The 458,634-nt window shown below is 43.5% G+C and overlaps 2 protein-coding genes and 1 pseudogene across 4 annotated transcripts; 2 read left to right on the top strand and 1 right to left on the bottom strand.

The window, feature by feature from the left end:
- Window positions 1-43,318: 43,318 nt before the first annotated feature.
- Window positions 43,319-78,739, top strand: LOC126251679 (ras-related protein Ral-a). 3 transcript variants are annotated; one of them, XM_049952260.1, is made up of 7 exons: window positions 43,325-43,584; window positions 43,756-43,888; window positions 43,974-44,095; window positions 44,176-44,262; window positions 51,120-51,294; window positions 62,043-62,159; window positions 76,118-78,739. In XM_049952260.1, exons 2-6 carry the CDS (start codon window positions 43,784-43,786, stop codon window positions 62,157-62,159), a joined length of 606 nt encoding a protein of 201 aa, XP_049808217.1. In that variant the 5' UTR covers window positions 43,325-43,584; window positions 43,756-43,783; the 3' UTR covers window positions 76,118-78,739. The 3 variants fall into 3 exon arrangements, with proteins under 3 accessions (XP_049808218.1, XP_049808217.1, XP_049808216.1); XM_049952259.1 differs by having other exon boundaries at window positions 43,328-43,670; XM_049952261.1 differs by lacking the exon at window positions 62,043-62,159 and having other exon boundaries at window positions 43,319-43,670.
- Window positions 78,740-138,877: 60,138 nt separating this feature from the next.
- Window positions 138,878-377,983, bottom strand: LOC126251647 (death-associated protein kinase related-like). The gene is made up of 7 exons (XM_049952200.1): window positions 377,641-377,983; window positions 147,946-148,158; window positions 145,242-145,380; window positions 144,416-144,542; window positions 144,081-144,129; window positions 141,878-142,057; window positions 138,878-141,172 (listed from the first exon to the last, which is right to left on the bottom strand). Exons 1-7 carry the CDS (start codon window positions 377,796-377,798, stop codon window positions 139,465-139,467), a joined length of 2,574 nt encoding a protein of 857 aa, XP_049808157.1. The 5' UTR covers window positions 377,799-377,983; the 3' UTR covers window positions 138,878-139,464.
- Window positions 377,984-399,907: 21,924 nt separating this feature from the next.
- On the top strand, window positions 399,908-400,025 carry LOC126253748 (5S ribosomal RNA; annotated as a pseudogene).
- The last annotated feature ends 58,609 nt before the right edge of the window (window positions 400,026-458,634 follow it).

Here is a 458,634-nt window from a genome sequence, read left to right as displayed (position 1 = left end):
ATGATGATGTTAATTTCTCTACTAATGTTCTTTTCAAGATCGTCTATTGTGTGAGGATTGTCTGCATACACATTACTTTTTAATGGTCCCATGAATAAAAAACACGTGATGTTGAGTCCAGGGACCTTGGGGGCCAGAGGCTTCTACTGACAAGTCTGCCTTCAGGGAGCACATTGATGATGTGGACCATACTTTGGTTGGATGTGTGAGCAGTTGCTCCATCTTATTGGAATACAGCTTACAGCTTCTCTGCATCTGTTGGTTGTGCATAGCAAGAATCAAAGGTCTTTAAATATCTGGCATTGTTTAAGGTACAATTGGAAAAATATGGGTCCAGTAATTCGCATGCTGGACAATGCACACCAGTCACCAATCTCCTCTGAGTGGAGAGGTTTTTCATGAAGAATATGTGGGTTGTCCTGTGATTAGTATCTGCAGTTTGGGAGTTTACATAACCTGACAAATGAAGCCAGGCCTCATTTGACATGAAGTAAAGCAAGGAGTCAAAGTAACCATTAGCAAACTGATGTTAACACACAGTTCAAATAATAAACACTCTTTTTTTTCCTTATCCTCAAATTCCAATTCTTGCACCACAACTGTACAATACACTTTTAATTCCATATCTTTTAGTACACAATGACATGTACGAAATATTCCATTCTGCTGCTATAACATCTTCACCAACTTACGGGGAGTTCTCGTAATGTCCATGTGAATTCTGTCTGAAGTTTCAGGGGTCCTCGTTGTCGGTCACCTATTCCTGTGCACATTCTGTACATATCTTGCAGCCCTCCACTTCTTGTAAGGATCTTGAATAGTGCTGGTCGTGGGGAGTTTCCTAACAGGATACTTCACTTGAAACAATTCTTTATATTCCTTGATAGAGCCCGCCTTTATGTGACACTCCACAAATCAGTTCGCTGTCCTGATGCAAACTCCCATTGTAACAACTCAACAATACAAGCTTTTCACAACAGGTGATTCACAAACACACAGCGGCACTCAACTTTCCAATTAAATACACCCTATATTCATCCCATGTTCCCACCTGTCTGTAGCATACAATGTACATATAGTGTCTCCATTCATGTCTTGTTTGGATGAGATTATTGATCGTGAAACAAAGAACAATACATAGATTAGTTTCACAGTAATCAAGTCCTTACAGTACGGTCACCATTAGAGCATACTGTGAAAGAAAAAATGCAAATAATTTAATGAAAATTAAAAGTATTTTTAATGGGAAATGGTAAAGTAAAATGTCTTTGGATAAATGGCACATATCTATAATGTTAAATCTATTTCCTCTCGAACAATATCTAAATGATAGTATCTTCCCTGAGAAGTGTGCTTTCTTAACAGTTCTGCTTCAATGTGAGTACATGGTGCTATATGACATACCGTCAAACGGGGTGATTTCGGACGGTTTTTTCATTATTTTGATTGTAACTTTTGTATATATTGTTAGATTAAATTGATTGTTATGGAAGTGGTAGGGTATATGTGTAACGAATAAAATATCCCAGAACCAGAAAGTGTATGTGTAGGTATGTTTATCTGAGGCAGTTAAATAAAGTGTCCGAAGTCACCCCATGGATTGGGATGATTTCGGACACGTGTTTTTTAAATCTCTGTCTGAAGTTACAGTATATAAAGGGCAAATTCGGACAGTACTGCCTTTTTTTTTTAAATTCTACATGCCTTTAATTTGATTTTAGTGACATTTTACACATTTTAAGGTAGCCCTTTGTTACGGATAAGTGATACGGAATGATATAATGAATTTTATATATTAGAGTTAAGTTTTTATTTTGAAAGAATTTAAATACAAATTTTTTACAGTTCTTAACTGAAATATTAGAAACAGACAGAAACAAACAAAGTAATTTAACTAAAAGGTCAAAATAATTTTTCTCACTCATCATTCTAAATTAAGTTACAAACACTTTAAATAAATGATCGTCTTCGAGTCTAAAGCACGGTGTGGGAAGTATTCTCAAAATTTGCAATTTTTTTGTATTGTGTCTTCATCGGGGAAATTAGGAAACACAAATATGTTTTTACTGTTCTCGTGTGCGCACAAGAATTTCACACTTACTTCCGTAGCACCAACATTTGTGACCACTCCAACATACTGCCTTGTTTGCTCCTTGTTTCTACGTTTATATTTGTACTCTGCAACAAGAAAATCCTCTTCTTTCAGCAGTAAAACTTCATTGGATGATGTGTTATTTTCACTTTCACTACTGCTAGAAGCAGTGTCACGTGTTTCAGCACTGTTTTCATTTCCTTCAAAATCTCTGCCTGTGATTGATTTTCCAGGTTGAATGTCTAGTTTGTGGCGGTGGGAGCTACCAAGCTTATTTGGAAGATAACGAATTTCTTTGAGCATTTCTTCAAAAGTGGAAGACCATGCGTCTGCGTTGCTTTGCTGGCTCTCCTCATTATCAGGCAATTTTCGTAAGACATGATCTGGATCAAAAGGGATTAGGCCCGTGGCGCGAAATCCACCCTTTATGTTTTCTTTGGAGTTTGCTGAAATCTTATTCAGTGTCTGCTTCAGAAGAGATGGGAAGGCATCCTTGGAAATGGTCACAAAAGTGTGTTTCTTCCAGTCAGTTAATACAGCTTGCCGCGCTGCTTTCATTGGCCTGAAGAAGCTTACATCGAGCGGTTGGAGGAGGTGCGTGCTATTGGGGGGAAGGAGAATGAATGAAATATTGTTCCGCTCACTCTCTTCAATAACACGTAAAGACATGTGACTGGATAAGTTGTCTCCAATCATGACTGTTGGCCCGTTTTGCCTCTTCAGATAGGGCAAAGCGATGGTAAAGAACCAGTCTTCAAATACCGGCAAGTCAAACCATCCACTTTTGAAATGGGTTCCTTGTGGTCCAGATTTATCAAGGTAGCTTTTAACTTAATATCTAATACATTCCTGGCATTGTCCGAAATCACCCCACACAGTACACAGTTTTACAAAAACCGTCATTATTTTATAGCCTTGCACGAGAAACTCGACAAACTTGTACAGAAATTGTCTCAATGCTGTTAGCTACTGAGTGCGTCAACAATTACGGTTACAGTAACTTCCCACTCGGCACAACAATAGAAAGTTTCCACTTTACGATAATGCATGGATTTTTAACACTGAGACTGTGCGTCAATTATTCACATAGGGAAACAACTGACGCAAAATAAAAGTTGTGGAAAGTGATAAATGCAATCTTGAGCTGAAAATAAGTGGCGCACAGACTTTAAAATAAGTAACTCTTTGTTTCTATGCAGTGGCAAAGAGCAAATAAGTCATACTGTCAGAATTCGCCCCGGTGTCCGAAATCACCCCATTTGACAGTACTTTAAAGGACATTACACAGAAATAAAACTCGAGTGATTACTTAAATAATGACGAAGGTCACTAAGACTAAGAAATGAGTGCACTGAAGTAGTGAATAATTCCTTTACATTAGTGTTATTATTTATATTCAGAATAACAAGTTACATTAGCCTGTTTCACCTGTTCTGATAATATATTGGTACATTCAGTACAATAATATTATTGAGTGAGGAAGTCAAACAGCCGTGTCTTAATTGCATCTGGTTTTCTCAATGGCTGACAAGTACTCTAGAGGGACAAGAAAGAGAATGAAAGTCAGCCAAAACATTTGGTGGATGAAATTCAATCATAGTGTCTCTCAGTAACAATTTACAGTCTCTGCTAATAAGGAGACTGCTCAATGTAAATATTAGCTGCATTTAATCAAAACGCAACATAGCCCCTGTGTAATACCTCTTTTATTTTTTCTCGCAATATCATACCTTTTTATTTTTTCTCATTATTAATTTCTATGAATATTTCCTTTTCCTCATTAGTAATAAGAAATTTATACATTGCCACAGAAAACTGGCAAAGATAGGCTTTTGAAATTATCTACGTAACAAAAGAACAATGTCTGGACAATAATAATTTTGTGATTCTTGAGTTTCTCCCGGCGTATTTGATAATCAAAATATCCACGGGTGTGCTGACGGTCTAGTGTCCAACGGGCACAATATTTCGGCGATCATACATGTCGCCATCATCAGGTGAACTGACGGACTGAGCTCCTGTGAACGTGCTGGCACGGAGATCCGTACGCTATGGCTGCTCAGAGGGAACTGGGTTCGGTCGCGGCAGCGGCAGATTTAAATACCCGCGGCACGCTCCCTCTGCCGTCCGCGCCGCGGTCGCGCGGTGGAACAGATTGCGACGGCGTCTGAGATGACGTCGGTGTATAGTTGTGACGACCACGGCGGACAGAGCCATCACATCGACGTCATCTCAGACGCCGTCACAATCTGTTCCACCGCGCGACCGTGGCGCGGGGCGCGGACGGCGGAGGGAGCGCGCCGCGGGCGGAGGGTATTTAAATCTGCCGCCGCCGCGACCAAACCCAGTTCCCTCTGAGCAGCCACAGCGTACGGATCTCCGTGTCGGCACGTTCACAAGAGCTCAGTCCGTCAGTTCACCTGATGATGGCGACATGTATGATCGCCGAAATATTGTGCCCGTTGGACACTATAGACCGGCAGCACACCCGTGGATATTTTGAATAATAATTTTTTTTAACCACTTTTGTTTCAATCTTGAGTGAGAGTATTTATGTTTTAAACCTCACACAAAAAGGGTGTGTAATTTTTACTTGTGCATCAACAATGTACATAGTAAATGTTATGTGTGATAAAAATGCAAGAAAATATATATATTAAGAGTTATCATAAATGCAAGAATATTTTTATTTATTACGCCAATATTCGTCCCCGAGCATGACCTTTGCCTGCGATCATAAGAAGAGGCAGTAATTTCTTCCATCATGTAAGGCATCTAAAAATATGTGTGTAATAATCAGAGAATTGACTTTTTGTTAAGCACCAAGTTTGCTGCAAAATATAGTGTGTGTGATTTCAGTTTTGGCATGTTGCATTGTATTTTTATTACACTGCAAGGAAGACTGTTCATGACACCAATTTAGTTACAACAAGAATTCATGCTTTAATTCCAGTACTGCAAGTAGTAATTATCTCTCAGTCCATAACTTTCATGCTGATTCATACTTTTTGTGTTAGCTGTTGGGCTGCCTCCCAGTACAGTTATTCCAACATCGACCAACAGATTAGATGAGATTCAGTTTTCGTTCCATAGACCCAAATGAGATGATCTTCGTGGGTGTGGAACATGTCAGAAAGTATAACATAAAACATTAGAATATAATACCTACTACCCTGATCATTTGTCAGGAGATAGTCAAAATAGGTTAGTACAATGCAGTAAACTGGAACACCTAATATTTACAGAATTAACATGCTGTCAGAATGAAACACTGTTATGATCTATTAATAAATTTATCATACACAAAATACCTAATCTTGACTGTTGCGACCAAGTGTTGTCAAAACTGAAATCTAACCGATATTTTTACTTAAGATAGCTTACCGTAACAGTCTCTTTTATGATATTCATCCATGGAGTAAAAGGAGTTGCCTATCAAAAAGTCTTTCAAACTCTTTTTAAACCATGCTTTATCCGAAACCAAGTTTTTAATGACTGGTGGCAATTTATTGAAAATGTGTGTTCCTGAATATTGGACCCCTTTTTGGACCAAGGTAAGTGATTTTAGGTCTTTATCTAGATTGTTCTTATTCCTAGTATTGATACTATGTATTGAGCTATTGGTTGGAAATAGAGATGTATTACTTGCAACAAATTTCATTAAGGAATAAATATATTGAGAAGCAGTGGTTAGAATACAAAGTTCCTTGAACAGGTTTCTAAGATGTTCTTGAATTTACACCACAAATGATCCTTATCACATGCTTTTGCACCCTAAAAACTTTTGGTCTGTTTGATGAGTTGCCCTAGAATCCCCATATGACATAATAGAATGAAAGTAAGCAAAGTATGCAAGTTTTTTTTTTTTTAATATTTATATCTCCTACATCTGACATCATTCTCAAGGCAAATACAGACTTGTTTAGGCGCTAAGCAATTCTGTAGTATGCCCTTCCCAACTGAATTTATTATTAAGTTGTAATCCCAGAACACTGGACTCACATTTGGGAGGACGACGGTTCAATCCCACGTCCGGCCATCCTGATTTAGGTTTTCCGTGATTTCCCTAAATTGCTCCAGGTAAATGCCGGGATGGTTGCTTTCAAAGGGCACGGCCGACTTCTTTCCCCGTCCTTCCCTAATCCGATGAGGCTGATGACCTCACTGTCTGGTCTCCTTCCCCAAAACAACCCAACTCCAACCCAGTTGTAATCCCAGAAATTTAACACTGTCAACCTCTTCGATCTGCATGTCTTCATATGTTATACTCATGCTGGAAGGAAATCTCTTACAGGTTCTGAACTGCATATAGTGGGTCTTCTCAAAGTTTAATGACAGTTAATTAGCTTTAAACCACTTATTAATGACAGTGAAAATTTGATTAGCAGCTGTTTATAAATCTGTACTTGACTTGCTACTTATTGCAATGTTTGTACGAGGGTTGGAACTTAAATAGTGGTAACTATTTATTCACAACCGATGCAAAAGAGTTACATGTTTGCACCTGTTACTGTCCTTCAAAGCAGTCACCAGTGTTGTGTAGAACCCATTGCCAGTGATGTGGAAGGTGTAGTATACCGTTAGCAGAGCCTGTTCTGTTGATGGTGCGAATGGAGCGATCTACTGCCTGTTGAATCTCTGGAACAGTTCTGAATCTAATGCCGCGAAGTGGTTCCTTCATCTTCAGAATCAAATCAGAGTCACAAGAATTTAAGTTCGGGGAGTATGGTGGATGGTACAGTACTTCCCAGCCCCATCGACCAAACAGAGCAGCCACAGCTTGCACTGTATGCACCCGCGCATTGTCATGCAAAATGATGGGTGGGTTGCACAGAAAGGGTCGCCGCTTCTTTCGCAAAGCTGGTCGCAGGTGATGCTCCAAAAACAAACAATGATACTGTGCACTGACGGTCTTCCATGGATGAACGTAATGCATTAGGATAACACCATCACAGTTGTACACGAGAATCACCATAACTTTAGACTGCTCCATTCGCACCATCTACAGAACAGGCTCTGCTAAAAGTATACTATGACTTCTACATTGCTGGCAACAGGTTCTACACAATGCTGGTGGCTACTTTGAAGGACAGTAAGAGGTGCAAACATGTAACTCTTCTGTATCGGTTGTGAATAAATAGTTGCCACTATTTAAGTTCCAATCCTCGTATCATCTGCAAACAAAACAAACTCAGCATCTGGCAATGTAACAGATGAGAGGTCATTAATGTACACAAGAAAAAGGAATGGACCCAAGATGGAACCTTGAGGAACAGAAGATGTAATTAATTCCCAGTCAGATGAAGACTGACTGCTTACTGCATAGGTATTTTGCAACGACACCCTTTGTTTCCTGTTAGATAGATAAGACTCAAACCATTTCGCAGAATTGCCAGTGACACCATAATATTCTAATTTACTTAAGAGAATGCTGTGGTTCACGCAATCAAAGGCTTTTGACAGGTCACAGAAAATGCCAGTAGCCTCTAATTTATTATCTAATGAATTAAGTACATTCTCACTGTAAGTGTAAATAGCTTTCTCTATATCAGAACCCATAAGAAATCCAAACTGTGACTTAGACAATATATTATTTGCAGTCAGATGCTTAAGGAGACACTTGAACACAACCTTTTCAAATATTTTTGAGAAAGCCAGCAAAAGTGAAATTGCTTGATAGTTTTATGGTATCTATTTATCCCCCTTCTTGTGAAGAGGCTTAACTTCAGCATATTTTAGCCAGTCTGGAAATGTTCCGCTGATAAGAGATTGATTATGCAAATAACTTAAGATAGAACTCAACTTGCATGAGCACTCTTTGATTAACTTTGCTGATATCCCACTGGAATACTCATATTTTAAGGACACCCCTAAAGACTATCTACATTACTTTAGTCATTTAGGGAGTTCTTCAAAATAAACATCTCATCTGATGCTAAGTTCATCAGATGTCACAGATTCCTACTGCCTTAGTTAAGTTAGTGAAGGTCACTCAAGACCAATCCACATTTGCCTTGAACTGTTGGGTGTATTTACATACATATGACCTACAGGCAAATCTGCATTGTTGTACATCATATTCAATATGGTACTGTGACAAGTGGTGTACTTAATTAATGTGCCTATCTGAATGGCTAGACAAGTATACAATTTAAACACCTAATACTTAATACTGTGGGGTATATTTTGCATGACAGGGCCTAAAGGCAAAAAGACAGCATTACACATGATTATAGAACTGTGACAAATGATATGATTGAACAGTGTGAACCTAGCTGAATGTCTAAACATATACGAGTTCTAGTGAGTAATAAAGCAAGCCTCTTACAAACATTGAAGTGTCACAGCAATAAACAAATTCATCTTACACAATGTTTTTATGCGAAGCTGTTTGGAGGTTACAAACTTTTGATTATTATTATCATATGCACCAATTACAGTAATATACATTTAGCAAAACAAAGAAATATATATAAAAATGAACATGTGAAATTGTATACAGCACACAAGTTTTAAAACGGCTCAGATTACACTCGTATGTTGATGGACTTGACCCAGTGGAGTGCCTCGTTGGATACTTGATGGAGCTTCTCAATGCCACCAGGGAAGCATCTGATTGGGCAGTGGCTCATTATTTGGGTGTCACACATAGTGTCATAGCCCCACTTGTGCACGGTGTATTTGCACCTACCCTCTTCAGTCTGATAACTGTTTAACTGCACCCACATCTCCCTTGGTTGGTGGAAGCCTGGAACTGGAACTGTTGGAGTCTCTACAAGCTCGTGGTTTCGGGTTCTTGTAGCTTGCCACTCACGTTTCCACTCTGCGTCCTGGCCGAATCCTGTGGATAGAATTTGGACTCCCATTTCATATGCTGGTCTTCTAGATTTGAGGCATTTCCTGGGCAATGATAGCAAATCATCATGAAGAAGGATCGGGTTATTTTCAGAAACTTGCTGACAGGGGTTGTAAAGAACAGCCTTTCGATGGGGGTCTGGTGGACAGATGTTTGAAAGCACTGGCAGCCAGGAAGTAGGTGTAGACCATACTGTACCACTAATTAACTCTCATAGCTGAGTTCAGTTGGACGTCTACTTTCACTACGGGGGTGCTTCGGACCCAAACTGGTGCAGAGCTATTGAGGAAACAAAAAGCAATAATCCAAATCTGCTACCTTGTACCTCAGATGTCATACACACGAAAGACGGAAGTGATAAGTATATATGCCTGCAGAGCAAGCAAACGGAAATAATTCCTCACTGCAATGTCAAGACTGTTGATTTTTTTTAGGATAACAAAGTCCCTCAGTGTTCCTAATTTAGAAACTATCAATTTGTGTGATAATATTAACCTTGACAAGGATATATCCTCTCATGATTGTACTAATGTATCATTTTTACATTATAATGTTGAGGGCTTGGGTAACAAAATCGATGTATTTGAGGCCTTAGTTACAAATCTAGCTCCACATGTAATTGGGGTTACAGAGCATCAAAAAGCTAACCATAATATTCAATATTATAAGTTACAGGAGTATAATCTTACATCGTTTTTCTGTAGAACAGAGTATAAAGGAGGGGGTGTTGCTACTTACGTAAGGAAATGTAACCTAATAAGTTCTGTAGAAAAAGTATCATGGGTTAATGATTATTGTATTGAGAAAGATTTTGAAGTGATGATAATTAAGTTAATAATTGTATCCGTCCCACTTATTGTGGTAGGTATATATCGAGCCCCTTCTGGTAATCTTGATGTTTTCCTGGAAGCACTGGATAGTGTATTGGGGAAGCTAAGCAAGGGTGGCAATACAGTAAATACTATAATGTTAGGAGACTTTAATATAAACACACTAAGCGACAGCCAGGAATGCAAAGGTTTACAAGACTGCATACGATCCTATGATACTAAAGATCTACTTGGTCATGTGCCCACTAGAATAACTGAGTCAAGCAGCAGTTCCATCGATCATGTAATGACCAATTATGAAAATGTGTCGGCACAGACTGTAAATGGGCACATATCTGATCATCTAGAACAATTATTAGTGATTGGTTGTCTTAATAAACTGAAACAAAACAAAAAATATGAGAATAGAAGATTATTTTCTGAATACATCACCTTGCTAAAGGAAACTTTGGGTCAAGAATCTTGGGAATCAGTTTATAGAGAAAGGGGAGTTGACAGCAAATGGGAAGTATTTGTAAAAATTTTAACTAGACACACAGATATTACTATCCCGGCAAAGAAGATCAATGTAAATAAAAATAAACCTCCAGTAGTCAAACGTGTGAAACTGGTTGAAAAAACGAAAAGACTCAAAGAAGGAATGGAGTATATGTATAAGCTACACAGAGAAACCAGTCTTGATTCATATAAAGAGGATTATAAAAAATATAAGTATGAGTATCGCAAGGAAGTAAGGAGAAGGTAAGTAGAACATATTAGTAAACAGATCAGAAATTCTGACTGTGCCTCAAAGTCGTGCTGGGCAGTAGTTAATGATATGAGGAACACTGATTCAAAAACTAAAATTAATAATATAGAGTTAAGTATACATAATGATAATTTTTCTGATCCTTATATAGTTAGCAATATATTTAATGATTACTTTATAGATGCTATTGAAAATGATACTTGCATGAAACAGGAGAGACAGTTTAAATATGATAAAGAAAAGGAACGGGACTCTTGTAAGCTACCTACAGTAACCATCAAGGACGTAACACAGCTAATTGACAGCCTAAAAAATAAAAGATCAGCTGGATGGGATGAATACTTTTCTACTGAAAAAATGCAAGGGTGAGTTAGCCAGACCATTAGTCCATCTGATAAATTGTGTACTTGAAGAAGGTGTGTTTCCGAAGAAACTGAAACTTGCTATAGTTAAACTTATATATAAAAAAGGGGAAAGAAAACAACTACAGACCAGTTGCCTTAACCTCAGTGTTTGGTGAATTAATTGAAAAAATAATGCTAGAAATCTTAATCGAGCACTATAATATGAATAACTTAATAGGAGATTTCCAACACGGCTTTAGAAGTGGTCGGAGCACCGTATCTGCAGCAGTACAGTTTGTACACTGTCTGATGGAGAAAATAAATGAGGGTTACGAAATGGCAGGAGTGTTTTTAGATCTTTCCAAAGCGTTTGACAGAGTCCATCATGGCGCTCTTTTAAGTAAACTTGCTCGTAATGGTGTCAGTGGGAAACTGTTGCTTTTAATACACTCCTGGAAATGGAAAAAAGAACACATTGACACCGGTGTGTCAGACCCACCATACTTGCTCCGGACACTGCGAGAGGGCTGTACAAGCAATGATCACACGCACGGCACAGCGGACACACCAGGACCCGCGGTGTTGGCCGTCGAATGGCGCTAGCTGCGCAGCATTTGTGCACCGCCGCCGTCAGTGTCAGCCAGTTTGCCGCGGCATACGGAGCTCCATCGCAGTCTTTAACACTGGTAGCATGCCGCGACAGCGTGGACGTGAACCGTATGTGCAGTTGACGGACTTTGAGCGAGGGCGTATAGTGGGCATGCGGGAGGCCGGGTGGACGTACCGCCGAATTGCTCAACACGTGGGGCGTGAGGTCTCCACAGTACATCGATGTTGTCGCCAGTGGTCGGCGGAAGGTGCACGTGCCCGTCGACCTGGGACCGGACCGCAGCGACGCACGGATGCACGCCAAGACCGTAGGATCCTACGCAGTGCCGTAGGGGACCGCACCGCCACTTCCCAGCAAATTAGGGACACTGTTGCTCCTGGGGTATCGGCGAGGACCATTCGCAACCGTCTCCATGAAGCTGGGCTACGGTCCCGCACACCGTTTGGCCGTCTTCCGCTCACGCCCCAACATCGTGCAGCCCGCCTCCAGTGGTGTCGCGACAGGCGTGAATGGAGGGACGAATGGAGACGTGTCGTCTTCAGCGATGAGAGTCGCTTCTGCCTTGGTGCCAATGATGGTCGTATGCGTGTTTGGCGCCGTGCAGGTGAGCGCCACAATCAGGACTGCATACGACCGAGGCACACAGGGCCAACACCCGGCATCATGGTGTGGGGAGCGATCTCCTACACTGGCCGTACACCACTGGCGATCGTCGAGGGGACACTGAATAGTGCACGGTACATCCAAACCGTCATCGAACCCATCGTTCTACCATTCCTAGACCGGCAAGGGAACTTGCTGTTCCAACAGGACAATGCACGTCCACATGTATCCCGTGCCACCCAACGTGCTCTAGAAGGTGTAAGTCAACTACCCTGGCCAGCAAGATCTCCGGATCTGTCCCCCATTGAGCATGTTTGGGACTGGATGAAGCGTCGTCTCACGAACGCTGGTCCAACTGAGGCGCCAGGTGGAAATGGCATGGCAAGCCGTTCCACAGGACTACATCCAGCATCTCTACGATCGTCTCCATGGGAGAATAGCAGCCTGCATTGCTGCGAAAGGTGGATATACACTGTACTAGTGCCGACATTGTGCATGCTCTGTTGCCTGTGTCTACGTGCCTGTGGTTCTGTCAGTGTGATCATGTGATGTATCTGACCCCAGGAATGTGTCAATAAAGTTTCCCCTTCCTGGGACAATGAATTCACGGTGTTCTTATTTCAATTTCCAGGAGTGTAGAATCTTGCCTTAAAGATAGACTACAATGCCCAGAAGTTGTGTATGATAATGGAGAGGTAATCGAAAAAAGAAGATCAAAGATAAGAAATATAAATTTTGGTGTGCCACAAGGCTCTATCTTGGGCCCCTTCTTGTTTATTTCCTACGTGATTGATTTCCCAAAAGTATTAGACACCAGTCATCGTATTACTATGTTTGCTGATGACACCTCTGGGGTTTGCTGGGCACGTAGTAATGATGACCTAAATTCAGTGGTACAGAATTTTGTTGAAAAAGCCCAAACACATTTTCAAAAAAGAAAACCTGAGGGTCAATATTAACAAAACTAATTTAATTTATTTTAAGACAAGTGGCTCAAATACAAATACTGTTGTAAATGAGGACATTCAGGAAAATACCTGTTCAGAATGTAAACTTCTGGGGATATATATAGATGACAGACTTTCGTGGAATAAGCAAATAGATCATGTCTGTGGTAAAATAACATCTAGTCTGTACTTACTAAGGAGATTAGTTCAATATTTAGATACCGAAGCAATAAAAATAGCCTATTTTGGGTTGGTGTATCCCCATCTATCTTATAGAATTGTATTGTGGGGTCGGTGTAGCTAATACAATATAAGAAGGGTACTTGTATTGCAGAAAAGAGTAATAAGAACTATGGCAAAAGTAAGACCCAGAACTTCATGCAAAAACCTGTTTATTAAGTTTAATATTACGACTATCTATGCAGTATATATGTTTCAATCAATATTATTAGTGAAAAAAGACAAAAAAGTGACAAACAGGAATATGGAAATCCATGATTACAATACAAGACACAAATACAAGTATTCTGCTGCAGAGTATACCAGTGCAAGGGATGCTCCTCAGAGGACTGATGTGGTTGCTCCCCATGTAATGCTTGCCAGCATTCTCACAAGGTTCACTCTTGTTTGTATCTTCTTGGCCAAGTTGGAAAGGTGTTTTTTGTATGTTAAAGTTCTGTCCAGAGTGACTCCCAGGTATTTTGGACTTTCATTGTATCTGACTGTGCCAAGAGGGCCAATCTGTGGACTGATCTTTGCTGATGAAAGGCAATTAGATAGGTGGAACAGGCTTCCCTCGGTTTTAGACACATTTGTTCTCAGTCGCTGTGTCTCGGAATACTCATAAAGTTTAGTAAGGCTGTTCGTTACGTGTTCTTCACATTCAGAAAGGTCTTCACTCTGATATGAAATTGCCAGGTCATCTGCACATTGAAATTTTCGGCAGGTCAAATTCAGCAGGTCAGCTGTGTAGAGGTTGAATAACACTGGAGCAAGAACAGAGCCCTGAGGTAATCCGTCATTGAGAACATGCCATCTGCTTTTCTCTTCTCCTTGATGTACTTTAAACTGCCTTTTGCTTAACATGTTACTTAAGAGGTTGCCTAGATTTTTGCAAGGTATTACTCTCAAAAATTTCAATAATAGGCCCTCACGCCACACCGTGTCATAAGCTGCTGACAGGTCAATGAACACTACTTCAGTTTTAAGTTTCTTTTGGTGTCCAGATTCTATGTGAGTAGTCAAGGAGAGCACTTGTTCACAGCAACTTCTATAAGGTCTGAATCCAGCTTGTTCAGGTGGTATCATAGCATTAATTTGATCTTGGATTCGGTTTAGAATCATTCTTTCCAATAGCTTGTAAGCACAGCTATGTAGAGAGATTGGGCAGAAGTATTCTGCAGCTGTCCCCTTTTTCCCTGGCTTTTTGATAGTGATAATTTTTGCTCTTTTAAATTTTTTGGGGTAATGTCGCTGTACGAAGTCCTTTCCAAACACCATTATCATGTACTGCCCAACATATCTTCTGCAGTCCTTTGCTATCCCATACATCCGCAGCATTTCTGACTTGTTATGTTATTGTCCACATTTCAGGCCCATCCATAACAACAGGCTTTATGATCACTTTATAAACTGTCATCTTGAACTGCCTTGAAATGCTGGAGGATCACGGCAGGTTATGGAAGCAGTAATATCAACTGTTGCATGCAGCTATTCTTGCCTTTATCTGTGTTGGTTCCTTATTATCTTCTGTAACAATTCCGCCCAAATACTTAAACTAATTTACTATTTCAAATCCTTCAAACTGCTCAACTCCCCTCCATCTTGTTTTGTTTCCAGTGCTGAACAAATGTGTGTATTCCATTTTTTCCCAACTTATGACCAGGCCAAGTGTAGCCATTTCACATTCCATAACTAAATTGTTTCCTATCACACATTCTCCACCCCTCCCTAGCATGGCTACATCATCCACAAATGCCATATTATTAGTCGTGCTGGTGAAAATAGTACCACGTGTTTTCCTTGGAAGTTTTCACATGGCAGTCTCTGCAGCCAGCTTACTTAAGTCCTAGAAATATCAGAAAATTATTGGTATACTTGCCATTAGCTTCTATTTTACAGTTGGTGTTGCTTAGAGTCTTTTTTCACGTGTGTTAATAGCTTTGATAACATCCTCAGCTCCAGCAACTTTTTTTTTTTTTTAAAAAAAAAGAAAAAAGACTGTTTCTATTGACTCTGTCATGGTTGCATTAAAGTCAACATACAGTAGATGAACCATTATATTGAACTCGTAACTTTTTCCCATTCTTCATGTTCTTCTATACCCTGTTCATTTCTACATTCCTCAATGTCATTCAATCTATTTTTCTCAAATTTCATTCTGCAAATAGTTTTTGATTTATGCCTCATTCTTCATTATTTTGTCTGCCTGTCCCTTGCTGGAGCATCTTCTTCCATGCACTGTTCTGTTTGTTTATAGCTACCTCATAGATATCATCATACCACTCACTTTGTTTAACTCTGTTTTCCAGTTCCAACGTGGATTTCATTGTCTGTCATGTTGCTCTTTCCATAAGTTGCCAATGCAATCTGGGGCTAACTTCCTCCTCAACAACAATCTCTCTCTCATCCCTTCATCCATTTCTCTTTGGAATTCTGCTCTTTTCTTCTCATTGGGAATGACTGGTCCACATTATACTTCCTATCCCTTTCTACACATTTAAAGTTTGCTCTTGTTATCCTCTGCCTATTCCCGAGTGTCACCTCTAGCAGTTCAATTCAACATCTGGCCCCTTCCTCACCTGTATATCCTTAATATATGAACCATGCCTTCTTTGAATAAGCACTTGCTCCATTTGATTGTGTCCCCATCTTGAGATTTCCCCATCCTTTCATGGAAGTTTGTGTGTTTGTGTGCTTGCGTGGTGAAATTTTTCGCATCTTTGCATATTTTTGAATTAGAAAGGGGTAGTATTAAATTTTAATAATGATAGAGTGTAACATCGCGTAGGCGGTTGTCATTTGTACTAAGACAGGAGTACGATCGCATTGTAATATCTGTATAGTGGCGTAGTCGTGGTCATTTGATTGCTTAGTTCGTAAGTAATTGTTCATATACCGCAGCTCAATGTGGCGCTGGTGACACAACTGTGCAGTAGCATATTGCTGTTTTATTTGTCGCAACTCTATACATCCAGATATTAGCAGTAGGATGGATAGGGTGTGTGCGTGCTGTGTGCGGGCACAGGAAGAACTGGCTGCAGTTCGCGAGCAGCTGAGCATGCTGTTGGCCACAGTCAGCTGCCTTCAGGCTGCTGCCTCAAGGTGCAGTGACGGCGGAGGGTGTGGCGCGTCGCTTGAGACACCCCAGGTGTTGCTTGCTGCATTCGCTGACTCAGCCGCCGAGGGACCTTCTAGTGTACCCGGTGCGTTGGGGCCGCCCTCACCTCAGGGTGTGGCGGACTGCAACGTGTTCGCATCGCTCGAGGCGGAGGGCCATTGTGGAGGCTGGCCTCGCCCGTTCATCCTGTCAGTGAGCAGGTGGCCGTTCCTTCAGCAGGGCCCGAGCAGACACACAGGGGCAGAGGCTTGCTGGTTATTGGGAGCTCCCCAATGTTAGGCGGGTGATGGAGCCCCTTAGGGAAAGAATTCCAACGTGCACTTGGTTTGTCTGCCGGGGGGGGGGGGGCCTCATCCAAGATGTGGAGGTGGCCTTGCCTGTGGCTATCGAGCGTACGGGGTGCAGTCATCCGCTGGCCTCGCACACGGGGTGCAAGCAGAGCTCTCTATTTGCAGCATTGTTCCCAGAGTGGATTGGGGTCCTTTGGTTTGGAGCCAAGTGGAGGGTCTCAACCAGAGGCTTCGTCGACTCTGTGACGGTCTTGGCTGCAGATTTCTAGACTTGCGCTATTGGGTGGGGAATTGTGGGACGCCACAAGATAGGTCAGGGGTGCACTACACAAAGGAAGCAGCTACTCGGGTAGCAGAGTACTTGTGGCGTGCACATGGGGTTTTTTTTAGGCTAGGCAGTAGTGCGAGGTGTCCTGATGAACACTCACCAGTTGGCTTGCAGGCAGGGAAATTAGGACGCGCTCAGTGTAAAGACACTTCAGCTATCAAGATATTAGCAGTAAATTTTCAGAGTGTTCGGAATAAAGTTCCTGAATTTACTGCCCTCCAGGAAGCGTGTGGCGCGCAGATTATTCTCTGGACTGAGACCTGGCTGAACCCTGAGATAGGAAGTTCTGAAATATTTAGTGAGGGTTGGAACTTGTATCGGAAAGACAGATTAGACACCGTAGGAAGTGGTGTCTTCATTGCAGTTGACAAAAATAGTGTGTCTACTGAGGTCGAAGTAGAGTGTGATTGTGAAGTTATCTGGACATGTTTAACAGGGCTAGGAGAAATAAAGTTAATTGTTGGGTGTTATTACCGGCCACCAGGTTCCACCATGACAGTTATAGAATCATTCAAAGGGAGTCTACACCCTGTATCGCAGAAGTACCCGGATCATGCTATATTAGTCAGAGGCGACTTCAACCTACCTAGTATAGACTGGGATTCATTACAGGTGGTACAAACAAGCCATCGTGTGAATTACTTTTGAACACATTAACCGAAAACTGTCTTGAGCAGCTAAATCGACAGCCAACACATAATGGAAATATTTTAGATCTGGTAGCCACAAACATACCAGACCTCATCGACGGTGTCAGTGTTGAGACAGGGATTAGTGATCATGATGTTGTCATTACGACTATGGTTACGAAAGTTAAAAAGTCGGTCAAGAAGGCTAGGACAGTATTCTTACTAGAAATAGCAGATAAGCAGTTGTTAGCATCCCACGGATCCTTAGCATCAACTTCATTTACTTCCGGTACGATGGACGTGGAAGAATTATGGGCAAATTTTAAACACATTGTAAATCATGCATTGGACAAGTATGTGCCAAAAAAGTAGGACGGAAAAGACCCACCATGGTTTAACAGCGCAATTCGGAGAATGCTCAGGAAGCAAAGACAGTTGCTCTTGTGGTACAAGAAAGATCAGGAGAAAGAGGACAGGCAAAAGTTAGTAGAGATTCGTGCTGCTGTAAAAAGAGCGATGCACGATGCATACAACCACTACCACTGTCATACCTTAGCAAAAGATCTTGCTGAAAACCCAAGGAAATTATGGTCTTACGTAAAATCGGTAAGTGGGTCAAAGGCTTCCATCCAGTCACTCACTGATCGGTCTGGCCTGACAACGGAAGACAGCAAAACGAAAGCTGAAATTTTAAATTTAGAATTTGAGAAATCTTTCATGCAGGAGGATCGTACAAACATACCGCCGTTTGAGTCTCGTACAGATTCCCGTTTGGAGGACATAGTAATAGACATCCCTGGGGTTGTGAAGCAGCTGAATGGGTTGAAAATAAATAAATCACCAGGTCCTGATGGGATTCCAATTCGGTTTTACAGAGAGTACTCTACTGCATTGGCTTCTTACGTAGCTTGCATTTATCGCGAATCTCTTGACCAACGTAAAGTCCCGAGTGACTGGAAAAAAGCGCAGGTGATGCCTGTATATAAGAAGGGTAAAAGGACGGATCCTCAAAATTACAGACCAATATCCTTAACATCGGTTTGTTGCAGGATTCTCGAACATATTCTCAGTTCGAATATAATGAATTTCCTCGAGACAGAGAAGTTGCTGTCCATGCATCAGCACGGCTTTAGAAAGCATCGCTCCTGCGAAACACAACTCGCCCTTTTTTCACATGACATCTTGCGAACCATGGATGAAGGGTATCAAACGGATGCCATATTCCTTGACTTCCGGAAAGCGTTTGACTCGGTGCCCACTGCAGACTCCTAACTAAGGTACGAGCATATGGGATTGGTTCCCAAATATGTGAGTGGCTCGAAGACTTCTTAAGTAATAGAACCCAGTACGTTGTCCTCGATGGTGAGTGTTCATCGGAGGTGAGGGTATCATCTGGAGGGACGTGGAGGGAAGTGTGGTAGGACCGCTGTTGTTTTCTATCTACATAAATGATCTTTTGGATAGGGTGGATAGCAATGTGCGGCTGTTTGTTGATGATGCTGTGGTGTATGGGAAGGTAGCGTCGTTGAGTGACTGTAGGAGGATACAAGATGACTTGGACAGGATTTTTGATTGGTGTAAAGAATGGCAGCTAACTCTAAATATAGATAAATGTAAATTAATGCAGATGAACAGGAAAAAGAATCCCATAATGTTTGACTACTCCATTAGTAGTGTAGTGCTTGACACAGTCACGTCGATTAAATATTTGGGCATAACATTGCAGAGCGATATGAAATGGGACAAGCACGTAATGGCAGTTGTGGGGAAGGCGGATAGTCTTCTTCGGTTCATTGATAGAATTTTGGGAAGATGTGGTTCATCTGTAAAGGAGACCGCTTATAAAACACTAATACGACCTATTCTTGAGTACTGCTCAAGCGTTTGGGATCCCTATCAGGTCAGATTGAGGGAGGACATAGAAGCAATTCAGAGGCGGGCTGCTAGATTTGTTACTGGTAGGTTTGATCATCACGCGAGTGTTATGGAAATGCTTCAGGAACACGGGTGGGAGTCTCTAGAGGAAAGGAGGCATTCTTTCTGTGAATCGCTACTGAGGAAATTTAGAGAACCAGCATTTGAGGCTGACTGCAGTACAATTTTACTGCCGCCAACTTATATTTCGCGGAAAGACCACAAACACACTCTACTACCAGTGGGGCTTCCTTTCCTGTCAGGGATGGTCTCTTAGGTTATCTCATCTTCCTGTAAGCCAGGAGGTTCCTACTGTTAGCCTCAATGGGCAAGTGTCACATCCGCCAGCTCCACTGTACCAGTGACCTTCATCTCTGCCTTTTCTGCTTCTGGAGACTTCACCGTTACCCCTGGCTAGGACCCCTTATAGGACACTATTGTCCAGGGTGGACGATGCAAAGTTTTTTAAAAGAGCTATTACATAAAAAAACTAAAGGATTACTTAGTGGAAAAAGAATTTCATTGTGCAGGGGAATGTCTGTTTAAAAAGTGAGGAATGTTGTTATTACTTGCATGTATGTACTGTAATCAGTTGAAAATATCATAGTATGGTGTATGTAAATAACATGCAGTACACTGTTCCATATTATATGTAGGCTAAATATTTTAAGGTATTAGGTTTAGTTGACATGTCCTATATTACAAGTACACACTCTGCACATAATGTAAGCAAATGAGACCAAATAAAAACCAATCAGTCTATCTATCCACCCTTCCTCCTTTCTCACAAAGGTTTGGGACTGGCAATGGTGGAGCTATACCTAATTACATAGCTTTGTGTAAAAGTATTTGGTGCCTGACACAGTCAAATCTTTTGGCAGGTGGCAAAATATTCCAACCATCTTCAGTTTCCTTTTTTTCTCCCTACAAAACCTTGGCAGCAAATATAAATATTGCATCTTCAGTTGATAACCCTTTATGAAATCCAAACTGACTTTTAGTGACGGTATGATCACTAATGTGCTTAACAATCCTGGCATGCATTAGTTTCTCTAAAACCTTAGAAACACTTGTGAGTAACAAGACTGGCCAATAGTCAGCAATATCTGCCTTATCTGCATTCTTATACAGTAATTTAACAACTGCATACTTAAATCTGTCTGGAACTGTTCCTTGCTTACATGGTGCATCAGAAATAAAAGCAAAGGATTTTACTTACATGGCTGCACCACTGGGTATGCTACCAACTCCAAGAGAGTTTTTACTTTTCAGAGACTTAATAAATCTTTGAATTTCTTTTATAGAGACTATTCTTATTTGGATCTGTTGTACTGTGCTAAGAACACGGGCTTGCAGAAAACTTGTACCTCAGTTTATGAAGCATCACGATCAACTGTTTCTGGATCACAAACAATATGATTTTCATTCATATTTGGATATTTTCTCTAGAAACTGCACTTATCCTGTTCCCTTCTTTACAAAATTCTAGATAGTTTTTATTTTATTGTTTGAGTTACTGCTTTCTGCCTTCAAGAACATTTTCTTCAATACAGTCTTGTTAAGAATTCTATTGTACAGTTTGTAGTGCCTGATATTACTGGAATTAGTGATCTCTTGGCTACTTCAAAAGCTCCCTTTTCATTCTACAAGAAATTTAAATGCCCTTAGTAATCCAGGGCTTATAACCTGATTTAAACAAGTTTTATCTCCATAAATATTTGAGAAATATTTCTGCAGGAAGACTTGTAACCTCATTAGTAAATATATTAAATTTTGAGCTAAAACCCACAGCAACATATACAGGAGACCAACTCACAAGCTGCAGTTGATATTGAAGTTTTCCATGGTTGGTTTGTTTGTAATACTCAAGTTTTTCCAAATAAAATTAACTTTATTCTGCACATTTACTTGTTTGTGGTGAGGAACTGTCCCTCACAGTCAGAAAGGCCATTTATAATATTTTTGACTAATTATTACATGTATCCTTATCTGCAATATGATCCATCAAACACAAAACTATCTATCTACCTATTAAAGTGCTTGAACTGGCTGTTACTCTAACACTAAACGTAAATCGAATGAAAGTAGCCAATTCCTAACAGGTCTAATGTGCTGATCGCAAATACCACAAAGAAAATTCAAAATTAAGTTTTCATTTTACACTGTTTTATTATGGTGAGATACTTATATACGGATTTTTATGTAAAGTATAAAATCAAATATTATAATGGTGTGTGAAAGTCATAATAACTAGTAACAATAGATTATATTATTGCCCCTGGTCTTACTTGCGTTCAATATTTTGTATATAAACATTTTGATACCAATTTTAGTGATCTTTTGTCTCCCTCCTCTTCAACTTCAGTGACTTTATTAATGCATGTAATAATTTTTGCACATTTGTTTGCAGATTAACTACCAGTTGTTCACGTTGACTGCTACTGAAGTGAACAAAAATGCCATGAGTTTGTGTTATTAACAGAACTGACACATTTTGCTATGTGTGTACGGAGAAGTGACATTTGCTTCACAAAAACAGCAAATAACTCCACTGATTAAAAAAGCTTATAGTTGTTATTTTGGGTGCAAAATAGGTGATCAGGATAAACCCTGGGCTCCACATGTGATCAGCAACACTTGTGCCAGCAACCTCAGGAACTGGATGCATGGGAAAGGATATTCAATGCTCTTTGCAATGCCCATGATGGTGTGAGCCAACTGACCACGTCAGTGACTGCTACTTTTGTATGGTTTCCCCTATCAAGAAGGGAATAACTAAGAAGAAGAAGCTGACAGTGATCTATCCTAACATTCCATCTGCCATACACCCAGTTCTACATGGGGAGGGATTGCTAATACCTGAACCACCAACAGAGTACGATATTACTTCTGATGGGGATTCTGAATGTCCTGAACCATGTACATCACAAGATCCAGAGTTTCTTCCAAATATGTCATCAACATTATTGTGGCCAAGATAGACACAAAGCCTATACCTACTACAGTAGTACAAGTTTATATGCCAACTAGCTCTGCAGATGATGAAGAGATTGATGAAATGTATGATGAGATAAAAGAAATTATTCAGATAGTGAAGGGAGACGAAAATTTAATAGTCATGGGTGACTGGAATTCGTCAGTAGGAAAAGGGAGAGAAGGAAACATAGTAGGTGAATACGGATTGGGGGGAAGAAATGAAAGAGGAAGCCGCCTTGTAGAATTTTGCACAGAGCATAACTTAATCATAGCTAACACTTGGTTCAAGAATCATAAAAGAAGGTTGTATACCTGGAAGAATCCTGGAGATACTAAAAGGCATCAGATAGATTATATAATGTCAAGACAGAGATTTAGGAACCAGGTTTTAAATTGCAAGACATTTGCAGGGGCAGATGTGGATTCTGACCACAATCTATTGGTTATGAACTGCAGATTGAAACTGAAGAAACTGCAAAAAGGTGGGAATTTAAGGAGATGGGACCTGGATAAACTGAAAGAACCAGAGGTTGTAGAGAGTTTCAGGGAGAGCATAAGGGAACAATTAACAGGAATGGGGGAAAGAAATACAGTAGAAGAAGAATGGGTAGCTCTGAGGGATGAAGTAGTGAAGGCAGCAGACGATCAAGTAGGTAAAAAGACGAGGGCTAGTAGAAATCCAAGGGTAACAGAAGAGATACTGAATTTAATTGATGAAAGGAGAAAATATAAAAATGCAGTAAATGAAGCAGACAAAAAGGAATACAAACGTCTCAAAAATGAGATTGACAGGAAGTGCAAAATGGCTAAGCAGGGATGGCTAGAGGACAAATGTAAGGATGTAGAGGCTTGTCTCACTAGGGGTAAGATAGATACTGCCTACAGGAAAATTAAAGAGACCTTTGGAGAGAAGAGAACCACTTGTATGAATATCAAGAGCTCAGATGGCAACCCAGTTCTAAGCAAAGAAGGGAAGGCAGAAAGGTGGAAGGAGTATATAGAGGGTTTATACAAGGACGATGTACTTGAGGACAATATTATGGAAATGGAAGAGGATGTAGATGAAGACGAAATGGGAGATATTATACTGCGTGAAGAGTTTGACAGAGCACTGAAAGACCTGAGTCAAAACAAGGCCCCGGGAGTAGACAACATTCCATTAGAACTACTGATGGCCTTGGGAGAGCCAGTCACGACAAAACTCTACCATCTGGTGAGCAAGATGTATGAGACAGGCGAAATACCCTCAGACTTCAAGAAGAATATAATAATTCCAATCCCAAAGAAAGCGGGTGTTGACAGATGTGAAAATTACCGAACTATCAGTTTAATAAGTCACAGCTGCAAAATATTAACGCGAATTCTTTACAGACGAATGGAAAAACTGGTAGAAGCGGACCTCGGGGAAGATCAGTTTGGATTCCGTAGAAATGTTGGAACACGTGAGGCAATACTAACCTTACGACTTATCTTAGAAGAAAGATTAAGAAAAGGCAAACCTACGTTTCTAGCATTTGTAGACTTAGAGAAAGCTTTTGACAATGTTAACTGGAATACTCTCTTTCAAATTCTGAAGGTGGCAGGGGTAAAATACAGGGAGCGAAAGGCTATTTACAATTTGTACAGAAACCAGATGGCAGTTATAAGAGTCGAGGGGCATGAAAGGGAAGCAGTGGCTGGGAAAGGAGTGAGACAGGGTTGTAGCCTCTCCCCGATGTTATTCAATCTGTATATTGAGCAAGCAGTGAAGGAAACAAAAGAAAAATTCGGAGTAGGTATTAATATTAATGGAGAAGAAGTAAAAACTTTGAGGTTCACCGATGACATTGTAATTCTGTCGGAGACAGCAAAGGACTTGGAAGAGCAGTTGAACGGAATGGACAGTGTCTTGAAAGGAGGATATAAGATGAACATCAACAAAAGCAAAACGAGGAAATGGAATGTAGTCAAATTAAGTCGGGTGATGCCGAGGGAATTAGATTAGGAAATGAGACACTTAAAGTAGTAAAGGAGTTTTGCTATTTAGGCAGTAAAATAACTCTCCTCTGAGCACTATGGGACTCAACTTCTGAGGTCATTAGTCCCCTAGAACTTAGAACTAGTTAAACCTAACTAACCTAAGGACAACACAAACATCCATGCCCGAGGCAGGATTCGAACCTGCGACCGCAGCGGTCCTGCGGTTCCAGACTGCAGCGCCTTTAACCGCACGGCCACTTCGGCCGGCAGTAAAATAACTGATGATGGTCGAAGTAGAGAGGATATAAAATGTAGACTGTCAATGGCAAGGAAAGCGTTTCTGAAGAAGAGAAATTTGTTAACATCGAGTATAGATTTAAGTGTCAGGAAGTCATTTCTGAAAGTATTTGTATGGAGTGTGGCCATGTATGGAAGTGAAACATGGACGATAACTAGTTTGGACAAAAAGAGAATAGAAGCTTTCGAAATGTGGTGCTACAGAAGAATGCTGAAGATAAGGTGGGTAGATCACGTAACTAATGAGGAGGTATTGAATAGGATTGGGGAGAAGATAAGTTTGTGGCACAACTTAACTAGAAGAAGGGATCGGTTGGTAGGACATGTTTTGAGGCATCAAGGGATCACAAATTTAGCATTGGAGGGCACCGTGGAGGGTAAAAATCGTAGAGGGAGACCAAGAGATGAATACACTAAGCAGATTCAGAAGGATGTAGGTTGCAGTAGGTACTGGGAGATGAAGAAGCTTGCACAGGATAGAGTAGCATGGAGAGCTGCATCAAACCAGTCTCAGGACTGAAGACCACAACAACAACAACAATGTCATCAACTGATGATCCACAAAAATTGTCTCAAAATGAGTTAAGTGACCTCGTCAGAGATTTGGAGCTCTCTAAAGCTGTGGCTGAGAGTTTAGCATCAAGACTGCAGCAGCCCAATTTTCTGGAAAGCAATGTAAATGTTTCATTCTGCCACAGAAGAGAGCAACAATTCACTCCTTTTTTTAATATTCAAGATAGTCTTGTGGCAGGTGTACACACAAATAGTCTAATGAAGGCTCTCAGAATTAATTACAACTCTGATGAAGAGAGACTCTTTATTGATTCATCAATGTTGAGCTTAAAAGCAGTGCTTTTACAAATTGGCAATGAGCTTCCTTCTATTCCAATTGGGCGTAGTGTGCATATGAAAGAGTCATACCAAAACATGAAAATTTTACTAGAAGCCATCAAGTATAATAACTCTCAATGGCAGATCTGTGGTGACGCAAAAGTGGTTGCACTGCTATTAGGTATGCAGTTAGGGTATACTAAATATAGCTGCTTTCTCTGAGAATGGGATAGCCATGCCCATGCATCTCATTACAGTAAACATGAATGGCCCACCAGAAAATCTCTTCAACCAGGTATAAAGAACATTAAGAGTGAACCTCTATTAGACCCTATAAAGATTCTGCTCCTACCCTTGCACATCAAGTTGGGTCTCATGAAAAACTTTAAGGGAATGAACAAAGATGGTGATGTGTTTAACTACTTAAGCCAAAAATTCCCTTACTTCAGTACTGCCAAAGTAAAGGAGGGCATCTTTGTAGGCCCACAGATTTGAGAGCTTTTTGGAGACCATACTTTTGGTGGAAAAACTAGTAGAAGCCGACCTCGGGGAAGATCAGTTTGGATTCCGTAGAAATACCGGAACACGTGAGGCAATACTGACCTTACGACTTATCCTAGAAGAAAGATTAAGGAAAGGCAAACCTACATTTCTAGCATTTGTAGACTTAGAGAAAGCTTTCGACAATGTTGACTGGAATACTCTCTTTCAAATTCTAAAGGTGGCAGGGGTAAAATACAGGGAGCGAAAGGCTATTTACAATTTGTACAGAAACCAGATGGCAGTTATAAGAGTCGAGGGACATGAAACGGAAGCAGTGGTTGGGAAGGGAGTGAGACAGGGTTGTAGCCTATCTCCGATGTTATTCAATCTGTATATTGAGCAAGCAGTAAAGGAAACAAAAGAAAAATTCGGAGTAGGTATTAAAATCCATGGAGAAGAAATAAAAACTTTGAGGTTCGCCGATGACATTGTAATTCTGTCAGAGACAGCAAAGGACTTGGAAGAGCAGTTGAACGGAATGGATGGTGTCTTGAAGGGAGGATATAAGATGAACATCAACAAAAGCAAAACGAGGATAATGGAATGTACTCGAATTAAGTCGGGTGATGCTGAGGGTATTAGATTAGGAAATGAGACGTTTAAAGTAGTCAAGGAGTTTTGCTACTTGGGGAGCAAAATAACTGATGATTGTCGAAGTAGAGAGGATATAAAATGTAGACTGGCAATGGCAAGGAAATCGTTTCTGGAGAAGAGAAATTTGTTAACATCGAGTATAGATTTAAGTGTCAGGAAGTCATTTCTGAAAGTATTTGTATGGAGTGTAGCCATGTATGGAAGTGAAACATGGACGGTAAATAGTTTGGACAAGAAGAGAATAGAAGCTTTCGAAATGTGGTGCTACAGAAGAATGCTGAAGATTAGATGGGTAGATCACATAACAAATGAGGAGGTACTGAATAGGATTGGGGAGAAGAGGAGTTTGTGGCACAACTTGACCAGAAGAAGGGATCGGTTGGTAGGACATGTTCCGAGGCATCAAGGGATCACCAATTTAGTATTGGAGGGCAGCGTGGAGGGTAAAAATAGTACGGGGAGACCAAGAGATGAATACACTAAGCAGATTCAGAAGGATGTAGGTTGCAGTAGGTACTGGGAGATGAAGAAGCTTGCACAGGAGAGCTGCATCAAACCAGTCTCAGGACTGAAGACACAACAACAACAACAACAACAACAACTTTTGGTGGAATCATACAAGGTGATAAGCATGCATGGGAATGTTTTAAGACAGTCTGTTTACAGTTCTTAGGGAACAAACAAGTAATAAATTACAAGGAGATTGTAATAACATGTTGTCATCTTATGAAAAGTCTGGTTGCAACATGTCATTGAAAATGCATTTCTTATACAGTCATCTTGACTTCTTCCCCAAAGATTGTAGAGCAGTAACTGATGAACATGGGGAGCGATTTCATCAAGATATTGCCGCATTTGAGAAGAGGTATGCCAGGAAGTGGAGCCCTACCAATTTAGCAGATTACTGCTGAGCTGTCATAAGGGATGTTCCCAAGTATGCGTATAAACGTCAAGCCAAGTGAAAACGGTCATCATCTGAATTTATCTCTGAACAAAATATGTAATTGGATATACTGTACATGTGGACATTTAACATTTGTAATCCTTTATATACATTTGTGACCAAAAATTATATATTTTCTTTTGTGCTTTACATAGTTCTGGTACAAAGTAGACTTACAAAGTATTTTCATTCATGTAATATTATCTTCATTTTTTTCTTAATATTTTACTTTTGTACTTCCAGAATGACACTGAAATTTACCATTGACACTGAAATTTATCAATGCATAACACATAACATAATTCAAGTAATTATTCACTTAAAATATGTTATGCTGAACCTTGGAACATGAATGCCTATTTAGTTGGTGAGTTATTTATACAAAAATGTAGATTACTTTTTTAAAAAACTAGAGCTAAATATTTATGAAGATGATGATTTTGTAGCTTTTGCACTGAAACAAACATAAGTAACTCAAAATCAAGCAATTTACACACTTTCACTTCAAATTTGTTGTTCAGTGTAATTGGATGGTCTACCACTGACACTGTGTCGTAAGAGCACATCAGGTATTCGAGGTCTACTCTGTTACTATTATCTGTCAAGAATTTCACATAAGTTGCCAGCTACAATTAATGACTTAAATAGTTATTCTTCTACAGTGGTGCAGTAGGAGTGATTCAATGCGCCTCAGAAAACATTCACATTTCCAGCAGGTGTTCTGGAAATGAGCAGTGCAATAATAGTTGCACTATCTGTTACCTCAATGCCACACACGTTAAAATGCTGTTAAGAACTGTATTTGCTTAAATATGGAGCCTTATATACTACATTATTTCTAACAAAAATTGGATCTCCACCTTTCCCCGTGCTAGAGTAATGAGCAGCTAAACCAAAGTTTTCGATCTGTAACATGTGAATTCTTTTTGTAATATGATGCCAAAGAAACCCAGTATATCAGATTCACATACATAGTCTTCATCATTTAGATTTATTACCAGTTAGTCCATTTTATTCTTCAAACATCTTATGTTTTGATGGAATACAAACAAAGTTTGATTGTTGTTCATATTTGCATTAATGTAAGGCGCTCACTTTGAGTACATGAGAGAGATGTTCCGCATCACTTGGGATGCTTTTCTCTCATATGTTTTCACAATAAAAACAAGCCAAGAACCTTTTCTCGCAGAGTATGTTATACTCTGGGTATCCACAGGTGTTGAAGGGGATGACGTTAAGAAGAATTACATCCAAGAACAGGAAAATTATTGTTTTATTGAAACAAAAAAAGATTTTGTAGCCTAAAGCCACATAATGAGGTGCAAAAACGTTGAAAGATCATAGGTGTACCCATCGTTCCTAGACAAGATAGGCCTATATTATTCAGTGAATATTATTTGCATTACATTGGTGAAAAAAGAGCAACAAAGATGTGATCCATTAATGTAGAATGTCATGTAGACAATATACCTGAGTAATATATCTTGATAGAAGCAATGGGTACACCTGTGACCTTTTAACATTGTTACATATGATGATGCAGCTGTATCAATAAAATAAAAATTTCACCAGATGTCATTGGAATTCTTCTTAACACCATGCAGAGTCTTTTCTTTTGTGTAAATGAAAAGCTACTGCTGCTTCTTCTGCATATGGTGATGTGTTAGTTCTGCTGCATATGGTGATGTGTTAGTTCTGCTGGTTCTGGCACTGAAGGTACTTTTGTTTTTTATTAGACTGGTGATGCTGCTGTTTCTGCTGCTGATGATATTGCTCCTACTTTTGGAATAGCACTGTTCACTTTTCTCCTGTTTGCAATGATTTCATTTACCTTTTTACATACAAAGTACTTTCGTTAACAATTAAGATGCGTTAAATTCCTTATATGCTGGCATCCGCCCAATTTGCCTATATCTAGGATGCTGGATTCCAAACAAAGGACACATTTGTTTTATTTTAATGTTAATTTCCCATATTTCTTGTTTCACACATAAATAGTACATTAAGTTATACTGTAATCATTGGTGGAGACTTTATTCATCCAACAATTAATTGGGAAAATTACAATTTTGTTAGTAGTGGGCATGATAAGATAGCATGTGAAACTTTACTAAATGCCTTTTCTTAAAACTATCTAGAACAAATAGTTAGGAACCCCACTCTTGGTGGAAATATATTGTATCTAATGGCAATAAATAGACCTGACCTCTTTGAGAATTTCCACATCAAAACTGGTATCAGTGACCATGATGCGGCTGTGGCAACAATGATTATCAAAGTACAAAGAACAACTAAAACAAGCAGAAAAATATATATGTTCAGTAAAGTAGGCAAAAAATCAGTACTGTCATACCTCAATGAGGAACCTGAAACTGTCAGCATAGGTCAGGGGCATAGTTAGTTAGTTAGTTACTTGGTCCATTGATCAGTCTCACAGTAACCGTTATGATATGGAATGTGTCAAGTGCATAAGAAATGCACACATGAATCAAGGTATTATTTTTTTTAAGCTTAAATTTTTTTTTACCTACCCCTTTCCCTTAAATGGCACAAAATGCATATATTACACCTACAGATTTATTTATTCCTATTCAAGAATTCATCTATAGAAGGAGTTGCCAAGGAGATACGATTTCAGTTGATTTTTTGAAACTATTACTGCTGTCTGTCAGACATTTTATTTCATCTGGTAATTTATCGAAAAGTTTTACAGCAGCACATTTTACCCCTTTCTCTGAAACGATAGGCTAAGTAGAGGATAGTGTAAGTCTGTCTTTCTTCTGGTATTATAATCATCAATGTCACTGTTGTTTATAAACTGGTCCATGTAGTTGAGAACAAATTTCATTACTGAGTAGATGTACTGTGAGGCTGTTGTAAGAATTCCTAACCTTTTAAACAGATGCCTACATGATGTGCGACTATGAGCCCCAAACATTATTCTACCCACTTTCTTTTGAGCAGTGAATGCTTTTTGCCTAAATGTTGAGTTACCTCAAAATATTATTCCATATGACATCAGAGAGTGAAAGTATGTTAGCTTACTAATTTCTGTATCCTCAAAACTGGCAATTATTCTGATTGCAAAAGTTGCTGAACCTAGTCGCTTTAGCAGATCAAAAATATGAATTTTCCAATTAAGATTCTCATCTACATGTACACCCAAAAGCTTAGTACGCTCTACCCTGGCTACTGGCTTCTGTTGATGTGTTATATTTATTGAAGGAACTGTACTCCTTGCAGTAAAAAATTAGATGTACTGTGTTTTTTTTCAAAGTTCAGAGCAAGCCCATTTGCAGAAAACAAATCAATAACTTTTCCAAAGACATTATGTGTATCATTTTCTATTGGAGTTTCTTTTACTGGATTAAAGATGCTTGTATCATCAGCAAACAGTGTCAGTTTAGTTTCTTGTTTCAGATAATAAGGGAGGTCATTCACTTATATCAAGAACAGAAGGGCCATTATTGAACCCTGTGTAACACCTAATGTAATTTCACCCCAGTTAGATGAAGTGGGAAACTTCCTTAAATCACTTAAACCATATAAGGAAATTTTTTGCTTCCTGTTCTGTAGATATGACTAAAACCACTCATATGCTGTTTCATTTATGCCACAGATTCCATTTATCCCATAGAATTGTAATTTCTGTAACATAATGTCATGGTTCACACCATCAAATGCATTGGATAAGTCACAGAAAATTCCTGTTGGTGTCATTTTACTATTTAAAGACTCTATTATGTGGGCAGTGAACTTTTATATTGCTGTCTCAGTGGAACAGCATTTTTGAAATCCAAACTGTGTTTTACTAAGTATCCCATTACTGTTGAGATGGCTAACCAACTCTTGAGTACACTACTTGCTCGACGATTTTTGAAAATGTTGTAACCAAGAATACTGCCGGTAATTATCGACATCTGTGGTGTCCCCTTCTTTGTAGAGAGGCTTGACAATGGCATATTTTAACATGTCTGGGAAAATACCTTGAGTTAGTGATGCATTACATATGTGACTCAGAACATCAGCTGTAACTGCTCCACATTGTTTTAATATCTTGCTGGAGATATCATCTACTCTAACAGAACATTTATTTTTCGAAGACTTAATGATTTTCCTTATTTCACAAGAGGTTGTTAGGTGAAAATTAATCTGACTAGGATTTCTCAAACTTGACTCTTCCATGTACTGCTTAGCTTTTCTTTTGAACTATTCTTGCCAATTTTTTCACCTACACTTAAGAAATGGTTGTTAAATACATTAGCTACATGTGTACTGTTGGTTAAGATGGTCTGATTCTCTTCAATAGTAATACTACCTACTCCAGTGGTTACTCTTCCTGCCTCCCTTCTACCAACATTCCATACCGATTTGTTTTTATTGCCAGAATTGTAATTTAATCTCTAATATACATATTTCTTGATTTTCTGACAACTTTTCTCACAGTTTGTTGCAATAATTTTTACAGTGTAATATTACTTCTGGGCCTATTTGGCTCATTATATACATCTCCCCGATTAACATTTCTTAAAATTTCTCTGAAGTGCTCTATAGATACCGGGTTGAGCAACCTTACACTTTCATTTAAAAGTTTCTGAACTGTATACCCTGCTTGGTTTTGTAAGTTTATCAGTTGTGCATAATGGTCTGATAATCCATCTATCACAGGGAAAGCATGTGTTACTTTTACACACTCTTGCTGCACAAATAAATTATCTATTAGACTGCTACTGTCTTCAGCTGTACATGTAGGGAAATTGATCACTGATTCTAAGTTATATGTCATTAATAACACTTCTAGTTCATTATTCCTATCAGAATTGCCTAGAAAGATTACACTGAAATCACCAGAGATTAATAACTTCTTCTTTTTGTCTGACAGACAGCATAACAGGGATCTAACTTTTTTTATGGATAGCTCCCAATCTTCTAATGGGGAACTGTACACTGTTGCTAATATCAACACCACATTATCTAGCTGTAGTTCACATGCACAAACTTCTAAGTGCTGATTGACATAAAATTTGCTTACTTCTACAGTTTTGTATTTATATCCTTGTTTTGTGTAATGGCAACTCCTCCTTTATCCATGCTACATCTGCAAGTGTAAGATGCTAAATTATACCCATTTATACTGACACTTTCCATCCCCACAGTTATATGGTGTTCAGACAGACAAAGTATATCAATGTCATTCTTATTTTTGAGATCATCCAAACAAACTAACATCTTGTTTACTTTATTTTTTATTCCCCTGATATTCTGATGAAGCAAATTTATACTTGGTACCCTTAGCTTTATCCCAATTTACTGTACATTACGCTTCTTTTGTTCTATTTTTCTTGATTTGTTGTCTGTCTGGACTTTGGCTTTGACCTAAAACAACTTGTCTGTCTGGTCCCATTAACCACAGGGATCATTCCTTGTATGGCTGTGGCTCCCCTTACAGAATCTGCTAATAGAGATTGGTTGGTTTAGAGGCGGGAGAAGGGACCAAACTACAAGGTCATCAGTCCCTTGGTCCCAATAAAACAATGCTCCAAGTGTGAGAATAAAATGGATGAAACATATAACACAAAACGGAAAGAAAGGAAAAGCCACAAGAACGAAGGGAAGGCAATGAACACTAAAAGGAACAAAAGAGGACAAAAAAACAACACAAAGATGCTAGAAACAGAAGAGAATAAAACATGAAAGCAGATTACAGTGGCTGGCCAACCACGAGAATAAAAAGGGAAAGCCAGTCACTCTGCAATACATTAAAACCTCCACCCTAAAAGCACTAGGGTGGAGGACACAGAGGGACAAAGGACATGTGCTAAAACCTACATAGAAGTACAAACCCACTCTCACAGATAAAACGTAAAACTAAAGCTGCTGTGGAGGCATTGTCACCCAACACCAAAGCAGGGTGCTGGGAAAGTTAAAAGTCTGCCGCAGAGCGGCTAAAAGTGAGCAGTCCAGCAAGAGGTGGACGACTGTCATTTGGGAGCCATAACGACACTGAGGTGGGTCCTCGCGACGGAGTAGGTAATCATGCATTAGCCATGTATGGCCAACGCAGAGCCGGCAGAGGACAACTGATTCCCTGTAAGAGGCCTGTATGGAAGACTTCCACACATTCATAGTCTCCTTAATGACACACAGTTTGTTGTGCTTGCTGTTATGCCATTCCGTCTCCCAAAGCCGGAAAACCCTGCAGTGTAAGAAAGAACATAGGTCAGCTTTGGAGATGCCCATCTCCATTAGCGGTTTCCGCATCACCTGTTTGGCCAGCCTGTCAGCAAGTTCATTACCAAGGATTCTGACATGTCCTGGGGTCCACACAAACACCACGGAATGGCAGGACTGTTCCAGGGCATAGATGGACTCCTGAATTGACGCTACCAGAGGGTGGCGAGGGTAGCACTGGTCAATAGCTTGTAGGCTGCTCAATAGTCAGTACACAGGAGAAATGACTCGCCAGGGCATAAGTGGATGTACTCAAGAGCACGAGATATGGCCACCAGCTCTGCAGTGAAAACACTGTAGCCAACTGGCAAGGAGTGCCACTCAATATGTCCTCCATGAACATATGCAAAACCTAGTGACCATCAGCCATTGAGCCGTCAGTGTAAACCACTTCAGAGCCCCGGAACATGTCAAGAATCGAGAGGAAGTGACATCAGAGGGCGGCGGGGTTAACGAAGCCCTTAGGGCCATGCAAAAGATCCGGACAAATTTGCGGCCGAGATGTACACCATGGAGGCGTACATGAACAGACCGCAAGTAGAGGTGGTAAAGGGAAGGACTCCAGTTCGGAGAGAAGGGACCGCACGCAAACCACAGTCGTCAGCCTTGATCTGGGCCACCGATGCGGGAGATAGACCGCCGTTGGTGGGAAAAGGAGACGTAATTCGGATGCTCAGGGGAACTATGAATGTGTGCTGCATAACTGGCGAACACTTGCGCACATCTGTTCTGCAGTGGAGGGACACCAGCCTCCACCAGTACGCTGCTCACCAGACTTGTCCTAAAAGCTCCTGTCGCTAATCGAACCCCATAGTGGTGCACAGCATCAAGTAAACGTAATGCTGAAGGCACTGCCGAACCACAAACCACACTCCAATAGTCAATTCGGGATTGGACAAGGGCTCTGTAGAACTGCAGCAGTGTACAGCGATCTGCACCCCAATTGGTGTTGCTCAGGCAATGGAGGGCTTTAGGTGCTGCCAGCACTTCTACTTAAGCTGACGAAGATGAGGGAGCCAAGTCAATTAAGCATCGAAAACCAGTCCTAGGAATTCACATGTCTCCACTACAGTAAGTGGATCGTCATTAAGGTAAAGTGCGAGTTCCGGATGAATGGTACGACAGCGACAGAAATGCATGACACACAACTTCGCAGCTGAAAACTGGAAGCCGTGGGCTAGAGCCCATGACTGCGCCTTTTGGATGGCTCCCTGGAGGTGCCACTCAGCAACAACAGTACTGGAGCAGCAGTACGAAATGCAGAAGTCGGGTGCATACAAAGAAGGTGAGACGTAGGGCCCAACAGCTGCTGCTAGACCGTTAATGGCCACTAAAAATAGAGAGACACTCAATACAGAGCCCTGCACGACTCCATTCTCCTGCATATGGATGGAACTACGGGAGTCACCAATTTGGACATGGAAAGTATGGAGCGAAAGGAAGTTCTGGATAAAAATCGGGAGTGGTCCCCAGAGACTCCCCTCTTACAACGTGTCATATACTTCACCTGAAGTCAAAAAAGATGGCAATCAGGTGTTGCTGTCTGGTAAAGGCTGTTCGGATGGCAGATTAAATGGACACAAGATTATCAGTGGTAGAGCGACCCTGGTGGAAGCGGCCCTGATTTGGAGCCAGCAAGCCAAGTGACTCCAGGACCCAAACCAACCGCCGACATACCATATGTTCCAGCAGCTTACAAAGAATGTTGGTGATGCTGATTGGCCGACAGCTATCCACATCAAGCGGGTTTTTACCAGGTTTGAGCACCGGAATGTTGGTGCTCTTCCGCCATTGCGATGATAAGATGCCATCACACCAGGTCCGGTTGAAGATGATGAGAACATGTCACTTGTAGTCAGATGAGAGATGTTTAATCACCTGTCTGTGGAGTGTGATTAGGCCAGGAATCTGTGTCCGGGCAATGTGCAAGGGCACTGAGAAGCTCCTATTCTGTAAATGGGGCATTATAGGATTCACTGTAGTGTGTAGTGAATGAGAGGACGTTCCCTTCCAGCCGCTGTTTGAGTGTGCGAAAAGCTGGGGGATAATTCTCCGACGCAGAGGCTCAAGGAAAGTGTTCAAAAAAGTGCTCGGCAATTGCATTTGCGTCGGTACATAACCCGCCATTTATGGTAACACCAAGGACAGCTGTTGGGGCCCGGTACCTGAAAAGATGTTTGATCTTTGCCCAGACTTGGGAAGGTGCCGTGTGGCACCCAATGGTGGAGACGTATCTCTCCCAACACTCCTTCTTCCGTTGTTTGATAAGGTAGCAAACACGGGCACAGAGCCGTTTAAAGGCTATGAGGTGCTCTAGGGAAGGGTGCCGCGCTTATGCTGCTGTAGAGCTCGCCGACACTCCTTAATTGCTTCAGCGACTTCCGGTGACCACCAAGGGACTGCCTTACGCCTCAGGCACTCTAAAGAGCGAGGGATCAAGTTTTCTGCCACAGAAACAATTGTGCTAGTCACCTGCTCAACCATCACATCAATGTTACCGTGTGGGGGAGATTCAGAGGTGAAAGTTCCCCAGTCCGCCTTGTTCAAAGCCCATCTGGGCGGGCGTCCATGTACCTGATGCTGGGGCAGTGACAGGAAGATGGGAAAGTGGTCACTACCACACAGATCATCATGTGCTCTCCAGTGAAAAGATGGGCAAAGTCCTGGCTGCAAATTGATAAATCAATGGCCGAGTAACTACTATGAGCCACACAGAATGTGTGGCAGCCCCAATATTTAAATGGCAGATGGCGAATTGCCACAGTAAAGTTTTGACATCTCTACCTCGGCCAGTATGCATGGTACCACCCCACAAGGAGTTATGGCCATCAAAATCTCCCAGAAGAAGGAAAGGTTTAGGGAGTTGATCAATCAGTGCAGCTAATACATTCAGGGTACTGCACCATCTGGAGGAAGATATACATTGCAGACAGTTATTTCCTGCATCGTCCTTATTCTGACATCTACAGCTTCAAGAGGGGTTTGATGGGGCACATGTTCATTACAGACCGAGTTTAGGACATGAACGCAAACTCCATCTGACACTCGATTATAGCCGCTACAGTTCCTGTAATATCACTTATAGCCACAGAGGGCAAGGGTCCGCATTGCTCAGAACCAGGTTTCCTAGAGGGCAATGCAGATAGCAGGTGTAAAGATAACAGTTGCCATAGTTCAGCCATGCGATGGAAAAAAACGCCACAATTCCACTGGGGGATGACATCATGAGACTGGGAAGGCATGGAACATTCAATGAGGCATTTTATGCCTCAGAGTCACCTGCTGCCACCAATTTATTGCCTAAGCAGTCTATATCCATTATGTCTGAGGGTGTGGCTAGATCTAGGTCTTCAGCAGATGCCAAAATCTCCACCCCATCCTCAGCCACAGAGCTTGTAGGTAGTGGTGGTGTGGGTGCCACCGCACTTTCCTTGGTCTTAGGGGTTTTCTTTTTGGATTTTTCTAGCTGCTCCATGGGTTTCCCTGGCTGGGAGGACTTCACTGGCTCAGTCTCCAGGACTGAGGATGAGCGTGAAGCCCTACGACCAGCTGCTTTTGTTTTGGGCTCTTCAGCCACTGGCGGGTGTCGTCTTTCCCACTAGAAGAAACCTGGGAAGGGAGTGACACAAGGGACCCCTTCCTAGCAAGAGAAGCCAAAGAAAACTTACACTTCTCTGGCTTAGAAGTGGGGACGGACGTCCCCGATGGTTGGGGGGGGGGGGGGTTGCTCCCGAAGTAGGTGGTGCAGGAGCAACAGGGAGGGAAATGTCCCCCACCATCAAGGGGGCAGGTGTAGTCTTCCGGCTCTAAGAGGTGAAGAGGTGACCTGGGTTGGTGGAGCTGATGGTGCCAGAACTGTTGTAGCAGCAGCCTAAGATGATGTCATACGCACAGGATGCAGGCGTTCAAATTTTCTCTTAGCCTCAGTGTACGTCAGTCTGTCCAGGGTCTTGTACTCCATGATTTTCCTTTCTTTCTGGAGAATCATGCAGTCAAGCAAGGAAGGTGAATGGTGCTCAACTGACCTTCTCAGGCAATGTATCACCCTCAAAGGCCAGGATGAAGGCACTGGTGGCAAACTGATTATCCTTTGGACCATGGTGGACACACCAGACGAAATGTACACCTCGCCACTCTGCTTTGGCGCGCAGCTCATCGTCGGACTGCAAAAGAAGGTCTCTGTGAAATATGATGCCCTGGACCATATTTAAGCTCTTATGGGGCATGATGGTTACAGAAACATCCCCCAGCTTGTCTCCTGTGACTGGGCAGAGGATACTGTTTTGATCAAGACTGATCCAGATCTCATTTTGGACAAGCCCTCCACCTCCCCAAACTTGTCCTCTAAATGTCAACAAAAAGCTGAGGCTTCATCGTCATGAAAGATTCCCCATGAGCTCTCGAACACACAAGGTACCAGGGCGAATAAGATCCGCTGCCATCCTTAGCCTGATGTTCCTCCCATGGTGTGGCCAGGGAGGGGAATGATTTGTGGTCGTACTTCTGTAGTTGAATTGAGCTTGTGATCGTTTAGAGAATGCTGGTGTTTCACCACCAGTAAGAGATGATGGACTATGCTTCATCTTGTGTCATCGCACATCATCCGCCCTGATGCCACCCACTTCGACCAAGGGCCCTCCCCATGGGCGCCACCCAGCCGCAGCAAAGGCCACCTGGCAGGATGGCCATTGCCGAGAGCTCTGATGCCCCAGGGGGATGGGCCTCTACCCCTTGGCATTCGTGGATACGTGGGGAGTTAATGGCACAGGCATCAGCAGAGCGATCCCTGTGTGGTCAGGGGGCTACAACCAACATTGTACATGGCAGCCCCACCACAATAGATTGGCTACAGTGCTGGATATCAGGTGCAAAGAAGTCCATGGTCATTGCCAACGCCGAAATTGACTCTGCATAGTGCATGGTGGAAAACGCACCCAGGAAGGTGTCCTCGCCCAAGAGATGGAGAATGGGCGGGACTGCAATGCGATGACGAGAAAGTGGGCTAAAGATCTCAATGGGCGATGGACAAGATGTACCTTGTAAGGCGCCCTTCCCCAATTGGCTCACTCTTTGGGAAAATTTTGAAGAATGGAGGTCAAACCCTACAGGTGACCATCACATAAAGGCCGAAATGTGTGAAACTCCTTTTAGTTGCCTTGTACGACAGGCAGGAATACCTCGGGCCTATTCTAACCCCTGGACCCGTAGGGGAGGGGGGGGGGGGTTGCTAACAGAGAAGCCAACTTATCTTGTACAGGAATTCTGGCTCAGGGTTAAGGAAATAGTTGACTACACACTGGATACGTATGTACCCAGTAGAACAGTTCATAATAGAAGGGAACCTCCATGGTATACAGTCACTGTAAGGAAACGTCTAAAGAAACAGAGATTATAGCATAATGGGTGTAAAACAAAGCGTAGGGCTATAGATAGAGAAATGCTGAATGAAACACATTTTGGTGTCAGGAGAGCAGTGCATGATACCTTCAATGGGTACCATAGCAGGATATTGTCAAATGACATTTCACAAAATTCAAAGAAATTCTGGTCGTATGTAAAGGCTGTTGGTGACAAAAGTTAGTGTCCAGTCTCTAGCGAATGAGACAGGAACTGAAATTGAGGGCAGCAAAGAAAAAGCTGACATGCTTAAGTCCATTTTCAAACGTTCCTTTACAAAGGAAAACCCAGGTTGCCCCAATTTAACCCTCGTACTACTGAAACATTGAATGAAATACATATTACTGTGAGTGATGTTGAGAAACAACTGAAATCGTTCAAATTGAACAAAGCTCCAGGCCCCGACGGGATACCTGTCAGATTCTATACTGAATTTGCACCTGAGTTACCTGCTCTTCTCACTATTATCTATCAAAGGTACCTTGTACAAAAAAAAAAAAAAAAACTGTGCCCAGTTCTTGGGAAAAGGCAAAGTGCACACCCAGCTACAAGAAGGGTAGCAGAAGTGATCCACACAACTACCATCCAATACCCTTGACATCAATTCGTCATACAATCTTAGAACATATTCTGAGCTGAAACATGATGAGGTATCTTGAACAGAATGACATCTTCAATGCCAACCAGTATGGTTTTCAAAAACATGTGAAACACAACTCGCAATTTTCTCGTGTGACAGACATTGCTTTGAATCAGTGTAACCAGGTAGATGCAGTATTTATTGATTTCCAAAACACATTTGACTCAGTACCACACCTACGCTTATTGTCAAAAGTACAAATATGGGGTATCAAGTGAAATCTGTGACTGGATTGAGGACGTTTTGCTAGGGAGGTCACGACATGTTAACTTGGATGGAGAGTCATCGTCAGACGTATAAGTTCGGGTGTGCCCTGGGGGGAAGTGTGTTGGGACCCTTGCTGTTCATGTTCTAATGTTTTGCAGATGATGCACTTATCTATAATAAAGTACTATCTGAGAGAAGCTGCATAAATATAGGCCAGATCTTGAGAAGATTTCAACATGATTCAGAGATTGGCAACTTACTCTAAATGTTCAGAAATGTAAAATTGTGCGTTTCACAAAATGAGAAAATGTAGTAACCTGTAACTGTAATATCAATGAGTCACTGTTGAAATCGGCCAACTCATACAAATATCTGGGTGTAACACTTTGTAGGGATATGAAATGGAACAATCACACCGGTTCAGTCATGGGTAAGGTAGGTGTTAAGACTACGGTTTATTGGTAGGACATTATGGAAGTTCAATCATTCAACAAAAGGGACTGCTTACAAATCACTCCTAAGACCCATCCTAGAGTATTGCTCAAGTGTGTGGAACCCATACGAAATAGGACTAACAGGCAATATTGAACGTATACAGAGAAGGGCAGCACAAATGGTTACAGGTTTGCTTAATCCATGGGAGAGTATCCCAGAGATACTTATGGGATTGGGGTGGCAGATTCTTGAAGACAGATGTAAACTATCCCAAGAAAGCCTATTAACAATGTTTCAAGAACCAGCTTTAAATGATTACTCAAGGGATATACTACAACCACCTACATACCGCTCACACAGAGATCATGAGGATAAGATTAGAATAATTACTGCATGTACAAAAGCATTCAAACAATCATTCTCCCTGTGCTCCACACATGAATGGAACAGGAAGAAACCCTAATAACTGGTACAATGGGACATACCATCTGCTGTGCACTTCATGGTTGTTTGCAGAGTATGATTTATATGTATATCTGTGTGGTAATGTTGTGACCATTTTATGACATTAATTACTGTGCCCAACATTTCAGGAACTTCTGTAGTTCTGCTAGGCAATTATTTGCCTCTTTTTAGCAGCATTGTTAGCACCTGCTATACACACCACATACTCATTTCCTGTTATCATTTTGTTATGTAGATCGATTTTTGTTTTTTCGCCTGGCTTTACAATATCTGTCGTGTAGCATTTTGTGTGCAGATACTGCAATATAGTATTTATCTGCAGATACCAGGCAGTGACTTCCAGTTGAAATGCCCCCCCCCCACCTCCCACCCCCATGCCAGTATACAAATAACAAAATGTGCATAGTGCAGCTTGGGATACATGAATGATGATATATGGAAATTTGGGTCTGGCCGTGAGTTGTGCGCAGACAGTCATAATGGTTAACTCGACCACTCGCATAAAGTGATAAATCTGTGTTTGAGTCTCAGTCTGGCACAACTTTTCATTGTCATCATTCCATTATACAGATGATGGTTGAAGGTGTCTTGAAATTACTGCAACCAGTCACCTTTTATCTCGTTCATAAATTTTTATTATCCCATTATCGGTTTCAAAACTCTTACCGATTCATCTTCAGATGGTACATAGTTATTGGTTGTCTGCAGCACTGAGGGAGTCGTGATGAGTTATTCATATCCGTTGGTTGGTTCTTGGTGCACACAGTATTCTGGAAAACATATTGAATGTTTTCCAGTGACGTTAATTTTAATGCACTTTATACACTTAGCAACAGATAATACGTTCCACTTGCTCTACAAAACACTGCTGCAGACAACGAATAAATATGTACCATTCAAAGATCGCTAGGTGGTTTCAAACTGGTAATCTGATAACACAAATTCAAGAACAAAATAGAAGGTGACTGGTTGCAGCAATTTCAAGAGATCTTTATTCATCGCAGTCGCAGTGATCCTCACTTGTAAGGAATAAAAGACAGCCGCATTCATAAAGGTAAAAGGCAATGGCTATCTGCATCTGGGCTAAGTTACAAAATAAAATTTAAAATTAAATTAAATGTACAAATCTGGTAAACTCTTCCTTCAGGAAAAAACAATGAAACCAAGGGTGGGTGGAAAAGGGAATAAGAAATATATTTCAGCATATTGGCAGTGAATGGACAGAAGTCTCTGTAGTGGTAGTATGCCTGAAAACAGGAAAGACAGAAATACAGTGCCTTCACTTGACTGAGAGTCGAGCTTTTCTTTTTCTTCTAATTTCATCTATAATTTTAGTTGGTTTTGACAAGTGGGTGAATGTTATATAGGTGGCTGGGAAAGCGAGGGCTGGAGGAGGCAGTGATTGGAGTGAGTGCGATACGCGTTATTGTGTTTGTTACTCAGAAAAAGTGTTACTTTTACGATGTATCAAATAGTGCATAGAATGCTGAGGATATTGTTTCAAGCCTGCATGTCGTACAGAAACCATTCTACACCCAGCAAAATTTTGAAAAAACAGCAAATACACAATACGACAGGCATAATTCAAGTTGCATAAGAAATAAATGTTACTTCTCTTATGATGGACGTAGGCCTGAAATAAGTTAAGGATAAATAAATTGTTAAACCAGCAACAGGGCAACTGACTGAAGACTTTTCTTCTCGAGTTATTGAAACAGAAAAATTTTCAGTGAATGTGCACATAAAGATTGTAAGCGTGGATCGCACATGATACGAAGTGCTTTGAGGGTAATGGAAATTAAAGCTTAAATACCGGCACCTGATAAATAGCGAACAATTTCTGTGACTGCGTACGTAATTTGTCTGATTAGGATTTCTTCGTGTAAAACTACAATATTTTTGATTTTTTGTACAGCGTATACCAAAGAAATACAATCTATAATTTTTAAATTAAATCAATCAAATTAAAGCATATAAACAACAAAGATTTAAACGTGCATAATGCTCCCTTATTTAACATTTAAACAGCAAATCCACGTTTTCATTTTTCGGCAATAAGATCAAGAGTTGCTCCCTGTAGTTCCATATTCCTCAACGCCAATTCTCACGCTCATTTCCGTACTAATAAGCATATTTAATTGCATACTAATGGGATCGTATTGCCAACATTACAGTTGCTGTTAAGGGAGTTATTTTATGGATGTATCGCTTGTTGTGGTAAAATGGAAAATAAATGACTGCAGTTTCCCGTTTCTTTCGTTCAAGACGTCAGTTTGGGATTTTCCGATCATTGTAAAAACAGGTTGTTGACACAAATGCAATGATCCATGTACAACTTTCCAAGTTTCTTTTTTATTGTTTGTTCCACATACTATTCGGTTAAATTGTACAGAAGGTCAACGACTTATAAGTACTTAGCCTGGTTTTGGTTGTAAGCAGACAACGCCTCTGCTGCTACCGATAGTCTTTGCTTCTTAACAAGAGTGTTGAATCTTGTAGTTGTAGCGCTTTAAGAACATTTGAGTAGAAGTACGGGTGTGTATTGATTGCATTGTGAGAAGTTTTAGAAGTATTTTCGTAGGATACGTTTGTTGCGTTGAAACTGAATTAGCTTACTGCCGGTAAGCGCAAGGGGAGGAAAATATAAAAACAGTAGTGCAAGCAACTAGTGCTGAAGTAAATTGGCTGATTGTTAAACTTTTTCAGGAACGTCTTTTGGACAGAAAAGTAAACAATGTCCAAGAAACCGAGCCAGCAACCAGCTCTCCATAAAGTTATTATGGTAGGGAGTGGAGGTGTCGGCAAATCAGCCTTGACACTACAGTTTATGTATGACGAGGTAAGCCAAAGACTTAAGTATGAGGAACGAACATTATTTAATGTTAAATAGACTCTGTGTGGTTTATTTTTTGCGTCGTTTTCAGTTCGTTGAGGATTATGAGCCGACGAAGGCAGATTCATATCGAAAGAAAGTTGTTTTAGACGGTGAAGAAGTCCAGATTGATATCTTAGATACTGCTGGCCAAGAAGACTATGCTGCGATAAGGTTCTTATCATTTCAGTGACAGTGTATGCGTTCCCGTAATTGTTGTATGTCTGGGCTAATACTCCAACATTTGCTTTCAGAGATAATTATTTCCGTAGTGGAGAAGGATTTCTTTGTGTGTTCTCCATCACAGAGGACGACAGTTTCCAGGCTACACAAGAATTTAGGTGAGTTGCTGCCATATTCAAGGTTCAGTGTTTTTACGAGATAGATGTCAGTTGTTATAGCTGAATCTGAGAAGTGATTGCTAACTGATACTGTTGCATGCTCGCAGATGTATATTGCAGAATTATGTGCAGTTAAACACCCCATATCTTTGGCCTCCTTGCTTTTAATAGTTCAGACATTTTCTATAAAGAATATTCAGGCGATGTCGCGCGCATTCTGATTTTAGTGCTTTTCGTTGGTAGTTTACACATCTCAAACTAACAGAAATAGACTAACAAAACTGTAATGTAATCAATGAGCAAAGCAGGACAAGGTATGCTGCTTTATAGGATACTACCTACCTCCAAGCAACAACTGATGAAATCCAGCATTTACTCCTCAGTTCTTACCATCTGGTGTCAGACTAATCTTAAATAGTTGTTTAGAGTATCACCCATTCCTGATATAATCCCCTCTTTTTTTTTTCTATTCCCAGGTGAAGGAAGCTAGCTATGAATTTCTTCTTTCTCAGTATCCCAGTTGTAATTTTGAGTGCCTTGGAAATTTCGTGCTAAACATGAGATTTTCTGTTCGACCTTTTGTCTGTGCTACTTGGTTGCTACACAAACAATTACCCGTGACTTTTCTTTTATTAGCAATGATTCATTTTCTCCTGACCACTCTGCCACTCACATTGTTCGTATTCATTGGCAGAAATAGTAGACAGACAGACAGAGAGAGAGAGAGAGAGAGAGAGAGAGAGAGAGAGAGAGAGAGATTTGCTGATGGGAAGGGAACTGGATTCCATCTGAGGGGAAAAGTGGAAGTTGTCAACCTCATGTGTCGATAGTAGACTGGGTCGAGCAAGTCTCATACCATCAGAACTATGTATCGATATGTGACGGAGAAAGTGAGGCAGAATTAGGGGCTTGCGAAACTGTAAACTGTGTAATCAGTTACCCATTTGCTGCTACTGAGAAACTGAAGGGTGTTAAGTGGCATGCAGTTGGTTCCTATTTAGTGTACATAGCAACTTAAAATCAAGTTGTCCAGAAAGTGGTGTTATTTGGTAAAGTTTAGTAATTGTTTTTGGATAGATTTTCACCAAGGAAGAACTATCCTGATCTTATAGAAGTGTATGGCTTGTTTCTGGATCAGTCTTGTGCCCTTTGGATTATTCTCTGGAGGTGACATCTGGTGGTGCACATAGATGTCAAGTGCATGGCAATGGATAGGCTACTTGGTGTTCTACCACACATTAGAGCTTTTTTTTTTTCTGTGTTCACTCATGGAATCCAGGAATAATAACTGCTTAAAGGCCTGTGTTTGTGTTGTAATTAATGTATTTTAGGGTTTTTGGTGTGTCTTTGTGTCTCTCCTTAGACAACTGTGTGTCCATTCATGATGCCTTCTTTGTGTATGTTAAATGTTGCATTTTAGTCCTATTCGTGAGATTACTGAAAGTTGTGATTCCACCAGTCTGCTTTGACCCATAACGCCATAAGAATGGTTGGCACCCTTATTTCAACCATGACACCTTATTAAACCTGTGAAGAATCATAAATAACATGCGAAATATTTCAACTCCAGCAAGGAAATGAAATTAAGGGGACAACTGCGGGAGGTAGGTATCTTGGGTGGCGACAACGATTATTAGTATTAACTCAAAAATAAAGTATACAAAATTTTCAACACAATCAATAAATGCAAAAACTAAAACCATTGGTATTGTAAATCTTCCATATCTTTGTAGCTCAAATAGAGCCCTCGATACAAGGAACCTACACAAAATTCAAAAGTCCGGTGTTGCAAATTGAACTTCGTCTACATAGTTCAAACGAAGCCCTTGATACTATGAGCCCAAACACAATTCCAAAACTGCCCTGTTTGTCAAAAATGAAAATTCCCAGACATAAGAAACACACATCATTAATTATACAAAACACAAGAATGAATCCATCACCCACACTACGTAAAACTAAAGTAACTCGTTTGCAAACTGGCACCCTCTCTGCCAATGATAACCTCACACACGTGACTGACAGTGTCAAATGACTCACTAAGATGCCTAATGAACAACTTCGTAACCTAAACATCCAACATGAGTCCTCCACCAAATACTAAAACATGCCATTTACACAACCTGACTCAGAAAGAAAAAGTACGGCACATGAAGTAACACAACAGTTACATCAGACGGGTGGAATCACAACTTTTGGTTGACCAATATTTAATGTGTGTCCCATGCACCCAGGCAGCATTGTATGATAAATTGAATAAGTGTTTTGTAAGCAGTATCATTTGTAGACTGACTGCACTTTACGATTGTGAACCTGTCTGCTACTTGTTTTAACTGTGATTGAATCTGTGATCATTATTTTTTTGTATCCTCGCAAACTAGTTTGAATTGACATAATCCAGTTATCACCCATTGATATTATCGTCAAATAATACCACGATTTTTTTTTTTTAAATTATTTCATTGTCCAGTAGCATACTTCTGAACATTTAAAGACCAATCATTGTTATAATTATAGACGGCTGCATCTTCTGCTCAGAAACCTGAGGTCTATATCAGTGTTGCCTGCCATACCTTTAGTATGCAATGTGAGCAGTTAGGGTCATATCACTATTCCCTAGAGCATGTCTGGATACGTGGGGTTTTTCAAATCTGGAAGTGAAAAAACTGTAGTTGTTGCTAGTTTCTTACGTAGATTGGCAGCTGGCCTCAGAGATCCTATCCATGGAGTGTGGCAAGGATGTCAGTGTCATATGCTTTATATTGAACAGCAATTTGGTGGTGGTGGTGGTGGAAGCTTGCTTTGTGATGTCAGAGTGCACCACATGTTCATTGATGGACTGAAATTTGTTGAAGTTGCGTTGGTATGGGGGTAGGAGTCTGTAACTTGAAGCTTAAAATAAAGAAGGGGGGAAAAAATCAATCAACTAAGTAGCCTAATGGAAGATTAGGAGCAGACTGAAAGAAGAAATAATACTGGTAAACATAACATTCTATATTGCATGTAAAGACAGGAACACCATAGTAAAGTCATTGTATGCATAAGTCAATGTTTTAGCAGTTCTATAGTTGCCCAGTGATGTTTTTCAACTCAAAACGTGTAGGGGTAATAAAAATCTGATACCTACAAATTGATTGGGATAGCATTTATTAAATTTGAAAGGCAGTTAGCTGGAAAAACAACTGATACAGCCATACAGTGCTATTTATATACTGTATACCAGATTGAAATCTTCTCTCTACAGACTATTAGCCCAGTTAAAGGTGTTAGTTTCAGAATGGAACCCTAATCTGAGTGAAACTTGACGAGGGACTGTTTACACTCGGACAGTGAAGTGTCAAGGACAGTTGCTCATTCGAAATTATGATAGTAGGCAGCTGATTTGTGTAGCTAGTGATATAACAATTACTTTTTGTGGCAGTGGGTTGGGACATTAAATACATAATGTATTAAGCTTAGGTTCTGGAATGCAATCTCATTGCAACTAACTTACCCATTTTATGGTTTCGCCAACTCTCAGCTGTATTGTTACTTTCCAGTCTAATCTAGACCTTGGTGTATGCTTTGTATTGGTCTGTCACCATAGCCTTCACAATCATATTTGTACACACACACACACACAGTCTGTCTGAAATTATTTTAATCGCTGACAGATGTGTAGGGAAGCTACAGCTTAAACTTTTGAATCAGTCTGTAAGGTCATTCAAATGGCTCAGCTAATAAACAGTACCATTAAATGCTTAATGCTGAATGAGTGTAACACAATTTTAACATGTCATGTAGGTCCAATATATCGTAAACAATAGTGACTGCTGTGCTATTACTTTTTTATAACTATGTATTTATTGCCTCACTACTGCTTGGGATTATAAGAAAGGTAATTTAGGGGTTATTTGATACATCGTAGATTGGACAATGATTAAGCCTTGGCTTCATGAGGAAGTGACCTGGTACTCACTTGAACTGGTTAGGGAAACCCTGGGAAACCTTTATTAGGATAGCTCAGTGAATCTTTGAACCCCAGCACCTCTGGTTTACAGAGACCAATTAAGACATGGTGGGCTCATGTGTAAGATATTTCATAGGTTGGGTGAGTGGGACTTTGTTTAGTGTAATGACACTTGGTCAAGTGTCCTGTTCCTTCTACAGAAATTGAATTGCATTTCTATAACTTAGTGTACATGTTTGTTCTCGGTGAACCTCACAATATGTTTGTCTTATCAAAGTATTTTTTATACTTATTTTGTACTGTAGTAAAAACTACCTGGATGTTTTCGGTATTGTTGACTTTTTTAGACAATGTTTGTTGCATTCTTCGTGTATCATTAACCCAACTTCAGTCACATGCTCAGCTTTTTGATATGACACATCTTTATATTATCCAAGTAATTTTGTGTACCAAATTGTGGCTCTCTTCCATCCACATAAAATGCCATGCAAAAGTCACAGAAGAGCAATAATAACATGGTTGCCTTCACAAATGGCCGTGCCTACTTATGAGATACAACTCTGATGAGAACAGTTATGACATGTTGGACTCATCCATAAGATATTTTTATAGATTGGGTGGGTGGTAGATACAACTTTGAGATATGTACTGCGGATTTTGAGTGTTACATTTAGCCCATTGAGCTCATTCATAACAGAAATGGAAAAATTATAATCCCTTTGTTTCTTCAAAGTTCATATTAAACTCACTGAGCAAAGAAATTAATCTCTCTCCCTGACTTGGGAACATTCACTTTTGTTATTATGCATCCATTCCTGTCTTGTAGAAAAGTAGCATTTACTTGAGTGATTTTTCTTCCTTAATTCATTACTTGTGGCACGTGAGTCTGCTGTGGTGATCCTGTACCGAGACATTCTTGTCGCATGTAGTTGTTTGTCTGTACATGTTGGTACCAAACTTCTGGCTGTTCAGAGTTCTGTCTGTTGTGCAAGCTGATGCATATTAGTCTATAATGTGTGGTAAAAGTAAAGTTATGAATAACTATTCCGCTTACAGAATAGAAATACGAGGTGTGGCTAGAAAAAAACCGGACTAGTACTGGTGAAACAATAAAACGAATGCAATAAGGCTGAAAGTCGCGTGGCCTGTCACGTGACTCTCGCTCCGCCTACTGCTCGAGTTTCATCTGCCTCCTGCACTCAGTCTGCCTGTGGCGTCTGTTTTAAGTAGTTGACGTTTTGTCTGTGCGTCAGAAAATGTTGAGTGTACAGAAAGAACAACGTGTTAACATCAAATTTTGTTTCAAACTAGGAAAATCTGCAAGTGAAACGTTTGTAATGTTACAACAAGTGTACGGCGATGATTGTTTATCGCGAACACAAGTGTTTGAGTGGTTTAAACGATTTAAAGATGGCCACGAAGACACCAGTGATGACACTCGCACTGGCAGACCATTGTCAGCAAAAACTGATGCAAACATTGAAAAAATCGGTAAACTTGTTCGACAAGATCGCCGTTTAACAATCAGAGCAGTGTCTGAGTTAACAGGAGTTGACAAGGAAAGTGTTAGGCAGATTCTTCATGAAAGTTTCAACATGAACAAAGTGTGTTCAAAAATGATTCCAAAGTGTCTCACAATTGAACAGAAGGAACGCCAAAGAATGATTTGTTCTGACATCCTGGAAAACATTGAAAGTGATCCCACATTCTTACAAAATGTTATTACTTGCAATGAATCGTGGTTTTTTACTTACGATCCCGAAACTAAACGCCAATCGATGCATTGGAAAACTCCTGGTTCTCCACGACAAAAAAAGCACGAATGTCAAAATCGAAATTCAAGGCAATGATGATTGTTTTTTTTTTTTTTACATCAAAGGGATTGTGCACATTGATTGGGTACCAGAGGGACAAACAGTGAATCAGCATTACTACATTAGCGTCCTGGCTACCCTACGTGAGCGAGTACGGAGAAAACGGAACGATTTGTGGAGAAAAAAGTCATGGATCCTTCACCAAGACAATGCCCCAGCTCACAGTGCGTTGTCAGTGAAGACGTTTTTGGCAAAACACAACATTCCCATCTTAGATCATCCACCCTACTCACCTGATTTGGCCCCCTGTGACTTTTTTCTTTTCCCTAAAGTCAAGTCAGCTTTGAAAGGAACTAGATTTGAGACTGTTGAAGCAGTAAAAGAAAAAGCGACGGAAGTAATGTATGGTCTTACCGAAAATGATCTGCAGCATTGCTATGAACAGTGGAAAATTCATATGGAGCGGTGTAGAGACCGAGGAGGAGAGTACATTGAAGGAGATAACATGAAATTGTAAATAATTTTAAATAAATGTTTTTTCCAGCATCAGTCCGGTTTTTTTCTAGCCGCACCTCGTACAGTTACAGCATTGAGGATTCAGCAGTGATGGTAGTAACCTAAGTAAAATTCATAATGGATTTTATTGATGAGGGTCATACAGTAAATACTTAACACTGTTGAGAAAGAACTGAGAAAAAAAGGGGAAAAGTAGTATCCAAACATTTCAAACATAAATATTTATTTGGCTGAGAAATAAATACATACAAACATACAAATTCTCAGAAGGTGCCTTTTGACTTCATCCTTTTGTATTTTGTTTTATTTCTAAGATCTAAAACTATTTGTTTCCCTCAATAGTCAATCTTTGTACTGTGGAAACAATTTAGATTAATGTATTATATACTTACTTTCTTACAATGCTTTCTCAAGTATTAAAACCTGAAGTTTCTTTTCGGGTATATTTTATGTAGTTATTTTCTTATGATACTTTCTTAAGTATTGTAAAACCTAAACAGTTTCTTTTCAGATATGTGGACTCCCTCTTGTGGGAGAACAGTTGTTTTGGACTTTGTCTTACTTCCTGTATATTTCAGGGAACAAATACTTCGTGTGAAAAACGATGAAAATATCCCTTTTCTTCTTGTTGGCAATAAAAGTGATTTAGATGAGAAGAGGAAAGTCTCATTAGCAGATGCAACGGCTAGAGCACAGCAGTGGGGTGTCCCATATGTGGAGACTTCAGCAAAAACACGTGAAAATGTCGACAAAGTAAGCTCATTGTGTAAGGAAAATGTTTGTGTTTACTTTGGAGTACCATGTTGTTTTGATACAATTATGGAATTAATGTTATCCAAATAACTTACGTTGTAACAGATGATGTATTTATTTATTTATTTATTTATTTTTTAAACCGAAGTGTGTAAAATGAAGGCTCAGATATTTCTTATATATTGCAATGTGTATTGCAGTCTTTTATGTTTAAGTTGTATAGCTAAACCATCGATGTCCACACCAGCTTTTTAATTAAATATGCTGTGCACCAATGAATTCTATTACCCATCATCTGTAGCACATACTGCTAAGGCACAGCAAAGAAGCTCCTGTTTTGTTCACAATACATAGTCGTAAGCCACTGAGCATGTATACACAACTTTGCTGTCACTGTTTGTAACACTTCGCTTTGTTTGTTTCAAGGTCTCTTTACATTTCTGCTTGAGTTTCTTTTCCAGCCCCTCTGGGGATCCTCCTCCTTGTTCATGCAGTGGTCTGTCATTCACACCATCATCAGGAGTATCCTCATCTTTCTTTTTCTTTCCTTGACATTTGTATTTGTTTTCCTTTACAGCAGTTGCCTTTTCTGCCTTTTGCATGCAGTCAGGATCAATTTTTGGAGCAATTCGCCTTCCGCTAGGTGAAGGCAGTGTGTTGGGCTTCTGACTGTGTACTACAAGCTTTGTGCTTCAGACAGCTTTTTTGCCCTTGACAGTCTTACCGACTACATCTACTGCTTCCTCTTCTCTCTCTTTTGATTCTACTTTATCCTCTGAGAGAACATCCAGGTCCTCCCTCCATAGGTCAGATGGTGACTTGCCCTGCAGAATTTTGTATTCTTGAAGCTTCTCATTACGCTTTGCCAACAGCTCATCCTTTCTCTCCTTAGTAAGAGTCCACATTGTCATCCCTAAGAGATAGTCAAACAGGTTATCAATATCCTGTCACCTCATCCTGAGAAATCTCCATTGTTTGCCTCCTCCAGTAATGCTTCTTTGTCTTGCTTGAGTTTGCACTGCCTTACTGGATTAGAATCATATCCTCTTTATTTTAGTTCATCAATAATTACTTTCTTCTGCGTGTTTTCCACAACAAGGACACCATCACATTTTTCGAAAATAAATCTCACTTGGTTGCTCAGCCTCAAGGATTCTGCTTGCAGCATTCCTTTTAAATATACCTTGAGTTTTCTATATTAAGTCAGTCTCAAGTTGAAATATTCTTTCAGGATTTGAGCAACTGAGTCGAATCTTCTGAGGCACTGCATATTGTCAAATGCACACATGGAGGTAACCATCATTGTAGTTTCCAGTTTGAAAAATTGTGTTGAAAGAAATTGACCAGCAAATCTTTGATGTGTGATCCATCCTGATCCTGATCTGTCATTATCTTTCCATATCTCAAGGTCTTTAGATCATTCATAGATTCATATTTCTTCTTGTACCAAAGCCAACAATGCAAATGATGTTTATTTCCGCATTTTCGATAATCTACTTGTAAGAAGCTTCGCAGACATTCAGCAGCTTGCCTCCAAGTGGGAAGAAGCCATATTTCTCTCTGCCGATTGCACCGAGGCAAGACACTTCCAATGACTTGGCTGAATCTCCCTTGGTAAGAATAAGAGTGCAATCCAGAGAATTTTGCATTCTCATGTGGTTTGCGTTTTCCAGTTTTGGTATGCTTGTGAGTCTTGATTGTTTCTTTTTGCTGCAATGTTTTGTCGAGAGAAACAGTTTTGGCTTTTGCCCACAGGAGAATAGATACAGCAATGACAGATTTCAGCATATTGTTGATTAATTTCTCTGAAAGTGGGCATTTCGATCCAAAACTTTTTGCCTGTGTAGTCACATTTTTCTTCACCTGTGAGTCAAATGTCGGATTCACAATAAAACAGTTTACGAAGAGTCATATGTGATTTTTCACTTTGAAGAGTTTGATCTGGGTACCATTTGTATTCTTCTTCTTTTTCAGTGTCTCAATTAATTGCTTTTCAATGAGATCAGAAACATGATCGATGTGTCTACCACCCTATGTTGTAGCAATGCTGTTCACAAATGATACTTGTTGAAATCCTCTGTCTTGAATAGTTATTGCCACCTCCCACCTCTCATTCACCTGTTCATACACTATTTTCAGAGGATTACCCATCTCGTCTTCTTTATTTTTTAGATAAAGTTCCACATAATCTTTGAAGTCCTTTACAGGCAAAAGTTTTCCATTCAGCATAACTTTAACACCCCTGATGCTGCAATATCATATGCTCTCCTCGACATTAGAGCCACTATATCATTATCGAGAGCTTCCATTTTGAATTTTGTAACATCAGGGGAAAATGTTAATTTTGTATAATCTTCTCCAGTAAAATCCGTATCTTTGGGTCAGATGTCTTATCCATATTATTTGTCCAAATTTGTTTAAAAGCCCTTTTATATTCTTTTGATGCTATTTCCAAAATGAATTTTGTGCTCCCCCCTGCGGGTTCGGGGGTAAGAATAGGCCCGCGGTATTCCTGCCTGTCGTAAGAGGTGAGTAAAAGGAGTCTCAAACGTTTCGGCCTTAATGTGATGGTCCCCTAAGGGGTTTGACCACTACCTTTCGAAATTTTCTGTTAGTGCGTACCATTTGGGGAAGGACACCTTACGTGGTGTATTATATATCCCTCTTGCCCTAAGATCTGGTACACCCAATATTGTCATGGAGTTGGCCTTACACCGTGCTTCCAGCCCAATCAGCTGCTGTGTGTTCCGGGCAGCATACATGCCCTCCATTATGAACTTCCATCTTTGCCCTCCTGACACATATGGATATTCGACACCCGACATCCAGCACGGTAGCCAGTCCGTTGTGGTGGGGCCGACATGTACCCTCTTGGTGGTAGCCCCCTGACTACACTGCTGATGCCTGAGCTGCTACCTCCCCTCATATGCCGAGGAGTAGATGCCTATACCTCTGGGGCATCGGAACTCCCAGCAAAGGCCATCCTACCAGGTGGTCTTTGCTGTGGCTGGGTGGTGCCCATGGGGAGAGCCCCTGGTCGGAGTGGCTGGCATCAGGGCGGATGACCCGCAATGAAGCGTGGTACATCATCTCTCGCTGGTGGGCCTCCACCAGCAGTCTCTAAGCGATCGAGGTCTAACCTCAACGGCAAGCAATTCAATCCAAGATCGTTTCCCTCCCTGGCCACTCCATGGAAGGAATGCATGGCTAAAGACAGCAGTGGAGATTATTCACCCCGGTACCTTGTCTGTACGCGGGTCGATGGTGAATCTTTTATGCAAACTAAGCCTCAGTTTTTTGTGGAGCATTTAGAGGACAAGTTCGGGGAGGTGGAGGGCTTGTCCAAAATGCGTTCTGGGTCAGTTCTCATCAAAACATCATCCTCTGCCCAGTCACGGAGGTTGCTCACTTGTGACAAGTTGGGGGATGTTTCCGTCACCATCACTCCCCATAAAAGTTTAAACATGGTCCAGGGTATTATATTCCACAGGGATCTACTTCTGCAGTCCGACGATGAACTACGCGCCAACCTAGAACGATGAGGTGTTCACTTCGTCCGGCGCGTCCATTGGGGTCCGAGGGATAATCAGGTAGCCACCGGTGCCTTCATCTTGGCCTTTGAGGGTGGTGTCTTACCCGAAAAGGTTAAGGTGATGGTTTACCGTTGTGATGTGAAGCCATATATCCCTCCTCCGATGCGGTGTTTTAAATGCTGGAAGTTCGGGCACATGTCATCTCGCTGTACTTCCAGCACCACGTGTCGGGATTGTGGACGTCCTTCGCATCCTGATACTCCATGTGCCCCGCCTCCTATCTGTGTTAACTGCGGAGAACACCATTCCCCCTGCTCGCCGGACTGCAGGATCTTCCAGAAAGAACGGAAGATAATGGAATATAAAACCCTGGACCGCCTGACCTACTCTGAGGCTAGGCGGAAATATGAGAGACTCCATCCTGTGCCAATGACGTAAACGTACGCCGCTGCTGCAACGTCGGTTCTTCCATCTCCTGTGTCATCCCATACGGTTGGTTCTATGATTGGTCAGAATCCAAAAGCCCCCTTGATTGTGGGGGGCACTTCACACCCTGTTGCTCCTGCTCCATCTTCTCCAGGAGCAACACCCTCCCAACCATAGGGGACATCAGCTCCTCCTTCCCAGCCGGAGAAGTGTAAGACTTCTTCGGCTACTCTCGCCAGGAAGGGATCCCTTGGGGACCTCCCTTCGCAAGTTCCGACCAGTGGAAAAGCGGACGCCCGCAAGTGGTTGAAACAACCACCAGTCCCTGGCCGTAGGGCCTCACGGTCGTCGTCTGTGCCTGAGACTGACCCAGTGAAGCCCATGAAGCCTGAACCACCGAAGGCACAGCGCGACAAGCAGAAAAAGAAGAAAGTCCGCAAGACCAACGATATTGCGGTGGCACCCATCCCACCGCTTCCTACAAGCTCTGCCTCTGAGGACGAGGTGGAGATTCTGGCGTCCGCTGAGGACCTCGATCTCGCCGGTCCCTCGGACGCAATGGGTGGCATTTGCACGGGTGCTCTATCGGAGGCAGCAGGTGACCCAGCTGCGTAATCTGCCTTCCCAGTCCCGTCACGCCTTTCCTAGCCATGGACAACACCATCCTCCAGTGGAACTGCAGCAGTTTCCTCCACAATCTAGCTGAGCTCCGCCAACTTATCAGCCTTCACCCTTTCTTCTGCATTGCTCTTCAGGAAACTTGGTTTCCAGCAATGCGAACTCCCGCCCTCCGTGGCTATCGGGGTTATTATAAGAACCAAGCAGCTTATGAAAGGGTGTCTGGTGGCGTCTGCATATATGTCCTTCACACTCTGCACAGCGAGTCTGTCCCTCTCCAAACACCTTTAGAGGCTGTCGCTGTTCGGGTGTGGACGCCACAGGCTGTTACCGTCTGCAGTCTTTACCTTCCACCGGATGGTAATGTCTCGCAGCATGTCCTGGCTGCACTGGTAGTCCAATTGCCGCCACCTTTCTTGTCATTGGGCGACTTCAACGCCCATAACCCTCTGTGGGGTGGGTCAGTGGCAACAGGTCGAGGCGCCATCGTTGAGCATTTATTGTCGCAGCTCGATCTCTCGCTGTTAAATGATGGTGCCTTCACACACTTCAGTGTGGTGCATGGCACGTACTCCGCCATTGACCTTTCAATCTGTAGCCCTAGCCTCTTACCGTCTGTCCAATGGACTGTGCATGACGACCTGTGTGGTAGTGACCACTTTCCGATCTTTCTGTCACTACCACAGCGTCACTCTTCTGGGCGCCCTAGCGGATGGGCTATGAATAAGGCTGACTGGGACTTGTTCTCCTCCACTGCCGCTATTGAGCCTCTCTCTACTGATGACATTGATGCGGTGGTTCAATTGGTCACCACCGGCATCGTTACTGCCGCCGAATCTGCCATTCCCCGTTCTTCTGGGTCCCCTCGGCGGAGGGCTGTGCCTTGGTGGTCGCCTGAGATCGCTGAAGCGATTAAAGATCGCCGGCGGGCACTCCAGCGTCACAAGCGACATCCCTCCATAGACCACCTTATCGCCTTCAAACGGCTGCGTGCACGGGCCCGCCTCCTTATCCGCCAAGGCAAGGAGGAGTGCTGGGCGCGGTATGTGTCCACCATTGGCCTCCATGTCACTCCATTGCAGATCTGGGGCAAGATTCGACACGTCTACGGCTATCGGACCCCTGTCAGCGTCCCTGCGCTCTCACTGAATGGAGCAGTTTGTACAGACTCCGACGAAATTGCCAACAGCTTGGCAGAGCATTTTGGTCTTGGTTCCGCTTCTTCCAATTACCCACTGGCCTTCCGCTCATTAAAGAGCGGATGGAACATCGGAGCCTTTCTTTTCGCACAAACACTTCCGAATCCTACAATGCTCCATTCAGTGAGTAGGAATTTCACTGTGCCCTTGCCGCTTGCCCTGATACCGCTCCCGGGCCCGATCGCATCCACTGTCAGATGCTGAAACACCTTTCAGTGGACTGCAAACGACACCTCCTCGACCTTTACAACCGTCTCTGGGTCGAGGGTGAGTTTCCGTCGCAGTGGCGGGAAAGCATTGTCATCCCCATTTTGAAACCGGGCAAGAGCCCTTTGGAGGTGGACAGCTACCGCCCCATTAGCCTCACCAACGTTCTTTGCAAGCTTCTCGAACAGATGGTGAGCCGGCGCTTGAATTGGGTACTGGAGTCTCTGGGCCTTCTGGCTCCGTCTCAGGGTGGGTTCCGTAAAGGCCGCTCTGCCGCCGACAATCTGGTGAGCCTGGAGTCGGCCATCCGTACTGCCTTTGCCCGCCGTCAGCACCTGGTCGCTGTCTTTTTCGACATGCGGAAGGCGTACAATACGACATGGCGTCATCACATCCTTTCTACGCTTCCTGGATGGGGTCTCCGGGGCCCTCTGCCGATCTTTATCCGCAATTTCCTGTCGTATCGTACCTTCCGCGTGCAAGTCGCAGCCTCATATAGTTCCTCCCACGTCCAGAAGAACGGCATGCCACAGGGTTCTGTTTTAAGTGTCTGCCTGTTTTTAATAGCCATTAACGGGCTCGCTGCGGTCGTGGGAAGTTCTGTCTCCGCTTCCCTGTATGCTGACGACTTCTGCCTTTACTACAGCTCTATTGGCATTGCAGCTGCTGAACGTCAGCTACAGGGCGCTATCCGCAAGGCGCACTCTTGGGCTGTAGCTCATGGGTTCCAGTTTTCTGCAGCCAAGACCTGCGTTATGCATTTCTGCCGGCGGCGTACTGTCCACCCGGAGCCGCAGCTTTCTCTTAACGGAGAACTTCTTTCAGTGGTGGAATCACACAGGTTTTTGGGGGTGGTTTTCGATGCCCGGTTGACTTGGTTGCCTCATATCTGGCAGCTTAAACAGGCGTGTTGGCGGCAACTCAATGCTCTGCGATGTTTGAGCCACACCCGCTGGGGCGCCGATCGATCTACCCTGTTCCGGCTCTACCAGGTGTTAATCCAGTCTCGTCTGGATTATGGGAGCCTGGCTTATGGCTCAGCTTCCCCATCTGCGTTGCGGGTGCTGGACCCAATCCTCCATAGCGGGATACGCCTTGCCACTGGTGCTTTCCGCACCAGCCCTGTGGACAGCATACTAGTGGAGGCAGGTGTCCCTCCACTGCGGTTACGACGCCAACACTTACTGGCTGCTTATGCTGCCCATGTTTTTAGCTTGCCCGGGCATACAAATTACCATGTCCTGTTCCCGCAGTCAGTCATCCATCTGCCAGAACGTCGGCCCCGGTCGGGTTGTCCGAACGCCGTACGCGTCAAGGAGCTTCTCTCCGGGCTTGGGTTTTTCCCTGTTCCACCTCCTTTCCGGGCACCTCTGCGTACACCCCCGTGGTGTGTTCCTTGCCCTTGCCTTCGGCTTGACTTGGCACAGGGCTCGAAGGACTCAGTCCCTCCAGAGGCCTTCCGCCGCCGCTTTTATTCCATCCTGGCCACGTATCAGGGCTCTGGAATTGTTTATACTGAAGGTTCGATGGTTGCTGGTCGTGTCGGGTATGCGCTAACTCTAGGGGACCATTCCGAACAACGTTCCTTGCTGGATGGCTGCAGCGTTTACACTGCTGAGCTGGTTGCCATCTTTCGTGCCCTAGAGTATATCCGCTCCTGCTCAGGTGAGTCCTTCGTTATCTGTAGCGATTCCCTGAGCGGTTTACGAGCTCTCGACCAGTGTTTCCCTCGTTCTCGTCTGGTGATGGCTATCCATGAGTCCCTGCATACTCTTGCGCGTTGCGGCCGCTCTGTGGTCTTCGTGTGGACCCCAGGCCATGTTGGGATACCTGGCAATGAGAATGTTGACCGCCTGGCGAAAGAGGCCACTAGTAAATCGTCTCTGGGGATTGGCCTCCCGGAGACTAATTTGCGGGCAGTCTTACGCCGCGAAGTTCTTTTGCTTTGGGACGCTGAATGGCGCAATCTGCCCACGCCCAACAAACTCCGTCCAATCAAGGCGATGACGACTGTGGCGGTCGTCCATGCGGGTCTCCCGCAAGGAGACTGTTGTCCTCTGCCGGCTGCGCATTGGGCACACTCGGCTGACGCACGGCCACTTATTGCGCCGTGAGGACGCACCTCTGTCGCTGCGGCCCTGTTTTATCTGTGGTCCATATTTTATTGGAGTGTCCGCTTTTAGCTGTGCTCAGGCAGTCGTTCGCACTGCCTGACACGCTCCCTGCCCTTTTAACAGATGACTCTGCTATGGCTGACTTAGTTTTACATTTTATTCGGGCAGGGGTTTTTTATCATTTAATCTAAGTGTTTCTGTTTTCTCTTATTGTTTTGTGTTGATTCTGGCCTTTTGCCTCCGGTTTTAAACTGATTTTTTAATGTGTTTTAAGTGGTTGGCTTTTCCTTTTTTATTTCTATGGTCGGCCAACCACAGTCACACTCTGTGTCATTTTAGTTCGTTTTGTCTGGTCTTTGTCTCGGTTTCTCTTGTTCTGTGTCGTCTGTGCTCTATTCTGTTACTCGTTTTTATTCTCTGTGGGTGTTTTTAGTACTTGGAAAAAGGGACCGATGACTGTAGCAGTCTGGTCCCTTTAATCCCACAAACCAACCAACCAATTTTGTGCTAAATATATTGCACAACTTTGATCCATAACCATTTCTACCACCAGTGACCTTTTCTTCTTCATTTTTACAATTTGATGATATAAACACGTGCCCAAACATCTTCTCTTCTTTTTTGTGTTCCACAACAGGTATACCTTTACCATTATTCCACACTGATATCGTGTTGGTTTCCTGGTCAATATCAATTTTTATGTAAGCCTTCATTTAATTTCTCTGATTATTACCTGCAGCATTTACCAGAATTTCATCAATGCATTCGCAGCACTACCACATTAATCCTCCTCCAGCAGCTGTTTTCTGATTTTTCTGTAGAAAATAGTATTTTAATTTTATTTGGTACTTAGAATAATTACGACATGTAATGGACATATCTGTTTGGATGCACTTAGAAGAATTGTTGCCAGACAATATTTGTCAGTCATCTTGAAGCAAGACGAAATCATGAAAATGGTTAAAAAATTGCTGGTGTGAGAAGGTTTGTAAGTGTGTGGGTGAGACTTGAGAATGTGTAAAATGCAACACCAAATGTTGTAGAGCAACAGAAAAATATTAAACTGGAAAATAGCAAATTCTGATGTTCCAGTGCGACATCTGACGCACAAAAAAATAGCCCAGAAATTATATCTGACGTCATAACAGCATGCCCTGTTCAGTTGTACAGAAAGGGCTGAACGCACACTTGCATGTTGTCCGCAGCAGGATAGTTAAGATAATTTCTTATTTTTGTTATCATTTCAAAATGTTTACAAAGTAGTCAGTTCATAAAAAGTAATCTTGTACTACATGATGGTTGATGCATATGACGTTAAAGCCACTCTTAATTTCAGATACGGTTTCTGGAAATTAGTCAGATTCTTGTAGTAATGTATGAAAAATGTTGAAGATTGTAATTGATGAATAGTGTGACAGGACTAAGAGTAAGGTAGAAAACTATTTATGGGGAACTTCTGAGAGCAGGCAGTAAATTTTTGCTGATAGTGTCTGGTCCTTGGTTTGTATATAATAGAAATTATTCAGCAAGGTAAAAAGTGTTTGTGATCTGATTATTGAAAGAAAAAGATAATGAGAATTGTTAATGGAAACTAACATCTGGCTCAGAAGAGTGGAAGAAGATTGGCAAAAAATGAACACACTATCAAAGAGCTTTAGCTGGTTGATATGTGAAATTTTCATCATAGCAGAAATTTGCTTTACTCTGCAGATCATAGTGTTGCACAAATTTGCTACTTCTTTTACATTGTCAATAACGAATTTGTTTAGCTTACGTAACATGATACAAAACCAATAACTCAATCATTGTTAATTAAAGTCAGAGAAAACTGTTTTTTTTTTTTTTTTTTTAATGGTTGTTATGAGCAGTGATAAAAATGTTGATGATGAGTGCTGAATCTTGCACAACAGTTGAATAATTTGGTATCATAATTTGCAAGCAAAATTGTATGCTTAGTATAGTTTGTTCGATAAAACAAGGAAAATGTTAATAAAATTACAAACATTTCTGAGTGGCCAACTCTTATTGTTAATAAGGGTTTACTTATTATTGGTGTGTAATGTCTGTTATGTTTTATTTAAAGGCAATTTTTTACAGAAATGTAACACCAGATTAAACTATTTTTCAGTTTTTATGGGTTTGTCACTGTCACATATCACCAGTAAAATTTGATAAGTTGTCAAGTTTTGGATTTTTTCACTTACCAGTATTTCTGCTTTGCATTTCTCGTTTGTCTCTTAATGGATACCATAATATAAAGCTTTCAGCATGCCTACATTTTGTATGTACAGTTTTTGAAATGCACACATCACTGCTAACTAGTTTGGAAAATAGGCTATTTTGATGTTAAAGTATAGGCCATCATCTACAGAAGTGGGTGGAGAAACTTTTTCAAATACATTCTTCAGAACACACATTTCTATGTTCAAACCTTCAGGGCAAAAATTGCTGCATTGATGTGTTGCAGAAACTGCCACTTGTTTAATATTGTCAAACCTCTTACAGTGAACTAAGAGAGAGCCAGTAAGTTTGAGTTTCAACCACATTTAGTATTTGAAGCTTATATTCTAATTTGTTTTCTGCTGTGAGGCTATTTTTTACAGCATTATTTTTGGAACCTGTTTTCTGATTACATGCCTGCAACATTGCAGGTATTTTTCGACCTGATGCGAGAAATCCGATCTCGGAAGATGGAGGATAATAAGACAAACAATGGGCGAGGGAAAGACAAAAACAAGAGGAAGAAGCTCAAATGTGTAATTCTTTAGGTTGGAAAAAAATTTATTACAGATAGGATATGTTGTTAGAAGTTTTAGCTTCATTAAGAAGGCAGAGGCATGTGTAAGAATGTGAAATTTAGGGTGAACTAACCTGTTGATTGCATAGACCTTTCCTCTTTGGGTAAATTAATTCATAACTGGGTATTGCATACTCCCTAAGGACACTGAAAATGTCATATTTAATATAGTGATGGATTTTTAAAAAGTAGCCTTACCATTCATAATTTTTCTGGGAGAGTGAGGAGAGAAAAAAAAAAAAAAATAAATTCAACATGGCCAATATTTCAAGGGAGACTAGAAGAAATATGAAGTCACCATTGCTCTAAAAGCCACAGAACTTGAGTTTCTGTTAAATATTTGCAGTTAATAACCATGTGGTGGACTGCATGCTTTGCTTCGTTATTGCATTTTGACGTGCTTCATGTTGCCTCTAATAGCTTTCAGAATGCATGCTTATTTTGCATGACTATTATTTGCTCACATCTATCATCTGCATATGTCAGTTGGTTGGTACTTGGCTTACTCAGAGTTTTGGATTTTACTCTCTCTCTCTCTCTCTCTCTCTCTCTCTCTCTCTCTCTCTCTCTCTCTGTGTGTGTGTGTGTGTGTGTGTGTGTGTGTGTGTGTGTGTGTGTGCACGCGCCCCAATTATCCATATTTGAAGCTTCCTTTAGGACACGGCTTGATTTCCTAGCCATATCCAGTTTGGGCATTGGTCACAGGAGTACAAATAGTCAAATGCTTTCAAATGAACGCTCAGCAAGGGCAGAAAAGAATGAGGGGATATTGAAGGTCGCTAATGACTGTATAGTAGTGCTAAAGTGCATTTGTTGTCATCCATTATAGGAATACATACCTCGTTAGGCATTAAAGAGTATAGAAAATTTTACTCCTCGAATAATTAGAGGGATTTATAGAGCACACAGTGTGCCGGAATATGATGAAAGTTTAGAAAGTGAAAGGATAATTCAGTACTCATCATGCTGAGGATAAACCCACTTGTGGTAGTAAATGGAGGTAAGTATATTGTAACTCACAAAAGCAAATGGATTGTTACTGTACCTGCTTGGAGCTCTGTAACAAGAGGGATAGGTACAGACCACAGAGATCAACTTGAAAGTGTTTTGACTCACTGACTATTCGGATTCTCTATTGCAAACATGTGAACAGTGTTTAACTGTATTCTAGGAATTTATTCCTTAATTATATTCCTCAACTCAAACATTCCTCCTACTCTGCTAAGTTGAAGAGCTGGTGGTGGTTATAAATTTTGGACATTTTGGTTGCCTCAGGGGAGTACTTCGTAGTTTCTAGTGTATGTAATGTACTGTGAAGAAAGTGTAATATGAAAGAAAAGCTTTTGATTTTTAGATTAACATAGTATGAAAAACAAACTTTGCATTGGTAAAATGCATTTGGGGGATTTAGAATATTCTATTCTGGCCACTTAGAATGAATACAACAAACCTACCATACAATCCTGGAAAAAGTAATTAAAATTGGCATAACAGGGGTCATATTTGGCTGAAACACACTAAAGTTACAGAAACAAGACTTCCAAAATGTTTCTTTAGTTGACATTGCAGTATAATAGACACCTACAGGTTCTTAGGTGCAGAGAATCTAGACTCCCAGAGAGGGTTCCACTTACTACAGAAAACATGTATTATATGTGACCTGATGATTATTTGAGAATAGCCAGTAATAGTTGAAAGAGAGTGAAATTGCAGAGAAAACTGTTCATATTGAAATAAACAAATAAGTCCTAAATATGCCTAAAAAGGAAAAATGGACAAATAAAATCCACCATTTTGTGGCCTACAATAATCCAAAATGAATACATATTTGATTGAACCCAGTCTTGTGATACTTGCTCAATAAAAGACATAAACTTCCTAACCCTTCTCATAGCAATACAGTAAAATCGTATGGAATAAACTGCTATATAGCATAGCACAGTGGGAAACAGGACTGGCAAACAAGACTCCTGTAGCCTCCTTATGCTGGGCATAGCTTGGTGTGAATGGGATTGAAGCTGCTTGTTTGTTCTGCTGGTAACATGTGGCAGCTTGCCTGCCTGGATAAAAGGAAAGCATGCACAGTACTGCCACTGGCCCCGACAGGGTGCCTGTACAATTCTACATAGGCTAAGCAAAAGAATTTTACTTTCTTCCAGCAGCAGTGTACCATGGGTCTCTGGAGGAGCGATGTGTTTTTAATGATTGGCAAAAAGCACAGGTCATTCCTGTTTCCAAGAAGTGTTGTCAGACTGATGCACAAAACAGTAGGCCTGTATCTCCAATGTCAGTCTGTTGTAGAATTTTGGAACATGCTTTATGCTCGCATATTATGATGATTCTGGGGACTGAAAATCTCCTGTAGGAATCAACATGAGTTGGGAGCAATTTAAAGTGGAATAACCACACAAAATAAATCACAGGAAAGGAGGATGCTAGGCTGAGATTCATTGAAAAAATGCTCAGGAAATACAGTACGTCAACAAACCTTCAATCTATACTTGACTACTGCTCGTAGAGAAGATCCAAAGAAGGGCAGTACATTTCATTACAGGTTCATTTAGTAAGCATGGAAGTGTTACGGAGAGTATCAATCCACTCTAGTGGCATATGCTGCGAGAGAGGCATCTGCATCACAGTGTGCTTTGCTGTTAAATTTCCAAGAAGTCAACAAATATATTGCTTCCTACTACGTATATCTCATGCAAACAGTGTGAGTAAAAAGTTAGAGATAATTGATGTGTACATGGAGGATTTCCAACAATCATTCTTTCCATGAACCATTTACTATTTGAGCAGAAAATGGGGGGAGGGAGGGGGGGATGGCAGCGAGCGTGCACAAGACGAAGGAGAAACACACAGCGACAGTTGGCAACACTACACACAAATGCAGTACACAGTGAAAAGTGGAAGGATGTGGTTGTTTTTATGCATGTTGCACTAGAATGTTCGCAGACTACAAAACGCAGTAAAGCTGACACTGAAGTCTAGTAGTAAGACAATATCTTTTGGGCATCTAGTAACACAGACCACAGGCTGCCGCAGGGCAGAAGGTAGTGGGGAAAAAAGTTTCCCCCTCTCCCTGCCTCACCCCTTGCAGTCTTTCCTGAGCTGCCTACTGTACATTCAATGTCATGACCATTCTATTGATTGAGATACAGGTTTCAGTTAACTTTTTGTAATTTCGGCTGGTAACAACTGATACTCTAACGTCCGTCAACAGCAAAATGTGTCAAAGGCTTTAGGACAGAGACTGTGCAGTACTTCATAACAACAAAGTGCTTACGATGAGTGTGACATCACAATTGTTTGCATTAGGTTCGTTTGAGCACTTTCCAGCGGGCTCACATGGATGCGTAGTTGAGTAGCATAAGAGCAGTACCTTCTCCCACTTCAAGTAGCCAGAAGTTTGATTTTGCTAGAAGGCTAATATTGTTGTTAGTTTTCTGATTTTATTTTATTTTTATGATTTTGGCTGTCAAGCATTAAGTGCCTTGCAGAACATGAAATTATTTTTGTTTGTTTGCTAAAGCAATTTGGCTTTTATTAATCTTTTCCACAGAGGCAGTCAATTTATTTGAAACGGAGTGTTACAGTCCAAACTGTTTACCAGTTTCAACTGTTTGCTGATTTCAAGTGCATGTTTTCATCTTCTGGCACGCATGGCGTTACGCCATAATAAAGAACCTAAGAAGAGATAATACAGTAGTGGTACTCCAAGAAAATTTACGTTGCGAAAACCACACAGAAAAACTTAATATCAGGTTTAAGTCACAGAGCGCTCAACTCTCATTTAAAACTTAACGCTTTGAGGGCCAGCTGCTTAAAAGAATTTAGAGTGCACAAGACCAGACATATTTAGTGATTATTTAAAATTTTACCGGCACGTGTGTGATGTATCCTGAAGTGTAACACACGTGAAAAATTGCCAATATTTTATGTATAGTATGTGTACACTATGTATATTAATTTAAACCATGAACTTCTATTTGTATTCACTCTACTTAACAGTGATATTGTAGGGCACCACAATCCCAAGAACCTTTCACAAAACGGGAAAGAAATAGACAAAAACTTACGTTATCTTAAACAGATATGCATCTTGACATGAACAGCCATCTGAAGATGAACCCATGAGCTCAAAATCAGTTACGGCACTATTATTGTAAATAAATAGTATTATCAATAGTGGCTGGTTGCTGTCTTCTTTTTTGAAATAATTAACCTATATTGGGTACAAAGTCAAGGTTTTGAAATGTCATTTATTACAAAATAGCGTACTTCCTTTAGTGTGTGACATTACGTCAAATTCATTGGTAAATGTGTGTCACAATTACCTTAAAACTAATTTTTTCCATATTCTGATATGTTTTAAAATAATTGTAAAACACGCTACTACGCTTAAAATAATTGTAAAACACGCTACTTGTGATCAAATTTGAACTTTGTTATACCTTTGCGTGGTACATATTTACCACAGCTCGAAAAATATTGATATCCCTTGAGATCAGTGTAGTGATAAAAGTACTTCAGCTCATTCCTGAGTTGTTATAAATTTGTTCAGCCATTCTATTGAGACCAAATGCATTTCCTCCTTTTATATATTTGGAAGCTTGGGCTGCTGCAAATAGCTGTTCCAGTTGCACTAATTAATTGCCTTTATATCGTTTCATTAATCGCTGTCTTCTTACCTTGGGTAACTTAATGTCAGTCTTTGGCTTCACCATCTTATGGCTGTTCGTATGTTAACGAGTTTTCAAGACTATTTTAGTTACTTTGATATGGTTTGAATCTAATTCATTCAGATGTGAAAATCACTCCTTCAGTTATTTTATTTTTAAATTCATGACTGGTTTCAGGCTAACAAATGCTGATCATCAGGTGCTAATAACTGAAGACAAAAAAGTGAAGTGCACTTAAAAAATAATCTTCACGTATGCTTGTATATGTAAAATGACAACTGATGAGGACTATCATTTGAAAAATTGTAAAGGCAGTTGGGCTGGATACAGTGAAAAATGAGAGGGAATATATTGCAGTATCGTGGAGGCTAATAATAATAAACAGAGGAACCACCTAGGTTAAGAGGCATGGTATAAGATAAGAACCAGAAAACAAAAGTCGTGTGCTGTGATCCCGAGTGCAGCGGGACCATGTAGAATGAAAGCGACCACCACGCATGAGCGCAGAGCGTGGAGTGGCGCACGCAAAGGATAGAGCTAAGATGGTTAACTTTGGTGTGGTGATACTATGGCTGTCTGTTAGCACTACTGGAAGTGAAAGACAAGAGACAGACTAGTCCTGCCATTCACATATAAATTGACAACTTGAAATGCAGAATATTAAATGTAGAACATTAGAGTACAATAAGACACATTTTAATAGAACTGTTAACACATCAAAATGAGGAAACAAAACTAATAGACGATAAAAAAAAAACACTAAATAAAAAGCTAGCAGCTTGGAGACCTGCATAGAATAAATTGTAATGGAGAAAAAGTCTTTGCCCTGAGGGACAGGCACAAGCTATTTAGTGGCTCTACATGCCAGTGGTACACCATAAGTTAATAAAACCATTAAGTATGCAGAATTCTGTTGAAAGTAGAATTCTTAAAAGTGTGCAGAACACAGGCTGAAACACAAGGTTTTTTCCATTAATTAATAAGCATTGCCATTTAGTAGCTGTATGTTTAGCAAAGTTCCAGTAATGTGCAATATTAGTGATTAATAATGCCATTAAAAGTACCGGTACATATCCAGCACACAATTATCAGAAAGTAGAAAGAAGGAATGAAGGAGGACACTATTGAATACGTTAAAAACAGTCTTGATCAAGATTTATTTATCAAGGTGACCGGTTTCGACCACTGCTGTGGTCATCTTCAGACTTAAAAGTTGTATACAAAGCTATAATTAGAGGGCTACATACATGAAAGAAAATACATAAAGTTATAAAACAATAAAACGATGAATTACCATTGAGTAGGAACCTCTTTCTGTTGGAGAATCACTACAGGAGAAACCAGTGCACATCTTACTATATATAATGGAGGCTCCGCCCACTTAATACGGCATGATGTCATTACTAACCATTGAGTTATAAGTCGAATAACAATGTAAAATTTCTTAGTTAAAAGAACATTGTCAAGAATTAAAAATAAATACAGCTAAACTTAGCTTATTAAACAACTATTGTCAATTAAGAAGTGTTAAAAATATTTAAATATGTAGGATAAATGAACTTCAGTTTGGCAGTGCGTGGGTTGCCCCCTCAAGGCCTGTTAGTGAACCATTTGGAACCACTGGTTGCCATGGTGAAGTTGGATGCTGTTCCAAAGATGAGGTAGCAGGCTTCTTTCCACTGAAGTTGTTGTAAAGTCGATAGGCGAACTAGTGGTTGCCATGCAATGATGTGGCAGCAGGCTTGTTTCTAACGAAGTCGTTGCGAAAGTGAAATGGTGAAGACTGTCACGTCAGACAATGTATTAATGAGCAGCAACATGTCTTTATTGAAACGATTTTCAATGAGTAGGCTGCAGTAATCTTTAGCTGACATGTATACTACATGCTGCACAAATACAATACGAAGTAGTTGTCCATATTTATGAAATATGTTCTATGAAGTTCGTATGTAAATTACAATTTTTAAAAGGCATTGCTATTCCTTAAGTTGTATGCCAGTCTTATAAACAAATAAAAATAATGAAAATTGAAGGAATTTAAAATTATAATACTATGAACCATAGTGTCAAAAATAAAAGGATGTGAATTAGCAATATACAGTCTAAAAGCATATAAGCAAAAATTCTAAAACAGATAGTCAGTCATAAAATAATGTTTGGTGAAATAAAATTACAATGTAAGGATAAAATATTTCCTAAAAGTCTTAATATTTGGTTTCTCTTTTTTAAGGACAGAGGAGTGAACATTCTAAAGCAGATCATCGAAAAGCTCAAAGAAATGTTTGTCTTTGAATTGAAGTTGTTCGTTTAAAACAGATAATGGATTATTTTTGTGAAGTGAAAAGATTTCAATTTCTTCTAAAGTGTTTAGCAGTAGTCCTTTTGGCACAGTATGTAATATTTTCAAATTGTTGGAAATGCAATCCTCAGAATGATTGTATCCATCAAGATGTTGACCAAATATTGATTTGGTACGTGCAGTACCGGTAGTATGTTCTTGAAAACGTGTTAGAAAGTTACGGCCAGTTTGGCCAATATACTGTTTTTGACAGTCATTACATATTATTTTGTAAACGCCTGACTTTTGGTATATATTTGAGTCCCCAATTGTGTGTTCGTTTCATCTGTAGGCGGTTATTGGTTTTAAATGCTATTGTCATGCTTGTATTCTTAAATAATTTATTTATTTTATCTGAAATAGGTCCCATGTATGTCATTTTTCTAAATCTCTTCTTGGAATTTATAACAGCACCATTTGTTTCTTGTAATTTTTGATATAACAGATCAACCTGATGGGAATTATAATTGTTAGCAACTGCTATCTGTTTTAATGTATCAATTTCCTTCTGGATTGCATCAGGTTGAAGTAGTAATTTCAGTATCCTATGTGTCATAGTTTTAAAAAATGCCATTTTGTATCTTAATGGATGGCATGATGTAGCATTTATTATCATGTCGGTTGATGTGAGTGTTCTATAAATAGAAATATTATGTTTTCCATTCTTGTTTGCAATTGTGAGGTCCAGGAAATTAATACTATTGTTACTTTCGTGTTCTACTGTAAATACAAGTTTTAGATGTAAATTATTTAAGTTGTTAGCAAAAGCATGAATTTCTTCTTTAGAACCATTATATAATAGCAATGTGTCATCAACATATCTTTAGTTGTATATAATTTTATTTGTTATTTCTGGATTCTTTTTAAAAAATTTAATTTCAACATAATTGACGAAGATATCTGCTATAGTGCTAGCCAGGGAATTCCCCATTGCAAGTCCATCATCCTGTATGTATATTTTATTATTAAATGAAAAATAATTAAAATCTAGAGTAATTCTTAAAGGTCAATGAATTCTACTATTTCTTCGGGGCTCATGATTTTGTGATACGTTAAGTTATCATTAATAATAGAGATAGTCTCTCGAATAGGTATATTCGTGTAAAGATTTGTTATGTCCTACGATGCGAACCTTTTGTTTTTTGGAATATCCACATCATAAATTAATTTAGTTAATTCAAAACTGTTTTTAATACTATAATTTTCTTCATAAATGTAAAAGTATTTTAAGATTTGATTAAGCTTTTTGTTCAGGTTACAAGAGGGACTGTTTGTATTATCAACAATTGGACGAATTGGTAAATTTGGTTTGTGTAATTTGATTTGTGATCTCAACTTAGGTAAAGTGGGGTTCATAACTTTTAAGTGCTATTTTATCTTTAGGTGAAAGTAAAGAGTCACTATCATCAATCAGCTTTTTAATTTTTGTTTGAAATCTTGAAGTCGGGGTCTCTATTAACCTCAGTTATTCCATCAGCGTTAAAAATTGTAAAGTCTTAGAAACATAATCATCTTCACTAAGAATGACAAGAGTATTCCCTTTATCTGCCTTGATTGCAATAGCTTTATTAGTTATTAACGTCTGGTTGATTTGTTTTACAAGTTTTAATTCATTATTATGTTTATTTTTATGTCTTTCATTAGTAATGACATTTTTAGTTTTACATGCAATGTCACATATTTCAGACCTACTAAATTGTGCATGTTTTGCAGCAATCTTTACATCAGCAATCACACGTTTAATATTTGCATTGCTCAATTCTGGAGCTAAATTATATTTTAGGCCTTTGTTGCAGCATGTAGTATACATGTCAGCTAAAGATTATTGCAGCCTACTCATTGAAAATCGTTTCAATAAAGACAAGTTGCTGCTCATTAATACATCGTCTGACGTGACCATCTTTGCCATTCCACTTTCGCAACAACTTCGTTAAAAAGACGCCTGCTGCCACATCTTTGCACTGGCGTTTGTCCTCACCATGGCAACCACTAGTACGCCTATCGACTTTACAACAACTTCAGTAGAAAGAAGCCTGCTGCCTCATCTTTGGAACGGCATCCAACTTCACCATGGCAACCAGTGGTTCCAAATGGTTCACTAACAGGCCTTGAGGGTGCAACCCATGTACATTTATCCTACATATTTAAATATTTTTAACGCTTCTTAATTGACAATAGCTCTTTAATAAGCTAAGTTTAGTGTGTATTTATTTTTAATTCTTGACAATGTTCTTTTAACTAAGAAATTTTACATTGTTATTCAACTTATAACTCATTGGTTAGTAATGACATCATGCCATCATCAGTGGGCGGAGCCTCCATTATATATAGTAAGACGTGCACTGGTTTCTCCAGTAGTGATCCTCCAACAGAAAGAGGTTCCTACTCAATGGTAATTCATCGTTTTATTGCTTTATAACTTTATGTATTTTCTTTCATGTATGTAGCCCTCTAATTATAGATTTGTATACAACTTGTAAGTCTGAAGATGACCACAGCAGTGGTCAAAACCGGTCACCTTGATAAATAAATTGTGATCAAGACTGTTTTTAATAGTAAATAAGGTGGACACTGCTTCAAGAAAGAAAAATTATTCATTAGGGCTCTGTGCTTAAGAAAGCATTTGTTCATTCAAAGTGTACAGTGGATCGTGGTTAATGCTGAGGAGAATTTAAATTTCTTGTAAAATATTTAAAATATGGCGTTAGGTGAAGATGTCAAATACTGCAATCTATTTTATATCTAAAATAGAATGAGTTGTTTTTCAAGTGCTTAACGGGGCTGATCTTGAATTGCTGAGATCATGCTGTTCTCTGTACATTAAGTGTGTGCAGTTTGGCCTATATAGACTGATGGGCAATCACTGCATTGAATCTGATAGATACTGAGCATAGTGATTGTATTCTCTAGTTGGTGGTGTTTCAGTTGGGTAAAAAACTTTATTGGATGCTTAGGACACAGGTAGGCTCCACTTTCCTAGGCTATTTACTAACCCTAGCATATAGACCACCTTTTTAAAGGATCCTACAAAATTTTTTCAAAGTTGTCTTTGTTGGCAGGTGATAGGCTAATCTGGAATGGTTGTTTGGTGAGGCTTATGGCAAAACCTTCCTTGTTCATTTAGGTTTTATTCTGAACACGTCTCCTCAAGTTACTAGCTTTTTATTTAGTGTTTTTATCACCCACTAATTTTGTGTCCTAATTTTAATGTGTTCATTAATCTTTTAAAATTTGTCTTATTATACTTCACTACACACCTTTTGTTTCATTTACATTACTTTATAATATTTTCTCTGTTCTGCATTTAAAATTGTCAGTTGAAACGTGCATGGCTGGGCTAATTAGTCAGTCTTGTGCTATTCAGTTAGTCATCCTAGAAGATGGCCATAGTATAGTCACACCAAGGTTAACTAGTTAGCTCCCTCAGTGCACGCCACTATGTGCTCTGCACTCACTTGCGGTGGTGGCCTCTGCTCTAACCAGTCACACAGCACTCGCGGTCAAAACACGACTTAAGTGTTCTGCTTCTTAGATCGTGCCTCTTTCCTAGGTGGTTTCTCTGTTTTATTAGTTGTTGCCACAGTATTGCAAAGTATTCTCTCATTTTCACTGTATTTAGCGAAACTGCTATTTGAATTATAAAATTTTATAAAAAAGTTTGTCCTCAATAGTTTTCATTATTTTATGCATACCGAGCATATGTAAAGATTACGTTTTAGTGCACTTCTGTTATTTTGTTTTAGGTAATTTCAGCTGATGGACAATTGTTAGCCCAAAACCTCTTGTGAATTTAAAAATACGAGCCTTTTAGCTGAAGCAGTGATTTCCAGGCCGGTGCTCAGTTGCTGATTTCACAACCCTCAACAGCATCGTTTGTTGGTCTGATGCATTCAGTCACTTGCAGGACGTTTACAACCATTGAATAATAAATCTAATTTAGTTTGTCCCAACATTATGTACCATATGTCATTGTTAAATTTGCACGTTATGACATGACTGGGCTGATTTACCTATAGTTCCAGCAATATTATGCGATTCTAACATTTTCCTTTGCATGATCCCCACATTCAAAGACAGGGTTTTGTATTCTTACTCAACAGTTGTCATGGAAGAGTGCCCAGAATTTATGATAGTGGAGAACTGAAAACATCACCGAGCCTCCAGCTTTGGAATGCCAGGTACATCAAGCCTATAACCACCTAAAGCTAAGTGCTCTCCATTTTGAATGATCCAAGAACTCTGTGTGGTCTTCTGGAAATACCGTTGGGTACTTGTTTTCCATGTGTTACTCTGTAAGAAATTTGTGGAGTGGTAGCTTTCTCTCGTGTAAATTGCATTAGCTGCCTCAGTGGGGCTTACCCTGTCACAAATGAATGCCGAGTGCTTCAGCAATTAATTCATAGTTTACAGTGAAACTTTACGCTGTAACATTTTTGTTGTTGGAAGTTAAATTGCACTTGTTGGAACATAATAAAATGAAGCATCTCCACTTGCATTGATATCACTTGTAGTGTAAATAAAGATTATTTTTTCTTTTGTAGTTTTCATTTAGACAATTGCCTTGTTAATATCACAAATACTTCTAGAGATATGTTTTCCAAATGACTTCCATTCATTCTTCAGTTTCTCCTGGCATATTGCTTGCTCGAACAGTCCACGGGTGTACTGCCGGTCCATAGTGTCCAATGGGTACAATATTTTGACGATCAGACGTGTCGCCATCATCAGGTGCACTGATGAACTGTGCTCCTGAGGGCGGGCGGCCGGCCATGTTAAATCCCCTCCCCTCGCGGGGCATTCTCTCCACGCCCGCGCATCAGCGGTCAGTGAGACACTGGCGTTGGCATCTGTGGTGGCGTTGGTGTAATTGCCTCATCCGCCCCTAGTCACCTATTCATTTCCTTTGCTGAGTGTCTTTTTAATTGAAAAAACACACAACAAAGGAAACGAACGGGTGACTAGGGTGGACGAGGCAAATACACTGATGCCACCACAGACGTTGACGCCAACGTCTCACCGGCCGCTGATGCGCGGGGACAGACCACGGAGAGAATGCCTCACGAGGGGAGGGGATTTAAGATGGCCGCCCACCCTCAGTAGCTCAGTTCGTCAGTGCACCTGACGATGGCAACATGTCTGATCGTCGAAATATTGTGCCCGTTGGACACTATGGACCGGCAGTACACCCGTGGACAGTTCAAACTTTCATTCAGGTAATTTATATTGTTGTTTCGTAAGTTGTAGTTAGTTTTGCTAATGAATTTTTAGTTTACAGAAGAATCAAAAATATTGTTCTTCATCTTCTTCTGACATAATTCACATTGAAATAGTTCACTGGAGAACAGCTGGATGTCAGTGTCCAGTGGCCACAGTATTTTCCCATGTGACCATGTTGCCATCATGTGCATTGATGATGGCAACATAATAGCTTGGTAAAATATTGTCGCTGTTGGATATTGACATCTGGCCATTCACTTGTGAAGTATTACAACTACTTCATTTCTTCTCTAAAGATTTTGATCTGGTCAGTAAAGTATGGAATTTCCTCATTACAATTTTTGAGTCCTCAGTCTTCTGGCTGGTTTGATCCTGTGCACCACAAATTCCTCTCATGTGCCAACCTCTTCATCTCAGACTAGCAATTGCAACCTACATCCTCAGTTATTTGCTGGGTGTATTCCAATCATTGTCTTCCTCTACGGCTCCTTCTAGTACCATGGAAGTTATTCCTTGAGGTCTTAAGAGATGTCCTATCATCCTGTCCCTTCTCCTTGTCAATGTTCTTCACATATTCCTTTCCTCTACGATTCTGTGCAGAATCTCATCATTCCTGACCTTATCAGTTCACCTAATTTTCAACATTCATATGTAGCACCACATCTCAGATGTGTAAAATGCTTAGAGTCTCTTCTGTTCTGGTTTTCCCACAGCCCGTGTTTCACTATCATACAATGCTGTGCTCCAAACTTAGATTCTCAGAAATTTCTTCCTCAAATTAAGGCCTATGTTTAGTACTAGTAGACTTTTCATTTACCTAATGTTGAATAATTTTCAAGGTATTTAACTAAAAGTTCTAATTTTTTTTCTATAAAAAATTGTAATGATGACTACCGTTCTAACTCCAGTCTATTAAAGTACATTATGATTGATTAATGTTTAAAAGACATATAAATTATTAAGAGTACAGGGAAATGTGTGTTAATTACTAACATTCCATTAGCATAAACTGTTGGAAATAAGCCTATTTAAACAATTTTTCAAGAATTGGCGTCGTTACGCTCCTCATATCGCTTCGTAAAACAAGGCACTGTGGAAGTTTGGTATGTGGTGCTGTTTGTAATCATAAGTAAAGCTTGGTACGCAACTGGGGTATAGTGTTTCTCTTTTTTTTTTTTTTTTTTCTCTCTGTGAATAGCACTTGCTACACAGTGGTTTTTAGGGCTTGATGAGTGTTTTTGATCTCTCTTCCAGAATTCTGCATGCATTGATGCGCCCCCACCCCACCCCTTACTGAGTAAATGCAGTAATAGCCAAAAGTTACTGGATGTTGACTTCATGAAAACCTTTGCAACTAGAAAACACTAGAAGATGAAGACAGAACATTAGAATGTCCATGCCTTGTGTATGTTATTTTTCCCTTTCCTCCTATCACTTTCCTGTCCTTCACCGTTGGACTGAAACCAGGGAGCAATTACAGAGACTTGCCGCTTCTGTAGAGCAATTACAGAGACTTGACCCTTCTGTATTTTCCTTTTTTTAGTTGTAGCTATGGTACAGTTTTTCCTGTATTGCATTTAGCTCAGTTTGGCTTGGTGGAAAAGAAAATAGACGTATTTGTGTGAACTGTTTTCTGATTTGTGTAATAAGATGATCCCAGAATATTGGACTACTCAAATTTTTCTCTTTCAGGTATTCTATGACTTGATGAGAGAGATTGCAAAGCAGAAAGCAGCTGACAGTAATACTGAAAGGAAGGAAGAAAATGGTGCAAAGTCATGTTGTGTGATTTTGTAAATGTAAGACATATTGCTGTAAATATAGGCTTTGGAGTGCTGTTACGTGGAGGATACTCATACAGTGGTTAATGTGAACTTGCTTTTCCATTCAGTATTCTCTTTATGAAAGACAAAATCATTATGTCTTAATTATCTACTTTAACACAGCTGCTAATTTGGTTTGTGTGTGTGTGTGTGTGTGTGTGTGTGTGTGTGTGTGTGTGTGTTTTACATAAAATTGCCACCTTGCTGCTTTTACAAAGCAGTAAATCGAATGCACATGGCAAGAGAATTTGACAAGTGTCAGTAACTAGTATTTTTAAAATTGAATCAAATTGTTATAGAAGTAAGAATATATTAGAACTACACACACATATATATATATAAAGAAGTAAAACTAGGAAATATGTAATATTTCCCTTTTATATAATATATTTATATATAAATACTTTATAGAGCAGTTTGTGTTTAAAATCCAATAGTCACATCGGTGACAAATGTCAAAGAAGTGCATTTGAAATCAGAGACTGCATTTCACATTAGAATTCTTTTTGTACATAACATTTGCATACATATAGTTATGTATATTTTGTGTGAATTATAGTTAAATGATACTAAAATGTGGTCATAGATTGTTAGGTTCATTTTGTGGGATGACTGTTTTGCATGAAAATTATTGCTGTGATATTCTCACAAGTAACACTTTTGAAAGTGGTATCACTGGTTTACCAGTGTTACTAAGTCTTTTAGGTTGGCATATTACTTTCTTTTCCCCCCCCCTCTCCTCAGATGCTTGTAAATGTGGATATGGTCCAATAGTTTCTGTGATTTCTGTTGAAGTGCTGTCACATTTTCAATGAAGATACTTCCTCTTAAGTGATATTTCAAAGTCATCGAAGAAAGTTGTCAGGTTTTGTATGTTGTCAGCTACTAAAATTAATGCTGGAAGCTGTTGTTCCTTGAATTTGAAATATTATGGCCTGTGACTCAGATTATCGTGTGGTGGTGTGTTCCGTGTATTTTTGCTATTTCATCATAAAAAGTTATGGTGTGTGCTGAGGAAAATGTAGCTGATAGAAATGTCACTTTTATCTAAAAGTTGTTTTGTTTTATTGTTCAGATTATCTGAATACAGTTTTTTGTCCATTGAATTTGATATGATGTGAAACCAAGAAGTTTTTTTCAAATGGCAGATAGTAGTTGAGGTGTAATAAACTTGGAAAATGTCTTTGTTTGTAATATAGATCTAGGTTTTGTACACTGATTTTTGAAACATGAAGGCCATCTGATGATATTTCAAAAGCCAATAAAGTCTTCAACAGACAAACCAAAATGAAATGCTCAAACTAGTTTAAAAATCATAAATCTGTGTATCTATTGGAATCCAACCGCTGCAGTCTTTGCCAACATCATGCTTTCTTTTAGACTTTGAAGTTTGGTCTTTATCTTTTTAACCAGGTAAAAATACTTCATTAGCATAATTCACATACTGTAAGTGTGAAACTTAACAGTTTTGCAAAAGAAAACATTAAAATACTTGTATAAGAATGGGGAAATTGAAGTAAATAACACCATTTGGCTGATTCGGAGAAAATTTCATTGCAGTTACTGCAATTTCAGGGAGTTCTTATAGGAAGTCCCTCACTGACTGACTTAATTTTTTAAGTGAATTTTGCACACGTCACAAAAAATGTGTTATTGGCTAAGATGCTATTGTACCTTGAAATTGTTTTAGTCCCTATTTTTCGTTTGTGAAAACAGTTACCTTTGCATATTCTTTAATCACATCAGAAACAAAAGAAACTTAGTTTAAAATTTCAGTGCCTATAGATTCACACAGAATGAAATATTTAGGTCAGTACATCATTACTGTTTTTGTACAAGAAAAACATTTTCTTTTTTTATTTGTGAAGTTGTGCATTGTTCAGTTAAATGTATTTCCCATTGTTTTAATGGATTCATATTTAGTAATTTCAAATTAAAGCTGTGTATCAAATTTGTGTCAATCTCCATGGTATTCTTAAGCCATTATTATTGTTTGTTATTGTTATTTTTATTATTAATGTCATTATCATTTTATTACTATCCCAGTCTTCCATAGTGTTCACTTTACTGTGTTTGAAACTTTATAAGAATAAATGAATAAGTGCCTACATTTGAGTAATTGATGTGCAAAGGTCATGGGACAAATTTGTTTTAAGGTTCCAGACTGGTTTGTAATAATTGGACTCTCACAATGAATGATTTAACATAAGTGTATGTTGTAGTCAAAATTCTGCAACAGTTTTCAGAACTGTTTGTCATCTGCACAATGTTCACTTCAAATTGAGGAAAGTAACCACTCAGTGAAATGAAGACTGTAAAATTATCTTGTTTAAGTTTTTATGAAACCAACAGTGATTTTAATTTGGCACATTTAATGTTAGATGCATACATTTTGATCAGACTTTGGAAAATTGTCCTTTTTGATTCGTATTTGTGTAAATATGGGCCAGAACATGAACAAATAAATTCAGCATTCCACTTTCAGTGTAAATCTGTTTTGAACTAGAAATAAATAAATAGCATAATTTTTTTCTGGTAACTTTGTTTTGGGTGCACATGCCCAATGTGAAGACAAAATGAGATGAGAGAGCATTGGAATATTTATAAGCGATGGTAGTGGTTTGATGAGGGATTATGAAGTGCAATTCAACATTTAGAATTTTTTGATCAAAATTAGTATACAGGGTGTACATAAAGTCTGGGAACACTTTTCAGTTATTTAGTGCACTAGAACCAAACATTGTACAGACAACATACATATGTCATTTTGAAGAGAAACCTTGAAAGTTGCCCCCCCCCCCCCTCCCCCCGCCCTCCTTCCAAGTATACTGCCACAGCATAGTTTGGTAATTTGCCGATAGCGCTAGTCCAGACATGGAGAGTTCAGGTGCGGAGCGAGCTTTCTGAGTGTTCAAGTTTAACAAAAACAAGTGTGCTACAGCTGTTCAACACAGCTGGCACAACAAATTCGTTAAGATGACTTGCTTGTGCCCAGCAAAGAGAAGACGACATCCCAGTGTGAGTCAAGTGAATGTGGAGCACTGTCACTGGATATTCCTCTTTGGACATGTTTCAGCAATGGCTGATGCCTCAAATGCAATCAGACACTCTGTTCATCTTTCAGCAGGATGAGCTCCACCCCATTTTCATCGTGAAGTTCATGGGTACCTGAACACAGAGCTGCCACAACGATGGATTGGCTGTGCTACAGAAGGGGACAGCTGTTTCATGAAATGGCCTCCCCGAACACCAAATCTCACTCCGTGTGAGTTTTCTGTGTGTGCACATTAAAGATCTGGTGTATTTACCACCTCTACCACATGATGTAGCAGAGCCCCGGGAGATAATACAGGAAGCGACTGCCACAGTCGATGATGCCATGCTGGGAGGGGTATAGCAAGAATTCGATCACCGTATTGACATCTGCGGGTCACTCATGGTTCGCATATCGAATGTTTTGTAAAAAAAAAAAAAAAAAAAAATAATAAATAAATAAAATGAAGTTTCTCCTCAAAATGCAATATGTATGACATCTGTACAATGTTTAGTTCTTGTGCCATAAATAACTGAAGGTGTTCCCGGACTTTATGTACATATCCTGTATTATTGTAGTAATATTGGAAGACAACTTTCAAATACTCTTCTCCATCACCAAGAAAGTTATAAAACTGGTAATGGTGAAGAGCTTCTACATTGGATTGACAGGGTACAAATCCACATTCTGCCATTGTGAACTGAATTCCCTGAATTTTGTAAATATTTTAAGTTAATAAAACAGTAAAGAGCAATGCATGAAAGAATGAAATACAGTAAGGAGGAAGAATGGGGAGTTGTTGAATGATAATAGTAAGGGATGAAGCTGTAAGGAAAGTAATACCATTCTGTACATGGTTTCAGCTGTGCATGGTTTCAGGAGAGGACAGAGAAATTGAGGAAGGAATACACTTGGGAAAAAGGTGGCTAAGAGGGTGGTCGCAAGAGAGAAGAGAAAATGAATGGAAAGGTGGACAAAAATTGTGGAATAAGACAGTCTGCAGTAAGAAAGCTCTCTGTTATGGTCAAGATTAAGAAGAGAAGTATGATGAAAAAGTCAGGGTGATCAGTAAAGAAGGAAAGAAAATTGAGACTGTACAGGAAATAGAGAATTACTGAACACAAATGGAAGTAGGGAAGAGGAAACAGGTAATGAAGAGAATGCTGAAATGGACCAAGATACAAGTGGTGGGAGTGATGAAGGTAATGACAGTGGAGAAGTACCTGGGCTGCCTGAAATTTGGAATGTGGAGATGGTGTTCAGTGGGTCTGTTGAGTCACGAGAACAGTAGACTGGAAAAAGGGAATCATAGTATCAGTTTGTAAGAGGAGTACAGAAAACTATGAAATTTAGGGAAGTTTTTCAGGCTAGAGGGTATACAAGATGGTAGCAGCAGGACGGAGAGAGAGAGAGAGAGAGAGAGAGAGAGGAACAGTATGGGTTTAGACCAGGAAAGTCAACAGTGAATCTAAATTTTAGTGTAAGTCAGCTCCAAGAGACACTGCAATTATGGCAGAATTTAGTAATAATATTCCTGTATGTTGAGACGTGATAATGTGAAAAGAAATAAGGTTTGAGAAACTGTTCAAAAAAAAGGGGAATCGGAAGGCTTTGAGAAGAATAAAAGAAATGTGTGACATTTGATGTGTGTAAAAGTGAGATGAGAAAAGACACTAGTTTGATGCTGGGAGGTGCATTCTCTCTTCATCATTATGGATGAGATAATGACAGGAGTGGCAGTGTGGGTAGGAAATGGAAACATGATGGAAACGTTTGCTGGGGGTTTAATGGAAATGAGAGGTACAAGAAAGATGTGGGAAGAAGTGATGGGGACAGTATTGATTGAAATTTCATGGAAAGAAGTGTGAAGTGATGGTGGACAATGAGGAATAAAAGGACAGTAGCAACATATATAAGTATTAGAGGGCAAGTACTAAAAAATGGAAAGTTTCAGGTACTTGGTGAACACAACAGAAGACAGTGAGAGGAATGACAAGGCAGTTAGTGAAAGGGGAAGGTAAGCCCATGAATTCCTGCAGAGTAAATAGCCTAGTATGGAACAAGGACCGACACCCAAAATCAAGCAATTTTTATGCTGAAAATATGCTAAAGTACTTGTATATACAGAGTGGTCCATTGATCATGACTGGGCCAAATATCTCATGAAATAAGTGTCAAATGAAAAAACTACAAAGAACAAAACTTGTCTAGCTTGAAGGGGGAAACCAGATGGCGCTATGGTTGGCCCGCTAGATGGTGCTGCCATAGGTCAAACGGATATCAACTGCATTTTTTTAAGTAGGAACCCCCATTTTTTATTTCATATTCATGCAGTACGTAAAGAAACATGAATGTTTTAGTTGGACCATTTTTTTCGCTTTGTGATAGATGGCACTGTAATAGTCACAAACACATGGCTAACAATTTTAGGTGAACAGTTCATAACAGGTAGGTTTTTTAAATTAAAATACAGAATGTAGGTACATTTGAACATTTTATTTCGGTTGTTGCAATGTGAAAAATGTACCTTTGTGAACTTATCATTTCTGAGAACACTTGCTGTTACAGTGTAATTACTCATAACTACCACATTAATGCAATAAATGCTCAAAATGATGTCCATCAACCTCAATGCATTTGGCAAGATGTGTAACGACATTGCTCTCAACAGCGAGTAGTTCACCTTCCGTAATGTTAGCACAATGCGCTGACGCATGTTGTCAGGCGTTGTCAGTGGATCACGATAGCAAATATACTTCAACTTTCCCCACAGAAAGAAATCAGGGGACGTCAGATCCGGTGAACATGCAGACCATGATATGGTGCTTTGACGACCAATCCACCCGCCATGAATTACGCTGTTCAGTACCACTTCAACCGCGTGCGAGCTATGTGCCGGACATCGATCATGTTGGTAGTACATCGCCATTCTGTCATGCAGTGAAACTGTGGTGTCACCGCCAGACACCACACTTGCTAGGTGGTAGCCTTTAAATCGGCCGCAGTCCGCTAGTATACGTCGGACCCGCGTGTCGCCACTGTCAGTGATTGCAGACCGAGCGCCACCACACGGCAGGTCTAGAGAGACGTCCTGGCACTCGCCCCAGTTGTACAGCCGACTTTGCTAGCGATGCTACACTGACAAATACGCTCTCATTTGCCGAGACGATAGTTAGCAGAGCCTTCAGCTACGTCATTCGCTACGACCTAGCAAGGCGCCACCGAGCGAGGTGGCGCAGTGGTTAGCACACTGGACTCGCATTCGGAAGGACGACGGTTCAATCCCGCGTCCGACCATCCTGATTTAGGTTTTCCGTGATTTCCCTAAATCGCTCCAGGCAAATGCCGGGATGGTTCCTTTGAAAGGGCACGGCCGACTTCCTTCCCCATCCTTCCCTAACCCTATGAGACCGATAACCTCGCTGTTTGGTCTCTTCCCCTAAACAACCAACCAACCAACCTAGCAAGGCGCCATTACCAGTTTATATTGAGCTTGTTATTAATGTACCGTCAAGAGCGATGTACACCGATTATGGATTAAAGTAAAGTATTCCAGCAACAGCATACCTTATTGGCTATATTAATTACATTTAACTGTTCCAGACCTCACGCCAGTCTGCATGTAATTAAACGCGTGCATTTTGGCCTCCTCTAGCAACACGGTGTTGGCTCTTCTGCCAACACAGCAGAAACATCTTTTAGTAACATCGGTAGAACATTACGTAGGAAATCAGCGTACATTGCACCATTTAGATTGCCATCAATAAAATAGGGGCCAATTATCCTTCCTCCCATAATGCCACACCATACATTAACCCGCCAAGGTCGCTGATGTTCCACTTGTCGCAGCCATCGTGCATTTTCTGTTGCCCAATAGTGCATATTATGCCGGTTTACATTACCGCTGTTGGTGAATGATGTTTCATCGCTAAATAGAACGCTTGCAAAAAACTGTCATTGTCCCGTAATTTTTCTTTTGCCCAGTGGCAGAACTGTACACAACGTTCAAATTTGTCGCCATGCAATTCCTGGTACATAGAAATATGGTACAGGTGCAATTGATGTTGATGTAGCATTCTCAACACCGACATTTTTGACATTCCCGATTCTCGCACAATTTGTCTGCTACGGATGTGCGGATTAGTTGCGACAGAGCTGCATCAAACCAATCATCATTTGTTGCAGGTTGTGGTTGATGTTTCACATGTGGCTGAACGCTTCCTGTTTCCTTAAATAACATAACTATCCGGCGAACGGTCTGGACACTTGGATGATGTCATCCAGGATACCGAGCAGCATACATAGCACACACCCGTTGGGCATTTTGATCACAATAGCCACACATCAACACGATATCTACCTTTTGCGCAATTGGTAAATGGTCCATTTTAACACTGGTAATGTATCATGAAGCAAATACCGTTCGCACTGGTGGAATGTTACGTGATACCACATACTTATACATTTGTGGCTATTACAGCGCAATCTATCACAAAGCGAAAAAAGTAGTCCAACTAAAACATTCATATTTCTCTACATACTACACGAATATGTAATAAAAAAATGGGGGTTCCTATTTAAAAAAAATGCAGTTGATATCTGTTTGACCTATGGCAGCTCCCCCCAGGGGCTCAGCATTCATTTGCTGAGTACGGGCTTGGCGACCCCGGGGTCCTGAGCTGGGGACTGGTCAGTGCCGCCAGTCTCCTGTCACCGTAAACCCCGGACATGCTTCAGTGACCACCGCATGGTACAGCGGTGGAATGTTGTGTGCTGCGGGGAATGGTAATCTTGGCTTGACCGCCTGGATTGTGAGGAAGGTAAACCTCTATAAAAACCCCTCAATCTTACGGTGTGCTGCGCGCCTATAAGATGCATGGCTGTTGGGGTGGAACAGTCGCAAGCGGGCAACCTCTGGGGCACCTGCCGCACCCCAGTTGTATAAGGCTTACTCAGGCACGCTGGGCTCTGTCTGAGCGGACCTTTAGTTCCCTAGCTGCTCGTGGGACCACAATGGACCCTTCGACCTCTACATTTCCCCCTACCAGTGGATTGGGTGGCCCACTGGTAGGAAAACACACCCCATCGAAAAAGCGACTTCGTGCTGCGAGTCCTCCAGCGCCTGGTGTTCCTAGAGATTTATCAGACTGTCATAACAGAGCACATGCTGATATCCAGAATGTGTTTTTGATTGTCAAACGGAAGGAAGGTAGCTTTGAGAGAGTTTCTCCCTTTTACATCCGCATGGGTCTTGAGGGAATTGCAGGAACACTGAAATCTGTGAAGCGTCTGCGCAATGGGACTCTGTTAGTTGAAACTTCTAGTTCCCATCAAGTCACTTCTCTTAGGAAAGCAACCTGTCTCGGAGAGTACGCTATCGAGACCGAGCTCCACTCCACTTTGAACTATAGTAAGGGTGTTGTGACATGTAGGGACTTGGTGGATATCCCCAAGGACGAGTTGAAATCTGAGTGGGCTGACGAAGGTATTGTCGACGTGCAGCATATTATGAAACGAGTCGATGGGGACCTAGTCAAATCCGACTCGTTTATTCTCAAGTTCAATTGCCCGAGACTCCCAAAGCATGTTAAAGTGGGTTTCTTACGTTTGCCAGTATGGCCATATTTCCCCAACCCAATGCGCTGTTTTAAATGTCAGCGCTTTGGGCATACTACGTTGGGGTGCAATGGGATAGCCACTTGTGGTAAATGTGGTCAGCCTGCCCATGAAGGAGCCGATTGTTCATCGCCTGTGAAGTGCGTGAATTGCTCTGGGAGTCACCCTGTCTGGAGCCGGGTCTGCCCCATCTATCTCGAGGAATGGAAGATACAGGAGATCAAAACATCTAAGCGCATCCCCTATGGTGAGGCAAAGAAGCTCTTTAAGGCCATGCAGCCTCCTGTGTTTACAACATCTTTCGCTTCCACTCTGCAGAAACCGGTACAGTAGGCCACTGTTGCTACACAAACGGAGGTTGCTAGTGTCAGCACTAATACCTGCATTTGTTAGTGCACTTGTGCTGTTGCGGTTGTTTTGCAACCTGCAGCTCTCCCCACAACGTCGGACAAGGCCGTGGTTGTTGACATTGGGGTACTTCCTGCCCCTCCCCATATGGCACCTTCTGCCCAGGCGAGTAAAGCTCCAACTGTTGACAAGGTTCTGCATTCTAAGCCCCCCCAAGACGAAGACGCCAAAGGTGAAGGTTTTGCCACATGAGGAGACTAGTCAGGGTCAGTCCGATGACGATGCCATCGTACTATGACATCTCCCTTGGGTCGCCATCGGAGCTGATGGACATTGATGTCGACCGGGGGCGATCTTCTCGCCCCAGGAATAAATCTCCGGCCAGTACGGGCTCTCCTCCAAAGCACAGGGGCAGGGTGAAAATTCAGCCACCCTGATCACTGGCTCCCATATTACAGTGGAACCTGAATGGGTTCAGGACGCATGTGGCCGAATTACAACTCCTTGTACGAGAGCGCCCCTTGTGCTTATGTCTCCAAGAGACACATTTCCGGGCCACTGATGCTCCTTTTTTACGGGGCTATACCGTGTATCGAAAAGATGATCTGATGGGGGAAAGGGCAAAGGGTGGTGTTGCGGTTTTTGTCCATGACATGCACCACTCATCTGAGCTCCCTCTAGTTATGGACTTGCAAGCAGTTGCAGTTGACCTTCTTGTGGGGCGGAGGCTCACAATCTGTTCCGTTTACTTACCGCCTCAGGATGCAATAGACTCTGAGGCTCTCACAGACCTTATTACCCAACTCCCCCGCCCATTTCTCCTTCTGGGGGACTTCAATGCTCATAATGTCTTATGGGGCTCTACGACTACTTGCCCCAGGGGTCGCATTCTGGAAAGCCTCATGGCATCCGAAGAACTGTGCATCCTCAACTCTGGTGCTCCCACTCATTTCTGTACTGCTTCTGGGTCGTCGTCAGCTATTGACCTTTCCTTTTGCTCTCCAGCACTCGCGGATTCTGCTCTGTGGGAGGTTGCCGCTGACCTCCATTCTAGTGACCACTTCCACCTTTGGATTCGCCTCCTGGATGAGACTGTGGCATTACCAGTGCCGCCCAGGTGGCACCTCTGCAGAGCTGACTGGACACTTCAGCCATTTAGCTGTTTTGGAACACCGTGCTAGCGTCCACGAATGGGTCGACCATGTTACAGCCGTGATCTCCCATGCTGCTGAATTGTCGATCCCACGGTCCTCAAGTCATCCCAAGAGGCGCCCTGTCCCTTGGTGGACTACTGAGTGCCACTCAGCCATCCGAGCCCGCCGTGCAGCTCTGCACCACTTCAAGTGCCGTCCCTCAGCTGACAATCTTGCGGCCTTTCGGGTGGCAAGGGCCAAGGCGCGGCGTGTGATTAAAGAGAGCAAACGACGGTCATGGCAATCGTTCCTGAACTCAATCTCCCGCTCCACTAGTTCTACAAAAGTATGGGAAGCCATCAGGAGGATTTCCGGGAAACGCAGCCAACTACCTGTCACGGCATTGCTGCATCAGGGTTGTCTACTCACGGCGCCGAGAGACATTGCCCAGACACTGGCCATGTATTTTGCCGAATCTACTGCCACTATTAACTGTGATCCAGATTTCTGCCGCTACCGCACTGCCATCGAGAGGGATCACTTGGACTTCCGGTCTCCAAATTCTGAACCCTACAACTGCCCCTTCACAATGTGGGAACTGGATTCGGCGCTGTCTGTGGCTCACGATACTGCGCCAGGTGATGATCAAATCCTGTACAGCATGCTGCAGCGCTTGTTGCTGCCATCCAAGGAAGTTCTCCTGAATTGTTTTAATATGATATGGTCATCCGGCATGTTCCCTGACTCGTGGAGGGAGGCAATTTTGGTTCCCCTCCTCAAACCGGAAAAAGACCGAATGCATCCCAGTAGTTATCGGAGTATTGCTTTGACGAGCTGTGTCGGGAAGACATTGGAACGCATGGTCAACCGTCGTCTGGTTTGGCTGCTCGAGACCAGGCAACTCCTTAGCCACTCTCAGTGTGGCTTTCGGAGATGTCGTTCAACTATAGACAACTTGACCCTGCTTGAGGCGGCCATCCAGCAGGCCTTCCTACGTAACCAGCATTGTCTGGGTGTATTCTTTGACATTAATAAGGCGTATGACACTACTTGGCGCCGCCTTATCCTCAGTCAACTCCATCAGTGGGGCTTTCGTGGCCATCTCCCCATCTTCATTCGGTCCTTTCTTTCCCGCCGCCCCTTTCGATATCGAGTTGGTAATGTGCTATCTGATTTGTACGTGCAGGAGAATGGTGTTCCTCAGGGAAGCGTTTTAAGTGTCACCCTCTTTGCCGTCGCCCTTAACAGTATCACGTCCACTATCCGGAGTCCTGCCCAGTGCTCCTTGTTTGTGGACGATTTTGCTGTTTTCCGTTCTTCCTCCAGTCTTGTCACTGCTAGTCGGCAGCTGCATCTTACGATAAAGTGATTAGAGGCATGGACTGCGAAGACGGGTTTTACCTTTTCTGCAGACAAATGTGTATGTGTTCATTTTAATTGTTCTCGACGTGCTTTTACCTCCCCTGAATTGCGTCTGAGGGACACCGTTCTTCCTTTTAGAGACACTGTGAGGTTCCTGGGCCTCACTTTTGATTCCAAGTTGTCGTGGTTGCCGCACCTTAAAGACCTCAAGGTGCGGGCCCTGAAGGCGCTGAATATTTTGAAGTGTCTGAGCCATCGGTCCTGGGGAGCAGATCAGGCGCGTCTGTTGCAGTTTTATAGGGCTTTCGTCCGGTCGTGTCTTGACTATGGATGCACTGTGTATGGGTCAGCGAGGCCTTCGTATCTGAAGATTCTTGACGCAGTACACCATGAGGGTATCAGGCTGGCTTCTGGTGCCTTCCGTACCAGTCCCATCCCCAGCCTGTGTGCTGAGGCAGGGGAACCGCCGCTCGCCATCCGGCGGAAACTCCTCATGGTGCGACGGGTGTGTCAATTCCTTGCCTGTCCTACCTCCCCTGCATACCCTACTGTTACCCGACCGCCTATGGAACGTCTCTTTTCCAGTCGTCCAAGGGCAACGAGACCATTTGGGATTCGTGCCAAGCATTTGCTTGAGTCCCTTGGTGTGGAGCGTGTGGCACCCCAACTCCAGGGTTTTACCCGCCTGCCTCCCTGGTTGCTCCAGAGGCCCAGCGTCCTTTTAGACTTGTCAGAGTACCGGAGGAGCTGCACTCCTGCGTTTGTTTTTACCTCCTTATTTTACGATATTTTAAACCAGCTTGCCGACCATGTACCAATATTTACGGATGGCTCTAAACAGGGGGACTCTGTTGGTTGTGTTGTTGTTTTCCCTGATCGAGTCGTCAAGTTACGGCTTCCTGCAGCGTTTACCATCTTTGATGCCGAATTGTTTGCGATCTTGCGGGCATTGGAGCAGATGAGATGTGTTCCCAGTCTTAAGTTTCTCATCTGTTCTGACTCCCTGAGTGCCCTTCAGACCATGCAGCACTTGTACCCAGCGGATACGGTCGTCCAGAACATCCATGATGCCCTACTCCACCTGCAACGGCAGGGGAAGGAGGTTTCTTTCTGCTGGGTGCCGGGGCACGTGGGTATTAGGGGAAACGAACTGGCGGATGTGGCTGCCAAAGATGCATGTTCCCTCCCTCACGTTGTTGAATGTGCCGTCCCCCTCCATGCTGTTACCTCCCTTTTGCGTTTTCGTGTTATGCGTCAATGGGAAGAGGAGTGGCTGGCAGTCGGTGAAAATAAGCTGCGTCTGGTCAAGGCCACCACGCGGCCATGGCGTACGTCCTATCAGTCATGCAGGCGGGATGAGGTTCTCCTCACTCGCCTCCGCATTGGGCACAGTCCCTTAACACACGGTTTTTTACTCCGGCAGGAGGACCCCCCAATCTGCAGTGCTTGTGGCGTCCAGATTACTGTCCGCCACATTTTACTTGACTGTCCTTTATTCTCTGACCAGAGGGCGGTGGTTTCCTTGCCACCGGATTTGCCCTCTATTTTGCAAGACGACGCAATGACTGTGGTTAAGGTCTTACGGTTTTGTGTCCTGTCCAATTTGTTGCCTCGGTTTTTAGGGAGAGGATTTTAATGTGCTGCTGGGTGACTGGATCACCCAGGCTTTAGGTAAGAGGTCCGCCAGTCACGATCACCTACTTGTTTCACTTCAATTTCTGTTCTCTTTTCCTTGTGTTTCCTTTCCTTTTTTAGTGCGTTTCTTCTCCTCTTGTTTTGCCTCTGTATGCGAGGATTTGTAACTGCGTCAGTTCTGTGTCTTTTAGCCGTTCTCCTTGTTCGCTGTCCGTCTTCGTCCCTTCACTGCATGTGTTCCTGTTTCTATGCGTTTGGGCGCTGATGACCATGCTGTTTAGCGCCCGAAAACCTCAAACCACACACACACCTATGGCAGCTCCATCTAGCGTGCCAACCATAGCGCCATCTGGTTTCCCCCTTCAAGCTAGAAGAGTTTTGTTCTTTGTAGTTTTTTCGTTTGATGCTTATTTCGTGAGATATTTGGCCTGGTCACTGTCAACTGACCACCCTGTATATCAGAAATGTGGGAAATGAAGAAACGGCAGGTGAGCAGGATACAGATTTGGAAGATGAAATTTCAAAGAAGCATGATATTACTTACTAGAAAGGAATGAGAAAAGAAGAGAAATAGTTAAAAAGAAGATGAATGAGAAAGATCATAGAGATTTGAGGATGAAAGTGGTATGCACATGTTAAAATAATGGAAGTGGACAGGATGCAGAGATCTATGAAATGATGATAGGATTTAAGAGACCTAGAGGATGATAGACACTGATGAATCATGGGAATGAAATGTATGATGAAGAGAGAAGACGGCTAGAGTGGAGAGAGAAGCATGGCGGGAGAACAGGAAAAGATGGAGAGGCTTATGTTTTAAAAGCTCAGCCTGGGAGTGGAAACTGTAGATGTTGGCTGTAAACCAAATGTTCTACTCTTCTCCTGGCTATGTCTTGTATGTGTATATGTGGGGCCTTTCATCAGTATATTTGTCACCAGCAAATATTACAGCTTTTGGTGAGTCCTCCATTGTTCTTGGTAAATCATTTATGTAAATTAAGTACAGGAGCTGATCAAGTACGAAACCTTGGAGCATACCATATTTAATGTTTTCACACTCAGAATTTAATGTTATTAGTGAAATTAATTTCAGTTCAATTGGGATGCATTGCTGCATACGTAATAGTGCTAAAACGGATTTTTTATTCAAGAAAACAAAACGTGTAATATTTTAGCTCCAAATTCATAATATGAACACTTTTAACAATCTGGAGTTACCAGATTTCAGTTGAGCATTATTTAGCTATTTTGCAAACATGTATGGCATAACTTATCATTAGATATATTCAGGTGGAGTGTTCGTTTTTGTTTTGAAGTATGTGGAAACTGAAAACATGATAGTGTTTATATACTAAACAAATGGAACATTTAGGTAAGTGATTAATAAGTGGTGTTCATATTCAGGAGTGACATAATGATCAGCAGTTACCATAAATGAATAAACTTAAAAGAGTCGAAAGTATTTATAACTGTAACAAGAGTTGCTCAAGTGGTACACTTATCGTGGTATCGAATACTACGATACGTGCTTTTCGGTTTGTTAAATTAAATGGCTCACATCTGTTTCATTAAACACAGATGTATTGATAAATCAACTATCAGTTGCTGTTGCACTGTGCCCTGTTCTGAACTCAGTCTTTATTGCTGCCGTGTCATTTGCTAATGCAACCCGTTTTTATTGTTGTGACTCTCCATCATTGCAAAGGGAAGGCTTTTACTGCCACAGCATTTAAGTTTCCATAGAAGATTTGTATGATCAATGAAGTCAAAGACCTTGGGAAGATCACAGAAAATGCCAAGAGGGTGATTTGTGTTTAGTTGTACTAGAATTGACTTTGTGAGATCATATGTTGTGCTCTGAGTAGAGGAGTCTTTACAGAAGCCAAACTAAGCTCTTGTTAAAAGGCCATTCTCAGAAAAATTGTTCATTACTCGGTTGTAAGGTGTTTTCTCAGGAAGCTGGACGTCTGTAATACTAGATGCCCTCAGCATAACTATCCAAAATGAAATCTGTACTGAATTTTTCACATCGTTATTTCTTCTAAGTTACATTTGCTTAATGGTGTATGTAACCAGGGCCCCCCTTTCCTCACATTATACCTACAGTAGTGTGGTACTAACTTGTATCCACCTTAGTGCATCTGTTCAATTTCTGAGACTGCCAACTTACGATCTGTTACGCATACCATGGCTGTAGAAATACCATAGGATGCAATGTCATGATATGATGGAAAAATCAAATTCTGAGCGTGTCGATCTTTATACTGTGCAAGCTGTCATATTTTTGCTTCTTCATTTATTGTTGCAACTTTGTCTATAGTTATTGGGTAGCAGTGTCTGTTGGAAACTTTTATCCAAAAAATAGCCTAGTGAAAATATTGGAATTCAGTGACAATGTTCTGATTACTGAGAATGCTCCTGGAAATCCGTTTTGCTAGTAACGACTTACTGGAAATATTGGCATAGACTATAGGGGTTTGTACCATTCATTCTGACCGTCAAGTTCTTATGCCCAGTCATATAGTGTGCCCCCTTCTACATTTTCATGGGAGATATTTATGTGTATGTATTACAGTAAAATTAGTGTGTAAGAGGCATGTTCGGAAAATAAGGGTACTAGATTTTTTATATGTCTTAGGAAAAAGTGTATTTGAAAAAGATTACAGGATATTGTTGAGACAGTCCAAGAGCACCTTGGTAGCTACGGCTGTGTGAAGATGGACACTGTCATTCAACAAGCACACTCCTCTCATCAGCATTCCACTCCTTTTGTTTTGAATGCTCCTTTTGAGGTTTTTAGCATCTTACAGTATTGTTGTGCATTGATGGTCTCCCGTGCAGCAGAAATTTGACCAAAATAATGCCTTTTGAGTCCCAAAACATTAAGGCAAAGATTTTTTGCCCAAAATTGTGTTTTGAATTTTGAGGCAGGTGGAGAATTGGTGCGACGCCTCTGTGATTACTGTTTCTGTGCCTCAGGCATGTAATGAGCCATCCACGTTTTTACATTTCCAGACACACGAGAGCTAAGAAAATCCTCTCTTTCCAATTAAAGTCACTCAAGAAACCTGTCTTTGCTATTGACCCAATTTTTCTCATGCTGCTCTATCACTTCTTCTTCTTCTTCTTCTTCTTCTTCTTCTTCTTCTTCTTCTTTTTTCCAGCTTGTGCACAGTATCTGGTAAGCTAACGTTTCTGTGAGTCTTTCATGTAAGAGATTTCCGGAGAGTTGAAGCATTGTAGAAATTTAATCCATGTCAGTCGACAGTCTTCATGAACATATACCACCATTTTTTGCACCAACTCAACAGTCAAAATTACACAGGGCTGTGCATAGATGCCTTTGAGTGAAGTCAGGGTAGTGGTTAAGAAACTGTGAAGCTTCAGCAATGCTAGAGTTCAAGCATTTATTCTCATTTTTTTTTACAAGTCATTGTCCTTCCACACCAGCCTTGGCTGTTGCTCACTCAGCTGTGTTGGATTCTAGCTAACATTCGGTGAGTCAGGTCAGTGACTGCACACCCGGATGATGATGTCAACAACCCTGGTGCCACAGCAGGTTGCCGGCGAGCAGGCAGGCCTGCATTCAGTGCAGAGTGGTTCCAAGCTGGCTGTTGGAGCGTCCTCTATCCCACTCTGAATTGTACAATGACCCTTGATGACCCATCTGCAATGTATCCTGGTATAAGTAATCTTGTGAATGGTCAATCTCCTCTCCCACTTCTGGTAATTATCGCCATCCAGAGGCACCCAAGTTTTGTATAGGGACAGGGACCCCATGAGACCATATTGCTGGTTCCATGTTGAAGTTAATTGCTGGCAGCACCCTGCAAAGTGGTGTTGTCAGAATACAGTCAGTTCCTTCATAAGTAGATGGTGGGCAGCAAGCAGCATGAATTCATCATGTGAATGTCATGTCTTGATTACATCTGTGGCTAATTCATAGACTGAGCTGGAGCATTTAGGATGTAGATTCACTACAGTATAGTAAGCATGGAATCAAGTGCTGTTACTATGAATGATTCCGATCCCAATGAGTAATTCTTGGTATTTTGGGATATTTAAAAGGAGCTAGTGTGAGACTGTGACACGAGGCTCGGTTTCTAATGACTGCATGTGTCCTCGTTATTCTGTTATGTTCACTTAACAGGCTGTTAACTGCTGTGTCAGTTCCTCAATATGTGCTCTTGTGAAAGAGAGGGTTTCTTGCAACATGTCTTAGGAGCTAACAAATATGCTTGCCTCAGTTCCTTTGGTTTTCTGTGGCAGTCTCGCCTCAGTTCCTTTGGTTTTCTGTGGCAGGCTCCTTTGTGCTGAATGTGTACCTTCACTCAACAAACGGTACTGTAACATGTTGATAGCCTGACCCACTTGAGCAATATACTGTTTCGCTTCCTATTTCTGCCTCTGTTTCTGATATGAATTGATTTTTCCTGTGGCAATGTGACTTTCTTTCAATTATTTTTTTCTGATTTCCACTACTCATTATTATGTGCTGTAATACACTCCTCCTCTTTAAAAATATTTGTCCTGAATTTTCCCTTTCTTTCAGTTATTACTAATTAGTCTGTACCTGCCTTTTATTTTTGTAAAAAAGTTACTCTACAAATGTTCTCTGGGTTGTTTCTCAACCTACATTTTGAATGTTAGCTTTGTCAATCTACCCTGGTGGCACACAGTATTTACACTTTTCTTTACATTTCTTATTACTAGTCTGTATCCATTAGACAGATATCTGATTAATGGGTCATCATTTTGCGTGTCATTGATAGACTGAAAGTAACTGTACTTTGTCTGTTTGTCATATTTTACCACATGGTACATTATTTTATTGATTGAAATTTGTCCCTTTCTTGAAGTGGAATTGAAACAACGGATTGTAGCAAAGTGGAATCTGAGGTATCGTTCAAAGTGGAATCTAAGGTATCGTTAGTAAAGACTAGGTTTTGGTTAGGTAATGTGTGTTGTGGATCCTCTGGTCAATACAACATTGGTCAGGACACATTAATTATTGTGCTCATGATGGTAGATGGAAGGTGAAATTGACTTTCAGCTATTTCACATCTAGTTCTGTTAATAAACAATCCATTGCCCTGCAATTCCGGTTTCCTTATCCTGGTTGGTTTACCATGTTTACGGCAAGCAATAATTACTGTTCCGGGTGTAAATATGGAGTAAATTCAGTGATCTCCAGTTTTCTAGAATTTTGGGTGAGGAGCTAATTTCTCGCACACTACTGCTTCCATTTTCCCTAAAAACAACTGGATTTCACATGATTGTTTGTATCACCCTTGTTGGACAAATAATATTCTCTCTAATAAAATCTTTTAAATCTGCTATAGACATAATGATGTGAGCATCTCATCATCTGGAAACTAGTAATACTTTGTGAGTTTGTATCTGTATCCATTTCCTAATTAACAACAAGATGGCGCCGATAGAGAAAGTACGTGTAGGTTCAGCTCCCAGTTATGAAGATAAAAGTAATAGTAATTGTAAATTGTGTATCAGAAAAGTTCGTAAAGGAATTCAGTGTAGAACCTGCAAGTACTGGTTTCATGAAAATTGCTGCAAGATCAACTTAAAACTCGTAACTGATGACTATTTGTGGACCTGTGAGCCGTGCATAGCAGCCGCGTGTGAAAGTAAAGTTTCAAACATTATCAAAAATAAGGACGAAATAAACAGAATGCTACAAACCGATATTGAAGTGCTAGAAGTGAAATACGCTGTCCTCCAAGACCGATATACAGCTCTACAAAACAGTAGTGCTTCGACAGTGTGTGTAGATCGGTGTTATGTACGTCGTGAAAACGTAACCGTCGACGACGCCAAATTTATATACAAGAAAGGAAACCCACAAGTGAATAAAGAAGCCTCAACAGTGGACAGTTCAGTGCTTGATAAACAGTGATAATTCAAATAATAAAAACAGTGCATCTAAAATTGTAGTAGACGGCAACACGTTTACACAAAACACGCGTGGTTGCGTAAGAAAAAGTTCCGATCGCGTACGTAAACAAACAACGGAAAAATATTTGGAGACAGTCATGCTCGCAATATTTCGACATGCATGTCGAACTCTGCTCAAGATGGTTCGTGTATATCAGCAATTGTTAAACCAGGAGCAAAATTCGTGAATGTGGTAGAAGACATACACACAGAATGTGCTAAATTCACGGAAAAAGACTGTGTTGCGATAATCGCAGGAGCAAACGATGTTTATTGCAACGAGGCCAGCACTTTAATTAAAAAGCTACTCGTATTGCTGCAGTTATTACAGCATACAAACATAATACTAACAACTGTGCCCACGAGATATGACCTGGCAGACTGGTCTTGTGTGAACAGGGAAATTCGCTTAACGAGTAGTAAACTGAAACACTTTTGCACTACGTTTACGAATGTGACACTACTGGATACAGACAGGTATGAGAGACACTGCTTCACAAAGCATGGACTACATCTAAATCAGTTTGGCAAAAATAAACTAGCAGCAGACATTGGAAAAGCTTTTCATGAAATAATAGGCCTAAACAATAACGATCATGAGAGCAGACCAGTCGTAGCCCTAACTAACGAGGGAAACTAGTGAGCTGAGCCAACTCTAGCAGGATTTGGTCCAGTAACAAAAATCAGCAACAAGTAATTAATACACAAACGAAAGTTCACTCAATCAGCAATACAATTAAAGACAAACAAAAGTTAAGTGTTTCATCAGAACATAAAGAGACCTATACTGCTGGATCAGTTCACAGCAAATATAGAAGACACAAAAGGTATAAACAGTGCCCACATTCTGTGTCTAACAGAACACCACATCACTGCTGGTATTGAAGTGGTCCCTATTCCCAACTATGTTTTGGCAACGTCTTATTGCAGGAACTATATGGACAATGGAGGAGTAGCTGTATATGTAAAAAAACAATGTCTTGTTCACGGCAATAGATGTACAAAGATTCTGCTTTGAGCTACATTTTGAAGTATGTGCTATAGAGGTGCCAGACACTGTCTCCAGATTAACAGTTGTGGCAGTTTACATGGCACCATCTGGTAATTTTAAAGTGTCTGTCAAACAATTAGATACTCTTTTGTTGTACTTAAGTAGAAAAAATAGGGGCATGGTAGTTGTTGGGGATTTTAACATAGATTTCTTGGTTAATTCTCCCTGCAAGGTGGAGTTTGAAAATCTCATGTGCACGTACAACCTTGTTCCCGTGGTTAGCTCGCCCACCAGAACCACAACCTCTTCCAGTACTCTCATTGATAACGTTTTTGTTGATCAGAGTAAAGTCAACCATATTAATATTGAAATGGTTATAAATGGTCTGTCTGACCATGACGGACAACGAGTTACTTTCAACAGCTTGGGAATTCCTCTGGGTGACACCTCAGATGGAAAACAGTAAGGAAAATAAGTGAGGAAGCTATTCAAACGTTGAAATCATGTCTTCAGCATACTGACTGGACACCTGTTTATCTAGCGGAAACCGCTAATTTAAAATACAATTTATTCACAAATGAGATAGCAGGTACCTTTGAAAGTGTATTTCCAAAAAAGTCATACAGAGTCCAACCTGCTAGGTCTGCAAAAAAACCATGGCTCACTAAGGGCATCATAGCTTCCTGTCAGAGAAAAAGACAACTCTACATAGCATCAAAGACTTCTAACAACCCTGCTCAGCTAAAACACTATAAACTCTACTGTAAAATTCTTGCCAAAGTAATTAAAAACTCTAAAAGTATGTGTATAGCATCTGAAATTACTAATTCTGAAAGTGAAATTAAAACAATCTGGAATGTGATAAAGAGAGAAACAGGGACTGTAAACTACACCAAAGACAAAAATATTGTTTAAACTGTTCACAACTCAGAGATAACTAATAGTGAGAAAATTGCTGAAATCTTTAACCAACATTTTTTTAACTGTCCCAACACAGATAGGTTGCCATGGTTCTGTAGATAAAGCTGCCTGTATAATGAAAAATAATTTTCCGGAACCTTTCAGTCAAATAAGTGTGCTTCCCATTACTGCCAATGAAATCAAAAAAATCATACAGTCTTTGAAAAATAAACATTCTGTTGGTATCGACGATATTTCAAGCAAGCTGTTGAAGGCTTGCTGTAATGAAGTGACCGAAGTTTTGTCTCACATCTGCAACACATCCATGCAACAAGCAGTGTTTCCAAACAGAATGAAATACTCTGTTGTCAGGCCACTGTACAAAGCAGGGGATGCTACAAATGTGTCAAACTATCGCCTTATCTCTCTATTAACAACATTTTCAAAAGTCCTAGAAAAAGCTCTGTACAACAGGATTGTGGCACACCTTGGTGACCTGAACATCATTAACAGTCAGCAGTTTGGTTTTCAAAAGGGAGTTTCAATAGATAACGCAATTTTCTCATTCACAAATGATGTTCTAGAGTCTATAAACAGCAAGAGGCTGCCAATTGGTGTCTTATGCGACCTATCAAAGGCGTTCGACTGTGTAGATCACCAGATACTCTTCAAGAAGGCCTGTCATTATGGATTTACAGGACCTGTAGGGAACTGGTTAAAATCGTACCTCGAAAATAGGAAGCAGAAGATTATTCTAGATGTTTCAGGTAGTGTATCACAATATATAGTGGACTCTGAGTGGGGAATTGTGCAGCATGGAGTGCCACAGGGATCAGTGCTTGGGCCCTTGCTGTTCCTCATATATGTTAATGACCTGCCTTTATCCATCAATAAGCAGTGTAAATTTACAATGTTCGCTGATGATACGAGCATTGTGGTGGATAATGTGTCAACTACTGACTTAGAATCCGAGGTCAATGATATCCTTAAAGAAGTTCTGAGTTGGTTTAGTATTAACTCCCTTTCAATAAACCTGAAAAAAGCCAATTTTATCCAGTTCCAGACAACCCACAAAAACCCAAAAGAAATAGTTATCACACAGAATGATCAGATGATAAAGCAAGTGTACTTATCAAAATTCCTAGGCGTATACGTTGACAGTAGGCTGAACTGGGAACATCACGTTCTACAAACACTAAAACGGCTGACGTCGGCAACATTTGCTTTACGACTTTTGTCACGCTTCAATGACAGTACCATCTCAAAGTCAGCTTACTTTGGCTATTTTCATTCAGTCATGTGTTATGGCATCATCTTCTGGGGCAATACACCTGCCGCAAAGAAAATCCTCACAGCACAAAAAAGAGAAATAAGAATCATTTGTGATGTACCCCCACGAACCTCATGTCGAAATCTTTTTAAACGACTTGAAATACTGACAGCAACATCTCAGTACATATATTCATTGATGTGCTTTATAATAAATAACCCCACTCTGTATGAAACGAATTGCCTACATCATGAACATAACACCAGAAGAAAAGAGGATTTCCACTGTGAGTTAAAGAACTTGACACTTATTCAGAAAGGGGTAAAGTACGCTGGAACGAAAATTTTCAATTCCCTACCCAACAGCATCAAAAGTATAAGGAGTAGTACACCAGTATTTAAACGTAGCTTGAAAAATTATTTACTTGAGACCTCACTTTATTCACTAGAGGAATTCTTTCAGAGAAATAAGTAAAACCCAGATTGGAAAGATGTTTTTAAATTTTTTGCCACTGTTTACTGTTAAACTAATGTAATAATGCCCTAATGTAAAAATTCCTGTTTTTCTCATTTCCATTTTTGGGTCACTTTTAAACCCAAAGTGGGAAGTTTTGATTACTGTTCAAGGTTAAAATAAATGCAATAATGCCCTAAATATGAAACTGCTATCTTCACATTTATGTTGACTAGTTTTTAAGCTAATAAGTATGACTTTTGTGCACTGTTATTAATACTATAACAATGTCTTTATTCTATGTATTTTATGTACATTGACACGTTCCACATCTGAGTGACTTCCTTACATGTACAGATCTATGGAACAAGTCTATAAATAAATAAATAAATTCCATTTAATCGGATAACGAACTGTGTAACACTGGTACGGCGCGTTTACTCCTACTACTGGAAATTGCATTTTAATGTGCAATCTGGCCTAATTACAGTGTGTCTACGACCCGGGACAACCGGGAGATCCGGGAAAAACCCGGGAATTTTTTCATCCGGGAGAAAACCGGGATAAACCCGGGAATTTTTTGGGATTCTGGGAATTTTTTGTTTGTTTTAGCTTTCAGTTAAATATTTGTAATTCTGACTGGTAAGAAACAATACAAGTTGCAAAGGAAATGCGCTATATACAACTACTAAACACAGTGCTTCATAACAACAAATTGCCTCCGTCTCCGATGAGCGTGACGTCACAACTGTTTACTTTAGATTCGTTTGAACAGAGCTTGCTCATGCGCATGCGCAGTTGAGTCGCGCATGAGTAGTACCTTCTCCCGCTTCTGGCTACAGAAGCACTATAAGCAGCAGCAGCAAAATGCTACCCCGAAAAATTCTACTGGCGCGTGCGAGTTGCCAGATTCACTGGGGGCAAACCGGGGCATCTAACCCGGGCGGCAATTTCAGTGGAATGGGAGGGGGCCACCAAATTCGTATTCTTGAGGAAAAAAACCTTGTTTCACCAAGCGCCTAGTATCCAGCGCACGTTGGTCTGTTGATTATTCATATGATTTTGAAACGCTTCCCTGTTGGTTTTTTAACATTTGGTCTGTTGATTATTCATATGATTTTGAAACGCATCCCTGTTGGTTTTTGAACATTTTAGAACATATTCTAAGTTTATTTGTGAATGAATCATAAGTTGAATTTTGAATTAGTGTATAGTGCACGTCATGTATATGCCAGGGGAATCCCGTCGCGTCTACAAATAAACTTTCCTGCAGACAGAAGGGGACGGGGCTATACGAGATGCGCGGAATACAGCCGAACGGGAGAATGGCAATCGCTGTTTGTTTATGTGGTTGACTGTGTTTGCGAATGATCAGCGTTGTTATAATTACCAGCGAAATCCATAGATTCAGACTACCTGAATGGAAATAAACGACCAGCAGGAATCATAGGTAAGAAAGATTACGTATTTTCTTCTTGGTGTATCCAAGAAAATGAAATTCTGATAGAAAATTTTTTGGCCAGACCGCTACACTAGTAAGGACCAGTTGAGTTGGAAAGCGGATAATCTTCACGTGGCCGGCATTTACGTTACGTTTCCTCTTCGTTTACTGCTGTCACGTCAAGTGAAAACAAAATGGATTTCTGTGGCCGGGAACTATCAAGTGAATTAAAATACACTGAATGAGTATGGAAGGCTAAAATATGTTATTAGTTTCAGATTTTACTTTATTTTATTTCCACCTTTCTGACAGCCAAGTATTAATCGCCTTGCAGAACAATTGAGTTATTTTTGTCGATTTGATAAAAAAATTTGGCTTTTGTTAATCTTTTCCGATGAGGCAGTCAATTTATTTGACACGAACTGTTTCCTTCCACACTATTGGCTAGTTTCATCTGTTCGCTGCATTTCAAAAGTGCATGTTTTCATCTTCTAGCACGTACGACATTATGCCATAATGAAGAACCAAACATTAGATAATACAGTACTGGTACTTCAAGAAAATTTACATCTGAATCTGCACATACGAATGTGCACTTTAAGCCGATTTACGCGTTTTCGTATGGTGCACGAAATTCCGATGCTCTTGGAGTATCCTCTGATGTCTTGTTTATTTTATGACTTAATGTAAGATATTTTAATGTCTTACACCTACTAACATACGCGCTTCCAGCATCTTAGTAACTGCGCAAGCGCGGTGACACCTGTTATCTGGCGCTCTCTGGCAACTACTGAAACGAACCTATTTCTAACAGGTCGCGGGAAAATATTGCGAATGGTTATTTGAAAAGCGTTATTTTCAAAGTAAATTTTCTTTTATGTAAGATGAACTATGTGCGAGAATGTACGATGAATTTCTTAAATCACAGAGCGTTTTACTCTCATTTAAAAATCAAGTCTTTGAGTACAAACAATCAGAAAAATTTCGAGCCCATAAGATCAAGACATTTATGCCTTTATTAAAAATTTTACTGGCACATTTGTGAGATGTATCTTAAAATGTAACACGCGCAAAAAAGATCAACATTATATGTGAAAGCTTAGCTTCTCTTGCAGCTTATTAATCTTCGAGACCAAGATAATATGTGAAAGCTCTGATTTTCTTGCAGTAACACTATATATAATAATTTAAACCATTAACGGTTCCTATTTGTGTGCACGCCCTACTTAACAGTGATAACTCTATTGGCTGACTATATCACATGTCATATGCCCGAATATCCTCTGTCATTGGCTGGAGAGATCACGTGACATGTCTATGACTGGCTACAAATCGCATTGCAATCTTGATTTCAATGCTTCAGAAAGTTACATGCGGCGTGTTGTAGAATTTAAATTCAGACTTTCGTGATACGAAAATATGCAGCGTACATGTTGCTACACATCAAAGATCTTTCCAAAACTTGTTTTATTTATTTATTTATTTTTTATTTATTTATTTATTTTTGCTGAATTTACTGCCTTCCAATATATGTCGCTGTCAGTTCTTCCATATGATTTGGTCGACATGACCTGTTTGAAGTTGTGTATGACAGACAACGTCAGTGACTAGAATGAGATTTTCACTCTGCAGTGGAGTGTACGCTGATATGAAACTTCGTGGCAGATTAAAACTGTGTGCCCGACCGAGACTCGAACTCGGGACCTTTGCCTTTCGTGGGCAAGTGCTCTACCAACTGAGTTACCGAAGCACGACTCACGCCCGGTAATCACAGATTTACTTCTGCCAGTACCTCGTCTCCTACCTTCCAAACTTTACAGAAGCTCTCCTGCGAACCTTGCAGAACTAGCACTCCTGAAAGAAAGGATATTGCGGAGACATGGCTTAGCCACAGCCTGGGGGATGTTTCCGCTGCAGAGTGAAAATCTCATTCTGGAAACATCCCCCAGGCTGTGGCTAAGCCATGTCTCCGCAATATCCTTTCTTTCAGGAGTGCTAGTTCTGCAAGGTTCGCAGGAGAGCTTCTGTAAAGTTTGGAAGGTAGGAGACGAGGTACTGGCAGAAGTAAAGCTGTGAGTACCGGGCGTGAGTCGTGCTTCGGTAGCTCAGTTGGTAGAGCACTTGCCCGCAAAAGGCAAACGTCCCGAGTTCGAGTCTCAGTCGGGCACACAGTTTTAATCCGCCAGGAAGTTTCAATGTCAGTGACTAAGTGTAAGGTCAATGAGTCGGTTACGAGTTTTGCAACTGTGAAATACTTTCCTACATTATAGAAGCGAATATTAAATTTGAACTAATATTACGGAACATTTTGTGCTTGGGTAGCTTAGAATGAAAATCTTTCTGTTTATTTCAAAGGAAAACAATTGATTTTCTAAAACATTGTCTGTCATACACAACTTCAAACAGGTCATGTCGACCAAATCATATGGAAGAACAGACAGTGATGTATATCGGTAGGCAGTAAGATCTCTTGTCTTTTGGTTTGGCAGTATTCGACAGCCATTTCTATGTGCAAGTAAATGAAGAAAGGCAGCACGTTTTTGTTATCAAGTAGCGTCTTCATCAATTACTTTAGTCTTAATGTAATCTACGAGTAACTGCTGATGTTTGATATTAACATGAAAAGGATTCCGTAGATAGGGAAGGAACCTGTTCTTTGGAAACTGCTTCTATTGTGACCAAAAGACATTAAATGATCTTCAAGCACGTGTGTTCCAGCAGCGGTATGAATAAAATGATAGTAATAATGACGGTAATAATCGAATTATCCGGTAACTTCACACTTCACAGTGGATTTTCTCGAACTAAGAAATTTGCTCAATTTGTGAAAATCCAAAATGGCTTTACTTCCAGCCTATGATGCCTAGAAGAGTCTTTACATCCTGCTGACATGAGAATAGCATAATCTCCGCGTCAGAAGCCTACTTCTACTTAACCATTTAATAGACTCGCATTTTTTCCACCGTGACTAATTTTGTAAAGCTAAGCACATCATACGTTCCAGCACACTCTTGAGGCTGGGAAATGTGGCCACAATGGTCTGGTGGAACGAATTATCACAGGTGCACTGCGTGAGTTCAGGAATTTACTTTTAAGAGGCAGAAACAGATTAATTTTACCTCTGGTAACCTCAAGAGAAAGACGTTATAATCCATAATCCGCATTAAACATCACGTTCCTTCATTACCAACTGGCCAGAGCCGGTTTACGTTGGGAAATGACATAGCGGCCGTCATAGCAAACAGAAATACAGTCGCATTAGAAAATTTTATTTTATTTGACGAACCGATAGCCATTTAAAGGAACAGATCTCTTATTTTACTTGTACTTGATTGAACTAGAGACGTTGAAAAATTTGGTGCTGGACTGTGCTTCGAATTCGTATCTCCTCTTTCGAGGATCTGAATCTCTGAGAACAGTATAGTTCAATCATTTCGTTCCTTTTCCCAAGACTGCAATCTTCTCTAAGTCTCCTCCAAAGGATTCAGTACAAAAATATTCATAATTTCATTTCAAGCCCTATCAAGTGCACACCCACCTGCTAGTGAAAATTAACGTGCATTTTTAATGTCTGTTCATGTGTTGCCAACAATCACAATAGCTGTCGTTATTTCTGGTCAAACGTGCACACATCTTACTGTTGGTGAGTAAGCAACTGATACTTAAGCTATATTCGTGGATGCACCGTAGGTGTGCAGTTCGATTGTCGCTTAGGCACAAAACTTTGTATCCTTATTTTAGATTCAAACACCTAGCAGCTCGTAAGAAAAACCGATACGTAACATTTGATTTTTCTTAGTTAACAATCCGATTACGTGTTGGGTTCGTATCTCCGTCACAGAACTTAACATCTTGCACTTCATCTTTAAATGCATGCACACTTTGTTACTTCAGAATGCAGGTATATCAGACATCTTTCGTAGTTAGCTAACAGGGACAAAAGGGTCTTGATAGGGGTCCCGGTTTATTACAAAAATTGTCGTCTTTTATTTTCAAGTTTAGATTTGGTTACTGGTATTGGCAAAAATTTCGGTAATTCATGACTCTTCATGGGTAGTCATCAATATGATGTGATTAGATTAATTCTTGTTCCATAGATCATGAATATGACATTTCGTAATGATGTGGAACGTGTCATTTTAAATGAAAGATTTGTTTACATATCATGATTGAATTTCTTTACAACAATTTTTTACACACTCTCTCTCTCCCTCTCTTTCTTTTTTATTTCTCTCTCTCTCCCTCTCTCTCTCTCTCTCTCTCTCTCTGTCACACACACACACACACACACACACATTATTTTTTTATTTTTATTTGTTTTGTTGTACTCGTCTACCGGCGAGGCACGAAAACGCCTGTGAATGAGTTTATTAGTTTTGAGTACACTTGCGAAAGAAATATAAAAACAAGTATGAGAGTTACTGATTTATGATGCTTAGTTTGCAGTCAATTCTGAGTATTTTTAGTAACTACGCTCCAGTCCCTAAACCTAGTTACAGAAATGCGAATCAGTCGCATTACGTATTCCAGGCCGTAGCAGCTGCGACTTGGAGACACCAGCTATGGTCACTTCCCAGCCCGCTGTAGGATCACATCGGTTCGTCTTTTTCCTGCTGGTACTGTAACTGAGATTAGGCAACAAGGCAACGTATGTTTGGCAACTCTGTTATCGACGAGTTACTTCCTTGTGTGCACGGAATTAAGCCTCATTTCCATTGAATAATGTCAGTTATTATCGCTTGAGGTGAAACAAAAGATTGTAAACTTACGGTTTTCAGCCCAGGAAAGTCGTTGCAGGTGGAAATCGCAACTAATCTCGTCCTTTAAATAGCGGTTTATGAGTTCTAGCCACTATTGGCCTCGTAAGAGGAAGCTCACACACATAACTGTTTGCACGCTCTGTGGTAACGTGCTGACCTGTGAAAAAGCGTCTGTTATGGTTCGCAGATCCAGTCTCACCGACTTCAACGTTTTTACCCCTTCTGTAAAAGAGCTACAAGCAGTCAGATCAAACATCAATAAGGAAATCGCAAGAAAATACTTTTGTCTCATAGTGCAATGGTGAAAAACTTACAATGCTGCTCAACAGGTAACGCCTCTTTCCGCTGCTGACAAGCAAATTTTGGGTTTCTAGAAATACATAACTACATTTATGAAATGCCACATTTCCATACATCTTGAGTATGACACAGCATACCAATTAAACACAGACCCAATCAAAATATAAGTGAGTAGTATTTTACTAATTCGTGTCGATAGAGGCATGCTTGTGTACAGATACTCAGTTTTATTAAAACAGACTTTCGTCGTAATGTTATCGTGGGTAGTTTTATTTCATTTCTTATAATACAGTGCACAGTTTTCGTAAGGTTTCCTTTAGTGTTGTTGAAACAATAGTAAATATGAGAGCGAAATTAATCATCAACGATATATGCGAATTCTCTGATGTTATCTATAACAGTATGACGATGCACATGCAGTTTATTGATTACATGCATGTAGAAAACTTATTCTGAGTTAAAGCTGTCAAACAATGTTTGAAGAAGAATAAAATGCCACTACCACACGACAACTAATGTAGAAAATACTTTTCTGGTGTATTTGGGCACGATGCGCTCTCCCCATACATAATACAAAAGCTTCGAGATTCGTCTGCTGCCTGGCTGTCTATTAAACCTGAAAAGAACAAAATGTCACAGAAGTTAGCCCTTTTTCCACATGCGACTATTTTTGGTTGAGAAGTGAAGGGAATTATGTTCAAAGTTCCATTAGATTGGTAACTTCAGCAGACAACAGAATTGCTTTAAAAAAAAAAAAATTAGTAGTAAATGTATTCGAACTCGCGACGTCTTATCCATGGTACACGACACTCACCATCACTCTACTAACTGACACACAGCTCCAACAGCAGCGGAGCTGAACAACAATTCCTCCAGAACTTCTGCATACCACAGCGCTGCAAGATAATGCAAATGGCCAGGTCTAGACTTCTGACAATGAGAGAAACAGTTACAGCTTTTCTTTTGCGCTGCACGACGTTTTTCTCAAACAGATAGCGCAATAGAATAGCTCAAGTGGAAAGGAACACTTCCTATTTAAATTTCTGCATCCTACACTGTTGGCAGTTGTGTGTAGGTGGCAGTTACGTGATTTTATTTCGGTGATTACAAAATAGAGTCGAATATATGCACTGGGTAGCCGAGGCAGCTAGTTCATGGTGACTTGGTCAACCAAGTAAATGAATTTACTGAACATGCTGCAATTTACTACAGGGAGCCTGTGTGTCAGACTTCTCATCCAGTGTGGCGCAACAGCGTTACAATAGAAAAATGAGTCACAGAAAAGAGGGTTTGGTGGTCTGTTGGACTGATGGTAGGTTCTTATACCTATGGTCTGTGTTCGATTCCCACTTCTCCCAATGATTTTAGATAGGGAGAGAAAGATTCTATTCTCTTCTGACTACACCAAGTGAAGAAGATATAATGGCAGTGTGGTCTGAAATTCACATTAAGGATGATATTCCTTCTTTGCCAAGTAGACATTAGGTTGAACCACAATAAAGTCTGGAGTGGCGACATGTAGAAACTTTATCACCAGTAACCTTCCTTATACTAGTTATTTATTTCTAGTGACGAAACAAACGCTTCGCAGAGTCACAGGACACTTATTCCATCTTTTATCTGAGCTTCTGTATGTCGATAAAATTGGTTCTGATCTGAGAATGCAACTCAGACCGCCCTTAACGCGGAATTTGATCCCTTCGTGGCAATAGAGCTCGGCTACAATTTGTTGTTTGTTCAAAACCGCAGATTCCTCAACATCTCCACATATTACGTGTGAATGGGTTCGAATCCTGGCCCGGCACTAAAGATTTCATTATGTACTATCAAGCTCTAGCATGAGAACACCTATCTGCTGGTGGATAATAATTTTAATTTTTAATGTTTTTTCATTCGTTGTCAACACTAACGATATCTGACGTTTTTGACTCCCAGTGGGACACAGAACTATTTGCGAGATCACTGTAAGTTCAAGATGTTATTCCGAGCTGGTGGAGAAGAATTCGGTAGCTGACGTCTCTTTGTGTGTAGTCAACAACGCTATGTGTGGGGCTCTATTCGCAGTGAGCACTGAACTCATCGTCATATTATTTCTAGTTCAAACATGCTTACATGTCGCTGCTGGTGCAACAAATCCATATTTTACGTTCGTTTTCTCTAGAATATAACAGCGATAGGTGCCGGCTTGGAGTCCTGGGAAGGAAAAAATTAATGTTTCTTCTCGTCATTTCAGTTAGAACATCTAGCTACTGGCAAGGAAATCCGATATGTCACAGTTGGTTGTGTTTCGATACCAATCCGATTAGGTTCTGGGTTCGAATCCCTGTCCAACACAAAGCTTTACCTCACGGCATTTCAAGTAAGTTACTTGTGAAGAAGCAATATTTAACATCTCCCGTAGTTCGTTAACAGGGACAAGAGATGCTGGGGAGGAATTCGCTTCCGTTAAAAATGTTTGTGTTATGTAATTTAAAGTAGATATTTGCTAACTGATACTGTCTAAAATCGAGGTATATCACTCTCTGTATGCCTAATCAGGAATAACTGCTAGTTTGCGTCAGTCACGAAATCTTTGTTTAGTCTGCCAGACCTGGGTTTGAATCCATATGCAGAACGAGACGGTTCGTCGTGTCATTTGAAGTTCATACATATTCTCAACTAGCTGCTCGTGGATAACTTAAGTTTTTAATATCATTTTGTGTTAAATAATAAGTACTGTATGTTCCTTTGAAGAGGAAATCATGAATACGACGAACTTACTACGTGCATTACCTATCTGTCGTAATAATGAGAGTGGTAACATTTCAGGTATGTCATTTATTGTAACAAATGTGAGCTTACAAGCCTTAAGGACAGTCTTATCTGTGATAAGATGTTCCCTGATATTTGTAGCATCGTGGTATTACTGTACATCATGAGTTACTGCGATACAGAGCAGTGTTTTCTAGTGGTGACTTGTTGGAACCATTTTCAATAGTCAAACGACTGTACCAAGGAGCGGTTAGAGGACCTGCTAGACAGCTGCGTTATGCCGGTTGCATGCGAATCAGGCGAAATGAGATTCAGGTCGTTCGGATACTTTTGAGTATAACTGTACATGTCAGAGGTAAGGCCGCGATTGCAGTAGTGAAGAAGCTAACAAGTTGTGGACTTCCCCCATGTGGACACGTTGAAAGATTCCGTTCATTTCATAAAGCTCAATTTATGATGTCCCTTGAACTTACAGTAGAGTTTGATCCTTTTCTCGCAGAGCATATTGAATGATATGAAAATCCTCGGCAGGGACATACAAGTTACCTTTCTTCAACAATCTGTGATGAAATAATAGAGCTTCTTTCTGAACGAATAGAAAGAATTATCATAAGTGAAATAAAACAGGCCAAATATTTCTCTATAATAGTAGATTCTACTGCGGACATTTCACATATTGATCAATTATCTTTCTATTAAGATATGTGAACGAGAATGGTGAAACTGTTGAACGTTTCCTTCTGTTTTTACCAAAACCGGGACACAAGTCCGAAAACTTAGCTGAGGCCATGCTAAAAGCCCTGTCTACAAATTCCATTGATATTACTGACTGTAGAGGCCAATCATATGACAACGCAAGCAATATGTCAGGAATCTACACTGGTTTGGAGGCACCCGTTAAAGAACGGAATCCGAAAGCCCATTATGTGCCTTGTGCAGCGCATTCTTTGAATTTAGTCGGCACTAGCGCTGCAAGCTGTTGTCGGGAAACATGTTCGTTTTTCAATGTAGTGCAAAACCTTTATATTTTTTTCTCTGCTTCTACACAGTGCTGGGATAAACTTCTTTCTTCCATGAAACCAGGAAGGAAAAGCGTAAAAAATTTTATCAAAAACACATTGGTCAGCAAGAGAGGATGCGAAAACTGGGAGGGCGTTATCAATGCCCTCACACATATTGCCAGTAATACCGTTTGAGAAACCACTGGTGCGAAATAAGGCTTCACCTTTATTGAATCAACTCAGCAGACTAGAAAGTATTCATGATGACAGTTTGGAAGGATATGCTCCAGAGATTTAATAGTGTAAATCTGAAATTGCAAAGTGTAAATATTGATACTAAAATAGTGCATGAATTATATGAAACGTTTGTAGGATTTATTGCATCTATTCGTGGCATGTTCGACTATATGAAAATAAATCCATGGAGATTGTGACTGATGTAGACTATGAATGCACCTATAAAAGATCATGAAAACGCAAACTTCATGATGACGAAGAAGCGTTTCTGACTGGAAGGGTAAAATTTAGAGTCTAAGGGAAAAATTTAGAGTCGAAACATTTCTCCCAGTACTTGACAACTTGTACGCCGAATTAGTGAGGAGAAAGGAAAGCTATAGAACACTATTGGACTCCTTCACAGTTTTCAGTAAACTTATAAGAACAGTTCACCTGACGATATTGCTGAACGTGCAGCAAAACTCCAAGCGTCATATGACACAGATTTAGAGCTTTCCTTCCGTAGTGAATGTGTACATTTCGCAGAACTTTTGAAATCTTCTGAGATTAGTGGTATACCAGTCGAAATGAGTAAATTTTTACGAAAAGAGAGGATACATTCCGTGTTTCCGAATGTTGACATTGCTCTTAGAATATTTCTACGTATGGCACTTACAAATTGTTCAGCAGAACGCTCGTTTTCGGCTCTTTAAAGACTGAAATCGTACCTACGTTCTACTTTGTCCGAGGAGAGATTGAACGCCTTGTCCATTCTTCACATCGAAGCTGACTGATAACCGTCTGAGGTATGAAGATATGATCAACGAGTTTTCTGCCGTCAAAAGCACACGCAAACTTTGCTGACTAGTGAGTTTGTTTATTTTTTCATGTTAGTTTTAAAAAATTAAGATTATATCTGATTTTTATTATAAGTTAGAGCACATTCATTGGATTTACAAACTACGTATTACCTGTTTATTTTACAATTGCAGAAATCGGAACTAAACCTCGCTTACGTGTAGACGTGACCGAAGGCGCCCGACAATACTAAACAATACCCGAATGACCAAGCCGCTTGGCGCTGTACAGTCAAGTCATACTACTGATACTGTAGTATAGTTATCACGGAAATATACGTTATCGGAGAGAACGCTCAGATGAAACAGTGTTAATATATAACGTAGTTCAGTTCTGTCGATAAATACGTAAAAGCTTTGCTAATACCATTAGAAAGAGCTATGGTGCGAGCAGTAGCTGCAGTACAAAGCTGTTCCGCCCTTACGAGGCTTAAAAGTATTGTGCACACTTATTATGCAGCATCTAGCTACACAGACCCTAATGCTTTATGCTTTAACTATTAGAGTATAAAACAAATTTGATTTTTCCACACTAGCCTGCAAAATTATGTAAAAGCAAATCCAGTTCTGTGTTTGTTCGTCTGTGATTAGTTATTAGTTCGTGAACCGAAATCTCTATTCCATTTTCATTTCTCAAGCTTTGATATAGATTCATGTATTAATACCAAACGTGTTTTTTATCTGCTACACATTCAAGTTATTAGATCGTAAAACGACAGTTTAATTTTGAACGCATCTCTGTGAAAGTACGTATTAATTTCTTATGTATGACACGTTCGCTTCAGTTTTTAGATCGTAAGACAACTTTTTTATTTTCATTTTCAACGGTTTCGTGTAAAAGAACATACTAAAAGTGAATGTATAACAAAAATCCACTGTCTGCTACACGCTCTGCTGAATTTTTAGGCCATAAAAGAAAAGTTATTTTCCTTGTGTTCGTTTCTGCTGTCTTTCGACAGAAGAATGTGTTAACACAATGCAGTTTCAAGTTCATTTTATCTGCTGCCATACACCAAGTACAGTTCAGGAACCGTATTACACTTTGATTGAGCGCAACTAAATCTCTGACGCGTCCTTCAGAACAACGAATAGCAGAGTATGGAATCGGCTCACAGCGCTCCTACCCAAAAGGGCAATGGCCTCTCGATGCTCCTTTTTGACTTTCCTCTCTGTGAGGAAGTTCAAGTGGAAGTTTTTGGCCTATTTGGCCTTTACTCCCCTAAGAATCTTAATGAAACTTCTTTCTTGGATAGTTCGATAATATCTGAAACTGGCAAGGAGTGCCGATACTCTATTTCTTGTTCTTGTCGATGTGACGTTTTTTTCTTCTTCTTCTTCTTCTTCTTCTTCTTACTGGTGACTGAGAACTGTTCCTCGGTGTTGGTTTGATATGGAGCGTATTCTGTCTTCAATTGTTCTCCATAGATCAGAGAACAGATTAGACCTCACATCTGCAGGGTAGTGAAGACAGGGTAGGAATTAATGAGCTCATAATCCTCCCTGGAGAGTCCAATAAGATCTTCTGGATAGGTAAGTCCGTGTTGTGGAAGTGGCGGTTTTGGATGGTTTGGTGGGACAAAAGGATAAGGATTTTCGTGGTGAGGATATGTACCGTCGCGAAGCGAACTAGCGAACTTCTCCAGTACAGCACTTGCGCTGTACATGTCCGGAAGCGGGAGGAATAGTACTTCTTCCCACTCTTCTTCCTCTTGTGCAGCTGCTTCGGTGTCCTTTTGCTGTATCGCCTCCCCTTCGGCAGGCTCGTCGGTTTGCGTGGCCACCGTTACGAACTCTTTCTCTCGTGCAGGAGTCGTCTGGGTGGCGATGTCTTCTCTTGTGGCGGAGTCTTCTTTGGCTGAGCGAAGTTCCTGCGTCAGCACAGCAATCTGACGCCGAGCCTTGCCCAGTTCTGCCAAAATGGCCGCCCTCTCTTCCACCATGGCGGATTTGAAGGCGGACATGGCTTCTTGTACAGCGTCCTTTAGACGCCTGGAGACGTCTTCTTCTGTACAAGAGACCACCTCTTCATGTGTGGTGGCCACTTGCTTCTGCGTCGTCTTCTTGTCCGGTCCGCGCCAATTCCTCTTGTAGGCGCAGGAACGGGCGTTCAGCGCGTGTGCACCGCCACAGTTGACACAGGTACAAGGAGTACCCTTCTCATTCTTGCAGTCGCGTGTATCATGTGCTTGCGCACACTTCAGACACGCGGTTCCCCGCTGCAGTGCTTGGCAGCGTGGCCAAGCTTTTGGCAGCGAAAACACTGCGCTACACTCTTCTTCTTCCTGTTGCCGGACGTTCCTGCTAGCATGAGCAGAAACTCCACCAGGGCTACAGCTTTGCATCCCCTTCCGCATCCCAACATCTCGAGCAGCGACAGCAGCGATCCGTGTCTCGAGCAGCAACAGCTCACCTCCACAGCCTGAGCGGAAATGGTGAAGTGATAGGGTAATAGTTATTATTGAAAACATGTTTTTTTGTGTGTGTGTGGGGGGGGGGGGGGTGTATATGGTGTGCTTAGGGACGCAAATTTTTTAAATCCACCACTGGCTGTAATATGTTGATGGTCCAAACAACATGGGCCTTCTCAGTTGTAGTTCGTCTCGGACATGGAGGGTACTCTAAAAACATGAGCTAGCACCTGTTCAGCACCTTCCTGAATTTGTACTAGAACAGCACCTATCCCAAAATTGCTAGCGTCAGTTTGAAGTTCTGACTTGAGATTCTCGCCATACAGTGTTAGAACTGGAGACAATGTCAGTACCTCATTAAAGACAAGGAAGTATTTTTCTTGCACCTTTTTCCAAAAAAAAAAAAAAAAAAAAATAATGTTGACTCCATGCAATAGTTCTTGCAAAGTATGTACCTTGTCACAGCAGTCTTTTATGATTTGCTGGTAGTATGAGCACATTCAGAGAAAACTTTTGCTCAGAAGTCAGAAAATCTGTGACTGCACATAATTTGTCTTGACTGGGATGAACTCCATCACCATTCAATAGGTGCCTCTACGATTTTATTTCTTTGGCAATGAAGATGTGCTTTCCCTGATTAAGGTGGAGATCCGCACTTCAATATGGTTGTCAGGTGACTTAGTTGTTCTTCAAATGTCTTCAAAAGAAAACAATGTCATTAGCTAGGAAAGACAAGACATTCATTTTAGATGTTGAAGCAGGTTGTCCATTACACATTTGAAGGTGACTGGAGGAATATATATATAGTCCATACGGCAAAACTTGGAACTTGTGGGTCATCAGCAGTGATTACTGGTCAGCCTTGATTTGCCTGTAGCACGTCTGGATGCCCAAAGCTGAGAAATACTTTGCTCCTTTCAAACTGTCTAGGGTATCATCAGTGCACAGCAATGGACTGATATCTTTTCCTCATGATTTTGTTCAACCGCAAGTTGTCAATGCAGAAATACCATGTGCCATACTTCTTCTGCAAAAGGATCACAAGAGAGGACCAAGGACTCTCTGAAAGTTACTTGCAACATCTTCTGCACCCACTCCCAGATTGTCATTCTGCCAGTGGCAGCTTAAAGAAATGCTGACTACTTTGTAGATGATCCCCCATGGTGGGCTGCTATGATGTTATTTCACCCCAGACTGGAAAGCTTCCAAAAACTGACAAAGAATGGCTAACATTGACCAATTTTGTTCCTCAGTGCGGCCAGATTATACTGGCAATTTGATAGTACATTTCTCCTCTGCATAGCCTGTAGTGGTACTCGTATACAGTTTTTTATCCATGGCACTAAGCTGCCCTTCTTAGACTGGTTCAGTTGTCCCTAAGCATATACCTTGTGACAATTAGTGGACAAAAGTTCTCCTTGACCGTCTTCAATGCTTGTTGTTGTTGCTGGTAAGTAGATTTCTTTGAGCCAGGGTAGTTTTTTGTGGTAAATGAAAACTTAACAGTTTAACTGGACATCTCATTGATGATGACAGAGTAGCAATGTCTTCAATGGAAAATAACCACTCAGAGCAATCTTTGTTTTGTGTGCTTGCTGGAATAGCTTCATCAATCAGGAGATTGATCTTCAACAATCTGTAACTGCTTGTGATGTGTGCATGAAGTCCCATCCAACAATAACATTATAGGTACATTCTATTAAAACAACAAATCTAAAGGGCAGCATTCTGTCATTGATATTCTTGCAATATGTGTTCCTGTTGGAAGAATTTCTGATTTGTAACCCTACGCACAACGGCTTTTGTATCGTGGAACATGATCTTCCTTCACTGAAGATGGAAAGCATTCAACATTATCTTAGGTTGTTTGCAGATGATGTATCATTTATCATCTAGTAAAGTCATCACGAAATAAAAAAATTGCGAAGTGATTTATAAAAGATATCTGTATAGTGCAAAAATTGGCAATTGACCCTAAATAACAAAAAGTGTAAGGTCATCCACATAAGTGCTGAAAGGAACCTGTTAAACTTTGGTTACATGATAAATCAGTCAAATCTAAAGGCCATGAATACAACTAACTACCTAGGAATTACAGTTGTGAACAATTTAAATCGAAAAGAACGTATGGAAAATGTTATTGGTAAGGCAAAACAAAGACTGTGTTTTATTGACGAAACACTTAGAAAATGTAACAGATTTATAAAATAGCACTACATTTGTCCGTCCTCTTTTGGAGTACTATGGCATGGTCTGGGATGCTTACCAGATAGGATTAATGGAGTGCATTGAGAAAGTTCAAAGAAAGACACACGTTTTGTATTATCATGAAATAGGGACAGAGTGTTACTGACATGATGCAGGGTTTGGGATGGACATCATTGAAACAAAGGTTTTTTTTTTTCTTTTTTTTTCTGCAGAATCTTCTCATGAAATTTCAATCACCAACTTTCTCCTCTGAATGTGAAAATATTTTGTTGACACTGACCTATATAGGGAGAAACATGGACATATATAGGGAGAAACAATCATCATAATAAAATAAGGGAAATCAGAGCTTGCAAGGAAAGATATAGGTGTTCGTTTTTTCCATGTGCTGTTTGAGATTGGAATAATACAGAATTATTGTGAAGGTTTTTCGATGAACCGTCTGCCAGACACTTTAGTGTGATCTGCAGGGTATAAACGCAGATGTCGAAGTGCACCTACCGGCATTCATTTATGTTGCACAAATCCTTCTAGGTGTTCTGTCACTATACTTGCAGACAGAAGAAGTGGGAAGGATTATAAATGATGGTATCTGGTATTTGCCAGAAGCTCTATACAGTTTAGCATGAAAGTTATAAGTCCTTTGTTATAGATTTATAGGCCAATTTGATAGCACACTATGATGAATTTACCGTAGTTTGACCTTTTGTTTTACAGCTAAGATATTGTACCTAAAAAGTTGAACAGGATCACAAAGTTTCAGCACGACAGGTCTCTTAGATCCTGAGTAATGCTAAATCAAAGTTGATCATTTATTCATTTAAGTCGCAATGTCGAGAAATGTAATGTAATGAAAGTATACGTTTATTTGTTCTTAAATGCAAAGTCTCCAAAATGAAAACAACTTTTTCTGATCAAACAAGACGAGCTCTTTTCAATGATGCCAAGAAAAACCAAATATTAGTGATCCCTTTTGAGATATGACATTTTGAAAGTGAGCCAAAATTGACTGATTAAATTTTTTAGCACACTTTGAACTTTGATAACTCAGTTATTATTTGAGCAATTTGGGTGCCACTTGCAGAGCTTTATGACATGCTGGCAGGCTGCAGATAACTTAAGTATTAGCTTCAGAAAGTTACTCTTTCAGTAGATACATGGCAATAAAGTATAGCCAAAATTTGGTACAACAAGATTTATGAGCCACTTTGATAGCACACTATGATGAATTTACCCTAGTTTGACCTTTTGTACTACAACTAAGCTATTGTACCCAAAAAGTTAAAGAGGATCACAAAGTTTCAGCACAAGAGGTCTCTTAGATCCTGGACTATGGTAAAACAAAGTTGATCATTTATTCATTTCAATCGCAATGTCAAAAAACGAGCCTTTACGCAAAGGTGCCTAGTGGCGCCACAATACTGCTTATGAAGCTGTAATTTGGCAGTGCTTCATGTAAGGTCTATATGTACATCCTGTAAAAATTTCATCAAAATTGGAGATTGTCGAGTGGGGAGCTTCAGTAAATTTAGGCCACTTGACATGGAATGACCCTTTTAATACCTTGGTTACTTCTAAATAATTTCATGATATATTGCTTGTTTTTATTATGGTCTTCAGTCTTAAGACTGATCTGATGGAGGTCTATGTGTTACTCTATCGTCTCCAAGCCTCTTCATCTCCAAATTGCTGCGGTAACCTACCTGCTTTTGACTTACTTTATTTATCTCTTGGTCTTCCTCTACAATTTTTATTTTCTACACTTCCTTTCAATTGTAAATAGGTGATCACTTGATGTCTTGGAATGTGTCATATCAACTGATCCCTGTGTTTAGTCAAGTTGTGCCACAAATTCATTTTCTCCGCAATTTTGTTCAGTACCTCCTCATTTGTTACATGATTTACCTGTCTAATCTTCAGCATTCTTTTGTGGCAACTCATTTCAAAAGCTTCTATTCTCTTCTTGTCTGAACTTTTGATCATCCACATTTCACTTTCATACAAGGCAAATTCCTTCAGTACAAATACCTTCACAAAAGTCTTCCTAGCACTTAAATCTATATTCACTGTTAACAGATTTCCCTTCTTTAGCTACACTTTTCTTGCCATTGCCAGTCTTCATTTTATATCCTCTCTACTTCACTGATCATTAGTTATTTTGCTACCCAAATATCAAAACTCATCTACTACTCTCTGTTTCCTAATTTTGTTCCCTCAGCATCACCTGATTTAATCCAGTTACATTCCATTACCCTTGTTTTGTTTTTGTTGATGTTGATCTCCTTTCAAGACACCTTTCATTTCATTTAGCTGCTCTTCAAAATCCTTAGCTGTTTCTGACTGAATTACAATGTCATTGGCAAACCTCAAAGTTTTTATTTTTTATTCCTGAACTTTAATTCCTTCTTCAAATTTTTCTCTGGTTGCTTTTACTGTTCACTCAGTGTGCAGGTTGAGTAACACTGGGGAAAGGCTACAACACTGTGTCACTCCTTTCTCAACCAGTGCTTCCCTTTCATGACCCTCAACTCTGATAACTGCCATCTGGTTTCTGCACAAGTTGTAAATGACCTTTTGCTCTCTGTATGTTTACCCTGCTACTTTCAGAATTTCAAAGTTATCTTTTCCAGTGAACAATTGCAAAAGCATTCACTAATCTAGAAATGCTATAAACATAGTTTTGCTTTTCCTTAATCTATGTGATGACACAACAATCATTTGCACAGCTGACACAAAAGAGGAGCTTGAGAAGGAAGCACTCCTGACTATTGAAAATGCAAATAAATATTTAACACAAAACAACCTGTTTATGAATCAGTCTAAAACAATGAATGTAGTATTTCAGACCAAGCATAGTGAAAATTATAATATAAATGGAAAGACTATTAAAGAAGTAACCAGCACAAATTTTCTAGGAACTATAATAGACAAACATTTGGCATGGGGGGAGCACATAGATGCACTGTGTAAAAAGATAAACAAACAGATCTTCATCATGCATAAAACAGCTAAGACAGTGGATAATAAAGTCCTCAGATCAATGTATTATGGACTTGTCTTCCCACATTTGTCTTATTCAGTTCATATATGGGGAAATGCACAAGCTGGCTACCTAAAAAGAATATTGACAATTCAGAAAAGGGCAGTGAGATGCATTGCAAAAATACCACCAAGACAGACCTGTAGGCAAGCTTTTGTACACTATAATATTATGACAGTATATTCACTGTACATATACCAAAGCATAATGGCAGTAAGGTCAAATGATAAACACCTCCTAAATAAAGATGTACACAAACACGGTACAAGAGGAAATGAAAATTACTACATGATAAACAGAAATCTAAAACTGGCTATGACTGCCCCAGAAGAAGCAGGCAAAAGGTTTTTTAATAAACTCCCCAAAATCATTAAAAAAGAAACAGATCTAAAATGTTTTAAAAATCATTTGAAATTATATCTCACAGAGAAATGTATATACAGTTTGAGTGAATACTAAGATGGTGTTGAAATACATCATTACTGAAATGTACCTTTAAAATTATCATTTCTGTATGTTGTTTGGATTTGTGTGTACATATAATGTGAAACATGTAAAACCTTTGTATGATTATGGACTATTTCTGTTTAATTATTTGTTTCATTTATATATAATGAAATCAAGTTTAATGTTAATAGGCTATTGTATGACACACCCAATACTCTCAGCTGGATTTTCAGCTGGAGTCCATGGGCAAAGAATAAATAAATAAATAAATAAATAAATCTTCTAAGAGAAGTTTTAAGGTTGGTATTGCCTTGCATGTTCCTACATTTTTCCAGAATTCAAACTTATCTTCCCCAAGGTCAACTTCAACCATTTTTTCCATTCTTTGATAAAGAATTAGTGTTAGTATTTAGCAACAATGACTCATTAAATGGACAGTTCAGTAATATTTACACATTTCATCACCTGCTTTCTCTATATTTGAAATTTCTGCATTCTTCTTGAAGTCTGAGGTAATTCGCCTGTCTCATGCATGTTGCACACCAAGCAGAATAGTTTTGTCATGGCTGGTCCTCCCAAATGACATCAATAGTTCCAATGGAATGTCATTTACTCCATGGGTCTTGTTTTGACTTGGGTCTTCCATTACTCTATCATATTCTTCTCGCAGCATCATGTCTCACATTATAACACTACCATCTGCTACTGCTGTACCATAACCTTAAAGTAGTAGGCAGGTTGTGAAATAAAACTATCTTGTTACAGCAATTATGGTATAAAGCAACAGAGCAGTGTTACCCTCTGAGAGGAATTTTGTTATGTTGACCGCGTTGTACCTAACGGAGGTGGCTTATCGGAAATGAAAGTCAGAATTACGTAAATATTTGAACAGCAACAAACAAAATTTTGCCTACCTGCACTGTTTAATGGATAAAGAAAACGGTCGCCAGCCTAACTAGGCAAGAGAATGATTAACATTCTCGTTCAAGAAAATAGTTACTAGTAACTTTAACGGACAAAAACAACCTATACTTTGTCACACGCGAGTGCAATGAACTCTGCCACATACATATGTTTATGGTAAGATTGAAACTAACAGTTAGAGCAGCACAAACTATTTGCAAAATTATAACAGATATCGAAACACACTATTACTTTCAGGGCTTGTTCAAACTGTATGGTCTTTATAACATTACTATTAACATTCACTGCAGGATCATAAATTGGACATAGGTAAAGTCTCCCTCAGTTAAGTACTTTACTATTTAAAATGAAAGTTAATTGGAATCCACTAACAGGTTGCTTCTCACTATCTTTTGAATAAAGAAATTATGGTTTTCATAAATAGTGGTCTTCCTGTGACTTGTTACCTAGCATTAGCACAATAGACAAACTGTGGATCCTGTCATACTATTAATATGCACTTCCAATACTAAAGAGAGACAAACACTTAGTAATCATGAACATATAATTTTCCTCTTGGGTAAAATATTCCGGAGGTAAAATAGTCCCCCATTCGGATCTCCGGGCGGGGACTACTCAAGAGGACGTCGTTATCAGGAGAAAGAAAACTGGCTTTCTACGGATCGGAGCGTGGAATGTCAGATCCCTTAATCGGGCAGGTAGGTTAGAAAATTTAAAAAGGGAAATGGATAGGTTAAAGTTAGATATAGTGGGAATTAGTGAAGTTCGGTGGCAGGAGGAACAAGACTTTTGGTCAGGTGATTACAGGGTTATAAATACAAAATCAAATAGGGGTAATGCAGGAGTAGGTTTAATAATGAATAAAAAAATAGGAGTGCGGGTTAGCTACTACAAACAGCATAGTGAACGCATTATTGTGGCCAAGATAGACACAAAGCCCATGCCTACTACAGTAGTACAAGTATATATGCCAACTAGCTCTGCAGATGATGAAGAAATAGATGAAATGTATGACGAGATAAAAGAAATTATTCAGGTAGTGAAGGGAGACGAAAATTTAATAGTCATGGGTGACTGGAATTCGTCAGTAGGAAAAGGGAGAGAAGGAAACATAGTAGGTGAATATGGATTGGGGGGAAGGAATGAAAGAGGAAGCCGCCTTGTAGAATTTTGCACAGAGCATAACTTAATCATAGCTAACACTTGGTTCAAGAATCATGAAAGGAGGCTGTATACATGGAAGAAGCCAGGAGATACTGACAGGTTTCAGATAGATTATATAATGGTAAGACAGAGATTTAGGAACCAGGTTTTAAATTGTAAGACATTTCCTGGGGCAGATGTGGATTCTGACCACAATCTATTGGTTATGAACTGCAGATTGAAACTGAAGAAACTGCAAAAAGGTGGGAATTTAAGGAGATGGGACCTGGATAAACTGAAAGAACCAGAGGTTGTAGAGAGTTTCAGGGAGAGCATAAGGGAACAATTGACAGGAATGGGGGAAAGAAATACAGTAGAAGAAGAATGGGTAGCTCTGAGGGATGAAGTGGTGAAGGCAGCAGACGATCAAGTAGGTAAAAAGACGAGGGCTAATAGAAATCCTTGGGTAACAGAAGAAATATTGAATTTAATTGATGAAAGGAGAAAATATAAAAATGCAGTAAATGAAGCAGGCAAAAAGGAATACAAACGTCTCAAAAATGAGATCGACAGGAAGTGCAAAATGGCTAAGCAGGGATGGCTAGAGGACAAATGTAAGGATGTAGAGGCTTGTCTCACTAGGGGTAAGATAGATACTGCCTACAGGAAAATTAAAGAGACCTTTGGAGAGAAGAGAACCACTTGTATGAATATCAAGAGCTCAGATGGAAACCCAGTTCTAAGCAAAGAAGGGAAGGTAGAAAGGTGGAAGGAGTATATAGAGGGTTTATACAAGGGAGATGTTCTTGAGGACAATATTATGGAAATGGAAGAGGATGTAGATGAAGATGAAATGGGAGATAAGATACTGCGTGAAGAGTTTGACAGAGCACTGAAAGACCTGAGTCGAAACAAGGCCCCGGGAGTAGATAACATTCCACTAGAACTACTGATGGCCTCGGGAGAGCCAGTCATGACAAAACTCTACCATCTGGTGTGCACGATGTATGAGACGGGCGAAATACCCTCAGACTTCAAGAAGAATATAATAATTCCAATCCCAAAGAAAGCAGGTGTTGACAGATGTGAAAATTACCGAACTATCAGTTTAATAAGTCACAGCTGCAAAATACTAACATGAATTCTTTACAGACGAATGGAAAAACTGGTAGAAGCTGACCTCGGGGAAGATCAGTTTGGATTCCGTAGGAATGTTGGAACACGTGAGGCAATACTGACCTTACGACTTATCTTGGAAGAAAGATTAAGAAAAGGCAAACCTACGTTTCTAGCATTTGTAGACTTAGAGAAAGCTTTTGACAATGTTGACTGGAATACTCTCTTTCAAATTCTGAAGGTGGCAGGGGTAAAATACAGGGAGCGAAAGGCTATTTACAATTTGTACAGAAACCAGATGGCAGTTATAAGAGTCGAGGGGCATGAAAGGGAAGCAGTGGTTGGGAAAGGAGTGAGACAGGGTTGTAGCCTCTCCCCGATGTTATTCAATCTGTATATTGAGCAAGCAGTAAAGGAAACAAAAGAAAAATTCGGAGTAGGTATTAAAATTCATGGAGAAGAAGTAAAAACTTTGAGGTTCGCCGATGACATTGTAATTCTGTCAGAGACAGCAAAGGACTTGGAAGAGCAGTTGAATGGAATGGACAGTGTCTTGAAAGGAGGATATAAGATGAACATCAACAAAAGCAAAACGAGGATAATGGAATGTAGTCAAATTAAGTCGGGTGATGCTGAGGGAATTAGATTAGGAAATGAGACACTTAAAGTAGTAAAGGAGTTTTGCTATTTAGGGAGTAAAATAACCGATGATGGTCGAAGTAGAGAGGATATAAAATGTAGACTGGCAATGGCAAGGAAAGCGTTTCTCAAGAAGAGAAATTTGTTAACATCGAGTATAGATTTAGGTGTCAGGAAGTCGTTTCTGAAAGTATTTGTATGGAGTGTAGCCATGTATGGAAGTGAGACATGGACGATAACTAGTTTGGACAAGAAGAGAATAGAAGCTTTCGAAATGTGGTGCTACAGAAGAATGCTGAAGATAAGGTGGGTAGATCACGTAACTAATGAGGAGGTATTGAATATGATTGGAGAGAAGAGAAGTTTGTGGCACAACTTGACTAGAAGAAGGGATCGGTTGGTAGGACATGTTTTGAGGCATCAAGGGATCACAAATTTAGCATTGGAGGGCAGCGTGGAGGGTAAAAATCGTAGAGGGAGACCAAGAGATCAATACACTAAGCAGATTCAGAAGGATGTAGGTTGCAGTAGGTACTGGGAGATGAAGAAGCTTGCACAGGATAGAGTAGCATGGAGAGCTGCATCAAACCAGTCTCAGGACTGAAGACCACAACAACAACATAATTTTCCATAAATGCAGTTTTCCACTTGTACTACAGTGAAACACAATGTTGACAAATTTGCAAGAAACTGACTCACCTTTTCAAATTTACTACAGGTAGCACTATGATCATTAACTAAGCAAAACTTTATAAGCCTCAATCTTAAGAACGTTTAATTTTGAAGTTGGCAACAACATATTAATAAGCAGTTTTAATAGAAAAATTATTTTCTGCAAGCATCAATTACTTTAGTTCACTTTCTTGCCACATTAACTTTAACTTTCTTTTTTTTTACTATGTTCAAGAGGCATTAATAAGCAAAACACTGGTCTTTAATGTTCTTTCAGTAGGGACACTCGGTAATCACTTTAGTTCAAATGGAGAGGAATGTGAGAGGTGTTATGAGAAGGAAAAAATCAAGGTAGGTACATAAATTCAGTTATAAGTTACCTTATATTCGTGCACACTAAAACATCCAGTAAGCTGATCCTTCACTGTACATCATTATAGTATTCCGTTACAGTGATTGCGTAATGTGGTGGCAACTGCGTGTTGGTAGGTGGATTCGCAGGCAGAATTGCTGGACTCTGGCCCTTCTTGGTGGCGATGATGAATACCAATTCCAGAATCATTCCAGCTATTTATTCATCCATCCGAGGCATTGGAAAAGTAGCAGAAAAAGCCTCTCTCGGAACCAGCACAATATGCAACATTTACATGGCAGTGCACAGTTTGGTAGCTCATCCCCGACTGACTCTTGGTTCCACCTTTTCTACCTAGCCCAACCACATTTTGTGCGCGCTACACAGTTCCGTTCCCAAGGGGAACCACAAGACGTTTTACATACAAAATTACTAAGAACCCTAAGTGAGGATCAGCAGTTTACATAACAGCAAACAAATACAATAAATAAAACAGAACATTTGCACATATTGACATTTCTACCAAAAATTATTCACACAAAATTACAATTATATACAGTAAGTTTTGTTCCCTCCAAATAGGACAAAGAATTTAAATGACAGATACACTACATTGCATAGAATCAAACCAAGACATCAAAGTTCTTACAAAGAAAGGAGTATACAGTTTTGTGTTATCGATTCAAACAAACACATTTACAGAAGCTCAGTGATGTAACATTAAATGAAACAAAAGCAAAATAAATCAGAACAGCATTCGAGCTATGGTGTTACAACATCTAATTTTCTTTGACATCGTCTTTCCTGTCTGTAATTTTGCCTTCAAGTTCATCTCCCTTGTATAGATGCTGTATATACACCTTCCACCGTTCCCTGAACTCTTGGTATTAATACACCTGTTTCCCTTTTGTCTGTAAACCTCTTTAGTTTTATGATAGGATTTATCTTTCTTTCCTCTAGTGAAATATGCTCCTGTATCCTTACATTTGTCTTCTACACATGTCTGCTTAGCTGTTTGCAATTCCTGTCAATCTTACTTTTTTAGATGTTTGCATTCACTTTTGCCTACTTAAATTTCTGCGTTTTTTTAAAGTTTCTCCTTTCGTCGGTTAAATTTAACATCTCTTGTGATATCCAAAAATTTCTACTAGGCTTTGTTTTTCTGCCTGTTTGATCCTCTGCTGTCTTCACTATTTCGTCTCTTGAAGCTACCCATTCATCTTCCACTGTATTCCTTTCCTCCATTTCCCCTCTGTTTCAGTCAGTCATTGCTTAATTCTCCCTCTGAGACTGTCAACAACCTCTGATTCTTTCAGCTTATCCAGGTCCCATCTCCTTAATTTCCAAGCTTTTTACAATTCCTATAGTTTTAATCTACAGTTTGTGACCAACAAATTGTGGTCAGAGTCCACATCTGCCCTAGAAAAGTTTAAAATTTGGTTCCAAAATTTCTGTCTTACCATTATACAATCAGTCTGAAACCTTCTGGCATCTCCAGGTCTATACCACACATACAACCAACGGTATTATTTACCAGTGTATTTGGAGAAACTCTGTGAAACAATTGGAAACTAAATTCCTGAAAGGATGGATGTAGGGAAATGGTAGAATATCCATCCACAATTCCTCAAGGATAAAGATTTGAATTGCTTTTTTACCTGTGGCAGTGATTTTTATATGTCGGAAAAGGCAAGCTGACCCTAGTTTTGAGTACACTTTTAAACTGTATGTCCCCTGTAACCTCTCTCCCCCTTTTCCTGATTCCAGCTATTGTTCACAATAAGCAAAGTCTTTTATGAAAGATTAGAGAGGAGCAAAGATTACTGTAAGCTTTCTAGTTTACTTACTTTTCGTGTAGAGTTGGCTGCAGTTCTTGTCTAGGGGTCTGACTCTTGAGCTGAAAATCTCACATTTTAGGTCCTCATGGTTGAACAGATCTAAATAAATTTGAAGATTGTTGTTGCAGAATTTTTGCTGTTACATTAATGTTGAGCCATGGTAAAAATTGCTGTTTTGAAAAGCATGCCGGAGCACGTAGTGTGAAGCAGTCGCCCTCCGTTTCTGGCGTTGGCGCTGCTGTGGCAGTCGCAGCTTTGGTGTCTCCCTCTGGTGGAAAAGGGGAAAGGTTGCCTGTTCACGTGCATTTAAGGGGCACTATGAGCTCGCCAGGGGGTCAGTCTGGGTCAGTCCCACATCCCCAGCTTGCTAGTCTGTCTCACGTCCGCAGTTGTTAGGCAGTTGATGTTTGTCTGTCGTTCGGAGTGCTAGTATGTCTGTTGTTCAGATCAGCCTTTAACGCCGGCAAAATGAGAGTCTTTCCACTTCGCCAGTAAGAGAACTCAGTGAGTGGTTGCCCGATCAGGGCTTACTTCCTGCATCTGAGTCTGCGCGTTAGGCCGCCAATCTGCTCGAGTTTGTTCAGGCAATGGTCATTGCCGGTTGGATCTATCGGTTGGTCGGTCGTGCACTGAGAGACAAGATGACTTGTCGGTCTTGAGTGTCAGCACATGTGAGGTCGCCATGTGAGTCCAGTGGGCCATGGCATATAGCGAGGGGTAGTGACTTCGTGGTCGACACAAGAGCAACAGGAGTCAACCCACGACATCAGTTTGGCCGGTGTGAGCTGCGATGCCGTGAGACGGAGGATTGGTGCACCTTCTTGCGTCCGTTGAAGTGGCTGGCATCGGACGGTTCGGGAGAGCGATTTGAGGGTGCTGCGCCAGGTCTTCTCGCAAAATTGCAGTTTATGAGAAGTTAAGTGATTGGTGATATGTTGTTTGATTTACTCTTGTTAAATTCTACTTGTTTTCTTGGTGAGGTCACCAGCCGTTTTGCTTTGGGGTCACCCCACCATTCTTCTCCGTTTGCCCACCCGCGGGGAGGTGGTTTTTTATAAATTGGGTGGTTGGTTTTTCCCTTGTGGAGTAGGGGCGGGTTAGAGCAACCCGCGGTTCGTTGTTCGGTAATCTTCCTATCAATCTACCATACGTTAGTAGCTGCCTCTGTCATGGTTGTTGGATTTGGTGTATTAACTAATTTATTGCTTGGAGTGTAATGGCCTAATACCTGACTTATGTTTTGATCTTTGGAAACTTTGATATTATGGCATATGATCTTGAGATGTGGTATCTGTGTACTGTAGAGCATCGTAACTATTGTTTGGCCAACTGTGTAGAATTTTATATAAGATTGCATTTCATGAATTTTTATTTAAATGATCATTTTAATATATAAAGTTGCCGTCCTTTCACTGTAAGCCTTTTCTTAGAAGTTAAAATCAAGTTGCACCTTCAGTGGCAAGGTTAATATTTTAATTGTTAGTGGTTTGCACCATTTCCATCCCTCCTATAAGGGGGTGCATTGTTTGTGTGCTTGTGTAAATTGTTAAAACTCTTAGTTTAAAGTTATATGGTGTGTTGCAGATTTGCACCAGTGTAATCTTTCAGAGGCTGTTGTGAGCGGTTGTAACTACAGTCGTGTCAAAAGGGAGCAGCCAGGTTCTCTGCCCGAAAGCTCATACGGTCAAAACTTGTTTCTTTCTGTCTCTGAATAAATTGTAACTTTGATATGTAGATGGTGCTTCCTGATTATAATTTTAAATCTGTTTCTTTTAAAAAATTCTTTTAGGCACTATTAAAGTGAATAAAATCCCCATTTGTTAAAAGGAATTTGGTTATGATTTCATCAGTTACTCCCTGGCAACTACTTCCATGCTTACATAGTCTGATTAAATGCATTAATGTTCTTGATGAATCGCTAGTAAATAAAATAAATTCTTAAGAATATTCTTTGAAAATAAATCATGGTTCAAATGTATTTTGTCACATTTTAATATATCATACAGTCTTTTGAATTTTCACGTTAACAGAGCCAAAATTACACTGTTCACCCAAAATACAAAAATACGTCCAATCACATCAGAGGCATGCTTACTACTACTTCACTCTGCAGTAATAACAATATTCTTAACAAACAAATTTCTATTAAGTTTGACTATTATTTTATTAATGAATCCAGAAATTAACATAATAAACAGTAGGGCCTACTACATTGCGTAAATAATAATAGAAATTTTAAGTGTGCCAAATTCGTAATTTCAAACCTTTCTAAAAAAAAAAAAAAAATTAACTATACATTATTGATTGTAACATAGAAAATAAAGTAATTCCTTTTCATACATTTTAGCTTGAAATATAACATATTGAGTATAAAATTGTATGAAAGTTTTCAGAAAAGCAGCTGAGATACTACTGACCTATCCAAAATTCGAAAAGTAATACTAGTATTGAAAACTACTGTTGAGGAAAAGTAACACTAGAGGAGGATGTCCCATTACAAGCTGCCTGAGCATGCCATTGCGTACTTTGCAGTAAGCTGGGGCAAACCATCTTGAAACCACTATGGATTTCAAACTAATCTTTGTGATGAGGAAGCCTTTATTTTATAAGCCTAAATAACCATACTTCAGTGATATTTTAAGATCAGATTACCACAGTATATGAAGGAAGCATGCTACAGTTGCATTGATATGTTACATTCAGCAGTATTCACAGAAGCTAAAGGTCACTTAAAATATTCAATTCATATATTGGAAAATTTGCAAATCATTTAATTCATTGTGACTGTGTGAGCTATGTTTCAACTTATATACTCATAGCGAACACAAGCTGACTTTGTTGTTGTTGTTGTGGTCTTCAGACTGAAGACTGGTTTGATGCAGCTCACCATGCTACTCTATCCTGTGCGAGCCTTTTCATTTCCAAATAACTACTGCAGCCTACATCCATCAGAATCTGCTTAATGTACTCAGCTCTTGGTCTCCCTCTACTATTTTTACTCTCCACACTTCCCTCCAATACTAAATTTGTGATCCCTTGATGTCTCCTATGAACCGATCCATTCTTCTAGTTATGTTGTGCCACAAATTTCGTTCTCGTCAGTTCTGTTCAATACTACCTTATTAGTTACGTGATCTACCCATCTAATCTTTAGCATTCTTCTTAGCACCACATTTCAAAACTTTCTATTCTCTTCTTTTCTAAACTGTTTATCATGATTGATTCACTTTCAAACATGGCTACACTCCAGACAAATAGCTTCAGAAAAGACTTCCTAACACTTAAATCTATATTCAACATAAACAAATTTCTCTTCTCCAGAAACACTTTTCTTGTTTCCATTGCCAGTCTTCATTTTATATCCTCTCTACTTTGGCTGTCATCAGTTATTTTGCTAGCCAGATACAGTAGCAATGTTCATCTACTACTTTAAGTGTCTCATTTCCTAATCTAATTCCCTTAGCACTGCATGTTTTAATTTGACTACATTCCGTTATTCTTGTCCTGCTTTTGTTGATGTTCATTTTATATCCTCCTTTCAAGACACTGCCCATTCTATGTTCTATGCTGTCTCTGACATAGTACAGAGAAATCACAAGGAACATATGAAACTAAATACACACAGATATAGCTTATTAGAAGAGTCATTGAATTCATATTACCATAATTCATCAAGAAGTCATATCATAAACACCTGACAGAAATTCTGTCTTGGACTGTATCACACATTTTTAAAAGAAGAAAAAAATATTTTGTACTTCAGTCTCACAAATGGAAAGATCTGATCACTACTGGTACTACTTTCTTTTCTTCTCCTGCATTTATCTTTTCCTCTTACTTTATTGTTTCTATCTTCTTTTATCTGACACTACCACAATGCTTGTTTTTCTATTATGCTTGATGTACTAATCCCTGTGACAACTTTCCCTTCATCTTTGTGTCCCTTTTTCCTTATACTTTGCCACGTCATGAGCCCGTCTAAGCCTTGTTTGTGAGTGACCTACCTCCTTTCACTTTCCTTTCTTGCTATACCCCCTACCCCTCCCCTGTTTTTCCATCTTTTTCATTGTGTTGTTGGAACATTTCAATATAAAAGCTATAATTACTTTTTTGTATTTATCTCTATTTCCATTGGCTGCACTGAGCAATTGTATTGTGAGTGTAATTACTTGCCATCTCATCTGTCACTCTGCAAATTTAATAAATTTTGGAATGACTTGATTCACTGCATAAAACTGTGGAAATAAAATTTCATTTTGTTAATGTGCATTTTTATATAATGAGTATTCTGCACTGACAATTAGGGAAAGTGCCCCCAGAGGGCTTTGCAGAGAGTAAGAAATGGCCAATTATTAGTGAACTGTAGGTGATCACCTTCAATAATTGTGCTGTTTGTCTAAATAATTTCAGTGTGACTTTGTTTAGTGAAACATACACAAATGAGATGGGGCAGTAGGATCTTGTGAAATCTTACATCTGACTGAACTACTTGCTGGGAACTAAGCTTCAGCTATCATCCCCATTGATGTACCAATATGAAAAGTCACATAAGACATATTCCACTACCTGTCGAGTCAGCATTTTCAAATGTGCTCTCTTCACCCTATTGTGTTTTGATGAATAGAGCATATTATTGTTGGTTTTTCATATATGATAGCGTTCTTAGCAAGACATTCATGTTTGGTCGCGGGAAAATGAAGGTGACCCAGCAGGTGCCCTTGATGCTTCTGAATACTGGGTAGAACAGCTGTTTGGTTTCTATGATTAGATATTGGATCAGAAAATACACAAACCAATAGTATTGACAATTTACAAGTCACTGGCTGGAAAATCTTAAGATAAAGACTTAAGTGGAGAATCATTGTTTGTGAAGACTTTGATGCTGATTTTCTGTCAGGCAATACTGATTAAGGACCGTTAGAGTTGTTAATGTCCAGCTGTGAATGTTTCCCCACACAGAAGTTCCCAGCGAGGACTGAAGTGTGTAGTTCCATGGCCACTGAAAATTTGTTTTTAGACCACACTACTTTTAGTGGCTTAAACGTAGAGCAATAGTGGTTTACATGATGATGATGGTCAGATGCTGACAATAAAATCTGCTGACTAGTTAGGCTAATATCATAAAACAAAAGTATTGTTGCAGATTCTTAAGTAACGACTTGATCACAGTGTTTAGAGAGGAATTCTAGGAAGTTAACAGGAAGAGACTTGTAAAGCACACAATGGGGATGAAAATTTAACTTTTCCGTAAACATATTCTTACAGTCATTGAAGTTTTGTTTTCCAGAACTTTACCATAATATTTGGTGATTGTGGTAGCAGTTACTTACTAGAGGAAACAATTGTCCATTCCCCAAAGAGAGAGCCTGAATCGTTCACTTAAGAAACACAGTGAGATGCAAATGTCTAACTAGGTATATTGTAACTGCCATATACTTTTAATAAGGGTAATAGGTATGCTTCATCAGGCACTACATGCACCACTGACAGGCATCAGTTTCAAAGCTACAGCTCCTAAAGAAAAGACAAAATTTTTTACATCACAAAAAACAGTAATTGTTCTAATTATGGTGGAGTTTATACCAGAGTAGGGCATATTTCCTGATATATTTTATAGGAACACCCATCTGTCAAACTGGAAATAAGCAAATTACCTATAATTCAGATAAATTTCAATCCATCCATTATTCTTGGAAGTTTTTTCAGAAAGTGGGCTATGATAAAGTACTGATTCATTTTGCTGAGCAGAACTTTTTAATTGTCTCTGCCTGGATTCTGTAAAGGATTTTACACTGACAAAGCCATGTAAGTCCTCACAGTTGAAGTCCTGGCAAAGTTAAACAAGAAAAATGTTCTGTTTATTTTTCTGTGAACGTAAAGTAAACAATGTTTTTCTTCAGCAGATACAAGTAGTAGTAATAATATTGTGTACAGTGGACAACGTCACATATCACGCCAGCCTCTTTAAAGACCATTAGATCTCTTTCTCTCATTTCCCAGTTCACTTGTTCCTGAATGGTGTTTGTTGCTGATATTAAAAATCAGTTTAAGGTGAAATGTTATTTGAAAAACCACAATTCAAGACACAGGTATAAATTTTATACAGGTTCCTTCTTGTCTATTGCATTTAGGTGCAAAGATCTTCATCAAGTTCCCATCCAACAAAAAGCAAAAATTGTGAATCCCTGCCAACTGAAATAATTACTCATTACCTTTCTACAAATTATCTGAATATCTAGATTTAATGGTTGTAAAGATCCTTCAGCTACATAGCAGATAGTAATGTTCATGGTAACGCTGGATGAGAACTGATAGTGTTTTGCAAACAGGTTTCTGTTGCTACTGACACAGGTAACTATTTTCTTTGAAAAATAGCAATAGATTCAAGTAAATACTAAGCTACTAATAGAAGATAAGCAACAGCTATTTAAGATAAATATATAAGTAGGAAGTCCCCATCCCACATCCTCATACCCCTCAAAGTACTACTTTTCCTACTGCTATATAGTGACAACTTATTGTTAATGTAATATATACATTGTGTTTCTAGGAATTGCTTCTCTCTCTCTTTTTCTCTTTCTTTTAACATGTGCCTTGATTCATTCCACATCCCTTAAGGTTCTTCTGCTTGAAGGGATCTATGGAAAATTATAAATTAAGCAATTTATATTACTGAGAGAGAATTTTATGTTTCTGATGATATCCTGTATGTTAACTGGTCATCTGCTGAGACTGATGAGCCACCACTTCCTGTCAGATGGCTTTTCTTCGTAGCGCATGCAGTGTATAACATTCTGCTGTCCATACCGATTATTGCCATTCAGTGTAACTGCTTTTTTGGGAGTCCTGTTGAGCAACATTGAAATTGGATCTATGTAACCAATGAATTATTGATATTGGGTGGACAAAATACATGTTCCATAGAGAGTTTGTTACTGTTCACTGTCTTGGTTTAGATGTAAGACTAAACTTGTGTTACATTTACAAGAATGCAGGAAGAAGAATACTCTACAATATATTTTACGCTTCTGTTTACTAAAAATTTAAGTGAGTACTGCAATCAGGCTCTAGTATTGTAGACACTAATGAGTTAAATGGAATATTCTGTTGGTTGCTGAGCTGTATTGTGAGAATATGTAAAGACTTTATTACAAAAAATTTACAGGCTATAATGCTAAGCTTGAGAGAACAGGAGAAGGTAAGATAAAACTGACAAAGAAACTCCTCATTTCTATATTAGAAAAATCATTAGATGAATGTCGACCGAAGAACCCGAGACAGAAGCCAATAGGCAGTTTGTCAACAAGTGGCCACGAAAGCCTTAACAATTTTGTAAACTCCTCATTCTCTTACTATGGCTACGAAAAATAGTAGTAGCGAATGTTTGTGGAACTTAATAGGATGCTGTTGAGTCATTATGCTTGTACTTCTGGTGTATTCTAATGAAGTCTGTACCTTTTACAAAATTTCTTATGGTGATGATGTGACGATATCATCTCTGAGGTGGAGACAATAAACTCCCTGGTTCAGTTATATTTTGAAAGAGGAGGCTCTCCCTACTTTCTATATTGACACATAACAGTACATTTATATGGGCTCATTACAACCATATACATTATATACTTGATGAGTCATATTAATCAATTGTCAAAGGAAAACAGCTACTAGATATTACCAGGAACACATCCTTGTACTTATAGCCTCACTATTCAGTTGTAGTCTAATGAGAAACATGAATGTGCTCCTTACAATAAAATTGTAAGAAAGTAGTCAGTGAAAACTGTTTAATGTGTGTTTAACATGGTAAATTGTTGGAGCTCTTGATAGCGTAAATCACAATATATTGTGCAAAAATTAAATACTCTGGCATCAAGTATGAGGACTGGAACTTTAATAGTGGCAACTAGTTATTTGCAGCTCCTACAAAGTAGATACATGTTTCAAAATTTTACTGACCTTCAAAGTGATCAGCAGCATTGTGTATAACCTGTTGCCAGTGATGAAGTCGTAGGATACTCTTAGCAGTGCCAGATGTGTAGACAGTTCAAGCAGTGCGGTCTTATGCCTGACGAATTTGTAGCAGTTCTGAAGCGAATGCCGTGAAGTGTTCCCTTCAAGTTAGAAATCAAGTTGAACTCACGAGGGCTTAAGCCAGGGGAGTGCAGTAGGTGGTATAGCACTTAGTAGCCCCATCAGTCAAACAACTCAGTAACAGCTTGCACTGTACGTGCTTGAGCATTGTCCTGCAAAATGATGGTCAGGCCCTGAAGAAAGTGTCATCACTTTTGTTTCTATGCTGTTCATTTTTGGAACACAACCTACGACCAGCTTAGAGACATAAGTGATAACACTTTCTGCAGGACCTGACTATCATTTTGCAGAAAAATGCTCATGAACGTACAGTGCAAGCTGTTACTGATTTGTTTGACTGATGGGGCTGCTAAGTGCTATACCACCTACTGCACTCCACTGACTCAATCCCTCATAAGTTCAACTCAATTTCTAAACTGAAGGGACACTTCACGGCATTCGCTTTGGAACTGCTACAAATTCGTCGTGCAATAGACTGCACCACTTGAACTGTCAACACAACTGGCACTGCTAAGAGTATCCTACGACTTCCACATTGCTGGCAATGGGTTATACACAATGCAGGTGACTGCCTTGAAGGTCAGTAAATCTTTGAAACATGTATGTATTTTGTACGAGCTGTAAATAAATAGTTGCCACTATTAAAATTCCAACCCTCGTAGATGTGATCTATTTTACTACTATTGTATCTAATAACAAGAAACAAAAGGCTGCTCTAAAATTTAATCGGAACAAAACAATGCAGTTTTGAATTGTCTTTGTGACAAATAGTATAACAATGAATCTCACATAACCTAACCTTATGTGATTGTAGCCTTTGAATAATGGCCTGTAAATTTAAAGTGTGTGAAATAAAAGATAGAAAAACTAAAGAGCCAGCACATTTGAGAATACTCAGCATTTAGACTAACAACAAACTGAGATGGAATGAGTACTCTTGACAAAGAACAGTAAGCCTAGTTCTAAAGAGTTGCAATCATTCTCACCACCATTTTATGTGTGTGTCCAAAATATGCAGCTTTCTCTGGATGGATAGTGGTGGCCTCTACTCAAATCGTTATTTCCCATATAGAATTTTTTGTTACCATATTAATTTTTGTGAAGTGTGATATCTGCTATCATGAAAGCAATAACAACCATTAGACCCAGCCAAAATTATGGAATTGAAATGTGTTAAATGTACAGTACATAGCATGAAATTTCTTTTTTCACACATCATTCACAAATATATTAATGTATATAACAGTACAAGTTTTCATCCAAGAAGCAACTCTTGTCCTTTACATTAATCAGCTTTTTTTTTTTTTTTTTTTTTTTTTTTTTTTTTTTTTTTTTTTTTTTTTTTTTTTGTGAGTGTTAACACATTGGCTGCCCAAGAGGTATTAACATGACCAATGTTTCTTCTGACAGGTACTCCACATAGGTTTAGATGCTCCACCATGTTGAAATGATATGTACTCCAGACATGTTAAGATGCACTGTCGCTCTGGTACCTGTGTGCTGCGGTCGTACTGATGGGCAGAGCTGTATTTCCGCACTGCGTTCCTAGAAGCTATGCGGTGTTTGGTCTGCATAATTTAAGTCCCTTTATGTGTTTACTTCTCTGATCTTGATTGCTTTCTTTTTATTTACTGGCTACTGACTGAGGTTCGTTTTTGTGAAACAAATAGAATGCAGCTGTGGTTGTCCCAAGGTAGAAACCTTGGAGATTCTCATTAACCCAACATGAATGAGGTCAGGTATGTCATATCCAAGATGTTTTGAAGCACTGATTATTGAATGTTATTGTGCCACACAAATCTTGCTGTCACAGTAGCTGGAGGTAAGGGAGACTAGGGTACATCACACCAGACCTCGTAGTCGGAGTAACTGTTTTGAACTGTCTGCAAGTTTATGAGATATATATAGTTATTTATAGTATTCTTTGATTTAGTTTTACATTTTGTATTTCTCAAGATGTCTTGTGAAGAAAATGAATGTCGGCTACAAGAACTATTAGAAGAAGCTTTAGAAAACTGTTCAAATGCTAGTTCCTGTGACTCCGAGAGCGAAGAAGAAAAACCAAAGTTTCTCAAGAAAGTGATTCGTAGCAAGAGGCTATTTTGTGTGATTCAGAAGAGCAAAAATTTAGGTTAGTGGCTCCTAATCAGTCACCTGTGGTACGTGGGACTTTTTATACGTCCAAAGATGGTACCAAACAGATGAAGGATTGTCCTAGGCAGAGTGTTTGTACTTGTTCAGAGAAGGTTATTACCAATTGTCCAGGCATAAAAGGTGCTGCAAAACATGCCAAAACAGAGAATGAATGTTGGAGTCTTTTTATAACAAACTATGTTGAATACTATACTTACACATACGTTGTTGTTGTTGTTGTTGTGGTCTTCAGTCCTGAGACTGGTTTGATGCAGCTCTCCATGCTACTCTATCCCGTGCAAGCTTCTTCATCTCCCAGTACCTACTGCAACCTACATCCTTTTGAATCTACTTAGTGTATTCCTCTCTTGGTCTCCCTCTACGATTTTTACCCCCCACGCTGCCCTCCAATACTAAATTGGTGACCCCTTGATGCCTCATAACATGTCCTACCAACCGATCCCTTCTTCTAGTCAAGTTGTGCCACAAACTTCTCTTCTCCCCAATCCTATTCAATACCTCCTCATTAGTTATGTGATCTATCCATCTAATCTTCAGCATTCTTCTGTAGCATCACATTTCAAAAGCTTCTATTCTCACTTACACATACAAATAATCAAATAAGGAATATCAGGGGAAAATACCCAGAAAATAATGAGCAATACCACATAAATGATGAAAATTTGGAGGATTCGAAGGCTTTTATGGGGCTTTTGTACATAGCAGGCCTAAACCACTCAAACAGACAAAACTTGAATGATTTGTGGCGTACAGATGGTACCGGAGTTGCAGTCTTTTGGACTACAGTGTCACTGCAGAGATTTTACTTTCTCCAAAATTATTTGAGATTCAATGATAAGAACACCAGAGATGAAAGGAAAAAGACTGACAATCTGCCTGCTATAAGAGATATTTTTGATAATTTTGTTAAAAATATTCAACAACACTATATGCCATCTGAGAACCTCATTGTTGATGAGATGCTGTTATCTTTCCGAGGGAGGTGTTCTCTCCATGTATACATGCCAAACACGGTAAACAGCCAAATACGGCATAAAATATATACTGTTGTAGATGCGAAGACGTTCTATATCCTCAAACTGGAAGTATACTTGGGAAAACAACCATGAGGACTTTATCAGCCTAGTAAAAAAGCATATGATATTGTAACAATATTAGAGAAGGAAAGTTGCAACTCACCATATAGCAGAGTTGCTGAGTCGTGAAACCACACTGGTTTCAGTTGTCAGACTGCAGTCGTGTGAGTGAGTTGCATTTGCATGAGTATGTGTGTGCATGTTTATCTACTGTTGACAAAGGCACTGATGGCCAAAAGCTATAACTGTGTGAATCTTTTTGTTGTGCCTATTGCGACTCAGAATCTCCGCTATAAGGTGAGTGGCAACTTTCCTTCTCTAACATTGTTACAATCCATCCTGGATTTTCCATTGTCTCATATGATATTGTAAACTGTTTAGTGGAGCCTATAACAAAAACAAATTGTAATTTGACATTCGGTAATTGGATTACTAGTTACCTCCTTATGAGCCATCTCTTGAAAGAATATTCATTGACTTCCGTCAGCCTAGTCCGTAAAAACAAGACAAATGTACCTGAGATTTTCAAAAAAGGAACAGAAGTATATAGTTCTCAATTTGGGTTCCAGAATGACATTACATTGGTGTCCTACATACCTAAAAGAAAAAAAAAAATAAAGTTGTGTTGGTTATGTCAACTTTACACAATGATAAAAACATAGACCAGTCGACAAGTGATAAAAGAAAACCGGAACTGTTACTTATTACAATGCAACTTATGCCGGTGTCAATGTCGCACATGAACTGAGTGCCACTTATAATGTTGCCCGCAATAGCAAACATTGGCCTATGACAATTTTGTAGGGTATGCTCAATTTGGCTGCCATAAATGCCATCACAATCTACAGAGAAAATAACAAAGGTGACAAAACACCATGAAGTGCCAAGATTTCATTCATAAATTGGGTTTGAATCTGATAAATGACAGTCTTCGCATTAGGCAAGAAAATGTATGTCTTCCAAGGGGAATTCAAAAGAGGATTGAGGATCAACTGGGAGAAACTTCACCGCTGGTTCCAAAAAAAAAGGACTGGTAGATGGTGTGGTGACTGTACTGAAAAAAAGACCGGAAAACAAAACATTCTTGTTCGAAGTGTGAGAAGCCAAAATGTATGGATCACACGATTTTTGTGTGTGGAGAATGTGCTGATTTGTAGGTGTAATGTTGGTGCTGAACTAATTGATCTCATAAGACCTTTTATTTTCTTTTTCTGTGTTATAATTAGAAGAGAGTATCATTATGTTAATTAATCAAAGAAACTATAGTTTTGTTCGAATTTTGTACAAAAAAATGTTAAACTTCTGAAATTTATACATTTTCTGAGGAAGTATAGACACTTCATTATTTCACCCAAAGAAAAAGGTTCAAATGGCTCTGAGCACTATGGGACTTAACATCTGTGGTCATCAATCCCCTAGGACTTAGAACTACTTAAACCTAACCAACCTAAGGACATCACACACATCCATGTCCGAGGCAGGATTCGAACCTGCGACCGTAGCGGTCACGCGGTTCCAGACTGAAGCGCCTAGAACCGCACGGCCACACCGGCCGGCCAAAGAAACACGTTTTATATCTTAAACATAGATTTTACTTACTCATCTTGTTTGATGGACACCATTATTAATATCCCAAGTAAAAAAAATACTTAATACGCGATTATAGTATCAAAAATTCGTCATCAGAGTTTCGGGTATCTCATACCCACCTCACAGCAAGTGTAACAATGTCTCTCCTCATTCACACAGGGTTAAAAGTGGCAGTGAAAATTAACTATGATGATGACTCGTTAGAAAACAATCTCAAAGTAACAGTCCTAAACCACGTACATCAGCTCCTAATCATAAATCAAAAACTAATTTTCTCAACAACTTCTACAGCATTGACCAAACTTAGGCTGACAGATGGAATTACCATGATGCAATGCAGAAAATAATGCAGGGTGCATGGGTAACTCAGTCCCAAGTAGCAGCCTGAATGCAAGGCATTTAGCAAGTGGATAGCCAGAATACCAATAATGATGTGGTGGCCAACATGATAATTAAGAAGCATGTCTGCAGCAGTCCAACAGTTATTGACAGTGCACAAGAGTGCAACATTTTTTCTATGCTTGACACATTTAATATTCCTGAAGTTTTTTCTTTATTAATTCTAGCTACTGACAATATCATGGATCAAAATTTTTTGGTGTCTGACATCCTATGGAGATGATTAAGGGAAGAGATGTAATTTGAGGATTGAATATCATTTACTGGTGAATAATATTTGTTGTAAGAACATTCTACACTTTCATCTTATCTTGCTTTTCACTGTGACTCTTGTGTTTAAGGAAATAACATGCAAAGACTATATGTAGGGTTTGCATTTCATGAATTCTGTGCAAAATATCACAATATTTAGCATAAAATATTCATTTCTTTATTTCAGAGTACACTTCAATATTTAATAAAATGTATACTTATGATAACATAAATAAATATTCTTCATTGTTATAAATTCAAATATTTTTACATTGATGTAAACACAGTATGGAGTTCAGAGATAATTACAATATATCAGTACAACACTTAAATACAATTTTTCAGTGCTCACTCTGATTTTCTTTTTTTGACATGAAATAAACTTTGTTCACAACAACAAAGCACCTTCGAGGGCAGTGAAATATTTTTCAACAAACATATTCTAGGAACTTGCATATTTACAATATTTAAAATATTGACAATTGCTGACCTGCCAAAACATGGCACTAGGTGGAGACTTCACAAGTTAGAAAACTGCAGAACTAATTATTATAGTCATGCAGATCAACTTTTGCTTGCACTCAATTATCACAAATTATTCATATAGTACATAATTGGTCCACGTTTCCATTATGATCAGTCATTTGTGAAAGGCATTTCCACAAACCTACAATGTACAATAAGTTGTATGTATCTGGGATACTATTTACAAAATTAATACAAAATTTGGTCCTTTGTTTGACTAGCATCTGTATAGTACAAATTATTACACACACATACTACACTTGTTTGTTGCCTCAGGACAGTTCTCAAACAAGAATTTGAGTGAATGACTATTTCTGTACTTTCAAGACTGAAACTTTTTGATTCTTGCCTGTACAGATTCACATTTCACTTCACTAAACCTACTGTACTTTCCACATTTTACTTCACGTAGAACAACAATGTCACCTTTTCGCTCATGCACAATGTTCAGGCCATATTCTTTGCTCTGCGCAGGGGCTATAGGTTTTAAATTTGCAGATTCCATTTTACTTATGTACGTAGTGTGACAAGATTTTGCTGCCTGCTTCTTTGCCAAAGCAAAAATGTTGTCAGTGGAAATTGCATTTGTTGAAGCTTTGAGAAGACTTTCACCTGGAACTGAAGATAGTCGGGAAAATGATGTGAATCTGCTTGCAGGATATCTTGCTGTCACATCAGATTTCCTTAAAGCATTTGCAACACCTCCACTGGTGTTTGAAGTAAATGTCCTGTGAGAATGCTGAACAAAATGACGATTTCCTTGTTTGCTGTAACTATAATCCACAGGTTCGTCAAGTGAAATTATACTTGACCTATCACTTGAAGAATCTATAGACATTTCACTGACTGAATCACTACCAGAATCACTTGTCAACTGATCACAAAATCCAGAACTAGTGTCAGAAGCAATGGACAGAGGAGGAGAAACTGTTGTTCCAACATCATCCTCAGAGTCATCAATTATAATACACTTCCGAAAACTGAAAAGATCCTTCTTGTCCCGTTCCCTTCTGCGTATGACATCTTGTGGGGCTTTTTCAAAACATGGTAGCCTTCCATTATTCTTCTTTACCTGTGAAGGCATGATAGTACTGCCTACTGCCTGGCTGCTGAGGGACAGGCGGTAACTGCTCAGCGATCCCACTGGCATAGTCTGCATAGCAGTAGCTTTGCTTACTGAACGAGCTTCTCCTGGCTTCAGAGTTGATACAGACATGGATGTTACAATTTTTCCTACAGTTGTTGTCAGTGTGGTAGTAGTACCAGTAGTGAGGAAAGTGCTTGTTACATTCAGCGGCTTGGTGTTCTTCACAGACCCAACACTGGTATTGCTAACTGTGATTGCAGGCACACTGCCTAGCACTGCTGATGGTACTGTTCTTACAGATGTCACAACATTTGTAGCACATGTTGAAAATGTAACAGCATTTGTAGTAATTGTCCTGCTGAAAGACTTGCCTGATGAAGAACTGACAGGCATCTTATTTTCATCAGTTGACTTATCACTTTTGGTTGTGCAACTAATAAAATTGTTGTTCTTGTAGTTGCTGGGAGAAGTAGCTTCATTGTCCATCATATTAATTGATGCAAATTTCTCGGCCAAACTACCCATATTTTTAACAAAATTTTGCCTTCGGAAGGATTTCATACCAGTAGTGGAATGATTGTCTTCATTTATTTCTGTCGAAGTGACTCCAGCCCTCTCGGGAACGGATGCCACTGTCCTCTTAGTTTCTTCTTTCTCACCTTTCTTGTCTTCATCTGTTTTGTTACGAAGAAGCGATTTTCTCCTTGCCAGGAGGGGTGGCCTCCTCTCCTCTGCGGGTTCTTCACTTTCCACTTCAGCGCGGATATTAGCAACTCGTTGTGCAAGTGCAGCTCTTTGAGCTTGTATCTTTTCACCAACACGTGCCATTAGTAGTTCAGCATCATAAAGATTGGACAATGCAGTGTTGGTAACAGGTGCTGGCAGATCGTCTTCTACCATGAACCACTGGTGCTTTAGGCTCTGCTCCGCAGTCAGTCGTTGGCTGCAGAATGAAAAAAGTGGGTACTGTTAGATAATTTACAAGTATGTCTCATTTTTTTTTTATGCAGTTGCCATATTTAGAGTATGGAAATAATACCAGCATTTCACTGATGTAGAAAATGGTTGCTGACATACACACTACTTATTTCTGCAAAAAAGTGCATCTTCTCAAACCAAGAGAGAGAGAAATATATGTTGTGCACTTTATATGGGAGTCAGTGAACTGATAGAGTGCATGACCTCAGATGGAAATGTTTATATAGTAGATTACTGTGTAGATTGGTGAATGCTAAATAAGAACTGCTGAGTCTTTGTCATCATCTGAAGTATTCTTTAATGTATATGGCTGCTAGTTTTCTGGCTTCTTCATTTAATGTTATCCAAAAATAAAGACTGCTTGAAAAGGGTAAATTCTATTGTAAAAGGAAGTAGCAATAACTGACATTTGTACACTAAATGACAAGATAAATGAATTTAAGTAAATTTTAAGTAAAAACATTCCTCATGAGGTGAGAGAGAAGTTATAAAAATGGCGAGATAGTGCCTGTTTTACAACTAAAAAAGAAACAGGTTTTTTATTCATTATTATTTCAATTACAGTGTAAATCTGGATACTGACTACCTGTTACAAGACAGTATCATAATGTTTTTATCTTACGTGTATGAACTGTAGAGTTCTACTGTAACACAATGAAGTTGTACCTACCTAGGGTCTTTCACTATGAGTTTGCACATGAGATCTTTAGCATCCTCAGATATATCCTCGAACAAGTCTTCGGGGAAATCGAGGATGCATTTAGATATGTTGCAGAATGTCTCTTGTTTTGTATCCCCACCAAATGGAGAGCACCCTGTGAGTAGCACATAAAGCAGGACGCCAACAGACCTGTAAAAACAATTTGCATTGCTTCTAACATATGGTTGAAATACAGTCTATACAATTTTACTGTTTGTCTCAGTGATCATACATCATCAAAATCTTTCATTTACAAGCTATACAGTGAAACCTCTATATAACATTTTTCAAGGGACCACAAATTCTGAACACTGTATAGAGGAAAACACTATAAAGAGGAAGGCTTCCAATTAATAATTATAGGGCATTACTGAAGATCAGGATACCAGTAATCAGCTTTGACAAATGGTGCCATAGATGACATTTTAAATTTTCACAACACTATAATGTGCTATTCATTGCAAATGATCAATGTATCAAATGATTAGTGTTTTGTAATTAAAACATAGGGCCTGGTAGGTGAATAGGTGAAAGTAAATTGATCAGTTTGTACTGTAAAAAGTTATAACAGATTCTTAAGATATGGCATCATTGTCCAAAGCTGACAGGTGGTATCCCATTCTTCAGTTGACCCAATTATAGAATATGAGCCAAATTTTGTTTATGATATACTGAACATATTACATAAAAACACAGTAAATGATACAGATTAAAAAAGATTAAGTTACAAAAAAATAACTCTAATAATTAAATTATGAAACGGAACTTAAATTTGCACAAAACTCTAGGAACCTATGCAATCTGAAAACCACATACCTATGATTTTTTAAAATATTCAAGCAAGCATGTTTGTTTTCTATTTCTCCTAGACTCTACGGCAATCATTTCCTGCTCCAAATGAGCAAGTTGAACTACTGTTCTGTCCTCATGTCTATGGGCCATCATATATCTCCTGAATGTTTCAAAGGCTTCAGCTGCCTTAGTATATGAGGGAACAGGGTCATCTTCCTTGTCACTGTCACTTTCACTACCACTGTTATTCTTCAAGCTTCTCTCTGCAGTCAGCTCCTCAATACTTTGTACTCCTGTGGTTGCCATGTTGTCATCCACAGACATAAAGTCCTCAAAAGTGACAGAATCACTGCCTATTAATTCCTGAAACTCTTGCAAATCACCTGCAACATCTTCCACAGGAGCTAGCTGCCATCTCATTCTGACAGAATCCTGCTTTTGCGAAACAGTTTTTAAAAGTTTCAGCACTGACTTCCCTCCATGAGTGCATAATTAAATTCATTGCCTGTGAAATATTCAGCTTCACTTGTGAGCTCTGCTGGCTTCCCAGTTTTCTTTGGTCAAAGCCTTTTTTACAAGGGCTGCCCTATATGTAACCTTAAGGGCTTGTGTTATTCCCAAGTCCAAAGGTTGCATATGGCTGGTGCAGTTGGGTGGCAGGAAAATTACTTTCACATTTCTCAGAAAGGATACGTCTGGTGGATGTGCCGCACATCTATCCACAAACAGCAGCACTTTTCTTGCAGCACTCTTCTTCTACTACAAGCTCATTGCTTTTGATGTTTTAGGAGAAGGTATATGGACCAAAACAAGAAAAAAGTGCAGTAAACATGGGCTCTAAAATGCATACCATCAGAGCTATGAGCACTTGTTGAGTAGAAGGGATTTGTTTCAGACGAGCGAAGACAAGCAAGTACTAACAGCTAAAGAGTGTGCATTTTAAACTCGATTTTTACTAGACTTTTTTTCTTGTTTTGCGTACTACTTCATTAGAAGAGCTCTGTTTATTATCAAAAATAAACATTGCTCATACCTCTTCTGGTATGCATTTTAGATCCCATATTTACTAGACTTTTTTACTTACTCCTGTATAAGGAACCTTTTCCTAAAGTTTGTCAGTTTTTTTGTGATAGCCTGTATGTTTCTAATACAAATGTTTATTCTATCACAGTTTGATTTCTGACTCAATTTTAAACCGCCATGCTTAAATTTCTGACCCTGTATTACACAATAAGAAGCAGGAGAGTCTTAAGAATAGGTGTTTAAACTGTTAGAGCATAGTGTTGTGTCACTGTACAGTGTGTTTAATACCTAAAAGACCACAAAATCTCATGTTACATTTTCATAAATTGAAAAATGTAGTTTTATATCAATTACTTACCACATATCTGTTGCGAGACTGATAGGCTCAAAATTGAGGACCTCTGGAGCTGCAATACAAACAAAGGACTTTCATTACTAACTTCATAGAAACAGAACACAACAATATCGTCTAGATGCAAGATTGCATCACTACTTGTAAAAATACTTGTTGCTGAATTACTGAAATACTAAGTCTTATAGAGAAACTGATAATTAATGACAGAGGCATTTAGTCTTGTAAAGATGTTAGAAATGCCCGCGATCTATAGTGAATCATAATGAGACAGTCACTTCTACAAAATCAGCAGTAGAAAATCATATTACACAGCTTATAAACTGTAATAGATAGCTTACCAACATAATCAGGTGTTCCCAGCATATCACGAATGTCAGCTCCTTGACTGATATACCGAGAGATGCCAAGGTCGCACAACTTTACTTCACAGTGTGGGAACTCATCTGTCAGAACTAAGTTTTGAGGCTGAAACAGTGAATTTAGGAATAACTAGTTTAGGAAAGCTACAGTTCTTTTAATTCATAAACTAAAATTGCTTTTTAGAGACTGACTTAATGAATATGCAAACTAAACACATTTCAGAATTTGTGTTCATAACTTTGAGATAAAATATTTTATAATCCGTAATTTTTATAACTAATGATAGTACCCTAACTAAGCTATGAAAACAGCTGCTATGAATCTAAGATTCGGTATTATATAGACAGCAGTGTTTTGATGCGCTGAACACATTCTTGTAATTATACAGTAGGATCAAAATAGTATACAGCATTCTAGTAATTTTCAGCAATATCTTGAATAACAGTGTAATTCTTGTGTAATAAGTAGCAGAAATGCCAGTAGTAATCAATTTTATCTTAGCAGTGAGCTACCCAATACAAATACATACTGAAGTTGCAGACAGGAAGTGAAATGAATTACAATTTTGAGTTAATAGCCTTGCTTGATGAGCAATATTGCATAATTAAATGTATATCTATAATTTTTCTTTTGTGGATTGCAATAGTTTTAGCACATACTGTTAAGTTTACTTAAACCTATGTAAATCTGCACTGCATTTAACAAAAATAATAGGAATTACATTTCACCATATGTGACCACCACATAGTATTTTGAATGTTGGATAATCATGCAAGTGGCTTACAGCAGCACTAGTATGCCTACCTTGATGTCAAGATGTGCCACATTTATGGAGTGTAAGTATGCTAGGCCATCCAGTATTTGCCGCATCAATCGACGCACCTGCCGCTCCTCGGGCACTTCGTCTCTGTCTAGAAGCATTTGAAGTTCACCTCCAGGAGCACTGGAAATAGTTTTCATTGAATTATATACCAGTCTTGCTGCACTGTTATTTATTAATTTTCATCATTTTACAATTGTGTTTTAAACACAAAAATTTGATATTTTATCATAAACTAAGAATAATGAGTAATGTGTGTCAAATATAGAAATAAAAACTGACTATTCAGCATTAGTCTGGCAATATGGTATAGTTTTAAGAATTGCTGTAGAAAATTTAGTCCACATATGTTAGCAACTCCAAGCATTAAGTAAAGAAGAGAAGCAAGGGTGAGGAAGTGGACGTCATATTGTTCCTTCACTTTCCAGTTGCACATAGTGGCGAGTGAGGTGGCCTCCCATATTATAACCTTTGGGGACAGAGTAATGTATTTATTGCTTGGCTCTAAACTGGTTACTGTATGAAGAGATATTCAGAATTTTCAATACATATGATTTACAAACCACTCTAATGGTGCAACCCACAGATTCCTTCAAACAAATGTTTCATTGCTACTGAAGCTTCCAAGTGTTGTATCACATGGTATTACTAAAACTCTGCAGTAGTTTGCTTGTTATCCTTGGGCAATGATACTGAAGGTGGAGACATGCTCCACTCCAGAGTGCTGAAAAGTTTTAGTGATATCCTTCAACACAGTCCCCATTAGTGACATATATCACAGGGTTATAATAGCACAATATGCATCTTTTGTGTTGAGTGGGAAATGTCTATGTGTTTGAAAAAGGGATACACACTAAAATCCTACCTGATACATAAAAACATTATAGAAGAATGAGATAAAAATGAGGGCTGGAATGTAGGTATAGTACAGTGTACAATATTCACATTCAAAGTAACAATGTAGACTGAAAGAGTAACATGTGTACATATGTTGGAAGTGCAGCTTGTAAACTAAATAACTTACTGTGTATTTTCATTAAGAACTGGTGCCAAACACAAAGAAAGTAGTGGCCAAGTAATTCCAAAATATTAACGCAATTTATGTGACCATGTAATTCTACTTTTCGTTAACAATTGCTTGTTCAGTCTGATGCAAATAAATATTTTGTGGTTGCTTTCGAAATACGCTCATCAAGATCTGTTAGTTACTGTAGTATACACTACCCACAGCTATAGTTGGACATACTGTGATAGTACGCAAGTCACTGATCAGTTCTGGACTGTGGTTTGGACAACTGGAGGTATTGTACCGTAATCGTGTATGTTGCTGTAAATGTATTTGTCACAATAAAACGTAGGCCCACCCACTACTATGACATGTTAATATAATTTTGAGCTATTGCAAGACAGAAAATACCTAACAGTTATTTATTTTGTGAGTACGAGAATAGGAGTAGCAACATTTCTGTTATGAAGAGTTCTCGTGATTTCCGGTCTGGTGCAGCCCTTTCAATTTGATGTCTCTAGTAAGTTTTGGAGATTATTTATTCAAGCAGCTTCTCATTCGATCCCATTTGAATGAGTGACGCTCATTCTAGATCTTTCCTCCACAGAAAAATCTGAGGCGGTTACCGATAACCAAGTCTGGTGCTTCCGCTATATTGGTGTTCTGTGGCTTCCGCACCATATCAGTCGCAAAAATGTTTAACTCCTAAACAGAATACGTTTCGTAATATTAAATGGACATTTTATTTAAATGTTTATAGCAAACTTGTTCTATAGCTATACTTAATTCAATATTCATTTCATATAATCTAACTGTCCCTCACACTTTCTACAAGAGTTATGGGAATCAGTAGTGCTGCTGTTAACAACGGTTATTGATACATGGAGATTAAAAAAACCACCCTGTAAATACTTGCGGTCAAACTACAAGGATAATGAATGAAAAAAGGTATCAAGGAGTAGTTTGTTATTTATTTTTTGGTAGTATTTGCGGAGACATGGAGATCAATTGCCACTGCTGCTACATATAGTACTTCATTTATCATGACAGAACTTCAGCGCAGTAGCGTCCGTAGTTGAAACTGATGGGTAAATTGCCCGTGTGTGGCGGAGCCGAAGTGAGCCTTGCGGGCTATATCCCGACCCCCTAAGATGGGACTTACCTACACAATAACAGTTTGTACCCAGTACAATGGAAAATTGGTTTACGTATTGATTTTATACTCGATTTCGTTCATGCAAGTATAAAATAATTTTTACCCTCAATGAGAAACGAGTGCTGTAAATGAGGGCATTTGTCTTACACGTTGGGTAACGACGCACTGTAATAATGGCACATGCGGGTAGAATAAAATCTGTCAACGCCTATACTTTGTTTGCAATTGGAATATTTGTCATTTACTCCTCATGCTTTATTTGTTTGTGTAAAGTTGGCGTATGAAAACAAAGCGTCAGTTCCATATGAATGTGTTCTAAATGAGTCCTTTTGTGTACGGGAAAAGTTTAGAAAGATGAGTATTCGAAACCTTCTGATTCTGTCGGTATCGATACTTTTCCCGTATCGATACCAAATATTGTATCGAATCTTGTATTGGAATGCACGTATCTATGAGACAGTGGGATTGACATTGTGAACTGAGAAAGGAAGAGCGAGTGTATGCGGAAAAGAGAAAAGCTACTTACAGTTCTAGCAACAGCACCATATCGCTCTCGCTCTCGAAGACCTTGTGCAGCTGGACGATACGCGGCGAGCCGGCGCACGCGTCTAGAATGGCGACCTCGTGCAGGATCTCCGGCCGCAGGTCCTCGGATCGTCTCCTCTTGCGCAGGAACTTGGCTGCGTACCGCACACCCGTCGTCCGGTGGCGGCACATGCGCACAGCAGCGTACTTTCCCCTGCACAGACAGCATACGAACGTCTTGGTGACTTCAGAGTTACGAGATGTGAAAGATATACAAGAGGAACACTTCGTGAACTAAATGCGCAGGTATAAGTTTTGCTTTTGATTTTCTGTGCTTAACTTCCGTAGTCAATTAGTTATTTGCATGTACGGTGGATCATAATTGTGATCTGTCGCTATGAATATTTATTTACAGTGATTTATACTAACATCTCTCTCTCTCTCTCTCTCTCTCTCTCTCTCTCTCTCTCTCTCTCTCTAAAACAGACACACGTGTACCATATTATTCCATATTTAGAAATTCTTTTATGGAGTAGAAGTAGCTCAAACAAGAAGAAGTTATTAAGCACACGTATTTTTAGCTTCTGTTTGAAGTTACTTTTATTACGTATGAGATTCTTCACACAAGCTTCATCAAAATAAACCAACACCCGTGTAAGATAGAAAGACAGAGGAGCGAGAAAAAAGAAAGCGCCGTTACAGTACTGTTATATCTATTACGTAGTTTATATCTGAATCACTTCCCCAGTTTCCTCGTTGAATGGCTAGATTGCTCGTGCGCCTACAGTCCACCAATGAAAATGAAAGTAAAACACAACTTTTAGGAACAACTACTTTCATTATTTCGTGGACAAAACATATTTCGAAAACAAGGTTGCATCCTCAGATGCCGTGTAAAAGTGTTGCAAATATATGGTATCTACGAAGTCATAAAGTTGGTATGTTCTAACAGAATTTACACTTACACGTCATCGATGGCTTTTCAACGGTTACGCTTAATTAACTTTGCTCTTTTGCAGACTGGATAAATGACCACAGCATATGCCTCTTTGACACTGCAACTGAAGGAGAATCCATAAGCGTCAAAATACCTAACTGAGGTCTGTGATTTATCGGAAACTTATTATTCATCGATCCTGTGCATTGGTCCTTATTTGCGAAGTTAATCTGCGCTCTCTGTAACCTATTAGCTTCGAAATTTAACAAATGTTATACCTCATTTTGTGAATATTTACTTTGCTGGGTATTGAAGTCAAATCACTCCTCGAATGTTTGTGTTTCACTCCGTCACTGACAATCTGTTTCCTAAATCTGAGTCTTGTTCGCTCGAGAGTAACTGTAGAAGCGTAGTAAACGAAGCATTCCCAGCCTGACCAGAAGAAATTATCATCACTGATACTGCAACATAGAAGTGTGCTGCTTGTCATGAGTGATTGAATAACGCGTAAGAATATAGAAACAATTAATGGAAATCTGGACCGTCGTTCTCTAAATATATCCCACCATAAAAAAAAACGACGAACTCAAGAGTCGACAACAAATTTTATGAATAAGGTCTCCTAACCTTTGATAGATCAGTGAGGTAGACGATACTCGCTCGTCGACTCCGTGCACATGTATTGTCTCGTGTAGATGAGCCGCTTTATCCGCTAGTGACTGAGGGCAAGCGACGCAAGCGGCTAAGAATAGACGCTTTGTTAAGTGACAGGCGCCGCGGAAGCCAAAATTGATTTACAAAGTCCTTAAGTGGGAAGAAAACAACTTCGCTGATTAAGACAAATGTCCGAAGCGCCAAACGAGACGCATTTGAGCCTCCAGTGTCGAACACGTCTTTGACGCGGTCCGAATGTGGCGTAATTGGCTGGTCAGCCAGACAATTCACGCTCGGAGACTGACAAAGGTCTACTGGAAATACTCTGAAGCGAGTGGCGGACTTCTCAGTTGTTCCAACACGCAAATGGGCGATACCTGAACACTATTCTTTTTCACCAACACACTTTACAGTTGTCCAGATGGAGTTTGGCAATGAAGAGCGTTCATGTAGTTTTCCAGTTATCTGAGTTTTCTCGGACTGATTTAGTTCTTACCCGTTTGCTTGTCGGGAGTCAGCATCACAATTTTTGGTCGAAGGTTATTCCATAATGTGGGCGTCATCCTCAAAACGTGGTAGCTATTTTCATCGTATTTCCTTTTTCTTTTGTTTCCTTAAATAATGGCGAAATTCACCGCCTGGGCTTGTATCGCTTTAAGAACTACTTCTTGCTAGCGTATCTCGATCGTGAGGTGTTCAAAGGGAAATTGTTATCCTCTCTTACGCAAGGGTTTATCAGTTAATGAAGCGAGCGTTTGTCTTGATATCTAAGTTGTGTATTCGCATGCAACACTGCTTCAAAACGCTGTACAATAGTCCATCTGTAAAAAGCAAACAACGTAGGATAAGTTGAAAATTCGAATAGAAACAAGCTTCAAGACGCTGTACAATAGTCTGTCTGCAAAAAGCAAACAACGTAGGATACGTTGAAAATTCGAATAGAAACAAGCTTCAAGACGCTGTACAATAGTCTGTCTGCAAAAAGCAAACAACGTAGGATACGTTGAAAATTCGAATAGAAACAAGCTTCAAGACGCTGTACAATAGTCTGTCTGCAAAAAGCAAACAACGTAGGATACGTTGAAAATTCGAATAGAAACAAGTTTTCGGATTGCCATTGCGGGTTAGCAGAGGAAAAAGCAGCGTAAGAGACGATACTGTCGGAATTGGTAGCCATTGCCTTCCCCCAAACTGCGAACAGTCACCAAGCTTGTTAGGAGACGGCTACAGATTTTACATATAATCAAAAAACGCAACTCGCAATTTTTCGTACAACACTGCGTAATTCGCGGGGAGGACAAAACTTAATCCGACCAAAAGCTCTCGAGTTTATAGACGGGTGGCAGTGTTAAAAAATCCGAGAGCTTTTCACCAGTAGGGAAAATCTACATTCACGCAAAACTTACTTTGTTACGGTTCCGTATCTGAATTGGTGAAAACGGAATCCCTCTGTCTGTCCGTCCGAGTGTTAAAAACCCTGTTTTCCTCTATGAAGGATAGACGTATCAAGTTAAAATTTATGTCACGTGATAACGTCATCGGTCTCTTGACCGTGTAAAAAAGTGAAACTTCTAAGTAAGTGCAATCAAAAGATACGACCATTTCTGTCACATTTTTCGTTACGTCCTAACTCATCAAAACTTGCGGTGTACTTCCCTTTCACCTATAATCATGAAATTTGGGAAGCAGCAAGCTTTCACACTACAGCCAAAGAGAAATCCAAAAATTGTTAATTTGTAATGCAAAATAATATTTTTGTCATCTGTTAAAGGACTGTCTGTTCGTCCATCTGTTAAGAACCCTTTTTTCAGGAACGGATAGACGTGTCAAGTTGAAATTTAAGTCACGGTCTAAGGTCTATGGTCCGTTGGCGGAATAATAAAAGTTAGCTTCTAAGTCAGTGCAACATAAAGATCAGCCGTTTCTGACATATATTTTGATACAAACTCACTCATCAGAGTCTATACGGTACTTCTCCCTGGGCTAGAATCGTACTATTTGGCGAGAAGCAAGGTTCCACTGTACAAGTAAAGGAAAAAAAAGTCCGAAAATTGTGAATCTGTAATTACATCACACGAAAAAAATTTATCATTTGTTATCCGACTTCAGACTTAAAATTAAAACATTTTCGAAAGATTTAGAGTCCCTGGGACCGATATATTGCCAGTATAAATGTCGATAACAGGCCAAAATCGTCGAGATCATCGATTCCCGGAATGGATGAACTGTCTGTATACATAATAATTCTTTACGGAAGCCTCAGTGCACGAGACATACTAGCATCTGGCCGTTTTTTCTTACTTTCGCCCAGAAATGCTCCGGTTCTTTTGTAGTACCATCGGTGGGTGTGTGCGTTTTTAAATATACACACATCAAAAAAGTAATGCATCATCTCGGTTCCGAGAGTTCCGGAACCTGTACAGAAAATTTGAATGGAGATCAACATAAACATCATTTCCGCCCTTTTTATTGCTCATGAAAACCACACACTGCATGTTGTATCACCATACAGCGATACCTTCAGAGGTGGTGGTCCAGATTGCTGTACACACCGGTTCCTCTGATAACCAGTAGCACGTCCTCTTGTACTGATTCATGCCTATATTCGTCGTGGCATACTATCCACAAGTTCATCAAGGCACCGTTGGTCCAGATTGTGCCACTCCTCAAGGCGATTCGGCTTAGATCCCTCAGAATGGTTGGTGGGTCACGTCGTCCATAAACAACCCTTTGCAAATTATCCCAGGCATGTTAGATATGGTTCATGTCTGGAGAACATGCTGGCCACTCTAGTCGAGCGATGTCGTTATCCTGAAGGTAGTCATTCACAAGATGTGCACGATGGGGGCGCGAATTGTCTCCCATGAAGACGAATTCCTCGCCAATATGCTGCTGATATGGTTGCACTATCGGTCGGAGGATGGCATTCACGTATCGTACGGCCGTTACGGTGCCTTTTATGACCACAGGCGGCGTACGTCGGCCCCACATAATGCCACCCCAAAACAGCAGGGAACCTCCACCTTGCTGCACTCGCTGGACAGTGTGTCTAAGGCGTTCAGCCTGACCGGGTTGCCTCTAAACAAGTCTCCGACGATTGTCTAGTTGGAGGCATATGCGGCACTCATCGGTGAAGAGAACGTAATGCCAATCCCGAGCGGTCCATTCGGCATGTTGTTGGGCCCATCTGTACCGCTCTGCATTGTGTCGTGGTTGCAAAGAATGACCTCGACATGGACGTCGGGAGTGAAGTTGCGCATCATGCAGCCTACTGTGCACAGTTTGAGTCGTAACACGACTTCCTGTGGCTGCACGAAAAGCATTATTCAACATGGTGGCGTTGCTGTCAGGGTTCCTCCGAGCGATAATCCGTATGTAGCGGTCATCCACTGCAGTAGTAGCCCTTGGGCGGCCCGAGCGAGGCATGTCATCGACAGTTCCTGCCTCTCTGTATCTCCTCCATGTCCGAACAACATCGCTCTGGTGCTCTCCGAGACGCCCGGACACTTCCCTTGTTTAGAGCCCTCCCTAGCAAAAAGTAACAATACGGACGCGATCGAACCGCGGTATTGACCGTCTGGGTATGGCTGAACTACAGACAACACGAAGCGTGTACCTCCTTCCTGGTGGAATGACTGGAATTGATCGGCTGTCGGACGCCCTCCGTCTAAAAGGTGCTGCTCATGCATGGTTGTTTACATCTTTGGGCGGGTTTAGTGACATCTCTGAACAGTCAAAGGGACTGTGTCTGTAATGCAATATCCAGTCAACGTCTATCTTCAGAAGTTCTGGGAACTGGGGTGATGTAAAACTTATTTTGATGTGTGGCTATTTGCCTAAACATGTACCGGTGATGGTAAGAGTGAACAAACTGTATCCAAACAGAAATAACCTACAAGTAGTTTATGAAGAATTCAAAGATAGGTTTATATAAAGAGTGTCAAAATTCCTTTTTTTCGTACAGATAAAGCATTATCAGAGCATAAACTAACCGGAATTGTGACAAGTGAATGCTGAGGCTAAATGGGAATCGAGCTGGTAACGTTTGTGTTTGTAATTTAACATTTGTCCTCCAAACCATCTATTCAGAGTTATATCTAAAGAAATGCATGTGAAGCAGCGATGTGGGAGTCACTCAAGTAAGCCATCTGAGAGTTCCATTCAGAGGGGTCATCGCGGGATGTCGCCTTTGGTTATGAACGGGACGTAAGAGGCTGCTGCCGAGCATAGCGGCCAAAGCTGCATTCTTGCATATTAAGCAGCCCGGCTAGGAATGCCGTTCCTCTCTGTGATTCCCCTTTTTGTTTCTCCTTTGGGTCTCAGCGCTCGCGTGCATTTCTCCACCGACGTCCGAAATACTGTACACGGACTTGCGAAACCAACAGTTGTCAGTAATTCGAATTGAGAGCAAACCGAACGTCTGTTATACTATAGTTTACTACTGAGCAGCGGTCTCTGGAGGCTGTGTGACTGAACGTTAGGAGCCTCTCTGTGACTTCTATGGGAAGTGCTCATATCAAAACCCATCCGTTGCGTTCACAATATTCGCAAGAGCGAACTTAATTCCCCTCCCGTTTCGAGCAGTGTTCAAGATACGGAAAACCACATTGAAAAATAAATGTCATGGGTGCCACCTCGTAAAGTTTTGGAGGAGCGAACAGAAAAAGAAAGAAAGGCAAGCCTGACGTACATGCACAATAACGTATCGCATGATGCGCGGAAGCTACATAACTCAGGAGCAGAACGCGATGGAGTCAAATCCCATCTGCCAGATCTCAGTTTGGTTCAAATGGCTCTGAGCACTATGGGACTTAATTTCTGAGGTCATCAGTCCCCTAGAACTTAGAACTACTTAAACCTAACTAACCTAAGGACATCACACACATCCATGCCCGAGGCAGGATTCGAACCTGCGACCGAAGCGGTCGCGCGGTTTCAGACTGTAGCGCCTAAAACCGCTGGGCCATCTCGGCCGGCTAAGACAAGTGTCTGAAGCACTTTTTAGGTCGGTTACTGCTGCTACTGCAATGGCAGATTGTCAAAATTTAAGGGAGGTAGCGATGAAGTGGGAATTTTCCCGTACGACCATTTCACGAGTGTACTGTGAATGTCAGGAATCCAGTAAAAATATGAAATCTCCGACATCGCTGCGGCTGGAAAAAGATTTTGCAAGAACGGCACCAACGACGACTGAAGAGAATCGTTCAACGTGACAGAGGTGCAACCCATCCGCAAACTGCTGCAGATTTCAGTGCTGGTCCTTCAACAAGTGTCAACGTGGGAATCATTCAACAACTTTCGGAGACAAAAGGCCTGGGACCGTCAATACATCACTGGACCGTTAATGAATGGGAACATGTTGCCTGGTCGGACGAGTCTCGTTTCAAATTGTATCGAGCGGATGCATGTGTACACGTATGGAGACAGCCTCACGAATCCATGGATCCTGCGTGTCAGCAGGGTTGGTTCAAATGGCTCTGAGCACTATGGGACTTAACTTCTGAGTTCATCAGTCCCCTAGAACTTAGAACTACTTAAACCTAACTAACCTAAGGACATCACACACATCCATGCCCGAGGCAGGATTCGAACCTGCGACCGAAGCGGTCGCGCGGTTTCAGACTGTAGCGCCTAAAACCGCTCGGCCATCTCGGCCGGCTAAGACAAGTGTCTGAAGCACTTTTTAGGTCGGTTACTGCTGCTGCTGCAATGGCAGATTGTCAAAATTTAAGGGAGGTAGCGATGAAGTGGGAATTTTCCCGTACGACCATTTCACGAGTGTACTGTGAATGTCAGGAATCCAATAAAAATATCAAATCTCCGACATCGCTGCGGCTGGAAAAAGATTTTGCAAGAACGGCACCAACGACGACTGAAGAGAATCGTTCAACGTGACAGAGGTGCAACCCATCCGCAAACTGCTGCAGATTTCAGTGCTGGTCCTTCAACAAGTGTCAACGTGGGAATCATTCAACAACTTTCGGAGACAAAGGCCTGGGACCGTCAATACATCACTGGACCGTTAATGAATGGGAACATGTTGCCTGGTCGGACGAGTCTCGTTTCAAATTGTATCGAGCGGATGCATGTGTACACGTATGGAGACAGCCTCACGAATCCATGGATCCTGCGTGTCAGCAGGGTTGGTTCAAATGGCTCTGAGCACTATGGGACTTAACTTCTGAGTTCATCAGTCCCCTAGAACTTAGAACTACTTAAACCTAACTAACCTAAGGACATCACACACATCCATGCCCGAGGCAGGATTCCAACCTGCGACCGTAGCGGTCGCACGGTTGCAAACTGTAGCGCCTACAACCGCTGGGCCACCTCGGCCGGCTGTCAGCAGGGGACTGTTCAAGCTGGAGGAGGCCACCAAACTCCCCAGACACGAATATTATTGAGCATATCTGGGATTCCTTACACCGTACTGTTCAGAAGAGATCTCCACCCCCTCGCCCTCGTACTTTTACGGATTTATGGACTGCCTGCAGGATCCATGGTGTCAATTCCCTCCAGGACTACTTCAGACATTAGTCGAGTCCATGCCACGTCGTTTTGCGGCACTTCTGGTGCTCGCGAGGGCACTGCACGATATTAGGCAGGTGTACGTGTTTCTTTGGGTCTTTATTGTATGTGTTTTGCCTAGTGTCTGTTCTAACCCCGACTGACAGCTACAACGTACTGAGGGCACTGATCAGCTGCCGTTCGTGGTCAGTACAGCAGCGCCACCTGCAGGCTTGGCTAGCTGCCGCATTTACGTCCACGCAAGCATTTCTCGCGGTGTTTCTATATTTTTATCTACCCACTGCAAGTACCCTCGCCATACCTGGTCTAACATGAAAATCGACGCTGAATGTTGTACGCGCAGTCTGAAGCTAACGCTGCAGACATAGGCGTCAGAAGGATGGTACTGGCCAGAGCGTCACGTGGTACACTATTCTTCGAGACTGGCTATCGCCCAATCGTCCGCCTTCTTAGATAGACATCACTAATGTGAATGTAGCCTTTTTCGGCGCACTTAAGTTTTCGTAAGTCCTGCTACGTTCATGTGATGAAGACGACAGACTCTCGGTGCTCCTGTGTGTGTGTGTAGTTGCGCAGAGGCGGCTGCTGTATCTCTGTGCTGACCCGGGCGGTCACGTGCACGCCCGGCTGGAGCGCAGCGGGCAAGGCCAACCAGTCTCAGGCAGCCTTGGCGGCTGCCCCCGGCGGCGCCGCCGAAGAACATATCGCGACAGTTCCAGGGGCGGCTGAGGAGCACAGCCGCCTCTCCCCTCCAGCTAACTGCGCTCCGCTGCCTGGCAGCTCATTCCTTTCCGCAATCGGACTGGTTTATTTTCAAGCAGCGTACGTACTGCTACAAATGATTACCTCACACTTGCCAAACTAGACACTCAAAAGCCGCGCCACGCTCGGCAGAAGCAAAACTTAACGAGGTAACAGCAACAATAGTGAGAAACAGTTCTGTCTGAATCTGTCGTCAAATGTTTCTTCGTTTGTAAACTCGCCCATCTTCTCGAGCTGAAATGGTGACGACTGTGGCAGGAGGAAAGAAAGCGGAACCTGTATCACCGTACAATGTGTCCACGAAGTTCCACAATCATTCCAAAAAAACCATTTACCTTATTGCAGATTTGAGCTACAGTGCATCAAAATGCCGACAGAGCAGCAGAAGGTGCTGTGTGCAATGTGGTACGTAAAATCCAAATTTGTGACAATGGTATCGCGGAATTATCGATCCCAGTAGAGGAGCCCACTACCGGCAAAAACAAACACAATGAGATTTTTCAAAAATTACAAAGAGACAAAGATCTTCCGCGAAGTGGACGTCCTCGTGTGTCCAAAGCACGTGTTGACAGAGTGCGAGATGCATTTCAATGCAGTCAGTTCGTCGTGCATCATGCGAATAGCTGCAAATGACACGTTTCTTGAGGGGAGGATGGGTCGTGATTGTCACATTGCATGGCCCACGCGCTCTCCCGATATGACACCATTAGATTTCATTTTGTGACGTTACGTCACGCATCAGAACACCAGGCAGTGACATTGTTCTCTTTCGCGCACGAATCAGCGAAGCATTCAGAATTGTTGGTGTTGCAATGATGACCCGCTCGTGTGCAGAACTCGAATATCGCCTTGATGTTCTACGAGCGACGAAATTCTGCCACAACAGAAAATAAAATCTTTGACAGCTGCCAAACGTTTTACAAGAAACGATGATGCCATAGCTCTGTTTCCAAGTTAGGACCTTTTGAAATGATACCGACTTTATCGACACCCTTTATATTTATTTATTCATCCGACTAGATGCTTCATAAAGATACTTGTATTATTAGGTGGGGTAACGTGAATAATTAAACTATTGTCATAAAAGCATAATGAAGGTGTGTCACCAGAGACTATTTTTGGAATCTAGACCAGGTAAAGAATTATGGGACCCTCAGTATGAAGGAGAGAGAGATCTATAAAACAAGGAACATAAAGCTTATCGAAGCACGGGGAAGTCATGCTGCCTCCATGCTGTCCTCTGCCTTTTCCTTTTCTGCGCTAATCTTTTCTTCTCTAAGCAACTATTACACCCTAGTTCCTCTACAATCTGTTTCGTGTATTTTGCTTGTCTGCCGCTCATTCCAAGTGCCAGTTTCGCGAGTGTCCTCAAAATTTGCGTTGTAGGGGGGGAGGGGGGGGGAAGCAATTCAGTTTCGTTCCACATGGCGAAGGAGTTTTAAGGTTTCATGAGAAATGCCTCACTAGTCAGTGTCATGGATGTTCTGATCTTTCTGCAAAAGCATAAACGCCTCTCTCTCTCTCTCTCTCTCTCTCTCTCTCTCTCTCTCTGTGTGTGTGTGTGTGTGTGTGTGTGTGTGTGTGGCGGGGAGGGGGGGTGGAAGGCTGCGAGTTTGGTTTGTGAAGATATTTTTTTCCCAAGATGGTTGGGGGCGGGTACCGCAGTGGCACTCTCCTCCCATACCTGTCGTTTGGAACGCCCTTGGCTATGTTAACTATTCTTGAATGCCCTAGAGGACGTCCCATTAACCTATCCCCTCTTCTATTAAAGGCCTGTTCTGTTTAGTACTTCTTTATTTTGTACTCTATGTGTCGTTACTTCTTCGATACAACACACTTGAAACGTTGGCAGTTCCTTCGTCTCCTGGCTTGGAAGAACCCCCTTTCAATCCACCGTTTGTTAGCGAAGATGATGCTCTTTTTGTGTTGTTTTCAATCTAGACTTTCTGCGAGGGAACTTTCTGGCCGCTAGAGGAGTGAAAACCAACTTGTGCAGCCCATTAATGAAGTGGAGATAGGCAGTGCCACTTTGTTTTGGCTGTAGCGTAATGCTGCTATTTCAACGCGTACTAAGAGTGTGATACACGCAGACAAACTTTATCTTTTCGAGATCATAATTATCACTTTACTACTACCCCTCGTGTGCAGCCGAACCCACTAAGTGGGGTCTTGCAGTCAACAGCACCGTACTTTATTATTGCTTCAGCACGATCGTTTCCAGCATGTGTAGCTGCTGCATGTGCTACACTGATCAGAATAATGAAACTAGACAGTGTATTCACGCGGGAGAGGATCAGACCAGTAGTGTTTACGGATTACGGGGACGATCTCGCTGGCTGTACCAGTGGGGCACAGGAGGGGTAGCGTATTAACTGGCCGGCTACCTGTTCCCACAGGCGACCGCGTCGCGTTGCATCCTTGTTTTTGCGGCGCCCGCGGATCGCGTGCACGTACGCAGACACAATGGCCCGCGCGTTGCGGTGCCTCCAGAAGAAAAAAGGGCCGACCAGACGGCAGCGGCGCCCACAAAGGGATAGCTGGTCGGCTTCCCGCTGCTAAAAACGGCCGCCGGCTGACGGCTGCAGGGTGCCACGCAAACGCCGCGCCCGTCGACGGTGACTCAGGCGAACGGCAAAAAAAACAGCCGGCGTCTTCCGAAATACGCGCCGCAGGCGCTCTGCAGTCCAACCGGCAATTAAGCGGCGCAGGAAGGTCGGCTGCAGAAGAAAGCTGGCCACTGCGACCGCACTTACTTGCCACACGGATCGCACAGCGCTGCGTTCGGCCGTGCTGCGAGGCGACAGTTCTGTTCCGCTTATGTTGTGGACTTCAGTCCGAACACTGCTCTGCATGCTAATATGTCTTGTGAAAATATCTCCGCTACCGGGGCTGGTGGTATAGCAACGACGGTCAGCCCGCAATTCCTTCTCCATCCGTAGAACAAACATTTTTCCACTCATCAAACACCACGCTATCGCACGGTTCAAGAACCTGATAACTGCCTGGCTCATCGGCGGACGGGGAGCGCTCCAAGCTCGACTTTCGGTACTATGTTCTGCAAGCTCACATCGCACTTGAACGACCCTAGAGCCGTTAGGGAAATCCATCCCTACTGAGCACAGTCGGGAAACGGTTAAGTGCGTTCCTGGAAACCGAAAGGTCGTGGGATGAATCCCGGTCAAACGACGAAACACTTCACCCTTTGTATACCCAGCCTACATCTCTGAATGATGTGAAAATTCAGCTCAGGAGTCTGTGCTCTGCCGGCATGTGCACTACAGAGGCAAAGAATTTTTGCTGACGACGATGTTTTTTGGACCTTCTATGCAAAGCATGGTCACGTTTCCAGATATTTAGGTGATTACCTAGAGGTAGGTGGTGTATTGTAACACCAAAAATGGTTCCATTTGAATTCAGCAGTAAATGCAACTGACGCCAGAGACCACGCAGAGTACATTTACCAAATAAAAAGAAACGCGCCCCGACTCAGAATCGAACCCCCGACCTCCTGCATGATAGCACAAAACGCTATCAACTGCACAGAACTACTGCTAAATGCTAACAGAGACAGCTATCGTATACGTGATTGCAGTTTTGCCAGACTGCCTATCTTTAACGTCCATTTACTGCCAGAAATAGGCGCAGGACGACATTTTGTGAGAGATGTTTTTGTATTGCTAGTATGTGAGGAATTGCGCGAATTTTTCTTCGCCTTGTATGTATAAACCATACCACGAAAGCGTCAGTCCCCATATTCAGAAATCTAGGAATATTCTTCAGCCCCTACGCACCGTTCCTGCAGGGACTGCGAAGATAAAATTGGACTAACTACAGATTGCGCAGAAGCATTTTAAGACTCATTCTTCCCGCGCTCGGAATGCGACTGTAGCGGGAAGGACCCTAAAGCGTGGCGCAGCCGGACGACTTCACAGTGGTCTCAGATTATGGTAAGGGTAACTGCGACGTTTATGTATCAGACTAACAGCAACGATCTCTTTGGTTGAACGTAAAGCCACCTCGTACGGGTAATACCTATTGATTATTTCGTTCAAAGAATTTTTCAGTTGCCTTATGTTAGTGAATAGTTACAAGCCAGTAAGTCGGCCTGTGTGGCCGATCGGTTCTGGGCGCTTCAGTCTGGAAACGCGCGATCACTACGGTAGCAGGTTCGAATCCTGTCTCGGGCATGGATGTGTGTGATGTCCTTATGTTAGTTAGGTTTAAGTAGTTCTACGTCTAGGGGACTGATGACCTCAGATGTTAAGTCTCATAGTGCTCAGAGCCATTTGAACCATTTTTGAACAAGTCATTAATTGATATTGGTGCACCTTTTGTGTGGCAATACGTTTTGCACTTTACTCCGCCTTTCTGCGCTGCACTAAAAGACGCCATCCTTCCAGAATATCCGAGGCTGGTCACTCACTCACTCACTGGCTACTTAGACACTGCCAATTGCGATGGATTACGCGGCGCGCCGCTCCGCGGATTAGTTGCGCAATCTCTTTAGGGGCGACCGCCGTATTCTGCAGAAAGACAAAACGAAGATGCGTCGTAAATTGGAATTTATCGAGCAATGAGACTGGGAGGGGCAGCGGGGCGTAAATCTTAATCCCAAGCGGCCGCCCTCTCCGGCGAGTAGCGCCGCCAGACAAACAAGTTGGCTGCGACCCGATTTATCTGCCATCTCGGCGCGCGCTTCGCATTTGCTCACTGCACGGCGCGATCGGTGCATCTCTGGCTTTTTATGCCGTCTCTGTTGACCGGCTAGGCGGCTTTCAATTACGGCCTAATCAGTTCGTGGAACAGGAGCGAGTACTGTTCCTTCTTGCAAACAGGAGCTAGTAATGGAGTTATGACGGAGGTCACGGTAATTGTGCAGATATACGGCAACGAGATAAACAGCTTTTGCGCTCCAAGCGCGACGTATGAAGCGCCGGCTAGAAGAAAAAACGACATATGAAATGTAGTAGGGGCTTAATATAGTGATATGTGGCGTTTATGCAGAAAATCCACTCATATATTCGTGTCAGTCGTGGGATTTCTTCTTTCTACGTAAGCGATCCGTCGGTCTTCGGGATATTTCGTGGATATTTCCCATGATCCTGAACAAAACCAGTTTCGTTTTCTGACAATAACATTTAAGATGTGGAACGGGTCGTGCGTCTCTGAGATTTAAAAACAGTTAAGTTCACTGTCAATTAAAAAAAAAAAAAACACACGAGATGATACTCGTAGCTATATTCTCCTTGATAATTAGAAGATATATTACTATCTTTAGTGACATTATATTAATCGTGAAACATGTCGAATGCAGTGCAGGGCCTTGTTTGTCTTCGTGGTGTGTGATGGATTATGTACCCGATCTTACGCAAGAAAAACAGTTCCTATACAGCAACACTATCACTGGAGTGGCATATTCATCAGCCACTGCTTGACAGTTTGGATCATTTGGCTTGAGAAATAAGTTTACAGTTCCATGACATTTCACATTCTTAAATTTGGGAGGAAAAAGAAGGACACACACACACACACAAAGAGAGAGAGAGAGAGAGAGAGAGAAATAAAGAAAGCAGAAAATACAAGCAAAAAGAAAGAAACTAAAAATGACACTTGTGCGTAGACGGAATGGGTTGACATTACCGCGGAGTCCAACACACTGTGTTTTGCTTGCACATGCGTTAGTTTCAAACTTCCGACTGGGCTACACAAGTCTGTCACTACAACCAGTCTTGAAGGTATTACTACGTTGTCTCAGTAATCGATTGACATCATTATCTCTGCTTTGTTGTGCCAAAATACATGGACGAAGAGGTAATCGCTAGTTACTGTAGCGTGTGTAGAGGTAAATGGAAATCAGGAAATCATCTCCTTAAACAAATGTGAGAAAATCTTCTTAAGAAAATAACTTCTTATTTGACGGGCGAGACGAATGACACTTATGCGTAGATGGAATGGGTTGACATTTCTGCGGAGTCCAACACACTTCGGGTAGTGTTTTGCTTGCACATTCGTTAGTTTCAGACTTCCGACTGGGCTACACAAGTCTGTCACTACAACCAGGTTTTTTTTCCTATCACATTCTTTGGCTTCGCCAGCTCTCAATCAAGTTCTAGTGCCGGGAGTGGACAGGAATGAAGCGGCGATAATGTAACGAAGAGCGCTGTTAGTAGCTGCGGGATATATGTGACACTGGAAGATTATTTTTTTTCATGATCACAAACATCTATGTTTGCTGTCGTCAGGTGATGGCACACTTCCTGCAAGAGATTTGAACTGATGTAATTTTTACGAGGCCGGTTTTTTTTATTTCTTCCCTTTATCACCTGAGTTAGTTAGCAGTATACCTTCCACTCCCAGTTCTTTAAAGAATCGAACTCCCGTGTGTAAAACATCTGAATGTTTATGACGTCATATCTCCTGAACTGAGGCCCCCGAGAAAGACAGGCCGTGGAGCGTACGTCACAGCACGTGACACCACAGGTTTTTTCGCGTGCCAACCAGTCTTCTATGGCGGGGAGCAAGTAACTGTTTCAGATGAGTTTCATAAGTCTTAACTGAGCATTTAAATGCATGCAATTCCTCGATAGCACACGACAAAATTGAGACCTTTAGTGGGTACCTTTCCAGTTAAATATTGATTTCCCGTGCGACCTGCACGCAGCCGAACGTTCTCGATGTGTGGCGGACAAGCCTACTAGTGTGACGTCACAAGTTCCTTGCAGTGCCCGTATATCTCGCTGGCCGCCGTCCTGAACTAAGTGTCGTACAGTGACATAATTTTGCAGCTACATCCAGTGGTATATGTGGATACTGCGTGCAAAATTATTGCGAATAGATTTGGTAGTAAAAAACAATTAAGTTAATACGTCAGTCCTGATGTTGAAGTTTTCCTGCGTGAACAGCGAAAATATAGTAGGCGATAAAATTTTTTTCTTATCATTATTCTTTTCTGGAACCTGTCAGCGAGAAAACAACGTTTCGAAAAGAATTGAAATTGTGTATTAAGTTTGTCGGAAGTTCTCAGTCACCGTATGAATATAGTCTGGATAATTTGCGCGCCGTGAGTTACACTGCCTCAAGATATAGACACAGTTTCTAACTGTAATACTTGTATTACTCCCTGAAACCTATAGGATAAGATTACACTTCTTGATGAATAGATTGTGAAGGCATTTTAATTTTTTACAAGTGGTCAATAACTATAGGAAATAACAGAAATCAAATTTTCGTCACCACAGGAAGTCGTAAGATAGTAGATTTGCAACTGAGATTGTGACCCGGGTTAGTCGTTTAGTAATACGAAGAACCCGGGTTTCAAGTTTACAGCAGCTTGCTAGTTTCGCGTGCGTGTTTCCAGAGGTGTCAATAATGCGCAAATGGAGCTCGGTTACGTGAGACTGTTTGAAGTCTGCGTGTGTACTGGTCAGTTTACGAGCGAAATATAGTGCCCATCAGCGAGTTGTAGCCGCTCGTTCATCCGCACGTTCCGCGCTTAAAAGCTCGGGCTGAGAGCGGAGGCTGGAACCGGCTGGAGTGTCCAGGCGTCCAGTGGCCGCGGCCTTGGAGCGACTCGCAGCGGCGCGGGTTCAACGAGGGTCAACGCCGGCCGGCCGGCTCAATCAGGGGCCCGACGCTCAACGCTCCGCGGCTACCGGCACGCGCGTCTTGACACCAATTTGTTGGCCGCCACTGATGGCTTCGTTTGTCGCCTTCTGCTGCCACCCGATGGCCGACCCCGGGACAGTGTCGCTTCTCAGTTTCGAAACGATAGCATCACCACCACCGCCATCACTACACATATATTCTCAGCGTGCAACATCATGTGCCTAGCCAGGATCACGAAAACCGTGACTGGGTGCTGACAGAGTCAAGCGTACGCCTCATGCCTCGGATGACGCAGTCATACTGCAGGCAGAGGTACGACTGCGTATATACAACGCAAAACAGTGAAAAGCTGTCTGCTGATTGTGTGTGTGCGGATTATCCCATTTGCGGGTTATCAGAGTATAGCTCGACGATTTCATGAAAAAACAAATAACAAAGGCTGAAATATTATCATAGCTAGAAAGCTATAGTACCAAGAAACGTCATACTGCTACTCGTCTCACCGTCATTGTGAAATAAATTGCCCATTGTAAAGACATATTAGACAGAAACGACAGCTAGTGGTTAAACAGCGATGCTTGTGAACCAGGATTTGAGCAGCTAAGTTACACGGATACGCTGAATGAAGTGAGTTCGACATAGGGAGAGAGCGAAGGGGCAAGTGTTCGTTGACTGAAGAGCCAACACCGTGTTACTACAGGAGGCCGAAATGCACGCGCTTAGCTCACGCAGGCTGGCATGAGGAGGGAAGGACTATACTGACGTGAGGTTTGTAACATGACAAGGAATTAGAATTCAGAAAGCGGACGTAATTAGATTGATACTTAACTTTAATCCATTAATGTTGAACGTCGCTCTTGACGGTACATGATTCACAAAATCAGTAGTAACTGAATATGGCGCCTTGCTAGGTCGTAGCAAATCACGTAGCTGAAGGCTATGTTAAACTGTCGTCTCTGCAAATGAGAGCGTCTGTAGTCAGTGAACCATCGCTAGCAAAGTCGGCTGTACAACTGGGCGAGTGCTAGGGAGTCTCTCTAGACTAGACCTGCCGTGTGGCGGCACTCGGTCTGAAATCACTGATAGTGCCGCGGGTCCGCCGTATACTAACGGACCGCGGCCGATTTAAAGGCTACCACCTAGCAAGTGTGGTGTCTGGCGGTGACACCACAGCAAGCGTATTCGGTAGACGAAGAGAGAGAAGGCGAGGTATCGAGGAATCCGTTATTAGGCGCACATAAGCATTTTAACACTCATTCTTCCCGCACTCGGTATGCGACTGGAGCGGGAAGGAACCCTAAAGCGTGGCGCAGCCGGACTGGTCTCAGAGTATGGTAAGGGCAACAACCGCGACGTTTTTGTATCAGACTAACAGCAACGATCTCTCTAGTTGAACGTGGAGCCACCTCATACGGGTAATACCTATTTATTATTACGTTCAAAGAATTTTTCAGTTGTCTTATGTTAGTGAATAGTTACAAGCCATTAAGCCGGCCGGTGTGGCCGAACGGTTCTAGGCGCTTCAGCGTGGAACCGCGCGGCTGCTACGTCGCAGGTTCGAATCCTGCCTCGGGCATGGATGTGTGTGATGTCCTTAGGTTAGTTAGGTTTAAGTAGTTCTAAGTCTAGGGGACTGATGACCTCAGATGTTAAGTCCCATAGTGCTTAGAGCCATTTTAACCATTTGAAGAAACATCATGTTCCTATACGAGTTTCGCTTGTCTGCTCCATTTCTTGCGTTTTCGTAAGTTTTGGATAAAAGCATTTCCTGAATGTGCCCTATAACTCCTGTGGATGAAACATGACGTCTTTGCTACAGTTTACAACTTTGTACCATATCTTACGTAGAACGGAAATCGTATCAAATCGGATAGTTACGAAAGTGTAATCCGAGGAGTGGTTCAAGCTGAGTTGGTCTTCGACGGGATGGAATAAACAGCATCATCATTCGCCTGAAGTGATTTTGGAGAAACAACGGCAAACCTAAAGTATTATGGCCAAACAGGGATGTGATCTCTTCATATGCGTCCGTTGTTTTCAACTACTTGGCCACGTAGCTCGGCCTGTCACCCAGTGATGGCTGTTGCATAGGGAACAGCGTGGCAGACATGAATTGTATTCGGCACAAATGAATATTCACCCAGATATGAACACTACCATCGTTCAAAGAGGTCTACTCGATAATAATCATACGGGGCAGTAAAGATTATTTTATATCCACTTTCTGGTCTTTTCTCCGCTTCGTAGTTTTCCTGTCATGCGAACGAATCGCCGAATCGGTTGTAGCCTTTAGCGAAATGAGTACGCTTCCGTTCCCACGATGAGGTCCGGTTAGTCGCGTCCTTCAACCAGCGGGCCACCACTTCAGTGAAGGGGAAATAAGTGGAATCAACGCTGCGCTGTAGAGCTGCTTCCTATCCGGCGGAAACGAACCTGCCGCACTGGGTAGCCCTTTCTCCGATGTGAATTGGTCGTGCTAGGCCATCCTTGCTAAACAATGGAATTTCATTGCCGATGAATACTACAATTACCGAATCTTATGCACGTTTGGCATGTGATACACAGCATCCGTTAAACACGTAGAAGTGATTTGCATTCGAAACACTGTTCTCTGCTAGAAAGGTTGAAATGGGTTTCTTTCGCGCGCACTTCCACTTCACTATAAATGCGTTAAGTGTGTCACTTTAATGTACGTCACTATGACGTGTGTGGAAATTAGTGCTGTGTTTGTGTTGTTGTCTAGAATAAATTCCTGAATATAAATGCAGCAAAATAGATACGCATGACACAGACTTGTCGTCAAATCGAAGTGGTTACATTAGAATGGGAGACAACAAGATATGCAAAAATGACACGCCACAGAGAGGTTTATCGCTGGGCTTTGGCATACAGTCACTGATCAGGACTTAAAAATTATTCAAATCCATTGAGGCAGGGTGCTCCAGCAACCAGTTTCGAGTTATTTCAGAATAAAAACAGTCTTGGTTGCGAAATTATTTAATATCAATGACGCGTTTGACCCTTTTGGTGCGTCAGATTGTGTAAAAGTAGCGGGTTATGAAATCCATCCGCCATATAGCCACGTAAAATAGAAAATGGACGCAAAAGGGTGAAACGCGACATTGACACGAAATATATTCACAACCAAGACTGTTTTTATTCTGAAATGACCGGGAATTTGTTTTATTATTTGAAATATAACGTCGTGCAGGAGGGCTCCTGTGGTTGTATAACTAATACAGTACGGCTTTAACACTGCGCCAGGTTGCTAAATTACAAGAATCCGCTTTTCAGGAACAGCGCATCGTCAGAATATCAGAAAAAAACTTGATACAAAGTATCGTGTCAAATGATAATCAACTAACATCGGTGCTCAGCTGAAAATTTCTTCTGCCTCTAGTCGTGCTACGGCGGTATCGTGAATTAGCGACTTCGGCTGCATGCTGAGAATAACGTCGTTACAAAAGGTGCAGCCTGAGACGGCTGTGTTGTAAGATTTAACGAAGCCCAGGAAGCGGAATCGCGAAGAGAATTAAGTAACGCAGCGGCGGAACCAGAGTCCATAGACCGCGTGTTCATGCAGCGTGACCGGGCGCGATGCGAGGGAGGTCCGGCTGCGAATTGCTGCGCAGGCGAGTAATTCGAGGATGAGCTCATCGGTGAAAGGGACACGCCGTTCTCTCGTTTGTTCTATTGGCGAAAGCGCACAATGCAATTAGTATATTAATTAATTTTTCCCCAATGTGCAGGGCCACGCCCTTCTTTATTGGCCTGGGCTGTTTGTGAAAGTGACCTAGTGCAAGATTCATATTTTACTAAACCTCTGTCACGCGCGTGTGTGTGTGTGTGTGTGTGTGTGTGTGTGTGTGTGTGAACGGCAGTTGATCGGAATCGTTGCCGTTGTCTGTGCTTTCTCTGGTCCTCCGTACCGGTCCCCTGTGTGCAGCGGCCGTCCGTCTTCGAGGGCTTGACTCACTCTACGAGCTGGCTTCTGCATTACACCGCAATCCCGCTCGTTCACCCTTGTCCCGGGCACAACTCAGCACCCACTACTTTCACCTGACAAGCGGTCGTGCTTGGCGCATTTGTCGGGAGCCTTCTCTCAAGTGTGAATGCGATCTCTGTTCCGCTGACTGTCGTTAAAGAGATGGTAACGTCAAGGTTTAATTCAGAAGAACTAGGTGCGAACTGCATGATTATGATTTTGATGACAATGACAATGATGTAGTCTACCAATAAAGCAGATCCATCACTGCAATTTCAGCAGTCTCCAATCTTTTCGGTTTTCTGCCACCTTTTTCGTAGATGCATATGTTGCACTCATTTTCATCATCACCATCATCTATCTTTCAAAAATTAGGCTGTTGCCTGCTCCGAATTCACAAACTAAATCATTCCCATCTTTTTCGAGGTCTTCCAATATCTGTTCTCCCATTCGGCTTATAATTCAGGCTCTTTTGCGGCATACTGTGACCTGGCATTCTCATTAGATGTTGTCTTCAATCTTCACGATGTTTCCGAATTTTTTCATCCATGTTGAAAATATTTAATTCACTTCTAATATCTTCGTTTCTAATTATGTCTCTTCTTGTGGAGAACTTAGTCTTTCTTACGAACCTTATCTCTGCTGTTTGAGCTTTTTTTATGGTAACCCACCTTTCGCTTTCATAGTTTGTAGAATTTCATGACGGTACTTTATCGCCCAATGTTTTGCTAATGGTACCACAGACAGCTTGGACTCTTCATAATTTATTTTCAATATCAGAGCCAAAATCAAAACTTATAGCGCAGCCTATTTGAGACACTATTTTTAAACTACGTTATCCAAAACAGTATTTGATTTGACTAGATATTTTCCTCGAAGTGCCATTATTTTGTTTTGGTGCTAGAAATTTTTTAAGTTGTTCTTCTTGCAAATTTCGTTCAGCTGGTGTAGTGATCTTTGGAGTCATCTTCATTCTGCATTCATCTTGATATTAATTAGGGATATATTATCGAACACAATCCATCAGCTGCTTCCCTGAGCAGCAAATCTCATGATGAAATCTGATCGAGCGAAAGAGAACGTTACGCTCGTTAACGCTCATATTGATGTCCCAAACTTCTTTTTAGGGAGAAGGCATGCGAAATAGTCGGCTTTGTTCCTTCTGTCACATATCATATGATCGTACAGCTAAGCGTACGTTTCACACAACGGCTCTCAAAAGGCTCGTTGACAAAGAAGAGAATTTATGTCGGCGATGCCTTGAACAACTGGTATAATGTTCACACTGTTGTTTACAAAGACTTTCACTGTGGAGTGTAGTCCAGCATTCAATAAAGTACAAGCGCTCATCAAAATAATTCAGACTAGATAGTTCTGAACGTTGATGAGGCAAACGTAAGGAGTGACAAAGATTTACCAGAAATCTACATTTAATCGAATCTATTAATGCGTTCCATCTAGTGTCAGTCACGAAATGTGAGTAGCTCTGAGTAACAGTTCCTGGGGTCTGAAGAGAAGCAACCGCTTGCAGTCGTGGGTAAAGTAAAAGGCAAGCTTTCACACAAAGAAATTATAATATTTGTACGGGTTTAGAAAATGTTGGAGTACTGTCCATGTGTTTGGTACCCGTAGTAGATTGTACTAATAGGAGTCCTCGGGAATATGTAAAGGAAGGAGGAAACGGTCTCGAGTGGTTCGCCAGAGAGTGGGAAATGCTAATAGATACTGACCGATGTGAAATGGTAATCACTCCCGAAAAAAGGTACGTAATATCTATCGAAGCCCAACATGTATAATCCAAGGATGCATCTCATCATCATATAGGCTCTACAATCATGACTTCATAACACGAAAACGGCATCGTTCTACTTACACTGATTTGTTAGACCTCTTCTGTGTTATCCGATCACACTGCCTTAAAAAAAAAAAAAGTTGAAGCACTCAGAAGGAGAGGAGGAAGCGAAATGAAACTATGAAACTTCACGGGTTGAGAGGACATGTGATGTTATTTTGGTGATTACAGAACCGAGCCAAATTTACAAAGAACTTGGCAGTATGAGCCTACTTATCAGCAAGATGCTGCATGCCTTCAGGGCTTGATGCATGCGCTTATGCGGATGGGAAGGGTGTCAACAGCCGTTGTGCCGCGCGAGATTAGCCGAGTGGTCTCAGGCGCTGCAGTCATAGACTGTGCGGCTGGTCCCGGCGGAGGTTCGAGTCCTCCCTCGCCCATGGGTGTGTGTGTTTGACCTTAGGATAATTTAGGTTAAGTAGCGTGTAATCTTACGGACTGATGACCTTAGCAGTTAAGTCCCATAAGATTTCACAAAAAAAGCCGTTGTATCCGCTCCTGAGACACGCTGGCCGACAACTGTACTGGACACGGACACTGGGACAGAGCTGACATCCGAGGTTGTAGCCACAGACGTTCTATTGGGGCGAGATCTGGGGATTTGTTGGCTACAGGAGCGCCTTAGCACCACGCATACAGCTCATAGAGAAACGTGCCTTCTTGGTCGAGCATTGTCATGTTGAAAAATGCCACGAAGATACGGTCGCTTGAGAAGTGACGCACGAGGACGTACCGTTGTGCCGTCAGAGTTCTTTCAGTCACTACCAGCCGTGACCTGAAATCATACCCAATGGCTTCGCAGAGCAAGATGCCAGGAGTAAATCCGGTGTGTCTCTCCAACACTGGAAGAAAGTAAGCTCTCCTCAAGTCGGCGCCATTCTTGCTGCCGATGGTCATCCGCGATTCATCGCTGAACACTTTGGGTTGCCATTCATCAGCAGCCCATGCTTCCCGTCACAGTAGAGTCCAAAAGCAACCGTTTGGGTTGTGAAGTCAACTGTAGCCTGCACACGGGACAGTAATTCCCTAGTCCGGCTGCTGATAATCACAACAGACCAATGATACGTGATGACACAGAATGTTTCAGCGAGTCTTTTACTTATCTCGGTTGCCAGAGAAAGATGTGAAAGGTTTGGGTTGTGTCTGATATGCAGTACGGCGATTCTTCCGTGTAGTGGTCAGATGTGGTCAGTCGGAACCTTGAAGACGAGTATGCCTACTTCCCCGTTCCCAGGCAGTCCAACATCGGGCCACTCTCACATGCGAATACCAACGAATTGCACGATTCGACCAGATGGCCAAATAAGTCCAACGAAGAGGTCCCTTTCCAACTTTCAGGTGTTGATAACGCCCCTCACAGTGGCCGCTCAGCATTTGACGCTGTTGACGCCCCTTATACTACCCTAAAGCCCGTCTCACACGGAGCAAGGTTCGCCGCAAGTTTGCGAGATGGCGTGCATGCCTGCCGGCTTGCAGGGAAGGAGTCGGCTATCTTCCATGCCGAAGCTCTCCCACGGTGCAAGATCGGCAGCTAGTTGTGTTGTGATTGGCTGCATGTTGTATCGAACGAAGATGGCTGCTTCAGGTACAGATGTTCAGAGCAAACTGGCGTTATTAGCTGCTTCGGTGCTGAACCATGCAGAAATGTATGCTAATGAGATAAGAAGAAAGAAAGAATGGACGAAAAACTGGATTAAGAGGAGAAACGCTGGAAAAGGTGTGCTTTCCATGATCCATAAAGAGTTGAGGTTAGTTGGCATAACACCTACTTTTGTTTGAAAAGTATCACCATTTCATTACTATTTGACTTTATAATTATATCAATAATGACTGTTATATACGACTTTATTTTATAGGATAGAAGATCGTACATCCTTTGCAAATTTTATACGAATGGATGTATTGGTATTTGAAGAACTGCTTTGTATGGTTTCAGAAGAAAGACACTGTGATGTGTCAGGCAATTCATCCAGCGCCACTGCTTTTCGATGATTTTACTTTGGCATACTCCACTTTAAATTGAGTACGTAAATTGTGCATTTTGCTATAGCACTCCTTGCTCGTCGTATATGGTCGAACAAGACACACGGCACTTGCAACTCTTCCGAGTCCTTCTGCACGCAAGTGTTCATTATAATAGTTTGCGCTTTTCACGACGTACAGACACTGTTCTTCCCTACAAGTAGATATCAACGCTTCGATCGCTTCCTTGCACCACTGCGGCGCCATTATTTAATAATTATAAGAACTTCCTACCGCACCTCACAACAGCAGAAAAGCGACTATCAACAAAGGCTTACCGCCCAAGCTTTCGGCGTCTGACGTCGCAAACGAAACGTCTCATGATTGGCCAACGAAGGTAGCACGCAAGGAACCTTACAAGAAAAATAGTACCGGACCTATCCTGGAAATCTTACAAGGTTCGCAGCAAGGTAGCCCGCTAGCAGACGACGGAGCCCGCAAGGTAGCCGTCGCGCGAGCCAGCAAGGAAACTTACAGCGAATCTTGCTCCGTGTGAGACGGGCTTAACAGGCATGGCATCAACACTTAACACGAACAGCACTAATGCGTTGCTCGGTCTTCTGCAGCTCTAACCATCTACATACCCTCCGATGCTGTGTACGTGTACGAAGGTACATTGATATAAGGATGGATCACTTTTTATGGTTGGACAGTGTCGAAGCGCCGAGTCAGAGTGTATGGACGGGGAAGTGAGGTTATGTCACCGGGAGTGCTGGGGTAGGCACTTGCTGAGCCGGGCCGGCGGCTGGAGCGGTGAGTAAGCGCGCCTGTGGGGACGGATGAGTGACCCCCGCGGCGGCGCCGGCGGGCCTCGCAGTGACGCAGGCGTGGCGGCGCCGGCGCCAGCGCCGGGGTGTGCTGTACGGGCGGGTGCTTATCTGGAGGTGGCGCCGGCGCACACGCCACAGGCCGCGCTCTCGTCCCGGGGCACACGTGCGGCCGCAGATAGCGCCCGTCCTGCCCGCCTATCCCTTTATGCACGCTCGCCTGCGTCTCGCTGCGAGGCGCTGATGTCACCGTTCCGAATGACAGACACGAGGGCTCGTTGCTTTATCCTCTCGCTAACACCTCCATCTGCAGGGGCCTCCATTGTGCATCGGGACCAATATCTACCCTACAGAGACAATACCTGTCTAGTCCCGTAAAATATAGGGATCACCAAAATTAGTCTAATCCTGTTCTCGAAAGAACGTGGCTTAAGGGTGAACGACCCGTCATAGAATACAGCGCTATCTGCAAATATTCTGAGGTGACGGAAGTTATGGGATACCTCCTAATATCGTGTAGCAACGGCCTTGCCGCAGTAGATACACAGGTTCCCGTCAGATCATAGAAATTAAGTGCTGTTGGTTGTGGCCGGCACTTGGATGGGTGACCATCCGGGCCGCCATGCGCTGTTACCATTTTTCGGGGTGCACTCAGCCTCGTGATGCCAATTGAGGAGCTACTCGACCGAATAGTAGCGGCTCCGGTCAAAGAAAACCATCATAACGACTGGGAGAGCGGTGTGCTGACCACACGCCCCTCCTATCCGCATCCTCATCTCAGGATGACACGGCGGTCGGATGGTCCCGATGGGACACTTGTGGCCTGACGACGGAATGCCTAATATCGTGTTGTACCTCCCTTTGCCCGGCGTATTGTAGCAACTCTACGCGGCATTAAGTCAACAAGTTCTTGGAAGTCCCCTGCAGAAACATTGAGCCATGCTGCCTCTATTACCGTCAGTAATTGCGGAGGTGGTGGCGGTGCAAGATTTTGTGCACGAACTGATCTCCCGATTATGTCCCATAAATGTTCGATGGGATTAATGTCCGGTGATTTGGGTGCTCAAATAATTCTATCCAAATATGGTGCCTCTCTAGCCATCCATAGCTGCGGAATTGCAGGATTTTGTTCAAGAACTGACCCCCATGAAAGCTCGAAGGCGTTCATGTCGGGCGATCTGAATGGCCAGATCATTCGCTCGAAGTGCCCAGAATGTTCTTCAAACCAATCGCGAACAATCTGGCCCGGTGACATGGAGCGTTGTCATCCATAAAAATTACATCGTTATTTCGGAACATGAAGTGAAGTCCATCGATGGCTGCAAATGGTCTCCACGTAGCCGAACATCAGCTTGCACAGTGCCTTGTTGACAACTTGAGTCCATGAGTTCGTGGTGTCTAGGTCACGCTCGAACCTTACCATCAGTTTTTGCCAACTGAAATCAGGACTCATCTGAGCAGGCCACGGTTTTCCTACCGTCCAGGGTCCAGCCGATATGATCACGAGACCAGGAGCGGCGCTGCTGCTCTCGGTCGTTAAGTGAAGACTATCGGCCACTTCATTGTTCATGGTGAGAGTCAATGCCTGAAATCTTGTATTCTCTGCACATCTTTTTTTATACAGGAGAGCTCGGAATATTGGAGTACATAATGAGTCCCTAACGATTTCCGAAATGGAATGTCCCGTGCGTCCATCTGCAACTACCATTCCGCGTTCAGTCTCTGTTAATTCCCGTCGTGGGTCGACAATTAAATCGGAAACATGAGTGCAAATGACAGGTCCGCCATTGCACTGTCGTTTTATACCTTGTGTACGCGACACTTCTGCCATCTATGTATGTGCGTATAGCTATGCCATGAATTTTGTCACCTCAGTGTAAATGTCAATCGCGACATTGGTATCTGAAGAGTCTAGTGTTTGCATCAGAAGATCGGCGACACCACTGCAATATTCTTTGCTTCGGTAAATCACTGACACAAGTAGGATGGAAGATTTGGGTTTAATGTCGTTAAAGACGGAGCACAAGCTCGCATTTGGGGAAGGACGGTGAAGAAAATCAGCCGTGTCCTTTCTGAGGAACCATCTCAACATTTGCCGTACGAGATAGATAGAAATCACGGGAAACCTAAATGGTTCAAATGGCTCTGATCACTGTGGGACTTAACTTCTGAGGTCATCAGTCCCCTAGAACTTAGAAATACTTAAACCTATCCAACCTAAGGACATCACACACATCCATGCCCGAGGCAGGATTCGAACCTGCGACCGTAGCGGTCGCACGGTTCCAGAATGTAGCGCCTAGAACCGCTCGGCCACACCGGCCCGCGGAAACCTAAATCTGGATGGCTGGAGACATTATAATGAACCTGGTGGCGTGGCATTGGGGAGAATAGCTACTGTGGGCTCTTTAAGGAACCAATTAAATGGTGACCTTTAGTGATTCAGAGAAACACAGGAAACCACGATGAACTGTTAAGCAGAATCCCAACGCATTGCGAATATGACACTTAATCAGCTAAATTATAAGAATTATATGAATGCGTTATGTATGCCCTTTCGGATACGTCCGAAGGAACGGACTCCACGGATTCATATAATCGATACGCGTCGATGGGCTATGAATCCACAACCTCCAGTGCGGATGCACAGTTACGTTCGACCTCTAAAAATAGCGAGCGCGGGGGAAATGGACGGGGACTTGCGCTAGGTGGGAATGCGGATCGGCGCATTTGCAATTACCACTGTCTGTGGGTGGAGCAATGGTTTCCGCAATTGCCTAGGCGATCCTGGGTTCGAGTCCTGGTCCAGCACACATTCCCACTCGTCACCACCGATTCTGCATAAAGTCCTGATGCATTTGATAACATCGATTCGTTCTCTTCCTTTTACTTTTCCCCCCTCCACCTTTAATTTACATAATAAATTGAAATAGTCGTTGTCAATGTTATTCTCAGGGTGAGAACCTGTTTCTCTAACTGACGAAGAAAGCGCCGAGGTATAGCTCTTCCTCCCTTGTACAGAACTGATCTATTCTTGAGGTAACGTTTGGCGGAAGTGTTAATTTATGATGAGGCAGATGGCAGCGATCCTGAGTTGTGAGGTGAGGTGAGGTGAGGTGAGACTGGCGCCGGGGTCCAGCAGGTCAGGAGCGGCGCGCGCAGATTCTCGGTCGGCCGCGAGCGCCTCGCCTCGCCTCGCCTCGACAGGTGCGGAGAAAGGTACTTTCTCCAGGGACAGCCCGCCGACGCCGACGGGTCGCATTCCTCAGGATGGAGCACCCGCATCCCGCCCCCGCCGCCGCCACACCCCGCCGTGTCCTGTCGTGGCCCGCTGCTAAAGTCTTCGGCGCCGTCGACAGCTGCTGCTTTCTCAGGAAACATCCTACGGGGACATGAACTCTGCCGTCCCCCGCCTCCACCCCTCCCCCCTACCTAGAAAACTGAGCGAGATGGCGCACCGTTAGCGCATTGGAGATATTTGGGAGGACGGCTGTTCACATACCTGTCCTGCCATCCATGTTTTAGGTTTTGCGTGATTTCCCTCACTCTCGTACGGCAAATGCCAGGATGGTTTGTTTCGAAAGGACCCGGTAGACTTCTTTGCTCCTGGCCCAGTCCGAGCTCGTGCTGTGTATCTAATGACTTCATCATCGACAGGACCCTAAACTCTTATCATCCTCCCTTCTGAATAGAAAACCTCATCTTTAAATAACCAGTGCACCAGAACAATCATTGGTGCAGCACAATGAGAAATAACTACAGCAATTTATACAATGCAAACAACGGACGCGAAAATTGCAAGATAGAAAATTATGAGTGATTACATACATCTATACTTTCACACAGAAATATCACTTTCCTCCTTCCTATTCCTTTGGCACATGAGGGATGATACGAGAGATTCTGAATAAACGAACTTTTCCTGAATTTTTCCCCTAATGGTTTTATGCGAGAATTATTTGGAAGGAAGTATTCCATTCCTTTATTTATCTTACAAGGAGAGGCTACGACTTTCCAATCGCAGATTTACTTCAGACATTGTACACTTTAGTAGTCCAGTAGGACAACATAATCTGCAAGAAGTAAGATGTACTACTTAAGCGATTTCGAGAACATCGCAAGGGATGCTTTACACGTCATTGATATACCGGTGCGTTGCAACGCTGAGTGGCCATGTGGTTAACGGTCAAGCTCCATAATCGCTGGATGAGTTCCGCTCGTGGTACTTTCTAATTTATTTTTTCCCAACACTGGTCATATTATTTCATAATTATCAAATTTTATAGGTAGTTTGGTGAAAAGGCACGTGCATTTGCTTCTACATTCATTGACTTTCCAATGATATTTGACTTTTGCCAGTTTTTAGTATCACCACAAATATTATAACTATCGACAAGTAAACGATCAAACGCATAAAGTTTCCCTGAAAGTATATGCCCGTCGTGATTTCCGAAAGCCCTTATAACTGCAATCAGATAAGGTACCGATAACTGCTTTGCACCTGGACGTGACTCTACCTGTTGTGCTGCCATTCATGAACAGCATTCAATGGGTTGTTCTCCAACAGGATAATGCTCGTCCACAAACCGCTGTTGTAACCTAACATGCTCTACTTGGTGCACACGTGTTGCTTTGGCCAGTTCGATCGCCAGATCTGTCTTCAATCGAGCGCATATGCGACATCATCGGACGACAACTCCAACGCCATTCACAAACAGTATTAACCGCCCTCTATTGGCCGGCCAAGTGCAACAGGTATGGAACACTGTCCCACAAACTGACATCCGGCACATGTGCAACATTATGCACACACTTTTACATGCTTGCATTCAACTATCTGGCGGTTAGCCGGTTATTTATGTACCAGCAGTCCACATTTGCAATGGCTTATCTCACGCTTATCTATGATCTTGCTATGTTAACCACTTACATATTTTTACCTAGACAAACGTATTCCCAAAATTTCAGTATCTTGCATTAATTATTCTTTAGTGCTGCAAATTATTTTCTGTCAGTGTACTTGGAGGTACTAACCCCCGAGCGGGCCGGTGTGGCCGTGCGGTTCTAGGGCTACAGTCTGGAACCGCGGGACCGCTACAGTCGCAGGTTCGAATCCTGCCTCGGGCGTGGATGTGTGTGATGTCCTTAGGTTAGTTAGGTTTAAGTAGTTCTGAGTTCTAGGGGACGGGTGACCTCAGATATTAAGTCCCATAATGCTCAGAGCCATTTGAACCATTTTTTGAGGTACTAACCAACCTAAAAACATACTACTACTAACAGCTATAATTATTGATCTGCAGATGAAGTAAATAGTGATGTGATATTGTTCAGTATATTGTCCTCAGTCCCCAATAAGAATAAATTAAAAGGAAGGTCAGCGTTGGCCGTAATATTGGTGGTTTATTGATAGCGAAATCGATTTTCAATTACATAGTGATCATCTTCAGTGCTGTGGTGTACAAATTAAATTCATAGGCACTGGTATCAAGTTACACACTTCTGCAGCGGGCAGAAGCAGGAGAAACCATCAATATTACGCCAACGCTGACCTTCCTTTTAATTTAACATATATAGTCGTTGTGCACACAGCATTCCATGGAGTCGCCAACCAATAAGAATATCTACACTTACACAGCTAACACACAGTATGCTTGGAGTGTAGACTGATATTGTAGCTAACCAGAGTTGGTGAACAATAGAGATAAGAAGGGAATAGAGAGTGTTGAGATGTGCTACTACAGAAGGGTGCTGATGTTTACATCGGAAAATTAAAGAAGATGTACTGAAACTCCTCGGGGGAAAAGCTGTTTGTGGCACAATTTCACTAAAAGAAGGAGTAGGTTTCTAGTACACATCTGGAAGCATCAAGTTGGTAATGAAAGTAAGCACTACAGCAGAAATGAAGATGTCTTCTACGGGAAAGACTAGCGTGGAGAACTGTATCCAACTTGTCTGACGACAGCAGCAAGAGTCAGACGACGAAGGGTTTTGACAGTGACTTTCTTGATGCATAAGTTACTCTTCCTCACAGTTATTCCTACGTGAGCGAGAGCTGACGCAGACCGGAATGGAATTCGTGTACCGATTTAACGACCGCTGTTCCGCTATCTTGGACAGACGGTTTGCAGTTCCCGCTCGCGGTTGGTTAAGTTCCAGAGTCTGCCTCAGAAACACGGCATACAAACACTTACAATTAGAAAACACGAAGAGACTCTTCCAGAAGATGGTAATTGGTGCGGCGAGGCGCCTGCACTTAAAGAGACGCCTCAGATGAGTTCCGGCTACAGACGTCGGAGAGGTGGCGCGGCGGCGACAAGCCTTTCGCCCACCTCGTTTACATGGAGGCCCTCTCTCCCGGATCAAGACGACTAATGGAAAGAATGGAACGCCCAGGACAATGAAAATCACGCCACTGGCAGGTACCAATCTAACTGGCGTTTTCACACGAAGCCAATCTAAATGCCGTTGTCACAGAAAACCATGTCTTGCGCTCTCGGACGCAGCTTAATTTCTCAAGAGCTTTCTCTTCCTGCAGCGGGCAGAAGTGTATTAGCCTGTCATGTCAACAAGCAGATGCTGAATTAGCTGTACCCAACAAAGGCGGTAGTGAGCGTAAAAGAAGTAAAACTGTGTCAACCAAGTCTCAAAGAGTGAGCGAATTTTGGCAGCTCTTTTCTAAAAATTTTCTCTGATGGCGAGAGTTATGTGTTATTAGCGGGGAAATGTTGGTGAAAAATTTTGTTTTTACGTGCCAAAGGAGGATGTACGAGATGTTATCCAAGAGTTTTGTGGGGGAATAGTCACAAGCATGTCGTACAATTCTGAATCTGAGGAATAATCTGCGCCGAGTGGTCCAATGATGAACTTGCGACGATATCTTGTACCTCACGGCCTTCTGTGGGCCTTTACTAATTGACGAGAGTTGGTCAGCTCGCATGTCAGATGTGTTACGAAAGAAAAATTGGAGTTCACTGTCCCCTCGATGACGAGTCACTAGTGACAGAGCACGAAGCAAATCTAGAAGCTATCTCGAAATTTCCCTTAAGTGTTTTAGGAAAAATGTGGATGGATGGGGCCGGCCGAAGTGGCCGCGCGGTTCTGGCGCTGCAGTCTGGAGCCGCGAGACCGCTACGGTCGCAGGTTCGAATCCTGCCTCGGGCATGGATGTGTGTGATGTCCTTAGGTTAGTTAGGTTTAACTAGTTCTAAGTTCTAGGGGACTAATGACCTCAGCAGTTGAGTCCCATAGTGCTCAGAGCCATTTGGATGGATGGTTGGGGATTTGAACCGCCGTTCTCACAAATGCGAGTCTGCTGCGTAGATACCTGTAACGAGTGTGTATACAGCCGTTTTTGTGTTTTCGGTGGTGATGAAGAGAAGCTGAAATACAGCCTAGTCTTCTCGAATACCACCGAGGGCCACCGAGCTTAATGCCCTCATTGCAATTAACGATGTCTCACTCCATGAGTCGCTTCTGATACATTAGGCATTTAACTCGGAGCACCGACGGGAAGTCCGACGATCAGGAACTTTACTCCGCTCATCAGGTGCCGGTCAAATATCGATGGCGAAACTTTCTTCCATCACCAAGATGCCCACAGCGTACCTCATATGGAGCGTCATCACACAAGCGTGCGTTACCGACCTCGACTATGGAGGTGGAATTTATGTTGTTAGGTTCTCATTTCGTGGAAGTATTTCCAAAAGTTTATGGTGTCTGCGATGGCTAACGTGAAAGAGCAAAGTACCGTACAGTTTTGTTTCAAACTTAGAAAAACAAGCCGCTACAAAACATATAAAATCTTAGATCACACGCAAAGACACCGACAGGTGGGACACCTAAGCAAGCTCGAGACCAAGTAAGGGGAAATGTTTGGGGAAAAAAAAAAGAATAAAATAAACTGAACACGAGGAGTGTGCCACGGTTGTTGGTCAGTGAACAGCGGCACAGCAGCACTATGAGATGGGAAGATTGAGCGAATTTTGTCAGTATAAACTCACACTCTTTTCTAAAAATTGTCTCTGATGGCGAGAGTTATGTTTGCGATCACTAACCAACAGTCGTCACAATGAAAGAGATCAATCGTCACCTTACTCCCTTTATAAAGTGAAATACGCCGAAGAAATCCATCAACGCATCTGTTTCATACTCGTATTTGTTCTCTTGTAGTGGTCTTGCTGTAAAACCGGAGTTTATTTAGGACTTGCATACTCTTCCTATTGCCGGCCGGGGTGGTTGAGCGGTTCTAGGCGCTACAGTCTGGAACCGCGCGACCGCTACGGTCGCAGGTTCGAATCCTGCCTCGGGCATGGATGTGGGTGATGTCCTTAGGTTAGTTAGGTTTAAGTAGTTCTAAGTTCTAGGGGACTGATGACCTTAGAAGTTAAGTCGCATAGTGCTCAGAGTCATTTGAACCAACTCTTCCTATTCGGCTTTTCTCAAAATGGTTAACATCTGCAGTCATCAGTCCCCTAGAACTTAGAATCACTTAAACCTAACTAACCTAAGGACATCACACACATCCATGCGCGAGGCAGGATTCGAACCTGCGATCGTAGCAGTTGCGGGGTTCCGGCTCAAATGGCTCTGAGCACTATGGGACTTAACATCTATGGTCATCAGTCCCCTAGAACTTAGAACTACTTCAACCTAACTAACCTAAGGACATCACACAACACCTAGTCATCACGAGGCAGAGAAAATCCCTGACCCCGCCGGGAATCGAACCCTGGCGCGGGAAGCGAGAACGCTACCACACGACCACGAGCTGCGGACCGGGGTTCCGGACTGAGCGCCTAGAACCGCTCGGCCACCACGGCCGGCAGGCTTTTCTCAGAGCAAGTTTTTCTTCCTATTCCAGATACTTCTTTCTGAGTTTCTCTTGAATACCTTTGTACAAGGACACACAAGTGAAGGATCTCTATAATTTTTGCAATACGTCGTCTTTCTTTTCTAGAAAATAGGCACTATAACTTTTTCAATCCTCCAGTGTTTTTCTCTCTTTCCATACAACAGTCACCGTATTGTATAGCCTGTGCTTTCGTACTTCTAATGTCGCCTTCTCCGTCTCAATATCAGCTACTTCTAATGTCGCCTTCTCCGTCTCAATATCAGCCCCATCCAAACCTGGTGCCTTTCTTCCTCCTATTTTCTGTGACATACCTTCCACTTGTTCCCATGTTGAGTCTCCTTCTCCACCTAATTCTGAATCTAATTCATCTCTTGCTTGTTTCTTGCATTCAGTTACATCTGGGATTGGGTTTAGTGGGTTCACGAAGTAATTCTACAACTGCGAAGCACGAACGGACCGCCCGCTAAATACAGCGTGTGTAGCACCAGCTCTATTCCGCCGAGGAACTCCTAGTGAAAGGGAAACCGGCCACGATGGGGCGTGCGCGATGGGACTCTGCGAATTACTCGGGGCGAATGTTTGCGCGGCTACTTTCATCTGAGGCGCGCTTTCTGCACAAACTGCGTCCGCTGGAGCGCCGCGATCTCTTCCTCTCGACGGGGTTCGCCAGCGGGGGTGTCCGGCCGGAGCTGTTTGCTGTCGGGAAAGAAAGCGGGCCCTCCACCGCTGTGACGGCGACACAGGGAAAGCAGCGCAGTCGACGGCGGGTAGTTCACACTTGCGCACGCTGCGCCGCGTCGCACGGCCAGAAGGTGCGAAAAGCGTCCATAGCAGCTTGTCAGTGAGACGGTTGTGTTTGCCGCTATGACTTTGATATTCCTGTCGCGCATGCGCAGTGGGCACTTTCCTCCTGCCCACTGCCCCTCTGACAGATGGCATCTTGTGGCGCCACCTTATTACGCTGTCGAACTTCGCCAGAGACAGGTACCGATAGATGTCTCTGCGGTCAGGGTGGTAGCCGTTCTAGCAGACGATGTCATTATAGCTTCAAGTGTTGGTATTTTCACTCCAATTTTAGAACCTATTCCTATCTTTTCTTCCTTTGAAAATGAGGAATCGCCAACTTCATTCACACGACTTGCACGAGTTTTATATAAAAGAAAGGAATAATAAGTTAATTTGTGGAGCTTTTCTTATGTTGCATTACCTAATGCTCCACTTTCTGGCCGGATGGGACAATTGCGACCGACTGACCGCCGGGTCTTCCTCGGTCAGTGGCGTCATGCGGATGCGGCATGGAGAAGTCCGAGGTCAGCACACCGCACTCCCGGGAGTTTTCGGCTTTGTTGACCTTGGAGCCGCAACTTCTCACTCAATTAGCTGCTCAGTTGACATCACAATACTGAGTATACCTCTCTTCAGTTCTACCACCAAGGAAAAGTCCCTGGCGGGTTCGGCAATCGAACTGGGGTCCTCCTCATAGCAGCCAGACACATTGACCATTGAGCTACTGAGGCGGATTCAATATATAGCCGGCCGCTGTGGCCGAGCGGTTCTAGGTGCTTCAGTCCGGAACCACGTGGCTGCTGCGGCTGAAGGTTCGAATCCTGACTCGGGCATGGATGTGTGTGATGTCCTTAGGTTAGTTAGCTTTAAGTAGTTCTGAGTCTAGGGGACTGATGACCTTAGATGTTAAGTCCCATAGTGCTCAGAGCCATTTGAACCTTTTCAATATATAATGACACATAAGAAAAGCTGTTCAAATTATACATGTAAAATTAGATTTCACATCAAAATTTTATGGCTCTTATCCTAATGGTGTAGTCAGACTAAGATACTTTGCAAACTAATTATATTACACAATTGTCTTTCATATTTTGTGAAGAAGTTAGACAAATGTTCTGTTGTAACATTATGTGACATATTTGCATGAAACCAATAGAATAAATAAATAAATACATAAATAAGAAGTTCCCCACTATTAACTCACTGTATAAGGCTTTTTATATCGTAGTACCTCTCGGATGAGAAGAACAATGGGATTTGCAGTAGCTCTGGTACCACAGATTAAAGATGGTAAATAAATCAGTTTCGATTGTATAATGCCAAACGCTGATGTAACGCCGTGGAATAAATATTAACACCTACATATTTTCGTGCGTTAGATCCTACGAGAGCGGCTTATATGTATTAATAAATGTCAAAGAGAACACTCACACTAATCCATGAGTATAACTGTAGGTATTTTCCGAAGGACTCCGAATACTTTTAAACCAACTGCTTTTTGCTTTCTTTCGCTTTCCATTTTCATTGTCCTTCAGTTGTATGATTAGATTGTTAAATCAGTTACAAGATCAGTAATCCAGGGCTTTAGGATATCTGTTGATCCAACGATCGCCACAAGCACTAGACATCGCAAATTTCACAATATGCTTGATAAGAGGATTCTTAGACTTGTACACAAGCACCAAGAACTTGAATCAATGTTGATTTCTTACCAACTATATCGAATTTCTTAACACTTTGCATCGAATTTCTTAAATCCGCTTGACAAATAATTTTGCAGTTGCAGCCGTCTTTTATGTAGTGTGCAACACTGTACATTTTTTAGCGATTTGATACAACATTATAGCTGTTTCCCGCATCCTAACAATTTTCAAATTACTATCTGACTCCTTCTTTCCAGTTGCTTTTGTGCGTCATCATCATCATGATCATCATCATCTTCTTCTTCTTCTTCTTTTAGTTATAATCCATTCCATCATCTTCTTATGTCTTCTGTCCTCACCCAAACAGAATGCATGTCCATACTATCACAGTCGTTTTTCTTCGATTGTATCCACTACAGCGGCGTACAGCGGTTCCCAGTATACTCTCTTACGTATGTCTTAATTTTTTATGTTATCCAGTAGTGTCAACATATAGCAACACCTCCAAAATCCTATCTACACTGACAATATGTTCCTCTTAATTCTTTCAGTTATTTCCCAAGTTTCTGATGAATACGTTGCTATATATTTTTCAATAGCTTTAAATGCACTAATCGTCATTCCTGATGTAATACATGTGCTCCACACGATTATGTTTAATTTTTTGGTTACCTGTCTACCTTGGGTAGTCGCGATTCGTAATTTCGCTGTTAGTTCAAATGGTTCAAATGGCTCTGAACACTATGGGACTCAACTTCAGAGGTCATTAGTCCCCTAGAACTTAGAACTAGTTAAACCTAACTAACCTAAGGACATCACACACATCCATGCCCGAGGCAGGATTCGAACCTGCGACCATAGCGGTCTCGCGGTTCCAGACTGCAGCGCCTAGAACCGCACGGCCACTTCGGCCGTCGCTGTTAGTAATGACTCCCTAATATTAATAAGAGTCCACAGACCTTACTACTACTATCGCTTGAGCCTTGTCCCGCAGTTAAGCAGGGTCAGCCATGGTTAATCGGATTTGGCATGTTAATGTTTAAGGGGTGGCCGGATGCCCTTCCTGCCACCACCCCGTACCCCCTGGGACGGAATTAGTGTACCCCAACTGTCTGCGGCGAGTGTAATCCATGGAATAGTGCGAAAGTGTGCAGATGTCTGCGAGCCGTGTAACTGAGGCGGAACGTGGGGACCAGCCCGGTATTCACCGAGCGGGATGTGGAAAACCGCCTAAAAACCACATCCAGGCTGGCCGGCACAGCGGCTCTCGTCGTTAATCTGCCGGGCGGATTCGATCCGGTGCCGGCGCGCCTACCCGAGTCCAGGAAGCAGCGCGTTAGCGCTGTCGGCTACCCTGGCGGGTAAGAGTCCACAGACCTTACTATCCCTTAATCTCAAGTCATGTCTTGAACCACTCCTGCAGTAACGTAATACTCCGTTTTCTCTAGGATGATGGCTAAACCCCATTTCTGATATCCTCTGCGGAACTTTCTAACCGTGTAGTTCATGTCATCCCCATTCTCTGCAAAATTGACGTGGTGATCGGTAAAGTGCTCCGACGTCGTTGTGCATCGCCAAGTTGAACAACCGGGTGAGGTCAGAGCAGTTACAAGTGATGGTGTTTGTTGGTTTTCTCGGCGCTCCAGAGGCTTACTTAGGAAGAGCGCCAAAGGAAACAGGGCTACACGGTGAAACCGCCGCCCGACCCAGCCCGTCACGAAGCGGGCGGCCGCGCCAACGCGATGGCCACACCGACACCCCGCCGGTTCTGCGCGAGGCGGATGCGGCCGGGACGAGGTCGTGGGAAAGCGGCGGGAAGCCGTGCACTGCACTGTAGTGCTCTGCACCTCAGCGAAGGCCGTGTCCAAGTGTACTAACACGCCAGTTGGAACAGTGGTCGGGGTACTGGGTGTGTATTCGGGACGAGCGGGCTACCACGCTTCTGCCTGGTGGCTGACTACTGTGGGCCAACTGAATCTGTTTCTCTGCATGATGCGATACGTGTTATTTGGAATGGTGGGCGTTCAAACATTTTCCTCGGTTTCAGAGCTTACATACACACAAGGACATTAATGTAAACAGAATGTTTTGAAAATAAAGAAACTTTTGATATAGCGCACGGGACTCAAACACAAAAGCGCCCCTTTTAAGTAGTGAGCGAGACGCCCCTGGATAATTCACTCAGAGCACTGCTTGCAGAAGATGATGTTCCGGGTTCGAGTCCCGATCTGGCACACAGTTGTAACCTGCCAGTAAGTTTCATAAGCATTACTCTTCGCCCGCATCTCGTGGTCGTGCGGTAGCGTTCTCGCTTCCCACGCCCGGGTTCCCGGGTTCGATTCCCGGCGGGGTCAGGGATTTTCTCTGCCTCGTGATTGCTGGGTGTTGTGTGATGTCCTTAGGTTAGTTAGGTTTAAGTAGTTCTAAGTTCTAGGGGACTGATGACCATAGATGTTAAGTCCCATAGTGCTCAGAGCCATTACTCTTCATAGATCGCGCAGTTTTCGTCTGAGAAGACCAAAACTTAAAAAAAAAAAAGATGAAAAAAGATCCTGCGCAATAAATACAACCACTACTGTTCAACTATACTATTTCGGAGAAAAATGTGTATCCTTCCATTTGTAGGCTGCAGGCACGCACCATTTCCAAGGCGTTCACCATTATCATTTCCACTGACTTCACAACATAACAACAATAATCACCACTCCAGTTTCATTTTATTGTCTCAGTTCGTAACTTCCTTCGCCACTCTTAATCCTCCACCTCCTCCTCATCATCATCTATATTATCGTCGTTGTCATTATCATCAACACGTTTATGTTTTGTTAATGAGCATCATAATTTTTAAACATTCTCCTAGTACTCTTCCTCATCATCATCCTATTTTTCAATTCGTCAACATTATTCTGATCATCTTCTCCACTCTCATTGTCTTCTTCTTTTGCTACTGTCAACGTCAAGGACAGGCATTTAGCCTGTTTCGATTAAAGCTCTTCTCAGTCTTTTCTATCTATTCAAAGATGAGACTACACTCTGATTAAAACTAACTGTTATTTGATTTTTATCAAATGGCGCTACAGTGCTGCCACATCGGTTTCCAGCTGGCCTCCAAATGGTTTCCCAACACGGGCGGATAACATGTTACCCGGTAAGTGGCCGGAAACAATTAAACGGGATTCTGGGTTAAGAAAAATGATTCAAATGGCTCTGAGCACTATGGGACTTAACAGCTGAGGTCATCAGTCCCCTAGAACTTAGAACTAATTAAACCTAACTTACCTAATGACATCACACACATCCATGCCCGAGGCAGGATTCGAACCTGCGACCGTAGCGGTCGCGCGGTTCCTGACTGTAGCGCCTAGAACTCCTCGGCCGGCTAAGTGTTACTTCGTTGCGGTGCGTTGGCCGTGGTGGACCGTTCACGTGTGACACTGCGACCTCCGACTGGAGGAACGCGTGAAGTGTCAATTACCATGTAATTTTAATCTGACTGTAATCGAACTCTCATCATCAGCGACACATAATACGGACTACAACAAAAGCAGACGCAGTAAATATATGCACGAGTGTTCCGAGTACTGAACATCAGCTTTCTTGAAGGGCTCTCCCCAGGAAGGATACTGCGAGGGCTGTGACTGTGTGTGTGTAGACAGACGGCTTGTCTGGTGCCAGGTGGGACAGAGTCTTCTGGGTCGCCAGACACACCCGCCCTGGCTTCGGCGGACAACGTTTCTCTCCCAGACACTGAAAGTGTCCTCCGCTGTCGCTGCTGGGCCTGGCACTTCAGCTCTGCTGTATAACCATTCTTGGTAGAACTGTGTCGCTGAAACTTGCCGCTTCTGAATGTCCTGCATTCGCATCTCCACAGACGTACATCGCTGTTACTCAGCAACAGATGTTTTCTAGCAGCGGTGAGAATTAGCCCGTTTTACATGTGCCACACGAACAAGAAAGTCGTCATCTACTGCAGCGCTCCACGCGACAGACGGTCCAACTACAAAAAAGCGTTTACACCGTACATGGTTCAAATGACTCTAAGCTCTGTGGGACTTAACATCTGAGATCATCAGTCCCCTAGACTTGAACTACTTAAACCTAACTAACCGCTGGCGTTGTGGCCGAGCGGTTCTAGGCGCTTCAGTCCGGAATCGCGCGACTGATACGGTAGCAGGTTCGAATCCTGCCTCGGGCATGGATGTGTGTGATATCCTTAGGTTAGTTAGGTTTAAGTAGTTCTAAGTCCAGGGGACTGATGACCTCAGATGTTAAGCCCATAGTGCTTAGAGCCATTTGAACCTAACTAACCTAAGGTCATCACACACATCCATGCCCGAGGCAGGATTCGAACCTGCGACTGTAGCAGCAGCGCGGTTCCAGAGTGAAGCGTCTAGAACCGCTCGGCCACAGCGGCCGGCTACATCATACATGCCTGTCTAGTCGTCTGCTCCACGTGTCCACTGTTTTTGTTGTCAACTTCCAGCAAGTGAACCGACGGCTTAAATTTGCTTTTCGTGCCTATCAAGTATTTTATGTCCTTTTGTAATGGTTACTATATTTAAATGTATTTTAGACAGACGCTGTAACGCCGTATGTAGTTGTTTTCGTGTAGTTTATGTGAAACTAAGTTACTTGTGTAAACGACCTCATTACAAAAGCTGGAAGTCAAGGATAAACCAGCAGAAATATTTGTATGGATATGGTGTCTGTTCTTTCGGACATGTTCGAAAGAACAGACACCATATCCATACAAGTATATAGTTTTGGCAATACCGGCCATGACCTTCTTCTTCTGTGCAGATGCACACATATTCCCCGAACTCTTACGGGGCTTGGTAAGAATGTGTTGGGGTAGGACACTATGAATGTACTGTGTGGACATACAAGGTGAGAATGTGGGTCTCACGGAAGGCGTGCACGAGATAGTCCCTGCAGTCGCGCTATCCTCTGTTCCCTCGGTGTCTCAGATGGATAAAGCGTCTGCGATGTAAGCAGAAGATCCCGGGTTCGAGTTCCGGTCGGGGCACACATTTTCACCTGTCCCCGTTGATATATATCAACGCCCGTTAACAGCTGAAGGTATTAATATAATTCTAATTTCGTAATAGAAATATTGGTTTTCTGTTGGCAATGCTAATTCAGTATCGCGTTTTTCCTATCGTGAGAAGACACATTATAGCTCATGCGGGGGGTCCTCGGTGGTCTAGTGGTCAGAGGGTCTGGAACGTCCCGGCGCCTCGGCTGTGGCTATTCGCCCCGGCCGGCGCTGGAATTTTCAGATTTCTCTACCCTTACCTCCACCTCCGCCCGGGCATGTGGAGCATGCCGGGAACCCCCGTGGGGTCCGTGCTTCGGATCCCACGTGGAGCCCACTCAAAGACTAAGAACAACATCCGATTCAGCCGGCACGGTAGCTCAGCGTATTCGGCCAGAGGGTTAGCAGCCCTCTGTAATAAAAAAACTGAGCTAATCGATCAACCACGAACTTAAACGCATGTCTTACGACGTCCGCACCAAGCAGATGCAACGAACAAAAGCGAACAAAATGAGATAAAAAAAATGGACAGAGCGTCTGCCATGTAAGCAGGAGATCCCGGGTTCGAGTCCCGGTCGGGGCACACATTTTCAACTGTCCCCGTTGATTTATATCAACGCCCGTTAACAGCTGAAGGTATTAATATAATTCTAATTTCGCAATAGAAATATTGGTTTTCTGTTGCCAATGCTAATTCAGTATCGCCTTTTTCCTATCGTGAGAAGACACATTATGGCTCACGTGCATGCGAGTGAAGAAGAACACACTTTTTAACAGCAGTTACAGATAGATCCGGATCGCTGATTCGCATTCACTTCCCCTACAAGCGTCTTACCATTTAAATTCCAGTGAAAGCTTACAGCAGATCTTCCACCCGTTAACTATTTATGAAATGAAAGAACAACAACGTCTCGTTCAGCAGGAGACGCAATTTACAATGAACTTCTCGCTGTTTGGTAGCTGCGCTCTCCACTACGTCGTCTGCGCATGCGCGAAGCGCTTCTATAAGCGTGAGAATAGGATCCATCCTATTCCATCTAACAGCGATTGCACGCATGAATCTTGTGCAAATGGCCTCGTCTACGCGGCAGATGCCGGCGGAACCGGTACGTCACTGGTAATCTTGCAAGCTCACACGTCCCGTGTAGAACGGACCTTCGTGTTCGCCCGAAAGTTCCCGCACAATTTTGTGTTTCTCTTCCTAAGATGAGAAGAAGAGATCGGTTGGTAGGACACGTTCTGAGGCATAAAGGGATCACCAATTTAGTATTGGAAGGGGGTAAAAATCGTAGAGGGAGACCAAGAGATGAGTACTCTAAACAGATTCAGAAGGATGTAGGTTGCAGTAGGTACTGGGAGATGAAGAAGCTTGCACAGGATAGAGTAGCATGGAGAGCTGCATCAAACCAGTCTCTGGACTGAAGATCACAACAACAATAATTTCCTAAGATGAAAGTAAATGTGTACTAAATGACTGCGTATGACGAGTTTTGACAACCACAACAGTGCCTGGACAACGTGTTGCGCTGGCAGGTCTGGCGTGTCCACAAAGGTCGGCTTTCAGCGAAAGGGCGCGCGTGTCGCTGAGGTGCATGCAGCGGCCGCGACCACGGCAGCGACAGCGGCTAGGTTGGCACGTCTGCAGCGGGAACCAGTCCCCGCCGCGGCTGGAATGTGCACACTGCCCGGGGGGAATTCCTCACGCGTGCTCGCACGCACGCCGGCCGCCCGCCATGGACCGCTGCGCCGAGGGTTCAAAGCTCCCGCAGGACAAAACTTTGCCCACATCTCCGGAGGCCGCGGCATCTCCAGCCACCGCCGCAAGTATTAGTACGTTGTCCATCTTCAGCAACTCTAGTTGTCTGTAATGAAACAGTAAACAACCAGTTGCATATAATAAATACAATTTCTTTACCGGCTTCGGGCACTTGGTACTCTTCTTCAGATAGGCATTGTGCTGTATGCACTTTATTAATGACACTCGCAAATAATGCGACAGGTATAACATTATGAAGAAGGGCACTAAGTGCCCGAAACCGGTCAAGAAATTAAATTTCTTGTATGCAACTGGTTGCTTATTATTTCATTATATTAAATGAAACAACAAGTTTACTGTTACCAGTCTTTGTTTATTTTTATACGAAGTTGGCATCTGTTCTTTCCGACATGTCCGAAAGAACAGATACCAACTTAGTATATATATAGTTAAGGCTCACCGGCCACTTGACCATCTTCTTCTTCTGTGCGAATGCACAAACAGTGTCCGAACTCTTACGGGAATCGGCAACGCGCCGCGAGTAACGAGTATAATGGGCGGGGGCCCTACGAATGTAGTGCGGGACAATAGGTTGAGAATGTGGGTTTCGCGGGAGGCTTGCCAGAGATAAATCCCTGCAGTCGCACTATCCTCTGTGTCCTCGGTAGCTCAGATGATTGCCGGCACGGTAGCTCAGTGTGTTCGGTCAGAGGGTTAGCTGCCCTCAGTAATAAAAAAAGTGAGTTAATGGAGCAACGACGAACTGAAACGGGTGTCTTCCGACGTCCGCCCCGAGCAGATACAACGAACGAAATCGAACAAAATCAGATTAAAAAAAAAGATGGTAGAGCGTCTGCCATGTAAGCAGGAGATCCCGGGTTCGAGTCCCGGTCGGGGCACACATTTTAATCTGCCCCCGTTGACGTATGTCAACGCCTGTAAGCGGCTAAGGGTGTTCATTTCATTGTAATTTGTTTATTTATTTTCACGATGCGTTTCAAAGGTTTAAAACTCCACCAGCAGGTGGATCTACATTTGTTACTATGACGTGTGTGTTTTCTGATTTTTGGAGGAACTTATGACGCTGTCTCCATTGGTCACAGGTGTCTTTCACTATCGTAACACATCTCGTATATACTGTCATATTTTGAAAGCAAGTACAGAATTCTCATACACTCCTAGATGTGAGTTGATAACCATAAATTCACTGAGAAACGATAAGTTTTTGTGTCATCTTTAAAATTTAATTCTTGTTGCATGATACATATCTAAACTGACCATCTCATTTGCATAAAAAATTTGAATTTTAGAGTCTTGCCGCCCCCCCCCCCCCTACTGCCATGGATAAATTTCTGTACACGTCCATCAACTCGAATAATCCATTTCATCTTTACTGTGATGTTGTATACGACCGTCATTCGGACTTCCCGCACCAGTGATTTCATGCCATCCTATGAGGGGCGTGATGATGGAAATCAACGACCCCGGTCTCGATTGTGTTTGTTTGAATAACGATCATCAAGAACAAAGTTACTCGTGGGAAACCTTTTTTTTTAAACAAAGAGAAGTGAAGCCATAAAATTTGTTCTATAATTAGCTGGATTTGTCCGAGAGCAATAAAACATTTTCAAGCATGTTCAGTCGTATGAAGTCACTATCCGTATGTAGAAGCACAATACTGAATCGTCGCAGCCTTTCAACTGCATCGACTCAACAATCCCACAATTCGAACACATATGGAATTACTTTTGTGACAAGCTTATTCGGAACAGTATCTTGATATTACGGATGCACAAGGAAAACGAAGTGCTGCGTAACTGAGTAAATCAGCCTGTTATACAATCTCGCGACAAATTGCATGCTCTTGTCTTGCTCCTACGTGTTAACCAGATCAGCAAAGGGGAGGAAGGTGGCAGAAGAACCACAAGCCGGTGACTAGGCATTTACCATATGTACAATAGAATTGCAAAGGATGAAATTTAATTGCGAACCAAAGACAGATGCCGGCCGGTGTGGCCGTGCGGTTCTAAGCGCGTCAGTTTGGAACCGCGTGACCGCTACGGTCGCAGGTTCGAATCCTGCCTCGGGCATGGATGTGTGTGATGTCCTTAGGTTAGTTAGGTTTAAGTAGTTCTAAGTTCTAGGGGACTGATGACCTCAGTAGTTAAGTCCCATAGTGCTCAGAGCCATTTTTGAACCAAAGACAGATCCTTAGGTCGACTCCGGAACCAGTCATTAATCTCTCGACCTTTGCTCTCATATGTAGCCATGCAGCTTCGCAGATTGTACAGAAAACAATTCGTACAGCTGACGTGCAGTTGCAATTTAACCCTTCCCCGTCTATTGAGCAACTAACAATATTGAATACAAACTGACAATTGATTACTGTAAACTGTTTTCAAATAACGATCTTAGCGGAATGTGTCATCAATCTGCCTTCTTTCTTTTTCTTTCGGTGTTATTCCATCATAATTCAAAGCCTGTCTGCTGGAGACCCAAGACACAATTCGGAAATAGGCCGGTTTAAATCTACTTTAATACCAAAAAAAATATTGTTTCATTACCCTCCAGATCAAACAGTAGGAAGAAGAGTATTATTCCCCAACTGAAAATAAGGGTAAGTAATAAGACTTCGACGTAAATGTGGTCTTAAAACAAAAATAATCCAGGCCCGCTTTTCCCAAATGTTTTTGACTGCTGCGCGCAGAACATCCTTTACACACTTACCAATCTTCCCAAGAATTTTTTAAAATATTTCAGTGAATTTTAAAGGACAGTGTCTGTTTATCTCATACTCTCCAGTACGTGAGATCAACTGCAGCAGGACTTTGGACAGTGGGTGGGAGTGGGGGCGTCGCTGGTGGTTGGGAAGACTGATGCCCCTGGAATTGTTCGACACCGGGAAGCATTCCGCGGGATCGCTAACTAAACACTGAGGTGAGTCACTTCACCTTGGCACCCTTACGTCCCGAGTTCACCTCGCGATGACCGCCAAAACCAGATTTGTCTCCGCAGCAGGCGGCACACCTGCACAAAGTGTGTACGTTGGCAGCACTGTTGTCCGCGCCGCCGCTGGACAGTGTGTGGCTTGCAGCTGTCCGTAACTCCTACTTGCTGCAGCAGGCACCCTGCGCTCCGAAAATACATTGCAGGAGCAGTGTCGGCGGGTGCGGAATGGTGACGAGGATTTCTTTCACCGAAAATGAGAAGCCATCAAGTTCCCGTTCCAATCTGATTTTGAGTCTTACTTTTATAACGAAAGTAGTAGGTTTTATTGACTTCCCTTAATAGCCACGCGTCCGCTCAAACGTCAATGAATCGGATTGCGTAGTAAAGCTCCTTTTACACAGTCGCCTCTCTTGTCTATCGACCGATTGTGGCGAGTGAGTCTACTGCAGCGCCTCTGGCGAATTATACCTGTACCGAGCTTCGCATGCCATGAGTGGTCGTTTTTGTTTACATGTCGGTTTCATAATTGCATGTGTTTTGGGAGTGTCTGCCGTACTGTTTGGCAACCGAACGATGGAAGTTAAGAGGGACCATCTTTCTTTTTAAAAAAAATTGAAATATTGTAACTGAATGACGCTGTGAGCAATGATTAAATATGTATTTTATTAATGATCATAACATAATTTCGGTGCTTGTTCATGCCTAAGATTCTCCACAATGCTGAGAACTGAAATACTGGGAAAAATGTCGTGTAAGCATATCAGTACATCATCATTTATTTGCCTGAGAAAATATTTTAAGACACACAGATCAATGTTTAGAAGGCAGTAAATAGCGCCTTTTTTTCTTTATCCTTCGTGTCTTGTTTTCTTTCTGTGCCAAATAATTTCGAAATTTATTTTTCCCTTTCAGTGTACCTGTTTCTTTTCGCTGTTGAATCAACATTCATCAAACAACTTTAATATATTTATTTTCTATTTTTTTTGTTAGTGTAAGCTCCTCCTTTGACCCACACCGAGTGAAGTTCCCCAACGTTCGGCGCACAGGATTCGCATTAGGAGGTCGACCAATCAAATGCTCGACTGGCTACAAAGATATGTTTTCCGTGATAACCCTAAATCGCTCCTGGCAAATGCCGGGATGGTTCCTTTGTAAGAGCACGACCGATTTCCTTCCCCAACCTTGAATCAATTCGAGCTTGTGCTCCGTCTCTAATGACCTCGTTGTCGACGGGACGTTAAGCAGTAATATTTCTTCCTTTCCCCTTTTTCGATTCAGATATTTGGTCTCTATTGTGGGAGAACACTAGTTGGAAAAATATCAAGTTCGCATGGAATCTTTGCGGTGTGTAACTAAAAAGAAGCAAACCATAAAATAAGGTACATAATCAAATGGTTCAAATGGCTCTAAGCACTATGGGACTTAACATCTGAGGTTATCAGTCCCCTAGACTTAGAACTACTTAAACCTTACTAAGTACATCACACACATCCATGCCCGAGGGAGTATTCGAACCTGCGACCGTAGCAGCAGCGCGGTTCCGGACTAAAGCGCCTAGAACCGCTCGGCCACAGTGGGTACATAATCTACCACTACAACAGCGACTGCAGTGAGGATAGGTTAATTTCCGACGTTTGCAGACATCGCCACAATTCTCCGTTTCTGCACATGCGAAGTCTGCCGCAAACACTGTATTTTAAAACTCTACAGTAAATGGATCATTGACGTCACTGAACCACTTGCCACGCACGACGAGCAGACGATTTCGACCAGAAGTTGGCTCGTGTACGACGGGTAAATCGGACTTCATGGTAGTGAGTAGTATCGTAGAATCTTTCGATAACGTCGGATCTTTAAAAATAAAGAAAGCGTTTCAAGGTCAGGTGATTACCAGGTAACTGCCTTCGGATCGACAATGACCGCATTAAGCAACACATTTATAAAACGATTCGTCATTCTCATAAAGGCACACGCAGAACCACCATTGACTACACGGAACTAGCTCCAGCGTTTGGGGCACCGTTTAGTTTTGTTTTGTCGGCGGGATCAAAGGGATTCTTCGTTTAGCAGCTCATTTATAAGCTGCATCAACCACCACAAAAAATGGAGGCGGACGCCTCAAACCCCTCGGCAGAGATCGGGAGAGACTCGCGGTGCAGACAAAAACAATGGTCCGTCAGTTTCGCCTCAGGGGTTACCCTGCCGAGGGCGTAGCTGACATCGAGCAAAAAATATAAGACACAGCTAAAACATCCGTGGCTGCCACGGAATTCTCGCATGGTTGGGCAGTACACGCGCTCGGCAATGACATGGACCTTGGGTGAAGTCGGCAAGCTGCAAGATTTCGTGAGAAGCAATCTCGTCCTTCATCTACACAGAGAGGAATCTGTTCAATGAAGAATACGACGGCTAATAACGTCTAGGTCGGCCTCACATATCATTGAACGGGGTCACCATTCTCGTGTTTTTCTCGCAGTGAGCGAAAACCATCATTATAAACACATTTTTCGGCTGATAACTATCGGGAAAGAGAAAATTAATTTTGCACGAAGAATGAAAAAAAGGGGGTTTCTGGAGGATCTCAGAATATATTCACCACTGCGAGTTGGTTCTCTGATCTCCTGCGTGAAAATATGAGGTGAGAATTATCGCTAAACCCGGACAAGGTAAGCGAGAGCTGTGGACAGCAAATTTAGCTGATGAGTCATCATTTGGGCTTGGAGAGAAAGCTGAGCTACTGACGCATGTGCACATTCGGCAGTTGCTTCCTGCACTGCTTCGAGGCCGAAGATGAGTCACGCAGCGGTTGTGTACAAACAGATGCGAGAGCGATGCGTCGCACACCCACATAAATTCGCGCTATTTTGTGCTCAGAGAAGGAAACAATTTACGCTGCCCAACATGGAAATACGACTGCCATTTGGGTCTTGCTACCGCGTGAAGTGATATGGTCAATGTAACTACACCAGCTTAACCCTCTATTGCCCAAATTATTATTTCCTGTAGAAAAAAATATTTATATGCACAGAATGTTAGAGAATAATGTATTTAACACATATCAGGTGAATTTTTGTTTTTGAAAAAAATTATTTTTTAAAAATAGTTCTATGACTCTGAGGTCACAGTGGGCAGTTACATTGTTTGTGTATAAAGCAGTCATATTGTAACACTCAAGTCACACTGGTCAAGAAAGAAATAACGATCCTAATGCGAAATATAACGATAAAATTTGACGTGACTTCAGAGTCACGGTGGGCAGTAGAGGGTTAAATCTCCCACCATCAGTTAATTGTCTTCGCTTTTCGTGTATTTTCACTGCGACGATGAAGTTACCATGTAATCTTGTTTGCCATTCGTGCTCCATCGTCATGTTTGTCGAGGGAAATTAAGAACGCTAGAAATAATTTATAAATATCCGAAACGCAGACGTCAAAACTGCAATAAGAATAGTCAATATGAACTAATGGAAAATGTCCAAAGGACAATTAAATGCTGGTGGATTACATACCTGTTGACTAGGCGGGGCACTTAAACGTCATAACCGAGAACTACCGCGTGCAAAAGCAACTGGTGGTGGAAAACTGTGTAAGTCTGCCGCTGGGAGACACCTAGAGGCTTGGCTCAATTTAAAGGCGGTGACGATCTTAAATCTGCTCCTGAAGATTAAATACATTTCTTGTGTACGCCTGTGGGAAGGAAGAAAGAAAGAAAGATTAATTTATTTTTAAAGGCCTGAGGACATCAGTGTCCGCAGAAGTGAAGCAATAGCGTAATTGCACAGATATGTGACAGGGAATCGCCCTAGAACTCACCAGAAGTGTTTTAAATAAACTACTAAAGGCCTAAATCAAAAGGCTGGGTGGGGAGTTCAGTCCATTTCCTCGGTTCGGTGGCTTAGTGGGAAGTGTCAGTACATCTATCAAAATAAAGGTTCAGGAACCAATCCTTGGTTCAAATTGGACCGTTCCTGTCAAAGCATTTTTTTTTTTTTTTTTTTTTTTGTCTGAACCATTCCGCCAGCCATTTAGCGGGGCTTAGTTCCAATATTTACACCTGCGGATCAGAAGGAAGAAAATGGTTCTGAAATGTCCCGCGCTGGAGGGACTGATATCAAAAGATGACTCTTGCCACGTTATCGAGGTTCATTGCGCAAGATACTCTTGCACACATGGCAGCCAACGTCTCTCGGTGGTGCGACAACACAGCGACACTGATCAACGCCAAGGCGGCGTCTGCTCTAACACTTCCAGATACGGATCACGATCGGTACGAAGGATAACGCACCAGCGGCAGTCTCTTGCGTAACACTGCTGTGCCCCTCGCGGATGGATCCTTGACTGTGACCTTTGTCGGGTTGCCTGCTGACACGCTCAAAGGAGAATACTGATAGCCAGCGGCTGCATGCAACACACAGAGGGCGGTGCTCGTGTTGTATTCGATGAACACCAGTAGGATCGTGGCAAGAAAAGACGAGAAAGCTAACGAGTGGGAAGAGGAGACGGATGAAGCGAGAGTCAACGCACGTATATATCACATGCAAAACACCGCCAGTGATAAGATTCCCGCTCAAAATAAATAAATAAATGCTGGTGTAAATCTAAGAACCCCGAGTTCTCGTTGAGAATTGACACAGCCTTGACTCGTTGGAACACTGGGATGGATAAGCGCCTAGTTTGCTACGTGCTGTTCGCTGCTTTCCGTTTGTCTTCGCGCCAAAGGGGGATGCACCGTCTCAGACGTGGCGCAACAGAAGACGTAAGTCGCTTGGTGCGACAAAATTTGGCGTACTTTCTACGAGTGACCCCGAAACACTTCACATCACGCCTCGGCTTCTACTTTTTCTGGATGAACTGTATTTCTAGCGAACCAAAACCAGCGCAGTCACCTGGGTAGGTGGGCACGCGATGAGCTATTTATTTTGCCCTGGACCTTGGGATGTTTTGGACTTTTGGAACTACTTACAAGAACGTCATAGTAAGATTGTACAGGACCCGAAGTACAGACAATATTTCTGTAAGCAGTTAGGGAGTGCCATGCGTGACCCTCGACGCAGCGTGATCATCATCAGGTAGGAGAAGATGCCCCTTGATTGAGCTGACGAGAACACGACCGGCTATCCGTAGAATAACCTGCGACGTGCGTGATAATATACATGGATGATCAAGCGTAAGGAGAGCAGCGGCGCATCCGCTAGGCATCGTGCTGCGTAGCAAATGGTTCAAATGGCTCTGAGCACTATGGGACTTAACATCTATGGTCATCAGTCCCCTAGAACTTAGAACTACTTAAACCTAACTAACCTAAGGACAGCACACAACACCCAGCCATCACGAGGCAGAGAAAATCCCTGACCCCGCCGGGAATCGAACCCGGGAACCCGGGCGTGGGAAGCGAGAACGCTACCGCACGACCACGAGATGCGGGCGTGCTGCGTAGCAGATTTTCCGTTTCCCCACATTGCCTCGTCGAAGGATAGCCCCAGGATTATTTGTGTCTTTACTCAGTGCCTTAGTGTATAATGCGGTTCAAACCCGCGTCCGGCCATCCTGATTAAGGTTTTCCGTGATTTCCCTAAATCGCATCAGGCAAATGCCGGGATGGTTCCTGTGAAAGGACACGGCCGACTTCCTTCTCCATCCTTTCATAGTCCAATGGGACTGATGACCTTGTTATTTGGTTCCCTCCTCCGAATCAAACAACCACAATAAGGTGCTGATAGCATGTATTCTAGGAGTGGTATAAACAAAAAATGGTTCAAATGGCTCTGAGCACTATGGGACTTAACTTCTGAGGTCATCAGTCCCCTAGAACTTAGAACTACTTAAACCTAACTAACCTTAGGACATCACATACATCCATGCCCGAGGCAGGATTCGAACCCGCGACCGTAGCGGTCTCGCGGTTCCAGACTGTAGCGCCTAGAACCGCTCGGCCACTCCGGCCGGCTGGTATAAACAAAAAAGACCCCACTATTTATTTCCCCTCGCCAATCCTGATTCCTTGACGGCGAGGGGGCACCATGGCTAGCAGTAAATACAACAGAAGAATGAAGCACCTAACACATCGAAAACACACAGAAAATGCACATTTGGAAATGGGAACCATTTCCCGAAGCACGACGTGCAAAATATAAATAAAAAGAAAATCGTGACTGGTTACAGGAAAAATAAGTTTTGTTAACAAACCTATTGTTTTAACGGTAGCATGCTTTCACCAACAGTCTCTAGTGGATCAAATAAAAGAAAATTTGTTTATAGATGACGACTGTTGGACGAGATATTACCAGTAAGTAAACACGTTCAGTTTTAAAGCAGCGTTGTATCGTGCATGGGGTGTGGTCGCGGGCCACTAGTGAGCGGTGACGCGGAAGCGCTCCAGGATGTTGGTTCTGGAGCTGGAGTGGCGGCGTCGGCCTTGGAGGCGGCTTGCAAGGCCGTTCCCACAGCTGCCGGCCGCCAGGGCGTACCCTCGTACCTGAGGATGCCCAGCCCCTCCCCGCCACAACCCCCTTTCCGACCCTTCCACGTTCCGGGAGGAAAACGGCTGGCCCTCCCTGCCAGCGCACAAAGAGGTACCGCGCTGTCCAAAAACCACCCAATTCTGCCATTCGCATCGCAGCTGCAGGTTACGTATTTATGGCAGTACTTCCTGTTGGGGCTTCGTACACATTTCGTATGCAGTACGAATCGTTAATGGCAACCGGAAGAATTCCAGGTATACCCAGCCGGCCGAAGTGGCCGTGCGGTTAAAGGCGCTGCAGTCTGGAACCGCAACACCGCTACGGTCGCAGGTTCGAATCCTGCCTCGGGCATGGATGTTTGTGATGTCCTTAGGTTAGTTAGGTTTAACTAGTTCTAAGTTCTAGGGGACTAATGACCTCAGCAGTTGAGTCCCATAGTGCTCAGAGCCATTTGAACCAGGTATACCCAGACACTCGCAGACAATTGTTTTTATTGAGTACTGTGAACTGTCAACTGTGTTAAGGGAAGTATAATTTGCGTGAGTTTCTAGCGACGAGGACAACAAGCTATCCATAAGGCCTGAACGTAATGCATTAAAATGTCATAGAAGAAAAATACTCTTGATGAAGGGAATTATTTCGCGAGACGCGTCGTGCACAAAATAAATAAAGAAAATACGTGCATACCAGCAGACAATATTATTTTATAACAAACAGAACTATGGTCCAAAAGCAAGTTTTCAAATCCTTGAACAAGGAAGGGATACGTGTTAATCGAACATTTGCGAACCATAGATAATTTTAAAGAATCTTCTAACCGTTTTTCACTAGAACAGATCTTACGAATTTATTGGATTCACAGTAAATGTAGACTGTGGAACAAGTCTCTTTAGCGAGAACACTACCAGTTTCGTACCGTTACAAATGCGTCCTCAGGTGACGCAATGATTAGTACTCAAACAATGTGGAAGCCAGCATGTTCCTTAGTTCAAATGAAAATATATGATTCCAGAGACCTTTTCAAGTCTCAGACATCTATGATGTGTGTATGCAGACTGAAGTGACGAATGAAAATTTGTACCAAGTTCAGTATATACCAGAGTAATACCAAGTGTTCTGAGGCGTAAATGGGAATTTAGATTGGGGAAAGAAGTGTGACGAGGGTAGTCAGTGTAGTTGTGCAAAGCCACTGTGCCACGGTGGCGTAGTGGTTAGCACATCTGCCTAGTGAGCAGGAGACGTGGGTTCGAATCCTGTGTAAGCAGGCTGTTTAGGTTCTTATATTGGTATCGCCACCGCCACGTAGCGCTCTGTATGAAAATCACTGGCTGTGCTGTGTGCAGTCTGTGGCTGGGTGGCATTGTTGTAATATTCGCTATTGTAGTGTTGGGCAGTTGGCTGTTAACAGCGCGTAGCGTTGCGCAGTTGGAGGTTGTTAATTGCATCCGGAGATATTGTAACCTAAAGTTGTCGCTTGAGTACCACTCCTCCGCTGTTCGATCGTTTGTATCGGAGAGCACCGAATTACGTAGGGATCCAAAGGGAACGGTGATGGACCTTAGGTACAGAAGAGACTGGAACAGCACATTACGTCCACATGCTAACACCTTTTTATTGGTCTTTTTCACTGACGCACATGTACATTACCATGAGGGGTGAGGTACACGTACGCACGTGGTTTCCGTTTTCAATTACGGAATGGAATAGAGTGTGTCCCGACATGTCAGGCCAATAGATGTTCATTGTGGTGGCCATCATTTGCTGCACACAATTGCAATCTCTGGCGTAATGAATGTCGTACACGCCTCAGTACATCAGGTGTAAAGTCGCCACAGGCTGCCACAATACGTTGTTTCATATCCTCTGGGGTTGTAGGCACATCACGGTACACATTCTCCTTTAACGTACCCCACAGAAAGAAGTCCAGAGGTGTAAGATCAGGAGAACGGGCTGGCCAATTTATGCGTCCTCCACATCCTATGAAACGCCCGTGGCCCGTGTTTGTTACAACACGCAACTGAACGTCGGAGGTTTCAAGCGTCAACTTTAGGTTACAATATCTCCGGATGTAATTAACATTTTACAATGCAACAAACGGCACTGATTACGTATTTGTTTATATGTTCAGATGTGCTAACAAAACTAACGTGGTTCTATTTGAAAAAACGTAGGTTTTTGTTAAAAAACATACTTCCGTGCATTTTTGTATGGTTTGTATTAAACAATTACACTAGCCCCTCTCCTCACGTTCGGTCTGTGGAATCGTTTCGTCAGTATTTGATGTGGTTTACGAAATATATCCAGCGGTAACGTTAGGTGACTCACCCTGTATATGTATTATCACTTTTGAACAATATTAAGGTAAATACATTGTTTGTTCTCTATCAAAATCTTTCATTTGCTAACTATGCCTATCAGTAGTTAGTGCCTTTAGCAGTAGTTTGAATCTTTTATTTAGCTGGCAGTAGTGGCGCTCGCTGTATTGCAGTAGTTCGAGTAACGAAGATTTTTGTGCGGTAATTGATTTGTGAAACGTATAGGTTAATGTTAGTCAGGGCCATTCTTTTGTAGGGATTTTTGAAAGTCAGGTTGCGTTGCGCTAAAAATATTGTGTGTCAGTTTAGTGTTGATCAGAATAAGTAAAGAGAGTCGCCTCACAAGGGCCAAGTACACCCCACTTCCCAACAGCACTCGGCAGACCCGGACGATGACCCACCCAAGTGCTACCCAAGCCCGACAGCGCTTAACTCCGATGATCTGGCGGAACAGGTGATACCACTGCGGCAAGGCGGTTGGCGTGGGGTGATAAGACCATCAAGCAAATGTGAAGACTACTACTGTTTGTTGTGCCAACGCTAAGACTGTTAATTGGGGTTGTTGTACTTAGAACAGCATTACCAGTTACCAGTCCGAGGCACTGGCACAACAAACAGTCGTCGTCTTCACATTTGCAACTGAACTACGGGGTATCATGACTTCCAGAATATTTGAGGTACAATCATTGCAGCACCCGAGGATGCACCTGTGATCGTGCGAAAGCGGTAGCGTTCCCAATAAAGGACTAAAAAACAGGTAAAGTGGCTTGAAGAGTCTTCATTCACTGAAAATCCCATCAGTTCATAAGACCTGTTTTAGTGAAAACATTTGAAGATCCTTAAATATTAACAATGTGCTTTTTTTTTTAGGTGTGGCTGCCCCATTTACAAAATAGTATGTACTTTCCGAACCATCTACGGACGACTGATAACATTGTAATGTTTTGATTCTAGCACACATAATCTTAAGTACGGAGTGCAAGAACTTAATGAAAGCAGCTTGAAACCATACTGGAAAATCAGTTTCAGTATGATTAAAGCAATGTGCAGTGCAAAAGCAAACCTCCGCGTTGTAGCACTGAGAGGCCAATCGGGTACCGACCGACCGCCGTGTCATCCTACGCCAATGGCGTCATCGGAAGCGGTTCAGAGGGACGTAGAACCAGCACACAGCTCTCCTGGGCGTTGTCAGCTCCCTTGATCATGGAGCCGCTACTTATTATTCAAAGAGCTCCCCAGTTGGCCGCACGCGACACAGCGCACACCGGTAATGTACAATGACCGCAGGGAAAATAAAATAGTACCTAATAAACACTGAAGTCCTAGAACCCGTTCGTAAATTTTGTGTGTAGGCCCTCTCGTACAGCTATCTGGGTAAATAGGTTTACGTATTTGAGAGGAACGAGGACATAAGCTCACCAGTACGATCCCAAATTAACATGTGTTGTGTTTAGATAAATCACCGGGATGCCGACTACTTAGTGTATTCTTTATATCTTTGGCTTGTGAGGCGTTCATAACAGTGATAAAATAGGAGCATATAATTTACAGTTTCAGCACGTCACTGTCTCGTCGCCAACTGATCTGCACAAAGAAGTCAATCATAGTTAAGGGTTATGAGTTTTGTTCTAGTCGGTGGGAGTATTGGCCTATCTAACCATACGATTAGCGCGGAGAAATCGATGCAGACCATTATTATGGAGGCAGTACCCTGCCATGCCAGCGCTATCTTATCATTCCCAGAGCTCGATACACACAGTGTGCCCCTCGTTGACGCCTAAAAAAGAAAAAAAAACTGCAAGTCATACTACTAACATTCTCTTCCCTTTGTGCTTATAAAGAGGCATAGATGGGAATTCTCGCCGTTCGACGATGTTAAATCGGTTTTTCCGTCTATGATGGCCCTGCCACATTTTTAGTCCCGTATCAGAAATAAGACCTTACAGACGTTCGTCATTTAAAAGTAAAATAAGCTCATTAATTACTATACTATTACCGGTTACAGAAGTACAATTTTGTTAGTACAATTCATAATCAGTACAGCTGCCGAGTACTGTCTTCCATGCACGATTGAATTTATTTTTGTAAGTGTGGTAATCCTAATGTTCAATTCAGTGAAAAAAATAGAAGTTTCTCTTCAAATTAACAGTTCCAAGAAATCAAGCACGTAATTATTACAAGTAGTTCATAATGTAATTCGTTTCATGTCAATACAATATTTAACTGAAACAAGGAATCACTTGATAGGATATCCGGAGGGATTAAGGTGTAGTTAGTTTGATAAAGGAAGAAAATTTGTGTATGAGGGGGGGGGGGGGGGTTTGGAGACGGGGGATTGATAATGGTAAGCTGCTTCAAGTGGTGTAGCCTGCAGTAATTATAATTATGCATGGATGAAGAGATTCTCGCAGTATAGACTATCGTGATAAACTGCTGCCGGCCAGAGTGGCCGAGCGGTTCTAGGCGCTACAGTCTGGAACCGCGTGACTGCTACGGTCGCAGGTTCCAATCCTGCCTCGGGCATGGATGTGTGTGATGTCCTTAGGTTAGTTAGGTTTAAGTAGTTCCAAGTTCTAGGGGACTGATGACCTCAGAAGTTAAGTCCCATAGTGCTCAGAGCCATTTGAACCATTTCATAAACTGCTAATCTTCAAATTGAAGACCACAATAACAAGCCGTCTCGTGAAAATCTTAAGAGTAAACCAAATAAAATTTTGACAAATAAGATTTTATATAATGTATCAAGCAGTTCAAGCAGTGTGTGTGATACAGTCTTTCCAGTAACTGCAAAGTCCACATAGAATTGAATTTTCTATGTAACTGTGGTAAGGTGTGTGTGTTCAGTGCATACAAACTATGTAATATTGACTATTACAAAGTTACATCACATCATGCCACACATGAGGAAACATTACACCACATGCAGATGAAATATTCTTATTCATTAAAAAAGAATTTCCCAGCTTACTTCGTTTTAAATTCATGAAATAACAACAGACCAGTTTCTCCATTCCTTTGATATATCCTTAGTACCAAGCTGAAGACAATGAATAAGTACATAGAAATTTACAGTGGTAGTTGACAAAAGGATGTTAAGGTAGCTGACGCAACGTTACATGTTTAATTCTCACTGTCAGTTGCGAAGCAAAGCCGTTACGACTATCATAAACTATTCATTTCTTACTTCGCCTTCGCTGCTAGACAACATTCAAATGAATTTCAATTAAGCATAGCTAACTATTTTTGGAAGAAAGCAATTTATGCGCTACAAAGGTCTTTCACTAACATTAGTTATCCATAAACCAGTAAACACATGTACAGTACAGTCATGAACAACGTGGGAGAATCTGAAGAACCCAAGTTCCCATAACTCCGCCCCCCCCCCCCTGCCCCAAGATAAACCATCGTGCTTCAATTATCATATGAGTGACGTAATTTTTAAGAATTTTTTGTTGCCTCAACCTCTCTCTGATGTGCTGTGGGGCTATAATTCTAAGTTAACCTCGTACTTAGTTACGGACTGTTTAAAAAAGCCTTTGGGAACAAAATAGCAGTGGTACACCGGGCGTAATTACCGTACCGTTTGAAGTAACCATTATTTCCTCGGCCATAAAATATGCTAACGTCTAATCAGACCGCTTTTCTTGGCAGACAAGCGACCACTGCCCACCCTGAACAAAACGCATACACGTCACCATTATGCGAGAACAACTTTCACCTGACGAGATCTTTAAGCTGACGGTTGGAACTACATTGTATCTGACGACTTGCGAATTGAAAAATTTCTTATATTGGCAACGCCATCAAATTGCTTCTGTCTTCTGTTCTAATAGGTATTTAGGGCTTTTCAGTATTATATTCTCTTACTGTGAAGTGGAACAATACAATTCTCTTCACCGCATATCACCAAAGGCAACACATTACACCGCACTGTAACATTCGCGCACATACACACATGCTTATACGGTACATATGCATAGAAGTTTAATTTTTCTCTGGGCCAGTGAAGGACATTGTTAGGCAAATCTCAAACAGACCGCTCTACTTCTTGGAGTGGAGAAAAAACAGTGCGAGAGAGAGAAAGAAAAAGGTTATACATGCATCAGATGGACAGCTAATTATGTGAAACAGTGTCTTGTGTTTAGCTTATTCAGCTACTACTTGCCGGAACGTATCTCTACAGAACTAAAATAAAGGATCTGAATATCAGATTTCTTCTTGTCCGTTAGATAAAAGGTCACTCACGATTAATGAAACCGAGACTACTCGAACATTTGCCGAAAAAGCTGTACACGAATCTTAATGAAACTAATTTTGGTGATCGAAGAAGAAAAGTGCTGGTTGTTCTGATGCCATGTAACACATACAAAGCATCCTTATTCATCATATATCCTCTCGTTAAAAACCATGAGCCACGCGGGGTAGCCAAGCGATCTAAGGCGCCTTGTCACGGTCCGCGCGGCTACCCCAGTATGAGGTCCGAGTCCTCCCTCGGGCATGGTTGTGTGTGTGTGTGTTTTGTCCTTAGTGTAAGTTAGGTTCAGTTAGATTAAGTAGTGCGTAAGCTTAGGGACCGATGACCTCAGCAGTTTGGTCCCATAAGACCTCACGACAAATTTCCTAAAAACCATGACGTTTGGCGTGTAATGTCTTCCTGCCAGAAAATTTGAAGGCTTTAAGACATACTTTTGTAGCATCCAGAATCTCAAGTGAAGAGTATAAATACAGAAAACTGCAAACAGTCACTTTTTGAAATATTTGTTTATTCGAACCTGTAAATAAAAAAAAATCTTTCAAAACTGACAAGTCACAGTTTCCTGTATTTCGATTCAATAAGCAGTCACGGGTTCTAGAATATCCGTAATGGATTAGGCTAGTTTAAGTGAAGAAGTCATAAAATCAACAAGCCGATGTGCGCTTCATTTGCGCAGATGTTCACGATCTCTGCGTGAATTGTGCCAGAACCACATGAAACGTATTTATGAATGGTTTAATACCTTAGAACTTCACAGCTGTCCCCCGCTCGTGAGCTTTACAATTATATTTCATGCGTTTTGGCAGTGTTATAGGTAAAAAAGAAAACACAATATTGTTCTATGAATACATTTTGAAGATTCCGTCCTGGTCAAAACACGATTTCTTGTCTTTATCTCTTGACCAATACATATTTCGGTTAAAACCACCGTCAAAGAATTTCCTTTTTTTGTTGGTTTCTGGTGACAGACTTTGTTAAAATATCAGCTGTTACTGAAACGAGTAACAACAAGAACAACCAAATTTGATTTTTGAATTGATGGTCACACTATCAAATGATACAAGACGTGATGATCAAGATAACGAAAATTGCTCGTCGAAGTTTCATACAAATCGTGCTCCGTGTCGAATCTGGTAAAAAAAAAAAAAAGCGTGTAGTGAGAGCTGATGCAAGGCGTGGAAAGTGGCTCCACGTCGCTTCGAAGCGGCCCAGAGAAGGCTGGTAAAAGGAGCCAGGGACGTTTTCAGGCTGCAATCTCATCGGTAGTTCGTGACTCGACTTAAAACCTACATTGAAAAACTTGGACGCTCTCGCTAATGGAAGGTGTTCTGGGAGTGCAGCTTATTTACAGTCGGCGTTACGATCATCTACAAAGCTATTATAAGCACTGAAGCCTGTGTTGTACTGGGACGTCATGTGAGCAGCAGCGTCAACGAGGTATGTCGGACAGGACCTCTATAAAAACCTGGAAGTCTTGTTGACGTAACTGAAATAACGGTAAACAATGTTTTCTTAAGGAATTGTAAATCATTCACGAAGGAGGTGGTTTGCAAAACATCTGTTTAATCGATTTTTTATGTTTGTTCATCAGTCTGGAGTCTTTACCAGATTGGATTAGTAGGAGAGACAATCCAAGGAGCGGCGAGTTCCGTCGCGAGGTTGTTTAGACGGCGAGAGAACGTTGTGGAGATGCTCAACAAACCGCAATGGCGCCCGCAGCTCGTAGTCGTGCGGTAGCGTTCTCGATTCCCGCGCCCTGGTTCCCGGGTTCGATTCCCGGCGGGGTCAGGGATTTTCTCTGCCTCGTGATGGCTGGGTGTTGTGTGATGTCCTTAGGTTAGTTAGGTTTCAGTAGTTCTAAGTTCTAGGGGACTGATGACCATAGATGTTGAGTCCCATAGTGCTCAGAGCCATTTGAACCAAACCGCAATGGCAGGCACTACAAGAGAGGCGTTGTGCATCACGCAGAGATTTGCTATCGAAATTGAGATGGAGTACGTTCCGGGCATGAGTGTGTGTGTTGCATTACAGCGCTAAAGTACTTTCCAGACTTCACTCACATTACAGGTGCGTAACACGTGCGTGTGTTACATCAGTCTGTTTTGGAAATCTGTTCACTGAGTTGCTTATTTGCAGGCGCGAACTTATTCGATGCGACGATATGGAGTGGATAATTTGTCTACATGTTCTGACGCGATTCCCTCCTAGTGATGCCCTCTGCAACAATATCATGACGCGTATCACGAATCGAAACTTGTAGAGATGCCCTCTCCACTGCCTGTGTATTTCCGGAATGTCTTGTAGTCTTTGGGCAGTCGTCTTCTGAAACCCCGGATGTACCAGGTGGCTATATTTAAAGTGCAGATACTGACAAAGGTCCAGTGTGGGCTGTAATTTTCTTATGGCAGCGAAACTAGATACATATTCTGATGTGTTAATGCGGAACTGATTTACACTGGAAAAAAAAAAAAACTAGTTCCAGTTTTGGCCACGGGATGCAAATATGGCTCTGTGAAAGAAAGAAAGACTTATAGAAATGGTTCCATGTGTAATGGATTAGGAACGGAACGTGGGCACAAAAGGTCAAACGAGCGTGAAAGGCACAATGTTCATTTTAATATTAAGTACCACTTACAGAGTTTGTTCAATATGAGCACCGGAGACGTCGATGAGATGGTGTACAGCGCCAGATTTTCGTCAGGTAGCTAAAATTGGAACTAATTTTTTTCCATCGTAAATCGGTTCCGCATAAACGCATGAGCATATCACCAAGTTTCCTGCCATACGGTGATTACAGCCCACATTAGACTCCTTTAGTGGCTACAATTTAGTTATAACCACGCGGTACTTATGAATAACCTTGTATTTCCTCCCACATAAGGGTCGCGAAATGAACACAACGAGAATATACGAGAAATGAAGAGCTAATGAGGAGGTTCGCCGACAGTTATTCTTCCCCCGCACGACTCGCGAAAGGAACAGAGAGGCAGGGGAAAGGTAGTGGTCCAAGAAGTACCGTCTACCATACGCCGTAAGATGGCCCTACAGTGTGCCGTTGTATTGGGTTTACGACTTCGCTTCCGCTGTTTTGCAATAGATGGCAGTAGTGCTGGTGCAGGTGGTGGGTCGTGTCAAGCAATCAGCTTACGCATTTGTAAACATAAAGCCATGAAAATATCAATCGATTTGTGATTGCATCATAACGTTATTCTCGATTGCATTGGTTAGCTTACGAGGCCAGTTCTGGCCATTTGCGGGAAGTTTTAATTTTATGCTTTAACATGAAGAAATCTGCGACTGAGGCTCGTAAAACGCTGGATAAGAACTAAGGTAATGCATCTATTAGTGAAGAACATGCAGAGAACTGTTTTAGCGCTACAAGAATGGTGATTTTGTCGTCGAAGCTACAGATACCGACGGAAACAATCACAGGAGATACGTTTCACAACTGATACGTTTCAGCCGAGCACTGAAAGACAGACTGCCACAATATAACGATAGACCTGAAAAGGTAATTTTGCAGCGTGACAGTTCTCAACCACATTTCGCAAAACCCGTCAAAATATACTTGCAAACGTTGAAATGGAAAGTCCTACACCACCTGCCGTATTCTCCAGACATTGCTCGCTCAGACTACCACCTTTTTTCGACCAACGGCACACGGCCTGGCTGACCATCACTTGCGGTCATGTGAACAAGTGCAATCTTTGAAAGACGCCCAGTTCTTCCCACGGGATTCGTATGCTTTCCGAAAGATGGGAGAAAGCAGTGGCCAGCGATAGCCAATATTTTGAGTTGTAAATTTTTTGTAAATTTTCGACAACAAAGTCTCCAACTTGATAAAAAAAAGGGCGGAAGCAAAGTTGTAGACGTTGTAGCTGTAGGTGAGTATTTAAGTGGTGCGAAATGGGTGTGTTGGAGGACAAAATCTGTAGAACAGATGCAGGGAAGTATTACAATGAGCTGGAACGAGTACTCAGGAGAGTCAGAATATAGAAAATCTATTACAGTTATGCCCGAACCCTACGGATTTCATTTCGAGGATCCAAGCAGCAAGCCACTTGTGTAAGGAAGAAGACGTTTCGCTCACGCGAGGCCAACCTCAGGTTACGGTCTCGGGGGACTGCCCTGGATTTTTATCGGCTGGGCCGTTATGGCCCCGTGCAGCGAAGCGCCTTATGCAATGTTGCGGTGCACGCAACCGCAGGGCGTGGTCCCCCAGCGTGCGCGGTGCGGGTGACGCCCCGGAGCAGTTTCTTGCCAGTAAAGCGGCTAACGCTCATCTGGTAAGTGCGGCAACATAAAACCTAATGACGAACAGAGCTATTAAACGTCTTACTACAGGTCATACCCCAGCGCAAAAGGCACTTCAATTATACGGCGGAACGAAATGAACTCGTCACTTACTCAGCGGGACTCGTACGTGCCTGATACCCGTTTGGAAGCCGCGAAGACTAGACAGGTTTTAAGGCCATCAGCACCTACAGAAAAATTTGACCTCCGCATATGCGTTAATGGCTATGCCGTACCTCGCCGCGAGGAGTTCAACGACAAGATAATAGACGTACGTATACTTTAGGACTTGTTATTCAAATGAACGCGAGATTTGTAGCGTTCGGAGACTCTTACGCGTTATATTTCAACTGTCGTGCCTTCGTGCACAAGCGTCTCGGCGGACGGAGCTATATGTTAATGTTAGATATTCAACAAAGAAGTTTTTTGCGGCTCATTATAAGCACGTGCAGACATCAGATCCTGCCGAAACACCAGAGAAAATGCGCCTGCCGACCCGTAGGAGAGACACCCGGTAGACAAACTTTCACATAAGTACAAAAGCCGTTCCGAAAAAGGAAGTACACGTTAAAAATGAAACTAAAAAAATGTTTTTTAAAGGGGGAAGTATGAATTTTAACGTATCGTCGATAATAATGTCCTTGGGTACGGACAGAAGCTTGGATTAAAGAAGGAAAGAAAAGGAAGTCAGACTGGGCTTTAACGTCCCGTCGATGACGACATTATTAGAGATGGCACGCAGCCCAAGCTCAGATTGAGGTACCTTGGGGAAGGAAGGAAATCAACCGTGTTATTTCCAACGAAATCATCTCGGCATTTACCTTAAGGGAGTTAGAAAATCTACAACACTTAAATCTACGTGCCTCGGCATCTGAATTGTCGTCCTCGCGAATGCGAGTCCTGTCTTACCATTGCACAACCTCTCTATGCATCTGAACCAGGGTAGGACAGCAAATACCAAATTAGATTGAGCTAACTGAGCTAGTCTGCTATTTCCGCAACTCCCCTCTGGCCCAGCTGTTTTAGGGACAGCACACAGATACAAAATCAGGGTGGATGGAAGGGAATTTTAACCTCTCTCTTCTCGAATGCGAATCCAATGCAGTGACCTCTGTGTGAGAAAGAGGAAACAAAATTAGTAGCTGCCGGGAATTCAACTCTCATACCTGTGGGAGACGTAGTCCTGGCACTTACTCGCAAGCCCAACAAGATATCTAAACAGGGAAAATCCACGGAAATAGTGGATTATCTCTCTCCTACACCGCTGTTAGCAGAACGCAACGCTTGACAATGGCCACTGAGATTCGTGCAGTGCTCTAGCAAAACACAAAAAGCAGGTCGCCACTAACGCTCCGCCCTCCACCCATTTGGATCAGTACAACAAAATGACTGACAGTTATTTGTTTACAGGGCAGATACCGTAACAACAAGCATCCAGCCAATGAGCTGGGTCACGCGCTCTCTTCCTTTCACCATTATCGTTCCTACGTTGCAGGTTGTCACAGTCAGTTGCAGACGACGCTTCGTTTTCCTTGTTGGCACTGTTTTCTTTTTACGCGACATACTGTAGTAAACTTGCGTGTTCATCCAGAATGGAAATGCCGAGCTGTTGACGCCGCAGCCGTTCTATCTGCGCAGATAAACATGACACGACAACATAACTCCTCCCATGCTCAATTGTCAGTTACTTTGTTACGTAGATCGAGGTATGGTATTCTAGGGAACGCTTGTACACGTCGTGGAAAAAGTCTTTCAGTACCCCCTACAGCGATTAACGCAGGAAGTTGGAACATATTTGACAGTTCCTGGAACAACGCAGCAGCATGAAAGTCGAAACATCGGATAAGATTTTACAAGACTGACGCGACACCAATACCAAAGAACTATTAACATTATGCGAAGAGCGATCTACGATCGTCGGGGATGTGATCAGCAAGTCGCTAATCCATACAGCCGTTATTTGCAGTTCATGAAACCTGATGCTCAAGCTGCTTCTTATTTGACCTCGCCAGACTGAGTAGCCCCTATTCCAGACCTCCCTAGAAAAATCCGAGGAGGTACCGGGAATCGAACCTGGGACTTTGCGCACCGGAGGCAGCGACGCTAACCATTCGGCTACAGGGGCGGGGTGCAGAAAATATTTGATGAATTTATGTGCTAAAGCTCCCGGGACTCGCTGAGTTGATATTGATATGTGGCTTGGGAGCAGACGAACCTCCACGGGCTGTGGCGACGCCCTGTGGAGCGGCAGCGGTAGCGAGGAGCTACTGGCTCCTCAGTGAAAACTAGGCGCAGGTTTCTTCTCGGCAGCTCGCGATTGTTACGGCTTGTCACGCCCGCCGCTCAGGGCCCCCGGCGAAAGTCGGCGCTGCGGGCGTAGCTGGTGTCTTCAGGAACTGTGGGAGGTCGCTACTCACCCAACAACACGACGAAGCCACAACACGGGAGAAAAGTATAACATTTTTAATACTAAATGGGGGGGGGGGTCACTTTGTAGGTGTTTCTTAGAGCGAGGTCGTGCAGTGGTTAGCACACTGGACTCTCATTAGGGGAGTCCACATTTCAAGAAAAAATAAGTATGTACAGCTCGAGTCCGCGCCATAGGTTTTTCGTGAAAACTTCGGCATAAAATCGTAACAAGAGTTTCTCGTTAATATGTAATTTAATTATCTCTTTAATACAACGGTTCCACAGAATAGTATAATGGTTGCAGAACAGGTAACTCACAAGTTTGGACCGTCGCTGACCGCGGTATGATCGATGGCCCAGCTACGTAATTTTCTTTGCGGTGTTTTTTCATTTCCTTTCCGACGTGGCCGTAGCTGTCGCATTCGTTCGGCTCTGAACTTTTAAGACGTTTTGAATTCGTTTCGTCGCGAGATTTCCTCTGATTTGCCTTTTCTAAAGTTCCGAGCGTTTGTGTATGCATATAGGTGGGGAAAATTAGCCGCTAAATAACAGTTGAAATTCCAACTGTCTTATTTTGCACAGTGCTACTAGACCATTCGTTTTCAAGCTTAGAAGGCATAAAGGGCAGGAACGTTATACCATGACGTAAACGACTACAAGATGCTGTTGTTGCAGGCCAGCCATAGTCAATAAAATTGACATCAGTATAATAATTGTGCAGAGCAATTGTCACCAGAAGGCTTATTCACCTCGAAGGTATAACATATGGTATAACATTCCTACCATTTACGCCTGCTAAGCTTGAGAATGGTCTGTGACCGAAACTAGTAGCGCTGTGTAAAATAAAAGATAGCTGATTTCACCATGAATTTCAACAATTTCGTTACGAGCCATATGTGACAAGTTTCATTACTTTGTAATTTTCGGTTTAATAGCGATTTTTCTTCTATTCCAGCGAATAGTTCTGTTGTCTCACTTTGGGTCCTAGTAGTACTCTACAGTGATACTCGAATCAGTGTCGTATCTGAACTTGCTATCAAGCCATACCAGCTTGTAACTTTACAAAAAGCTAATTCGTAAAACAGTCATATGCATGTACCTACACTGGTACGATGAAGTCATAGGCAAAACAGACGCGTACGGATATATCTGTTGCGGGCTCAACCACTTTTCATGCCTTATTAGTCTCTTAGTTATTAGCGATTCAAATATTTTGATATTTTGTTCATCATCATCATCATTTAAGACTGATTATGCCTTTCAGCGTTCAGTCTGGAGCATAGCCCCCCTTATCTTAGGAGTCCCTGGTTTGTCAGTTAGAGGTGGGACTCCTTCACCTCCAAAGGTCCGAGGCATTTTGCTCTGATTATTGCCAGCATCATATTTAAAGTACCAGGGAAGCAGGTTGCTAGCCTTACTTGCCCCGAGTCCCATTGGGTTTTACCCCTAACGGCTGAGGGACTAACCGGTGGATTTGGTAGTCTTTGCCGTATGAGCACAAAGGTGACCACGACTCAGAATATGTCCGAGATGCCCAGCTTTATTCCAAAGTAACTGGTATCCCGACTGTCGGGACCACTTACTTGGCCACTCATACGTTGCCCGTGGTTCATGAACTAGGACATGACTACAGGAACCCACACCGATATTTTGTTACACAAGGAAATTTGACCGACACGATAATGGACGTTTTCACATCAAATGGTTCAAATGGCTCTGAGAACTATGGGACTTAACAACTGTGGTCATCAGTCCCCTAGAACTTAGAACTACTTAAACCTAACTAACCTAAGGACATCACACACATCCATGCCCGAGGCAGGACTCGGTATAGCGGTTCCAGACTGAAGCGCCTAGAACCGCTCGGCCACACCGGCCGGCCCATGAGATTTGAACTCATATAATTTTTACGAGGCCGGAATTTTTTTTGCTTCTTCCCTTTATCACCTGAGTTAGTTAGACAGCAGTAAACCTTCCTCTTGCAATTCTTTAAAGAATCGAACTCCCGTGTATAAAACATCCGTTTCATTTTTTTTCTGAAAAAGGTTGGTTTTATTCAGGATTCCCTACCCTTTTGGCTTTATCCCTATTTTTCAATATAATCTCCGTTCAATGCGACAGCCTTACGCCACCTCAATGGGAGGGACTGCCTGCCCGCATGGTACCTCTCTACTTGTCGAAGGTAGAGCCAACGTGTTGCTGCATCATTAAGCTCCACACCATCAACGTACATTTTCCCGTGGAGTGGATTCTGCATCAGGACGAATTCCGCGCAAATGGTCCTTCCTTGCTCTTTATAGTCTTCTGTTAGGCGGTAAGGAAAACACTGGACACACACGTTTGAGTAACCCCAACTGGTGGACCAATGTGTCAGCACTATCAACAGAGACGTCTAGTTAGCAGCGAAGTGTTTGTTTGTGATTCGTTGATCACTTCGGATGAGAGTGTTCACACGTTCCAACGTAACTGGAATTCACAGCTGTGTGCGGCCGATCGGCACGCAGTACATCAGACAGTTATGCGTGACCTTGTTGCGGCCGGCCGATGTGGCCGAGCGGTTCTAGGCGCTTCAGTCTGGAACCGCGCGACCGCTACGGTCGCAGGTTCGAATCCTGCCTCGGGCATGGATGTGTGTGACGTCCTTAGGTTAGTTAGGTTTAAGTAGTTCTAAGTTCTAGGGGACTGATGACTTCAGACCCATAGTGCTCAGAGCCATTTGAACCATTTTTTGACCTTGTTCCGATGATGACAAACGCCTCGTCCAACGGCCAGCCTTGCTTTTTCTTCACTGCCAGGTTCTCGCAGAAAATCCGCAAGCGTCAATGAGTATCTGCGATGCTCTACTTTCCGCCAAAAGAAACTCATGATAGCTCTGTACTTGAACGCACCACAGTTACGGACGCCATTTTGAAGGGTACATACAGCGCCACCGCCTGACGGAACGTCATGAAACTGCAGGGGCTGAAGCGGGAACATTCCACGACGACCCAAACAAATTCCGCATTTTTTCAACCTAAACTGGCCGGAAAATAAGTGTTGTATTACTTACTGAACGTCCCTGGTATTTGATGATATCGATTATTATCTGAGCGTGTAATCATCATTTTACTCGTGTACGATATGGAGAGATATGGCATGAATGAACTCACAGCTTAACACTTTAGGCACAGTGGGAGCTGTGTATTTTGTGTTTTGTCCTAAATAACTGTCTGAAAGCTTCCATTCTATTGCCACCCTTTCGACTTGGCGCCACTTTGGTGGGTTGTGTATGAATGTGACTGTTATTTTATTCTAGCAGCATCTCAGGTGGCCTCTCCGTTACAATTCCCGGGAGTCGAACTCTGGAGCTCAACATGAGTAGGCGACTACACGGAAGACGACGGAGGCTGTATGCTAGGTCTCGGACGGGAGCTACTTAGGCGTTTTTGTAGGGTGGAGGCTGACTAGAAGCGCAAAGAGGCAACAGCGCTCGTGGTATGTTTTTCTTCCTCTTTTTTGTTTTCTGCCAGAGAAGACGTGAGCAGCGGTCACGTGAAAGGAGTACTCGAGCGCACAGTAGCACGGACGGGCCGGAGTGTGGGGGATGCAAATGCGCCAGAAAGCAGGTCGATGGCAGTCGGTCAGCGGTCGGGTCGGCCTCGTGCGCGGGCGTCGAAATACGTCTGCAGCCGCGTTCCAGGGCCAGCTCGCCTACTTGTGGCGATCAGAACGTAAATAAATGTAACGCGTTTGTGCAGAAATGGGCAAAGAGATCCATTACTGTTGTGAACTGAAACTTTGGTCTGATAGAAGAGACTAGAAAGATCCAACAAAGAACTGCTCGTTTCGTCATTGGATTGCTGACTAATCACGGGAGCATTACAGAGAACGGTTTCTTCTGGGTGTTCACTGCAACCTTGATAAACTTGAAAAATGACATTGTTCCACCAGACTGGTTTTAGAATTGTGCATGATTTCGGTGACTATCATAAACAGCTTTGTTTAGGCGATGCATTACGAGATGATGCAAAGGAGACGCTCAATTTGCAGTGGAAATCGCTACAAGAGAGGCACTGTGCATCGTGGAGAGGCTTGGCTGCTGCAATTCCGAGCGCGTACGTTTCAAAAAAATGGCTCTGAGCACTATGGGACTCAACTGCTGAGGTCATTAGTCCCCTAGAACTTAGAACTACTTAAACCTAACTAACCTAAGGACATCACAAACATCCATGCCCGAGGCAGGATTCGAACCTGCGACCGTAGCGGTCTTGCGGTTCCAGACTGCAGCGCCTTTAACCGCACGGCCACTTCGGCCGGCTCGTACGTTTCAAGAAGAGTCAGTCAACATATTACTTACTCCCACATACGTTTCACGAAATGATCGCGACGAGAAAAATCTGGGAAATTAGTTACAATTGAGATACAAAATCATCACTCGGGAAGACTGTGACGATATCGCAAATCAACAAGAATACTGCAGAATTGCTGTATTGGTCACTAAATAAAAAGCCACCAGCGGATAAACTATTGGCTTTATTTGACGCGTTTCTGGTAGAAACCTTCTTCAGATTGTTCAAAAATGGTTCAAATGGCTCTAAACACTATGGGACTTAACATGAGGTCATCAGTCCTCTAGACTTAGAACTACTTAAACCTAACTAACCTAAGGACATCACACACATCCATGCCCGAAGCAGGATTCGAACCTGCGACCGTAGCAGCCCCGTACTTCCGGACTGAAGCGCCTAGACCCGCTCGACCACAGCGGCCGGCTCTTCAGATTGCCATGAACGTCTTGGTGATCAGATATATAAAGACGCCATGTAAGAAACGAAGTTGTCATAGCTGCTATGACTCTAAACGCATCAAATAAAGCCATTGGTGTATCAGCTGGTGTGTTCTTTTTAGCGACCATCACAGCAATTGTGCTGTACTCCTATTGACTGGGAAACTGGAACTCGCTGCACTTTGATTACGAGGAACATGAAACGGTCTTGTTGTGGTGTCTCTGCTGGCAACAACTTGTTCTGTCGGACTTGCCGTATCTTCCTCTACGCTGGGATATCTCTGGAGCGTCGACATGTCTTCTCATGTTGACAATTGGATAGAGGCATGTGTATCTGAATCTTGAGAGTCGGCATGGATGTTCTGTAAGACTCGAAAAAGGAAAAGAAAGAAGATTTGGTTCAAAATGGCTCTGAGCACTATGGGACTTAACTTCTGAGGTCATCAGTCCCCTAGAACTTAGAACTTCTTAAACCTAACTAACCTAAGAACATCACGTACATCCATGTCCGAGGCACGATTCGAATCTGCGACCGTAGCGGTCGCGCGGTTCCAGAATGTAAGAAGATTAGGGTTTAACGTCCCCTCGACGACGGCGTCATTAGTGACGCAGCACAAGTTCCGATGGAGGAAGGATGGAGAAGAAAATAGCCAGTGTTCTGAAGAAAGGAGCCATCCTGGGATTCGTCTTAAGCGATTTAGCGGCATATCAAGAATCCCCAATCTGGATGACCACACAACGCACGCTTTCGCAGCTGGTATTTGCTGCTGTTGGTGACTTTTGTGATCTAAGAGATGTTTCTGTGCTTAACCTTTCGTCTTCTAGCGCTGATGATGTATTCAGATTTAGGAACCGAAACGTTGTACCTGAGTCCACGGCCCAATACCCATATGACACAAGTCACCAAGGTTCTTGATGGCGGTGTTTTGAACCGCAACACTCTCGAATACGAGTCCACAGTCTCATCATTGAGCAACTTCGCGCGGTGTAATACTAAAAAGCGACAGTATGCCTCAATTTATAACTGCCTTATAAATTTCGGTTTGTGGGGTGTCATTAAGGGAACAGCCAAAAGTAACAAGGGCTTCTGAGCGTCGCAGCCGCACAGCTGTTTCGCACCCCGAGTATTGATCTTCCATGGTGGGGCGGAAGGTTTCGATCTTATAACCACGCTCTGGAAGGTATGGGCGGTTGAATTTGGCCGCCCTGGAAGCAACGCAGCTTCAGGACAATTCGTCGAGTAGGGATTCCGTCATGCTGATCTTCGCTAACTGGTTCAGTACGTCGTCGCTAAAGCCGAGATGGTCGTATCTGAGTTTGGTCTGGCATCTGCCTCGGTAAGGTGTGACTGCTCGCCCCTCGGGCAGTGTACGTGCAGGCGGCGCCGCCGCCAGTGGCCGGCAGCAGAGCAGCAGGTCGTTGACGAAGCGCCCGCGTTGTATATATTTACATTCCTGAGCGCCCGTGGCCTCGGCACAGGAGAGGCACAGCGCTGGTAACAGGAGCGCAGCGAAAGACGGCCGGGTCAGCGCCAGCCGACACCCGCCGGTTGCGACCACACGCAGGCTCAGCGCAGCCTCGAACGCCGCCACGAGCTAACCCTGGCGGCTGTTTCCAGCCATCCCTCCGTCATGTGTGGAACAATGTGACCAAAACTATCTACTTCACTCAGGGTGTTTCAAAGAGACTGCGATTCCGCAAGATCACATCTTCTACATTTACGTATTTTTTCGAAATTAGACACGGTGGCTGTAGTACAGTTGTAAGTTTTATAATTTAAAACAGCGACCAGCTACAAGTATAGTTTGAAAAAGCCTACTATAATTACAACATTACCGGCTTCGCACTTATTACAAATTCATCTTCAGATGGCTCTTTCAGATTTTCTGGGTTTCCTGACGTGGTTAACGTTTTTGTGCATTTATGTATACGTGCAAAGAATTCACTGTGAGTGTATGATATAATATAAATTTTAAAGTTTCCACATGTTTAACTGTGTGCGTGCTGTTAAATTCTCGGGAATCTGCCTGACCAAACACTTTCTGCGCTTTGTTGTATTTTTTTTTTTTTTTTTTATATAGCCGTACTACAGGAAAATCTGTAAGAGCTATCTGAAGATGGGTTTGGAATACATTCGTAAAAGGCAACGATTTGATTTTTCGATCTAAATTTGTCGCTGGTTGCTGTTTTAAATTATAAAGACTATGCCGGCCGGAGTGGCCGAGCGGTTCTAGGCGTTACAGTCTGGAGCCGCGCGACCGCTGCGGCCGCAGGTTCGAATCCTGCCTCGGGCATGGATGTGTGTGATGTCCTTAGGTTAGTTAGGTTTAAGTAGTTCTAAGTTCTAGGGGCTGATGACCTGAGAAGTTAAGTCCCATAGTGCTCAAAGCCATTTGAACCATTATAAAGACTGTAAAATTACAGTCTGTAGGGGCGTTCAAAATATTTCCGTTCGAATGCCGTACAGTGCAGGAACGGTATGCCAGTCAGGCAAAATCGCAGTGAGCATTGACACAATCATCACACCGACTCACTAGGTCGAAGATATCCGTGTGGCAAAACACCGTGTCCTGCTGCGTGAAGAAGTCCGTAACAGCCTGCTGCAGATATTCGTCCGACTCGAATCGTCGTCGCCGGCCGCGGTAGTCTAGCGGTTCTAGGCGCTCAGTCGGGAACCGCGGGACAGCTACGGTCGCAGGTTCGAATCCTGCCTCGGGCATGGATGTGTGTGATGTCCTTAGGTTAGTTAGGTTTAATTAGTTCTAAGTTCTAGGCGACTGATGACCTCAGAAGTTAAGTCGCATAGTGCTCAGAGCCATTTGAACCATTCGAATCGTCGTCACCTCAAGGCCTTTCTTAAGGGACGGAAGGCATGATAATCGCATACAGTGGGATCAGGAGGATAGGGCGGCTGCCCGAATGTCTCCCACTTGCTGTTGTCCGTAATGCATGAGGCTGGCCGTCCAGATCGATGGACGTCTTGTGTCGGACCGCGACCAACACGGAAATTGTCCGAAAGAGCAGACGCCATATCCATAAAAGTATAAAACAAGATTTTTCCGGAGCAGAAGTTCTGCTTAGGCATGTAGTTAGGTGGGATATGTCCTCAATCTGGATAACAGCCACTGGACGAAGATGTTGATTAAGTGGTATCTCAGACCAAGATTTTACCGGAGCCGAAATTCTGCCTAGGAATGTAGCTGGGTACGATACGAGCCAAATGTGGGTAACAACCATTGGACGAAGATGTCGGTTTGTGGTACCTGAGAGACGTACTGCCAAAAAGAGATCAAGTCGGACAAGCTACGGGATCACTTTGCACCAGGCAGTCGCAAGGTACATGGGGACGCCTTTACTGCAAGAGGGTCGTATTGGAGCTGAGTCGAGCACTGCGTCCGAGCAGGCACGGGCAGCGGCTGTTACCTCACTGCTGGTGTAACCGCGCCGCGCTGACCGCGCCTGCGCTCCTGCCGGAAGCCGGCGGGCGCTGGAAGTGTGTCGCCCCAAGTCGGCCGCGGCCTGACCAGCCAGCAGCCTGCAGCCGCCGGCTCCCAGCCCGGCAGAGGCACCCGGCCAACGGGACCGGCCTGGCCGGCGCTGTGCCCGCACCGCCACTCCTGCTACTGCCGGCGCTCCGGGCTCACTCTACCCTAGCAGCCGCCTAGAAAGCCGATGGCACGCTTCGATACCGGAGGACTCTTCAGCAGGAACAAAGCTGGAACTGAGTCCTCGGTACCTATCCAAAAGATCTACGCGCGAGAAGACGATTATTAGTATTGGTTAAAAACAGTCTTGGTTGCAATTTTAGTTTTTTTATTTTTCAACGACGCGTTTCGCCTTATTTAGGCATCTTCAGGTTATCTTTTCTAGATGGACGCGAGAGACACCAAGATCTGCATAACGCGTTCCCGTTCACAGGAGCGAGTAACAGTAAGATGGGGGCTCAGGTAGTAAGCATAATGCAGATCTTGGTGCCTCTCGCGTCCATCTAGAAAAGATAACCTGAAGATGCCTAAATAAGGCGAAACGCGTCGTTGAAAAATAAAAAAACTAAACTTGCAACCAAGACTGTTTTTAACCAATACTGTTAAGCACTGGTTTGCTGTTATGCCACATATGGACTGGAAGAATTTCTAAGACGCTTATTGGAACCTGGACAACACAAGAGATGGCAGGGTGGAGAATGGCGAATGTACGAGGGACATAACGAAAATTAGTTTAGTCATCGTTTTTGAAACAGAAGATGGTACAGACCGGTGTTCAAATGGTTCTATGGGACTTAACTTCTGTGGTCATCAGTCCCCTAGAACTTAGAACTACTTAAACCTAACTAACCTAAGGACATCACACACTTCCATGCCCGAGGCAGGATTCGAACCTGCGACTGTAGCAGTCGCGCGGTTCCGGACTGCGCGCCTAGAACCGCTAGACCACCGCGGCCGGCACAGACCGGTGTGCCCGAGGTTATTCGGATACACGTCATGATGGCATACGGACGAGTGCTTACAACTTGGTCGCCAATGGAAGTGCATGCTGTTATTCTGTACGAATGGCTACGTGGAGTGTGACCCTTACCCATGAGAGCCTCCAGACTCTGTATGGCGAAGAGCTCATGTCTAATCAAAGGGGTTGGTTCAGATCTTACATGTTCAGAGAAGGAAGACAGAGAGTGGAGGATGAAGGTGTCCTTCCGGAATGAAACCAATGATGAGGTGGAGGAGGATGTGCGACGATACCATGTATCGCAGAGCACCGAGTTTTACCAGAGTGGTTTCTTAGATTGATTGCACGGTACGGCAAATGTTTCAATGTGACAAATGGTGACTACGTCGAAAACCAGTGCAAGGTATATAGTTCAAGATTCAGTGGTGTATTTGTTTTTGGAAATAAAATTTCCGTGTGGACAACCATTACGAAAATTATTCCGGGACGTCCCTCGTAAAAGCAGGAGGTGACTGGGTAATAGCGAAAATCGTCAAATCTCAAAACTTGGAAAATTGGCAGGTCATCAGCTGCTTCAAGACAGCAAGAGACGGAAGAGGACAAGCCGGCCGGAGTGGCCGAGCGGTTCTAGGCTCTACAGGCTGGAACCGCGCGACCGCTACTGTCGCAGGTTCGAATCTTGCCTCGGGCATGGATGTGTGTGATGTCCTTAGGGTAGTTAGGTTTAGGTAGTTCTAAGTTCTAGGGGACTGATGACCACAGATGTTAAGTCCCATAGTGCTCAGAGCCATTTGAACCAAACGTAAGAGTGCATTGGGTCGGACGAGAAGCTTGTGAGAAAATCGAGGAAAGCAGAGGTTCGTGCAGTGCCCCTGGGCGGAGGCAGCGCGCCTGGGATGCCGGCAGCGACCTGGGCCGCGCGATCAGCCTGCTCCCGGGAGGCCCACTGACCCTGTTGCCCGTCGCCCTGGGTCGCGATGCTGCATTCCCCGTGCTGGAAGTAGTGCACCGCCACGCAACACACAGCACCCGCCGTCGCAGCTTCTCCACAAAGGCGCATGACTCCAAGGGACACTGTCAGCGGTTCAGCTCGTCTTAGCGCTAATACGCGTTTCCACTAACGTGAGAGAAGCTCTGTCCGAGATAGTGCTAAACATCTACTGCTGAGATCGTTACTGCTGGTGCTCCTTCGCGTTTCCGCTTCACACTCATCGAGACACAAAATGAATGAAACCTACAATCAAAAGGTTTCGGGAACATCACACGAAATTTTAAGTATGTGGTTTCGCGACATTCTTTGGCGACAAGGTTCGTTCTAGAGGAACGACTTTTTACTAAGGACTGCTTCAGAAAGCAACTGCTCTCGACTCAGTATTAAAAAGTTACAAGGATTTTCGGGTGCACGAAATTAAAACGAGAGACGTTTGCGCCAGCATCGTTGCCACATTACAATTTCAGACGTAAAATCAGAGCCTTAGAAATATACTACATACCAGAAACAAAGAGTATTAGTCTTATAAATTTCATTTACTTCCCGTCCATGGTCTCGAATTTTTCAGTACTCAATTTATTCCATTTTCGGGTCACTGTTCAATTCGCGACCATGTCTCAGTTTGTGAGTCGCAGGAAAATAGCATGTTTGTCGTTTCTTCCTGCTGTCGGTAAAAGGTTTCGTGATGGTGACAGGAGTGCCGTACAGCCAGAGCAATATTATGTTGTTAAATCCGGAAAGGGCGAGTACCCTTGACGAACGGATGCTGATAAGCTAGAAAAACGATGAAGAACGAGGCAGCGGTGTGTCTGTGAGAGTGGCTGGTTGTGGGAAAATGACCCAGAGATCACCAGTGTGTGTGTGTGTGTGTGTGTGTGTGTGTGTGTGTGTGTGTGTGTGTGTGTGTGCAGGAACTGATAGTGAGATATGAGTGAACAATGTGGCATTACATTATTTAATAAGTTATTTGTAAAAAAAAAATTATTGTATACCAGGAGTAAATCTAATGATTGTCTATAACTAGAAGTCTGTAAATATATGTGTATACGAATTAGCTTATTTTAAATGGATCTAAATTTGTAAATACTTTGATATGTCCTATATCCTTGTAAAAAGAGAATCTATGGATGAGTAAAGCTGCTGTTACTACTACTACTACTAGGTAGATCAGTGACCGAACGTACGCTCCCGCAGGACTGAGACTTTCATTCAAACTTTTCCGAATTTGCATGGACCAACGTTTCGTCAACTACTGCAAGTGGTATTAGTCAGGGTGGTGCAGGTCTTTCTGACAAACTAGTGCGCCATCTCTAGTTTACTAATCCTAGTTGCTAGCCCCGCGTTCTTTGAAAAATTTGGTTCCAGCCAGTCCCCGAGGTACCTTCATAATTTCACCTTGGTCCAGCCGTAGTTTACCGGAAGATGCGTTAGGTATTTTGCCTTCAGAATTGACATTTATAACGCTACCGGGACAGCCAGGAGATACAGAATGTTAACGCTACCTGAGAGGTGTCGTGCGTCACGGAGAGTTTAACTGCTGTAATTCCCAGAGCGTACGTTACAGCAAGCGCCGGGCAACATGTTATTTCCTCCCACGTTCATCTCGCAAAATGACCGCAACGAGAAAATCAGCGAAATTAGAGCTCACACGGCTCACGACATTCTTCCCACGCGCCATTCCGAATGGGCCTTGGCAGGGGGAAAAGGATAGTGAAAATAGCAACGAAGTGAGAGAGGTAATGCTACGAGAAGTAGCCTCTGGCAGTAACGTAACTTGAGAAGTATAGATGTAAATGTTTAATTTCAGGTACACTTATTATCATAATTGTCCGCCTCGTAAATGCATAATTTCAGGTATCTTATTATCATAATCGTCTAGCTTCGTAGCTCTGCGGTAAAAAAAGAAAAAGAAAGTGGTCATCGTGTCTGACAGAGGATCTACGCAGAGGATCCAGTTCGATTCCCAGTACTTCTGTGGATTTTTCTTTGGTGGGCGTACTGGAACACGTTGCAGTCAGCCTTGTGGTGGCAACTGAGGAGCTACTTGAGTGATAAGTTTCGGCTCTGAAGTCAAGAAAGTAATCTGAATGACGTCATTGGCATAGGATGACACGGCGATCGGTCCGTCCCGATTGGCCAGAATGCGGAGCTCTACTTTTTGCTTCGCTGTTACCGTTATTAATCATTTGGATTATTTTTCGGTTTAAGAGTGGCGACCTGAGACAGCTTGCATGTCCAGCATGGCGGACGTTTCTGCAGCAACGCCGGAGGCAACGTCGGGCGCGCAACTGGGTCGCTGTAGTGCGGCGGAGACCGCGACGCGCTCGTTACGTAAAGCCGCGGCCGGCGCCATTGTGTGCTGTGTGCAGACCGCAGAGGTGGACTGGCCGCGGTTTCTCTGTCGCAGTGTCTGGTGTCTCCAGGCAACAACTCGGCAGGCGTTCTTTCGCTAGAGCGCAGCATGTTAGAGGGGCGCAAACATTAACAAGCTGAATGCGTATTAGCCACCAATTCCGAGGCACTTCTTACACTTTTCTCTGTTCGCTCTTCCGCGTGCACCTCGCGAAAGGCGAATTATAGAAGTGAGTGTGCCGACCACTTGCAAGCTATCATCCCATTGCTGGACAGAGGATCGTGTTCCAGCGGGAAGACCACGTACGCTACACAACTGTGTTTAACTGGTCAGAGATTGCGTCTACACGCACACCAAAAGCTGCGTCTCGCCACAACATTTGGGCGTCACACACAGCACATCTTTAAATGAGCCAGTCCTTGTGACTTTCGTCAAATACATTACGTAATGAAAAGTATCCGGACATCCCTGTGTAATGAGGAATTAGCCACTAGATATCATGAAAGGCGGACCCGCCAATAACAGGAGTCTGGGAGCATCTGTTGTCAGTCGAGAAACAGTAACAGCAGAAATGGTCTAATGGTCCGATGTCACCTGAGTCAAAGATCCGTCACGGACATTTCAATCCTGCAGCTGCCCAAATCGACTGTTGGTAACATGACTGTGAAATGGAAACGCGAAAGAACAGCCAGAGCTAAACCGAGACTGGCCAGACAGGGACCATCGAGCATTGCGGTGAGTAACGGTAAAAAAATCGGATGGAACCAGCGGAAGGAATCACTCGTGAGTTGCAAAATACTATCTGTGGTTGCAAAATCCTATCTGTGGTCCAATCACCACAATTATTGTGCGTAGGGAGTTAAAAAGAATGAGTACAGTTCTAGAGCAGCTCCTCATATACCACACACCTCTGCAAGCAACGCTTGTTTTGGTACACAGAGAGACGCAATTGGACAGAGAATGACTGGAAACGACTGATCAGGAGTGATGAATCTTACTATCCCCTGTGGGAATCCGATAAAAAGTTTTGGGTTTGGCGAATATCTGGAGAACGTTACCTGGCATCATGTGTACTGCCAGCAGTGAAATACACAGGCTGTGGTGTTATAGTGTGGGGGTATTTTTCGTTGTTAGGTTGTGGTCCCCTTATTGCCCTTAAGAATACGGTAAATGGGGAAAGATATGAACGCATCCTACAGCATTGTTTACTGCGTACAGTAGAGGAAGAGTTCGACGTTTGTATTAGGCCAACAGTGCACTCTGTCAAGAAAGCAGAATCTGAAAGGCAATGGTTCGTGGATTATGGCCTGCCCAGAGTTTTCGACCAGTACTCAATGGAACGCTCTTGGGATGAGTTAGAACGTCGACTTCGTTCCAGAATCACTACCTTCTCTGGTTTAGGCTCTGAGAAAGAATGGGCTGCCATTCCTCCACAGACAATCAGATAGCTCACCGAGAGTGTCCCGAACAGAGTTCAAACCATCATAAAGACGAAGGCTAGACACAGACCGTATTAAAGTTCGCTAATAGATGTCTCGATACTTTTGATCAGATAGTGTATGAACTGACTTAACCAGCCAGTTATGTAGAGAGCTCTATACCTTAACGTGGATTCTGAACCGTGGTGCACGTTGCCGTAAATGAAAGAAGTGAAAAAATTCTAGGCCTCACTGGGGACCGCAACCGGGAGTTTTGGATCGGTAGTCTGGAACTCTACGAACGAGGAAATTTTGATTCCAAAGTGTGATGGCGCACCACCAAGGGTTACAGTGGTAGGCTCTCTCTTGGAAAGGGAAGATCAACGGACGGGAGGACGGTATGGTAACCATTTGCTCCTCCACTTGTGCCGTCTGTGCGGATATGAAGAGAAAAGGAGAAGGAGAGGAGCAACGTGACGCTAGAGGAGAGGAAGTGGCACACTCTGTATGTAACACGGGTGGGATAATCGGGTGATATCAGCGCCGTTGCGGGCTGAAGGCTGGATGCGGTAGGAGCGGCTGGTGACCTCACACCTTTCTGCGGTTTCAGCGCGCTGCCCGCCCGCCTCCCCGTGCGGATCGGGTTCTCTGAACGGCAGTCACGTCACGCGATGTGTTGGCCGCTATTTCCACGTCGAGGCTGGTCGCTGTTGCAATGGCCGTGTCCAGGTAGAGCTGCGGCCAACATCGACACATTAGATCCGAGGGGAAAAAAGAGAACTCATTTACGGGCCAAGGGCACCGACGATCTGGAAGATTTGGTACTCCTGGCATCTACCTAGAAACGTCGGAGGCTAACCTATCATCAGACAAATGGCGACGGAAGAGTGAAGTCCTCGTATTCCTTGACAGCTACGAGTGGCTATCAGGATAATGGAAGAACCTGTATGAACTTCAGGAGGAGGAGATTAGTGTGTGACGAGGTTATTAGAGACGGAGCGTAAACTGGGCTTAGGGAACTATGTGCAAGGAAATCGGCTGTGCCCTTTCAAGTGAACTGTCCCGGTAGCTGCCTGAAGCGATTTAGGGAAATCACGGGAAACCTGAATCAGAATGGCCGGATGCGAGTTTGAATCGTCTTCCTCCCGAATGCGAATACTGTGTGCTAACCACTGGGCCACCTCGCTCGGTACATGCACATCAGTTACACTAGTTTGAATTTTTAGCCCGCCTCACGGCTGTGTTTCTTTGCGGTATGGATTGTATTTTCCAGAGAAATTTGGTATCATTCGCCATGACATGAATTTACAATGATGAACTATAGCCACCGCCCGCGAGAGTGGATGCCGTCTGGTGGCGTTAAGGAGCACGTGACGCGGTACGGAAAGAACATAAGCGGAGCAGAGACGAATAAGGAATGATGAATGATTCTAGCGACGATACGGGCCCCAAATGCCGGAATCTGTTGATATGGCGAAGTTTGTCGGATGTTCGCGTGCTACTGTCGTAAGCATCAATGGAAACCAGTTGAAGGACGATGAAACCACGAGAATGTGACGAAGTGTTGGATGTTTACGCCTCATCACAGAACATGAAAGTCGGAGACTTTCTTCTTCTATAAATCAGGGTAGATGGCGATCTGTGGCAGGTTTGATGACAGGGTACAGTGTCGGTGCAGGCGCAGATGTTTCAGACCACACCGTTCAGTGCGTATTGTCCGAAGCAGAAGCCCACTTCGCGTTTCCGTGTTGACCCAACGGCATTCTCATTACGACTGCAATGGGCAACGGGATCGTCAAGATTACACCGTGGATCAATAGAAGCTTGTCGCCTGGTCTGATGAATCACATTTCTTGTTACATCAGGTCGATGTTCATGTCTGGATACGCCGCCGTTCTGGCGAATGGCTGCTCGAAATACGTGCAACGTCATGGACACAGACCGTCGTGGCAGTACCGTGATATGGTAACATTCACCAGGGCTTCCGTGGATAATAGTAGTCGAAGGGAGCATGACAGCTGCGTACTACATGAAAATAACTGCGGAGCACCTGCATCCCTTCACACTTGTTATCTTCCCAGACGGCGAGGGGATCTTCCAGGAGGATAACTGTCCTCGTCAGAAGGCCAGAATCGAGCTACAATAGTTTGAGGAGCATCACAGTAAACTAGCGTTAATTTCTTGGCCACCAATTTCGGCTGACCTAAACCTGATGAAAAACATCTGTGACGCTGTTGGGAGCCAGCTCGCGTCCACTTCAGTCGGTCCACAATTGAGAGGAATTGTGTGATCTGCGCATAGACATCTTGTGTCAACCTACCATGGACTTATTGAACCCCTGTCACGCAAAATCGCTGCTCTGTGACGTTCCAAAATGAACCAATGTGATATTTATCAGTTTGTCGTAATGTTTTGGTTCCTCAGTGTAACATGGTAAAGAAATAGAAATAGTAAGGGAAAAATATGTAACAGACTCTTTTGCCTAAAGGCTTTGATGTTTGATGACTAGACTATAAAGACAGGCTTCGCAGCTCGCATGTTCCTGAGATGATGATAGAGCTTGGGTATTGTCATCTTGGAAGAGACGTTTCTCATTAGAACACAATATATGCGCGATAGCGCACACATGGGTCAGATTTTCACGTAAACCTCCACCCAAATTCATGAGTAGAAAATCGCAATAGTACCAGTAGAATACCATGAACTTGCTGGCTAGACCATCACGAAGTGAAATCCACGACTAATGGTACGAAGGACCAAAATTCGCATTAGCTTCACTTTGCACGTGCTATACGTTAAGCCAGCTTGGTGTTGGAGATAAATAGCACGATGACTGCGAGCTATACTATTCTCTCGAATGCCTCATAGTCAAAACAGCATTTGCGTCATGCTAACAGAAACACATTGTTGATGACTACCACCCTGCTGAATTTGTTCACTACATAGAACCTATCTGGAATTTAGTTTCTTTTGTACAGTGTTTTAAAGGTAAGACAGTATAAGTTGCGTATCGTAAACAGCAACTGAGCCGTTAAAAAGCAAATTAGCTGAGAAGGTATGGCGATCTATCGTATTACGCTTCAGAATGTCGAATCATGTTACGTAAAGAGATAAAATTCTTTATTTTTCCCTTTTCTCATACTGCAACATCTCATTGGTAGCGAAATCACAAGTTACGAAGATTAACATCATGATAAAGACGTCTCGACAAAACTGAAGACTCGTTTCGATATGACGATAACACTATTGAAGAAAACACTTTTGAGAGAAACACGAACAAGGAAAAGTTATCAAGAATTTCTCTTGAGGCTCGTTGATTTTATCATGTTTTGCGGCCGTTGGTGCTGTTGAAACTGTCGTTAAGATATCCAACAAGTGGTGGAGCCGACAACCTTAAATCGATAAATCGCTTAATGTGCATGCCATCAGGGGTGCTTGCAACGTGCCACGTCTTGTCTTTGGCAGCGGTGTAAACGACGATGCCCACCGTTAAAAGGCAGGAAAAGAGGGTTGTGAGAACATATTGCTCTCTGTGTACCCCTATTTCTGTTGCTGAACAATGACTGCATAAACGCTGTCATCTAAGAGCAGGTACTGTTGAACTATTAAAATAAAAGACATGATCAGGTAGATCGTTCATAGAAGAAGAAATCAGAACGGGATTGAAGAAGCAGGTCAGGACGAGAATATGACTAGATGAAAGGGGGAACCTTCTAAACCCACTCTTGAATTGGCCAGTTTAATTGACTGTTAACAGCCTAGGAGTGAACCAAGGCAATTCTCGTCTTCCCAGACAAACATTTTTGGGCAGCTATGCAAACTTCACAGTAGAATTCTTAGGAATGCCTATGGGGTGTGTTGCTTACAATAGAGTTTGTGAGGTCCCAGTTCTGGGACAGATTGTAATGAGGTATCTCGAACACAATGGGCTTCTTCATATCAAACAACATAAATTCCAAAATCGATCATGTGAAACCCAATTCCCATTATATTCTGAAAGCCGCAGATCAAGGCAGTCAGTGTTTCTTGACTTCCGAAAAGCATTGGACTCTGTACCACACCTTCGCTTTGAGTGGACTGAAGATATCTTGGTAGGGAGATGCAGTAAATTATCTCGGATACAGAGTCATCGAGAGATGTAGAACAGTTGTGCAACACGGAAGTGTATTGGGACTGTTGCTTTTCATGTTGTATGTTGGCGACCTTGCAGACAATATTAATAGCAACCTCAGACTGTTCCCAGAAAGTGCGGTTATCTACAGTAAAGCGCCGCCTAGAAAACAGCCGCGCAAATATACAGTTAATCTCCGTAAAATTTGAGTGGGCAAAGGTTGGAAATTTGATTTAAATGTAAAATTGTCCACTTTACAAAACGAAAACAAGTAGTTTCCTACACATACAATATCAATGAGCTACAGTTGGAAGCAGTCAACTCATACAAATGCCTACGTGTTGCAATTTGTAGCGATGCGAAATGGAACCATCACATAGGCTCTGTCATAGCTAAAGCAGGTGACAGACATCGGTTCGTTGGCAGAACAGTACGGAGATACCATGAGTCTGCAAAGGAGATTGCTCAGGAAACAGCCGCGCCGCGCGATCCATCCTAGAATATTGCTCAGTTATGTGAGACCCGAACGAGATTGGACCAGAAAGGGATACTGGACGTAAACGAAGAAAGGCAGCTGGAATGGTCAGTGTTATGTTTGACCCTTGTGCGAGTGTCACGGGGCTGCTGAAAACACTGAACTTGCAAACACCAAGACACAGACTATCTCCAGAAGGCCCACTTGCAAAGTTTCAGTAACCAGCTTTAAGCAGTGAATCCAGGAATATACTACAAGCATCTACTTACCGCTCTCTTAGCGGTCGAGAAGGCAAGATAAGACTAGGAGCTTCCTGGGTCCTTTGCCTTTATGGGGTAAGTGCTGTGCCGACTGAGCTACCCGACTCACGATTCGACCTCATAGATTTACTTCCGAGAGCACTTTCCCGCGAAAGGCAAAGGTCCCGGGTTCGAGACCGGGTCCGGCACACAGTCTTAACCTGCCAGGAAGTTTCAAATCAGCGCACATTCCGCTATAGAATGAAAATTCATTTCGGAAAATTAGAAGCGGTATTTCCGCGCTCCGTACTCGAGTGGGACAGGAAGAAGTCCCAACAAATGGTACAGTGGGAAGTACCCTCTGCTATACAAGAAACGGTTCAAACGGCTCTGAGCACTATGGGACTTACCATCGGAGGTCATCAGTCCCCTAGAACTTAGAACTACTTAAACCTAACTAACCTAAGCCCATCACACACATCCATGCCCGAGGCAGGATTCGAACCTGCGACCGTAGCGGTCGCGCGGTTCCAAACTGAAGCGCCTAGAACCGCTCGGCCACTCCGGCCGGCCTCTGCTGTACACCTCACGCCGGTTTGCAGAGTATGGATGTAGATGTAGGTTCTGCAGTCTGCACTTTGAGTTGCACGCAGTCATAGAAATTCGTAATAATTCTGTAATGTAATCAAGTTCACTACAGGATGTTTTAGCTAATGGTAAATCTTCCAAGTTGTGGTCCATGAAACATTTATGATTTATTTATTTATTTATTGCCAAATTATAGACCTGTTACCGGATGTTTAAAACAGGTCGTACATCTTACAATTTTCGTTTTTCATCTTTTTCCAGTTTTCTCTCCTTTTGTTTTATCTACAACATCTACAAACAATGATACTTTTCAAAATAACAGTAATTTAAGGTTGAAATATAAATAAAATTTTGTTGTTTTTTAAGAAGAATATGAAAAGAAGATAGGATAGATGAGAGATTTGTTGTATATTACCCCCATCATTCTCTATTTTCCTCAGAATTTCGAACATCTTGCACCATTTTACATTGCCGAACGATTTTCACACTTTCTTGTGCATATATTTCATCTGTATCTCAAGCGAATTTCTGCCTGCGCTTACGTTTTGGGTCAGCTCAATGTTTTCGACTTCATATGACGTGAACTTAGCGTCGTACAATGATACAATTTTGCAGGTACAACGCAAGGGAAACCTTACGTCTCCGCCTGCAGCTCGTGCCTTACGACAGTATAATGACGACATCTGGATGGTTGAGACCGCCAACTGCATTATGAAATGCTTTTACTAGATAGGTGTGCTAATCGCTACACCATCTTCGCATTGTGGCTGACAAAGCTGCTTTGATTAGTCTGGTCCAGTACCTTCCCTAATTCAGATTTCAGCCCATTTTGATTTTTCCCTTCTTAAATCTTCGTTTCTGATGCTAAAGTTTCGCTCAGAGCTGCGGTCGACGGCCTCGGAGGTGGTCGCAGTTCTGGTGAATCTTGTCGACTCTGAAGATGCTCAGCGTAGCCCTGGATAAAACATTAGGAACGGAAAAGTTTCACGGACCACGATTAGATTCCAGCAGGGGGCAATTCCTCCGAGCACCCCTCCCCCTTGCGGACGCTTCTGCGCGTTGCTGAGCGAGTGACGGGAGCTACCTCACCACAGCAAGTGTCCGCTGTGCTGTCCTGCTGAAGGCCGCAGTGGCGCCGCTGCGCTGCGCTCCTTTTTCTATTTCCGATCGGGCGGCGCCCGCCGTATGTCATTGGCAGCGGCAGCGGCGTGCCTTCCTCTCGCTCGCTTCTCGGCTGCAGCTTTTTCTGCCTGCTGCGTCGGGTGCGGTACGCGCCGTGTTTACCGAGCGGCCCTGGCGCCGGCCGGCCGGCCGCTGACTCAGCCGATACCGGGCGCTGTTGCTGCTGCTGCTGTAGCCGCGGCCTTGCGATGCGAGGCGAGGCGGAGACGCGGGCGAAGGCGAAGGCACCGACGGGTGCCGCTGCGTGACCGGCGTGCAGACGCTCGGCTGCCAGCATGCGGCCCGCGTACCTTCAATTAGCCTTGGCTCCGCAACCTGCCAAACCATCCGTCTCCATCAGGTAGCTGGTGTCACTGCTCCGTCAATGTCAAGCAGGACGACGCCAGCAACCCGTTTCTATTACTTCCACCCGTCTACTCTCGTGTCGCGGCGAGGACGCTCGTTCGTACTCCTGAGTGCGTAATGTCACCCTGAAGTACGAATTTATTGGATACTAGCTGAGTACCTGGCGTTGCACGGGCATGCTTTCATTCCAGTTTCCCATTAGTCCATCTCCTCCTCCACCCTCTCTATCTGTCCATCTGCTCTCTCCATGTCTTTGTCCATGTTGCCCTACGTGCTCTGTCTACCATGTACTCTATCCGTCTCCTCCTTCACCTCTTTCATTCCACCTCTTCTTCTTCCCATTATCTGTCCATCTCCCTCTTCCCCTCTCTCTATCTGTCCTCCTCCTCCTCTCTATTTTCCCATCCGTTCCTCTCCCCCTCTTCTTTTGTCCACCTCCTCCTTGGCCCCCTGTCTGTGGGCTCATACCCCTCACCCACAAGCTTTTCCGTCCACTAGTACGTTAGCATCTCTACCTAATAGGAGTCTGATGTTTTTGGAGTCGTCAGTTTTATGACTGCTTCGATGCGGGCCGCCACGAATTTCTTTCCTGTGCCAGTCTCTTCATCTCATAGTAGCACTTGCAACCTACGTCCTCAGTTATTTGCTGGATGTATTGCAATCCCTGTCTTCCTCTACAGTTTTTACCGTCTACAGCTAGTACCATGGAAGTTATTCCCTGACGTCTTAACAGATGTCGTATCATCCTGTCCCTTCCTCTTGTCAGTATTTTCCAAATATTCATTGCCTCTCCGATTCTGCAGAGAACCTCCTCTTTCCTTACTTTATGAGTCTACCTAATTTTCAACATTCATCTGTAGAACCATATCTCATATGCTTCGATTCTCTTGTTTTCCGGTTTTCCCACAGTCCATGCTTCACTACCATACAATACTGTGCTCTTAACGTACATTCTCAGAAATTTCTTCCTCAAATTAAGGCCAGTGTTTGATACTAGTACACTTTTTTGGCCAGGAAAGCCCTTTTTTCCAGTGCTAGTCTGCTTTTGATGTCCTCTTTGCTCCTTCGTCATTGTTTATTTTGCTGCCTAGATAGCAGAATTCCTCAACTTCATCTACTTCGTGACCATCCGCTACTTCTCATTACTTTCGTCTTTCTTCGATTTACTCTCAGTCCATATTCTATCCTCATTAGACTGTTCGTTCCATTCAGCATATCCCGTAATTCTTCTTCTCTTTCACTAACTATAGCAATGTTTTTGGCAAATGTTATCATTGATATCCTTTCACCTTGAATTTTAACCCAACTCTTGAATCTTTCGTATTTCCATCCTTGCTTCTTCGATGTATATATTTGGAGCGAAAGACAACGTTTTTAATGTGAGCACTTTGTTATTGGCCTTTCACTTTTATTATTCCCTCTCGGCTCTTATACATGTTGTATATTACCCTCGTCTCTCTCTGTTTTCCTCAGAATTTCGAACATCTTGCACCATTTCAGATTGCCGAACGCTTATCACACTTACTTGTACGTATATTTCATCTGTATCTCAAGCGATTTTCGGCCAGCACTTACGTTTTTCGGACAGCTCAATGTGTTCGACTTCATATGTCGTGAACTTAGCGTCGTACAATGATACAATTTTGCAGGTACAACGCAAGGGAAACCTTACGTCTCCGCCTGCAGCTCGTGCCTTACGACAGTATAATGACGACATCTGGATGGTCGAGACCGCTAACTGCATTATGAAATGCTGTTACTAGATAGATGTTCTAATCGCTACACCATCTTCGCATTGTGGCTGACAAATCTGCTTTCATTAGCCTGGTCCAGTGCCTTCCCTAATTTAAATTTCAGCCCATTTTGATTATCCTCTTTTTAAATCGTCAGTATTGTCGAGGCTCTCCGATATTGGAATAGCACTCCAGCTATGGACATAATGGCGAAACACTTCCCGGGCCTCAGGCCTAGGTGATCTATTGATGTTATGGACTTATAGTTTCCTGCAGACATACTGCAATTTTATCTTCGGTAAGGGTGGTTGTAGTCGCAAAAAAAGGCAATTACGGGTAAAAGTAGATCAGAAAGATGGCTCTGAGCACTATGCGACTTAACTTCTGAGGTCATCAGTCGCCTAGAACTTAGAACTAATTAAACCTAACTAACCTAAGGACATCACACACATCCATGCCCGAGGCAGGATTCGAACCTGCGACCGTACCGGTCACGCGGTTCCAGACTGAAGCGCCTTTAACCGCACGGCCACACCGGCCGGCAGATCAGAAAGCTCCTCATCCGCTCGTATCAGAGACTACGCTAAACTGTATATGTCTATATAACTGGTTTTCAGGTGAGAGGGAAGGCCAATTCGATTATGCGTACTAAATCAGGGGGCTGTTAAAACCGGCCATCGGATTCGTGATGCTTTAGTTGCGCCGTAACATGCCGCCACTTTCGTATACGACCATTTTCATCCGGCCACGGTCTTTTCCCCTTGGGATGTGCGGGCGGATAAGAAATATGGAAACGTCATGTTGCGCAGGCGGAAGTCTGGACGCGTGGGCCGCTCGCCTGGCGACACGGCAGCGCGGCTCCGACGATGCATCATCTGCTCCGCGACGCGCGTGTGGGCGGACCGGGAACGTGACCTCCAGGTCGTTTCTGCGAACCGGCCGCAGCTTCGACTGCCACACTGGAAACTGTGGGCGTATGGAATGTAGCACGCGGGTCGACATAGAGGGGTACCTGCATAGTATTACTCACCTGTACAGAGACATTGACCACTGTTTGACAGCTAGCCGACGAAAGGAAGAAAGAAATAGTATAGGATACCATTAGGCATATTTCTGTGGGTCAAAAGGCGAAATGTGTGCGGCGAGTATGTATTATTCTACACTCCTGGAAATGGAAAAAAGAACACATTGACACCGGTGTGTCAGACCCACCATACTTGCTCCGGACACTGCGAGAGGGCTGTACAAGCAATGATCACACGCACGGCACAGCGGACACACCAGGAACCGCGGTGTTGGCCGTCGAATGGCGCTAGCTGCGCAGCATTTGTGCACCGCCGCCGTCAGTGTCAGCCAGTTTGCCGTGGCATACGGAGCTCCATCGCAGTCTTTAACACTGGTAGCATGCCGCGACAGCGTGGACGTGAACCGTATGTGCAGTTGACGGACTTTGAGCGAGGGCGTATAGTGGGCATGCGGGAGGCCGGGTGGACGTACCGCCGAATTGCTCAACACGTGGGGCGTGAGGTCTCCACAGTACATCGATGTTTTCGCCAGTGGTCGGCGGAAGGTGCACGTGCCCGTCGACCTGGGACCGGACCGCAGCGACGCACGGATGCACGCCAAGACCGTAGGATCCTACGCAGTGCCGTAGGGGACCGCACCGCCACTTCCCAGCAAATTAGGGACACTGTTGCTCCTGGGGTATCGGCGAGGACCATTCGCAACCGTCTCCATGAAGCTGGGCTACGGTCCCGCACACCGTTAGGCCGTCTTCCGCTCACGCCCCAACATCGTGCAGCCCGCCTCCAGTGGTGTCGCGACAGGCGTGAATGGAGGGACGAATGGAGACGTGTCGTCTTCAGCGATGAGAGTCGCTTCTGCCTTGGTGCCAATGATGGTCGTATGCGTGTTTGGCGCCGTGCAGGTGAGCGCCACAATCAGGACTGCATACGACCGAGGCACACAGGGCCAACACCCGGCATCATGGTGTGGGGAGCGATCTCCTACACTGGCCGTACACCACTGGTGATCGTCGAGGGGACACTGAATAGTGCACGGTACATCCAAACCGTTATCGAACCCATCGTTCTACCATTCCTAGACCGGCAAGGGAACTTGCTGTTCCAACAGGACAATGCACGTCCGCATGTATCCCGTGCCACCCAACGTGCTCTAGAAGGTGTAAGTCAACTACCCTGGCCAGCAAGATCTCCGGATCTGTCCCCCATTGAGCATGTTTGGGACTGGATGAAGCGTCGTCTCACGCGGTCTGCACGTCCAGCACGAACGCTGGTCCAACTGAGGCGCCAGGTGGAAATGGCATGGCAAGCCGTTCCACAGGACTACATCCAGCATCTCTACGATCGTCTCCATGGGAGAATAGCAGCCTGCATTGCTGCGAAATGTGGATATACACTGTACTAGTGCCGACATTGTGCATGCTCTGTTGCCTGTGTCTATGTGCCTGTGGTTCTGTCAGTGTGATCATGTGATGTATCTGACCCCAGGAATGTGTCAATAAAGTTTCCCCTTCCTGGGACAATGAATTCACTGTGTTCTTATTTCAATTTCCAGGAGTGTACTATGTGTGAAACAGTCTCCGCGTTTACTTAGTTCATGGAGTACGGGAGGAAGGACTATTTGTACTGTTCTGCGCGAGCTAGTCTCAACCAGCCGCTGCTTGTGAGTGCAACGATGCGGCAGGATGCAGAACGATCCTAGTCGCTTAGCTTACAGTAGGTACCTTAAACTTGTAAGTACATTCCTTTGTAATACTCGGTGTTTTTCATCGGAGGTCTGTTAAATACGATTTATCATCATGTCTTTACTCTTTCTCGTGCTGCTCTCCTTGCTATGTGACCGATAGCCTCTGTTAGTGCATCGTGACTCGGATCTCATTATTCTAGCAATCTTACAAACATTATATATGCGCGACTCTTTTAAAGTTCCCAATATCTTGCGCGTGAATCGAAATCTGACACCTTCTTTGCACATAACTAAGCCTGTGTTCTCATTTCATATAGTAGCCTTATACTTCGTCTCTCAAGAGTTAATTGTGTTATATGTCTGCTATTAGTTTTGGCTAATTTATTTGGCAGTCATACTCTAGCCGGAATATCGTCCACACGTATATTTCATTCTATGTGGGCGCCCCTCCCGCCTCCGATCACTCTACACGCCCACCCACCCACCCACTCACCCACACACACACACACACACACACACACACACACACACACACACACACACACACACACTATGATTAATTTATTATCCTTCTGCTACAAAATATTTCCACTACCCTCCTTTCGGCCCTGTTTTCCTGGAGGTTTGATTGTAAGACAAATGGCACAACCAGAAGCCGGCCAGGGTGGCCGAGCGGTTCTAGGCGCTACAGTCTGGAACCGCGCGACCGCTACGGTCGCAGGTTCGAATCCTGCCTCGGGCATGGATGTCTGTGATGTCCTTAGCTTAGTTAGGTTTAAGTAGTTCTAAGTTCTAGGGGACTGATGACCTCATATGTTAAGCCCCATAGTGCTCAGAGCCATTTGAACCACAACCAGAATTCTCTTCGAATACCACTGGCACACGCTGAACTCGCTGGGCTTTAAGTAAAAGAACCGAGTTTTTAATGAACTGAACTCGAAAAGATCCGAACTTATCCATTTGAACCAGAAGTAAATTGGAAAATATAATATGCGCCAAACTAAAGGTATACAACGCTTACTTGTGCTAAAGAGGAGGCCAGATCCTTCCGAGTCTGTTGATGGCTTTCCGATCTTATTATTGCACTGAATTCCATCAAGATATTTTTAATTTAATTCCAGTAGCAAATGTTGTTGCATCAGACTTTAGTCCTTAACAGGGACGAGGGCTTTTAGGAAATTTGGAAAAACAGAAGTGCATTCCAAAATGCAGCAGCAATGTTGTTGTATTTTCGACAAAACTGCAGAAATCGTATTCCACCGCACAGTAGACTGCAGACGAAACAATAAAAAAGAACCCTTAGCTTCATAATTTGGCAAATAATCCGTAGGTACAAAATATTTCATCAGGAGAACACCCGCATCTGAGGAACATATTGACGGAATAAAAAAATCCGCTTCAGTTGCCAGTAATTTCTTATTTGTTGTACGACCGGTTCCGAAACCTAATGCTTCATCTTCAGGTGCCACCAAATAATTATGGAAACAAATATGTGGTGGAGGAGGACTTTTTATTCTATTAATCCATAAGCATTCCTCCAATAATTACTCTTCTGAAGACGCTACTTGGGTGTTTCCACAACGGTTCCTGGCGCTTTTCATCTCTAGCGGTGTAGTGATCAGAAATGATCGTTGACAGCGCAGATTACTAATCGAGGTCTGTTCCCAAAACCAAAGTGCGGTAGAGATTGTGAAAGAAGTGATGCGCGGCTTTTTGCTGCGCACGGACCGCTGTCCTTATTCGCCTGCACTGGAGTGGTATGCGGCCGGGACGCGAGCTACAACGCCGTCGTAATTCACAGCGCGGCCCCACGGCCACATTCCTGTCGCGCAGGCGCTGGGGAGTCTCCCGCTGCAAACACGCCACCCGGCCTCCAATAAAACCCACCCGCCCGACGCCTGAGCCCTCTCTCACAGGTAGCGCCGCGCGACCTTCGGTCTCCCTCGCAGTACATTCGCTTAAAAAAAAAAAAAAAAAAAATTCTTACACCAATATAAACAGATCTTTGCTGTCACTGGAATGACTCCATGTGCCTGGGCTCCCAGACGATCTACATCTACATATATACTCCGCTAGCCACCAAGCGGTGTGTGGCGGAGGGCACAATTCGCGCCAAAGTCATATTTCCCCCCCTCTGTTCTACTCGCGGATCACACGAGGGAAAAACGACTGTCTGAACACCTCGGTACAGCCTCTTATTTCCCTTATCTTTGAATGATGATAATTACTTGATTTGAAAGTTGGTGGTAATAATATATGCTCTGCATCCTCGGTGAAGATTGGATTTCGGAATTTAGAGAGCAGCCGCTTCTGTTTAGCGTGTCGTCTATCTGCAAGTGTGTCCCACTTCAAACTTTCTATGAGATTTCAAACACTCTCGTGATGGCTAAGTGTACCAGTCACGAATCTTGCCGCTCTTCTTTGGACCTTCTCAATCTCTCGAATTGCCGGCCGCGGTGGTCTCGCGGTTCTAGGCGCGCAGTCCGGAACCGTGCGACTGCTACGGTCGCAGGTTCGAATCCTGCCTCGGGCATGGATGTGTGTGATGTCCTTAGGTTAGTTAGGTTTAAGTAGTTCTAAGTTCTAGGGGACTGATAACCACAGCAGTTGAGTCCCATAGTGCTCAGAGCCATTTGAACCAATCTCTCGAATCAGACCCAACTGGTAAGGGTCCCACACAGACGAGCAATACTCCAAGACTGGACGAACCAATGTATTGTAAGCTATTTCCTTTGTTGAAGGACTGCATCGCTTCAGAATTCTACCAATAAACCGCAATCTAGAGTTCGCCTTACCCGTTACTTGTGTAATATGATCGTTCCATTTGAGATCATTTCGAATAGTCACACCCAGATGCTTGACTGATGTTACCGATTCCAAAGACTGATCATTTATTTTGTGCTCATACATTAATGGGGATTTTCGCCTTGTTATACGCAGTAGATTACACTTACTAATATTGAGAGATAACTGCCAGTCATTACACCACGCATTTATTTTCTGCAAATCCTCATTGATTTGTTCACAACTTTCGTGTGATACTACTTTCCTGTAGACTACAGCAAGATGAGACTGAACCCGGTGGGGCAGTTACCATAATTCATTGGACTGGACTCGCAAGAGGGGAGAGCAGAGGGGAGGGAAAGGAGAGGTAGAAATATGTCTCCTGACATTCAAATTTTCCATGATTTCCTTATGGCCTCAGATGTTAAGTCCCATAGTGCTCTGAGCCGGCCAATTCCCTCCAGCACTACTTCAGATATCAGTCGAGTGAATGCCACGTCGTGTTGCGGCACTTCCGCGTGCTCGAGGGGGCCCTACACGATATTACGCAGGTGTAGCAGTGTGTGAGAACAGAGTGTTGAAACATAAGCAGATGCACGCAGAAGAAGTTAGTGGGCTGGTGGTGACGACCAGTGTAAGACACGCCCAGTGTAGGCGGACAGAGCGGGTCACAGACTGCCGTCACGTCGAGCGCCGGTGAACTGAAGTGCGCCGAGTGCTGAGCATCGCGAGGGGATACGGCGCCGCTCATAAACAAACAGCGCCGAGAATTCCAGCGCCCTCCAGCCACGGCGGGACACATCGTGCATAGCTCGGACGGCGTTCCAGCAGGAAAAATCTCTCAGCCGGAGTGACAAACGGCCGTCTCCAGGACAAACACGCTCCCGGCCGAAGCCCTTAGATGAAGAAGGAACACACCAAACGCTTGTTGCGTTTCATTGAATACGAGGCCTGGAGAAGTGTCCGTATCACTCTACCCAACTGTGCATTGGTATTCGTTCGCAGTGCATATTTGAGCTACTCAACGTGCTTTTAAAAATCTCTTGAAAATAATAATTAAAGGTACTTGCTATGGCAAATGTAAGATAGTTATCGGAAGGATCGAAGAATCGTTGACGATATTAATTGTAGAGTTGATTACCGTGGGTGCTGTTAGTGAATACAGTTACGAAACTGTATCAGTTACTACGCGTGGCGTTAGATCGAACAGATGCGCATATCGTAAGACATAGATGTGTCCTTTTATGTCATATACAAAATATATCGCTGAGGCAGGTCATTGTTAAGGAATTCTCTTTACATGCAGATGCCAGTGCGGTAGATATCCACCCTGTTCAAAAATGTAATTTCCAGCATGTTTTCGTAACTGTGGAAAAAGCCAGATCGCCACCAGTTTGAGCTAAGTGATTCCTTTAACCGTGCGACTGGAAGAACGAACTGGTAGCAACAGAGATACCCCTGCATCGACATCGACATCGACACCTACGTCTACATCTACACTCTGCAAACCACCGTGAGGTGCGTGGCAGAGGGTACGTCCGAATGTACCAATTATTACGGTTTTTTCCTGTTCCATTCACGTACGGAGCGTGGGAAGGATGATTTTTTTGAATGCCTCTGTGCGTGCAATAGTTATTCTAATCTTGTCTTTACGATTCCTGTGTGAGAGTGTCGTAGCATGTTGTGGTATATTGCTAGAGTAATCATTTAAAGCCGGTTCTTGAAACTTTGTTAACAGACCTTCTCGGGATAGTTTACATCGATCTTTAAGAGCCTTCAAGTTCAGTTCCTTCAGTATGTCTTTGACACTCTCCCGCGGATTAAACGAACCTGTGGACATTCGTGTTGCTCTTCTCTGTATACGCTCAATATCCCCTGTTAGCCCTATCTGGTACGGGTGACACATACTTGAACAATATTCTAGAACCGGTCGCATAAGTGAATTGTAAGCAATCTCCTTTGTAGTTGTACCAGTATTGTACCAGTAAACCGAAGTCCGATAAACCGAAGCCTACCACGTGTTTTCCCCGCGAGTGAAACTATGTGATTATTCCATACCGTTAACCAGACAAACGAACAATTGGTACCAAGGGAAACTTTTAGTTTCAGTAGTTAAAATAGTTCAATAGTTAATAGCTACCCCAAATTTGTAAATTCACTTATATAGAAATACAGTCTTGTAATATTTAATGAATCTTTTTGAAACCTCCTTTGTATGAGATCACCGATCTCGACGTCTTCCTAAGATTTTTTCAGTTAATCTGTAAATGTTGAGGGTCTGCCGTATGTTTTAAGTTCTATTGTCCCTCTTTGTCACGTCTACATCTTGTCGAATAGTTTGCATTTCGGAGACCTGGACTCTTACTTTTTGTCCTCGCTAGAGATTACCCACGCTTCAGCTTCGCATAAAGCTGCTGGTACCGCCATAGTCTTGTCCAGTTTCACCATTGTTTCCTTCCGTACTTTGTTTCTAAATGTTCTATATACTTTGCCACACATTCTGTTAAATGTTTCAATTTTTTTACTAAAACATAGTTCTTTCGAAGATAGGAGTTACAGCTAAGGAGGTAAATTAACGTACTTGTTTTAATGGATTTGTTATTAATAACCAATTTGCTGCGGACGTGATTCAGATATACCACTATGTATTTTCAGGGAATCGGACTTACCAAAACATTTGCAGGAGCTTGTTAATAGTTTGAGCGAGCTGAGCAATACGAGGATTATATTATTTTCGCGCAAGTAAAGGCCTCAACTGAAATGTGGTCTCGATTGTTAGTAACTAATATTTGTGGACTGACAACTGTTGACATACTCACGGTTGTCCTACTATATGAGCGGAGAACAGGAAAGGTTGTTACCTGCAACAGAACAGAAAATATACAGTTAGCACGTGTACGTATGAATACAGTAAAGTATAACTGTGTGCAAAAAAAATCACATGAAACTGCGATTGTACTGGTTGATTGTCACTGCTGCGACAGACGTGAAAGTATGGTTTATGCTCTGTAAAGTTTGACAGTTATTCGTTTCTCTTGACTGCAGTAGAAAATGTTATTGGAAGCGATATCTACGAGGGTCAAACTGAAAGTGGAGAGCAATAATTTTTAAATCTCTTAAAATTTACATTTTAGAGAAACTAAGTGCATGATCGTAACTACAGACCTTTCTCTCACTTTTCAACAAAGTCACCATTTCTTTGCACACATTTTGCCAGCCGCTCTGAAAGTTTGAAAATATCCTTACGAAAGAAGTCTGTTCCAGCTGCACGAAGAAACTGACGCACTGCTATCTGAATATCCTCCACCATCTCGTAATGTTCATCGCCAGTCACAATACCCGTCGAAAATCATCACTTTCATTTTGAAATCTCTGAAGGAGGTTTTGCCTGTTGGTTCTTCTCTGATGTTGGTGGTCTTCAGTCACTAAACGAGGGATTCTGCGTGCAAAAACCTTTCGATAACCTAAGCTTTGAATCACTTCTTGCTCTGCTCTGTGGCCTACCGCAAACTTAGCAAGAATTTCATTCACTGTGATATGCCTGTCTTCTCTAATGCGCTCACCAACTATTTCCTTGTTGCGTTCCTTGGAGGCGGCTCGCGGAAGACCGCTAGGATGCCCATCTTGAATGCATGTTTCCCCATCCTCGAAATGCTTCACTCACCTCCTAACACTGCTAGTACCCATGCAGACATCACCAGAGGCACGTTCAAGTCTGAGGTGAATTTCAGTAGCACATTTTCCTTCTTTAACAAGGAATTCAATGGCAGCACTTAACATCTATGTCCGCCATCTTCGAAGTACTGCCTGTGATCACGTGACAGGCGCTAATTACATCACAATATGGCAGCATGTGGTAGAAAGTCTGCACTCGTATTTGTTACATTGTTGAATTTTAACACTGGATTGCTCACAAGTTTCAATATATGTGTTCAAATGAGTGTGAAATCTTATGGGACTTAACTGCTACGGTCATCACTCCCTAAGCTTACACACTAGTTAACCTAAATTATCCTAAGGACAAACACACTCGAACCTCCGCTGGGACCAGCCGCACAGTCCATGACTGCAGCGCCTAAGACCGCTCAGCTAATCCCGCGCGGCTAGTTTCAGTATAATCCTAGTCTATCTAAAAATAGGTGAGTTAAAAGAAATAAGGCGACTTTGAAATTGGTCCATGTCGACGATCTGCTTTTGTAAAGTGCCAGTCACCTTGCATCGCCTGCGCACAACTCAGTAGCGTGAAGGATCGCTGGCGCCAAAGATCCAGGCAAGTATTTTTGTAGCGATCCGCAAGGTAGTCTTTCTGCAGCCACCTTACGTTACGGCGTTCAGTCCCTCGCCGCCCAGTGACCTCGACTTTGTCCAGATACGAGTGGATACCTTGGCGACGTCGAGGTCCAGGACGCGACATAAACCGGTGTTTCGCTGCACACTTCGAAATTTTCGCAACTGTTTGCGAAGTGGCGGTGACGAGGAAGGACCGTGGTCTAGAACCCTCTCGCGGAGAAACCGAAGCCGGTCGGTGCGCGGGAGACGCGATCAGAAAGGCGAGAAGCACAGGTCTACTCCGATGGCGGCCTTGGCGGGTGGGCACAATTGCGCCCAAGGACGCGTAATTCGATCACAGCGGGCGGAGCCACGGCCGGGACGCACGGCGCATGCGCGAACGTGCTGCCTACTACTCCATGGCTCCACCATCATCACCCTCACCCTCCACTGTTGCCCCTGTAATTGCTCCCCATTTCCTGTCACACTCGCGCTCGTACAAGAGACGTGACGGGGAGGAACAGAGAGTACTGCTGACCCAACAGACGCAAAGGAAGCTCGGAAACTTCAAGACGCCAGTACTACTGGAATTTTCTCCGACCACTGTTACTGCGGAAACGGGATGAGTTGGATTTACCACAGCACTAAGACAGTGCAAATGGTGCAAAACACGGCGAGTCATGAGTACAACAGTATGACATTAGCAGTTTTGTTGCAGCACTCAGGTTCAAATGAAAAGGGTAACGCGGATATTATTGACAATAAGACTCGAGAAATAACTACAGGCGTTCTAACTCTTTTCGGATAGTTACGGTTTTTATTCGCTACAGAGTTCATTTCGCGCCTCCGCCAGTGAGTTTTGCATTGTAGAATTATTTGGAAATTTTGCAAAATGGCTCTGAGCACTATGGGACTCAACATCTTAGGTCATAAGTCCCCTAGAACTTAGAACTACTTAAACCTAACTAACCTAAGGACATCACACACACCCATGCCCGAGGCAGGATTCGAACCTGCGACCGTAGCAGTCCCGCGGTTCCGGACTGCAGCGCCAGAACCGCACGGCCACCGCGGCCGGCGGAAATTTTGCCATAAAACTTCCTGTCTTAAACTCTTGCGCAAACAATTCCACACACTTATTTTTTACGAACTCCGCGTAGCATAACACTAGATAATGAACACTCGCTGTTTTGTTATGAGGCTGGTCGCTGTGGCCGAGCGGTTCTAGCTGCTTCAGTCCGGAATCGCACTGCTGCTACGGTCGCAGGTTCGAATCCTGCCTCGGTAATGGATTTGTGTGATGTCCTTAGGTTAGTTAGGCTTAAGTAGCTCTAAACCTATGGGACTGATGACCTCAGATATTAAGTCCCATAGTGCTCAGAGCCATTTGAAGCATTTTTTGTCATGAGCTTTATTTTGTGTTGCATTCTACTAGTCACTAAACACGTCTACTCCTCTCACTCACTCAAACTTAATGACACAGCGAAGTACTCGGGACGGAGCATGCTTGAGATGCGCGCGTGCTGACATTTGTCAGCACTCGATTAGTGCATCTAAATCAGTGTTGCCATCGTTTTCTGTGGCGGACAGCTCTCCTCTTCACTGACAAGTGTCAATCCTGCGACAGCGTCATAAATATTTTCGGGGCCAGTTTTATTCTGCCCATCTGCCCAACCGGGGGGGGGGGGGGGGGTGTTCAATGGGCTCTGAGCACTATGGGACTTAATACTTGAGGTCATCAGTCCGCTAGAACTTAGAACTACCTAAACCTAACTAACCTAAGGACATCACACACACACATCCATGCCCGAGGCAGGATTCGAACCTGCGACCGTAGCGGTCGCGCGGTTCCTGACTGAAGCGCCTAGAACCGCTCGGCCACTCTGGTCGGTCCCAACCTGGGATGCGTTGCACAACTACACTCCTGGAAATTGAAATAAGAACACCGTTAATTCATTGTCCCAGGAAGGGGAAACTTTATTGACACATTCCTGGGGTCAGATACATCACATGATCACACTGACAGAACCACAGGCACATAGACACAGGCAACAGAGCATGCACAATGTCGGCACTAGTACAGTGTATATCCACCTTTCGCAGCAATGCAGGCTGCTATTCTCCCATGGAGACGATCGTAGAGATGCTGGATGTAGTTCTGTGGAACGGCTTGCCATGCCATTTCCACCTGGCGCCTCAGTTGGACCAGCGTTCGTGCTGGACGTGCAGACCGCGTGAGACGACGCTTCATCCAGTCCCAAACATGCTCAATGGGGGACAGATCCGGAGATCTTGCTGGCCAGGGTAGTTGACTTACACCTTCTAGAGCACGTTGGGTGGCACGGGATACATGCGGACGTGCATTGTCCTGTTGGAACAGCAAGTTCTCTTGCCGGTCTAGGAATGGTAGAACGATGGGTTCGATGACGGTTTGGATGTACCGTGCACTATTCAGTGTCCCCTCGACGATCACCAGTGGTGTACGGCCAGTGTAGGAGATCGCTCCCCACACCATGATGCCGGGTGTTGGCCCTGTGTGCCTCGGTCGTATGCAGTCCTGATTGTGGCGCTCACCTGCACGGCGCCAAACACGCATACGACCATCATTGGCACCAAGGCAGAAGCGACTCTCATCGCTGAAGACGACACGTCTCCATTCGTCCCTCCATTCACGCCTGTCGCGACACCACTGGAGGCGGGCTGCACGATGTTGGGGCGTGAGCGGAAGACGGCCTAACGGTGTGCGGGACCGTAGCCCAGCTTCATGGAGACGGTTGCGAATGGTCCTCGCCGATACCCCAGGAGCAACAGTGTCCCTAATTTGCTGGGAAGTGGCGGTGCGGTCCCCTACGGCACTGCGTAGGATCCTACGGTCTTGGCGTGCATCCGTGCGTCGCTGCGGTCCGGTCCCAGGTCGACGGGCACGTGCACCTTCCGCCGACCACTGGCGAAAACATCGATGTACTGTGGAGACCTCACGCCCCACGTGTTGAGCAATTCGGCGGTACGTCCACCCGGCCTCCCGCATGCCCACTATACGCCCTCGCTCAAAGTCCGTCAACTGCACATACGGTTCACGTCCACGCTGTCGCGGCATGCTACCAGTGTTAAAGACTGCGATGGAGCTCCGTATGCCACGGCAAACTGGCTGACACTGACGGCGGCGGTGCACAAATGCTGCGCAGCTAGCGCCATTCGACGGCCAACACCGCGGTTCCTGGTGTGTCCGCTGTGCCGTGCGTGTGATCATTGCTTGTACAGCCCTCTCGCAGTGTCCGGAGCAAGTATGGTGGGTCTGACACACCGGTGTCAATGTGTTCTTTTTTCCATTTCCAGGAGTGTATATTTCGATTTTTCAAAAGTTCTTGTTTCTGCCAGGATGATTAAAAATCCAAATGTTTGGCATCGATTCCAAAGGTTTTCGTCAGCCTCTTAACTTGACTTCCGCTGGTGCCGGCGTTTTATGTATGTACCGTGGTCCGGGTTACACGTTACACCGTTGCTTCACCCATAACTAGGTAGATGGGACTGTCAAAAGGGCCACTCCTATTTAAAAGAAACTACGATATTCAGTCCGATCTCAGTGTAACTGCATACCAAATCACAAAAAAATCTTTAAGAAACACAGGGCATAATGCTGTCATACGAAGAGATGAATCGCGCTGGTCGACAGAAGATCAGTTTTCATTCACATTTCGTTGCTGTAAGCGCCAGAGTCTCAGGAAAATGGAACGGATGGTGTTTTCTTCCGCTCGTCGTGTTCTCTGAGATCCTCCTTATCTACTGACTTCACTAATCGTGCTTTTATCATCGTTTCCGTAGTACTGGCATGTTCTTTTTATTCTATGTTTTTTTGTGTGTGTGGGGGGGGGGGGGGGCTGTTAAGTATCTAAATTCCCTGCGTTACTGGATAACTAGGGTTTGTTGTCGATAAAAATCGCAGCATTTACTCTTTCCGTTGAGTTGAATATTACTGTGCATTAGTAAAACACCAATTTGTTTTTCGGCGTTGCATGTGTCAAAGTGATCTCGTATCAGTAAAGAGGCAGTGTAATCTATGCATACGTAGCACACAACACGAGAAAATTGCGCAGAAAGACAGCTTGTTTGTTGACATTACACGATCAACGACCTTGATATCCGGAGCATCAGGTCAGGAAAATATCCATGTTTTTTGCAGAAACCGCTCTGCCGTACGTCTCACATAGTTTGGGGCAAGAACGTAAAATCTAAACCTGACGGAGATTTCCAGTATAGCCTCGTATAATACTTTAGGAAGTACTGAATTTTCCTTTTACTGTTTCATCAGAAACGTCCAACTAAGCCATTTATCTATGTTATGTGTGTATCAGGTTGAAAGTGTTTTATGGGCTGATAGGGCATCTACATCTACATCTACATCTATACTCCGCGAGCCACCTTACGGTGTGTGGCGGAGGGTACTTATTGTACCACTATCTGATCCCCCCTTCCCTGTTCCATTCACGAATTGTGCGTGGGAAGAACGACTGCTTGTAAGTCTCCGTATTTGCTCTAATTTCTCGGATCTTTTCGTTGTGATCATTACGCGAGATATATGTGGGCGGTAGTAATATGTTGCCCATCTCTTCCCGGAATGTGCTCTCTCGTAATTTCGATAATAAACCTCTCCGTATTGCGTAACGCCTTTCTTGAAGTGTCCGCCACTGGAGCTTGTTCAGCATCTCCGTAACGCTCTCGCGCTGACTAAATGTCCCCATGACGAATCGCGCTGCTTTTCGCTGGATCATGTCTATCTCTTCTATTAATCCAACCTGGTAAGGGTCCCATACTGATGAGCAATACTCAAGAATCGGACGAACAAGCGTTTTGTAAGCTACTTCTTTCGTCGATGAGTCACATTTTCTTAGAATTCTTCCTATGAATCTCAACCTGGCGCCTGCTTTTCCCACTATTTGTTTTATGTGATCATTCCACTTCAGATCGCTCCGGATAGTAACTCCTAAGTATTTTACGGTCGTTACCGCTTCCAATGATTTACCACCTATGGCATAATCGTACTGGAATGGATTTCTGCCCCTATGTATGCGCATTATATTACATTTATCTACGTTTAGGGAAAGCTGCCAGCTGTCGCACCATTCATTAATCCTCTGCAGGTCTTCCTGGAGTACGTACGAGTCTTCTGATGTTGCTACTTTCTTGTAGACAACCGTGTCATCTGCAAATAGCCTCACGGAGCTACCGATGTTGTCAACTAAGTCATTTATGTATATTGTAAACAATAAAGGTCCTATCACGCTTCCTTGCGGTACTCCCGAAATTACCTCTACATCTGCAGATTTTGAACCGTTAAGAATGACATGTTGTGTTCTTTCTTCTAGGAAATCCTGAATCCAATCACAAACCTGGTCCGATATTCCGTAAGCTCGTATTTTTTTCACTAAACGTAAGTGCGGAACCGTATCAAATGCCTTCCTGAAGTCCAGGAATATGGCATCAATCTGCTCGCCAGTGTCTACGGCACTGTGAATTTCTTGGACAAATAGGGCGAGCTGGGTTTCACATGATCTCTGTTTGCGGAATCCATGTTGGTTATGATGAAGGAGATTTGTATTATCTAAGAACGTCATAATACGAGAACACAAAACATGTTCCATTATTCTACAACAGATTGACGTAAGTGAAATAGGCCTATAATTATTCGCATCTGATTTATGACCCTTCTTGAAAATGGGAACGACCTGTGCTCTCTTCCAGTCGCTAGGTACTTTACGTTCTTCCAGAGATCTACGATAAATTGCTGATAGAAAGGGGGCAAGTTCTTTAGCATAATCACTGTAGAATCTTAAGGGTATCTCGTCTGGTCCGGATGCTTTTCCGCTACTAAGTGATAGCAGTTGTTTTTCAATTCCGATATCGTTTATTTCAATATTTTCCATTTTGGCGTCCGTGCGACGGCTGAAGTCAGGGACCGTGTTACGATTTTCCGCAGTGAAACAGTTTCGGAACACTGAATTCAGTATTTCTGCCTTTCTTCGGTCGTCCTCTGTTTCGGTGCCATCGTGGTCAACGAGTGACTGAATAGGGGATTTAGATCCGCTTACCGATTTTACATATGACCAAAACTTTTTAGGGTTCTTGTTTAGATTGTTTGCCAATGTTTTATGTTCGAATTCGTTGAATGCTTCTCTCATTGCTCTCTTTACGCTCTTTTTCGCTTCGTTCAGCTTTTCCTTATCAGCTATGATTCGACTACTCTTAAACCTATGGTGAAGCTTTCTTTGTTTCCGTAGTACCTTTCGTACATGATTGTTATACCACGGTGGATCTTTCCCCTCGCTTTGGACCTTAGTCGGTACGAACTTATCTAAGGCGTACTGGACGATGTTTCTGAATTTTTTCCATTTTTGTTCCACATCCTCTTCCTCAGAAATGAACGTTTGATGGTGGTCACTCAGATATTCTGCGATTTGTGCCCTATCACTCTTGTTAAGCAAATAGATTTTCCTTCCTTTCTTGGCATTTCTTATTACACTTGTAGTCATTGATGCAACCACTGACTTATGATCACTGATACCCTCTTCTACATTCACGGAGTCGAAAAGTTCCGGTCTATTTGTTGCTATGAGGTCTAAAACGTTAGCTTCACGAGTTGGTTCTCTAACTATCTGCTCGAAGTAATTCTCGGACAAGGCAGTCAGGATAATGTCACAAGAGTCTCTGTCCCTGGCTCCAGTTCTGATTGTATGACTATCCCATTCTATACCTGGTAGATTGAAGTCTCCCCCTATTACAATAGTATGATCACGAAACTTCTTCACGACGTTCTGCAGGTTCTCTCTGAGGCGCTCAACTACTACGGTTGCTGATGCAGGTGGCCTATAGAAGCATCCGACTATCATATCTGACCCACCTTTGATACTTAACTTAACCCAGATTATTTCACATTCGCATTCGCTAATAACTTCACTGGATATTATTGAATTCTTTACTGCTATAAATACTCCTCCACCATTGGCGTTTATCCTATCCTTGCGGTATATATTCCATTCTGTGTCTAGGATTTCGTTACTGTTCACTTCCGGTTTTAACCAACTTTCCGTTCCTAATACTATATGCGCACTATTTCCTTCAATAAGAGATACTAATTCAGGAACCTTGCCCTGGATACTCCTGCAGTTTACCAATATTACGTTAACTTTTCCTGTTTTTGGTCTCTGAGGACGGACGTTCTTTATCAACGATGATAATGTTCTCTCTGGTAAGCCGTCAGGTATTTTATCGTTTCGCCCAAGGGGGGGTCCCTCTAACCTAAAAAACCCCCGTGTGCACGCCACACGTACTCTGCTACCCTAGTAGCTGCTTCCGGTGTGTAGTGCACGCCTGACCTGTCTAGGGGGGCCCTACAGTTCTCCACCCAATAACGGAGGTCGATGAATTTGCAACCATTATAGTCGCAGAGTCGTCTGAGCCTCTGGTTTAGACCCTCCACACGGCTCCAAACCAGAGGACCGCGATCGACTCTGGGCACTATGCTGCAGATATTAAGCTCAGCTTGCACTCCGCGTGCGATGCTGGTTGTCTTCACCAAATCAGCCAGCCGCCGGAAGGAACCAAGGATGGCCTCAGAACCCAAGCGGCAGGCGTCATTCGTTCCGACATGTGCTACTATCTGCAGCCGGTCACACCCAGTGCGTTCAATAGCTGCCGGAAGGGCCTCCTCCACATTACGGACGAGACCCCCCGGCAAGCACACCGAGTGCACACTGGCATTCTTCCCCGACCTACCCGCTATTTTCCTGAGGGGCTCCATAACCCGCCTAACGTTGGAGCTCCCTATAACTAATAGGCCCGCCCTCTGTGACTGTCGGGACCTTGCCGGAGAATCGGCCACTGGCCCAACAGGCGAGGCATCCTGTGGTGGCTCGGAAACGATGTCATCACCACTAGGAAGCACCCCGTACCTGTTGGAAAGGGGTAAGGCAGCCGCCACGCGGCCAGATCCCACCTTCGCCTTTCGGCCAGGCACGCGCGAGCCCACCACTGTCCGCCATTCACCCTGGAGTGATGGCTGACCGGTAAGATGCTCACTGCCGGAAGACGCAGCGACATCAGGGGTTCCATGTGATTCCAAGGCCACCGAAGTAGGCATAGGTCTCACCACAGTTGCCCCAACGCCACTACGAGCCGACGCCTGCGCCTCGAGCTCGATGAGCCTAACAGACAAAGCCTCCACCTGTCCCCGAAGAGTGGCCAATTCTCCTTGCGTCCGCTCACAACAACCACAGTCCCTACACATGACTATGTTTACCCTACTCTATACGGTGACAAATTCCCAAGATAATCTTCTGATGAGCTACTCTGATAATCAAGAAACACTCACTGAAATACGAGACGCGAAAACTACGCTAGGTTTTCCCAGAAAAACTATTTAAAAGCTAAGCGCAGCAAATAAGTACAAAAACACTGTTATTGAAATAAAAGGTTCTACCTAGTAAGCACTCGAACACGCAAGAAATTACAAAAATAAACTAGTAATTACACAGATAACTGAAAAATAAGTCGCTGCTGTTTGTAAAATATGTAAGAAGCAAACGGTGTACTCGCCTTAGTAGTAGCAGGAGCTAGCGATGCGCTCTCGCTGACGGTCTAACTGACACTGAGCTGCTCTAACCAAACATACAAGCCTGCACGATACGAGAGTCGATACAACGGTCGATAGCAATGGCGGTACTGTACACTACACTGTTATTGAAATAAAAGGTTCTACCTAGTAAGCACTCGAACACGCAAGAAATTACAAAAATAAACTAGTAATTACACAGATAACTGAAAATAAGTCGCTGCTGTTTGTAAAATATGTAAGAAGCAAACGGTGTACTCGCCTTAGTAGTAGCAGGAGCTAGCGATGCGCTCTCGCTGACGGTCTAACTGCGATGGAGAGTAAAGTTCGCAGTCTATGGACCACTGCAGGTCCATTCAGATACTTTCCTGGAAACGAATTTTTTTTTTAAAAGAGGACCTAAGAACATGTGATCACGTTGTAAAAGCTCTTCTGGCTACCTGAGGTTCAAACATCCTGTTGTACAAGTGTCGGCGTTCTCTAGAGGAGTGGTCCCATTTCCTGGATTCCACTCCGGAATTACATCCTCGATCTCAATTTCCTTGCTGAGAACCGGTGCCCAGGTCTCCTAGACGGTTAATTTTACCCGTTCTACATTTGGGCGGCCTTTAAAACCGAGAGTGTGGCGCACCTCGGCGCAGGAATGCGGCTATGGACGCTTGTAACGAAATACCGGCCTACTTTATGCGTCGGCTGGCGCGTATCGATACGTCGCCCGGCGTGTGTTGTCGGCTGTCGATAGGACTGCCGCCGCGCCCCGTCCGATAAACCGATACAGTGTCCGAAACGTGGCTGCCTGACTTCTGCCGACGACCCTTGCAGCAGAATAGCCAATCCATCTTTGGCCTTATCAGCCCGGCGCCCTGCCACGCCATATCAGGAGGAAAGGAAAATTAAATATTTGCAGCAGGCAGCTGTGACAACTGGGAAATAAACAGCTTTCCATCTCCAGCAGCTGGAAGCGCACAATGAGGCTTCTATCCGACAAAACATAATGAAATTCTGTCACGTTGCTGCACTCCGAGTTGATGCTAAAGTCAGCACAAGCGTTACCGCGAAACACAGTCCACTGATATACATTTAAGAAGAACTGTGGTTGTGGGAAGTTCACCATGATGGTAAAGTGTTGCAGCTAAGATCAGCATCTGTGCGAGTAACCGAGATGGATAAATACACTGAGGGATAGCGATATGCACATGTACAGATGACGGTAGTATCGGGTACACAAAGGTGTAGAAGGGCAGTGCATTGGCGGAGTTGTTATTTGCTGTCATGTGATTCATGTGAAACGTTTCCGACGTAATTATGGCTGCATGACAGGAATGGTAACTGGAGCGAGACGCTTGGGAGATTCCATTTCCGAAATCCACAGGGAATTCAATAATCCGAGGTCCAGACGGTAAAGAGTGTGCCGAGAGTACCAAATTTCAGGCATTACCTATCAGGCTCTAATCACAGACAACGTAGAGGCCGAAGGGGTTCACTTAACGACCGAGGGCAACGGCATTTGCGTAGAGTTGCCAGTGCTAGCACGCAAGCACCATAGCGTGAAATAACCTCACAAGTCGCTGTGCGACGTACAGCGGACTTATCCGTTAGAACAGTGCGACGAAACTTGACGTTAATGGACTATTGCTTCGTACAAGAGTGTCTTTACTAACAGCACGACATGGCCTACTGCGCTTCTCCTCTCCTGGGCTCGTGACCATATCGGTTGGACGCTAGACTACTAGCCTGGTAAGATGAGCCCCGAATTCAGTTCATAAGAACTTAGCGAAGGGTTCGAATGTGGCGCAGACGCCACGAAGCCATCGATCCAAGTTGTCAACAGGCACTGTGCAAGCTGGTTGTGGCTCCATAATGGTGTGGGCTGTGTTTACATGGCATGGACTGGGGCCTCTAAATGGCTCTAAGCACTATGGGACTTAACAAAATGGTTCAAATGGCTCTGAGCACTATGGGACTTAACATCTGAAGTCATCAGTCCCCTAGGACTTAGAACTACTTAAACCTAACTAACCTAAGGACATCACACACATCCATGCCCGAGGCAGGATTCGAACCTGCTACCGTAGCAGCCGCGTGGTTCCGAACTGAAACGCCTAGAATAGCTCGGTCACAGCGGCCGGACTCTGGGCTCTCTGCTTATGTTCTGTGATGAGTGTGGATATATGTGTAACGCTAGGCTTTCTGTAACAGTAAAATTTTATTTTATTTTTTGGGTTTCGCATCCAAAATTTTTCATCACGTTCTAAAAATATTAACTATGTGGCCAGAGTCTAGCAGATCAGTATCAATAACATATTTGCTGCCTTTTTGAACGTGTGCCTGAACAACTTTTCTTGAATCTTGCTAGAAAGTTTCTGCCAGTCTAGTAATTTTAAAAGTAGCAGTTGCAACAACAGTGGATCATCCATGGGAGGGCATGTATACGGAAAAAAAACCTGACGATTTCCCCGAATCATCTCTGCAGGTCAGACAAAATCTAGTTTAGGATGACTGGGCAGAGATTTGAACTCGACTGCTTCTGCTAAGCGGGCCGGCATCAAGTAACTGCGCCTCTGCAGTCACTTCGTATAGGATCTGTTAGTGACGGCATTTGTTCTCTGAAAACACGGCTCTGGGGTCACACACAGATAAAAGGCGTAAACCCGGGAATTATCAGTGGTGCGACCTTTGAAGTAAAGCTAACAGCGGCGTAAACAAGGCTGACGGCGCAGTGTAAACCGGCAGCTAATACGTCAGTTGACCTGCTGATCCGCGGCCTCGAGCGGACAGTCCGGGAAGCTAACGGCCGTTGTTGCAGTCACCTCTTGTTCCTTGTCGTATTTTGCATCTTTTGAGTCTACAGCGAGGAACTACGCCGTCAGTTTGAAAGAGAACGTATTCTTCGTACTTCACTTACAGTTTATCACAGCCGTAGACAAGCCAAACAACGTATTACGAGTGAGATGCATAACAACAATACAAACAAAAGTAAATGAGAAAGAAATATATTTATTTTATAAAACCTACTTCTTGTAATACAACATGTACTCCCACGAATAATCGCATTAATATGTAAGTATACTTACACTAGTTTTCCAGACGTCATGTTAAATTTTTATTTCTAATTCTTGCATATTGTTCGGAGGAATATGATAAATTATAGTCTTCAAGAGAACTCATGGATAAAAGTCGTATTTAGCTGAATCTGATGAATGAGGAGGTCAGAAATATTGATTGACAAAACACACTTTCGTTAACGGAAACTTCGTAAACTCGAACAACACGTTGTTCTATTTTGTGCCAGTAACTTTCGAACATTTCGTTCTCGTCTTCTCAGAAACTGTGTCGCGAATGTCCGCGACGTCTTCTGGAGTTAACTGCATTTTATATTTACATGTCGAAACTGTAAGTGTTTCGCATAGGCGACTGTGGTGTCCGTGTGTGCACGTTATATGCGGTGCTGTGTTTGTCTTCGTGATGTGATTATGCAGAGGCCGAACCCCAGTGCCCAGCACATAACTTACTTTTGTCAAATAACAACGGTGCCGCGGAAGCCACATCCTTCTGAATCTGCTTAGTGTATTCATCTCTTGGTCTCCCTCTACGATTTTTACCCTCCACCAATACTAAATTGGTGATCCCCTGATGCCTCAGAACGTGTCCTACCAAGCGAACCCTTCTTCTAGTCAAGTTGTGCCACAAATTCCTCTTCTCCCCAATTCTATTCAGTACCTCCTCATTAGTTCCGTGATCAACCCATCTAAACTTCAGCATTCTTCTGTAGCACCACATTTCGAAAGCTTCTATTCTCTTCTTGTCTAAACTATTTATCGTCCATGTTTCACTTCCATACATGACTACACTCCATACAAGTACTTTCAGAAAGGACTTCCTGACATTTAAATCCATACTCGATGTTAACAAATTTCTCTTTTTCAGAACGCTTTCCTTGCCATATCCAGTCTACATTTTATATCCTCCCTACTTCGACCATCATCAGTTATTTTGCTCCCCAAATAGCAAAACTCGTCTACTACTTTAAGTGTACCTTATTTAATTCGACTACATTCCATTATTCTCGTTTTGCTTTTGTTGATTTTCATATTGTATCCTGTCGATTCGTTCAACTGCTCCTCCAGGTGCTTTGCTGTCTTAGACAGAATTACAATGTCGTCAGCGAATCTCAATTTTTTTTATTTCTTCTCCATGGAATATAACTCCTACTCCAAATTTTTGTTTCCTTTACTGCTTGCTCAATATATAGACTGCATAACATGGGGGATAAGCTACAACCCTGTCTCACTCCCTTCTCAATCACTGCTTCCCTTTCGTGCCAGTCGACTCTTATAACTGCCATGTGATTTCTGTAAAAATTTTAAATAGCCTGTCGCTCTCTGTATTTTATCCCTGCCATCTTCAGAATTTGAAAGAGAATATTCCAGTCAACATTATCAAACGCTGTAATGTCGTATGCAGTTGAATAATCAATTGCGTAAACAACTGTCAGTCTGCTGGCAGTATCTTTCTGTTGCCCTTAGTAACGTCGAGAGTGGGAGCTAGATAGTTTCACGAAACTGATAAAGCCTAGGAGGATATAACAGAGGACATCAATTCTAAGTAACAAAAGGAGTGGTGTAATTTACTGAAACCACGAGGAATTTAATGCTGGTCATATCGAGATCGTCTCATGGTAATTCATAAACCTATCCTGGTTTATTCGTGCGCATCAAGTGGGCAGAGGCTGTTGTTTACTGTGCGCGGACTTCCCTGGAGATGACCGAAGAAGACGGATGTCCGTCACTCGGTTTCCTGTCACCGCCTGGGCAGCGCGTGCGCTTCTGCATGTCTGTGCCGCTTCTGCTAAAAGCGTAACAACTTCTCGGTAAGTGCGCCGATAGCACGAAGGAGGCACCGGGATTGTCGACGTCAGTGATGCTACTGCTGCCTTTTGTGGGTAAATTAAGCTTCTCGGTCTGCGGAAAAACGTCAGCTGTGTGTCATGCGGGCGTCGATTAGCTTATTGTCGATGTTAACGCTATTCTGCTACACACAATTCGCGGCGCACCACTAGTAAATGCCTACATGCGACATGAAATTCGTTATGCTGCTCCGTTAAGTAATCACATTGTAATAATGTTGTTTTTCCAGTGTTCCGCTAAAGGAGACAACTCCAAGTCCACATCCTCGTCGCCGTTGTAGAGTCTTGTACCGTAAGGAAGCAAGGGAGAGGATGTTGTTATGGGTGGCCGGTATCGTCTTTCTACAACGCAAATGCACACGTGGATTAATACGCTTCTTTAGTTACATGAACATTTACTTAACTGGAATAGAGTCCATTACTGTGGTACAAGCTTTCAACGATTGTCCTCTTGCAGACAACATCGGCAATCTTGCTACATTACTGTCCATTAAAATTGCTACGCCACGAAGATGACGTGCTACAGACGCGAAATTTAACCGATAGGAAGAAGATGCTGTGGTGTGCAAATGATTAGCTTTTCAGAGCATTCACACAAGGTTGGCGCGGGTGGCGACACCTACAACGTGCTTACATGAGGGAAGTTTCCAACCTATTTCTCATACACAAACAGTAGTTGACCGGCGTTGCCCGGTGAAACGTTGTTGTGATGCCTCGTGTAAGGAGAAGAAATGGATACCACCACGTTTCCGACTTTAATAAAGGTCGGATTGTAGCCTATCGCGATTGCGGTTTATCGTATCACGACATTGCTGCTCGCGTTGGCCGAGATCCAATGACTGTTAGCAGAATATGGAATCGGTAGGTTCAGGAGGGTAATACGGAACGCCGTGCTGCATCCCAACGCCCTCGTATCACTAGCAGTCGAGATGACAGGCATCTTATCCGCATGGCTGTAACGGATCGTGCAGCCACGTCTCGATCCCTGAGTCAACAGACGGGAACGTTTGCAAGACAACAACCACCTGCACGAACAGTTCGACGACGTTTGCAGCAGCATGGTCTATCAGCTCGGAGACCATGGCTGCGGGTACCCTTGACGCTGCACCACAGACAGAAGCGCCTACGATGGTGTACTCAACGACGAACCTGGGTGCACGAATGGCAAAGCGTCATTTTTTCGGATGAAGCCAGGTTCAGTCTACAGCATCATGATAGTCGCATCCGCGTTTGGCGACATCGCGGTGAACCCACATCGGAAGCGTGTATTCGTCATCGCCATACTGGCGTATCACCCGGCGTGACGGTATGGGATGCCATTGGTTACACGTCTCGGTCACCTCTTGTTCGCATTGTCGGCACTTTGAACAGTGGACGTTACATTTCAGATGTGGTACGACCCGTGGCTCTACCCTTTATTCGATCCCTGCGAAACCCTACATTTCAGCAGGATAATGCACGACCGCATGTTGCAGGTCCTGTACGGGCGTTTCTGGATACAGAAAATGTTTGACTGCTACCCTGGCCAGCACATTCTCCAGGTCACTCACCAATTGAAAACGTCTGGTCAATGGTGAACGAGCAACTGGCTCGTCACAATACGCCAGTCACTACTCTTGATGAACTGTGGTATCGTGTTGAAGCTGCATGAGCAGCTGTACCTGTACACGCCATCCAAGCTCTGTTTGACTCAATGCCCAGGCGTATCAAGGCCGTTTTTACGGCCAGAGGTGGTTGTTCTGCGTACTGATTTCTCAGGATCTATGCACCCAAATCGCGTAAAAATGTAATCACATGTCAGTTCTGGTATAATATATTTGTCCAACGAACACCCGTTTATCATCTGCATTTCTTCTTGGTCTAGCAATTTTAATGGCCAGTAGTATAATTTTATGTCTTACAGATCGCTGTCAGTCTAGTCTTGAATTCTCACTCAATAAGAGCAAGATGATTGGTTTGGAACATATGACGCGTATTCGGAAAGTTAAGTCCGATCGTCACGAAATGGAAACCACTGTGAAAATCCGATGAAGCTTCGCTCAGATGTGTTGGGCAGTGTCTCTAGTACGCCCGTCGATCGCATCACGACGCTCTATTCAGTTCTGAGCGCACAGTGAGCACATAAAGATGCCTAGAAAACAGTGTCTCCCGCAAAGTACGAGGGCCTGGTGAGAAATTTCGCTGAAGCTATGCAGCCCACATCACTGCCATGCGTTTTCTTCTTCAAGACAGTTCTCAAAATGGTTCAAATGGCTCTGAGCACTATGGGACTCAACTTCTCAGGTCATTAGTCCCCTAGAACTTAGAACTAGTTAAACCTAACTAACCTAAGGACATCACACACATCCATGCCCGAGGCAGGATTCGAACCTGCGACCGTAGCGGTCTCGCGGTTCCAGACTGCAGCGCCTAGAACCGCACGGCCACTTCGGCCGGCGACAGTTCTCAGTCGCATTCTGTGATTATCCACAATACAGCCAGTAATTGCCTCCCTTTGAGTTTCATCTCTGCTCACATGAACCGCTGGCCATGAAGACGACATGTTTGCACAGTCAGCGAACTGTAGGCCAGCGTAGAGAATTGGGCGGAAAGCACTGGCGGTTGCGTTCTATAACGAGGGTATTGGAATGTTGGCACAACGCTATGACAAACGTATGATAAATAGCTGGAAGTTGTAGCTAACTGTTGCAAATAAAACATTTTTGATTTTCACAGTGGTTTCCACTTCGCGACCGATCGGACCTCACTTTTCGAAGGCGCCTCGTACCACAAACTACTAATTCTCAACCTGGCGATCAAAAACGGTACAGCACCATTTTATCCCACGTTTATGGGCCAATTGTGGGAGATGAAACTTTGTTTACCCTGAGGATTGGAACCACCAACTCAGGGTCGAACGCCGCGATACTGATATTTCGTGACCTAACGCGAGGAGAGGGTGAGTTCTTAAACAAGAAGACCGAACATCTACAAGACGCAGTTAGAGGTGTTCTGAATCGTCAGCGGCTTCTGTTTTGTAAGTTTCGCAATCATCCCGAAGGTAAGTTCGAACATCATTACGCATTACTAGGCATGACTCTGCTAGATGGGGTGTAACTTCGCCTACTCTGATCTCAGAACGGACTCAGAGAGCAGTTTATAATCTAATACGACCACAATGTAATTTTGTCTTATAAGTAAGGCATTCCAAGAGATGAAGTTATGTTGTCATAAAAATGATGTCTTAGGAATACGTAGGGATCGAAACCCGAACCTTTGTATTGGATGTGTCACCTGGTAGCATAGCCTCTCAACAACAAAACTTTAATTGTTCCTCGTATCATGGTTTCACTCTAGGGGGCTTGACATCGAGGATATTGAGCAGGTTCAACTGGACTGAGATATGAAATTAAAACAGACCTTTCAGAGTTCAAGAAATCACTCTAGCAATTACTTGATGTCATTTCGGGCAATCACCGGAAGCATAAAACCTCTTTTTCTGTAGATTTATTTCCTTAAGCTGCATGGAACCATCTGAGCGCAACCGTCTCGACCACGGACTGGATCACTATACACATTTCTCACATTTGAAAGTGTCGCTCCCTTCACGTTACGTGTGTAAAACCACTGTGCAGCAACTCGATTGGAAATCCGGGACAGCAGTGAAGACAAGAGGGTAGCCAGAGTTAGCTTCACCAGAGCTGAAACGGAGGCATAATTAGATGTATGTCGGAAGAAGAGACCATATAGAACACAGATGAAATCAAAATTGGCATAAAAACAGCGTAAATACATGAACAGAAAAAGTCAGCCACAGTGAAAATATAATAAAACTCAACCTATGGCCCTGGAAAACCTGGCAGGACACACGAGGCAGTGACAAAATGAGGGCGGAATAGTGCAACAATTTGCAACGGACGATACAGGAGAAGGGTACCAATGAAATGTTTAAATTTGACTGTACTTCAGAACGTCTTACATAAGTAACAGTTGATGTAAGATGAGCGTGGACAAGTTTTGCAGTGAAAGCAGACGGAGACGAGTGACGTATTTTAACACCACAGGCTCACACAGAAGTCACGCGCCAGAGGGAAACTGTTCTTGCCGATTGCACTCTGAGATTCGGCATATGACGGAGCGGCAACCTTTCAAAGGTGTCATATTACCAGTTCGTTGCCCTGGGCACCCGTGAAATTGAATCCTTGCGTCACCACCGCAGACATTTAATCTCAGCCGAGGAATCCGGCGCTAGCGATGGGTACCCGGGGCGGCAGCGGCACTTTCCCTCGCACTGGAAATCGCGGTTTTGCCGGCTCCCTTAACAGCCACCTGGGAGGGAAAGCCATCTCCGTTCTTTGCAGGTTAGGGGAAGTCATTATCAGTAAATCACGGCGCCGCCGCAAGAGAGATACAAAGGAGCGACTCTGCGGTTTCGGAAGGAGCCAGACCACTTAAGCCAACTGGGAAGGGCGACAAAAAAAAGGAAGAAAAAAATGAGGGGCGGTGGTTTGCTGTCCGTGAGAGCGGAAATTAATCACGGTAAAAACTGGGAGGCCACTCCGCAGATGCCAATGTAGAGTCTGATGGATTCGCCAAGTAAGGCCACTCAGATTCCCAACGATATAAGACTTTTCCGGAAGTAATGTTGAGCACTTTGGTGACTAACTCTTCTCGTTGTGCATTCAACGAAGTTTCTCATTTCGTACAAAAAGAAAAGACTGATATTTCATCTCAAAGGTCGGGGGAAGAGTCGTGAATCTCTCTGGTGGAGAGGACTTCCGTAGACAATACGAAAGCTAGCTGTTCTGATTTATTAAACTATAAACTGGACTTTAAGCAAAAAAGATAGGATCAACAGTTGAACGTAGGTGAAATAACTACAAAATAGTTTTAACGATGCCAACATTGCCACGAATTGGTGAGGAACTTAGCATCTCTGAGGTATGGCATCAATAGAAGTGAATAAGGTACAACGAGGAAACTGAAGACGAGGAAAATGCAAGCAGTATAATGTAATATATCAGAACCGTTTTTTAAAAAAAAGTGAATAAATAAAGTGCAAATTGGGAGGTGCTATACAAAAGAGGCAAGGACAGACTATAAAGAAACTTGCTATGACAAATGGTTCAAATGGCTCTGAGCACTATGGGACTTAACATCTGAGGTCATCAGTCCCCTAGAACTTAGAACTACTGTACTTAAACCTAACTAATCTAAGGACATCACACACATCCATGCCCGAGGCAGGATTCGAACCTGCGACCGTAGCAGTCACGCGGTTCCGGACTGAAGGGCCTAGAACCGCTCGGCCACACCGGCTGGCAACTTGCTATGACAGAATGGGTCAATGAGAAATGTATCAATGCATAGTTAGGTTGATATTGGAAAGAATAGTAAGGGGGAAATGGTTTACATAAAAAGACTACCGCCTATAAATGGATATACAGTAACCAGATATTAAAAGATTCTATCCCCCGCTCTCTCTCTCTCCCTCTCTTCCCCCCCCCCCCCCCCCGTCTCTTTCTGTCTCTTGTCTGCAGGCGAAACCTTACTTATGTTCAGCAGTGCACAGTCGAGAAGCGCTAGCTAATAGTTAAAATGGTACACACCATAAAAACCTAAATTATGTCTGCACAATTTGTATAAACTGCACAATGAAGAGAAATCTCATTTTTTATGTTTTACTAATAGTGCCATTATCTCCAGCAGTTAACGATGATCCTGAGAAGATTCAAACTATTTTATTAACGGTCTTTGATCACAATTTGTTCAAAAATTATTTATTATTTGAACGTTTAGAAATTGTGACCAAACACGGTTCTATGTTTCCATATTATTAATTATTCTAGTTTGTGTTGCTCAACAAGGCATATTTAGATGACTTAACGGGAATTAAATTCTTGGGGAGATATATAAGACGTCTGTTATAAACAACCGAAAGATTCAAGTGTGCGACTGAATTTATTTGGGGGGGACTTTCTTTAAGAAATTGTGACGCTAGTATAATGAAAACTGAAAATGGTGTGTTTAGCGTGCTGCATGGGCACCACTGAGGCTTCATTTGTGAAAAATTTAACAGTCTGCTATGTTTCAGACGAATGAATATTTCTGCCTCCTCGGAAGGAAAACCTCTTACGTTCTTTTTCTTATAGCAAATAGAGTCTCCCAGGTAAATAAGCTCTCAACGGCAACGTGATAGGCCCACAGATTAATAAAACCGACAGAGAAAAATGAAAAGAAGTCATCAAATCACGACATAGCACAATATCATTGTAATAGTGTGTGGTAGCAGTTCTGAAGTGATAAAATACGAAGTGTATCTACAGTCACAGTCTCATAACGCCAGATTCCGTAAGTGGAACATGGACTGAAATTCCCCGATATATTTCAGTGTCTGTACTTCCCGAAATTAAAGCGCCTCTGGTGAGTCTATTGCAATTCTGGCTGAACACTAGCAACGACTCATTCATCCAAACATATTTGAGACACTTGTGCTGTCGTCATTACAGGTATGTTACGATGCGACGTACGTTTAAGAGAACATGGTGGCAACACATAAATGGAAGTCAGCCTCGCTTCACTACACAGGTGTTTCATTGTATACGCAGACATTCATCGTATTGCGAGCTATGATATTTCCAAAATATTTTTCATACCAAAAAAGCGACATTACGGTTGGATAAATCTGATTGAAAAGGGAACCTTTTTTGTGTTTCGCCGCGACAGAGTGAAAGTAAACGGACAGTGTGCCATCCATTCGAGAAGATGGACTTCCGTCACTTGAGAAGAACTCTCCAGTAGGATACGCAATCAGTTAAAGCATCTCCACTTGAGGCAGATGCTGCTAGGGCTGTTCAAAGAGAGAAGTGCACAGTTGTTGTAAATCGTACGCATGTGGTATCGGCTCAAAAGCATGGTGAGGGGCAAAGCGTTTCAGCTAGTGTGCTCTCTCGTGGCGCAATGGTGTGATTCACTGTGTCTGACGTTTGGGGAAGTACTCGCATCCTTCCCTGCGAACAGCAAAGATGACGCCCCTAGACTGCCTCGTTTATTGAAGTTCCTCGCCGATAAATTACACACACCATTTTACATGCAGTCTACTGCCTAGCGATAAAAACCTCGACAGAAGATAGCGTCTGCCACTTACGAGATCACTCTCAGCGCTGCCAACTAAAAAACTCGTATATAATAAGGAAATGTGGTTGTGGCCAGCAAAGACGGTTTTTCTTGTTTTAGTACCCAATCATGTTTCGGAGAAGTTTTTCCGTCTTTATTGAGTTCATGTATTCTTCGGGATTGCCTGGCAAGGCGTTGAGATAATCGTATAGTGGCTGAAGCTCTTTTCATGTCCCCGTTTCGTTCCTGATATGTAGTAAGGCAATCTGGTCCTGATTTGAGCAAACACGTTTCTCTTGTTTTAGTACCCAAACATTTCAGCGTCGTGTCAGGCATTTCCGAAGAATAAATGAGCCCACTCTTGATGGGGAAACTTCACCTAAACATGTTTGGGTACTAAAACAAGAAAAATTGTATTACTTATTGCAGAACCACATTTTCTTATTAGATAATAGGAAGTAAACGCAGACAAGAATAGAGCTTCAACCATAAAATGATTATAATATCGTGCTTGATGTAGACACTACCAGCCTCACGGGTTTTCCTTACCTCGCACTGCTTTACCAAACAAGAGCAGCAGTACGATAATTTGTAGTGAGTGGGGACCAGACATGGGGGTATGGGGTATTTGCAATAGTTTGACGACTTGTTAGTAGCCTAAAAGGTTCCAGTTCCGACCCTGTTAACAACCTGCGAAATACAGACTTTTAAATCGTTTCCTTGAAAGAAAAACATCGGACTGCACTATTGTTTCTTTCCCAGTGAGCTGGTGGGGAGGGGGGGGGGGGTGGTCTCGCCCCCTCGTTCTCCTGGAAAAGGTCTCTCTCTTGTTACCAAACACGTCTGCCCTCATGCAATCACAGCGCTAAATGGCTTAAAATATGTGTATCTCTTAAAAGTATAGAGTATTTTAGAGTATTTCTGAAACAGTACCTAATGGTAAGTAAGGAGCAAAGATTTTTTTTTCCACCTTGAAATATAATAAAATCAGTAAACAAAATTCATCACTGCCACTATTTCCTTTATTAAAGACTCTCTGTTTCGCAAAATTAATTATCTATTGCCAGGCATGGAATAGGGTGGTTTACTGGCCCTAGCTACTGTAAATGGCCAAGGTCAAAAGCCCGAGGATGGAAAGTAGTTTAATCTTCCGATGCCAGAGGTAAATTATATATGCTGGAATTAACAACTGCTACGGTTGGGTACACGACTGAGTGGATAAGCTTATTTAAAAACATGACCTCTGGGGAAAAAATAACTGGCTCGCACTTGATCCAAAGTGGCGAAAATTAAAAATATTTTAGTTTATTTAACATTAGAAAATCTGATTCATGAATCCTGATGCTTTTCGCCATCTTGTATCGTCTAAAGACAGCAGGAGCGAGGGAGGAGTGGAGCAGAAAAGTCACACAAGCACTAAATGTAGGCAGAAAACTATTAATAATAATCCATCATGATCATCGGTTATAGCTGTGAGAATACGTAGTATATGACAAACATCGTGTTCGGACGAACCAAAACAAGGTACAGAAGAGAAGTGTCTGCCTTGTCAAGCAGAAAAATAATCATCTTCCTCCTAAAGGCTGTTAGAAATGCTATGAAATAGGTTATGATGGAAGATAATATAATTTTAAACATAAAGACTTTTTTTTAAATCCCGGTGGCCGAGCGGTTCTAGGCGCTTCAGTCCGGAACCGCTCGACTGCTACGGTCGCAGGTTTGAATCCTGCCTCGGGCATGGATGTGTGTGATGTCCTTAGGTTAGTTAGGTGTAAGTAGTTCTAAGTTCTAGGGGACTGATGACCTCAGATGTTAAGTCCCATGGTGCTCAGAGCCATTTGAGCCAAAGGGAAACTGAGGAAACATGGTCAGTATACTACAGACAAGGAGGAGGACATCCCGTCGACAACGAGGTCATTAGAGACGGAGCACAAGCTCAGACTATGGAAGGATGGGGAAGGAAATTGGCCGTGCCCTTTCAGAGGAACCATCCCGGCATTTACCTGAAGCGATTTAGGGAAATCACAGAAAACCTAAATCTGGATGGCCGGACACGGGTTTGAACCGTCGTCCTCCCGAACTACAGACAAGAAGATTGTGATTAGCAGGAACAATATTAGAGAAATCCAAAATTAAATCGTAAATGGTTGTTTGCATGGTAAGGGGGAGGCCCACTTGGTGGCGGATACGTAGGTTGTTACAGCGACGTCGCAAGCTGGTTTTAACGGGCTGGCTGAGAAGGCTGTGAGTCTCGCAAGAGCACTGAGTAGCGTTGCAGCTCCCTCGGACTGCAGCGAGAGCGGTACCGGTATCGCGCGGCGATCCAGCAGCATGAGCGCGCGTGCGCAGCGCAGCAGCCGTTTGTCCCGGAAGCTGACGTGACGTCACGCTTCCGGCTGTTGTTAGAACAGAGGAGCCGCCACGGAGGGCAACAACCGGCGCGCTCAGTATGTATGCCCCGAGGCTTTGCAGCTTGTATGCCGGTGCATACAAAGCCGCCGAACGGCCTTGGCTCCCACCACTCATTGTTGTCGTATTACTCACTGGGCACTTTGGAGCCGTATGTGAGCTTCTGTCTTCCATTCACGGGCGATAGTCTCCTCTGTCACCGTACACTTACTGCACGAGTTACAAGATATAAAAATTTCTGCTTACACTCGTCGATGTTATTAACTGAATAAAAACAACACTGTAAGCAGTCTTTACTGGAGTGTAGCCTTGTGCGTTAGTGAAATGTGGACGATTAAGACCTCAGGCCTGAAGAGAGAGAGAAACGTGGCGCCACTGGAGAACAGTGAAGATTAGATGGGTAGCTCGAATGGACTAGGGCAGAAAAGAAATTTGTGGCATAACTCGATTGGAGGAAGGGATCAGTTGACAGGAAACTTCCTGAAACATTAAGTAATCGTCAGTTTGGTAACGAAACGAATTGTGGGAGGTACAAATTGTGAACGGAGGCCAGGCTTAACTGCAGTTGAATGTACGTTACAGAAATGGTTTGCTTGGGGTGGACTATCGTGGAGAGCCGCATAAGACCAGCCTTTGGAGTGCAGGCGATATTTTATTCTACTACACTGTAGAGTGCGCAGGGACGAAACCTTCGTACCAATATAACTTACATTGTGCTCTATTTCGTTTAGCCGCCAACCATACTCACTGGCAACAAGGTTGTATCCCCTGTTTAAATTTTGACTTTCACCTACGAAGTATGTGGTAACTACTGCATTGATAGAGCAGGGGAAAGTTTGCTGAGCATTAAAGCCTGCTACAGGCCAATATATTCCCTTAATACCGAATCAAATTAGTGACTCAACCGCAGTATAAGTCGATTGTCGAGGCATATTGTTCCATCAAATTGTTCCATTCCGATAATTGTCCCAGAATCAACCAAAAAAAATGTTACAACGCCCCCACGCCTGAGCAAGGTTTACTTGTGGATTCCCATCACAAAAGGAACTAAAAGGAACTAAAAATCCCCTTCCAGATATTACGAACTGGGGACTACCGTTTTTCCTCTTCGCAATTCCGGGTTCTCAGCGTTAAAAATCGGAGCTTTGTAGTGGATACATTGTCCAAGTCACAGCAGTTTGGAGGTATGTCAGTTGGCGCCGACGCTACTGTCTGAGCTGCCAATATTGGTCCACTTAGCCTACTAACAATGAGACGGTTTGCTGCAAGAAACTCGCTACTCGTCTTGCGCATGCGTACAGTGACCTTCCTCTTACCTTATCGCTCCCCCCCCCCCTCCCCTCTCATACAGCAATAAGCTCGTGGCACAACCATTTTCTTGTTTTCTCTTTTTTGGGTCATCAGTCTTCTGGCTGATTTGATGCGACCCGCCACGGATTCTTCTCCTGCACAAAACTCTTCATCACAGAGCAGCAGTTGAACCCAACGTCCTTAATTACTTGTTAAATACTCCGTCCGTCCAAAGAATTCCAAGATTGATTTAGTTCTTGGTGTACAAGCGACGTCAGAGCAGTAACTATCGTGGCAGTTTGATCAAACGACTGTAAACAACAGGTGTGCACTCGACCTGTCAGTTGTGAGCAGGCTGTGGCGTACATGCTCCCGTGTCCACGTTGTATGTTGTGTCACAAGTCGCAATGGAGCAACATCCCAAATCCAAGCGTTCAAGACATGCTCCAGAATGTTGCGAAAGTGAGAAAAGTGTGTGCAAAATTTGTCCCGCGCGTCTTCAAATGGTTCAAATGGCTCTGAGCACTATGGGACTCAACATCTTAGGTCATAAGTCCCCTAGAACTTAAAACTACTTAAACCTAACTAACCTAAGGACATCACACACACCCATGCCCGAGGCAGGATTCGAACCTGCGACCGTAGCAGTCCCGCGGTTCCGGACTGCAGCGCCAGAACCGCACGGCCACCGCGGCCGGCCGCGCGTCTTCACTCCCCAACAAAAACAACGATGCGTGGATGCGTTCCGCACCTCAGTTGAATGCAGGATGCGTAGAACTCCTTTATAAGTACTGCGATTTGATACAAGATTATAAGTTTCTCATATTATAATTTTCAAAGTCTGGTGTCTTTCCAATCTTCCGTCTGCAAATTCCTCGCTGACATAGCACCTCTGATTCCTTCTTCTCATGTTGTTTACGGGCGTCTTCTTCTATCGTTTGGAATCCATTCCATCATCTTCTTAGACCGTCTGTCTTCACCCACACGGCGCAATTCTGTTCTGGAGAAAACCATCGCGGGTGGCGAGACTTAATATTATCGCCGGCCGGAGTGGCCGAGCGGTTCTAGGCGCTACAGTCTGGAACCGCGAGACCACTACGGTCGCAGTTTCGAATCCTGCCTTGGGCATGGATGTGTGTGATGTCCTTAGGTTAGTTAGGTTTAAGTAGTTCTAAGTTCTAGGGGACTGATGACCTCAGAAGTTAAGTCCCATAGTGCTCAGAGCCATTTGAACCATTTTTAGTATTATCAATACGAACCTACCACAAAACGACAAAGAGCATTCATTCAAATGCAGGGCCAACGCCTTGACGACATAATCGCCATTCAAGTCAGCGAGACGTGCGAGTTGGGAGTTATTTCTTTATTTTTTGACGTTTTAACAAATGTCATATCATCCTGCCCGTCCATCTTATCAATGTTTGCTACACACTCCTCTCTACGACGATTCTACCGAAAACCGCCCGTTTATGGCACGACCATAGTAGATCTCAAACGGCCCGCCCTTTTTAACTGCGGCACAGTGATGAAAACCATTGTATGTTTCCTTCAAAACGGCAGCTGATTCACCAACAAGTGAAAAGATTTAAGAACCACAACGCCTTCGAAACCACTTTGGCACCAGGGCCAGTTTAAGACCCAAGCGACTCAGTCCTCAGCTTGGGGCGCCAAGCTGAAGGGGCGGCTTGGACGCCCAAGTACAGGGTTTGTGTACACTGTGCCTATCACATTTAGTAGCGACAACTGACACAGGTGAAAGTGTACGAGGGGGAACTGGGGGAGGGTACGCTAAATGATAAGTCGCTTGTGTGCAAAAATGTTCTCAAACCGGCCCTGGTTAGCACATTACACCGTTGCTGAACATAATACATTGGGGTTTCATTCAAGAAATTGTTGTACCACTGCCAATAGAAATTGGCTTTCATTGTATGCAGGAACAGTGCCCTCAATATCCATCAATATCCTTGCTAATAATGTATTACAGGAAGAGGTAACGGCACGGACATCGCAGAGATTTCAACGATAAGAACATGAGTGTGTACATGAATACGGAGTTCTATTCTTCAGAACAGCAGCACAAAGAACCAGCATTGTTGGTGGAAAGCGCTCTTTGCCGTGCACAAAACCGCGACTTGTCCTCTGCCGGTGTAAAAATTCTCGCCGTTTCGCATGTTGTGAACAGCGAGGGCATGTTTACGATCCTTTTGCGGTAACATCAGCTGGGCCGTGGGGCTAGGACTGTGCGCAGGCAGCGGTGGCGGCGTAGTGTGGGCGGAGCGCAACACCCTTCACTTTCGGCCTACTAACTGCAGCCGCCGTGCGCCGTGAGTTACAAGCTGCTCGCCGAGAAATATGGCCGCCGCGGCGGAAAGAGGGCTCGGAGAAACCGCGGTCCGGGTCGTCGCAGGAGGACTGGGCGCCCAGTGGCGCGAGGTCGCTCCAGTTACCCATAAAGCGCCGCCGCTTCCGCCCCCAGCTTCACACGTGCTCTGTGAAACTTGCACTGCTGGCCGTTCAGATTGCAACAGCATGACGGCAGCATGCGATAAATGTCAAACAGGCGTGGAGTTCACTGGATGGTTTTTAGATACGCAAGTGACAGAAGTTTCAGCGCAACCGTACAAAGCAGGTGGGTGTAACACCATTTACATTCTGTAGAGGGTGTACCAGAACTCTATCGACAAACTTTCAGAGTTGGCTGTATGGACCAAAACAAGAAAAAGATGTCCAGCATACATGGGCTCTGAATGGCATATCTTACAAGCCATGATCATTTATTCATCTTTACTACTGTGAAACACTTCTACTGAACAAGAGATTATAGCTCTTGAAGTATGGATTTTGGAGCGCGTATCTACTGGACTATTTTTCTTGTTTTGGTCCGTATTACAACCTCTGAAAGTTTAGCGGTCTAGTTCTGGATCGCCCATACACAGAGTGATCTAGCTGTGTGGTTTTATGCAACCCGCAACACCTTCAAAAACTACGCACAAAATTTTAATATTCTCTCGGTCGCCACGCGCAAACTGTTAATCCTATAAAGAAAATGAACATGATCTTTATATAGAAAATTTAATGTAGTTGAATTTCGTACTGGGATACAATTTCGCTATAAGACGTAGTTTTCGAATTATTCAAGAAAAACATACAAAGGCGACCTTCAAGCGCGTTCTCCTTGAGTAACACGAAAACCGTAGTCTCTAGGAAGAACGTATCTCATTATAAAATATAAGTACATTATATTTCCTAGAAAAAGGGCCTGTTCAGTATTCTGTAGCACTAATAGTTTGCTTGCAGCGCGCGAGAGAAAACGAAAATTTACTGTGTCTTTTTTTGAAGCCATTGCAGGTTGCATAAAACCCATAGTTAGGAACAGCCGAATTACCCTGTATAAAAAATGATAACGCAGTGGGTTTGTCACTCAGAAACAGCGTTCATTGACCTTTGTTTGTGAGAGGCTCGTGTTCTGCCTCACGAAAGAATGCGAAACTTATACCACAATGTTCCGCAATCCGACAGCGGCAGAATCGTGACATATCAAGGCTACATTTTATGGTCCCGTGATACTGTCGTGCATAACTGAAAATGACAAGTTCTGCTGGGTCTCAACCGACCCCGCGTATCTATCGCCCGAGAGGGGACAGTCGCTCGACATTGCAGGATCTAACAGCCACGTCACGTACCCTAACAAAGGAAATGGACTTCTTTTGCAGCAACACAACTGACTAAATGGGCAGAGCTTCGACGTCTAGATCCCAAGATGACCATTGTTGCGGCTTCCCTAGACGCGGCAGCTCACAGATGCGCCCAACAGTGACGCGCCGAACGACAAAATTGGACATGGTAGTCTTCTTAATGGTTCTGCTTGCTGCGTCGCTGTGGACTTATCTGCATGAGGAGGATGTGCAGTGCTGTTGAGCACACAATGCTATCACACGATTTTGCATGACCGCTAATTTGAACAACACCCTTTACTTATTGGATGAGTGAAGGCCGTTTGCAGCACCCTGTCTTCCAGGTCTCCGTGGTGTTAACGTGAAGACCGGTTGCAACACCCTCTCTTCCAGGTCTCCGTAGCGTTAACGTTCAACAAGATAATGCAAGACCACATGTCGTTTATTGCGTTCCTGACCTACATCTATACTGAGGGTGTTCGCCTGCTATCATGGTCAGACCTTTCTCCACATTTCTCACCCACTGGCAGAATCTGATCATTGATTGCTGAGAGACTGGCACGCCACCAACTGCCAGCTACTGTGTTTGATGATTTGAAGCAGCAAGGAATGATGTACACGTATGTTATTTCACCGGATGTACACACTGGGATAATAAGAGTGTAAAGTGAGGCAAGATTTCGATAGCAATTATTGTATTAAGTGCGACGCCGTTTTATACAAATGACAAAGACTCCTTTTCTTTTACGCACGTGACATGTTGACACGAGGACGATATCCTCTTCTTAAGAATAAGGATATGTGCCTCAATACTGTATAGTGAGCTGTTACTTAAATATGGCACAGCAACCGAAATCGCGATCGTAAATAACTAAATACATGTTCTCATTTCTAAAACACCGCAGGACTTCGGACGGGAGTTAACAGAAAATATCAGATCAAATATCACTTTCCTACAAAGAGTCATGGTAGTGAGGCGAGCCATGCGATAGATTGGTAAATCGTACCGATGGGGACGTACGCAAAAACAAATAACAGCATAGTCCATCGGTGGATACCAGAGTAAAATTCTTCTGCGCGGGCGGGCTCCGGCGAGTTGATCGATACCTCGAAGTCGAACGCGGAGCCTGTGGGAAGACTGCGACCCGCCGGGTCCCGTTTGCGACCCAGTTCCTGGCCGCCGCCAGCGCCGCCACGCGGTCACTCGTGCGAAGCGCGGAGGACAGACGCGGGCGCGATGGCCTTTTGTTGCCGCTGGTGTCGCCTCTGCGTGGGTAGGATCCCTCCTCGCAAAGCGCTCAGGCTCCGTTTGCTACAATACTCGCTATACCTTCATTCACGCACTTCAGTACCTTCCCACATTCTTTTCCTCGTCCTATTCGCAAGAGGAGGACTGAAAGAAACAATATTTTACGCAGTTTTTATTTTCTGCTGGGCCCAATGCTTAGTAAATTTCTTTCATGGATACTGTATAATTATATTTTCTAATTCCAGGTACAGAGATAATTTGATTGTTTTTTTATTTTATTTCGGCCGAATTTCTATCATCAGATTATCTGTAAGTTAGTGGTACGTAATGTTGGTACATTATTTCTGATTGTAGAGGTATTTATTAAATGGAATTCATTATTATACATTTTTACATATGTCTGATGGTTTTGACATCCATGTGATATCTCTGGTTCTGTCACTGTTTGTTTGATTGTTGGTTACGTTCCAACGGAACATGCACATCGACATGCGCAGGTGAACCGTCTGTGATGACCTTGTCGTCAGTCGGTCGGTAAATCGTAACCTTTCTTACTGAAGTTCACGCTTTCGGAACATTAGAGACAAGCAGTACCCTCTCCCTCCCCTCCTCCCCCTCCCACTTGTCCTCCACAATCCCCGGACTCTTGGAAGAATCGAACTCTCATGTATAAAACTGTTCATTACTCTACAAATGAGTTGATGTGCCAAATATTTGACGTTAAGCATGTAAGCGTGAAAAAGTTTCTAAAAGATCTGAAATTGTGGTTTAAGTTCTTTGGAAGTCACTACGTGATGTCAGTGTCGAACCTGAACTACGTATCGTACAATGATGTCATTTTATAGGCACATCGTACCTGAGCACACTGTCTGCAAAATGTTTTACGAATAGAGTTAGCAGGAAAGAAGTACTGAACTTTAATGTTTTGCCAGAAGCTGACGTTTTATTGCTTGAAGAGCGAGAAATGTAGTTCGTGATAGACTTTTTTCCTGTCATCAGTTTGTGGCGGGTAGTCAGCGAGAAAAAGTTCATAAAGGTTTCGCACTATGTGTATAATTAATTGGATGTCGCTGTGTGCTGTATTTCCCAAATACTGAATGAATATAGTCTGGGTAATTTGCGAGCCTTGAGTTACGCTGCCTGAAGACGTACTCATGTTGTAACTGTAATACTTGTTTGTGTTAGACCTTTAGTATAACATTATACCTCTTAATGAGTCGATTACGATAGCGTTTTAAATTTTTTTATTCGGTCAGTAATTATATGAAATGTTGAAAATCAAATTTTTGTTGCTCCTGGAAGCCGTTAGACTGGAAAACTGTAACTGGCGCTGGCAACAAGTTAGCCGTTTGGTAATAATAATAATAATAATAATAATAATAATAATAGTGATGATGATTATAATAATTCGTGTGGCTTAGTGGCCTGGTGCACGATTTTCAATTGGAGGCTACTTTGGCGTCTTGTGCGTTCCCAACCTACCGCAGTTATCCTGTCGGGAAAAGGGGACCTACGTTTAACTCGGAATCCAGACACAGTGTCGTTCTGGCGACTCCTCACATCGTTGACGGGATCGATCCATCGACCTCGCGGTTTCTAGGCACGCGCTAGATCACCATGAGCAATATATAAGACAGGAGTGTCATACAGAAGATCACACATCAATTACTGGATCAAGAGACAGCGACGAAAGTCGACATTGGTGCTAATGCGACAAAGCACCGAACGGGCAAACGTAGTTCACCGAAAAGACAAACGAGAGAGGTGTTCCCCTTCCGATGACAAGAGGCTGCGCTGCGCGAAGGAATAACAGGGAAGACTTTCACTGCAGTCGTTTAGATCGCCGGTGGCTGGATGACGGCACTTTTGCGGGAACGGCGAACAGCGCAACATATTTGCGAGGGTATGCAGGACTGTGCGCTAGAGGAAGCAGACTGGCCCGGAGCGCAGAAATGTAATCTCCGGGCAGTGCTTGCTACGGAGAAGCGAGAGGCATTAAGAGTGGCGGTGGCGGTGCAGCCGCGCTCTCCGCCAGATATTGGTTGGCTTTCTCTTAATTTTCGCGGCAGTGCGGTGGTCGCGAGGCAAGGCGAGGCGAGGGTGAAAGCGCTGCGATGCGAGGCACTGGGACCGGGGCTCCCCCTACCCCAACGCCCGCGTCCGCTCCCCCGATAAACACAACACAACACGCCAGCGCAGCCCCCCTGGCGCTAATCTCCAGCTTCCCACAGACGCGGCGGAGGCTGCGATCCGTTCGCTCCCCACGTGTGCCCGTGGCCGACACGTGCGCCACGCCACACCGCGCTGCAGCCGACACTTCCACGCTTACGGCTCGCCCTTCGTGTTAGCTATATTTTTACTTCCTTGCACTGACACCACGCGTTCCAAGGACACGCCTCCATCACCAGATGACTTTGCATTAAAATAAGTTCACACGAAGAAAACTAATTTACATTCTGTATAAACTTAGCAGTGCTCCACACGACAGACTAAATCTAATAAAAGCATCTTTCATAGAATTAACGTTTACCAAACCTACGTTTCTAGCATTTGTAGACTTAGAGAAAGCTTTTGACAATGTTGACTGGAATACTCTGAAATTCTGAAGGTAGCAGGGGTCAAATACAGGGAGCGAAAGGCTATTTACAATTTGTACAGAAACCAGATGGCAATTATAAGAGTCGAGGGACATGAAAGGGAAGCAATGGTTGGGAAGGGAGTGAGACAGGGTTGTAGCCTCTCCCCGATGCTAATCAATCTGTATATTGAGCAAGCAGTGAAGGAAACAAAAGAAAAATTCGGAGTAGGTATTAAAATCCATGGAGAAGAAATAAAAACTTTGAGGTTTGCCGATGACATCGTAATTCTCTCAGAGACAGCAAAGGACTTGGAAGAGCAGTTGAACGGAATGGATAGTGTCTTGGAAGGAGGGTATAAGATGAACATCAACAAAAGCAAAACGAGGATAATGGAATGTAGTCGAATTAAATCGGGTGATGCTGAGGGAATTAGATTACGAAATGAGACACGTAAAGTAGTAAAGGAGTTTTGCTATTTGGGGAGCAAAATAACTGACGATGGTCGAAGTACAGAGGATATAAAATGTAGACCGGCAATGGCAAGGAAAGCGTTTCTGAAGAAGAGAAATTTGTTAACATCGAGTATTGATTTAAGTGTCAGGAAGTCGTTTCTGAAAGTATTTGTATGGAGTGTAGCCATGTATGGGAGTGAAACATGGACGATAAATAGTTTACACAAGAAGAGAACAGAAGCTTTCGAAATGTGCTGCTACAGAAGAATGCTGAAGATTAGATGGGTAGATCACATAACTAATGAGGAGGTATTGAATAGAATTGGGGAGAAGAAGAGTTTGTGGCACAACTTGACTAGAAGAAGGGATCGGTTGGTAGGACATGTCCTGAGGCATCAAGGGATCACCAATTTAGTACTGGCGGGCACCGTGGAGGGTAAAAATCGTAGAGGGAGACCAAGAGATGAATACACTAAGCAGATTCAGAAGGATGTAGGCTGCAGTAGGTACTGGGAGATGAAGAAGCTTGCACAGGATAGAGTAGCATGGGGAGCTGCATCAAACCAGCCTCAGGACTGAAGACCACAACAACAACAACAACAACAAAGGAAAACGATCCTAACACATTGAAGTGTTACATTTGATCTGAAATGTCTGTAGATCCAGGGTGACAATCACTGAATTATATGAAATAAAATCGTCATAACTTCTGTCAGGCTTGTGTTGGACGTTCATACTGCACTGTAGGCCGCGGAGCATTATGGGAATTATATGGTTTGGTTTAGCGACGAAGCCCACTTCCATATGGATGAGTTCGTCAATAAGCAAAATTGGCGCATTTGTGGTACTGAAAATCCGCATTTTGCTATCGAGAAGTCTTTTCACCCTCAGTGGGTGACTGTGTGATGTGCAATGTCCAGTCACGGAACAATCAGTCCGATATTCCTTGGCCGGCCGGTGTGGCCGTGCGGTTCTAGGCGCTTCAGTCTGGAACCGCGTGACCGCTACGGTCGCAGGTTCGAATCCTGCCTCGGGCACGGATGTGTTAGTTAGGTATAATTAGTTCTAAGTTCTAGGCGACTGATGACCTCAGAAGTTAAGTCACATTGTGCTCAGACCCATTTGACCCATTTGAACCATTTGATATTCCTTGATGGCACTGTGACTACCGAACGGTACGTGAAGGCTTTGGAAGATGATTTCATCCCCATTATCCAAAGTGACACTGATTTCCACATGAGTGGTTCATGCAAGACGAAGCTTGTCCTTCGCAGGAGGGTGTTTGATGCCCTGGAGGAGCACTTTGGGGACCGCATTCTGGCTCTGGGGTACCCCGAAGCCACTGGCATGGGCCTCGATTGGCCGCCATATTCTCCGGATATGAACACAAGTGACTCCTTTCCGTGGGGTTGCTTTAAAGTCAAGGCCGGTGCCTTTTAAACATCGGAACCTTATTCAGTCTTTGCTCTGTATGCAATAAAGTCTTCTTTATACACATTCTTCCAAAGAATTTACTCATAATGTAAATAGCTAGTTTTAAACAGCCCATTCAAATCGCAAAACAGTCACAGCATTCATTACAAACACATTGTGATTTATGTGAAAGGTTTCTATACCGTACAAGGGTATATTTTTCGTATTTGACGAGTGAGTCTGGGTGTACTTAAGTCCATTTAAGTTGTTATTAACACAAAGGACAACTCCGTGTAGCAAGAAGAAGGCGGGGCCAAAAATTTGCAGTCGCCTGTAGTTATTTGTTGCAGTGATGGGACGTAAAACATTTAACACTATGCCATTACAGGAAAAGTGCAGGACAGACGAGAATTCTTAAATACAGTTCAGGCTATGGATGAATGGCGTAGCAGTATAATATAGCAGATGCCTTGTACTTACTCATCCAGTCGTTCTCGTACGAAAGGAGGAGGTTGATAATTACCTGCAACAATAGAAAGAAGGCATTAAGTAACATTTCAAACGCTGGCAACGCTGAGTACAGTCTAAAAATCAAGGGAAATCGAAATTCTTGTGACATAATGTTGAAGGAAAAGAGACTTGCTGTGTTTCCTTGCATCATTTGCTGTGTGCTCGTACATAAGCGAAATTAGAGTGTTAGTAAGTTGATAGCCACAACGTAAATAACTCATTTTGCAGATCCTCAATAGTTTTGAATAGGCTCCAGTACAATTCTCGTTATTTTCCATTACAAGAGGTGATTCAGTTGTCCCTACCGAGCCGGCCGGTTTGGCCGCGCGGTTCTAGGCGCTACAGTCTGGAACCGCGCCATCGCTACGGTCGCAGGTTCGAATCCTGCCTCGGGCATGGATGTGTGTGGTGTCCTTAGGCTCGTTAGGTTTAAGTTGTTCTAAGTACTAGGGGACTGATGACCTCACATGTTAAGTCCCATAGTGCTCAGAGCCATTTTCTCCCTACTGATAGATTTTATGCAACCCGCAACACCTTCAAAACGCACCCACACCAGATATTTATATTGCCTTACTCACTACACTAAAACTATTAGTCTTAAAACCGATGGGCAACGTCTTTTTGTTGGAAATTTAATGTAGTTAAATTTTATACTGGCATACCTTTTCACTAGAAGCCACAGTTTTCGAGTTATTCAAGAAAAATGCAATAGAAGGTCACTTTTTTACGTTTTTCTTGAATAATTCGAAAACAATGGAGTCTAGCGAAAACGTACTGCAACACAAAATTTAATTACATTAAATTTCCTATGAAAAGATCTTGTTAATTTTTTTTTCTGCAGGACTAATAGTTTGCGCGTAACGAGCGCGAGAGCATGAAAATTTGCAAGTGGTACTTACGGGCATCGCCAGTTACTTAAAACTCATTGGTTGGGGCAGCTGCGTCACCCTGTATCAGAGCAAAATGCCATTGGAACATTAACTGTATAGAGTTCACCAGTTCCTTATCGTGGACCTAACGCCGTGGAACTTCCCTTTAGAATCGCGGGAGAACGTTCATCAGCACGTGACGTCGGGCCAGTTGCGGTGTCAGGACAGGGACAATAATCGACCTTTCCTCGACATTTTCTGGGCACAGACTTCATAGGACGCAGTTCCCAGGACACCGAGCTACTCATCGCAGGTCCTCCGCTCCCTACGGTCAGTTCGGGAGCTTGGCAGCCGGATTCGTAGGTCCCTGGCGTGCGTCACGCAGCGGTCCTTGCGTGGCCAGCGCGTCCGCGCGAGGCGAGGTGAGGCGTGGGCGGAGGACTGGGGGGGTTGCGTGAGTGAGTCAGGCAGCGGCAGGCATTTCCTGTACAGGCGCGCCACGAGTCCTGCCGCCGGACCTCGCAACGGGACTCCTCTTTCCGGTGGTGGGTTCTCCTCGGGCCCAGCGGGCGCAAACAGTAGACACTCCAACAGAGCCGGACGTTTCTTTTAATTAATCCTGACCCTAGTGGCTAAGTGCATGTAACGTGACTGTTAAAAATAAATGAACTATTTTGGATTGCAGCCTATCATATATTAGGATCAGTTATGATCCTGCCAAATGTCAATGGCCTTGACACTAGTGTTGTTGTTGTTGTTGTTGTTGTTGTGGTCTTCAGTCCTGAGACTGTTTTGATGCAACTCTCCATGCCACTCTATTCTGTGCATGCTTCTTCATCTCCCAGTACCTACTGCAACCTTATATCCTTCTGAATCTGCTTAGTGTATTCATCTTTTCGCCTCCCTCTACGATTTTTACCCTCCACGCTGCCCTCCAGTACTAAATTGGTGATCCCTTGATGCCTCAGAACATGTCCTACCAACCGATCCCTTCTTCTAGTCAAGTTGTGCCACAAACTCCTCTTCTCCCCAATTCTATTCAATACCTCCTCATTAGTTATATGATCTACCCATCCAATCTTCAGCATTCTTCTGTAGCACCACATTTCGAAACCTTCTATTCTCTTTTTGTCCAAACTAGTTATCACCCATGTTTCACTTCCATACAGGGCTGCACTCCATACAAATACTTTCAGAAACGACTTCCTGACACTTAAATCTATACTCGATGTTAACAAATTTCTCTTCTTCAGAAACGCTTTCCTTGCCCATTGCGAGTCTACATTTTACAACCTCTCTACTTCGACCATCATCAGTTATTTTGCTCCCCAAATAGCGAAACTCATCTACTACTTTAAGTGTCTCATTTCCTAATCTAATTCCCTCCGCATCACCCGACTTAATTCGACTACATTCCATTATCCTTGTCTTGCTTTTGTTGATGTTCATCTTATAACCTCCTTTCAAGACACTGTCCATTCCATTCAACTGCTCTCCCAAGTCCTTTGCTGTCTCTGACAGAATTACAGTGTCATCGGCGAAATTCGTGCAGAAAAAATTCCCGGTACCAAAACAATATAACTCATTGGAGAGAAACCAATATAAAACCTCTAGGAAGCTTATAGTATTCCAGAGATCGCGGTGCCACACCAAAGTCGGCAATGTGAATCGATACCACAGACATTAGCGAGGGCTCACTGCGATCCATAGGCAACTCTAGAAGACACGCCCTCCCTTTAGCACAGTAGCGCCCTCACGCTGAGGTCAATATAGTGTCGAGCATCCAAGAGCTCACCCCAGTTCGTGAACTTATCGGAAGGAGTCTAAATCATAGGGCCAACGAGTTGTTAAAGTTTCTGATGAACTTGTGCTTTAGTAAACGTTGAACCTGGTACCTCAAGAGAACACTTTTATTAATTAATGCATCATTTGATGCTTTGCAAGTCAGTGACAATTTAAAATTATCCAGTACTTCTGTGGCAGAAATCAAAATGCCAACAGTTATGGCTGGTGAAAGCAGGCTCGTCTGGCTACATCAGAACTCTAACGACTGAAACATGAATTTATAGGAATGAATACTGATTTTCAGTGAAGTGGTGTCAACACACAAACGTACTTGCAAATGGGATGTCATCAGCATGTTATACCCTTAGAATCCTGTCATTAATCTGTTACAGCCCGTGTCTCCTAGTTACTGTTCATATGTACTCTTAATTTATAGCTGTGGAATTGTTTTCTGGGGAACTAACGCGCAAAATAAGAAAGCAGTTTTGAAACTACAGAAAAGGGACGTTAAGGATAATAACCAAAAATAGTAGTCGAGCTGATTGTAAACACCTGTTCAAAACACTGGGGATTTTAAACACACCATGTGAGTAAATTTACCAGTTATCTCAAACCTTTGAAAATAATTTCGATAATTATTACACAAACAGGGAGCGTGTGACCAACACATGTGACGCAGTCTGAATGGATCCACGTGTGTTTGAAAGAAGCATGATACACTGCGAAGAGAGGCGGAAGGATATGTCAGGATGCATGGAAACCACATGCATATCTCAATAGGTACTGTTTTTCGGACATATCATTGTCGGAACCTTTCCCCTAATTTTGACCAGTACTACATCCTGTAGGAATTTGCGACACTTTTTTCAAACGCCCTCTACAGAGAAGTCGCAACGATATTACCTGTTAATCTGTTTGGTAAAATATATGGCCCTTTGAGTGTGTCATCGACACTGAAGCGGTCCTAATGTGTCATTCCCATGTTTCCTCGAGGATTCAGCGGTTCGTTTCTCTATAGGTATTGGTTTCCAGGCGTATCATTATCGAATATTTTCATCTAGTTTTGACCAGTACCACCTCATGCAGAAATCACTTTTTTAAAACACATGATATAAAAACAGCGCCGGCCGCGGTGGTCTAGCGGTTCTGGCGCTGCAGTCCGGAACCGCAGGACTGCTACGGTCGCAGGTTCGAATCCTGCCTCGGGCATGGGTGTGTGTGATGTCCTTAGGTTAGTTAGGTTTAAGTAGTTCTAAGTTCTAGGGGACTTATGACCTAAGATGTTGAGTCCCATAGTGCTCAGAGCCATTTGAACCCAAAAACAGCGATATAAAATTGTGGTGAAATAAACTGAGGATCACCAAATGGGTGTGTCTATTACTAAATAGATTCTAGCCCGACATTTGCCTTATTCAGTTTAGTGAAAACCACGGCAAGCTTAAATCTGAATGTCCGGACAGGGATTGAACGACTGTCTCCTCGAATTGGAGTCCAGTGTCTCAAACACAGCACCGTCTCTCCCTCTCAGATGGTTCCATCAGACACTCCTGAAATACAATTGCATTTTCCGCGCTGGCTGTTACGTGATCACTGTCATTTATAACACGATCAGCTGATTTCGGCAGTTTGCCGTTTTCAAGTGTGGACTCCTACATTCGTAAATTCACACGGTCACACATCGTACGTGTATACAGATGTATATCCGTCATTTTAATACGTAACCACCGTCGTAGTAAATACGAGCGAGAGCAACATGCCATATTCGTCAACGCCTTATAATGACGTTACATGTTGATTTGACACTGATACAAACGTCATCGTCCAAATTTCGTTTCTGGTGATCGACAGACTCCAGTAATGCACCGATATTGAGTTGTTTGCGCCTCAGGCAGTAATTTTCCAGCTCCGTTCATAGGAACTGACTCGTCATATGAGGGGCGCTACCGAACGGCAGCGGGTCGGATTTTTTTTCTTATATTTTTTTCCGGAAGGCCCTCCCAACGTCCCCGGATGAATGGCCTGCTGGTGCTTAGGAGGGCTGGGCTATCCCTGCAGCCGTCACCCGACACCCGACAGCGGCTGCGGTCGCCGGGGTTGGTAACCGCGGTGTCGGGTGCCGAGCCGAGTCGCCACATGAATGACGCCGCCGCGGGGTTGTTCACCCCGAGAGCCTAGACAGCCGCTCACCTACCCCCACTGGCGATCAGCCCTCGCTTCCTAAGACGGGGTGGCTCGTACGGTACATCGGAATGACGCATGCGTGTGACACACTGCAGACTCGGGTCGACTTAAATGCTACGACGGATTAAAATTCCTAAAATATTAATTTTATTTTTTTGTGCCCGCATTACAAGCACTCCGTTCACTATTCGGTAGCATTACCCCTCTCCTTACTTGTAATTTGATTAGCACTTCTTAGGCACGCTGAGGTTCGTAACGACCGACATAATATGATTAGGTGTTGTGAAGCCATCGCAAAATAGTATTACGAATCAGTACTGAAAATATTTCGCACCAGTTGTCTGGACTCGCATTCGGGAGGACGACGGTTCAATCCCGTCTCCGGCCATCCTGATTTAGGTTTCCCGTGATTTCCCTAAATCGTTTCAGGCAAATGCCGGGATGGTTCCTTTGAAAGGGCACGGCCGATTTCCTTCCCAATCCTTCCCTAACCCGAGCTTGCACTCCGTCTCTAATGACCTCGTTGTCGACGGGACGTTAAACACTAACCACCACCACCACCACCACCACCAGTTGTCGAAAATGTGTACTTTACTTAGCGCGGAATGTTTCGGGACCAAATTATCCCATCATTTAGTTCTATAAAATAAGTTAACACAAATCATTATTCATAATACGAGGGCTTGCTGAAAAGCTATACTTCCCAATTTTTTATGTGAAAACTCTAAAAGCTTTTTAAAGTAAACAAGTCTGCATCTTTATTCCTCATGTCTACATATTTATTTCTCAACGTAGCGACCCTGGTGACGAACACATTCTTCCCAACGAGAGACCACTGGACTCGCATTCGGGAGGATCAGTTCAAACCCGCGTCCGGCCACTCAGATTTAGGTTTTCTGTGATTTCCTTAAATCGCTCCAGGCAAAAGCCGGCGTGTTTCCTTCGAAAACGCATGGCCGATTTCTTTCCCCATCCTCGACTCAATCCGAGCTAGTGCTCCGTCTCCGATGACCTCTGTGATGAGTGGCCGAGCGGTTCTAGGCGCTACAGTGTGGAATCGCGCGACCGCTACGGTCGCAGGTTCGAATCCTGCCTCGGGCATCGATGTGTGTGATGTCCTTAGGTTAATTAGGTTTAAGTAGTTCTAAGTTCTAGGGGACTGATGACCTCAGAAGTGAGGTCCCATAGTGCTCAGAGCCATTTCGACCAAATCCAATCTTCCTTACAACCAGAGACCAGATTGTTCACACCGCCGCTGTAGAATGCTTGCCTTTGTTGACGGAGCCACAACCTCAACTCCGCTGGTACCGGTTCACCGTTGTCAAACTGAAGTGAGCAAAGGTGTTCTTTAAGTTTTGGAGATGAAAATCCGATTGGGGCAAGTAAGGACGGTATGGAGGATAATCGATGACAGCGAACCCAAGGCGTCGGATTGTTGCAGATGTACCAGCGCTCGGGTGTGATATGCCGTTGTCATGCTGGAGGCGGTGGTGCCCCATGTGTAGACGAACTGTTCGAATTTGAAACTCAGTTAAGCACGCTCTTTCTGTTCAAATGTGTGTGAAATCTTATGGGACTTAACTGCTAAGGTGATCAGTCGCTAAGCTTACACACTACCTAACCTAAATCATCCTAAGGACAAACACACACTCCCATGCCCGAGGGAGGACTCGAAACTCCGCAGGGACCAGCCGCACAGTCCATGATTGCAGCGCTCGGCTAATCCCGCGCAGCACGCTCTTTCTCACGCACCGACAAACTTACGTTACTCACCACCATGTTACAGGCTATATATACATGAATTATAAAGATGAAATATGTTAATAACGCTTAATTAAGTTAAAAAGTATAAGAATTTTCACATAAAAAATTTGGAAGCATTACTTTTCAGCACCTCCTCGTATCACACTTACTGACAAACATGTAAATTTGTCTATATTACCCTGCAATATTAAGTACTTTAAAATTAAAGTTGCACTAGACAACGTCAAAAGCAAAAAGCAAGCAACGAGCGTGTATTGTCAAACAAACTTATTATAAAAATTTCACATGTTAACATTTTTTAATAATTAGCGATCCTCACGCAATAAAACATTTCGACTCTTTAGTAGATCGACTGATTCACAACTCTTAATATCTGAAGTGGTTTCCATTCAGATAATTTATTCTTGCTTTAAAAAAATGCCAAATACGGACCCTGAGCCTTGATTATCGTACAGCGTTATTTGTTTTATTCCACAGGAACTCTTCCCTTATATTAGTAGGTGTAATGCTAGCGACAGGGTGCATATGGTGGGTTGGAATATGCTTGAGACATAAAATAATGAGACGTGCCGTTTGACTGACTGCTACATCAGCGTACAGACCTGCAGGGAAATGAGCTACCGAGCCTGGTGTCCTCAGTCCAGAACCACGCTGCTGCTACGATCGCAGGTTCGAATCCTGCCTCGGGCATGTATGTGTGTGATGTCCTTAGTTAGGTTAAGGTAGTTCTAAGTCTAGGGGACTGATGACCTCAGATGTTAAGTCCCATAGTGCTTAGAGCCATTTGAACCAATTTCTAAAAAATTAGGATTGTGCCCTGACTGTTGGAGTATGATGTTTCTTTTCTTGTCTTGCCTGAATCTCACGAATCAGGGCAACACCTAGGATGTATTAAGCAAATATGTTTAGTGTCCCGCCTTTTCCACTGTTAAATTCGGTAGAATATGCCGTCTTGTGTTTTGATGTGTTAAGCTTCCTGAACTTCTCAACGTAACAACGACAGTTTATCTAGGTGCATTCGCACACTTATCGCTGACTCCTCCTTTCTTTATACGCTGACAGACACACTCCGATCATATTTACTATATTTCGACAAATTACTCATAGTGACGGTAGAGTCGTATTTTACACTGTCTGATGCCTCTCGTACAGTGTAAGTACGATCTGAAGATATTTACTGTCAGCCGAAACAGGATATATAGCTGCTACGGGAGTATACTGCGATCAAGACTACTAATTTTGTAATAAATAATACAGATCGCTGTGTGTGCTTCGCATGTGGTTCAAATGGTTCAAATGGCTCTGAGCACTATGGGACTTAACTTCTGAGGTCATCAGTCCCCTAGAACTTAGAACTACTTAAACCTAACTAACCTAAGGACATCACACACATCCATGCCCGAGGCTGGATTCGAACCTGCGACGTAGCGGTCGCGCGGTTCCTGACTATAGCGCCTAGAACCGCTCGGCCACTCCGGCCGGCTCTTCGCATGTGATGTCAAGTTTTGCTCTCTACTTTATTATTTTCGACGCTTCGACACTATTTTTCACCTAGGAATGTCGCAGGTCGAATATTATCGCTGGTTCTTCCGAATTTGCGGGCCGGTAAAAGGAACAAAAAAATGTTAGTAAAAGTTACTGGGTATCAAACTGAAAGCGTCATCCGTCAGACGCTGATGACCAAAGCAGCCGCCGCCGCCGCCGACGCCGCCGTGCTCTCGGCATACTGAATGCTGTTTATTTGCGTCTGCGAGGGCAGCAGTCCTTTTGTGGTGCGGTTATTCTGGGCCCCAGCCGGCATTCTGCCGCGCCCGAAATGGACAAAGGTCCGCCCTCATCTGCATTTCGGAACCAGTTCGGCAACAGTTTTACAAAACGAGCCAGCACGGTCGAGCCCGCCACTAGCGACAGCCGTCCCGTCATAAAGTTCCACTCTCCGCAGGTTTGAAGCTGTTGCGCCGTTTGCCAGACGTCGTTTCTGCGGGATGCGGACGTAGTCGACGCGGACACGGAGAGAAGCGGACGAGTTGTAAAAGTATTTCGCCTAATATCAGATGTCGTGCGGAGGAAGGTGTCATGTTACGTGAGAAAGTTGAGCCGTGGCGGTGTATCAGATACACATCGGAATTTCCGCTGTTCCGGTCCGACCAGCCAGGGGCGCTTGCGAGTGAAAGTTCCCCCTTTGCGGCAGAAGACGCCGCCGCCCACACGCAGCAAACGGCAACGTGGCGTATTCTTCGCAGCTGTGAGGCACTAGTTTTTGCCTCCCGCTGTTCACGTGAAATGAATGCGAATTGCAGATATAATGGCGAAAGCACTTTGTGTAGGAGGAAACGGAACAAAAGCCGTGTGGAATGTGTGTGTGACGTTGCCGACAACTGAACCACGACATTCAGCGTCCACAGCGGTACCATTCCGTAATACTAGACGTCCCTATTTTATGTTGTTATTTTGCAGTTGTTTTGAAAGAGAGAGTTCGGACTTAGTTCTGTAACTTTTCAAATCATGCCATCCCCCCTGCTCTCCCCATGTTCCCCGCGTATGACTACGCGCATAAAAGTACAAATCTCAATCTGTCGCTCCACGCGACATGATGTGGGGACGTGTAAGGGACCTTTCACCATATAAAATACAGGACACGCTTTATGTTTGCTGATGAAGCTGCAGTGAACGGTAAAGTGTCGCAGTTGAGTGACTTTAGGAGGATACGGGATGACTTGTACAGAATTTTTATCTGCTACGACGAATGGCAGCTTGCTCTGAATGTAGAAAAATGTAAGTTAATCCAGATTAGTGGGGAAAACAATCATGCAGTGTTCAAGTGCAGTATTAGTAGTGCAGTGATTGAAACAGTCACATCAGTTAATTATCAAGACGTAACGTTGCAGAGCGATGGAAGATGGAAGAAAACGTGACGTAGACAGGAGGCAAGGCAAATGGTCGACTTCGATTTACTGGGAGAACTTTAGGACAGCGCAGCTTTTTCATATACGGCACCGTGTATAGAACACTAGTGAAACTAATTCGTGAGTACTGCCCGTATTTGGGATGTCAGCTAGTATAGGATTAGAGGAAGACATCGAAGCGATTCAGAGACGAACTGGTAGATTTTTTGCAGGCGAGTATTACGGAGTGCTCGCAAATGGCAATCCCTGGAGGGAAGATGACTTTCTTTTCGCGAAATACTACTAAAAAATTTAGAGAACTGGCATTTGAATCTTACTGCAGAACGACTCTACTACTTCCAACATGCCTTTCGTGTAAGGACCGCGAAGGCAAGATAAGAAAATTTAGGGCTCGTACGAAGAAGGAAAGGGAAAGATACAGGGTACCTCCGCCATGCACAGTGCGATAGCTTGCGGAGTACGTATGTACATATCGATTAATCATCTACGCTGCCCAGGATGAATGTGCGAACATCATTATACTCTAGATGTGACATTCGATTATTTAAGTAGACCTATCAAAATATACTTCGTCGTCTATCGAGGGCAGATCAAACGCGCCAGGTAAGAGTAAAACGGCAGGCGGTAAGCAAAACCCAGAGACGCAGCAGTCGGAATAGTACGGAGTAACTGTGTGGACAACTCCTTATGATGCTGCCAGAAGCAAGACAGCCGAAGACGCCTTCCGTTCTGCAGAGGAGCATGTGCTGTTATCAACCTTCCTTGGACCGTGATTGGAGTCCCTGTGCACCACACAATCATAATGCGTTGAGAAGTTTCGGTGTCTCATACCGTCCTTATCGATTTAGATCAGCACCTGGCTTTCGCGAAACCGCCGCGTCGCCGCGCCTGGAATTCGCGGCTCGTACACCACCGTTGCTCTAGCGGTCGACCGTGGGAGGAAGTAGACCCGTCCAGCAACATGCCTGTCCTGTTCTCTTCTAGAGCTAACCTCGCGAGAAAGCGCTTTTTACTATACGTTAACTCTTAACTGCCCTCACTCAAAGTTCTAGCATTCGTCAGTATTCCTCAGCCAGTATTCGACAGTGCCATTGTTTATGCGTAGAATTGCACGTTTTTTTCTGAATGTATGGATTTTTTATCATAATATTTTCTCAGCGCAAGACCTCATTGAAGCTGGGTGTGCAGATTCCTATTCTATACTTTTGTCCCGAGTTATGTCACGTTCCAGATATTATTTAATCACGTGTCCAAGTATTCTTTATTTTTATCCGCATCAGTAAGTATCCTTGGAAGGGTCTTAAAGCTACGTCTTGCATTTCACTGGTTCGAAGCCCAAGTTGTTACAAATAAAGAAGCAAGTTCACGTAATAAGAATCCGGTAGCAACAGTTATACATCTGACATGGAAGATATAAGAAATTAAAAAGTAGAAATTATTTCTTCATCTCATTTCCCTTAGTACCATAATAACTCAGAATAGTAATTTTCCATAGACACTGTTCTGTATTTGTTCTGCTCAGTAACAGTTAACGTATGATAATTAGATGATGATTTATTCTGCATCTAACGTGACATTCTTTTGTTTTGTCTGTAAACATAATTTAAGGTGAATTATAATGTCAGTTTTTACATTCTGTCTTCTTATTGTCATTTTATCCCAACGTCGAATCAATGAACTTTAAGGTGTCATTTTCATGTTCTCATGTTAACGTACGAACAGAAGTCATTATTAAGCAGATAGAAGACGTCTACGGAAACTTGTCATCAAGAGAGCGACATATTATCGAAATGTCGCGTTGAGTGATGATGTAGATATGCACAGACTTACAGACTAGAACGAAGTTTGGCGGGGACAAATTGAAAGTCATTTTTCTGTCTATTTTGTCTGTGCCAGAAGATTTTTTTTTATAAAGGTATGTCGTAGTTGATATCTACCTTGTCACGAAGGGAAGTAGGTAACTAACAACTGGTAACCCCCCCCCCTCTCTCTCTCTCTCTCTCTCTCTCTCTCTCTCTGTGTGTGTGTGTGTGTGTGTGTGTGTGTGTGTGTGTGCACGTTTAAACAAACAAATTCACTGAGTAAGTGTCGAAGTGGACACCAAAATTTTGAATTTAGATCTTTACCAAATTCGCTGTTTGTGGATTTCTCGTGAAGAACTTCGCAGTAAGTTTTCAGTTCTTAAATAATTGGTGGAGATGTATGTAACTGGTTGGTTGAATGAATCATATGGAAAGGTTTACAGCACAATGGATATATCTTAAAGTTAAGAGTGCATTTTGAAGCACCAATCTACCTTTCCCGACATTTGGTACCAGCAAACTGCATAGAAAACAGCGCGTCGTTCTACATACATTTAAGTGCCGGTGTTCTGAAGAAACTCAATTTCAAAGCATGCAAGTTCAAACACAGAAACTGCAAAACACCGCACAATAAATTCGGCAGGCTGTGTACCAATGTGGCGTCAGAATCAGTTTGACTTGCGACGTAAAACTCTGCACTGAAGAGTCAAAAAAACTTGTACACCTGCCTAATCCGCCTAATATCGTGTAGGGCCCCCGCGAGCACGCAGAAGTGCCGCAACACGACGTGGCAGACTAATGTCTCAAGTAGTGCTGGAGGGAACTGACGCCATGAATCCTGCTGGGCTGTTTATAAATCCGTAAGAGTAAGAGAGGGTGGAGATCTCTTCTGAACAGCACGTTGCAAGGGATCCCAGATATGCTCAATAATGTTCATATCTGGCGAGATTGATGACCAGCGGAAGTGTTTAAACTCAGAAGGGTATTCTTGGATCCACTCTGTAGCAATTCTCGACGTGTGGGCTGTCGCATTGCCATGCTGGAATTGTCCAAGTCGTCGGAATGAACAATGGACATGAATGGATGCAAGTGCTCAGACAGGACGCTTATGTACGTGTCACCTGTCAAGAGTCATATCTAGACTTTTCAGGAGTCTCATATGCCTCCAACTGCACACGTCCCACACCGTAACAGAGCCTCCGCCAGCATGAACAGTGCTCTGCTGACATGCAGGGTCCACGGATACATGAGGTTGTCTCCATGGTACACGTCAGCTCGGTACAATTTGAAACGACACTCGTCCGACCAGGCAACATGTTTCCAGTCATCAACAGTGCAATTTCGTTGCTGACAGGCCCAGGCGCGGCGTAAAGATTTGTGTCGTGCAGTCATCAAGGGTATACGAGTGGGCCTTCGGCTCCGGAAACCCATACCGATGATGTTTCATTGAATGATCGGCACGCTGACACTTGTTGATGGCCCAGCAATGTGCGCCTCTATCACCTTAAACGATTCTCTTCAGTCGTCGTTGGTCCCGTTCTTGCAAAATCTTCTTCCTGCCGCAGCGATGTCAGAGATTTGATATTTTACCGGATTTCTAATATTCACGGTACACTCGTGAAATGGTCGTACGCGAAAATCCCCACTGCATCGCTACCTCCGAGATACTGTGTCGCCCGCATCTCGTGGTCGTGCGGTAGCGTTCTCGCTTCCCACGCCCGGGTTCCCGGGTTCGATTCCCGGCGGGGTCAGGGATTTTCTCTACCTCGTGATGGCTGGGTGTAGTGTGATGTCCTTAGGTTAGTTAGGTTTAAGTAGTTCTAAGTTCTAGGGGACTGATGACCATAGATGTTAAGTCCCGTAGTGCTCAGAGCCATTTTTGATACTGTGTCCCATCTGTCGTGCGCCGACTATAACACGACGTTCAAACTCACTTAAACATTGATAACTTGCCATTGTAGCAGCAGGAACCGATCTAGCAACTGCGTCAGATACGTGTTGCCTTATATAGGCGTTGCCGACCGCAGCGCTGTGTTCTGTCTGTTTTTTAATACGCATGCTTAAACCAGTGTATCTCGCAAGGCTCTCGTTTAGTAACACGCTACGAAAATCCGATGCCTTTTCTCCGGTATTTCACGCTTGTAAACCGACAGCGGCGCGTTAATTCCGCATCGTTGCGTCAGAAAACTGTTGAGTGTTCGCTCAGTGGCACCGAATTAAGCGTGCTGCCCTGTCGCGATGTCAGGGAAGTACAGAGAGAGGGCGCAGCTCGCGTGCTGTGCTATGCCGTGTTTACTGCCGGTGCGGGAAGCGCGGGCACACAGAACGCGTCCCCGTGGATCACTTCCCGCGGCCCGCGGCCTGTTTCCCGCACAAAGGCGGCCGACCTTGCGGGTCGGCTGGCCGCTCCACGCGCGACCTTTCGCTGCCTGCGCGATCGCGGACCGTTCGCCACGCTACACCGCAGCTGCACAGCTTTCCGCTATTTTTAAACCGCAACGTGACGGAACGTGGTGTTCTGCTACAGCTACAGGAACGCCACCAGCAGTCGACGACGTGAAAAAAAAAAAAAAAACAGTTCCTGACGTCTGACGGAAAGCACCTCATTAACGTTCATGTTTGAAGGGCATGTAGTTACGGCACAGTCTTTATTTATCTCTATACCATTTACTATGAATGGACGCTCGTTTTCAAAACTAAATTAAACTTACATAGAATTTTGCGGCTATTTCGCCTATATGTGGTGAAGTGAAATGAAATGATCGTACGGCATTGTTGGCCGGGAGACCCCATGTGGGGGGTTCGGCCGCTGAAATTGCAAGTCCTTTTTAGCTGACGCCACTTCGGCGACTTGCGAGTCACTTATGATGAAATGATGATGAAAGACACACAACACCCAGTTATCACGAGGCAGAGAAAATCCCTGACCCGCCGGGAATCGAACCCGGGACACTGTGCACGAGAAGCGAGAACGCTACCGCAAGACCACGAGCTGCGGACATCTGGTGAGGTAATTCATATGGTTAGCTTTGCGTCACAAGAAGAGAACTGCGTTGGCGGAGACAGATGGGTTACGAAGTGTCCGTCCAGGATGGGGCATGACGGTGTCAGGAACGGCATCTGGTCATTCACTGTCACTTCCTTCGCCAAACCTCGTAGGGCAATATCGACCCAGTAGAGAAGCGGTAAAAGGCAAGAAAGAAGAACAGTTGATGTATCGTCCAACTAAACTACAGAATGTTAAGAGGAGAAGTGCCTCACAGTGAAGGTGCCAGCTCATCTAGGGCGAAAGTATACACTGAAGTGGCAAAAGTCGTGGGATAGCGATATGCATATGTACAGGTGGCCCTAGTATCGCGTACACAAGATATGAAAGGAAAGTGCATTGACGGAGCTGTCACTTGTACTAAGGTAATTCCTAGCCCGCCCGGTTCGCCGTGCGGTCTAACGCGCACGGCTTTCCGGGCGGGAAGGAGCGCCTGGTCCCCGGCACGAATCCGTCCAGCGGATTTGTGTCGAGATCCGGTGAACCGGCCAGTCTGTGGATGGTTTTTAGGCGGTTTTCCATCTGCCTCAGCGAATGCGGGCTGGTTCCCCTTATTCCGCCTCAGTTGCACTATGTCGGCGATTGCTGCGCAAACAAGTTCTCCACGTACGCGTACACCACCATTACTCTACCACGCAAACATAGGGGTTACACTCGTCTGGTGTGAGACGTTCCCTGAGGGGGTCCACCGCGGGCCTAACCCCACAGTAACCCTAGGTTCGGTGTGGGGCGGCGGAGGGGTGGACTGCAGTAGTCGTCGTGGGGTTGTGGACCACTGCGACTGCGGCGGGGACGGAGCCTCTCCGTCGTTTATAGGTCCCCGGTTAACATACAATACAATACAAGGTAATTCCTGTGAAAAGGTTTACGACGTGATTACGGCCGCACGACGAGAATTAAGACCTCGAACGCGGATTGGTAGTTGGAGCTAAACGCATGGGACACTCCAATTCGGAAATCGTTAGGGAATTCACTATTGATCCACAGTGTCAAAAGTGTGGCGAGAATACCAAAACTGAAGCATTGCCTCCCACTGCGGCCAACGCAGTGGCCGACGTACTTCACTTAACGACCGAGAGCAGCGGCGTTTACGCAGAGTTGTCAGTGCTAACATCAAGCAACACTGCGTGAAATAACCGCAGAAATCTATTGGACGTTCGACGAACGCATCTGTTACGACAGTGCAGCGAAATTTGACGTTAATGGGATATGGCAGCAGACGTCGGACGCGAGTGCCTTTGCAATAACAGCGTGACATCGCCCGCAGCGACTCTCCTGGCCTGGTGACCATATCGGTTGGACCCTAGACGACTGGAAAACCGTGGTCTGGTCAGATGAGTCATTATTTCAGTTGGTAAGAGCTGACAGCAGGGTTTGAATGTGGCACAGGCCCCAAGAAGCCATGGACCCAAGTTCTCAACAAGGCACTGTGCAAGCAGGTGGTGGCTCTTTTATAATGTGGGCTGAAACTGATTATTGATTGCAAATGGCTATTTTCGGTTACTTGGAGACCATTTGGAGCTCTTCATGGTCTAGAAGGTCCCAAACAACGATGGAATTTTTATAGGTGGTAATGCGTCATGTCACTGCGCCACAGTTGTTCACGATTGGTCTGAAGAATATCCTGGACAGTTAGAGCGAATTATTTGGCCACCCAGACCGCCCGACATGGAAATGAGCGTTTGGCGTCATTGGCGGTCCGGCCGCCTTGGTGCAGGTCTTATTACATTCGACGCCACATTGGGCGACCTACACGCCGGATGGGGACGAAATGATGATGAAGACAACACTCAGTCCCTGAGCGGAGAAAATCTTCGACCCTGCCGGGAATCGAACCTGGGTCCGTAGGACGGAAATCCGTCACGCTGACCACTCAACTATCGGGGCGGACGCCGCCCGATATGAATCACATCGAACATTTATGGAACATAATTGACAGGCGAGTTCTTACACAAAATCCTGCTCCGGCAACACTTTCCGAATTAAGGGCTACAATAGAGACAGAATTTCTATTTCTGCAGGGGGCTTCGAGCGATTTGTTGAATCCACGCCACGTCGAGTTGCTACACTACGCCGGACGAAACATCTGACACGGTATTAAGGGGTATCCTATAACTTTTGTCGCCCCACTGTATATGGAACCGACGTAGACTGACATGGCGCTGGAGATGCGGATCGCGACCTCACGAGTGGTCCGTTTAGTACTAGTTTCAGTATGCCCCCCGTCCTACTTTGTAAGAACTGACAAGGCAGACGACGTACGCGCTTGAAAGGAGCCAGCTGCTCACGATCGCGGACCACACTACGGCGCACTAGCTGTCGCTGTCAGCGCCATACTGCACCGTACTGTGCCCCTCCCGGCCTTGTCCGCTATCGGAGTAATTAAGACACAAGTGGAGCGCCTCGAGGACGGACAAGGACGCTGATACTGCAGCTGCCGTCACACCCGACTCGTCCTGACCACAACAGGTGGCCGAGTCTACGCGGACTTTGCTTCCTGACGCAAATACCACAGACACACAGCTTTTTTGCGCAATAATTTAAAGGCCCATGAACTTACAAGTAGGGAAAAGAAGCATACGTGATCTTATAGACAATTAATAGTCATAGATTTATCTGAGCTTCCGACTATATCACTAACTTGCTGTTAAGTGCCACATATCACGGACTGCTGCGCACACATTCAAAGTAAACTTGAGTAAAATATTTCGTGACAGTTTCGGTTGGCGATCTAGCTGCCGAATTTTTATTTATGGTGAACAATTTATATGTCTTTTAATTAATTACATGGAGCAGTATAACTTTTGAAAACTATTATGTCTAAGCACTGGAGCAGCTCGCTTACATAACACTTCTTTGGAAAAAAATGTTGGGTTAAACGATATGATAACTCAACGCTAAAAATATATTATTACAGAACTCGGAAGACACCCACTGCACTAACCTGACCACTACGTTCCAAAATCTGTTGGTGCTGTGCTCCTTGTGAACTTTCCAACTTTTCTGTGAATACCTGTTGCTGAGAAATTTCACTCTCTATTCAATAAGTAAAAGAATTATCAACAAAATGAAATCAGCGTCGGGATCTAACATTGCTCCGGCTCTTTATCTTTATCTGGTGCAATCATTTGCATTTAGTTACAATCTGTGTTCGAGCGGTGATGCAGAATATAATGTAGCCCCACTAGGAATACAGGAGAACTTCCGGGACGTTTGGACAGTACTTATTTATTTAGAGTAAGGTAAAAAAAAAAAACTGAAGTAGAACCAAGGAATTTGAATTACATAATTTTACAAAATAAACAGAACTAAAACACTACAAATTAATATATAATTTTGCAGTCCATTCAAGGACTGCCTCTGTCACTTGAAAGAAATGCTCTAGATTTTCAGGAAAACCCGTCTACTACTGGTTAGATGGTCTGATGTGGATTGTTCGAGTCATACTGAGAAAATGAAGCGTCTCCTCATAGGTGAAGGCTTTCTGCATACTTGTCATGCTTGTACCAGGTCTTACGAGAGTCTGATTATCTTAATGAGCAATGTTGTTCCCCGTTTCTGACGATTTTCTATCCATGTTGAAATCGATTGCTTGCAGCTATTCTGCTAATAAGATGGGCAATTCCCTGGATTTTAATCACCTCGTTCTAAGCGCTGTCACATCAGATTGGGTTGGAAGGTGGGGAATTTTAATTTTCTTTTTCATATTCCTTGAGAGGGGCAGTCTGTCTTCGCAGATCTGGTGGCGAAATGTGGCTTAGAGATGGTGGCCATTGCAGAGGATTAGATTTGACGCAACCTTTTATTGTGCTCATTGCTGCATTTAGCTGAACGTCGATTTTTTGCGAAATTTCACGCCATACTGGAACACAGTTTTCAGCAGCAGAATGGACGAGTCCTACGGAAGAACAATGCAGGCTTTAGCTCTTGTGCCCCATGAGGTACCATTCAGCTTCTGTATGATGTTACTGTGCGATCTCAGTTTTGCTGCACTGTTTTACCGGTCAGCTACTTTATATTTTAAAATAATGACAAAAAATTATTGTACGACAAGATTCTATCACGAGTTACACCTAAATTTTTTGCGACGTCTTGGTAATGGAGGGCTTGGCCATTAAAGATGACATTTAGCTTTGCACTGTCCATTTTACTATTTAGGTGAAATCAATTAACATCGGTCTTCGTTGGATTTGTTGTTAAACTTCCATTTTTTTAAAAAAGTATTCATTCATTGTGATTATATATGCAGAGGCAGCAATAGAGAGTTTCTGCCAGGTTGTGAGGGCTGGACGAGATTCGTGCACGAATAGCTCAATCAGTGTCCGAGAAAGACAAGGTTTCGGGTTCGAGTCCCGGTCCAGAACACGGTTTTAATCTACCAAGAAGTTTTAACTCCCGCAATACCAAAGCAGGGCGGAGGAATACTCGTAGCCAATCCTTTGAAAAAAAAAAAAAAATGTAGTCTAGTCCACCTACTTTATATCTTAAAATTTTGGAAAAAATTTATTGTTTCTAATGATTTTTTCTATCGGATTCCATATATTTTTTAAAATTCACACTTAAAATTAACCCAAAAATTTAAGTCTTAGTAGCAAATTACACTTTCGCTAATGACTGTCGTTTTCAATATTCCAAGGTTCAGGGTCTTATTACACATCAATATCCCTTAAATAGTGTGTTGAGAGTAAAAGTCAACAATAATGAACGAAAACGGTATTTTTCTAATTTTTTGTGGTGGTCATGAAGTCAGCAGGACAAGTAATTGAAAGTGCGTCGATATTGCTGAGTGTGTGCTAAAAGGTATTTTCAGGTTCTGCACCATGTTTATACGTCAGTATTTCTTGAAAAAATACGTTGTTAGTGTAATTCAATAATATTAATGAATTTTGTTTTTATTTTGGGCACAAAGTACCCTCCACCACCCTTGGTAATGCGCCTTATGGAAAATGCCTTGGTGTTGCTTTAAATGATTTTTATTCCCACCAAAAAAAAGCCACTATTGAATGGCACATCGCAGTGTTCCCAGGATTCGTGTACAAAATTTACTTTGGGAATAACCTGCTGTGTATTAGCTTCATCAAAACTCTCGAAAAATACCCTTGAAAAGCCACCAAAATTTTGTCGGCCGAATTCGGGCTCACCCTACCGTTTTCAACGGTTGGTCTGCTCATAAAGAGATGCAGTTCCAGAGGAGGGCGGTAAGTTTAGTAGGACTGCTCAGCAGGAGAGAGATGGACGCGTAACTGGGACAGCGGCAGTTCCCGGAAGCGCGTGGCTTTCGCCTGCGCGGCTGGCTGGCACGTGCCACGGCAGAGTGCAGGCGTCGCAACAAAGCTCTTTGTTGGCCGCGCGTGACTGGCGGCCTGCAGATACCGACAGCTGCCGGGCACGCTTCTTAGTGCCCGGCCTCGGCCCAAGGACAAAGAGGTCGTCGCCACCAGCGCTGCCCGGCGCCAACCAAACACTGGTCACCCTCACAATAATTAGTTCCTCCTCCCTCCCCCCGCCACTGCATCCTGCCATTGTTTGACGCTGTGCTTTCTCCCGTGTTCGGCTGAATTGTCGATTCATTTTTCTTGACGATATTTCGACGAACGATTTAGTCCTAGTCGTCTTCTTCAAGTGCTGCGTCCGCAGCTCGCGGTCTAGTGGCTAGTCTTGCTGCCTCTGGATCACGGGGTCCGGGTTCGATTCCCGGCCGGGTTGGCGATTTTCTCTTCCCGGGGACTGGCTGTTTGTGTTGTCCTCATTATTTCATCATCATCATCATCATTTGTGTCAATGGCTAAATTGGACTGAAAAACTTTTTGGACTGTGTAAAAATTGGGACTTTGTACGGGCGCTGATGACCGCGCAGTTGAGCGCCCCATAAACCAAATATCGTCTCATCATCATTTTGCTATTTGGGAAGCAAAATAACTGATGATGGTCGAAGTAGAGAGGATATAAAATGTAGACTGGCAATGGCAAGGAATACGTTTCTGAAGAAGAGAAATTTGTAAACATCGAGTATAGATTTAAGTGTCAGGAAGTCGTTTCTGAAAGTATTTGTATGGAGTGTAGCCATGTATGGAAGTGAAACGTGGACGATAAATAGTTTAGACAAAAAGGGAACACAAGCTTTCGAAATGTGGTGGTACAGAAGAATGCTGAATATCAGATGGGTAGATCACATAACTAATGAGGAGGTATTGAATAGAATTGGGGAGAAGAGGAAATTGTGGCACAACTTGACTAAAAGAAGGGATCGGTTGGTAGGACATGTTCTGAGGCATCAAGGGATCACCAATTTAGTACTGGAGGGCAGCGTGGAGGGTAAAAATCGTAGAGGGACACCAAGAGATGAATACACTAAGCAGATTCAGAAGGATGTAGGCTGCAGTAGATGCTGGGAGATGAAGAAGCTTGCACAGGATAGAGTAGCATGGAGAGCTGCATCAAACCAGTCTCAGGACTGAAGACCACAACAACGACAACAGATGTTAAGTGCTGCTAGCTGCCTGGGCTCTAAGCATCCTCTCATTGCTAATTCGAACGCCTCTACATATGCGTCTGCTGTGACGTTTCGCCACTCGCAAAGCACTGTCGTTTCTGCTTCATAAACCAAGAACGTTGCAACCCCTTCCGGGTCCGCAGCTCGTAGTCTCATGGTTAGCCCCACTGCCACCAGATCGCGGTGTTCCGGGTTCAGTTTCCGGCCAGGGACTTTGTGTTGTCCTAATCGTTTCATACCATCCTCATCGACGTTGAAATCGCCAAAATGGCGTCAAATAGAAAGTCTTGTTCCATGCAGCCGAACAGCCTCACGGAATCTCCCAGCCCATAAGGCCATACCATCATTCCAGTACTTCTGGGACATATTCCAGTAATCATCTACGAGACGATTTCTAGGTATAACTGTTCCTGAACAGCTAAAATGCAGTCTTCTACAACCAAAATCTCCAACAAGTCATCCGTCGTTGGTGAAAATCTGTCGCATTGAAGGACGAAAAGCAGAGAACGGCTAAAACCATTACCAATATTCATAGTCATGGCTTCATTTAAAAAAAAATTTTAACAATTAAAATTTTATGACCATCCCTCGTAATTTTGTATCGCGTCTGTAGCTATTGTGGAACTCGAATTTTCCTGAAAATGCCTTGTAGCCCTTCGACGATGACAGAACCCAGAACATATTTGGAAGGTAATTCCCAAGCCTTGTAGTCTATAGTCATAGTCGTAGTGTTACAGACCAACAGTTTTACAAAATTTTCTTTTTCTTCCGGGTGACTCATCTGTGATTCAGCTATTTCGAATACTCGTAATTTGCTTATGAGATATCAGAATTCCTTATCTGACTCCACTAATCTTAATTTCATTTGATTTTTGTGTTATTTGTACTACTGATATTTCCTACAAATTTTGATTTCTTTCATTAATATGCAGATCGATTTCTGTGTTAAGGAACTTCGACGTTTTCAACAGCTTTTGTAGCTCGTCCTTACTTTTAAGCGGAAGGACAACGTTATCATTATTCGGTATTACTTCAGACTTTTCCTCTTAGACCCATACTTCTCATGTTTTCCCTGCTTTGTGTTACTAACTACACAAAAGTTAAACCGCGAAGCTAATAAGTTGCGTACTTTCTTTTGTGCAATGTAGATCTTGAACTGAATGTTTATCACCTCCGAAGAAGATTTCACCTAGCAATAAGATAACATCTGTATTTATCAGTTCGTCCCGAGGTATTCACCAGATTATGGATGACTGAATGCTGGGAATACCAGAATGATGTGAGATAGGAATTCAGGACATGCAGTAACCGTTTTCTCTCCATAATGTTACGTATTCCGTCATTTGGAATAAGAAAACGCTGACCGCATGTAGTTACGATTTAGATATCTGTTTCGCGGCAGGTTGCAGACCTAAGTTGTAATAGTATGACAGATTAATTTATTCTAGGCTGTCACTTTGGAGTGCAACCTCAACAGCCTGCTGTAAGTGAATCATAATATTCAAGACAAAAGGCTCGTTAGTTGGAATAATGTTACTTGTGACCAGATAAACCAATGAATGTGATCCTCTGGCTAACCAGTAATTAAACCCCCCAAATTCGGAGCAACCGCCAATTTATGTTGCTGTTGCCCTGGATTCATTCCCGGAAATGTACATGCTGCGTGACCAAGTTACGTATTCAGTGATTTGTCCCTTTCACTTACCGGAAATTCACCTCTGGCGGAAGTTTGTATGATACATACGAAGTGGAACATTGTGCTGCGCTATGCTATATCCATAATTCGCACACATTTTGGAGTGAAGGAGAACGGGATTGTGCCTAGAAAAGCCAGCTGTTATCGAAACCACGTATTGGCCGATGTTCTGGCGGGCAAGGCGATATGTCCCTCGCCAGTATCAGTAGCTGTAAACTCATTTCCCAGTCGCTATCATACTCAATAAATTTTACTGGGGAGCTCCCCCTGAAAGAGTCACTTCATGAGGACATCGGCAGACGCTGTCGGTCCAGAGCCGCCAGTGACGTCATTAGCATAAGCAATAAGGCCCGTTATCTTTTAAGACGTCACGCGTAACGCCACTCGATCCGTTGATAAGGGAATGGGCGTCACACGTTTTCCTAAGAAAAATACCGAACTGTGCAATTTGTGCCTCCTTGTGACGCAACACAAGAGGAGGAAAAACGATTTACCCAGAGTGATTTAACGGCGTTTGCACGAAGCTTAAGAGATCCTCTGTTCAAATTAGCCACTCCTTTATTCTTCGAAGAAAAAAGAAAAATATCCCAGAATTTCTCTGTCCAGAACAAAGCAGCTTTGACTCTTCTAGGTCGGTGGAGATTCGTATCTGTGAATAAAGTTCCACAAGGCTGGTAAATACATGCTCTAGTCAGGTGACGTGCGACTAATGACGTTGACAGCTACCAGTGATTCATATCGAAATTCTAGTGGGAAACGTATACAAGCGTTTTACCTGTGTAGCGTCATCCTATGTACCTTACCTGTATAGTCAATTAAGAAGCGCATTGCCAGCGAAAGACTCCTGGATCGAGTTCAGGTCCGCCGCGTAGTATCAAAACAATGGGTACTACACTGCAGAAAGAAAGTTTCATCGTTACGGATGTAACCCCTTCGTTAATGGTTTAATCGTTCCTTCGTGATGTCCCTTGTTGAGAGAGAGCTAGGTCTGCAAGGTATTCTTTCAAAGTAGGGGGAGGGGGGGGGGGAGGGGGAGAAGGACTGCAGAAGTGAAGCTGTGAGGGTGTTCCCTGTATAGATCAACCACTAGGAGGATTACTGCGAAAGGCAATGTTCCAGTGCGGCACCAGTTTTAACACAAATTCAACATGAATTTTGCAAACAACGATCGTGTGAAACCCAGCTCATCCACGAGACCCCTAAGGCTGTAAATGCCGGTATAGCGGTGCTCAGGTTAATGCCGTGTTGCTTGACATCCGGAAGACATTCGAAACAGTTCAGCGCTGTCACCTAATGAACAAAATACGAGCGCCCGGAACATTAAACCAGCTTCGTTCAAAAATGGCTCTGAGCACTATGGGACTCAACTGCTGAGGTCATTAGTCCCCTAGAACTTAGAACTAGTTAAACCTAACTAACCTAAGGACATCACAAACATCCATGCCCGAGGCAGGATTCGAACCTGCGACCGTAGCGGTCTTGCGGTTCCAGACTGCAGCGTCTTTAACCGCACGGACACTTCGGTCGGCAAACCAGCTTCGTGATTGGACTGAATAGTTGCGAGTAAACAGAAAACAACATCACGTTTAAAGGGAGCTAAATCTTCTGTCATAAATGTAGCTTCAGACCTGGCCAAAAGGAGCGTTATAGGACCATAACTGTTTACAACATATATGAGTGAGTTAGTAGATGACGTCGGAGGCGGCACGAGGCTATTCTTGGATGATAGTGAATAGAAAAGTTAGAACGCTAGCAAACCGTGGCGAATTGCAGTAAGACATGCAAGGGATCATAGTTTGATGCAGGGATTAGCAGTTCAAACCCAAAATAAAAAAAATAAAATGTTGTGAATTACGCATAAATAGGCGCTAAGGCTCGTTATTAGTTTTTTACTCGATTGCCGAACAATCAGTGGCAGTAGCAAGATCTATTAAGTATCAGGGAGTAAGCGTGCGGAGCGATTGAAAATGTAAAGACGACTTAAAATTAATCGTAGGAAAGGCAGATGCTAGACAGAGACTCATTGGAAGAATTCTAAGTAAATGTCTGGGAGTATGCGTATAGAGTGATGTAAAATGTAAAGATATAAAATTAATCGTAGGAAAGGCAGATACTAGACAAAGAGTCATTGGAAGAATTCTGCAAATTCCCTCGTTCGACCGATACTTAAATATTGCTCTTTGGTCTGGGACCCTTAGTAGAAACGACTGATAAAGGTCCACAGAAGAGCAGCGCATTCGGTCAGCGAGGAAGAGCAACGGAAATGCTTATCCTATTCCAGTGGCAGAGTTTATAAGTGAGGCGTCGTACGCCACGATGACTTATAATCCTACAGCGTATGTTCCTAGACGATTAACTTAAAGCGTTGCTTCTTCCTACGTACGTCTTGCGAGGAGACTATGAAGCTAAAACTCAAGCTTCAAGCTCATATGGAAGCTTACTACCAACCGTTATTACCCGTACTGTTAGCTACTGGAACAGTAAGGTACGCCCCGCCACATACCTTAAGATGGCTTGAGGAGTGTAGATGTAGATGTAATTCGCCAGGAAGTTTCGAAACTGCGCGCGTGTCACTGCGGGGTGAAAAATTTTCTGTGGATATCTTGTATTACGGAATGTGTTATCCTAGCATTCCACAGATGCAATACCCCTTGTACGAGGGGCGTTCAATAAGTAATGCAACACACTTTTTTAATCTGGAAAATTTCGGTTGAAAAATGCGAAATTTGTTGTGGGGCTTCGTGGAAAATTTCATCTTCAGCCCCTATAGTTCCATGAAATTCCAATAGCCAGCGGCGCTGTACGTAGCCTTCAAAATGGGACGTGCGTTCCAAGCAGAGGTGTCGTCGAATTTCTTCTGGCGGGAAACCAGAGTATTGTAGGAGCTTGCGGAATATCTACGGAGATCTGGCAGTGAACAAAAGCACACTGAGCCGGTTGGCGAGGCGGCTGACATCATCGCTGCAAAGGTCGCGCAAACCTTTCCGATCACCCGCGTGCCGCCGGCCGCACAGATGAGACTGCTGCATCGTTAGAACGTGCGGACACTCTCATTCAAAGTGATCGGTGGGTCACAATCAAACACCTCGCTGTGCAACTAGACATCTCTGTTGGCAGTGCTGACACAATCGTCCACTAGGTTTGTGCCAGCTGGATTCCTTGCCGCCTAACAGGAGACAATAAACAGCGACGAAGGACCAAATGTGCGGAACTGCTTGCGCATTACGAGGGAGGTTGTTGCTGCAGCAATACGTTGGCTCCGTCGTAGACCAGTAGAATGGTACCATGCGGACGTACATATCCTCACAGTAAGGTGGCGTAAGACCGTTGTATTTAACGGAGATTACGTTGAAAAATAAGGTTATGTAGCCAAAAGAGTGGGGAATAATTGGTGCTTTGGAATGCAGAATAAAACCAACCAGCTTCCAGAAAACAAAGTGTTGCATTACTTATTGAACGGTCCTCATAGATGATATGTTGACGTCGGCAGCCGGCGGGCCCTTAAATTTTATACCGCTACGTCGTGACGCTTGTCACCGTATTGCGTTATGGCGCTGGGCGTCACGCTGTGTAGATGGCCACACTGCCCTGCCACTAATTCCGCGTCGCGGTAATTCTGGCTTTACGACAACCGCAAACAGGCAGGCGGGGGGAAACCGCTAAGCTGGCGGTAAACGTGTCCCTAGCCGCCGAGATAAGGCGGGGGGTGGCCTCGCAAGGCATCGTGACGCCACAGCTCCGGCGAAAGGTCATCGGGTCCGGAGATCGTGTCTGCGCAATCACCGGCCAGGTACTGGGGCGCTAGGCGCTAGGCGCTAGGCGCTGCACAGGCACTCTAGTTTCGGCTTTCACCACAGCTCGGGCAGACACTACTCATTTCGCTAGCTCTAAGCAAATATCGCGGTAAAGTCTGGAAGCACTGAAGGAAGAATAGGATTTAACGTTGTCAACAGTAAGCACCGTTAGTGAATGGATCAAATTTGTTTTGAAACAAGACACTCAGCTCATAGCGTCGCCATTTCCTGTGTTGTGCAAATAATGGCAGTGTTGTACAGATACAAACATAAAAAGAGGTTAATGATGAACGATAACCACCTCTGCTGCATTATTACACATTTACTGATGATTCAATTCTTAGAACATCTTCAGGTTGCCGAGTTACGCAAAAATCATAATATAATAGTTCTGGTTGTCGTCAATAAAGTTTGTGATCATTGATCTTGGATTTGGTCTTTATCATAATATACGTCAAGCAGACCATTTATATTACGATTTTAATGCCAGTCGGCAACCTGAAGATGTTCTGAGAACGAAACGGCTCGGAACACGATAAATGTGTAAAAATGCAGCTGCGGTGGTTTTCATTAAGCATAATAATAATCGTCAATTCACCTGTGTTGGTCAAAATGATCAAGATCATTTATAGAAGAGCTGCAAAATTCGCCAAAGTTTCGTTTAATCTGTGAGAGAGCGTAGTAGAATGACTCAAAAACGTCAAGTGGGACAAGCTTACTCTCTCGAAACTTGATGGCGAGTGATTGAAGAGAAAACAAGCTTAGCATTACCTACCCTGCACATATCAGCTAATGATAATCTACATCTTCGTCCATGTTCTGTGCAAACTACCATGAAGTGCATGGCAAGGAGTATTTTCCATTGTACCAAACATTAGATTTCTGCCCATTCCGTTCGGTATGGAGCGATGATTTCTTAATACCTGTGAGCATGCTGTAGTTAGTCTAGTCCTATTTTAGCGCTCCCTAAGAGTGTGACTTATAGGGTGTTGTAGTATAATCCTAGATTCCTAACTTTATGCTGGCTCTTTTTCAGCAGGCTTTCACGGGACAGTAGGCGTCTATGTTAAATCAAAGAGATTCTCGTCCAAAAGGATGCGTGGCGCCTTTACCTGAACAGTGGCCGCGAGTGGAGTGGGGAGGGGCGTTCAACAAGTAACGCAATCACATTTTTTTTCTGAAAAGAGGTTTCTTTTATTCAGCCAGCCGCGGTGGCCGAGCGGTTCTAGCCGCTTCAGTCCTGAACCGCGCTACTGCAACGGTCGCAGGTTCGAATCCTGCATCGGGCAAGGATGTGTGTGATGTCCTTAGGTTAGTTAGGTTTAAGTAGTTCTAAGTCTAGGGGACTGCTGACCTCAGATGATAAGTCCCATAGTGCTTAGAGCCATTTGAACCATTTGCTTTCATTCAGTATTCCCATACACCGTGTTATTTCCCATTCTTTTCGCTACAAAACTGTATCTTTCAACATAATTTCCTATATGGCCGCACGGTACCATTCTATTGGTCGACGACGGAGCCAGCGTCTTGCTGCACCAATAACCTTCCCAACATCCACGTACTGAAGTGCACCCTTCATCGGGCCAAACAGATGTATATCGCCGGTGCGTGATCTAGGCGGCTACACACTTCTGAGTACCCCAACTGGTGGATGAGTGTGTTAGCAGTTTGATTGCGATCCATCTGTCACGTTCCAATACTGCAGGAGTCACAGCTTTATTTGGTCCGTCGGCACACGGATGATCGGACATGTTACGCACAACCTTGTTATGATGATGGCAGACGCTTCGTCCAACGACCCCCCGGGCTTTTGTTTACTGACAGGTCTCCGCAGCCATTTTGCGCCTATGAATATCTACCATGCTCTGGTTTCCCGCCAAAATAAACTCAATTACAGCTCTCTGCTTTGAACGCACCATCGTTATAGACGGTATTATGAAGGTTACGTTCAGCGCCGGCATCTGTCGGAAACAATAGGGGCTGAAGCGGGAATATTCCTTCGTGTCTCACAACAAATTTCGAATATTTTCAACTGAAACTGCCCAGAAGAAAAATATGTTGTATTAGTTATTGGAAGCCCCTCGTATTACGCAGCTAGCGCGACACACCGATCGGCGGGTGCCTTGCCGGGTACGATCGTGGGTGTCTCAGCGGGCTTCCTGTCGTTGCTTCCCTCCCATGCGTTGACACTCCTGCCACTCCCTAGCACAGTCAACACCGCCCACTGGACATGGTGGGCGTCTCGAGCACTGGACTCTCCTCAGAGCGTGGGCGGAGCTTCCGTGGTAAACACGGCGCAGCGGCGCCCGTTTACCAGAGCCCGCTTGAGACAATGCCCCCAGTTATGTGTGCGCTCCCACAAGGTGCGCTGTTTGCTCGCACTCACATATACGCCTGGCGTATCCGGCGGGAACTCGGCTGGAGAAAAAGAAAAAAAAATGTCGCCGCTCTTGCTATCGCTGCACTTTACAGCAAACAGAGCGTGGTATCTGGGTGGGAAATCGCTGTTTCCACAGGGAACGGTGAGGAGCGCTGGGCGCTGGGTGCAGCTTCCTCCGACGTTAAAGCACCGGCCGCTCTGAGTTACACAAGATCTGCGTCATCTGCTGCTGGAGTATTCATTTGCAGCTCAGTTTCCAGCTTGGCATTCGTCAAATCACTCCCAAATATTCACTATTCATTATGTTCGCTAAATCACACTGCCACGAAGAAGACATGATCGGTTGTCAACGTAACTTCGTACGCGCGCACACCTTTGGCAGGTATGTGGGGTAAGGTTGTTTTGGGGGGAGGAGATTAGACAGCGAGGTTATCGGCTCATCGGATTAGGAAAGGAAGTCGGCTGTGCCCTTTAGAAGGAACCATCCCGGCATTTGCCTGGAGCGATTTTGGGAAATCACGGAACACCTAAATCAGGATGGCCGGACACGGGATTCAACCGTCGTCCTCCCGAATGCGGGCAGGTATTTGAATGATTATGACTTGTAGTTCACAGTGACAGGTAGAACGATCACCAAAGTGCATTACTGCTGCACGTGTTTAGTGTCCTTTCCAGGTCTGGCATATCATATGAGAGGCGTGAACAGCGTCAGATCTTAAGAGATCAGTGAAGGACACGGAGGCGACACGTACTCGTGTGAGGGAGCGCTATCAGCAGTTGAAACCTTTTGAAACAGGCCGCACTGTCGGCCTCAATTTGGCCTGCTGGGCGATTCGTGCAGTATCGAGATTCGTGGGGATTTGGAATGCGACGACGGGCGTATGTTGCAATGCAAGGGAAAGTGAGGCCAGGCAACGTTCCGGTCCACCACCTATGTCCAACACAATGGAGGATCGCGGAATTGTGCACCAAGCACATCGCAGCCCCTTCACATGTGTCCTGCCGGCCGCTGTGACCAAGCGGTTCTAAGCGCTTCAGTCCGCGCTGCTGCTACGGTCGCAGGTTCGAATCCTGCCTCGGGCATGGATGTGTGTGATGTCCTTAGGTTAGTTAGGTTTAAGTAGTTCTAAGTCTAGGGGACTGATGACCTCAGATATTAAGTCCCATAGTGCTTAGATCCATTTGAACCATTTTGAACCACATGTGTCCTTGCCATCCGAGGACAAATAATGGACTCCCTGCACCATTATGTGTTATTCTAGACCATTTGCTGGAGAAAATTTCTGTCCATGAGTACACTGCCCTTAAGGCCACAAACAAATGGCTGCGTTTGGAGTGATTCCGTGGCCGGGAAGCATGGACTGCTGATGACTGAATCAGCGACGAATCGCGGTTCTGCACTACCCTGATGACCATCGCCGACGAGTATGGCAATGACTTGGGGATACGTTCTACTCCTCCAATATTTTGGAGAGGCAAGCAGTATCACTCCTGGAGTCAGTTGCGAGTATGACTTGAGATCACGGCTGGATGGTGACTGAAGGAACTCTGACGGCACAACGTTACGTCACGGACAGTCTGCTTCCTCGTGTGTTACCTCTCGTGTGACGTTAGCGTGGTGCCGTTTTTTCAACAAGACAGTGCTCGTCCACACAGCAAGGATATCTATTAACTGTCTGCATGATGCTGAGGTACTCCCGTGGCAACAAGGAACCATACTGCAAAGTCGTCTGTAAAGTTAGACGTACTGAGAACTGAACTTTAAAAATTGGATTGAAACAACCTTGTTGGTTCCATAGCGCTGGACGAGCAGGGAACGCCAGCTACTGACGTTTTCATGCCAAAAATCAATATTGTTTAGTCCCTTTTTGTCTTTATATTCAAACAGCAGTATTTATTGCTTTCCAGTTTACAATTAGCATCGATTTTGAAGTCACAAAGCTTCATCTACAGGCACACAGTCCGGGAATCGGGGTATGTTCCATCCATAGGTATATGATCTGAACTCATCTCTTACATCCTCAATACCTGTCGATGGCTGGATGGATGGGTTGCCTCAAGTCCAAATATAAAAGTACCTACGGATGTACTGAACCCATCCATCCTCCATGCCCGTTGGTGGATGGACTGGCTACCTCAAGTCCAGATAATAAATCTACGGATGTACTGAAATGAACTCATACATTCTCCAAAACTGTTGATGAATGTATGGTTTACCTTAAGTTCAGACGATATACACTAACATAACAAAAGTCATGGACGTCCATGTGCACACGCACAGATGGCGGTGGTATCGCTTCCACAGGGTGTAAAAGGACAGAGTACTGATAGAACAGTCATTTGTACACAGGTGATTCACGTGAAAGAAAAAAAAATCCGACGTCATTATGGCTGCACGACGGGAATCAACAGACTTTGAACGCGGAATCATACTTGGAGGTGGACGCATGGGACATCCCATTTCGGAAATCTTTAGGGGATTCAATACTCCGAGATCCACAGTGTCAAAACTGTGTCGAGAATATCAAACTTGAAGCATTACCTCTCAGTACGGACAAAACAGTGGCCGACAACCTTCATTTAACGACCGATAGCAGCGGCGTTTGCGTAGAGTCGTGAGTGCTAACAGACAAGCAACACTGCGTGAAACAGCCGCAGAAATCAATGTGTGACGTACGACGAACATATCCGTTAGGACAGTGCGGCGAAATTTGACGTTAATGGCCTCTTAATAAATTTTTGTATTTAACTTTTAAGTCAAAAGGTTTAAATTTATCTTTAGGACGAGCAGACGCAAATGGCTTTGCTGACAGCACGACACCGCCTGCAGCGCCTCTCCTGACCATATCGGTTGGATCCTGGACTACTTGAAAACCGTGACCTGGTCAGATAAGTCCCAATTTCAGTTGTAATAGCTGATGGTAGGGTTGGAGTTTGGCGGAGACTCCACGAAGCCATGGATCCAAGTTGTTAACAAGGCACTGAGCAATCTGTGATGGCTCTGTAACAGCGTGGGCTGTGTTTACATTACATGGAACCGATCATTGATTGGAAATGGTTATGTTAGACTACTTGGAGACCATTTGCAGCCCTTCATGGACCTCATGTTCCTAAACAACGATAATTATTATGCGCCATGTCACCGGTCCACAACTGTTGGCGATTGCTCTGAGAACCATTCTTGACAGCCCGAGAGAATGATTTGGGCACCCAGATCGCTCGACATTAATCTCATCGAACATTTTGGTACATAATCGAGAGGTCAGTTCGTGCACAAAATCCTGCACGGCAGCACTAACGAAGTTATGAACGGCTGTAGAGGTAGCACAGCTCAATTTTTCTGCAGAGGACTTCCAACCACTTGTTGAGTCCATGCCTCGCCGAATTTCTGCACTACGCTGGAGAAAGGGGAGGTCCGACACGATATTAGTAGGTATCCCATGAGTTTGGTCACCTCGGTGTGCGTACGGATGTACTGTACACCTGTTACCGGATTACGTGCTTGGAGATAGACCCCGCTTTCGTTAGGGTCATGCGTCCCGTGGGAGAGGCTGAGGACCGGTGGGAATGCGCAGACCTGGATGTGTCTGGGGCTCCCAGCAGGTGGCAGACGGCAGACGCAAGAAGTGGCGCGCTCCAGTTCTGAAGGCCGCCATAACGGTGCTGCCCGCCGAGCTGCGCTTCTTCGCGGAAGGCCGCCGCGGCGCCCCACTGCAGCGGCTAATGGCCGTGCACTGTCTGTCCGTCCAGCTGCCGCCGCTGCAGTTTCGGAGCCCCGAGTTCGTTTCCGCGCTGGTCAGAGTCAGAGACGGTTACTCCGATAACAGATTTTTTCTCGTCCAGTTGCTTCCAACAATTTTGTTGTGTAAGATACAATACTGTCACGAAACTTCCTAATAGATTAAACAGTGTGCCCGACCAGGACTCGAACCCAGTACCTTGCGTGGACAACGCACTTCCCATCTGACTCCGCCCTGACATCCCTTACTTTTGTTAGTTCCTCTCTCTTACTTTCGTAGTCCCTGCCCAGCACACGGTTTTGACCTGCTAGCAATTTTCAAAACAGTGCATACTCCGCTGCGAAGTGAAAGCTTCGTGGTGGACAGTATACTGTCGTGTTATATAGTTCCCCATCTATGTGGTCTTCCCTTTGTGCATCTTACACTCGCAGCCTGTAGTACTAAGTTCCACAGTCTCCCTCGAACTTCTCAAGTTTTCGCCCACTTCCCTATTGCTGCTCAACCTCCGCTGCGGCTAGATCAAAACATTTCCGGTTGGTCCTTCTTTTTAATTCTTTGGACTGCAAAGGAATTCATCAGTCCTTTAACTGGCTGCATTCAATTCGTCACGATATCCTCTCCTCCACCAACCTCTTCATCTCGGACTAGCACAACTCAGTTGTTTGTTGGGTCTCTTCAAAAATGGTCAAATATGTGTGAAATCTTTTGGGACTTAACTGCTAAGGTCGTCAGTCCCTAAGCTTACACACTACGTAAACTAAATTATCCTAAGGACAAACACACACTCCCATGCCCGAGGGAGGTCTCGAACCTCCGCCGGGACCAACGGGTCTCTTCAGCCTCTATGTTGCACTACAGTTTTTACCCTTCACCGCTCCCTTTAGTACCCTGAAAATTATTCCCGGATGTAGTAGATATCGTGTGATATTATGCCTTTTTGCATTTAAGGTTTTCCAACTACCTTCTTCACCGATTTTACGGAAGAGCTCCTCATTTCTTTGCCTTAACAGCCAATATACGAGTCTAACGGGTAGTCAAATGAAAAGGAAACAGACTCAAGAAAGTAAGTAGACTACTTATTATCTCAAAAGTAATCGTCATAACTGTTAATACATTTGTCCGACTATGGGACAAGACGGTAAATGCCTTCATGGAAAAATGTATGATGTTGCCTACGGAACCATGATTGTACCCAGGCGTCCAACTCTTCGTCCGAAGCAAATCAACGGCCACCAATGTCCAAAAAGATGGAAATCGCTTGGGGAAGAGATCGGGACTATACGGACGATATGCAAGGCTTCCCAGCGAAACTTCCGCAGTGTAGCTCCGGGAAGGTCATGGTGATCTTTTTCTTTGACCGCAAGGGCCCGCTGGTCGTTGACTTCCTGGAACACGGCGCCACAATTAACGCACAGCAGCACGTGGACAGTTTGCAAATACGGAAGCACGCCGTGAAACCCAAACACCCAGGAATGTTAACGGACGGCATCCTCCTTTAGCAGGATAATGCCCGCCCAAACGTTGCCAAGGCTGTTTTCGAATACGCTGCAGAAGTTTCGCTGGGAAGCCCTTACACACCCGTCATACAATTCCATCTCTCCCAATGCGATTTTCATGTTACTCGAACCCCTAAGAAAAACATTCGATTCGCTTAGGATGAAGAGGTGCGCGCCTGGGTACAGTGATGCTTCCATAGGCGACTGCAAACGTTTTTACGTGAAGGCATTAACCGTCTTGACTCATAGTGGCCGGCGGCGGTGGCCGAGCGGCTCTAGGCGCTTCAGTCCGGAACCGCGCGACTGCTACGGTCGCAGGTTCGAATCCTGCCTCGGGCATGGATATGTGTGATGTCCTCTGATTAGTCAGGTTTAAGTAGTTCTAAGTTCTAGGGGAATGATGACCTCAGCAAATAAGTCCCATAGTGCTCAGAGTCATTTGAACCATTTGAATGTCTTGCAAGTTTTTTCAATAATTATTTAAAGGCTGCAGCAAAGTAATTTTGTTGTTAGGGAAAGCATTGGATGGGCAAAGTAAAACTGGCGCAGGAAACATTTCATGTACCTTAAGTTAGGCAACCCAGCTTGCAGCTGAGACAGGTGATGCAAGTTGGGTTGCCTACATTAAGGAGCAGGAATACTTCTTTTCCTGGTTTTGTTGCCTACCATGTATTAACTTCACTGTGGCACGCAGTACAGCAGTTTGTCAATGCTTATACAGTTTTGGTTTGAAAGCGTCAATGAATAAATTGAGTTTGTTGAAATTTGAGGAGACGTTCATTTCTATCACTCCGCCTCACTATGGTAATTAAAAACACTGCAAGCGAACAGAGTACACCAGTGTGACTATTCAGATATTGAATTTCCTTCTTACTATGGTCCTAGTAAACTCAGGAAATACAGTATCATCAATGTGAAAAATCCTCTTTGGAAGTAGATTTTTAAACAGAACCTGACGCAGTACGCGTATAAATATTTCTGAGGAAACGTTCGATCCAAAAGATATTCTGCCAAATTAGTAGCATTTTTCATTCGATGTACAGTATAAGATAAACAATCCTCGCTATACCAGCAACTGTACTACCATTTCGATGGGAAATTATTATTACATGTTGGTGTTCGCAAAGATTTCTCTATATCCGCACAACACACTATACGGACCTTCTGAAGGCAGCGGCAAATCACGTTCACAAAAACATCCCCGTGAATGGAACGTGGGCGCAGCTCGGTATTCATGACACTTCGTTAAAGAGTGCATACAGGTTGTAACAAGAGTGTTTTACTGTCCCTCTAAGCGACTCCAAACCCCCGAGAACTTTCTATTGTGGTGCAGCAACGAGATTGCTTGCGGAAAGGCTTGAAAGAGCCGCGAATAACTCTTACATTCGCTCTGTAAGTATTGCGACAAGTGTGAACAATTCAGCACAATTCTCTAGGCTATACGGCCGCCGAGAGCTGGCGCGCGCCGGGTAGCCTTGTGAAACGCACATTGCTTCACGCTGCCGACCGGCGTGCTGGCCGCTCCCTGTGCGAGTGAGTGCTTTAGCATTGCAAAGTGGTGTCCGGGGCGCGTCTCCCTGCGCTGGCATCTGCCGTAAAACGCGTGGACGCGCCCTGCAGCGCAGTCCGCCGGACCGCCGTCTACTGTTTTGCTGTCGTGTGGTGCGCCCCACGTGGCTCGTTACGAAATGGAAGACCGACGCCGCAGTAATGGGCTGCATTCTTCTCTCCCCGCGAGCAGGCGTCTCCGGTGCTGTACGTCCGAGGTTCCCGTTTCCTCTTTGTTTCCTTTAAGTATTGTTCACCCAAAGGCATTCGTCAGATGGCAACTCTCGAACCTAAGGCACGTTTGATAAGATAAGCACTGGAAACGGCGGAGAGTCTATTTCCGATAAAGGCCGTTGGGATGGCTGCAATAAACCAGCGGCCTGATGCAACAGCCCGTCCCGATTAAAAATGCCTTGACGGTAGTTCTAAACTACCGTATTACACAGGGTGATCAAAAATTCAGTATAAATTTGAAAACTTAATAAACCACGGAATAATGTAGATAGATAGGTAAAAATTGACACACTTGCTTGGAATCACATGCGGTTTTATTAGGATGGCGCTCCAATCCATATTGCTAGACGCGTGAAAGATCTCTTGTGCGCGTCGTTTGGTGATGATCGTGTGCTCAGCTCCCACTTTCGTCATGCTTGGCCTCCCAGGTCCCCAGACCGCAGTCCTTGCGATTATTGGCTTTGGGGTTACCTGAAGTCGCAAGTGTATCGTGATCGACCGACATCTCTAGGGATGCTGAAAGACAACATCCGACACCAGTGCCTCATCGTAACTCCGGACATGCTTTACGGTGCTGTTCACAACATTATTCCTTGACTACAGCTATTATTCAGGAATGATGGTGGACATATTGAGCATTTCCTGTAAAGAACATCATCTTTGCTTTGTCTTACTTTGTTATGCCAATTATTGCTATTCTGATCAGATGAAGCGCCATCTGTCGGACATTTTTTGAACTTTTGTATTTCTTTGGTTCTAATAAAACCCCATGTCATTCCGAGCATGTGTGTCAATTTTTACCTCTCTATCTACATTATTCCGTGATTTATTCAGTTTTCAAATTTATACTGACTTTTTGATCACCCGGTATATAGTGAACAATCTGTATCTCTTCGTATCGGTTTTGTTCATTCTTTGGATGTGGGAAGACGTGCATCTGTTCGGATGGCAGCCAAGCGACATGTGATGTAGTACAGTGCACGCACGGGTGTGAGATTTCGTCGAGTCTGCAAAATACTGAGGTTTTCTATGTTTAACGTGACACGAAAGCGCGGTCATTAAAGACTGTTGCCCGAGCGGTGCCTTTAGCGACTCCACAGAAAAACGCAGCGACTTTCCCGAAGGAAAAGCAGCTATTCGCGAGTTCGTAAATGACAACATTTTAGCCACGGGATCGCTTTCTTCAGTGTCTCCAATGTTTTGCACATTAATGATTCTTATGTCTAAACAAATAACCTGGATGAAAATGGCTCTGAGCACTATGGGACTTTACTTCTGAGGTCATCAGTCCCCTACAACTTAGAACTACTCAAACCTAACTAACCTAAGGGCATCACACACATCCATGCCCGAGCCAGGATTCGAACCTGCGACCGTAGCGGCATCACACACATCCATGCCCGAGCCAGGATTCGAACCTGCGACCGTAGCGGTCGGTCGGTGTCAGACTGAAGCGCTTAGAACCGCTCGGCCACTCCGGCCGGCAAATAACCTGGTCTGTAATGTGCTTCACCACGTCGAGATACTAAACTATATCCTTCCATTTTTTTAATATCGTTGCAGACGTAAGTGTGAAATTCCCTGTTTATACGTGTAGTTTTTGGGAACAAAATGAAAAGCAGATACTTGCAAGGCTGTAGGAGATGAGTTACTGGCGGAAGCTGTGAGGACTCGTGCTTGGGTAGCTCAGGCTGTAGAGCACTTACCCGCTAAAAGCAAAGCTCCGATTTCCATTCCCCATCCGGTATACAGTTTTAATCTGTCATCAAGTATCGTTCATTCTGTACTGTGTGTGCATGTATTGCTTTTCAATTCTTTTGATTTATTGTCACTAGAAATGTTTAGAAGAACCATTATTTTGGTGTGTGAATATTCCTAAGCTGTATTGGGTTTGGAAGCTCTTGTTGTTTTTCTGTGATTGGGAATTAAATTTTAAAACTCCAACATCTGCAAAACACTATTTTTTCCATTCTTTACTGAAACATATTTCGATACATGCGTCATCTTCAGTTTCTTTGCTGTAAAAAGTTATACGTAGTTCGGCAATATCTGCTAGTTAAAAGGAATACGTTATTTTTTTCAGAAGGTGGAGTTAAGAAAAATTAAATTTAAAATCTTTGCGCCGAAATCGGTAATTATAATAGCGATCGTGACGCAGTAACAATAATACTGAAGACAAAAGTGGTTCGCAAGACATTGTGGCTACATTATGTCGGTGTTTATGAAGTTTTGCACTTAAGGCGAACTCTGCACACTTTAAATGGTGACATCCAGCCAACCGATAGGCACCTCCTAAATTTAGCGATTATAGCGGCTTTGTTATACATGACAGATAGTAGATGGCAGAAGGAGTGCTACAAAGAAAGGGATTAAGGTAGGTAGGTAAAGCTCGAACGTAAACAAGAGGTTACCCGGATGTCTACGTGGTTCCTTGGAGCCTTTTAGCGTTAACTTTCTTTTTGTCTCGTGAGGAGGGATCTGTTTGTAACAGATAATGGACGTCCGTCGTCCGTACGCCTTTGTGGCAGGATTTCCCGAATGACTCAGAGGCGCCTAGCCCGTAGGCGATTGCGGGAGCGTGGCTATTTACTCCGATAAGCGAGGACTGCGGGGAGGAGAAGGAAGAGAGAGAAAGAGAGAAACAAGGAAGGGAGGCAAGGCAAGCTGTGGGACGGATACGGGCACGGGTACGCACCGTTATGCCGGGGCGGCCACGCAGTGGGCGCTGTTTGCCAGGTGACCGGCGCTTCCGCTGACACAGAATCGCCGGCAGGTGCCGACTCGTCTGCCGACAACGGCTGGGGGCCACGCGGGGTGCGCACCTCACTTCTCGTAGGAGAAGGAATACGGAAATAGGGCCGAAATACCCATTCGGTTAAAAAAAATGTCCTACGTATACTTCATAGTTTGCTGTCAACGCTGCTATCTTTTAACATTTGTGTGCTAACTTAGTGTACTTGTTTACAAAAATTGTTTCTGCTATAAATCGTGAAGATCTATTACTTGTGAAGGTAGTTTGTAAGTTTGTGTGTGTGTGTGAGTGGGAGGGGCAAGTTGGGAGGGGGAGGAGCGGGAATTCGGCTGTACCATAACTTAGCAAACAAAGTGTAAAAGATAATTAAGATAGCGGTGTTAAAGAAGAACGTAATATATAAATAACTGCAGGAAGATAGTATAACATTATATCAAACACCAAAAGTTTCACTTAAGTCTTGCATTTTCGGTCAGTACGAGTATTTACTTTATTTCACAGTACCAAAATATCACCTGAACTGCACCCTAAGGAGAGCTACATGAACATCAGTATGTCCTATTTAGTCACATTTTTACTAAAATGTTATGAATATAATGATCATAATCCCAAATCTCTACACATTATTATGCAATTTTTACCTGCCGTTGGGTAGAAAATAGAACGAACCCACTGATGATGATACGACGTAACCGAAACATGTGTGGGTAAAAAATTATATATATAACATCTCCATTTAACTGTAAATCAGGAGCACACATAGCATCCAGTGATTCTGTGGCGAAGTTTTCAGGTAGGAAAAAATGGAATTGTTGGCTTGGCCCCGATCGTTGATAGTCGTTACGAGCTGTCATACATCAGATTTCGATTTCACAATGGTCTCTTAATGACTGAAACTAGTTGTGTAGTAAATACAGCCGTATGCAATCATGACCTCAAGAAATTAAAAAAAAAAAAGTGTTAACTCAAGACAGAATCCTTTCAAATCCTATTTATTTGAAAGCTAATATAGACAAAAAGAGAGTTCCACTCTCAAGACGAATACTTGAATAAACATGGAACTATGTAGACTGGAATTTGCTGTGCAAATGACAAAAAATGGTTAAAATGGCTCTGAGCACTATGGGACTTAACATCTCAGGTCATCAGTCCCCTAGAACTTAGAACTACTTAAACCTTACTAACCTAAGGACATCACACACACCTCCATGCCCGAGACAGGATTCGAACCTGCGACCGTAGCGGTCGCGCGGTTCCAGACTGTAGCGTCTAGAACCGCTCGGCCACCCCGGCCGCCTACAAATGACAGATTTTTTTCTTTTTTTTTTTTTTTAGCGGTTGGCAAAGAGACTTGAGATGGTGCCTCTTTACGTGATTTTTTTCCGGCAAGAGGAGCGTTCTTGTACGTCAGTTTTTGGCGGAAACAGGAATGGCAGTCATCCAACCCACACCATATTCTCTTGGTTTGGAAGCGGCAGACACCATACTCTTTACACTCTACCCTGTAATCTGTCCTCAATGGACAACACTTTAAAGGGGTCGAATCGATACATCGGTATGTTACAGCGACTCTGAGCAGCAGTCGAAACTTTTGCCAAGGTGTTCCAGGAGGTGTGCGATCGATGCGTGCTAATGGAAAAGATGTACGTTAAACACTAATACAATAACGAATTTTTAACACTACTTCGTAATTTATTTCAAGGGAGTCCCAGATCTTATTAAATCTACTATGCAGTCCAGGAAAGACACCTGTTAGAAAAAGCTATGTTACTGTTGTGGTCTGCTGGCTGAAGATTGGACTGATGCAGCTCCCCACGGTTGTCTGTTCTGCTCTCTGAATAACCACTGCAACATGCGTCTGTTTGAGCCTGCTTTAGTGAAGCCTTGGCGTCCCTATATGATTTTTACCCCCACACTTCCCTCCATTACCAAACTTTCAGTTCTTTTAGTCAAGTTGGCCATAAATTTCCTTTCTCCTCAATTCGATTCAATATCTCCACGTTAGTTATGCGAAGTGTAGTAGATCTGTAGCCATATCAGTTGATAAAAATTTAGTTTTGTAAAATTTTCGCGCGAGTTACAAATCAGGTTTTAATTTATGTCCATTTCAAATAAAAACATGGTAACGGATTGTTTTCGACAACAAGTCAAGTTGCTACCGGTATAGATTTTCGTGGCAGGAGGCGGAGACTGTGCGGCGCGCGGCCGCTCGGGAATGCAGGCACGCGGGGAGCCGGGCGTGGCCGCGTTCGGCCGGCGTCCTTGGTTCGGAACCCGCGGCGCGTGAAAGGCGCCAGCGCGCTGCCCACGCTGCCTGTTGCCAACTGGGACGGCGAGGTCGCCTCCTGCTCGCCGGCTCTCCCGTGCTGGTAGCGCCCGAATGGCCCGTTTTAAGATATGTTCGACCTAAGGCTACTGCTACCGCTATATCACGCTTGTGCTCACTGTGCCGCCAATTCATCCTGGTCATCTCCGTCTCTGTTCAATTGCTTGTGATTTTTTTCACGCAACACGCTTAGCCTCGAAAGAGAAAAGATTTGTACAGGAGATCTAAGTTGCGCGTCACGTTAGAGGGGTGGCCCTTTATTTATCCATGTTAATGTTAACTAAGCTCCTGGATGTGAAATGAATCGTAGTGTTCCCACAAACCAGAGGGGTTACGAAGAACTTGGGCGATCCATCCCAGACTATTGCTCAGGAGGGGTCACGTACCTAAAACGACTAACAGCGGTAACTGAACTTATACAAAGAAGCACAGTAAGAATGGCGTTAGGTTTGTTTCAGCACGCGATCTGGCAGACGCTTGAAGGTAGACGCCAACTGTCCCGCCAAAGCCTGCCTACGAAGTTTCAAGAACAAGAAATGAGACCGTCAAGACAAGTTTAGATTAATTACAGCGTTTAGAGAGGCGTTAAAATTATTTTTCTCCCGCCCTCCATACGTGAATGGAATGAGAAGCAGCTGTAATAAATGATACAGTGGGAAGTACCCTCATCACCTTACGGAATATAGACGAAGGTAAACACCGTCCAATTAAAAGCTCCCGGACTTAATGCGAAATTGACAACTACATGACAAGAGAGGTGGAACCGCCAGTATAAAAGGAGCCGGGGGGTATTGTGTGATCACTAGGAGAGCTGTAACAGCAGAATGGAACAGGTCTGTCACTTAGAATATGGACTAGTTACTGGACGTCATCATAGTAAGAAATCTATCAGGGAGATTTCAAAGCTTCTAAAGCTGTTCAAGTCATCTGTTGACGAAATTACTGTGAAGCGGAAACGAACAACTCCAGAAATAAAAAGTCCAGGGAGATCTCACGTGCTGATAGGTAGGGACTGTCGAACACTGCGGAGGGTGTTGTAAAAAAACCGCATGAAGTCAGCGGAAGGATGTACTTTTGAGTTCCAAATTGCTGCCAGCAGTCCGGATGACTAGAGGACTGTGCATAGGGAATTAAAAAGGAATTAGGTGTCATAGTCGAGCAGTTCCTCATAAGCATCATATTTGTGTTGTCAATGAAGTGGTGTAAAACGGCGACGCGACTGGTCAGCGGGTGACTGCAAACGAATGATTTGGAGCCGGCCGCGGTGGCCGAGCGGTTCTGGGCACTTCAGTCTGGAACTGCGCGACTGCTACGGTCGGAGGTTCGAATCCTGCCTCGGGAATGGATGTGTGTGATGTCCTTAGATTAATTAGGTTTAAGTAGTTCTACGTTCTAGGAGGCTGATGACCTCAGATGTTAAGTCCCCTAGTGCTCAGAGCCATTTGAATAATTTGGAATGACGAATCACGCTGTACCCTGTGGCAATACGATGGGAGGATTTGGGTGTAGCGAATGCCTGGAGAGTATTACCTGCCACATAGTGACAACAGTGAAGTACTGAGGAGGTATGTTGCGGTATGGGGGTGTTCCCGGTAGTTAGGTTGTGATCCCCTTATTGCGCTTAAAAAAATGAACACGTTTTACGGCAGTGTGCATTGAGTGCTGTAGAGGAAGACTTCAGAGACGATAAATATCTGTGTAATAGCGTGATAGTGCACAAAACACCACTGTGAGACAAAGGTTTGTGAACAGTAATATCCAAAAATGTACACGCTTTCCCAGAGTCCTGACCTGAACCCAACGGAACAACTCTGGGATGAGTTCGCACCAGGCGCCAGTGTCCAATACCAGTACCATCTCTGGTGTCGGCTCTTAAAGCGGAATGAGCTCCCATTCCTGCGCAGACATTCAGACACCTTGCTGAAAATGTCCCCAGTAGAGTTCAGACCGTGATAAAAGTGCAGGATGAACACACTAATGGGCGTCCGGACACTTTTGATCAGATAATGTAGATACGAAATTGTTCAAAAAGGTTGGCTTCGAACTTAGCACTCGTGGGGATGTTTGGACACGTGCTGCTTGCGCGTATCGGATTTCAGCAAGTTGTTATACGGGGAACAGTGGAGCGAGTCACATCCTGGTTTCATTCATCGCTGAGTCGTTTTCGGTGGGGAAGGGCCGCGCGCGTTACCGCAGAGTTTCCGCTAGCAGCTCGCGTCGAACCGCAAACATCGCCGCGCAGCCGGAAGGCGCCGCCCACTCCGTTACCGTCCAGTGAGGGGGAGGGAGGGGAGCAGGGAGAGAGAGAGAGAGAGAGAGAGAGAGAGCTGTCTGTGGCCACTTGGCTGACGAAAGCTGCCGGCCGCCCTGCTCCGCACGGTGCAGGAACAAAAGAGCGCTCGCGAGCCGCCAGCGGACCGGCCGGGGCGAAAGGTCAAGGCTCCCAGCGAGGCCGCTGGTTGCCAGGTTGCTGATCCGCCCTGCCCTGCTCCCCTCCACTCTGCGCGGAAAAGGCCCTCTCTCTTTGCCATACGTAAGCGGATGCAACTGCTACTGCCTTCCCAGTATACTTTTGCGACAGACATCGCGATAAAATGGTAGTGTCACTAACTTCAGTTGGTTCAAATGGCTCTGAGCACTATGGGACTTAACATCTTAGGTCATCAGTCCCCTAGAACTTAGAACTACTTAAACCTAACTAACCTAAGGAAATCACACACATCCATACCCGAGGCAGGATTCGAACCTGCGACCGTAGCGGTCGCGCGGTTCCAGACTGAAGCGCCTAGAGCCGCTCGGTCACTGCGGCCGGCTGTCACCAACTGCTGCATTAATAGTAATATTGAGGCAGTGTCTACTGGGGTTGGTAATTCAACAACAAATTACGCTTTCTTGGTCTAAATGCTTCCACGGGCTGTGCCAATTCGAACATTGTTCTAGGCATTAGGCCGCTTCATTTTGGAACTAAAACCACTGTTCGATGCTTCGCCCGTCTTTTCAGGTTCATCTTCAGGGCAATCGTCTCTGGATATGGCCTTTCGTATATACCAGCCGACTGCCACAGAGTACGTCACTTTCCGAAATCTCTTTAGACGATTTAAAGTGACAATCACGACACTGATTAGGACTTGTAATCTCCCCTCTCCTTCCTAATTCCAGGTTTTGTGCACAATGACCAAAGTCTTTTATAAAAAACTTGTGAGGGGCGAAGATTCCAATAAACTTTCCAGTTTACTTAGCTTCTCGTGTAGAGATGGCTCCAGTTCTTCTTGTCTACGGATCTGATTCTTGAAGCTGAAGTTCTCACATTTTAAGTTCTCGTGGTTGAATTGATCTAAATGAATTTGAAGATTGTTGTTGCAGAATTTTTGTTGTCACGTTAATATATTTTAGAACATTTTAGCATATCATACAGTCTTTTGAATTTTCACATTAACAAGCTGAAATTACATTATTCGCCCAAATTACAAAAATACGTCCGATCACATCAGAGGCACACTTACTACTACTTCACTCTGCGGTACTAACCATATTCCAAAGGGTACAACTTCTCTTGACAAATAAATTTCTATTAATTTCGATTATTATCTCATAAATGAATCCAGAACTAAACATAGTCAACAGTACTCCATTATATAATTAATAATAGAAATTTTAAGGGTGCCAAATAATTCGTAATTTCAAATGTTTCTAAAAAAATATTAATTTTAGCTGTACAGTCAGCGTACAGTAGAATGTAACATCGAAAATAAAGTAATTCCTTTCCATAAATTTTAGCATGAAATATAATTTGCCGTGTGGTGAATCGTTCACGCAGCAGACTCTGTCATCTCGTGCGGTTCAGTGTCAAGATACCTGTGGAGGAGTGGCTGTACGGAAGGCTATGCTAGTCTCTCAGGTGATTGGCAGGCAATAGGGAATCGACAGCTTGTACCCAAGGGTAACGTTTTTCTGCAGCGTAATGTTGATGCCGCACGGAAGTTTCCTTGAGCGCGGTTGTTTATGTTGGTGTACCCCAGTCTTGAGGAACTGCTGTCTCGAGAAGACATGTGACCTACTGGACAGTGAAGCTGTCTGTAGTTTGCAGCCATCCTCACTGTTCATGCTTTCGGGGCGTTTAATCATTTGACTAGCCTCTCCGCTACTGCATGTTATTCTTTTTACGGGGGATGTGGCAAAATCAGACAGATACTCAACCAGTATTCAGCAAATTCCCAGGAGGAATGGCCAGGATTCAGGGATGTGACAGGAACCATCATTCGCAGCAAAAAAACTCTAGTAAAAGAGGGCTTTAAAATGGATATCTTAAGAGATAAGAGAATTTCGCAGTAGCGAAGATGAACAAATGCTCATAACTCTTAAGGCATGCACTTTACCGTCCATGTTTATTGGACAAAAGAAATGGTTCAAATGGCTCTGAGCACTATGGGACTTAACTGCTGTGGTCATCAGTCCCCTAGAACTTAGAACTACTTAAACCTAACTAACCTAAAGACATCACACACATCCATGACCGAGGCAGGATTCGAACCTGCGACCGTAGCGGTCACGCGGTTCCAGACTGCAGCGCCTAGAACCGCACGGCCACTCCGGCCGGCGTTTATTGGACACTTTTGTCTTTTTTTTATTGTTTTGGTCCATACTACTGCCTCTCAAAATATGGAAAACAAAGAGCTTGCAGTAGAAGTGATTTGTTTCACACTGTCAAAGATGAAAAAGTGCTAATAGCTCTTCAGGTATGCGTTTTAGAGCCCATGCTTACCAGACTTTTACGCATCGAATGGTCGTTCCTGTGAATTCCAGTGTCACACACTCAGACCCTTTAAATTTCTTTTCGGTCCCTACACGTCCTATTTATGGTTTATGCAAATTGAGGAATAAACTAGCAAAGTGTTGTGAATGTGGTGTTCTTCTGAAGGACTGCCAGACAACATTGCACCTTAGTGTTACTGCAAGTATGTCCAAGTGGGCTCATTACAAAGGCAGGCATTGGCTAGTGAAATATACATTTCAGAAACTGGAGCCAATGACGAAAATATAGTATCTACTGGCAGGGTCCACGTTAGCCGGATTGGCCTCAGCAGAGGAGCCAGACAAACTGTGAATACGTGTAACACAACAGTTGGGGGAGTGGGGTGGTGGTGGCGTCACTGTAGACTTGCTCGTCATCGCCGCAATGAATCTCTGGTGCTCCAGACTGGGGAGTGAGCGCAGCATTGATACGCCTGCCTTGTGAAAAGCATACTTTAACAAGGAACGCAGGACTGCCTGCTTCACAGAACTCTTACGAGTGAAGGGATGGTGAAGAATGGAGATGGCAGAATGGAGGAAACTTGTTGAAGAGTGTAACCTACGAGTATGTGGGGCATAGGTTTTATTGCAGCTAACAGGGAATTTTGTTTTACAACTAAATTTTGATCTAATTATGCCATTAACCGAAACGTCTCTATAAATAAATTTATCAAGCGACCTAGACTATTTACAAAAATTCTCTAAATTCTCTTGCGACTAATTCCGTGTTGTTTATTTTTGCAGCTTAGGGGGCGAAAGAATATGAGAATCTTGCACATGGTATTTGAAGACGTTGCAGGTTGCGTAAAACCTATAGGTAGGAGCAACCTGTGTTCCTGCTCTAATGATCTCTTCCTTGAACCGAATGGTTCTTTCTTTTTGGTCTGTCTCAACACTCCACACATTTTGGAAAGTGAATATGGCGTTGTAGATAGAAAGCTCATAGACAGAATGATTTGGGCTACTGGGAAGGGCGCTCTTGAAGCGAAAATCGAATCACAGAACGTCTGGCAAGCAGCACAATGTTTCTGTTAATCCTACACGATCCGGGGCGAGGTCTCGCACTATCAGAGCACAGAGAGTTTATCGCGTGCGCCGCTTCTTTCTATGTAGGCCACCCTGACTCAGCTGTCAGACGAGGCTCTACGAAGTGCCGGCTGGGAGGGGAAATCAGCGTCGCGAGCAGCTGAAAGGAAGACGTGGCGTGGCGTGGCGTGGCGCAGAGTCTGACCCGGGCGCAGCTTTGGCAGTCGGGCCGTGCGGGGAGCTACTGCCTGGCAGCCGGCGGCAGGCGCGAATGGCGGCGATATTGGCCAACCAGGGCTTTGCTTTCTCTGCCGGCTTCGGCGCTGGCTGACCCCAATGCAAAGCGCGAAGATGTGACGCTCGGGTGACCCGCGGCTGCCTCTCGTGACCTCACGGACGCCTTACTTCTTTTCTGTTGGTACACAATAGTTTCTGGACCACTGCTACGAGTGACTGCAGATTTTTACCACTTTTCGCTCCTCCCACTTTCTCTCGAGTTTTACGCTCAGTTTCTTCCTCCATATACATCTACTCTACGCAAGCCACCTTAAGGTGTGTGGCGGAGGGTACTTTGTGTACCACTGTTACTTCCCCCCGTTTCCTGTTCCAGTCAGCAATGGTGCCCGAGGAAAAGCGATGGTGAAGCCTCCATATGCACTCTAAACTATCTAATTTTACGTTTATGGCCTTTTCACGAGATGCATAAGGCAGGAAACAAAGAAATCAAATGGTTCAAATGGCTCTAAGCACTATGGGACCTCACGGACGCCTTACTTCTTTTCTGTTGGTACACAATAGTTTCTGCACCACTGCTACGAGTGACTGCGGATTTCTATCACTTCTCGCTCCTCCCACTTTCTCTCGAGTTTTACGCTCAGTTTCTTCCTCCATCTACATCTACACTACGCAAGCCAGCTTAAGGTGTGTGGCGGACGGTACTTTGTGTACCACTGTTATTTCCCCCCGTTTCCTGTTCCAGTCGGCTATGGTGCACGAGGAAAAGCGATGGCGAAGCCTCCATATGCCCTCGAAACTATCTAATTTTACGTTTATGGCCTTTTCACGAGATGCATATGGAAGGAAACAAAAAAAATCAAATGGTTTAAATGGCTCTAAGCAGTATGGGACTTAACATCTGAGTTCATATCCCCTAGACTTAGAACTAGTTATACCTAAGTAACCTAAGGACATCACACATATCCATGCCCGAGGCACGATTCGAACATGTGACCGTAGCAGCAGCGCGGTTCCTGCCTGAAGCGCCTAGAACCGCTCGGCCACAGGAGCCGGCTGCAGGAGACAATAACATACAGTCGGCTATTGAGAAGAAAGCGCGCCAGCCAATGTTGTGATCAATGTGACGTAGTCTACAGCCGAATAGGACGTCTCGTCCAAAAAGCATTATCCTTAATTAAACTGCGTCAGTATCCTGTGACTAACTTGTTCAAATGGTTCAAATGGCTCTGAGCACTATGGGACTCAACTGCTGTGGTCATAAGTCCCCTAGAACTTAGAACTACTTAAACCTAACTAACCTAAGGACATCACACACATCCATGCCCGAGGCAGGATTCGAACCTGCGACCGTAGTGGTCGTGCGGTTCCAGACTGTAGCGCCTTTAACCGCTCGTCCACTCCGGCCGGCACTAACTTGTTCACATGCAACCGACATAAATATAGAAACTCATCATACCACATTCGCCTTTTATCGTCTTATTCAGTTAAATAAAAATTCGTGGCTGGAGTGGGGTTTCTCACCTCTTTCTTGCTTACATTGAGGATTCAACTTGTACTTCATAAGAATTTCCACATTAGGCACTGATGCTGTAGTGTTGAGGATAAAATTCGTGTGACATGTAAAAGCAGGTAACAATATCTACAGAACACAGAACAGGTCAACTTGCGAGTTTTAACTGAATAAGACGCGTCGTGTATGGTGACGGGAAATCGCATCTCAGAAACTGCATACTGCAAATGAAGTACACATATGAAAGGGCTTCATGCACTGGCCTTTTATGCATACAGTGCATTCAACTCTAAACACGAAATGAGACACAGCAAGTCTGACGACGACGTCTAGTGCTCGACGTCTAGAAGTGGTAAATGAAAGAATCGACACCATATCCATATAAGTATATAGTTCTGACAACACCGGCCATGACATTCTTCTTCTGTGCGGATGCACACACATTCCCCGAACTCTTACGGGACTTGGTAAGAATGTGTTCCACGAGTAATGAGTGTGTTGGGGTGCAACAATACGAATGTATTGTGTGGACATACAAGGTGAGAATGTGGATCTCGCGGGAGGCGTGCGATAGATAGTCCCTGCAGTCGTGCTATTCTCTGTGCCCTCGGTGGCTCATCAGTCCCCTAGAACTTAGAACTACTTAAACCTAACTAACCTAAGGACATCACACACATCCATATCCGAGGCAGGATTCGAACCTGCGACCGTAGCGGTCGCGCAGCTCCAGACTGTAGCGCCTAGAACCGCTCGGCCACTCTGGCCGGCTCGGTGGCTCAGATGGATAGAGCGTCTGCCATGTATGCAGGAGATCCCACGTTCGAGTCCCGGTCGGGGCACATATTTTCACCTGTCCCCCTTGATATATATCGACGCCCGTTAGCAGCTGAAGGTATTAATACTATTCTAATTTCATTCTTCCTACTGGAAAGTGGATGAGTGGAAACGCTATATCTGTGGCAATCCAATGGAAGGCTTTGGGTTTCTTTAATGCTTGGTGAACGTTAGCTGTCAAGATGTATAGTGTCATCAGTGAAGTATGTAGGAGCTAGTGTTCCCGTACGGGCTGTTTTTGTGCTTGGGTGTGATTCCCTTTTTGCGCTTAAGGAAACGATAAATGCACATTGTGTACTGTGAACGCCAGGGGAACAATTTAAAGACGATAATTGTTTGTATCAGCATGACAATGGATCCTGTCTTATTGAGAAGAAAGCAGGCAATGCTCTGTGGACATTAACTTGCTTGCCCAGAATTCCTAACCGCCAGCGCCGAAAATCACTACCTTCTGTGGTTTAGGCTCTTGAGGAAGAATGGCCTGCCATTCCTCTAAATTCAGACACTTTATTGAAAGTGTCCCCAGCAGGATTTAGTTCGTCATAAAGGAGAAGAGTGGATACGCGTCATATTATCGTGCACTAACAGTTGTCCAAATACTTTTGCTCAGATAGTTTGTACTCGTGTCTTGAAAGGATGGTATAAGATGAACGTCAACAAAAGCAAAACGAGGATAATGAAATGTAGTCGAATTAAGTCGGGTGATGCTGCGGTAATTAGATTAGGAAATGAGACACTTAAAGTAGTAAAGGAGTTTTGCTATTTGGGGAGCAAAATAACTGATGATGGTCGAAGTAGAGAGGGTATAAAATGTAGACTGGCAATGGCAAGGAAAGCGTTTCTGAAGAAGAGAAATTTGTTAACGTCGAGTATTGATTTAAGTGTCAGGAAGTCGTTTCTGAAAGTATTTGTATGGAGTGTAGCCATGTATGGAAGTGAAACATGGACGATAAATAGTTTGGACAAGAAGAAAATGAGCTTTCGAAATGTGGTGCTACAGAAGAATGCTGAAGATTAGATGGGTAGATCACATAACTAATGAGGAGGTATTGAATAAAATTGGGGAGAAGAGGAGTTTGTGGCACAACTTGACTAGAAGAACGGATCGGTTGGTAGGACATGTTCTGAGGCATCAAGGGATCACCAATTTAGTACTGGAGGGCAGCGTGTAGGGTAAAAATCGTAGAGGGACACCAAGAGATGAATACACTAAGCAGATTCAGAAGGATGTAGGCTGCAGTAGATGCTGGGAGATGAAGAAGCTTGCACAGGATAGAGTAGCATGGAGAGCCGCATCAAACCAGTCTCTGGACTGAAGACCACAACAACAACAGTTTGTACTCTCCATTCTCTAGGTAGACCGGACTGTTCGACTAATGCCCCATTTTAGGGACAGAGACTTTCTCAGCCAAATACATGGCGAACTGCTAGTGGGGAGTCGCAGTTGGGAATATTTGAGAGGGGATTTCCAGTTCCAGCATTTGCTTTCCAGCCAGATGGAACGTCGTCGAAGACCTTGGTCAGGACCGGAGGTTGGGAACAATTTTTGTTACAATTCTAGAGACAGCTGTCGATTGCAGGCGTACACAGCCCTATCGTCGGTTCCACAACGAGGGAAGGGGCGCCCGGACAGCCCGACGGCTCGCCCCTGCGGAGAGCCCAGCCGGGCAGCCAGACACGTGCTGGCGGTTTCACCAGGCGCACGTCTGCGAGCCGTCGCCAGGCAGCAGCTCGGCCTACATGAAGAAGCTGCCACCGCCACCGCCACGGGCGCTGATATAATTGTGCTTTCCCCGAGCCACCGGCCACCAAAGGCCAGCCAGCAGCCAGCGTTTCTTTCCAGTCCGGCGCCGAAATGCGGGTCGCCAGCGCGCGCCACTCCCCTCGTCTGACAGCAGGCGCTGCTAGCTCGCTATCGCTGCTTCAGCTGTGACCTGTATCCCGCCGTCTCCACCGCTTGACTGTGTTTACCCGCTCAATCCTTTTATCCGCAATATTTCTTTTATTACTGAACCTCTAAGAACACGCACCTCTCTGGTCTGCCACCGGATCATTGAAAACCGCAGTCCGCCCCGATAGCTGAGTGGTCAGCGTGACGGATTGCCGTCCTACGGGCCCGGGTTCGATGCTCGGCTGGGTCGGAGATTTTCTCCGCTCAGGGACTGGGTGTTGTGTTGTCTTCATCATCATTTCATCGCCATCCGGCGCGAAGGTCATATAAAGTTGATCGTTGGTAAAGCAGATGCCAGTCTGAGATTCATTGGAAGAATCCTAAGGAAATGCAATCCGAAAACAAAGGAAGTAGGTTACAGTACGCTTGTTCGCCCACTGCTTGAATACTGCTCAGCAGTGTGGGATCCGTACCAGGTAGGGTTGATAGAAGAGATAGAGAAGATCCAACGGAGAGCAGCGCGCTTCGTTACAGGATCATTTACTAATAGCGAAAGCGTTACGGAGATGATGGATAAACTCCAGTGGAAGACTCTGCAGGAGAGACGCTCAGTAGCTCGGTACGGGCTTTTGTTAATGTTTCGAGAACATACCTTCACCGAAGAGTCAAGCAGTATATTGCTCTCTCCTATGTATATCTCGCGAAGAGACCATGAGGATAAAATCAGAGAGATTAGAGCCCACACAGAAGCATACCGACAGTCCTTCTTTCCACGAACAATACGAGACTGGAATAGAAGGGAGAACCGATAGAGGTACTCAAGGTACCCTCTGCCACACACCGTCAGGTGGCTTGCGGAGTATGGATGTAGATGTAGATGTAGAAGGTCGACCAATGTGGCATCGCTTATAATAAGACCTGCACCAATGCGGCCGGACCTGCCCCGCAAGGGGCCTCCCGGCCAATGACTCCAAACGCTGATTTCCCATTGAAAACCCCACAAAATTTCGTCGATACAACTGTTCGACATCATCAGTTGGTGGTAGTTGCTACGAGACGCGACTGACGATATTCGCGCCGCGGCACTGAAATTTATCAGACCAGGGGCAGACAGTACGTGTGCGCGGGCAGGCGCTCCCAGTTGGAGGAATGCAGCGCTCATATGTCTCTCTGCCGTGAGCCGCAGAAAGGCCTCCCGTGCGTGCTCTGTGGCCAATGACTGTGCTGCCGGACGTCCCTGTCTTTAAAAGCTGATTTAAATCTCAGGGCGCTGCGTCGAGTCATGAATCGGAAGGCCTTCCTTAACCACAGGGCGCCCGGCAGCATAGTCTTTGCCCACAGGGCACGCGCAGAGGGCCTTTCTGCGGATCCCGACAGGGGTAACTATGAGCGCCGCTTTCTTCCAATCGCGGCCGTCTTCAAATGGCTCTGAGCACTATAGGACTTAACATCTGTGGTCACCAGTCCCCTAGAACTTAGAACTACTTAAACCTACCTAACCTAAGGACATCACACACACTCATGCGCGAGGCAGGATTCGAACCTGCGACCGCAGCGATCACGCGGTTCCAAACTGAAACGCCTAGAAACGCACGGCCACACCGGCCGGCGCGGCCGTCTTCTCAAACACGCTCATTGCCTACTCCTTGCCTGATAATGTCGGTGCAACCGCGCGATTATCATCAGCCTCGCTCTATAGAAGTGAAGTCACTGCCACCAACTGAAGATTTTGCACTGTTGTATCGACGAAATATTGTGGGAATCACAATATGATCTGGCGACAAAGCTGTGAGCTGTACTTGCAACAGATCCGTCGGGAAAGCCTCAAATGTCACCTCTAAGAATAATTTAGACATCTGAATAATAACAGACGTTCTTTCTTCTGGAGAAAAGTGGTTGACTGAATATACACTTCTTTTTATTCCATTCTGACAGAAATATACAACATGGTTACAAAAATTACCAGTTTCACGTAATCCCTGCTTCTTGTTCTCTGACGAAGATGTATGTCGTGCATATTCTAACGTGGATGAAGGGAGACTCTTACGGTGCGTTTTAAGTTACGTGTCGAAACGAAAAGTTTATCTTTCCACCATTTGTAACTTGCAGGTTCTTGAGCTTGACTGGACGGAATCCTCTGGTCCAGATTACTTGCGCGCTCGTTCCTTACATAATTTCGCCGTGCAGTCGTCAAGGGTACGCGAGATGGTCTTCGGCTCCGAAAGCCCATATCGATGATGCTTCGTTGAATGGTCGGCACGCTGACAAGTGTTGGCCCAGCATTGAAATCTGCAGCAATTTTCGGAAGGGTTGCGCTTCTGTCACGTTGAACGATTCTCTTCAGCCGTTGTTAGTCCCGTTCTTGCAGGACCTTTTTCCGGCCACAGCGATGTCGGAGATTTGATGTTTTACCGTATTCCTAATATTCACAGTACGTTCGTGAAATGGTCGTACGGGAAAATCCCCACTTCATCGCTACCTCAGAGATGCTGTGTCCCATCGCTCGTACGCCAACCATAAGACCACGTTCAAACTAACTTAAATCTTGATAACCTGTCATTGTTGCAGCAGTAACCGATCTAACAACTGCGCCAGACACTTGTTGTGATATATATAGGCGTTGCCGACGGCAGCGCCGTATTCTGCCGTCCGCATCTCGTGGTCGTGCGGTAGCGTTCTCGCTTCCCACGCCCGGGTTCCCGGGTTCGATTCCCGGCGGGGTCAGGGATTTTCTCTGCCTCGTGATGGCTGGGTGTTGTGTGCTGTCCTTAGGTTAGTTAGGTTTAAATAGTTCTAAGTTCTAGGGGACTGATGACCATAGATGTTAAGTCCCATAGTGCTCAGAGCCATTTTGAACCGTATTCTGCCTGTTTACACATCTCTGTATTTGAATACCTATGCGTACACCAGTTTCTTTGGTGCTTCATTGTATTTCCTATAAGCATTATAATGTATTTTAGTTGCAAGAACAACACAAAGAGTTTACCGATGATTCTCTGCGAAGGAAAACCCCTATAGCTTACTGAATAAGCGGGCTTGCCACCAGGCTAACGGCCCGCCTTGCAACGTGACCTTGGAAGTGACTTTTTGCGTTGTCTAGAGCAGGGCTTCCCAACCTTTTCAGCTGCTGGTCAGTCGAAAATCCATGGCGGAGCCATAGTCTGTTCCCAATGACCCCCCCCCCCCCCGGAAGTATCAATAGTCTTTGGTTTAGAGACTGAAAACAACTTGAAGGTCAAAAATCGACTTATGGTATTGGTAGTGCACTGACAAAGCAAGTTTAACATTTAATGATGCCTGGGGCCGCATACGTGCCAGCGAGTGCTGTGATTGGTCGACAAAGCTCGCTCCGCACATGCGTAAAAGGTTTCAGCGCATCTACCGCCGTGAGCCGGCGCACAAACGACCCCCGTATTGTTGCGAAACAGTCGATCAGTGAAGCCGCATTCTCCGGCACTGAACTGTGTATGCGTTCTCACATACAAACCGCAAAGGCTTCTTGGGAATACGACCTGAAGTAAAAGTACACATTTTTTTCACACGAAAAAAAAGTGATGAATTTGATTTTTCATATTTTTATTCGATAATTTTACTCATTATTTTACACGATTTGGTGAAGGTGGCCGCGGACCCCTAGAAAGAGCCGGCGGACCAGACGTTGGGAAACCCTGGTCTAGAGCATTGCTGCAACCGCGCCTCTAGCGTCCATGTGGCGACGCTCCCGGCGACCTACCGCACACGTTGCGGTGCGCGTGCGCTGATCGGCAAAACACCTGTTTCTCTCCGGAAAGTAAACAAGTCCGCGGAGAAAGTGTGAGCGCGTAGGCTTTTCCAAGCGCCCTCCTATTAGGCGGCGAGTGCTGGAGAAAAGTACCTTCCTGGCCGTGACCTTGCAGCGACTTCCGCTCCCACGGGGTCCACCGGCCCTCGGGCCACGACGACGGCTACGCGGCCTGCAGGGTTTGCCAGCGCCGCGGGCAGCAGCGGCTGGGCCGCTTTTACTCGCACTGCCTGCTGACGACGACGCGCGAGAAACTGCGCGAAACCACGGTCGCTTTCGCTGATCGGCCGTCCCTCAAAGTCGAAGTGGCGTAGAGGTGTCGTTCTACATTCCCATCTGGCGCTGTTTACACCAGTCGATTGCCTGCACAATGCTCTAGGTGACTTACACTCTTCCTCTGTACGTGATACCCACGAAGCCTTCCTGAACAAGCGTCGTGGAAATGAATGGAATGGATTGGAAGAGTTTGGAACAGAGTAGGGGATTATATATATATATATATATATATATATATATATATATATATATATATATATATATATATATGTAATCAAGGCTTCGAAAATAAATAAAGCTTCATGTGCACATGGCATATAGCATATGCAATGAATATGGACTCTTTTTTTTTAAAGTCCTATTTTACTGCATCAAGAACAGTAAAACACGAGGAATAACGAACACTCTAGCAGCATCAGCACCGCTATAGTCCGGCCTGACTACCACCGTCATGCAGAAGAATGTTGCTCAATCGCTCCTGGAGTAAGGGTTACTCCTCGTGTTTTACTGTCCGTATTAATACGTATTGGTAAAACTAATATCGCAATATACTAAGCGGGACCGTTATGTCGAATGCGCACGTAAAATACTGATTAAAAATCATTTTGTTTGAAACTGGAAACAAACCAGCGCATTCCATCGATGCATGAAGGACATTATGAGCAGTGTTTGTCTGGGCTGATAACAGCTACACGTTGCAAGAACGAAATTGGATATATATCTGTGAAGGTTACGAAGGTATCAACATATTGAACGCAGCATACAAAGAATATGCTAGAATTTTGCGTGCTACACTAAAAATGACGTCTTATTAGGCCAAGAATAGATAGGGGGTGGAAAGGACAGTAGTTCTTGAAAACTGTGTTGAGAGGGTGATGTAGTGTCATGAGCCACGAACAGGTATCGAATAATTTCATTGTTGAAACTGATGGACGGTTATTTCATAAATATTTGTAAGAAAATTCTACAAAAACACGTCTTCTCGAGGTGTTTTCGTTAAATGTGAGCAGGCGTCATCCGTTCAGTCTCTAACGATCTGCCTATTATGAGAGATGAATCTCTAAAGGGAAAAATAGCGAATGAAAATTGTAGAAATTTTTATCATCTAGAGTAGACTTGTCACATATTAATTTGAGGCAAGTTTAAAGAATATTTGTGGATGTTTGTAGCTATACTAAGATGGTATAAACAGGCGGAATTTTCTTCGAACTTTTTATCGTTTTCCATAAAGTAATATCGAGAGCAGGAAAAGATGCAGACTTAATGAAAATATTTTGATGTTTGAAAATTGCAAAAAAAAAAAAAAAAAAAAAAAAAAAAAAACTTTTTTCTGCAGACAATAATCGAACTTTCTTGAGGCAACTGAGTGACTCATGTGTTGTATGAACTTTCAGTTATGGCATTGTTATAAGTTGTTCAGTTACAATAGCACGTTCCTCTCCTTACTGCGCAGAAATAAAGCTTAAGAAATGCTGTAAGTCATTCTATTGTGTCAGCTGATTTCGTCTATTTGGTTACGCATATTTTACAGTCTTCTTAAGGAAACCTTGTCTCTTTGTCTAACAGGTATAACAGATCTGTTATTTCATTTCCCTTTTGTTTATGTAAACTTCATTCCACACAAATAAATATTAGCATACATTCAGAATAATTCAATACGACGACCGTGTCCGGAGAGAGGATTTCGTTACTCCGCTTCTATCCCGTGCCAGATTTCAATATATGATGTTTGTGCCGTACGATTTACAGTGCGCCACATTTTAGTAGACTGTGTTTTATATTCAGAGAAGACGATAGCAGCTAATTTCCCGACAGACTTACCCTCTATTTTAACTGACAATGTTGTACGACTGTTCAGCTTCTGTGGAATGTGCTACTCGTTCCCAAAGATTTTAGAGAGACATTTCTAATGTATTATCCACATTTTTTGCAGGTGATTAGACAGTTACATACGCTTGAGTATTTATTTTAGCTTACCGCTGGAATTGCTTGTGTCGTAATTGACAGTTTTAGAACATCTGGCCATATTTACGCCATCTTAAAGGATGTAGTAGAGTGTGATTGTGTAAGTGACAATACACGAGATTAAGGGAGGTTGAGTATAATTTTCTGTAAGATTTACTTGTATAAAATTGTAGACGTTTTAACCACATTCGTTAGCAGTATTCTCCACTCCTGCACAGATGGACCTTCTCCACGCCAACGATTCCTATGGTCTTCAAGGAATGTAGGATCAGATCTATTAGAAGATCGAAACCGGTCATCCAAAAATAAAAATAAAATGTACAACTTAAATGCGATCTCGGCTGTGCGTATTGAAATAGGTTATAACATTCGTTTCTACTAATTTTCGTAAGTGCTCTGATAATCTCGCCCCTGAGCGCCCAGTAAACCACTAAGGCACACATACACACACAACAGATAACGTGCGAGTCTCGTGAAGCGCTGCGCCTCAAGGGTTATCCACAGCAGGAACCGATTCCACAGGCGGGGAAGCGCGTCCCGAGCGGCTGTGTGTTCAGAGGTGACCGCGAGGTCAGGTCGCTGGGGTGAACGCACGGTCCCATTAAGCGGTGACACGTCGCTCACGCACCGCCGTGATAAGACCGCGCCGCACGCGTGTTCAGCAGCGCCGGCGCAGGGTCGTGATAGCGTAGACGTCTGTGCCAGGCTGCGTCATCGCTATCGCACCGGGAAAGGGCGCACTACACAGTCCATAACGCGACTTCGTACCAGACGCTGCGTACTGTCGTCTCCGGAGGATGTAGAGACACGGCTGTGGCCACCATTGTCTCCAATCGGCGCACCACTCTCACGACCTACATCAAACGCGTGCCTGCAGTCTCCGAGGCGGACTAGGGCTACAGGGGAGCGCAATTCCTGTCTCCCTACTCTTCAGTAAATACATCATGTTGTCGTTCCTTCTGTAACTGAACAGCTCCTCAAGTGGCTTCGTGGAGATGGTGTCATCCATTTACCTACCTTTGCACGCAATATACATCTGGGAACCTTCACGAAAGCATAAAAACAGACAATTACAGCCAACAGTTGTACAGGAATAGACAGCTCATAAATATTTGAAAAAAGTCATATTTCAACCTTGACTACCATCGGGGCACCCCACGACAGGTTATCAGAGAACCAATTGAAATTTGTCGCATGTTATTGCTAAGTACCAGTGTCCCACTGGTAAAGGGAAGCCTATTAACGATTAACAGAATTCTTATAAGTACAGGCTGCGCCTGTAGGCTGTGCTGTCCTCGTCACCGTATTGCCACATCGAATTAGTTGGCACCTGCAGATAGGCAACCCAATTTACAGATTCGGAAAGCGGGCTACCTTCGCGCCTTTCCACACATATCGCGTCAATGACTTGTACTCACGAACTGCCGCTTTCCACATCACAAACGATTCCCATACTGAGCATCTGTAGTTGCAAACTTGGAGAGATGCTTTGTCGTCTGATGTGAGTCTGTTTTCAGCACGTGCTGTCGTTTTTGCGCAGTCGTGTTCTGAAACCCTGGAGGTCTTCGTGAATAATCTTGTATGTCCAATCCACCCTCCCAATCTCCTTGGAATGCGAAACGGCGGAAATATTTTTTTCATATTGTTACTTCTGACTAACACATTAAATAAAGTAAAATAAAATTGGTAGTCAAAGGGTTAAGAACCAACGAAAGTTCCTGACGAAATAAACCTTTATTCTCTATCAACCGATCACCATGAGGTACCATAAAATAATTTGTATCGTTCTTAGTCTAGTATAAAAATAAAATAAAAAGCACTCGTGCGTCACTGAAACTGCCGTCAACAGTAAAATGCATTAAGATAGTTATCTAATCTTCATAAAGTGTATATATTCAGGTTCCTTCCTGTCTGAATTGCTCTCTGCATTCTTTCGACATAGAAGGATGGAATCTGAATATTTACACTTGACGAAGACTATTGAATTATGTTAATACATTTTGCTGTTGATGGAAGTTTCAGTGATGATGCACTAGTGCTTTTTATTTTATTTTTATACTACAGTAAGAACGATACAATTTATTTTATGGTACCTGATGGTTGATCGGAAGTATAGAGAATATAGGTTTATTTAATTTTTTGGTTACTAATTATGACTTCCATCAAATATTTACGGGCTGCCTATTTCTGCACATATCGCTTATTTTATATATATATATATATATATATATATATATATATATATATATATATATATATATATATATATATATATACAACCCGTTGGCTGTCCGAGATGATAGTGTTGATGGGGAAATTCCTTCGGCATAGTGGAATAGTTACGCTGGTAGTGAAAAGAGCAATATTCTAGCTTGGATTTTATTTGTAGACTCATTGCATTGTCGCAATACCCTCCCAATGAACTGAAGTCCACCACCTCCCTTTACTTACGACTAAGCCTTTCTGATCATTCCATTTCACATCCCTGAAAATTAATACACCTAGGTATTTCCATACGCTAATGGAACGGGAAGAAAAAGTAATACGTGCTCCAAAGGAAGTATCTTCAGCCATGCACTTCACATTGGTTTGAAGAGCATGGAAGGAGATGTATATTATAATATGCAGTACAGTTTCACGAGGTCGTTGGATGGAACACTCAGAGAGGACAAGAATCATTTGAACTGCTCTTTTTTAGATTTCTATTGTATTTGAAGCGGAGCTACGTATGCTTTCAAATTGTTCGGTGCATGATGAGCAAGTTGGCTGATTTGCGTATTACGCGTGAGCTAAAATCGCTCTAATCAGCAAGGCGATCCTTGGCACCACACGTGTCTGCTAATTAAAAACAATTCTCGCACACTTATCGTGATGGCGACAACACTTTGGCTCTGAACACCTGCTTCCAACGGCCGCTGCTACCGCGCTCCGCATTGGTGAACAGTCGATGAAGCGACGACCCGGATGTAGCCCACAAAAATAAACAACTGAGCCAGAGATCGCAGAAACAACGTAGTGCTAAAATGTTCAAAGAAGCTCTACAAAAGAACTGACACACACACATACACACACACACACACACTCTCACATACACACACAAATTTTAGTGTTTCTGTAATATTATCGTAGGCGAAAAGAATATTGTGATTTAATGTTCCGTCGACGACGAGGTCATCAGGGACGGAGTATTAGCTCGGATTGGAGAAAGAAATCGACTGTTTTTTTCTTTTCCCGAAAGGTATTTGTAATACAGATTTAGGTTTTGTGTGCTTTCGCGAAATGTCAGGATCCTAGGACACGGCCGATTTCCTCGCCTGAACGGAGCTTGTGCTCCTCTGCTAACGACCCAATCTTCTTTCTCGTGTTTATCTGCAGGTACCTCCATCATTGTACGGACCGTTGAAGAAGGCTTGGACGTCATCATCAACGAATGACGGCAAAGTTAAGATACTGGTCACAGACTCGTCTACTGTGACTCAGTGGCCAAGGAAGTTGTGGAAATGTAATCAGCAGACATCCTGCTCAACCGAGACGCGGGTTTCCAGCTCGACAAATCGTGGAAACCCCTCGTTTCACTTCTGCACTCTCAGAGGAAATATTGTTTTAAGTCTTTTATGTCTGGAATTCCAATATATGCCATCCATAAAAAGCAACCTCGTGCTTTGTAAGAATTGTCGATTTGCTGACTCTGCTCTTGATTTCTTTTACTCTTAGATGCACAAAGTTTTATCCATGACTGATGGTCTTGTTATTAATAGTGTTGTTTCTGAAGTATGCTCCTTTACTCTGTAGTATTGTGTACAGTGATCTTGCGAGCCACTTGCCTTGTGTGTGGCTGTCAGCTTGCCAGCAATAATTAAGAAGTATTAATAACATCCCGAATGCACGCTCGAAAGAGGATGGAATAAAAACCTCTCGGTTACTAACGACTGTACTTGTGTTCCCCCGAGCCAAATGTGAGATTAACATACAGTGATGTCTCAGCTTCGAATATAAATGAGGCAGCGCGTTCTGTTGTACTCGCCGAATGCGGCCTGCCTGTCTGTATGTAAGACGTGAAGAGAGGGACTCCTGTCCATCAGTCCACAAGCAGGCAGCCGCGTTATGCAACGCGACTGCTACCAGCAGTAGAAGCAGCAGCAGCAGCAGCAGGGGATCAGCAGGAAGTATACGCCGGCTCCGTGCCAGCCCAGTGCTGCCATGCAATCAACATAGTTCTCCATCACTTCCTTTTTTTGGCCGTAATGCGCCGTTTATAGTGCGAGCGCACTTTCTCCCAGGCCACTTACTGTCAGACTGACCGACCTCGTTCGCTCCACTTCCCTGTTGCTCGGACAGAATGCACAGTGGTCGTCGGATCATGCGTTCATCTATATGTTGGGAGCATTGCGCCTTAGTCTGCGACTCTCACCAGGTGTGACTGACAGAGGCAGTAGAGGAGATTCCAGCGCGTTTCGTCACGTCTTCGTACGGTTAGCGCCAAAGCGTCGCGGAGATGCTCCAGTGGCAGAGGCTACACGAGAGGCATTGTGCATCAGGGCTTTGGTTGAAAATTCCGAGAACAACGTTACTAGAAGAGCCAACCAACGCATTGTTTCCTCCTCCGTGCAAGGTGAGAGGTGGCAGTACGGACCAAAACAAGACACAAATGCCTAGTAAACATGGGCTTTCAAATACCTACCTTGCGAGCTATGAGCACTTGTTCATCTTCACTACTGTTAAACACATCTGTTCTACTCAACAATTGTTCATAGCTCTTAATGTATGCAGTTTAGAGCCCATATTTACTGGACATTTGTATCTTGTCTTGGTCCATACTACCACCTCTCAAAATAAGGAAAGCCGGCCGCGGTGGTCTCGCGGTTCTAGGCGCTCAGTCCGGAGCCGCGCGACCGCTACGGTCGCAGGTTCGAATCCTGCCTCGGGCATGGATGTGTGTGATGTCCTTAGGTTAGTTATGTTTAAGTAGTTCTAAGTTCTAGGGGACTGATGACCACAGATGTTAAGTCCCATAGTGCTCAGAGCCATTTTTCAAAATAAGGAAAGCGAAGAGTTTACAGTAGAAGAGATTTGTTTCACAATAGCGAACATGAACGAATGCATTTTAGAGCCCTTGTTTACTGGACATTTTTTGTTGTTTTGACCCATACTACCACCTCCCAAAATATGGAGTACTTTTTTTACCACCCTGTATATCTCACAAGGAGTCATACCAACTGTTGCTTTCCAGTGTGCCATTCGCGACATGAAAAGGGGGGCAGGGGGGAAGAGAAGTAACTGTAGTACAAAAAGCATTCTCTGGGTTATGGTGCTTAGAAGTATATGTGTCGACTTCAGTAGTCACTGCAAGCGTTGACGTTGATATTTCTCTAAGCATTTCGGCACAGTGCCTCAACACAGTCTTCAATATGACCTTACGAAGCGATACAGTCTTAGCACTCAACTATGCTGAAGGGATTAACTACGTTTTATTATATTCTCAAGATCTTTTTAGTTTAATCACAAATTACTCCCAATTTCATGAAGTACTGGGCAGTTGCGTTAACGATTTCCGCAATGCTGGTAGTTCGGTTCATTCGATGTAAACACTGTGCATATTATTATGGAAGCACCACCAGCTTGCACAGTACCTTGATGACAACCTGGGTCCAGGACTTCTTGCGTTTTGCGCCACATTGAACCCTACCATCAGCTCTTACCAACTGAAATCGGGACTCATCTGACCAAGTCTTGGTTTTTCTAGTCGTCTAGGATCACAAACTAAGGAGAGGGGCATCAGGCGATGCCGTGCTGTTAGCAAAGGCTCTAGCGTCAGACGTCTGCTGCCGTACCCAATTAACGCCAAATTTCGCCATACTGTCCTAACAGATACGTTCGTCGTACGTCCCACTTTGATTTTTGGCCGGTCGAAGTGGCCAAGCGGTTCTAGGCGCTGCAGTCTGGAACCGCGAGACCGCTACGGTCGCAGGTTCGAATCCTGCCTCGGGCATGGATGTGTGTGATGTCCTTAGGTTAGTTAGGTTTAACTAGCTCTAAGTTCTAGGGGACTAATGACCTCAGCAGTTGAGTCCCATAGTGCTCAGAGCCATTTGAACCATTTTTGATTTTTGCGGTTATTATTGTTGCTTGTCTGTTAGCACTGACAATGCTATGCAAACGCCGCTGCGCTCGGTCGTGAAATGAAGGGCGTGGCCACTGCTTTGTCCATGGTGAGAGGTGATGCCTGAAATTTGGTATTCTCGCACTGTCTTGACATTGTGGATCTCGGGATATCGAATACCCCAACGATTTCCGAAATGTAATGTCCCATGTGTCTAGCTCCAACTAGCATTCTTCGTTCACGGTCTGTTGATTTCCTTCGTGTGGCCATAATTACACCGGAAACCTTATCACATGAATCATCTGCATACAAATGACAGCTCCGCCAATGCTCTGCTCTTTTCATGCCTTCCGCACGTGATACTACCGCCATCTGTATACATGAATATCCCTATCCATGACTTTTGTCACTTCAGCGTAGAATAAAAACAAGCATTTTGTAGTGGCTGCAAAAAATATGGATCTATAAAGCAACTGCGAACGCTACGGCTACGCAACTGAAGAATTGTATGCCCTCGTCATTTACGGAGAACAAAGAAGGTGCAAAGAGAAATGAGAACGTGCAAAAACCGCCAGAGAGCGGACGGGCGAAAAAGTAAACACGCCTAGTAGGTGGCCACTCGTCGTAAGAGCTGCCGCGGCTGTGTGTTGGTCGCGGATCGGTGCCCGCAGGTGCCTGGGACTGCCCGCGACTCTGCCTCCGTGGCCAGCGCTCGCCGCTCAAAAACCGCCGCAGTCAATCACGGGGAGAAAGCTTGCGGCCGCTTACGTAACTTCCTGCACGCCGGCTGCGGCCGCGGCGCTGTTTACTGGCCTAATGCCTCTTACCGGCGAGCAGGCGCAGAAAACTGCCGGGCCGCTTGCATAAGCGAAGCCCCGACCCTCTGCACCGGAAATACCTGACCGTCACACGACGCAGCCCTACCCGAGCTCGCATACTACTGCACTCCATATTTAGTATAGAGGATAACGCTACAGATGAAGCATTACTTTAGCTAGGGAAATACATTTTTTAAAAAAAATTACATCTCAGATGAGTGAATTAGCTATGACAACATATGTGGCTGCCAGGCCCGATTTACAGAGCGCCGCATTATAAAGGGCAGTTACATGAAAACGAGACAAGCTATACACTGAGGTGACAAAAGTCATGGGTTAGAGATAGGGTAGCATAGCGGTTCTAGGCGCTACAGTCTGGAACCGCGCGACCGCTACGGTCGCAGTTTCGAATCCTGCCTCGGGCATGGATGTGTGTGATGTCCTTAGGTTAGTTAGGTTTAAGTAGTTCTAAGTTCTAGGGGACTGATGACCTCAGAAGTTAAGTCCCATAGTGCTCAGAGCCATTTGAACCATAGAGATAGGCACGTATACGTATGGCGGTAGTGTGGCGTACACAACGTATAAAAGGAGAGTGCATTGACGCAGCTGTCATTAGAACACACGTGATTCGTGTAATAACGTTTCCGACGTTATTATGGCCGGATGGCGGGAAGTAACGGACTTTGAACGCAGAATGCTAGTTGGAGCTAGACGCATGGGACATTCCATTTCGTAAATCGTTAGGGAATTCAATATTCCGAGATCCAAAGTGTCAAGAGTGTGCCGAGAATACCTAATATGAGGCATTACTTCTCACAATGGACAACCAGTGGCCGACGGCCTTCACTTAACGACCGAGAGCAGCGGAGTTTGCACAGAGTTGTCAGTGTTAACAGAAAAGCAATACTGCGTGAAATAACAAAATGTGCGAGGTACTACGGACGTATTTGTTATGACGCTGAGGCGAAATTTGGCGTTAATGGGTTATGGCAGAAGACGACCGATGCGAGTGCCTTTGCTAACAGCACGGCATCGCCTGAAGCTCCTCTCCCGGGCTCGTGAGCGTATCGGTTGGGTCCTAGGCGACTGGAAAACCGTGGCCTGGTGAGATGAGTTCCGATTTCAATTGGTAAGAGCTGATGGTAAGATCCGAGTGCTGCACGGAATCCACGAAGCCACGGACCCAAGTTGTCAACGAGGCACTGTGCAACCTGGTGGTGATTCCACAATTGTGTGGCTGTGTTTACACGGAACTGACTGACTTGTTTCATAATGGGATAAATCTCGTAGCAGTTATGGCGACTACTTTCGAAATAATAAACAATTTACTTATTTTCTCCGTATCTATCTTGTTTTTATTTAAATGCCCGTTATACTTTCACCCCCTTCCCATCCACCTACTGTTTCATGTATTTTTTGCAGACGTACAGAATTAAGTTCCCTCATTAGAAGAAATGTAGCCATGTGTCTAGCAGGTAGAGTACTTTCCAGCCGTAGAGGTCCCGAGGTCATACCCGAAAGGGGCGGGGATATTTCCTCGTTTCAGTCCCTCCAGGACGGTCCGAGCTCCACTCAGCTTGCTCTCAAATGAGGACCGCTGTTCTTTAGCAGGGGTAAAAGGCGGACAGTGCAATGGGCCCCGCTACCCCACTTCCCCTCCCCTCCTAGTGCAGCGGCGAAGAAACTGCGCTCTACCTCCAGTCTGGCCACTGAGTTTAGGGTTGGGGGTTGTTTGTGGGAAGAGACCAAACAGCGAGGTCATCGGGCTCATCAGATTAGGGAAGGATGGGGAAGGAAGTCGGCCGTGCCCTTTCAAGGGAACCATCCCGGCATTTGCGTGGAGCGATTTAGGGAAATCACGGAAAACCTAAATCAGGATGGCCGGACGCGGGATTGAACCGTCGTCCTCCCGAATGCGAGTCCAGTGTGCTAACCACTGCGCCACCTCGCTCGGTTTCACTGAGTTTACTTTTATTACTAAAAATGTAATGAATAACGGTATTACTTAAAAGAAACATGTATTAGACTCCGCATTCCCGAGATATCATTTTGCTGTGAAAAGGAAAACTATAACGGAACGAGGGAAGGAACGAAATCGACTCGGTGCGTTTTGGAAAGGGGCATGTAGGAGAGAGCGGAATAGATATTTTCATCTGAGAATAATAACGTAACAAAACCAGGTGGAGGTGGTTTATTTAAAAAAAGAAAAGAAAACAAGTAAATGTATTTTAATGTGAATTCACGAATATCAACATTAATTTAAAAAGTTAGCATCACAACTAGAAATATTTTTCCATTTCCTCCATATGTGTAGTTAAAACGGATTCCCTGCGTAAACGAAATGCTACCAATTCGATAATTTCCTATAAGCAATGAGGTAATTACGGTAATTGGGCCGGCTGGTGTGGCTGAGCGGTTCTAGGCACTTCAGTCTGGAACCGCGCGGCTGCTACTGTAGCAGGTTCGAATCCTGCCTCGGGCAGGGATGTGTGTGATGTCCTTAGGTTAGTTAGGTTTAAGTAGTTCTAATTTCTAGGGGACTGATGACCTCAGATGTTAAGTCCCATAGTGCTCAGAGCCATTTTGAACGGTAATTGGCGCGTAGGGGAAATTTAGATTTTGCATTCACACCGCCTCCTTCCCCATTCTCACCAATTTTTTGCTTTAATCCTCATCGCTGCTTAGCTGCTTTGTTTCTTTCTTGAAATTAACACGATCTCACAATCAAGTAACAGGTACTCGTCTGAACAATTCCTTCTGTCTGACAATTCAGAGCATGGCGAACACACAATCTAAGGGCGCACTGCTAGCAACAATATAGTGATTCCTTTATGAATTTCATTCCCGTCAACACAAACCTGTAACAAACACGTAAAACGTAAAATAAAGTGTTCAAGGCTTCATCGAATTCACTTATTGCACATAACGCGAATGGCTTGGTGTGGCAGCAAGAAACAAGTGTCTCCGTACCTGAGAGAGAGAGAGAGAGGCAGGCCTACCAGCAATCTTTCTTTCCGCGAACCATACGCCACTGGACCAGAAAAAGGGGGAAGTGCACTGCTACACGAAGTACACACCGCCACACACCGTAATGTGGATTGAAGACTATAGATGCATATGAACAGTTTCTCAAGACAGTCCAATCCGAATCTCCTCGTAGTTTCCTCCTTTCATACCTTCCCGCCCCATCTAATTTTAGTGTCCTGGAATCCCTTCCCTCTCTCTCTCTCTCCCTTTTTATGAGCCCATTTTTTTCACTGTCTCAAAACTGCGCCCCCACGAAACTGCGTCCAGAGCACGCACCCCGGTTGCCGTACTCTAGTTACCCCACTCCCTGTAAGTAATACACTCATAATTTGGTCCAGGCAAATAGGGGAACATTGCATTCTTGAAGCTTGTGCCGGATTCAGTTTCGAATACGTAAAGCTTCCCCGTTGTGGCAGTGATCTCCAGAGCTTTTACCTTCGACACGGTTGGTTCCCGTCCTCCGGCACTTGACTGCGCGACATTCCTGCAGAGCCATTACTGCCCACTTGCGCAACCTTGCACACTGTTAACAGTACTGGCTAATTTCAAAAGAATTTGGCGCAGTCCCAGGCCGGGTCCAGAAACGCTCGGCGGAACAAAGGCGACTGTCCGCAATTGTGTTATGCCACAGCCCGTGGGAGACAAAGGCGGTCGAGCATGAATTATGCAGCGCCTCGGAATCGAAATCCATTATTCAGACGCAGGCAGCTTCAATTGCAGCTGGCAACTCGCGCCGACCGGTGATGTCAGGGTGCAGTCTGCTCTGCGCAGACGGATAACTCCTCAGCCTCCGGGAAGTTGCCAAGCCTCGTCTGACATATGCACGATGCCCACAGAGGGAATGAGACTGTCACGTCCTTCCAACAAGTCATCAATCAAATTTCAGCGACATACATCAAGAATATTAAGTATGAACCCACTACATTAGGAACGTGGTTTTGGTATTGATTTTAAACTCGATGGTTCACGAAAACCTAGCATAATGTCCGTATTTCGCTTTGTGCTTGAAGTAAGTTTTCTTCTATTCACGAAAAGTCCAAATATGTTAGCAGTCAGTGCCTACGATGCTGTCGGTATCGATACTTTTCATCCGATGTAGCAGAGAGTACTGATACAGCACTAGTTACTGGTATCGACAGGAAATGACCAGGTCGTATAGCTTCGCGCATAGCGCATTAGCTTTGGAGACCGGCGGCTGAGCCGGACCCGGATCGAATAAGCGTGGCGGATTAACGACCGTTTGTCTGGTACGCCGACCAGCTTGAGAGTGGTTTTTAGGTGGTTTGCCACATCCAACTTCGTAAATACGGGGCCGGTACCCACGAGATTTACTCTATACGCAGACAGATGGGGTGCGCAGATTCCATCCCCCGGGGGGAGGGGGGGGGGGAGGCAGCAACCCATATTCTGGCGGACGACGATGGTTCTAACACGCGACCGGCCATCCCATCCAGACTTAGGTTTTCCCTAAATCGCTCCACGCAATCCTTGGCACAATACGGGGTTGTCCTCCAATGGCCTCGATGTCGACGGGACGTTAAATCCATTCCTCTTTCCTTTGTCGAGACCGTGGTAAAGGGATAGTAAACCTTTAATTTTGCAACTGGTTGGCTGTTATTTTCCAACGCTGTCAGGTTAAAGATAAAATAAATTTGCCAAAGCATGAAATCAGCGGACCCCAGCAAATGTATTCTAAACATCATTCACGGTTAAGCCTTAGGCCTGTTCCGACTAGCCGACTGCTCCCTACAGGGCAGTACGAGGAGCGATATATGATCGTGAGACATCAACATGTCGCCAGTCCCTCCAGCCATTATTGCCAGCAGATGAATCCTGATTATGCCGCTGCTTCTTTACTCAAACAGCTCCTTATTTTGCCTCACGAGGCAGATGGACCCTGTTACGAACTTCCTAGTTCAGAAAAAGTACCAGGAATCGAACGCGAGTCCTTCCCTACCGAGGGCAACGACGCTAACCGTTTGGCTACGCAGTGGTCCAAAATAGAGGTGTAAGTACCAAATCAAATGGAACTATATGGTTCCAGATACATTTTCAAGTATCAGAATTCTAAGAGTAGATGGGTAGATCGTATAACTTATGAGGAGGTATTGAATTGGGAAGAAGAGAAATTTGTGGCACAACTTGACCAGAAGAAGGGATCGGTTGGTCGGACATATTCTGAGGCATCAAGGGATCACCAATTTAGTATTGGAGAGCAGCGTGGAGGGTAAAAATCCTAGAAGGAGACCAAGAGATGAATACACCAAACAGATTCAGAAGGATGTAGATTGCAGTAGGTATTGGGAGATGAAGAAGCTTGCACAGGATAGAGTAGCATGGAGAGCTGCATCAAACCAGTCGCTGGACTGAAGACCACAACTAGAACAAGATGTATATACGCAGACTGAAGCGACGAATGAAAATTTGTACGAAGCCCGGGATTCGAACCCGAGTCCCTTGCTCAGTTGGCAAATGCGCTAAGCAGTACGCCTCCCTGGCACAGTGGCACTGCACAACTACATAGACTGCCCAGCACGGCTCGCTCCTCAATTCAAATTCCCATTCACGCCTGAGCTTATTTGATATTCCCCTTAAACTCGAACAGCATTCATAGGCTCACCAACTGGGAATATGAAGTGGGCTGAGGCGTGAATGCGAATTTGGACTGAGGAGAGAGGCGTGCTAGGGCAGTCCGTGCAGTTATGCAAAGCCACTGTGCCTGGAAGGCGTAGTGGTTGGCGCGTCTGCCTAGAGAGCAGGAGACCTCGGTTCGAATCCCATCCTTGGTACTAATTTTCATTTGTTGCTTCAATCTGTATATATTCATAAGTACCAAATGTGGTATCCATGCTTGTATTGGAACTGGTTATAGCGCTGCGTTATCTTACGAATCAAACTACTAAAATAATGGACTTTCTGTTGTGTCGGCAGACTTGCCAACACTACGCACACTAATTGAAAGAGGCGGCCAAGATGCACGCGCTAACTCACGAAGGATGGAGTGAGGTCTGAAACAGGAGACTTAATGAATGCTATAAAGAAAAGTACATATCTTCTGGACTACTTAACTTTTAATCCTTCCTTTGTATACATCGTTCTTGATGAGACATCTGGAGATTGTGGCGATACAAGTGCGACTCTTTTGATACAAGCTATCTAAGGCTAATGGCGCCTTGCTAGGTCGTAGACATGAACTTAGCTGAAGGCTATTCTGTCTCTAGGCAAATGAGAGAAAGGCTTCGTCAGTATAGTCGCTAGCAACGTCGTCGTACAACTGGGGCGAGTTCTCGTACGTCTCTCGAGACCTGCCGTGTGGTGGCGCTAGGTCTGCGATCACACAGTGGCGACACGCGGGTCCGACATGTACTAATGGACCGCGGCCGATTTAAGCTACCACCTAGCAAGTGTGGTGTCTGGCTGTGAAACTACACTTTCGGCTTTTTGCAGCACTCTTCCTCAGACCACAGACATCGGCCGCTGTTGTCTACGTACTGGGACGCGCCTACTTTTGTCATCTCGGATCTCACCCTCGCGACGCAGTCGCGCAGGTGGCAACAACAGTGCCCCCGCGCCACCAGCCGGACACCGCTGAACGTGTCGGCCGAGAGGAGGCCCATTGCGTAGATCGGTCCATTCATGGAGTGGCGAGGCGTCGGATGACCCGCGCCGCGTGTGGACGTCCGGCGTGCGCGTTCCCACGGCGTGGCGTGCCGTGCCGCCGAGCTGTGCGCGCGCATTCCTCGGCGCTGACCGCCGCGGGCCGCTGGGAACGGCGCTGCCGCCCGGCTAGCGGCAGTCTTCCGGCAGCCCGCTGTACGGCGGGCCGCGGCCGCACGTGTGCCGAGGCGGTCAGTTTCACAGGAAAGCGCCGCGCCCCGCGACAAGACCAGTCGCCGGCGGGGCTCGCGTTACGTTTCCCACTGCTACGGTGGAATACCGACACGCCGGGCTTGGCGTTGATCTCCAAGGAGTTGTACCCCCAAATGGATGGTAGTCAATATAAGTCGGCCGTCCGTGAGGCTATTCGCCATTTATGCTGTTGAAACGTGTCCGTGCCCATGTTTCCACTTTATTCATAAATGTCCTCTAGATCACATATTACTATACAGGATGATTTAGTTGCCCCTACGGATTTCGTTTTATGCAACCCCCCATGGCATATCAGTGTTGTTGATCAGTTCGCTCTGGAGACGTTAAGCGCCGCGCGGGATTACCCGAGAGGCCTTAGGCGCTGCAGTCATGGATTGTGCGGCTGGTACCGGCGGAGGTTCGAGTCCTTCCTCGGGCATGGGTGTGTGTGTTTGTCCTTATGATAATTTAGGTTAAGTAGTGTGTAAGCTTAGGGACTGATCACCTTAGCAGTTACGTCCCATACGATTTCACACATTTTTTTTGAGACGTTAAGCACATTGTCAAAGTGTCACAGAATAACTAGTAAAGTATACAAGGACCTAGCAGACCTATTGTACAAATTTTGTCTATGAAACTACTATAGCATAATAACGCGACGAGTAATATGTTAATTTATTCATTACGATATATACTGTTTGGTTGGTTGATTTGGAGGAGGCGACCAAACAGCGAGGTCATCGGTCCCATCGAATTAAGGAAGGAAGTCGGCCGTGCGCTTTCAAAGAAACCATCCTGGCATTTGCCTGAAGCGATTTAGAGAAATCACGGAAAACCTACATCAGGATGACCAGACGCGGGTTTGAACCGTCGTCCTAGAATGCGAGTCCAGCGTGCTAACCACTGCGCCAACTCGCTCCGTTGTATATGCCGGAAAGTTGTTACTTCTACGCTTTCCGTTTTGATATCTCCTGTTAATTTCGCTGTTTCCGATGGTGAAACACGCTGTATAAAACAAAGTTTCTCAACCATTTACGAAAGTATTTTATCGATTCTCAGCAACTGTAGTTGTATACATCAAAATAATCAGCTTCCCGCCGGCCGGGGTGGCCGAGCGGTTCTAGGCGCTACAGTCTGGAACCGAGCGACCACTACGGTCGCAGGTTCGAATCCTGCCTCGGGCATGGATGTGTGTGATGTCCTTAGGTTAGTTAGGTTTAAGTAGTTCTAAGTTCTAGGGGACTGATGACCTCAGAAGTTAAGTCCCATAGTGCTCAGAGCCATTTGAACCAATCAGCTTCCCGTTAACTGGTTTCGGACACTTGGTACCCTTCTTCAGAAGGTTATACCTATCGCATTATTTGTAAGTGCCACTAATAAGATGTGTACCGCAAAATGCCGAAAAGTGGCTGTACAGGCACCTTGCATCTTATTGTTGACACCCGCAAATAATGCGATAAGTATAACCTTCGGAAGATAGGCACTAAGTGTCCGAAACCAGTTAAGAAATTAAATTTCTTGTATGCATCTTTTTGCTGACCATTTCGATATACATTTACAAAAGATTGAGTACCGTAAGCAAAATATTCGTAAACCTACCGTAGTTTCCGATGGTGAAACACACCATACAAGCAACAGTTCTGAACCATTTACGAAAGATAAAGTACTAAAAACGGAATAGACGTATAGAAACATCCGAAACCTGTATTATTACACTGCTAATTACACAAAGAAAGATTGGAGACACTTAAGATAATTTTTGAAATAATACATTGCAAACCATCAGCTGTTCCAATACAACTTTACTCCTTTACCGGCATCAATTCATTAAACCATCATAACTGCAGGAAAAGCTGGGCAAAAAAATGTTCAAATGTGTGTGAAATCTTATGGGACTTAACTGCTAAGGTCATCAGTCCCTAAGCTTACACACTACTTAACCTAAATTATCCTAAGGACAAACACACACACACCCATGCCCGAGGGAGCACTCGAACCTCCGCCGAGACCAGCCGCACAGTCCATGACTGCAGCGCCTGGGACCGCTCGGCTAATCCCGGGCGGCCAAAAACTGGGCATTGATGATTTACACATACATATTGGTACAACTGTATGTGTGTGTGTAAATCACCAATGTCCAGCTTTCCCTCCAGTGATGGTTTTATGAACAGGAAAAAAGTGATGTTGGCACCGCTGATGGTTTGCAAAGCATTGTTTAAAGTACCTGACTGCTGTATATTGTTGCTCCAAGAAAATTGTAAACACTTGGATATAAATGGCGTATGTAAGATATACATTGGTTCGAAGTATTGTGTAACCCATGACCAACCCTCACTTTCATCTTTTATAGTATGAACTGGTTTGCTAACAGTCGTCCAGAGCTCTGAGACGGAACTTACATCGATTACGTAGCTGTCTCCTACCTGCATACTGTTCCTGATACAAATGTATTGCCAGCTGCATAAAATGGCATCGGTAGGGGATACTGAGTCGTCCGATATAATTCACAATCGGAGGTTTCGGCTTACTGCCCATCATAAGATCATTAGTAGTTTTCTCGTATAGGTATCAACATCGAACAATCTGTACGTCAAGGTACATAACAAGTGCTCCACTGACGTTGATTCATGTATCAGAATTCTTTTAACGATCTGTTGATGGCAGTAAGCCAACACCAGTCATTGTGTGTTATGTATTATCATGCGATATAAATGGACATTTATGAATAAACTGTTTATACAGGGTGAAGAAACGCTGCTCTGTCTCGTCTCGTGTTCGCACCACTGAAATTATGCCGCAAGTGAACCGATACGGGACATTCTTCGAAGTTCATTATTGCTTATGTTGTACCATCGTTTCGGCTACTGTTGAAAGTGGTCTGCATGAAGGTATGCATCAGTATTATTTAAAATGAGAAATACCTCTTTGAATAGCGACCAAATATTTGGTACATCGTTTTACATGACTTGGTGTCCAAACCTGAAGAAATTTAGGAGAATTCTCGGTAGTAAGTACAGTGAAGATTATTTAACATTGGTAGTGACCACAGCTAAGCATATGATGGCCGGACAAATGAATGTCGTGCCCGTTTCGTCTCTAAAACCAGAGGGCGTCGTCGGCAGTGAGGAAGCTCCTAACCACATCGGACGTGCGTGCCCGCTCGGATGTTACTGACGCTGCCGCGACTCCGGAAGAGGATCGCACGGTGGCGGCGCCAGCGGCTGCTGTAAACACGAGGTTATCGGCTTTCCGGCGCGGCACCCCGGAGCAACAGGTGCTGCTATCGCGTGACCGCGCAGGGCCTCGGCCGCCGCGCCGCGTCAGTGACACCCGAACCCCGCAGCCAGCCCCTCCCAGCTAGCGCCGCAGTCTCACTGCGTCGGGATTTGCGTTAGATCCCGCTGCTCTATCCGGTGCTGGGTCGTCTTACGTGATGCCAGCGGATGAGCTTCTTGAGTGAGAAGTAGGGCTCCAAGGTCAAGAAACCTGACAGCGGATCCCCGCATCCTTCCATATTGGATCCGGTGGCGCCACTGGCAGAGGATGACACGGCGGTCAGTCGTTGCAGATTGTCCAGTCAGAGACAGAACGCGGAGTTTTGCATTTGCTTATGAAGTGACCCTTGATGTTATACGAAATCCAATGGTTACGTAATGTCTCGGGTAATATGACCTTCACCAATATTTCATAAATTTTTCAGGATATCGAAACTTAACTTCCGAAAACTGGTGATATGTAGACTTACAATTAGTATGGTGCGTCGCTAACGTTCAGAACATTTTTATCCACGGATTGTAGAAGCAGGTTTCCTAACAGAGGCACAACTGTTTTTGCAATTTCCGAGAGCTTTCTAAGTGTGTAGCGAGATTTTTCGCAAAAAAAGAAAAAAAAGACGTTGAATATGAAGATTGGAAAGCACTGGATTCAGATCCGCATCTGACTGTATATTTATATTGATGTATTATCTGCCGTGCGGGCTAGGCTTTTTAACTAACAGTTTAATGAGGCGACTCGACAGAACTGCCAAGAATTGGCAGAATTGCATGTTTCGCACTAGCTTTACAAATTTATTACTTATTTTCTACCAGTTTCGGTCTCAGTGACCATCCTCACAGGAAGAAAAAAAAAGAAGTACATTAGTAGCCCTATTGTATGTGATGTTGTAAACATTTTGTGATCCAGATGGTTTTCAATTGATCCAGTGGAAAGTGGAAGTGAATATGCATCTAATATACAGCTTTTGGCTTCCTGTGGATGTTAGAATTATATTAATACCTTCAGCTGCTGACGGGCGTTGATATATATCAACGGGGAGGGGTGAAAATGAGTGTCCCGACCGGGACTCGAGCCCGGGATCTCCTGCTTACATGGCAGACGCGTTACCCATCTGAGCCACCAAGGAGACAGAAGATAGTGCGACTGCAGGAACTATCTCGCGTGCGTCTCCCGCGAGACCCACATTCTCACATTGTACGTCCACACACTACATTTGTAGTGTCCCACCCCAACACACTCATTACTCGTGGAAGACAGTGTTACCAAGTCCCGTAAGACTTCGGGTAATATGTGTGCATCCGCACAGAAGAAGAAGGTCGTGGCCGGTATTGCCAGAACGATATACTTGTATGGATATGGTGTCTGTTCTTTCGGACATGTCCGAAAGAACAGGCACCATATCCATATAAATGTAACCTGTGTATATGGTTGCTACGACCGAAACCGGGAGTAAACAAATAATAAATGTGTACAGCTGACAACAAACACACACATCTTCATATGTTTCGGTACATCATTTCAGCAGAATGCCGCGATGATTCTCTTGTTTACGACATATGTAATTTCCTCCCCCATCCTGTTCCAACTGAGATAGTGCTGCCTGCGTCACGATACCGACGTCGACGAAATTTGCACACTAACTCTCTATCATTAGGGGTAGAATGGAAGCATCTTTTTTTCTTTTTGGTATTAAAACATATGCGTTTTAAACGAGTGGTGACGGTCCACTCTAACTTGTGAATAGCGTCACACAGCGAGAACTCCTGTAGCTGAGGGTAATGGGAGCGTGTCGTGGCAAGATCATCGCCAGGAGTGTGTGCGGTCGTGGGCACCGTGGAGCCTGCCCACCCACCGGCGATCGGACATTGGTTCCGCATGTGGCAACGCACTGCAAGTTGGCGGGACGGGGGCGGTCAGACGCGAAAGGTGGACAGCGGGTGCGGCTGCTGCGTAGGCCCACGCTGCGACACCCCCTGCCGCGGTATTTCAGTGTTATTGCAGGACTGCCAGTACCGTAAACAGGTGGGCTCTCAGAGAGGGTGGCGCCACAAGTTCTCCTCAGTTCGTTCAGTCAGTGAGAACAGTCAGCTCATACAAAATACCTGAATGCAACAATTTGGAAATTTGTGGTAAGATCTTATGGGACCAAACTGCTGAGGTCATCGGTCCCTAAGCTTACACACTACTTCAACTAACTTACTCTAAGGACAACACACACACACACACACCCATGCCCGAGGGAGGACTCGAACCGCCGACGGGAGGAACCGCGCGAACCGTGGCAAGACGCCTAAGGCCGCGCGGCTACCCCGCGCGGCGATGCGATAATCTGTAGCCGTATGAAGTGTAATATTCACATAGGCTCAGTCGTAGTAGGTAAAACAGGTGGCAGACTTCAGTTCACTGCATGATACGATGGAACTTGTGCATTCTGTCTCGCAGAATGTTGCTCAATTATGTGTGTGTGTGTGTGTGGGGGGGGGGGGGGGGCGGCAATCTCAAACAGCACTGAGAGAGAATACTGCACGTACACAAAATAGGGCAGCAGGAATGGTGACGCGTTTGTTTGCTTCGGAAGAGAACGTCACAGAATTGTTAAAAAAAACCTGAAATGACAAACAATTGAAGATACACGATAGGTATCCCACAAAGATTTGCTTGCAGTGTTTTAAGAACCAGTATGAAGTGCAGAATGTGGAGGTATTTTTCAGACCCTCCAAGCATCCCTCCCGTGCCGATCTTCAAATCAAGATTAGTCTAAAACTTAGATTAAAACTGTGTGCCCGCCCGAGACTCGAAGTTTGGAAGGTAGGAGACGAGGTACTGGCAGAATTGAAGCTGTGAGGACGGGTCGTGAGTCGTCCTTGGGTAGCTCAGTTGGTAGAGCACTTGCCCGCGAAAGGCAACGGTCCCGAGTTAGAGTCTCGGTCCGGCACAGAGTTTTAATCTGTCAGGAAGTTTCATATCAGCGCACACTCCGCTGCAGAGTGAAAATCTTATTCTGAAGATTAGTCTAATTAGGCATTTAAGCATTTTTCCCCCGCTCCACACACGATTTCAAAGGGAAGAAACCCAAACATGTGCTACCATGCCAAGTACCTTTCCCCATACCCTTTACAGTTATTTATTTGTCTATTTTTCGCTCTGGGCAACAAAAACCATACAGCCAACAATAGTAACAAGAGTGCTATATTAACGTAACTGCAATTTCCACAGTAGAACAACAAAAAGAGTTCGATTTTCAAACGTAAGTTATAACATAAAATAAAAAGCACTGAAAGACAAACACCAGAAAGCCAGCAATAGTTACAACAGTGCCAAGCTAATATGGATGCAATTTTCACAAGAGATCAATGATAGGGGTGTGAAGGACAAAGATAAGTTCTTTATATGAATTAAAAAACACAAAATTACTACCCAGGGTTCCTATCAGGTCGTTTCCAGAGGAGAATGACATCCAACGCAACTTTTAATTTGCCGAGTATGGGTGTAGATGTAGAGAATATATGCTATAGAGTGCAACTGACCAATGTGAGAACAACAGTTTGTTTAAATGACATCATACCAAGCACACCAAGGATGAAAAAGAAAAAGATCTGACACGCTGCCAAGTAAGAAAATGCACACAGAACTAAGAAAGAAAACGCACACTGAAATCCACCCCATAAAAACCAAGTTTTAAATGATCCAGCTTCGGGGGAGTAAAAAAGAGACCTACGGAATAAGACACAAACGTGTCGAAACTTGTCCTGGTAAACAATAAGAAGGGGGAAAACGTTCTATTTTGCAGAATGCGAAGCTTTTTCCAAATACCACGCCAACCCAAATTTTTCGCTTGTATAATATGAAAACATCACTGCGGTATCTCTGTTTAAAATTATTTATGGGCTCTAACTATCATACCGATGAAACAAGTGCTGTCAGGCGGCTACTTGCTCTTCGCTAGACATACAAGATGTATGAAAAAAAAAGAGGAGCAAGATGAGCCTATGACAGACACTGTCGGACAACTCGAGTAGCCTTCTTCCCCCTGTGGGTTTTTCCCCTGGATACGTGCCTGGACAGGAAACTGGTGTTGTCGCGCGCCCGGCAGGTTGCAACTTGCCCGCATTCTTTCACGAAGCCACTGCAGCCAGCTGGTACCGTAAGCGCACCTGCGGCCATCAGCCGGCAAGGCGCAAATTACGCGGTCTCCAGCCTGTTGATCGCGTCGTCATCAACTACCGGAACTCGACTCATTTTAAGCATCACTAACCATAGGCAAGTGTTGTTGGCGTGGTTTCAAACAGAACCCAGTAATTTTTTCCTGTTTTAGTCATCTGTCTTCTGACTGGTTTGATGCGGTCCGCCACGAATTCCTCTCCTGTGCCAAAGTATTCATCTCAGACTAGCATTTGCAACCGATGTCCTCAATTAAATGCTCGATCTCTGTATTCCTCTACACTTTTTATCCTCTACAGTTCACTCTAGTGCCATGGAAGTTATTCCCTACTGCCTTATCAGTCGTAAAGTCATCCTATCCTTTCTCCTTGTCAGTGTTTTCTATTCTGAGCAGAACCTCCTCATTCCTTACCTTATCAGTCTACCTAATTTTCAATAGTCGTCTATAGCACCACATCTCAAATGCTTCTTCGATTCTCTTTTGTTTTGGTTTTCCCACAGTCCATGTTTTACTAACATACAATACTGTGCTCCAAACGTAAATTAACAGAAATTTCTTCCTCAGATTAAGACTTAAGTTTGAAACTAGTAGACTTCTCTTGTCCACGAATGTCCTTTTTGCCAGTGCTAGTCTGCTTCATGCGTTGTCCTTGCTCCGTCCATTATGGGTTATTTTGCTGCCTAGGTAGTTGAATTCCTTAATTTCGTCTACTTCTTGATCACAAATTTTGGTGTTAAGTTACTCGCTGTTCTCATTTATGATAGGCCTACTTCTTATTACTTTCGTATTTCTTCAATTTACTCTCAATCCATATTCTGTACTTACTAGACTGTTCGTTCAGTTCAGCAGATTCTGTAATTCTTATTCACTTAAACTGAGTGTAGCAATGTCATCAGCGAATCTTGTCATTGATATCCTTTCACCTTGCTTTTTAATCCCAATCATGAACTTTTCTTTGTTTCCGTCATTGCTTCTTCGAAGTAGGGGCGAAAGACTACATCCTTGTCTTACACTGTTTTTAATCCGAGCACTTCGTTCTTGGTTTCACATTCTTATTGTTACTTCTTGGTTCTTGTACATGTTATGTATTACCCGTCTTTCCCTATATCTTATCCCTACTTTTCTCAGAATTTCGAACATATTGTACCATTTTCATTGTAGAATGCTTTTTCTAGGTCGACATATCCTATGAAGGTGTCTTGATTTTTCTTTAGTCTTGCTTTCACTATCAATCGCAACGTGAGAACTGCCTTTCTGGTGCCTCTACCTTTCCCAAAGCCAAACTGATCGTCATCTGGCAGATCCTCAGTTTTTACCCTTCTTCCGTATATTATTCTTGTCAGCAGTTTGGATGCATGAGCTGTTACGCTGATTGTGTGATAGTTCTCGCACTTATGAGCCCTTGCTATCTTCGGAATTGTGTAGTTGATATTTTTGCGAAAATCTAATGGTACGTAGCCAGTCTCATACATTCTGCAGTAGACAGTACTTCTGTACTAGTTTGAATTGCTTCTCCTATCGTGAAATTTGCAGAGGATAATCCAGACAAGAAGAGAACAGAAATTTCCGAAATTTGGTATTATGGAAGAATGCTGAAGGTGACATGAATAGATCGGAAAATTAATGAGAAAGCAATGAATCGCATCATGGAGAAAAGATCATTATGGAAAAATTTAACCAAGATAAGACATAGACTGGTCGGACATTCCCTGAGACATCTAGGAGTAACCAATTTGCTCGTGGATTGCAAACTGTTTGTTAAAAATTGTAGGCGAAGATTAAGGCTTAAATACAGTAAGCAGGTTTAAGGGAATGTTAGCTGCAGCAATTATGAAGAGATGAAGAGACTAGGAGAGTGTAAATTACCATGAAAACAGCAACAACAACACACGAGTCACAGTATTCAGTATCGAGAATGGATGATAGAAATATGGATTTGAATGAGAAAGGACCTAAAATTTTCTACATCTCTCTAAGTAGCCTTATTCACATTACGGCATTAAGAGTAATCTGGCCGCCGCATTAGACGTTAGTTTGCTTCTTCTGTTCAAAAGAAGCGCGTAATTTTGTTTCAACATTAAAAATAAACTGCAACGTACAAAAATGTACAGACAAAAACAAAACAGCCGTAAAAGTAGCGGCAGTTTCTGTAGAAGGTGATATACAGTATAACATTCGATTACTATCCACGAATTCACTGTCACTGAAGCAAACGTGGAGGGAGGGAGGAAGAGAGGAGAAGCACAAACATACAGGCGTGCAGAAAGCCGACTGCGTTGATGAAAGAACTAGCTGTATTGCTGATCCTCAGAATATTAAGAAACGGATAAAGACATCAAAAAGAGCACATGTAGAATCCATGAAGTACGATTATTCCACAAAGGGAGAATTTATTTCTTACACCGGGAGCAGTGTCTTTGAGAAGGAAACTAAAAATTACATACAAGCTCTAAAGGTCGGATATAAAAACAGCTATGATAGTACATACGTCGCATATAAGTTTATTTGACAACGTAAGCAAAACAATTATCTTCGCGCGATTTTTTGTAAATATTGCTTTGTAAATATGGCGTATTTATAATATAAGGCAATAAGGAATCAATCCAGTAGGTTTAAACTCTTTTATTTTTTTCAGTAGTCGAGTAAGTTTGATCGAGCCTTGTCGTAAATGAAAACGAGGTGACAGCTGATGAGAGGTTCTTCCTTATATAATTCCTTATGGAGTAAGTATAACGTTTTTCTCGTTCCCTCTTTGCTTAACCATTATTTCTGAGCTCAGTGGTTCATGTTTTCTACTTATAGATGATCCTGTTTGGAACTTGCATCTGGAATCGTAAGACACGCGCAGCTACAGCATCTCGCCTCTTGAGTGTCACGTGACGTCAGAAATCGTAGTCCAGAAGCAATAAAACTAATGATGAATCAATGTAGCCACTTTATTTTCTACGTCATCATTCCTCAGAACAGACGGCTGCTACTTGCAGAAAGTGTTACGGCCTCGTCAGTGGTTCAACAGAGTCAGATTTATGCACGATTGATCTTGGTGAACTGTCTCTCTGTACATTATTTTGAAATGTCATATCGCTCGTTACGGAAGGAGACAGCATGTCTGTCCAGGAATGAAAATAAGGAACAATGGCGAGATAGCGAAACTATGTGGCGCACAGGGAAAAGTGCATGCGGGCTATCGGCACAGGCCTTGGCCGATCGACCTCGGGGACGTGGATGCTTCGCGGGTTGCATACACAGCGCGGCGTTCGCCACCAGGTACGATGCTCTGGGCGCAACAGCGCAAACTTTGCAAGTCGGGTATCAACGTTACGTTGACTTCACTACGGCAGTAAAGTATCATATACTCTGTTTCTTGAAATTTAATGACACGAAGAGTGTAGGGTGAAGAGGGAGGCGAAAACTGTGTTTTATGAGCAGTGGTCAGTAAGCAACTATTAAGCTCTAATTTCTTCAATCCTTTTCTTTGAAACACTGGCTCCTCTATGATGGTGCAGCTGTTGAACACTACGCTGTCTTCAAGAGGAAAAAAATATATAGTATCAGGATGTAAATGAAGCTTGGAGCGGTGACTACAACTGACGTGTTTGTAGGGATGTGTAATGGAAGAGTAGGCAGGCAGCAAAAATACACGTGTCTTACTGAAGCGTCATTTTTATGCATCAGGAAGAATTGCATCAAGACTGAACACAGTAGAACAGTCAGACCACGCGCTATCTTCCTCTATACGGCTAATAACGCACTGTTCAACGTTGGGGGGTAGTTACCGGTGGTTGCGTATTGTAGCAACTAAATTACTTTAGGAGAAGCTTGAACAAATACTTCAACAAACACACAGTTTCATAATACTTGAACATGGTAAATACTTAACTTTGCTAACACTTATTGTCCATGCAGATGACATGTATTTACCACAGCCGGTGACACAACATTTTATACTTCGTCGTAGCAGAATGATAGTCTACTACAATTGTCTTTATAAAGTTCTGAATAACTTTTCTGTTCGCACGCAGCCGGATCTGTGCTCAGACGGTACTGTCGTCATAGCGATGATTACAAGTGGTCGCTGATTACATAGAGACTGGACTATTACGTAGACTGGGCTGAGCGACACTGTACTCGGACGTAAGTAACGCCGGCCGGGGTGGTCGAACGGTTCTAGGCGCTACAGTCTGAAACCGCGCGACCGCTACAGTCGCAGGTTCGAATCCTGCCTCGGGCATGGATGTGTGTGATGTCCTTAGGTTAGTTAGGTTTAAGTAGTTCTAAGTTCTAGGGGACTGATGACCTCAGAAGTTAAGTCCCATAGTGCTCAGAGCCATTTGATTTGAACGTAAGTAACTTTCTGGCTGCGACGGCGTAAGGGAACACTTGGAGGCCTATCTACGCCGACGTCTCCGATTCGTTGATGCCTCTGGCAGCGACTTTCTTTATTTGTAGTGCCGTCGACAGGTACAGACTTCTCAATGAGGCGTCGTTCTGCAGATGATACCACATATTCTATGGACTATTTCTCGCAGACGCCGTTCAGAAAAGATTGAGAAATTTTAGTGTCACAGATGTGCTACAGCAGCCCAAAAGAGTTTATCCCTGCGCCTATGTCCGCTAAATTGTGGATGGCTCTGAGCCCTATGGGACTTAACATCTGAGGTCATCAGTCCCCTAGAACTTAGAACTACTTAAACCTAACTAGACTAAGGATATCGCACACATCCATGCCCGAGGCAGGATTCGAACCTGCGACCGTAGCGGTCGCGCGGTTCCAAACTGAAGCGCCTAGACCCGCTCGGCCACACCGGCCAGCCGCTAAATTGAATAGCATTACATAACTGAGAAGATACTGTAGTAAAGCACTGTCTTGTAGAAACACATAAAAGACTGGAAGCTGTTACCATTTTTTTCCGCATTTGGACAGAGAGCTCTACAACCTACAGACACGCTGTGCAGCCCAGGGACAGCAACTGCAGACACGTGACTTGACGGGAGGATGAGAGGTTCTTGTATAGGAGAGCGACCTCGCGTCAATCACAATATGAGCCCTGGCGACGGGTCGGGGCATTTAAACCCTTGCGAATGGACGGTCATCGGCCGGCTGGAGAGGTCAATACTGTAGATACACCGCAGATGGCAGTCACGTTGACGGCAACGCATGGTGTCACATTCACCACAAATGACGTGATCACCTGTAATGCAAGAATAACGCGGGAGCATTTCATTTCAATACAAGCACATACACATGTGGGGGAATCGCAGGTCACGTTACAAGATAGTTCAGAACTGAACTCTGACAGCCGATTTGGAGCTATTAAATAAATACGAAGTGGTGATTAGCCCATAAGTAGGTTAATATGAATGAGTTCGAGAATTTTGATAGAAACTTGAGGATAACGGGGTGCTTTTACAAGAACGTCTGGAAAAAGAGAACAATCTAAGGTTAGACGGACACACAAGTAGATGAAGCCGAAGACAGTTTCCAGAATAAATGGAGAGAAATACCATGTAGGCTTTCACGGCCTGTGTTTACATTCTTGGCGATTTTAGTTGGATGGGCACTGGGCCGTGGTCTAAGGCATGTTTATGTGCGCAACATATCGGCTCCTAAGCTGGAGACATCCTCAGAGGTTAAAAACTGAGACAGACATCAACAGTCTAAAATTCCTTTAAAACAAACGATTATCACAGTTAAAAATCAATCCACGTAACAGAAATCAGAATGAATTACAATATGAAAAGAGCGTAATTTTATACGTGCATAATGACGGCTCCTAAAGCTGGAGACATCCTCAGAGCATAAAAATGGAGATAGACATCAACAGTCTAAAAGTTAAACATCCTTTAAAACAGACAATTATCACAGTTAAAAATCGATCCACGTAAGACAAATCAGAATGAACTACAATATGAAAAGAGAGTATGATACTTCGGATGTAAATTATGTGTATGAGTGAGGTCTATCAACAACAGTGTGTGCTGGACATCTTTTCAGTGATAAGTCGGGTCTCTTCTGCCGTAAAAAGTACTTAGCTAATTCTTTTTGTCTATTCCCGTGTTTATTTAATACCGTACTAAGCTCTTAGATACCACACCGACGATGAGGAAGTTTCAAGACACATGCCATATGATACCGTTAATGCGATTAGCAAAGCTGTCCTCAGATGGAAGGTTGGTTTGAACAGCCCAGTGCTGTGCTAGACTTGAGCGTACTGAAGGTGCTATACCCTACCCTCGACTAGCTAAACCGACTAGGACGACCTACAGACGCCCGCATCTCGTGGTCGTGCGGTAGCGTTCTCGCTTCCCACGCCCGGGTTCCCGGGTTCGATTCCCGGCGGGGTCAGGGATTTTCTCTGCCTCGTGATGGCTGGGTGTCGTGTGCTGTCCTTAGGTTAGTTAGGTTTAAGTAGTTCTAAGTTCTAGGGGACTTATGACCACAGCAGTTGAGTCCCATAGTGCTCAGAGCCATTTGAACCATTGAACGACCTACAGTTCAACATGGGCCCCGAACCATAGTGCAAGCAAAGATTTTTCACATTAGCAAATCAGTGCCAGAGGTGTAAGAAATAAGTGCCAGAAGCACCCACTGAGAATTGAATGCCTTATCTTTCGATTCGTGAACAATGTTTATCGACTGAGCCGTAAGTTAATATCTACAAGAAACAGTATTCGCACGTAGCAACGATTGCAGAGATACGGAGTAAGGAATGCCAATTCAGAAGAACCATTTACAGAAGGTAAACAATTGTATATAAGATGCGTCAAGGACTTTTTCGTAGACTTTGAAGGTAAGGGTATCGAAACATAGATTTCCAACGTTATTGTCGACCTGCTCATTTTGATATGAAATCTAATATCATATCCAGGAGTGGGCATGTTATCCCTTCGGTATATAGAATTAGTTCCGTCTCTTGTGGACCGGTCCGCCAGCGATGCTAGTTCAACGGACGGGATGCATCTGCAGCGGCGAGAGACAGCGGGGCGGACAGACGCTGGGTTGGGTCAGAAATAGATGCGCCTAACCCCTCTCGCTAAGGGAAGGGCCGCGCTAGGGGAGACGAGCTTCCGGTCCGATACACGACCCGGCATCGTCACTACCGTACCACCTGCCGCTTTACTCCGCGTCCTCTGAGTCTGTGTAGCGCAGCTGTTCTTTACCTGTTTTGATCGACGCAGAATGGTTCAAAGACACTCTAACCAACAGTGTATACGAAGAGTGGATCCCCGTTATGTGTTGTCGTTATTGTTTTGTGCCTCATGAGTTCGGAATTTAGAACTGGTGAGGTGTCGAGACTCTAGAGGTGAGCAAAATTGTGAATTAACTTAAAGATGAAAGTAGACTGGCGGAGAGGTAAGGATAAGCGAATCGTCGTCAAGAAGTCGAAACTGTTTCGCGGAGACTCATAGCGTTAAGTTTCGTTGTCCCTTTTATATTTTGCCGGCCGAAGTGGCCGTGCGGTTCTAGGCGCTGCTGTCTGGAACCGCGAGGCCGCTACGGTCGCAGGTTGGAATCCTACCTCGGGCATGGATGTGTGTGATGTCCTTAGGTTAGTTAGGTTTAACTAGTTCTAAGTTCTAGGGGACTGTTCTCAGAGCCATTTGAACCATTTTTTTTATATATTTTAAAATCGTACCAAATATTTACACGAAAAGTGCTGTTAAGTGCATAATGCTTCCTAGCAGTTTTTCAATTGCAAATTTCACGAAGACTAATGTTTAATCCCTGTTTTCTTTCAATGGGAAGACCAACAGGACGAAAAGACTATATTATTACCTAAAATTGTGTTCAAACACCTTCACGGAATCTAGTATAAATCAATAATGGCTAAAAGTAATCAAGGAAAAATCCTATCCTATTTTGATGTCTGTAATCGTATTGCTTACCACCAACACATTTTACGAATAACTGAAATCTCTCGTAACCAAATCTCCCCTATGCTGAACTGTGTTGTAAATTTCCCTCTCAAGATGTTCCATAATTAGATTTGATTCTTGTCCTCAAGAAAATATTCATCGCATGTAAGTATACTGTTGAGACGATGTGCTACAAACGGCCTGCAGAAATCGGCGCCTTGAAGAATTAAACTCTTTTTCTCTCTCTTATTGTCATTTCCAGAAGGCTTTCGACACCGTTCCTCACAAGCGTCTTCTAACCAAACTGCGTGCCTACGGAGTATCGCCTAAGTTGTGCGACTGGATTCTTGATTTCCTGTCGGAAAGGTCACAGTTCGCAGTAACAGACGGAAAGTCATAGAGTAAAACAGAAGTAATATCCGGCATTCCCCAAGGAAGTGTTATAGACCCTCTGTTGTTCTTGATCTATATTAACGACACAGGAGACAATCTGAGTAGCCGTCTTGGATTGTTTGCGGATGATGCTGTTATGTACCGTCTTGTAAAGTCACCAGATGATCAAAACGACTTGCAAAGTCATTTAGATAAGATATCTGTATGGTGCGAAAAGTGGCAATTGACCATGAATAAAGAAAAGTGTGAAGTTATTCACATGAGTACTAAAAGAAATCAGCTAAATTTCGATTACGCGGTAAGTCACACAATTCTGAGGGCTGTAAATTCAACTAAATACTTGGGGATTATAATTACAAATAACCTAAATTGGAACGATCACATAGATAATATTGTGGGTAGAGCAAACCAAAGACTGCGATTCATTGGGAGAACACTTAGAAGGTGCAACAGGTCTACCAAAGAGACTGCTTACATTATGCTTGTCCGCCCTATTCTGGAGTGTTGCTGTGCAGTGTGGGACCCGCATCAGGTGGGACTGACGGATGACATCGGAAACGTACAAAGAAGGGCAACTCGTTTTGTATAATCGCGAAATAGGGGAATGTCACAGACATGATACGTGAATTGGAGTGGCTATTATTAAAACAAAGACGTTTTTCGTTGCGACGGGACTTCTCATGAAATTTCAATCACCAGTTTTCTACTCCGATTGCGAAAACATTCTGTTGGCATCCACCTACATAGGAAGATATGATCATCACGATAAAATAAGAGATATCAGGGCTCGCACAGAAAAAATTAAGTGCTCGTTTTTCCTGCGTGCCGTTCGAGTGGAACGGTAGTGAGACAGCTTGAAGGTGGTTCATTGAACCCTCTGCGAGGAACTTTATTGTAAGTATCAGAGTAATCACGTAGATGTAGATGTATTAGGCAGTTTCACGAATGAAGTTGGCGTAGTGTATGAGACTCTATTGCCGCTTTCCAGAGGATTTACATATGAAATTACAGATTCAAATTTTTCCAGACCGCTTCCAGGTCACGCAAGAATCAGTGCTGATACAGACAGAAGTGCACAAGAGCCACAGTATAGCAGACTCAGCCTTTTTACACTCCGCGGTTATACCTAAACTGCTCTCAGTATGTACGTTCCTAATGGATAGCCCACGTTAATACGTGCAAATATCTTTGAACGTAACAGTTTCGGTATGCCAACAGTGAGTCAGACATTACGCTACAAAAACTGACCGAACAGCTCAAATGCGATGGCATGGCAGCCCAGGCCAGAAGGGCCGGATCTTTAGCCAAGAGGCCGCTGTCTGGTGTAGCCACGGCGCTAACAGCAGGAGGCGCTAACCAGCAACGGAACGCACATCCTGTACTGGGCCGGCAGCTGCCAGCGGTCGCCACATGGACTCCTAAGAGTCTGGCGAACACGTGTGTGTGTGTGTGTGTGTGTGTGTGTCCAGCACTAACGAGACGCAGATGCCTCGAGAGATTCTTGCACCTCGAAATCTTGCCAATCACTTGATGCTGCAGACGCTCCGATCATTTATCCTTGTAGGGAGGGAGGATTTCTTTGAGATTTGACAAAGGTCAAGAAAGAAATGGGTTGTTGTCGTCGTACTGAATACCGGTAGACAGTGTCTTGTTCCGTTATCAATTTTGGGATGAGATACTGTAGTGGGACGAAATTGAAGCGTCACCCATCCACCAGTGTCAGCCCAGTTTGCAGGTGAATATAAGTTTAATTTAGTTTTGTTTATGTATTTTTGTAATATTTGTAATGGTTGTGGATTGTCTAAAATTTTGTATTTATTTTTTATGTTTCATGTACGGAGAGGGCGGCGCAACGAACGGAGACAGCATCTTCGCTGCCGGGACCAGAGAGAAAATTGCTGGCCACTATACGTCGCGGGTCGACAGCCAAAGAGCAACAGAAGATCCTGAAACCGAGTTGTTGCGTCGTGCTTCTAAAAATCAAATAAACGAGAATTTGTAATGTTTTGTACAACAATGATATCATAGGAAGTTTAATCTTATTGAAAATGTTAGTTTTGTCTCGTCAAGGCTCAGGTTCACGTCTGTATGTAGGAAGATAATAAACTAGTGGATGCTACTAAAGTTGAAATACGTGTTCCGAGGATTTATTTATGAAGAATTATGTGAATGAATTAATAATATATTTCACAAGATTATTGAATTTTGCCAGCGTTCATCGCGACTTTGAATCTCAAAAAGTTTATTGAATGTGGTCCTAATATCGATTAAATGAGACAACGTGTATCAAAAATGGTTCAAATGGCTCTGAGCACTATGGGACTCAACTTTTGTGGTCATAAGTCCCCTAGAACTTAGAACTACTTAAACCTAACTAACCTAAGGACAGCACACAACACCCAGCCATCACGAGGCAGAGAAAATCCCTGACCCCGCCGGGAATCGAACCCGGGAACCCGGGCGTGGGAAGCGAGAACGCTACCGCACGACCACGAGATGCGGGCCAACGTGTATCAATATAATTTCTGAGGAGAAACAAACGACATCTAAAATTGAAAAAGTTTACGCAAACCAATTGGCCCGAGTGACGTAATTCTGCGCATACGACTCAAATGATGTTTTACAGTTTCGTTCAAGAACCATTCTGAGACAATTTAAAAAGAATATAAATAATTTTGAATGGGTTGTAACTGACGTAGGTGACGAAGTCTAGCCGGCCGAGGTGGCCGTGCGGTTAAAGGCGCTGCAGCCTAGAACCGCAAGACCGCTACGGTCGCAGGTTCGAATCCTGCCTCGGGCATGGATGTTTGTGATGTCCTTAGGTTAGTTAGGTTTAATTAGTTCTAAGTTCTAGGGGACTAATGACCTCAGCAGTTGAGTCCCATAGTACTCAGAGCCATTTTTTGACGAAGTCTAAACATGGTCATATGTCGAAAGAAAATCATTTATAAGAAATTTACGTCGTTACACTACAATACTCGACAGTCTGTGACTGAAGGCTTCGTTTTGTGTGACAACAGAGCAGCAACTTTTACAATAATTTAGTCGTTGAACACATAGTGTTTCGGGCGAACTTCTTTGATTGGGAAGGCGGTGGCAGGGGGGGGGGGGGGGGGGGGCTTCTGTTACTATGAGCACATGAAACAAAATGCGAACGTCTGATTTCAAGAGGTTAGAAATACACGTGGGGATTTCTTGAAGATGTTGCAAACTTTCAGGGATGATTGAGAAGGGTAAACATATCAGTTGGTGGTAAGGGATCCTGATCCGGAAACGATCCAGTCGAAAGTTTTAAGCAAATGGTACTGATACCTCTGAAAGTGCAATATATCTACCGGCACTGTTATTGCTAACATTGTAGGGTAAGTAGCTTTCAGTGGCAGTAGTATGGACCACAACATGAAAAAATTGTCAGGTAAACATGCACTCTACACTGCATACAGTAAGAGCTACGATCACTTGCTCATCTTAGATATTGGGAAACACATCGTTTCTACTGGAAGCTCTTTGCTTTCCATATTTCGGGGCAGTGTGGGCCCAGATAAGAAAGTCCACTGAACAAGAGCTCTTAAGTGTATACCTTACGAGCCACGGGCACTTGATCAGTAGACGACATGTTTTTCACAGTAGCGAGGGTGGAAAAGTGCTTATAGCCCTTAAGGTATGCATTTTACAGTCTATATTTACCGGACATTTTTTCTTGTTTTGGTCCATACTACCAACTCTGAAATTTACCTGCTCTAAAATCTTAGCAGCAACAGACCGGTACATGTATTCCACTGCAGAGGTATGAGAAGACTTTTCGCTTATAACTTTGAGACTCGATCGTTTTTCAGATCCAGCGTCCTTTACCCCAGACTGGTATACTAACCCCTTCTCCGTCATTTCTGAAAGTTAGCAACATCGTCACGGAATCATCGTGAATATCCATCTGAAATTTTACAGAATAATTCGTCTTTTCCAGGAATGCAATCTCAGAATAGTATACATACGCCGTACACACAAAACATAATTTTTACATTTTTTTCATACGAGTTCTTTTATTTGGTTTTATGCTATTTCACATGAATTTCGTTTGTGTCGGTTGACATAATTCTCTTTTTAATTTTTGTCACACGTGCTTAAAACTGACATGACATAGATTGGCTACATACGAAAAGGAGAGAAATGAATAATGGTCGTTGGTTCGCGATTAGCCAGTAACATTTAAATGGTTCAAATGGCTCTGAGGTCATCACTCCCCTAGAACTTAGAAGTATTTAAAGCTAACTAACCGAAGGACATCACACACATCCATGCCTGAGGCAGGAGAAACCTGCGACCGTAGCAGCAGCGCGGTTCCGGACTGAGCCGCCTAGAACCGCACGGCCACACCGGCCGGCTAACATTTAAAAATAATGCCGTTCAGAAACAATATTTGATACAAACGATCCATATGTCAACATAGATACGAGTGTCGGAGCAGTCAACTGATGCAATACTAGGTACTGCAACGCAACGCAATCTTCACTAGATGGTATTTCTTTCTAGTACGGGAGCAATGTAGAAGCTCAGGGAACTTTTTTATCGGCTGCGCTAAAGCTATTGTCTGAGAGTTGGCGCTTCAGTACGGTATTCATGCATGTAATCGCAATTTCTCGAAAACACTTGAGGTCATAGAATGAGATTTTCACTCTGCAGCGGAGTGTGCGCTGATATCAACGGACCGACACTCGAACTCGGGACCTTTGCCTTTCGCGGGCAAGTGCTCTACCAACTGAGCTACCCAGGAACGACTCACGCCCCGTCCTCACAGCAGGTACTGGCAGAAGTAAAGATGTGAGGACGGGGCGTGAGTCGTGCTTGGGTAGCTCAGCTGGCAGAGCACTTGCCCGCGAAAGGTAAAGGTCCCGAGTTCGAGGGTCGGTCCGGCACAGTTTTAATCTGCCAGGAAGTTTCACTTGACGGCATACTAGAGCAATATACGTTGCATCCGTTTACTACAGTGGTGTGAAAAACTGGCAAAGTCGGCGCCCCCTTAGGTGTATGCTTCCCTTGTCAGTTGACCTTGGGACTTGGCTCCCACAAGCAGTCGAAATACGCCGCATGCGAGCGGCTGCCTGTAGACCCCGCAGCGCGCGGCCCGGCATTTTTCCGCCGCCGCGGCGGCTGCTGAGGAATTCGACGCGGGCGGCGGCTGCGCGGTCGGCAGCTGCTTTCACCTGGCATGGCCTGGGCCCGACGCGACGGTTGGGCGCAGCTGCGCGAAATGACCCACATCGGCGGCACTGGCGCCCACTCCAAGTGCTACTTTCCACACTTTGCGCCGGCACAACTGACGCGTAAGCTATGCGACGGGCACGCGATACAGACATCCTCACAGATCCGCAACGGAAGTCTAACACAGCCGACTCTTCTTCTCGGTTGGCACCACAGCCGTGATAAATTTGAAGAACGACATCTTTCCAAGAAGCCGTTAATTGAAAATGGTAGTTCATTAAGCACCGCCGCCCGTTGGTGGCCGAGCGGTTCTAGGCGCTTCAGTCTAGAACCGCGCGACCGGTACGGTCGCAGGTTCGAATCCTGCCTCGGGCATGGATGTGTGTGATGTCCTTAGGTTAGTTAGGTTTAAGTAGTTCTAAGTTCTAGCGGACTGATGACCTGAGATGTTAAGTCCCATGGTGCTCAGAGCCATTTTTTTCATTGAGCACCACTAGCTAGTTTCGAGCGTTGCTCATCCTCGAATGAATAACAGATGAGGATGCCATGGTCCTAGTAAGGAGTGTAGAACAGAAACCAAAGGGCAAGCAGAGGTTCTCGTAGTCAACAATGTACACGACCTCGGAATAGGTATCCAGAAACAAACCACACTGGTGACTGCAGTTCCGTCACATGCGTACATGTGTGCTTACGGTGACGACCTTGTTATTCGTAACTCTGTATAGCACGTGAGTTTAATTTTAAAAAAATCCCTTCACGAGGGAAGTCTCCACATTCATTGTACCCTAAGGATTTGAGAATAAGAAAAGCTCTAAATTGGCTAGTACTGCTCCGTAACGCACTATTTTCATTTAACGGCCTGATGGGAACATGTCGTTCTTGAAACTTCTTCTTTCAGTGAATCAATAGGAATATGAAAGCTAAAATATGGGCTCAGCCACACAGTGCAAAAACACTAATTTAACAGCCGAGCGGTTCTAGGCGCTTCAGTCTGGAACCGCGCGACCGCTACGGTCGCAGGTTCCAATTCTGCTTCGGGCATGGATATGAGTGATGTCATTAGGTTAGTTAGGTTTAAGTAGTTCTACGTTCTAGGGGACTGATGACCTCATATGTTAAGTCCCATAGTGCTCAGAGCCATTTGAACCATTTTTGAACTAATTTAACGTGTCTCGAAGTTACATGCCTTCACCACCAGAAATATCTATATACAAGAATCGTCACTACTTAAGATACTTCCCATTTAGTGTTCCGTCGCAGCTGCATATTTCGTCCCCTTCCCCATAACTCCAACATACACGTATTGAAAACAGTGGGCGCCGTTGTAAATCACAGCACTCTCATATGTGATTCTGAGTAGACAAGACACGTTGCTGACACAACTACTTAGGTAAATTCTACGTTTATGTGCATTCTTTTCCAAATATTATAAAATATTAGATGGTAATATTTAGGTTTATTTTGTTGCAGATCTCAAGATGATCCAGAGTGATCGAAACGTGATCTAATTAAAAATTTGCAACTGAGACGAACAATAAATGAAAATTATCTTAAGTATCTACACAGCTACTGAATCTCTCAAAACGATTGTGTCTACTACATTGAATTGTCACTACATTTACAAAGGTCCACACACGCAAACTCACTGCAGTATGTTGATATTTTGATGGTGAAGGCATTTTTCTCAGAAACTCGTTGAATTAATGCTTTTGCGTAGTGTGTGGTTGGACCTGCATTTTAGATTTCCACCACCATCTCACATCCAGTCAGGGATAAATTAGAAACGAGAATAATTTACGTTGAAGATTTAAAGTCAACTCAGGAAGGCGTTCATTATTCAGAATCAGTAGCATGCTCACAGCTGCAAAACGTTTAGCTACTCGTTAACTTCAGTATTAAAGGGGTCAGAAGGATTTATTGATGGCGAACGCCTGCTATGCCAGTGATGAATTTGTTAGTAAAATCAGTTGTTGCATTATCAAGTAACGCGAGTTTTACGTAAAATCTGACCTTTGCATATCTTCGCTACAGTAATGTGGATGAACGTAAATACGTGCTGTGACTGCTTTCTGTTGGATGATCGTGTGAATGTAATACCCTCAGAATCATCTGATACACGACAGTTTGTCGACTTTTACATTTCTGTTACAAGTTCTCTCTTGAATGAAAATATTCTTCAGATTTTTTGGCTTATTCCACTTCCATGAGAACCCTTTCACTTAGGGTCTGTGTAAGGAATATTAACATACCTCTTTCTTTTTACTTAAATATGTATATATTCCTTTTTGGCATATCAGTGCCTTGTCACTATGCATCTATGGGACGAACATATAGCAGACGGCCAGAGAGAGAGAGAGAGAGGGAGAGATATGAGCGAATACAAACGTGTACAAAAGCTTTTATGGAAGTTGCCATCATTAAGCCCGTTTAGAAACAGAAATCTCAAGTGGGTAGCATAGAGGTGGTTCGACTTTTGCAGACATCAACAAAGAAGTTTAGAATTAATTTGTGAACTGGTGACGGCTTTCATATACATCATATTAGTGGTATAATTAAACGACCTTAATATTATCCTTCTTTGGATTTTTGTTATTGTTTTTGTATTATTATTGCACTGAGCTGAAAAAAAATTAATTTCTAAATGTACTGCCATAGTAATTTTATATAAAATGTGTCTAACGATCTGTTACAGGTAGCTTAGGATGCAGGTAATGTAGATTTATAGTCTCAATAATTTTTTTAAAAAAATCTATAGCATCTGCAACTATATATGGAAAGCGCAAGGGGAAAACTGACACTTCTAAAAATGGATGTACATCACCATCAGATATCTTATTATATAAATGATCCAGTAAAGTGTTGTCATCAGTACTTTTCGTAACTCTGATAAAATCATTATAAAGTACGTTTCAGAGCGAACGAACGGCGGAAAAAAAAAAAACAATTTCACATACGTCTGTGTTCGAGCTCTTGTTAAATTCCATCTTCACGTTCTTTCCTGGAGAAATGTCATTAATTTAAAAGTTAATGCTCTAACTTCAAGCGCGCAAACGTCATGCGAGTTACAACGTATCAACTCGAGTTTTGACTGTTTCATACAGATATTAGTAATATTCGCCATTCAAACAGCCTTTGAGCTGAGATAAATCTTCACACAATTGCAGGAAATTCCACATATGTCAAACCGAAAACTGAGGTGCACGCTCGCTTAACACGAGCAGAGACAAACATCCTCATGCGCTCCCTATCTCACAGCGACGAAACACTAGTGATAAGGAGAACAATAGGTCTTTTCTCGTTTCACGGCTATAACTGTTCACTGTAACTATACTATTTCGTCCAACTACGTGAGTGTAATTTTTTCCTTTTTCTTGCCTAGGCGGTCAATTAGCGAATTAATACCGGCGGGGAAATCTGACGTACAACGTTAACATTCGATACCGGAGCTCGACGTGGCTTCGAATTAAGGAGAACGTCACCTTTTCCATCATAGCGATCAAAATTACGCAGAATATTTCTTATTTATGAGAGAATTGTATGACGAATCCTACTCATCATTTTCCTTGCACATACAAATCACGTCGATTTTTTTTCCAGTGCTGGACTTTTTAGCTAATAGCAGACTATTCCGAGAACGACTGTGTTGACTAAGTCAACTGAAACTAATTGCTGTCTGGATATGATTATATCAACAACTTCTTGCGTGGAGACCGGTAATACCAGTGTCGTGAGACAATGGATTCTCGGAATTTGCAGACTCTTCGCAACAGCCGCCACAGCAAGTTAATGCGCGTGTTTGTAAACTGTCGCCAATGATAATGAAGGTCACACGGCTTTTGGAAAAGGCGGCGCACTCTTGTAGTGACAAATATCCACACTATTTCACGTGCCGGAAGGCTGGGCGTCCACGCCTCTCACCGGTGCAGTGCGCTGCGTTTACCTGCTGGTTGGTTTTTTCTGACGCGGCGCTAAGTCTGCCGACTTTTGCGAAAGAACGTTTTGCATTTCTCCCCGGAGAAACTCTGCGCCGAGGGACTGGTTGTGCAAGGGTAAAAGGGTGCGATAACTATCTCGCTGCACGGTCCATTGATCCGCTGGCCACGTATCGGAGGCAGGCAGACAATGAGCAGGTCGGACAGTTTCGAAAACCTGCGGTGCGCGCAGGCGGATTGCGTTTCTCTCTGCCGGGGTTTGGCCAAACCGAAAGCTTCGGGCGATTGACTTTCTAAGTAGGCTATTGCGAGTATCTCCACGGTGTTACCAAAATCCTTCTGGGCAAAATTCTGACGCTTGCAGTAAAAGCACGGTTGGTGCACTTCAGTCGTAAGTTAAATATCTCCAAGCAGAAGGCGAGATTTACAGACAGTTCTTACGAGGAGCAAAGAAACTGATTCCAAGAAACCACAGCGGTGAAACACCGAATAAGCGTGCATGATGATTCTGGCTTTATAACTTGACACTCGAGTCCCCAACTAATGTCCGATTTACGCAGATATTCACGTTGTAGCTTCACAGGATTTTGAGAACGCTGCACGATTCGTGAATAGTACTTCATGCAACTGACGGTCAATTCATGCATGACTTCCAGATGCGATAGCCTATACCAACAGAGATACATTTTCATTTGTCAAAGAGTTCCACCCAGGAGACGGAAATAGTAACGCTTCCTTGAGTACTGTGTGCAGCCTCTGTCCAAGGACTAAAGCAAATACATCCAGGTACCAGAATAAAGAATACTGATTACCCACTTGTCGGCATCAGGGTCAGCTGGAGAATGGCAGCGGAAGAAATCAGTTTTGCTTTACTTAAGGAACTATCTCAGCACTCCCTCAAGTTTTTCAGGATATTGCAGAAAATCTAAATCCTTGATTCGATTCCATTGCCTTAACAAAGAGCACCATCCTTCGTTTCTAAGGCCCGTACCACACTGTAAAATAAATTGGTTAAAGACTAATTATAAATAAAGTTCTATAAATTTTGACGTTGTACTGGGGTGTTTCAAACGTATTCTTTGTAAAAGCTGGAATATGGTTATAGCTTTTCTAGAATGATGATGAAATATCTTTGGCAGTGTAATACCGTCGTAAATGTAATACTATGCGGTAGATACTGACAGAAATCCGTTCTTTTAGTGTTGCTTGACTGTCACGACGTGGAAGACACATTAACTTCTGTCGACGATACACGGGCCACTTTGAATGCTAGTATCCACGGCGAAATCTGGAGAACTGTTTCTGCAGCTATTCGGCAGACTCATAATGACTTACTAGAAAGACCCGTCATGCGTCAGAGCGAAACATGAAAGCCTGCCTGATATCTCGTTGTCTACGTATGATGTCACTTACTGAACACACAAGCACTTCAACACTGACACTCGATCGTGCACGAAAAACAAAAAACACTTCGGCGAGGTTGCAGTCGCGGATTTGCCTGTGTCTTACCTTGCGAAGGGCTGCTCCTCGACTTCGTAGTGCTCCTCGATGGGCTGCTGAGTAATCCACTTCTCCATCTTCTGCGGGCTGAGCTCCAGGAAACCAGGAGTCGTCGACGACATGAGGACGTCGGGCTTGCGGCCCGAGCCGCGCACCTCGCCCCTCATCGCACCGGGAACTGGAACTCGCGACCCCCCAACCAACACACAAAGACCAGAGCGACTCGTCCGTCCGCCTGAGCTGCCAGGAGGAGCTGGCAAGACACACCACCACTCTCCTCCGCCGCCGATCTAGCAGTGAAGCCGCGGTCCGCCCTCCCCACAGCTGCTGCTGCTCGCTGCTCGTTGCTCGCCGAAATGTGCCGATCTGCACCGACGGCTGCCGAGTTGGCACCAGCGGGCGCCAGTAGATCGAGCGCGCTACTGCGCATGCGCCACCACAGTGTCCTCTCCCCTCCCTTCACCGCCGCGAGCTCAGACTCCGCTGTCAAGCGACTCGAGAGATACGAGCCGCTTTGCAGCAGAAAAATTAATAAGCTCGGAGCGCGAGACAGCTCCTGCTACACAGCTCAGCCTGCCCGACTCTCGGCTTGTTACGGTTTCTGCGTGATGGCCTGTCTGGTGGGTCAGAGATTCGAAGACGTGAAAAGTGAAAGGCGGTGCTGCCGGCAATCTGCATCTGTATCTGCGTTCTGCAGGCTTCCGAGCGATTTGTGACGTAAGGTATATAGTGCGTCAGTAACAAAAACGTGACCGCTCTCTTCCTGTTCCAATGGCGAATGGTTCTCGGGAAGGATGTCTGTCAGTATGCTTCCGTGTAAGCCCGAATCTTACATATCGCCCTATTCATTACGGGAGCTGTTGTGGATACGAGTAATGTGTTTCTTGCCCCATATATCACGATTTCAAAAGCAAACGATTTAATGATGAAAAACCTTCGGGTTTCCAGCCCGGTGGCAGTGCTGTGATATCGCTACTTTTCTACGAGTATCGTAATGGAATATCATGAAATTTCAATCACCAGTTTTCTCCTCCGATTGAGAAAACATAGAGAGAAATGATTATGATGATAAAATAAGAGAAATTAGGGCTCGCACAGAAAAATTTAAGTGCTCGTTTTTCCCGCGCGCCGTTCGAGAGTGGAACGGTAGAGAGACAGCTTGAAGGTGGTTCCATTGAACCCCCTGCCAGGTACTTTATTGTGAATAGCAGAGTAATCACATAGATGTAGATGAAGATGTAGATACTTACCAACTTATCCACGGTTGTGCTGATGATCACAAGTGTCGTACTCTTGATTTAGAAGATTCTGTAGGTGGTGAATATGACACCCGTCGATACGTTGTCGTATCTCGACACTGTCACCAGGCGGAAAAGCCGAGAGATTTTCAACAGCAGTATACATCAAGAAAATTCACATTCACGCCAACGTTTGCGTATCAAACATCTTCCTTCCAGCGTCTCTTACTGTGGCTCGTAGAGCATTCCTGTAACGTTCCTGTGGTGAGTACATAAGCCCGTGGTGAATAGTGTAGCTCTTCTCTGAATCTTGTACCCGTTCTACGAAACGAACTTGGTAAGGGTTGTAGGATTGCGAATAGCACTCAAGAATCACTCGGGGACGAATCTGTCAGCAACTCCTTCGTGCATCAATTGCGCTTAACATTTTTTGCAATGAATCCCAGATGGGTGTCTGCCTTATCCACAATATCAAATTTATTATACATAGTCATTCAACATTAAATTGCTCCAAACGGTTGCCGCTATGTATTTGGCAGTTGCGAGTCATTCAAATGATTAAGAAATTTTGGGATCATCCTGCAACAGTGATTGAACGTAAAACAAATGAAAAGTCTTAGCCCAGTCACCTAATTTTATTCTGAATATCTTGGATGGTGGGAACGCAGCCGTATACGATGAGGAACTATAAATAAAATGGCCTCTGGCGGCAATGTTGGCTACATAAATTTTTTATTTCGTGATCAATTTCGGAACCGCTTGTTCAAATGGTTCAAATGGCTCTGAGCACTATGGGACTTAACATATGAGGTCATCAGTCCCCTAGAACTTAGAACTACTTGAACCTAACTAACCTAAGGACATCACACACATCCATGCCCGAAGCAGGATTCGAACCTGCGACCGCGACCGTAGCGATCGCACGTTTCCAGACTGAAGCGTCGAGAACCGCTGATACCAGTCTGAGATGCACCTTACGTACATACCTAATCGATGTCGTGTGTTATTTCCAGTGGCTGTCAACCCGATGGCAAGTGTGCAACGAACACATCCACAATACCACAGTGACACCGCACTGGTGGGCAATAGTGAGGTACGGATGTCACGTCATGCGGCATTGTGGACGTGGCAGATAAGAAACTGTGACCCCCATTCCTAGAATCCGCGGCTGTGACTGTCCGGTATTTGCAGGAATACATCTGTTGTCACAGAGCCTGTAATGTGCTACTGGGATGCCAACATTTTGATAGTGAAGAGGGTACTCGTGAACGACGGTTGGGCTATAGAAAACCCATATGAGGATGTTTTGGGAGTTGACGCAGTCAGGCAAATAAAATATCACGAACAATATTCTCTCCTTCTCGGTTATCGATTACCGGAACTATTCACAATATGCTACACGTTTTTGTGTCTAGCTAGCTTTTAGTTCGTGACCTACCGTGTGGCACTAGGGTGCATTTCTTCTCTGTTTGCTGCCATGTGGAGTGTACAGTATGTCTGCGCCGCAGTAGTTTCCGGGCTTAGCTCCAGACGGCGTGGGACAACGATGACAACTTGTAACGCCGGAAATGCATATCCTCCTATTTCCATCTATTGTACTATAATTTTTTTCCTTGTTTTGTCACCTGGAGATATAACATTTCTGTGTCTTTGTATATTGTAATTGTTTTACTCTTTATATATGCATTTATGTCGATGTATAATTGGTTTGTTTTGTGAATATTATTTGTATTTATACGCTGGGTCTGGCCTAGGGAAAACTATGCTATCGAACGAATACATCGATAGGTCGTGTGGAGAACGAAAGTGTTTAGGATCTTTGGTAGTGTTAACTCTGTCGCGTGGAGCGCGGGCAGAGGGGGAGTCTGGCTGGGGTAGTGCGAGTGGAGCAGGTGGGTTGTGTGAAGCTCCCGCGAGTTGCCGCGCTTTCGGGGTTTGGCAGCATGTAATTGCGCTCGACTGGCTATAATAGTTTCTAGCACGGTGTCGCGGATGGGAAGCATTAGCTGGCACACTTCAAGAGCCCGTTTCGCCTGGTGACCGTGTCGAGAAGAAGGCGCGCCAGCATCCAGCTTCTGCAACAGCGACGGCCGACAATGAGTGACTGTCGCCACCTCCTCGATCGACGACTTCAAACCTTCAATCAACCAACAAGGAAGACTAAAAGCACGTAAAGTTTCAGAACTGTATGGCAGACCTCAGCTTTTAAAATTGTTGCATCACAAAATTACAGCAACTTAGCATGAACCTTTGTTGCTCATTGTCCCAATTGCATTGCCAAGCAGGGTCCCTTCCTTTTCCGAAATGAACCCGAGTGTCGTTGAAATTCAAACGCCAGCATTAAAATAATATAATTCAATTTCACTGCCTTAATTTCAAAGTTCAGTTAAAGTATTCATAGCTGGCTACAATATTTAGATTACACGAGCACAAATTAAGAGTGCGAGTTTTGTTAGCATATTTTAGCTTACCTGTGACTGCAGCTCAGCTTGGTACGTACTAAATTTTACTATTGTTAATTGTTCAGAATCATTTAATTCAAGTTCGAAGTGAAATCTCTTATTTCTAAATTGCGTAGATTCAAGTAGCTTTTGAAATGATTGTTGAGGTAGCCCAAGACTAACTGTATTTTACTGAATTTCGATATGCTTCAGAAACAAAGTTCACTATTAATTTCAGTCACTAAACTAACTTTCAATTTTCCAGTTGTATTAATTCTTTTGCTAAATTAAGTCAGGGTGTAGCGAAATTTATTACTTCAGACAAACATTAAGTTTTCACACAACACATGTCAACCTTCAGTTGCCACACTTTTAGTGCTAATTATATGTGCAATAACCTTTCTTTTTCAGTTATTGTAGTAATTGTCCATAGGACTGGCGACCGTAATTTTCCCCAAATCTCAAATATCTAATTACCGCTAGTTAATTGTTAACGGAACGGCCGCACATTTACTTTCTTTATTAACTTTACCCCTTTACAAAATTAATTTCCACCAGTTTCATTTGCATTTTTCCTTTCATTTAGATGTAACCCTTTCCTCCCTCTTTACCGACAGATTAACTTCGGTGACGATTGCTTTTCCCAAATTTCCATTAGGTACACGTGGTTTAATTTTTCACTGTCATTAAGGTCGATAAGTGAGGGGGAGGTTACAAACTTTCCTAGCGGAAGGGTCAATGCTTCTTTATTTTGATTATATGCACCGTGATTTGGATGACACGCATTTACGTGGGTAAATGTTTCATTATTTTGACTTTATGCATCGTAATTTGGATGACATACACACATGTGACATCAGGGAACGTCATGTTCCTTTCGACACGCACTCTAGCATTACTATACTGGAGACTAAGTCAGTATGAGCATTCGCTGTTGGGTTCTGTACAGCGCTGTAATGGTAGGTAACTTCTCACGCTCACGAGGTACCACCTTTCACTAAAATGAACTAGCAGCAATGTAAATATAGATCATTTCTCTACCTGCAACCATAAGGTTACCGAGCGTGCATTTTTTAAATTGGAGGTAACAGTTTACATTAAAATAATAGTTATCTGCACATTGCTACATCATGTACGAGGGTTGGAACTTAAATAGTGGCGACTGTTTATTCACAACCGATATAAAAGAGCTACGTGTTTGCAGCTGTTACTGTCCTTCAAAGTAGTCACCAGCGTTGTGTAGAACCCGTTGCTAGCGATGTGGAAGGCGTAATATACCGTTAGCAGAGCCTGTTTTTTTGATGGTGCGCTGGGCGAAGTGGCCGAGCGGTTCTAGGTGCCTCAGTCTGGAACCGCGCGACCGCTACGGTCGCAGTTTCGAATCCTGCCTCGGGCATGGATGTGTGTAATGTACTTAGGTTAGTTAGGTTTAAGTACTTCTAAGTTCTAGGGGACTGATGACATCCGATGTTAAGTCCCATAGTGCTCAGAGCCATTTGAACCTTTTTTTTTATGGCGCGAATGGAGCGGTCTACAGCCTGTCGAATCTCTGGAACAGTTCTGAAGCGAATACCACGATGTGGTTCCTTCATCTTCGGAATCAGATCAAAGTCACAAGGACTTAAGTCCGAAGAGTACGGTTGATGGTACAATACTTCCCAGTCCCATCGACCGAACAGAGCAGCCACAGCTTGCGCTGTATGCGCCCGCGCATTGTCGTGCAAAATGATGGGTGGGTTGCGCAGAAAGTGTCGCCGCTTCTTTCGCAAAGCTGGTCGCAGGTGATGCTCCAAAAACGAACAGTAATACTGTGCATTGACGGTCTGCCGTGGAGGAACGTAATGCGTTAGGATAGCACCATCACAGTCGTACACGAGAAACACCATAACTTTAGACCGCTCCATTCGCACCATCAACAGAACAGGCTCTGCTAACGGTATACTACGCCTTCCATATCGCTGGCAACGGGTTCTACACAACGCTGGTGACTACTTTGAAGGACAGTTACAGGTGCAAACATGGTCACACATTTCTCCCATGCGGCAGACCAATTTCTTGATATTGTCGTCGTGGGATGTTAGACTTTGTTGACGGAGCCTCTGCTTGCACAGCTTCATCACTATCAAAGTGAAATCCTCGAAGGTGTTCTTTAAGTACTGGAAACAGATGAAATTCGGATGGTGCCAAGTCGGGACTGAATGAAGGATGATCGATGCCAGTGGACCCAAAGCGTCGGATTGTTGCAGAGTCGCAGCGCTCGTGTGTGGTCAGGCATTGTCATGCTGAAGGAAAGAGTTCTCCATGTGTGGACGACCTCTTTTAATTCGCAAATTGGTTACAGAACGCTTCCTCTCACACATCGACGTAGTCAGGTTACATATCGCCATGTTACACGCTACAATTCCTTGCCCTCCAGTTGCAAAGGGCTGCAGATATGTAGATATGATGAGTAAATGTGTAGAATTTTTATTATGTTAATGTTTATTTAAAAGGCTTCAAGAATTTTGAGCTAAAAAATTCGTAGGTCTTACTTCTCAACACGCCCCTAGTAGTTTAGATAACGTCAATGTGAGGATTCGGATGCGACAGCTTAAAGGGCAAAGGTATCGCGTAAAGAATTTTTTATAATACTAATGTCAAAGACCATAAAGCAATACTGAGCACAATCGAGAACTTCAAGGAATCCAGAGAACTATGTTCACGAGAAGCAAAAGGAAACGGACAGACGTATGAAAAATTTCACGAGTGCGGCCTAGCTGCCAGGGGTACCGTGCGCTTCAGCGTCTCTCGTGCAGTTCCCAGCTCTCGGTTCAACATCTACGTTCTACATACTCTGCAAAACACTGTCTGCAAACTACTGTGAAGTGCCTGCAGAGGGTACTTAGCCCTGTAGGGAGCTGAAATATACTTATAGATTTTTTACTCACTACAGGTTTTTGAATCTTTTCAATTTATTGCCGTACTTTGACGAGGCTGACTCGTGATAACAATTTTGTACCAAACATGAGTGTGTCGAGCCACAGTCTTGGAAACGAATGCAGGTAAAACGTAAACGTAACGAATCATATGAGACAAGCATAATCAGTTACAACCGTAGTTTAGTTCTTACCACTGCGCCACGAGAATTCGCCATAAACACTTACGTAATGCTAAGACAGCTGCATTTACATACAAGTAGTGATGGAGTATCCAGTGACAACGACGTCACTGTACAAAAGAGAAAGCGGTCAGAATGTCTAATTATCGGTAACGACAGTGAAGAGGAAAATACAATACGTGAATCATGAGTATCACGGGTTTGGCAGGAAGCGAAATACACACCAGTCATTTGGAAATGTTGTGAGAATCGTGGCATAAAATCATCTCTTTCAGAACGTTTAAGTTAGCACACAGGATTATTAGAACTCTTTTTCATTTGATGACAAATTGTAGAAGATACCTGTTATGAAGGCAAACCTCTGCGCACGTCAGATAACAGACAATGGAGGGATAAAGCGGAAAGTAGACAACACTTGGTAATCTGTTACTTTCGACGAAATGAAGACCTACTATGCACTATGCATTTTTAATGCTCAAGTCGGAAATCCAAATATCCAAATGCATTGGTCTAAAAGACTAGTAGTAGAAACGCCAATATTTAAAGATGTAATCCATTTCAAAAGATTTAAACAAATTTCGAGATTCTCATATTTTTGCAATAATAAAACTGCTGACAGTACTGACCGGCTGAGAAAGATAAGACCCATCATCAGCCTTTGGAATGAGAAACTTAAAGAAATTTACACATTGGATGAAAATGTCAGTATAGAAAAATCGTTAATGAAACGTAAAGGATGTTTAGCATATAAACAGCTTAATTCATAGAAAAGAGCGAGATTTGGATTAAAAATTTACAAACTTTGTGAGGCAACTACTGGTTATTACTACAGTTGCAGAATATATACTGGCCAGGCCAAAATTAATAGTGCATCAGAGAATGTAGTCATGAGTAGGGGGGCACTACAAGTCCTGGACAGAAAATCGCTGACATCAGCATTGCTGAAGTTGATGACATCAGCATCAGATTACTGCCTGGAATTGCTGACTTCAGCATACGGCCATCAGGCAACGACATTATTCTTGGAATTCCCTCCTCCCCCTGTCCCTCTTCTCCTTGTGACCAGTGGCATTACCTGTTTTTGCAGAAACGCCGAGGTGCCACAGGACACCAATGGCGTGAAATCTCAGCCTCACACCCTTCGAGCAATTTTAAATTTTTATAGTTTGATTGCAAAAGTGCCGTCTTTTACCGTCTATACATCTGATCTGCCCGGTATATGAAGAGCCACCAACAGCAGCAGTGATCAGCCGGGAAGAAGTAGGCTTCTTTATTATTATTACTGTTATTATTATTATTATTATTGATATTACTATGTTTGCACATTCTGCTATAATTAGGGTTTTGTTATTGTTATAGACTAACACATGCAGATGTTACCACCTGACCCACAGCAGCAGCAGCCACTGCCCACAGGATGTCTTACAGACCTGGTGTTGTTCTACTGTGTCATACCACAGCCACAGCAACATCAGTCACAGTCCAGAGAATGTCTTCTCAACCTTCTGATCCTAGTGTTACTAACTTATGCAGTGCCACAACTGTAGCCAGAACTGCAACTGCAGTCAAATCCCACATGAGTATTATTTCCGCCAGTTTGTGACTACAAGTGGATCTAACTGTGTTTAATGTGGGTCTATCATTAGACAGTGACTTTGTCGTGGTAATAGAAGTGGAAAATGCACAACACATTGGCGTCAAAGTTCAATATTCATGGTATAAGTGAGACTATATATGTGGGTGGTATGATGGAATGTATGGAGGGGAAAAAGACAGACGAGTACGATGTATTCCGATTGGCGTTCACATGCTTGGTTGTAACGTGTTTATAGTAGATATACAGGGTGAGTCACCTAACGTTACCGCTGGATATATTTCGTAAACCACATCAAATACTGACGAATCGATTCCACAGACCGAACGTGAGGAGAGTGGCTAGTGTAATCGGTTAATACAAACCATAAAAAATGAACGGAAGTATGTTTTTTAACACAAACCTACGTTTTTTTAAATGGAACCCCGTTAGTTTTGCTAGCACATCTGAACATATAAACAAATACGTAATCAGTGCCGTTTGTTGCATTGTAAAATGTTAATTACATCCGGTGATATTGTAACCTAAAGTTGACGCTTGAGTACCACTCCTCCGCTGTTCGATCGTTTGTATCGGAGAGCACCGAATTACGTAGGGATCCAAAGGGAACGGTGCTGGACCTTAGGTACAGAAGAGACTGGAACAGCACATTACGTCCACATGCTAACACCTTTTTATTGGTCTTTTTCACTGACGCACATGTACATTACCATGAGGGGCGAGGTAAACGTACACACGTGGTTTCCGTTTTCAATTACGAAGTTGAATAGAGTGTGTCCCACTGGAAACGCGTCGACGTATGTGGTATCAGCATGATGGTGCACCTGCACATTCCGCAATTAACACTAGGCTGACCGCCGGCCGCGGTGGTCTAGCGGTTCTAGGCGCTCAGTCCGGAACCGCGCGACTGCTACTGTCGCAGGTTCGAATCCTGCCTCGGGCATGGATGAGTGTGTTGTCCTTACGTTAGTTAGGTTTAAGTAGTTCTAAGTTCTAGGGGCCTGATGACCACAGATGTTAAGTCCCACAGTGCTCAGAGCCATTTTTTTTATATAGGCTGATCCTTGACAGGATGTTCGACGGGCGTTTCATAGGACGTGGAGGACGCATAAATTGGCCAGTCCGTTCTCCTGATCTTACACCTCTGGACTTCTTTCTGTGGGGTACGTTAAAGGAGAATGTGTACCGTGATGTGCCTACAACCCCAGAGGATATGAAACAACGTATTGTGGCAGCCTGCGGTGACATTACACCTGATGTACTGCGGCGTGGACGACATTCATTACGCCAGAGATTGCAATTGTGTGCAGCAAATGATGGCCACCACATTGAACATCTATTGGCCTGACATGTCGGTACACACTCTATTCCACTCCGTATTTGAAAACGGAAACCACGTGTGTACGTTTACCTCACCCCTCATGGTAATGTACATGTGCGTCAGTGAAAAAGACCAATAAAAAGGTGTTAGCATGTGGACGTAATGTGCTGGTCCAGTCTCTTCTGTACCTAATGTCCAGCACCGTTCCCTTTGGATTCCTACGTAATTCGGTGCTCTCCGATAGACACGATCGAACAGCGGAGGAGTGGTACTCAAGCCCTGTTCATAATGCACGGTCTGTGGCGGAGTGGTTACACGACAATAACATCCCTGTAATGGACTGGCCTGTACAGAGTCCTGACCTGAACCTTATAGAACACCTTTTGGGTGTTTTGGAGCGCCAACGTCGTGCGAAGCCTCACCAATCGACATCGATACCTCTCCCCAGCGCAGCACTCCGTGAAGAATGGACTGCCATTCCCCATGAAACCTTCCAGCAGTGATTGACCGTACGCCTGCGAGAGTGGAAGCTATCATCAAGGCTAAGGGTGGGTCAACATCATACTGGATTCTTGCATTACCGATGGAGGGCGCCAAGAACTTGTATGTCATTTTCTGTCAGGTGTCCGGATACTTTTGATCACATAGTGTTGACAAATAATTTAGAAAACAACGAGATCCAAATGCGTTCTAGAATATAGCAAGGCAATGGGTAGAATTAATCGTCATGATCAGATGTTGATCTGTTTCGCAAATAGGAGAGAACTCGTTAAAGGATTCCGAAAACTTTTTTATGTATGTTAGATGTGGCTCTTTTCAACACGTACATTAGCTGTAAGACACTGTACGATCAAAGAAAGGAAACATATGTTGGTTACCGAATAAATATGGCGGAGGTAATTTAAAAAAATGTCCAATTATGGGACTATGGAAAATATGATAAACCGTCATTGGGTGAAAAACCTCTTCGACTCCAAGCCTTCATAAAACGTGAAGGACAAAGCGAAACGACATGAAATGCATGGTGTGTAAAGTAGATTTCCATGTACCACAATGCTTTCGAAACTAACATACCATGACGAGGTCTATAAATTTTTGAAGTTGGAGGTACTTTCCTATTAGAAATTCGTTCAACGGGAGCATTCTTCTTGTAATTAGATTTTTTGCTGACAATATCTACTTTTAGGTGTCGTGTGTTATTACGTTCTCTCTGAAGAAGTCATACATGAGGACGTCTCAGAGGATTATAATTTATATGAAACTGATTATGAACAACAATTTATATTTTGAAGTTTTGTTGTAAGGGAACACGAATTCAAATAGCGTTGACGTCCGAAAGAGCAGTATCACGTGACAAAAGAAGAACAGCATATGGATACATAAAAGGTAACCGACTGTCGGCTTGTATTGCGACTGTCTCACCCATCACGATGGCCCGTTTAGCACGCGACTTCTCCAACCGCTTCGGCAAGGATTTCGTCGAACTAAATGGTACAGCTAGGGGTTAAGAAAGCTTTCGCGGGATAATTGACTGCGTTCGGTGGTCTGCCAGTTCAAGTTTTGTAGCATTTCCGTCTCGCTCTCCCATGGGTTAGACAAATCTGTGACCATCTGTCCTGCTCTTCTTTGTCTACATTTAACGTCTGCTGTTAATCCTATATGTCATTGGTCCTACACACTTGAATGTTATAAGGTGGGTCACACGAATGCTTTTTGAAAAGTCTTCTCTGTAGACTAACTACATTTCCCCAGTATCCAAACAACATATCGAAATCTGCCGCCGGCCGGGGTGGCCGAGCGGTTCTAGGCGCTACAGTCTGGAAACGCGAGACCGCTACGGTCGCAGGTTCGAATCCCGCCTCGGGCATGGATGTGTGTGATGTCCTTAGGTTAGTTAGGTTTAAGTAGTTCTAAGTTCTAGGGGACTGATGACCTCAGAAGTTAAGTCCCATAGTGCTCAGAGCCATTTGAACCATATTTTGAAATCTGCCACATGCTATACATTCGACTGAGCTTGTTGACGTATTCCATCTGATATCCCTAAAATATGTCCCCTGATTTGCTGAGTGGTAAGGGGCGGGCCCGGTTTCGATTCCCGGCCGGGTTGGAGCTTTTCTACGCCCGTGGACTGGGTTATTTGTGGACGTCCCTAACTCTCTCCATTATCCCTAGAACCATCAATTTGAAATACAGCTTCAGTCCCTGGCATTCATCTTGTGACCCAAGACGTCAGCAATCTACACCGTGTCTAGAGGATATCCTGGAGGACGGCGGTTCAAATCCACCTCAGGTCATCAAGGTTTGGGTTTTTCGTTGTCTCCCTAAATTCCTCAACGCAACTGTCAGAACGGTTCCTGTGAAAAAGAGACTATCGACTTTACTCCCCTATTCATCCACAACCCGGTCTTACGCACCGTTGACGGGGCATTAAATCCTTATCTTCCTTCCTGCGAAAGCGGCATTAACTTTGTCTTCTAACGTTATGATTATTCGAAGCTTCTTCTAACCGGATCGAGCGAGTGGTTAGCACACTAGGTACGTATTCGGGCTGACGACGGTTCAAATCCGGGTCCGCCATCCAGATGTAGGTTGTCCATGATTTTCCTGAATCGCTGAATCCAAGTTACTGGATGGTTCCTGCGAAAGGGCACTGCCGAATTCCTTCCCCACCTTTAAAGCAGTCCGAGCGTCTGCTCCGTCTCTAATCACCTGGCAGTCGACGGGAAGTTAAACCCTAATCTTCCTTCCTTCCCCTAATCCGCGAAGAAATTGGACACTCTTACGAACTTAATCGTTAACCACCAACGTTGTCGGAGGACTGTATTAAATATTTCGTAACTCAATATTATTACGTATTGCATTGGTGCATAAGTTCGCGGCGTTTTTCCATAAGTTTAATAAAAACAACAGACACACGTAACAGAGGCTTTAGTCATCAATAACATGTTCTCTTTTGTTATTTACAACAGTCGCCAACCCTGCGGTAATTTTTTGATTCCGCAACTGTAGAAATTGCGAGGTTTTTGGGCGAAGAGCTCAGCGAGTCACGTTCGGAGTGCATTTTCATCGGGAAAGGAAGTTCCTTGAAGGTAATTCGATAAAGAGCGGAAAACGTGAAAATTTGAGGGCACCAAATCAGTTGAATGAAGTGGATGCGGAGTGACTCCCCAAACCAACTCCTATAAAGTCTTTTACGAGGTCTAAAAGATACGGACGGGCGTTATTGTGGAGTAGCATCACTTCACGCAGTCTTCCTGGTAGTTGCTCTTGGTCTGCGTCTGCAAGACGTGAGATGCCCGCTAAACCCGCAGGGCAGAACAGATGATTAGGATTGTGGAAAGGGCTAAATAAGGTGTCGGTCAGGTTCACTCAAAATTGTAATTTATTGTAACTTAATAACACCTTTAAACCAAAACGGCACATAGCGAACCTTTAGAACTACGAGTTTCAAAAAGGCAATTATTTCACGGCTGAGGACCTCCAAACAAGAAATCTTATAAGTCAACAAAATAGAAATGCAGTTAAAATAGCAAATAAAATAATTAATATATATATGGTATCACAGCTAGGCTGGAAAACCTCAAGGCAAAAGTAGATAGAACAAACATATGCAAAGTGCAATACAAGCGGCTGAGGACCACAATTAAATTTTACAATTTTAAAATATATTACCATAATCTTTTAAGGCAGAAGGCCGCAATGTTTTTGCTTAAAGGTTAATTTCAAGAATAAGGTTTTAAGCGGCTTAAGGCCCACAATTGATTTTCCAAAATTCAAAAATACATTACGTCCAGTAAAAACAAGAATCTTTAAATCATTGGCTGTGATAGATTATAAACAGAAAATTAAACACCGGTGAGGAGGAGAATAAAGGAAAAGGCACTCAGAAGCCTCCATGGAGGTCGGTCTGCCCCCGTTCACTTAGGTGAGGCAGGTGGTAAGCCCAACTACACTTGAGCCGTCGGAACCCAACCAGGGGACAGCCACGAACCGACCGACACAACGACTTGCTTGCCACCAATCATTAGATGAGAACTCAAACACGTGATAATCCACAACGAAGTATGTATTAGCTGTCAAATCTACACTACCTGTTGGACAGCGGCATCAGGTGAGGAAAGGACGCTGCCTGAAATTACGTTAGTGGCCAGGGCAGGTAACCAGAACACTTATGGCCACAAGGCAGAAAATTCTGCTGGTGCACTCAAATTGTAGTCAACCAATATCGTTAATTGCACCGCATGACGGCGAAATTTCAGCAATAGAAACACTCGGTGTTGCTCACAGGAAAACCTCAACAGCGAACCACCGAAACGAACTACAACAACATGAATGGACGTGACTTGGATAGTTGAAACCACTACTGAACTTTGACGTCCTGGGTCGGTGAACCACGAAGCTCGTAGCGATTTATCAGCTCCGCACACGCTCCGACACTGCGCAGGGACCGTCAGCGGACCCAGGTGATTGCACCGCGCGGAGATAACTTCCCTGGTCCGCAGCAACCGACCGACTCCCCTCAGAATGCCGACAACATCTAAAATAGTCGTCAGAGGAAATAACGCCAACTACACACTCTACCTGACAAACACTGCACGCAGACCTGGACGATAAGCAACAGTAACTAAGCACACACGAAGACAAATCGGGGGTCGATGCACACACACACACACACACACACACACAGCCGACTCATGAACGATCGGCGACCTAAAACGCTTCGTCCGGTAGGAAGAGCGCCCGACGATCCACGAAGACCGTGGCCCGGCTCAAGTGATGCGCAGTGGCAATCGTCGGGCGAGCCATGTCGATGCGGACGTCACTGCTCCAATCCGACTGCACTAGTGCCGCATTGCAACTTCCCGACTGGCAGCCCCGGACTGTGCTCCAGACGCGTTCCAACTGACTGGCAAACCAGAACTCGGAACCCGAACTGAAGTGCTTACAAGATACAACGATCGGGAAGTAATAACAGTCGAGCAAAGATACTACGAGAGGGGATACATCGATACGCGCTGCTAACGCCACTCACGGTCAGGCAAAGCAGCAACTCAGTGACAGTAGTAATTCAAATTAACGTATTGAGGCGGAAGTGCGTTAAAAACAGGGTGTAAAATACATGATGGCGGGAACACGAGATACGCACGACTCAAGACGTATCACTTGTTCGCAATAAATATGAGCAGTGATGGTTACACCTCGGGGAAGGAGTTCTTAGTATACCACACCGCCGTTGTTCCACCAGATGCATAACATTATCTTTTGTGGATGCGTGAAGGTCTTTCCACGGGGAGCTGCTGCTTTGTTTGGGCTCAACAATTCCTTTCTTTTCCTTGTGTTACAATAAAGACACCATTTCTCGTCACCAGTAACGACACAGGATAGGAATGATCGGTATCGTTCAAGAGCCAGCTGGTGATGAACAAACAGATAAAGCCAGGTATCAATTCACCCGATTTTTGGACCTTCCCCATTTCATGCAAGGTCTCGAGCAAAGCGACGTGGATCATTGTTGATTAATACGTTTCAACAGTCTTCATCGAATCCCGAAGATCTTCCTCGTGGAGAGTCACTAATGTCAAAATGATCCTCATTAAAACGAGAGAATAATTTTCTTCTTTGCTTTGTCCAATGGCATTATCCCCATACACTGCGCAATTGTTTGGGCTCAACAATTCCTTTGTTTGGGCTCAACAATTCCTTTGTTTGGGCTCAACAATTCCTTTGTTTGGGCTCAACAATTCCTTTGTTTGGGCTCAACAATTCCTTTCATTTCCTTGTGTTACAATAAAGACACCATTTCTCGTCACCAGTAACGACACAGGATAGGAATGATCGGTATTGTTCAAGAGCCAGCTGGTGATGAACAAACAGATAAAGCCAGGTATCAATTCACCCGATTTTTGGACCTTCCCCATTTCATGCAAGGTCTCGAGTAAAGCGACGTGGATCATTGTTGATTAATACGTTTCAACAGTCTTCATCGAATCCCGAAGATCTTCCTCGTGGAGAGTCACTAATGTCAAAATGATCCTCATTAAAACGAGAGAATAATTTTCTTCTTTGCTTTGTCCAATGGCATTATCCCCATACACTGCGCAATTGTTTGGGCTCAACAATTCCTTTGTTTGGGCTCAACAATTCCTTTGTTTGGGCTCAACAATTCCTTTGTTTGGGCTCAACAATTCCTTTGTTTGGGCTCAACAATTCCTTTCTTTTCTTTGTGTTACAATAAAGACACCATTTCTCGTCACCAGTAACGACACAGGATAGGAATGATCGGTATTGTTCAAGAGCCAGCTGGTGATGAACAAACAGATAAAGCCAGGTATCAATTCACCCGATTTTTGGACCTTCCCCATTTCATGCAAGGTCTCGAGTAAAGCGACGTGGATCATTGTTGATTAATACGTTTCAACAGTCTTCATCAAATCCCGAAGGTCTTCCTCGTGGAGAGTCACTAATGTCAAAATGATCCTCATTAAAACGAGAGAATCATTTTCTTCTTTGCTTTGTCCAATGGCATTATCCCCATACACTGCGCAAATATTTCTGGCTGCATCCGCTGTTGTCACCCCTCTGTTGAACTCAAACAGAATAAAATGTCGGAAATGTTCCAATTTTTCCACTTGACACTCCATCTTCTAGCGTCCACAGCTCCAATTACTAAATGACAATAGGTAAACTCAAATAGCAACAATGAACTACAACTCAAAAAAAGATAGTCGATAAATAAACCCTAGAAATCGGAATGCCAACATGCAAAACAGAAACGCCTCGAACTTATGCACGTACCTAACAATTAGCATGTGGCGCAGAAGACCCTGTGTGTTGCTTACGTTGTGGCTGTTAACCTCGATGACGGACGGCAGTTGCTTCCTGGAATCATAGCCTGTGTACAGCAGTGTCCCTGGCGTTATAATTCGTCAGTTTACAGATCCACTTAAAACAGTAGTGAAAGATGAATACACATAACGAGGACGCCACGAAGCTACTAGAAACATCCTTTTCGAATTCTGACTAATGACAGAGTTTTGTAAAAATGCACAGTTCTTGTTTTGAGATGGGAAACCTTTTTTTTAATCGTTTCCAGTGTCTCAAAGATAGTATTTGATAGTTGCGGACGCTAAACAGAGAAATGAATGTGGTCAGAATGTCTTTTCTATTCCTGTTGCTACCTCAAACAACTCGAATTTTAGGTGAACTCTTGACCTACATACATTTCAAAAGGAAAAAGTGAAGTACACTTAAAAGAAGTAAATAAAAGTCTTGCCGGTCAAATTAATGAAAGTATCTGATCGATGTTTCTCCAGATGTAGAGTTGTAGTTCGGTAAGAATCACTGTTGTATAGACATTTAACCTAAAGGACGAAGCGTTTTACTAACTACTTTTCCTATCACAAAACTTCGTTGTTAACAATAGCACTCTTCTGATACAAATTAAGATTATGTTTAAAAATATCTGGCATTTTTCTAAGTATGGCAACTCTCGGTTATGACACCAACCTCTGCTACACACCGTCAGGTGGCTTACATTAACGCAAATTAAAAGTTCTGTGTACTTTTTACACCTCTGAATTCGCAGAATGTCTACAACGTTGTAGAAGATTATACTTACGTAGAAATTACAAAACATACTGTAAGTAGGCTGTTTAGGTTTTTATGTTGGTAACGTCACGTAACGCTCTGTATGAAAATCACTGGCTGTGCTGTGTGCAGTCTGTGGCTGTTTGGCATTGTTGAATATTCGCTATTGTAGTTTTTGGCAGTTGCATGTGAACAGCGCGTAGCGTTGCGCAGTTGGAGGTGAGCCGCCAGCAGTGGTGGATGTGGGCAGAGAGATGGCAGAATTTTGAGAGCGGACGATTTGGACGTGTGTCCATCATATATATATATATATATATATATTATTCAGCTGGCAGTATTGGCGCACGCTGTATTGCAGTAGTTCGTGTAACGAAGATTTTTGTGAGGTAAGTGATTCATGAAAGGTATAGGTTATTGTTAGTCAGGGCCATTCTTTTGTAGGGATTATTGAAAGTCAGATTGCGTTCCGCTAAAAATATTGTGTGTCAGTTTAGTGAGGATCAGAATAAGTAAAGAGAGAAATGTCTGAGTACGTTCAGTTTTGCTCAGCTGTTTGAAAATCAAATAACGTAAGGGGTCAACCAGTACAGTAACTGATAAATTTTTCCATGGGGATATTTCAATACTGTTATTTGTGTTTACGCTTTTCTGCAAACAGGGACAGTCCCTTAGTAGCTTGAAGCACATATTTATGCTGATTAAGGCAGTAGTTTCGTGGAGGAGCTACACAGGAAGCGTTGGGGACGAATGAGCGCTCATTACCTGCACACAGCTAACGAAACAGATTCCATCTCACTCGGAACATCCCATGTGGCCTAATAGAGGTGAGGCCAGGTGACTGTTGGATCCAAGAAAAATATCTTCACGTGCAGCAGGCAGTTAAGAAGAATGCCTGCGAGTGGTGAGGCGAGACCGGGTCACTCCTTCCGTTCGCCCCCTTCCGGCCCGTGACTGTCCATGGTGTGTGTTATTAGTCATCCGAAAAATATTGCTTAACACTAGGCCTCATTGTCAGCCGTGTTGTGCTTTGTTATTTGCCGTTATTTTTTACGAACAGCGTCAGTGCCAAAGGCGAAATTTACAATGAAAAATGCCTTCATTCAGTCGCGCGGTTCCGGACTGAGCGCCTAGAACCGCTAGACCACCGCGGCCGGCTGTGCGATTTTCACAGAATGGATTGGTAATCATGGGCTCGTACTGTTAGCCAGTCGCCGGCCAGGGTGGCCGAGCGGTTCTAGGCGCTACAGCCTGGAGCCGAGCGACCGCTAGGGTCACAGGTTCGAATCCTGCCTCGGGCATGGATGTGTGAGATGTCCTTAGGTTAGTTAGGTTCTAAGTCTAGGGGATTGATGACCTCAGTCCCGTAGTGCTTAGAGCAATTTGAACCAGCCATGCCACTTCCTCGTGCGACTGCGCGGGAGCTAACGTACGGATCAACTGCAACAGCAGCGAGAACATTAATTTCCCTCTCCTCCGTCGTCACTTGTTTCCTTCTGTGACGATTTCGAGGTGTTTTACGCACCACTTTCACATAACTGGTTGAAGAAGTTGATACATCTATATGTACATCTACATGGTTACTCTGCAATTCACACTTAAGTGCCTGGCAGAGGGTTCATCGAACCATTTTCTCTACATTTCCACTTTCGAATGGCGCGTGGGAAAAAGGAACACTTAAATCTTTCCGTTCGAGCCCTGATTTCTCGTATTTTACTATGATGATCATTTATCCCTACGTAGGTGGGTGTCAACAAAATATTTTTGCAGTCGGAAGAGAAAGTTGGTGATTGAAATTTCGTAAGTAGATCTCGCCGCAAAGGAAACCGCCTTTGTTTCAGTGACCGCCACCCCAACTAGCGTATCGTATCAGTGACACTTTCCAACCTATTGCGCGATAACACGAAACGAGTTGCCCTTCTTTGGACTTCTTCGATGTTCTCCGTCAGTCCTACATGGTAAGGATCCCACACCGCGCAGCAATATTCCAGCAGAGGACGGACAAGTGTAATTAGGCTATCTCTTTAGAGGGTTTGTCGCATCTTTTAAGTGTTCTTCCAACAAAGCGCAGTCTTTGTTACGCCTTCCCCACAATATTATCTATGTGGTCTTTCCAATTTAAGTTGCTCGTAATTGAATTTAGTCGAACTGACAGCCCTTAGATTTGTGTGATTTAATGTATATCCAAAATTTATCGGATTTCTTTTAGTACCCATGTGGACGACCTCGCACTTTTCTTTGTTTATTGCCACGTTTCGCACCATACAGAAATTCTCTGTAGATCATTTTGTAATTGGAATTGATCGTCTGATGATTTTAGTAGACGGTAAATTACAGCGTCATCTGCAAACAATCTAAGGGGGCTGCTCAGATTATCACCTTGACCATTTATGTAAATCAGGAACAGCAGAGGGCCTATGACACTACCTTGCGGAACGCCAGATATCGCTTCTGTTCTACTCGATGATTTACCGTCTGTCCCTACAAACTGTGACCTCTCTGAGAGGAAATCACGAATCCAGTCACACAACTGAGACGATAGTCCATATGCACGCAATTTAATAGTCACTTGTGACGAACGGTATCAAAAGCCTTCTGGAAATCTAGGAATATGGAATCGATCTGAGATCCCTTGTCGACAGCACTCATTACTTCTTTGGAATAAAGAGCTAGCTGTGTTGCACAAGAACGATATTTTCTGAACCCTTGTTGGTTGTGTATCAATAAGTCATTTTCTTCAAGGTGATTCATAGTGTTGGACTACAGTATATGCTCCCAAATCCTACTGCAAATTGAGGTCAGTGATATGGGTCTGTAATTCAATGGGTTACTCCTATTTCCTTTCTTGAATATTGATGTGACCTGTGCTACTTTCCAGTGTTTAGGAACAGTCCTTTCGGCAAGTGAGCGGTTGTATATGATTGCTAAGAAAGGCGCTATTGTGTCTGCATACTCTGAATGGAACCTGATTGGTATACCATCTGGACCGGAAGATAAATAGTTGTCGAGATGGTTGACGTCTGTTGGGATGTCTTGCAGCATACACCGTACATGAATGAATTGCATTGTTCCTACATTCTCCATACATCATGAGCATGTCGGCTTTTTCTTCATTGGTAAATCCCATCGTCCACTCACAACCTACTGCTTGGACTGTCACACATTAGCTGCCAGTGCACTCAATGAACACACAACCACACTGTAAGCAAACATAGCAGCATCGTACCTGGCAACTACGCAGGTTGAATGGCACAGACAAGTGTCGTTATGGAAAATTTCAAAGTGCGATATCCTGTGAACGACTCGCACTAGAGTCCTGCAGCAAACACCACTTACATTATAATTTACCCTACTTTTAGTTTGTTAATGTCAATGGACATGGTTCCACTTGAAAAAGTGTATGTTTAACAAAAATACACTTTCTAAATATTATTACAATCTGTTTAGTGCCAACAATACGAGCCGCTGACTACCAATCCAGTCTGTGAAAACCGCACATCAATTGCACTTTCCATTTCCGCAATAACTGCTGCGCAAGTTTTAAGTGATTTACGCTGTGTATAGTACTCGTATTAATTAATTTTTTAAACAGCAGCTGGTGATAGCACGTACACACGATTGAATAACTTCGCCGAAATTCTTCTGGAAGTTTCAGTACGGTGAAGAAGTGAGGCGGTTTGACGTACAAGGGGCGTTCAATAAGTAATAGAACACATTTTTTTCTCTGCCAATTTCGGTTGAAAAAAAAGCGAAATTTGTTGTGGGACATTGTGAAACATTGTTGTATCATGACATACAGTCCCATGACATTCCAATAGGTGGCGGAGCGTAACTAGCCTTCAAAATAGCATCTGTAACGGAGATGCGTTCCAAGCAGAGAGTTTTCATTGAGATTCTCTTCGCGGAAAACCAGAGCACGGCAAATATACGTAGGCATTTGCAGAATGTCTCCATAGACCTTGCAGGGAACAAAAGCACAGCGAGTCGTTGGGCGAGGCGTCTGTCATCATCGTAACAAGGTCGCGCAAACCTGTTCGGTGTACCGCGTGCCGGCCGGCTGCAAACAGTTGTGACTCTTGCAGAGTTGGAACGTGCGGACACTGTCATTCGAAGTGATCAACGGGTGACAGCAGAACACCTGGCTGCACAACTGGACGTCTGTGTTGGTAGTGCTGGCACTCTTGTCGACCAGTTGAGGTGTTCAAAGGTGTGTTCCCGCTGAGTTCCTCGCTGCGCTACAGAAGACCATAAAAAGCAACGAAAGATCATCTGTGCAGAACTACTTGCGCGTTACTGGCAGCTGGAGACAATTTTTTGTCGAACGTCGTTTACGCGATGAAACATGGATTCATCACTTCGAACAGGAAACAAAACGACAATCCGTGGAGTGGCACTACACCACCTCTCCTTCAAAGAAAAAAGTTCAAGGCTGTATCTACAGCCGGTAAAATCCTGGCGATAGGCTTCTGGGACTCTCAAGGGGCTATTCTGTTTAATCTTCTCCCTCATGGTACAACGATGTATTGTACTACACTCAGGAAAGTGAAGAAACGATTTCAGCGTGTTCGTCCCACAAATATGCAAACGAACTTCTCCTTCTCCATGACAGCAGAAGGCCTCATACAAGTCTGCATACCGTAGAGTAACTCTCAGAACTTCATGGACTGTTCTTCCTCAACCATCCTACAGCCTGACAGCCTGGAGCTCGCATCTCCGGACTCCCATCTGTTTGCCCCAATGAACGATGCATTCCGCGGGGAAGCAGCATGCGAATGATGGCAAGGTTATTGATGCAGCGAAAAGTTGGCTCCGACATTGGCCAGTAGAGGGGTACTTTGCGGGTATACAGACCCTAAGGTGACGTAAGGCCGTCGTATTTAACGGAGATTGTGTTGAAAAACAAGCTTTTGTAGCCAAAGGAGTGGGGACTAATATGGTGTATCGGTATCCTGAATAAAACTAACCTGCATTCAGAAAAAAAGTGTAGCATTACTTATTGAAAGCAACGGCCTTGCCTCAGTGGATACATCGGTTCCCGTCAGATCACCGAAGTTAAGCGCTGTCGGGCGTGGCCGGCACTTGGATGGGTGACCATCCGAGCCGCCATGCGCTGTTTCCATTTTTCGGGGTGCACTCAGCCTCGTGATGCCTATTGAGTACCTACTCGACCGAACAGTAGCGGCTCCGGTCAAAGAAAACAAAGAAAATCGTCGTAACGACCGGGAGAGCGGCGTGCTGACCACACGCCCTTCCTATCTGCATCCTCAACTGAGGATGACACGGCGGTCGGATGGTCCCGGTGAGCCACATGTGGCCTGATGACGGAGTGCTATCTATTACTTATTGAACGTCCCTCGTATATACGAGGTGTGGCTAGAAAAAAACCGGACTAGTACTGGCGAAACCATAAAACGAATGCAATAAGGCTGAAAGTCGCGTGGCCTGTCACGTGACTCTCGCTCTGCCTCCTGCACTCAGTCTGCCCGTGGCGTCTGTTTTAAGTAGTTGACGTTTTGTCTGTGCGTCGGAAAATGTTGAGTGTACAGAAAGAACAGCGTGTTAACATCAAATTTTGTTTCAAACTAGGAAAATCTGCAAGTGAAACGTTTGTAATGTTACAACAAGTGTACGGCGATGATTGTTTATCGCAAACACAAGTGTTTGAGTGGTTTAAACGATTTAAAGATGGCCGCGAAGACACCAGTGATGACACTCGCACTGGCAGACCATTGTCAGCAAAAACTGATGCAAACATTGAAAAAATCGGTAAACTTGTTCGACAAGATCGCCGTTTAACAATCAGAGCAGTGTCTGAGTTAACAGGAGTTGACAAGGAAAGTGTTAGGCAGATTCTTCATGAAAGTTTCAACATGAACAAAGTGTGTTCAAAAATGGTTCCAAAGTGTCTCACAATTGAACAGAAGGAACGCCGAAGAATGATTTGTTCTGACATCCTGGAAAACATTGAAAGTGATCCCACCTTCTTACGAAATGTTATTACTTGCGATGAATCGTGGTTTTTTACTTACGATCCCGAAACTAAACGCCAGTCGATGCATTGGAAAATTCCTGGTTCTCCACGACAAAAAAAAAAAAAGCACGAATGTCAAAATCGAAATTCAAGGCAATGATGATTGTTTTTTTTTTTGACATCAAAGGGATTGTGCACATTGATTGGGTACCAGAGGGACAAACAGTCCTGGCTACCGTACGTGAGCGAGTACGGAGAAAACGGAACGATTTGTCGAGAAAAAAGTCATGGATCCTTCACCAAGACAATGCCCCAGCTCACAGTGCGTTGTCAGTGAAGACGTTTTTGGCAAAACACAACATTCCCATCTTAGATCATCCACCCTACTCACCTGATTTGGCCCCCTGTGACTTTTTTCTTTTCCCTAAAGTCAAGTCAGCTTTGAAAGGAACTAGATTTGAGACTGTTGAAGCAGTAAAAGAAAAAGCGACGGAAGTAATGTATGGACTTACCGAAAATGATCTGCAGCATTGCTATGAACAGTGGAAAATTCGTATGGAGCGGTGTAGAGACCGAGGAGGAGAGTACATTGAAGGAGATAACATGAAATGTAAATAATTGTAAATAAATGTTTTTTCCAGCATCAGTCCGGTTTTTTTCTAGCCGCACCTCGTACGTCTCCTTAACCTCATCAAGTAAGTGTCGGTTTCAGTGTTGGCGTAACTGTATTCACGAAATAGTTCTTCGGAGAGTGCCCGTATGCTTCTCTAGAGCACATCACAACTCACACGCGAGTCGCTGAGCATTCTTGTCTCGCTCACATTTCACACTGGCAGGCAGCATGTAGTTTGTTGATTGTTTTATTGTCATCAGTTCGTCGTCTATTGGTTAATATCCCTGCTTCTAGATTGAGGTGTCCCCCGTTCGTATCCCAGCTGGGTCGATTTTCTTCTCTCGAGGACGGGGCGTTTGTGTTGCCCTAACCATCTCATCTCATCTTCATCGACTCGCAGTTCTTGTACCAGGCGGCCGAACAACCCCGCACGGTGTCTCTAGGCCAATAATGCTATACGATCATTTCATTTCATTGTTTCACTCAGCAAGAAGCTAACAAGAAAAGGTAGTCTAATGTTTTGTTGGAAACGTTGGACTCTGACCGCGACTCTTTGGGGAACAGATAGATATTACGATCTGCCGCCTGGTCTGGGTACTGCCAGAGATCCCAACGCACCACATGACAATGGAAAGGAGAAATACGGAAGTTTAGCGTTTACCGTCTTGGTGACAACGAGGTCATAAGAGACGGAGCACAAATTTCATTTGGACAAAAATGGGAAATGATATCGGCTGTACGCTTTCCAAAGAAAACAACCCCAAATTAGCGCTACGTGAGCTGAAGGGCAGCGTTTAAATACAGGGTATTCGTAAATTCCCGTTACAAACTTCTAGGACTTGTAGAGTGAAATGAGTACATAATATTTTGAATAGGAGCCCATATCCGGAAACGTAACTTTTCAGTTCTACTACGGTTTCAATTCATGTGTAACAAGTCCACGTATGCTGAGCGAAAGGGAAAAGTCTCGGAGTTCCTTGTCCTGGTATGCTGTAGACAGGAAGTTGCGCCACTGCTTTTCCGTCAGGAAATGTGGTTTCAGCATGATGGTGCACCACCTCACTTCCCACATGCGTATCGGAGACACCTCAACAGACGGTATGGTTAAAGATGGATAGGCAGAGGTGGTCCAACCGCGTGGCCACCGCGATCGCCGCATTTAACTCACGTAGACTACTTTTTGTGGGTTCATAAGCGAAGTTTAACTAACGATACTCATGTGGCAAGAGTTCTGGCCGCTGCACAAGAAATCGCAGAGACACCAGGTGGGTTGGAAAGTGTGTACCAGGCCGTCCTTCTTAGGCATGACGTGCGTGACAACTTAATGGTCGCGACATCAAACCGCTGCTGTAAGGCACTGGTACTGTTCTGTATGTCCTGGGTTCGTTTTTGTTTTGGTTCAGAAATGGCTCTGGGCACTATGGGACTTAACTTCTGAGGTCATCAGTCCCCTAGAATTTAGAACTACTTAAACCTAACTAACCTAAGGACATCACACACATCGACGCCCGAAGCAGGATTCGAACCTGCGATCGCGGTCCCGTGGTTCCAGTCTGTAGCGCCTAGAATCGCTCGGCCACCCCGGCCGCCTTTTGTTTTGAAATAATGTAAACATGTAATATTTAAGTGTTAGTACAAACAAAAGGGCTTAAGTGATAAACGGATGTTTCGATATGTTTGCTTTCTAATTGTTAACTAATAGCTGTACTGCGTCACGCCTAATTCAGTTTCACGAGATATTTATTCGGAGTGTGGTTGCTGACTTTTCAAAGATGAACTGATAGTTTAAAGTTGTATTGTGACTTTGTATCAACTGGAACATTTGTCACCATGGTGAAGTTGAAATGGCAGTTGCTGTTGCAAGTGTTTTGTTCGACAGGATGTTTGCGTTAGTGAAAACAGATGCAGAATTAACAATCTTTAAGTACAGTACTTACTAAACAGTCTTCACAGATAATTTCAAATAAATGCCAAGGAGGCCAATGGCTTCAGGAATCCAGGTAGGCGCCGGATAATACTGCCCTCCTGGTCACAGTTGCTAACAAGTTGTCCAATACATCTAAGCGTATTTAGCACACCACAGTTGGCTGATGTACTTCGTAACAACCAGGTTTGCCCGCGACGAGAGCCGCTCCCTGCCCGCTAAACTCGCCGGTAGCAACAGTCGAGGCTACAGGAAGACGCGGACACCCGTAGCCCAACGGTCAACTGTTTCAAGTCGCTGCAATCGCCAGTACGCCATGTACGCAGGCACACTCGTCCAGCTCTGTGTCCAACACACCAGTCACTGTCACATGCCCCAGAGGGAATACATACCCAAGCAAAGATGAGTTGATGGAACGCGCGCAGAAATGGCGCGGCTCAGTCTGCTTGAATCATCGTATGTTTTACATTGACTTTTGTACAAGTTTGATGGTGATCTCCAGTCCACCCATTCTAAATATATGACTCGATATTTCGTAAGAACCTCTTCTAATTTATATTATCAATATCTCTTTAAACAGGATGTCCCCTCAAAAAAACCGACTAGTTTTGGGGACAGGTTTATTACACCAAACCAAGAAAAAAAGTCTGGTAAATATGTAAACATGGGCTCTAAAATGCATACCTTAAGAGCTCCGAGCACTTGTTTAGTAGAAGGGATCTTTGACACTAGCGAAGATGAACAGCACGCCGCTGTGGCCGAGCGGTTCTAGGCGCTTCAGTCCGGAACCGCGCTGCTGCTACGGTCGCAGGTTTGAATCCTGCCTCGGGCATGGATGTGTGTGATGTCGTTAGGTTTAAGTAGTTCTAAGTCTAGGGGACTGATGACCTCAGATGTTAAGCCCTATAGCGCTTAGGGCCATTTGAACCATTTGAAGATGAACAGGGGCTCATAGCTCCTGAAGTATGCATTTTAGACCCCTTGTTTACTGAACTTTTTTTCTTGGTTTAGACCGTACTACCTCCTCTCAAAATTTCGAAATCAGGGTCCTTGCAGTGGAAGAGATCTGTTTCACAGTATCGATGAACAAGTGCTCATAGCTTTTAAGGTATGCGTTTTAGAGTCCATGTTTTCTAGACTTTTTTCTTGTTTTGGTGTTCCTGTCCCTAAATATTACTTTTTTTTTTGCATACACTGTATAATAGAATATATCCTGACTGACTGACTCGTCATCGCCCAGCCCAAACCGACAAGGAAATTTGGAGAGAGTCGGTCTTATATTGATCGTTGAAGAAATTTTTCGAAATTCCCTACCCTCCCTCCCCCCCCCCCCTTAAGAGGTTGAAATAAGCGATGGAAGGTTTTTGCAAATATATCGCTATTAATGCAATTTTGAAGCTAGAAATACGAAAAGTTTTATTTGGTCTCTCAGTCAAACATAAAAACCATACGTGTTTCAGCATTTTTGGAAATTCAGCACCTAAGGGGGTGAAAGAGTAAGTGAAAGTTTTTTTTAAATAAATCGTTATTAAAGAACTACTAAAGCATTCTTAAAGCTACATTTATGATAGCTCGGTTGGAATTAAAAAAAAATCGTGTTTCAGTGCTACTGGAAATTCAGTCCCTTAGGGGGGGTGTATAAGGGATGAAAGAGCTTGCGAAAATATTTCATTGTGAAAGCATTTGAAAGCTAGACCTATAAAAATTTGTATTTGGCTTCTCGGTTACAAATAAAAGAATAAGTGCTTCAGTGCTTTGGAAATACAATTCCTAAGGCCGTAAAATACGGCGTGACTTATTTACTGCCTCATCATTGCCCAGCCCAAACTGCTAAGAACAGAAACTTGAAATGTGGAGAGGATGCTGATTTTGTACTGAAGGCATAGTTCCTAAGGGGGTGAAATAGGGATGAAATGTTTTTTCGAAAATGTGTCGCTAATAAGGTACATTTGAAGCCAGAACTATGAAAATTGCTATTTAGTTTTTCATTGTTTGCGCAGAGTGTCGATTTACACATTAGCAGTGCTCGTAACTAAAAATATAAAAAAATGATAAATAAAAACAAGAATAATTGTGCAGACCATACAGTCAACCCGAACGAAACAGTGGGCGCTAAGGTAGCGTTCTACCGTTATCAGCGCGGTTTTGAGCCGTCTCTTATCGACTTCTGCTAGTATTCTATAAAGCAATGAAACTTAGTTTATTTTCATGTTAGGATCTAGTTGTTATTCGATAAGGGTAAATTATCAAGTTAAAAGAATGCGCTGCTTGGAGCAATTGGGGAGTGCGAAGAAAGAACGAAGCATGGAAGCTGAAACGAAGACTTCGTTCCACCATAATCGGAAGGGAGACTAAGTGGATCAACAGTACTGTATCAAAAGACGGGAATCCGAAGATGGAAGTGACAAGTAGACGGCAGGCATGTGTAGAGCGAGGTTATTGAGTCTGCGAAGGCCTGCAGCACGGCATTTGGAAGTGGGTGTATTGGAACTGTCTGCTCTATACTTGCTGCACGACAAATTCTTTCCACGCAGCAACTTCCTCCCTGTAGCCCATCGTTATCAGCGGGGATTTGAGCCGTCTCTTATCGACTGCTGCTAAACAAACTGCGACGCTCTGCACACTGCACTGCGTATAGGAGGTGCATGACAACAATAGCCTCGTCTCGACAGGTTTCTTTTGTTACAATATGCGGCCTGCAAACGACGAGAGCTGTAGCAATAATTTGGCATTGAGATGAGTGAGATAATCTTGTTAATACTCTTAGGTGGCAAAAGTCATGGGATACCGATATGCACATGTACAGATGGCGGTAGTATCGAGTACACAAGGTACAAAAAGTCAATGCATTGGCAGAGCAGTCCTCTGTACTCAGGCGAACCTTTTCGACGTGATTATGGTCGCACGATGGGAATTAACACACTCTGAACGCGGAATGACAGTTGGAGCTAGATGCATGGGACATTTCATTTAGGAAGTCGTTAGAAAATTCAGTATTCCGAGATCCACAATATCAAGAGCGTGTCGAGAATACCACATTTCAAGCATTACGTCTCACCACGGACAACGCAGTGGCCGACGTCCTTCACTTAACGACCGAGAGCAGCGGCGTTTGCATAGAGTTGCTAGTGTTAATAGACAAGCAACACTAGATTTTGCGTTAATGGGCTGTGGCAGCAGACGACTGACGCGAGTGTCTTTGCTGACAGCACATCACCTTAAGGGCTTCTCCTGGGCTCGTGACAATATCGGTACATCTACATCTACATGGATACTCTGCAAATCACATTAATGTGCCTGGCAGAGGGTTCATAGAAGCCCTTTCACAATAATTCTCTAACATTCTCGTACACCGCGATGAAAAAACGAACTCCTATATCATCCGGTGCGAGCTCTGATTTCCCTTATTTTATTGTGGTGATCGTTTCTCCCTATGTAGGTCGGCGTCAACAAAATATTTTCGCATTCCGAGTAGAAAGTTGCTGGCTGAAATTTCGTCAGAAGATTCCGCCGCAACGAAAACCGCCTTTGTTTAATGATATCCATCCCAGATCCTCCATCATTTCCGTGACACTCTCTCCCCTATTTCACGATAATACAAAACGTGCTGCCCTTATTTGAACTTTTTCGATGTACTCCATCAGTCCTATCTGGTAAGGATCCCACACCGCGCAATAGTATTCTAAAAGAGGGTGGATAAGAGTAGTGTAGGCAGTCTCTTTAGTAGATCTGTTACATTTTCTAAGTGTCCTGCCAATAAAATGCAACCTTCCCCAACATTTTCTACGCATTCCCTCCCATTTAAGTTGTTCGTAATTTTAATTCCTAGGTATTTAGTTGAATTTACAGCTCTTAAATTTGACTGATTTATCGTGTAACCGAAGTTTAACGAATCCTATAAGCGCTCATGTGGATTACCTCACATTTTTCGTTATTTAGGGTCAACTGCCAATTTTCGCACCATTCACATGTCTTTTGTAAATCGTTTTGCAATTTATTTTGAATTGCTTATGACTTTACTAGCCGATAGACGACTGCTTCATCTGCGAACAGCCTAAGTCGGCTGCTCAGATTGTCTCGTAAATCGTATATATGGATGAGGAACAGCGAAGGACTTGTAACACTACCTTGGGGAACGCCAGAAATAACTTCTGTTTTACTCTATGACTTTCCGTCAATTCCTACGAACTGTGACCTCTCTGATAGGAAATCGCGAATCCAGTAACATATCTGAGGCGATATTCCATAAGCAGGCAATTTCACTACAAGCCATTTGTTGTCAGAAGCCTTCTGGAAATCTAGAAATACGGAATCAATTGCCAATAGCACTCAATATTTCGTGTGAGTAAAAAACTAGTTGTGTTTCACAAGAACGATGCTTTCTAAATCCGTGTCGAATGTGTGTCAACAGAATGTTTTCTTCGAGGTAATTCATAACGTTCGAACGCAATTTATGTTCCAAAATCCTGCTGCAAAACCATGGCCTGGTCAGATGAGTCCCAGTTTCAGTTGGTGAAAGCTGATGGTACAGTTTAGTTGTTGCCCAGACCCCACGAAGCCATGGACCCAAGTTGTCACCACGACACCGTGCAAGCTGGCAGTGGCTCTACATTAGTGTGGGCTGTGTTTACATGAAATGGACTCCATCCTCTAGTCCAACTTATCCAATTACTTACTGGAAATTTTTATGTTCGGCTACTTGGGGACCATTTACCGCCACTCATGAACTTCATGTTCCCTAACAACGATGGAATTTGTGTGGATAACAACGTGATGTCAGCGGGCCACAATTGTTCGCGGCTGGTTTGAAGAGCATTCTGGACAGTTCGAGCGAATGGTTTGGCCACCCAGAGCGCCCGGCATGAATCCCATCGAGCATTTACTGGACGTAATCGAGAGGTCAGTTCGTGTACAAAATCTTGCACTGGCAACACTTTCGGAATCATAGACTACAGTAGAGGCAGCATGGTTCAGTGTTTCTGCAGGCGACTTCCTACGACTTGTTGAGTCCATGTCACGTCGAGTTACTGCACTACGCCAGGCAAAAGGAGGTCCGACATGATATTAGGTGGTATCTTACGTGTTTTGTCACCTCAGTATAAAACACCTGCAGCGTCTGTATGTAGGTGTTTCGGCAGACTGTGGAGATAAATAAGTCTGAATCGCAATACTCATGTTTACTTCAGTCACCTCGTGGTTATGAGTTTCGTTTTAAGCAGTTTTAAGCTATCATTTACATTGTCTAAACCAGCAGTTCCAAACTTTTTTGATCATAGAGTAATTAATGACTCAATTTGTTCAAAACGTCATTTGGATACTCCACCAAGCCTCAGCAGTGGGTACTTCACGCTGTTATCAGTTCCTCTTTTTTCTGATCCACTCACAGATGGAAAATCGAATAAATTAATGACTCTATACTTCCATGAGCACCCTAATTTCCCTCTCCTTTTGTCCCCTTGGCCATTCTGTAAAATTTACAGTCTGTCTCGCATATTGGATCTTTAATCTCGCCCAACAGCATTTCACGAGAAGGAAGAAGTTCGAGTAAATACTCCCGTATAGCATCTACGAGTACCTCCGTAACATTGTCGTACTAACTACAATATTAGCAGCAGGCCTCTGAATTCTTCCGAGCTTCTCTTTTAATCTGACCTTACGAGGAACGCAGGTCGTACACCTATTCTCGAGAATTCTCAATCATCATAAAAGGAGGGGCAGGATGATATTATAGTCACCCACGGTCTAGCTTTTTTACTTTTTTTCCTTCTAGTCGTTTTTATTTCAATTACTGGAGTAAGTTTTTGTTTCTTGGTAGGACGACAGCATCGCAGCCCCATTCCATTAAACCTTCACTGCAGAATACGGGTAGGTACAGGTACTCCACCATCCTCCAACATGTTCTTAATCATCCGTATCGATTTTCTTCGGTTTTCCATTGCCATTCGTTTTATTTCTCTGTCTGTGCTGAGGGATGTAAAGCATTTCCGACTGCGTATACCTTTCCGCTGCCTTTAGATACTGTCATTATTTTTTTACGTTACTTCTATTTCGAACTTTGGACTGTGAAATTCCTGCCATATGAGCAATATCTTGGTTAATATGATGACAGTGTGACAGAAGATGTGATATTCTGGCATTTTTCTGTGGAGTGAGGTCAGTACCTTTTGCCCATATCTGAAAACAGTCGCAGTGAAATCATATTCAGAATTAAGGCGCTTCAGTCTGGAACCGCGCTGCTGCTACGCTCGCAGGTTCCAATCCTGACTCGGGCATGGATGTGTGTGATGTCCTTAGGTTAGTTAGGTTTAAGTAGTCCTAAGTCTAGGGGACTGATGACCTCAGATGTTAAGTCCCATAGTGCTTAGGCCATTTTTTGAATTAAGGAACTCATTAGGAGTTAAAACGGAATCATTGCATAAAACATGATGAAGTAAGTAACGTTCGATAGTAACTTTCTGCCACGACCTTTCAATATCTCAGCAAATATTGAAGTGACAGTATGAACACTTTATTGAATGGACATACGTTATTAATAAACAGACACATAGGATTGGACAGGTTTATGCTAGCAGGACAGCCAAGATTTCATTAGTGTACTTGGAGAAGGGTAAGAGAACTTTAAAAAAAAAAAAAAGGTTCAACAAACGCAAAACGAGCTGGAAATATGAGACCAACGATTTCACCTTAACACGCAATAAAACACTGTCATCAGCTAACGAACACATATTGAATATATAATCTAGTGCAGGTGCTACACAAATATATTGGAGTACTCCACCGACTCAGAAACAGCTCTCACGCATCCCAGATTAGAAATTTCTTGTGATAAATACCCACTGACGAATCTTTAAAAATAAATTCAGCAAAGCACGCCTCACTAAGAAATTATTAGTCTTCTCAGGTGCGAGGAAATTACACATAAAATGTTTGGGCAACCACTGATTTAGTCTACTACCAAAGATGTCCTGTACGAAAATGAAAAGCTCAATCAGCTCTAGATGGAGGCTTCTTGTACTTAGATAGGGACAAACTGAAAACATGAGATACTGTTCGAATATACGCTGTAGTGGAGACCGGAGGGGGTTGATTGCTGTGAGTGCTTGGGTAGCTGAGTCGGGTTACAGCACTTAGCTGCGAAAAGTCAAGGTCCCCAGCTTTAACTTGCAAGGAAGTTCCAAGTCGGCGCACACCCCGCTGATGGTTCAAATGGTTCAAATGGCTCTGAGCACTATGGGACTCAACTGCTGTGGTCATCAGTCCCCTAGAACTTAGAACTACTTAAACCTAACTAACCTAAGGACATCACACACACCCATGCCCCAGGCAGGATTCGAACCTGCGACCGTAGCAGCAGCGCGGCTCCGGCACCCCGCTGAAGAGTGAAGCTTCATTTATATTACGGATCACGGATTTGCCAGGAAACACACACAAATAATTGTGCACTCCAGAAAATTATAAGCTGCATTAACTTTATTACCATTGGTGAAGCCCTAAGTGAAATAAACACCATAACTTGGAAATACACGATTTATTCTATAATTAAACTAATTTGCTCTCTTTATAGCAAAAGTAGTAATATACTTTGCATCATAACGCCTGGAATACGATATATTGTTTGAACTGTCATGAATAGGACGCAATTTCCTGGTGACAGTAATTGTAACTGACAGAAAAAGTAGAAAATGATTAATGAATTTTCAGTCATTTTGGACGAATTTCATCGAAAGGCAAAGCCATTGCGTCTAAACTGTGAGTTCCGAATGCTGTGGGATTGGGGGGGGGGGGGGGAGGTGGAAGGGGGTAAGCATGCGCTTGCATCTTGGGTGACTATTATCACGGTAAGGACATTGCACTAGTATTCACGAAGAATGTTCTCCGTCCGTTTCATATTGGAGATTTTTTTTCAGGTGAATACCGGTTCGATTACTTTGAACGGGTCATCGCAAACTGTGTTTCCGCTTAGAGGGTTATATTGTACCACTAATGGTCTGGTTGTCGATGGCCGATAAATTTATCTTCCTTCCTTCCCATCTTCTGAACATACATTCGTTATTCAGAGCTCTGACTATTTATTATCCTCAAACGTTGCCTAATAATTTATAACAGGACTTTCGAATCACCTTGCTTATGCCACCAAGCATAAATTTTCGTTTTTTACTAAGTTTATTATGTGCTGGGAAACTTAAGTGCTGGGTGAATATCCGCGTAGTGAAGCAGCATTTAAAATTTTTTATTATAAATACAGTATATGACCTGTGGCAAACTAGACACCGCAGATGTTCGATCATCAGTGAAATGACTCGCCTCATATGGAGAATGAGTCAACGTCCGCCGGAGGCGAGTCATACGTACACTCCATTAGTACTCCCAGCGACGCAAACAAGAAATACCTTGCGGTTTCCTCACCTTGAGTAAGAGCTCTGGAGTTAAGTTCGCTTTCACCGCTTATTCGAAGATAGCGCGAGTGTCTTTGCTTCATTAACATCTTAACACAGACAAAGGTGTTCCCAACAAGAGGACGAGGAAAGCAACTGCTGAGTCAGAACTCCCCCGCTCGTCCCTCCCCCCTTCCCCCCACCCCTCTCCGAAGTTCAGACAAGAAGAGATTAGAAACGTTTAAAATATGGTGCTACAGAGTAATACTGAACATTAGTTGAAAAAATCGGATAAGTAATGCTGAAGTACTGAAATGAATCGCCGAGAAAGGTAATTTATGACATAGCTTGGTTAAATGAAATGGATAGGTTGATAGGACACTACATGAGGCACCAAAGAATAGTCAGTTCGAGATAGTGGGAATAAAGTATAAAAACTGAGGAGGAAGCAGCGGCTTTGTTACAATATCAGTTTCGAACGGATGTAGGTTGCTGTAGTTATGCAAAGATGTAGTAGGGGCGTTCAACAGAATACACCACCACGGACAGCTGCATCAAACCAGTCTTCCTCGGACTCATCATCATCATCATCATCATCATCATCATCATCATCAGTGTTCTGCCTAAAGGCAGGTTTTCACATGGTAGTTCTCCAGGCTGTCCGGTCTTCTGCCATCCTCTTCAGGTCTGCATAATTTCCTCTTCCCTTTATGTCGTCTATCATCTTGTGTCTCCTCCTTCCTCTCAGTCTTCTCCCATAAACCAATCCTTCCAAAGCATCTACTAGCAAGCACTCCCTTCTCAATGAATGTCCCATCCAGTTCTTTTTCCTTTCTCTTACAACCTTCAGCAGACATCTCTCACCAACCCTTTCCAATACTCTTTCATTACTCACTCTTTCCTCGGACTGAAGACCACAAAAACAAAAAACATAAATTTTAAAAAAATTTAATGGATTTCAGTTAGCAGCAATAGTATTCAGAACCTTTGTCTTATTCCATTGTTACACGATAACATTCGTTTCTTGCGTATTGCAGTCTTTATCTGAAATTACAAAAATTACCCTCCAAAAGAGGAAAAATATTTCACGGTACAACGTGGTCATGTACCTACGAACAAATATTGTGCTGAATATCGAAACATTCTTGTCAAAAAATGGTTCAAATGGCTCTGAGCACTATGGGACTTAACATCTATGGTCATCAGTCCCCTAGAACTTAGAACTACTTAAACCTAACTAACCTAAGGACAGCACACAACACCCAGCCATCACGAGGCAGAGAAAATCCCTGACCCCGCCGGGAATCGAACCCGGGAACCCGGGCGTGGGAAGCGAGAACGCTACCGCATGACCACGAGATGCGGGCACATTCTTGTCAATACTATATTTGATGTTCTATCTTTTACATTGTTACTGTACTACCCACCAATAAAATAATCAGTAAATAAAATGAAATCAAGTTGAAGTATTAGATTGGTACTTAAATTGATAGCGTTTTTGTTTTGCGTGTTGGTATTCCGGTTGCTATGGATTTATTTATCGATTGTCGTTTTTTAGTTGTAGTTCACTGTTGCTATTTGAGTTTAAATATTGTCATTTTGTTACTTGGAGATGGCGAGCGGAGCTGTAGACTCTAGAAAATGAAGTGCCAAGTGGAGAAATCGGAACATTTACGACGTATTCTTCTGTTCGAGTTCAACAGAGGGATGACACCAGAGGACGCAGGCAGAGGATAATGCTAGTGGACAGAGCACGACAAGAAAATGGTTTTGTCGTTTTAAGGAGGATCGTTTTGACATTAGTGACTCTCCACGTTCAGGGAGTTCTTCGGGGTTTGATGAAGATCGTTTAAACATATTAATCCACAATGATGCATGTCAGTGTACTCGAGAACAGGCAGATGTGAAGAAATGTGTTCATTCCAAAAAGCGCCGCCTCGGTGGCCGTGCGGTTCTAGGCGTTGCAGTCCGGAACCGCGGGACTGCTACGGTCGCAGGTTCGAATCCTGCATCGGGCATGGATGTGTGTGATGTCCTTAGGTTAGTTAGGTTGAAGTAGTTCTAAGTTCTAGGGAACTGATGACCTAAGATGTTAAGTCCCATAATGCTCAGAGCCATTTGAACCATTCCAAAAATTTGGGACATTTGTTTGCAATAGGAAAGCTTTAAAAATCGGGTGCGTGGGTACCGCCTGCTTTAAGCCAAAATCACAAATATCAGAGGGAGGCGATACGTGCATCTCTGCTTGCTCGTCATCAAGTGGCTCGTCAACAACACCGACCATTCCTATCCTGCATCGTTATTGGTGACGAGAAATGGTGTCCTTATACTAACGTAAGGAAAAGAAAGGAATGGTTGAGCCCACACAAAGTAGCAACTTCCCGTACGAACACGTGCGCGCCTCCACAAAACATAATGTTATTCATCTCGTGCAACAACGACGGTGTGGTGTATTACGTATTGCTTCTCTCAGGTTAACCTTCACTGCTGACATTTATTGTCAACAACTGAGATTTCTTGCAGACGCAATCCACGCTAAATGGCCAGGAAGAATGCGTGAAGTGACGCTACTGCATGGTAACGCCAACCCCCTTTCTACTACATTGACAAAAAACAATGCAGAGGATTAGGATTGGGAAGTCATTCCACACTCACCTTATTCACTTGACCTTGCGTACTCTGATTTTCACCTTTTTACGCTCTCTATCGAACAATCTTTAAGGAACTTTCTTTCCGGATAAAAATGTGTCTCGAACTTGGTTCGACGAGTTCTTCGCCTCAGAAGTATGTGATTTTTACGGTCGGGATGTCGTAAAGTTACCCCAGCGTTCGCAGACTGTTGTAAATACTGAAGGAGAATATTTTATTGATGGCTAAAATCTGCGTTATGTGTAATTGTCGTGATTGTGAAACTATTATGATTATGGGAAAACACTACAATCTTATGCACCAACCTAATATTATAAAAACCAGTTATAAGTGAAATATACTTTGAAATGGAAGCTACTGGCAACTAACACAAATTTACCTTTTCAGGATAGGGAAAAGACTTTAATGGCTCTCAGTTCATTTGCAAATATCACATATTCAATTGCAGTAAACCTTCTTACGTTCCGAGGTACAATATGGTCCATGACCTACCCAGTCTCCGATACTGAAAAGAGCGTGAATGGAGGGCCACTTTAAATTCGGAAACAGAGATAGTTGTTATTATTCAAGCTATTTATGTGTCCTTCCTTAGTGGCATTCTGGACTGAAATGTTTCATAATGGTCTGTTCCATATGACTCGTCAGGAAGAACTGCTACGGATAAAATTTTCTTTTTATTACATTCTTCTGCTATTCTGCTGTTATCGTCAGAAACGCCAGAGCTGGAAAATATTACCTTCGTTTGTGTAGCATTTCCTGAAGTCACTCCTAACACTGCCGAACTTGAGATAATCTCTACACGTAACACCTTCACTTTATTAGCTCACTCTGTGTGTTTCCCTTTTTTATACCAATGTGTTGTCAATGGAATTGTAATTTGAGTATTATTCGTCCTGCATTTCAATACCTGCCGCTATTTTTCACACAGGTGCTTTGAAAGAAAAAAAGGAAGACAAGTTTATCAAACACCAGAGGGTACAGAATGGGAAATGGGGAGAGAGAGAGAGAGAGAGAGAGAGAGAGAGAGAGAGAGAGAGAGAGAGAGAGAGAGATAGAAAGGCACAGGTCGGTGTTGTCCACTTGTAAACAGGCAATACAGCGTATCTGAGAGGAATTGCTATAAAATTATAATATTGTTGAAAACACGTTAGTATAAAAGAGGAAATCAAACCCATAAAGCAGTAGTCCCCTGGACTAGATAAAAATTAGTTGCAAAAACCTTAAACGGAGACAAAGTGTACAGTTTATGTAAAGGAATGCTATTTCGCTACTGATTCTAATTAAATTTCGGGTTAATTTTACACTTTACGGTAAAAATTTGAACGAGAAACTGAGTTACATAATTTTCAACAATTATATAGTTGATATCTGAGACATATTTTTAAACATGGGAGTAAAATCAAATTTAAGTTGCACTACCGGAACTTTTTAAGTTACGGGTGCCTTGTGTCTAAACAGAGAGTTAACATTGAGCTTTCAAACTGCTGTCGTAAACTTGCAAGGAGTGTCAGTAGTCGTGCCGAAATAGATTCTCTGTGGTATTTCACATTTGGGAGGAAACGAAGTCCTGTGACTGTACGTCATAACTACGCATAAGGCAAGGAAATGCTTACGAGCAGAGTTTGTCTAATATCTGTTGTAATGTACCAGTAATTTATTATGTCGGTTTACCGTTCGTGGTGAGGATGATTACACAGATATTTCTCTTAGATTTCAGTGACTCACATTCTATTTCGGTTCACGCGCCGCAGTAATTTCCTTGCAAAATATCGTTAGTAATGGAAGGAAATGCGTCGTATATTGTATCTAAAAGTGTTGCACAGCTCTGTTTACCCTTAGAGCATATCTGCCTTTCTTGGAACTGAGCTGTCTGCTGTGACATACCTTATAATGTATGACGGTAATGACTCTACCATTCAGTTTCGAAAGGGGCAAAGGCTAGTTTTTATTGTCAAATACTTGAAGATTTCTTTTCATTCCATTGGCAGACTGATTGTGTGGATAATGATTTATATCTGGAGATTGATGTAAGCCAATCTTGAATGATAATAAATGATGATTAAATCATTCCGAGAAGTATGATAAATGTTACTGTTCCTTGAGGGACACTTTTCCATTATAACGGCTCTCCTTTTTTTAATTTGCATAACACAGTTGCTTGATGGTTAGCCGAGAGGGACTCACATTCTGCTGGGGCTGGGTTCATCAATCCAAATTAGGATTTCCGTGACCTCCTTAAGTGGACTAATCGAGCTTAAGCTTCATTTCTCGGAAAAGTATACCGTCTATTTCCTTGCTTACCCTTCCCAGATCCGAGCTTGTGTTCTGTCTCTAATGGTTTAACTGTGGATGGGACGTCAAACTCTAATCTTCCTTCCTTCTTAAACCATCAAGGAACTTCCGCTAAGCCTCCCTGTTGAAAGCTTGTCGCACAGGTTATAAACGTCTTCAGGCACACTCCAAATGTAAACTCGTCCAGTTGTAAGGAACAGCGTAAAAATAAAAAAAAAGCAGGAAGATTAGTCTTTAACGTCCCACCAACGGCGAGACGGAATTTGTGCTTGGATTAGTACATTAAATTTTCTGAAATTAAGGTGCCTGAACGTTCATTGCCCTTGTTTGCGACATTTCAAAGCTTTCACTGCCTCAGTGTCACTTACAAAAACTTAAGTTCCTGCTCCAAAGTTGTTGTGTTTCAACTCTTCTATGAGCTCCTTCAAGTTGAGCGCAACCCTTTGACCCACCCTGTATAAAGTAGTGATTGTTTAATGTTGCTTGATAATGACCAAGGCGGAGAATTTAGCTAATCGCCAATAAAGTGAAATATTTCTTTCAGATGAAAAACAGACTCATGCGGATAAATGACTTCTCTGAACAATGCGCATTCCGTCCTGTTCTACTTCGTTTTCGTTTGGAGTGGGGGAGAAACGATCTCATATCTACTTACGCGTCAAATGGTTCAAATGACTCTGAGCACTATGGGACTGAGGTCATCAGTCCCATAGAACTTAAAACTACTTAAACCTATCTAACCTAAGGACATCTCTCACATCCATGCCCGAGGCAGGATTCGAACCTGCAACTGTAGCAGTCGCGCGGTTCCGGACTGAAGCGCCTAGAACCCCTCGGCCACCGGCACTTATGCATCATAAGATCTCTTTTTCTTGCAATTTTTTTCTATGCGAGACATCATAAGATCTCTTTTTCTTGTAATTTTTTTCTATGCGAGACATTTCGTGAGGCAGTAAAATTGTTGCACAGTCTCTCTCGAATATGCGATCTCTAAATTTAAGTGTGTTGCATGTGATCAACGTCACATTTCTCCCAACGAGTCCATTTTAAGTCTCTTAAGCATCTGTTATAATTTAGTATAGGCTCGAGTGAATAGTTTGGTCGGACAGATCGCCCGACATGAACCCCATCGAACATAATCGACGGGTCGGTCCGCGCACGAAACCCTGCACCGGCAGCACTTCCTCATTTATGGACGGCTATAGAGGCAGCAGGGGTCAATATTTCTGCAAGAGACTTCCAACGATTTGTTGAGTCCATGCCGCATCTAGTTGCTGTACTGGGACGGGGAAATAGAGATCCGACTCTACATCAGGATGTATCCTATGACTTTTGTACAGTCCGCAGAGGAGATGGTTTACGAAACACTTGTGCGACGAATGTCGGAATATTGCTCAATTATGTGGGGCTAACAAGGGATATTGTTCGTTTTCATAGAAGGGGAACGCGAATGGGCCTAAGTTGTTTGCCTCAAGGGAGTGCGTCACCAAAATACTGGAAAACCTGAACTTGCAGACGTTACAAACTTAATATCTACATCTACATCTACATACATACTCCGCAATCCACCATACGGTGCGTGGCGGAGGGTACCTCGTACCACAACTAGTATCTTCTCTCCCTGTTCCATTCCCAAACAGAACGAGGGAAAAATGACTGCCTATATGCCTCTCTTATCTTATCTTTGTGGTCTTTCCGCGAAATATAAGTTGGCGGCAGTAAAACTGTACTGCAGCCAGCCTCGAATGCTGGTTCTCTAAATTTCCTCAGTAGCGATTCGCGAAAAGAACGTCTCCTTTCCTCCAGAGACTCCCACCCGAGTTCCTGAAGCATTTCCGTAACACTCGCGTGATGATCAAACCTACCAGTAACAAATCTAGCAGCCCGCCTCTGAATTGCTTCTATGTCCTCCCTCAATCCGACCTGATAGGGATCCCAAACGCTCGAACAGTACTCAAGAATAGGTGGTATTAGTGTTTTATAAGCGGTCTCCTTTACAGATGAACCACATCTTCCCAAAATTCTACCAATGAACCGAAGACAACTATCCGCCTTCCCCACAACTGCCATTACATGCTTGTCCCACTTCATATCGCTCTGCAATGTTACGCCCAAATATTTAATCGACGTGACTGTGTCAAGCGCTACACTACTAATGGAGTATTCAAACATTACGGGATTCTTTTTCCTATTCATCTGCATCAATTTACATTTATCTATATTTAGAGTTAACTGCCATTCTTTACGTTGCTGTTGTTGTGGTCTTCAGTCCAGAGACTGGTTTGATGCAGATCTCCATGCTACTCTATCCTGTGCAAGCTTCTTCATCTCCCAGTACGTACTGCAGCCTACATCCCTCTGAATCTGCTTAGTGTATTCATCTCTTGGTCTCCCTCTACGATTTTTACCCTCCACGCTGCCCTCCAGTTCTAAATTGGTGATCCCTTGATGCCTCAGAACATGTCCTACCAACCGATTCCTTCTTCTAGTCAAGTTGTGCCACAAACTCCTCATCTCCCCAATCCTATTCAGTACCTCCTCATTAGTTATGTGATCTACCCATCTAATCTTCAGCATTTTTCTGTAGCACCACATTTCGAAAGCTTCTATTCTCTTCTTGTCCAAACTAGTTATCGTCCATGTTTCACTTCCATACATGGCTACACGCCATACGTATACTTTCAGAAACGACTTCCTGACACTTAAATCTATACTCGATGTTAACAAATTTCTCTTCTTCAGAAACGCTTTCCTTGCCATTGCCAGTCTACATTTGATATCCTCTCCACTTCGACCATCATCAGTTATTTTGCTCCCCAAATAGCAAAACTCCTTTAGTACTTTAAGTGTCTCATTTCCCAATTTAATTCCCGCAGCATCACCCGATTTAATTTGACTACATTCCATTATCCTCGTTTTGCTTTTGTTGATGTTCATCTTATACTCTCCTTTCAAGACACTGTCCATGCCGTTCAGCTGCTCTTCCAAGTCATTTGCTGTCTCTGACAGAATTACAATGTCACCGGCGAACCTTAAAGTTTTTATTTCTTCTCCATGGATTTTAATACCTACTCCGAATTTTTCTTTTGTTTCCTTTACTGCTTGCTCAATATACAGATTGAACAACATCGGGGAGAGGCTACAACCCTGTCTCACTCCCTTCCCAACCACTGCTTCCCTTTCATGCCCCTCGACTCTTATAATTGCCATCTGGTTTCCGTACAAATTGTAAATGGCCTTTCGCTCCTTGTATTTTACCCCTGCCGCCTTCAGAATTTGAAAGAGAGTATTCCAGTCAAAATTGTCAAAAGCTTTCTCTAAATCTACAAATGCTAGAAACGTTGGTTTGCCTTTTCTTAATCTAGCTTCTAAAATAGGTCGTAGGGTCAGTATTGCCTCACGTGTTCCAAAATTTCTACGGAATCCAAACTGATCTTCCCCAAGGTCAGCTTCTACCAGTTTTTCCATTCGTCTGTAAAGAATTAGCGTTAGTATTTTGCAGCCGTGACTTATTAAACTGATAGTTCGGTAATTTTCACATCTGTCAACGCCTGCTTTCTTTGGGATTGGAATTATTATATGCTTCTTGAAGTCTGAGGATATTTCGCCTGTCTCATACGTTTTGCTCACCAGATGGTAGAGTTTTGTCTGGACTGGCTCTCCCCAGGCTGTCTTGCATTCTTTACACCAATCACAAATTCTGTCCAAGTCATCTTGTATCCTCCTACAGTCACTCAACGACGACACCTTCCCGTGCACCACAGCATCATCAGTACAGTGGGAATATTTGCCTTCTGCCGTACTCTTCACAGAGGTTTGCAGAGTACGGTTGTTGACGTAGATGAAACCGTCCGGCAGCTGCGCTATGTAGGTGCCGGAGCGTTACGATTGCGCCGTAAACTGCGAAATGTCCAATAACAAGACGTAGGTCGGATAGCGGTAGGAGGCTACGGGGTCATCAGTCAACATAATGTGCGCGCCGCTTGCGTCAGCGCGGACTGGTCCGCCGCGGCGGCGGTTCCTGTAAACAGCCGAAAGGGGACGGGCTGCGCACACGGCGGCCATTAGGGGCCCAGCGTCGCCGTAACTCAGCCGCGTGATCGCGCTGCTGCGTGCTTCGGTGTGGCTCACCTGGCGCCTCTAGCGTGAATGGCGGCGGCTTGGCGCCCACTGAGGTCCTGCGGGTGACGGCAGAGGCGCCGCGCAGACTGGCGTATAAGGAGAGCCGATCTGTTTACAAACAGATCGCGTCTCGTCGTGCGAGGCCTTTCGGAGAACGGCTGCGTCGCGCGCGACGCACCCGTGGTAGATTCCGCGATGCATGTTTATCGGGACCGAGGCGGAATAAAAGATGGGATTACGGAATACCGGGACATATTCGGGCATAGAACGCACCCTTCACATGTTATATGCAAAAGGAAAATCCCGCTGGAATTTGCTGTTCAGTCGTTACTGCTGAACATTTCGTCTCCTTTTCTCGTTACACCCGGTGATGCGCCAGCCGTACCAGAAGATTGCAAAACTTGCAGTGCTCAGTACATCTTAATCATTATCATCATCAATCGTCCCCACTGTTGGGTAATGATTCCTACTAGAGTTTTTATGAGTTACGATTTTCGGCCATGTACATCATTGTTGCTGCACGAAATTGTTCTGTAATGCCATCTTCCTACCTTCCGTCGTCTGCCATTTCTGGAATCGAACAAAGAATCACCTTGATCCTCCTGCCACCCTTTCGCCAGGCTACGTATCCCGTCCACTATTTCGTTTTCATTACACTAATAATTGCGTCTTCCATTCCAATTTATTCCCTGATCCTCACAAGCGTCTTCTAATCAAACTGCGTGCCTACGGAGTATCGCCTCAGTTGTGCGACTGGATTCGTGATTTCCTGTCAGAAAGGTCACAGTTCGTAGTAATAGACGTGTAATATCTCTTTATATTCGATGAATTATTCTGATACAATTCTACCCTTGAATGACGTTTACTAATTTTCTATCTTCATACTCGCAGAATCCATGCGCAAAGTAGTTTCATACAATAGCTGTGCCATGAGCCCATAATTATTCTTGGTAGTACTCTCTCTGGTGGTTGTTGGAAAAAAAGCTTCCGAGATTGTCTTCGTGCCGATTAGCCTGAGAATTGTAATCTGAATATTGAGATTTATGACAAAAGATAACTGATACGAAATTGTACGATTAAAAGGGATATATATATATATATATATATATATATATATATATATATATATATAACTTCATCAAAGCCAAATATCCGCTTGATCAGTTTCCCGACTGATTATACAACGCTTCCAAAAATACGAGGCATTTTATTTGTAAAGATTAGCAGACTGCCGCAAAGCACGAGCCTGCAGAGAGGAAGAATCATCGCCTGGTTTGATTCTAACAAGTAAAATTTCTGAATCATTTTGAGTGAATGAGTTATGACTGTATTTCCTATTATGAATGATTGATTGCTCGAACGAATTGAGAACTACATAACTACATAATTACATAGATAGGAACAAAAATTACAGACGGAAAGTCATCGAGTAAAACAGAAGTAACATCCGGCGTTCCCCTAACAAGTATTATAGGCCCTCTATTGTTCCTGATCTATATTAACGACATAGGAGACAATCTGAGTAGCCGTCTTAGATTGTTAACAGATGATGCTGTCATTTACCGTCTAATAAAGTCATCAGATGATCAAAACGACTTGCAAAATCATTTAGATAAGATATCTGTATGGCGCGAAAAGTGATAATTGACCCTGAAAAAGGAAAAGCGATAAGTCACACAAATCTGAGAGCTGTAAATTCAACTAAATACTTAGGGATTACAATTACAAATAACCTAAATTGGGACGATCACATAGATAATATTGTGGGTAGAGCAAACCAAAGACTGCGATTCATTGGCAGAACACTTAGAAGGTGCAACAGGTCTACCAAAGAGACTGCTTATACCACGCTTGTCCGCCCTATTCTGGAGTACTGCTGTGCGGTGTAGGATCCGCATCATGTGGGACTGACGGACGACATCGAAAAAGTACAAAGAGGGGCAGCTCGTTTTGTATTATCCCGAAATAGGGGAGATAGTGTCGCAGACATGATACGTGAATTGGAGTGGCAGTCATTAAAATAAAGGCGTTTTTCGTAGCGACGGGATCTTCTCATGAAATTTCAATCACCAGTTTTCTCCTCCGATTGCGAAAACATTCTGTTGGCACCCATCTACATAGGGAGAAATGACCATCACGATAAAATAAGAGAAATCAGGGCTCGCTGAAAAATTTAAGTGCTCGTTTTTCCAGCGTGCCGTTCGAGAGTGGAACGGTAGAGAGACAGCATGAAGGTGGTTCATTGAACCCTCTGCCAGGCACTTTATTGTGAATAGCAGAGTAATCACGTAGATGTAGATGTAGAAGAGATCTTGCTATTTGTTTTCTTGTGTCTGTTAGTAGTTCCTGTAAGTATCCCTCCATTATTAGCTGACCTATCGTCTGTTATGCACATACAAGGTGAACTAGAATTCCACCGACAAACTTTCAGAGACGGTAAAAAGTCCAGTAAACATGGGCTCAAAATTCCTTACCTTAAGAGCTATGGCCACTTGTTCGTTTTCTCGTATTAAACAAGTTGTCATAGCTCCTGATATATGCATTTCAGAGCCCATGTTTACTGGAATTTTTTTCCTTGTTCCATACCTCCTCTCAAAAATATGGAAAGCGAAGAAGCTGCAGCAGAAGAGACATATTTCACAGTGTCGAGGATAAACAAATGGTCATAGCTATTAAGTTACGGATTTTTGAGTCTACGTGTATTAGATACTTTTTCCTTGTTCTTGTCCATACTACCACCTCTGAACGTTCGTTGGTGGAGTCTGATTCACCGACGACGCGTGTGCAAGTATACGACACTACGAGGTGACTTCATAAAGTAAGTATGTAACAATAACCATGGCAGGTCAAATAGCATAGTGACCAAGTCTTCAGAAACGACAGTCGAAACGTTCTACCAGTCGTTCAATTCGTAGATGATAGAAATTTGTTCCTTGGTCACGGAGCGCTTTGAGAGCTGCTGTGTGAATGTCCTCGTGGTTGGAAAATTTCTTCCCCCCAGCTAAAAACATTCTAAAGTCAACATTGCTTAACTATCTTCGTATTTAAAACAACAGGTTTCAACAGACTTTACTGTGATGTTCAGGTCTTATAAAATCCTTTTGTTATGAAACTAGTTCATTTTACGTTGGACCTCATGTAAAGTCATCATGTGGATAAAAAACAACACTTGACAACTTGGCGTGAGGTCCAACTTAAAATGAACACATTTCATAAGAAAAGATGACAGCAAAGTCTGTCGACGCCGTTGTTTTAAATAAAGAAATATGTAAGCGATCTTGGCTTAAGAATGTTTTTAGCAAGTAAAACAGCTAGCATGTGGTCAGCACACCGCTCTCCCGGCCGCTTTATTGACTTTCCACAACGTGGAGCCGTTACTACTCAGTCAAGTAGCTCTTCAGTTGACATCAAGAGGCTGAGAGAACCCCGTATCAGTCTTCTTACCAAGGAAAATTCCTAGGCAGTACCAGAGATCGAACCCGGGTCCTCTCCATGGCAGCAGCCTATGTATATAGTGTGTAAGAAACTGTGTATACGCGTTTGTAGAGTTGTTAGAGGAGATAGGGGTCCTTGAAGGTTTTACTCCAGGACTTACCTACCGTGCGGTAGCGTTCTCGCTTCCCACGCCCGGGTTCCCGGGTTCGATTCCCGGCGGGGTCAGGGATTTTCTCTGCCTCGTGATGGCTGGGTGTTGTGTGCTGTCCTTAGGTTAGTTAGGTTTAAGTAGTTCTAAGTTCTAGGGGACTTATGACCACAGCAGTTGAGTCCCATAGTGCTCAGAGCCATTTGAACCATTTTTTTTGACTTACCTATGGCCAACGTTCATAGTTCTTTCGACTGCTTCGTATGCAACAGTTGACACTGGAATCCAATATGCAACAAACTTACATCTTATGCTAGGAAGGGTAAGTTTTCATTGCTGTTAGCGGTGTCCACATCCCTGAACGAACATTTTAATTATTATTGTTTATGTTATGTTGCGTTTATATGAAAATTTCTATAGATGTTTGCATGTTCTTGATGACTGATTACACTCTACCTGAGGTAGCTGATACGCACGCTGCAACAGGCGACTCACAAGGCGTCTGTGTGGAGAACAAGAGACGAAACTACTAAATCATATCACATTTTAAAGACTTGATGCCCGTCTTCGTTAAACGGGATTCCTTAGACGGGGCCGTCGGTAAACTGGTAGACTTCGCAGTGTGCGAAGTATTTACTTTGAAGAAACTGTGTTACAGCGAACTGAGGGCAACCCCAGCACCAGCGCACGATCCATAGTCAAAGAACTAAATACTTCCGAAGTCAACGGGTGAAGCGTCCTGCACGATACGAGCATGCATCAATTGAAATATCAGAACGTACAAGACTTATCAGCTGGTGAGTTTCCCCAGCGCGTGTAATTCTTCCAGTTGTCTCTGCACCAAGTTGTAAACATCGGGTCGATGGTGCATTAGCTACCAGGTCAAACCGATGGTTCAAATGGCTCTAAGCACTATGGGACTTAACATCTGAGGTCATCAGTCCCCTAGACTTAGAAGTACTTAAACCTAACTAACCTAAGGACATCACACGCATCCATGCTCGAGGCGGGATTCGAACCTGCGACCGTAGCAGCCACTTGGTTCCGGACTGAAGCGCCTAGAACCGCTCTGCCACAGCGGTCGGCTAGTGCAACTGATTATGTATGGAATGCGTACAAGGGTTTTTCTCCGTTCAGTCGGAATAAACGTGGCTGCAGGTCAATACGAAAAATTTATCACACTTCATGAAATTCCCCAAAGAGATGAGAATATCAAGATATTGCTGATAAATTGTAGAAGTATTCTGAAAAAAAGTTACAGAGTTCGAAGCACAATTGAAAAGCTGTCAGGCTCACATAATACTCAGCACCGAAAGAAGGCTAAAGCCAGAAAGTTATAGTCAAGAAGAATCTGAAATCGAATGAGACAGAAATTGTGTCTGCATCAAAAGAGCTTTGGCCAGGAATAACTATCACGAATGGGATAATATCTGTATGTGTATAATTTAGTCGGCAACCAGACTCAGTGGCAGCAGTAACTGATAACTTCAGAGAAAGCTTACCTAGCACGTAGTTTTCCAATCCTTGCTATAATATCTGGCGATTTTAATCACCCCACAGTTGAATGGGAAAGTTACAACTTCATAAGTGCAGGACCAGGCAAAACTTCTTTCCAAACAGTTATAAAAGCTTACTCTGAAAGTTACTGAGAACATCTACATCTACATCTACATCAGCACTCTACACGCCACCTGATGGTGCGATGCGGAGGGTACTTCTGGTACTACTAACAGGTGTCCTCTTCCCTGTTCCTCTTGCAAAAGGCGCTTGGGAAAAACTCTTGTCGGTACGCCTACGTATTAGCTCTAACTTACCGAATTTTGTCGTCTTGATCATTTCGCGATATGTACAGTAAGTGGAGGAAGTAATATGTTGTCTGACTCTTCACAGAAAGTACTCTGTCGAAATTTCAATAGCAAACTTCTCCGTGAGGCACAAAGCCTCTTTAGTAGTGTCTGTCACTGGAGTTTGTTGAGTATCTATGTAACGCTCTCTCGTCTAGTAAACGATCCCGTGACGAAACGTGCCACTCTTCGTTGGACCTTCTCTACCTCTTCCACTAGTCCTACCTGGTAAGGCTTCCTGACTGGTGAACAATACTCAAGATACGATTGAACAAGTACCTTGTAAGGCACTTAAAATGGCTCCAAGTACTATGGGACATAACATATGAGGTCATCAGTCCCCTAGACTTAGAACTACTTAAACCTAACTAACCTAAGGACATCACACACATCCATGCCCAAGGCAGGATTCGAACCTGCGACCGTAGCAGCAGCGCGGTTCCGGATTGAAGCACCTAGAACCGCTTGGCCGCAGCGGCCGGCTGTAAGCCACTTCTTTCGTGGATGAGTTTTCCCTAAGATTCTTCTATCAAAACTCAGTCTGGCATCTGCTTTTCCTATTTGATTTATTCACTCCACTTAAGGTTGCTGTGGATAGCTACTCCTAGGTATTTTACGGTAGATACCGTGCTTCCAGCAATTTGTCATCGATAGTGTGGTTATAGAGTAGTGGATTTTCCCTATGTATACGCAATATGTTACATTTACTTATATTCAGGGTAAACTAACAGAGGCTGCACCTCAGTCCTCTGCAAGACGTAATGCTAATCGATACCGTCTTCTGGAGTTGCTGCTTCCTTATAGACAATCGTATCGTCTGCGAAAAATCTCAAAGAGTTTCAGACGATTTCAACTATATCATTTATGTATATTGTAGGCAGTAATGGTCCCATCACACTTCCTTGGGGCACTCCCGAAATCATCACTATACAGGGTGTCCCATTTATCTTGACCACCCTAAATAACTGTTTGTCCAGATGCAAATTACAAAATGTTTCAAGCATATGTTCTTTAGCCGTCAAGGGGGCATCAATCAGCATGATTGTTGTAGTTTTGCTTTTTACAAAGATATGAACAGCGGTATGACTTTTTTAAATGGCACTCTGTATATTTTATTCGGTATTTTATTTCCTCCCCGAAAGACCTATTCAAAAATGTATCACAGTGTACCATTCACTGAAACACAATGTTATTAATCACGTAACACAACATTGACTTTGAGCCCGGGATCACAAATTCGTCCACTGGCTGGAGTTGTCAGAAAACAAATGAAAAGCAAGTAAAAACATAACACAAAATTGACTTTGACTCTGCTGTACCTTTGACCAGGAGTAGAACATTCAAAATGCTCAAAGTGGTGACCCTGGACACCGATATACTGGATCACTCGTTGAATGAAAGAATTATTTACTGCTTTCAGTGTTGCCTGCCGAAGAGAATTACAGGCAAGCACGATACGTTCCTGCATTTCCTTTGGAGTTGTTGGAATATCGCGATAGACCACGTCCTTAATGCATCCGCAAAGAAAAAAGTCCAGAGGATTTAAATCAGGGAACCTAGCAGACCAAGTAACTGTTCTCCCTGGACCAATCCATCTGGCAGGATACCTTCGGTTCAGAACACGACGTGCAGCAAAGCATTATGTGCTGGACATCCATCGCGTTGATACCACATAAGCATTCTGGTTTTTAGCGGCACTTCATCCAGAAGAGGAGGAAGAATTCGTCTGAGGAAGCTGGCATACGCTGTGCCGTTTAGACCAACATTGATGAAATAAGGGCCAATAATTGTAGCACCAAGCGTCCCACACCAGACGTTAACCCTCCATTGACGATGACGTTACACCTGTCTAAGCCAACGTGGGTTGTCGCTGAACAAATAATGCATGTTCCTCGTTTTACCTGTCCTTCGTTTGAGAAGGAACATTCATCGGTAAATAGAACATTGGAGGAGAAGTTCGGGTTGGGGAGGATTTGCTGCTGTGCCCACTGACAGAACTGTACACGATTCTGGAATTCTTGATGTAGGTGTACATGGTAAGAAGGCAACCGGTTACGTGTAAGAATACGATGTACACTGGTTTTAGAAATGTCAATCTCGTGTTCAAGCTGTCGTGTGCTCACATGTGGATTCATAGCAACGGAAGCGAGAACAGTAACTTCGTCAGCTTCGTCTGTGCGAGTGCTACGACGACTGCGTTGTCGTGGGTTGGAACTTCCCGTCTCCTGAAGCGTCGCAACAAGACGAGAAAACATCCGTCGGGAAGGTGGGTTCTCGTCAGGATATCGCTCTCTGTATAGTTTCGCTGCCTGCGTAGCATTTCGCCTACCTTCAACAACAACAATAAAAGAAACGTTATGTCGATGCAGTTTGTAGGAAGGGCAGCCTTTACTGTATGCCTACTCTACACAACAGTATTTAAAAGGAGTAAACTACAGTACTAAATGTACCCGTACATAAGAAAACAGTATTGCATTTACTGTTCTGCTAACTTACATTCCCCATAGATGAGTAGCATTTCTACCTTCTCTTCGTTGGTGTACATTCTACTCGCACAGCTCTTCAACTGACGATGGTTGACGGAATGATGGGTGTACATTCTACTTGTGTTTACATTTGCCCTCTGTCAACGTCAGCACGTGGATGTGTTCCATTACCCCGAGTACCTGCACTAAGCGCTAGGAGCGTCAACGTCAATGTTGTGTTATGTAATTAATAACGTTGTGTTTCAGTGAATGGTACACTGTGATACGTTTTTGAATAGGTCTTTAGGAGAGGAAATGAATTACCGAATAAAAAATACAGAGTGCCATTTAAAACAGTCATACCGCTGTTCATATCTTTGTAAAAAACAAACCTACAACGAAGGCAGTCATGCTGATTGATGTCCTCCTGACGGCTAAAGAACATTTGCTTGAAACATTTTGTAATTTGCATCTGGCCAAGCAGTTATTTAGGATAGTCAAGTTAAATGGGACACCAGTATATGTCGATTTTGTTCCGTTAAGAGAGACACGTTGCGTTCTATCTGCAAGAAAGTCTTGAATCCACTCGCAAATCTGGTCCGAGACTCAGTAAGTTAGTGTTTTTTCCACTAAATGGCAGTGCGGGACAGTGTCAAATGCCTTACTGAAGTCAAGAAACACTGCGTCAACCTGTGCGCCATTGTTGCCTACAGCGCTGTGGACCTCATGGAGGAACAGAGCGAGCTCAGTTTCGTACGAGCCTGCCCACGGAATCCATGTTGACTTTTATCGAGAGTACTTTCGTTCTCAAAAAACGCTGTAATTCTTGTGCGTAAAACATTTTCCAAAATTCTACAACAGATGTTCGGAACCCGAGGCATCAATGAAATATACTACATTTGAGGGTAAGTAACAACCCGACCTCTTCGTGAATGTTTACACAGAAAATGGTACCTGTTATCCCACAACACAATGGTGTTTACTGAACGGGAATGCGCTACAGTAAGGAACAAGATTAGCATTCAGGATAAGGGCCTCTCAGATCCGTGTACGTCCATCCAAATTTAGGTTTTCCGTGGTTTCCTTAGATGACTTAACGCAAAAGCCACGACATCTCATTTAAAATGACACGGCCAACATCCTTCCACAATCCGAACTTGTGTTTCGTTGTTAATGACGTCATCGCTGGGACGTTAAGCCCTAATCATAATTTTACAGTGCAACTGTACTGACAATGGTGCGTAAGCTCATAGCGTTTCTCCATAAGTTTAATAAACACAACAGATACACATAACAGAGACTTTAGTCATCAATAGTATGTTCTCCTACACTATTTACAACAGTGTGGCAACGCTGGGAAAACTGGAAATTTGCGGTAAGGTCTTATGGGACCAAACTGCTGAGGTCATCGGTCCCTAAGATTACACTCTATTTAATCCGACTGAAACTTACGCTAAGGACGACTCACACAACCATGCCCGAGGGAGGACCCGAACCTCCGACGGGGTGACCCGCGCGGACCGTGACAAGACGCCCCAGACCACGCGGCTACCCCGCGCAGCCCAACGCTGGGGTAACTTTTATTAGAAATCACGTGGTTTTGAAGCGAAGAACTCGTAGAGCCATGTTCAGAGCATATTTTTACCCGTGACGGAAATTCATAGAAGGCTGTGCAATAGAGAACGGGGAATCTGGAAATCTGAGGGTGCAAGTTCACGTGAAGAAGGTAGGTGCAGAATGACTTCCAGTCTAACTCGTCTCCTGGTCATTGTTCTTGAATTGCGTCTGCAAGACGTCTCAGTTCTGGGTGTCTCCGCTACCGTCAAGCTTCTAATGAACTCAAACACAAGAATTTGTCGGAAATATTACGGTTTCTCCGCTTAGCACTCCATTTTCTGCCGGTCGCAACTCCACTCGCTAACTCCAAATGACAATATGTAAACTCAAATAGCAACAGTGAAGTGCAAATAAAAAATAACAATCGATAAATACACCTGTAGCAGCCGGAATACCAACATACAAAACAAAAACGCTGCGAACTTATGTACCAACCTAATACAAAGGGCTACAAACTTAGCAGATAAAGCACGTCTAGAAAAGTGGATGAAAAGGAAGTTACGTCATTCCTCAAAGTGAAGCCAGAATTATTTGATTCACACAGTGAACATGCAAGGAAACTTATAGTTGAAACGAAGTTGAAACGAATGCTCGGTTTTCAGAGATCTGCGTTGTCATGCTGATAGTTTCAGGAAGCTTCTTAAGAAATAATGTCAGTTGTGCAATAGGTCTGTCGATTGGGAGATGTTAACCGAAACGTGCTGGTTTACCCGAATGCCGTAGAAAGAGATGATCACATGACGTATCCCGTAGCCCCAAGAAATCTTGACCATACATTGAAGCTATCTGCGGCTCAAAATCTACGCACACTTCTGGACGAGACAAGAAACTAAATCGAAAATATCAAATTAAAATGCGAAATGTTGTTTTCTGTTTTCAAACATTCCTTCACAAAGGAAAATCAAAGGGTATCGCCATCATTCATTATTTGTTCCGCAGCAGACTGATATGGTAATCAGTTTGTGGAAGTGAAAGTAGTCTTTGCCAGCAAAATTTGTTGTTGCATGACCGATTTATGTGAAAGAAACATGTAAATTAGGTGTTCCTTAGATCAAAACCGGTTATAAAATTGAAAAAAAAGGGAATAAAAATGTTTTCAATTTAACAAGTTTTGACATTGGATCATTGTACACTTCAGTCTGTTTACGCCACACTTCTTCAAAAATGAATGAGTTCCATTCTTGATTATTATTTGCCGCAGATCATATGACCAGAGAAATGTTTCCCGCAGGTGAAAAAAAAACCACAGATGTCTACTAGAGAGGTAGTAGATCTAGTCAATAAAACTGCCTGCCTATATCACTAACATTTTTTTCCAGCAGAGTTTTAGAACATATTCTGATTTCAAATATTTTTAATCTATTTTGGCAAAGTAACTTTCATGGAAGCCAGCGCGGGTGCCAAAATATCGATAATATATAACTAGTGCTGTAGACATTCTCAGCTCCATGAATAGAGGAAATCCGACTGATTGGATGTTTCTAGCCTTTCGAAAAGTTGATTCATTGCTGTATCTGCTTCTTCTTGAGAAAATTAATTCCAATCGGATATCTACCTAGGTTCGTGATTCGATCGTTATTATATTCGAAACCACAACGTGGAAACAGTGTCACAAGAACTTTCTTGCAAACCACTGGTGAATTTTGATGCATATCAAAGTAACTGATCATTTCATTTTATCGATGATGAACAATACATGTGTGCATAGCCCGAAATTAGCAAAACTGCTACTGGTTCTGGGGAATCGTCACAGCAATTTCGCTAGTGAGAACGGAGATGAGTTTGTTGGTAATCAGTAAGGTTGCTGACGACCGTGCTGTTCAGTGCCTTGAGTCCATCATCTCACCATTATCATCGACGCTCGGCAGCAGCATCTACATTTAACTGAAACTGCCCACATAATATACTTAACTATAGCCGTTTGAAGATTGGTATAGCTGCACGAAACGTGAAAAGGAAATAACATTCCAAAAACGTGTTCAATATCATTTGTGGTAGGATATGTCATCAATCATAAGCGTTTATTACGTATATAGCATGGTATAGCAGTACTTTGACCTATTTCCTAATTTGTTTTGGTTGATTGCAACGTCACAGCTTTTATATTATTCGCATTATAAATTTTAATTACAGAAGAATTTTGTTTGTGTGGATATTTATTACTTGGAGTATGACGTATTTAAAGAACTAGATTTTTACCCTTTAAGCTGTTGAACTATCATTTTTCTCAGTTTTTTTGTACTTGTTCCGTGTATCTACAGTATTTATTAATTTAGTACTTGAAACTTCCTGGCAGATTAAAACTGTGTGCCGAACCGAGACTCGAACTCGGGACCTTTGCCTTTCGTGGGCAAGTGCTCTACCATCTGCCAGGAAGTTTAATATCAGCGCACACTCCGCTGCAGAGTGAAAATCGCATTATGGAGACATCCCCCAAGCTGTGGCTAAGCCATGTCTCCGCAATATCCTTTCTTTCAGAAGTGCAAGTTCTGCAAGGTTCGCAGGAGAGCTTCTGTAAAGTGTGGAAGGTAGAAGACGAGGTACTGGCAGAAGTAAAGCTGTGAGGACGGGGTGTGGGTCGTGCTTGGGTAGCTCAGATGAAAGCCAGTACGGTAGTTCAGCGTCTTCGGCCAGACAGTTAGCTGGCGTCTGTAATAAAAAAACTGAGTGACTGGATCAACAATGAACTTCAACAGGCATCAGGGGACGTCCGCCACGAACAAATGCAACGAACTATAACGAACAAAATGAGATGACAAAAACAAACAAAAGAAAAAATAGATGGTAGAGCACTTGCCCGCGAAAGGCAAAGGTCCCGAGTTCGAGTCTCGGCCCGGCACACAGTTTTAATCTGGCAGGTTCATATCAGCGCATAATCCGCTGCATAGTGAAAATCTCAATCTGGGATTTAGTACTTGTTGGCACTCTATGCTTAGAATTTGATCAGATCACGCTTTTGTTCTTGTCTGTGAGCGAGTTGTCTCTCTCATTCTTGTTACAGCTAGTAGAAAGGACGTTTCAATTTTGTGAGCAGTGTCGATTAGAGATCAGCAGCACTAATTGAATAAACATAGTATCTTACCAGCAGTCACATTCACTGAATAGGCGCCTGACTCAATCTGCATTTAATAGAAGAAACGCTTTATTTCTCCACAAAATTTGAATGGGAGTGAACTCCAGACAATGTACATTCAGTGCAAGTACGTCCTGTACTGCACGAAAATGTTTTCCCAATTATGTTTCTTACTTAGTGAATCAAAAACGTCTCTTGAATTTGTTTGTTCATTCTATTTTACTTAAACGATTGCATGATTTCTATCAAATTAGGTGAAGAGACTCAGTATACGGGCTAGACATGCTTCTAACTGAATGTTTAAAAGTATGTGCCGTCTGTTCACAGGTTACTAAATACCGTAACGGCATAAACGTAATAACAACAAAGTAGTATCTGGCACTACCTGAGCTCTTGGCGGAACTCATTTAGATTAATTAACCTCCTCACAGTAGCTACATTTTTCTGTTCTACACAGGCTCTACGTATCTCCAGTTCACCATTGCCCACTGCCAGTCATATTTACAGACAATATGTTGCCGGCGCTACAAGTCTTGGCGTGTTCTTGTGTCACATGGTGCTACACAAATACCTCTTGAGTCATGAGACTGCTGTTGACTCAAGTTTCTCTTGCCAGTATCTACGGTGTAGTGGATATCACGTGTTACGCTAATTACAGGGCCACTGGTAAAACTATGTGCAAGACTTCGTATACAGTATGGCAGAGGACTTTGTCCTAAAGATCCTTTTTTTTTTTTTTTTTTTTTTTTTTTAAGTGAATTCACTAGTATCAGTTTGTAGCTTACTAACTTTTACCCTCGGCACATGCCACATATATTTCATATATATCTAACATTTTCATACATGTTTGTTCAGACATCTGACCTGTATGTCTAGCGAAGTTTACCGGCCGGTGTGGCCGAGCGGTTCTAGGCGCTTCAGTCTGGAACCGCGCGACCGCTACGGACGCAGCTTCTAATCCTGCTTCGGGCATGGATGTCTGTGACGTCCTTAGGTTAGTTAGGTTTAAGTAGTTCTAAGTTCTAGGGGACTGATGACCTCAGAAGTTAACTCCCATAGTGCTCAGAGCCATTTGAACCATTAGTCTAGTGAAGTTCGCCCTGTAGTTTCGTCTGAGAAATTTTTTACTTAATCCCCTTCTCATTCACACCCCCAGCCCTAGGGGTAGTAGAGACGTCTTACTCCCAGTATTTTTGTACAAATAATAAGTCATGTACATAACAAATCTGTACGAAATTTCTCCAGGTGTTTCTGTGTTATGTTTCAGTGCCACTCCTAATTTCATCCCCACCGCTGTGAGATACAGGTGGTTCTTACCCCCCCTCCGCCCCCCCCCCGTCACCTGCCCTCCTCCCCCCTCCCCTGCCGGTGCCACAGTAAACCATCGATTCTTTAAAGACTCGATATCACATGTATAAAAAAAGATTGCATTACAGATGAGATAATGTGTCAAATATTTGACGTTACTCAAGTAAGAAAAAGTTTGGAAACTGTCTGAAAGTATGAAATTTCCTGGCAGATTAAAACTCGAGAGTTCGAGTGTCGGTCCAGCACACAGTCTTAACTGCTAGAAAGTTTCATATTAGCGCGGACTTCGCTGCAGAGTGAAAATCTCATTCCGTCTGCGATCATGTTTGAGGTCGCTATGTTACCGATTTCAAGCTCACCGTTTATGACGTCATATTTCATGAACTATGTTTAATAGAATGATATAATTTTGCAGATATTTTCAATGGTATATGCAAAATGTGTTGCGAATAGTTAGTAGTAAATAAGTAATAAATTAAAAAGTCGTACATGATGCGGCAGTTCTTCACGCAACTCTATATGTATGACGTCACACCTGAACTATGTGACGTAGAATGATATAATTTTGTAGGTACATTAAGTGGTATGTATGGAAACTGTCAGCAAACTGTGTTGTGAATAGATTTAGTAATAAAGAAGCAATAAATATAAACGTCATGCCTGATGCGGCAATTTTATTGCGTCAACAGCGAAACTGTAGTAGGCGATAAACCTTCCTCCCTTTCATCATTTTGTGTGGGAGGGACGGGGGGGGGGGTGGTTGTCAGCTAGAAAAATTATCGTAAAGATTTGAAATTCTGTGTGAAGTTTGTTGCGAATCACTAAGCGATCTCATTCTCAAATACTGGATGAAAATAGTCTGATTATCTGCCCACCGTGAGATACGCTTCTTTCCCACCCCCCAGTTCCACCTATTTTAGAGGTAGGTGATTTTTACCTCCACGTTGCGTCTTACCAGACTTGAAGTGATACGTGTACCAAGTTTGGGTGAAATCGTTCTAGTGGTTTGGGAGGAGATGTTGCACGTATCTACATGCACACATTCATCCACTTTTTGTGATATACACTCCTGGAAATGGAAAAAAGAACACATTGACACCGGTGTGTCAGACCCACCATACTTGCTCCGGACACTGCGAGAGGGCTGTACAAGCAATGATCACACGCACGGCACAGCGGACACACCAGGAACCGCGGTGGTGGCCGTCGAATGGCGCTAGCTGCGCAGCATTTGTGCACCGCCGCCGTCAGTGTCAGCCAGTTTGCCGTGGCATACGGAGCTCCATCGCAGTCTTTAACACTGGTAGCATGCCGCGACAGCGTGGACGTGAACCGTATGTGCAGTTGACGGACTTTGAGCGAGGGCGTATAGTTGGCATGCGGGAGGCCGGGTGGACGTATCGCCGAATTGCTCAACACGTGGGGCGTGAGGTCTCCACAGTACATCGATGTTGTCGCCAGTGGTCGGCGGAAGGTGCACGTGCCCGTGGACCTGGGACCGGACCGCAGCGACGCACGGATGCACGCCAAGACCGTAGGATCCTACGCAGTGCCGTAGGGGACCGCACCGCCACTTCCCAGCAAATTAGGGACACTGTTGCTCCTGGGATATCGGCGAGGACCATTCGCAACCGTCTCCATGAAGCTGGGCTACGGTCCCGCACGCCGTTAGGCCGTCTTCCGCTCACGCCCCAACATCGTGCAGCCCGCCTCCAGTGGTGTCGCGACAGGCGTGAATGGAGGGACGAATGGAGACGTGTCGTCTTCAGCGATGAGAGTCGCTTCTGCCTTGGTGCCAATGATGGTCGTATGCGTGTTTGGCGCCGTGCAGGTGAGCGCCACAATCAGGACTGCATACGACCGAGGCACACAGGGCCAACACCCGGCATCATGGTGTGGGGAGCGATCTCCTACACTGGCCGTACACCACTGGTGATCGTCGAGGGGACACTGAATAGTGCACGGTACATCCAAACCGTCATCGAACCCATCGTTCTACCATTCCTAGACCGGCAATGGAACTTGCTGTTCCAACAGGACAATGCACGTCCGCATGTATCCCGTGCCACCCAACGTGCTCTAGCAGGTGTAAGTCAACTACCCTGGCCAGCAAGATCTCCGGATCTGTCCCCCATTGAGCATGTTTGGGACTGGATGAAGCGTCGTCTCACGCGGTCTGCACGTCCAGCACGAACGCTGGTCCAACTGAGGCGCCAGGTGGAAATGGCATGGCAAGCCGTTCCACAGGACTACATCCAGCATCTCTACGATCGTCTCCATGGGAGAATAGCAGCCTGCATTGCTGCGAAAGGTGGATATACACTGTACTAGTGCCGACATTGTGCATGCTCTGTTGCCTGTGTCTATGTGCCTGTGGTTCTGTCAGTGTGATCATGTGATGTATCTGACCCCAGGAATGTGTCAATAAAGTTTCCCCTTCCTGGGACAATGAATTCACGGTGTTCTTATTTCAATTTCCAGGAGTGTATTATCACCTGAAATAGCTCGTCTAGCTCTTATTGGAACGTCATCTTTTTCTAATCGGTTCCAACTTAATTTCCATGAACTTTCGTTTGCTAGAAGCAATCAGGTTATCACGATAATAATAGCTACAAGTCGACTTGAGAATACCAAAAACTACAACAGTAATCAACAATAGATCTCTTTTGAACAATTTTTTCTACAGTATTTTACTCAAATTGTGCTTTAACTTTCCTGATACCTGATTTTATGTGTTCGTACTACCTTTCCTTGTAACTGATTTTATGCGTTCGTACCTTTCCTCGCCGTCTTGTAACGTTACCAGTAGCCACTTTATCATACGACACACAGTTGAAGTTTATTACTATAGCTTTAAGGGACGAATACCTCTCATCTCAGAGTAGAATTTGCTCTGTACGTCTCCTGTTATTTGTTGGATCTATTTCAGTCTCTGTCTTTCCCTACAGTTTCACTCTCTTCAGCTCCCTCTAGTATCGTGGATATTCTCTGATGTCTTAATACGTGACGTATCATCCTGTCCCTGCCTTTTGTCGGTGTTTTCCATTGTTACTTTCATTGGGAACGAAGTCTTTCGCGACGGCACTTATATGTAAAACATTCTCGGTTTTTTTTTGCCGCGTCAATTCGGGATAAAACTGAGTCAGTTTCTCCAGACGATGACGATGGAGGATATCGTCGAAAGCTTGAGATTTTATCCCGAATTGACATGGCAAGAAAATCGAGAATGTTTTACATATATGTTCCTTTCATTGCTGATTCTGCACAGAATCTCCTGATACCTTACGTTCTCAGTCCACCAAATTTTCAACATTCTTGTGTAAAACCACATCAAAAACGCTACGATTCTCTTCTGTTCCGGTTTTCCTACTGTCCATGTGCCACTGTAGTGCAGTGCTGTCCTCCAAACGTACATTCTCAGAATTAAGGCCTATATTTGACACTAGCAGACTTCTCTTGACCGCTAATTCACGCAGATAATTATGCGAATGTTTTGTTGGAACACGTTACAATTACTCGGCGATGATATTACTCAGCGATGATACTTCCCTGCACATTAGAAGAAACACATTACAAGAAACAGTTTGTCTTCCAAATCTCTTACACATACTGTGCGTCTTATTTGTGGAATGGCTGTTACAGTCATACTACAGCTCGAGAAATGTGCCTGATTCTTCTGAGCCTGGTAGAGAGAGGAATAGGTATCGAAAGATCAATACACGCCCAAGTAAAGACTACTGGGTGCATTTCCCGTGCGATATCTTTTCTAGGTGGTGACTTTCCACGTGGAAATGTAGCTATGTAGACAGGTGGATTGCTTAGCAATGTCTCTCTCTGTGATTTAAAGAAAGTATTTCTATTGGAGGTAAAGGTGTTCCCTTTACTTAACAGCAAAATTACAAAGATTCTACTGGCACAAACCTATCTTTTAGTTTGGAAAGCTGTTTTGAAAGATTGCCGTTTCTATATGCCATCAAAAAATAATTAACTAATTATCATTAACTAATGTTCGAAATATTTGAATGACCCACAAATCTGTCAACACAAAAACTGTATAGACCAAGTGCCACAGCTTAAACGTTTCCCATTACTTAAAAATCGGTGGAAAGATGAGACGAAGGAGAAGAGAAGAAATCTGGATTATGCGGTCATGAGTCGCAGCTCTGGCTGCAAAGAAGTAATTTTGCTTCCCAGTGAAACTTCTAGGCATTTTGCCGAAGACACAGCCAAATAGAATCTGACATTCGGTACAGGACCTTACAGCACAAAATATTTTGGTTATAACGGGTCGCCGTAGCCCGCTCCAAGACATGCACATCCCAGCCCTTATTAGGAACACCAAGGTAATGGTAATGGACATTAAAAATGCCACAATGGAAAACGATAATCTTGGGAAGAAGGACAAATCTATATGCGTCAAGGAACACGCTAGTCGACGACGTAGAGAAGACCCTCGCTCAAATGGGTACATTTAAAAATATCAAACTACAGCCATCAGACCTGAAGACGCCGATAGGGAAACGAATATCAGTTATCTGAACTAAGTAAAGAGAAATAATATGCAAAAAAGCAGCCGAAATTTCCATACAGTTAAAGCGAATAAAATAATTATATCTTCCAGATCTGCATGAGATTCGATCATGGATCATTCCCAAGGCCACCTTCACCAAACACAAGTACGAAGTAATTCCTATTGTGAATGTGATGAAGTAACTGTATATGGGTTTCCAGCACGTCGCGTCTTGCAGCTTGCAGATACTGAAGATTCTCACCAAAGCTGTTAGTTATTTATTGGACTCCTAGTTTCTGTCTTTGCCCATTTCTATAAACCATCTATTACAGAGAACAAAATTTTATGAGTGGATGCGTTGAATGTGGATAATAAAGGCGTCAGTGATAATATGATCCAGATGGTAACTGCTTACGAATTTTGTATCTGGGACATACTTTGTGTGGACTGTACTATTTATGTCATCACACTTTATATATACTTCAGATTTGCATTAAAATACGTCACAATATTTGTAGCTGTACATTAAACTGGTGGTTATAGGCTACCTTACTGCAGAGAGTATGTCAGTGTATGAGCATAATCGTGATACCTTTGTTATCCAGAATGATCTAATCCACGTGACAACGATATTTAATGTATAACAGACAATTTGTTCTAGTTGGAGTTCATTGTGTGTCACGCTCTGTTATTTTTCGTAGGAGTTATTAAAAATTTGACAGATGCTGGTGCGAAGAATTTTATTGTTTGGTCTTACATAAACTCTGATGTATTCAATTTAATCTGAGAGTGTATTAATGTCACTGACTTTGTCCAGTTTGAGACAGTGCTCCATCAGATTACTGTAGTACAATAAATGTTCATTTTATTTCTAGCATTATTGCAGAGGAACGTATTATTTCGTTTGTATGTCAGTGGAAACTATACACAACAATACTGTCCAACTGTTATAACTGGATTATCAGTGAATATTTTTGTAGCTGCATATTTGGTGAGTGATTAATGTAGAATGGAGAGCAATTCATATGCCAATTAAGGTATTGTAGAAGGCTTCTGTTAATCGTTTGCAGTCGCGTATTTGGTGATTAATGTAGGGCGAATGCGTTTTATATGCTGATTTAGGCGCTAATGAAAATAATTATGAAGTTGCAGAAAATTTTTAATACACTGAGACAGGGCTGTTTGACATCAGACCAAAAGGTAATAAAATTAAATGTTGAAAAAAGGGAAGAGACGTAGTCACTTAAGACTGCAGTCAGATCGGTATACTCCGTGAGGTCCACTTACTCTTGTTCTACGTCCGACTGCTGATAACTCAGTCTCTTTGCACTTTAAAGGAACAACAGGTTCGAGTAGCGTATACGTTGAAGTAGACGCAATGAACGTGGTGTAATTCGGAAAGCATCTTTCGCTTCTTTTACTTTCGTCGTGTAAATGATAGCTTTAGGCATACATGATCTCCTCCTCATGTGATTACTCATATTGGTTCAAAGTGTAAACATCACTCAAAAAATGGTTCAAATGGCTCTGAGCACTATGGGACTCAACTGCTGTGGTTATCAGTCCCCTAGAACTTAGAAGTACTTAAACCTAACTAACCTAAGGACATCACACACATCCATGCCCGAGGCAGGATTCGAACCTGCGACCGTAGCAGTCGCACTGTTCCGGACTGCGCGCCTAGAACCGCGAGACCACCGCGGCCGGCGAACATCACTCAGCAACTTGGATTCTGTGCCTGCAGAGCGCTGAGTCACCTTTGGCAATCCCCTCTACGTATGTTGCCGTGGCTCACCGGGACAGGCTTATCTAGTTTTAAGGCCGTTTCCTAATCTCGAGCACCTGTATATCTTGTTCCTAACATAGAGATTGCGTAGAAAAGGGAGGTTTGTTGGCTAACACACTCATTGACGCAATTAAAACTTTCCTTTTATAGCTTGTCACTTGCCTCTGAAACTTTAGAAAAAATGCGTAAATCAACAGTATTCACACTGAAAATTTTTTCTATCGGGAGTTGTAAACACGGCTTATTTTCTATTAACCTTTCTGTCTTGCAATCAGTTAAATGTATTAGTTACTATCAAACTTTAATATTACGAGTAGTCTGCGATTTTCTTTTAAACATCGCGTTCGTTATGGCTTTTTAGGTTTTCACTGAGTGGTATTTGACTCATGATTTCACGTCTGTGCCGCGTGATAGTGTCTTCACGCATAATATATCGTCACCTTTAACTCAACGAGGAACAAAGACGGAATATTTTACCAACGATACACAATCGTCCAATGATTTATTAGCTGCTGAACGTCAACACTGCGTATTGTCTTATACCCGATTATAGTATATGTATGTCGTCACAGGGAGCAGCTAATGACTGTTTTTATCCCTCCCCCTCCACAGAAAATGAATCGAGTATTTATAGAAATTAGCTCTAGCATGGATGTATCTAACTCTCACTATTGTTGAAATTGTTAAACGTATAGCTAGGGAACACCATATAAAATATACAGTTAAAACATAAGATTACCAACGGTCACCTCTACCCAAATGAAACAATGGGATGGCAACAGAAAGATGGGAAAAGTTAGCTAGTCTGCTAATGGAAATAAACTACGCAAGATAGCAGATCAGTGGAGATTACGAACAGTATTATGGGAAGAGTATAAAATTCTCTTTGAAATTCTGAAGGTCGCAGGGGTAAAATATAGGGAGGGAACGGTTACATCGAACTTTAACAGAAACCAGACGCCACTTATAAGAGTCGAAGGGCATGAAAGGAAAGCAGTGTTTGAGAGAGGAATGACATGGGGTTGTAGTCTGTTACCGACGCTATTCAGTCCGTACACTGAGCAAGCAATAAAGGAATCTAAAGAAAAATTTGGAGAATGAATTGAAACTGTCGGAGAAGCAATAAAACCTTTGAGGTTTGCCAGTGACATTGTAATTCTGTCAGAGACAGCAAAGGACTAGGAATTGCGGTTGAACGGAATGGAAGGAAGGATGCAAGGCGAACCTCAACAAAAGCAAAACAAGGGTAATGGAATGTTGTTGAATTCAATCAGACGATGCTGAGAGAATTAGATTAGGAAATGAGTAGATGAGTTTTGCTACTTCGCCAGTAAAATTATGTAGACTGGCAACGGCAAGGAAAGTGTTTCTGAGGAAGAGAAATATGACTTTGGGTGTTAGGAATCTATTCTGAGGGTACTTTTCTGGAGAGTGGCCTTGTACCAAAGTGAAACGTGGACGATAAGCAGTTCTGACAAGAACAGGTCAGAAGCCACTGAAATGTGGTGCTACAGAAGAATGCTGAAGATTAGACAAGTAGATCACTTACTTACTGAGGAAGTACTGAATAGAATTGGGGAGGAAAAAGAATGTGTGGCATAACTAGACTAAAAGAAAGAATCGGTTGAAAGGACGCATTCTGAGACATCAAAGGATCATCACTTTGATATTCGGAAGAAATGTGTGTATGTGGGGGGGGGGGGGTGGAGGGGGGAGAGGGTAAAAATTGTAGAGGTACACCAAGAGAAGAAAACCATATGCAGGTTCAAATGGGTAAAGGTTGCTGTAGTTATTCGGATATGAAGATGCTTGAACGGAATATAGTAATGCGGAGAGCTGCAGCAAACCATTGTTTTGATTAAAGACAACAACAACATAGAAATAATAGGCTTGTATATCACCAAAAGAAATTAGCAAACGATTTCCAGTAGTACCGGATATGATTCTATGGAAGTAATGCAAGCCTTAATTGATCAAACAGACATTATGTGTGTAGCGTATATAACTGGTGCCTTTGACAAAGTGAGGTGCCTTCACCTCGAAACAATGGTGAGGAAGTGATTATCAGCAAAGCGCAGGACACAGATCCAGTGATACTCTTGAACTTCCTGGTTAACGTGTTCGAGAAACTATGCTGCAAAGTATTACAAGACCACAGACCACTAAATGATGTGGGCCGTCACCAGAACCAGCACAACAGAAGACATAATGCATAACGCGATCTCGGTTGAGACAAACACCGTAGCGATGATGACAGACATTATGGACGATTTCGAAATCCAGTGGTGGCTGTCTCTTTTTTTTTTTTTTTTTTTTTGCCTCATGAGTGAATTGAAGTACTCAGAGGCACCATATACTGAGGTGAAAAAAGTCGTGGGATACCTAATAGCTTGTTGGACCTCCTTTAGCTCGAAGTAGTGCAGTAATTCGACATGGCAGAACTCAACAAGTAGTTAGAAGTCCTCCGCTGAAATATCGAGTCATGCTATCTCTGTTGTCGGTGCAGGATTTTGCGCGAGAACTGACCTCTCGATAGTCCCATAAATGTTAAATGGAATTCATGTCAGGCGATCTGGGTTCGTTCGCTCAAATTGTCCAGAACGTTCTTAAAACCAATTACAAACAACTGTGGCCCAGTGACATAGCGCTTTGTAGTCCAAAAAAGTTCACCGTTGCTTGGGCACAAAATGGGCTCCAAGTAGCCGAATATAACCATTTCCAGACAATGATCGGTACAGTTGGATCAGTCCATTCCATTACAACACTCCCGACACCATTATGTAACGAAAAGCAGCTTGCACAGTGCCTTGTTGACAACTCCTACTCGTGGGTTCGTGGGGTCTGCGTGGCACTCTAACCTTACCATAAACTTAACAACGGAAATCGGGTCTCATCTGACTAGGCCACGATTTTCCTGCCGTATAGGGTCCAACCGATATGATCACAAGACCAGTTAATGCGCTACAGACGATGTCGTGCTGTTAGCAAAGGCAGTCGCGTCGGTCGTCTGCTGCTACAGCCGATTATCACCAAATTTTTCCGCACTGTCCTAACGTATATGTTTGTCGTACGTCCCACGTTGACTTCTGCGTTATTTCTCGCGATGTTCCTTGTCTGTTGGCAATGAGTACTATACGCAAACGCCGCTGCTCTCAGTCGTTATCTGAAGGCCGTCGGCCACTGCGATGTCCGTGGTGAGAAGTAATACCTGAACTTTTGTATTCTCGACACTGTGGATTTCGGAATATTGAATTGCCTAACAATTTCGGAAATGGAATGTCCCATGCGTCTAGCTCCAACTACCATGCCGTGTTCAGAGCCTGTCGATTCCCGTCGTGCGGCCATAACCAGATCGGAAATCTTTTCGCATGAATCACCTGAGTTTGAATGACACTTCTGCCAATGCCCTGCCCTTTTACACCTTTTGTACCCAATACTGGTGCCAGCTGCACATGTCCCATGACTTTTGTCACCCCACTGTATGGCTGCCTAAGAGACTATTGCCGCTAGGGACGGGCAACTTTATTGTGCCCAGTATTGGAAATAACGAAGGTCATTTCGAAAGGAATTCCGCAGGGGTCAGTATATGGTCCACCTGAGCCCAGAATACGTAAGTTACAAACAGCAGTACTGTAAACGAACTGGTAAATTTTGTAGACGAATTGCTGTTCTTTGTAAGTGATAACTAGAAAAGAGTTTTGTTCAGAATGGTTCAAATGGCAATGAGCACTATGGGACTTAACATCTGCGGTCATCAGTCCCTTAGACTTAGAACTACTTAAACCTAACTAACCTAAGGACATCACAGACACCCATGCCCGGGGCAGGATTCGAACCTGCTACCGTAGCAGCAGCGCGGTTCCGGACTGAAAGAATTTTGTAGTGCAGTACCGGCGTTTATGAGCGTTGCTGTCACAGATTGTGATCAGGTTTGAAAAGATGAAACTCTGTTTGCCAAAAGGCACAGGAAGAGGAAAAGATGGTGATTTGCAGTCACAAGGCAATTTCTTTCAATAAACCTCGTACACAGAACAAAATAAAAAAATAAAAAAAATTGCTCTGAGGTAACTCTTATTCATGATCGTCGAAATGTGATTCATGCACCAAAACCAGATTATTCTTCGAGAGTGCATAACTTTCTTTCGACTTTTTTCCACCATTTGAAGTTTCACCAAAAGTCCTTATGAAAGTACGAATAGACAAAGCAGCGCTTCAAACAAAAAGGGAAAGAGGTAAGCCGGAAACGAATTTCGCGTCGGCAGGAAACCAATAAAAACTTTTGTCTGTCGGCGGATGGAGGAAGGCGCACAGGAAATTGCAATAGTTTTCTGGACGCGTGTGCCGGATGGCCCGCCCTGGGGGATTCGTGTTGTGTCCATCAAGTACAGTGTTGCATTGTGATTTGAAGTGAACGAAAGAATTTTACCATCGTGTGTATGCGAGTATAAAATCCGCCGCAGAATTCTCGGTTATTACTACACAACAGAAGAATGAACTATGGTCGAGAGGGTGATAAATGAGAAATACCTCCGGTTTAGTGTTAAGATTATTTGATACGCACGACGAACGACCTATAGCTGTTAACTACTCCTGTACTATAATAGAAAATGTGCACTTTCTGTGCTTTAAACAGTATTAACAGTTCATAGATGCAAGTTAAGCAGCATAGCTCTCTGTCCGTAAGTAACAGAAATGTATAATTTTTTGCCTTTGTGTGTCTCTGAAAGCCTGGTGTTATTTTATTTACGTGAATTTAAAATCCTTAGCAGTTTTCGACGTTTGTCATGAGCTCTGCCAGTTTTTGCCAGGATGCAAATTATGATTCCTCCTATGCAAATGAAGACACAGTGAAGGAGATGAGAAGGTATGTTGCATCTATAATTAAAATGCAAGGTAAAATGATGTCAGTGTTACAAACCGACATGCGTTTCCTGCTGAAAATAAATGTTTAATTGACGAAAGCTTGAAGTATGAAAATTCAGAAAATGAAGCAGGAAAAAGGGAACATGAGTACAGACATCTGGAAAATGAAATTAACAGGAAGCGCAAAATGGCAAAGCAGGAAAGGTTCAAATGGCTCTGAGCACTATGGGACTTAACTTATGAGGTCATCAGTCCCCTAGAACATAGAACTACTTAAACCTAACCTAAGGACACCACACACATCCAAGCCCGAGGCAGTATTCGAACCTGCGACCGTAGCGGTCGCGCGGTTCCAGACTGTAGCGCCTAGAACCGCTCGGCCACCCTGGCCGGCGCAGAAAAGGCTAGAGGAGAATAGAGAGCTATAGAAGTATGATTATGGGAGTGATAGGGGCCACCTGTAGTAAAGTTACTAGACTTTTGGAGATTAGAGAAGCAACAGGACGAATATCATGGGAAGTCACAACTAGGACAAGAACGGAAAGCTGAAACGTGGAAGGAGTGTATAGTAGGGGCATACATCTACATCTACAGCTACCTGGTTACTTCCAGAATGAGATTTTCACTCTGCAGCGGAGTGTGCGCTGATATGAAACTTCCTGGCAGATTAAAACTGTGTGCCCGACCGAGACTCGAACTCGGGACCTTTGCCTTTCGCGGGTAAGTGCTCTACCAACTGAGCTACCGAAGCACGACTCACGCCCGGTACTCACAGCTTTACTTCTGCCAGTACCTCGCCTCCTACCTTCCAAACTTTACAGGAGAGCTTCTGTAAAGCACCCGAGTCCCACGGTGGGTCATTCTCACGGATGAAGCCAAGTTCACAAGAGATCGTGTTCTCATTTCCCACAACAGTCATGAGCGGCTGCAACTTGCACGAAAATTCTGTAAGACGAAGCGACCATTTGGATGCATTTTAATAACTTGTCCTGTATCTTGACTATACTTTTATTATTACCAAATACACTTTGCACGTTTCGACATTCCGTCATTTTCAAAGGCAGTGTTATGACTGACATAACACTGTTGAACATGACGGAATGTCGAAACGTGCTAGATGTTTTTGAGAATAATAAAAGTGTGGTCAAGGCACAAGAAAAGTTATTCAAGACGTGCGCTGGCTGATGGAAACCTGAACGCCGCGAGCCCCCGTCGGTTTTTAGGAACGATGCGGTCCGAACATTAGGGCATGGTTCCTGGTTGGTTGTCTGACTGGACGACGCCTTCTTCTTCCACATCTCACGGATGTCGTGAACTTGCAATTTCCTGATGGTATACATCATGGGCTGTTCGAGACATGGAACTGTAGCGAAACTTCCTGGCAGATTAAAACTGTGTGCTGGACCGAGACTCGAACGCCGGTCCTTTGCCTTTCGCGGGCAAGTGCTCTACCATCTAGCTACCCAAGCAAGACTCACGCTCCGTGCTCACAGCTTTACTTCTGCCAGTACATCGTCTCCTACCCTCCAAACTTTACAGAAGTTTTCCTGCGAACCTTGCAGAACTAGCACTCTTGAAAGAAAGGATATTGCGGAGACATGTCTTAGCCACAGCTGGGGGATGTTTCCAGAATGAGGTGACGAGGTACCGGCAGAAGTAAAGCTGTGAGGAAGGGGCGTGAGTCGTGCTTAGGTAGCTCAGTTGGTAGAGCACTTGCCTGCGAAAGGCAAAGGTCCCGAGTTCGAGTCTCGGTCCGGCACACAGTTTTAATCTGCCAGGAAGTTTCATATCAGCGCACACTGCACTGCAAAGTGAAAATGGAACAACTGGTCGTTTGTGTCATCCACTCCACAGTGGGTGCAGAGGGGCGAGTTGGCTAGATGGATGCTATGCAGTCGGTTAATTTATTTATCATTCACTGTGATATACCACGCTGATGGGACGTCGGATTCGAGAATGTGGCGTGGAACTCTTTCCATATGTGTGTCACACACACTGGGAATTCTTAAGTTCAATGGGGTTGATCGAGAGGCACTTTTGTAACACTTTCTAAACTGTTTTCGTGTGAAACAAACGAGTAAGTGGTATAGACCGGTAGTAATAACTGAAGCCCAAGAAAAATCCCTAGATATGATAACATGGGGATGGGATGGACGATACTAAAACTGGGGTGGACAAATACACCGGAGCAAAGCCTTGGAATAGGAGTCCAGTGAGGCTCTGCGGGCAACGATGCCAGTTTTAGTTGGGAGCTGACATACAGTGCCGTGACTCAGCTCTCTGGTGATCTGTAGCAAACGCCTGCCGTTAATAACCGCTGAGCGACGGAGATCGGCTGTGAATTCAATTGAATTCAATGACAGAGACATTGAACGATGGCGGCGACGCTATTCAGGGCGACGCTTCTCTCCGGTAGGCCCTCACCAATGAGGGGTACCTTGGATTTGGACACGGTGCTGCCCTATGCTTCGCCGTAATTCGCTACTCATGTCATGGCTGCTCGAACTTCATCCTCACGGTGCACTTAAAGGACTAGATCGTCTGCACAGACCATGCAACGTCATATCTTCCAAACCTTGGCGTAGTCCCTGGAGCAGGGTTCCAAATCGAAAGCATATAAAATATTGGAAATGGGCCAGTCTTGCCGGACAGATCGTGCTATGACCAGAGACGGCGTGAGGCGGCCGTTGTACTTGATTCTGGAGGTAGCGCGGCTCAGAAGGCGCAAAATTACCGTGACAAAACCGCTGGGGAAACCCATATGTTGAAGAACTGTCCCCAAATAAGAGTGGTCTACACGGTCGAAGGCCTGGCTGAAGTCCAGCGACGCAAAGGCACCAGAGTGACGTTGGTGACGAGCAAACGGTATCATGTCTCGATTCCGGCAAAGAGCCGTACGGATACTGTTGTCGCCTCCTAGGGAAGTCTGATTGCAGGAGGTGACGTAATGTGCGATTTTCTTTAGTCCCGCAGCCAGCTTTTGTAAAATGCGTTGGGGATACCCTCAGGCCCTGGGGATTTTGTTGTCAAATCCCTCCTTGATAGCATCGAGTACTTCAGCTATGGTCACGTCTTCCTAGAGTTCATGTGCTACCTCCACTGGGAGAGCACTCGTAGTAAGTAATGCGATCTCTGTGACCAGTCCCGCGGAATCCGGTACGGCTGCAAACAATCCAGAAAAATGATTATGGAGAGCATGTCCAGTGGTTTTTTGGGTCTCATGCTGGTGGCCTTCATCAGTGAGGACTTGGATCAGAGCCTTGCATCTTCATTGTAATTCCTGGAGGAGGTGGTACATCAACATACGTTCTTGAAGTACATGAACAGAGGTTCGAGATCGGACTACAGCGCCCTCCAGGTAATAGCGCATGATGAAGGAAATGTTTGCATTTGTTCACTGTACTAATGTCTGCCCAGCTGGCGAGAAAAGTGTCATCACACAGTCACGAAGAATGGAATAATAAAAGTGCAAGGTATTAGTTCGTCATGACTTGACTTCCTTACCATAGCACATCAATGTTTTATGGAGGGTTGGCTTTGCACAAGAGAGCCACTAAGATAAGATGGGGACTGATGACCATAGCAGTCTGGTCCCTTTAATCCCCCAAACCAACCAACCAAGATAAGATGGAGGCACAGACCTCACGAGGACGCCGACGTTGTGCCCACATATCCTCGACCATATAGCGGCACTCTGGGGAGGTCAGGTGGACGACATTGAATTTCCACAGACCACGACTATGCCGTACATGCTGCCGGGCAACAGTGACGTCGCAGATGTATGCTTCATGGTCTAAAAAGGCCATAGGCCAGACTTCTGCAAGGCAGCTGCCATCAGCAAGTGGGCTTGATGAATTAACAATGTAAAATGAGTAACCCAGTTGGGTTTCATGGAGCTTCGTACAGATATCAATGAGTCGCAGGCAATCGATGACCACCAAGCGAGCTGCACAAGGTGAATGCCGTGGGAGTTGGCCATAGGGCCCTTGTGTCCAATTGAAGTCCCCATCGAGCACCAGATCGTCTTGTGGGACCGTGAAGAACAGTGTGACCTCTTTGGCGAAGAATGTATGACAATCATAATAGGGGCTAGTACCAGGCGGTGCATAGATATTAATGATATGCACGCCAGATTGGGTGAGGGCCATACCGCATGTGGTGGGGAGACATATGGCATCCTCTGCAGGGATCCTGTCGCGTAGGAGGTTGGCGAGGCTGCTACCAGTGTCGGGGGCGTGATAAACATGGGCAGTGTACCCAGTGGGTTCAAATGGTTCAAATGGCTCTGAGCACCATGGCACTTAACTTCTGAGGTTATCAGTCCCCTAGAACTTAGAACTACTTAAACCTAACTAACCTAAGGACATCACACACATCCATGCCCGAGGCAGGATTCGAACCTGCGACCGTAGCGGTCGCGCGCAGTTCCAGACTGTAGCGCCTAGAACCGCTCGGCCACCCCGGCCGGCGGTACACAGTGGGCAACTGGAAGTTACTGGCTAACAGATCTTGTAGGAGTGCAATATCAACATCCGCAGAGTAGATGGTGTTTCGAAACATGGCCAGTTTGTGAGGGTCTCGGATGGCGGCAAGATTCATTGTGGCGACACGATATTGCTGTGTATAGTCCTTTGCAGTCAATGCAGAATGCGTGCTGGAGCTTCCAGCAGATGTACACCAGCTGGGTCTCCTGAAGCGGTCATGATTACTGGCAGGGCGCCAGCTCAGTCGCCTCCATGGGTGGATCCCACTCAGACACGCTGGTGATCTGATTCACTCCTTCTTCGACAACACCAGCAATGGGGAAAGTGGGTGCTGTGACAAAAGTTGTGGGGGATCTGTGGTCCTCATGTACTGGCAACATTGAGTATGTGATCTGGACTGAGAGAGGATCCGTCACAAGAAGGGCGTCAGGAGTGGTCGTACCATGTGACTGTACGCAATATGGGAGGTCACCATCAGGGAACCGGTCGTCATCTCGCGAGACCATCTGAATGAGGGCGTCGTCGGATGGTATTCGTCGGCGTTTCTTGCGCTTCCTGGGCGACTGCTGTTTCCTAATGTGTTGTTCCGAATCAGAACGTGGTCGCCCATCATCCGATGCTGTGCCCGTCTGAATAAATACAGAAGTCGGCACGACATTTAGTTCAACGTCCATGGTTCGAGAAGGATTGTCCGTGACGGTCCTGACAGTGGATAGTCCCGGTGCAAGCTCGAGGTGACGCCATGTTGGTCTCGTCGGCATGTTGTGGAGCGGTGGGTGGCATTGAAGAGGCTTCAGGCGTATCCTGGAGTGATGTGGAAGGGTTCTGTGCTACCATCGCGTAGGTGACGTCTAGGGACGTGAGCGTCGATGCCGAGGTCACTTCACCTAACGGTGTCTGTATCAAAAGTCCGCGTAATCGTTCGGACCGGTTATGTCCTTCTTGGCCACATCCCGTGCAAATTCGTGGCTGGCCATCGCACGTGGCAAAGTCTCGCACACCGACAATCATCAAGTACGATGGAACGTGTTTCGTCAGCTCAGTTTTGAACTGCCGAACGCAATTTAACATTGGGTAGATCGAAAATGTTTGCCACTTCTCCGAAAAGTGGCCCAAGACGTTGCCGTACGGTTGGAAAGCGGCAGTGGCTACTTCTTGAGGTACTTCGAACGGGAGATCAAACACCCGCAAGGTTCGGAGGTCTTCTGCATGGTCCACTGTCATTGCACTTACATGTCCATCAGAGTGTTTAAATTTTAGCCCGACGGCATGTTGTTGGACAACAGTAGTGCATAGCGTCTCAGTCAACATCTTATATATGCAACATTTCCTGTTATGCAAAAATGTATTTCGATCGCGTACCGGGGATTCAAACGCAGATTTTTTCATATGAACTATCAGCTTCAAAGGCTCTCGGTCGTGGATGCTCGGCTTGAAACATTTCTTTGATCGTCACACGCCGGTAAAGGTGCTCCATGAGGTACTTCATTAGTGGACTCTATACAGGGTGTTACAAAAAGGTACCGCCAAACTTCCAGGAAACATTCCTCACACACAAAGAAAGAAAATATGTTATGTGCACGTGTGTCCGGAAACGCTTACTTTCCATGTTAGAGCTCATTTTATTACTTCTCTTCAAATCACATTAATCATGGAATGGAAACACATAGCAACAGAACGTACCAGCGTGACTTCAAACACTTTGTTACAGGAAATGTTCAAAATGTCCTCCGTTAGCGAGGATACATGCATCCACCCTCCGTCGCATGGAATCACTGATGCGCTGATGCAGCCCTGGAGAATGGCGTATTGTATCACAGCCGTCCACAATACGAGCACGAAGAGTCTCTACATTTGGTACCGGGGTTGCGTAGACAAGAGCTTTCAAATGCCCCCATAAATGAAAGTCAAGAGGGTTGAGGTCAGGAGAGTGTGGAGGCCATGGAATTGGTCCGCCTCTACCAATCCATCGGTCACCGAATCTGTTGTTGAGAAGCTTACGGAGACTTCGACTGAAATGTGCAGGAGCTCCATCGTGCATGAACCACATGCTGTGTCGTACTTGTAAAGGCACATGTTCTAGCAACACAGGTAGAGTATCCCGTATGAGATCATGATAACGTGCTCCATTGAGCGTAGGTGGAAGAACATGGGGCCCAATCAAGACATCACCAACAAAGCCTGCCCAAACGTTCAGAGAAAATCTGTGTTGATGACGTGATTGCACAATTGCGTGCGGATTCTCGTCAGCCCACACATGTTGATTGTGAAAATTTGCAATTTGATCACGTTGGAATGAAGCCTCGTCCGTAAAGAGAACATTTGCACTGAAATGAGGATTGACACATTGTTGGATGAACCATTCGCAGTAAGGAAACAACTGGTTCTCCCGTAGCACTCTCCATACAGTGACGTGGTCAACGTTACCTTGTACAACAGCAACTTCTCTGACGCTGACATTAGGGTTATCGTCAACTGCACGAAGAATTGCCTCGTCCATTGCAGGTGTCCTCGTCGTTCTAGGTCTTCCCCAGTCGCGAGTCATAGGCTGGAATGTTCCGTACTCCCTAAGACGCCGGTCAATTGCTTCGAACGTTTTCCTGTCGGGACACCTTCGTTCTGGAAGTCTGTCTCGATACAAACGTACCGCGCCACGGCTGTTGCCCCGTGCTAATCCATACATCAAATGGGCATCTGCCAACTCCTCATTTGTAAACATTGCACTGACTGCAAAACCACGTTCGTGATGAACACTAACCTGTTGATGCTACGTACTGATGTGCTTGATGCTAGTACTGTAGAGCAATGAGTCGCATGTCAACACAAGCACCTAAGTCAACATAACCCTCCTTCAATTGGGCCAACTGGCGGTGAATCGAGGAAGTACACTACACACTGACGAAACTAAAATGGGCTCTAACATGGATAGTAAGCGTTTCCGGACACATGTCCACGTAACATCTTTTCTTTATTTGTGTGTGAGGAATGTTTCTTGAAACTTTGGCCGTACCTTTTTGTAACACCCTGTATACACAAACACCGCGACGCGGAAGTACACAACTCCGAGAGCGGAGCGCTGTTCGGCGCGCGAGTCAGTTCCGCACGCTACCACGGCTTAGAGCCGACTCAGACCCCTAGACCACGGGTACGCTCAGTGAAGTATAGCAGAGTTAAGGGGGGTGGGACGTCAAACGGGCCGACTTGGAGCAGCAGAAGCACCACAGGACATGCTAATTTCCACTGCCTATACTTTTACAAATAAATTCATAAAACTTTGTCAGCATGACCAGGGGAGATTCCGGATTCACACTCATAGCAGTGGAAGTTCAAAAAAATATCAAAATGATTTTTTTACGTTTGAAATTTCATCATTTTTTCACTTACTATTGGTTGCATTTTCTGCTATTCTTCGATGAATTTAACACAGCTACAAACCATACTTACAGGTGTATGAAACTCTAGAATTAATTTAATTTATGAAAAAATAAATGATCTGTTACATTTTAAACCTCATGTTTAGAAAAAACTCAAATTTTATAGTTAATTATCTCAATTTTTTACCACAGTTTTAATAGATTTGGAAAATTCTGGAGTTTTGCATTAAGGAGTTTGTTTTTAATAAGCATACCAGGTTTGAAAGTAATAGGATATTTATTTTGGATGTTACATTTATTTGTTTATTTATTTAACCTGGAAAGATTAGGGCCATCAGGCCCTCTCTTACATCTAACCAGGCATTCTACTTATTTCACATTCATATGTTTTAGTAGGCTTGTTAAACTACATCTGGTACAAAAAGTGAAATAACCAATTACAAAGGCACACTTCGAAAAATACATACATATAGAGTTTATAATCGTAGATGATATGTACTGTTATAATTAGACATTATGAAAGAGACAGATGTTAGATAGGATTGCTAGCAGCATGAGGGATACAGATGGTGGAGGGAGGTGAAGAATAGAGACATGATGTAACATAATTAAGGAAATATAAAGGAAAAGAAGATTGCGTGGTTAATAGAGATAGATGAAGAGGAAGAAGAGAAAGGAGCACTAGCTTTGCTATTTGACAGATGAGAGGATTGGCCTTGTACATTAATTTTGTGGAAAACGCTATGAGGTTTAGTAGGAAATGCTTCAACTTCTTTTTAAAAACAGCAGGGGACTGAATTTTGCGCAAGGTAAGGGGCAGTTTGTTCCAGAGGCGGACAGCGGCAACTGAGAAGGAGTTTGCAAAAGATTTTGTTTTGTGAGTGGGCACAGATAAGATACCAAATAAGAGTGACCTCGTGTTTCGATTACATGTACTTAAGTACAGAAATTTGTGTTTTGTGGAAAATGGCCGTTAAAGTTTCTGCTCGTATTTGGCATTTTTTAGAGCTGTCCATCACCATAAGCAGGTTCTTTTTCATTTTCTAAATAAGTTTTCTTCCTCTTTACATTCCTGTGATGCACTCTTCTTGATTTTATCATCTCCAAAAGTGATTTATCTGCTTTCACTATACGTTGTCTGTCTATCGCATACAAAGCTTTGTTGCAGTTCACTCCGGGCTTAGTTCCCATTTTTTCTAAAACATAGTTCCTGCTTTGCACACCATCATTAAAACATGAAACTCTGTCATAAAGACCAATAGCAAGTGCATTTCTTCCCACAAAAATGGTTTTCGGCAATCTTTCCCATACACATTGGTTAAAACTTTCATTTGGGTTTTGGGTACCATCATTAAGACATTTCTTCTATAAGTTTTCATTTGGAAGATCCCTGAATATAGGTTTGATGGCTTCCATTATAGCAGTTGGTAGAGGCTTCCTGTGATGACATTCTTCACCACCAGCAATTGGCCTTTGGTAGCCACACCATGATTCACTTCTTTTTGGGCATAATTTGTGGATAGGGTTTGTGGAAGTACAAGGCCCAAACTGCTTGCTTCATATTTTTCATTTCCCCTGTGTGCCTTCTTACTGCCAAACCATAATATGCCTGTAGCTTGTCAGTTTCTGCATTCGGCAGTCACCATATCTCTCTTATTCCCTTCCCATCAGACAATTTTTGTTTCCTGACGACCCTTGTCTCAGCCTTGTAAGTCTAGTGCCAAGTCTTTTATGTACATGTTCCACACATTCTAACTTCTGTAAAATAGTGTCAGCTCCATATGGAGCACATTTTTGAACCTCAAGGAAAGTTTTACTGGCGTGTGACGCAGCATCTTGGTACTCTTAAATATGTGTTTTATACATCAAACCATTCAGGAAGATGTGCGATCCAAAATAGGCATATTTTTGAAAAATCGATTTTTTTAAAATTTTCGATGTGCTACTCCTCCTTAACGTGTCTGTGCCACATAAACAGTCGGTATATATGGTAGGTTTAATTTACAGATACCAGAGCGCGGGTTTAGACTGGCGACGTAATGTTGTCACGGTGTGTGACATGCATGTGCAAAGGTACGCAGATCACTGACAACAATTCATTTTGCTTCTATATTATTTTTGGGAATGTATGTTGCGGCGACAGACGGATCTGTAGCGTAGCTCTAGATCTAGGTTAGGCTGTAATATGCTTGATTTTGAGCGGGCAAAACCAACAAACATTATGTCATGAGAATGGATATAACTCTTGTTACGGTCGCAGGTTCGAATCCTGCCTCGGGCATGGATGTGTGTGATGTCCTTAGGTTAGTTAGGTTTAATTAGTTCTAAGTTCTAGGGGACTGATGACCACAGATGTTAAGTGCCATAGTGCTCAGAGCCATTTTTTGAACTCTTGTTACGACGCTATGTTACACATACTAAATGTCGATGAGCGTTTTTGTTCATCATTTTGATGACATTACTGTTCAAAGCAGAGCACGTCACTACAACTTACGATTTCATACTCACATACATTTGTTTAATCAATCCACGAACGGTCACCTTCCAATCTAAGCTAGACTTCATGTTATGCTACAGATCAGCCTGTCATCATTAAAACCTGCAGTCCCAAAAAATAATATAGAATCAAATTAAATAGTGTCAGTGCTCTGTTCTACACGTTTACCAACGTGTCATGTCACACGCCAGATCATTGCGTCACGGGTGAAGGTGAGATTTGTTATTGATTACTGAAACACTTTATACGAGGTGGATCAGGAGGGAAGGTGCATGCTTTGAGGGGTAATAGATTAGTGATTCTGAACAAAAACTTTCACATGGACAATGCTCTATCCGAATGGTTTCCGAGATAGAACACATTTAACTCCATCTTGGACTTATGAGCGTGGGACAGCGGCTGGTCGATGAAATGTAACAATACTGTACCAACAACCGTTAGTTGATATTCTTTTATTAGCCTACCAGTTTGGACGCTCCAATCACATCATCTTCAGGCCTGTACCGCGGTAGTGCAGAAGAAGATGAGAGGAAAAATTTGATACAGGACACTTGTGGTCTATAGACTCAGGAAACTACCTCAGACTGGCCAAAAATACTACCTAAGCTACAGCGCAACCACGTCGAGATTTTCAATATTTTTGCGCTCTCTTCGCGCAAACTATTTGTCCTTGAGAAAAAAGTGTATGGGACCATTTTTTCGAGTTATTCGTGAAAAACCTACAAAAGTGATATTAAAAGTGTCCTGTCTCGGAAACGATGTGGATTTGGCGTATGTCCTTACGAAGTTGTTCGTTCAGAATCACTATCGCACATCAAAGCAATTGCCTTTCCTCCTGTATATGTCACCTAAATGTTGAAAGATAAGCCCAATAAAGCCTTATCAGTATAATTAGTTTAGCAAGATATTAATTATTTGTGCCAATTTCTTGAGTCTGTTGTCCAGCTACTCATCAAAAAAATGGTTCAAATGGCTCTGAGCACTATGGGACTCAACTGCTGAGGTCATTAGTCCCCTAGAACTTAGAACTAGTTAAACCTAATTAACCTAAGGACATCACAAACATCCATGCCCGAGGCAGGATTCGAACCTGCGACCGTAGCGGTCTTGCGGTTCCAGACTGCAGCGCCTTTAACCGCACGGCCACTTCGGCCGGCTACTCATCAATGGCAAAGATTGCCAAGACCGAGCACCACCGGTATTCGCAGTGACTACAAAAGCTCCTGTGGTATCGTCGCTTATAGTCACTTACGAAAAACCTGAAAAACTTTATTCTGGGTACCTGCACTTTCGTTCGAGGTGGAATAAGACTGCCCAACCCTACCTCGTTCGGCTGCGCCATTTTTCTGCAGATGTTTGAAAGTATTGTAGATTTGATCAGGAAGGCGGAAGCAGTGAAATTCGTTGAAGACGCGTACCAGAAGATAATATAATAATGTCGTGTGACGAGGGCCTCCCGTCGGGTAGACCGTTCGCCTGGTGCAAGTCTTTCGATTTGGCGCCACTTCGGCGACTTGCACGTCGATGGTGATGAAAGGATGAGGACTAGGACAACACAACACCCAGTTCCTGAGCGGAGAAAATCTCCGACCCAGCCGGTAATCGAACCCGGGCCCTTTGGATTGACAGTGTGTCGCGCTGACCACTCAGCTACCGGTGGCGGACACCAGAAGATAGTGATGTAGGAATTCAGCAATGGTGTGTACAGTCTCGTATGCGACGGGCGGAGAGTAATTATCATGCGGCGTGAGCACGTCACGCCTGGATAACGTCGCAGTCGGTCATTATTGTGCGGAACTGCATCAAATTCCCCGTCAGCTCGTCCTTAGGCATTCAATAGCGATCGACAGACCTGGCAACGCATGACAATGGCCACCTACACGCTCTGAGCAGACTGTGCAGACAGTGTTGAAATGCACAATGAAACCGCTCCTCGGCCATCGCGTTCCTCTCGTACATCTTCCATTTATTACAGCTTCTTGCATAATTTTCAGTGTTTCTTGATCACCCAAACCAGCCACAGAATACAGGATAGTACGAAATTTAATGTAATAATACTGTACCAACAGACGTTAATTTGATATAGTTTAATTAGGTAACAAGTTTCGGCGTTCCAATAACGTCATCATCAGGCCTGTCACAAAGTACAGCTCGTGCACGTGTAAGACAAGGCACCAATATTCGTATCTGGTTTTGCAGATATCCACACTTCATGAGCACGTGTGCTCTTCACATGCTCGTGAAGTTCGGACATCCACGGAAACAGGAACATTGCTGTTTTGTCTTATACGTGCACAAGTAGTGCTTGGTGTCAGTCATGAAATAGGCCTGAAGATGATGTAATTGGAACGTCGAAGAGGGTTGCCTAATAAAACAAT

This window comes from Schistocerca nitens, chromosome 4, assembly GCF_023898315.1.
Source record: "Schistocerca nitens isolate TAMUIC-IGC-003100 chromosome 4, iqSchNite1.1, whole genome shotgun sequence".
Lineage (NCBI taxonomy): Eukaryota > Metazoa > Arthropoda > Insecta > Orthoptera > Acrididae > Schistocerca > Schistocerca nitens.
The sequence above is the reverse complement of the archived record's forward strand: the minus strand, read 5'-3'. Positions and strand labels throughout refer to the sequence as shown.

Coding starts and splice junctions, on each gene's coding strand:
- LOC126251647 (XM_049952200.1), bottom strand. CDS start 377,798: ATGAGGGGCGAGGTGCGCGGCTCGGGCCGCAAGCCCGACGTCCTCATG. Junction 148,159..377,640: donor GAGGAGCAGCCCTTCGCAAG/GTAAGACACAGG, acceptor CTGTCTGTGCAG/GGGAAAGTACGCTGCTGTGC. Junction 145,381..147,945: donor ATGGTGCTGTTGCTAGAACT/GTAAGTAGCTTT, acceptor AACTATTTCCAG/TGCTCCTGGAGGTGAACTTC.
- LOC126251679 (XM_049952260.1), top strand. CDS start 43,784: ATGTCCAAGAAACCGAGCCAGCAACCAGCTCTCCATAAAGTTATTATG. Junction 43,889..43,973: donor TACAGTTTATGTATGACGAG/GTAAGCCAAAGA, acceptor CGTCGTTTTCAG/TTCGTTGAGGATTATGAGCC. Junction 44,263..51,119: donor CAGGCTACACAAGAATTTAG/GTGAGTTGCTGC, acceptor TGTATATTTCAG/GGAACAAATACTTCGTGTGA.